Source organism: Podarcis gaigeae, assembly GCF_964106915.1.
Source record: "Podarcis gaigeae genome assembly, chromosome: 2".
Taxonomy (NCBI): domain Eukaryota; kingdom Metazoa; phylum Chordata; class Lepidosauria; order Squamata; family Lacertidae; genus Podarcis; species Podarcis gaigeae.
The window spans coordinates 87,087,704-87,664,419 of NC_139679.1; the positions used below are offsets into that span (position 1 = coordinate 87,087,704).

The 576,716-nt window shown below is 43.7% G+C and overlaps 3 long non-coding RNA genes across 3 annotated transcripts; 2 read left to right on the forward strand and 1 right to left on the reverse strand.

Annotated features, from left to right (window-relative positions):
- Window positions 1–261: 261 nt before the first annotated feature.
- Window positions 262–273,521, reverse strand: LOC310836497. The gene is made up of 6 exons (XR_014560094.1): window positions 273,275–273,521; window positions 270,572–270,678; window positions 257,301–257,334; window positions 255,607–255,745; window positions 253,988–254,585; window positions 262–323 (listed from the first exon to the last, which is right to left on the reverse strand). It is a non-coding gene; the product is annotated as an uncharacterized lncRNA (long non-coding RNA).
- On the forward strand, window positions 20,684–52,453 carry LOC310836521. Its single transcript, XR_014560101.1, has 3 exons — window positions 20,684–20,768; window positions 23,731–23,805; window positions 52,327–52,453. It is a non-coding gene; the product is annotated as an uncharacterized lncRNA (long non-coding RNA).
- On the forward strand, window positions 240,794–252,949 carry LOC310836491. Its single transcript, XR_014560092.1, has 5 exons — window positions 240,794–240,948; window positions 244,875–244,932; window positions 247,131–247,313; window positions 249,847–250,088; window positions 251,897–252,949. It is a non-coding gene; the product is annotated as an uncharacterized lncRNA (long non-coding RNA).
- Window positions 273,522–576,716: the final 303,195 nt, after the last annotated feature.

Consider the following 576,716-nt stretch of genomic DNA (forward strand, 5'->3'; position numbering starts at 1 on the left):
GCTTAGGTGCTTAGTCGGAAACCACTGAGTGCATTTACCCTGGCTATCTGTTAGTCTCAACCGTACCCTCTACTGAATGGAGATGTTTATACCCAACACTAAATTCCATGGGGCCAGAGCCTCAGTCACTGGAGTTCTGCCTCCTGTGAATGCCACTTCTAGAATTTTGAAATTGAACACAACAAATGATAGAAAAAATACTAGAAGATGCTGATGCTTTCTGTAGTAATATGAGATGCAGAGGCAGGGTGGTGATAGGCTATGTTACATACAGTGGTACCTCAGGTTAAGTACTTAATTCGTTCCGGAGGTCTGTACTTAACCTGAAACTGTTCTTAACCTGAAGCACAACTTTAGCTAACGGGGCCTCCTGCTGCCGCTGCGCCGACGGAGAACGATTTCTGTTCTCATCCTGAAGCAAAGTTCTTAACCTGAAGCACTATTTCTGTAACCTGAAGCATATGTAACCTGAGGTACCACTGTATTGTGGTTCAATGATTCATAACTTTGGACCATAGTGCAGAAACCACATACACTTGCTTCTTCCTCACCAGAACCAACTAGTCCATGCTAGAAAAGGAGAGGAAAGGCACCACTACTGGCAATGTTTCCATTGGCATGGGGGGTTTCATCTCCGCCCCCAGCTTGGGAAAATATATTTGATTTAACCTTCTCCAGAAATTTTGTCTTTGTCCTAATGAGCTGGATGTACAGTGTGGGAAGCTGTGTCCTAAGGGTTGTTTGCATTCATTGCTGCTCTGGGGGTGGTTAGAAAGAGTGTTTTGCAATTGCTAGGCAACATCAGCATCTTCTCTCAACCTTATCTCCTGGTCAGCCATGTGGGAGTATATGGGTTTCTAAAACCATATGGCCCAAAGTGCCTTGCAGTAAAGGGCAAAAAGTACATGTAACATTCAAATGTAAATGTAATGTGGGTTGAGGGGGAGAGGGCAGTGTCAATTCCAAATTTATTTATTTTTAATATAATTTTTATTGAATTTTACATAATTTTTCCAACACAACATATCCAACACAACATAACAAATCCTTGGCTGTCATAGCCTAGGGCTTCCATCAACCCCTTCTAATGGTTTTCTGAATTCCTTTCTAATTATGCATTTTATTAGTATGCCGAAGAATTGATGCTTTTGAATTATGGTGCTGGAGGAGACTCTTGAGAGTCCCATGGACTGCAAGAAGATCAAATCTATTCATTCTTAATGAAATCAGCCCTGAGTGCTCACTGGAAGAACAGATCGTGAAGCTGAGGCTCCAGTTCTTTGGCCACCTCATGAGAAGAGAAGACTCCCTGGAAAAGACCCTGATGTTGGGAAAGATGGAGGGCACAAGGAGAAGGGGACGACAGAGGACAAGATGGTTGGACCGTGTTCTTGAAGCTACCAGCATGAGTTTGACCAAACTGTGGGAGGCAGTGGAAGACAGGAGTGCCTGGCGTGCTCTGGTCCATGGGGTCACGAAGAGTCGGACACAACTAAATGACTAAACAACAACAACAATATTGTTTTAAATCCAATCTTACATCAGCTAATCTTAATGCTTCTCACAATAAATTGAATAGTCCTCCTTATAAAACTTCTTGCAATCCTACAAGTGATGTTGAGTAGTTACAGTTGTCTTTCAAATACAACATAAATTTCTTCGAGTCCTTTAGGAAAGTCTGGTCCCTCTGGTTTCAAATTTTCCCTGTAATTCTTGCAAGCTCGACGAAGTCCATTAATGTTATTTGCCACTCTTCTTTCGTTGGCATTTCTTCTTGCTTCCATCTTTGGGCTAATAGTATTCTTGCTGCAGTGGTCGCATATAAAAACAGTTTTTAAAATTTATTTTTATGAATTTCTGTACCTACCATACCCAGGAAAAGAGCTTCTGGTTTTTTTGGAAATGTATATTTCAACATTGTTTTGATTTCGTTATAAATCATTTCCCAGAAGTCTTTCACTTTTTTATATTCCCACCACATGTGGTAAAATGTGCCTGTCAGTTCCACAAGTTGCTCTCATCAACAGGCCAAAAAGACTCCTCATTCAGTTAGGAGTTAGCCAATATCTCTGATGAAGAGTTGTTGAATTGTGTTAGGTCCACCTAGGGCTTTTCCCCCAGCCAGAACTCACTGGAACTCAGTTCCGACACCTCTCAGGTAGGCACCATTGCCATTCTGAAAGAACAAGGGTTGTGTTCATGCTGCGTTCCCACACCTCTTTTCTAGAAAAATAGCACTGCGCCACCAGCAGAAATTGCTTGATCAATGAATTTGCAGAAGTTGTAGAAGAATTTGCAGAAGTTGCTTGATCAATGTATTTTACTGTTTCCATCAGCACCTCATTAGGTTCACCTCTTTACCATCCCTCTGGTGTGCAACAAAGGCCAAACCTTTAAACCTCTTCCTTAATTTATAACTTGTATCTTGTAAACTTTGTCACGTCCTTGTGTTTGGCACTGCCTGACAAAGTGCTCAGCCCAGCCCAGCATCATTCAGCCTCACAGTATAAGGGGAGTTAGAACAATAAAACAATGAGATAAAACAATAAATTAAAACAACAAAATGAGGCACTAAAGGGAGTTAAGAAGTAAAACGGTAAGAAAAGGATAAAAACAAGTGCTATGGGTTGGTTATAGAGCAGGAACTTGCCTTAGAGTTGGCCTTAGAGCTCAAAACCCTGCTTCAAGCACTCGGCAGCCATTTTGGATTCGAGGAGGGCCCTCAAGCAACTCCATGCTTGAGTGGATGAGCAATGGAAGGAGGGGGCACGTAATTTTTGTCCCACTCAAATTGCCCTCAACTTGCATCCTGGTTATACTCATTTTAAAAGTTCCCATGTGGCATGTAGTTTTGCCCCTTGCAGTGACACATCCAAGGGGAGATATGTATTTGCAGCCCCATGCAAGGCCAAGCATCGTTCACAGGGCAGTTCCTGAAAGCAGGAAAACAGTGGTTGGTGAAAGGGTTAGGCATTTTCTCTCTCCCCCCTTGCTTCTTTTCATTTTAAGAAAAGCGACATTTTATTTTTTATGCATGTATGCGTTTAATATAGTATATCTCCCTAACCCTTTATGCCGGTTAAACACCCCCCCCTCCCGTCACCAGGGACAGAGACAACAGCAACCTCTCCTCAATGTGTTTTTGCTTCTGCAAATGCACCTCCGATGAGCAGGAGCCTCCAAATTCCTCTTCCAACTTTGCTGTAGGTGAAACACAGTGGCAACATCAGTGGAAGTACGAAGGCTGGAACTTGCCCAACAAGAGTGCCTTAATCAGCCTCAAACATGCTGTCAATTCAGTGTCATTAATACAACTGGGATGAAAGCAAAGAAAGATAGCACATATGGCCCATTAGCTAAGCAGCACACTAATTATGGGGAAGTGTCACATTACTCACGAAGGGCCAGATTCTGCCACTGCTGCTCCCACTAGATGCAACAACCTCTCACCAAGAGCAACAGGATTGCCTCTAGTAACTGGAATGGAAGCCTGCCCTGTATGGATGGGTAGAAGCAGTGGCGGCGGCAGCGGGTGCGGGTGGGGGAATCAAGCCCCTCTCTGTATTTGTACCTTGCCTGAGCTGTCAAAGAGCACAGTTATTAAAACAAACCCGGTTTCTTCCGCACAGACATCTCTAGGATGATGAGCTATGAGGAGCTATATAATTGTAAAGAGAGCTGGGGTGGGAGGGGGGTGCTTAGATATTTATATTTCGATTTTTATTTGATAAACAAAATCAGACAATTATGCTGAACAAAGGGACCTCTTGGAATTCAGACACACTTGTTATTTTGCAAGCTGGGGAGGTGGAGAGGAGAGGGAGGGAGGGAGACAGAGAGCGAGAGAGCAATATCAGCCTAAACAGGAGAAAAGCATTAGCAGGGAATAATCTAGGCTCATCAGCCCAACTCTCCAGCGGTGCTGAAGACAGGAAAATGATGCCTTTTTATTAGCCTTATTGTCTTTAATTAAAGCATTCAGCAGAACCCTGCGATAATGGACTGTGAGAGAGGTCGGCAGCATTTGTAATAACACAATGCAGGGTTCAATTAAGTTGTACTTTTGCAGTTTTTCATCTCCAATTTAAACAAGCTAGTGATATACGCAGAATGATTACCTTCCCGAACCAAGGAGAGAGGGGGAGGGGGAAAGGAGCTGGGAGCTGGGGAGGAGAAGTCACTCACTGCTGGTACAATAAAATTGCTTGCTGCGTCTTGGTGTTGTTTTGGACACTCAGGTGACTTGGGTCCTGTGTTCATCACAGCCATCTGTACTGGGGATGAGCCATAATTTGACAGTTTCATCCCATCCTGTTCCATGTGTGATCCAAGAGAACCAACTCTATTTGTTGTCAGTCTGTTTAATTCTTTCCCCAAAAGTTTATTATTATCACCACGTACAAATGGGAATCCTGTTTGCTTTACCTGATGCTCATCTTTCCTCCCTTCTCTGTCTGAAAAAAAGAAGCTTCAATATCTCATAAAAAAACAAGGAGAAAAGGGAGATATTTTTTAGGGGCTTGGTAATAAACATTTGAGCAGAAAGACTCCAGGTGACTGACAAGTGTGTGATCTTCCTGCCTCTTGCTCTCCCTCCCGTGCTCTTTTGAATTATTGGCCATAAAGCACTGCAGTTGTACCCCCCCCCTCTCTGAACGAGAGAGAAGGCAGACTCAGGTAAGACCCACATGGCCAGCACTTCACTTTTATCTTGCCCATTAAGGAATGCTAAATTAGAATGAAACCACTCCGATAATGTAGCTGACAGCTATATGAAGACTGAATGAATTTGCTATGGAAAAAATAGACACCCTAGCGAAATTCACGATGACGGGACACTTTACCGCGTGCGTAACTCATACACACAGAGATAAAAGTCGTGCTAAATTCTGTCAGATTTTTATGCGGGATTTTTAAAAAAAGAAAAAGGCAGTGGTAAAATCATAGAATTTAAAGGAGCAAGGCTGGATTCCAGTCTCAGCGCTGTAGCTGTAACTCGGCAATAATTTACTTTAAAAATAGAAATATCACTTATGAATCCAACTATGTCAGCCTGGTGCCCTCCAGAGCATCCCTAGCCAGCAGAGATCTGTTGGCTGGAGCTGATGGAAGTTGTAGTGTAAAAAAATCTGGGGAGCACCAGTTTGGGGAAGGCGCAATTCATGTAAATAAAAAAGGAGCCTTGTGTATGGCAAAACAAGATAGTATGGAACTCAAGAACCTGTGGAATATTATTGCTGAAGTGTCCCAAAATCCGGTTCTGTCTAATTCCAGGGTTTTAAAAAAAGATTTGTTGATTGTTTTAATTTAGGAATTACTTTTTATGAAGCATCTTGAAGCAATTGATTAATAAAATCATCAACCAGGAAGCATCTATAAAACAATTTTATGTACAAAAACAATTGAAACTGTTTTTGCATATGAAATTGTTTCCCACCCAATACTGATACAGTATTCACTTTAAAGGTATATTCTTCTAGTAAGGAAGGTCCTCAACAGGTGCCCCAAAGACAATAGAGATGGCACCTGTCTAATTGGCAATGGAAAGTGAGTTCTAAAGAGTAGGTGCTGCCACACTAAAGGCCTGATTCTTAAATCTTCTGAAAGGGATTTCCTGAGCAGGTGGCATCTGCTAAAGGCCATCTCCTACAGAATGCTGTGATCAGTTAGGTATATAAGGAGCAAGATTATCTTTTAGGTATCCTGTTCCCCTGCTGTGTGGAGAAGCAACACTTTATATTCAAGTATTTAATAATAATAATAATAATAATAATAATAATAATAATAATAATAATAATAATATGTTCAGTGAACACAAACAACACTTAAAGCAGCAAACGAGTTGCAAAATCAATGTGTGATGATATACCATTTCTCATGTCCAAACATATCATGCAATCAAGTTAATATGCTTAGACGTGTGTCTATCAAATGTTATTCCAATAAATCTATATCTTGTGATGACAGACACATGGGCACTGCTGCAAAGAGGATGTATTCCTTACTTATTTGTATTATTTTTTTTAAAAAAAATTGTGCAATTTTTTAAAAAAATGTGCAATTTCTTCAGAAGAGAAGCATGAGTGTTTGTGGTGGGTTGGTGGTGAAGATGTTAAGCTACCTGGTGTAACTTCTGTTGCTAGGCTGTTGGTGAAATGTAATATTTACAAAGCAAGAATTGTGACCTAAGTGGGTTGCGTTTCTGCGGAAATCCATGGTAACGGACAGTGAGAATAGAACTCATGAACTCCCAGTTCTCTAGTGCCTAGAGAAACATTCCTTAGGCTTACAGCTTAGGCAAGTAGAAATGTCTCCAGGCCACCTAGGTGCTTCAGGCACAAAGGCCTCATAGTGTTCATCTCATGATGGATAAACAAAACAGTGCAGCCATATCATGGCTGAAGGGATTCAGGCAGGACCCCTCATGGAAACAGCTTCGGATGTAGAAGAGAAGGAATATTGCAGAGCCATGTTTTAAGGCCATAAACTTCAGGGCTTCCCCATTTAATATAATAATAGCCATTCAAAATGGCTGCTCTTCTCCAATAGGTCCCATATCAGATTACAGTGTTCCTTTTCTGTGGGCTTAAGTATACGAGTGCATGATGTTATATTAGAGACACTGATGTGCATAATACTTTAAAGAATGCCAGTAATAAATGTACATTCATGTATTGTCTTTTAGATTCCATTTTTACTGCTTGTAATAATTTGACACTGAGTTGTTTTTCTGTGCTGCGTTCTCCACACGTCTTTTGGACAGCTCTGATTATTTTGTACCTGCATGAGGTTTCTTTTTTTGAATATTTTTTATTTTTTAAAGAAATTTTACCTGGATTAATTTCCCAACTGGATTTCTCTGGATCCTATATCCCTAGGTACCAGACTGATACCTAGTAATGTGCATGTAACACCACAAGAACCCAATTTTTGGAATTTCACTCAGGTGGCGCTATGGCTTAGTGCATCAGGCTGTTAACAAAGAGGTTGATGGTTCGAGCCCACCCAGGGATAGCTGTGGGCAGGACTCCTGCATTGCAGGGATGGACTAGATGACCCTTAGGGACCCAGCAACTTCACAATTTTATGATTCCATGATTGGTAGCAATGTTCTTCTCTTAAATCAAAAGGCCGTTCAGCCAGGTCAGCAGGGGTGAAATAGTAAACTTCAACTAGAGGGCTGGTGGAGTGTAGATGGGCCAGTGTAGGATTCAGCAATGGTTAAGCTGTAGTTCATCTGGCATATTACTCTTCCAAATAGAACTAAGTTTAAATGTTAAGCCGCATATTCACATTCCACTTTCCACATAATCATCATTTCCATATACTGTACCTTATTTCCCCCCTTGCCCTGACATTCATCCATGTATAAATGTGCTGTTGATTTCTCTTTGATACTATTACGCTCATATCTCTCATAAACTGCGTGGCGTTCACTGACCTTACTCTGATGTATTTAAAAGAACTCCTTCCACACAGACAAATTTTAGCCTCTCATGTCCTGTTTGGTCACTGCACACTTGCCTCTCGGGGCAAATTAAGAACCACATTTTCAATTAGTAGAATTTAAATTTCACAGGCAGTAAGCCAATTAATTTTCCATCCACCTCAAATAAATTCAGCTAATTTGCACTCCGTTCCCAGACCAGCCCAAACCAGTTACTTCCTCTTTTCTCTCTCTCGCTCCCTTCTTTGCTTTCTATTTTTGCTCTGGTTTTGTTTAGTATACCTCCTCTTCCTCCTCCATCACCACCACCCATGAAAGCTGTTCTTTTCGCTTCTGGGGCTAATGCGTTTGGTGCTGAGCTGCTCCTATTCCTGATCCCTGTTCCTTGCGAAGGTTGTGCGGTCGGGCACAGAACTGAATGCTAACACATTTTGTATGCATTTTCTCTGGCAGGGTGTACTTAAATGTCTTTGCCTCCTTCCGCACGCAGTCACAACAAGCTCAAACTGCATTCAGCGCTGCTGCTTTGTAGGGAGAGCAGTGCCTCCTAGCAGATGCTTAGCTGTTCGATTTGTTGAATTTTTTTTAAAAAAGGGGAAACAATCCACCATTGGAATACCACACCCTATTCCCTGAGTGTGCAGTTTCCCAGAATTTTACCAAATAGATGCAAGGGGATACAGTACTATCCGAGACGGTGTTGGAAATATTGGTCTGTCTGTTACACTAGGAGACACTTGGTGAATTACAGTCTCGAATTGCTGTAACTACGTTGACATTTTTTGCTGCACCAAGATAAATACAGATTAGCCCAAACTTTCTTTAAAGTGCTCAAAGTTATTTCATATCTTTTTTTATAGAACAGAGTAAAAAAATTATGTGAAACTTCATTTAATTCATATGTGCAGCTTCAAAGCTGCAATCCCTTTTTATTTTTTTAAAAAAACACAATCTCTTTTGTTTGAGTTTCAAGCTTTGTTTGTTTTTGCATTGTTAACAAAAAAATGAGTGTTTTCTATTTATTTTTTTCAAAAAAATGTATATCCCACTAACAACATTTCATAAAAATACATTAAAATCTAAACACAAGCATTATTATTATATATAATGCATAATATCCTGTTAAACTAAATATATGCAGCTAATAATTAAATCCATTCATCAGTAAGCATTAAATCTATTCAGTTCTTCTTTTCTTGTTAGATAATTTAATCATTGCTAAAAAGAACAATTTCATATTCAAGAAAAGGGGAAAAAATATCAGCACAGAAAAAAGACACCAGCAACAAGGTCAATATTAGGAATAGCATTTAAGCTTTATGTAATTGAATATATACATCTCAATCTGTCAAGAAGAAGGTTCTTTATTCCAATCAAAATGCTAATATTTTCAAGGGTACATTCTTATTAAATCATTTGTTCCAATAGGTTACAAGCCAATTCCATTGTCATAATAGATTCTAATCTCATTTGACCTCTCCCTTTCTTTGTGAAATCTTACTAGACATATCAGTTTAACCACACAGAGTGCGTTGATCAAGGGTCTTCCCCCCCATCTACTTGCTGTCCTTACTGAATAGGTAACAACACACTGATGTTCCTTTTCTTTCTTTCACCAGATCTTCTCTGCGTATGAGCAGAAAACCTTATTGCTGACAAATGCAATGTGTATGCAGATGAAGTTCCTAATGGATCTTGCCAGCTCCTTCTTGGAATCCTGAATCATCTCACATGTGCATGTCATTAGCATTTCATCCTGAATCGCTCCAACATATATCTGGAACACACATGCTAGCCTTTTTCTTTTGCTTACCTTTTAGAAGAAGCTTTTATTTCATAGAATATTGCTGAGCAGGAGAAAACAAGTTTGTTCCATCTTCCATGTGACAGTCCTTAAAATATTTGAAGATGGCTATCCTATCTCCTCTCAGTCTCCTCTTTTCCAGGCTAAACATACCCAGCTCCTTCAATTGTTCCTCATAAGGCTTGGCTTCCAGACCCTTGATCATTTTGGTCACCCTCCTTGTTCCATCTTGTCAACATCCTTCTTAAATTGTTGTGCCAATAACTGGACCCAGTATTCCAGATGTGGTCTGACCAAGGTAGAATGTGGTGGGCCATGTATTGATGTATGACTTCTCTGTTTTCAGGTTGGAACTAATAAAACATTGATAGGTTGTGATTGGCTGCAGAGTTAAGCCCCTTTCAGGTGAAATCAATGTGTGAGCAAGGCTGTGCTGATTAGCCCTGTCCCTGGTACCACCACACATGATGGCTGGACCTATCCTTGATTTTTACACATGCAACACACATCTCCACAAGGAGGAAGCCTTTGTGATGATGGGGATGTTGGAATATATTACTGCCCCTCCACCAGCAGATCCCAGGGTGGGTTGCAACAATTCAAAATTCAGAAATCACAGGCACAGGGTGGGTCCTGAAAACATGTATCTCAAATGTCAAGCACCAAGGCACAGAAATACATCTTCAGTCTTTGCCAGAAGCTGTCTAGTGAAGGTGCCAGGCTTCTTTGGTGAGTAAGTTCCCTAGCCTATAGCTGTGTGCTCAAGGTAAAGGGACCCATGACCATTAGGTCCAGTCATGAACGACTCTGGGGTTGCAGCGCTCATCTCGCTTTATTGGCCGAGGGAGCCGGCGTACAGCTTCCGAGTCATATGGCCAGCATGACTAAGCCGCTTCTGGCGAACCAGAGCAGCGCATGGAAACACCATTTACCTTCCCGCCAGAGCGGTACCTATTTATCTACTTGCACTTGGAAGTGCTTTTGAACTGCTAGGTTGGCAAGGAGCAGGGACCGAGCAATGGGAGTGCACCCCGTCGTGGGGTTTTGAACTGCCGACCTTCTGATCTGCAAGTCCTAGGCTCTGTGGTTTAACCCACAGTGCCACCCACGTCCCATGTGTGCTCAAAGGCATCCACATAATCTGGAATACTGCACAGTTGGTTCCAGATTGCATGGATGCCTTTGCACAGACAATTCTGTATGTGGAGGCAAGGCCAACTCAATACATTTTGCTGCCTGAGGCAAAGAACAAGATGGCCTTCCCTCAAGACACATACAGAAGCGAATTGGACTGGTGAAAAGACAATTCCTTCCAGTGCACTTCAAGGCAGCAGTTGTACAGTGCATGCCACATGACACTCACAGCTCTGGCCACTTCCTGCACCTCAGCATCTGCTATCTGAGGCAGCTGCCTCACTCTGCCTCTTTGTAGGGCCAGCCCTGTGTGTTGGCTTCTTCCCTGCAAATGTTCATCTTGTGCATGTCCATGGACATGAGTGAGGCAAGCACGTGTGTGCAACTTCAGGGGTGGATTATCACATAAGAAAAGGCTTCTGGATCAGACCAAAGGCCCATGGAGTCCAGCACTCTGTTTTCAGTGTGTTCAGCCACATGCCTATAAGAAGTTTGCAAGCAAGGTATCAGCACAACAGCACTTTTTATACTTCTGCTCCCAAGCACTTGGTATTCAGGGGAATAGTTGCCTCTAACAGTGGGGACAGAACATAGTCCTTGTAGGTAGTAGCCACGGAGACCCTCCTTCTCCAGGGTCAATTTGTCAATTCCCCAGTAGTTTATGGGGGGCATTCTGCAGCTTGGGATGGTGCCTCCCACTGGCTCAGCAGGCAGGATATAAATCAGGGTTTCCCAAACTTGGGTCTCCAGCTTTTTTGGGACTACAACTCCCATCATCCCTAGCTAGCAGGACCAGTGGTCAGGGATGATGGAAATTGTAGTCTAAAAAAAGAGCTGGCAATCCAAGTTTGAAAACCCTGGTCGAAATCTTCTGACCATCTCACTCATGTAATATTCCTTGAGCTCTCTGAAGTGCTAAATAAATGCTGAGATATATATCTATATCTTACGTATCCACATGTAGTCCGACTGGCTTTTCACAAGGTTACAAAATTCTCGTCCTCGGGTGGGGTTGGAGTGTGAGGGTGGCAATAGCACCTCTTTTGCATCATGTGTGGTGACTAATTAGAAGTGTTTAGGGCAGGCAATTTGAGTGTTACCAATTAGTTCAATTGTGGACCAAGACCAAAGCTTTTATTTGCTTTGTCATAGCCATAGAAAGTCAAATAAACAAATCCTTGCCTCCTCCTACTGTCTCCCCTGTGTCTTCAGCACAGCTGTGCGACAAAATAATAATAATTTCATTGTCTTCTTTCCAAAAAGCCCTCTACATTTAGAGCAGATAATTTAAAAAAGAAACAACTTAACACATGGTTTATTTTGTCTAATTATTCTGAAATCAGTCTGCAAATCCCAGAAGAAAGAATGTGTGTCTTATTTAAAGAAATAAGGAGACCAAATGAGGCGTGCACAGTGGTAGGGGCTGGCGGGGGTTGTTTTTTTGATTGTGGGCTTGTTGTTTTGGGTCTGGGATTCTCGAAATGATGTGTGGGAATTAGACAATCAAGTCCAAGGGAGTGTGGCATGGATGTCCTGTTTCTTCTTGGAAAAAACTTCAGATTTGGCCAAAGAAAAGGGTAGCTAATGAAAGTCTAAATGAAGAGCTGAGGAGAATCCATACATGATTTAACGTCACTCTCTTTTTGTTTTCCCAGGCAAGGAGTGATGCCCATAATTTATTCCTGTACCTGTAAACAAGCTCAAATGTCTCATGTGACTGAATGAAACATGCAGCTGTCTCCTTCACTCATCTGTGAACTGCACATTCCAAGGTCTAGTCCATGGGTAGGCAAACTAAGGCCCGGGGGCCAGATCCAGCCCAATCGCCTTCTCAATCCAGCCTGTGGACGGTCCGGGAATCAGCATGTTTTTACATGAGTAGAATGTGTCCTTTTATTTAAAATGCATCTCTGGGTTGTTTGTGGGGCATAGGAATTCGTTCACCCCCCTCCAAATATATAGTCCAGCCCCCCCCAAGGTCTGAGGGACAGTGCTGAAAAAGTTTGCTGACCCCTGGTTTAGCTTGTAGCTCCCCCCCAGTGGTGCAGTCCTTTACTGCATGCAGAGCTCTCCCTCACCTGCAAAGGTGTCAGGTGCAGCCCATTCACCAGAAGTGAATTGCAACAAATAAACCAATAAAATAGTAGAAAACAAAACTATACTAATAAAAGACAGGTTTTACAGAACCTCCCCCACTCAAAGAGGCCATGAGAACTTGAAATCCTTTAAATTAAGAGTGAAAAGCCTGGGCAAAAAGGAAAGTTTCCCCTCCTAGTGCCTAAAATTAGTTAAAGGTGGCACCAGGTGAGCTTTCCTGGGGAGAGCACTCCGCAAGTGGGGAGCCACCACCGAAAAGGCCCGTTCTTGTGTTGCCACCCTTTGGACCTCTCATGGAGGAAGATCTCAGATGACGACTGCAGGCTCTGGATTGATTCATGCGGGGAGCAGCTGTTCTTGAGGTATTGGGGTCTGAAGTCTTTATAGGTCAAAACCTGCACCCTCTCCTCCTCTTCGCAATTGTTTGGTGGCAGGCAAGAATTGCGCATCACGCATAGGTGGCAGTTGAAAGGAGCTAAATATTTTAGTGGAAGGGAAAGAGCTGAGTGTGCAGTTGTAGTGTGGATAACCCCATTCAACCCTGCACACACACACATCCCAGGAGCTCCATGGCCCCATCACTGTGGATATGGGGCTCTTAACTGGGGTTAGTAGTGAGGAGTCTGGACCAGCAGTCTGCTCTCCTTGGCTTCTTCCACAGAACAACCACAAAGGCAAAGCAGGACATGGTGGTTGTGGCAGCAGGGCAGCGGGCTCTTGTTGACCATAAGTGAGCACTGCTTGTTGGAATCTATGGCACATACTGGAGTCTGCTGCCATCCAGCAGCACCCCAAAGGTATGCATGTGAGTCCCCTCCTTCTCTGTGCTGCAGTTCATTGGGAGTGGCAGAACAATGCGATCTGTGTCAGCCAAAGTCATTTTTCCACCTGAGGTGCCTCTATTTCACATAGGTAGCCGTATCTGAAGAAGTGTGCATGCACACGAAAGCTTATACCAAGAACAAACCTAGTTGGTCTCTAAGGTGCTACTGGACAATTTTAATTTTTTAAAATATATATTTCAACTCTATTTCACAGTTCATGGTGCCTATAGAACCCAAGGCTGGTCCAGTAATTTTGGCATATGAGGCAGAAAAGCCCAGAAGCTCCACTCTTGGGCAGTACAGCTGCATTAATAATAAGGAAACAAATTGCTGGCACCCAAAATCAATGTCCGGAGACAGCTTCCTCACTCTGCCTAATGGTAGGACTGGCCCAAAGTAGCATGGACTACTCCTGGTTTTCTTTAATGTGTTCAGACATGTCAGACTGTAACTTGTAAGGCTTACCCCATATCTTGTGTGTGGGGCGGGGGGGGGGGGCGGACCATAATGCAAGAATTATCCTTAGTTAATGTTCACCTTGACTTATTGACTAATGGGTGCTCATTTGATCTGCACAGAGTGGTGGAACTGCAGCACCGCTCATGCTTTTTCAGTGCAAGCACATGTTTTTGGGAAGCTGTTTCCAGCTAACAAGTGCCCAGCCTGCCGACAGAGGTAGGGAACATGAGAACAGGCAAGTCTGGGGGAAGGAGGCTCTCTATTTAGGCATTTGAGAGTGGGAAATACTCTGCAGAAGAGTGGGCAGCAAAAGGTCAGCACCTTGAGTTGAGAATATTTATTTACACCGATTTCTATTCTGAGGGAGCAGGGGCGGAGGAGAGGAATGATAAACAACACACACACACACACACACACACACACACACACACACACACCACAGAATATATTTTCTTGAGGTTTTCAAAGGGCAGGAGGCTGGGTAGTAGAACTGCAGTGTATGATTTGGCTGATGCAAGAGTTCCCCCCTGTATGATTGCAGAAGTGACACCTAACCACCTAACCCGGTCAAGGTTGAATAAGAGCCAGGCTCTGGACTGCAAGTGTAGAGCTCAGTACTGAAGGGTATTATGTCAGACAGAGCAGAAGTATATATGAAGCGAGTGTCAATATAGCTAAAATGCATGGCTGTGTCTCACCAAGAGGCAGGCTTAGCAAATACAGTGGTACCTCGGTTTAAGAACAGTCCAGTTTAAGAATGATTTGGCTTACAAACTCCGCAAAACCGGAAATAGTGTCCTGGTTTGAGAACTTTACCTTGGTCTAAGAACAGAATCCGAACAGTCAAAGTGCACCGGTGGTGGGAGGCCTCTTTAGGGAAAGCATGCCTCAGTTTAAGAACAGTTTTGGTTTAAGAACAGACTTCCGGAATGGATTAAGTTCATAAACCGAGGTACCACTGTATTGTGACATAGGGCTCACCCATACTTTCTTTTCTGCCACATTTCTAGGCACATATCTGGGCTTTCCAGGTCCATGTCTGAGTGGGCATTTTTCTTTTTTTCTTTTGTCCTGGCACTTTCCCTGGGAAAACTCACGTTTTATTGTTGAAACGGAGCACCCAGCACCCAGGGGTTGTGCTCACTTCTATTTCCTGGGGTCCCCACTCAGTTGCCTCCATGTCACAAACCTGGTATACCTGCCAGGTGCTAGAATTTATTAAACCAAAGCTGGAAACCTTTTCTGCAGTGCCCCAACCCTAGCCTGAGCTATTTGCCCAGAAGCAGTGGAGATGGCCTTCTGGTTCCTTGCAACATACCGACAATAGCTGAATATTATTTACACCAGAGGTGGGGAACCTCAAGCCTGGGGGACCAAGTTGACTCTCCAGGCCTCTCTATCTGGTCCTTGAGATTGGATGCCCACCCTCTCACCATCCACCATGACCACCTGCATCCTCTTTCCCCAGAGTACACCTGTGGGAAAGGGCCATACTTCAGGGGTAGAGCACTTGCTTTGCTTGCAGAAGGTCACAGGTCCAATCCCCAGCATCTCCAGGTAGGACTGGGAGAGAGACTCCTTCCTGAAGCCCTGGAGAACTGCTGCTGGTCTGTGTAGACCATGGGTAGGCAAACTAAGGCTGGGGGGGGGGCGTATCCGGCCCATTTGCCTTCTCAATCGGGCCCGTGGATGGTCCGGGAATCAGTGTGTTTTTACATGAGTAGAATGTGTTCTTTTATTTAAAATTCATCTCTGGGTTATTTGTGGGGCATAGGAATTTGTTCTCCCCCCCCCCCAAAAAAATATAGTCCGGCCCCCCACAAGGTCTGAGGGACAGTGGATCAGCCCCCTGTTGAAAAAGTTTGCTGGTGTAGACAATGTTGAGCAAGATAGATCCAAGGATCTGATTCAGTATAAAGCAACTAACCATTCACCAGCCTTGCTTCAAATCCTCCTTGAGTGTTTTTTGCCTGGCCGGAATGCGTATTTGCTTGCCTGGATGGAGTTTGTGTAGTTTGCATCAGCACAACCGGATGCCTTCATCTACCCCAGCTGCAACAGAACATGTCTCCCCCATATTGGTCTCTGCAGCCATAGGAGGCGCTGTAACCTTCCAACGGCTTGATCTCTCCAAAGGTGCACTCCTCCCGAGACAAACTCATGCCAACATAGAGTGCAAAATACATACTCGTTGCTCGACCCACTTTTGCCTCTGGCCTTGCCCACCACTGGTACGTGGTCCCTGGAAGGTTGCCCAGAAGAGAAAGTGGCCTTCAGTCTCCCACCCCTAGTCTGCACTAAGTGGCAGTGACTCTACAAGGGTCTCTCAGGCCCAGGGTCTTTTCCAGCCCTTCCTGACTGGTGTTGCATGGATTTAAGTCATGCACACACCATAGTCAAAAATATTGTGGGAATCTAAAGCTGGAGTAGCTTGGGGAACATTTTGTGTAGAGGTCACAGTCCAACTCAGAGACAGCTCATTGGTGTCATTGGCCTATGCATATATTGTTGTATTTAGGCACAGCCAGCAGACATTCTGTGATGCACAGATCACCTTCTTCCTGTTAGTTCCTGTACTCTTGCTCGAGTTAGGAATTTTTGTTCTCATTTCAGTTCTTCGTGTTCTTAACGCGCGCACACCCAATCACAATCAGGCACGTTATATCGCTTCAAACCAGTGATGCAACAGCAGAAAAAAAAGAAGGGAAAAAAAGAGAGAGATAAATATGCGACAAAAAGCCACTCCACAGAAAAGCGGGATGCCCTCCAGCACGAGAGACGGTTCCCCTGCTGCCCTCGCTTCCTGAGACAGTTGCATTTAATTAGCTGAATATTGTACCTGATCACGGTTGATGTTTCTAGCAAATTGTTCTTTTTCAAGGTAGTGCAGAAATCCAGCTGGGAACCCATATGGAGAAGAAAAAGTAAACATATTTTCTATAAAATGGTAATTGCTGTAAAATTTTATTGCAAGAGCAATATGTGTGCTCTACCCCTGTTGCTGTCTTATCGCCATAGCCTTGCTGGTTGTCCTGCAGGACAAACACACTTTGGTGCTGCTGTGTGTGTGTGTGCACGTGCGTGCATACCTACCCACCCATGAGCATGTAGAGCATTCTTAAAAATCTTCCATCTTCAGCTTTTCCTTTTTAGCCCAAGCCTGCGATTTCATGTTTCTTTCTTCTTGGAAGAGGATATTCAATTGCACATTCTGTGTGTTTCCTGCCCACAAACAGCCAATGCAGTGGACTGAAACTTAGATTTGTTTCTCCTCTCTTCTTATTCACGAGTTGAAAAACTGAAGGACGTTTTAGCGTAATAGTGTGTCACTTTCCCCACTTCCCCAAGTGCTGGGGGGCGGGCGGGAGGAGATTCCAGGGCAGCTTTACAGGGTCAGTTTCTTTGGCAAGGAGAGAGCGCTAGAGACTTAGAGCGCATTGCAATAGTCTGTTTATCTCCAAGACGTAGAATTGAAAAGGTATTGTGAGTGTGTGTCTACAGAAGCTAACAGAAAGCAGACAGTACCAGATTCACAGCATGAACATTCTGAAGCTGACAGCAGCAGCATCCAACCGTTCAGCTTCTTCCAGACAGCTTTGAAAAAAGGAGATTTCCCTTGACTCAGTCCCCACACTCAGGCAGACCAAACTCTCAGTCTCTTCCCATGATCCTGGTAGAACATGAACCAATAGCTTAAATGACCAAAGTCATCTACTTCTTTGAATACTTCTCAGTTAGCATTTGGTCTTAATGGTGAAACTGGTAGGACACTCAAATCCTCACGTAGCGTTTGCTGTGACAAAACACACAGTCCTTAGTTTTATTTTGCCCAGCCCACCCCCCTCTGTCTGATTAGCACACCAATAAAATTGGTTTGCATCACTTAAGAGCCTTCCCTTTTGCAAGATGGCATGTAAGGATGTGCATGAAAATCAGTTATTTATCTTCATTTTGAAGATATAATATAATTTATTTATTTATTTCATGAAGTTTATATACTGCTTGATAGTATGGAAACCTCAAAGGGGTGTACAAAAAGAATAAAACAGTAGGATCATTTGTTAAAACAACAACAACCAAACAAAACAATCAACAAATTTTAAACCAGCAGAAAACAAGCGTAAAAACACATTGACATAATAAATGAAACAAAATTTTAAAAAATTCTGTAAGACCAATTGCAGTCGTTAACAGTCGTCAACAGGTTTAAAACACCTATCAGCCAATCGCCCATTCCCACCACCCTTTTGAATAATACCCCTCCCCACCCTCTCACTATATATAAGGGTCTAGTAACTTCTGTTTCAGTGCATCTGAAGAAGTGTGCATGCACACGAAAGCTCATACCAATAACAAACTTAGTTGGTCTCTAAGGTGCTACTAGAAGGAATTTTTTTATTTTGTTCCAACTATGGCAGACCAACATGGCTACCTACCTATAATAAATGAAAGCAGCCAAACTCTGTCAGCTGAAGCAACTACAGTCATACCTTGGGTTACAAATGCTGCGAGTTGCGCGTTTTCAGGTTGTGGAACACACCAAACCCGGAAGTACCAGAATGGGTTACTTCTGGGTTTCGGCACATGCGCAGAAGCACAAAATGATGTCACATGCATGCACAGAAGCCCCAAATCGTGTCATGTGCTTGCGCAGACGCGGCACTGCAGGTTGTGAACGTGCCTCCCGCACGGATCATGTTCGCAACCCGAGATATGACTGTACCTCAGTCTGCTCCTGTTCCATTTGTGAGGGCTTTATTTTTAAATACTCTCTATTGCAAATGCAGAAAGATCTACCAAAGCTTTAATAAGATTCTTTTATGGGAAAGGGGGCCAATACATACCGGCAGCCTCCCAGGTCTTTGCTGCCAAAATACTATCACAATTGTTATATGGATCCCAGATCTGCAGCTTTAAAGACCTTACTCTCTGAGAGGCATTCCAAACTAAGTTTTTCCGCAGCCTGCTGGGGATCCCCACTTGCGTATCCAACATAGCGGTCCGTTTAGAGGTTGGGCAAATTCCTATCAGTACTCGGATATGGATATTGAAGATCCATGATTGGCTTAAGCTTATTTTCTTCCCGGTTGGGCTGGCACCTTTAACCTTATTAGATACCTACCAATCCAAATGGAAAGCTACACTGCTGGAAAAGCTTAAAGGCTTGGGGATCCCACAGCAGACCCTGATAGCGACAGGCTTCGAGAAAGCTAGGACTACAATCCGCCAGCGTATCTGGGACGTAGAATTACAATGCCACATGAGCGAAATGACCAAACATTCAGCAATAAGGGACCATGGAAGAGGTTTCTCTCCAGCTAACTATCTGTCAGGTCTTCAGGTACCCAAATACAGACGGTCTTTTACCCTCGCCAGATTTAACGTTCTTCCTTCTGCCTTACTTCAGGGCAGATTTGAGGGTAAACCATACACAGCACGGGTCTGTCCTTGTGGCTCGTTGGAAGTTGAAACTGCTTCACATGTACTATTACGTTGTCGTCTTTATGAGGATATACGTTTGACTTTTATTACACCCGTTTTGCAAAAGTCCAGGAAAGAATCGGAATACCATAGTTTAAAACTACTGCTAGAGGACAAGAATCCCAAGACTACATTAAATGTAGCTAAATTCTGTGCGTCTGCAATCAATCGCAGGAAGCAAGTGGTATCCCATAATGTTCAAACCCCTAAATGTTAATTACAGGGGACGCTAACAATTAATTTTAATTTTTATATTTAAAGCCTTGTTATATTCATATTGTCCCTTGTATTTCTGATATTTTTTATGATCTGTGATATTGTGTGTGATGATGCTGGTCTGTGACTGTATTAATAAATTCATTCATTCATTCAATACTCTCTATGCCTTTTGCCTTCTGCAGGTTCCCCAAGACCATCCTCCAGCTGCTAGAGCGACTCCGGAGTCTGATTATTTTTCTGGAGAATGTGGTAAACACAAATATTTTTCTCTGGCTGCTGCGGCCTGTATTTTGGACTGCCTGCCTCGTTTGCTTTGCAGATAAAAGTCTGCCCCCACATGTTGCTGACATCCAGCTGCCTGTTCCTGCGGACCATGGTAGGGCAGAAAACATCTCCGTGGGAATGCAGCGCTTCAAGCTGCTTCCTCCCTCTCAACTCCTCTTGCCTGCAGGAACCTAACGAACAGCAGGCTCTTCATCACCGTCATTTGCTCGCACTCCTTGCTTCCTTAAAATGACTGTCAGTGTCTCTTCAGAGTCAGGCAGCTCATTAGCCCTCAGAAATTCTGGCCTTGGGCCACTACATAGCTGTAGACCAGCAGCGCTGACATGCTGTCTTGTGGCTTCTTTCCAGCCAAGCCTTTTCCCTCCAGGTTGCGAGATGTTGCTGCGGAGGACGGCACATTGGTGCGCTGGCAGGAAATTGACTCATTTTTATCTCTTCAGTGTCCTGGGTACAGCATGGCCTTCCTGGTGATGATTTTCTATGGTCCTGTTCAATGTTTTATTTATTTACCCTTTTCAGTAGAGGTTTGGGATGGGAAATAATAGATTAGAAATGCAGGTAACACACTTAAACTCCCCTCCCTGACTGGTTCTTTATTGCAGGTGTATTCTGTACCATGTCCTTGACACTCTAATAAAGTGTTAGTGGTGGATTTATCCTGCTTTATTAGTTCTTCTCTGGTGCTTCTCACAGTGCTGTATTGGAGTGGGTGGGCACAACAAAACCATAGCACAACAAAAGCAGGACACATCCCTCCTCACACAAAAAACAACAACCCACCAGAAGATTTTTTTACATGAAATGTTAATGCAGGACATTACAGGACATGCATCAATTGGAAATGAAGCAGTATGTCTGCCCCCAAACTATTTCAGGTGCAAATAATATTGAAAGCGGGGTAGTTTCCCCTTTCCCAGCATTAGCTGCTGGGCAGGCAGACCTGCCCATGTGGTTCCCATGACTGTGCTGCTTCCTCTGAGTTTTGTTCCTTTTGGGTACCTGTTTCCTTTGCCCTCAGGTAGGATCTCCTTGATGCATTTACCGGGCAAGGGAAGGCAGAAGCAGGGATGGATGTATCAGCCAATTTCAGCCAGCTTTTCTCAGTCTCTCATTTTTCCAATCTTGATTTCAGTTTTCCACATTTCCACATCAGTTTGTGAACTTTTAAATTTGTGTCAGCATTTTAATACAGTTTCCTCCTTATACATTTGTTTGCAAAGCAATTTCCCCAAATATAATGCATATTTGTGTGTTATTTTCACTTCTATATGCATTTTATGTATTTTACGGAAGCACATGCATTCCCTGCCCCCTACACATTACTTGGCTGGAGAAGCATTGCAAAATTCAGGAGAAAAGTGAATTTCCAGAGGTGACTGTGTTGAAGTCCACATGCAGTCATACGTCATGTTACGTCGCTTCATGTTACATCCTTTCAGGTTACGTCCCACGGTGACCCGGGAAAGGGTTACTTCTGGGTTTTGCTGCTCGTGCATGCGCAGAAGTGCAAAATGACACCACACACATGCGCAGAAGCGGCGAATCGCAACCCACGCATGCGCAGACACGCTGCTGCAGGGTGCATTCTTTTCATGTTCCGAACGGGCCTCCGGAACGGATCCTGTTCGCAAGCAGGGGTACCACTGTATAGTTTTGAAAGTGGGCATTAGGTAGGCTTGCCTTTAAATGAAAACTGAATCAAATTTCTTTCCTGTATAGAGGTGGAAGTGCCCTCTGACTCAACCCCATCTGTCCATTGAAAGCTTACTTTTGATATTCTCCTAATCAAAATATGGAAACTATTAACCAATTATCATTAAAGGCAATTGTCAAAAAAGGATGCAAATCACCTGGAACACCTGGGATGCCTTGTTAATTTAGGAAGCATCTTGGCACAATAGGCATATTCTCTTAGTGGTTCCAGATGACCTCACAGTGACGTTTTGAATTCTGTGGTAGTGTACAATTTCAGCACGAGACATTTTAGTGTATGGTGCAGCTGATGCAATTTTTAAATTATAATACGGCATCTCCCACTGCACAAAAGTTGTTTGTGTCAGTGGAACAACACAGTAGACAACCCCCCCCCCCAAAAAAAACCTTTGGTTTCTCCAGTTAAAAGTATCTGCGCCAGAGTGAGCAACCTGCAGCCCTTGGATTGATTTCAAAGCCTCCTACAAAAAAAAAAAAAATACTTTCAGGCCCCTGGCAGGAGCAATCTGCCCATCCTGCTCCCCAACAGCCCACTAGGAAGAGAGGGAGGAAGAGACAGAATGGAGTGTCAGAAAGAGAAAGAGACATGGATACTCCACCTACTTTTGCTCTGGCCCTGCCCACCACTGACATGCAGCACCTGACAGGTTGCCCCACCTGCAAGGGAAAGTGTGACTTGGAGAGAAAGTTTCTCCAACCATGCTCTATGCCTAAGACCTGGAGGGCTGCAGGTCAATGCAGGGAATTCTGGTCCAGGTGGGTGAGATGGTCTGACCTGGAATAAGTCAACTTCTAGTGTTTCAGTGTGAAGCCAAGGCTGTGAGTCCAGTATGTGTACAGAAGTGGACACCTCATTGGAGCTTGTCTTCTTCAAAAGTCCCTCTTATCCAAACTGACCGTGTGTTTTCCATTCAGCTCCAAGGCAGGAGAACCCCATGAACGCGCTTGCATTTTGCCAGGGTGTTTTTTCTTAATAGGTCATTTGCATAAATGAAGTCATGGTCCTTTGTGTGCATTCTGCTAAAACTGGTGGAGTTATTCAAACAGGCCTGTGGTGATTGCGCAACCCTGGGGAAGTGATCTAATGCAGGTGCGTCTGCATCCAGGCTCCCGGCTCCCAATCACTTGAGCACAGGTGTATGCAATGACAGCCACAGGTGCATGCTAAGAAAGAGTGGCAAATATGCACCGCTTGAAACGAGACGGCATCCCATCATTCCCTATACCCATTGTCTTGTCGAGCACAAAGGCCTTTTTAATGCAGCGAATTCTAAATTTCCTCTAATGTAATTATAATTTGACAGCACAGCCCGTCCGACGTGCTTACACAAAAGGGAAGAGAGAGAGACAGAATTAAAGATGAGTAGGAAAATTCTAAATATAAAACAATTTGAAGATATGAGACAGGAGCTGTTTTGCGAGTGGCTGAGTCAACGTGGCTTCTTCGGGGGTCTTTCTGCTTTTGAGAAACACCGTTTCATTTCCCCCGTAAAGTTCTCCACTTTTCTAAAGTTAGCCGCAAGAGCTCCTTAAATATACCCGCAGCAGCCCCATCTGTTTTGGTCTCTCAAAACCTGACTTTCATAGCATTCCCAGAGCTACTCCTGTTTCACAGTGAGATGCATCCAAAATTTCCCTTCCCTAATTAACCCGGAATGGGGTTTGAAGAAGTTTTAGCCTCAGAGAATATCAAAATTTAGCTCTTAGCCTGGAGCCAGGCTCTGGGCTAAAGAACACATGTCACATTAGGAACTCATGCAACACATACCTTGACATCCTGGGTTTATTATGACACCTGCATAACTCACACTATCTCGGTCTCTCTTTTTCTGCCAAACACTAGTGCGCACTGTGGAGGAAGCGGCTGGGATGAAATGCGGGTTTTCCACTGTGCTGTTTCTTATCAGCCTTTGAACCTAGCATGAAGGTTAATTGCAAAAGCAGTGGCTAAATGCATGAAACTGTTTTCCAGTAGCACCGTCTTAATCATCAGTGTTGTCAAGCTTCAGGCAGACAGCAAGTTGCCTCTTACCAAGTCAGAGCATTGCTCCATCAAGCCCATTGTAGTCGACATTGACTGGCAGCAGCTCTCCAGGGTTTCAGGCAAGAGTCTTTTCCAGCCCCACCTGGAGATGCCAGGGATTGAACATGGGACCTTCTGCATCAGATCAGATGTGCTGCCTCTTGGCTACAGGCCTTCCATGTAACCCCCTCCTGTCTCTTCTTCCCTCTTTCTCTTGGGGCTGTCGCAAGTTGAGGTCTAACAGATCCACGAGACACCAGGTTGGCGAGGACTTCATGTGCGCTTTAATCGACATTAATTCTGCAAACCTGAATTTCTGGTATGGGCTTGAATCTCTCTAGCAGGATAAAGACTATCTTATACAGTGGTACCTTGGTTTTTGAGCATACCGGAAGCTGAATGTTTTGGTTTTCAAACACTGAAAACCCGGAAGTAATTGCTTCCATTTTCAAATGCGCCTCAGAAGTCAAACGGCTTCCGCTGTATGTTTTCCAATTTTTCCAATTGAACTTGTGGCTAGCTCTTTGCACCTCAGTTTTTGAACGTTTTGGAAATCAAACAGAATGGATTATGTTCGAGAACCGAGGTACCACTGTAATAATCATAATCATAATCATTTATTATTTATACCCCGCCCATCTGGCTGGGTTTTCCCAGCCACTCTGGACGGCTCCCAACAGAATATTAAAAACACGATAAAACATTAAACATTAAAAACTTCCCTAAACAGGGCTGCCTTCAGATGTCTTCTAAAAGTCAGATAGCTGTTTGTTTCCTTGACATCTGATGGGAGGGTGTTCCACTGGGCGGGCGCCACCACCGAGAAGGCCCTCTGCCTGGTTCCCTGTAACCTCCTTTCTCTCAGTGAGGGAACCGCCAGAAGGCCCTCAGCGCTGGACCTCAGTGTCCAGGCTGAACGATGCTGTGAGGGTGGAACCATTACAACTCTGTTTAGATCCACAGAGTTCTCTAGGCCAGATGCCTGTGTATTAGAGGGTGTGAGGGATGTCCATGCCCCAAGCCTTGTGTATTCAGCAGCAGGTCTGAAGAGACCCCAATGGACATTCAATGGAGTGTAACATGCAGCCTATTCCAAACAACTGGGAGTGAAGTCCAAAGTACTGATTGTGAATGTAGATTCCCCACCTCTTCTGTTCAGCAATTTTGTAAGGGCTTTGCTGAGGTTTCTTAAACAATGTTAAACAACAAACGTTATGCATTGGGTAAGAGCTGAGCTTGCCAAGTCAAAATAAATCACTTTGTAAGAATACAGGTAAGTATTTTGTAACACAGGGCAACCCTTGCAAGTAAACCTGTAAGTGTGTTGACTTGCTCAGCTCAATGGCATTGCAAGCAGAAAGGTGGCCAATTCACACATGATGCTCTGTGTCTGAAACAGGTGTGAAGGAGAGGCCCTGAGTGCTGAAGGTTCCAAGCAATTGTGTTGCTGCACTGTTAGCTTTAATAAGGACCGCTCTGACCCGCAGGTTGCTACTAGGCAGGGTTTATGAGAACTGGCCTTAAGGAAAAGCTGGTTGTCTCTTGCATGTCTGCCAGGAGTGCTCTTAAAATTTTCTTGCCTGAAAGCAGAATATTGGATTAGTCAACCCCTGGGCCCCTTTCCTACTTTGTGATTCTATTTCAAACACTTACAAGGAACTATGTGAATAACAATCTACAGATCAAAGCCTTTCTTTTTGCAGACATTTTTTGGCAGATTACAGAGGATCCCAACAGCTTTGAGAAAATTGCAAACAGGTGGCAGATAACTTATGAACAGAAAAATATGGACAACTAAATAATTTGTTCAAAATAATTTGCTCGGCGATAATAACTGCGCTGCTTTGTCTTTTTGGAGGAAATCAACATGCAAAGAATACATTGTGTCCCTTTGGTGCAAACAGCTTCTTTCCCCATTTCAAGGTTTCAACTTTTTAAAACTATTATTATTAATCCAAAAGCTATAGCCAGAATAAAAGTGAGAACTCTGATGCCTTAGCAAAAGATCAGCACCCTCATCTTTTCAGGAAGTCTTTCCTTGGGAAATTTTCACCACTAACTGCTTTTCCTATCCCTTAGGTATTTAGTTCCCACGTTGGGCAAAGGATTCCTGCATAGCAAGGAGTTGGACTAGATGCCCCTTGTGGTCACTTCCAGCTTTACAATTCTATGAAGGCTTTGTGAAAAAACAATGGACCGCCGCATCAAAATCTAGGGAGGCTTGTTTTTCAATATGAGGTATGGAAATGAAAAGTTTCTAGACATTAAAGAGGCAAAAATCTCACAACCACCTGACATGAGCGCTTACTTTCCAAGCCTGTAATTTGCTGGAATTTCTTTTCACCTTGTTTCAGTGACATCATGCATTTTTTTTTGTTCAAACATGTCTTTTGTTCCTGAGCATTTCCCAAAATTTAATTTGGGGTGCTCTGTAACCACTTTATTTTATGTATTTGATGTATGAATTGGAGGAGGGTCTAAATCACCAAACAAAGTAGGAGTAGCATCTTTTTCTTTTCTTTTTAAGGCTCTTAGGTTCTCTGCAGGATGGCCGCTGTATATTCTTGTTGTCCTCTGGTCTTGGAGCGCTGGGCCAAGGTATGCTGAGCTGGGCTGAAAATCTGTGCTGATGCTGCCTCTGTTTTGGACGTCCACTCAGGCAGAAGAAGCTGGTGGTGCACAGTGGGTTGGTGCTACGGACAAGCAGCTGCTGCTTTGCTCATTGGTCTGAGAGGATTGCACCCTGCTGGCAACTGGCTCCATGAACGTGTGTGCTGTGGTTTCGTATTTAGGAGAGAGAAAACTGGGAAGCGACACACAGAGATAAAGGAGACTAGTGAGTGTTGGGTTGATAGGTTTGTGCTTGCATGAATTTCTGCAGAGTTTTGATGTCAGGAATGGTGTGTGTGTGCTGGTTTATGTTTGCCCTTGTAGCTAGGGTGGGCAATACCAGAAAAGAGAGGAGCCTGCTCTTTAACTCCCTCCCCCAAACAGAAACATTTGTTTCTGGTGCTAATGCTGTTCTTCTTCTTCTTCTTCTTTGGTGATCACTAGTAGCTGAGTAAGATTGTCTTCCATGAACATAGTCTTAACAGTGTGTCCATAAGTGACTGTGGAGGCCAATTCTGGATACACACATCCTTCCACAATGGGTTCATAGGTTTCCAGACGGGAGTTGATCATGATGAGGGTTTGCCAAATGTGCTTGTGTCCACCTTTCGTCCTGAGTTCAAGCGTCTTCAAAGTCCAGGACACCTTTGGTAAAGGCTGTTCTCCAACTGGAGTGCTTGCAGGCCAGTGTTTCCCGCTTGTCGGTGTTTATACTACATTTTTAAATGCCTTGAGAGAGTCTTTAAAACTCTTCTGTTGACCACCAGCATTACACTTTCCATTTTTAGGTTCGGAATAGAGTAGATGATCTCACTTGCTGGATCACCACCTTGTCATGGTGAGTGAGCTTGCACGTTCCTATGACCCTTGTGAGTGAAGCCGTCGGGAGTCTTGTACTCCCAGCAGGGTCACCCAAGGCAGTAAGGGAAGGAGCTAGACAAAGAATGATTTAAAAAGTCCTCAACAGCAGAACAGGTGGAAGATAATAAGCGGTATGTTACAATGGTTGTGAAGGCGGATGAAGGCTGCAACAGATAAGAATCTACCAGTCGTTGTGACACTCATGCCATCGGAATAGAGCCTTACTGCGAAGACTTTGCGTTGGTCAGCGTGCACTGATCTACACACATGGAACAAATTCACGGATGGGTGTCTTCCAAAAACCCATCCCAAACCCAAGCTAATGCTGTAGTGGTTTGCTTTCCAGGTTGCCTCTGTTCACATATGCATTCAGTGCTGTGGCTGCCATCCCTGAATATAGACAGAAGGCTGGAATATCCTATACTTTTGGAAGAAATGTCCCCTTTGATTTGTTTGGTATGTTGGGGAGGGGCAGAGAGGCAGCGTGGTATTTCTGATGGCAGTAACACTGTTCCAGAGTTACTTTGAACTTGCTGTTCCCTTGCCCCATCGCAGTGAGCACAGCACTGCGGCTGGGAGAATGTTGCTACCTCCCTCCCCCCTCACAAGCTGCCACCACCTAGGATTTCATGTACCTCCCAGAATAAGAGTGGGAACAACGTGTATGACTAGTGTATATGCCAAAGACCTAGATGTGCATGTGATGATGCCACCTGGCAGCAGCGTGGCTGTGATGCAGAGGGCAGCTAGGCTGCGCTGCTGGTGGCAACAAACGGCAGGCGCAATCAGCATTGTTGGACAGGAGGCTGGCCTCATCAAATCCTTGCGTGCTGCATACCATTAAAACTGACACATCTTCCTAGTGCCATGCGTTGCCTAAGACGGATGCAGATTATGTGCAACACCCCGCTGTGATCTGTTACTGATGTTGCTGAAAAAAGACTGTATGTGTACGAGAGAAAACAGGAAGAAAATTGCCCCCCTGCTCTGCTTGTGCTATTTAAATTGACTGCTCTTTGTGTAGCCCTTCTGAAACTGCAACACAAGAATTTAAGGAAAGCTCGGAAAAGTATAAAGGGGAAAAAAGGGAAGCCTTTATGCTCACTTCATGCTCAGTTGCTTCATTTTGTGACAGTAATTTTTTAGGAGGGCTGTACAGCTACAGTCCCTGATGACAGATACCGCATTTTGCTGACAGCATCCCACACGGATACCCTGGTAACTTTGATTGGACTCTTTTCTATTAATGGCGTGCAAAAGTCATTTGCTGAGCCACGTGGGTACGAGGAGGGGAGGGACTACCTCGAGAGGACCTTGTTTGATGGGTTCCTCTGGCTGACTCGGGCTGCAGCTCAAGAGAAGAGCATCAGCTGCGTACAAATACTCTCGGGTTAAGTACTTGATTCATTCCGGAGGTCCGTTCTTAACCTGAAACTGTTCTTAACCTGAAGCACTACTTTAGCTAATGGCGCCTGCTGCTGCCGCTGCACCTCCGGAGCACGATTTCTGTTCTCATCCTGAAGCAAAGTTCTTAAATCGAGGTACTATTTCTGGGTTAGTGGAGTCTGTAACCTGAAGCGTCTGTAACCTGAAGCGTATGTAACCCTAGGTACCACTGTACTGGTAGTATGCTACAGCATGTTACAGAGTCTTTTGAACGGAGGGGGAGACTTAGGTCTCAAATGGAAGAAGACAACGACTGCTAGTCAGTCAAGGGTCTCTGCCCAGCAAAACATTTAGAGGGAAACCAAACATCCTTGATTTTTAACTCTCCTTTCTCTGCAGAAGAATCTTCCCCTTCCCTCTCAGGGTCAAGACCAGCCCTTACACAGGAGTCTGGATATCATCCAGAGAGAGTAAGGTAAATATCTGAGGAGCGGGAGAACATCTGTCTTGAATGCATAAGGTCCCAGGTTCAATCCTCAGCACCTCCAGGTAGGAATGAGAATACCGCCTGCCTGAAAACCTCAAGAGCTGCTGCCTTTCAGTGTTGAGAATACTGAGCTAGATGGTTTGAACTGGTATATGGCAGCTTCCTATGTTGCCAATATAGTCTGGCTCCCCTTAGTGGCTGTGAAGGACATGTGCATAGTAGTGGATTTGCTCTCCTCTCTGTGGCTAACTTCCTCGAGGGGCACATTCCATTCCTTAAAGGAAGAGGAAGAGGTCAGTGTTGCCTTAAATGCCCTCTCTGGGCTCCCCTAAAGCCCCTCTCTATGGTGCTTTGTGAGGATGGGGTAATCCTGACCCAAAGACCCGTGCTGGTGGAAAAGGTTGGTATTTGAGCTTAGTCCCTACTGGGGACTGGCTGTCAGGCCCATAGCTGTTAACTTTTCCCTTTTCTTGCGAATCCTATTCGGAATAAGGGAATTTCCCTTAAAAAAAGGGAAACGTTGACAGCTATGGTCAGGCCACAGGGAACTTTGCCAGGTAGATGTATGAAGCTCCCTTGCTGTCCTCTTCTCTGCTTCTGAGCATGCATTAAGTCTCCTGGGCACATAATTGGCCAGAGGGGGAGGAGGATTGGGATGAGATCACTGAGGGGCCAAGTATTGTATCGGGAGACAGCCTAGCTCTGCCCCATTAGTGAGGATGTCCCAGAGGAGGAGGCAGCGCCACCATTTCCAGCCCCCACCCTGCCTCCTATCAACAAGGTTTCTCAGGTGACTGAGGAGATTGCCTGGGCCTGAGTTGGTCAGTGAGCTGGCTGAGGCAATCCAGCCCCTGGCACCAGCATGAGCAGATGTGGCCGACTCACAGGGGTCTCCACTTGATTGGCCAGTCCCATTGCTTGTGGCGAGAACCATGCGAATGACTGTGCCTGCCCTGCTCTTCAGAAGACGAGCCCGAGGTGTGTCTCAAGTGTCAAGACAACACCATAGCTTGGGCCTAGGCATATGTCTCAGAGGTTTTGAACTTACAAACTGTATAGACCTGATCTGTGTTTAAGCCGTGTACTGACTTGTGGAATCAAGTCTTTAGGGATATCTAAGCTGAGTGCTGTGTTTGAGGGTGGGAGCCAGGACAGGACCGTTTAATAGGCACATGGGGGCCTCACCCCGCCCGAAGACTCATGTTGCATCTAGGTGCTTTAAAAAATCCATTCTGTGCTTTGATCTGTAATTCAGGATCTGACCTGCTTTGTACACATAATATGTGTGTTCCCCATGCACAGTAATGGAATCTAACAATGGCTCTAACATTTCCCCCCCTTTTGGTTGAAGTGGATTAAATTTACAGGCAGAGGAGCTCCACCTCCCAAGTGGATTAAGCTTGCTAAATTGCAAACCGATGGGCCCAGGAACTTTATGTGCAGGAAGTAAAAAGAATTCAGTTTCCTCCAAAATCCATTCTTTATTTTAAAAACATTTCTAGACCACCCCGGATACAAAATATGCAAGTGCAGTTTTAAAAACACACACCACGGGGAGAGAGGAGCAGAAGCAAGAGTATCTCGCTTTTTCATACCTTAAAAGAAAACAATAAATTAAATTTAACATTTTTAGTAGGGTGGATTCTCTTGCATTGCATTAAAAAAACAACACCACCTTCAGAACTTTTGTGGGGCTTGTTTGTGTTCTCTGATAGGCCTTATAATATGAGGGAGTCTAGAATGCTGCCTATGGAGTTCTGAAGAGCTTTGGGTCATTGTTATTGTGTGTGTGTTTTTTTTTTAAAAAAACACATTAAACAAAACTTTTCACTTTTTAAAAAATCCTCTGTTGCTGTGCTTTAACAAGATAATAATTTTGAAAATCCAGAGCTATTCAGTGATCCATAGGCAACATCTAGAAAAGTCAATGGACCCTGAAAAATATAGAGATAAAGGAGAACAAAAGGGACAGAAAAGCAAAACAGCATGATACTTTGCAGACTTCTGGGGTGCTGACAAACAGGCCACCACCAAAATTTATGAGAATGTCAGAAGAAGCATTGGATGCGGTATGGCAAGCTACAACTAGAAAGGTAGAAAGAAGAGAAATATGCTGGTATGGCCGCCAAGGGGTGTGGATGTCTTGAAAGGTGGCCTTTGGATCTCAGCCATAAAGAGCAATGAAGCTGTCTGGATACTAATGCAAATATTTTTTATTCTGCAACTATGGGACGCTTTAAAAAAATGCATTGATTGACTAACACCGAGGTTTGCAAAATGTTTTGCCAATAGTGACCCAACTTAGCAAGCAAATTATTAATAGGATATCTGCAGCTTCCCACCTCTCTTTTTGACAAGTCAGCATTCCTCACCACAGGGTGTTTGAGGCAGGGGTGAATTGTGCAAATCAGATGACCTGTTTCCAAGTCCCTGTGATTCACTGCATCTCTTTCCAAACACACACACCTCCTCTCCCATTTGAGCCAGAGGGGAAGTAAATTTAGCTTCTGGCATAGGGCAGATGCTGGAGAGTTGGCCTGTCTGAATGCAGACAGGTAATATGGTGCTAGAAATCACATATGTGTGTGAATTCTCCCTGCAACTGACAGCCACAAAATGTTTGCTCTCAGGGTGGAGCAATTTGGCCAGCCATAGTCTAATCGCACCTAGAATTTGCTGACCAGAGAGTTGGTTACCGCCAAGTTGCTTTTTAGCGAATCAAAAGAGTTAATTAGAAACATTTACTTCAGCTCTTAGTGCGTCCAGGATCTGACCTGTGGGAGCCACCGGCACCCTGGCTGGCATGTCTCCCTTCTCCCCGGCTCACTTCATGGTAAAAGGTCTCATTTCAGTGAGGGCAATTATTAATCTGTGCTTTTTAGAGAATGACAAATATATTATATCTGCCCACATGCACACACATTCTCTCTGCCTGATGTGTGACCCCTGTCTAAACGCCGAGCATATGGGGCCAGTTCAGTAAATGAAAAGGATTGCTTTGCAAGCTCATTACTGCTTTGAAGTCTCTCATTAGGAACAGATTCCGCTGGTGCTATCTTGCCACAACACCCTTCATTATAATGACTCTGCCGGGCATTAACACGGGTTCTGCAGCGAGCAGCTCCCCCACTGGGCATTAACTAGGGGCTCCCGCAGGTGCTCACTATTAGGCTGCCTTTGTAAATGCACAATTCAGAAAGCTGATTGCAATTAATCTGGGAGCAACGGTGGGAAAGAGAAGATTGGGGGGAAATGGTCCTTCTTCCTGGGTGAAGAAAGGAAACTTCCTCTGGGGTGCTGTTGAAAGGATGCTGAATTTAATGGGCCTTTCCTCATGGTGGCAATCACCGTGGGAAGTAAAAAATAAATAAAAATGGAAGGCAATAGCAATGATTACAACAAACAGAAAGGGCGAGGATCTCTACAGGTGCTAGGAAGTTATGATGAATGCTATAGCCCAGTGTATTTTGGACAGAAAGTCTTCAGAAGCAACTCATTTTTCGCCCAGAACTGTCCATTTGTGCATCTCCTAGACACACAGATTACAGTTTCTACCTGACATGCATTGTCCTAGAGCAGCTTTTCCCAACCTGATGCCCCCCAGAAAGATTCACCTTAAGCTCCATGGCCTTTGGATGCTGGATGGGGCTGCTGGGAGTTAAAGTCTAGAACATCACCAAATTGGGGAAGGCTGGTCTAGAGCATTTCAACACAATCAACTATTTGCTAGTTCCTGCTGAGATATTTTTTGCTGTTTCTTCCGACAACGATCCTTACATAAATAGGATGTCATTTCACCACAATCTCTACTGCTTTGCTAACAAGACTTGACCAAATTTGCAGTGAATGTATTAATGCATCTTTCATGCGGTCTGATATTGGTTGTATTTCATACTGCATCTTTGCATTCGGATTTCTGCACCCTCTAGAACACATGAACATGCTGATCGTTACTCTTTCCAGTGATACCATCTTAGAAGTTCATCCTTCATTTGCAAGTGCACAGTTAGACTAGATTGGGGAGGGGGGACTTCCACATGGATGCACAAGCATGAAAACATTTTTTCAATTGTAAAAAAAAAAATGTGATAATTTCATAATAGTTGGAGAACTGGATTTTTTTTTTTTAAAATGTCAGTTTCCTTCATGCTCAGATAGGGTGAATCTCATAAGATGGCAGAATATAAACAAGACTATTCCTATATATGAGGGTGGTCTCGGAGGGGGAAGATAAGAGATGATGGGAGGTTACAAGAACAAAGCATGATCTTATCAGGCAAGCATAAAGTGAAATAAATCAACTGTTTCATAGTGGAGCGAAGTAAACAGTGGGGTCCTCCAAGGATTTGCATTTAGACCAGTGGCTTTAATTTATCCAAAACTGTCTGGGTCAGGGTTGAATTGCAAGGTTTGCTGATGGCATGAAATTATTCAGAACGAGATGGTGAAAGAGTCACAAAAGGATATTTGGCAACAGACTGACTGGGCATGAGAAAGGAGGATGAAGCTGAGAGAAGTACAAAGTGAAGCACTTGGGTCAGAACAAAAGTTTCCACAGTGTTTTTGATAGTCCTCCTTTGGTCATTTGGGGCTGATTGACAGTATGTGGGGAGAAAAAGGCTGACTCTCTCCTGATTCTTCCCTTTTTTTACTACAGTGGTACATTGAGTTACAGACGCTTCAGGTTACAGACTCCGCTAACTCAGAAATAGTAAGGTTAAGAGGTTAAGAACTTTGCATCAGGATGAGAACAGAAATCGTGCTCCGGCGGTGCAGCGGCAGCGGGAGGCCCCATTAGCTAAAGTGGTGCTTCAGGTTAAGAACAGTTTCAGGTTAAGAACGGACCTCCGGAATGAATTAAGTACTTAACCCGAGGTACCACTGTACTGACTTTAAGGGAGTGGTGGGAGTTTGGTGCTGGTTACTCCATTTCAGTGGATTGTTGGCACTGGTCATTGCTTCTGAGAACCAGCTGGTTATAGTGGAAACCAGTTACGGGCAAAAGCCATGGATCAGTGGTCTTTTCCTGCTCTTTGTGTTTTGTCTTGTCATGGCAAGTTTTTGCCACATTCTCACAAACACTGGTTTGCCTTGGAATGTGTCCCACTCACTCTGCCCCAGTCTACACACAGACCCCGATCCAGCTCATGTCACCTGCATTCCCATCCTCTTCAAAAGAAATCACCTGCATTCAAATAGTTGAATGAGTCCCAATGAACACTGCGGTAAATATGTAGATGTGCACCCAGTGTGTAAACATACATTCATGCACAAGTCTCCCCTGCTGGATCAGTTCAATAGAACATATCCAGTGTGTGGCTATCTTTGTTCCCATTGAGAAACAGAATCCTCTGAAGCCCTGGCGATGGCACCAGTTATTTATCTGGCTCCTTTGCTGCCAGCCCGAGGCCATTCAGAAGTGTCCTGCCGCCGAGACATGATTTCAAGTGATAGTGTTAATTTGGTTAATTAGAATTCCTGGGTAGCGTGTGCACTTCTTGCAAATCAGCTTAACACTCTAGACTCACGGCAAATAGTTATTTGCGCGGGGTTATGTGTGAGTTTATGATTATTATGATTCAGGATCGTTAATTTTACATTTGATCCGGAGCTGGTGATATGGCTCAATTAAAAGTTGCCATGTTTGGATCGCTGCCTCGTTGTGTGGCATATGGCGGAATCAGACCGGAGCTCAAAAGGAAGGATTTGAAAGGCTAATAAATGGATGTGTAACAAACAAGATGGGACCATGAGAAAAGAACGGAAGAGGTGGTTTTAATCTTTCTTCATTCACTCCATTAAGTGAAGTAAAGAGAGGGTAAGGCCTTGTCCACACTTCTGCTTGCCCTTGCCCTAGAAAGCATGGGTCAGAGCAGGGGTTTTTTTGCTAGACATGTGCTTTTTTAGTGCAAAACCTGAATCCTGAGAAAACCCAAATTGCTGTTTGCTCCGATTGAGTGCTAAAGACCAGTTTTCCCCCTGGGGAAAGCAGCGGGGCAAGAGAAGCCCTTAGCTGTGTCTCCCTCTCTTTCTGGTCTTAGACAGTTAAAAGACATTGGCCACAATCCAGCAGAGTTAAGCATGCTCTGACTCCAGTGAAATCTTGGCCTATGTGAGCTTAACTCTTTTCAAAGGAAGGTTCCTTTGGGATTTAGTGCTTTGCATACAGAGGTTCCAGCCAAGTAGAGAGAACTTGAGAGTTTGCAAAGTATTTTGTGACGTTTCGGATGGCCTAACCAAGGTATCACCCTAATACAGACAGTGGCTCCCCCCCCCTAAAGGCCAATGTGGGCAGGGGTGGCCCATCCTGTTTCGCCACCTGAATGGGAAAGTGTCACAGCAGCAGATTCCACCGACATCTCATGATGTCTTGTGGAGCTCTTGTCAGATGTTGTGAGAGCTCTGTGAGGTCTCACAAGTTCCCTTTGAGATTCTTCCTGCTCAGCGTGGCTGCTTCACTCCACCTCAAGGGCCCTAAACATGGGCGAGGCTCACTCCTGTTCAGTGCCTTTTTTCCTAAAAAAATGTTTAAGGGTACTCTTATTTTGGCTCAAGAAAGCCATCATTTTATAGTTCAAATCAGGAAAAATAAATACAGTAAATGGACAAAAGTACAAAGAACATGCATTACCTTATATTATCACACATCCACATTCCACACTGCTTCACACATTAAATGCTCACTTCCATCTGAGACTCAGGAAACACTGGGAAAGGAAATGGAGGTGGTAACAACAAAACTGACCAGTCACTGTGCTAGATTCCAACTCCTACTTCACACATTAAATGCTTGCTTTTGTCTGGACTTTGGAAAGACTGTGACAGGAAATGAGGCCACTATCGGGGGTAGCAACGGAACTGATTATTTACCGTGCTAGAGAATAAACTATTTTTTTATATATATTTTAGTTTCTTCTCCCGTTAGATTCACAAAATGTTTAGGGCAGGCATAGGCAAACTCGGCCCTTCAGATGTTTTGAGACTACAGTTCCCATCATCCCTGACCACTGGTCCTGTTAGCTAGGGGTGATGGGAGTTGTAGTCCCAAAATGTCTGGAGGGCCGAGTTTGCCTGTGCCTGGTTTAGGGGCATGCAGACCCCTGTGTTCCCCCAGAAAAAAGCACTGCTCCTGTTAGTGTGACTGGAATTTGTGTTTGAAGGTGCTTTGTTAGTTTTGTTTATTATTTCAATTTTCTTACCTTCAGCCAAAATGAGATAAACTTAATGGATTGCCCATCAGCTATAGTCCAAAGTAAATTGCATTGGCAATCACAAGGTTTACTGAAATAGAAGAATGTGCTCTATGCCAGGAACGAGATGCCTTGCTAGAGCTGTAGGTGGGCATGTGGACCAGAATAGCAGAAGTGCAGCCTATTAAGGCATAGATGTATTGGCGGATCTGTAGGTGGGCATATGGGAGAAGAATAGCTGGAATGTGGCATAGCAAGACATAGACGCATCAGTGGAGCTGTGTAGGTACAACTTGTCCTATAAGGCCCACACTGCTCCTATTTCTAGATTTTCCGTTTCCCAGCGCCACTTTCATCAAATCCCGAAGAAGAAATTACGAAGAGCGGTTTGCCGATAGCCGTTTAATGCCATGCGTTTGTTAAGCTGGTGATAACAGGTTAAATATCAATAGCTTATTAAAAATATATTTATTGCCCAAGAGCTACATCCCTTTTACCCCTAGTTAAAAGTAAATCTCTGCAAAAAGGGATGCAGCAATGAATTTGTGGCAGAGTAACATACAATAAGTATCTTTTAGCGATCTCACTCTCCATTTCAGTAGACAGCTTTATGCTCAATAAATAGTGCAAGATTATTAAAAACATATTTATCGCAGATTAACAACTATGAAATAGATACAAATCTAGGCTACTAAAGCTCAATAAACATACTTATAATAATCAATTCTGGTATTAAAACACAATAACTGCCTAGTTTAATCTAAATGAAATGGGTTTCTGGGAACCTTACATTGTAGCCTTCCTTTACTTGGTTTTACGGCTTTAAAGGGAGCTTTGATGAGGTTTGGCCAACCTGTGGCTAAAATAAATCACATATTATAAAGAAGCAGTCTCTGCTGGAGAGAAGTTGGCTGCTGTGGAATTTGGTTCTTGCTTACCAGATTCTCTAGGAGACAAAGAAACTCTAGAGTCCAACGGGTGTGTCCAAATTGGCGCACTGTGAATGTGAGCATAGTGGGTCCATGCAGAGTTTGGCACACGGCAAAGCCATTGTGTGATCATATCGCCATGTGCCCATGGCACCCAAAGTCACTCAAAACCTGCCAAAAATGGGTAGCCTGGGAAATAATGGCTTTAATTCCAAGGGCATGCGGTCAACCACTCACATGGAAAACTTTGGAAAGCGCCTTCTTAGTAAACAGTCTTTAGATGGACAGACATTTTTAAAATGGCAGCCCTGAAAGAACCATTCTTATATCACATCAGACCTTTGGTCCATCTGGTTTAGTATTGTCTCTCCGATGGTGTTGGTTTTTCCCACTCCTGCCTGGAAATGAGAGGGATTGAACATGGGAACCTTTGTATGCAGAGCATGTCCTCTACCACTGAGTTCTTCTTCCTCCATTATATGCAGTAAGGCTACCCTTGGCTTGATACAGTTGATAAAGGAAGCTCATATGTTCAGGAGAGGTCAAGGTGATTGGAAACACATAGTGTGAGGATGCCAGAGCACATGGCAAGTTGTACTTGAGCACATGGCAAGTTGTACTTGAGGTTATACAGTCAAGTGGTATGTAAATTTCATGAAATAAATGAAATCAAGAAATAAGGAATCAGACATGGGAGTACAGTGGTATCTCAGCTTACATACGCTTCATGTTACAGACTCCGCTAACCCAGAAATAGTGCTTCAGGTTAAGAACTTTGCTTCAGGATGAGAACAGAAATCGTGCTCCGGCGGCGTGGTGGCAGCAGCAGGAGGCCCCATTAGCTAAAGTGGTGCTTCAGGTTAAGAACAGTTTCAGGTTAAGAACGGACCTCCGGAATGAATTAAGTACTTAACCCGAGGTACCACTGTAGTCGTTTTTTGCAGCAGCCCCACACTTATCATACTATATAGCTGCACCTTTGCATCATTTATCTATTCATAATTCTCCAAGTCAGTACAGTTCTCCTTCGGCTAAAGCAACCACATGGCCACTTTGCCATGAGGTGTAGGGCCTACTCATCACTTGTCAACCAGAGCATTAATTGCATCTGTGAATGTCTAACAACACAGCTAAAACTTTCGTAACACCTGATACCCACTCAAAGCACCTTTGTTTTCAATAGAGGCAATTCATTAGGGGTTGGTTAATGAAGAGATGAGAGCCCTAGCCCCAAGTCTGTATAAATCCTGTATTTTCAGCAGGCAACATTTCTTTCCTTGCTACCTGCTTACGCCACATTTCTGCCAACGCACACTAAGAAGTTTTCTGCAGCCATCCTTCGTGTGAACCTCATTTTAAATGTGGCAAAGAAAAATTAAGGAGACATTCCCAAGGTTTCACCAAGTGCCTTACTTATCTATCAACACCTTCTGTTCACACAATCGGAGTGGTTAAAGAATGGCACAAAGGCTTTTCATTCTTCCAAGGAGCACTTGGAAGCTCTTCTAATCCATGCTAGCGATTGTGAGAACTACTTCACTGTAATTAATTTGGATAAAGGTCACAAATTAACAAGCACTCAGAGAAGGTTTCCATAAAAAAAGCACAGAAGGAGTTGAAAGCATCTATTAGAGGAAGAGGTGCAAAGTGAGAGAAGCAACAGGAGAGCTTGATGAGAGGTGCTATATTTAATTTTTGGACCAGATGACTTCCAAGGTTCCACCCAACTCTCTGATTCTGTGATTGCATTTCAATTCTATCCTTGTTCTGGGGACTTCAGGGTAGAGGCCCCTCCCCCATTTTTTCTGATCCAACATTTGAAATGCAATTTTGGCAAAACAGTTTTTGCAAACACAATGAATTTCTGTATGCTATTTTCACTTTACCCTGCAATATGCATTTTCTGTACACACGAAGTGCGTTGCAAAATTCAGGCAAGCGCAGATACTACTACTACTACTACTAATTTATTATTTGTACCCCACCCATCTGGCTGGGTTTCCCCAGCCACTTTGGGTGGCTTCCAACAAAGATGAACAAATACAAAAACTTCCCTGACGATGTCAAAGGATGGCAACATCTCAGTTTGCATATTGTTTCGGAAACAGTGAATTAGGTGAAGCTCACCTATAAATGCGAGTTGAATGGAACTTCTCTTCCATCCTTACTTCTGTGCAGATGAGACTTGGCAACTTCCACCTCTCTTTTTCCTGAAACAAAACCTTGCTGCACGCTGCCTTCCCAGCTCCCTCCTCTCCTCCTGCGACGAATCTGAGTCCGTACGTTTCTCAGCATAATCCACCCTGATGAGAAGCCAGTTGCCTGGCCTGGCATCTGGGGAGCTTTTTCCAGCTTAGCAGAGGGGTGCAATTACAGAGGTGGCCGGAGACAAAGCAAAGCCGGCACGCGCGGCTGCCCTTAATGGAATGCAATGATTCTTCTGGGCTCCGGAGTAATACAAGGGATCTGGTTTTAATAAATTAACAGCCTACGAGTAACAATCTCAAGCAATTAAACTCCCAGATGAAGGCGAGCACCATGAAATGTATTCGGCAGTCGGTGGATGGTGGCAAAGGCAAAATAAAAATGTGTCGTTTAGAAGGCAAAATATTATTCTTCCTTTTTTTTTAAAAAAAAGAGAAGGACAGTCCTCCATTTTTCAAGCTTTAAATCATTTTAAATGAATACATAAGCACATTTATTTATTTGTTGAGGCAACAGTAACAAATAACAGAGCTTACATCATATTTTCAAGCTAGTTGGCCTGTCAAGAAATGTAATGATACCATCCAGGCTATAGGCCAGCGCACAATGATGTAGCCCAAGAGTGAGCCATGTGATGGGGGTGGGGCCTCCAGTCATGTTCCTTATGGGATAGCTGAGCAATAAAGTAACAGCACCGTTAGGTATGGACAAATCTATTTCAGTTTCCCCCAATTCCTCATTTTTCCCGTCTTGTGTTTGGTGCCTCACATTTCCACACCAGTTTCTGCTTCTTTTTTGTTGTTGAAAAATCCTCAGAATTTTTGTGTGAAATTCTCTTACCGTATGTAATTTTACCTAATGTACACATTTTGCAAAGCAGCTTCTTCTAATACAAAGCCTCCTGCATGCTGTTTTTACTAATATATTCATTTCTTTCCATCTCGTAGTGTATGGAGCTTGGCTGCATAATTTGGAGAAGTGTGATTTTTGAACCCAAGAAAAGCCTGCTGGGTCAGCGCAGTGGCCCATCTAGTCCAGCTTCCTGTCCTCAAAGTGGAGAACCAGGTGTCTGTGGGAAACCAGGGAGCAGAACATGAGCACAAGAGCCCTCTCCCCTCCCATAGTTTCCAGCATTATTGCTTCCAGCTGTGGAGGCAGAGTGTGGTCATCATAGCTAGTAGTCATTGATAGCCTTCTCCTTTGTGAGAAAGACGACTCTGTTTCAGTTCACAAAGGAAATGTGAATTAAGTTAAGCTGGCCTTTAAATGCAAACTAAATCAAATATAACCCTCCCACCATTCATGAAATGTGTCTGTGGTGGCTATTGTATGATGATGATGATGATGATGATGATGATGATGATGATGATGACATCACCTTGCCAACAAAGGTCTGTATAGTTAAAGCCATGGTTTTCCCAGTAGTGATGTATGGAAGTGAGAGCTGGACCATAAAGAAGGCTGATGGCCAAAGAACTGATGCTTTTGAATTATGGTGCTGGAGGAGACTCTTGAGAGTCCCATGGACTGCAAGAAGATCAAACCTCTCCATACTGACGGAAATCAGCCCTGAGCGCTCACTGGAAGGACAGATCGTGAAGCTGAGGCTCCAATACTTTGGCCACCTCATGAGAAGAGAAGACTCCCTGGAAAAGACCCTGATGTTGGGAAAGATGGAGGGCACAAGGAGAAGGGGACGACAAAGGACGAGATGGTTGGACGGTGTTCTCGAAGCTACAAGCATGAGTCTGACCAAACTGCGGGAGGCAGTGGAAGACAGAAGTGCCTGGCATGTTCTGGTCCATGGGGGTCACAAAGAGACTTGTCATATTAGTTTCTCCATCTGTGGTATTGATACATTTGTCTGTAGTTGTAGGTTTTAAATCCTTCACCTTACCCCAACCTGCTCTCCTTCTGAACAAGTGCTACTTGTTGCTGGTTTAATGGGGGTGGCTTGAACAAATATCTTCTTTAATTATTTTAACCTCTTGTCCTCATTCCACCCACAAATTCCATCCGCTCTTGCCTGAGTGGCAAGTGAAGAACAAACCAGATAACCAACTGGGCGGGGGAATCTGCTCGGCAAGCTATCCTATCATTCTATATATTGTTTCTGGGTCCTGTCTTCATTTAGGGGTGTGTGTGGTATACATGCTGGTGTGTGTGTGTGTGTGTGTGTGTGTGTGGTTGGGAGCAGAATAGTTGAGGCTGTCAAGAAATTGAAAAGAAAGAAGGAAAAAATATATACAGAATACAAACCCCCTCTGAGTGATTGCTAAGCTTTCCTGTCTTACATTAGTAGCCTGTATGGAATCCTCTTTGCCATAGAATTCAATTTATTTCCATTTAAAGGCTGTTCTTCTCAATCAATGCAGCTAATAAATAGCTGCTGATGGCCGTGACCCCTGGGCTGAGGAAAGAATTTATCTTCCGAGCCAATTAAAGGGATTGAACAATTCCTTTTAATAACGTTGTGGGATTTTAATACTAAAAAAAATGAAAAACTCCTCCTGTGCCTTGCTTGAAAGGGCCAGGCGGGCTCTGAAAGGGGGGCGGGTTGGGATTAGATTTTTTTAACTTCCTTTGTACAGCTCCTCAGGGTGGTAGGAGTGGGGAGAGAAAGGCCTCCTTGGGTGGATGCTGAGATGTGCTTGTCCTCAGCTACCCTTTAAGGGGAAAAAGAAGTGACATGGCTGTGATTTATGCCTCATTGTTTCACAAACGAATCATCCAGAGGAGAGGCTTGGAAAGGTTCTGTAGAGATTAACGCACCTCCAAGACAGCAGGAGGGTGGGGTGGTGGTGGAGGACGAGAGAGACAGGGCAATGCCAGCCTAGGACTGCATGTGTATCTATCTCTGCCTGCTTGCATGGAGGCAGAACCTGTTGAGAAAAAGGGGGGAGGGAAGAAGAGGGACAGAGAAATGGCACAAGGGGAACTGGAACATTAGAAGGCAATGTTAAAGTGTGGGCTGGGGCTGGGGTTCTGATCTACTATGTTTTCCAGAAACAGGATTATTCTTGGGTGCTATTTAGTGTAGTGGTTAAGAGTGGTGGACTCTTAATCTGGTGAACCGGGTTCGCTTCCCCGCTCCTCCACATGCAGCTGCTGGGTGACCTTGGGCTAGTCTCAGCCCCACTCACCTCACAGAGTGTTTGTTGTGGGGGAGGAAGGGAAAGGAGATTGTTAGCCGCTTTGAGACTCCTTTGGGTAGTGATAAAGCGGGATATCAAATCCAAACTACTATTCTTCTTCTTCTTCTTCTTCTTCTTCTTCTTCTTCTTCTTCTTCTTCTTCTTCTTCTTTCTTCCCAGACCTATGTGCAAATGTGTTTTGTGAATATGACATGAAGCTGAATTGCTCCCTGAAAAAACAAGCCTTTGAATTGCATTATAAATTTTTGCAAGCCTGTTGAAGAACCAGTCAAGTGCAGGTGACTGCATTTTCCTGTGTTATTTCCTTCCTAACCTTGTCTCTGCCTCTCCCCTCCTCTGCTGTTTTCCCCATTGCCTGCCCTCAGCTATAAGCTCCTAGGGGGCAGAGACCTACCGCTTGGGCCTCTGTTGTTTCTAACTCCGTAAGGTGCAGGATGCAGGATGAGAATGGTAATAATTAATCCTTAATAAATAATAAAACATTCTTCTCATCAAAGTGACATGGGAAACATGCTATGTCTTAAAATATTCTAATGTGATAATCGGTCTTTGGATGGAGAACTGACTGAGAATGAGTTTTAAATAATATGTCTTAAAACTTAGAAACAAAATAGTCAAATAATTTCAAAAACAACCACATGATATAATATAGGGAGAAAAATAGCAAGACACAAACAAACAAATACAAAAGCAGTGAGAGATAACATAGCAACGAAGCTGGAGCTATACCAAAAGATTTCTGAAATAAAAAAGAGTCTTAATATAATGCTGAAAGGCCAGAAGAGAGACAGACCTTCCATTTTGTTTTCCCATTTCTTTTCACTTTACCTTTTTTATTTAAAAAATACATTAATTTGATTTGCATTCATTTTGTTTTTCATCCACCGTTATTTCAGATACGGGCTAGGTATATTTAGGAATTGTATAAAGTCATTTTAACTATTGTAAAATGGATACAGTTTCATCACATTTTATTTTGGGTGTCCTGGGTATCCTTCAGGGACAAAGGGCAAGGTATACGTTTAATGAATAAATAGATATCTCCCAATTCCTTTAGCTTTTCCACTGACTTCATTGGGACCCTGAGCCAATTTTCAATGGGACATCTAGTCAATTGCCTGTAATTTCACTTTCCTCCCTCATCCAAAAATGGCATGGAACTTTCTGGCTTTCTGCTACACCCTTGAAAGATCAGAGGTGTCAAATTTCAGAATAACAGGATGGAGGTTCCCCGTTTTAGAGTGAATTAAAAAGGAGCCCAGAAATAGTAAATTATGTTTGATGCTCTCCAGACACCCTGCAGCCTTTACACAACCTGTACAGGCACTTCTAAATAGAGATTTCAAGTGTTAAAAGTTTCAGTTTCACTGTCAATTTCACTGCACTCTCCATCTCTGAGATGGCCTCCACCAGCTCAAGTAGAGAGCCTGCTGAGCTGGGAAGTGGGTGGTGAGGGATCTCTTGGTGAAGGAGATTGAATTCTTATGCATGATGGCAACTCCACCTTCAACCCTCGCCCTCTGTCCAGGAGGACAGAGCTGAGTTATATGCATCCCACCCAGCTCACCCACCCAGGTCTCAGTAATACATGCCAGGATGCCCCCTCAATCCACAATTAAGCCATACATGACAGTTGTTTTATTTAGGACTGGCTTGACATCCAATAAGAGCACCAGCAGGTCAGAGGGCTGGCTGGCAGAGCAACCTAGGACTCATTCAATGGAGGCAGAAGGAGGGACAACTGTCAATCAACTCTCCCTACTCATCACCCAGCCAATCCCATCTCTGAAACCATCTGTGTAATCTTACTTAAGGCAGCCTAGGCACCTCCAGCTACAGAATGATTCCCAATGTAAAAAAGGTAAAAGATAAAGGACCCCTGGATGGTGAAGTCCAGGCAAAGGAGACTATGGGTTTGTGGCGCTCATCTTGCTTTCAGGCCAAGGGAGCCAACGTTTGTCCACTGACAGCTTTCCAGGTAATGTGGCCAGCATGACTAAACTGCTTCTGGTACAGCGGGACAACATGTTGGAAACCAGAGTGCACGGAAATGCTGTTTACCTTCCTGTCACAGTGGTACCTATTTATCTACTTGCACTGGCGTGCTTTCGAACTGCTAGGTGGGCAGGAGCTGGGACCGAGCAACGGGAGCTCACCCCGTTGCGGGGATTCGAACCGCCAACCTTCTGATTGGCAAGCCCAAGAGGCTCAGTGGTTTAGACCACAGCGCCACCCCATGATTCCCCAGGCACATTGCCCCTTGCCACCCACCAGCTTAGCAACTCACTCACATGGTTACATATGGTTATGGCTTGAGAGGAGGGGATGTTGTTTTTTGAACAAAATGTAAGCAGCACAAACCATAATGTGCGAAGTGCAATACCTGTGCAGCTGTACGTTATAAACTAAGCAACAGTGGAGACCAAAGGGGTACAATAAATAGATATGGAGCACAGTTATAAAAATGTGTGTCAGGGTTTCAGGGACAGAGAGCGAGGGGGAGGGGTCCCAGGGCGACGAGGAAGAGGACGACGACGACCCGAGGTTGTCAGTGAGTCCGTCAAGTGAATCCGAGGATTCCCAAAAGGGAGCCCCCCTGGTCAGGCCAAGGGGCAGTAGAGAGGGAAGCAGTCAGAAGCAGGGGAACGAAGAGGGAATCCCCAGTGGGGGTTGGAGATCGGGACCGGCCTCTCCGTCGGAACGGAGTGAAGGGGGTGGAGTTGCCAGTGTGTCAGAAAGAGCAGAACAGGAAGCAGAGAGGGGAAGGAGTTCGGAGCAGAACGTCCTGCCGGAAGGGGAGGAGTGTAGTACCGAGAGTAGCGTAACGGTCGAAAGGAAGGTCAGAGGCAACGTACGCGCGCCAAGTTCAAATGTGGAGGCGCGCGGAAATGAGGAGAGCCCTGAGGAGGAGCCTGGTCCCAAAGCACGAAGGAGGGGGGAGCAGGCGTCAGAAGACTCAGCCTCGGGGGAGTCCCGGAGGGAGGGAGCACAGGGGGGCAGGAAGACCCTGCGGAAAAGGAAGGAGAGGAAAAGGTGGAGCAGTACAAGCCTCTTAAGCTGGTGCAGGGGCGGGACTGACTCAGAGGGGACTTCTAACATCTAAGGGTAACAGATGCTGAGCCACGGAGCTTGGATGTAACGACAACAATGTTCTTCAATAAAACCTTTTGTATATAACTTGGACTGGATTTTGGTCTCTTGTGAGCTGGGACCTCGGGTGGCTCTGACAATGTGCAACAGCAGAATGCAATAAACAAAACACAGATGATGAAGTGCATATAATTATACAATGCTTAAAAGCAGCAAGCAAGAACATAATATTGGGTAGAGTCAATGTGACAGTGATGCAGTTATGGCTTCCCCCTTCCATGACTTCCCAGAGAGTGGCAGATTACGGGGGCAGCAGCCACCAGGCCTGGCACCAGCATCTCGGCTGGTATAGCCAAGCCTGGACAGCATGCTTCCTTTCCTCATATTAAAATAATAAGAATACTTTGCACTCAGAGAGCAGCCGGCTGGGCATGTAGATGGCTACAGATGCTCATTTTATTATTTTTACTTTAAAAATATATTAGCCCTTTCTACTACAAAATGTTGCTTATTCCCAAGCAAATGTGTTCAACATCAGGGAAGCAGAAGCAAAACCCATTTTATTCCTGCAGTTATGATGGTGCTCTGATTTAAGTGAATTTAAAATCGCACATGCCCAGAGTTTTTATTCCTGTTTTTTGTTTTTTTTAAAAATGGGAGTTTGCAACCTTTTTTTGTTCTGTTTTTGTTCTAACATCTCAGGAATGCAGAAGCTGTTACAAAGCAGGGAATTATGAGGGTGAGGGAGAAATGTTAATGATGTGCTTTGCTATTGAAGTATTACACATGGCCGCCTAAAGCCCACCTACCCCTCCCTGGAAAGACCATTAAGACTAAAGTTCCTTACTTGCATCACTATTTCCAAGTAAATGTGCATTGCAATACAGCCTGACAGCTTAGTGTTCATTTAGAAGAAACAATGGGTGGAATTCAACACAGTTTTATCCAGAGTAGACCTGATGAAATTAGTGGACCTAACTTAGTCATGTTCATTAATTTTAATGGGTCTACTATGAGTCACACTTAGACCAACCAGTGGCGGCAGAACTTACTTCCATGTAGGGCTGCCAATCTCTTTGGTGCAGGAGGAAATCTATTTTGAGACTCTAACCTGACCAAGGTAAGTCTTTAACTCCCTTTAATGTATGAAGTATTCACAGAGTCTCTGGAGTGATGCTATAAAATGCCTAAATTAAAAGATATATTGATTTGCTTCTTAGCAGGAAGCAGCTAAATGAAGTGAACGAAACAGAAAACAAGGGCAGATTGTGTATTTTTTGCTTGATTCAAATTCAGCCATGTTGGCTGTGGTGGGCTGTTTGCACTGATGAAAGCTCTTTTGCTATATAGGTGGTGACCATTTCACATGGGGCTGCTGCTCCCAGCCTCCGTGCATGTCAGTGGATCGCGTTTAATCGTGCCCTGCCCCTTTCCTCCCCATTCTGCCTTCTTCCGGGTCCAAAAAGACCGGCGTGTCAGCGGTCGCATGCCAGTTGGGCGTGCTTAAAATGGTCACTGCCTGAATATAGTCACAAATAATTCTCATTTGACACAATCAGAAGCTAGTTGTATGTTGCTTATGGTCAGTTATTCAAGCCTGAGCAAATCGTAGCCACACTGCTAAGCAACTCCCTTCTTGTGGAGAAACGTAGAGCAGGGATGGGGAACCTGTGGCCCTCCGTATGTTGTGGAACTACAGGTCTCATAATCACTGATGATTTAACCTGTTGGCTGGGTTTATGGGAGCTGGCGTCCAATGACACCTGGAGGCCCACAGATATCCCATCCCTGTGCTAGAGCATGGCCTGAATGCAGCCAATGGATTTTTCATGCAGGTATTAAGCCTGTAACATCGGCTGTATATCTCAGCTGCCAAGAATCACAGGTGTGGAGGGTGTTTTGTGCTCAAGTTCTGTCTTTGGCTTCTTGTAGGCATCTGGCTGGCTACTGTGAGAACAGAATGCTGGCCCATATGGGCCATTGGCCTGATCCAGCAGGCTCTTCTTGTGTTCCTTTTCCTTGCCCCCTATCTCTTACATTAAGGTTCAGCCTTGATTACTGGATTGCAGCCGTAGGCAATAAGGAATTCTATGCAGGCAAGTGAGTGGGACGGGGTCCTCTGACTCTCTTGTGGCTCCAGCATGCAAGCCAAGTGAGAGGAGCAAAACCTGCCTCTCCGCACAGGAATGCAGCAGGCTGCTGCAAGAGGGACAGAGTTCTCTGTTCCTTCACTACCAGCTCCCAGCAAGCGAGTAAATTTATTTTGCAAGCTAATAACTACAGTGGACTTGTGTACGAGGCCAATTGTGCTTGCTTCATTGACTTGTATGTGACAAGGGAAAGGGTTCTCCCAGAATAAAACATGGGGGGGGGGGAATGGGGCTCTCCATCTTCGAAGTCACTCCTTTTACTTGCATGCAGGGGTGGGTGAATCTGTCAATTTCACTTTCTCTCCATTTCTCATTTCCCCAGCCTTAAATTCAGTTAGTGCCTTGTGAAAACCCCATCTTACCTGCTGAATCAGATCTTATTAGATGCGCCAGAAATCCGGAGAGAGATTGTGCTTAAGCGAGCTTCAATTCGGCGGGTAAGATCAGATTTTCGAGAAGCACATAAACGAGAAAAAGCTCTCGGACCTAGGAGAATTAATCGGCGCACAATACGTTCAAAATATAGGTCAGGTGAAAGTCCTAGGAGTAAAGGGACCTATTTTTTTTGTAAATGGTGCCTACTAAATCCATAGGGCTAGTTTCCATGTTGAGATAATGAAGATTAGCATGATTTTCTTTCAGTTTTCTTGGGGTGTGGGTGTGTGTGGAAACTGGGCAAATAGGATCTGAAGCATAGAGCAGTAGGCAGAGGCTGCCTGCCAAAGCAACAGAAGCCTTCAGACAGAATGTACAATCTCCTAGGCCAGGGCTTAAACGGAACAATCTCGTCAAAGTGAGAAATCAGTTTAAGCCTTGTATAGAATGGAGCTTTTGAGTGGAGGAACACTAATAAATCCAGCAGTGCCCCTGGCAATTCATAACTAACAGCTAACAAGTGCGTGTGGATGTGTGCGTGGTGCTCTTGAGAAATGAGAACATTTCCACTCTGGTGCTTCTCAATTTTGAAGTGAGAAAGGGTTAGGCTTGAATTTCCATCCTTGCTGCTGATGGAAGAGATAACCAACAGCAGAGGGTTTGAAGAGAGCTGTGACTGCAGCTCCACCTCCTGCAATTTGCAGCCTTTCAGCAGCAACTCGGCTTGTCCTCCACTTTTTAATGTTCATCTCTCATTAATTAATGGGTGAGAAACTCCCTCCCCCTCCCCAAGCACAGGGGTGCTTCAGAAAAGAAGACTAAAGAACTGCTGGAGAATGTTGACTTGGAAGTTTGTGGATTCCTTGCATTACGTCATGTGCATCCTGCCCATTTGTGCAGTATGACTTCACCTCTGGATTCTGACTCTCAAGAGCCCATTCCTGTCACAAATTTCTTACCTGTGTCGGAGGAACTTTTGCATCTTTTAGCCTGGTATGCATGTTGTCAGGGGCTCAGGAGCAGAGGCACAGGGGAGAGAGGAAATGGAGAGCGAAGGGGAAGAATCGGAGGGCAGCGTAGGGGAGGATGAAAGTAGCCCGAGAGATTCCATGAGCTTCTCCAGCGAATCAGAAGATTCCCAGAGGGGGGCGCCGATGACCAGGGCAAGGGGGGTCCCGGGGGGGACACACCAGAAGCAAGGGGCCAGCGGGGACTCCCAAAGCAGCAGCGGGAGATCAGGACCAGTTCCCCCACCAGAGCGTAGTGGGGGGGAAGTGTCCCATGTATCAGGGCTAGCTTCTCCTCCAGCAGGGAGAGAAGACGAATCAGGGCTGGCCACGCCTCCATCACAGAGTGAGGGAACGGAGGGGAAGTCAGGTCCAGCTAGCCTCTCCGAAGGGGGAAGCAGTGACAGGAGCAGTGTAACGGTCAGGAGGAAGGTTGCCGGCTGGGCGCGCGCGCCAAGTTCGAATGTACAGGCGAGCGGCACAGCAGGAAACCCGGATTGGGAACGAGGTCCTAAAGCCCGCCGGAGGGAGGGGGAAGACTCAGGGGACTCAGCGTCAGAAGAGTCTAGAAAGAGCGAGACCCCAGCGGACAGGCGGGCCCAGAGGAGGAAAGAGCAAAGGAAGAGGTGGAGCAAGGCTAGAGTCTTAAACTGGTGTCTGGGGGGGAGGAGATTCAGACGGAGCATCAGCGGTCTAGAGGTTGAGACGTAGAGCTGCGCGCCACGGCTTTGAAATCGAAACTGAACTTCAATAAAGACTTTTGTATATAACAAGGAACTGGCGTTGGTCCCTTGTGAGCTGGGACCTCGGGCAGCTCTGACACATGTCATGAGAAATCATAGTTTCCCCACTACATGCCTGAGCTGACATGAGCCACAGGCTGGGCAGCCTAAAACCCTGAAGAACTGCTTCCATTCATGGAAGCAACAAGGCATCTTGCTATGGCCGGGACTAGCTGGTGTGGTGGAGCCTTGCTGCAAAGTCACCCTGCGGTGCTTTTGCCTCTTAGTAGGAAGATGTGGGGGCAGGACAGGGTGACGACACAGTTGGGGCTGTGTGGGTGTCCTGGTGGAAGGGCCGCATTGGCTCTGCCAGTGTGCTTGCAAAGCCCTGCTATCACCTCCTTACCCACCTTGGTAAGCAGCAGCAAGGCCTGTTTAGGGAAGGTGGCTCCATGATACCCCCATCTCAGCCCCACTGAGCTGTCCACTCCTGCCAAAGTCTAGTTGATGAGTGAAAGTCAGCTGCCACCTGTATCATCAGTACCAGTAAATGGATATCAGTACCAATACATGTATTCTGTATGGATACTTATCATGGTAGATTTGGTGGCTGACTTTCACTAATAAACAATTCTGAGGAAGTTGCCTTATACCCAGTCAGACCATTGGTTTCTCTCATGCTGATTGGCAGTGGGTATCCAGGGATTCAGACAGCTCTATCTGGAAATGCAAGATGATGATGATAATGATGATAATAAAGATAATACCTGGAAATGCCAGGGATTTGACCTGGGGTGCTCTGCATGCAAAGCATACAGCATTCCACTGAGCTATAGCCCTTAATGTGAGTAGTTGGCTTGTGTGAACTGTGCAACATCAGGGCAATTAAAGCTGCAATCCTACACCCACTTACCTGTGAGTAACCCCCATTGAGCTCACTGGGACTTACTTCTGAATAGGCATGCATTGGATTGCACTATGACTCATGCAAAATCACTCTTTCTCTTTGGCAAAGAGGTAGGGGCCCACTTTCCAGTTTATCGGATGTTCCCAGCTCCAGTGTTCTTCTACTCTCATAAGTCAATCTCTTGCAGGACTGCAACTTATAGTTCTATCCAAGTCCAGGGGTGTGCAAGCAAGAGGGAGAGAAAGAGATGCTGTAAAATCCTGCACCCACAATTCTACACACAGTGGGACCTGCTTCCAAGTAAACATGTACAGAATTGCAGTCTTCATGATTAAATGCTGGGGTGTCACCTGAGTTGGCCAATTGCTGATGCCAAAGCTGGATATGAGTTTTAGGCTGCAAGGATGCCAATATTCTCACAATGATACCCACCCTCCCAAAAGCCTCTTCTACTGACTGAAAGTGAAGGCTGGGCAGGTTTTTAAGGCAAACGTTTATACAACTGAAGTTGGAGAAAAATGAGGGCAGGATCAAGCTAAGTCACATTGACTTCAGTGGGAGAGAATGAAGCCCAGACCGGCCTCTGAGATCTGTGGGGCTTAATGGGCTTGATTTTCATGGAATTGCACTCTGATAATAAATGTTGTGGGGGGTTTTGTGGTCCCATCTCTTATAACATTCCTAGAGAGCTGGGAAGGACTTTCCACTGGTGTCTCACAAAGTCATTTTTATCATGTACTGTTTTCCCCACATTTCTTTTCTTTTTTTCTTTTATCGAAAGGAATAAAAACAGAACGTCTGGCCAAAAAAAAAAAAAAAAAAAGCCATCTGGCTGTTGAATAGGGCCTGATTTTCAAATGAACTCAGCTACCATTATTTGGTCTAGATTTCAACGTAGCTGCTTGGTTCCTTTTCATTAAATGTCCCCAACTATTTTTAAAATCTGGCGAAGAGACCAAAAATGAGAAACGAAAACCACGGAAAGCTCTCCACTTCTGCTATGACTTCCTCTGAAAAGGTGTTGGAGGGGAAAACAGGAGGGGAACTCTATAGAAAACCTAGATTTTGGCTCAGTCCTGCCATATACTGTGAGCCAAAAGGTTGTTTTTTTTTTGTTTTTTTTTGCTTCCAGTGCCCAGGACTGTTCCTGCTTAAGCTAGTTACAAGTGCATCTATAATTACACTGAAGGACTCCACTCAGGTGCTTGCATGGTGGTAGCACTTTATTACACGTCAAATCCCATGCTGTTTTACAACATAGTTTCTATGGTTACTCGTCGCCACCCTCTGTAACCCGCAGAGCCCACAAAGGGACGGGATTGCATTTCACAGAGGCAACTCAGCCGCTGTGTATGGAAACTGTTTTAGAAACCGACACGAGGCAAAGCGCTAACCCCGCTGTGCAGCCCTGCTTGCAAAGCAGCTGGCACCATGGTGCCAGGAAAACACAGAAGGTCAGCCAGAGGCTGTTGGACCTTGGGATGCTCACCTGGAGCTTTTGACAAACCAGCCTCTCACCTTGTTTGTCAGGGAAAGCTCACACCTGCCAGCCAATGATGGGAGCTGAGGGAGCTGGGGAATTAGGTGGTTTCGTGCTTCCTTCACTTTCCCGAGCCAGCCTTTTTCAACCATAGCCCATTACCTCGTGAGAAAAATGCAGGTGTGTGGTACGCTTTGTAACAAACCGGGAATCTGGCAGGTGTTCAGAAGGGGATAGTGCCGTAGTTCAGAGGTAATGCATGCAGAACAGGGCTTTTTTTTTTCAGCCAGAAGTCACCAGAAATCAGTTCCAGCACCTCTCAGGTGGGCGCCATTGCCAATATAAGAGAACATAGTGAGTTCCGGCACCTCTTTTTCTGGGAAAATAGCACTGATGCAGAAGATCCCAGCTTCCACCCCGGCATCTCCAGGTAAGGCTGGAAATGTCCCCTGCCTGAACCCATAGAAAGCTGCTGCCTGTCCGTGTGCAATACTGAGTTAACTGGACCAATGGTGTGATTTGGTGTAAGGTACTTACACAAATGTACCGACACAAAATCAATGCTAGTCTTGAACTGGCATCTCTTGTGTAACGAATGCAGCATCTCTCCTGCCCTCCAAGATTCTCACTGCTGGGGGCAAAAAAGAAGAAGAAGAAGAAGAAGAAGAAGAAGAAGAAGAAGAAGAAGAAGAAGAAGAAGAAGAAGAAGAAGCTTAAACCCCTGTCTCTTTCTGTGGCCAAATTCACAATTGCCTCTTTCTACTCCCTCCCTCTTGGCATGTGCTTTCCTGGACTGAAGAACAAAGGCCTCATGTAGCTGTGGTGTGCATCCCAAGCCAGCCTCTGTTTCCCTGTATTGAGCATTGATTGTTAGCGCCTAAGCCACCAAACAGTACAGTGTGGCTTGTGGCAACATTAAAAGAGGAAAAGAAAAGGTAGCATTATAATTTAATCACCAAAAACACAGTAAAAAGTGATTATTAAGACAGTGAATCATGTGTGATAAACCTTTACACAGAAATCTTGAAAACTTGAATGAAAAGAAAAAGCATTCACCACATGAAGATTATGCTAATTACTGTTGTCCCTTGGCTGAGTTAACGGGGATATAATTCCAGAGGAAGTCCAAATTTTCCCATTCATTTTCAGGATAAAACCCTACTTCAGAGGAGCAAGGGTGGTGAGAATAACTGCAGCAGAAAGCTTTGCAATCTAGTGGTTAGAGTACTGTATCAGATTCCAACTAGGGGCAGATGAATCCATCAGTTTCAGTTTTTCATTTTCCAAATCATAAATACAGTTGTTGGCCATGTTTCCACATTTTTTTTTTTATTAAAACATTTTTTATTGCTTTTTAAAGATACAGAAATACAGAAAAAAGAATAAAGAGTGGTTATAAGAAAAAAGGATATAAATAACAAATTTCCATATTCTTTTTCCATCTAATCTATAGGACTTCCCCACATCCTCCGAACCCTGCGTTCTCTGTCTTATAAAGCATCAGCAATTTGTTAACTTATTTCAAAACTTATTGTAACTTCCATTTTATCATGTTCCCTATTTTCAATTTTACTATAGCTCAATTCTTATATGTTTTATATTAAACACAATAAAGTTATTTCATTATTTTACCTCTGAATTCTTGTGTCTTAATTTTCATTTCATTAACTTACATTTGCTGAAGCTAGAATTTCCTGAAAGGTGCATTTTTTAACATTCATACAGCTTATAGTGTTTTTTCAAATAGTCCTTAAACTTTTCCCAGTCCTCCTCAGTTGTTTCTTCTCCCACGTCTCGGATTCTGCCAGTCATTTCAGCCAGTTCCATATAGTCCATCAACTGCGATTGCCATTCCTCCAGCGTGGGTAAATCTTGTGTCTTCCAGTATTTTGCAATCAGGATCCTTGCTGCTGTGGTAGCATACATGAAAAAGGTTCTGTCCTTCTTAAGCACTCTCTGGTCCACCATGCCCAGAAGGAAGGCCTCTGGTTTTTTAGGTAAGGTAAATCTCAGTACCTTTTTTAGTTCATTATGGATCATTTCCCAGAAGGCCTTCACTTTCGGGCAGGTCCACCAGAGATGAAAGAATGTCCCTTCCGCCTCTCCACATTTCCAACATTTGTTGTCAGACAGATGATATATCTTGGCTAACTTGACTGGGGTCATGTACCACTGGTATACCATTTTCATAATATTTTCCTTCAAGGCAGTGCATGCCGTGAATTTCAAACCGGTGTTCCATAACCTTTCCCAGTCTGCAAACATAATGTTATGCCCCACATCCTGAGCCCATTTTATCATAGCGGATTTGACTGTCTCATCCTGTGTATTCCACTTAAGCAGCAAGTTATACATTCTCGAAAGTATCTTACTTTTTGGCTCTAACAATTCAATCTCTAGTTTCGATTTTCCACCTGGAATCCAACTTTTTTATCTATTTTAAATACCTCTTGAATTTGCGCATAGCGCAGCCAATCTCGTACCTTAGTTTTCAATTTCTCCAAGCTTAGCAGCCTCCAATTGTCTCCAGTTTTTTCAATTATTTCCCAATATTTAGGCCAATGGGCCTCCATGTTGGGTCTCTTACGTGCCTTGGCCTCCACCGGTGAGAGCCACCTCGGAGTTTTACTCTCCAATAAGTCTTTGTATTTTATCCAGACCCTCCAATATGGTTTTTAAACAATTTGTGCACTTTAGCCTTGTCATACCACAAATATGCATGCCACCCAAACGCATTGTCAAACCCTTCCAGATCCAGGACGTCAGTGTTCTCCAATAAAATCCAATCTTTCAACCAGCAGAAGGCTGCAGATTCATAATATAGCCTCAAGTCTGGCAGGGCAAATCCCCCTCTTTCTTTCGCATCAGTTAATATTTTAAACTTTATTCGGGGCTTTTTGCCCTGCCAAACAAACTTAGAAATATCCTTCTGCCACTTTCCAAAACATTCCACCTTGTCCACGATCTGTAGGGCCTGAAACAAAAATAACATTTTCGGCAATACATTCATCTTTACAGCAGCTATTCGGCCTAACAAGGAAAGTTTCAATCTTGACCATATTTCCAAGTCTCTTTTGATTTCTGACCAACATTTCTCATAGTTATCTTTAAACAAATTCAAATTTTTGGAGGTCAAGTACACCCCTAGGTATTTTACTTTTTTAACCACATTCAGCTCCATTTCTTTGGAGAACTCATCTGTTTCTGTAACTGTCAAATTTTTTGCTAAAACCTTGGTTTTTTGCTTATTTAACTTAAACCCCGCCACCCGACCAAAATCAGAAATTAATTCTAACACTCTTTTAGTGCTGGAGACTGGTTCCTGAAGTGTTAATACCAAGTCATCTGCAAATGCTTTCAATTTGTATTGTTTCACTCCGACCCCATGTTTCCACATTAGTTGGGATTGGAAAAAACCACAAATGTCATCATGAAAATTCAACAGCACTTTAGACTACATATATCTCCTAATATACTTATTTCTGCAAGCAATTGCTACTAATATGATGCATTTTGTGTGCTATTTTAACTAATATATGCCCTTTGTACACACTTTTGCCTATTCCCTATCTTTGTACCTATTTTTCAGTTGGAGAAGTATACCACAGCATTCAGAGACTTGCAGGTTTTGAAGGAAATGGGAGTTGTGGGTTTGGGAAATGGGAACTGAACAAAACCTTTCCCCCATCCTTAACTAGAACTGGAGAGAGCCAAGTTCAAATTTTGTCATGGTCATGAGGCTTTGAGCTAGTCACTATCTTTCAGCCTAACCTACCTTGCAGGACTGTTGTCAAGATAAAAGGGGAAAGCATGTATGCCACCTTGAATTCCTGTGGAAGAAAAGGAAGAATACAAATGTAATAAATTAGCAAAGGTCTCATCAGAAGAACTGTGGCTAGCCCTGGCCCAATAAACCCAGAACAAAGACTGTGTGCACAACCATACATGACTTCCCCAAAGAATTCTGGGAACTGTAGCTTTTTAAGGGAGCTGAGAACTGTAGCTTTTTGAAGGTGAAATTACTGTTCCATAGATTCTTTGAGGGAAACTATGTGCTTTAAATGGGAGCTAAATGTGAGTTACACATATGGTGTGGTTGTGCCCGTAGTGTATTTCAACTTAAATTATAGCAATTATTTGTACGTTTGCACCTGTACATATAAATTAGAGTATTATTTCAAGATCAAAAGCTGGAAAGATTTGAACTTTGCATTTCAGTGTTGGCATCTCCACCCCCTACCCAAACATTTAAGTTACTCTGCTCTTTTTATCAGTCAGATCTAGAAAACGGTGATTCCTGATTTGGCGTGTGTTTGTATGTGTGTGTGCCATGCATAACTCAGCCGAGTATTTTAACATAAGCTGATCTCTGGGGATAAATTGAATGAGCTATTGCTGGTTCTCAGTGCACTCACGGTTGCTGCTCCCAACTAAAGTTCACATGCGGGAACCATGAGTGCTCATTATCAATTACAGAGATTGTTCCCATTGTGAAAATTCTCAGGCTGCAGGAGATCTAACATTCTTTGCACTTTGTTCTGCAGATCTATTGTGATGTGCCCTTTTCAAGCCGCAGCCAACTGCATCGAAATCTTGACTGACACATCTTATCTGATAGGGCTTGCTTTTCCACTAGCTGCTTTTTAGAGTGATAAATGTCAGAAGTTTTGGAGTTTCTTGTATCGGAGTGTTCCATCTGAGGCTTTGAGGCAGGCAATTATCCCCAGATCCACAGGACTTTGTGATGCATTCTGGGCCAAGGCTTGTTTTACAGAGCCTTCAAAGGTTCGCACAACGGCAAGGATTGGGGGGAAAGCCTGCTCTGGCTAGGGAATGGAATAACAACCAAGATTAAAATAAGGATTCCCCCATTTAAATTATTAAGGCTAGATGTGATTTGAACAGAGTCATCATTGAAGTCTGAACCAGATATAGAGATGCTTAACTATAGCTCTTCCTTTTGTGTCCTGGTCCAGCAAAAGAGACGCTTGAGTGACAGCGTGTTCTGTGTGCAGTTTTTCTTTCTGGAATAAAGCACTCAGAAGAGTGACTAGTGGGGTGCCACAGGGTTCTGTCTTGGGCCCGGTCTTATTCAACATCTTTATCAACGACTTGGATGATGGACTCAAGGGCATCCTGATCACATTTGCAGATGACACCAAACTGGGAGGGGTGGCTAACACCCCAGAGGACAGGATCACACTTCAAAACGACCTTGACAGATTAGAGAACTGGGCCAAAACAAACAAGATGAATTTTAACAGGGAGCAATGTAAAGTACTGCACTTCGGCAAAAAAAAATGAGAGGCACAAATACAAGATGGGTGACACCTGGCTTGAGAGCAGTACATGTGAAAAGGATCTAGGAGTCTTGGTTGACCACAAACTTGACATGAGCCAACAGTGTGACGCGGCAGCTAAAAAAGCCAATGCAATTCTGGGCTGCATCAATAGGAGTATAGCATCTAGATCAAGGGAAGTAATAGTGCCACTTATTCTGCTCTAGTCTGACCTCACCTGGAGTACTGTGTCCAGTTCTGGGCACCACATTTCAAGAAGGACACTGACAAACTGGAACGTGTCCAGAGGAGGGCAACCAAAATGGTCAAAGGCCTGGAAACGATGCCTTATGAGGAACAGCTAAGGGAGCTGGGCATGTTTAGCCTGGAGAAGAGGAGGTTAAGGGGTGATATGATAGCCATGTTCAAATATATAAAAGGATGTCACATAGAGGAGGGAGAAAGGTTGTTTTCTGCTGCTCCAGAGAAGCGGACACGGAGCAATTGTTCCAAACTACAAGAAAGAAGATTCCACCTAAACATTAGGAAGAACTTCCTGACAGTAAGAGCTGTTCGACAGTGGAATTTGCTGCCAAGGAGTGTGGTGGAGTCTCCTTCTTTGGAGGTCTTTAAGCAGACGCTTGACAACCATATGTCAGGAGTGCTCTGATGGTGTTTCCTGCTTGGCAGGGGGTTGGACTCGATGGCCCTTGTGGTCTCTTCCAACTCTATGATTCTATGATTCTATGCTTGCACAGATGGAATGTTGATGAACATGGTGATGCAAATCTGAAAGAAAACTGTCCAGTGTGATCTGGGATGCACATTCCCACCTGAATACCCTCCAACGTTTCTCCAATAGTAATAGGGACTTTGAATGATAATAAATGATGATCATGATGATGATGCAGGGTAAGGAGAGGAAAGGAAGTCCCATTGAATGGACAGAAGTCCTGGCACTAATGGGACTACTTCATTGGGTTCATCCCTAAGCATCAGAACTGAATAACTCTAACCTTGTTTAAAACCTGCATTCCAGACAACTGCTTCATTGAAGGGAAAGAGAATCAACTTTTAGATTCATAGAAAAATCCTTCATTTTTGGTTGATGCTAAACTGTGATGCTCCCTTAAGCTGAGATTTCAAACAAAAAATAAGAGAAATGACATAAACACTAAGGTTACAATCCTACTTCTGAGCAGATGCATACAAAATTGTGCAGGAAATGGTCAAAAGATCATGGCAATGCTTGGGCACTATTGACTAACTTGTCTTCATTGCAGCTTACAGGTGGGGGACTCCTGTCCTTTGTCATCATGTTCCTATAGAGGAGCATTCTTGACAGCTGTGATTATCTCCACAGCTTTGTTAAAACTTCATGGCCATGTCAAGAAATTGACTGTCAACCTTATGCCTGCCTCCCAACTTCTCACTTGAATCACCGAGTGTCAAAATGGGGCAACACATTGTCAGTATAGTTCATAATATTCTGGAAAGGTATTTGACCTGATTAAAGGTTTCCTCCTCCCCATCTGCTGTCAAAGAAACAGGGAGGAGGGAAATCCTTTTCTATTGACAAGAATCAAGACTCTGTCTTGGGAAATTAGGGCTCCATAAGCACGATGCTCTAATACCATCCATACTTTATTGTTTGCATTAAGAATGCATGCTTAGGTGGACATAGCAGATTATAACTAGCCTCCCAGAATGCTTTATCTAAAGGATGCCTGTGCCTTGAAAGGGACTGTCCCTAACATTTCACCCCACCCCACTTGCGATTCTCAGCAGCTGGTAATCAGAGGCTTACTGCCCCCAACAGTGGAGGTAGAAAATAGCCTGAAGTACTGGCTGCTGAGATGGGGTGGAGCTTTCTTCCCAACACTGATGTTTCTGCAGCTTACCTGGTCAGGACTGGAGCATAGCAGGTCAGGACTGCATGAATACACAGGTGCTTTAGCCGGTGTATCTGTGCAACTTGACAGTGCTCTGCCCCAGCCCTGTCTAGGTAAGCTGCAACAACATCTGTGTTGGGAGGGCAGCTCCATGGCTGCACACCACCACTCCAGACAGTACTGGCCCCAATGACAATGAACCTGCAGCAGGGAAGCCTACATACCTAAGCATGTAGGTTTCCATGCACTCTGGAGCACAGATTGCAAGGGATTCCTGAACATGCAGAGGTCCACATGCATAGACCTCTGCAACTCTGATGTCCACTCCTAATGCATGGAAATTGGGGCAGGGCAGGAGAAAATCTGCAATGTGAAAGAGCTACTGCCTCTGTCAAATTCACTGCATTCATTCTCCTCACCTGCATAAGAAGTGGTGTATTCCATTCAAGTAGTTAGATAGTCAAGAGCAACATCACTGCAGGAACTAACCTCTGATTTTCCCTAATGCCATGTTTGGTTGTGTGGTGCGCCCTTACTGTAATTGTAAAGATGCTTGATTGAATTAAACTCTAATTCTGGAAGATGTTGCTGTGAGCTTTTTATGGGATGGCATGCAATAATTTAAGGGGATTGTTGGATGATATATCTCCTCCAAAATCAACGAACAGTTTCTACACTTGTAGGACTGCCAACTGGCCAAAAAAACAAAAAACAAAACCTGGATGCTTTCTTTCTGTTTACCTATTTGCCAAAAAAGCAAGCTGTAAGGCTGTCTCCTTCTCTCATCTCCTCTGCTCCCCACCAGCCATCCTGAACCAACAAACTTTGCATCAGGCAGTGCTTACAGTCCTTGCAAAAACTGCTGCGTCTCGCCCTAGAGCCACTTACTAGGCTCTGCCCTTAAACATTCAAAAACTCATGAGCTCTCCTCAAACTGTTAAATACTGTTGAGCTTGGTTCTAAAGCACTCCTCTCCCCAAAAAGCATTTTTAAATTATCATCTCAAGAGTTGGGAACCTTATCTGCAGTTATCCCTTGCTCACATTCCCACACAGTAAAACAAATTCAATTTGTTTGTCGACTGTGGGCCTGCAGAGAGCCCAGCTGCCTGACTTTGAGGAACGCGTACACAGCTGATTGGGCCACGTTTCCTAGTTTGAAGTGGGTGGAAAAGAGGCTTCCTGAAGAAGCTGTTATTTACATCTGAAACCAACCAACAAACCTGTTAGAGCCAGTTGTAACTGATGATTTAATGCTGGTCCAAGTGTTGTAGCACCTGCTTCGTTTTGTATATATTTGCAGTTTTGAAATGTCTGTGATTCGAAAGGAAAAAATGACATGTTTTGAAATAGTTTAATAAAAATTAAAGAAACTGCTAGAAAGGGAGGAGGGAAGCATGACAACTTAAATAGCAAAGTAGCATCCTGCTCTCACAGTGGGCAACTAGCTGCCCCAATGAGAAGGCACAAGCAGGACTTAAGTGCAGCTGTACTCTCAGCACTTGTGGTTCTCAACAACTAGCATTCAGAGCCATACTGTCACTGACTGTGGGCTGAACATCATCACTTGAAAGACAAATTCAGAGGCATCCTAGTTGGTGGCCATCATAACCTCTTGTGGGTGTGAATTCCATAGTTCAAACAGTAGCAGATGGGAGAGTGAGGTGCTGCCTTTCGCCTGGCTTCTGACTGGTTGCATTGCAGCTGCTTCCTGGGAGGCAGAGGTGGTGCAGTGCAAGCACACCAGCAGAGCCACTAGATTGGCTCTGCTGGTGTGCTTGCACTGCACCACCCTTGCCACTGCCTCACCTGTATACCCCTCTATCCCTGCACCACCCTTGCCACTGCCTCACCTGTATACCCCTCTATCCCACCAACTGGAGGCCAGGTGAGCAGCAGCTCCACAACAGGGGTAATTATGTGTTGTGTGGAGAATTATGTGTTTTGGCTGTCCTGCATCTTCTGTGGTAGGCTTGATGGAATTGGTGGGGTCAAAGGCAAGGTTAAGACAGAAGTGGCAATGAGGATGAGAATTGACAGAAAGGCCCTTTGCACTATTTTAAACTGCAGTCAGGGGACAGTATTAAATGTTATGATTCTGATTTCTGAGCCAGAGGCAAAAACCAGTTCTTGCAGCCATTCTGCTTTACAGAAATCACCCCCCTCTCATTTATCTGCCTTTGCATCACGACTTGGCCTGTGAAGGTGAAAAGTAGCAGCTAAAAAGACAAATCCACCCTGCTGTCAGGCTTCTGGTGTTAAGGGCTCCATTAAACATTTTGCTAAATGTGTAGTATGAAGCCCCGGTCAAATTGGGGCAGGGGTGTCTTGCTCAAGATGAAACATGTGTCTGCCTGGCTCCTTTTTAGGCCCCTCTCTTGGTAGCTTGGTCGTTGCCTCAGCTATAGGAAAATTCTGTCGAACGCACTGCAGCTTCTGCAGCAGGTAGACAAAAAGAGAGGTGGAAATATGCTTGACTTCTGTCTGTTGCTGTATCTGTAGAGGCTCACCTATATAGGCTTCCTCTCTCTCTCTCTCTCTCTCTCTCTCTCTCTCTCTGCTTACGAATCAGAAGTTCAGGATCCCAGAAGTTTGTTTTTGCATTGGACTTTAAGGTTGTTTCGTCCTCTTTCTGCTGCCATTCTCATGAATCTATTTCTATTGTGAAATTAGAACAGTGATTCCATCCCCATTGATGCCCTCTAGTGATATGTTTGCAGAGATACTGTTATTGTATCTCTTTATCATTTATTTTTTTGAAACACTTATGCTTGAATGGATGCACCATTTAAAACTACATTTTAGAACATCAGGTGGGCACCAGCTTTCCCTCTAAGATACCTGATCTTTATTTCTGTTGGTCAGGGAAGATAAACCTATCAATGGTTACCAAACATGATGATTATGTATCACCCTCAATATCAGAGATAGTGTGCCTCCAAATGCCAGTTGCTATGGGACACAAGCAGGAGAGGCTATTTCGCTCGTGTCCTGCTTTCAGCCTTCCCATAGGCTTCTATGGGAATAGAGACTTTTGTTTGATCCAGTCGAGATTTTGTTACGTTCTCAACATAATGACGTCTTTACTCAGACCCAGATATTTCAGTCTGCAGGCCTGCAAGGTTCTTCTGCCTGAAGAACCTTGTGGATTCCAGAGGCTTGCTAAGTCTTATGCTCATGAAGAAAACCTAGCGCCTTACACACCAGGAGCAAATTTTCAAATGTCTGCCACAGCCAAAAGCACCAGCTTTGCTGCCAGTTACAGTTTGTGAATATGCAATGTTGTTGTTGTTTAGTCGTTTAGTCGTGTCCGACTCTTCGTGACCCCATGGACCAGAGCACGCCAGGCAGTCCTGTCTTCCACTGCCTCCCGCAGTTCGGTCAGACTCATGTTTGTAGCTTCGAGAACACTGTCCAACTGCAATGTACGTATGTAAAAAAACAGTTCTCAGCATTCTGTCCCAGTCTCCCAACATTCCACCACATCGAAACGTGACCAAAGCCCTCAACGATTGTAAGAAAGGGGAAGTGAATGTTCTCAACAGCTTCACTTCCTTGTTCCTGCACAGTTCAGAGCATGGGTAGGCAAACTAAGGCCCTGGGCCCAGATCTGGTCCAATCGCCTTCTAAATCAGGCCCACAGATGGTCCAGGAATCAGTGTGTTTTTACATGAGTAGAATTTGTGCTTTTATTTAAAGTGCATCTCTGGGTTATTTAGGGACATGGGTGGCGCTGTAGGTTAAACCACAGAGCCTAGGACTTGCAGATCAGAAGATTGGCGGTTCGAATCCCCGCGATGGGGTGAGCTCCCATTGCTTGGTCCCTGCTCCTGCCAACTTGGTAGTTTGAAAGCACGTCAAAGTGCAAGTACATAAATAGGTACCGCTCTGGCGGGAAGGTAAACGGTGTTTCCGTGTGCTGCTCTGGTTCGCCAAAAGCAGCTTAGTCATGCTGGCCACATGACCCGAAAGCTGTACGCCGGCTCCCTCGGCCAGTAAAGTGAGATGAGCGCCGCAACCCAGAGTTGGCCACGACTGGACCTAATGGTCAGGGGTCCCTTTATCTTTACCTGGGTTATTTGTGGGGCACAGGAATTCGTTCATCCCCCCAAAAAAAATATAGTCCGGCCCCCCACAAGGTCTGAGGGACAGTGGACTGGCCCCTCTGCTGAAAAAGTTTGCTGACCCCTGGTTTAGAGGAAGCATTGTAGAGGAAGTCTTCACAAGTACAGCAGTATGTGTTTGAACCTCCCCATAAAACCTTCCACCAATCCTGCAGGATTCAGCGTAGCAAGGCCTGTGGGAATGTTCACATGGAAAATGGGTTCCCTCCTCCCTCATGCATGCGGTGGATGTGTGGATAAAACTTCTGAAGGTGGCTCAAGAAGCAGTTTGAGGCTGGGGCCATGTTCTTGGCAGGCTGGAATCACCAGAGGTGTACTGAGGGGTCCTTGTGCCCTTGGCAAGGAGCTGTATTGGCACCCGCCTCAACAGGGAAAAAAAAATCACTTTTCCACAATAGCCACATCAGAAATTACTACAATTTTACGTGATCCAAATACTCAAAGTTTCTGGATTAAGGGTGAGATGAGGAGAAAGGGGAGGGGATTGCACACCTTTGTGCCACAGTGCGAGGACAGGAAGCTTCTCTTGAATTTGATTGTGACAGCGGTGATGCATTGCCACACACATAAACACCATAGGCTCCACAGTCTGATAGCTGACTTTTCTGGGCCTCCCCCCGGCCTGCACTGCTGGTGGGAGCTAGCTTTGCAGACCCCTAGGTACGCCTCCATGGACCTATCCATTCTTAAGGAAATCAGCCCTGAGTGCTTACTGGAAGGAGAGATCCTGAAGCTGAGGCTCCAATACTTTGGCCACCTCATGAGAAGAGAAGACTCCCTGGAAAAGACCCTCATGCTGGGAAAGATGGAGGGCACAAGGAGAAGGGGACGACAGAGGACGAGATGGTTGGACAGTGTTCTTGAAGCTACCATCTTGAGTTTGACCAAACTCTGGGAGGCAGTGGAAGACAGGAGCGCCTGGCATACTCTGGTCCATGGGGTCACGAAGAGTCGGACATGACTAAACGACTAAACAACAACAGGTACGCCTCCATGAATCACTTGGCAGAGATCAGGCTTAACCTCCACCCTTATAGGTTGAACTGGTGCTACTCATTCCTATGAGGAAAAGGAAAGATGCACATTGCGAAGCTGTGGCGAGGGCGAATCCTGTCTTCAGTCCAAGGGGGGGGGTGGTGGTCACAGGGAATCTCATCTTGTTTCCCGGTCCCTTCAATGCAACGAGTCCTTCCTCCATGCACCCTTCTCATTTTTATGGGGACTTTGCTAGAGTTTAAACAGGAGCTGATCTTTCTTGCAAATCTGTCTCGGAACGCCTTAAAATACCATGGCATGCTGTAGCAGCCTGTCTGGGTCCCCCTTTGAAGTGAAGCAGCAGCGTTTCCAACAAAAGGCAACCCATCTGCCTCACATTACTTTCCATGCCTCTCAAGCAGTGCCAATGCCTTTTTTTGGTCCGTCAGTATCCCCTTGCTAAATTGGGCTCACACAAAAAATAAAAAATAAAAATAAAAATGAGAAACATTTTGAAGTTTAGGACAAAGAGCCCTCCCTAAGTGTTCACATTCCTTAGTCAGGTCGTTGTGGGGCTTTAGGGTACCGATTGTTTCATCTGCACTCTTTCTCTACCTCCCTAACATACCCTTTGAGCTGTTCTTTAATTGAAGTAAATGTAACAGCTGCTACTTTGTGTGTTGTTTTTCCCATTTTCCCCTGTGAGTCACACATTTCCTTCCTTAATGTCTCTATCTTCTATCGTCCTGTGCTAATGAAGCCCCAGACTTTCAGCTGCTGATGTTTCTGAAGTTGTATGCCTGGAATCTTTAAAGCCATCAAAATTAATTTCCTACTTTCTCCCTAGTTCTTCTTAATTATTTTTTTTTGGGGGGGGGGCTTTAAAAACTGCTTGGAAAAAGGCAGTGTCAGACCTGACGGATGTCGTGTCTCTCTAAGGGGCAAAATGATTGGAAATGCAGAAGAGGCAAATGGAGCAATCCTGGCTGGTGGTGATCTTAATCAAAAGCCAAACCAAGAAATAAGTAAATGGTCTGATGCAGGTAGGTGAATGTCCTGCAGCAGGGGACATAGGCAGCTGCCTTATAATGAGTTAAACCACTGGTCCATCCAGCTCAGTATTGTCTATAGTGACAGACAGCAGTTCCCAGGTTTCCACACAAGGGACCTCTCCCAGCCCTACTTGAAGATGTCAGTGGCTGAGCCTGGGACCTTCTACCTGTCATGCTCTACCAGTAGGTTGACAATCTTTTTTCCCCCTCAAGGGCCATGCTCCTTCAAGAGTAATCTGTTGGGGTGGTGGTGTGGAGGATGCTGCAGAGTGCAGAATCGGAGACAAAGGTGTTTTGGATTAACTAATCTAAAATAAAGATTGCCCTGCATCATGGCTACCTCAGATTAGAATTCCCAATTCTATGCAGGTCTTATCAGAAATAAGCCCCGCTGTCTCTCTGGGGCTGAATAAGTATACAGGGCATTTTTTCCCCAGCACAACAGACCAATATGGTAACTGTGCTGGAAAACAAATGAAAGCATTTCCTTCTTGACTTCTCTCTCTCTCCCTCCCTCTCTTCAGAAGCATACCAGTTTGTTGTCAGGCTGCTGGAGCAAACTTTCTACCAAACCATACATTCATGATGGGGAGAGGTTTAAAAATTATCTTTGGATGAAGGGTGGTATACAGATTTAATAAATAGCTTCTTCTTCTTCTTCTTCTTCTTCTTCTTCTTCTTCTTCTTCTTCTTCTTCTTCTTCTTCTTCTTCTTCTTCTTCTTCTTCCTGCTGTTTCTTCCAGTTGTTCTGATTGCACGTATCCAAATTTTGCAATGTAGCTTTCTAGCCAAGTAGTGTATACAAAAAAGGCATAAACGAGGGTAACATTTGCAAAAATAAATAAATAAATAAATAAATAAATAAATGCATATATTAGTGAAGATAACTTATGAAAATACTATATTTCAAGGTAAATTACTTTGCAGAAAGGTATATATTAGGAAGAAATTGTGTACAAAAATGTGTATATTATGAGACGTTTGCACTAAAACGCTGGTGAATTTTCATGGGAACTTTGCAAAATAAATCCTCATAAGCTGATGTGGAAATGTGGAGAGCTGAGCTTAAACTGGAAAATAGAGAAACTGAGAGGACCCAAGAGGGACAGTTTTGCCCATCCCTAGCTACATCCTCCTATTTCGGTTGCATTTTTGCTGTGATCTTTGATGGCCCCAGAACCCACACAATATGACCCAGGGACTGAGAAAGAGAAACATCCCAACATGCTGACAAGCTTAACTCTTCTTTTCCACACGAAACTCATTTTGTCTCCCTTCTGAGAGAAGCATGCTTAACACAGAGCTTGTAAGGAAAAGCATTTACATGTGGGTGACATTTCTGTATTTAGCTTCTGTTGATCTGTGTCAATCTCTCTGTGTTACTTTTTCCTGCCCGATATGCAGAGCTTGCTTGCTAAAAGCATGCATACACCCACCCACCACCCTGTGTCTCAATTCATCAGGTGCAAATCAGGTGTGTACAAATCAAGATTTTTGTGTGTGAACACATAACCAGTTTAATGCTTCTTAGCCATTACTATAAATGCTAATTTCCAAGAAGAAATTGCAGAAATATGCAGGGAGAGGCACAAACTGCGCACCAAATTTTCCAGGTCATCAAGTCCCGTTTATGACTTTTTAAAAAGCAGTTGCGATTCTTCCATCCAAACACTTATTGAAAAATAATTTTTTTAAAAGCTTTCTATCTTTTCCACTGGAGTGCAAATTAACAGTTGATACAAAGCAATTCTTTCCCCCTTTTTTTGCTTGAGAACGCTTCAGAATACCTTTTAACAAAATGTTCTGTTGCTGAGGATGTTGTTGAGGATGGCTTTGAAATGTTTTGTAATTGTATAAAAATTAAAATGGGACAAAATGCCGCCTGTAAGAAGCAATATGGTGAATTTGGCCATGTTACCTAGTAAAAAGGTTTTCTGGTCTGGATTTTATCTTGCTCCATTCCTGTCCTGATGAGAACAGCACTGCCTCTGCCCTCATAAGCCATTGCTGGCTGAACCTATGCAATGCTAAGCATCAATGAGTTCAGTGGTCATAATATAGGACACATAAGACTGCATTGGATTTTGCTCATGCTAATCCTAATGAATTGGGTGTTAAGTACTGTTGGTGTGTGTGTGTTTGTGTGTGTGTGTGTGTGTGTGTGTGTGTACCAGAACTTCGAAAGATCATCTTTAAAAGGAGCTAGTCCAAGTTCGACATCCGCACAGGAAGACATTCCAGTTCTACAAAATTAACTAGTTCAGGTCATGTTCAGGCCACAGTTCAATTCAAGTTCATCCAAATGATCTTCAGCAGTCCCCCCCCCCCCAAGCATTCACAATGCTCCAAGCTGCTGTTCTGCACTATATACTTAAGAGGACTAAGAAAACACCAAAGCACACACACAGTGAATTGTTTCTTTTCACCAGCAATTAAAGTCCCACCACCAAAGTCTACAGAAACACATGTAAGAGAATGAAGCTGAAGATTGAACTAGAAATTGTTCAAATTTCTACCACAAAATGAACTCAATTCACTGTTCAGTTCACCCAGCAGTTAAGGGAACTACTCTCAAGTGTAGTTCAGGGACCTATCTCAGAGAACTTCATGAAACCAAACCAGTTCATTCCAAGCACTGGAATATATTGCATTTCAAAATGTACCACTTCACAACTGGTTTCCAAGAAAGAAGATCCCTGTTGGGGGAGGTGATTTGGAGCCAGTGAAATATGGTGGGGCATACAAATTGAGAGTCCTGGGGAGTCTTCACTGGCATGTTTTCATTTTTGTGCAGTTGGACTACAGTGATGGCACAATAAAAGTGGGTCCTGAAATTGGGACTGGGTCTAGGCAAGTCTTTGACTTGACTGACTGCTAGCACTGGCCATATTGTGTACTGGTGCAAGTCTACATCTGTACCTTTCTAAGGCTGCCTATGATTCTGTTTTGAAATAATGAAAATGTCAGCACTAATGAAAAGGCTTCTTGGAAGGGATATCTAATTGATTTCCCTGCTGCCCTGAAATATAAAGGCTACCAGAAGAATCAGTGTCTCAGTGCATGATCCTTGTAAATGACTGTGTTATCAACAGAGGGCGGGCTGTCCATTCCCAGAGGGATTTTCTTCTTGCTTTTAATTGCTGTGGGCTCCTTTCTTCAAAAACACACATAAAAGCTCAAAGCAAACAATAAACAAAACATTTCCTCCTTCGTTGTGAGGCCTCCCATAGATGTCCCTTCATCACCATAGAGATATGGCTGTTTGCAAAGAAGAAAAGAGCTATTGGAATTCAAACTGGACCAAAATGTTGAAAAAGAACCTAACAACAAACAAACCTATTATAAATCTTCAATTACTTTCAAACTGTTGGGGCTGATTAAAAAATGTAAATGCCCCGTTCACACTGGCAACACTTCTATAAAAATGCATGAAGCTAAAAGGCAGAAGGTGGAAAAAGCCTGCCTCGGAGCCAGTCATAATTTTCTGCTCTTTTAGGGTTTCACCCCCACCCCCACAGAAATTCGCTAAGTTCAAAGGCAATTCAAGCACATAATTTCAAGCATGACATATACCGCCTCCCCCTACTAAATGTTTAACAGGTAACTGGGGTAGATTAAGCTGTGAATTTGGATGTGTATACTATATAATGCATTGTAAATATTTCAAATGTGAAATAAAGCATAGTCCAATACACGAGCTTTTCTGTAACAGGACCTTCTCTCTCTCTCTCTCTCTCTCTCTCTCTCTCTCTCTCACACACACACACACACACACACACACTCACACAAACACACACACCCCACCCCTCTATGCTGCTGCTGGAGGGTGTGTGTGAATGAACCAATCATGTAGGCTGAGCCAATTGTCTGGGTCTTTCCCAACTCATCATTATCTTCTCTCCTGACAGAGTGATGGGAGAGACTCACCCAATTGGCCACAGCTGCACAGGTCTCATATCCACATCATACATTTAAAGCACATCACCCCCCCCCCAGAACTCTGGGAGCTGTAGTTTACCTCCTCACAGAGCTACAGTTTTCAGTACCCTTAAACTACAGTTCCCAGGATTCTTTGGGCAAAGTCATGTGATTTGAACGTATGGTGATGACATGGCCACAACTGCTTAATTTGTACTTCTTATAGTGTGGGATTGTAAGCCACTTCCATGCCGCTGTGTGAAGCAAGGGTGAGATCATACTCAAAGCTGAAGGCCTTGCTTTTTCCAAGCTCAGAATGCCAAGACAGGGGCCTGCAGCTTCTTTATTCCCATTGGAGCCAACAAAAAGACTTCATTGAAGCAGACACCCCTTCCAGCCTACCCTTCTCCCTCACTGCTGGCTCACTGCCCTTCACTGCCATGCACTAATAGGCCACTTATTTAATATACAGTTTTAAGCTGAGCCTCAATTGTTTCTGAGAGACAGGTAGGCTCGCAGGGTGGAACGCTGGAATAAATTTATCCTAGCTGGTGTTGCAAGTCAGATTCCAATTCTAGGCAGCTGAATGCATCTTGCGCTTTTCAATATTTACTGTTCATCTCAATGGAACCATTTTTCTATTAATGTTTTTCTTCACCTTTCTCCCTTCCCCTCATCTTTTCTCTCTCTTCGATTTTTCTCTTGCCTTCTTTCCTGCTCAACTATCTTATTGCATAGTGTGTGTGTGTGTGTGTGTGTGTGTGTGTACACAGGCAAGGGTTGGCTTGCCGTGACTCTTCTGTTGAAGCTTGGTCCTTGCTGGTCTCCCCTGTTGAAAGGAAAATAGAATAGAAAACGTGAAGCAGCAGATGAACAGCACCAATAATATCATAAGCTGAGGCACATTAAACAATCGCTGTATAATGCCCGCATGCTCAAAAACTACCACCACTCTCATCTTATTATTTTCATTTATTTCACAGAGCTAATAATCAAGCCCCACCTTAAAAGCTAGTGAAACCTGTTTGTCCAGGACAAAATTAGTGAGCATGTATGGTGGAAATACCACTATCATGTAACATTCATTCTTTCATTCATTTATCAATCTATCAATCAATGATTTAAAAAACGTACTTCACCAGTTTAAGACCACAGGCTTTCTCACGTTGACTCAATTTCCACAAAACTGGGAAATTGGGAGCTAAGGCTGATGCTTTAGCAGACATGCCCTGTGATCAACAATGATGTTGTGCAATGTCACAAACTATGCTTACTCACAACTTAGTCTCCAGAAACCCCCACTTTTCCTTAGTTCTTCAGACACAGAATGAAGTTCCTGGGACCAGAAGAAATGCCACACTTTGTCCTGGTTCTATGTTGTATCACTGATCCATATTGTATTGTGTACTTTCAGTATGGGTTTCAGTATGAGGCATTTATGTAGGGGGTGAGGATGAGCTGTTGGGCTATTGTTTGATAATGTACCTGGCACTTTCTCTCTAATCCCCTTCGTGTGAGATCTCTCTCTGGAAGTTACCCAAATCTTTTGCACTTGATTTCAGAATTCAGCTCCATCTGTAATAATGCTTTCCTGGCGGATGTCTTCTGAGCCCCGCCATGCTAGCGGAACACGCGGTGGAGAGATGTGGCAGCAAGACTCCGCTTCTCTCCTTTTTCAAGAACTTCAGTGATGCATTTCCAGAGTGAAAGGACAACCAGAGTTGACTTGGTGTTAATGCCAAACTTTAAATGTTTTGACTACAGAACTAAAACACCATTACCAATTCCCCGCAGAGTGCCATTCTCACTCTCCTCTCCCCTCCTCCCCCTACCCCTTTCCACATTGTAGCCTTTTGTATGTCTCAGGTATTAATCCCTCACTGCCGAGGTGTGTAAATTAAAGAATAATAGAGCTGCAGAGGCATAAGCTTGCAATGATGGGGAATGTGTTTGTCCGCTAAGAAGCAATTTCAGTGAAAATTAACTCAATTTCATCTGAAATAGTGAAGACTGGTATAAGCTGGCAGATCCCTGAGGACAGTAAAATTACTTCGTCAAAGCTCTGCTTGCTAAAATTAACCAAGCAAGCACTCCAGGTTATTGGCGAGATGGTGGTAGTAACTAGGTTTTAATGAACAAAAATAGCTTTTTGGATAAATAAGGAAAGTACAAAATGTCTTCTGCATTCTGCTGATGCTTGCAGTCATGTGCTCTTGATGGCAAGACCTTCCTTGTCCCATTGTCTACTGTGTCCTCCAAACATCTTGGTCCTCGCTCGTAGGGCTTGCAAAGACATTTTTGATCTAGAAAATGACGGCATGTGAATAAGCACGATATAACACCACATTTTATTTTTATTATTTTCCTACTCCTAGGCTCCATCTGAGTGATACTACAGAATAAACAAATGTTTGTTTGTTTGTTTTAGAGGTACCAATACCCTACAAAGTGTTGGCTTACATAGCCTGGAGCTCACTGCATAATAGTTTAGGCTCCCTCTGAAATGTTAGGTAGCTGCCCAGGGCAGCACTTCATCAGGTGGAAGGCAGCATTTGGGACCTGTATGCTTGCTCAGTCTGCTCACTGTTGATGGGCAGCTTCAAGGCCCTTGCAGTGATCTCCCTTTTCATGGTTCATGGACTGGACACCCCTTCAAATACAAAATGCATTCAACTAGAGTACTGTCCTCTGACAGCTTTCATCTGACAAGAAGGACCCATGGCCACCCAGTGAGAGAGGGATGAAATTGCTGTGCTTTTGGCCTTGTGACAGGTTCTGTCAAAACCATGCAAAGTGAAAGCTATTGGTCCTACTCGCTCCATTACAAGTTGTGAAGGGCACAGGTCTGGCTTGCAAGTGATAGTTGTTAAACGTCCTTTGCATTTAGTGGGCAGCACTAATAGAGCAAATCCAAAAACACATGACATATAGGTGTCAGGGCCTGGGCAGAGGAGGAATGGTGGAGACCGCCTCCCCATCCTGACTCTTCCAGGGAGGGGGAGGAAGGAGACAGTATAGATTTACAACAGGGGTTTGTGGGAGATCACAGCTCAGAGGCAGATGAGAGGGAAAGTTGGGAAATCATGGGAGAGCCAGAACAGCTGGCTGACATGTTGTCATTAGAGAGCATTCCAGACCCACCATCTCCCAGAATCTGGCGCGTCTTAAAAGTAGGAGAGCAAAAAGACAGAGGGCACTTAGCAGCACCCATAGAGGAGGTGATGATGATGACAAATGAGGAAGTGGGAGAGATGGGTGTGTATGTGTGGAGATTCACTCGGGACAACACCATTATCCAAGAGGCTGGGTTCTATAGCCTCTCCCTGTAAAGTTTGAAATAAAAAAGAACTGTAAGGAACTTTTCCTTGTCTTTCCACTTTCCTGGGCAACCAGCCGGGAGCCGCTGACAGCATCCTGACAATAGGCCACACCCAAGTTATGGGCATCTAAACCCATGGAAACCTCGATCAACTTGAACTCTGAATTAGAACTTCAGGTGCCCAGGCTATACTGAATATGAACAATTTTATATGTTAGAGAGGAGGCAAACGTATCAAAAGGTGAAAGATGACTCTTCAGTCTATTTATTTCTCACAAGAATAAGTGGTTCTGTGAGCAGTGATTAGGAAGGCTACTGCCAGTACCACTGTATGGATAAAAAGAGTTTTCCTTGTGCCAGCACCCTGATGATGATAATGATAATACAGTGGTACCTCAGGTTAAGTACTTAATTCGTTCCGGAGGTCCGTTCTTAACCTGAAACTGTTCTTAACCTGAAGCACCACTTTAGCTAATGGGGCCTCCCGCTGCTGTCCCGCCGCCAGAGCACAATTTCTGTTCTCATCCTGAAGCAATGTTCTTAACCCGAGGTACTATTTCTGGGTTATCAGAGTCTGTAACCTGAAGCGTATGTAACCCAAGGTACCACTGTAATGATAATAATAATACTATTTTATTATTATTTATACCCAGCCCATCTGGCTGGGTTTCCCCAGCCACTCTGGGCAACTTCCAACAAAATATTAAAAATACAATAAAACATCAGACATAAAAAACTTCCCTATACATTGCATTGTGGACCACAATTATTTATGGGCACACTTGGAACCCAAGCTATAAAACGTCCAACTGGCCAAGCATCAAAAACGGAATGAGATGAATAAGCAAAATATTTATTTTTGCGTAATTTATATTCTTTTATTGTTGTGGTATGCCCTTGTGTCTTCTTCTTGAAGAAGAGGGAAAAGCCACCGTGCAAGACTTTTTACTAACTATAGTGTTTCACTGGCAAAGAAACATTCCCTTGTGCTGATCCATCTATATTATTCAGCTTTCACTTGTTAGGATAGACAAGGGGTTATATTTTCTTCGTTGCTGTCAGACCCAAATGTCAGGAGGAGAAACTCGGGGAATAACCTGCTGACCACTGCGGCAAAATTAAGGTGGCCTCCCTAAGGAACGAGTCGCCAGCCTCTCTGCTCATAAACAAAAGCACAGGGCAATAAATTCAGACCCAGCTCTCATTCCCCTTTGATAGAATTAATTGCAGAGATGACTCCAGTTGTCATTAAAACCGGCAAATGCATTCAGCGCAGGAAATAAATTGCCGGCCAGCCGGCAGATCATCAGGGCTAGCATGCTCCACTGAGACCTTTTATCACAGTGTTCCTCTATCTGGTGGTTGTTTTTCATGTGAACTCTCCTTCCCCATTAGCGTGGTGGTTATGGCCAAAAGGGGTAGCTCTGTTTTTAAAAAAACAGCAGCAGCAGCAGCAGCAGCACAGAACAGTCCCTTGATAGTTCTCTTATTTGGTCACAGTGGGCAGCCTGCCCCTTTTATCTGCTTAGTTAAAACCCTTATATCTGGCTTGATTCAAGCAAACTCAGTGCAATGGAGTGAGCCAAAGGAACTCTGACCATGTGTTCTCTCTTGAGATGCTTTGTCAGAGGAGTTGTCTGGAACCAGGGGTGGACTTGGGTAATATGGCACCCTGAACAATGACAAAAATTGGTGTCCCCCCATATTTCTTATTTTCACAATAATTCCTTTTGGTACAGTTGCTTTTTTATGGATCTTCTAAGTGGTACCTGTATAAATATAGGGTTTTTATTGCTATATTTATTATTACTATGCTGCCTTATATCATGTCAGACCATTGGTCTACCTAGCTGAGTATTGTCTGCACCAATTGGCAACGGCTGTCCAGGATTTCGGACAGGAGATATTCCCAGCCCTATCTGGAGATGCTTGGAGTAGAACTTTGGACCTTTTGCATGCAGAGCAGAAGCTCTACCACTGAGTTTTGGCTCTTCACCTAAACCTGCTCTAGCATCAGAAGGCCTCTGTGGCTGGTAAGGCTTGCTCCCACAGTTCTCTCCTTTGATCCAAGTTGGATGATGGTGGCACACAGCTTATGTTCTTGCATTATATCTTTTGGCTCACCAATCTATGGGCTTGAGCCCTGACAGTTTGCATGAGTGTTTGTGTGCTTGTATCCTTATGAATCTAATATTTCACTGTATTAATTGACATTTAAATTGTTCATCATTAGCAACACCTATCCTAAATGTCAGGGTTATTACAATCGTATTACAAGGAAGCAAAAAAGAAAGAAAAATTAAATAACTCCCACCCGCAATTGCTTCTGAAAAACTGGAAAGAGTTTATGCAGGAAAGAACTACAAGGATGATCAAGAATTTTGAAGATAAGTCATATAACATAAGGAAGAAGCATTTGAGCCAGAAGAAAAGGAGATTTAAAGACATGAATATATACTATTTTCAAACACTGTTCTCAGAGTGGCCATCATGGTCAAGGATCCAATCTGAAGGATAGCTCACAGCTTTACTTCAGAGCAATTACTGATATGCTATCATGTATATGGTACAGCCAATTGTTCTGATAAGGATGGTTATAATTAGCCCAATTGGATGAGCTTTTAAAAAATAGAATTCAAACACATTGCTATTTTTTCAACTAATTTGTATTATTCTAAATTACTATTTTTATTTTCAGGTGTTGTTACTTCTGATCTCTGCATCTTTTCTAATAACTTGGGTTTCATTGTTGGAAATATTACAGCATTCATTATTTGTGAATAAGCAAAAGAGCATATGTATGCGCACATTTATACATTAATACTACTGACGGAGACCTTTTGATCAAAACACTTTTTGGTTTAAAATAAAAATAAAAATATTATATTTAGGTTTTTTGGCGGGGGGTTGTGTGTGAGGGAGATAAATCTTATTCATGTGGGTGTTACAGCATTTGATTTCTTTCTTTTCTGATTCCAGTTTTCTTGCTGTCATTGTGTATATTGTGTTGGGACACACTTCCTTTGCTTAGCCTGAAGGAATCAGTGGAACAGAGGAAAGTGGAAAAGTACAAAAATAACACCAGAGGAAGATGGACTAAAGATTAAGACTGCAATTCTATGTAGTGACAGTACCAAGGTTTATCATGGGGGTTGGTGGACGAGAAATGCAAGTTTGCTTCTACACCCTGTCCCCAAACCAGCACAAATTTGGCCCAGATTCTCTTGCTATTGTGCCCTTCCCTTTCCCCCCTACTTACTGGTAGGAAAGTGCTCATGGGCAGTTGTTAGGCAAGAGAAGGTGCTTTGAACCTGGGTAGCATTGTCTTGAATGCTCTCTTGCAGCCGGCAGAGTCCTAGTAATTTGTATAAGCAAGCAGCAATTTGAGCGAGAATGGTTTTCCTCTGGTAGCTGCTGCAGGTTAAATTGGAACCAGTGACCTTGAAGTACCAGGCTCCATAGCCCATTTCACCAGCATCCAGTCTGCTTTTTAGGTCATCCTTCCTTTCCTTTCTTCCTTTCTTCCTCTCATAATGATGCCATTCAAAGGATGGCATGCCAGGGGTGAGTGGGGAGAATGTTCCTGTGATCTCTCCTCTCTTGGAGGAAGATTTGGAACATTTTAATAAAGTGGATTATAAGGACTTGGGCACAAAAGCAACCTGTTTCCTTCTGACAGAAGCTTTAATCTTCTCCCTGGGTTGCTGACAAAGGCTTTTCTTAAAGAAAACCCATGAGCACAAAGGGTGGGGGGACAGAAGAGAAAAAGAATGGATGCAGAGAGAGGTGCAAGATGTTGAAAGACACCCACGAATTGAAGCTGCTCAGGCGTTAATTGTGTCCTCTTTCCCAGGGTCCTCTCTCCCCTCCTTTCCCTCCCCCTGTTCCAATTCTGGATCAATGGTGGAGGCAGGTGAGCCAGATGGAGGAAGGAAGAGGCTTTGATTAGACAATCTTAGTGGTAAGAATGGGTATTGAACAAGAAAGCGGAGTTGATGCAACAATTAAAAGGTTCTCTTTTGCTTCTCTTTGAAAGCAAAAGACCTCAGTGTTGCAGAGGGAGAATCACCTTCCCACCCCAGCACCCAATTTTCTTTTGAGTCTATTCATAGCTAGAAGAAAGTGTGTGACCTACAAAAGTGTCCCACTTTCATGCTGCTACCTAACTTACACGGAGTGATTACCTAGACTGTGTATTTAAAGGGACAAGAGCAGCCCGAGACCAGCTAAATCAAGCTGGTTTAGGAAGGGATCCTCAGGGAAAACTTTGTTGGAGAGCGTGTTCATAACACCACCTCATGCAGGTTGGTCTTTTTTAAATAAATAAAAGACTTCTAGCCTGCCTTTCTGGGGCAACTGCTTTCACAAGGTGGGTCACTAAGGCTTAAAGCACATAACAACAACTCCTCCACTAATTTATAAAGCAATGGCAATAAAAATGTTAAAGCGTGGCACAGTCAAATTAACCTAGTGCACACTGGATGAAAGAAAGTCTTCAAGGTCCTTTTGAAGACTGGCAATAATGGCACCATGAATATTTCCCTAGGGGAGGAGTTCCAGCGGTTCAGGGCCACCACTGAAAAGGTGCTGCACCTGATACCTACCAAGCTAAGAACTCTCACTGGTGGGTCATAAAGCAGATCTTACCCTTTGATGCAAATGAACCCCCCAACTGATGGGCTTATCCATAGGCGCCGACTCCATGGGGCCTGAGGGGGCCCAAGCCCCCTCAAAAATTCATTTGGGGGGGCTCTGCCCCCCCAATAATTTAAGAAAATTATATTACTGCTGCGAAGAGGCGGGAGGGAGAGGAGGCCCCTTGGGAGGAGCAGGCAGGTGCTGGGGCGGCAGCGCCGGGCGGGGGCCGAGGGGTGGGCGCCCCCCTGCGCGGGCATCGCCTCGCCGCCGCGGCGGGTTTGGCTGGGCCGCCGGCCGAGGGGAAGCGCCAAACAAGACCAGGATCCAGGCCCGCCCCGCTCTCCTTATTTGGTGCCCGGTTCCGGCTCCTGGGTGTCCTCCTCCCACCCGCTCTCGCTACCAGTGGAAAGAGAGACGGAGGTGCAGCGGAACCCGCAGCCTTTGCAGGCGCCGCCCGGCCGGGGGAGAGGAGCGCGGAGGAGCCCCACGGGCCTGGGCCCGGCCAGCCGAGCCCTCCCGAATTGCACCCCGCAGCCAGGATCTTGTGGCGAGGACCCCGGTATGGGCCCCCCCAATATTTTTTATAAGTCGGCGCCCCTGGGCTTATCAGTGTCACACCTGCAATGAGTAGCCAAATCCTGGTATCAGAACAATGGAACAACAAATCCAGTGGACTTTTTGCTATAAAAACCTGTAAAAAAATAACAGAGGGATACTTATATAAAGGTTTATATTGTGCTCCTCTCCAGCTGAATGCCTGTGTTGCCATTCAGAAAATTGAGAATTGTTCATATTAAATTGGGCTAGTGAAGGGAGGCCAGGTCCAGCCTCTGTTTTCTCCTTTGCTAAGAGTTGTTGTTGTTGTTGTTGCTGTTCACATTATTAATCACATTATTTATGTTATTTGCTGCAGGGAGCTCAAAGAAGCATTCATAGTTCTTCCCTCATTGTATCCCCACAACAACCCTGTGAGGTGTGGGAGGAAATTAAATATATGAATCCCTGTGGCCCATGTGTGTGGGGTAAATAACAAAAAAAATTGGCTGGGCACCTGGATCCAAAATGAGGAGCTTGCAAACAGACCCTCAGTAGCAGAGTATTAGACTCACAAAAATAAGTAGTGCAGTGTCAGGAGTATAGGTTCTTAAATCTTTTTATCCTGTTCAGCTGCACACAGCAGCTGTTCTCCTTGCACCCTTCTTGCCATGAGCAGACCATGATTTACTTGCAGATTCAAGGTCTCAGTTATGCATTGTTCCATGCAGCATCAGGGATCATACAGGCAAAATAGTCTTGGGTAGAAAAGACAGCAAAGAAGCTTCAAACATGCAGTCTGTGCTTGGGAGCAGGCACATGGCTTCTCGTGGCTTCCATGATGCAGAGAGATGAAGGAACTAGAAAGGCTTCACTTCCTCTACAGGGGGGAAGGTGTGTGACCTGAGTTTATCTAGCAATACATCTCTGTGGTCCATCACCCCTTCATATGCTAACTTGCAATGTGCATCGTTGTGTTTAACGGCAGTCGCCAACATGAGGTAGGTTAGGCTAAGAGAGAGAGAAGGCCAAACAGTGACCTTCATGGCTGAGTTGGGACTGATTGGCAGTACTGCAGCTTCTCTGAGAGCCAAGATGCACATGCATCTCTGGCAATGAGAGCAGCACATGTGCGTTTTCTCATCAACCTAGGGATAACCATGTGGCAACTGGTTGACCTTGAGTATATTTGTGGCTTGTGCTGAGTATCTTTTAGCACAAATACCACATTTTGATGCCTAGCCATTTGCATGGTAACCTAGCCTCTCAACTTCATGACCCCCCAATTTTTGACTTTAACCCCTGTCTTCTTCATCACCACCCCTCAGAAAAGCCACTGCAGCATATCGAACCTGCCATTCTCGACAGAAGCATTTCCTTTTGTTGGTTATGAGCCTGCCACCTCTCATTGTCATTGAATGCCCCCTTATTCTTTTGTTATGGTTGAGTGGCAAAAAGTAAATTAATTTTTAATGTACTTTTAATTTTAATATCCTCGGGTGTTACTGTGTAAATGTTAAGCACTCAGATACGACGGCGAGGAGAGAACATAAACGCATCTGAACAGATAGAAGCTTTCGACGGGAATAAGTTTTTTTTAAAAACCATCTCCACAATGACTTTGAAATGCAGATCCCACTCACCCAGTTTGTGACAGAATTGATTGTATCCCCTGGCACTGGAAATGAATGCTGAGTGAGTTGTGTGATGTTTAAATTAAAGCAAGCAAATATTTTGGTATATGTTTTGGTAAGCGGTTTTTTTCTTAATTGAAGGCTGTACTTTTCCCTGGTGTAACCATAGAGACTCCAGTCAGATAGAGCAAGGCCACAATTCCTTTCAGTTCACTTTCCAGTAATGAGGATGATGATAATAATAATAATAATCCTATTAAAGTGATATTTTCTCCTGAAGGAAGAAAACACCCATCCTTTATTATTATTTATTATAGAGATTTATGTCTTGCCCTTCAGATAAGTTTATTTTTCTTTGTTTTGTTACATATATGTAAACACACTTATTTGTTTATGGAAAGTTAAATAAAAAGAATTTTAAAAACAGATTAAAAGCATCACTCCTTGAGTCACATCTTTGAGTGCCAAACTAGGTATCCAAAATCCACCCTTTTCTCTCTTCATTTGCATCTGGTCACTCATTTCACTAGGGAGCCATCTTGGCGTTATTTTTTTACCTCAGAATGTCCTTGGGAATGATGCTATGCCATCACATAGCATTGTTCCCATGGGTTTCTTGGGCCAGGATATATGGCCAGGGGGCTGCATCAGCACTACAATAACCAGTTAAGGATTTTAAAAGAAAAACTGAAAATAGAAAAATAAAAAACCTACCTAAATTTGTTAAAAGTTTGCTAGTCCTTGAAAGCAGCTGAATAACGTCCCCTTCTTTGCTAGGTGGGACAAATGGCCTCAAAAAAGGGGGAGAAATATTCAATTTATAGTGAAGTTGATCAAAGGCTATGAGCTTTGAAAACTTAATCAATCAATCAATCAATCAATCAATCAATCAAAATGTTTGGCATGCTGCCTTTGTACAACAAATGGCAGTCACTAGTTCTTGAAGGGATCAAAACAAATCATAGCACAAGAACAGTGGCAAACCCAACAAATCAAAACACACTAAATGCATGGTTAGTAAAACAGTGCAAGTTTATTTATTACATATATGCCAAGTCTTTTCTTCAAGGAGCTCAAGGCTGCACCTCCCCTTTTTACCTTCTCAACAACTTTGTGAGATAGGTGAGGCTGACTGATAGTGATAGGCCTAAGGCCACCCAGTGAGTTTCATGGCTTACTGAGGATTTGAATCTTACTGGTCCTAGTCTAGCACTCTGATGACTGAGGCACCCCAGCTCTCCGAGAGAGATTATTTGGTCCGACAGATGGAAGCGGAAAGAAAGTGGGTACTGTATGTCACAGTACACTGTATTCCACGTTTCTCTTCCCTTTGTTCTCGTGCTGTTGTTATAGTTCAATACCTCACACAAAGGAATATGGATTGTCTGTGCTCGCCTTGGTTTCCCAGGCAAAGGGGGAGAAAAACAGACACAAGCCCCCCCATTGGTTTAATAGACCAGCTATAAAAGAGGAAGCATGAAGAAAAAAGAGCGCAGCCATCATAAATAGATTAGCCATCAGTGGGCAACACCGCACAGCCTGCCTACAGCCTTGTTTTGCTTGCCCTTCAGTGACCGCCATGCTGAGCCCCCTAATGTTCCTTTCCTTGCTCCTCTTGTAAGCGCTGTGCAACCCTTTGTCTTGAGCTGTGTAGTACCGGTGCAACTCTGCTTAATGTGCTGATGCAGCAGAAAACAGACCAGGATGTGGCTGCTGCATCTTTTACTAGAGACCATCATGGACAAGGCATGCGTTGGTATGCATGTCTCCACCTTGCCTTTAATGGTGCACATGGAACATTGCATGTGGGGGGGCAATCTTTTCATAAACTGCTTCTCATCCTGGGCCTATTAAAAATTTATCAGCATTGTCTCAGTGTGAGTTGTTTTTCTGAAATTCATAGGACCACCTAGCAGTGTGTTGAGGGCAGAGCTTTGTGGGCAGAGGTCCAGGGCCCCCCATTCAACAGCTTGATCAGGAAGATCCACAAATGCAGCAGGTTTTGTTTACCACATTTTGAAGAAAGTGAAATAATATACTTTCTCATTTAAAGTGGGGAGAGGTTGAAACATTTAAGTCAAAAATTGCCTTACTTCACTAAGATAACACGTGGCATGTCGCTATTTTGTAGTGTCCACTATCATGCTTTCTGGATAGCAAAACAATAGGTATAAAAATTGGGTTGATGGTACACATTCAATAATTGCATGAGGGGGTAGCAGTGGCCATACATAATGCACTAGTGAGAAGGGGGACTTAAACACATCCAACAACACACATATAAGGGTCTTCTACTCCACTGGGAACCCTGATTTCCTAGTGTTCCTGATTTTCTGTAGGAATATTGCATATGCACGGCTGTACATATATATGGCTCCTTTCTCAATAACACCACTGGGGAACAGTTAGCAGGTACATTGGCCCCACCACACATTCACTGAACATTTGAACGGGTTTGTGTGAACACCCTTTGCTCTTTATGCATGTAGGAACAGAATCAACACATGGATTAGTCTGGAATTTAAATCTCTAACATCCAAATACAGGCAACCTGGTCCTCTTCTTTTGGCACCAGCAGATATGCCTGCTCAAAGCCTACTAGCCAAATAAAGAGGCTGCTCTCAGATGAGATTATTGCTCCAAAACAATGTGCAACAGAGACACTCAAGGACATGTATCATGGGTGCAGGATAGCCTTTCCTGACAGTGATGCAATGAATACCAATGCGCATGTGTAAAACCGGCAGCTGAGCAAAGCTAATAAGAATAATAGGACATGGTAGAAACCCTTTATTGGATTTGTGTGTACTTTGCATCGATCCCTGCTGTGAGCCAGCCTGCTCATAGTTTCAATAAAGACTAATTGGTTAATGCTGATAAGTATTCTATTTTAGGCCCATCTCCTAAGTACTGTTTGGCAGCTTTAGACCTATGGGAAGCAGTAGCTGTGAAAACCAGTGACTTCAGTGCATGTGCGCTCATTATTTAGATGGCCACTTCACACATTCTGAGAAGCAACAAAGAGCAGATGAGGAGATGCACTTTTCACACATCTGGGATATTAATATTGTTTATACTGCAACTTCAATATATAAGTCTTTTTTGTTGGAAAAACAAAGGAACTTCTTTTCCCCAAAGATATTATAATCTGAAAATGACTGAGAGTGGAGGGGACAGAAGGAGTGAAGGTTTCGGATTAATATGGAATTTGTGTGGACAGTGTCATTATGTTGTTTAGTCAGCTAGATGGGACTGGACTTGGCTGTATCTAGATGGAAACAGGAGTACCCTGATAGAGAGAGATTAGCTCTGTACCTGTATTAACCCTTGCACAGGGCATAAAAGAACAATAGAAGCCAATTCAGATACCTGTACCTAACAGTTGTAGGCTCAAGACCAAGCTAGCCCATTTTGAGGCCTACTTAGAAATAAGTCCCACTGACTCACATAAGAGAAGAGATTCACGAAGATTAAACACTAGTACACTACCCCTTAAGTGTGTTATGCTTGCTTCATGCTGCTGCTTTTCAGGTTATGAATGTGGCAAACCCAGGAGTGTTTACTTCACGCATGCGCAGAAGCGCTCTATCGCGCACACACAGTAGTGGCACTCTACTTACGGACTTTTGGGGTGCGAACAGCACTCCAAAATGGATCATGTTTGAAAGTAGAGGTACCACTGTATAATTCTTTTCTGTGAAAATAGTCATACATTCCAAACAAGCATTGTTTTCTGTGTGTGATAATGTTGGTACTGTGGCTGCAAACACTCCATATGATTGAAAGCCTATTTAAAACACGTGACTGCCACCAGAGAATCCTAGTGCAAGCCTTCCCCCAAAAGGAACTGTAGTTTACCCCTCACAGAGCTACAATTCCTAATGCTCTTCTCAAACTACAGTTCCCAGAATGCTTGTGGAGAAGTTATGGGCTTTAAATGCATGCTGTGTACACAACTTGTGGTTTTTACCAACAGAGATTCACAATCAAACCATTATCTTGCCCAACATCCCACACCTCCCTTCTTACAGCCCCCATCTCTTCAATTTGTGGCCACCCTTTCACACTTTTTCTCTTGGGGCCCGTATTTCTTGTGTTCTGTAAATAAAGCAATTGTAGGAATGCTGGGATTTCCCCCACCCCTCTAAGCACACATTTTGTTTTGATAAACTACAGTGTTTTGTCTGCAGAAAAGTATTAACCGCTTACATCTATTTTCTCAAAGACCATGCATGAATATTAAAAGGGATTTATTCCTACAGTGGCTTCGGGCAGTTGAGTAATCCATTATATGCTGTCATATCACACTGTGGTAATGTGAAAAGCTGGGAGTCCCTCCAGTAATCTTGATTAGCAATATGGGGACCATTTTTATTTTTTATTTTTTTTAGCTGTAAACACATTTTCCTCTCCAGTGTGCTGAGTTCACATTAAAAATTATGATGTGGCTCTTAATCCATTGCTTTGTTTTAATTACAATAATGGTAACAGTAATTGTTATTTCTTTTTTAAGGTAATAATTGCTAATAAGTGCATTTCCTGCTGCTAAAAGATGCCAAGTTACATTTAATCAATTAATGAATTAATTTTGGTGAGTAATATGAGCCTCTCCTAGGCTCATGTATATTTCAGTCCTATACAAATCCATGTAAAACTTTCCTTCTTAATCCATGTTAACAATTAACACATTTCCAGACAATCAAGCATCAAAGCAGAGCAGAAGCTTGGCATGCCACCCCCAATTTCCAGCCACAGTAAGGAGATTCAACCCACACTGAGGAGTGACATTTCAGCCCTTGTTCCTGGTAAAAAGGATTGTTCGTGTTCTGGCTGGAATCTCTATAGTCCCTCTTTTTTGTTCCACGGATCCCAAAGGCTGATTTGCCTTTTAACAGGTCCAGGGTGGGTGGGGGAAGAAACCACCAACAGATGAAACACCGCCCCCCACTCAAGTAAGATGCAGTTATAGAGAAAAGAAGTTTCACACACTGATTTCCTTTGCTAGTTATGAAAAATGCACTTGGGACATTTTCTTCTGTCTACAGAGTTAAGATGCAGTCAATAGCTACACACTCATGACATCATATTGCAGAGAAGGAAGACATTGGGTGCTGTGAAAGTGAAAAAATGGTCATAGATAATTTTATATCCACAGAAAATGGTCCTAAATTACATGTAAATAAAGAAAATAATATAACTTGATGTTGTCAGAATTTTCATATGAAGAAGTCTTAGCAAGTCTCTCAGCACTCCCCTTGAGCAGGATGATGGCAATCCCTGCAGCGCAAACTTTTAAGATGTCAAAAGAACTCTACAGAAACTTTTTATTAATGCAACTATTCATCAGGAGTTATTGATTTTTGTTTTGCTTTGTAAAGTTTTCCCCACAGTATTATTATTAAAACGTTCTAGCTGCAGATTGCATTTTTGTCTAGTTATTGATCCTTGTATTATCTACTCTGAAGAGACCTTCATGTACTTTGATAGATGGAAGGGAAAAGCTGATTTTGTTTCCTTACAGTAGGGATGGGGAAGTTGTGGCCCTCCAGATGTTCTTGGACTACAACTCTCTTCATCCCTGGCTATCAGCCACGCTGGCTGGGGCTGATGGGAGTTGGAGTCCAACAATATATAGAGGGCTCCAGGTTTCTCACCATTCCCCTACAGACTGTTAGTTACTTTGCCCTCTGTACCACGATGGGCTATCTTGGCCAGCACTGTCTATCCTGACTTACTGTTAAATTACACTTCCTCCCATAATCAGTGTTTTATGCCCTGGGCTTTCCTAGTGGGTTGTCATTACAAAGAGTTCATAGAATTGTAGAATCTGCCATATTTGCCGTATTCTTGATACAACAAGTAAAAATATTTAAATATCTATTGTCTTAACAGTCTTATTAGAGCGAAAAGTTAACACAACGAGAGAAAGCTAACACAGCTGTAGGGTAAAAGAATTTCTTCCCATATAGTATTAGTTTTTCCCACCCCAAATTTGTATTGTTGGGCAGCTCCACCATAGGTGGTGGTATGCCCCACTATGAATGCAACCTCTCTAATGCATTGACTCTGTTTCAGAAGTTATGTGGAACTATTGTATTTGTGTTCTATACCACCTAGCTATTACCTTAATAGAAATTTCCCTAACACACACTGAGATAGATTTCATTGGCTTGGCTATGCAGAGAGACTTTCAATCTTGTTCTGTTATGTTGTGAACAAAGTCCATGGCTCAACCCTTCCTCAACCCTTCCGGGGAGCCCTCCATATTTCCATCCAGTTCTCTATTTATTAAATATACCATTCCCTTATAGGTTGTGTCAACAAACTCTCAAACCACATTAGAGGCCTATGTACTTGCATTTTCTCCACCTCCACCACTTTGAGAAAAGCCTGACAAAAGCCTTCAGCTGTTGCTGAAATGAATTCACTGTAAAGGCAAGATGCACATCAGTGGGGAGATTATTCCACAGCCACAGAGCCACTACCAAATAGGCTCTTCCATGGGCCTCTGCATTACACATCTTACTCAGAGCACGGACCACCAAGAGAGCTTCACCTGCTGATTGTAATGAATGAGGAGACTGACACCGGAGAAGGTGCTGACATTTGGGCCCAGATCATTCATGGTTGCTTGTTGGACTCCAACTCACATCAGCTAGCATGGCTAATGGTCAAAGATTATTCTTCAACATCTAGAGGCCTATAGCTTCCCAGGGCCTACTTAAGGTTTACATGGGGTGCATGTTTTGTAATGAAAAGGGCCCAGGTTCATTTCCTGGTGTCTCTAGGTGGAACTGCCAGAAACCTCAAAGAGATTACTGCAAGACAGCTTTTTATGTCCCTGTTTGGACATGGCTCAGAAGGATCAGATTTCTTTTGGAAGCTGCTATTTGTTTTGCAACCTATGTTAAGAGAGAGATAACACCTAGGCTGCACGGAGACACAGCAGCCTTGGCAATGATCTTCTGGTTGCATCATTTTATAGATCTGCACATCCACACTGTTTCGGCTGGGCTGCCCCATAGTCCTGTTGGATTAGAGGTGATGGTTGATTAGCAAGAAGCTCTTCAGGCAATAGCAGAGGCAATCAGCACTGCAGTCACTCTCTGCTGGAGAAGGCTGATTTGCAGCAGCCCGCTCTCCACACTGAGTGCACTGCTCAGGAATATAAATACTGTTAATCCCTCACATTAATATCATCAGCTTTGATCGTCCTTCCCCATTATCATCTCCTTGCTGTTAATGAAACAGATAGCCATAGGGGACAGGAGAGGGGGAACTAGCCTAATCAGTATATGGTGGTTAGAAATAGTGCAACTAAACTGACAGGTCTGGGAGATTAGGGAGTTGAGGAAACCTAGAAGAGGCGATGCAAAATAAGCACTCCCTAATTTTTTGTTCATATTGAAGCAAGGATCATATGCCTGGTTTTCTGAGGAAAGTAAAGCTTGGCTCCATTCACGACCTGATTTTGCCCCTTTTAGAGGAAAAACCATACCTTAGTTACAGAGTAGGTGCTTTGCATGCAGAAGGTTCAGTCCCTGGTGCCTTCAGGCCAGGCTGGGTAAGACTCCTGACTGAAAACTTGGAGAGATGTTATTAGCTGGTATTGAAAATACTGAGCTGGATAGCAATTCCATCACCCACTCGCCTGATAGAGAGGGAATGGCCTTTGCAGATATGGTTTTTGGGGTGACCAGTGAACTGTTTGTTCATCCCTAGGTTTTTTTTTCTGTTCAGGAAAGGAGGTCTCATTCTAACATGAGGGAGATCCAGGGCTCTCCTGGTAGTTCCTGTGTGAGACTAAAATATACAGCTTTCAAGGATGACCGTGTTGGTTTCTGCTTCCTTCACTGTGCAGCGAAGTGCTTGTCACGGGACAATGTTTTGCATTCCACAGTCAAAGCACTGTTGGGTTTCCCACGGGAATGGGAGACTGGATGTGACGTACACTGGTTTCCTGCTTTTCACTGTTCTCTCGGAGTTCTTTGTTTCCGAGGAGAGAGGAGTTGCTTCTCTGCTCTCGCAGAAGCAAGATGCCTGCTTGTAATCTCTCAGCATTGAAGTGTAAATAAAGTAAAGTTAAGCATGTGGCATGTACTGCTCATCCTTCCGCTGTGTACAGGAGTCTGCAATTACAATAGACCGTGTGTGTAGATGAGGTGTTCCACTCACTTTTCCATTCCCACATTCTTCAGAAAGTAAGCTTTTCCCAAAAATGGAAAAAAGAGGTATAAATCTCCATGCTTTCTGCAGCTTGTGAATATAAAAATGAATGGTGCAAACAATAATGCAACAATAGCTGTGGGAGACCTACAAACAGCACAAATTGCATCACTCTAACAGAATCCAGTGCAGTTGTCTTTCACCCCAGCACTCATCACCAAATAATATTGAGGGATGGCTGATATTGGTCCACCATTCACAGAGGGAGATTCTTAAACCTCTGTTGCTTGGAAAGATGGCTTATTTACCATGGATTCATCTTCATACTCTTCTCCAAGAAGCATCCCTCTCTGCAGCAAAAGACATTAACAGGATCAGGCTTCATTTTTAACTTCAAGAAGGAGCCTGTAAGAACAACACAAAGTTTTGGGCAGGTCAGATAGGTCTTTTGCTGCACAGCAGCTCATCAAAGAGAGAGACAGAGAGAGCAGGATCAGCCTGGAGCTCCAGTAATTAGATTCTCTGCTGCTGGAGGGTTGGTTGGCTGGCTGGTTGCCCAGGGGAAAAAATGGCTCCCTTGCATTTGTATGGGGTCAGAGTGACATCAGATAGTTGGTTAAGCTCATCAGACTAGATGTTCACTTGGGCTATCTGAGTAGATATAGCCTAAGAAGGTATTATTTGCCAGTGCAAATATTTTGAAGCACCAGCAAGTTGGGAGCATGTCCCTTGTTATGAAGACCATTTCCCTTCAACTGTTGTGACACTGCACAAAGGGAGATCTAGAGGAGCATGACTGGTTTGGTAGCACCAGGTGAGGAGCTTCTGGGGCACTGCAGCAGGCACCACAGCCTGCTAATGGAAGGCAAGAGGTGGTTGGTGGGTGGGGGTGCACTGGATTTTGGCATCACACAAGGCACCACTGAAATTTGAGACACCAAGGTCTACCTGTCAGGCTTCAGGGAATCTGCTTCCTCCTCTGTGGCCAAAAATGAGCCGATCAAATCAAAAGAATGCTTACCAGTTAGTTTTTTTAAATAAACACAGCAAAGGACAAAAGAAAGTGTCAACCCAGAATGGTGGTGCTCCCAATTAAGGCTTACCCCCCTCTGTCCCTATTAATCTACGTCACACCTACATCTTGTAATCTGAGCTTGTACCTGCTGTGCTTTCTGATATGTGACTTTTTGAGCTCTTCTTGACCTTGGGCTGGGCAGAGGAATGCTGTCTAGACTGTGAATCTGTTAACCCTCTCTCTTCCAGTGTTTCTTTTCCTAGCTGTTCCACACCCCGTATTTCCCAGCTTCTGCCTTCTGAACTATGCCCCTCTGCAAACCACTGTTCCAAATCCATACTGTCCTCCTGCTCCTGGGAAGATTCAGGAGCAGGAGCAAGGGGAGGCAGTGGCTCCCACCATTCCTCCTCAGTACAGCCCTCCTCAGCACAGTCCCTGACATCACCACTGCATTGCACTACTCATTTCATTGGCTATGTTATTCATTTTTGTGTTAATAACTGAGGGTGGGATTCAACTAATGAGTCCTGCTAGTGGAAAGCAGCACAAGTGCTCCTGCTAGTGCAATGGTGTTATCTCCTCCTAGTCCCCCCACCCCTGAAACTAGCTTAGGGGATTCAGGAGAACCTCCAGAACAGTGCATGGGGGAAGGAGAGGGGAGATTGCTCCATGTGGCAAGCTGAAACATTTGCCCTGATGGAATGATCAACTTAGGGCTACTTGGAATTCCTTCCCAACTCTTACTTGTGGCTGGGACTAAAACATGGAGGCTGAGCTGTAAGTGAGCACAATGAATGTATGTGGAATGTGTTCACTTCTTACATGGTGAAAAACTTACAATCCCCATGTTTTTGGGTGCACAAGTGAATTTGTAAACACCTTAACTCTTAAAGCAAAGCATTATTGATCCTTGTAGGTGTTCAAATGTTCTTCATAAATTAATCCAGTTTAAAGCACTATGGGTTCTTCCTTCCTTCCTTCCTTCCTTCCTTCCTTCCTTCCTTCCTTCCTTCCCAACAGCTCCAGGAACATTTTTAAATCCCAGGCTCCCAGAGAGGTTTATGGTATGATAACACCCCCATCTTATAGTCATAGCTCAAAGTCTTTATCTTGTTTCAAATCCCACCCCAAATTTATTATATTATGACCAGTTTGTAAACCATTACTGCTTGTGCCCATTGTCTTCTTTGTACTGAAAAGCTGCCTCCGCTACTTTTCCCTTTGATATATTTATAGTGCCTTCTCATATCCCAGCTCAATCTCCTCCTTTTCACTGTGAAGTGCTTACCTTGCCTCTCAGTCATTGTCCTCACAAGCTGCTACTAATTTTGTTCTTGTGAGGTGGAATGCCACCATTTTATTTTCCCTGAGAAGTCCCTGAACAAGCTTAAGCATAAAGAATGACCAGAAAACCCTGACCTTCCACCAGCACGTTCCCTTGGCAACAGCCAATTTGCTATTATGGAACTGAAAGTGGAATTCTGGTCTGTTCATAGAAAATAACAGCTACCTATTCAGACTAGGTCACGAGGAATTCACATATGGATCTATTTCCTCGGAAACAAGAACAAATACAATTCTGTTGGGAACTTGCAGTCTTCCATGACTCCAGGTAATGTGACCTGTGATGGATCCTCCATTTTTTATTTAGGACTGGGGCAGGATTAAAAATAGATTATGATCAGTCTTCAGTGTGGTTAACTATCCTTCTGGACTTTTTGGTACCAAGACAATGTTTTGGTGCCAAAAAGTCCAGAAGGATAGTTCCAAGCAAATTGCCCTGGGAAGGCAATTCCATAACTGGGTGCGGTCACTAGGAGTAGCCATTCTTTCTGCTAAGCTGGTCCCAAGTCATATTGGGCTTTAAAACGGGGATCGGAAACTTCATACCGTGGGGCTGAATGTGCCTCTCCAGGAGTTTCTCTTTGGCCCTGAGGATTCACCCAGGCCCTTACTCCTCACTAGCTTTGCTCCATGTACTTCTTGAGTGTGCCTAGCTGGAATATGCCCTTGAAACGTGACCACACCTCTTGCTTTCCTAGGTGGGGTGTGAAATGTAGCCTACCAAACGGGGGTAATAGATCCACATTTTGTCACTCACTCACCCACCACTGGCACGTGCCTCCCTGACAAGTCTCTCATGAGGGAACTGCATTGCATTTGCATTTATATCCCACCTTTACTCCAAGGAGCAAAAGGTGGCATACATAGTTCTCCTCCCCATTTCATCCTCTTCACATTTAATTAGAATAGTATTGAAACTCCTCTTAGTTGGTCATTTTTTAAATTTTATTTTTTATTTTGCTATTTGCCAAAATGTCTCTTGATTCACCAAAACTTCTGTTGATCCGCTGAACAATCTTTTGTTCTTCTGGCTCAGAACTTTTGTCAGCAGTCTTCAGAAGACATAACATGCTGCCATTGCACGATGATGTCCCTACACTGTGCCAAACATCACTGGCCAATAGCACATACAGTGACAACACTATATTTTGATGAATGTGATTGTCTGAACTTTTCTAATCACAACTGACAGTGAGTTGGCGGTGGTGGGACACCCAACAGCAATTGTGTTGGCAGTGGCTATTCAAGTGACAGAGAGGTATGAAAAATAGCACCAAACCAGTGCAGATGGAACCTCAGACGATCAGAAAATTATGTAAGCATTCTACTTTGCTGAACGTTCATTTTACTTTGAAACCTGGTTTTATAACAACATGCAAACCATGCATAAGCCTTCATAAGTTCATATCAGACATTTACAAAAATCTATGCCTACATTTATTTATTATGCTCATGTGTTGTTGTTGTTTTTCTAGTAAACAGCTCTTACAGCATCCCTCTTCCCCAGGGCATGGAAATTGGTTACAACCAATGCTGTGGTGATCGCAATGCCTTGACAGAGGACAATTTGGGGGTCACAAATGACCCAGTAAATTCAAGCCAAGATGTATGGAAGAACCAATAATCACAGTGACTTCAGTCAATCATTCAGTCGGAATTTTATGGGATTTCGGTCAATTATTAAGAAAACATGCTGTTCATTCCTATAATGATGTAATAAAGAGATAAATGTTGGAGGATTCTTTGAGGCAAGGACACACAGCGAATCATTGTCAGAGTTGTTGTTCATAAAGTAGATAGCGACAATCATAGCTATGTGTTAATGTGCACATGTATTGCATGCTAACTAGAACACTTGGACATTCAATAAAGCTGAAGCTGTGTACACATTATCAGCTTAAAACAGAGAGAGGTAGTTTCCCCCTACAGCATTTCCATTCAACTTAGCATATTGTTGTACATATCCCTGCCCTTTGATGTGCTCAGTGTGTTTGTGCTCAGGTCCTGCTTGCAGGGTTCCCACAGGGACCTGGCTGGCTACTGTGAGAATAGGATGCTAGACTAGAGGGACCACTGGTCTGATCCGACAGGACCTTTCTTCTGTTTTTAAAATCAACAAAGAAGTACATGGTTTAGAGGTGTAGCACTAAAGGCACCTGAAAATCAGAAGCATAGAAGTGTGTCAGAACTTAACACTTTTCTCTGAGCACAGAACTCCAGTGCAATGTTCAGATTCTCACTTTCAGCTAATCCATTTACTGCTCGCAACTCTTTGCAGAGACGCTGGATGATTTATGGTTCCGCATCAGAAACATACAAAATTCATGGGTGCAGATCCTCACGCCATTTGTCATTTGAAGTTGCAGCATGGGATTTTGCTTATAGACACTCAGCTGCTGTTTGATCACTCAGGCCGACTTGCTTAATTTGTATCCAGCAAGGGAGGTAATATGAGGGCTTCTTTAAATTTCCTCAAAGTCTAGTAAAAACGCCTCGTCCAATCCTGGTTTGTACTCACAGTTATCGCCATGTCCAGATGGCTGTTGTAAACAAGGCTGGATATATATCCAGAAGACACCTGTCCCCCGCAGACCATATGCGCTAGCAAGTCCGCCCCATGCTGATCCTCCACTCCTTCTCGCCCATATACACTGTGGGCAGCAATAAACATTCATTAGTGCAATCGTGCAACCCACATGGCTGGAGTTCTGCTGCAGTAGTATAAGAAAGTCATCCATATGACCCAGCTTGTAGCTTTCCAGGTTAGCGCATATACTGCACCGAAGAAGAAGAGGAGTTTGGATTTGATATCCCGCCTTTCACTCCCCTTCAGGAGTCTCAAAGCGGCTAACAATTTCCTTTCCCTTCCTCCTCCACAACAAACACTCTGTGAGGTGAGTGGGGCTGAGAGACTTCAGAGAAGTGTGACTAGCCCAAGGTCACCCAGCAGCTGCATGTGGAGGAGCGGAGACGCGAACCCGGTTCCCCAGATTACGTGACTACCGCTCTTAACCACTACACCACACTGTAGCCACAATGAGGCTGGAGCCATGACAATAGGTAACACCAGACTTCAGACAAGTTCTGGTGTGACCGAAAGCAGGGGAGAAGCTCTAGCTCAGTGATAAAGTGTATATGAGGTCCTAACATCCAGTGTTTGCACTTCTAGTTATAGGATCTCAGGGATTAGAGAGGCGTTGGCCTGAGACCATAGGCAGCTATTGTGGCTAGGCTAGATGCACTAGTGGTTTGGCACAGAATAAAGCAACTTCATATGTTCATATTATTACATCCCTGCTGAGAGGAAGCATGTTTCCAGGGGTTCCAGGCACTCACCCAGGGTCATGTTTCCTTTGGGAGTCCAGACACTGCAGAGGCTGTAAGTTTTAAGTTTAATGGTTTACCATATTTTACATTTTAAGTTTAATGGTTTACTATATACGTCTTCCATGGAAAGGGAGAGAGTTCGCAGCATTTCATCCCAAGCAGGGCTTGTTCCCCGCAGCAGCACAGCATTACAGTCCGAGGCATCTTGCATGCCATCCCTGTACATCTCTCCCAGCCTCCCAAGATGGTTCTCCCCTTCACCTCGCCATGCAGAGTTCCACCTGCTTCCTTTCTTCTTCCCAGCAAACCCTTTGCCTCCTTCCTGCCACCTCACACCCCTCCCCATCACTTTGGTAACCTCTGCTTTGCACAGACCTCAGCTTTGAAAAGTTTTGAGGTGATAAGATAACAACTGCTTATTGTTTCATAATGACTTGCATTCAACTAGCTCAGCCAGGCTAGTTTGCGTAGGCTACACCCAGGAAAACTGCTGCAGCCTGTAATATTCCAAATATTAGCTGGATTCTGACATTCATTAATTTCTTGGGTTTAGCTCACCCCCCCAAAAAAAACCTTACAACATCATATTTTCCTGATTTATCTGATGGAGCCAGTCGGTGGGTGAGCACCATGCGTTCTGTGGCTGCTCATGCAAATTTGTTCCCTATTTGGTTAAAAACACTTTTGTTTTTGTTTCTGTTTCTACATTCATGTCTCCTCCTGCTTTGCCACCACCTGTGGCAGTAGCAGAAGTCTGCTTGGTGGCTGCCACTAGGTGGCTGCCATTTTATTTTCCCAGAATGCTCCAGTCATTGCATTGTTCTATAACATCCTGGGGAGGGAAGATAGCAGCCTCCAACTCCCAATATGATGGCCTCACTGGCAACTGCCCCTTGTTTGTTGCCCACGGGTTCCCTAAGGGTTAGTGCTTGTAGGAAATGTTTCCTATCCCTTTCATCTTAGGCTGCATGTCAACCTTCGATTATAGCAGATATTCTTTCAAAAAAGTCAGACGAATCCCAGATTACATTGTGGGGCGAGGGCAGAGGAGAAGGATCTACATAGGCTTGCGTCAAATGTTTGGCAAAGCTCATTTCCGCTGTCATAAATTTTACTCATCAGAAGCAAGTTATTCAGCTTTGAAAAGTTTCCTTGCAGATCCTGGATTTTCCTTTGGAGCTGAAACCTGCTGAGAGAACAGAAGAGATCTGAGAAGTGAGAGAAGGGAGCCTTTTTCTATACTACAACAGATGATAAGCCTGATAAATCTATCCACACACACAGAAAAAACAGTCGTGACCTTTCAGCTTCCAAAAGGCACGGTTGTTGGACGTCTCGGCGCAGACAGGACAAGGAGAGGGAAATAACCGAGGAGCTGCTGAAAGAAAAACAGCCCCAGTCTCCTGATTCCTTCTTAGACAGCCTGGCATCTCGGACTGGATTGCTTTGCCGCACAAGGGAAGAAAGCCCAGTGAAGCATGAAAAGAGAGTGTGATAAAGATACACTAGCTGCCATTCTCCCTCCAGAAGAAACCAAGTAAGCTCTCAGGTGCAGGTCATTTTTCTCAAAAAGTATTGCTACAGGAAGAGCAAGACTAGAAGCCAGCTCTTCCTTTTGCCTCACCCCCTCTCTATCCACCTCCCCTTTTCATTTGTATTTACTTTTCACACAACAGCAGCTGCTTGCCAATGCATTCCACTTGGTTTTGGGCAACTTGTCACCAGGGGCCCCTAGGCAGCTAAGCACACACAAATCCTGAAAGGTATGAGACAGTCATAAGAAGAGCCCTATTGATTCAGATCAATGGCCCATCAAATCCTGTTCTTACAGTGGCCAACCAGAGGCCCATGGGAAGAAGCCCACAAGAAGGACTGACCTGACTGCAGCAGCACCCTCCCCAATTGTGATTCTCAGCAATTGGTATTCAGATATATACTGCCTTCGACAGTGGAGGCAGAGTATAGTTATCACGGCTAGTAGCCAATTGATAGCCTTACCATCCATGGATTTGTCTAATCCTCTTTTAAAGCCACCCAAGTTGGTGGCCATCACTTCCTCATGGGGAAGTGAGTTCCATAGTTTAAATATGCACTGTGTTGCATAGGTATTTTATCTGCCTTGAATCTTCCAACATTCAGCTTCGTTGGATGTCCATGATTTCTAGTGTTAGGAAAGAAGAAGGAAAACTTTTCTCTATCCACTTTTTGCTGTTGTCTTTGTCCATGGAGTTTTCTTGGCAGGGATACTGGAGTGGCTTGCCGGTTCCTCCTCCAGGTGGATCACATTTGGTCAAAATTCTCCACTATGACCTGTTCATCTTGGGTGCCCTGCTCGGCATAGTTCATAGCTTCTCTGAGTTCTGACCTAACAGAAGCAGAAGACATCAAGAAGAGGTGGCAAGAATACACAGAGGAATTATACCAGAAAGAAATGGATGTCCCGTATACCCCAGGTAGTGTGGTTGCTGACCTTGAGCCAGACATCCTGGAAAGTGAAGTCAAATGGGCCTTAGAAAGCACTGCAAATAACAAGGCCAGTGGAAGTGATGGTATTCCAGCTGAACTATTTAAAATTTTAAAAGATGATGCTGTTAAGGTGCTACACTCAATATGCCAGCAAGTTTGGAAAACTCAGCAGTGGCCAGAAGATTGGAGAAGATCAGTCTACATCCCAATCCCAAAGAAGGGCAGTGCCAAAGAATGCTCCAACTACCGCACAATTGCACTCATTTCACACGCTAGCAAGGTTATGCTTAAAATTCTACAAGGAAGGCTCAACCGAGAACTCCCAGAAGTGCAAGCTGGATTTAGAAGAGGCAGAGGAACCAGAGACCAAATTGCAAACATGCGCTGGATTATGGAGAAAGCTAGAGAGTTCCAGAAAGACATCTACTTCTGCTTCATTGACTATGCAAAAGCCTTTGATTGTGTCGACCACGGCAAACGATGGCAAGTTCTTAAAGAAATGGGAGTGCCAGATCACCTCATCTGTCTCCTGAGAAATCTCTATGTGGGACAAGAAACTACAGTTAGAACTGGATATGGAACAACTGATTGGTTCAAAATTGGGAAAGGAGTACGACAAGGCTGTATTTTGTCTCCCTGCTTATTTAACTTATATGCAGAATTCATCATGCGAAAGGCTGGGCTGGATGAATCCCTAGCCGGAATTAAGATTGCCGGAAGAAATATCAACAATCTCAGATATGCAGATGACACAACCTTGATGGCAGAAAATGAGGAGGAATTAAAGAACCTTTTAATGAGGGTGAAAGAGGAGAGCGCAAAATACGGTCTGAAGCTCAACATCAAAAAAACGAAGATCATGGCCACTGGTCCCATCACCTCCTGGCAAATAGAAGGGGAAGAAATGGAGGTAGTGAGAGATTTTACTTTCTTGGGCTCAATGATCACTGCAGATGGTGACAGCAGCCATGAAATTAAAAGACGCCTGCTTCTTGGGAGAAGGGCAATGACAGGCCTAGACAACATCTTGAGAAGTAGAGACATCACCTTGCCAACAAAGGTTCGTATAGTTAAAGCTATGGTTTTCCCAGTAGTGATGTATGGAAGTGAGAGCTGGACCATAAAGAAGACTGATCACCGAAGAATTTATGCTTTTGAATTATGGTGCTGGAGGAGACTCTTGAGAGTCCCATGGACTGCAAGAAGATCAAACCTCTCCATACTGAAGGAAATCAACCCTGAGTGCTCACTGGAAGGACAGATTGTGAAGCTGAGGCTCCAGTACTTTGGCCACCTCATGAGAAGAGAAGACTCCCTGGAGAAGACCCTGATGTTGGGAAAGATGGAGGGCACAAGGAGAAGGGGGCGACAGAGGACGAGATGGTTGGATAGTGTTTTCGAGGTTACCAGCATGAGTTTGACCAAACTGCAGGAGGCAGTGGAGGACAGAGGTGCCTGCCGCTCTCTGGTCCATGGGGTCACGAAGAGTCGGACACGACTAAACGACTAAACAACAACAACATCCACTTTTTCCATGTCGTGCACAGTATTTATAAGAAACCTACCAGGTTGCTCACCTTTTCTCCAAACTAAAAACTCTTGAACCTAAAAAGTCACCAAACCAAAAAGTCACCCGACCCCTTGATCATTCTGGTTGCCCTTGGATTCAGCTACATTAGTCAAAATAGTGTTTTGAATGTTTTATAAACATCCAACACTAGATGGCGGTGGAGAGGGGAAAAAAATCCTTGTGATTTTCCATAGTGTTTTTTCCCCTTTTGTTATAACCAGTGCTTTTTTTCTTTAAAAGTGTTTAGGGGTATTCTCATTTTGACTTAAGAAAATCACCATTTTATGGTTCAAATCGGGGAAAATAAATATAGTAAATGGACAAAAGTACAAAGATTCACAAAATGCTTAGGGGTATGTATCTCCCTGAGTCCCCCCAGAAAAAAGCACTGGTTATAACAATTTAATTTCTGACTTACTGTTTTTATAGTGGTTTCCCCCCCTGTGTGTAGATGCACCCCTTTTCTGAACATTTTCCTTTATGAGGTGAAGTGACCAGAGCTGTACGCTGCATTGCAAATGCGGCCATACCATCATGGCATTAGGATGTCAGCAGTTTTGTTTTCCCAATGATCCTTAGCATGACACTTGCCTCCCCGCCCCCAGCAGTTGCCTCACTCTGTCCATCCTTGGGGCTCTTCTACTTGCACTCTCCTCTTTCCTTTGAGCCATATGATCTCACTCGTTTTGGATTGTGGTGGTGAACCACTTAGAGCTCAGCTTGATATTTGTATGTCGGGAAAGCAGCATACAAATATCCAATCCAATCCAAAGGAATTCCATAAGGAATTTGGCCTGTGTGAGTTCCTCTGCTAGCATGGACACCTGCCAGGACTGCAGCCTAGAGTTTCTGAGGATTGCTTCTCCTCTCAACAAGGAGCGCATCTTTTGATTTACATATTATACAGAGCAGTGTGCAGTTGGCAAACATAGGAACGAATCAGAAACAGGTTTTCATTTTTTTCAAAGAAGGGAAAATGTTTTCTCCCCTTCCTTCAAACCCCTTCCTGAATCCCCAGCATGCCAGCCTTTGGGCTGTAATCTGAGTTCTCTGGTGTATTGCTCTTATTATCTTGAATGTGAACAATAGCAGAGAAGCAAGAGAGGGGCTGGGGAAGGAAGGGGAATTACTTGTTGGGGAACAGGCACTGAAGACAACTGGAGCACTTTGTGTGAAAAGTAGTTCGCTCCTTTCTCAGCTCCTTAATAAGTTAATAATTTATCAGAGATTAACGTTAACACCTTGAGGCATAGAAGACATTGCCTGGTTCTTACATTACCACAGCTCTATTGTAATTCCTTTATCTTCCCTCCCTCCCCTCCCCCCCACCTCAGCCATTGCATAACCACCTGGGGCCATACTAATATAACAACATAAGATTCAATTACAGAAGACTACAATAGGAGGACAAACTACTCTTCTAGTGCATCAAATTGGTGCTCATCAGCATTAATTATTGAGTGACCATCGGAAATTGCATTTCTTAAATAGCAAGGGATAAAAAGCAATCACGCCACCACCATGCAAATCTCTCTCTCTCTCTCTCTCTCTCTCTCTCTCTCTCTCTCTCTCTCTCTGAGTTTTATATGTGTGTGTGTGTGTTCTTAATGAAGACATCTGGAATGATATGGGGTAGTGCTTAAGGCTTTAAAAGGATGGGGAATAGAACAAGGTAGCTTTTTCTCATGCTATTTTTTCTATTTATTGGTACAGTGAAACCTTGGTTCTCAAACTTAAATCATTCCGGAAGTCTGTTAGACTCCCAAAACTGTTTGAAAACCAATGGGTGGCTTCTGATTGGCTGCAGGAGCTTCCTGCACTCAAACGGAAGCCGCGTCAGACGTTTGGCTTCGGAAAAACATTCGAAAATCGGAACACTTCCGGGTTTTCGGCGTTCAGGAACCGATTTGTTCAACAACTAAGCCGTTCAAGAACCAAGGTTCCACTGTATATACATACACAAATGGAATATATGCTCATGAACATAAAAGCACATCGGTCAAGGAGCCTGGAAACATGTCTTCCATGCTACCAGAAAGTGTGTGAAGCAGCTCTGAAACCAGAAGGAGCAACCTATTTGTAGTCTCCGGACCAACTAGTGTTCTCTGCTAGGTTCTCCTCACTGGGAACAGGGGGCAAAACCAGTTTTGATGGCCGGCATCCAACAGTATTTAATATTTGACTGTAATTTATAGTTGACGTATCATTTTTCTTTATTCTTTTAACCTGAGACTGTTATCATTTATCTGATAGATAACAAGCAATGGTATTCAGTACCTGACATTCCATATTTCAGCACCTTCCCTTATTTTCGCTTTCCCAGATTCACAGTGGCTCAGATTTTTGTTATACCGAGGTTTCATAAACATGGTTAAAGTGTGAGCACATTTCATTCTTCAGCCAGCTTTTGAGCTACCTTTCCACAGCTGTGCAATACAAAGGTGGTGAAAATGATGAATGATTATGTCATTCAGGAACTCCAGAGGGCAGGGACTCTCTGCCTTTTACCAACTTTGAAATTCACACAACATATTGTATGTCTGTGTGACTCAGAGCAGATCAAAAGAGCAAAGGACCTAAATAAGAAACTGGCAGTCACTTCTCACCACTCTGCATCTTGGGCTAAAGAAAACAGAAAAGTTTATGGCTTAATTGAAAGCACCTTGGAACTAGAATTCAAGAACAATATATTTGCATTCTCATATGTCAAGAAGAAGAAAATCTATACAAATGGATAAGTCCAAAACAACAAAACCTGGAGAACACTGCCTAGTTTTGAGAACTGCAGAGAAAGGCATAATGGTAAGCGTGGATCACAATGCACTAAGCAGTGAAGAGGAAATCAGCCTTCAACTTGGTGCCCTTAAATTGTTGGACATGGCCAATGGTTGAGGATGATGGGAATGAGTGCCACCCTGGGAGAAGGTTGATGAACTAGGACTGCATGGGTTTATGTTTGAGTCCACATCTAACCATGAAGCCCATTAAGTGATTTTGGGCCAACCACTACCTTTTGGCCTAACCTATCTCACGGGGTCGCAGGTCGTAGGGACGCAGGTGGCGCTGTGGGTTAAAGCCTCAGCGCCTAGGACTTGCCTATCGAAAGGTCGGCGGTTCGAATCCCTGCGGCGGGGTGCGCTCCCACTGCTCGGTCCCAGCGCCTGCCAACCTAGCAGTTCGAAAGCACCTCCGGGTGCAAGTAGATAAATAGGGACCGCTTACCAGCGGGAAGGTAAACGGCGTTTCCGTGTGCGGCTCTGGCTCGCCAGAGCAGCGATGTCACGCTGGCCACGTGACCCGGAAGTGTCTCCGGACAGCGCTGGCCCCTGGCCTCTTGAGTGAGATGGGCGCACAACCCCAGAGTCTGTCAAGACTGGCCCGTACGGGCAGGGGTACCTTTACCTTTTACCTTTATCTCACGGGGTTGCTATGAATAATAACGGGGAGGGCAAAGTGGGCATGCCACTTGAGTATCTTGGAGGTAAAAACTAGAAATGAATACATGAAACGCAAATCTCTGGTCTGATGCTGTTGCACGATAAAGGTCTGTGCCATTTTGGATCACATTGTGACAAATACTTTGCATTAAAGGCATGAGGAAAGTGTGACTCTATTTGAAAATGCTTAGGCTCCAGCTAGAAAGCTGTGTCTGTTTAGGGCCACCCTGATTTAGGAAATTAAGGAGCAGATTTTGGAACTCCAGTTGGGCAGAGTTCCAGAATGCATGGGAAGCCTGCATAACATAGAGATCTGTGCGCACAGGCTTCCTTTGCAAGTCTCCACCACGTTAAATAGAAATGAGTGGCTGCTGGGGCAGGGCCAAGGAGCTGTGTGAACTATGGGGTGGCCAGAAGCTCAGTCCCACAGCTGCTTTGTGCAATTCATGTGATGAAGTAGGCTACAACAGTCTGGATCTCCTAACTCCCCACCATAGGAATCCAATGATCTGGCACAGGGGCAAAGGAAAGGCAACCTGTCATGGTGCAAAGTAAGTTCTCCTAGCTGGTAATGGGGGGAGGAGGGTAAATTGGATGTATGCCTACCACTGTTGGAAGCCGAGCTGCATGTTGGACTAAATGGCCCTTGGGGTCCTTTCCAACTTTATGATTCTGTGTGTACCGTCATGTCTTGTTTGGCCTTGAGTTGCTGCTATACTGGGCATGGTTAGCTGAAATAAGATGGAGAGCTTATGGTGGAAGTTTTTCAAATGTCTAAAAGACTACCATAAAAAAGATGGAGGATAATTGTTTCCGAGAGACCCTAATAGAAGGACAAGAAACAATGGCTTCATGTTCCAGCAACACAGATTTAGTCTGGGTAACAGGAAACTCTTAACTGTAAAAACAATTTAGCAATGAAAAATGTTGCTCAAGGAAGTGATGGAATCCCCAGAGGCGATGAAAGAGAAACCAGAGAAGCATCTGACGGGAAGGATTTAATTCTGAAGAATTTAGCTATTTCAGGGTGTTGGATTCAATGACTCTTGTGGAATCTTTCCAATTCCATGGCCATATAGTTCTATGAAAATGAAAAAGAACAATAATCTATACAACAGAGGCTACACTTGAAATATGCTATCGAGACTAAACTTGATATATGATTTCATAGAATCATAGAATCTTAGAACTGGAAGGGACCCAAGGGTTATCCAGCCCAGCCCCCTGAAATGCAGGAATCTTCGAGTCCCTGAAAGCACTTATTACTATTTCAGATAAAAAAATTAAGGGGAGTTATCTTTTGAGGGGGCAAGGTGTTTGCCAGTGTCTGTTGCACTGGCATCCTGTGAACAGCATCTAAAATGCACATATCCCATACGATAATTCCATGTGTTCTCTGATGTATGCACATGTATTCTGCATTTCTGAAGAACTCATGTCAATGCAACCACAGGGCAAAAAAGGAATGAGCGGGAAAACTGAGATAATGGGAAAGCTGTCCTGGGAGAAAGAGTTCAGCATGCTTTGAAGCTTCCATTCACTGAACCCACTACTAGTTCAAAATGATGGATTATAGGCAAGTGGAAGGAGGTCCTTTACAATATGTGCAAGGACCTGCAGTGAATTGCTGTTGACAATATGGTGCAGGATGCTGCCTTAGGAAACTAAAAGGAACATTTATTTATTTATTATCAGCATTTATTCATCACTTTCTGCAAAGATGGCTCAAAACATCTTAAAGACCTTAGGTAAAGGTAAAGGGGCAGCTGACCATTAGGTCCAGTCGTGGCCAACTCTGGGGTTACGGCGCTCATGTCACTTTATTGGCCTAGGGAGCCGGCGTACAGCTTCTGGGTCATGTGGCCAGCATGTGCACGGAACCAGAGCAGTGCACGGAAACGCCGTTTATCTTCCCGCCGGAGCGGTACCTATTTATCTACTTGCACTTTGACGTTAGGTTGTGCTAGGTTGGCAGGAGCAGGGACTGAACAACAGGAGCTCCCCCCCACACACACATGCAGGTGTGTGCGTGTGACGTCTTACATCCATGTTATGTCAGTGGGCACCCACACTCCTGAGGGCAAGATGGCACCCCTGGTTGTAAACATTTGTACAAGCAACGGGTTTTAATTCCTGTGGAAAGGGTCTTCTCAGTGGTGGCACCTTGCCCTCTCTAGAAAGGTTCACCTGATACCTACCTTGATGTCCTTTTGGCAACAGGCAAAGGCGGGGTTTTTTTGGGTTTTTTGGTAACTTTCCTAGGCCTTCGGTCTGCTCCAGTTTTCACCAGTTTTATCTTTGCCACTTGTTTTTATGGTGAGCCTATTTGATTGTATGCATTTTAAATTCATTTGCTTTTATTTTGTGTGTTAAGAAGGGACATTGGCCTTACATGCCATTCATTCCATGGCATGTTGAGGACTTGCAATCTATAATACCATGGAGTTGCCATATGTGGTATTGTCGTATCTTTAGTGTCCTGTGGTCCATCTGCCAAGACAAGCTGAAGTTGCCCCCAGAAGCTGAAAGCACCTCACCTTTCCCCTTCTATCCATTCTGATTCCTCCCTCCTGTCATGTCTGTTACAAGGCTTTGTGTCTAATTAAGGCACATTGTCCAGCCAATTGGGAAGAAGGAACTAGCTGGAGCTGTTTTACAAATAGAAACAATCCTTGTTCATTATCCCTTAATTGAGGCAACAAAAAGGTGCTGGAAAACATCCATCAGAGGCACATTCATGTACATCGTTGGAGGGGATTGGATTTAGGAACTCACAAAAGGAACATCAAATGTTCCAATCAAGAGTTATACAGGCAACAGCGAAACAAAGACTTGGAGACACAAATACATCAGAATTAGCCCAATTACAGATTATATGTTTCCGGAAAACACATTCTTTGGCTTTCATCCAAGATTTTTAAAGCATACTTTCTTTCTTCCTTTTATAGTCACAGCACAAAAAGTTGATGCTGTTTGTTTCTCCTTCATTACCTCCAGATGCGTTTTCATTGGGCAAATTTGTAAACCAGCCTCAAAGATAGCTAAGAATGAGGTAACATAATGCCAACCAGAAAACTCTTGCTCAGATTTGAACTACAGCTATTTTGAGGAATAGAAAATTTGGTTTATCTTTTCTTTCCCATCATTTTGTTGTTGGCTTTGTTTTCCATTCTAAAATAAAATGAAATATTTTAAGAGTGTTTACGTTTCAGCTATAAGCAGGCACCATAAGAATGAGCTGATTTGTGGAGAATGTTGAGGAAGATTGCCAGCAGTAGAAGTATAGGAAGAATCAATTCAAATGTAAAAGAAAAAAGAAAACAAGTCCTTACAGGATCTGATTTGGCTGTTCTTCATCCTGGAGTAATTCTATTGATTTAGCCTTTTGCTCATTCCGCAGGCAAAGGTGGCAATTGTTTGTGTTACGTCTGGAGAAAATATCACCCCGCAGTTCAATCACTAGGTGGTACTATCATTAATTGTTGTTGTAGGTTGGACAAAGCTGGAATTCCCTTCTTATCTGTATTTCCCGTTATTTGAGACAGCCTTCCCCAACTTGGTGCCCTCCAGACTGCAACTCCCATCACCTCTGTTCATTGGCCACATTGGCTGGAAGTTGTAGTCCAAAAGAACTGGACAGCACCAGCACTTGTTCTCAAAGATTTCCAGTATGAATATACATATTCATGTTGCTTTTCCTAATAGAAAGCAAGTAGCCCTCCTGGTTTGTGAGAAAAGTTTGAAAGTATGCAGACTTTTTCTACTAATGGATCAGAATTTTAAAAATCAAGAAAATGGGGAGTAGGGGTACCTTCCTGCTTCCTGTAGTTTGCTTATCTTCCTGCTTTTCCCACTGAAATTAGTTCCTGTATCCTTTCCTCTATCTGCCTCAGGCTTCCTCAACCTCCAGATGTTTTGAGTCTACAATTCCCATCATCCCTGACCACTGGTCCTGCTAGCTAGGGATCATGGGAGTTGTAGGCCACAAGCATCTGGAGGGCTGAGGTTGAGGAAGCCTGATCTGCCTGGGTTCCAGTTCCTTAGTTCCCTTTATTTTCCCCCCTACACTATGCCAAAATGTATTCAAATATATTTGTGTTTGCTATCACTATCCCATTTTCAGGCCATTTTCTGTGGGGTGGGGGTTATGGAATAATATTTTTCTCTTCTGCCGCTGCTGCCACATGTGCACTGGGAGGTAGCAGGGGGTCCATCAAACCCCTTTCCCCTCCTTGAGCAAGGTATATGCCTACCACCTATCAGCTGTTCTTGGCCCAGCTAGTTTGCACACTACCTACATGCCGTGGGCTTCGTGGTGAGCTTGGCATGGATGGGAAGGCAGTGGTGGTGGTAGCAGCAGCTCCAGCCATTAGGGTAACACGGCAGGTGATGGAAGTGGGGAGTTGAGTTGAGGGGGGAAACCCACACGCTTATGTCAACTGTCCTGCTTGGCTAAGATGCTCCTGCCTCCTTCTCCTCATGGAAACGAACATGTTTAAAATGATGGTGGGGAGGCTGATTCAAAGAGTGGTTTGCATTGCATTGCTATTTTGCTTGCTGTTATGCTATGCATTTTTGTGTGTGTTTCTATATTGTAAACTGCCCTGTGATCCTTGGATGAAGGGCGGTATTGAAATTTAATAAATTTAATAAATAAATGACTGAGGTGTCATCTTAGTGAGCTGAGCTGGGGAGTAGGGCGGCCTGCCTGCCCAGTAATGCAAGAGCAATATCTGGCAATGGGCAGAGCGGATTTTGGTCTTTCAAATTCCAGCAGCACCCTACGTGAGCCCAAAATTTGGTGCCCTGCTCTCCGTCTCTCGCCTTCTGTTCTGCGCATGTAAAATATTAATAGTCCACAAGTTCTACCTTTCTTTTTCCTAAAAAAAAAAGCTTTAAAGAGAAGAGTAATTTCTCATGATCCAGAAACTCAAGCTGTACTGGTAATAATGTGCTGTTTGCACACCACCCCGATGTTTTGTGAGAGAGCGGTATATAAATACTTTGGTAAATAAAAATATATTTTTTATATAAAAGTCATATATAAAAAATATATTTTTATATAAAAGTCATATGTTAACATATGACTTTTCAGTTGGAGAAGGAATTAACACTGAATCATATTTAGCAATGAACACTTGCTCTTTTTCCGAATACTTATTAAAAGAGAAGATTAAAATATGTAATGGTATGCATAAAATTCATTTTTTTAAATTAAAAAATGCCACTGTTATCAACATTATCAGCTGCAGTAGCGCTGTGATAAGCTGAAGTGTAACTATTTAGCATATTATAATCACGACCTTTTTGCACATGCTTCATATTTTACAGCAGAACTACGCATTGTACAATTAACAAAAGCCAGAAGGTTGGTCCTCCTATGGAAAAGGTGCTTCTGGAAGGAGTGATTTGGTGTAAGAAAGAAGAACTCATCCTCTCTGCCCCCCCTTCTTGGTGTGTAGACTAAGTGTGGGGTACCCTTGGTCCTCCAGATGCTGCTGAACTACAACTCCCAGCAGCCCCAGCAAGCATGGCAACACCTGGAGGGCCAAAGGTTCCCAACACCTGGTGTAGAATGAAGTAATGTTTGACCCAGGCTGCCCTCCCAGCTGTTTGCACCATGTTAGAACTGCATTGGGAGAAGAATTGTGGGAAGTGCAATTTGGAAAGAAGTGATAGTATTTAAAGGCTTAAATACTTTTTCAGTCCTGTTTTCTGTACCCCTGCTGAAGCTGCTTCCCTCTATGAATAGCAGACTCCTGGATACCCATTGTGAAGATAAACCCTGTAACTCTGCTGTAACATGAGTTCTGAGGGGACTTATTAACAGTTACATGCAGGGCTTTTTCCCTGCAGCCAGAACTTGCTGGAACTCAGTTCCGGCACCTCTTAGGTGAGCACCATTGCCATTATAAGAGAACAAGAGAGAAGAAGAGGAGTTTGGATTTGATATCCTGCTTTATCACTACCCGAAGGAGTCTCAAAGCGGCTAACATTCTCCTTTCCCTTCCTCCCCCACAACTAACACCCTGTGAGACGAGTGGGGCTGAGAGACTTCAGAGAAGTATGACTAGCCCAAGGTCACCCAGCAGCAGCATGTGGAGGAGTGGGTGTCATGGCTAAAATGGCCGCTGTTTCTTTAATGCGAATAAAGCTGGGTCAGCATGACTCAGCGGCCTGCAGCAGGTTGTATATATATAAAGTGAGAAATGTTAGTTTGTGCTGAGGCTGGTGTTTGGGTTGGTTGGTTGGTTAGTGCTGGTGTGTATAGTTATTCAGTCGTGTTTTGCACAAAGACTTTAAAGAATAAAACTCTGCAAGGATATTCTCGTGGACTCTTTTATGCAGACAAGGGTCCGAGGACCAGGCTGAGGAGACAAAGGGAGGTCAGAACCTTTTCCTTCCTTTTTTTTGCTTTTTACAAACACTGACAGTGGGGACGCGCACCCAGTTCCCCAGATTACGAGACTACCGCTCTTAACCACTACACCACACAGAGGTGTTCATGGTGAGTTCCAGCACCGCTTTCTCTAGAAAAATGGCACATGCTCATATGTGCAACAAGAGATTGAGGAGGGGCCACATCCCAGGCATCTCCAAGGAGAGCCAGCGCTAGTCAGCAAAGACAATACCTCAGTAGATGAGCCAGCTTTCAAAGCAATTAGTCAACTGCAAGTTAAAGGCGTAGCCACCCGGTGTTCTTTAATGTGGCTGAATGAGTCAACACCTGAATTATTTAGATTAACTAAATGTAAAAATCAAGTTCCACACAAGCCATTTGGTCATTGAAAAGAAATGCGCTAAAGGGGCTTAATTCAGAGCCACACACCTTCTGTCTCCTCCACATTTGAAATGGAATAGTCTTTGGATAACAACTGGAGAGGTTCGATTCAGGGCAGTTCAGGCACATACTTTCACCTCTCTCTTAAGGACTCCAAAGTTAAGAGCTAGTTGATGCAGTACAACTAGCTCTTAGAAGGATCCCCTCAAGGCTTCTCTCAGCCGTTCCTGCCACAGTTGTGACTTTGACATCCCCCCCCCCTGCACTGTTCCTTGTTTGAAAATCCTTCATGTCTGCTATGGAAAGTTTGCGTTGTGGCTGGGAGTTTGTTGGTTTTCTTTGGGTGGCGGAGACCTGCAGGCTGTTCTCATTACTTTTTTATTAGCCAATTTGAATACTCATTTAGCCCCACCAAGCGTGCTGTGGGTTTTAAATTCTTCCTTCGGAGGTGTTTGCGAAGAGTCTGCCCTTGTCGCTCCATGGAAGAGGCCCCATGCAACGTGACTGAAGGTCTTTCCGCGATGCAAGAATTCATGCTGGAACAAAACTGAGAGGGGAAATCAGCATAAGGGTCTGCAGCAAATTTAAGGGGCTTTGTGGACAAAACATGGAAGGGAAGCTTTGCTGATTAGTGCAAGAGTGGAAGTAGATCCTGAGCAGAAATGAATGGAAGGACCTAAAATCAGATATTGCAAGGGATATGTGTCCCTGTAAACATATATCTTCCTATGTGTTTCTCTAAAAATGTCTTAGCAAAACAAACACATACCACGACGCCACCACACATAGCAATTTTTACTCCCAGCTCAGTTTCACTGGCTACTGCTTGGAGGGGACAGAGAACTGCTAAACATGATGCTGATACATGGGAGATGTGGGAGCCCTAATGTATAATGAGGCCCTCAGTCACAAGGCACCAGTTAGTAAACATGGGGGAAATACAGGCACATTTATCACAAAAACACTGTCTAGCTGTTGGTTATTGTGTGGGCTAAAGCAGCCTGTGCATCTGGAACACAGTGGTACCTTGAGTTACAAACTCCTTGGGTTACAAACACTTCGGGTTACAGACTCCACTAACCCAGAAGTAGTACCTCGGGTTAAGAACTTTACCTCAGGATGAGAACAGTAATTGTGTGGCGGCGGCGCAGCGGCATTGGATGGCCCCATTAGCTAAAGTGGTACCTCAGGTTAAGAACAGTTTCAGGTTAAGAACGGACCTCCGGAACAAATTAAGTTAGTAACCAAAGGTACCACTGTACAGGGATTGCAACATATCTGATCTCCTAATGAAACTAGTACATTTCAGTGGGGAGAATTCTGATTTTAAAGAGATATGTGGTGGCTTTTTGGGACAGAGGATAATTTGGTTCCTTCTGCATTTTTAAGCAAACTGATCCAATTTGCGCGCTCCCAGACTAATGCACAGATTGGATTGTGTACTTCTCCAAATTTTGCAATACAGTTCTTGGTTCCAAAATCCTACCAAAATGATTTAAAATGTGCCACAGGTCCCCTCATATCTCTCCATTACATTTCTTGTTGGAAAGGTTGTAGAATGGAATGACTAAGCCTTTTCAGGTGACACATAGGCCAACCCTAGGTCAAAGCTGGTGTGGCCAAAGTAGAAGAGTATTGTTCTCAGTGCTGTATTCCTATGCAAACAGTCAGCAAAATTACTTTAAACCACGAAAGAACAAGAAAATGAACACATTTGAAGGGGGGGGGTTCCAAAAACCCTTTTGGAACTGCAATATTACAGCTGGATACTCACGAGAGCAGCCAGTAACTAACACACAAACCAGGAACACTCAAGCTTCTGGCATCAAAGTATCACAGCAGGGAAGCTATGCGAGCAGTCAGAAGTTTGTGTTATATATATATATATATGGATATGGTTATATGGGAGTGGGTGGGCTTGGAGGCTATAAAAATCCTTTCAGCATCATGACATCACATTGAGGGGCCATAAGAGCGGTCAATAAAAATAAAATAAACACACACAGAGAGACAAATAGGTTTAATAAGAATTTTAAAACTACCACTGGTATTGACAAAACTATGTGACTGTGCAATATTAGCTGATTAGCTGATTTCCAGATCGGCTGACCTCCAGATAAGATATAGCCAACTTAACACAATCCGATAGGCAAACAAACTCTGATCTGCATGCTAATCTGGACAGCTCAGATTAAGGCACTTCAAATACAAATTTGCAAAGATTTAATTCCCCAAGCATTCAAAATTCTCTCCAATCGGTTATAAAAAACAAAAACAAACCCTGACGATTGGCCCATCCGAGTAACTCACCAGAAGGACTAATGAACAACAAAGGGGATGTAGATAAAGATGAATATAAAAGGCAACTGTGAAGATCCACTGATTTTGAGTTTATTCCCCCATGGAGCCTGAAGTATTTAAGGAACCCCTTCTGCAGGATAGCCCCACAGCAATCCTCTGGATAGGGGTCAAGGCACATCCAATTCTGTAAGTTATTCTGTGGTCACTCAGTATTTTATTTCCTTGGGGTAGCAGTCTAACTGCTTTCAGGCTAGCTGAGCTGACTCTGTCCTTTTCCCTCTCCACAAATGCGCGCGCGCGCGCGCACACACACACACACACACACACACAGAGAAAATTACTCCAATCCATCCTTAAGTATATTGGTTGCTATTGTACACTCATTTACCAATGAAATGCCTGACTATAGACTAATGCTTTAGCCTGTGGTCTAGGTAAGAGCTCGTTTATTTGTTGGGCCCTTCAAAGATAAGATGATGTTGTATTTGTACATTCTTTCAGCGCTCACATTAGAGGCAGGTTAACAAGCATTTGCCCATTTTGCCAGTTTCAAAGAAGGTAGACAGCAGGACATTGCAGCAGACAAAGGATACAGGTCCCACAGTCTCTTATAGCAGGAAGGGCACTCATTTTGTAAAGTTTCAGACTGGCTGTTTGTAGCAAGGAATAGGCAGACTCTCTAGATAACTCCAAGGTGAAGTTTCTATTTGTCTTCAGAGCCTCCATGGTTCCCACTAACAGCCATGTTAGAACTAAGTGTGTCATTTGCCCACCTATAAAGCAGGGACGCGGGTGGCGCTGTGGGTTAAACCACAGAGCCTAGGACTTGCTGATCAGAAGGTCGGCGGTTCGAATCCCCACAATGGGGTGAGTTACCATTGTTCAGTCCCATCTCCTGCCCACCTAGCAGTTTGAAAGCACGTCAAAGTCCAATTAGATAAATAGGTACTGCTCCGGCGGGAAGGTAAACTGTTTCCATGCGCTGCTCTGGTTTGCCATGCTGGCCACATGACCTGGAAGCTGTCTGCGGACAAATGCCGGCTCCCTCGGCCTATAGAGCGAGATGAGTGCGCAACCCCAGAGGTGTCCGCGACTGGACCTAATGGTTGGGGTGCCTTTACCTTTACTTTTAAAGCAGGGATAAGAACACACAAAGCCTGTTTATTTTTATTGGAGAATCAGCCTTATATAACCAACATGCTTAAATCTAATTAATGCATGAAGGGGTTAAGACCATAGAGTAAGCTGTCCTCTCAGGCTTAGTTAGGAAGAGGTATCAAGATTTGTTCTTCATATTCCACCATGTGGACCCTACCAAGAAGGAGGTCTGGGCTGGTTGCTCCAAGTCCAAACCATGTGGCTTAAGCAAGCCATCCTTGTGTTTCTATACAAATAATTTAGAAACATCTACCACTTTGGAACCTTAGTTATACTGCCTGTGTTCTTACTGCTGTATGGTAAAGCACATGAATCTGACTTTTGAAGAGTTTGTAAGTAAACCATTTTTAACTTACCAAATGTGTGGTCTCTTTCTATGCTTAGAGAAGTGGGGAACTTTGGAAGTAACTTAGAAGGGGATGTTTTAAAGGTCTAACAGCCTATATTTCCACACTTTTTCCTTTAAACAAGTTCAAAAAACCAACAATTTTCACAACATTGTGGTAAGGGGAGCCTGTGTGCTCTTATCCCAACTTTTATCATTATTATTAAAAGCACATTTATTCAAAAGTTCACCTTTGTCCACTGCCATAATACCACAGAAGGACCACTCCAATCCTCAATCCCTCATCCCTCTCATGTTGGCTCATCAAATACCCTCAATAGGAACCAAAGTACACAACCAAATTGAACAATTTCTACATAAATCATTCTAAGATCTAAAATACACACACATATACATACAAATATATGGCTTTGCTTAGAGTTCCTCTGGTGTTTAACCTGGGGAGAAACCTCCAACTGTGCTTTAGGTATCACTTCAGGCAAAAATTTGGTGAAAGAAAGTTCACCTGGTCAGAGCAATTATTTCCTTGAGTTAGCCACTTGATAGATCACCTGAACCAGCTATATGAGACAGCAAAGAGTATCATGACTCCTTTGTCTTCCCCAGCTCGAAAAGAAAAGTCAGAAGTAATTGTGGGGTCACTTTATAAATCTAGGTCTTATCAGATTTATCCCAATTGTTAAAGGGAGAAAAAAAAATGAGAAGGGCTACTGGAATGATTTCTGCTATTTTGCATTTCAGCAGAACAGAACAAGATGGGGTGCTCCCCCCCCCCTTTTAGGGTAGCTACTCATATGAGGACATTTACAATGTTTTTTTAAAGTCTCTGTCATTTTTGGAAACAGTTCTCCATAAGACGCTCTTGGGTTTTGTTTAGTATAATTTAGATTTGAATGTCTCCTGGCAGATTTGTGGCACACATAAGAACATAAGTGCCTCCTGGATCAGGTAAACGGTCCATCTAGTTCCACATCCTGGCCAACCAGATACATGTAGGAAACCGGCAAGCAAGACATATCATTAATCCCACCAGTAGCACTTATAGCTTAGTGGTGAACAGGCAGATGGGAGGAAAGAATCACATTCTATGGAGGTGAGTGCCAGTGGACAATTGCACAACTCATAGCCCCTTATAGTCCCACAATGAGAGCTACTGGCCACATTCTGACTATAATATGGCATGTGTTTGACTGCTTGGCAAAAGAAGACAGGGATAGGCTGGCAGCAGGACTGAGAATGACTTGCTTTTGTTTGTGTTTGTTTGTTTTCCCCCTCATATCAAGAGTGTATTGTTCCCCAGAGGCACTTCCTAGCCTTTGAGAAGGCCTGAACTAAGTGCCTTTGGGGCCTTGATTAAGTATTTATCTGCATTCCCAAAACATGGTGTCATCACAATTAAGGCCACGAGAAAGCAGCCAATTTGGGGCATGTACCAGGAGCAGAGATTGCTGGCTGTGTGTACGGAAGGGAGCAAAGGGCCTGTTATTGAGCCCTGTGGGACTTTAACCATCCACCCTTCCAGAACATGCTTCAGAATCCAATCAACATTTGCTCTCCTTGAAGTGGTTTACAGCTATCTGTAAGCAGCGTGTGTGCTGATGCCTGTTAATTAATATACCGGCGTCAACAGAAGCACATGCTGCATTGCAATTGAGCAAGATGGCAGGCTGAAGGACTCTTGCCTTCAGTAGCGAAGACAGTGTGTGTGATGGTGCCATCGGGCAGGAGCTCTAGGAGCCCAGTTTGAAAAGAGGAGGGAAGGAGGAATGAAAAGGGCTGAAGCTTACCTGAAAGCTAGCATTGCCTGCCTGCGGTTGAGAAATATGAACTGCATGTAATCATATCTTGACTTAGAAAGCTGGGATGTGGATAGGATTTTGGCTGCACATTTAGCTCTTTTGCTCCCTTCCTTTGCGTGAGTGGCTGTGTGAGCAAGCAAACAAAGCAGGAAGTTTTCTACTAGCGATAGTTTACTGTTTCATCCATACCGGGAAAATATGGTTGGAAGCAAGCCAGGATATTAAACCGTGGGTTTGAAATTGATACCATGCTCCATTTTTCATTCACAATGGCTGCTAGGCTATAACAACTCTAAGTATGAAGTCATAAGAGAAAAGCATCAATAAACCTCACTAGGAATCAAAGCTTAAGAGGAATAAAAGATGCAATGCAATTATCTTTTAAAAAAACAAAAAAACACACCACCCTATAGTTTTTAAAAGAAAACTTTTTACAACACATATGGAGATTATTACACTTAAGAACTGTTCAAGGAAGTGTCATAGTTTATGATGTTTATGCAGATGTTCACTCTCCAGGTGGGCTGGGAAAGACTCCTGTATGAACCCCGGAGAGTCATTGCCAGCCCAATGATCTAACTTGTTAAGGCAACTTCATAAGTTCATGCCGCACACTCCATCCCAGACTCCCCACCATGCTGATCATCTGCCTAACAACAGAACTAGTGCACATTTTGGAGACTGGATTGTGAGGTTCCTCCTTTTGCAATGGATGTCTCAAAGAAAATGCGGCCTGCTGTGCTCCTGATTTTGTGCTCCAGTTGCTGAAATGGGACTGTTGGCACTTGCCACACCATACAGCCGTTGGTCACCCCATGCCTATTCAGCTTTGCAAAAAGGCCTGGCACTCACCCAGCCAAATGAGTAAAACGTGCCTAGCTGTTTAAAAAGTGTGCTACAATAGCCATCTGCCAATGAAACTTCTGCATCCTTAAATAACTGGAACGTTACCGATGCATTTGGCAACAGAGAATGGCTGCTCTTCCTTTGATATATTATCCAGTATGCGTAGCAGGTCACAGCAGGTGTGTCACATGTGTGATGCTCCTCATACGTTCAGACACCTTTTTTTTTTTTTTGCTGCTGAAATACACCTGGTGCATGCCAGAAATACTGCAGCTGCCACCTGCTACATACCAGGGCCATTTAGCAGCTGTCAAATATTTAATGATTCAGGCTGAATGGTTGCATTGCCCAGGAGATACACAACTTCAATATAAAGAAGATGAAGAGAGCCCCACGCCTATCCCTATGGTTTCTGCAAAGGAGAATCCTGCCTACTGAGGCAATTGAATCTGAACAGTGAGAAAAGCCGTAGAGCTTTAAATTAGCAGGTAGATGCCTTTGTGCCTGGGCAACATCAGTATTGCAAACCTAACGCTGTGAGCCACAATTGCAAAATGTCTCTTGCCGTAGCCCAAAGCTCCTCTTCTGTAGCCTCATATATTTCATTTATAGGGACAAGGACAGCAGTGAATTTGCCATTCATTAAAAACAAATAATATCTTTCTTGGGTAAATGTTTCTCATAGAAGTGCTGCTTTGCTTTCCCTTTAATATGGTTCCCAGTGATAAATGCAACTTGTAAGGATGATTAAGACATTTCATTATGTTTTAATGTGTTTTTAGGCCTGTGCCTGGTAGTAACAGCCATTGCCACTCTCCCTCCCCAAAACAGCTTGATGATGCATTACTTACACAGAGAAAGCTCCATTGGAGAGGGGCACTCAGTCACAGCAGGAGCATCTGTGTTTGTGTGTACACACACACACACACACACACACACACACACACACACAGCCTGCCTGCCTGCCTGCCTACCTGCCTGCCTGTCTGCAGCTGTAATGGAAGGCAGTGTTTGAAGGCAAGTCCACAGTAACATCAGCAGAGATGCTCACAATGTGAAGGCCTAGCAATCTTGAGATGCACTGTGAGGTCAAACCTCAGGCACAAAAGAAGGAAAGGCCAGTTGACCGGCACCACGACCACATCACACATTTCGATTTCTTTATTTATAACCTGTTCTCATGTTGCATAAAAATAGTGAGACGAATACATCTGCGAGCATGTCTGCTATTTAGGGTGAGTGAGCTGGGATGCTGCTTGCTGTCAGCGTCAAATGTGAGGATGCTGCCACATGGAAGCAGTCCTCAGAGGGAAAGGGAGAAGCAGAAACATCTGCAGAAAGGAGATAGTGTCAGAGAAGGAATTATCCACAACCAGGGCTGTGCATCTTGTGCTTAAATAAGGAGGATATCCCACACTAAGATAATTAAAATTCCGTGTCAAGACAATCTCTGTTCTGCAACCAGAATAAATTGCATGGATCAAGCAAATTCGCAAGACTGTTCTTTTTTCTGTAATTTATTCCATTTTTTCTAGTTACAGAGCAGGGCGAGGAGGCATGCCGGAAGACCCGCAAGTCCTGACATTGTGCTAATAAAAAATCTTGCTCAAGCCCCACCACTCTGGCTTCTGATATGTCAGTAGACATCGCCTACACACTTCAAGGCATATTGTGAGAGTTGGAAACACTCTGATTAATGAAAGAAAAGACTCTCAAGAAGCTGAGTTCTGTGCCCAGCACCACAATCTGTGGGTTTTGTCATGGAATCAAGGACCCAAACACACCCAGCTCCTCTTGTGGCACATGCAGACTTAAAGTGGGCATTTCCTTGATTCAGGCTGGGGTGCAAAATCCCACCCCTTCACTCAACTAAATTTCTTTGAGTACTCAACCACATTGATCCCTCTGGTGCATACGTGAGTGAGGCAGAGTTAGGAATGTAGAATTTTAAGTCACAGGAATTGGTACATGAATGCATACCATGCAACTGTCCCGTTTTCAGCAGGACATCCTGGATTTACAGAAGCTGCTCTGGTTTCTGATCCCAATCCCAGATTGTTTTGGCCCATGTGCTCTGGATCAAAAGATGCAGACTTTTTGATTTTGCGCTGTAGTACGAGCATCGGACCCCCCCCCCAAAAAAAACAGAAATGAAAGACATGCCATCTAACCTTGTCACTGTGCATCAACCACTCTTCTTCCTCCTTCTGCTGGAAGTGGCAGCATCAGGCAAAGGTGCGAAGGAGGGAGACAAGAGAGGGGGGCAGGGTGTGAGTGAGAAAGAGGTATGTGGCTTCTGTTGAGGTAGTGTCCCAACTTGCCTCACTGTGGTGTTGGAGGGTATGTGAATGGGCTAACCTGCCTTCGGTTCTAAGCTGCAACATTGCATGTAGCTACTATTTGCTTCCTCCTTGTAAATGAATGTGCATTATCTCTAGGTCCTAGATTCTGGTACAAACTCAGACATGCCCTGCTCTATGTCTCAAACCAAGAAATCATTCCTAAATCATGCTATGTCCCTGAGTCAATTTCACAGGCTGGTTTCTTATACATAGAGGGTGAGATCTAATTACATCCAGCTGCAGGTCCAAGAGGAATTCTGCTAGTGCAAATTCTGCTAGAGGAATTCCAGTATCCAGCCTCCAACCCCTGTCTCTTGCATTCCACCCTCCAGTTCTGCTCTGGACAGCCCCCAAAACCTCTGGAGTAGTTTTATATATATATAGTTTTATTTGTAATTTTCATTTATATACATTACAACAATAATTCAACTATAATTCTAACATTTCGAACCTTGACTTCCTTTCCTCTCTTTCTGTGGTTCCTTGCATTTATTTTCATCATTTCCTGCATACTTTAAATTATCTTAACTTTTTCTTTTATTCATCTATGTCTCATATATGTTTTTTGAAACTGCAGGTTTTTACAGTGATCCTGCCAATGTCTTGATCTGTTTGCAATTTGTTTGTACATATTCAATAAACCATTTCCATTCCTTTCTAAGAAGGTTGTTGTTTTGATTTCTTATTCCTCTGGTAAGTTTCGCCATTTCTGCATATTCCATTAATTTCTGTAGCCATTCTTCTCTGCCCTCTGGAGTAGATTTTGGGGCTATGCAGGGGCTACAGTGGGGAGAGAAGGATGGAGAAGCCCCATTGCTCTCATTGATGTCTGCTTGTGCTACATTGGATCTTGCTGTGTTTGGATAGGAATTTGTCTCTCTGCAGCCATGAATGCATGGAGAAAGGGGCAGAAAGACTTGTGCATGCTTGACATTCCTAAAAGAGCCCTCACATGTAGCACTGTGTGTTCAGAGGTCTCTCTCCACATGACTGAGAACTAGCTTTTCTTCCTATGCAAAATAGATTAAGAGGCAGTGATGCAGTTAGGTAATGTTTGATTCTGGATTTAATAGTCTTATGGCCCCTGTCCTTCTCTAGATGATAACATGTATTCCTTCACTTACTTCAGAATGCAGTATGCCCGGTGGGGAGAAATATGTGAGGGGGAGAAATTCAGTTTGCATTTAAAGGTGAACCTACGTAACTTGCACTCTCTAAAACAATTAGACAACCGAAACACAGACATCCTTTGAATTTTGCACGTTTCCTGCCAAGTACTACAAACAAAAATACATGTACTAGGGTAAACTGTACATAAAAATACATGTGCTCATGAACATGACATACAGAAATGCATCATTTTAGGGAAATGTATATATTCAGTAAAATTGCATTAAGATGTGTAGATTAGGAAGAATTCATGATAAAATGCTGACGAATTTTCACGAGCTCTTAAAAAAACTACCCACAAGCTAATGTAGAAAGCTGAACTTAAAACTGGAAAAATACGAAAAAGAGAAATTGAAATTGACATACACACCCATCCTTACAGGATGGGCCCCATCCTGCCCGCTTGCCTCAAAGTCCTGCCTCGATGGTACCTCTGTTTGCAGCAGCCAAAGGTTTTAAATCCTTTGCTAAGCTGCTGTCTTTTTTTTTTTTTGGCAATGTTTACTCATATTTCACAGCTGTTCTGACATCCGCTTGTACAGAAGGCACTTGGTGTGTTAAGTGCTGTAATAGATCGACAAACTACATGCTCCTGTCTCCAACCGGGGTGGGCTCCTTCTCCCCTCAGCCGTGACCTTGAGTAAGGGGACAAGTTGCTAAATTCCCATGTAGCTGTTATTTCGGCTGGTGAGCCATATGGCCTTTCTAACAGCAGAGGCTCAACCTGTCAAGATTCAACCCATTCAGAAGGCAAGGCAAGGGACCTGGGATAAGAAAGAAGCAAGAGAAATTGCCGTTCCGTAGCACCATGCTCACAGTGGGATTCATTATTTCAGTGGGGGAGGGAATTAACCTTCTCTCTGCCCCCTGAATTCTTGCGTCAGCATTTTCTGGATCAATCTTTTACAATGATAACAGTGAGCGAACACCAGGTGCGTGTAAAATGAGGGCAAATTTGTGTTTTTTAAAAAAGGAGCGTTCTGTGTAATGAGGAACTAATGCACACGTGTCTCTAGCCAGGTCCTTGGTAAAAAGCTCCCCCCCCCCAATAATCCTTACTATAGCAAAACTGGAACGTATTAAAGGAATAAAAATGATCTGTTTGTAGGTGCCTTTCTTTTGTAGGTGAATAAACCATTGTTTAAAATGTGGCTGATTTTGTTGGCCACAAGTGATGGAAAATGCAGCTGTTATCATGCTCTTTCTCATGCTGTTTTGTTCAAGTGTAAAGTGCTATTGGATAGGCGGGCAGGGAATTGGGTTAGGGGACCCATTTTTCCACCTTGCACAGATGATAATTGCATAATGAGAATAGGCCATTAAGTTCATTCAGTGCAAGTATTGTGGGGCTGATTGAGCTTTATTTACACCATTAATCCATGCAAGCTTCATGCATGCATAGCTTTCTGCTTATGGGAGGGTTACTGATGAGTGTGTGTGGCCCAAGACACTTGGCTGCCTGAAGCAGAATAGCAAATGGCAGTGCTCCCCCAATATATATATAGGCATTGTTTTCTGTTCTGCCCAGTATTTTCCACATGCAGCACTGTTTCTCTTCTGCTGCAGTTCAACTTCTGGCAAAAAACTACATTATTCGCCTCACCTTCTGCCATGGCAAAATTATGCAACTGATGTTTATTCCTGCAACTAATTACATAAATTAGATTTTCCCATTTCCACAATGCCAATGGGGAAATAAAACATAATTAATTACGTAGCATTTGCAGCCTGAAAGCAGCAACAGCAAATACCGATCGTAATTGTTGCATTGTTTTCCATTGCATACCTGGGACGAATAAGTGATCATTGGTGATTTCCAGTCCCATATTGGTTGGAATTCTCACCTCCCTACATCTAAAGGTACACATCCTAGTCAACTTATTTTGGTATTTGCAGTGGAAATACCCATGAGCACATATTCTTGAAGTAAAAATAAATAGGTTGTCATGAAATCAGCTGCACAAGACAACCACCTCACTCACCTTAATGATAGTGTGTGTGTGTGTGTGTGTGTGTGTGTGTGTGTGTGATTTAAACCCTCTTCAATCTAGGAAGCAAACTCAAACTAGCTTAGGAGTATCACTTCTTACTGTGGCTTATGGAGTTCCATCTTGCCAGAGTTAAGATGCATTTTCAGTTCATATGAAAACAGTGGAATTGCCAAGAAGGGTGAAGATTCGGCATGAGAGCATTGCTCAGGTAGGTAGGAGGATGCAAGCAAGTTGTGCCCATTCATTGTGGTGCCATTGACTGGTCTATTGAATGAGCTTTCTCCTTCCTCTTCTGATGGTAGGACGAAAGAATGAGTCAATTCCAGCAGGGGAAGCTGTGTGTTCCTGTGGGATGACTCACGGTAGAGTCAGACTTGACATTAATTTCACTAATGACTGCAATTGTCACATAACTAGCGTGGAGACATGAGGATGCCATCTTTATGGCCCATCCACCTATTTATTTATTTTTACCACTTTTAGATCATGTAAGCAATGTACCTCAAGACCTTATCCTTGAGGGCTAAAGGTCTTCCTTGGAGGCAGGCATTCATTGCAGAGGAAATAATGAAGGAAAAACAAGGGATCTAAGCTTCAATTAGTTTAAACTGGTAGATTAATGATCTAAATCCTTAGTGGAGTAAAAGTTGATTTTCCTTCACAATTTTCACTGCAAGGGAAAATTTTAATTGGTGAGGTTGAGAGCGAAGAGCACATTTGTTTATACTTTGAGGCTAAAATTGGTTCTGCAGTGCCCCTGGAACAGCAAATGGGAAAAAAGGGAGGGAAAATAATGCAAAAGATTAAAGATAGCCATTCCTCCCCGCAACCCTTGAGTGGTAACTTTTGTTTATTAAATTGTTAAGTTATCTCACACAACTTTCTTCTGAAAAACACATCTATATTAAGGTGATGGTAATATGGAAATGTATTTAAATTTAATCAGTTAATTAACCAATTAATTGGTTTAAAAGCATATGATTAATCAACTAGAATTATTTAATCAGTTGACAGCCCTAGAGTAAAGTGATAGGAGCTGTTCTGTGGCAGAGTTGCAAGCATCTGAACGAGGGGAGGAGGACAAGGATAAGGAAGCTGCAGTCATGGGCTTATGTGTGTATGTTTTTTTTATTGTATCTGGGACATGTATTTAAAAACGAGTTTGAGTGGGGGAGATGTGTAAGCTCTGGATCTGGAACTACCATATCCTTGGATCTGGGTAATTTTTAAGCTGCTCAAGGGCAGGGTAAGATGGTTTGAGCAAAAACAATGTTAACTGATTTACAGACTCCCTGGACTTGCTAACAGAAGCATGATAACATGGCGATCGCTACACATTTCAGGCCAGACCACCAGAGCCAGGCATTACTGTACTGGAGTTTAGACTGGTAAAGTATATTTTCCCATTTAGATTTCCTGATGAAACTGGAAAGACTGGGACAGAGCAGGCAGAGCAGGCAAAGGTGCAAGGTCAGGCTCCTAATACAGATGCTACATTTAATCCCTGGGATCTTCAGTCATGGCTGTGGGATATCCCTGTCTGAAATCTACAAGAGCTGTTGCCAGTCAGTGTCCACAAACCTGAGCCAGGTAGGTCAATAGCCTGACTCGGTGTAAGCAGCTTCCTATGTGGCTCCATTCCTTGGCATCCAACCCTTCATTATAAACAGCTCGCTTGGTTAAATGCACCGCTTCATATTCACTCATAGGGGAAGTTCTTTAGCTCAGTGGTAGAGCACCTGTTTTGCACGCAGAAAGTCCCAGGTTCAGTCTCTGGCATCTGCAGGTAAGGGTGCCAGTCAGTGCACAGCTGCTGCCAGTCATGGTGACCTCCAGATATTGGACTATAACTCTCATCATCCCAGATGCTGGCTGGGGCTGATGGGAGCTAGAGCCCAACAATGTTTGCAGGGCACCATGTTGGCCACCCCGGTGGAGACAAGACTGAGCTGGATGGATTGGTCTGAGTCATCCTCAGCCCACCAGTTCCAAGTTCAAGTCCTGGAGTCCACGATAAAACGAATGTAGTAGTTTAAGAAGCAGCTTAACGGTCAGTGTGTCAGGTGGTAGGTGCTCACAAACAAAGGACATTGCCACAAGTAGTTACGACAACAATAGTTGCCAGGCTTTATAATTATTATAATTTTGCTATAATTATACGAGTTGCTGGAATTCTTGGATGCAGAGCTTTCCTCGGGGTGCCTAATGAAGGCGCATCTCCCCAGACCCTTTTATTCCTTGCATTGTTGTCCTCCCCTCCTCACAGCTGTTGTTCTAAAACGTTAAGTTCTAGGTCTCTCTCACTGTCTGTTTCCTCACAGCTACATCGTGCAATTACTCCTCCCTCCTCATTTTCCCCTTGCAACGTGAGTTGGCTCCCACAGACGGGCCTATCTAACTAACCCTTGAGAACAAAGCACTAAGGACAGACAATGCAAGACCCTGAATTTGAGGGAGAGAAGGCTCAAAGCAGGGCCTTCATCCAATTCTTCAGAGAGTGGTTTTAATTAAAATTTTTTAAGGAAGGGAAAGGAAAGGAAAGTGGTAAACACTGAATGTGTATGTGTGTGTGTGTACATGCACACACATATACATGTCCACGTCCCTAATTTGCATGTCTTTAATGCTAACACCTATAATAGCTTAATTGTCAGGGAAATATATCCCCCTATTGCAGACTAGCTTGTTAGAGATATGCATTTAAACTGGGGGTAGGAGGGAGGGAGGGAGGGAGCGAGAACCCTACAGCTGAAATTGATAATACATCCCTCACTCAAAACATTGTCTCCCAATCACCATGGTTACTGCCAGGTTTTCCGCAATGGCCCAGCATATTCATCTGTCAAGTATGCTAATGGAGAATGGACCCTGTCACACAAAGGAGCAGGCTATTCAAACACACACTTGGCAAATAATTGTACATGTCAAAAGAAAGATGCTTGTTATTTGCCTAATATTATCCCCCAGAAGTGCGAAATAGTTCAGCTCTCAATGCAAAATGGCTTGCCCTTATCAACTTGGCAATTTGCTGATAATTTAGACTATTACGTATCTTGGGGTGGCCAGGCAGAGAAGGAGTGGGAGGGGGGGGAGGTTTGGCACGATAAGTGGCCTTTTATAATTTTGCTGAAAAGCAAACAGGGGCATTAAGAGCACTGGAGGTTGTTGTAACAAGGAGCATCATGGGACGTGCTGCCAGCCAATCAGTAGGATTGCTAATGGAACCCCATTTCACCTCTGTCAGGTAGCTCTTGATGGGTGGTTAATTATAATTTAGAAGAAACAGTTTTCTCAACTGCATTTTTATTGCTATTTGTCTTCATGATGGGCCAATTTCCAATTTGTCTATTTCGGTAATTAAGTCAAAGAAAAATGTTCTCGCTGAATTCCTCTATGCTTCTAAGCTCCTGGTGCTAGCAGCTGGAGGCGCCAAGGCTATTCTTCCTTCCTTTGCCAGAATTGTTTTGCTTTCAAGGTAACGGAGCAACATTTCCCTCTCCCATTTTCTCTTGGGATATTCATCTCAAACCACCTTAGGGAAGGAAAGGAGGGTGGAAACCCAGATGGCTCATGCAGCAGAGGTGGTAACTGTCCAGGTCTCCTGTTGGATCGCACAGAGGCTGGCACTGGGCAAGACAGCTCTCTTCCAAAGTTTCCCTGTTCTCCTCTCCAATGCACCATGAGCCTCGCTTGCAGCACCCCTTGTTATTCAAATTCCATTTGCAAACTGCAAATCTGCCAGGGTTCATGAGTGTCTCCCTGCAGCTCTGCCTGCTATGTCGGTTCCTTCCCACCCCCCTGCTGCTCTACCAAATCGTCTCAATCACAACCCGAAGCACCTACTTCCTGCATCACACCTGTATCCCAATACCAAAAAAATAAATAAATACCCACACCAGTCCCTATTCTGTTGATCCACTTTCCATCTTTCATTCTGCCAGTGCAGCTCCCTGCGGCAAGCCCTGCATCTTCCGATCTGTTTTGCTTTTGAACAGACCCTCCCCCCCCCCACTAGGAAGAATATAACTGTGTGTGGGTAGATTTAACACCAGCAGGAGAGGGCTGAGAAACTCGCAAGAGAACCAGGGTGTCTGCACCTCTTCACAAAGGTAACGTTTTTATGTTTGTGAAAAGGAGGCAGGTAGACAAGACCCATATGGGTCTGGATTGGCCCCATTTAAGTGCCTGCCCTATCCTTAGTCATAGGAACTGCACCCTTCTCCCTGCCCCTGTGGTAGCATTAGGAACAGGACTCTACCAGATGGCCACTAACATTTTTAGGTTAACTGGATGAAATGTTTCGGGATGGATGTGTGTGTGTGTGTGTGTGTGTGTGTGTGTGTGAGAGAGAGAGAGAGAGAGAGAGAGAGAGAGAGAGAGAGAGATGGGATACCTTTAAGAATCTCAGTGGCCTTTGGAGCCTGGTTGTATGCTCAGCTTTACTGCTCCTTCAGCACCATTTCTCCACTGCCCAATTTCGTTAGGACTTCTTTCTCTTTTATTATTACTTATTAGTTTATATCTAGCTTAATGTCAGAATAGGCTCCTTCACTATATGATCCGGGCCAAACAGAACTCTCAGCGTCATCAAAAAAACTATGGCTCCCAGAGTTCTTTGGGAGAAACGATGACTGCTAAAAATGGTGTGATGTGGCTTTAATAGTATAATGCAGGTGGGGCCTCTGGATACGTGTTCAGGTAGTAGGAGGAAACATCCTGAATGTCATGGCCCTCTTGTTGTTACTATGGGCTTTTCAACAATTACATTTCTTCTGCTCTTTCCAAGCATGGCCCGTGCTTTAAACTTCAGTGTCTGAGTGCCCTGAAGCTTTCCCCATGGAAACCCGCTCTTTAAAGCTCAATTGGAGCAGATGGCAATCTGTACCCAAATTGATGTTTGCTCCAATTGAGAGCTAAAGCGTAGGTTTTCATGGGGGGAAACTACGCAGGGGTGGGGTGGGGAATAAAACACACAAATGCTTGGACACTGAGTTTTTAAACATGGACCTGTGCCTGGAAAGAGGGGGCAAAACGTAAGTGTGGATAAGCTTGATGGGTCACCTTGCCATCATCACAGCACCACAAGACCTGGAGGCCTAGCTGCCTCAGCTACAAGGATGGATTCTTTCCTCCTGAGACCCAAACTGCTGGCCCTGTGTGAACACTCATGCCTCTGAAAAATGGGCAAAGGAGTATTCATAAGATGCACCTCCTGTTTCAGCTGATCTCTGATTCAGAGGTGACCTTGTGATTGACATGACCAACTGTGGGTTGGAGAGAGGCTTCTGGCGGAGGAGCCCAGGCTGCCAAGCAGGTGGAATTGGGATAACAGCTTGGTAGGGATTCCCTCTTTGCTTTTAGTTAGATTGCCAAGTGAATTAAATTAAAACAGCTGATTGGATTACCCTGATATCGTGGAGGCATTCACATTTTATCGCTCCTGTTGTGGGAGGACTGTTTTGCATACTGAGTCTCTCCTACAGCTTTTGAATCTTATTTGACATCTGCTGGAGGTTCATCTCAGTTGTTTGGATGGGTTTGTGGGGCTGATTCTCCCCACCCCACTTAGTCACCCATACCCTTTTGGGGAATTTAAAAACATTTCTTCGCATTTATCTTTTAACATTTTTAGTGCTAGCTGTGCTTTTTGAAGTCTAAAAAAATTGCATAAATATTAAAGGAAAGAAAGCATTCCCCACCCCCTCTGGAGCTAATAGGGCAGTTTATGAAGTGATTATTCTCTCCCCTTCCTTTATCCAAAAATATGGGGTGATTTGAGGGCTGTGTATCTGCAGGGAAGATGGGGCAAAGTGGAGGTTTGGACTTCTCATATAATTTGGTGGGTATATCTGTACATATACCTTCACAACTCAAACACAACTCCCCTCACTATCCTGGCAAATATTAGTCTAAACACTACACAGGTGTCACAAACCACATTCCACAGACACCCTTCCTAAGCGGAAAGGCTTTGGCTCAGTGGTTGAGCATCAATTTTGTATGCAGAAGGTCTCAGGTTCAATTCCTAGCGTTTCCTGTGAGAAACTCTGGGGAGCTGCTGCCAGTCAGGCAATAGCCAATCTGGTCCAGCATCTTGTTCTGACTGTAGCTATCTCAAGGAGGTTCCAGCATTCCTGTACCACAGAATCCAGCGGGCCGATTCTCCAGCACATGGTACTACAACAAGTCTATCTGACTGAGGAGGCCAAGCTACAACTCTCAATGAGCCAACTCCAGTTCCCCTCCTCTGCCTCACCCCACCCTTGCATTTTGCTTATATGGAGTTTTATATCTGCCTCCCTCACCATCATTTTGGATACACTCTGTCTGGCTTAAATGGCACGAGTGTGTTTTAAACTTTGAATATCTATGAAGAAGTTTGGGCCCCACGATTCTGCTTGGATCACTTTGGGGCAGCCTTGAAGGGCCCCCACTTTGTTCTGAACATGCCCCCTACCTCACCTCAGATTTGGATAAAGTGGTCACACAGCCCTAGCAAATATTCCCTACCCCCTCTCTGACTTCTCTGCTTGACAGTAACTCCAGAATGTGAGGTCATCCGCAGGTCTTGAGAACACTTCATCTTCCTTGGATTCCATTTTACGGTCGGCACTATTACTGAGATAATGGATGTGAAGTGCGGCAAATACCCCAAATGCACTATATAAATGCTAAGTATTATTTACCAGGCTGCTATAGCCATCACACAGAAAGAAAGCCTCAGTATGGGGTCCTCATTTCTTTATGAGAAAGGCTGTTTTGTGTTGCTACTAGCACCCCCCCCACCCCCGTTGCCTCTTCTGATCCCAAAGACCTCACTGTCAGAACATACTGCAGGGAATGGAGCTGTTGTTTCTAAACTTCATAGCTTCAGGGAATCCCTGTGTGCAGCAAAGGATTCTGGAAAGCAGTTTAGGATAGATGACATCAGAGGTATCCAACAGGGTGTGGTTTGGATGTTGCCGGACTGTATCATCGATTGGTTGGTGGATTTTTAAAATTTCTATACCGATTAATATATATAACATATCTCTAGGTGGTATACAGAAAACTGAAGCAACCGCAGACAATTTAAACAAAATATTACAAAAATGCACAGTTACATGTTTCATTAATACAAAATTACTAATACATAAAAATCAATTCATTTTCCTTCTGACACAACCCTCCCTCTGAGCCTCTGGGTTCTCACCTAGGGTCCAAACATACTCTCAGCCCACCCACAAAAGTCTCACCATGAGAAGAGTTCCTGGAAACAGCAGACAGCACCCTAGTCTCTCACTCTAGACTTGCTTTTTATGGGCAGACATCAAGGTGGATGCAGGTTTGTTGAGTTTTCCAGTGGGTCAAGAGGACGGGGAAAGGGCCCTTCTCTACTCCCAGCTTTTTCTTCACCCTCTGTCCTCTCCTCTTCCTCTAGCTGCTGGCCATGCTGGCTGAGGCTGCTGGCAGCCAGTAGTCCAACAACATCTGGAGGGAACCACATTGACTACCCTTGTATTACGCACTCAATCCATGTGGGTGCTGACCAGGCTTGCCGGACCCTACCATTCCTTTGTGTGAAATGAGATGATATCTTAGGGCATGTCCCACACCCATGCAGCTGTGCATTTCAGAGGCCAGTATTTATTCTTCCCTGTACTGCCCTGCCTTAGGTTAGAGTTTCTATGTGGCCCTGAATGGCATCCTAGTCTATTCTTGTTCCTTGGAGACAACCAGTCCCTGCAGGCTTCCTTTTAGGTCTGAGAAGAGATGCATTACTTCCAGGGAGCCTGAGATAACACAAAGCAATCATGTACTCAGTATGTGACATTATTTACTAGCTGTTGTTGCATTGCAATTTTGCTCGGTTCAGAATTCACATTGTTAACCTCCTGTGCATTGTGTTTCATACAACTAAGGAATGCATTTCATTTTCATAAATGGGGAATAGACTGGGGAGTGTTGCTTTTTAAACGATGGAATGCATTTTGAATTAGACTGTGAGAGGAAGGTGATGCACGTGAAAAGCTGGGAGAAAGCCACACAGCACGGCTGGAGGTGCTGGTTCACAGGAGGTTAAAGGATTGGCATCTGCGCTTCCCTGTGGTGGTGGTTGTTGCAAAATGCCAATTACATAATGAGCAGGAGAAAAGCAAACGATCTAATCGCCTATTAAAATATTTCCAAGCGGTGAAATTAATACAATTCCCTCCTCATAATTTACTTGCTCCTGTACAAAAATTAACATAGATAAATAAATTTTAAAAAGGAAGAGAAATATATTTTCCATTAAAATGTGATAATGGCTGCATGACGATGCTCCAGCTCATGAATCTGGTTTTATTAATTCACCTCCATGCAATTGACAACATTCAGCCTTTGGCTTTCCACTGAGCAACATAGCAGCCCAGAATTAAAATGGACGTGCTACTCATGGGCTGGATCTAGACATATCAAAGATGCATTTCAGTTTAAAGCATTGTAAATTTAAACAGGGAAAACAGGCAGAGAAAAATGGGGCTCCACATCGCCATCTCATGGCACAATGTTATATCGCATATACAACACATATAAATCAGTTTTCCTTTACCAATCTAGCTGAGTCCATAGTTTCTTCAAACCACTAGGCAAAATAGAGAGCCAGTCAGTCACTCCAGGGATGTACATGCCTTTCCTCTTCGGCGCAACCCTTCAGCCTGATCTCAGCCAAGGAACCATTACCATATCCTTTCTTTCTGTCACATTCATATTCAATCTTTTCACAAAGGACAAGGAAACAACCATCACCTGGAAATTGGGGGCATCATCTGAAATAAGTGACCCAATTTCCAGCCATGTCACAACAATGCTGCTCTGGGAAAGTGAGATGTGCCACTTGGCTGCCACAACTTAATCGTTCCTTTGATGTGGCAGAACATGGCCAAGGAATGACTTGGAAGCTCTGCTCAGAGAGACCCCCAAATGGCACTTGCCAGATGTAAAGGGCCAAAAATAATAATTGGTATTTGCTTCTGTCTCTTAATGTAGCATTTTCTGCTTTAGCTTGTCTCCTGCTCTGTCTTCCAAGGCTCAAGAGGGATGAAGAGGATGTGCTTTCCCAAAGCTTGGGCAGCAGAAACCTGTGGTAATGTCTAAAGTGAGATGAGAGCCACAGGATGTGGCCTGAGTCACAGGATGCATGTGTGATATACCTTCCCAGCTTGACGAGCCCCATCTGCCCCTCACTTCCCTCCACAGCACATGCAGAAACCACCTTCTTGACTGTGGGACCCGCTATTGGTCTTGTCCTCTCAATCTGCCGGAGCCTGTCTTCACATGCAGGGGAAGTCCCTAACCCACTGAGACTCATCTGTTACCCTCACCCAGTTAAACAGGCCAGTCAAAGCCATTTCCTGGAGTCTGGCTGCTGTTGCATGCTGACAGCTTTTGGGAGCCAAGGTGAGAACTGAGTGCAGGATGGGAACTAAAGGTGAACAAACTACCCCAGAAGGAGCATGACACATCCCCCACAAGAGATACCACCCCACCCCTAACACTCCATACACCCCTGACAGGATACTTCAGTTCAGAATTTACCACTATAGCACTGTTGTGGACTGATGGATTGTGGCACCTCAAACATAGGCACAGTGTGATGCTACGGGGAAGGAAAGTGCTGCAGCAGTATATAAAAGGCTGCAATGTGGAATCTTTTTATTCAATGTATTATAAATTATACTAAAAAGAAACAGTCGCTGAGTTTTGCAATACACACATTAAAATTTAATTATCTAATTAATCAAGCATTTAACAGCCAGATCAATCAATAGACCCATCCAATTGTCAGTGTGCTGCATTTCAGTTTTTTGTATTCCTTGTGATGTTTTCTGCTGTTTCTCCTGCCTGAAATCTGAACTGCTCAGTGGTTCTGTGCCTTGCTAAAATTACAAATAGACACTCTCCTTTAGAAGGGCAGCACTGAGTAGCAAGCACTCTTTCCCCCATCAAATGTTTCCCACAATTCTATCTAGTCTTAAGCAAATGAAAAATAACTAATTTTCTTATTTCCATAAATAATGAATAGCAAAATGCACTCCCACATGAAGAATGAAATGTTGATAAGGTCTTTTCTGACAGCCTTATGAAGTCTGGAGTATTCACTCTTCTTTCATAAGAACATAAACATTGCCCAGGTACCACAAGACCACTGTAAGTTGTCTTGTATCCACCTGTGAATCAAGAATTACTTGTCAATGCTATTTCATGATATGAATATTCTTAGGACCAGTTACTAGGTATTGAAGCTGTTTCTGTTTAAGCTCTTACGCCCAGGCTGTATGTCACAGGGGTAAGATATATGTGTCATGTGAAAGGTCCCACACCAGCTTGGTATCTACCTCATTTGGGGACACTGAAGACCATGTGCAGTGTTCTGAGTTACCCCCTCTTGCATACATTTACTACAGTAAAGAGGAACCTGGTCACATGCAAGTGGCTTTTCAGTAGCAACCATCTTGCCAATGTGTGTGTCTTAATTGACCCTGAGGACAGGGGGCTTGTACAATAGAGTTCATAGCAAATAATTTCAGGGGCCATATAGCATTTCCCTGGCACTACTTTGCATTTCCTGCTTCAGGATGAAACCTCTTAGGAATCACAGAACATTGCCCTGTTTCCCCAAAATAAATATTCTTCAGCGCTGTAGCACGTTTCTGCAGCAAATTCTGCCAGGTGCTGCATAACATGACCGGCTGCAAATGGCCACACTGCAGCCATCTTGCATTCCCTACTGTGATGGCATCTGGGAACTGCATTGCTGATAAGGAATGCATGGGGTGTGTGCTGGTGTGTGTTTGGAAACACACAAATAAACAGTTATGGCTAAACAGTGTTTTAATTCTGTCTGAAGGTCCTTCATGTAACTGTTTCATCAACGTTCCTCACACATGACTGAGAAGAACCGAATATGCAGGGCCCCAGCACCCTCTTCCTAAACTAGCCAGAAATAGTCCCATTATTCAACAGACACTTGTCTAACCGTTCCCTTTTGTGGTTTGACTATCTAGGGTCTGCAGCTGGCTGCTGCTTGTTCTTGCCGTAATTGCTCCTCTTCTGGCGAATCACGAATGTATGCGGCAGGATTTCTTGTTTTATTATTGTTGTTATTATTTTAGGATAAATTTTTAAATGGCTGTAGTGTTATGAAAAGTGCCGGCCGCACGAGGCATAACAATACTGCCAGAGCTGCAAGTAAAAGGGTCATTGCTGTGCTCAGCCTCTGAGAGCAGCCTCCCGCCTGCGGAGTGTCTGTGCGAATACATCACCCCTTTCCCATGGTAGTTCTCCAAGTGAGACTCTGACAATGGGACAAAAGGCAATCCAATAAAAAGCAATTTACTCTGCTGACTATTTCCGCTGTCTCCAGAGGTTCTGCTGAAGATATTGCCATGCATATGAGGAGACAGATATTCTCCCTTCCCCACCCCAAATCACAGCACACATTCAGCGCTTCTCTGCTTTTTGTTCCCACAATTTATTTATCTATGGGTCTTTTTAGGCCTCACCTTTGGGGCTAAAGAACCCCCCCCAAAAAAAAGAAACAGCTTCACCAATATAAAGAGCTTGTGCGGGATAGTTAGTAGTGGCCGGTGCTAAACTTTCTGCTTCCTTGCTGATCCCCCTCATGGTAACCAGCCATGGCATGAATGTTGGGAAGTCAGTACAGTAACGCAGCCCCAGCAGCTGCCACTGGGTATAGAAGAGAGCGTCCTGAACTTGGATGGGGCAAACCATCTGAGTTCAAATCCACACTAAAGGCCCAAGAGAGGCCTAGGAAAATCATGTTCTCTCAGCCAAAATGGCCTCCGTGCTCTCTCACAAAAAATGGGATGTCTCAGTTTTCCCAGGACAGTTGAGGGGTATGGAAGAAGCATGGGATATGAACAAATGACACTCATAAATAATAAGAAAATTAGAGCTGAACCAAAATATTCCTCCCAATTTTCACATCTCTTCTCCCCCTCCACTACAAAGTTTGGGGGTGGACGACTGTATTTCATTTTCCTCAGAGGCCTTTCCTTTTCTCTCCGAGTCATAGTTGTAGGACACAGCAGCAGCATTTCTGGGTCCAAAGCCTGTTAATAGAGGCACTTAAATAATGCAGATTCTGTCCAGAGAGAAAATACTGGTAACTGAACAAAGTGGACGAAACAGTATGTAACTTAAGCAGAAAGAAACAGGCTTCGTTCAGGTAAGGGTTGGATTCAGCTAAGCATCCACAAGAAAACTCCCTCACAGCTCAACTTCCTAGCACCCAACAGAGCACATGCTACCTCAACAAAGATCATGCCATTTTCCTGTTTCCATGTAACACCCCCACTGGTTGTCTTTGGGCAAGTTGATTTACAGTGCTACCTCGAGTTACAAACACCTTAGGTTACAAATGCTTCAGGTTACAAATTCAAGTTACCTTGAGTTGAGCACTTTCCCCTAGGATGAGAACGGAAATCGTGTGCCGGCGGCGCAGCGGCAGCAAGAGGCCTCATTAGCGAAAGCACGCCTTTAGTTAAGAATGGTTTCAGGTTGAGAACGGACCTCCGGAACGAATTAAGTTTGTAACTAGAGGTACCACTGTACTGACAACAGAATTAACCTTTAAGTTATGAACTGAATGTTCTTTCCCGTTGCAATTCCAGCAATTGGAACAGCACAAAGATATCGCACTTTGCTAACTGTAAGGGATGTATGACTACCCTTTGTGCCTCCCCCATTCTAAGGAAGGTGAGAACTGCCTTCTATTTCTCCTCAGCACAATTCAAAACAAAATAAAAACAGTTCAGTTTATATTAAGATTTCCTGTCAACAGATTCAATGCACTTATCCACGGTGGTTTTGTTGTCATTATAAAAAAAAAACTCCAAGAAGGGAGGAGAAATAGATGGAGAGCAGCATTCCCCCACCAACCTGGTTATGCTGTAATTAAGGTGAAGCCAGATGGTCTGATTATGTCAATAAGGCCCTTATGAAAAAGGCCTAAACAAGGATGTTGGCAATGTTTTAGACACAAAGGAAGTCTTTAATTTCTGCTTTCAAAGTCAGCTCTGGTTTTCAGCTGAATTCTTTCAAGTGAGAGTATGAAGTAGAGAGTGATAAAGAGTAGAAGAGTGATAAAGTTCCCACAAGGAAAGAATGGATCTCAAAACTAGTGGAATATGCGGAATTAGACAGCTTGTCTGAGAAAATAAAGAATAAACCAAAACAGGCATTTATTTCAAAGTGGGAAGTCTTTAAAATATACTTGAAAAATCATTACTCAAGTTTAAACTCTGTCACAACATTTGAATAACTTCAGTAGTAGTTATAAGTATGTAGTTAGGGATAAGGTAGTTTAACCGTATTTAAATTTTGACAAGAATGTATTATGTAATGTCAGTAAATTAAGGAAGAAAAATTGAAGTATGGAGTGGACAGGAAGTCGGGTCTACAGTAACAAGACCATTTTTATTTTATTCTTTTGTGAACAATATTGAGTCTAGTTGTTGTTCTTTCTTTCTTTGTTTTGTGTCATTGTATGTGGATAATTGTACTTTTTGTTGAATAAAGTGAAAACAACAATCATAAAAAAGATAGTATGAAGTAGCTTCAGTGGGTGATTTCAGTCAGATGGGGGAGAATAAGAAATCAGCCTATTGCATTACACTGCCCAGATTTGGCCTACCAAAGTGGCTGATTTAGCATTGCATTATATATAAGTTTTGTTGGCCGGATAACCAACTTGCAACAATTTTGGGGTGGATGTATTTTTGTTGGCAGAACTCTTGCTGAATCAAACTGAGAATATTTTCTATGAACCCCATAGATGTAGGTTTATATAACTCTTCTTTTATTAACAGACATTAGTCAAATGAGATGCAAATATTCCCTTTTCAGAAAAGTGGCCTCTGTGGTTCTCCTTTAGATCTCAAACTTTTAACTTGATATTATTGCAATGTGTGCCTTGGAGGATAAGAAACACAAAAGGTAACGTGGTTTGTCGGATCAGTTTCTGCTAGTAAAAGCTTTCCTTTGAGTTTCAAAGAGGTTGGCTTGAAGGCAGGTTCCATAACACTCAAAATTGTGCATGCTTTCATCAAATGAAGTTCCTTCAATGAAAGATGCTCCTGCTGTGGGAGGTCTAGCTTCTGAATAGCCTTTAAGTGGATTTAAGTGCAAGTATATCTGTGGGGTCTGCAGTAGCTTTAAAATGATACTTCTCTTAGGGCCCCTAACAGTGGTAGTAGCCGCTTAGAATCTCTAATGATACTTACCTTATTTACCTTAGTTTTGTGGCTTGTACCAGCCTTTGTTGCAGAGGTGGATTTAGGGTAGTACAACCAGTTCGGTTGCACTGGGTGTAGAGCTGCAATGGACACCACAACTATGATTTAGAATGGAGTGTGAGAGGTCGGGGTGCCAAATTTGCCATCGCACAGGGCATCACCGAAATTTGAAACCCTAAGGTCCATTACTATCAGTTTGGGCAATTTTGTTATTCCTACTTTTTCCCTTACTTATTCATGCCCCCCCCCGCTCTTTCCAGGCACAGCCTATGTTTTAAAGCACCATGTCCTAGTGCCCTTTTTATTATTATTCCCCACGAAAACCTGCTCTTTAAAGCACAATTAGAGTAAACCTCCATCGGTGGAAGACTCAAATTGATGTTTGCTCCGATTCAGCTTTAAAGAGTGGGTTTTTGTAGGGAAAGATTGGGGCAAAAAACCCACCAAACAACCATCACTTGGATGTGGATTGTTAAAATACAGACCTCTGCCTAGAAAGAGCAGGGCAAAAGGTAAGTTTGGAGAAGCCCCTTTTCTTCCCTACTGAGTTCTAGAAAGACAAAGGTCTTTCCTCTTAAGGAGGAAGAAGCTGGCAGCTGCGGTCACTCCCTGAACTGCTTGTAAGTAAGAAGTCTTGGAGGAATGAAACCTGAGGTTCATGAAGCAGTGTCCCATACACCAGCTTCCACTATGGAAGAGACTGGCAGAATTATCAGAAAAACTAGCGCTGTGCACATGTCTCAGTCAAGGCCTTGGACCAAACTGAGACAATTCAAGTGGATCTAGGCATCGTTTAATTCAGGTTGAGACAGCTTCAAATTACTGTGGGGAGGGTTGGGTAGCTCAGAGCAGTCCAGGGCTGCTAGAGAGTGGGGTGTCGAGCATGAAAGAGAGGCAGGCACCGAGCAAATAATAATAATAAATAAATGCAAAAAGGCAGAGAGGATTCTACCCGACTGGCTGTATCTTCTCAGGAGAAGGTAGGAGATCCCACCTGGCCTCTCCTTCCCACCTGGTGCCCTGCCCCCTGGAGCAGATTATGGTGATTTGTTTTTAAGGCTGCTTCTAACTTTACAAATTCAAAGGAAATGTTTATATCCCACATTTCTTCCCAAGGCTCACAGGGAGACCAATGAGAAGGCTGTTTAATACAGGCGGGTATTTGCAACACTTTCTTCCCTCTCAGAATGGGTCTCTCCTGCCTCTGTGCACCTGGCACTGCTTGTGTCAGAAAGAATACCTCCAGCTTGTCAGTTGTTATCTGTGTAACCTCTGTAAGCGAAATAAATAAAATAAAAATACTGTGTGTGAACAGCCCTTACTATTTCATTCCTCTGCCAAGTGAAGTGTTTTTATCACAAGGACCTTTTGATAAGAAAACACTTCTCTAGTACCAGAAGCTTCTCTAGTACCAGACGCTTCTGTATAAACATAAAAAATAAACATGGAGTGAGTACTTTTCCAGTTTTAGGCTTCGAAATATCCCAGAGTTTAATGATCCAGATATTGCTGAATATTTCAGTACCTCCTTAATTTTCACAGCGATAAGAATGCTTGTTGTTGTAAAATGAAGTGTATTGCTTTGCGCTTCATTGGATTGAGGTCTTAATCTCTGCCCCAGGAAGTCTTACTGAATGCAGCACTTGTTTATTTACTTGTATATACAGCAGGCTTCCTTATTTAATACGATCTAATCCAAGAGGTTCCCAGGTTGTGACTGCTTGAGCTTTTGCAAGCCATCCTATCAGTGTAAACACTGATGCAAATAGATCTTTGGGATAACCTTTGGACTCCATTTCCTTTTTGACATTTATCACATTAGTGATACATCAGGCAACCTGGTACAGTTTGGTTCCACTGTTTGTTTCTATGCTTAGAGGAACCTGGTGTTGGAATAAGAAGGGTTCTGCAGGTCAGAAGAGATGGATTTTGGCCATGGGGATCATTTTTCCAAAAAATAAAAAAATGGAGTCATGCAGACAAGATTATACAAGGTATTAGGACCGTGAGATTGAGGAGGAAATAGTTTGGGACTGGTAGGCCAGTCAAGGTTGTTAAACGGGGGAGAGAAAGGAAGAACTCTTCCTAAGGAAGTCCTTAAACAGCATAGAAACTAAAACAAAGGCTGCAACTTTGTCCATATTCAGCAGTGGCAACGTTTCGCTGACATGAGTAATCCTATCAGAACGCACCATAAGAGAAATTTCTGAAAAGCTAAACAATATACTACCCATAGGATTTTATAGTATTCCCAAAATATATCTTTATGCACTAAGAACAGAAGAAAAGCTATGATGGGTTAGTCCAATAGCCCATCTAGTCTAACAGTCTGTCCTGACAGTGACCAGCCAGATGCCCATGGGAAGCCTGCAAGCAGTGGCAGACTTTGGGGCCTCAAATTTCAGTGGTGCCCTGTGTGATGCCAAAATCTAGCTCGACCCATCTCTCGCCTTCCGTTGGACATCATGGTTGTGGTGCCCCAGAAGCTCCGCTTCCATACATCTGCAGTTAGGAACACTTTGCAGCTTGAGCTCCAGAAATGGGTGTTCAGAGGCAGTTTATTCCAATGGGAAAGCAGTGGCTTTTCAGGGTTTCAGAGAAGGGAGTCTTCCCCAGCCCAACCTGGAGGTGTTAGGGATTGAATATGAGGCCTTGTGCATGCAGAACAGTTGATCTGCTGTTTTGCTATGCCCCTTCTCTATTGGATGCCCAAAGCACCAAATAAGCAGTCTTGGAACAATCCTGCACACACACACACACACACACACACACACACACAGAGAGAGAGAGAGAGAGAGAGAGAGACCTGGTTCAGGTGTAGCAATTTTAAGCCTACAAACCATGGTTTATGAGCCTAGCCCTGCTCAGGAGTACATGATGGACTTAACACACAAGGAGGAGAGAGCTTCTGTGCTCATGCTAGCACTCACCCACAGTTTCCCTTTGCATGTTCAAAAGCAATTGTGTGCAGTGAGAAAGACTACTGTACTCACAGATGCACCCAGCATTTTCGAACCCTACTTTTCTGAGATCCGCCATTGCATTTGGACAGGGAATCTATAATTTAATCCCTCCTAATTAACCATGTTCTGTGAAGGCCTCGCCAAACTGGGCGACTGGAGGATATGAAAAGTATCATAAACCAGAGCAAAGTCCCTCCTATTGAGACAGCTCCCCACAAAAAAAGGGGGGGGGGAGAAAAAAAATTCACATGGACACTAATGGGATTTAAATTGGCTGTAATTATCCAAGAAAAAGATCTTGGGGTCACAGTAAAAGATGCACTGAAATCATCATCTCAGCATGTGGCCACAGTGAGGGAAAAAAGAGATGAAAATTTGGTGTGATGACTTATTAGGAAAGCGACTGAATAGAAGTAAATTATTCTCTCTCAAAACACTTGAATTCTGGGTCATCCAATTAAAGTGATTGTCAGTAATTCCAGGACAAGAAACAGGAGGAGCATCTTCATACAGTGATGCACAATTATTTATGAAATTTATTGTCACACTTGGTTGTTATGGCTACTAACACATATGGATTTTAACAACAAATTTGACAAATGCATTGTTCTATCAATAGATGCTCATTGTAATATCAAGATATGGAACTTCCACATTCAGTGACAGTATATTTCTGAAGTCCCTGTTCTGGTTAAATGTACTGTTTGAGTAGTTAATTAAGGTATTTGTGTTTTAATGAGTACCAACCCACATGGATCAATATATCTTTGGACCAGAGCCTAAAGAGTTTTAGGGTTCCCCACATGGCTGCTTTCAGGATTGAGGAGCAAAGTGTGTCCTCTTGGTGTGTCCTTTTTTCTCTTGGTGGGCAACACCAATTATCTGAGCAGTGCTGGGCAGCTGAGTCCAGCCACTATTATCTTTCTCATAATGTCCAAGCTGTAGCAGGATCCCAGGGCATTGTGGGAAATTTTAAAAACATAAAACATACAGTTAGGTGTTTTGGCCCATAGCAAAGGTAAGAATTATTTAAACTGGAGATTCTTATACCACTTAAAGATGGAACTTTATTCTCTGAGGGAACATTCCCTCTAACAGCTAGGTAAAGCTACCCAGCCTGGCTTCTATTTTCCTTTTAACCTAGCATACCACCTAATATTAATGTCCACTTTTATGAATATTGAGGCTGGGTAGTTTCTGTTCCATTTTTTCTACCTATCAAGGAACCAGGGTCTTTCACCTACAGAAGGAGACATAACAGAGTAACAACCAGCTTTTGTATTTTGAAAGATAAAGAATCAGCTGCACTCTCTCTCCCTCCCAACTTGCCTAGCCAGACCATCCAATTGAAACAGGTAGTGTTATACTGGACAGTTTCCTCTAACCTTTTTGGTACAAAGTTGGTCCTGGGCTTGCATGACATATTGTCCCCTACTTAACTCTTTGGGTGTGTGTGAATAAATGAACCAGGAAATCTAGAGAACAGGAACACATGATCCAACAGCCTTCTTTTCCAGCGAGAGACAACCCTCTTTGGCACCCCTTTCTTTTCATGGTGAATAAGAGTGAGGAGCAGGTGAGGGAGGCTATTCCTCACTGTCATGTCCCCAAGCACAGTCATGTTGCCAAAGAATTTCCCTCCTAAACATAAAGACTAGGATGCTAAGTGTCCTCTTCTGGTACCAACCATTCCCCCCACCCCACAAAAGCCATTGGCATCAATGGTACTTTTACTGATGCAGCATCACTCTGAGGTGGGCTTCTGAGTAAATGGAAGCTCCAGGTGGGGAATGCTATTTTCTTCACCCAGAAGTATGCAACATTGTGGTTCTGCATCACCACATAAAGCTGCTCTCAAGGTGTGTGTGTGCGTGCGTGCATGCGCGCGCATGCATGGTGGCCACTAGAAGGAGCATCATGCAGGATTGGTGAGCTTTGTTTCTCTCTCAACAACCCCACTCCTCAAAATGGCAGAGCATTTTGCCACTTTTTGCAATCAACAGCTGCCTCCAAATAGCTGAATAGTGAAGTTAGTGGATTAGATTCCAACCTCATCCTTCTGTCAACTATTAAGTGAAACATTATGCAAAGGAAAGGGATGAGTGTGCTGCTTGTTTCCTTTGTAAGAACCAATCATATACAAAACAAAGACCAAAGGGAAGTGCTCCAGATTTCATTTGGGTGCCGAAGGTTGAGTGGTGGTTGGATATTACTTCATGCAAACACCCCAGCGGTTCCTCCCTAATGGCCAACATAACCCCTTTGCTTCTTCATGCAATGGCATTTTAAATTCAGATTTAATGGAACCATAATTGTGTTTATTGAATAAATACCAGTGTCTGATGAAGACGATATTCACTGAGTTTACAGAGTCCAAGCTGCAGCTTCCGCATACCTATTACAGGGTTGTTAAGCCTCACTAAATGTGTTTGCAATAACCACCCAGTATTTCCTTATTAAACAATAACTCTCTCTACTGAGTCTAAATTAAACCCTTGTTTGAAACACTTCATTTAAAGCATTATTGGGAAAGCAAACCTGGGGGGGGGGGGGGTTGGAGAGAACTAAACCCCATGTTGTGTCTTGCACCATTATATCTTATGTGTAAGTTTTAATACCGGCTGCAATTGTCTTAAGCCTCTGGCTAGTCTCATAGTCAAAAAGACACACACAGCTTTTTATAAATGAGGCTCGCTCATGAAGTTAGAGAGCAATTCTAGGCACAAGAACCTGGCATAAAGTTAAGCCAATGTAAAGTTATACCAGACCCAAACCCTGTTCAGCAGCAGGGCTGCTGTGCTGCCTAAGCCAGGCAGAGGGGAAACAAGTCTTTAAAATAGTGTTCTATGTTGGGTTGCCATGTCACATGATTTAGCTTAATTTAGCAACTTACACTCACCTTAGGCAGCTGAGCCCTGACTGAGCTGGGATGAGCAAGTTATGCCAGCACTTCTTCAGCTGAGCTGGGCTTGGGGACTTAACACTAGCTAAGCCTGGGTGAAAAAAGGGATGCGGGTGGTGCTGTGGGTTAAACCACAGAGCCTAGGACTTGCCGATCAGAAGGTCGGCGGTTCGAATCCCCGTGACGGGGTGAGCTCCTGTTGCTCTGTCCCCGCTCCTGCCCACCTAGCAGTTCGAAAGCACATCAAAGTGCAAGTAGATAAATAGGTACCACTCTGGCGGGAAGGTAAATGGCATTTCAGTGCGCTGCTCTGGTTCGCCAGAAGCGGCTTAGCCATGCTGGCCACATGACCCGGAAGTTGTATGCTGGCTCCCTCGGCCAATAAAGTGAGATGAGCGCCGCAACCCCAGAGTTGGCCACGACTGGACCTAATTGTCAGGGGTCCCTTTACCTTTACCTTTAAACCTAGGTGAACTGTGCCAGAACTCTGCTGTATTCTTAACTGCTCGCTTTGCCAAATGTTGCAATAGGATTGCCACCTTAATCTCTTGTCTTAATCCTTACTTGCCTGTTTCAACTCTTTTCAGGTAAAACGACAACAGTTTCAGGACTGATTCAAGCATGCACTTATGAGGTGGAGTCATCCTCACTCTGGGATTCCCCGTCCCATCTCAGTTTCAAATAGGAAACCATTTCTCTCCCTGGAATTGATCCAACATGAATATATTGGAGCAAGTGAAGTCAGAGAAAGTTAGTTTTCCTTTCAATGTGGAAGCTTCCACAGTTTCCATATCAGGATGGTTTCAGACATAACAGTCCTCATCCTAATGAAGCAAAGTTGCAGGGAACCAGGCAGAGGGCCTTCTTGGTAGTGGTGCCTGCCCTGTAGAATGTCCTCCCATCAGATGTCAAAGAAATAAACAATTATATGACATTTAGAAGACATCTGAAGGCAGCCCTGTTTAGGGAAGTATTTAATGACTGATGTTTTAATGTACCGGTATTTTTAATCTTTTGTTGGAAGCCGCCCAGAGTGGCTGGAGAAACCCAACCAGATGGATGGGGTAGAAATAAATTTATTATTATTATTATTATTATTATTATTATTATTATTATTATTAACTTGCTCTCCGTATTAGAATGCTTTAAAAAAGTTCTGGGTTGTCTTGCAAAGCAGAGAGTCTTATGCACTTACATCACATTGATTTATGCACTAGACAAGGTGGTGCATGATACACAGGTGCAATAAAAGGCACAAAACGAAACAAGCAAAATAATCATTAAAATTGCCGACTCATTGTAATAAAGTGTAAACAAAGGAACAGGTCTGCGGGCATATAAAAAGCCTTGAAGGGTGTTCTGAAAACTCCTGCCAAATCACTGCTGGAAAAGTGTTCCAAAGCACGGGACCTGCAACATCTACTTGGAGCCAGTTGAGCTTCTGAAACAACTAACAGTGCTCTTCTGAATGATTAGCCACACATGTGCCCAGAACTGCCTTTCAAGGGCAGAAAGGCAATGAAGTGTAGGTATGAATGTTCTCACACACATGCACGAACGCACGATACGCAGCTACCCAAGTGGGCCCAACGGAGCTAGTTATAAATCTAACAACTTGGCAAGCTCCACACTCCTTCTGTTGTCCATCAATAATTCACTACCAAGATGCTTGTTGGAGGAGCACCTTCTGGATACATCACAGGAAGCTGTAACTGCTACTTTGCCCCCTCTGACATCTCCATCGAAAAGGAGGTGGCGGCGACGGGGGTGTGGGTTTGGTACTATTTCACTTCAATATCAATAATCTGATCCGCAGATCTTACAGAAGCCGCAGAAAAAGCAAGGAAAGGCTGGACGCACCAAACAAGCAACTGGCAGTGTGTTTATTTTACCTCCACGCAGCAAAGACCTTATATGGACAAAGGATGTGCGTGAAGAACTTTGCTTTCCTCTGTAAATCACCCTCGCTGGATCTGAGTGCATCACATCTGTGTTTGGAGATGGTGTCTGGGCCAGAAGCAAGAAGTTCAGTTGTGGGGCACCCACTGACGCTGCAGCCCATGAAAGCGCCCTCTGCTGTTTCTCCCCATCCTTCCCCCCTGCGGCCTGTTCACCTGCTTTCTCCAAGCGAGTGAGCTGCGATGGGAGCAAGGAGAAAGAGCAGCAGAGTCATCTTTCCCTCTTTCTCCGGTGTGGATGTGGCCCAGATGGAGCAGTCAAAAAATGGGTAGCAGTGATGAGGAGGGAGGGTAAGACAGCCGGAACTGCCACTGATAGGCAAGGGAGGAAGGTGATTTTTTTAGCCTTTTCCTGTGAGGATTTGAGCTGCCATCCAGTCAGCCGTCTAAGGAAATAACTGCATGGCAGGAGCATCTCTGTCCTCCTGCCCTGAATGTTGGCATAAGCTCTGCTCCTAGATCTGATATGGGAAATAGTAGTAGTAGTAACAACAACAACAACAACAACACATATATTATTTATACCCCACACATCTGGCTAGGTTTCCCCAGCCACTCTGGGCCGCTTCCAACAGGAGATTAAAAATACATTAAAATGTTTTTTCAGATGAGGGTCTGCTCTTAATCAAGGACAATGGGGAGAAGTTGCTGCCTTTCTGGGCATCCGGAATCAACATGGACAGAACCAAATAACTGTGATTCAAGAACTGTGGCTTTAAGAACTTGTGCATGCTTCTTCCTTCTCCCTCCCATTCCTTTTCCCTCATGCGCCATGTTCTTTTAGATATTGAGTCTGAGGTAAGTTCACAAGCAGGACCTGAGTGCTTGTGAGTGCAGCCGCATTCTCCTGTCAATTCATGGCTCGTCTGTCGTGGTTTCATTCCTACACATGGCACGGGATAAGGGGAGGTTGGTTCAGTACTAGTAAATAGGAATCCATTTGCGTAAGTTCTTATAAGATTGGGGCATTTCCTCCTTAAATCCTCAAACATAAAAAAATCAAAAGAAGGAATAAACAATTACAGCAATTCAATTGCATGTTTACCCTCTCTTCTTGTGACACTGTATGATCCTTGGATCTCAAATTTACTTGAAAATCTGATTTCATATTATCCCAGTATGCCTTCTGTTTCTTCCAGGAAGGAAAGGTTCATCCTCTTGTCCCACATTTGAAAACAGTGAAGTAATAATAAAGACACATGAACAGCACAAATGCAGGTGCTGGAAGGAATGGAGGATTTTAGAGTGGTTGCTATAAGAGAAAAGAGACCAAGGTGTCCAATTCCCTTTTGTATCCTGAAGTGTTTTGCACAAACCTGCAGGAACGGGGTGCAAAGTTCCCCCGTGCCTCTAAAAATAAACTGGTTAATTGAGTCACACTGCATCAGTTTTGCAATTTGCTACAAAGAGAAAAGGTCTCACCGTCTTCACGGTACAATTTTCTGTCTTGAAAGGCTTGGACAATTACCACATTTTTACCTTTTCCCACCGCTGCACGGACACTTCCTTCTTCTTAAAGAGGCTATGAACATTTCAGCTTCAGCTTAATAAGAAAAGACTGATGTTTGCACTTTGCCAGGAGATTGCACGTGCTGAAGTTTCCACTTGTATAGCTAAGAGGATAATTGAAAAAGATTCATAAAATGTGTGAACAAAGCTTTTCAAGCTTTTTAGGGAAGCTGGTGGAGGCTGATGGGTTCTTTAAGAACAGAGACAAAGAGAGCAGGGTGGGTGGTGAGAGAGAGACTTGTTTTCTGCCTATTTTATTTCTTCGGTTTCTTCAGAAGCTTCGTCTTGGCATTCAATAGGGATCCCTGGTGATCTGATCGCCAGCTGGTAAAAAACAACAACACTGAAGGTCCAGCTCTCTTCCAGTGATGGCTGGTGTCCATTGGGGCTGGTAGGGCAGAAAGCAGGGAACCCAAAGAGTTGAGAGGAGCCAGAGCCAATGACAGGCAGACTGAACTAATTCTAGCTTTGCCCTCATCATCTTCCTGCTGAGTTTTGCAAGGAGAACACAAAGACAAGGCCGAGACTAAGGAGGAGGACTCTGACAGGCAGTGCCACCACCCCCTGGGCAGGGTGTAAGGAAAAAGGTAGGCAGGTGGGGGCTGGATGAAGGCAGTTTGAGATTGGTGTTTATTTGAAATTGTCCCATTTCCCCTTATGGACCAGCCTTCCCCGTTCACTTCTGTGTTGCCAACCTCAGTCAATATTGAAGGTGGGGGGAATAGTTTCTCTCCTGCCACATTTCAGGGTATGCAGTTTAGCAGGGTGATCTGTGGTAGGCCCTTCTCCCAGATGGATCTTAAGATCAAACTTCATTTTAGGGCAACTTACTTGTACTCATGTCCACTCAGAAGAGACTCCTTTTTTAAATATGTAATTTTTATTAAATTTTCTGTTTTACAATTTCAAATAAACATTTTGCATACTTAAGATATTAATGACTTCCCTTCTTCTCTTTCCATGGTTCATTTTACATATATCCCTGCATATTTTACAAAAAGTATACCAATCAGTTTTCCATTATTGCATCTATCAAAACTTAGTTACACTGTTGAATTTATATTAATGCTGCCAGAGTTTTCAGCTGTACACAATTATTTTCCATATATTCAATAAACTCCTTCTTTCAAGAGACTCCTTTCCTGGCACCCAGGTGAGGGAGCTGGCATGGCCCTGAACATGCCTGAAAACAAACAGCCTCCTCCTGTATCAAATTGTAGCAAGCCCTGATGATTTCTAGATAAGTACTTCTATGGACTGCAGGCCATGCCACCCGGAAGAACGGGCATATCTTTTAAATGCCCAGGTGCAATGGAAGCTTATGTGTCCCCCAGGCCTCTTGACTGCCTCCTGGTTGCTTTTTTAAAATCGATCCTGTGAGCACGTAAACCCTTACAGAGAAGCAAGCAGTGTCAATTCACAAGTCAGCCGAGCAGAAGAGTTTACAGGACCTTGGACAGCTGCAAGAGAAAAGTTGCCACTGTGGAGCAACGCATTATGTGGGCTGACCACGCTTGGAGTCTATACAATTATGCATGGCAGAGAGAAAGTGTACAGAGAGAGGTTTCTCTTTTCCTCTGTTGTAACACTGAAACCTGGAACCGTTCATCAAAATTAAATGGAAGATTCAGGACAAACAAAAGGAAACACTTCTATACACAGTGCATAGTGAAAACAATGGGATTGGCTACCACACAGCAACATGTTGGCCACCAACCTGGGTGGTTTTAATAGAGATGTAGGCAAATTCATGGAAGGAGGGGGGAGGAAGACCACCGCTGCCCTCCTACACTTTTCAAAGGTTTTAAAAGGGCAGGAGGTAAAAGGAATCTGTCACCATTGCTACTTTAAGGCCTCCCCCAAAAACCCCAATTGCTTAATATTATATACTTTTTATTATTTATAACCTACCCATCTGGCTGCCCTCTCAAAACTGGATTCCAGTTCCACTGCCCTGGGTTTCCTTGTGCAGGAAGGATCATTTAATTTCTTTGGTGCCTTTAACATAGAATCTTTCTAGGACATTGTGGAAATTAGATGCTGCTGCACTGCCTGCCATCATCAGGACCAGGTAAGCCATCACTTGCACCAAGTAATGTAGGAGGAGCCCCAGCAGAGAGCCCTTTGGCAGGGTCCCCTCATACACCTGGAGCTGGCTCACTTATTCTCTGGTGAGTATTCTCTGGTCAGCCTAGGTTTGCAGCTGTGTGTGTGTGTGTGTGTGTGTGTGTGTGTGTGTGTGAGAGAGAGAGAGAGAGAGAGAGAGAGTATCTCTCACACACGCACACTCTCTCTCTACCCTAGAATCATTAAAACTGGATTCTGTCCTGAATTGCAATAAGAGCCCTCTACTTGCTACTACAAGTGATCTAGGAGGGCAAGAATGATGAAAAGAAAAGCTTAACTTAGCAAGATTGTCATGGAGACCAGTCCCGTATGCAAGAGCCCTGGCGGCTGCCCACCAGGAAAGAGGCAGGTCTCTGAAGGAGGTGCAGCAATACCATGGAAACCCAGGCAGGCATTGCTGCAGTTGGCAGAGGCTGCCCGTCAGGCTACCTGAGTTCTTGGTAACCCCAGTCACCTCCCTTGGCTTTGGCGACATTATTCTGGAGTTGTGCCTTTGCTCCTGCAGTTGGAAGATGACCTGCTTCATTTTTAACAGATCCCCAGATAAAAAAAGAATCTCGGTGTGCCTGCATTTTTATGAAAATGGAGCAAACGTGGTGCGCAGAATTCAATCTCCCATTGGAGATAAAGCGTGTTCATTTACCAGCTCAGGAAAAATCAATACCTGTGATTTGATATGAGCATTTATATTCACTTAACTCTTTTCTGTCACAGAGCCATGCAGAGGAGAACAGGAGAGCTCTGTTTAATGCAGCAATATCTGTGTGTGTGTGGGGGGGGGCATGTGCACCTCCCAGTACCTCCTCTGAACACACACACACGACTGGAAATGGGTCAAAACTAGGTTTCCAGTCATATACTCATTTACCTGCGAGTAAGTCACTGAATTCAGAGGGGCTTACTTCTGGGTAGATATGTATAGAATTGCACTACACAATGTTTTATGTTACCTTGCTTTTCTGTTCATTGGTGTGTCTTTTGAAAAGTGCTTTTTTGCGTTTGACAATTTTTGGCACTCCTTGCGAACACAGTTGCATTATTTTGATGCTGTTCTATTCAATTCCGCTTCCTCTTTCCCTCTTTTCTTTCACTGTCCTCAGCTCCATTTTCCCGTCCTGCTACATAAACCTGTTGGGTGTGGCAACCTGGCAGACTTTATTTATTTATTTTTCATTGATAAAATTCCTAATAATAATAATAATAATAATAATAATAATAATAATTTATTATTTGTACCCCGCCCATCTGGCTGGGTTTCCCCAGCCACTCTGGGCAGCTTCCAACAAAGATGAAAGATACACTAAAATGCCACATATTAAAAACTTCCCTGAACAGGGCTGCCTTCAGATGTCTTCTGAATGTCAGGTAGATGTTTATCGCTTTGACATCTGATGGGAGGGCATTGCACAGGGCGGGCGCCACTACCAAGAAGGCCCTCTGCCTGGTTCCCTGTAACTTGGCCTCTCGCAGTGAGGGAACCACCAGAAGGCCCTCGGAGCTGGACCTCAGTGTCCGGGCAGAACGATGGGGGAGGAGACGCTCCTTCAGATATACTGGACCGAGGCCATTTAGGGCTTTAAAGGTCAGCACCAACACTTTGAATTGTGCTTGGAAACGTACTGGGACTCAATGTAGGTCTTTCAAGACTGGTGTTATATGGTCTTGGCAGCCGCTCCCAGTCACCAGTCTAGCTGCCACATTCTGGATTAGTTGTAGTTTCCGGGTCACCTTCAAAGGTAGCCCCACATAGAGCGCATTGCAGTAGTCCAAGCGGGAGATAACCAGAGCATGTACCACTCTGGCGAGACAGTATGCAGGCAGATAGGGTCTCAGCCTACGTACCAGATGGAGCTGGTAAACAGCTGCCCTGGATACAGATTTGACCAGTGCCTCCATGGACAGCTGTGAGTCCAAAATGACTCCCAGGCTGCGCACCTGGTCCTTCAGGGGCACAGTTACCCCATTCAGGAACAGGGAATCCTCCACACCTGCCCGCCTCCTGTCCCCCAGAAACAGTACTTCTGTCTTGTCAGGATTCAACCTCAATCTGTTAGCCGCCATCCATCCTCCAACCGCCTCCAGACACTCACACAGGACCTTCACTGGTTCTGATTTGAAAGAGAGGTAGAGCTGGGTATCATCCTCTTGGAACTTTGAAGTGTCAGGCATAGCTCTAATGGCTTTAGCCCAAACGTAGCAGAGTTTTCCTGCACAGCGAAGAAGCTAGTTGAGGTGGAAATGACTTGTCAGCTAGACTCAGAATAACTATTTACAGGATTTATTAAAAGGAAAAATAAAACCAGCAGAGTTTCTGCATACAAAGCAAAAATAAATCCTTTCTTTCTCTCTCGCTCTCTCAACCAAACACAGCACTTCTACTCCTAACACACCCTCCTAACACAAACTGTGCTAGCATTCCTAGATAACAGAGTTGAGTGCTGGTCGTTAACCAATCAGAGTAAGTAGCTTCTAGGTCAAGCAGACCTTGGCTTTCTTCCAAGAGTAAATTGACACTGCCTTGAGTTAATTGTGTGAAGCCAGAATCTGTAAGTTTTCGTGAGAATCAATTAACAGAAACTGAACACCCCCTCACAGATTCTGCTGGACAATTAACATCAAATAACACCTATGTAGGAGATTATTTTTCCAGCAAACCTAAACCCTTGCACATTTGCTTGTTCTTTATCTTTGCCAATGGTTTAGTTAATACATCTGCCACATTTTCTTCACTTGACACATAAGTACATGTGATTATATTGTCTTGTACACAGCAACGTACATTTTGGTATTTTACAGAGATATGTTTGGAACGTGATTTGAAACCCTCTGTTTTACTTAAGGTTATACAAGCCTGATTATCAATGTAAACTCGTACTGGTTCTCCACAATTTACATTTAAATCTGTTAACAAATGCTTGAAATAAATCACCTCGTTGCACAATTCACTCAATGCGGCGTACTCGGATTCCGTTGATGACACACTTACAACGTCTTGCTTGCGTGACCGCCAGCTGATTAGAGCTCCACCGACCATTATGATTAGTCCTGTGACAGATTTTCTATCTGGCAAATTTCCCCAGTCACTATCACAGAAGCAACTCAACATTTCATCCTCTGAAGAATTTAATTGTAACATATAGCCAATTGTCTGTTTGAGGTATCTCAGAACTTGTTTTACCCCTTTCCAGGCATTTAGTGTGGGTTTTGAGACCAATCTACTCAATATGCCTACTGCATAGCTAATATCAGGTCTGGACCACTGTGCTAGATACAATAAACTTCCAATTACAGAATGATATACATCAGGATGTTCAAATTCAGGACTCTCATCTATATGAAGTGTTTTTATGAAACCTGGATCCATAGGCACCACTGCCCCTTTGCAATCCTGCATCCTGTATGTAGTCAGTAGTTGTTTAACCTTGTTCTGCTGACTAATTAGGCAGCTGCCATCTTGGGCCCAGCACACTTCCAACCCTAGATATGTCCTCACCGGGCCTAAGTCTTTCATTTTGAACTTACTGGACAATTGCTTGGCAAACCTTTTAGTTTGTTTATCTGTTTTGCAAGCATACAATACATCATCTACATAAATCAGACAAAACTCTTGATCACTTCCTGTACCACGTACATAAACACAATTGTCAGCTGTACTCTGCTTGAAACCAAATGACACTAAGGCCTCATGGAAACATTTGTTCCAAGATCTTGCTGCCTGTTTGAGACCATATAAAGCTTTGTTTAATTTCAACACTCTATTGGAACCTGTCTCATAACCAGGCGGTTCGGCTAGATACAGGTCTTCTGATATTGATGCATGTAAATATGCAGTCTGGATATCAAAATGGTTTAACAGGAGTTTTCTCTTTGCTCCAAGCGTTAGAATCAGCCTTACACTGTCCCCCTTAGCAGTAGGGGAAAAAGTCTCGTCATAATCCTTTCCAGGCCTCTGAGAGTATCCTTGAGCCACTAAACGAGCTTTGTATTTGTACTTTCCTGTCACCAGTGGTTTACGTTTGTACACCCACCTGCAGCCTACAATCTTTGCCCCCTCAGGCGCTGCTACTGGTGTAAAGACCTTGTGCTCATTCAGAGAGGACATCTCTTCCTCCATTGCCTGTTTCCAGAGCTCTGCCTCCTCTTTTGGTAACTTTAACACCTCCTGAAAACTCTTGGGCTCTGCAATTACACTAAACACATTTGCAGTATCTGGAGAAAAACGTACCGGAGGCACTCCTTTGTTTTGTCTTTTAGATCTTCTGGGAGAAAAATTTTCTTCTGACCCACTTTCCTCCTCAGAACTACGACCTCTCTTTTGTTGCTTAGCAACTGGTCTCTGGCTAATTCCACTTTCTTGAGAGCTCTTATCTGAACTTTCCTCCCCCTCAGACTCTGATTCTCTATGTTTACCTTCAGAGTCATGAAGCTCCTGGGAAGGTTCAAACCAAACCTCAGTATTGGCATGTAGTCTCTCCCAGCCACTATGTTCACAAAAACTGGCATTCCTGGAGATCACAATGCCATTTGTCCCTTCAGCAAAGCGGAAACCTTTTCCCAGCTCCTGGTAACCCACAAACACTAACTGTTTGGTCTTAGGATCTCCCTTCTTTCTCATTTGTTTTGGAATTAATACCCAGGCTTTTGATCCAAACACATGCAAATGGTCAATTTTGGGTTTTTTCTGAAACAATTTAAAGTACGGAGTTGTACCTATTGTTTGATGAAAGAGCCTATTTTGGAGATAACACGCGGTGAGCATGCTCTCCCCCCAATAAGACATGGGCAAATCAGCATCATCAAGCATGGCAAACATCATATTTTGTAAAGATCTGTGTTTTCGCTCTGCAACGCCATTCTCCTCTGGGGAAAAAACGTTCGTTTTTCTATGCCCAATGCCACGCTTTTGTAACCAATCTCTGAAAGCATTTGACATAAATTCGCCACCTCTGTCCGTCTGAATCCTTCTGAGTTTAATGGACAGAAATCTTTCCACAGATGCCACCCAGCCTTTAAACTTAGTGAACACGTCACCCTTATTCTTCATGGGAAAAACCCAAGAGTAACGTGTGGCGTCATCCACAATTGTTAATGAAAAACGCGATCCACCCCTGCTTACAGCAAATGGACCAATTACGTCCATGTGAACCAGCTGTAGCGGTGACTCACTAACTCTGTCACTTCTGGGGTAAGAGACTCTGTGGGTTTTAACCTTTTTACAAACATTACAATCAAGGTACTTGTTACAACTCTTTAAATTACCCCCATCAGCCAATTCAGACATTTTTAGTACACTTTTCCAGCAAGCATGCCCCAATTTCCTATGCAATAAGTGCACACAGTTGTCATGTATAGCTTTGTTATTCACTGCAGGCTGAGATTTACTGACTACTGCTGCAACTTGAGATCCTGCTTTAAGCCAAAACAAGCCTCCCTCTGACTTAGCAGTGCCTAAAATCTCACCAGCCTTCTTAATAATGCAACTGTCTCCTTCAAAATACACTTTAAACCCAGCTTTTAGCAAACAATCTACAGACATCAGATTGCTCCTTAATGAAGGCACACAAAGTACATTTTGCAGGCATTCACGAAGACAAGGAACAAAAACTGCACCCCCCGAAATCACTTCGGAAGTACTTCCGTCTGCTAGGGCCACCTGGCTGCGCTGTGCTGAGTTCTTGGAAACAAACAATTCATCTGAATTTACGATGTGCCGAGACGCGTCCGAATCGACCACCCAGACAGCTTGTTTCTCATCAGCAATCTTGACCTCGGCGGTCACCAGCTGAGTCGACTGTTTTCGTTTGAAGAATTTCTTTTTCCGCTGCTGCTGCTGCTGATCTCGTCTCTGCTCCTGCACCGGCCACTGAGACTTGACCAACTCCGGACATTGTCGTTTTAGATGCGCTGAAGACCCACATCGGAAACAACGCCTAACAGCAAACGCTGACTCCTCACCGGTAGGCTGCTTTTGCTTCACCTCTGGCACGGCATGAGAACTCCCTCCAAACCGCCCGCCTGTAGAAGCCTCTGCAGCAAACAACCTTTCTTGCCTCTTCTGCCATTCTTCAATCAAACGCCCAGTAACGTAACTGACTGATAAATCACGCTCCTGTATGCCTTCTAGAGACAAAACTAAATTATCCCAGCTTTCCGGGAGAGAACTCAAAATAATAGCCACCTTCTCCTGCTGGTCTAACGCACAGTCTCTTTCCTGTAGCGCAGTAAACTTTAACTGTAAACTGTGTAGGTGTTCCTGCATTGTAACCCCAGGCTGTAACACTGCCTTGTACAATGCCTTGCGAATGAACAGCTTGGAAACCGCTGTCTCACGCACATGGAGTTCTTTAAGTGCTTGCCACACACCTCTAGCTGTCTTGATTCCCCTCACATACGGCAACTGGGAATCTTCCAGCCCCAAAACAATTGTGGCCCTTGCTCTTTGGTCTTTATCAAGGTCTTCATCATCAGGCTTCGCAGGAAACTTACTCACCACTTGCCAGAGACGATCCCTCTGCAGCACTGCCTGCATGCGTTCCGACCACAGCAAGTAATTGGAGTCATTCAGACGCTCAAAAGCCATCTGAACTGGTTGTGAGGCCATCTTGAGAGCGATGTCCCTGGAGCCCGGAACCAGCTACTCACGACCACCGAGAGAGAAAACAGGAACCACAGCACCCAGCACTCACACGCTGCAAGTGTTGTCCTTGTGTCCACTGCGTCACCAGCTCACAACAGTCAGGAACCAACCAGTGTCCATCTGCTGCACCAACAGGAACAAGAACTTCTGGAACTACTGGAACCAACACCGTTGATGCTGACACCACCACAACTCAGGCTGGCAGCACAATACCCATAACCTCTTGGAACTTTGAAGTGTCAGGCATAGCTCTAATGGCTTTAGCCCAAACGTAGCAGAGTTTTCCTGCACAGCGAAGAAGCTAGTTGAGGTGGAAATGACTTGTCAGCTAGACTCAGAATAACTATTTACAGGATTTATTAAAAGGAAAAATAAAACCAGCAGAGTTTCTGCATACAAAGCAAAAATAAATCCTTTCTTTCTCTCTCGCTCTCTCAACCAAACACAGCACTTCTACTCCTAACACACCCTCCTAACACAAACTGTGCTAGCATTCCTAGATAACAGAGTTGAGTGCTGGTTGTTAACCAATCAGAGTAAGTAGCTTCTAGGTCAAGCAGACCTTGGCTTTCTTCCAAGAGTAAATTGACACTGCCTTGAGTTAATTGTGTGAAGCCAGAATCTGTACGTTTTCTTGAGAATCAATTAACAGAAACTGAACACATCCGCATACTGATGAACACCCAGCCCAAACTCCCTGATGATCTCTCCCAGTGGCTGCATGTAAATGTTGAAAAGCATGAGGGAGAGGACAGAACCCTGAGGCACCCCACAAGTGAGAGCCCAGGGGTCTGAACACTCATCCCCCACCACCACTTTCTGAACACAGGAAGGAGTGGAACCACTGTATGACAGTGCCCCCAGCTCCCAGCCCCTCAAGACGGTCCAGAAGGATGTTATGGTCGATGGTATCAAACGCCGCTGAGAGATCCAGCAGAACTAGGAAACAGCTCTCACCTTTGTCCCTAGCCCGCCGGAGATCATCAACCAGTGCGACCAAGGCAGTTTCAGTCCCATGATGAGGCCTGAATCTCGACTGGAAGGGATCCAAATGGTCCGCTTCTTCCAGGCGTGCCTGGAGTTGTTCAGCAACCACTTGCTCAATCACCTTGCCCAAGAATGGAAGGTTTGAGACTGGGTGATAATTGGCCATCGTGGCCGCATCTAAAGATGGTTTTTAAAGAAGCGGTTTAATAACCGCCTCTTTCAGCGGGTCTGGGAAGGCTCCCTCACAGAGGGAAGCATTCACCACCCCACGAAGCCCATCGCCCAGTCCTTCCCGGCTAGCTTTTATAAGCCAGGATGGGCAAGGATCCAGGAGACAGGTGGTTGGCTTCACTCGTCCAAGCAGCCTGTCCACATCCTCGGAAGTAACAGATTGGAATTGATCCCACACAACTTGACTAGACAGGACTCTAGCACTCTCCCGCCCCGGCCCTGCTCCCACGGTGGAGTCTACTTCTTCCCGAATCTGAGCGATTTTATCTGCAAAAAAAAAAAAAAAAAAAAAAAAAAAGCAAAATCATTGAAGGAGAACATGTGGCCCGTACTGGGCCCCGATGTTGCAGGTGGTTCCGCTAAATTGTGAACCACCTGAAAAAGTCTCCTGCTGCTGTTTTCTGCAGATGCAATAGAGGCGGTGAAGAAAGTCTTCTTCGCTGTCGCTATCGCCACTTGGTAGGCTCGACGTTGAGCTCTAACCTGTGTCCGGTCAGATTCGGAATGAGTTATCCGCCACCGGCGCTCTAGCCGTCTCAACGATTGTTTCATTGCCCTCAGATCCGTGGAAAACCACGGGGCTCTCCGGGCTCCATGCAATCGGAGAGGGCGCTTCAGAGCCAAACAGTCAATAGCCCTGGTTAACTCCACATTCCAGCGGGCCACCAGGGAATCGGCTGAAAGGCCATCAACATGGGATAAAGCATCCCCTACCACTCTCTGGAAACCATTTGGATCCATTAAGTGGCGGGGGCGGACCATCCGAATCGGTCCCACCTCCCTGCAGAGGGGATGGGTTGCAGAGAAGTCCAGTTGCACCAGGAAGTTATCTGACCATGGCACTTCTTTTGTTTCACTTTTACTTAGTGTCAGATCACCAACATCCATAGAGGTAAACACCAGGTCCAAGGCATGTCCGCGGCTATGGGTTGGGCCAGACTTATTCAGGGACAGCCCCATGGAGGCCATGCTTTCCACGAAGTCCCGAGCGGCCCCTTGTAAGGTCGTGTCGGCATGGATGTTAAAATCCCCTAGGACAACCAAGCTAGGTGTCTCCAGGAGAACATCCGCCACGACCTGAAGCAGCTCGGGCAGGGAATCCTTGGTGCAGCGGGGAGGTCGGTACACCAAAAGGAATCCTGTACTGCCCCTATTGCCCAACTTCCAGAACATGCACTCGGAAAATTGGGGCTTCCCAATAGGACGCCTGGTGCAAACTAATGACTTCCTAAAAATCACTGCATCCCCGCCCACATGACCTGGGTTGCTGTGCATAAGAGAAACCTGGTGGACAAGCAGCGGCAAGGACAGGCCCATCTGCTTCATCCAACCAAGTCTCTGTTACACATGCCAGGTCAAGTCCTCCATCCATGATCAAGTCATGGATGGCAGTGGTCTTATGAATCATTGACCTGGCGTTGCACAGCAACACTTTCAGGTCATGTGGGTATCCCTTGCTGATTCTAGTATCCATCCAGTCAGGACCAGACCCAGAGGCAGGGATAGTCCTCAGACAACGACTAAACCTGCCTCCTCTGTAATGACATGGTCTGGTCTTAGCGTAACTCCTCCTCCTACCCGTGATCACTGAGATCGGTAGTCCCAGTGCATTCCCCCCTGTGGAATATGTCCCAGCCATTTTGTTGGCTGGGACCTACTCCCCAGTAGTCCTGACCCCTCCCCTTAAGAACAAAATAACACCTTTAAAAAAAACAAATAAAACAATACAAACAAGAAACAATAAAAATTACAAAAACATAAAATCAAACAAATTCCCAGGCCCAATAAACATCCATCCCACCCCCACCCCCCACATACAAAAAATTCAAAATAAAAAATTTAAAACATTTTAAAAGCACTACACCCCTCCAGCAGTAACAGCAACTGTCCTAGTGAGGCCCGTCAGGCCCAGCCCTGGGCCAGGTGGTAAGTGGCAGTAAGGAGCAGGGCCCCCAGACACTCACACAGGAGAGACCTCCAGGGCAGCAGAGCACAGCAGTCCCTGTGAGGCTTCAGGCCCCACCCCAGGCAAGATGGTGAGTGGCAGGAAGGAGCAGGGCCCTCAGACACTCACACAGGAGAGTCCTCCTGGGCAGCAGAGCGCAGCAGTCCCTGTGAGGCTTCAGGCCCCGCCCTGGGCCAGGTAGATGGTAAGCGGCAAGAGCAGGGCCCTCAGACACTCACACAGGAGAGTCCTAGACTGCATAACATTTTTTAAGTGAGGTACCACATTTTTTTGGGGGGGGGGATTTGGAGGGCATTTTATGATGCTGTTCACGTCACAGCACTACACCTAGCTGACAACAATTTGCAGAAGTGGTTGCATAAAATCTTGACAGTTTGTGAGAACCAACTGGATTAAGCAAAAGCAAATCTGAGCAAATCAGGTTGAGGGCTGCGAGAACAAAAAAGATGGAATATGCCTCCTACAAGGGTGAGTAAAAGGGCACTAGCCAGCTCCAAAATGGTCTGAATGTTCAGTGCTGTCGGTCCTTATTTGGTGATTTGTGGACTTCATCAAATATGCTACTTTCAAAGCATATATAAACGTTACAGAATATTGCGTGCAGCTCTATTCAAGAGCTGAGACAAAACAGGAAGAGCATTATCTGAATCTTTTCTGCCATATAAAATGCACCCTTCTCCTTTTTCAGTGGTATGTTTTAAAGCAGGGGTAGGCAACTTAAAGCCTGGGGGCCGGATGTGGCCCAATCGCCTTCTCAATCCGGCCTGCCGATAGGCCGACAATCAGCGTGTTTTTACATGAGTAGAATGTGTCGTTTTATTTAAAATGCACCTCTGGGTTATTTGTGGGGCATAGGAATTCGTTCATTGCCCCCCTCAAAATCAGTAGCGTAGCATGCGGGTGCAGGGGGGGCCGGCCGCACCGGGTGCAACATCTGGGGGTTAGGGGGCGCAAATCCACGGGTTAGGGGGTGAAAATTACTTGCCTTGCCCCGGGTGCTGACAACCCACGCTATGCCACTGCTCAACCCACACATGGACTGAGGGACGGTGGACCGACCCACAGCTGAAAAAGGTTGCTGACCCCTGTTTTAAAGGGTCAAAAACCAGTGTGGAACTCTTCATGCAGCAGCTGTGCCCCTTGATGACCTCTGGAGTGCTCCAGAGTATCTCTCCATGACACCCTTATTACCTGGCATTTTGGCAGTAATGGTGGTGCTCCTGCATTGCAGAGGGTTGTGCTAGAGGACCCTTGGGGTCCCTTCCAACACTACAATTCTATGATTCCATGACTCCAGAGTAAGTTCTTTAGCAGTCATGGTCTCCAGCAGCTTTGGTTCTCCTTTGTGTTTAGAAGCCAGTGTTCCTTCCTAATAATACTGTCACTATCATACAGCGAATCAGATTTGATGATACAACTATGCCAGTAGTGCTAGGAAGAAGAAATCCTTCTAAAACAGAAAACCACATGGAAGCTGAAGACACCCATGCCAGTAAACAGCAACTGATGCTTTTGAGAGGGGTTTTTTTGGGGAGGGCAATCATTTTGAGACCCTTAAAACCCAGTATGTGCCTGAAATATTTGGGAAAGGGCCTATAGCTTAGTGACAGAGCTCATGTTTTTCATGCAGAAGGTCGCAGGTTCAGTCCTGGATATCTCCTAGTAGGGGTGAAGAAACTCCAGTCTGAAACCCTGGAGAACTTCTGCCAGTCAGAGTAGATACTGCTGAGACAGGTCAATGGTCTGAACTCAGTTTGAGGAAACCTCTGTTTCTTTCCTAAGAGTATAGTTCGGCCCCAGATGAAATCAAACTGAAGGCCACAGTCTTTACAAAGAAGATGTTGAAATTCTAATACATAGCTTAACATAGAATGGGCACATATAGGTGCGAACAGAGGACATTTCAGGCTGCTGAGACTGCAGTCGTTTCTGTTCTCTGTACAACAGACTGCTTTTCTCCTTAACAGACCAGGAACTGTCTAGAGCAAATGATCCTGCCAGAATAAGAGAAGCAAAATTACCATGCATAGCTAAACCTTGGTATACTTGGATACCTTCGCATACAGCCAACAATAGTACAACATAAGACTTCTACTTACAGTCACAGCAAGTGGCAAGGTGACATGATAGTAAAATCAAACAATAATGGCAAATAATTAATGTTCTCACATCCACATTTTTTTAAGGGAAAGAATGCTTACGGTCCAATGGGGAAACACACCTCTAAATGGTGCATGCGATTACTCCACCCCTGACCCCTTGGTCCTTGTCCTAACAGTGCAAATGCACATTTTTGTAGAACCCGCTGGAAACCCAAATAAAAATGTATAGCTAAGCAGTAATCTGGAAACAATAGACTGAGCAGAGAGCTTAGCATTTTGCATTATATTGCATGTTTGTTTTCTCCTGCTGGTTAACCTATTGTCAGCAAGGGCAGGATATGCCAAGAGATTGTTATAACGAGCTACTTAGTGTAAGTGATTAAATGCTTGCTGGTTTCTGTACGGGAATCCAGAGTTATGCTTTAGCCATCTCATTCTATCTGTGGAAGATACTGCTTGAAAACCTGCATGTACTCCCCAGCAGGGATACCACTATGTCCATCTTAGGGTGCCGGATATTACCCTTAAGTTGTTCTAACTGAATTTAATATTGTCTTTTTACACTTTCTACCCACCCAGGGACCTTATGCTGAATGACATGTAATAAATTTTATTCACAGCAACAACTGCCCTGGACATTGGCCACATAATAATAATAATAATAATAATAATAATAATAATAATAATTTATTATTTGTACCCCGCCCATCTGGCTGGGTTTCCCCAGCCACTCTGGGCGGCTTCCAACAGAGATGAAAAATACACTAAAATGTCACATATTAAAAACTTCCCTGAACAGGGCTGCCTTCAGATGTCTTCTGAATGTCAGGTAGTTGTTTATCGCTTTGACATCTGATGGGAGGGGATTCCACAGGGCGGGCGCCACTACCGAGAAGGCCCTCTGCCTGGTTCCCTGTAACTTGGCCTCTCGCAGTGAGGGAACCGCCAGAAGGCCCTCGGAACTGGACCTCAGTGTCCGGGCAGAACGATGGGGGAGGAGACGCTCCTTCAGATATACTGGACCGAGGCCATTTAGGGCTTTAAAGGTCAGCACCAACACTTTGAATTGTGCTCAGAAACGTACTGGGAGCCAATGTAGGTCTTTCAAGACCGGTGTTATATGGTCTCGGCGGCCGCTCCCAGTCACCAGTCTAGCTGCCGCATTCTGGATTAGTTGTAGTTTCCGGGTCACCTTCAAAGGTAGCCCCACGTAGAGCGCATTGCAGTAGTCCAAGCGGGAGATAACCAGAGCATGTACCACTCTGGCGAGACAGTCTGCAGGCAGATAGGGTCTCAGCCTACGTACCAGATGGAGCTGGTAAACGGCTGCCCTGGATACAGATTTGACCTTTGCCTCTATGGACAGCTGTGAGTCCAAAATGACTCCCAGGCTGCGCACCTGGTCCTTCAGGGGCACAGTTACCCCCTTCAGGATCAGGGAATCCTCCACACCTGCCCGCCTCCTGTCCCCCAAAAACAGTACTTCTGTCTTGTCAGGATTCAACCTCAATCTGTTAGCCGCCATCCATCCTCCAACCGCCTCCAGACACTCACACAGGACCTTCACCGCCTTCACTGGTTCTGATTTAAAAGAGAGGTAGACTTGGGTATCATCTGCATACTGATGAACACCCAGCCCAAACTCCCTGATGATCTCTCCCAGTGGCTGCATGTAAATGTTGAAAAGCATGGGGGAGAGGACAGAACCCTGGGGCACCCCACAAGTGAGAGCCCAGGGGTCTGAACACTCATCCCCCACCACCACTTTCTGAACACGGCCCAGGAGGAAGGAGCGGAACCACTGTATGACAGTGCCCCCAGCTCCCAGCCCCTCAAGACGGTCCAGAAGGATGTCATGGTCGATGGTATCAAACGCCGCTGAGAGATCCAGCAGAACTAGGAAACAGCTCTCACCTTTGTCCCTAGCCCACCGGAGATCATCAACCAGTGCGACCAAGGCAGTTTCAGTCCCATGATGAGGCCTGAATCCCGACTGGAAGGGATCCAAATGGTCCGCTTCTTCCAGGCGTGCCTGGAGTTGTTCAGCAACCACTCGCTCAATCACCTTGCCCAAGAATGGAAGGTTTGAGACTGGGCGATAATTGGCCATCGTGGCCGCATCTAAAGATGGTTTTTTAAGAAGCGGTTTAATAACCGCCTCTTTCAGCGGGTCTGGGAAGGCTCCCTCACGGAGGGAAGCATTCACCACCCCACGAAGCCCATCGCCCAGTCCTTCCCGGCTAGTTTTTATAAGCCAGGATGGGCAAGGATCCAGGAGACAGGTGGTTGGCTTCACTCGTCCAAGCAGCCTGTCCACATCCTCGGAGGTAACAGATTGGAATTGATCCCACACAACTTGACCAGACAGGACTCTAGCACTCTCCCGCCCCGGCCCTGCTCCCACGGTGGAGTCTACTTCTTCCCGAATCTGAGCGATTTTATCTACAAAAAAATTTGCAAAATCATTGCAGGAGAACATGTGGCCCGTACTGGGCCCCGATGTTACAGGTGGTTCCGCTAAATTGTGAACCACCTGAAAGAGTCTCCTGCTGCTGTTTTCTGCAGATGCAATAGAGGCGGTGAAGAAAGTCTTCTTTGCCGTCGCTATCGCCACTTGGTAGGCTCAACGTTGAGCTCTAACCTGTGTCCGGTCAGATTCGGAATGAGTTATCCGCCACCGGCGCTCTAGCCGTCTCAACGATTGTTTCATTGCCCTCAGATCCGTGGAAAACCACGGGGCTCTCCGGGCTCCATGCAATTGGAGAGGGCGCTTCGGAGCCAAACAGTCAATAGCCCTGGTTAACTCCACATTCCAGCGGGCCACCAGGGAATCGGCTGAAAGGCCATCAACATGGGATAAAGCATCCCCTACCACTCTCTGGAAACCATTTGGATCCATTAAGTGGCGGGGGCGGACCATCCGAATCGGTCCCACCTCCCTGCAGAGGGGATGGGTCGCAGAGAAGTCCAGTTGCACCAGGAAGTGGTCTGACCATGGCACTTCTTTCGTTTCACTTTTACTTAGTGTCAGATCACCAACATCCGTAGAGGTAAACACCAGGTCCAAGGCATGTCCGCGGCTATGGGTTGGGCCAGACTTATTCAGGGACAGCCCCATGGAGGCCATGCTTTCCACGAAGTCCCGAGCGGCCCCTTGTAAGGTCGTGTCGGCATGGATGTTAAAATCCCCTAGGACAACCAAGCTAGGTGTCTCCAGGAGAACATCCGCCACGACCTGAAGCAGCTCAGGCAGGGAATCCTTGGTGCAGCGGGGAGGTCGGTACACCAAAAGGAATCCTGTACTGCCCCTATTGCCCAACTTCCAGAACATGCACTCAGAAAACTGGGTCTTCCCAATAGGACGCCTGGTGCAAACTAATGACTTCCTAAAAATCACTGCAACCCCCCCTCCCCGCCCACAAGACCTGGGTTGCTGTGCGTAAGAGAAACCTGGTGGACAAGCAGCGGCAAGGACAGGCCCATCTGCTTCATCCAACCAAGTCTCTGTTACACATGCCAGGTCAAGTCCCCCATCCATGATCAAGTCATGGATGGCAGTGGTCTTATGAATCATTGACCTGGCATTGCACAGCAACACTTTCAGGTCATGTGGGTATCCCTTGCTGATTCCAGTATTCATCCGGTCACGACCAGACCCGGAGGCAGGGATAGTCCTCAGACAACGACTAAACCTGCCTCCTCTGTAATGACATGGTCTGGTCTTAGCGTAACTCCTCCTCCTACCCGTGATCACTGAGATCGGTTGTCCCAGTGCATTCCCCCCTGTGAAACATATCCCAGCCATTTTGTGGGCTGGGGCCCATTCCCCGGCAGCCCTGACCCCTCCCCTTAAGAACAAAATAACCCCTAAAAAAAAAAACCCCAATACAAATAAAACAGTACAAACAAAAAACAATAAAAATTACAAAAATTACAAAAACATAAAATCAAACAAATCCCCAGGCCCAATAAACATCCACCCCACCCCACCCCCCCACATACAAAAAATTCAATATAAAAATTTTAAAACATTTTAAAAGCACTCTGCACCCCTCCAGCAGTAACAGCAACTGTCCTAGTGAGGCCCGTCAGGCCCTGCCCTGGGCCAGGTGGTAAGTGGCAGGAAGGAGCAGGGCCCCATACACTCACACAGGAGTGTCCTCCTGGGCAGCAGAGCGCAGCAGTCCTTATGAGGCTTCAGGCCCCACCCCAGGCCAGACGGTGAGTGGCAGGAAGGAGCAGGGCCCTCAGACACTCACATACAGGAGAGTCCTCCTGGGCAGCCGAGCGCAGCAGTCCTTATGAGGCTTCAGGCCCCACCCCAGGCCAGATGGTGAGTGGCAAGAAGGAGCAGGGCCCTCAGACACTCACACGCAGGAGAGTCCTCCTGGGCAGCCGAGCGCAGCAGTCCTTATGAGGCTTCAGGCCCCACCCCAGGCCAGATGGTGAGTGGCAAGAAGGAGCAGGGCCCTCAGACACTCACACGCAGGAGAGTCCTCCTGGGCAGCCGAGTGCAGCAGTCCTTATGAGGCTTCAGGCCCCGCCCCAGGCCAGATGGTGAGTGGCAGGAAGGAGCAGGGTCCTGTTATACTGTTAGATACTCCAGTGCATCAGGAGAGAAGGTACCTGCAACATCTCCTGCCTCTTTACTTCCTGGTCCTTTTACTTGCCTTCTCCCTCTGCTGTGTGGCACACCTGGATAACGTTTGTCATAACTGATGAGAGAGGGAGAGGATAGCAAAGCTAGGTAGAGCCAGTGTGGTGTAGTGGTTAAGAGCGGTAGACTCGTAATCTGGTGAACTGGGTTCGTGTCTCCGCTCCTCCACATGCAGCTGTTGGGTGACCTTGGGCTAGTCACACTTCTCTGAAGTCTCTCAGCCCCACTCATCTCACAGTGTTTGTTGTGGGGGAGGAAGGGAAAGGACATTGCTAGCCACTTTGAGACTCCTCCAGGTAGTGATAAAGCGGGATATCAAATCCAAACTCCTCCTCCTCCTCTTCTTCTTCTTCTAGGTAGGGAGCGAATGGTCATCAGAAATTATGCCGGCCTTGTTTCCATTTACACCTGGCGATCTAAAGGTACTTGTCTGGTGGACACAGCAGGAGGTGACAATTCCACCTGTCTTCCCTTCTCCAAGACCACAGGTAGTGCATGTTATTTTCCCCAGCATGCAAGGGTGCTAACATGGGGTGTCAGATTTGATTCGCAGCCATTTCCCCCACCCCTTCAGAAAACTGGAGGCTGGTTTTGTCCATTTGTCTCTAACACATGGCGTGTGCTTGCAACCGAAGAATAAATGAGCTGATTGTTCTGGGGCTGAGGCGGTGCACTTGGATGGGATCAGACACACGGCCCCTCCTGTTCCTTAGCCAAATCTTGGCAGCAGGTACTAACAAGCACTGTAAGGGAGCTGCATAACAATGCCAAGGGGAGTTGCCTATGGTGTTGGAGGGGTACTGTCAACTCTCTTTGCCAGTGTTGGACCACTCTGCTTGCTGCCTCCATTTCTGGCATGGATGCGGAGAGAATAATCAGGATGCTGGAGAGGGGAAAAATAAATAATAAGCAAGCAAAGCCAGCTTGTCAGTGTTCAGGAATTGGAATTAAGAGCGCTGACCAGCGCTGACCTTTTGTTTACATTTCCCTCTGAAACGAGGAAATAATTGCAGTTTCTATATGATGCTGCCTTCAAATTACACCCTCTCTCCTTGCTTTATTCAAGACCAGCCAGTGATGACATTAGAGTCCTGAATCAAAACTAAGTGGTTACTATGGTGTCAGGCTGAAATTATGAATCTCAGAGTCCGCCTGCTTGGAGAAGGAGCAGAGATGGACACATAATTAAAACTGGGGTGGTGGGGGGGGGGGAGAGAAAGAGAGAATAGAAACCACATTGTATCTGAATAGCAGCAAGATTACATTTCCTAAGCTCTGGTTTAGAGGGGGGGGGGAATTAGATGTGCTTAGAAATGCAGTTAAATGCATAATCAAGTTGCAGGAACAATTCTCTCAGCTTGTATTGCTGGCCTCAGCTTTACCACCTACCTGCTGGTCCGCCACCCCTCCCTCCCTCCCAATAGTTAGTGTTGAGAATAATAATTTTCGAAAGGTAGTGTAACAATGCATTTGGCACTTGGAAAGGGCTCAAGTGCCCTCCGCTGTGGTTCTTCCCCATAGAGAGCAGCGACAAGCAGCGAGATGATTGAGGAGAGACGCAGAAGAAAGTCTGGGGTATCGGGAAGCAGGACTGATTTTGTAATTTCAGCTGTCATTAGCCGAGCTCATTGTGGGCTTGATAGATCTATGCTGCTTTGTTACAGTTAAGTGGACTGATTGTGGAACACAGAAACATTTTTAGTGACATGACGGCTAATTTAGAAAAGGGGAAAGAAAGAACATGCATTATTCCGTAATTGAGTCTCACTCCCAGAACAGCCCTGCCTGTAGCTAAAGTCACTTGGGAATTTGATACTGGTCTTGCAGGCGGATGGCAAGGAGGGGGTGAAATATTTTCATCAGGGAATTTAATACAATGTACCAAATGTATTTTCAACCGGGGTGGGGCAGGCCAGTGAATTGCAAAAGCCACCTGCCTCTTCCCTCATCCCATTTTAAGACTGAGAGGTGAGGACGGCAAATGAGAAAGCATCAATTCAAAGGCAGGCAGAGCAGAGCAGCTCAGATTTGGTCCACTGCCAACCAGCAGAGCCTGTGCTGGTCTGGCCCCTCCTTACTCAAGGGCCCCATTTCAGGGTTTTCCACTGATTACTAGAAGCATGGTTGGTGATGCTGGTAGCTTCCACCCACCTTCTTATTTGGCCTCATTAATTGCCCTTCCTCTGTCATCTCTCATTCTCTCGTCTATGTAGACCTAATCAAATAAGCAAGCTGCTGGTCGAAGCTACACTTTGTATAGCCATTATCACTGTTAGTACTGATTTAACATACCAATTAATCTCTTCAAACTTTGGCCTGCTGTCTACTGCTAATTTCCCCAAGATATAAGTGCAAAAGCAGCCTCCCTCTGGAGCACTGTGACGCAGGGCACAAAATCTTAGAAAAATACATGCCCATGGATGATCTGCAAAGCATGTGTGAACATATGATCGAGGACATGCCTTAACAGACTTTGCCACCAGAGGTTCAATGAACCTATCTTTGCCTGGGACTATAATAATTGGGATTGCCCAGTATCTGGGAGGCCACAAGAGAGAAGTAGTTCATTATGCTTGGCTCGACAGTTGCCCGGCAGTGAAATAAATGGGTTCCAGTATGATGGAGTTAAATCAAGTCCAATTGACAAAGGTAGCTCTTCAAAGCTCAAGTCCTTAAACTTCACAGTTTTAAATCCAAGCATTTGTCGAAGAAGAGGATTTTCACATCCAAATTGGTAATTTGAAAGGCACTATTTGTTTCAGCTCCGTAGATGACTTTGTTAACGAAGGCCTTGTTTCAGAGAAGTACTTGAGAATGTATTGAAAACCCATTGACTGCAACAGACTTGACTTATGTACTTGAAGTTAATGACACAGCTCAGCGCTTCATTGTATGGAGATGCTTTTTATAACTAAGAGCTAATTCTGACTGTGGAATCTATATGCCCAGAGATGATGGCAGAACTATGACCTTAAGTTAAATTAATGAAGGGTTAATGTACAATTAACAACAGCTAATCAATGTCTATCAACTGAGGCAATGTCTTATAGTTGTTCTTAGACTGCAGGCAGCATATTTATGGATGTTGCTGTAAGACAATCATATTTATCCAGCAACTGAGAAGAGGGAAAGGAAATGGGGTATCATGCTCATTTTTCAAATCTACCAGATTTGAAAAGAGAGAAAAAGAATAAGTAGCTAGCTAAGTTGGAGGGAGGAGCTGGAGAAGAACTCTGGTGTAATGATGTTTTTATTTTGAAGGTAGGTATTATGAGTCCCCGAACCAGTGGTTTACGTGTTTCAAAGACATCACTTAATTTTAGAAATTTTCCTTGTTAAACTGGAACTCAAGAGGAATAGATCACAAGGGAGAATTATTATTATTTTTAAAAATATTTTTATTGAATTTTTAATCTTTAACAAATTTACATCTTATAATCTAACCACAGAGTATATTCCCTACCCCCACCCCACCCCACCCCACAACTTCCCCTAACTTCCCTTTCTGGTTTGTAACATATTAACTTGTCCTGCCTGTTATCTTTCCTAAATATAATAATTTTTAAATTAACCTTCTATAGTTATCTTGTTAATTGTAAGCATTTTTAGTCAAACCCTACAAGTGAGTCCATTTCCTTACATTGTTTCTGTAGGTACAACATAAAAGATTCCCAGTCTTTTTAAAAATCTCTGTGTTCCTTGTCCTTAAGTCTTTCAATTAGCTTTGCCATTTCAGCATATTCCATCAGTTTTTCTTGCCATTGTTCCTTTGTTGGTATTTCGTCAGCTTTCCATCTTTGGGCTAGTAAAATCCTAGCTGCTGTTGTGGCATACATAAATAGTTTCTTCTGGCAAATCGTGACCTAAAATGCCTAGCAAAAACGCTTCTGGTCTCTTAGCAAAAGTTATCTTAAACATCCTTTTCATTTCATTATAAATCATTTCTCAACAGTTTTTAATTATTCTGCAATTCCACCACATGTGAAAAAACGTACCTTCCTTTTCTTTACATTTCCAGCACTTATTAGAGCTTGTTCTATACATTTTTGCATGTGTTATATACCATCAATACATCATTTTCATATAATTCTCTTTTAACAATATACAATCAGTAAACTTTAAATTATTTTTCCATAATTTCCCCCAGTCTTCCATTTGTATATTATGTCCTATATCTTGTGCCCATTTAATCATTACAGATTTGACCTCCTCATCTTTAGTCTCCCATTCTAACAATAAATTATACATTTTCTTTAAAAGTTTGTTATTGTCATCTACAATTTCTCTTTGGAATCTGGATATGGTATAACCGAATCCTTTCTTATTATCTTCTTTAAAGACGTCATTTAACTGCCGATGTTGCAGCCAGTCATAAGGAAGAATTAGAACATATCCACACTTAGCTTTAGTCTTGCTCAGACATGGAGTTTTTAAGTGTGGACTGTGCTTTGAAAGAGTGGAGTAAAGGGAAATGTGGATAAGCCGTTACTTGTACAGTAGTAAAGGAACAAAATTGGGGAAATCCTCTAATCCATACCTTTGAGAAATGTCATGGGGCCAGGTAAGACTGTAAAAGTGTATCTGTTCTGAGGAATTTCCAAAATAAGGGGAATCCATTGTAAACTGCTTTGAAGTTCTATTAGAATCAAACAATATATTTTGTTAAGTAAAAAACAAACAAACAACAACCAGTAGATCTAAAGTAAAGCATTCAGATAAATATTAATACTATGCTCTGTGACTGTACTGTTCTGAGGGCGATGAAATCTTGTGGGGTTCTATGGATTTTGCTAGTTGTGACTTTTGGATAGCTGAGGCTAATTGCTTAAAAGAGCTCCTTATCCTAACTGCAGAATTGCCAGTTGACACCTGGGCAATTTGCAACAGATTAGGAACGGATATGGCAAGAGCACCACACATCGCATTTCCACAATCAATACAGCTAAAGAGAGAAGGTCTTTAAAAACAAACAAAAGCCCCTTTGCATCTTTTGCATCCTAGTTCTATACAAATGAAGAAACCAAAAATGCCTACTCAGACAATGGGAGCAGTGCACTGACTTGATTAGGGAGCTATTTCTAATATTTTCTAGGTTCAACTGTCCTTTAAATTGCTGCCATTAAAAAGGCTGCATTGACTCTAGTTATTATTACGTCAACTTTGTTCCATGAGAGGTAATCGCTCCCTCCAACACATGCTGAGGGCTCTTTTGAGACCCTGCCAAAGAAACAGCGTCCAGTTGTTTACGCAGTTGGTGGGATTCAGCTGCATAATCTTATGACGGCTGACTGAACTGAATAAACATGCAGCAGCCTACATGTGCAATGGACAGTTCGCAACCCAAGATTGAGATGCAGGGCCCCAGAAACCTGGCACAGTTTCATTTATGTATATGGAAATCTATAGACCTCTGTACATTAACAACTATCCTAGTGGTGAACAATAAAAATACAATAAATAAGATAGATAAAAAACAGTTTTCAAAAAAAGAAAAGAAAAAGATATTGCCCTTCAGTCAACTCATTCTTCTCAGAAAGCCAATGGAAGTAGGAATTTTTTTAGCATCCAACAGAATATGACTGCAATAAGGCAATCCCTCAGATATTCTGGTCCAAAATTGCTTAGGGCTTTATATGCTAACAGTAAACCTTAAATCTGACCCAGAAGCATAACAGCAGCCAGTCCTGTCCTGTCACCACTGGTGTTATGTGTTGAAAGAAGGCAACCTGAGCCACAAGCTATGTCAATGTGTTCTGCACTGGCTGTAGCTTCCAGAACAACCATAAGCGCGGCCTCACATAGAGTGTAAGGCAGGTTACAACTGAGGATACCATGGCATGGGGAATTGTAGCTAAGCCATCTCTGTTCAAGAATGGCTGTAGCTGGCACATCAGCTGTGGTTGGTAGAAAATATTCCTAGCCACCACATCACTTGAGTGTATATTGACAATGATGGATCAATGAGCACTCCTGGACTATGTACCTGTTCCTTCAGAGGGAGTGCAACTCCAAGCAGAACATGTATCTGACTTGTATCCCAGACAGTAGAACCACTCATCCATAGAGCTTGTCTTACCCAGGATTCAGTCTCAGTTTAAGGACCCTGCATACAGACACTGCTTCTGAGCCACACCTGACTCAGATGTCACAGAAAAATAGAGTTGTGTGTCATCAGCATACTGATGACACTTTGCTCTAAGTCTCCTAATGACCACACTCTATGTCTTCAAACAAGTGTTAAACAGTGTGGGTTACAAGATGAAACCCTGTAGTGCCCTATAGCATAGTTGCCAGGTTGCGGACAGGCAGCCCCTTAAAGCTACTTTCTGAAATCAACCCTATAGGTAGGAATGGAACCACTGAAGAACAGTGCCCTCAAATGACATCTGGCAGAGTTGGTCTAGGTTTACCATGGTTGATGGTATTAAAAGCCACTGAGAGTAACAAGAGCCACACTTCCTCTATCCCTCTCTCAATTAAGATCATCCATTGGGAGGGCAAAGGGCTCTCTAGGTCAGAACTCAGACTGGAATAGGTCTAGATCATCAGTATCATCCAAGAAGCCCCCACAACCCTCTCAATCATCTTCCTTAAAAAAGGAGGATGCCAGAATGGTTTCAGACTGGACACTATATGGAGTAAGGAATTATTATTAAGTGTAATTTAGGCTGGATCTAAGAGTGTACTCTTATTACTTCAGGCTACAGGAGATAATTATAATGTTCGGATTCTAAGCTACTAGTGCTCCTTCTTCCTGTTTGGGAATTGTAGATCTGACATGATACGTAAAAGAGAAAACAGCTGAGAAAGCTTGATGCTGCTATTGGATTAAACTAATTCAGATTAACCAAATCACCAAATTAATTCAAAAGTATCTGAATTAAACCTGAAAGTGGTTCCTATAATTGTCAGGTGAACGGAATATGAATGAAGTTCCTTTTGCAGTGGAACTCTGGGTGATTTTAAATTTAATTCCACTGCATTTACCTTTTTTTTTACCTATTTGAATTGTGATGCTGCTGTTTAAGCTTAAAGGTAATAATTTCTGGGGGAAATAAATAATGCAATTTTTCACATTGCCCTGTTGTGCATTTTGATGTTTCCTCAATCTTCTTAAGTATATTTTATACTTCAGCAGAGCAGCTTGTAAAATTCTAAAGGCTGGAAGGCTGGTGTGTGGGAGGGTGTATGTCTAAAGGATGAAGACTATGTGAATGAATTGTGCATTGGAGGGGATGAACTGGAAATGTTTCCTTTTTAAAATGAACTTCCCAGAAATTTGGACAGACCCCTTTTAGAACTAAGCTTGTTCTCAGATCCCAGAATTATAGAAGCATAGAGCTGAAAGGGACCCAAAGGATCATTCTAGTCCAATCCCACATCAATGCACACCCAAACTTTTCTGCAAAATTTGGAATACACCAACCAACAAGCAGAAAGGAGAGGGGACCTCCTTTCCGGCAGCCCTTCAATATCTATTCAGAGATCAAAGGGTATTTTCATTATACAACTAACTTCAGTTCATGCATGCAAACCAAATCTTAAAGCAGAGTAGAAGCACAGAATCCATTCAGCAAAACCCGTGTTGAAAACCCCATGAATGGTCTAGCTGCAATCTGACAATTTACAAAACTTTTGTCTTTAACTTAGACATTTGTTTAAACTCACGTGCCATATTGTGAAATGCAGAAAGTAACAGACTCACTCCTGGCTGGGTTAACATGTGTCCCCAGGGAAGCCAGATGGTGTACTCTGGGATGGATTTATATGCCTTTTCTAGTAGGTACTTCTAGTTCAGTCCCGAGGGTCTTAAAGGCTGAGAATGTTGCTGTCCCCACAATCTAGCCTGGCCCTCTCTGGAATGTGTGATTGGAGTGCCATTGAAAACAATACATCCATAACACAAAGATGTGTTGGTCTCCCAGAACTTAGATTGGATGCAGGGTAAGTTTCAGGTTTAGCTCCTTCATCTTTGTCGTTGCAGAATATAAATGGTATGATTAAGGGAAATACTTGAGAAAATAGAAATATTTGGCCAATTCTGTGGTGCTTTAATTAAAATTAATACTATATCTTATTGGAGCTGAAAGCACAAAGCTGCATGTGTAGCTGAATATGTTGAACCAATTAGGCAAGCCAAATAAGACTGTCTAAACGTAATTGCAGACTTCTCCATTCCCCCATTACGTCAAGTATTGCTAATGCTATTATGCTTTTTGACAGGTGGCCCCTGTTAACTGAGCAAATCAATAATATATCTGAGCCCAGGGAGAAGAAGGGGGAAACTCAAATACCATTTGCATTGCTGTCAGGGATCCCAAAACATTTCGGCTAAACCTCACTGTGTCCCTCTAAGCTAAGGTTGGCACCACTAACTGGCTTTTATGAAAGGTAAAAGTAAGAACACTGAGATTAAAAGCTTTCCTGGTATTAGAGCTGACTTAAAATCCCAGTGCAAACAAGGCATATGTAGGCTTTAGTTCAGCGTAGCACAACATCATAAACGATGGTTGGGGGACTTGAAGGATGTACCTGTAGGCATTAATCTTGCTTTCTAAAGCTGGCTTTTACTCTGTATTTAAGGGCTCCAAGTGGAAAACCAGTTCTGCATAAGAATCTCTATGACTCACACAAAAGCGCTGGTGTGTGTGTGTTTCCTTTTTTACCCTATTGGAGAAAGTTGAAAGCAGCCAAAAACAAAACATTCAATAAAAGAAGACTGCGTAGCCTTTCTGGAACCTGACCGTCTTGGAATGTAGGTCAAGTTAGGATGCTTCAAAGAGCCAGAGCTCAGTGATAGAACATCTGTTTTGCATGCTCAGCATCCTAGGTTCATTCCCCTGCTTCTCAAAGCAGGGCTGGGGGGGTGGACCCTGCCTAAAACCCTGGAGAGCCATTGCCAGTCAGTGTAGACAATACTAAGGTAGATGCTGACTCAATTTATGTTAGCTTCCTATGCTCTTACATTTGAGAATCCCCTCACAAAAATATTGTTACCCAAAAAACTAACACGCCAAAGAAAAGACTAAGTTGAAGGCCTTCTACCAAACATGCTCATTTTTCACAATGGCTACGAAGTTTTTTTAATGCACAGGAGTATTCAAATGGGTGATCCGTCACCCGCAGTCTGAAGTGATAGAGCCCAGAAAAGGCTGGACAATGTGATTATTTCTGGATAGGTATTTTGGCCTTTATCAGCTGTATGCAATTGTACACTCTCTTACAATGGAGAACACCTTTGGACACAGTGCAATTTATTTCTGAGAAAACACCCATCGGGTTGCAGTGTAAAGATTCTTTCTCCTACCTTTAAGGAAAAGACCTATTGGATTTCAGCTGCTTCCTCGATCTTGATCAATTTATAGCACAGCTATAAATCTCTTGAGAGTTCAGTATTGCTTTGCCCAATTGAGATTAAATGGACTTGAATGAGATGGCCTCCCCTCACCCTTCGTCTTCTGTTTGGTGATGGCAAACCAAGCCTTGCAGAACAGAGTGAGTGCCACAAGCCTTGTCTAAGCCTTAACCTGAAATACAGAATGACAGAATAGGAACACTGGAGGTGATCTAAACTTTATCCAGCCTCTTGCGCTGAAACAAGATAAAAAAGGGGGCCTTTTTAGACTGTGTGGTGTTTGTTACAGTCCCACACTGAAGATTCCTGGTCCTGCCCCTGGTCTGAGGTTTCAACATGAGGCTATGTGGTGCTAAAGTTATGTTCCCAACCCTTGCTTTGGCATCTTATGGGTAGCATACTCTTCAACATTTCTCCAATGAAAATAGGGACATCCTGTTCAATTTAAATAATTTATATCCCACCCATTTGACTGGGTTGCCCCAGCCACTCTGGACGGCTTCCAACATATATAAAAACATAATAAAACATTGAATATTAAAAAAAGCTTCCCTATACAGGGCTGCCTTCAGGTGTCTTCTAAAGGTTGGTTGCATTGTTACTTATTTCCTTGGCTCAGGTTGTCACATAACTCCATACCCTCCAACATTTCCTGATGGAAATAGGGACGTTATAAGGAAAAGTGGGGCATTCTGGGATCAATTCAGAAATTATTATGATTATTTATTTAATTTATATACCACCCTTTACCCAGGGGTCTCAATCCGGTTCACAGAAACCAGGACAACTTCTGTAAATTTGGGACTGTCCCTGGAAAATAGGGACACTTGGGGGGGTCTAGGGTAAGAAGGAAGGAAGGACACACTGAAGAAACAGTGGTCAGCAGCAGGGGCCATAAATGGCACCAACAGTAAATAGGATGAGCATTGGTGGGATATAGCTCACTGGCAGAGCAGCCGCTATGCATGCAGAATATCCCAGGTTCAATCTCCAGGTTTGAATGGGAAATAATTTTATTTTTTTGAAAAACTGAAAAGTTGTTGCCAGTATATACAGAAAATACAGAACTTTTCGAACCACTGTTCTTCCTAAAGCAGCTTCCTATCTTTGCCTCATCTCTGTTTGCATGTCCTCCCCCCAAAACAACAACAACCACAACATGGCCCCACAGCTTCCTATCCTATAACAGTGTGGCAAACAGCTCTGCACTAATGCATAATATGTGCCGGACATGGCAAGTGGAAGATCAATGGGAAACAACAGCCTAAGGTAGGAAGCTCAGGTATTTGACCAACTTCCACATCTTTGGCTTTCCTGCATTGAAACAGTTGGCATTTTGCCTACCTGCATTACTTCTCTCTTCTTTGTACACAGCATCTACCCATGCCTGAACTCCGGTAGCGAAAGATGAGAAAACACTGCTTATAATGGATTGATCTGTGCATTAAGACTCGTGACCCCCGCGAAGGAGGGCTGGTAAAACTGCAGTGTGTGCTTAACAATTAGTGCCTCCTTAGTGCTGGCTAACTGTTGTTTCTCTCTCCCTCTCCCACTTTATCCACTTTCACTGAGTCACAGAGTTGCTGTCATCTAGGCAGTGGCGTTTGCATTGTTGATCAATAGGTGATTAACACTTTTGACGCACCCAAGGGTGTGTGTGTGTGCCTGAGCTTTGCTTATTACAGAAGCATCAAATTCCTCAGACCCACCATCACAGCAACACCATCATTCTCCCCCTTCCTTTTTGATGACTTGTTCATATTGCATCCTTATTTCTCATATCTGTACATATTGCAATACAATACAATACAATACAATACAGAGTTTCTTGATCTTTTCCAAAAGCAAAAGTCGCACAGAGTGGACTAAAAGGACAGTCTCATCACAGTTACAAGCATGCGCAAATGAATGCTCTGGGGCAGGGGTAGGATTATGGCTGCTGGATGTATTTTCCATCATGTACACTCTGCAACAATGGAGCATACTGATTTTGTGTTCAGAATCTACATGCACTGGGATATACATGTGTAGGTCCTCCTGCACACCTAATCAACACAGCAGTTTGAACATCTGCTGTTCTTATTTATAACGTACTGCTCACCTTTCCTCCCAGAATTTCAAGGTGCCATAACCTTGTAAGAACACAAGAAGAGCCTGCTGGATCAGGCCAATGGCCCATCTAGTTCAGCATCCTGTTTGCATAGTGGCCACCCAGATTCCCATGGGAAACCCACAAGCAGGATTCACGCGCAAGAGCCCTCTCCCCTCCTGTGGTTTCCAGCAGCTGAAATTTGAAAGCCTTACTGTCTCTGACCATGGAGGCAGAGCATAGTGATCATGACTGGCAACTATTGATAGCCTTACCCTCGATGAATTTGTCTTTTGTCTCTTTTAAAGCGGCAGCTAGACTGGTGACTGGGAGTGGCCGCCGAGGCCACATAATACCGGTCTTGAAAGACCTACATTGCCTCCCAGTATGTTTCCGAGCACAATTCAAAGTGTTGGTGCTGACCTTTAAAGCCCTAAACGGCCTCGGTCCTGTATATCTGAAGGAGCGTCTCCACCCCCATCAACCAGCCCAGACACTGAGGTCCAGCAGAGGGCCTCCTCGGTAGTGGCACCCGCTCTGTGGAATGCCCTCCCACCAGATGTCAAAGAGAAAAACAACTACCAGACTTTTAGAAGACATCTGAAGGCAGCCCTGTTTAGGGAAGCTTTTAATGTTTGATGCATTACTGTATTTTAATATTTTGTTGGAAGCCGCCCAGTGTGACTGGGAAGCCCAGCCAGATGAGAGGGGTATAAATAAATTATTATTATTATTATTATTATTATTATTATTATTATTATTATTATTATTATTATTATTATCCAGCTTGGTGGCCATTGCTGAATCCAGTAGGAGAGAGTTCCATTATTACCTATAGACTGTGTGATAAAACTTTCTTTTATGTGTCCTGAATCTTCCAAGATTCAGCTTCACTGTATGTCTATGAGTTCTAGTGTTACGACAGAGGGAGGAAAAAACAAAATCTGTATCCACTTTCTCCATGCCATGGATAATTTCATTAACTTCTACTATGTCACCTCTTACTTGCTTTCCCCCCAGCAATAATTCTGCTGAAATAAAATGGGCCAGATTTTGTTATGGGTTGCTTTGCTCCCTTCTATCAAATAATCGACTGCAAGCTGATAACCAACAAATACAAATCTTGCTCACTCGACTTCTTCTAAAGGCTTTCCAACCTTCTGCCTATGGTGCTCTGATCCCTTAAAAGTGTTTCCTGTCCTTTGTTTGGAAGCACAAAGGTAAAGAAGGGCAAATGCACTCAGAAAGAGGAATGATGCTCTGGTGAATGAAAGGGAAAGATAACCAACAGCCCCCCTCTCTACAAGTAAGTGTGGTCAAAGGCACAGAGGAGATAAAAACCATTCTATATGATATAACACTTTACCCTAGACTGAAATAGTGAAGCTGTGTTGAAGAGCTCCCCCAGGCAGTGTGTGTGTGTGTGTGGGGGGGGAATCTTAGAGGACAAGAAAATGGAAAGAATAGCATAGCTGTCCAAAAACCGTGAAGGAAGATTTGAAGGCAGGTTGTCTCTGAATTTAGGTGTTTACACACTATGCAGCAAAGTACTCCAGCCATGCTGATAACAATTACAGAATGCTGATAACAATCATAGAATCATAGAATTGTATAGTTGGAAGGAACCCATGATGCGAATCGAGCAAGACTTTTTCCTGTATTTCTGAGTCACTAATATTACTTTAGTGCATATTCTCAAATTCACTGTGAATTAAAAGAGGGGGAAAAAAGGGTGTTAAACCCCACCCCGATGTTATTTACTCAGTGCTGCTGACATTAAAGGGTTTCTTTAAGGGCCAGTGGGTTATTAACTTCCTGTCGCCTGCCACAATGATATGCTGTGACATATTGTCACTGCTTTCTACCGAAGCCTTAAACATTAATTGGGAAGTAAGATGAGTGAAGCGGCTTTAATGAGATACCTTGTTGTAACTTCTAACTTTACACATTATTTACAGTGATTCCACTAATGGTTCCATCCATCAGAGAGGAGGAGAGGGAAGGAGGGTGCGGTGAAATGGGTAGGAGAGAGAGAGAGAGAGAGAGAGAGAGAGAGAGAGAGAGAGAGAGAAAGAAAGAAAGAAAGAAAGAAAGAAAGAAAGAAAGAGAGAAAGATGAAGAGAAATACCTGGTGTTAGCTACTGCAGAATGGACTGATGTTGCAAGCAAGAGAGCTTCAGTTCATTAAATATTTCTGCTGTGCCCTTTTTAATGCACACATTCTTTCTACAACCTCCTGAAGAAGTATTAACAGAATTATCACCATTATCACTGTTCTTATTAGCACTGGGCAAGATCCAGCTAACATGCCCAATCAGCACAAGGATTTCCTCTTGCCCAAGAGAGCTTTCCCATTCTCCTCCCCACCATGTGCCTTGTGCCCTCTCCAGATCTGCTCTGGAGGATTGGGGGAACCTCTAGAAAAGATTAGGGTTTACGTGGGGTTGGGGGACTTAAGGAGGGAAAGTTCAGTTTTGAAGAGCAAATCCTTGCACTGAGGAAATGTGTTAGTCCGATACTAACGTTAGTCCTATCCACGTTTATGAACCACCCTTCCTCCAGCTGTGAGTTGGGGTGGGGTGGGGGGTTATACTGAGTCCCTTCTAATTCCTGGATACGGCAAGGATTCACTTCCTGGAATAGCCAGACCAGCTACCTGATGAGGTAATGGCCTAAGTATAGGCTGTCAAAGTTCCAAAGGAAGTGGCTCTGTGCTAGAGGCCAAATGGGTGCTTCCCCTTCCATCAATTTGCAGGTAGTTAGAGGGAGAAAGCTCAGAGTTCTGTGTGTGAGCTAGAAGCAGGCTGCAGGCTGAAGCCTGTGAAAGAGAGACATGCTTGATTTCTGCTGGAATCCAAGGCGGTGGCTATGGGAGAAGCAAGACCCTCCTGGGGTGTTAATGCTATGAGCCCCTCCATCATAGGTTCAGGTTGTACATGTGTGTAACTAAACCATGTATCCTAAAGACACCACAGTCTCCATGGTCCCTCTTTTTGAGGAAACCAAATCCCGAGTAAGTTATGGGAACCCCTGGAATCTCACACTGCTCAGAGATTGGGGTGGCGTGCAGCATTATTATTGTTATGTTTATGAATCACCCTTCCTCTAGCCAAACTCAGGGCAAAATACAACAAAGGATAAACAACAAAATTATGTCAGTGATTAAAACAAATATAGAACTAAAATATTCACAAAATAGCAGTCATTTATAAACAGAGACCCGGAAGGCAGAACGTAATTCATTCCATTATTTTCTCTGCTTTTATATCACTGTAGCTCAGCTCATAGTGCCGGTTAACCTCATTAGAGGATAAAGGGGGTTTGTTACAGTGCTGTGCTGAAATCTGTCCTCTGGTTTCTTGAAAGTTTTCTTCCCTGGCTTTCATTTTTCTGCTCAACTCCCAGGGAACTTTAGAATTTATCTCAACTTTCCACAGGTGTGGGGTTTTAAGATTACCTTATTGTGTGGTGCTGTGGGTGGTTGTGTATGTTTCTCTAGTGCTCTGCACCCCCCCTGGCTGTTTCCACTTCCAAAACAACCCATGGAGGATTTACCTCACAACCTCTTCTTCTGGGCTTTAAGTGAAGCCCAGGCACTTGGGGAAGCTGCAGAGTGCAGGCCGTCAGAGAGGCCATTTTGTAGAACCAAAAGCAGGATACCCACAAGCATACTTTGGCTACCTCAGAAGGATGGCAAACACCACCAAACACCTGTATGTCATCCATCAGAGTTTCACCCAAAATTTATCTCCCCTTTGACATTTTTTGAATACAGTTTATTTTCTTATTTATTGATGAAGGGGAAAAAATGACAGAATGTTTTGGCACAGTACTAGCTTGTTCTTAATGATCAATATGTGAATGCCAGGGGTCCTCACTGCCCTCCCATCAGTAGCACACAGACTTTGTGAGAGGTTCTCTCTGGGTTTAGGCTCTTTTGGGGTGCAAATAGCAATACAAACTGAAACCATCTTCAAACCAGCTGCTAGTAGCATCCCCTCAAAAAATACTAGAAGTTGTGCCTTTGTAAAGAAATTATTGTCAGAAACCTCCAGGGCAGGGGTCTTCAACCTTTAAGACAAAAAGAGCCACTTGGACCGAAGAAAAACAACAACTGGGAGCCGCAAAACCATTGTGACATTTAAAACAGTGGGGAGTGTCGGGGCACACAATGCGCCTCCTCCCCTCGCTAGTATCTGCCCTGGAGCCGTGGCAAAGGCGTAAAAGAGCCACATGCGGCTCCGGAGCTGTGGGTTGCTGACCCCTGCTCCAGGGCTTCCACAGAACTACAGTTTTCAGAGGTGTCTGGCTGAGAGCAGCTTTTAAACTGGCTGCAATGTCTGTATGCCCTCAAAGATGTGTATGGTTATCGGGCTGGATCCTGAACCAGATCAGATACCCAGCTATAGCTAAATCAGAATGAGACAATAACGGGTTGGCCCCCCCACAGCGACCCAGGGTTGTCAAAATTTCAGGGCAGTGGTGAAGGTGAGGGAGAGGCAGTCAGCCTCCGCAGGGTCTGCTTCATGAAGGGAACATGCTGGCAAAGCAGCACTCAGCAGGATTGAACTCTTGACTCATGAGCTGGTGAGGAGAATGTTTAATCCTGCTCTCTGGAGGGATCTGCTGGACCAGGGGAACATGCTGGCGAAAGATTGAATGCTGGGTGTCTCCTTCTTCTCCACATCTTGACAGTATGTTCAATTAGGGTCTACAATCCTGATTAAACTTGTGGTATTTGTGGGAGGAAGGAGACACAGCATCTCCTCCTCCTCATCACCCCCAACTTCATGTTTCTTTATCCTTTAAAACACTAATTAAAGATTAGGGCTGGCCCCCGACTGAATTCAGGCTCTAAATTCAGGGTGTGTCAGACCTGGACTGGATGGGACGTGGGTATTTATAACCCAAGTGGATAATAGCCCCTCCTTCAGATCCTCTGATTCAAGTTTAGATTTGTATTTGCTTATCTCCTGCCATTTCCTCATTCTCTCACTCATTTCATGCCAAATGCTACATATCTTATTTCAATATTATTTATTCTTGTTGTTCATTCTGCGCTATCGTTCCTTCATTTCAGCGAGTCGGAATGGACACACCGCTTGGTTTATGGCCATGAGGAGTTTGCTTGATGAGCTCATAAAGAGAAAGGATTTCATATCTGGCTTTGAGACTTATGAAATAGCTAAATTTGACTGATATGAACTTCATTCCAAATATTCCATTCAGCTTTAGTCCCCTACTTATCGCATACGGCTGTGCTTTGTGGTTTAATTAGATCTGTCAGTTTCATGTTTAAGCAGCGAAATCAGTAACAAATGTCAAGTCTATACCAGGAAACAGTTACAGAAATAAAGATCCCTGCACTAGCATTATAAGGGCCCACTTTTGCCGCAGGGAGCTCAGCAGAAAAGAAAAAATGCCTCGGTTTATTTTTCACTTTATGCCAAAGTTGCTGAGGGGTTGGTGGTGAGACGATGAATCAAAACTGATTCCAACCCCTATCCAAACAGTTATTTAAACCCCCAGGAACTTGGCTTCCGGTCGGCGCTGGCGCTTAATGGCTGTCCTCCCTTCGAGCTCCGGAGGAGGACTGCTTCACGAGTTCGGGTCTGACCGCTACGGCGAAGCGGGGACCCCCAAAAATCACAGGCGCAGAAGCCTGTGAGCAAGGAAACTCGGTGGGCACCATTCGTGCCCCCCTTTACTGCAAAAGAGCCTTTTTAAAGGCTCCGGAGCGGCATTGGGCGTGCGCGCGGTGCTGAGAGTCGCTACCCAGCCCGTGGAGTGAAGCCGCGTCGCCATGAGCGGAGAGCGCCGATTCCTTCCTGAAATTGGAAACTGAAATTGAATGCCCGTAAGTAGGATTGAAAGGCTTATTGGGACTTTAAACTTCATTTAAAAATCTGACCGAAAACGGGAAAGGTAATAATTAAGGAAGTCTGCCTTTCCCGGACTGCATGACAGCTAAAGCAACGAAACTACAAAGCTGCAATTGGGTGAAAAATTGATTTGAAAACTGTAACCTGGACATTGAACTTGAACCTCCCCCTAGCAAGCAGGAGCAAGGGGGAAGATAAGTGGATTTTGTTTAACCTGCATGGAAGAAGTAAAGGGAAAAAGATTTCTCTGCCGTCTTAGACTCTTGGAATGGACTGCCTGAATAGGGCACCGAGACAGTGAACTGTCATCTGGGATTTGCTACAAAGTTGGGACTTTATTTGTTATAAGTTTGAGACTTTCACTTGAAACTATTAATTGACAGTTTTGATACATTGGAGGATTGTTGCTAAAACCTTTTTCTTTGGAGACTTTCCGTTTCTTTGTTCTCGTGTTTATTGGATACTTTGAATTACTTCCTCTAGAGGGCTGAGGGGTAACAGTTGCAAAACAGACTGTAAAAAAAAAAAGTCAGTGGATTTTTCCATCTAAAAGCTGCACCTGTGGGAACGACCTTGGGACATGAGTGGCCCACCAGAAGAGATAACAACAAGAGCTAAAAGTAAAATTGCACAAAAGAAAAGGGGCTCAATATCAAGTCTACTGCCAGCAGGTGCAGCCGGGCAGGAAAAAGTGACAAATATACCCATGGATCCAGTGACACAAGCATTACTTAAAATAAATGAATCTTTAGAAGTTTTGACAAAGCAGTGCACGGAAAATACCAAACAGTTGACAGAACTTTCAACAAAACTAGATCTGAATACTAAAAGTATTACATCTAATACAGAAACTATAAATAAATTGATTGAAGAGAATGCCATAACTCGGAAAATTGCCGAAGAAGCTAAAACTACTGCTGAAACTACACAGGAGAAATTGGCACCAGTCTGTAAAAAGTTGGATGAACATGATGCGACCTTGTCTTTGTGGGACCTACAGAGGAAAGAGAGAAATCTGAGATTAAGACTAGTCCCTGAAAGTGAAAAAGATAACTTGGTGGACTTTCTCACAAAAGAGTTTTCGGAATTTTGGCAGGTAAACCTGAAGGAAGAAGAATTCAAGATAACAGCAGCCTTCAGACTGGGCAAGAGACAAAACAGAAAGACCCCAAGGGACTGTCTGATAACTTTAAGATCCAAAGAGGAAAGAGACAAAATATTAAATCTACATTACCAGAAAACCTTAGAGATCGAAGACGCTTATGTGCAGATCTACAAAGACATCCCTAAATACATTTTGGAGGCGAGAACTCATTACAAAGACCTGGTTGACCTGAAGAAAAGCAACAATCTACCTTTCAGGTGGGAATTTCCACAAGGTTTGTCCTTTAATTACAAAGGAAAGAAAGTTAAAATAAGAACAGTGCAAGACAAAGAACAATTCCTGCAAAGAAACGAGGAGGATCTTCAGAAAGGAGTGGTGGAACGGACTTCAGAAGCAGATATTCTAAATTTAACATTTGGACTGAAACCACAGACAGAGGAAGAACAGAAGCAGGGAGCAGCTGGAGGAGGGACTAATTAAACAACAAGATGTCTCTGCAATTTCTAAGCTGGAACTGCAATGGCTTGAACCTTCCCAGAAAAAGGCGTGAGGTTTTTCATATCTTGAAAAGAGAACAATTGGACTTGATTTGCTTACAAGAAACCCACGTGAGCAGGGCACACAGAAAATTGCTTATAAATAAAAGATTAGGACAAGAATTTATTTCATCAGACAAAGTTAAGAAAAGAGGAGTGGTGATCTACGCAAAGGAAAAGTTGGCCCCAAAGTTGATTTTTAAAGATGAACAAGGAAGATTTTTGGCAATTGAAATACAAGTCCAAGGAGAAAATTTTTTGACAGTTGGAATTTATGCACCAAACGAAGGGAAGGCAGAATTCTTCAAGAAGTTGCATGAGACTTTAATGGACCATTTGGATTATAATGTAATTATGATGGGAGATATGAATGGTGTGGTCTCCACAAACATTGACAAAGCACAAAGACAGGTGGTCTCCAAGGATGGGAGATTACCAAAGACTTTCTTTGAAATGACTGAAAATATGGATTTGATTGACATTTGGAGAACAAGGAACCCTCTGGAAAGAGAGGGAACCTTTTTCTCTGAAGCAAACATGACATGGACAAGAATTGACCAAATATGGGTTACTAGTGGGATGGCTCCAAAGATAAAAAAGTAGAAATCTGCCCAAAGACTTGCTCCGACCATAACGCCGTAAAGATGGAGATGAAATTGACAACAGCTGGCTCCTTTAGACGGAGAATGAATGACACCCTATTTAGAGATGAGGAGATTCACAAAAAGGCACAAAAAACTTTGAAATACTATTTTGAGATAAATCTGAGGACAGATGTCGAGAAAAGAATAATTTGGGACGCAAGTAAAGCCTCGTGATGCGAGGTTTCCTAATACAACAGAATTCTTTAAAGAGGAAGAAACAAAATGAGAAAAAAGACAAGATCCTGGAAAAGATGAAAGAAGGAGAAAAGAAATTGAGGTCAAAACCAAAGTCTCATGAGATTTTAAGAGAAATTAAGTTTTACCAGATGCAGTATATGGAACTGATGAATCAAGAGATAGAATGGAAAATTAAGCAAATGAGACAAAGGACATTCGAATCAGCAGACAAATGTGGGAAACTTCTTGCATGGCAATTGAAGAAGAGACAAAAATTGAACACAGTTACAAGTTTGGAAGTGGAAGGAAAGAACATTTATAAACCAAACGAGATTAGTAACTGTTTTCAGAGTTACTTTAGAAGATTATATGCAAAAGGGCCGGAGAATGAAGGTGAAATAGATGATTTTCTTAAGAAATATGGTTTACAAAAGATTTCACAACAAAGTACAATGGTTTTGAATGAGAAAATAACAGAACAAGAAATAGAGGGTGCCATTCAAAATATGCAATTAGGGAAATCTCCAGGACCAGATGGGTTGACCTCCAGATATTACAAGGCTTTGAAGGAATGGTTAGTACAACCGCTGAAGGAGGTCTGCAATGAAATTTTAGAGGGGAAAAAGGCACCGGAATCGTGGAAAGAAGCATTTATTACACTTATACCAAAAACTGAGACTGAAAAGAACCAGATAAAGAACTACCGCCCTATATCATTACTTAATGTGGATTACAAAATATTTGCTGACATTTTGGCAAAAAGATTGAAGAAGGTGTTGGTGGAAGAGATTCACAAGGACCAGGCTGGCTTTCTCCCAGGGAGACATTTGTCAGACAATGTGAGAAATATAATTGACATTATGGAATTGCTAGAAGTCAACATTAACACGAAGGCGGTATTGATATTTGTGGATGTGGAGAAAGCTTTTGATAACATTTCCTGGAATTTTATGAAGAAGAATCTCCATGGGATGGGGGTAGGCCAAAGATTTGAAAATCGTATAGGTGCAATATACTCTGAACAAAAAGCGAAATTAATTGTGAACAATGTGGTTACTGAAGAACTTCCAATAGAAAAAGGGACACGACAGGGGTGCCCAATATCCCCACTGCTTTTTATATCTGTCTTGGAGGTTTTGTTAAATATGATCAGGGGGGACCAGCTGGTTAAAGGAATTCAGGTCGGAGCCAAACAATATAAACTGAGGGCCTTTGCAGATGACCTAGTTTTAACTTTACAACAGCCAGACACTAGTACGAAAAGAGTTTTAGAACTAATTCAAGCTTTTGGTCATGTAGCAGGATTTAAGTTAAATAAGCAAAAAACTAAAGTTTTGGAGAAAAACTTAACAAATGCTGAAAAAGAGAGATTTCAAAGTGAAACTGGATTAATGGTGGCAAAGAAAGTGAAATATTTGGGGATTAACATGACATCTAAGAATGTGAACCTATTTAAAGATAACTATGATAAATGTTGGACAGAGATAAAGAAAGATCTAGAAATATGGTCAAGTTTGAGACTTTCCTTGTTAGGCCGAATTGCTGTAATTAAGATGAATGTATTGCCTAGAATGTTATTCTTGTTCCAAACATTACAGATTGTTGATAGAATGGACATTTTCAAGAAGTGGCAGAAAGCTATATCTAAATTTGTCTGGCAGGGCAAAAAGCCCAGAATAAAATTTAAGATATTAACTGATGCAAAAGATAGAGGGGGGTTTGCCCTGCTGGACTTAAAACTGTATTATGAATCGGCAGCTTTCTGCTGGTTGAAAGACTGGCTACTTCTTGAGAATACAGACATTTTGGATTTGGAAGGGTTTGATAATAGATTCGGTTGGCATGCATATATATGGTATGACAAGGTAAAAACTCATAAAGGATTTAAAAACCATATCGTCAGGAAAACACTATATAATGTTTGGATTCGATATAAAGATTTGCTGGAAAATAAAACCCCTAGGTGGTTGTCACCAATGGAAGCCAAGGAGGTGAAAAAACTTGATATGGAATCGAAATGGCCAAAATATTGTGAAATATTGGAGCAAGAGAGTGGAAAAATCAAATTACAAAATTTTGAGAAAATGAAGTCTAAGGTACGAGATTGGCTTCATTACTATCAAATAATGGAAGTGTTCAAACAAGACAGGAAAATTGGCTTCCAGGTGGAGAGATCAAAATTAGAAACAGAACTGTTAGAACCCAATAATAAGAATTTGTCAAGAATGTATAACCTGCTGTTGAAATGGAATACACTAGATGAGATAGTTAAATCAGCTATGATTAAGTGGGCACAAGACATTGGTCATGACATTATGTTTGCTGACTGGGAACAGTTATGGACCACCGGCATAAAATTTACGGCATGTAATGCCTTAAGAGAAAATATTATGAAAATGATTTACAGGTGGTACATGACCCCAGTCAAGCTTGCAAAAATTTATCATTTGCCCAATAATAAATGTTGGAAATGTAATGAGACTGAAGGTACTTTCTACCACCTTTGGTGGACTTGCCCGAGGATTAAGGCCTTCTGGGAAATGATTTATAATGAAATTAAGAAGGTACTTAAATGTACTTTTCATAAGAAACCAGAGGCATTTCTCCTGGGCATGGTCGGCCAACTGGTGTCTAAGAAGGTCAGGACGTTTTTTATGTATGCTACTACAGCAGCAAGGATTCTTTTAGCAAAGTATTGGAAGACACAAGAACTACCCACATTGGAAGAATGGCAGACGAAGGTGATTGACTATATGGGACTTGCAGAGCTGACCGGCAGAATCCGTGACCAAGAAAAAGAGACGGTGGAAGAAGACTGGAAGAAATTTAAAGTATATCTTAAGAATTGTTGTAAAATTGAAGAGTGCTAAAATGTCAAGGGAAAAGAAAATATTGAATTATAGCTGTAATTGATTAAGTATGAGAAGAAGCTAAAAAAGAAAATAAGTAATTAGACAATTGGTGTGAGGAGTTGTTGAAAAAATCTTAAAACAGGGATGCAGAAAAGGGGAGGTAAGGGGAAGTCTGAGAAGTAAGGTTATGAAAAAGATGTTCGAAATTATACATGTTTATATGTTTTGTTTGTTTGTTTATGTATTGTGTGTTGTTTTGTTTTTAGATCTGTGTTGAAAAAACCAATAAAATTTTTTATATATATATATATATATATATATATATATATATATATATATATATATATATATATATATATATATAAATATATATAAAAACCCCAGGAACTTAACTATGTTGCCAGTGTGATTACAGGGATCATTCTGTTTGTAATTTAATGGTTAATTAAGGCAGTGCTTTTTTTCCTGGGGGACACAGGGGGACGCACACCCCTAAACATTTTGTGAATCTAAGTTTGGCCTCATTGAGGGTCAGTATTTCAATATGAGTAGGAAAATGAGAGTACCCCTAAACATTTTTTTAAGAACCCCCCCCCCCTGAATTAAGGCATCAGTAAGCCAATTAAACAAGGGGTGTGGTGGTGGAGGAGGTGTTGCTTATCAACGTAGTATTATCTTTGCTGTGATAGCACATGCTCTGATTGGCTGTGTAGTTCTGATGGAGGTTTTCTTTTGTATTTTTAGTTGTATGTTTCCTTGCTATGTACAAGGCCTGAAGTAAAAAAGGCAAAACCTTTATAAAGTGTTACCAGGATTCCTTTCTCTTTGTTATTTGGCTTAGGTCTGCTCTCTAAACATGCAGCTTTGTGATTGATATAAACTACTCTTACATTTTTATAGGTACCTAGAGTTGCCCATGAGGGACACGGGTGGTGCTGTGGGTTAAACCGATCAGAAGGTCGGCAGTTCGAATCCCCGCAACGGGGTGAGCTCTCGTTGCTCGGTCCCTGCTCCTGCCAACCTAGCAGTTTGAAAGCACGTCAAAGTGCAAGTAGATAAATAGGTATCGCTCCGGCGGGAAGGTAAATGGCATTTCTGTGCACTGCTCTGGTTCGCCAGAAGCGGCTTAGTCATACTGGCCACATGAGCCGGAAGTTGTACACCGGCTCCCTCGGCCAATAAAGTGAGATGAGTGCCACAACCCTAGAGTCGTTTATGAAAGCGGTCCCTTTACCCTTTATCTTTAGAGTTGCCCGTGAGTCAGTATTTCCCTTGTCCATCTAAGAAAACTAACTTCTATTGATTAAGCCATACTGAGGACTGAAAAGCCTATAAATTTAGATTCTGGCAAGCTCCCACCCTGTACAGCTTGTCAGATCTACCTAGGTGACCTAGTCTATACTTACTATGGATCAAGGTGGCAATGAAATGGTTGACTTTTGATGGAAAGTACCATGGTGTAGTGGTTAAGAGCGGTGGACTCGTAATCTGGTGAAGTGAGTTCCTCCACATGCAGCTGCTGGGTGACCTTGGGCTAGTCACACTTCTCTGAAGTCTCTCAGCCTCACTCACCTCAAAGAGTGTTTGTTGTGGGGGAGGAAGGGAAAGGAGATTGTTAGCCGCTTTGAGACTCCTTAAGGGGAGTGAAAGGCAGGATATCAAGTCCAAACTCTTCTTCTTCTCTTCTTCTTCTTTGGACCACAGGCAAAATAAAATCTGTTCTTAAGGTACTTTGAGCTCAAGTGTCTTAGGGCTTTGTGAATGAACACAATAATCTTGAACTAAATATGTGCACTGGTGCCACTTCCTGTCCTACAAAATTCTGGTGCTAGTTCGCCTTGTTCTCTTCTGGGGCCCACTATATTTGTGGCTCAGTCCTAAGCAAAGCGTCAAACTGTTAGAAGTGGTCATGTCAGCAAGCGCAGCCTGTCATGTCACAGTGATGCAGGACTGGAGGGGAAATTGTCAAAATTCCTTCTTCTACAACTGTTAATCATGAAGCTCTGTCTTCCTTTGAATCTGGTCAGCCTACTTCTAGCCCAATTATTTTAGCGTTTGGGGTCCCTTGCGACAGTGCCAAACGGTTTACAAGACAACCCAGGAGGCCAAATCTCTGTGTTTAACTCCCAGAACAGCTGCAGGCTGTGAAGAGGCAAATGCAAGCTACTTCCACATTTTCTTGCTAATTAATGGGTATCCAGAGGGACTAGAGCTTGAGCGGTGGTATTCATTATCCAGCCCTCAGGATGGATGGGAATTTGCCCAAAGGAAGGATGCAAAGTGAATGCCACTGGCCTACAGGATGGCAGTGTAGGTCATTCTTTCAGTCTCAGCTGGCTCAGCTGGTGACAGGCCAACCTGTTAATGGGGTTGATGGCTTCTGTGATGGGGACACACATATAAGGTTTTGTCTTTTTCTGCCTTGCTAAATAAGGCGGGGAATGGCAAAAGAGCAACAATACAGAGAAGGCTTTGCATGGTCAAAATCACATCAAGATTGTCAATAAGGATGAAGAAGTGAAGCATTTGCAAAAATCGAGGAGGGAAGATTGGGCAGTTTGGAAAACCTCCCCCCCCCCACTATGGAATTGTTTCAAGAGTTCCTTAGTTCATCACATTTTTAATGGTGATGGTTTTATGTACATTTCTTTTAAATTTATTTGTAGATTTTAAAGGTAAAGGGACCCCTGACCATTAGGTCTAGTCGTGACCGACTCTGGGGTTGCGGTGCTCATCTCGCTTTATTGGCCGAGGGAGCCGGCGTACAGCTTCATGCTGGTCATGTGGCCAGCATGACTAAGCCGCTTCTGGCGAACCAGAGCAGTGCACGGAAACGCCGTTTACCTTCCTTCCGGCACAGTACCTATTTATCTACTTGCACTTTGACATGCTTTCGAACTTCTAGGTTGGCAGGAGCAGGGACCAAGCAATGGGAGCTCACCCCATCACAGGGATTCAAGCCACCAACCTTCTGATCGGCAAATCCTAGGCTCTGTGGTTTAACCTACAGCACCACCCGCATCCCTATTTGTAGATTTTAGCTATGTCTTATCTATAATTTTATTATCTTCAAATTTTATTTTACTGCCGAGTTTCTTAATCAAGTGGTTTATGCATTTTCTGAATAATGAATAATCATGTATTACCCTTCACATTAGCACCAGGCCCGTTAACACTAATATGGATGCAACATGCAGGCTGGTGAAAGAACCTTAGCATGTTCTTTGTGTGGGTCTGTACAGTGTGGATCAGTACACTAGGAACACCAGGTGATGCAGTTAATCCACATGGCAGCTGTTCTATGTGTTACTGCAGACTCTGTGGAACAGTCACTGTGGAGTGGCTATGTGTTCATGACTGTCTACCAGTACGCAGAGAACCTGGAATGCTGCAGCTTCCTTTCAGTTTTTGTGCAACAGGGGGAGATCACAGAATCATAAAGTTGGAGGGAGTCTGCATACTCAACAGATGTAACAAGGCAGCTGTTTTCTTTATGATCTGTATGTAGTACAATCAACACTGTTTCCATCGTGCTGCAGTTCAGTTTCCGCAAAATACTTTGCGATTTGTCTCACTGTCCACTATTTAACATGTGCTAAGTAAATCACACAACTATTTATGTAACTCTCATTTCGATGTAAAGGAAAAGTTAAAATTATTTTAAAATCCTGTCATTAATTGAGTATTATTTCTTGACTTAAAACCAAGAGTAACAACAGCAAGGTGAACTGATTGTATTCACTCGGTTGATTTCTGTTCCTGACCACAGATGCAATGAACGAACTGCAGCAATTTCTACTTCCTTTTCCACGTTCATCAGAATTCTCTGACATCTATAGGAAGAGCCCATCATGTCCTAGTTGCATTGTTGAACTGCTCTTGCCATTAAGAAGTTTATCCTAATGCTCAGCTGAAGTCTACCCTCCTTAAGGCTGATTAGATCTAATTTTACTCTCTCCAGGGCAGCAGAAAACAAGTCTCTGCAGCACAGGCATGATTTGTTTTGTTTTCCTTTTCCCTTTTATTTTTCATCAACTGAGGAGTCCATAAAAAAACCAAAACCACAGCTCTGGGGCGAGGAGCAGGAATCTAGTTTCACAGTATCTGGTGCTGGGCAATGAAATGCTGGCAATGAAAGTAATGACGAGAGTTAATTGCATGTTTGAATATGTGAAAACATAAGGGGATATTCGGCACAGAGATGCTGAAGGGAAATGTGTCTGTTTGCATCACATAGTTAGGTACTCAGGTATAGCAAGGGGCTCAGGTTCCCTTAAAATTTGAAATTCCACACTCAGCTGCAGCTACCTGCCAAGGTTGGCGCATCTTTTAATTATAATGTCTGTGTGCTTCTGCAGGCACCATTTAATTCCTTCTGACAGCCACCCATTTAAAATTAAAGTCAAACATTCAGAACTTTGTTGCCGAATGGAGTCACACAAGAGATGAGCTAATTGCCAGATGTTGTTAATTTGACTCTGATCTGCAACCCAAAAAGAGAAATTAAAAAATAATGGAAGAAAACCCAAAGTGGCTGTTTGTTCAAGTTGATGCTCTGTTAAATAACTGACATGTGCAGAGCAGATAGGGGGGTTCTTGCACTAATAGCCTCATAGGCCAAGCCACTTTATGCAATGAACTGTGGAGTTTCCCTCGTGGGGGCCAGTCTTCAATGGAGTCCAGGGCTAGCGGGGAAAACCCCTCCCCACAGAGCAGCCATCTGTAGCCTGTCATCTGGCATTTCCACCAGCTAATCTGCTATATATGGGAGGAGAAATTCCAATGGGCTCATGCCTCAGGAGAGGGAGAGAGAAGATGAGTTGCAGAAACTTAAGCAATAAACACGGTTTGATTAATGGGGTTTTCTGACCACTTACACAAATTTTGTCTTATGAAAGTCTCGGTTGATTTGAGTTCTCTAAGTTTCTTATTTTCACAGTCTTCAATTCAGTCCTCCAAATTTCTTCAGCAATTTGTGGTGTGTGTGTGTTAATCCTAACGAAAATTCATCAGCATTTTAGTGTGAACTTTTTCAAAAAAATACATTTCAGTAGAGCATGAGGTAGTAGAGCAATACGGTCAGTAGAGCATGAGACAAAATCTCAGGGTCATGGGTTTGAACTTCATGTTGGGCAAGCAATTCCTGCATTGCAGGGGGATGGACTAGATGACCCCTGCAGTCCCTTTCAACTCTAAGATTCTATGATTCTACAAAATATAATCCCACCAGATAATGTAGAAGCATTCTGGGTCCTCCATCCCTCTGAAGACCCATAGTGTATGTGTTATTTTTTTCTGCAATAGTGAGATTTTGACAGATTCAGCTTTAAATACATACTGTATCTAATTTCTCTCCCATCCCTGCAGAAGAGGATAGCTCTACTCTAGTGTAAATGGCTAGATAATTATCCCATAAGGTTTTTATCCACATAGCGGAATTACTTTGTGAGAAACGTGGGACAAGCTTCTTGGGAACATTCGCTAGATTTTCTCTTTCATTAACCATCTGAGCCAAGTCCCCATTTCAGAGACTGACCACCAGCCATGCCTACAGGAAAATCTCCCAGAGCTGTCAGAAAACCATATGGATTATATTTCTATCAGAGCTGCTCTTTAGGATCATTTCAGTATCAAGATGGCTTCATGTGGTCTTAGGCCTGCAAGGAAATCAGGGCACCTGGGGATTCAGACTGGTGTCCAAGCCTGCTGAAGAGGCAGGAGGGTTCGACACATCCAGTTCATTTACCGATTGCACCAATGGCTATGTAACGATGTAGTGTAGTAGCAAACTGCAAATCCAGATTACGTGCAGAGGAGAAAATGAGCAGGCCCGCTTTGCTCACAGAACTGAGAAGGGGCAAATTAGGAACAGACTTGAAAATTCTGGATCCTGTGCTGAGTACATCCTCGGCTGGATGTGAACTTTGTAGCTTTGGAAGCCCCTTCTCTAGACAAGCTGAAAGCTGGGAATTCATTAGACAGATGGCCTTGAAGCACCTACGTTCTCTTTCTGTCGCAGAGATCTATCAGAGGAAGCCCAGCTTGCTTATGAGATATATTTGGATTTGGAGCACAGAGAATGGCTTTGTTTAATAGATCTCTCCTCGCATCAGGTCAGCCTTCTGATGTTTGGTGTTTTAGCTCACAGAGAGTTTATGCCCTCACGGGCCTCCCCACATGGTTGGACAATGCTTTCAAGTAGGCTTCGCTGCATTACCTCTCTCAGCTCAGGGAAAAATCAATTCCCTTTCCACAACGCAAACTGGCAAATATACACCTTAAATGCAGTTAAAAATGGATGGCTGTAAACTCACATTATTTTTAGGATACTTTTTGCCAAAAGCTCGTCATCTGGTACGAATTTTGTAAAAAAAAAAATCAAACAAAGACTGTGTAGGAAACAAACAAACAAACACCTCCCCCCTAAAAAAACAAAAGAATCAAACTATTAAACCTTCATGCTGTTAAATAGGAGGGGAAGGATAATACAACAAAATGCGATGTTCTTATTTTGGCACTCGTGGGCAGTCGTTGTTCGATTTTGGCTGGAGCCTTTAAAGATCCTCCCTGGCCAGGGGTGAGACATTTATTTATTCATAGTTTGTAATATCCTGCCCTTTCTCCAACCAAGAGCAGAGAACAGCAAGCGGCATAAATAAAAATCAAAATCCAGGAAATCCTAATAACACCCCCGCAACACACAAAACCACATCAGTGACAAGCATCTGTAATACCACCCCATTGCAACCAGTTTCATCTGCAATCAAAAAGCCTGGACAAATAATAGCGCCTTTAGCTTTTGCCTAAGAGCTTTTACTTTGGGGGCCAACAGGATATGTCCAGGTGTCCTACTTTACAGAGGGAACCCCTTTATTTTGAACAGCAGTCAGAGGATGATCCTATGAAAGTGTCCTCTGTTTTGCACCTCTCCAGTCCAATTCCAGTTTAAAGACAATGAGCCATAAAAAATGGAGTGCAGGATTCTTGAAGTTTCCCCTCAACAGTTAGCAGCACCTGGTCAGCAGACTGAGCAGGCATAGCTTGAAACCTTTTGCCCCTGCATATATGGCAGTGGCTCTGTTGCTCTGTCAGTGCCCCACTGCTGCCCAGCTGCTGTTAGGATTGCTCCGTCTATTTTTTTTTATTTTGCCCACACAGAGACCTAGATCATCTCATCCTTAGCTTGGAGGGTGGGATGGGGAGGTGGCGCCCCACCTTTCAGAGACTTCCTAGTTATTTATTGATGTCAGGGATGTTCAGGAGCATGAATGCGGGGGGGGGGGGAGAGATAATGTGTGCACAGAGGAGGCAGGTAGTCTTAAGCATATGCAGCACTGGGGTGCAAAGATCTGCCTGGCGATGCTCCCCCAGTTGCCCAGTCCCAGGTGTGCAGAGGGCGGAGCCGGCCAGTCGCCTCAGCATTTCGCTGGATCGGTCGCCCCCAAACTCGTGACGCAGAACCATGCGCAGCAGAAGAGTTGGTCGCGGTGCTCCGACTGACAGGCGGACTCTTCCCTGGACTCAGCTCTCATGCCCCGGACTCTCGGCCTGGCGCCCCTGAGAGCCCGGCGCCCTGGTGCCCCGCACCCCTAGTGCCTATGGGTAAGATGGCCCTGGTGGGGCCCCCTGACCCAACCTTAAGCCATGCCCCTGCCTCTAGGCCTAGTTCTAGCAATCCATTCCATGTCAAATCTTCTTATTTCAGTCACATGAAATGCAGTGGTGAATACCAAACTGAGCCAATTTAGCAAAATATGGTAAATTCCCCTAATGCTGCTCTGTCCAGGACTCTGCTGGGCTATCCCTACTGCTTGTTTTGCATGCTAGACAAACATGTACCACTATAAAGAAAACATGCTGAATTTTGCTGTCAGCATTCTGGGAAGCATATTCGATTTTAAAAGCAGGATGTGTTGATATGAATGCTCTTTACCCACATAACTGCAAGCATTCCCACTGGACACCCCAGATTTCCCGACTGAAATGTCTCCAGGGCTGTTTTGCATTTTCCAACATTGGATCTCAGGGGAGATGGTTGCATTTCCCACTTATCACATTTATTGCATTTCCCAAGATACACACACCTGTGAACTGCATTGTAATTCCAGGGCAAAACTCCCAAGGTGCTGCACAGTACTGTCCGATTTAATAACTGGAAAAGGAGCAAAGATGCATTTTCCTACCACTGTGTTGATTGCCGTTAGAAGATTGCACTGGGAAACAAAGCAAAACTAAAACCAAATGACAAAGTAGTGTTTAAAGTACTTCTGTGACTGAGGATGAACCCAGTCGCTGAAACCTCTACCCAAAGCCTGCAAAGGAAAGAACCCATTAGCCAAATTACATTTGTTTAGCTTTTGCTTTGACCCTAAAGGGCTTGTGCTGTTGCACAGTTATATGCAATTGGCCACAGTTTTGTAATTAACATTTATTTGGTAAGAGGCAAATTTTTACAACGTGCAATATATGAAGCACCCTTTGCAACCTTCTTTATTGTATCATATATAAATACAATTGTGGCCATGGAAATTTTGATAGCTCTTATTTGTGACCAGCCGCACATGATGGAATATTCCCTTTTTAGAATGATGTTCTTCCAACAACAACACCACAAACTCCTCGTTCAGACACATTCCTGGGCCAAATATGGTGCTTCTAAAATTGGGCGTCCTAAATACATCTAAGACACGTTGGAAGTGTTGAGAGCTAGAGAATTGGCTTGTAAAACCGACACTTTGTTATTTGGCTGGTCTGAATTTCCAGGAGGCTTGCCGAGTCACAGCCACCGGGTGGCTTTGACAACCAAAATAAGCCACTTCGCCTTGGGCAGAAAACCAGTGGCAGAAAAGAGAAGCATCTTTCTACCCAGCCATGGCCATCACCACCCACTCATGGAATTGGTAGATCAGTCTGCAAATTTTAACATTCCTGGCTGTGGTGCATGGTAGCAAAAAAGGGATACCTTCACTTTCTAACACCCAGGCTTTGTTCTGAAAATTGCAGCCAGAAGAATGGATCAGAAACAAATGTAGAAAGTTTCAAACTGTGGTATTTACTATATCTAAAGTTAAATTCTCCACATTTCCACATCAGTTTGCAACTTTTAAAAAAGCCCTCATGAAAATCCATCAGCACTTTAATGTGAATTTTCCTCAATACACACATTTTTTTTTTTGTATGCAATTTTGCGGAACATACATATTTTTGTCACACATTTTTGGCATGTTATTTTCACCAATATATGCACTTATTTGCACACGGTACCCTAGTATATGCATTTTGGTACACATTTCTGGCGCCATCCACTGAAAAATTCAGAGATGTGCGGATTTTGAAGCTAGCTGCGTTTCAGTGTGCCTACTGATTTGTACGGTGCTGATTAATTATGTTCACCTTAAAATGCAAATTTCGCCCCACTCCATAGAGTGCATAGCTATGGCAAGCCAGTTTCTGATATGCTGCCATGCTCCTAGTGTGAAGAAATGGAATAACTAGCAAGAAATGGAACCCAAGATGGGGACTGTGCAGATCAAGAGTCTGTGCAAAGAGAAGTGATTTTGTTGACGAGGATGGGGGTGGTCCTTTCCAGGAACAAGGTGAGTGCCTTGTTGGCTCAGGAGGTGGGTGGGGAGAGGTGATGGATTGCTGCACCATACTGTTGGCTTTGTCCATGGAGTTTTCTTGGCAGAGATACTGAAGTGGCTTGCTGGTTCCTGCTTCAGGTGGATCACGTTTGGTCAAAACTCTCCACTACCACCTGCCCATCTTGGGTGCCCTGCTTGGCATAGTTCATAGCTTCTCTGAGTTATTCAAGCGCCTTTGCCACGGCAAGGATGCTTTTGAATTCTGGTGCTGGAGGAGACTCTTGAGAGTCCCATGGACTACAAGAAGATCAAACTTATCCATTCTTAAGGAAATCAGCCCTGAGTGCTCACTGGAAGGACAGATCCTGAAGCTGAAACTCCAATATTTTGGCCACTTCATGAGAAGAGAAGAGTCCCTGGAAAAGACCCTGATGTTGGGAAAGATGGAGGGCACAAGGAGAAGGGGACGACAGAGGACGAGATGGTTGGACCATGTTCTTGAAGCTACCAGCATGAGTTTGACCAAACTGCGGGAGGCAGTGGAAGACAGGAGTGCCTGGCGTGCATGGCGTCCATGGGGTCACGAAGAGTTGGACACGAGTAAATGACTAAACAAGGGACGCAGGTGGCGCTGTGGGTTAAAGCCTCAGCACCTAGGACTTGCCGATCGAAAGGTCGGCGGTTCGAATCCCTGCGGCGGGGTGTGCTCCCGCTGCTCGGTCCCAGCGCCTGCCAACCTAGCAGTTCGAAAGCACCTCCGGGTGCAAGTACATAAATAGGGACCGCTTACTAGCGGGAAGGTAAACGGCGTTTCCGTGTGCAGCTCTGGCTCGCCAGATGCAGCTTTGTCACGCTGGCCACGTGACCCGGAAGTGTCTCCGGACAGCGCTGGCCCCTGGCCTCTTAAGTGAGATGGGCGCACAACCCCAGAGTCTGTCAAGACTGGCCCCTACGGGCAGGGGTACCTTTACCTTTTTACCTAAATGACTAAACAACAACATCAACAACTGTTGGCTACCTACAGGGCTCCATTATGGGGCAAGATGGCCCCAGAGATGGCCTGTAGGGATGCCTGTGCTGTGGATGCTTTGTCACAGTGACAAAAACTATTTGAAGAGATGCAGTCATAGCTACAGGTTGGTGTACTATGTGAAGGACAGAAGGAACAGGAGGAGTCAGGAGAGCAGTGGGGCAACATGTGCTCTTTCACCTTAGGCTGGCCCAGGAAGAGGAGCGCGTTCTTCAAACTTTATTAGAATCCCTTCTAAACCATTAATTCATTTTCATAGCCCTTATGGCTTTGTATGAAATTTCCCAAACCAAGCATATGAGACTCTCTGGCAGAACCTTGATGATTATTCATTAATCCCAAGCTATTCAAACTCACAGGGTTCCCCCGCCTATCTCTGCTGCTAGGAGTCACATGCTGCTGTGATCCTACTGTGCACAGTATTTCCATTTATATGGATATACTCAACCAGTGATTTGGATTTGGGATGCCTGCAAGGCCCTTTGGGTAATTGAGGATGCTAGTTATACCAGCACTTGCTTTTGCAGCAGTTGGTCCCCTAGATTGGCACAAGACATTGCTCACAACTGTTTTACATGAATGCAATTTCTGAATTTCCAGTAATTGGAAGGTTTTGATCCTGCACAGCATTCAAGATCCTGCCTATGGGAAGGAACTAGGGTTGTCAACTGACCAGAAAATAAATGACCTGACCTGCTCTTTTGCCCCCTAGCAGAATGTGCAAAAATCAGTAGGTGAAGCTTTTCACTGCATACTAATGTCTGTACATCATGCTGCTGTTACAGGAACAAGCACAAGCCAGGCATTAAGCAGAGCTACAACAGCCCATTGAAAAGTTTGCAAATCTAGAGAGGAATGGAACACCTCTACCCTCCAGGTGTTGTTCAGCTCACTTCTGCCTCAGATAACATGGTCAATACTCATGAATTGCTGGCATCTGTCTGTCTCAGGAGACAATGGAAGAGTACAGCTTCAGAGGGAAAGTCAAACCATTGGGGAGTTACAGTGCCTGCTATGGCTGTAGAGACCAATAGGGGAGAGACATGCTTTATTGCAGGTGGGGCAGATGAAGGTGCCTGGTTTTCCTGCTATAGGTGCAGCACAGCATTTCTTCTCTCTGCACTCCTCCCAGCAGTCATTTCTCCTCTGGTCACTGCTATGGATACATGACCTGACTGCCTGTCTCCAGGCTTTGTGATCATCTGCAAGTGAATCCAGCCTTCATGTAATATTTGCAGACATCTTTGCAACACAGAGGTGGTCTGCTAACAGGCCTGATGCCTGAAGCCAGCTCCCCATAGAGCATGTCTTTGGGGATCCTGCCTCCTTCCATTTTGTGTACACGACCAAGTCATGTGCTTTATGTCAGCCTCAAGGGATCCAACAAGGGATCTGCTGTTCTCTTTTGCCAAAAGAGGATGTAGCTGTGTTGTAGGTTGTCTCTTTGATGCAGTTCCATCTTGCTTCAACACTGTTTCTGGGGCAGTTCAGTCGTGCTTGTTCGACGGAATCAGAGAAGCATTCACAAAATTCATGTATGGCTGTTCTGGCGCTGTTGTTTCAAAGCTGCACTTTCTGCTTTGTGCTATGGGTCCTCTTTGGATGAAAGATCTGGCTCACCACCAGGGTGTGACCCATGTTGCAGTCAGCGCTAGGGTAGCTCCGTTTGACACGGACACAGTTCAGTGCTGATTGCCTGTTGACAATCAAGTTCAGCTAGTGCCAGTCGCCTGACCTTGGGTGTCTGCAGGACACTTGCTGTTTTGCCTTGGTAGTGGATAACTTGGTGTTTGTGATGCAAAGGCTGTGATATAAGGACAGCTCAAGCAGCCTTTGTCTGTTCCCATTCATGCTGTCAATACCAAAGTGGCATATGCACTTGTGTGATGATCGTTCCTAACCCTGGCATTGAAATCTCCCGGCAGAAAGAGGTGTTCACAGGGTGGGACCCTCCTTGCAGGCTGGTCTAGTTCCCCACAGAACAAGGCCTTGGTCTGTATGTTAGAGCACATAGCAGGACCCTAAACATTTAAGAAGCTGACTGGATTGGAGGTGGTTGAGAGGCAGAGAGAAAGCAAGAATTCTGAGTCCTCAGTTGAGGGCTCTATCACAGACAGAAGGGAGTTCCTCACTGTGAAGCCTTTGAACAATGGTTTTTCTGGATGCCCTCCTTGCCAGAAAAAGCAGCTCTTCTCTAATGGTAGTTCTAGTCCAACACCAGCTAGAGGCTACAGATTCAGGAGCCAATTGACTCTGAAAACTGAAAGTCTCTTACTTCATGATCAGAAGGCATGGTTTGCTTTATATCTTTGGAAGCTTCCTCAATGGCACACCGAGTCGATGCCCCTTAAAGTTAATAACAGACCCAAATACATTGCCAGACAGACCCTCTTCAATTTTCACTTCTTTAATCAGAACCCTGATTTTGCCTTTCATCCACCGCCTCTGCTTTCAATAGGCTCATTAAAATTTCCAAGACCAAATTAGGAGCGTTTTCAGCAAAGCACAACAAAATGCATTGGCTTTGCCTTGCTGCAATTTCCCCAGACGGCGGCTGCGAATGGAGCGCCTCGGCATAAATAGGAAGACCCTTTTCCTTGCTCATCCTTCCCAGGGCTGCAGCTACCTTGTACACCTGTTCTTGGCTCCTTGGGGGTTTCTTGCAGGCTGCCTGGATGACAGTCCCCTTGTTAAAATATTGGCAGCACGTAGGCAAGTGGGCTGCTAATAATCGCCTGGTATTTTAACATCTGATAACTGTCTCCTAAAATATTAATCAAACCATAACACATGATCCTAAAAATAGGCTTTCTGACTCCATTCTGCACTCTTCCTAAGATTTCCCGGATGGTTATGGCTGTTGTGAGTTAACCTTTTCTGGCATTTCACCGATTGTAATAACTGCCTTGCCTGTGAATGCAAAACTAGATGCCCTTTCCTGCTGTATAAACACACACACACACACACTCACACACTCACACACACACACACACACACACACACACACCCTCTCCCCCCCCCCCTGGATGCTTCCTTTCAGGGCATGGGTCTCCTTGGCAGCATGCAAAAACATTCATTCGCCTGAGGAGGTAGTCAGAAAAAATTATTCTAAATAGCTCTGAAGAAGCCAAACTATTTGTTTTAGTGCTTCTCCAACAACCTTGCTCTGTCCCTTCCCCAACACTCCTCCCTCCCCACGCCCATCACCCAATCCAGCCTGGCCCTACCATGACAACGCAAAAGGCCCTTAAAAGTAATCTCTGAGCTTTCAAGGTGCTGATGCTTCCCGTAGGTTTGACAATGCACCCAACTTCATGCATTCGCCCTTTTCTGAGCAGCGATGCTAATGGATGGAGCTCTTTTATAAATATTTGATTGACCTGCCAGTGCCATGCTGATTTCATTTATCACTTGCTCCCATCAGATCAGTGCTACTAGGGAGTAGAGTCTTCCTTTCGTAAAACAGGGTTAAACTGTGAATGCATGCCTGGGTGCTCGTGTGTGCTTGTACACACACACACACACACACACACACACACACACACACACACACACCTGCACACAAACACTCATGCGTACACACAATTTCGATTCTTACTCTGGGAAGGAAAATTGCTGCAGATGGAATAAACAATGAATTAGTTTTGGGATGACAGGGGATGTGGAGGGGAAGTGACCTTTGGCAAGTCCACATCTGGAAAATTGGCAAGCAGATTCTTTGCTTGGGTCTAGCTCCCAAGTAAGAGTGCAAATGGAAGACTGTAGCCATCTCAATATGCTGTTTGTGCAGCCAGGGCTCTTTTTTCAGGCAGAACTTGCCAGCACTTAGTTCTGGCACCTCTCAGGTGGGCACCATCACCATTATAAGGAGAACAAGGGTGAATTCATGATGAGTTCCAGCTCCCCTGTTTTCTAGAACAATAGCACTGTACAGTGCAGGCAACTGGAAGTGGAGTGGGTGGGTGCAGTGGCAAAGCTGACTGCTCAGGCACCGGGGGTGGAGAACAGGTGGGGGTGTGGCTGGCGCACATCCTGGGGGTGTGATGCGTGTCCTGGGGCCGTGGCGCACCACCCACAGGATGTGGCATGCATCCTGGGGTGTGGCACGCCGCTCGTCGGGGCATGGCGCCTGGCATGGTGTGTGGGTGTGTGGCACATGTCCGGGGGGTGGCCACAATGGTACCCCCCTCCCCGATGGTGCTGGGGGTGATGCGCTCCCCCCGCCCCTCCCTCGGCCAGTGGGTAGGTGGTAATTTATATTTTAGGTCACAGGTTGGCAACATTCCGCCTTCAGGCTGCATCTGGCCTTTGGACTAATTTCATGCAGCCCTTGGTCTAATTTAATCTGGGTGCAGAGAATGCACTGTACAGCACTTAAACAGTCATGATTTCCCCCAAAGAATCCTGGGAACTGTAGTGCACCCCTCACAGAGCCATAGCTCCCATCCTGTGGAATCTGAATACCTGAGCCCACTGGACCTTTGGGAACTTGAGCTTAAACTTTAAATTCATTTGTGGATCCTTTGCCTCCACTGACCCTCCCCGAGTGCTCTGTCTTCCAAAGCAAATTTCCCCCACGATTTGCTGGCATATTCTCTGAGGAATGTTTTTCCTTTTGTCCTCTCCTGGCTGTTTTCAATACTATTATCTGTGCTGTTTGCTGGATGCAGTTTGCCAGCCTTGTGCTTTGACTGATGCTCGATTCTTGTAACCAGAACATGTCTGTTGATTGGAGTGTCAATAGATTTCTTGGCAGAAAGGGCACCACTCCTTGGAAATGTAAAACTGCATTTCAATCTCATTTAGGAGGAAAGAATGAAAAAAAAAAACCAAGGGGGGGGGGAGGGAAGAAAAATGTCCTAAACTACATTTTCTCCTCTCTTTTTGAGCTAGAGCTTTAAGTAAACAAGCTCTTTACCTTCTTTTAATAAGGTCATTTGCGACATCACTTTCTTAGGTGGATGGAGCATTTCGTGTTGTGTGTATTTTAAAGAGTCCAATGGCCTTTTCATTTAAAAAGCTTTCAAGGTGGGAGGGAGGCGCGTGGAGGGGAAGCACCTTGTCTTCTGCTTGCCAGCAATGACACCAGCCTCCTAACAAGCCCTGGCATCATCTCCCCCACCCCAGCCCTCCTGTCTGCAATGGCAGATTTCCGTGCACAGGATCATAGCTCCAGCCTTCCCAGAAGAAGGCACCTTTGACTTTTTCCAAATAACAATACAATTACCTTCGGAAGCTGGCAGCTAAAGCACATGCTGAGAAATGGGCACCATTAATAAGAAATTAACCACCTTCGGGGAACAGCCAATTTATTAACTGGCAAAGGAGACAAAAATGATCTGTGGTGCCTGGTAAGAGGTGAGGAAAGCCCAGTTCTAATCTAGCAGGCGAGCGAGTTCCAGATTGAGGCGTCTGGGTGCCGGCAGAGGGTACACTACCTGCCCCATACTGAGACCCAGTTCTGCCAGAACATTTCACATTCACAGCGTGAGGCCTGGAATAAATGTCTTCCTGTGAAGACATTTTGCTAACCCAGGAGTTTACTACAGCAGCATGGGAATGGCTTCCATCTCTTCCAATTGCCATTGCGCTCTCTCTCGCTCTCTCTCTCCACCTCCCTCTACATTCACATGATTCATTTAAAGCACTATGATACTACCTCCAACAGCCCAGGTATCCCCCAAAGAATCCTGGGATCTGAAGTTTGTTAAGGGTGCTGAGAGTTGTTTGGCGATTCTTATTCCCCACACAGAGCTACAAAGCTATTATTATTATTATGAACATTGAATAACAATAAATAAATAAATTCACAGTTGTTCAAGGAAGTCTGGGAATTGTAGCTCTGGGAAGGGAATGGGGGCCTCCTAACAGTTCTCCGTACTCTTTACAAACCACCGTGCCCGAAATTCCTTTGGGAAAGCCATCAGTTTTAGAGAGTGCTTTCAATGCCTGGTGCGGCTGTGGCCTCTGTCTCTCAGACACACAGCTCATACTCAAGCTACATGCTATTTTGTGTTTGTGACTTGAGGCAAGGCAGGCCTTAACAGAGCGATAGCCAACATGGTCCCCTCTGGATGTTGTGGGCTGCAATACTAATCATCATAAACCAGTGGTCTGACTTGCTAGGGCTGACAGGAATTGCAGTTCATAACCTCACAACCAAGTTGGAGGTTGCTTCAGGTTGGAGATTCCAGCAGGAGCTGAAAAAAATGCCGTTGGGCTGGAACTAGAAGAAAGGAGCAGGACTCCTGAAAAACCTTGCATGATAGAATTCTAATATCAAACAAATGCTTTAATTTTATTACTTAATTTTTACATTACCTTTCTGCCAGGAAACCTTTCCATTTATGATGGGTTTTGCATCTGTCTGCCACACTCCTGAAAACTTAATGGATGGAAATGCGCAGAGGAAGGCACAGTTACAATCCACATTTTTTTTGGGGGGGGGGAGAGGCAGATGAGACAGAGGGAAGGGAAGACTAAGTCCAGTCATACTAAGTGATGGTTATGTAAGTATCATAGCTATTCTAACTTTTCCAAAACAAAAAAAAAAAAATGCTCATGCTGAGTGATTGAGTATTATAGTATATTTATGGTACTCCTATGGCTGTCATTGTAGCAGGGCCCCTTGTTGCACATGCAAAATACTGCTTTATTCAGACCTCCTACTTAATATCAGGGACTGGACAGAGGAGGAATGGTGGGGACCGCCTCCCCCTCCTCCTGACCCTTCCAGAAGGAGACAGTATAGTTTTACAGCAGTAGTTTGTGGATGGTCGTGGCTCAGAGGTTGATGAGGCAAATGGCCCTAAGCAGCCACCGTAAGGTGGGTGGTGCTGTTGACAATTGAGGAGAGAAGGGGGGGGGTGGAGATTACTCGAAGTAACCCCATTACTCCAAGAGGTTTCATTTCTAAGCCTCTCTCTGTGAATATTGAATAAAAGACATTGGTAAGAGCTTTCCTTCTCTAGCTATTCCTGACATCTATTCCTCTACCTATTCTTCTATCTACTTCCTTCTCTATCTATTCCTGTGAGGGGGGCAGGTGTCGGATTTCCTGACGCCTGACACTTAAGAGCAAGTAGGTGCAATCCCGGGTTGCTTTGTCTACACTAATGTGGTGCCCTCCAAATATTACAGACTACAGCTCCCATCAGCCCTGCTCAGCATGGCCAAGGATCAGGGAAGTTAGGACTTGTAGTCTAACAACATCTGGAGAGAACCACGTTGGTTTTATATCAGGTGCTGTGCCATGTGAGCAGGGCCTATACCATTTGACTACTTGTGTGGAGTAATGCTAGAGAGTCCCCACTGTCTATCTGGGCAACCAAAAGGTTAATGGACAAAGTCAATAACCAGCTCCTTTCACAGCAGTCTCCCACTTTAGTCTCTCAGTATCTTTTCCCCTAACTTGTGAATACAGTTGGAACAAAGCTCTTAAATGCTCTTTAAAAATGCCAGGAGCTGACATTTTCTCCATCTAATGTCAACATACATCTTGCCTTAAGTGATGTGTTGCCGACCACACAGGTAAATTGGTGGAATAAGGAACTATGCTCATGTTTCGTACTAAAAATCTCTGGCTAGAGCCCAGCTAAAGTAGAGTTGAAAGTGTTCTCAGAAGATTGGTTACTATTAATTCATGATTAAGCCAACCAATAACCCCCCCGACTTTTGGTAGAATTTCAACTATTTCCAAAAGTATCCCAAGGACATCATCTGCCTCAGGTTATCATGATGTCACATAACCCTGTGAAATGAGAGGAATGAAGTTTTTTTTAAAAAACAAAACAACAAAAAACCAAACTTGAAACTAGTTTTACAGAATGAAAGGTAGCAGTGACTGGAGACAGGAGTAGGGATGGATGACTCTGACAATTTTGGCTTCTCTCATTTTCTCATTTTTCTAATTTTAAGTTCAAGTTTCAACATTTCCACATCGGTTTATTTTTAAGTCCCCCCAAAAATCCACCAGAATTTTAATGTGGATTTTGCTTAACAACCCTGTTGGGTTGGCTGGAGGGCTGCAATGAAAAAATCAGAATTGTGAATTTTGATGAATGACTGTTTTGGTTCTCACATTGCTTCAGAAAGTGTGAATTATGCCCTGTCTTTGTGGCATGTTGCCTGTTATTTGCTTTCTTTTTATCCATTTGTATTAATTTATTTTAAAAATATTTATATACCACTGTATCATAAAATATATCAAAGTGGTTTACAAAAAAGTATATAAAACCATACAATATAAACTGTATGAAAAAATTGAAATCAGATATCAATTAACCATTGTGGAAAGATGTGCATGCAGGTCCCACTTACTGAATGCAGTGCGCCCCCTGGAAATCTTTCATTAGGCTAGCATTCACATAACGAATCCACAATTTCCATTGATGCCTATGGAAACATTTCTAATCTGGGATTTGTTTGATCTCTCCCATTTTCTCCATGGTTTCTTCTTGAAATAGTTGCAGGCAACCAGCAAAAGAGAACCAAAGTAAGAACTAATTGTCTGTTTCCCTGACCTTGCTCCACATTTTTGGCTGCCACTGGCCGGAAGAAACAAGCCACATGGTGCTATCACATTCCTATCACCAGGTGTTGTCAGGGGAAATCGACACATGGTTTCCATTTTGGGCACATCTGAGTTCTCCTGTCCTCAATCTGGTTTGGAAAGGGATATGAGTCACATCATCACAAACCTTGTTCTTTTCTCTCAGTCTTTCTCTCTCCCCACGTCCCTTCTTGCATTTTACTGCTTTATACGGGGGAGGGAGAGGACAAATAAACTACAGTAGGTGGGGACACATCAGGGTATTTCAGTACCTGAGGCAGATGAAACCCCATAAAGATGACAACAATGTTAATAGCTGCCCTTAAGGAAACCCCCAAATCTGCCACGTCAGCCAGAATATGGTGCATAACTGTGAACTTTATAAATATGTCTGAAGAGGCCATTGTTTTAGAAATGGCTCTGGTAGCCCTTCAAATGCCTACTCATATCTTTTTTTATTTAAATCTATATTGGTGGTATTACACAACATTTGACTCAGAGGAGACCCTTTGAAATTAGCAGACCTAACTTAAGTCATGGTTATTCAGTGAGTTCAGCTTAGTTGAAAGCGACCCCCATATTTCTTACAACCAAGAAACCCCAAAAAGCTTTCATGCAGCAGTTTCTCCAGAACAGTGTCTCAACAAAATTTTATTTATTTAGAAAAGTGTTTCTGTACTGCCATATCGTAAAATACTAGGTTGGCAAAAACGATGAAACATAAAACAGCACTAAAAACAATACAAATAATCATTAAAGTGACTGGCTAATAATATCAATAGTAATAGTGGTATTAAACGGCTGCAAAGCCTTGTCAGCATTAAAAGCAGTCTTCAAGAGATGCCTGAATGTTGAAAGCAGGGGTGCCTTCTGAATCTCTGCTGGAAGAGTTTTCTATGGCATGGGATGGGCAATGCCTGAGTTCTAGTTGAGGCCTAACAGTACCAGTTTGTTAAACAGGTATCTTCCACTATTTTAGACTCAGGACCCACTTTTAACCCAAACATGCATTTGTGGTCCCATTATTTTACCATGTAGTTTGCATGGTGGTAGATTTCCTGCTGCGACCCATGTTGTTCCTGCTGCGACCCATGTTGTTCCTGCTGCGACCCATGTTGAATCAGGCCGCAACTCACATGTGGATCCTGACTCACCAGCTGAAGACCAGTGTGTTTAAATATACAACTTTCCAAGTTTAAACTCCCTGTTGCTTCATATCCTGGGTGTGAATCCTGCCCCTGCCTCCCCCTGCCCCATGAGTAGTCGTCTTCTTCTTCTTCTTCTTCTTCTTCTTCTTCTTCTTCGGCAAGCACATTACCGTCATGTGCCTCATGAGCTGGGCCAAAGGGAGTGTCACTCCTTCCATTTTGGAACCACTAGAGAGATTTATCTTTATTTACTTAAAATATTTTAAAGCCACTATTCATTATACGTGTGGTATCGAATGTAAGGAAGGTAATAAATAAGTCTGCTGTTTGTGAGGTAACAGAAAATCAGATGCTTTCTCTAGATAAGAGGAAATCGTGCCAGGTGACCTTTTTGCAAGCACAGTACTAAAAAGTAGCACTGAGGTGATGAGATTGGCCCTTGACTACTCAACTGGGGATTCAAAGCATATCAGTCGCTTAATGATAACGGTGTCTCTCTTGAGAGACAACTTTATGAGCACGAGGAATTATGAGGAAAACTTTATGTTCTCATCAGCCTCTTCTCTTCCCTTCCCTTCCCTCACTTTCCAGCAAGGCTGTGAGAACTAATTAGTTAATGTTTGTTGAGTGTCGCAGAGGTGGAAGGAACGGTGTAAGAATGATAGCAGGTGCTATTAAGGCAGTGGCTATACTCTTATGTGTCATTTCATACTTAATGAATGCATAATAACTGTCTGCTTAAAGCGAGAGGCAAATCTTTCTTTCAGACAGTTTCTTCATTAAAGCAAAACTGTAATGTTTCTGACGGCTGATTGGATTGTGATTTTTTCCCCATTAAAAAGTTTATATCTTTAACATTTTTTTTAATTCCCTTAAAAAAATGCAACTGGATCAACATCAACAAATAGAGCCAAGGAAGAAAACAATATGCTGGAATGGTGCTGTGGGTTAAACCACAGAGCCTAGGACTTGCTGATCAGAAGGTCAGCAGTTTGAATTCCCGTGATGGGGTAAGTTCCTGTTGCTTGGTCCCTGCTCCTGCCAACCTAGCAGTTCGAAAGCACGTCAAAGTGCAAGTTGATAAATAGGTACCGCTCCAGTGGGAAGGTAAACGGCATTTCCGTGCACTCCTCTGGTTCACCAGAAATGGCTTAGTCATGCTGGCCACATGACCCAGAAGCTGTACGCCGGCTCCCTCAGCCAATAAAGCGAGATGAGCACTGCAACCCCAGAGTCGGTCACGACTGGACATAATGGTCAGGGGTCCCTTTGCCCTTTACCTTAAAAGAGAGAGAGGGGGAAAGATGTAGAGAATAACAGATCAAACTGTGAATCAAAATGTATAGTTTCAGGAAAATTAATAATAATAAAAAGAAAAAGAACTACCATATTTAAGGAATGTTGAAGTACATATTGAACTTTTATGTGATTATTTCTGCCAGTATGTAATAATAGGATGGGGAATGCAGGCAGTTGCCTCGTACTTAGTCAGATCATTGGCCAATCCAGCTCAGTAATGTCAACAACAGCAGGTTCTCCAGGGTTTCAGGCCAGAATGTTTCCCAGTCCTACCTGAAGCCAGGATCTCTTGCATGCAATACATGCGCTATGGTTCTTCCCCAGGGAAATATATCTCCAAAGAAGAAAGGTCCCTGATAAATAGGTGGAGTAGGAGACTATGGCAAACCTGCACTGCAGAATACACCAAACCAACACAGATCTTTCAGAGGACCTGATTCTGGATGATTTTGATCCCGTTTTTCTTCCATCCATGGAACCCAAGACTGCATGCATGAGGTCATCCCAGGCCCCTTCCCTTCCAAGCGCTGGTCAGAGCCAGGCTGGGATTCATGTGAATTCAGGCCACACCCTGGGATCTTCCTCTTCCTCTGCAGGTCTTAGTATGGGCTGGCAAGAAGCCAGAGCAAAGGTCAATGCATCCAGTAATCCAGGCTGCCACAAAACTGGATGTTCTCTTGAAAACACAACCATGCTATCTGTTGAGAAAGCCAGTTGCAGTTTTGGATTACAGGATGCAATGCTGGATGCTGCTGCTGTGCACAGAAGGGCAAGTTTAGGAAGTGCACATGTGGGAGAGAGAAAGAGTGATAATGCCAACGTCGCAGGTTTGATCCCCACTTGGGAGAGCTGCATATTCCTGCATTGTAGGCGGCTGGACTAAATGATCCTATGGGTTTCTTCCAGCTCTGCAGCTCTATGACTGTACGTGTGAGGGTGTGTGGCGAGACGTCGGTGACTTCTGTTGCTCCACAATTAGAGTATAGTTGCATCTGTTGCACCACAATCAGAATATGATAGCAGGCAATACTAAAGTATGCTTCTAGAGTCATCAGAAAGCCCCCCCCCCTTCCTGTCAGAGGAAAAGGCTTGCAGGAAATGCGTCCAAACTCTCTCTCTACTTGACTTCTTTGTGTGTTTCAGTCACAGTTTCAGCCACTCCTTTAGTTTGGAAACATACTTTGGGCACTACACGTTCAGAGTTTCTCTTTTCTTTTCTTAGTTGTAATCTACCTTTCTGTCTAGGTACAATAATAAGATTTTAAAAGGGATGCAATAAAATAAGAGACCATCAAAGTGCAGCGTTGTGAGCTCCCCCTGCTGGTCTAAAGCATGAAACTCACCGAAATATTTTGGTGGGAAATGAATGAAGGGATGCTGAGAGCACAACTGAAAGAGTAGGATCGTTTCATAGCTCACCTATGAAAACAAAACTGAAATGCTCTCTAGTCATAGACTCTGAAGGGATCAAAATCAATCTGCCCAAGCTATCCCCCACTGCAGATCCGCCTGTGTCTATTCCCTTGGTATACTCCTTAGGACTGTTGTAAAGGCCAACACAATAAAGCACTGCTAAGCAATAAGTTAAAATTGATGTCTCCGTTTTAAGGAGTGCCAGCAGTCCTTTAGGAAGGTTGCCCAAGACTCCTTGACACTGAGGACTTGGCAGTGGGCGTGGGGGGGGGGGGAGCCTGTCTGAATTTGGAGAGGAACCTGGCAAGTCTTTATATGGTGGTACCTCAGGTTACAGACGCTTCAGGTTACAGACACTTCAGGTCACAGACTCCGCTAACCCAGAAATAGTACCTCAGGTTAAGAACTTTGCTTCAGGATGAGAACAGAAATCGTGTGGTGGTGGTGCAGCGGCAGCAGGAGGCAACATTAGCTAAAGTGGTACCTCAGGTTAAGAACAGTTTCAGGTTAAGAACGGAACTCCGGAACGAGTTAGGTTCTTAACCCGAGGTACCACTGTATAGCATAATGCATTTGATTTCATTATAGTGGCCTATACCAATACCTTGGGCATTGGACATAGAATCATAGCGTTGGAAGGGACTTGAGGGTCCATGTCAGATGGCTATCCAATCTTTGTATGTGCCTTTAAACTCTCCTATGAACTGGAAAGGAAATAAGGCACAGTTCTTTCTCTCTGTTCCCGTCCCTGTCCTGGAACCCAGGAGAATGCAACCTCTTACATTTGAGGGACTTATTTGGAAATATAATGAACTACCACCACAAAACACTCATTTCATGGGTGGTGGTGGGGTTTTGGGGAAACCTGGTAGTGCTCAGACCCACCAGACCCACACAACAAGCAAAACATCTATGCACAAACTAAGAAACATGAAACACAGACAAAAAAAGCCGGCCATCCTTCCTCACAACTGAACTACCTCCATGCACAAAAAAGCTGTAACATTTCTTTTTAAAAAATATTGGGATGGGCAGGGGGCACTGGCAGGCAGCAAATGAGAGATGTCTGAGGGTGCCGTGGTGCCCAGAGCTAACACGTGTGGGACCCAGGCTGCGCTCCATCCCTTCCTTACTCATTTCTGTAGCAAGTCTCTGAAAAGCAAGGGAGAACATGGAGGTCAGGATCAAGCACCAAACATGGATGAGGAGTCATGGATGCCTTGTCATCCTGGTGTCTTGGGTAGCAACCTTTGCACCAGCATTTGGAAACCTGGTCCACGAAGCAAAGATGCAGCCGTGCAACTCCTGCGGTAGAGCACCTGCTTTAGAAACAGCCAATCCCTGGCCCAGGCCCCAACGTCCCTTAAAAACACCCACCCACCCACCCCATAACAAGCAGGCAAACAAAGAACGATCCAAAGTTCCAGCCACAATGGGGCTGGATATGATGCTTAAATAGCCATTTAAGTGAAAAAGTGAACACACGCCTTGTTTCGTGTGGAAACCAATAGAAGGATGGAAAGATCTAGAGAACGGTGTCTTTAATTAATTAACTAACTAACTAGTTAATGTGACCAGTTTGAGGTTGTTTCGGGGAGGGGGGGATTAGACGCAGGTATAAATATATTCATAAAAGTGCTGTGAGTGCGAGCACAAAGTGGCTGCTATTGGTAGCAGAAACAGCAGTGATGGCATCCCATACCAGTGAGTGCCGTCACAAAAAGCCTTGAATACAATAATGCTTACTTAGCAATATTTCTATAGCACTTAAAGAGGAAAATAGATTACGTAAATGGTACAAAATAAGTGGCTTACCTAAAATGATATAAAATAAGTGGCTTGCCTAATAGAAACAGTCTTTAAAAACAGACTTTAATCAAATGACCAAAATACAGAAAAAACATTATTATTATAATTATTAGTGGTAATAGTATTTCATTATCCCACCTCCTTCTCTAAGAGTCTGGTTGATAAAAAAAATAACAAGGACATAATAAGCTGCCTTATACTGAGTCAGACCATATGGTTCAATAGTTCCTGCACTGACTGGCAGCAGCTCTCCTAGGATTTCAGACACGGCTTCTCTCCCAACCCTGCCTGGAGATGCTGAGATTTGAACCTGGGACATTCCGCATGCAAGGCAGGTGCTTCCCACCCCCTTCCCCTAGGCTACATCCTGTGGCCTATTAAAGATTCACCTTTACACTGTAACACGAGCTGTCATGGTGGCTATAGAAAGAGAAATCCCTTGCTGGATTCTGCCTTTCGTACCCAGGTACTTGCCAGCCAATTGAGGACAGCACTCCATCCCTCTGACAAGCTGGGTTTGGGCTCCTGAAATCTGCCGCAGTACAATTGTGAATCTTTCAAGGCGCCACAGCATTTTGTTGTCGTTGTTCCTTTTGGTTTGGTTTGTTGGCTTTGCGACTCTCACATGGCTGCCCCTCTGGGGTTCTTTACATTTCAGGAGCAAACATTACCCGGCACCTATGTTCCTCGTCAGGGGCAGGAGGGGAGGCAAGCAGGAGGCGAAGCATTCAATAAACCTTCAGCTTCATCTCAAGGGGGAGAGATGGATTTGCTACACTTTCCCACGTCCGTTGTTGTTGACAACACCATGACACCTGAACCTCCTCATCCCCTCTGTGCTGTGTGACAAGACTAATATCGTGATTCAAACAGTCCTCACTGTTTCCTCATCAGTGTTAAATACTCTGAAGGTCATGTGCAACAGAACCCCCTGACGCAAGCTACCAAAGGTCAGGCCGTGCTTCAGTTTTGGTCTGAATATTTTCTGTTTTTTTGCTCCCCCCCTTCGCCCCGTTCCCTCCTCTGTTTCCCGAGGCTGCTAAGGCGAGGAGGTTTAGAAGCCGCCGCTTTCCCTCCCCCCTTTCTCTCTTCTTACCGCTCTCATTTATTTCAATTTGCTATGCTTTCAGCATTAAGAGGGAAAGGAAGAAGGCATGATTGTGTCTGCCAAGTGCAAAATAAAACACCCCGGCTGCAGTCCATAAACTGGTGCAGCTGGCATGGGATTTGAGCTGGCTGGCATATTCGGACTTTTGACGGGAGTAACAGCCCTGATCCTATGCAGAGTTAAGCTTGAATTGGATGGGCTCAGGCAGAACCTGCATAGAATGCATAGGATCAAGCTGTAGATCAGCTGGAAGGGGGGAAATCAATATGTTGTCATTGAACCAAATTATGGATTGCATTGCTGAAGAGGACAGGCAGATGTGAAAAAAGAGGGGATGTGATAGTTTCTCTTTCAGAGGTGGGTGCCTGTGGGTCACGCGTGGCATCTAAAGGATGGGTTCTACTGCCCTTTGAGACTGTTCTTGCTAGAAGCTGAGGATTTAAAGGTTTCTAGCCCTCAGAATTCTGGAGCATATATATATATTTATATAGGCAATCTTTCAGAAACAAGGGGATGTATAAAGAAAGGCTGCAGAAATATCTAAACCCAAAGCAGGATTTTAGAATGGTTACACAAGTGTAAACCTACTATAGAATACCACAAAACAATCAAAAGATGTCTGCTGTTTGGAAGGTGGAATTCATCCTTTTCACAAAAATGTTTTTCAAATGATTTATTTATTTATTTATTGCAGTTGCCTGTCTTGTGCTTGCTATTTAGCACTAAACACCACACTGCAAATTGTTTGAGACCATTGACTTGCAATGTTTGTTTGATGTAGCCCTTGAACAGGAGCCAGGAATGGTGTTCAAATGAGTTGTGCTGAGTGGAGTAGATCATTGTGTACCAAGAGGCTTGAATAACATCTAGATATCCCCACTGGAGAAATGTGCAAACAAAGGTAATCTTTTGGTTAAACTAACACGAAATGCAGATCCTTTCTGTGTTTATGCTTAAGTCTAACATTTATACACTGTTAAACCAGGCAGCATAGGGTGTGTGTTCTTGTTTTATGTTCCATTGTGCTATTCAAGGCTGTTACTGTTTGGGCAAAACTGGTAGTTGGTCAAAGGCATTTGGTATCTATTGTTCATCCAAAATTTCATGATCTCTGGTCCTTTCTGAATCTGTTTTCTGATCTTGGATACTCAATTGTGTTCCACAAATAACGATGCCTTTGTACAATAGTCCATCAAAGTTAAGGCTGTGTAAAGAACTTGCACCACAACAGGATGATTCACAGGGCTACCCTAACCCAACTTCCCAAATCTAGACAATCTCATTTCCATAACATGGAAATGAGGTGCTGCAATCATGCAAATTGGGTGCACCAATTTAGCAGACAACGTTTCCATGATGTGTGTGGCTTCTTTGGCTGCCTACCAGAGATTGCAGAAAGGAAAATGCAAGGTGGCCCTATTTGGCCAATTGGTTTGAAGAAGAAGAAGAAGAAGAAGAAGAAGAAGAAGAAGAAGAAGAAGAAGAAGAAGAAGAAGTTGCTCTTCCAGCTGTGACTCAGATTTGGGTATATTCTAGCTATGTGTCAGTTCATTTACTAGTATAAAATCATTTGCTTACTGTTAAGGTGTCAGATATATTCAAACATGCATGTTTTGCTCATGCTTCCCCTTCAGTTGCCCGAGTCTCCAAAATTATGGTATGTGAGAATGAGAGACAAGATCTCTCCTTAGGCAGCACTGGAGTCATTCTAGCTCACCAGGTAAATCCAAATCTTGTCTTGTTCACGAGTCTGAAGCTGATAATGTTAAGTACCACCTTGCCAAATGTGATAGTTTTACACCAGCCTTTCTTAAAAAACAACAACACCACACCATTCAACAGCTTCCCTAATAAGGAATGCTGAAGATCAATGTGAACTTTGCAAAGAGTTTCAAAGCTAGGAGAATTTGCTTGAGAGCACACTCTCACAATTTCTCTCCAACTGAGACATCCTGAGCCTTGTCCTATGGACCAGTGAGGTGGAGTAAAGCAGTGGGACAAGGGCTGCACCCCAAGCACTGCTCTTTGGGGCTGGGGGTTCTTTTGCTGCACTGGCTCCAGTTGAGGGGCCCAGGGATCAGGTCCCTCGGGAGATGCACAGAGCTTTGGATTCAGTGGGTTAAAAAAGCCATCAGCAGTCCAAATGCCCTATTTCAGGGCTTTTCTGCATGCTGCCCTTCCTGTCCTGGTGGGTGTCATGGAGATCTTTGCTGTGATGGAACCCTCCTTGCTGGTGGAGGCCAATGGATGGTCACCTTCTTATCCTAGTGCCCCTCCAGCACTACAGATTGGGATTAGGATTACTATGAAAGACTCCTTCTCAATTACTAGCCCCTCTCTTTGGTTGCAACCAACACAACTCCCGGGGGGTAACTCCTGCTAAACTCAATGGGGGTTAATTCGGAGTATACATGTATAGGATTGCACTCTTAGGAGGGAAGCTTGCTTAAGATCTTGTGATTATGGTAAACTGGCATTTCACACCCAAGGTACCTGTAAACATCATCTGGAACCTAACCTTCTGCTATACAAGATTAGGAAGAGCAAACAGGGGAAGGGAACAGCAGGGAGTAGGCTAGTGATATAAAAATATAATAAAACCTGAACACATGAAGCTACTTTAATCTGAGTCAGATGGCATGTCTAGCTATCTCAGTATTGTCTGGGCATGCAACAATTAGCCTAATCATGGATAAAATCCTTGAAAAGTACTGAGGCCACTTACTATGCAGATGTGTCAGTGGGGGGAATTAGTGTGTTTATGCCAGCCTTCCCCAGCCTGGTGCCTTCCAGATGTTAAGGGCTACAACTCCCATCAGCTCTAGCAAGCATGGCCAATGATCGTGGATGGCAGAAACTGCAGTCCAGAACATCTGGAAAGCACTAGGTTGGGGAAGGCAGATCTATGCAGTGGTCCATCTCATTTGCAATACATTTCTTTTTTAAAGTCAGGCTGAAGCTGATAATCTCAAATATTAGCATTTCCCCTGGTTTGTTTTTGCAGATTGGCCACAATTAACATTTAAGGTGTTAATTACCTCAAATGTATACTGATTTGGTGTCTAAAAATGCATAACGAGATAATAATGAAGCTGCAACCCTAAACTCAGCTACTAGGGAGTAAGCTGTATTGAATTCATCTTTACCTCTGAGTAAACAGGTTTAAGATTGTGCTATAAAGTAGGTAGGTGGGATTGAATTTTGATTGTTTTGACAACTGTGGGTGGTGTTATGTCAGGGGTGGACAGCCTTCAGGCTAGCAGGAGCTGCTTTTTGGTTTAAATGGAACTCATAGTCCTTCCTCACAAAAGACCCACTTCTGTTAACCCCCTCAAACTTTCTTCATTTCAGTGCTATAATTAAGGGAGCAGGAAGTCAATCATTGCTGACCTACTTCAAATCTGTCTGAGCTATCAGTAGATCCAGGTCTACCTCCTGCTTACCCCTTCATTATGTAGCCAAATTCTTTCCCAAAATTATAAGGACCCATTTTTGCGGAAGCTTTTTGGATTAATCCTCAACCCAGTTAAGTCAAAGTGCTGTCATTTATAGGTGCTTTCCCCCCCTTTGCCCCATGGATACTAACTCAACTTCATCTGAAGTGCATTGAGAACTGACCTTATTCTTGGCACTTGGATTCAATGATAATTGGTGCATTAGAAATATTTGAGCAAAGAGTTAAATTGGTAGATCAGATTGAATTAGGTGCTTCTATTTGAATGCATTGCCCTGACGGGCATTAGAATCCACACTGGTAATAATAAGGACACTTCAGGATGTAGGTTAATGGCCCAGATTGCTGCAAGTTGGCATTGTGTCACTACAGTGCTCTGGGCCATGACTGTGGAATGCTGAATATATATATATATATATATATATATATATATATATATATATATATGCAGGTTTTGGTGTCCTCGGGTGTCTTCCCGTGTAAAAGTTGGGGTGTCTAGGCGACGTTTCGACGAGGTCTCACTCGTCATCTTCAGGCTGGTGCTTTCGGCTTCTTGTTACTGGAACAGAGCGGGATCTCAATGTTTGAGTTCCTATAAATACTGTAGAGGGGGTGTGGTGTCTAGCCTCCAATGTTCTGGGCAGAGAGGAAGTTCCCAGGCTAGTGTGCCTTTTCTTCTTTTGTTCCTTAATTACTTGAGAGATACCTTGAGTGATTTCTTGAGTGATATCCTGAGTACCACTTAGGTGGGTCATTAGGTGTGGATTAGTTGCTAAAGTCTTTGTGTCTTGACCTCTTGAACTTTGTGAAGAGTTTTCCTGAGAAGATGGCTGTATTGCACTTAGTTGTGCTTTGGCTTGGCTTCGTGTATAGGGGCGAGCTGTGGTTTTGTGGCTTGTGTCAGCCAGATCTGTGTAGGGATTGCAGGGGGGTGCAGCATCCGGAGGTGCCACCATGGATTGGCTACTGGATGGTGTCAGTAATTCATCTGTGGAGAGGGTCTGGGTTTGGGTCTGGTGTGGTTGATTGGTGTTGGCGTTCTGTGTGCCTCTGGATCTGGTGTCAGTTTTTGTGGGGAGGGCTAATTTCCAGATGTCTGGCAAGCGGGATGTGTCGTCACGCTTGTTCATGTTGTGAGGGTGTTTCTCTATCTCGATGGCTTCCATGATTATTCTCTTGTGGTGATGTTCCGTGTTAAAGAGCAATTTGGAATCTGCAAAATTAATTTCGTGTCCTGTTTCTTTCATGTGTTGGAAAAGAGAGGAAGTTTTTTCTTCTTTTTTGACGGCATTCTTGTGTTCTGCGATACGTGCATTTATTCGTCTGTTTGTTTGTCCAATGTACGTGGCTGGGCAGACTTTGCAGGGTATTTCATAGATCCCTTGGTTTTCCAACTGGATTTTATCCTTGGGGTTTCTGAGGATATTGGCTATTTTTTGGTTGGTGCAAAAGGCTGTTTTGATATTGTGTTTATGGAGGATTTTGCTAATTTTATCTGTAGTGCCCTTGATATAAGGAAATCACTCAAGGTATCTCTCAAGTAATTAAGGAACAAAAGAAGAAAAGGCACACTAGCCTGGGAACTTCCTCTCTGCCCAGAACATTGGAGGCTAGACACCACACCCCCTCTACAGTATTTATAGGAACTCAAACATTGAGATCCCGCTCTGTTCCAGTAACAAGAAGCCGAAAGCACCAGCCTGAAGATGACGAGTGAGACCTCGTCGAAACGTCGCCTAGACACCCCAACTTTTACACGGGAAGACACCCGAGGACACCAAAACCTGCATTCCTGTACCCGTGAAAATCTACGAAAGCATATATATATATATATTTGTCCTTGTTAAAAAGGAAGTCAAGAAAGAAAGAGAATCCAGTTGCTATGGATTCACATATCTGAATTTCATTTCCATGGGAATTCACTGAGCAGTCCATCCTATCAGCCAACTAATCACCAAGCAGCAGCTCTCAGAGAGTGGTGTTTAACATATCTTGAGCTTGTGGCAAATTGTTGTAGACCTAAAATATCCTGAGCAACAGCAAAAATGAGGGGGGAGCTGAACTACTTGTCAATGACAGCAGTAAGAGTACTACACTGAGTGAGGACTTTGTACTGGGCTCTGTCTACACTATAAACTTATTCAGATTTCAAGCAATTTAATGATCACAGCTTCCCTAATGTATAGTGGGAAACTCCAGATTTGTGGGGGTGGGGGAATAAGCAACACTCTAGCTGCGTTACAGCTTTCCTTGGGGAAAGATGACAGCTTCACTCACTTAAAGTGTGTGATAGTATTGGTTTGTTTATAGGATTTCTTGCCCATCCTTCATCATCAGGCCCCAAGGGTTGATTACAAATATTTTACAAATATTTTAAAATGAAGTATTAAAAACAGATTACAGTCAAGAAAATAGGGTGGTTTCTAAAACATTCATTTCATTTCTAGCCCACCTTCCTTGGAGCTCAAGGTGGCATACATGGTTCTTTTCCTCCCCATGGTTCTTTTCCTCCCCAACTTCACCTTCCTCACAACAACCCCGTGAAGTAGGCTAGGCTGAGACTGTGATTGGCCCAAGGTCACTCCTTTGCGAATTGTGATACGCAAGAGGGTCTATAGGGAACAGGGCTGGCAGAACCCCAAGAGGCAGCACCCCCATGGTTGCCCCACCATCTCCGCCATTGGTGGAGAAGTGATAGTGGCTTCCTGCAAAATCTTGTGAGATCTCGTGCATTCTGTGAGATCTCATGAGATTTTGCTGGAACCCACCATTGCTGCTTTATGGGTGTCGCTGTATGACCCAGGTAAAGGAGGCTTTGGCGAGGGGGTTTGGGGGGGACTTAAGCAGCTGGATAGTGTGCCCCTTCCTGTTTCACCTCAGGTGGCACAGCAGGCCACGCTGCCTCTGGTAGAGAAAGGAATAGGTTTTTCAGATATTTGTGGTCCATTTAGGGCTTTAAATATTAAAGTAAGCACCTTGAATTGAGCCCAGAAATAACCAGCAGCTAGTGCACTTGTTTTAGAACAGGGGTTATGCAAGTTCTAAATTTAACTCCAGCCAGCAACTTAGCTGCTGCTTTTTGGATCAGTAGAAGTTTTCAAGTGGTCTTCAAAGGCTGCAATAATCTGGAAGTAATCAGAGCATGGAGTACAGTGGCCATGTCTGCCCAAAAGGGATCATACCTGGAGAACCAGCCAGACCTATAAATATTTAGCCCTAACCACTGAGCCTCCAAGACCTTCAAGGGGAGTGCAACTTTTTCCAGAACTGGTTGTTCCACATCTCTTGTACTTGAGAACTTGGAAAATGTACTGTATAGTTTTGCTTGGAAAATATGGAGCAGCACTTTCACCCATTCATGTGGAGCATAGTATGGCAGATGCTTCTTTGCTGCATATAATGATCTGGAAAGAGATTTTCCAGAGCTACCAACATCACTCTATGCAGCTTTTGGTAAAAAAGTAGGTTTTGTAACTTCTCTAATGGATGACTTCTCAGATGCAAATCAGGAAGGTGTGGTGGTGAATGAGCTAGATATCAAATACCAGACTAGCAAAACAAAGGCAGATGTGTATGTCTGAACTGAATAAATTGCTCAGATTGACCTGATGCCTTTTTTGCTGAATGAAAAGTCTGATGGTCGCCTTCAGGCTGTGGGGTCAGCTGAGAGCACCCAGGCAAGTCTTCTGTTTTGAGCACTGGTATCAGCTGTACTGGTGGTGTGCGTGCTGTGTGCGCACTCAAGATATGGGCAAACAGGCTCCACTGGCACCATGGACAGCTCCATGAATGGACTAAATACTCTATAAGAGCACTATGCTTTATGGTTGCGCTATGCTTCAGTGATAGTCATTCATAGTCTGAGCCTTAAACAGAAACTGCAGCTCCATTTAAAGAGGCCTAGACTCCTTTAACAGCTGTTGATTCTGACGGAGCAGGGGAGCCTGTCGTTTCACAAGCGCTTCCCACCAGGACTCCTTGAAGTCAGAGGAAAGCAAGGACCTGAGAGCTACTGGCATAATGGGCTTTTCTTGTGCAGGTGTACCTATGGCTAGGCCTAGGGGTGATTGTATCCTCCACTCCAGTTTCCCAGCCTCACCCCCCAAAGTCAAGTTGAACCCCAGGGCCATGCCACCTGGTTTTGCAACTGAGAAGGGATCCTTGCCTATGTGAACTTGTCTGGCTGACTGGCTGCTTTTTCTGTGTTTTTAGCTGTTCTTATTTTTATAGGGGACGCTGTTATAGGGACGCGGGTGGCGCTGTGGGTAAAAGCCTCAGCGCCTAGGGCTTGCCGATCGAAAGGTCGGTGGTTCGAATCCCCGCAGCGGGGTGCGCTCCCGTTGCTCGGTCCCAGCGCCTGCCAACCTAGCAGTTCGAAAGCACCCTCGGGTACAAGTAGATAAATAGGGACCGCTTACCAGCGGGAAGGTAAACGGCGTTTCCATGTGCTGCACTGGCTCACCAGATGCAGCTTTGTCACGCTGGCCACGTGACCCGGAAGTGTCTCCGGACAGCGCTGGCCCCTGGCCTCTTGAGTGAGATGGGCGCACAACCCCAGAGTCTGGCAAGACTGGCCCGTACGGGCAGGGGTACCTTTACCTTTACCTTATTTTTATCTGTTAGCTCTCTTGAGGCTCTGTCAGAGAAAAAGGTGGGGTATAAATAAATAAACAACAACAAAGACCCCATGAAAGAAGGATGGGCCAAAAATCAGATAGAAATGAACGAACAATGAGGCACATAAATCCCCACCCTGAGGTGCACTTGCATGATAACGATGATTTTATGCCATGCCTCCACATCTGATAAAATGTTTTTTTCAACAACATGAGGCATTCTAGGGGGGAAAATTATGTTGAGGTCTGAAAGTCTGACTTAAATAAGGCATTTCTAGTGCCTGTGGGTGTGAGACTGGTGTGCTTGGTGCTAAATAGCAGTGTTTTGTCATTGATGGAAAGCTGTTGGATATAGTTTCCCTTTTCAATTCATTTAGTTTCCAAAGCCTCCCTTATGTTGCCCGGGTTAATTTGCAGTCATTTAAAGTAAGGGTTAAGTGAAGGTCACAGGCTACTCTAAATTAGAGGGAAGCTTTTGCAACAATTGCTATGCTGTGACCTTTTCAGTATTTTCTGATTTTTGCTGGCTAGCCAGGCTCTTTATAGCATTGTTAACCTGTGAGAAATACATAGAGTGGTTGTACCCAGAAGTAATGCAACAGATTTTGAAAGGTTAAAGCCATTTTAGGGTAATGCAGACATGAAAATGGTCACAGAGTCCCATGGAGCTGTTCTCTTTTTGATCAGTTTTGCCAAGGTTTAAAGTATGAATTGGGAGAAATGCAAAGCATTCCTGTAAACAAATGTGCCAGGACAGCCCCCTGTTTCAAGAGGGTTAGTCCTGACTTTACCATAGGTACACAACCAACCCCTCAGCATCAGCTAGATACACATTCATTCTTTGTGGGTAATTATTTCAAAAGAAATAATATTGACTTAAATATATAAGTACAAAGCAAAAAAACCAAAAAACCCCAAAAACACCACCCTGATAATAAAGTTCCAGTTCTTGGTACCGGTCTAATTGCATTCCAAGGAGCCTCAGCAGCCTGACTTACTGTAGATACAGTTCAGAGTGAGCCTTTTCACCAGTCTAGTTGATTCACAGCTGGCTCCCTCATCTTTCCTCCAGAGGAGACTGGGGAGGGCAATGATAGTGATTCACTTCCCCAGCCTCCTGGAAGTTCCAGCTGCTGGTGCAGGTCTCATGGTACAGGTAAGCTAATATGGGTGCAGGTGACCCCTAAGAGGTAATGTGACTGCAAACCATTTAAGGTTTTAAAGATCTTTGAATTGAGCCTGGAAATATGCTAGCAACCAGTGGCAACCGGTGGAGTATCAGTGTGACATCGCAGGATTGCCTGGTGCCAACTAACAGCAGCCACCAGTTTGCAATGCATGGTTTTCTGTAGATATGCCAACATATTACGTCCATACAAAATATGCAGTTTTGTGCATTTGCAAAAGTGAGTCACTGTGCATTTTAAGATTGCACATGCAGAAAGAATGAAACAACAACAACACCATGTATTTTGATAGGTGTGCACAGCTGAGAACTGTTTTACTGTATTCGGAGAAGTGTGAAAGCCAGTAGACACAAATCCCATTCACAAACTTGTCAGGGACGGGTGGGTAGATAAGGCCATTTTGTCTAGGAATTTCTGAGGATCAAATTTCTAAAGAATCACCAGAAGGAAGCTGAATAAATGTAAGTAGAATGGAAAAAGGGGTGGCAACAGATAGTTAAACAAACCCACTGAAAGGAGGCAAAAGTTTCTAACTGATTATTAGACAATACACCATTATTTTGATGTGCAGTATGTACAATGCATTTTAATTACTTGTTGTCTTCGGGGATCAGCCAGTAGTGCACGATGTTATTCCACTGTTTTAGTGTAGCAATGAAGATGGAAACAATGTGCAGAAAAACCAGAACCTCATCTTATTCCAGATGCTCAGCTTGAGTCAGAAAATGGCAATTTGAAAATCTAAGGCATCAATGTGCTCTCTTTGTGGGGGAGGGCCATGCCTCAATGGCAGAGCATCTGCTTTGCATGCAGAGGATCCCAAATTCAATCCCCAGCATCTCCAGGTAGGGCTAGGAGAGAACCCTGCCTGAAACAGCCGCTGCCAGTAGTGCCAGATTTAGGGCTGTGCAGGCAGTTCCCCTTCACACAGCACCAAGCGAAGGGGACACATAATAATAATAATAATAACAACAACAACAACAACAATACCTATATTTATATGGGTACCTACTGAGAAGATCCATCAAAAGCAATGGCACCTAAAGGAAAATAAGAACTATTTAGAGGGTAGGCACCAAGTTTTGTCCTTGCTCTGGGCACCATATTACCAGAGTCCATCCCTGCCTGCCAATCAGTGCAAACAATGCTGAGCTAGATGGATCAGTGGTCTGCCTTGGGGTCAGGCATCCTGATATGTTCCAGTCGTTCCTAAGTATCTTGGTACTGTGGTTGAAATGCATGCACAACCTAGCAAGGCAGCCCATGTAGCTATGCTTTCCTAAGTTAAACTGTGTTATAAAGAGGGTAAACTCAGTATTCCTTGGTGGGCTACTTTTATAGTGTCCCTTTGTCCCTACTGTCACCTTTGCGAATATATAGATCAAAGTGCTGACATTATATATGGTCAAAGTGATGACATGTGGCATGTAGAGGTACCTCAGCTAGGTGCTGCTAAGCATGGCTTAGGCCTCTCCTCTTATCCCATTATTGAACGTAAGCCCTTTGGTATGTCTCTAACTTTGATCTCCTTTCAGCGAAAATGAAAGGCTATTAAGAGGGAAGAGACCACAGGAGCACAGTGCTAGCACTAATCCATGCACTGTCAGGTTGACGGAACAGCGTCCAAAAAGCTATACTTGCAATGGGAAAGGGGCTTATTTGTTCTTTGAATAATTAGGCCAAACACCCCAAAACAGAGGCCCATTAATATGTCCAACAATCCAGAGTTTAGATAGACTGGCAGGTTGTGAAATGCACATTGAAAAAGCTCATTTGTGCGCTAAAGTGCACCACATATCTATAGCAAGGAAGAGCTATATACTTTAACTGCAGGACATGGCAATTTTCTTTAAGTAAATGCAAGGTATTGCTTTCATCATGCCAAGGAATGGTGCAATATTAGTATCAATCAAAATACTGTTATCCCAGAATCCTCCATTGTGATGCCAGTAATACTCCAGCAGATTAAAAAGGAGACAACAAAAACACACAAGAAGGTGAGGAGATAATTATTTCAGTACCGATTTGCACCTGAAGCAACTGCTGTTTGAATTAGCTGTGACTTTTAGGTGGAATAATTCTATCGCTGTGAGAAAAGAAAAATAACAGTGTTGTAATGCATTGGAATTAAATATCCCCCTTTAAAAGAAAAATTAGCACAAACAACATACCACTTCATAATAGAATACTGGTTGACATTTTTAAAGGAACCTGGAATGGCTAGCAGAGGAATACTATACTTGTCTACTCAGAAGAAATGTCAATGACACTTATTATCAGGTAACTCAGAAAACGGTTGGAATGTAAAAGAGCCGTTATGTTTTTATCCTTCTTCCCATTGTGGTGCTCCCTTTATTCTGTAAAGTTTCCAGGGTCCCGGTGACTTCCCTCATCTTCCCTTTCTGGTTTGTTACAAAAATTGTTATCTTCTGCATGTTAATATTCATAAAATGTCATTACATTATCTTCCTCCATGTTTTAATTAAATAAAATTGTAGGTGTTTATTCAAAACCTGCCAACGAGTCCAATTCTTTATGTTGTTTTTGTAAATAAATTGTAAAAGATTCCCATTCATTTTTAAAGTCTCTATTGTCCTTTTCATGCAATTTTTCTGTTAACTTTGCTAATTCTGCATAGTTCATCAATTTTTCTTGCCATTGTTCTCTAAAAGAGCTTTTTGGAAACCCTTGGGCAAATCTGAAATTTACCACAGGTTTAATATCTCACGTATGTACAAATTTGGATCTGACTGATCAAAAGAAGAAATAAATGAGATGTGGTCATTATTGTCATTATTGTTTCATTACATATGCCTGTGTACACATTGTACCTTTAAAGCACATTTGAAGCACATTCTTTCCTTCAATGAATTCTAGGCACTGTAGTTTACCCCTCACAGAGTTACAGTTCACAGCAGCCCTTAAGAAACTACAGCACCCAGAATTCTTTGAGGGAAAGAATGTGCTTTGAATGCATTTTAAAGGTACAGTGTGTACACAGCCTATGTGGAGATATATGTTTCAGGACAGCCCAGTTTGCAATCTCAAAAATGTATGTAAAAATCATTACAGTGGTACCTCGGGTTAAGTACTAAATTCGTTCTGGAGGTCCGTTCTTAACCTGAAACTGTTCTTAACCTGAAGCACCACTTTAGCTAATGGGGCCTCCCGCTGCCGCCGCACTGCCGGAGCACGATTTCTGTTCTCATCCTAAAGCAAAGTTCTTAACCTGAGGTACTATTTTTGAGTTAGCGGAGTCTGTAACCTGAAGTGTATGTAACCCAAGGTACCACTGTATATAGTTTAACATTTGACATTTGACTCATAAATATTAATTTATTTATGGCATTTACATACCCTATCCTTTAGCCTAAAAGGGTCTCAGAGTGGTTTACAAAAATCAGTACTGATCTTAGGAAAATACAGTAGATATACTATATGCAAATATTGGTGATGGTGCTCACTATATGTGGGGATGTGACAAAATTTAAAGATTGGGGTGAGAGGGAGCAGCTGCACGTTATGCTGATCACCAGGGCCTACCGAATACATTTTAGCATCTGAGGCAAACCACAAAATGGCACCTCCATCCCCACCAGAGAAGAAGGTGTGGGCAAAAATCTACACCAGGAACAAGGGAACAAAGATTTACATCGAGATCTGCTGACTCTGTGGATCCTGCTGCCTGAGTTGCTCGCCTCACTTTGCCTTGTGCATGGGCCAGCTGTGCCGATCACAATTCTGTTAAAGTCAATGCTTTTTTGATTCAGACATTTTTAAATGTTACAAGCCCTCTTCAGGCATTCTGTTTGAATGTGCAATGGGGGGATGCATGAGGTCAGCCCAACCCGTCAATGGCACTATGTGTTCCAGAAACACTCCCCAGCTGATGCTTAGTCAATGTTATCCGAAAGGGGGCTGCCTTATTTGTGCGCCGGGTTTCTGACACAGCAGCAGAAAACTCGGATATTATTCTCACAAAACCTAGCCATTGTGCTGTGAAACGGAGTATAGCATTAAACTTTGTCACCAACATTTTTGGCTTAATTGTACCTGAATTTCATTCCGTATAATTTGTGCTGTGATATCTTGCATCAGTTTTGCACATGTCCAACCTCTGTTACATACACATGTTCATCGTATTTGGACACATCTAAGGAAGCACATGATTCCTTTCCTTTGAGAATGGCATTATGTTATTAAAATTAAAGTGTCCAGGGTATGAGATCCAATGCCAACATATGCTTAAAAAATTAAAGATAATGTCTTCCTTGTGACTACCAGAAAAAAACCCAGGCTTTTGACTCCGAGAATAATTACCATGAGACCCGAACAGCTTAATTCACTAGGTAATTACATGCTTATTTTTTTTTTTGTTCTAGAAAAGGTAAAGAGGTAACATTTAATTTACAAGGTACTGGATAATCCTCTAATTACTCAGTAATTTCCATGTCATCACACAATAAAAGCAAGGTCTATTCCATGGCCCAGATATGACATGATGAGAATCTAACTTCCATCAAACGTTGTCATAAAATTAACCAAGGGGGTGGATTTTATCTTCTTCATACTGACATGGAGTTCTAGGGAAAGAGGTTTTCGAAGGCTGAAATTGTGTGACCGTAGTTGGTCATCTGCTTGCCAAAGGATAATGATTAAAGACGTGAGCTCAATGTGTCAGAAAAATGAGAAACCAGAAAAAATAGATACAGCAATCTCATTAAGAAATGTGTTTATTGAATTACATTTTCAAGTCATGTCAACTGCAGTTCTGGATGGACAGTATAAGAAAGTGCTAAGGGAACAGATATTAGGTATTGGTAGCCAAAACCAAGTGGCGGAGGTTCTCAAACTATTATCCATGAGCTGCATTCACCTCTGCCCTCTGTATGTAGTTTCTAGAGAGATTTTTAAAAAACTTTTGCTGACTTAAGGGAGTGTTTCCTTACAGAAACTGTGGCATCAATAAGAAACTGGATGAAATTTCTGTAAACTGCTGCAAAGATACAGAAATTGAATCTGAATAAAATTTAGTTCCTTGAGTAACCCTCAATTCCTATGATGTGGGCTTTGAAATTTTTTACTTGACTCACTTGATTGCTTGCTGCATATATTTGTCAAACCTTGGGCTAGAACAATAAAATGTGTTGTTGTTGTTTTTAGAATAGATATCTCTTATCACTTCCAAACTTATATGGGGATTTCATAATCTCCAGATATCTGAGATTGGCAATAATGAGTGTTGCTATTTCCATCTGAAGAAGTGTGCATGCACATGAAAGCTTATACCCAGAACAAACTTAGTTGGTCTCTAAGGTGCTACTGGACAATTGTTTATTTATTTATTTAGGCTATTTCCATCTTTCTTCAAATATGCTGGGCCTGAGCCTCCTGTTTTCCTCATTTTTCCTTTCCTAGCTTGCATCCTGAATATTTCAACAAGAGGGCAGATTATTTTTTTAAGGTCTGTAGAGCTCCTTACCATTCCACACTGGTGTACAAAGGGGGCGGAGTTCACTGCCCTGGGCACCATTTGGGGAAAGGGTGCCATCATGGCTGCCCCCCGGATGCGCTCCGCACCCTCCCGGGACGCATGCCACACGCTGAGCAACCCTGCGCCGCTCACCACGCCCCCACAGACAACGTACCATGCCCCTGTGCTGCTCGCCATGCCCCAGCCCCCCCGTTCTCTGCTCCAGGGGCCGCAGCATGTTGCTCCGCCACTGCCATTCCATTGTATATAGTACTGATAAAATAAGCCGTGCATTCCTTCAGCAAGCTGTAGACAATCACTCAAATTGCCTTTGACATCATAGCTCATCTTAGGTGTAGTTTGGACACATTACTAACCCACGAGGCAAGGTCTCAGAATGCCCATGGTCATGTCAGCTACTAAGGTTCACCATTCCAATAATAATAAAACACACAGTATTAAATATGTGATGGTTGTTTCTAGATGGAGTTCTAAGCCATGGTCACTTCGCAAGACCCTGTCCTGCTCCCAAGACTGTTCTTTAGCCTGACTTTTCAAGTTAGGCAGCTTGAGTAACCATATCTCTTTTCCCTACCTATTTTCCCTTCCATGCATAGTGTGTTAAATACACATATGCACACACTAGGCCTGATTTGCATTCAGTTTTGCAACTGTTGAAAAACACCTTCCGTTTTCAGCAGTGGTTGATACTTATTGTAGAACATTCACAGCGCCGCTGAAGACAATCATGGCTGGAGAAGCTCCTTGGAGAAAAGAGGGGCAGAAGGGTGAAAAGGGAGGGGGGAATCTTCCCTCAATGACCTTGTTTCTAAAGTAAGGCCATCCAACTCTCATCCTCCCAAATTCGCAGAAATATCCCTTACTCTGAGATGCCCCTCTCCACAGATCATTCTTTATATATGCATGGTATTTACAAAACAGTAATTCAGTGAATGTTGCTTACAAATAATTAAGATTTTAGGAAGCTAGCAAAAAATCCTCACATTTATGGAAGAATGGTGCACCCCTTCTATCTGGGATGGTCATCCTCTTTGACTGATTGTGCAGCTTCAGGAGGGATGCACATGGAGGGGTGAGGGAGGGACACCCACCAGCCAGATTAGCTGAATGAACCCTGGAAACCAATGCAGTGACAAATGTCACAGCCAGATCACCCTCCCCTGCCAATAAGGTTGACAGGTATCATACATCAGCACCCATTTGCAGGGTACCTTTTGTTGCTCACAGCATTGGAACATTGAAGGGCTCACACACGATCATGTTTTGAACAAATGGATGCAGTACAATGGATGGAATCAGGTAGATTCTATGGCATCCCAGTTCAAGAGAGATTGTGTATTTGTGGGAAACCTGTCTCGAAGGATTTGGCACATATCCTTGAATGTATATCCTTGATTATACACAGACACCAAAGATCATTCCTTAGATCCTTTTCTAAAGAACATGAAATTTTGGTATGCTAAATATAAATTAGCTTTTCTGCTACAAGAAACACTAAAAAGAAGCTGGGTGTTTTGCTATAGTGGGCCTTTGCAGGAAAGGCTGCCAGGTGTTGGAAAAAGCAAGTAGACACAATTGCTGTAAATTGGAGATTTGAAAGCATGAGAAATGCACCTCAATATAAGTTTAGAATGTTTTGCACTAGGTAAGTAATGTGTGTTATTTTAAGAAAATGTTTTGATATGGTTTATCCCATAACAAATATGTTTTAACATTATTTATCCTAATCACTAATTTTACTAATGAAATTACTATTAAATTTTAAATAGCAAGCAGTGATTTTTCCATGTAAGTCTATCTGGTTTAAATTTTGTCATCTCACTGTGCAGCTATGATCTAAGAGCTAATGCAATAAAGTTATTCTGCTCTATTTAGCAGTAAATTGGAAGAAGTGTCGTTTTGACTCAGAGAGACCACCTACAACATAGTCTGAGACCTTCCTTGCATAGCCTCTGTGATCAAGTTTTAGTCTACCTGAAAATACTGATCCTCATTCAAAGTATATTAAACTTTACAGTCTCAATGAATTTAACAGGAATATTAATAAGAAAAGGAATGTAATCGTTTAGACCTTAGCCTTTGCAATATGTGATTTCTGCAACTTCAGTTGGGGTACCTGCCAATCATGAGTCTTGGGTGGACTCCCAATTTATGGCTTTAATACCGCAGAGGCTCCTTGCATTATTTATCTTTTTGTCAATTTTCACAATTAATTATGAATGCTGTAATCAAGGCCTTACCCATATTATGTATTTTCCAATAGCACAGGTCATTGGTCACTTCCCTAGGGTGTTGTGTCATCCGAGCCACCATAAATATTCTTGACAAGGTTCTCCTTTTGTTCCAGTGGGGCAAGTTAATTAACAGGGAAAATGATGAAACTTCATGATGCTCCCTAGAGAGATTTCATTGTTTTGCAGTGTTATAACATCATCACCATCATCATCATTGAAGAACATTAAATGAACCCAATAGCATCAGACTAAGGATTTTATCTAGCCTGGCATCTTTTCTTTTCAACAGAGGTCTACCAGCTTCTAGAATGGCAATGATGCAAATGACCAACCCAATTACAATGTGTGATACAACTGCAGAAGAATTTTATTAAACACATTTTCATCATTTAAATAAGAGTTACTTTTTGGAAATATATGCAAGGTCAGGCCTTCTGTTTGTGCCCAGCTTTTGAGACATTTGCATTGTTTTTGGAATCCAACAATAAACAGTATAGTTGCAAAACCTCTGTTTCTCAGACTTCACTGACATGCCAGATGAAAATATGTTGGAGATTTGACCTTTTTTTGTGTGTGGAGAAAATTTAGACGATTACCTCCTTCTCCTCCAACTCCTCTTCCTTCCCCCAGGTGATGCTTTTATATGTCCAAATATAAGGTTAAATCCAAACTAAGATCGATCAGTGAGGACAGTGGTATCAGTCACTTCTGTTTGCCTGCAAATCACCTGCATTTTGTGCCCAACAACATGATCTGCTTATGAGGCATACGAAGGAGTCAGAACTGGCAAAGGAAGGAGTCTCTTTATAACCTCTGCCCCACATATTCAACTCAGCTTGAATGATCATCAGTCCCTATTTGGCTGCTCTGTTTCTCTGTTAATAGGTCTTTTAATAGTTCACAATAGAAGTCTCTCCACACATTCAAAATGCACTCGCTTTGCACTTAATTTCAAATGATAGGTGTGATAGCACATTTTGTATTAACTCCAAGTAATGTATAAGGGTCAATTCCAAGCTCTGTTACAGCTCAATTTCCATTTACATCACCCCCCTCCCATTGTTAAAACCAGGTTTGTTTGTTTTTGAAAAATGGAAGCATGGAGAAACATCTGGAAGCATTATGTCTGGATCTGTGTTTCCCCCCCCCAAAAAAAACACTGTGTCCTTTTTCCTGCTTTTGTTCTGGTTTTTTTCCAAGCTACTGTACTTCCAGTAATAAGACAGTAGCAACTAATGCAAACAATAACAAATGTGAGGCTTCATATCTCCTTGGTGCTTTAAATTGATCTCAGGCTGTACTAGTTATTTAAACTCATACAGGTTGCCAAGAAATTTACCAGAGAGCCACCTAACCAGAGAATGGCAGAGATGGGAGGGATAAAAAGCCAGGATCATGCTGTGGTTAGAGTGCTGGACCTGAGAGGTTCAAATGCCCACTCACCTTGGTCTAGTCACATTTTCTCAGCCTAACCAACCTCACCATGTTGCTGGGAAGCTATAATGAAGAGGGAGAGTACTATGTATACCATCTTGAGCTCCTTTGGAGTTTGATTTTTCTCCCAGATTTGTTTCTGAGCTATAGATATAAGGAGGCAAAGATTTCTAGCCCATCCTGGTTTCATCACAACCTCTGTTTTCTCCATTCTGCCACCGGAGGCATAGTTGTTGAAGATGCATTGCACAGCCTTCTCCACCTAGGTGCCCAGGCTTTGGAATCAGGGAGGTACAATTGGCTCTTTTCCTAATGGCCTCCAAACATATATGTTGGCTGTCTCTTCAATCTTGGCTCCAAAATTATAAATTAGGTTGTGCTACTTTCTTGTCATGTTAGTTTTGTTGTTTTTAGACTATGGGGATGCGGGTGGCACTGTGGGTTAAACCACAGATCCTAGGACTTGCCAATCAGAATGGCGGTGGTTCGAATCCCCACGACGGGGTGAGCTCCTGTTGCTCGGTGCCTGCTCCTGCCAACCTAGCAGTTCGAAAGCACGTCAAAGTGCAAGTAGATAAATAGGTACCCTCCGGCGGGAAGAAAAACGGCGTTACCATATGCTGCTCTGGTTCACCAGAAGCGGCTTAGTCATGCTGGCCACATGACCCGGAAGCTGTACGCCGGCTCCCTCGGCCAATAAAGCGAGATGAGCGCCACAACCCCAGAGTCGGTCACGACTGGACCTAATGGTCAGGGGTCCCTTTATCTTTACCTTTTAGGCTTGTTTTAATTATACCATTGTTAGCCACCCTGAAACTCTCTATATGACTTGAAACGGTTGTATTTAAATGTTTTAATAAACAAGTAATAAATAGATGTCAGAGCAAATCCATATGCTGCCAAGTAAAGCAAAGTAAGTTTGGCATCATCACTTTGACCTGTGGACCAATTTCCTCCCCAGCTCCATTCATAGTAGTCAGATCTAAGCACCAATAAAATCCATCCACCGAGTCATCAACAAGAAATTTTACTAAGTGTGCTTCTGTGCCTTTTGACAGCCTGACTGCACTACTTCCTGAGAACAGAAAGTTGGCTTAGCTTTCTTGAGCTCAGGCTGCAATCCTCCAAGAATGTACCTAACTTTGAAATAATCAGCCAATACTGTTTTGTTTTGGGTTGGTTTTTTTAAGCAAGCTCAGTTTGGCTCTTTTGGAAACTTTCATAGGATCAGAATCAAAATGACACTACCCCAGCCAATTAAGCCAGTTAAGAAGGCAATATCATGCTGTGTGTTATTAACCAATCATGCAGCATTTCCCAGCACAATTCAAAGAATTGGTGCTGACCTTTAAAGCCCTAAACAGCCTCAGTCCAGTATACCTGAAGGAGCGTCTCCACCCCCATTGTCCAGCCTGGACACTGAGGTCCAGTGCTGAGGGCCTTCTGGCAGTTCCCTTGCTGTGAGAAGCCAAGTTACAGGGAACCAGGCAGTGGGCCTTCTTGATAGTGGCACCCGCCCTGTGGAACGCCCTCCCACTAGATGTCAAAGAGAAGAAAAACCTCCAGACATCTGAAGGCAGCCCTGTTTAGGGAAGTTTTCAATGTTTAACAAACCACTGTATTTTAATACTTTGTTGGAAGCAGCCCAGAGTGGCTGCGGAAACCTAGCCAGATGGGCGGGGTATAAATGATGAATTATTATTATTATTATTATTATTATTATTATTACCCACGCATCAAACATCCCATACTTCACTCTTTCACACACACTTACCTTTTCATTTGGCTTAACTGCCAATGAATAAAGATGGCATAATATTGGTCCCCAGAGCAGCAAGACACAGCAAAGTATGAAAGCTGGTGCTGTCCTTAGTGCTGAAACTGGAAACTGCTCAGCAAGCTTCAGCTATGCCGTTTTAGGAGTACTCAGTGAATAGGACAGAATTATAATATTCATGGTTTTCCTGCTTTACTACAACAAGCGTGGTTTTTATGAGATATTTTCTTAATGTCTGAGGCATGAATCACATCACATGTTTTGCAGGTTCCACTCCCCCTCTGGGTTCTTTTTATTCCCAGATGTCCAACGGGACTTTGGTTTAGACACTGGAAAGGGAAATGCAACTTGTATCTTCTTTAATATGGTCCAGATGGGATCATAAATCAGGCAAAGCCTCCTTTTTTGTTCCATGTGGGTGAATGTCTGCAGCACCTGTGTAGCTGCTTGGCAGCTCTGCTGTTCCATTGATTTTATCTCATTTCTCACATCTCACTGCATACAGGGCCCCTGTAGGTACCCTACAGGCATACACCTCATGGCGGTCAGCTAGTCTGTGCCTGAACCTGCAAATGAATTGGGTGATTGTACACTTCCCAATGCATTAACAGCAACAGCAGCCGAAAGGGGCCCACATATCGACCACATATGCATGAAGAATTTCTGATCAGAATGGGAGAAGAAGCCTGCCTGCTTAGCCAAGTGTGAGGCTGAGCAGACAAGGCCAGTCAATGCAAAGTTTCATTTAAAATAATAATAATAATAACCAGCCCAAACGTCAGGGCCCCTTAGATGAAAAAAATGCAGTAATGCGCTCCTTGTCGATAAATCCGACACCTGGCTCAAAAGAAACTTAAATATTTCAGCACTTTCAGGATCGACCCACAGTGAGCCTGAAATTCCAGGCTTTGCTTTGAAAACTCCACTCCAGCTATGTCAAAGCTTAATGAGAAATGCCATAGATTGGCTCCTCAGGAGCAGTATTAGCTTCGGCAGCCACCAGATTAATTTTACAGCATTGCTCAGGGGAGGAAGAAAAATGAAACCAACACAACTGGATACTAGTATGGAGCTCAGAAGGCAGGGCAAAAATATATATGGGGCCTTCTTGCTGTGTTTCTCAACATTAAAACTATCAAGGACAGTTCTGGACATGCATATATACTAAGCTTGAACTTGGCATAAACACTTACTTGACAGTCAGGGCAATTCATACTTTATAGCCCACACATGGAGGCCATAAGGGAAATTGATTCCACATAGTGGCGTTCATGTTGTATGTGGTAAGCTTTATGAGGATCTTGCCTCACACACTGGATAATATTAGGCTGCATATTCTTGCCTAACTTTGTACATCTCATCCCCTGCGGAAAACCAGTTTCAAACTATCATGACCTGGCCTCGTCCAATTTATCTTGGATGGGGAGGAATCAAGCCAATCCTCAGTGTGTTACACCAATGCTTTCTTTTGGGCTCAAGCTAGGCCATAACATTCTAGAACAGCATTGCCTTGATCAGCAATGCCTGGCAGGAATAGCAAGTAATAAGAACATCTGACCAAGGGCCCATCTAGTCCAACATACTGCTTCCAGCGGTGGTGAGCCAGGTTGGACTGCCTGGAACCCTGGGATGCCACTGCCAATCAGTCTTTATCATAATGAACTGGATGCATCAATGTTCTGATGTAGTGTAGGGCGGCCTTGTGCTATATGGCTCTTTTGAGTAGCTAGGTCAGGGAAATTTTGACGTCATTGGGAGATGAAGGTCACTGATTTCCAAGAAGGGTGGAAACATCAGGCTTTTGCCTTCCTTTCTAGAATCTCCTGGAGAAGAGGTGGAGGAAACCCAACCTTCAAAGCTCCACCCATCTTGCACTTCTTCCTTCCTTCCTTCCTTCCTTCCTTCCTTCCTTCAGCTCCTAGCACCTAGAGTGCTGCCTTTTCTATCCAGCTGCTTCTGCCTTTCCTTACTGAGTCCTAGTATTCAGCATGTTCTGGGACTGTGAGCTATGCTACAATAGAGAGGTGAGGTCAGTGGTGGAGCAAGCCAATTGGGCACCTGGGGCGGTGTGTGTGCCCTGCGTGTGGGGGTGGGGCCTCTAAGGGGCCTCTAAGGGGTCTGCTTGCCTCCTCTACAGCTCTACAGCTGAGGGGGAGGAGGTGGGCAGACCATTTGGGGAGAGACATGTGGATTGGGTGCTCTGCAGACCCCGCGGTGTGTCGCCCGGCATTTTGTCAACCCCCTCCCAGTGGTGACACCCAGGGTGGCCTGCCCCCCCACCTTCCTCCGCTACTGGGTGAGGTTGCCTTGGAACACATGAGCTGCACAAGTCAGTAGCTGCATTTCCAAACCAGCAGGAACATAGATATCATGAGTCAGGTTCAGAAGGGCGCTCATTATTGTTGGTAAAGCTCCAGTCAAAATAAAATAAATAGCCCTGACAGTGTTAGAAAAGCCAGGATTCTCTAAACTGCACCAAACTGTCAGCCAAAATTACTGTCAGTTCCCTGTCTCAGCCTTACCTTAGCTTTCAGATAAAATCGGCACTAAGGAGATGGCAGTGGAAGCATGAATGCAAAGGGGGGGGGGTGAGAAAAGGCAAACTTGGAGAGAATCTCTTCCCTTTGGGTGCTGGAGTATTCCAACATCAAACCTTCTGTCCTCATTAAGAAGCGCTGTGTGTGCAGTTGTGACATCTTTATTCACACACCCCAAGACTTCAAAGCCTTCAGGAGATTTCCTTGGTGGATTTAACATAAAAAAAATATCAGGAGATGAAACGGAGCAAAAGGCAGCCCAGTGCATTCTTGCTCTAATTAGAACTTGGGTGAAAGGAAAACAGAATCAGGCAGGAACCAATGACATGAGCATTTGCTCAGGCATATCATGCAAAAAACAAACAAAAACAAAAAAACCTGTAACATGTGAATATCCACAATCTCTCATCCTATTTCCCCCCACCCTTGTGCATACATAAATTTAAAATATGTTGTACAGATCATGCATCTCACAGTATGGATTTTTTATTTTATTTTAAAATGAATGCATATATCAAGCAAACCTTATGGATGTAAGACCACCAAAGGTGAAATACATGCTAATATTATGCATTAAGCATTTTCTAAAATGAAGAAAATCTATAAGAAAGGAGCAAAAGAGAGAAAGATCAAACAACGCATTCCTGAAACAACACAGGAATGAAATTTGGTAACAGAAAATAGTACTGGATAAACTATTTGTGGTGAATCATTTATTTACATGAATTTAACCTCTTTTTGCTGCTTGTTTTTCATCCAAAGTTCACAATGTATGTGTGTTTAAGCAGTGCTTATTCATTAGTTTAAATCATTTCTGAGTTAATTTATGTAAATGCACTTGGTCTGTAGCTTTTTCATTGCATGAAATTGCATTTGAATTAAGTGCATTTGAAATGTGCAGTTCGAGGAGCCTTGATTGGATGCACAGGTCACACTGTATGCCCTCAACTTCTGATCAGGTAATAAAGATTACTCACTGCTTACTTTAGTGCAACCCCACTGAGGTCAGTGGGAATACATTAATGCTCATGGCTAGGACGCTGGTTGCTATTCCAGGCAGATCACAGTGAGACTGAAAAAACAGACGTCTTAGGAGACTATTACATCTCAATGGCCATCAGTGGTGATAGCAAACACAAAAGAATGCAGTGATGAGGCACAGAATGTGCTCTTTACTTTAATATAGTATTATTGAGGTTTTTGAACAGAACATTATTACCAAAGATAGCTCTCTATTCCTCTTGTTCCTTTACAGAGTACCTGATTGCCAGCTTCCAGTGAACCTTCGCCCCAGCTCCTGGTAATCTTTACCAGCAGAACCACTTTTGTGGTTCAAAACATTTCCATTCTCCTTGCCATGAGTTCCTTCTGCCCTGGGATAGACTTTGAGGTCAGCATTTGGTCTTAGGCCAAAGAGACAAATCAACAAGGCCACTTTGGGTTCAAGTGCAGACAGCGATAACAACATACCATAAATTTCTCTCTACAACACGCAGATTTTTTCTCCTAAAAAGTAAGGGGAAATGTCTGTGCGTGTTATTGAGCGAATGTGTGGTCCCTGGAGCTGACTCGCCGGAGTGCAGGGGCAAAAATAGGCAAAAATCAGGCAAAAATAAGATCAGGCGGTCGGGTGGAGGGAAGGCAGAAGCTGCTGCTTTCCTGCATTCTGCCTCAGGGTCTTACTGCCCACCCGCTTCTGTTGCTGCGTTTGCTCAAACCCAACAAAGAGCAGGGAATCCCCTGCCCTCCTGGCAAGCAGAGGGTTAAGGAAAGGATCAAGTCCTTCCTTCTAATTCTTTCCTAGTCACACTGCGTGCAGGCTCCAGCCCACCACCTCCTCCTCTCAGTGCTCTAGGTGCTCTAGGGACTCGCAGGCAGCCGAAAAACATGCAGGTGGGGGAGAGAGAGAGAGAGGGCTGGCTTGGGGGGGGGGGACTTTTGCCTTCCTTTCCTCCCCCCCACCCCGTTAAACTCCTCCCCTGCATTCTTAGCCAGCTGCTTCTCCGCACACCCCTCTTGTGCTTCTTGTCCCTTCTGTGTTTTTCCTTCCCTCCCCATTTAAAACGTGGTGACAAAGCACAGATCCACATGGATCCTCAGGATTTTTGCATTGGGTCACCCCAAATTCACCATCAGATCACATTACATGTCCATGGCTACAGTCTGTACCAAAAAAATCACGCACCCACTGTTGCCTGGGGCTGCAATGGTGCAAAAACGTGGTTACAAAGCATGGATCCACAGGATCTTTGCACTGGGTCACCCCAAATTCACCATCAGATAATATAGCATGTCCATGGCTACAGCCTGCACCAAAAAAATCACGCACCCACTGTGGCCTAGGGCCACAATGGTGCAAAAACATGGTTACAAAGCACGGATCCACATGGATCCTCAGGATTTTTGCATTGGGTCACCCCAAATTCACCATCAGATCACATAGCATGTCCATGGCTACATCTTGCACCAAAAAAATCACGCACCCACTGTTGCCTAGGGTCACAGTGGTGCAAAAACGTGGTTACAAAGCACGGGTCCACATGGATCCTCAGGATTTTTGCATTGGGTCACCCCAAATTCACCATCAGATCACATAGCATGTTCATGGCTACATCTTGCACCAAAAAAATCACGCACCCACTGTTGCCTAGGGTCACAGTGGTACAAAAACGTGGTTACAAAGCACGGATCCACATGGATCCTCAGGATTTTTGCATTGGGCTACTCCAAACTCACTGTCAGATCACCTGTCTGTGGCCACAGCATGAACCACAAAAATCATACATCCACTGTTTCATTTAGAATATTTTTTTTCTTGTTTTCCTCCTCTAAAAACTATGTGCGTGTTATGGTCTGGTGCGTGTTATAGAGCGAAAAATACGGTAATTAATGGTGGTAATTCACAAAACAAGAAAGGACCTACCAATAAGATCCTCATCTTTGTCTGGTCTGAGCTTCATTTATTGGCCCCCATTCTATGCATTACCATACATAGGCTGTGGTTTAGAACCATCACTGCCTCACCTGAACTGGATGAAAAAGGTGGGTTTCATTTGCATTTTTTTTTAAAAAAGAACACTTGCCTCATGGTTTATAGACCCAAGAGCCACTTGCAAAAGGTTCTCCAAATTGAAACACACTCAAATATAGTAACAGGAAGAGAAATTACCGTACATGGCATCCACACAGAACCAGGATTGTTCAAACTGCATTTCCTGTCCTCATCTCTGTTCTTCTCAGCTGTTGGACTAGGCAGTAGCTCCCAACAAGGGAGCTCTGGGTCAAAGGAGTAGAACTGAGAAGCTGGATCTCAGTCCACAATGGAAGCAGTTGGGAGTTGGTGCTAAATGATATGGGGGACTTAAACAGAACCAATAGAACTTGGTGAGAACTCATAGGACAATGGTCAGGGAGCTGAAAAACATCTCCCCACAAAGAAACAGCAACTCCTGGGGTGTCAAGAAGTTGTCTAATAGGAATGGAACCATTTTAACATGATATCTCCAGTGCCCAACCCAGAAGGAAAGTACAGTATTGGAGGCAGTGAATTTCAATAGTATTGGAGGCAGTGAATTTCAATTCATAAGTGGGGAGAGTGCTGTTGTTCCAGTCCTGCTTGCAGGCTTCTCATAGGCATCATTTGAGAACAAGATTCTGGACTAGATGGGCCATTGGCCTGATCCAGCAGGGCTTCTCTTACTCTTATGCTGATGGCATTGAAAGCCTGAGGAATAAACATGGTCGTATTCCCCCCCTCTCTTTCCAGACATACACGTAGGTAATTCATCTTTATTGAGAACCATGAACAGTTCAAAGAGTTTTAAAACTGGATTAGCCAACACTCTCTTTGATGGATTCCCGGATTTAATTCTTGGAACAAGTTCCCAGCAGAGTGTTCCATTATTGCCATGTTGTAATCTTCCTCCATAACATGTGAAATTGGCCGTTGTCAGAAAAAAAGTTAAGTGGTTCTTAAATTGTGATCTACCAGTGGACTCTGGTGCACTTTCAAGGGAACTCTCTGGAGGCTACCAGGAAAAGAAGGGAGAATGCTACCAAAATACAAGCAGCTTCTTAATATTTCCATTCCTTGCTGAATAAGCAAGCCACTTTAGATTCTGATTTATTACAACTGAAATGAACCCCCCCTACCTTTCTTTTCAGCAGCCTTCCCACCTCACCCTGCCATTCTGATCTTTCTTCTTCTATGGTCAAGTTGCACTCTTCCTGAAGGAGCAGGTTCACAATATGGCACAATATGCTGTCCCTGGAGGTTCAGGTAGCCACTGTGTCTGGAAGTGTATTTTCCCAATTGCAATTGGTATGACAGTTATGATCTTTCCTGGGATGGGAAAGCTTGGCCATAGTTCATGCACCGCTTACCTCAGGACTGGATTACTGCAATGTGCTGTATGCAGGGCTTCCTTTGCACATGATCTGGAAGCTGCAGTAAGTGTATAATGCTGCAGCACATTTGCTGACAGCAATGAGACCTTGTTAGCACATAACACCTGTGCTGAGGTTACCAGCACATGAATGACAGTGGTCAAGCTATCTTGGTGCAGAAACAGCTGTAGTTGACTTACCAGCCAAAGCTGGTAAAAAGCATTCCTCAACCACTGAGGTTACCTATGCCTCTAGTAACAAAGATTGCTCCAGGAGCACCACCAGACTATGAACCTGCTCTTTCAGGGGTAGCATAATCTCTTCCAAAGCAGGCAATTGACCAGTTCTCCAGACTTGGTAACTCCCCACCCACCCATAGTGCCACTGTCTTGCCAGGATTCAGAATCAGTTGTCATGTCTTCTCCCAAATAATTATTGCAACTGTAGTTTACCCCTTAAAGGTAAAGGTAAAGGTACCCCTGACTGTTAGGTCCAGTCGTGGCCGACTCTGGGGTTGTGGCGCTCATCTTGCTTTATTGGCCGAGGGAGCCGGCATGCAGCTTCCTGGTCATGTGGCCAGCATGACTAAGCCGCCTCTGGCGAACCAGAGCAGTGCACAGAAACACAGTTTACCTTCCTGCTGGAAGGTATTTCCACTGCTGCTACCTATTTATCTACTTGCACTGCATGCTTTTGAACTGCTAGGTTGGCAGGAGCAGGGACCGAGCAACAGGAGCTCATCCCGTTGTGGGGATTTGAACCACCGACCTTCTGATCGGTAAGTCCTAGGCTCTGTGGTTTAACCCACAGCACTACCTGCATCTCTAGTTTACCCCTTGTTGTTGTTGTTTAGTCATTTAGGCGTGTCCGACTCTTCGTGACCCCATGGACCAAAGCATGCCAGGCACTTCTGTCTTCCACTGCCTCCTGCAGTTTGGTCAAACTCATGCTGGTAGCTTCGAGAACACTATCCAACCATCTCGTCCTCTGTCGTCCCCTTCTCCTTGTGCCCTCCATCTTTCCCAACATCAGGGTCTTTTCCAGGGAGTTTACCCCTTACATAGCTTCAATTCCTAGTACCCTCAACAAACGACAGTTCCCAGGATTATTTCGGGGGGAGACACACACTCTAACTGCATGGCTAGCTCAGTGGATAGAGCATGAGACTCTTAATCTCAGGGCCGTAGGTTTAGCCTGAAGTTAGACAAAGGATTCCTGCATTGCAGGGGGTAGTACTAGATGACTCTTGTGGTCCGTTCCAACTCTACAATTCTATAATTCTATTAAATTCAAGATGTGGATGTGAATCCTGCATGATGGGTTTGGCTTGAGGAAGATGAAATGCTACTCTAAGGAAACCTGCCTCAAGGGATACCAAAAGCATGAAGTGGTTATTCCCCTTGCACAAAATAGGATTTAAATTCAAGAAATGGCATGGTTCTTCTTCAGGAGTGGATTCAACTTAATAATATAACCACTTGGCAGCTAATAGGAATTTAATTGGATTCACGTGTATGTCTACAACATAGCCTATGGCATCAAGCCAATACAAGAGTGTGTGTATTGATTTGATTATCCTGTATGTCCACACAGATTTAATATTTTCAGTTGTTTTTCCCTGATCAAATGAAGTGTTTTCCACTGATTAATTAATTTTAATTTGTTTTCACTTCAAGCACAAGATTTGTTTTTTATTGATAGTAAAGTATCCATACTTGTGATATGCTGCAATTAACTTGCTCTCCCTTGCCATTAAAACCTAAAGTGCTCCAGCTTCAATACAATAATTTATGCCCATTGACCCATTGACTTGAATCTTTCTTATTAAAATGTTGGTTTGACTTGGAAAACAAAAACAAAAAATGCTGTATTAGCTTCATATCCTAAGTTATATACCATTATTTGGTTTCTAATTAAGAAACCCCTTGCCATATGCTTGCTTTTGCTCCCTGCACAAAGCATTTTCAAGAAACATCAGCTCCTATAAAGATAAAAGAAAGTGAAGCTTCCCCAAATATATCCCCCAGAGTCTTACAGCTGTGAATAATTGGTTCCCTAAACTATGAATAATTGGTTCCTACTTATGGAGAACCATTTTGCTCCGTTGCACCCAAATGGAGATGTATTGCTTTGCAGCTCAGGACAATAGTTTGCAGCTAGTTTGGAAAATAGACTGTCCTTTCACTTCCCAGGAAAGCATATCAAGCTCTGACTGTATCATTAGTGCAACTTACAGCTGTATTTAGTGTAACAATTGAGTGTTATCAAAAATTGATCTGAGTGAACTTGGAACTCCTGCTATACATCAAGCTTAGTTGGGCCCACCAAACTTCTCACGCCCAGTCTGGTTGTGTCTTTTTAATCAGGGCTGAGCCACAGCCACACTTTCCACCTCCTCGGGAATTTTATCCAAGTAGTACAGAACCAACCAGGTAACGGCTTATGTGGATCTAAACCAACTTTATTTGCCAGAGTCAAACGGGGTGGGGGTGGGGAGGGGGGTTTCTTAAGCCATTTCCCACCAATGGGACTACAAATGAACAAGCCATTTGCCCCTTTTTCAGACTAGTTCACAACTGCACTATACATTTAAAACAATCCCATTCCACTTTAAGAGCTATGGCTTCCCACAAGGAATTCTGAGAACTGTAGTTTGTTAGGAGAGTGGAGGAGAGTTGTTGGGAGACCGTCAACAAACTACCGCTTCCCAGGATTCTTTGCAGGAAGCCATAACTGAGACCTGGGAGACCAGGGTTCAATGTCCAATCAAGAGTGAAATTCACTGGGTGAATGTAATCAATAAAAATTGCCAGGGGGATCTGCCAGAGCAAACAAGAACAGAGGCACTGTAGGGACAACAAACCATCCGTTTCTGAGGTCCATTCGTTAGGACATCAGAGGCTGGAGAAAATACAATTTCCCAGATTTTGGGGGCATTACAGTTTCATTTAGGGTTTTAGCCTTGATCCCTACCCTGAAACTAGTTAGACACATAACTCCTCAGGCCAGCTCTGAAAATATTCCTTAGCTCTTGCCAGAGTTCCCCCCCCCTTTTTCCTTTAATGACCTAGTATTTTCTCTTCTTTGAGCACTAGATGTTGTATCCAAGGTGAGAAAGCACCATGTTACACACAAGAGGAAAGGCTCCCAATAATTCCATGCACACCTTTTTAACGTGCTCATTTGAAGTTCTTTCATGAACTCTGTCGCTTAGAGGTCACACTGATGCCATTTCGGAATAATCTTCAGAGAAGTGCCTCTCTCTGAACAAAGCCCCCTCAGATGGCTCAGTTCCCACCAAGTCCTGCTTACGGTGGAATCCAGCTATGGCCTTGCTGTGTGGTAAGCCCACATTGCCATAGCAACCCAGTGTTGCTCCACACCTTCAGAACAGACTACCGTGGCTTGCAAAGCACACTGAGATGAATGAAGCCTGTTTAAAAGAAGGGAAGAGGAGAAGGGCAGGGTAAGACACAAGTAAGATTAATGGCTGGAATACAATCAAAAACAAAAGTTAAAATGAAAATGTTAATCATTTAAAAGAGGGCCTTGGTGGAATTGCTTGCTTTATGGCTTAGAATAAAAAATAGAAGCAGGGAAAGAAGTAGAAGTCTCTATAACAATAATTTAGTGTCTGGTGTAATGAGCTTCCTTCTTCTTTGGTAGTTCACTGTGCTGCCTTATCACTTACCCGGTGATTGACTGAGTCCTCTCCTTGCTTGTTCCTGCTAAGCAGCAATTCACCATCTGGCAGTCATAATTTCTTTTTTATCCTATATTCTTTTGTAATTAGGAAATAAGTTACGTCCCACCCTGCTTGGGAAGGAAGAAACATGTCTGGCATATTATTTACAGATGACACTCTAAGGAGGTGGAGCCATTTTGATAATGATGGGTGGCAGTGCTGTTTTTCTAGAAAAAGAGGTGCCAGAACTCACCATGAACATCTCCATTGTTCTCTTAGAATGGCAATGGTGACCACCTGAGAGGTGACAGAACCCATCTGAGAGGTGCCGGAACTGAGTTTCTGCAAGTTCTAGCTGAAAAAAGCCCTGATTTGTGGGGAGTTTGAGCTCTGTCCTGAAACACAATGACCCATACCCTAAAGAAACATACATTCCTATCTAGCTTCTAGGGAAAGTATTTATATGTGATTTTAATTAACACCTAAGTTTTGATTAATTGTTACTGCTTTTTTTTTAAAAAAAAAGGTGCAGTGTGGTTTTAATCTGTGCTTTTATATGGCATTATATTTTGCTGTTATTCTCTTACACACTGCCCTGTGAGGGTGACATTCCATGAAGGGCAGTTTTGAAATAGTTTAATAAATTAATTTATTTCTGCTTATTTAAAACAGTTATACAGGTCACCTTTAGGAGTGAAATTAACACAAAGGATATCTTCTCAAGTGGCCCCCAAAGTTACGAATTGCTGCTACTGCTACTTACTACAAGTATTTAACATTTAATAATAATAAAAAATGCATGCAGCTGAATAAAACATGGAAGCAGAAGAGGGCTATAACTCAGTGGCAGAGGACATCCTTTGCAGGCAACAGGCTTCAGTTTCAAATTCTGGCATCTCCAGGCATGGCAGAAGAACTCTGGAGAGGCACTGCCAGTCAGTTTAGGCAGGGCCAGCCAAAGATATTGGCACCTGAGATGGACCCCAACATGGTGACCCCTTCCCCACGGGGTGAGGAAAGAACTACATCAGGAACAAGGGGGAAAGAAAGTTTGACATTGGGATCTGCTGTCCTAGTGGATCCTGCCACCTGATGCAGCTGCCTCACTTGGCCTCATGGGTGGGCCGGCCCTGAGTGTAGGCAACACTGTGTTAGATGGATCAAAGGTCTGACTCAGTATAATACAGCTTCTTACATTCCTACTAATCATGGTCTCTGCTCCTTGTATGATTGTTATCAGAGGGTTCTTCACACATTATAGGAGATAAAAGCATATTATTAAACATTACTTGTTTATTTATAAGATTTCTTACCTGCCCTTCACCATAATGTCCCAAGGTGGATTACAGTCATAAAATAGACAACAGGAAGAACCGATAAAGGTGTTAGCAATTATGAAACAAGTATAACACCATTTGAAATGGAACAGAACAGTATGAATTTTACCAAAAGAAGTGGGTCCCACAAAATAAAAGACATTAACTGTCAACAGGGCTGTCTTAAGCATATGTGGCGCCAGGGTGCAAAGATCCACCCAGCGCCCGCCCCCCCAAGTTGCCCAATCCCAGGCGTGCAGGAGGGGGTTGCTGGCCAGCCACCTCAGCGTCTCGCTGGCTTGGTCACCCCTGAACTTGCGGCCCAGAGCCGCCTGCCGCGGTGCTCCAACCAACAGGCAGGCACTTCCCCAGACACAACTCTCAGCTCCGGACTCTCGGCCTGGCGCCCCTGAGAGCCCAGTGCCCGGGTACCCCGCACCCCTAGCACCTATGAGTAAGACAGCCCTGACTGTCAAAGGCCAGCATGTGGTGAAAACTGTACAAGGAAGGTGCAAGATGCAACTGTGTGGGTTGGGGGGAGTTGCACAATTTAGCAGCTGCCACAGAGAAAGCCCTTTCCTGAGCCATTGTTCCCCACATTTGTGAGGGTGGTGGAATACCAAGAGAGCCCCTTTGCAGATCTTAACATCCAAGAAAGCCAATAGGGATGGAGATGATCTTTCAGACATGTGAATGTGGCAGAACTAACTAGTGGACTCTTGAAGCTCATGCAGAACTCATGTTCTACCATATATTCCTTCCCATCTAGAAATACCGATTGATGCACCCTTTCTTCTGTCACCTCTTTTGCTGAAATTTGTCAGTGGCAGCACCCATGATATGGAATTCCCTTCCCAGAGACATCTCTTTGGTTCCTTCGCTTGCTATTTCACCAAGAATTAAAGATACTTTTTTCAGGTGGCCTTTTCTCCTGCCTAACAACTTTTTTTGTGTACATATTTTGAAATCTTGGCAGATGGTTTTTAATTGGTTTTAACTGCTGCAATGTTGCTTTTTGCACACTTTGTATTCCCCCCCCCCGTGTTTTCAGCATTTCTCACTTGTTTTACCACGAGGTTTTACAGTTTTATTCTTGTTCAATCATATGTTGTCTTGAATATACTGTTGAAAAATATATCAATAGGTGAAATCAGTGTACTTGCACACATGTTTTCTTCCCTTTTATAGACGTGTAATGTGGAGGTGGAAGAAAGGATTTGAAAAAGGAACAGAGATGAAGGGGTTAACTACAGCATGGTTAACTGTGCTGACAGGTATGGCTAAAGCAAAGTAAAAAAAAAAAAGTGAGTGAAACTCAAGAAGGAAGATTTTAAAAGAGGTATCCTAAGGGATAAAGATGAGGAGGCCATTGTAGGCATAGAGAACAGTGGCAGAAGACAAAAATCAAAAGTAAAAGCAGGAAGCAAGGGAGGTGGTGGCTAATTAATTCCTGGGCTTATCTTGGGCCCTAAAAGAAGCCAAACTCAGAACACCAGAAGCTCTTCTCTGGATATGTCCTGAATTATAATGCTGTGATTTGTGGCGCATATGTAATGCGGCTGAGAATCCATTTATTTGGGGTATGAGCTCAAGAGACTCACATTGAAGTTAAATTTCAGAGGCAATTCTCAACAAGTTAAGAACAAAACTGTAAGTGACTTATTGGTAAATATGAGTAAATATTAGGAATGTTGGAAAATTACTATGAGAACAGAAACAGGAGTGGAAATTGCTGGTGTTCCCTTGTTCGTCCCATCTCTGAAATGGAAATCAGTTCAGTGAATACAACTGGCGTTTGTTGCTGCTGTTGTTTCTAGTGTACAAATGATACACAACTCATTATGTTTGCCTCCATTTGCCTTGCATTGGCTCTGCATGGAAATGAATGGGGCGGAATCACATAATGACCCAAGGTATGACATCAGTGTAAATTATGAAATAGATTACGTAAATTACATTATTTCGTCACGGTGGAAAGCGAGATGAATAACATAGCTTCTGAGGTAAGGCCCCTAATAAATGTAAATGCAAAAGTCTCAACTGTTAAAAGCATACTGTACATTAGCCTTACATAAAGGAACAGCAACAAGGTCAGGATATCTGCCTGGAGATATTCAGACTATTTTAGAATCAGAAGTGGTCGAAGGTGAAGCAGGCTAGCTCTGAGGCTTTGAAGCTGCTTTAGCCCTTGGGAGGACTTGGGAGGTACCTGTTCCCCCCAATCACCACCACTGTTTATACATTTTTTGCAACATCCCCCCAATTCTCCATAAATAGAAATTTCCAGGCAGAGAGGAAAGGGGAATCCTGAAGAGGAGTATGGTTCTTTGATGGACAACTCTGACGGACAGAATTACTTCATTAAGACTGCCCTTTTGTTTCAAATCACAGTGCTTTGGGGAGGATGTAGAAAGACTTTGACTTCAGTACAGACTGAGCAGAAAACAAAGTAAGTTGTTTTCAAAAGCTTCAATTACACTTTTTAAAATTTATCACTCCCTAAACCCTGCGTCTATCCTCCTGAAAGTTTGCACAGAACCTACCTAAAGGCACCTCTGTATTGTATGTCCCTACTCATGCAAATTCTGAGGGCTCCCATGCAGAGCTACAATTCCCACAGTTCCTTGGGTAGAACAATTAATAGATAAAATACTTTGAGAAGTGTCGCTGTGTGAGGTGACTTGGAGTCTCCTAATAACTCTCAGCACCCTTAACAAACTATAGTTCCAATGATTCTTTTGTCATGCATGACTGTTAGAGGTAGAATAGCGCTTTGAAGGTTTGGTGCAGTTGTAGCCTAAGAGTGCGGAATAAATTTGTGACCCACCACATTAGGATGTGAGTTTGGTGGGAACAGAGGACAGGCCTTTGTCTGTAGGAGCCCTGCCCTCCATTGCTGCCTACTTTTAGAACGGCAGTAAAAATGTTTGGCTCTGCATATCTTTCAATCGTTTCAACGATGCTTTGATTTTGCTCCTCCTGGTTCTAAGATATTTTCTGGTCTGTCCTTCATCTGGCTTATTGTTTAAAAATGGCTTTCTTCTTCAAGTATTTCAACTATTTATGTTCAACTTTTCATTGGGGGAAAAACCCACCCAAGTAGTTTACAAGCAAATCAAAAGTAAACACTGTGTAGAAAACAATAAAACTGATAGTGTATCTAAAACCATACAATGGGATTCTATTCTTCAATACCTGCACAAGTTCAACACCTACTAAGGCACCCATCCCTCAATCAGGCTACACCTGCGCACATTCATCCACTTAAACCCACCCACACCCATAAACACAATTTCCCTCACTCTTAACGGTTGCCTTTAACGTCTTCACTTTTACGCATTGCCTTGAGGGGCTTTGTTAAGACCAAAAGATGGTTTATAAATATTTTTTTATAAACGAATAAATGCATTTAAAAAACTAAAGCAAGGATGACAAGAAATGTAATACATTTAAGAACACACACACACCCATTTTATGCTACCTTCTCTCAGAGAACAAAGCAACTCCCTAGAAATTCATGGCTTTTGTGACAGAAACTGTAAGTAGGTGGCAGGGGAGGGGGAAAAAAGAATTCTAAAGAGGGAAATAGCTTTGTCTTGTCTCTTCAGTTACTGCAGAAAGAAACATTTCAGAGTCGGATCTCTGTTACATGTAGCTCACAGAACCAAAATTCCTGGATAGCTGAAATCTCCTACGTGACCTCTACATCCTTCCATGATCAATGTTAGCCTATCTCGGCATCTGATTATCCAAATGTTTTGGCTCTCCCTAGGGCCGTTTAGTTAAATGAGGCAGCACAGTATTTAAAAATGTACAACAGTGGAAGGAAATGCCAAACTGGTTAAAAAAAGCTAATAAACACCCACTCAACCATCCCACATCATCATCTTCTGCTACACTTCACCTCCAGTCATAACAGTGTGTTTTACGCTTACGCCTACAGCTCCCAGTTGGGGACACCAGCTGTAGCTTGCTTGCGCTCCTCTAAGCCACAAAGCAGAGAGGCCCCGGCACAGCCGCGCAGTGCGCATTCTCCATAGCCCCGAGAACTATGACTGCCAATCTGTGCGGCACGCTGACAGAACAGGGTTCGTGCGCCGTGAAGAATAAATGAAATAATTACAAGGCACCCACAGCACGGGAGGATTCCCAGCTGTTAAGTCACTGTACAAACGAGCTGTTTGGGGCTCACTGCTTTCCAGCAAGCCTTCAGTGTGTGGGGCAGGGATTAGGTTCTTGTTGAAATCTCTGCAGTACAGTAGGGAATCCATAAGGTGTGTGGTGTATAGAGGCTCTAGACCACCCACCAAATCCGCAAGACGATATACGATAATTTTGTCATGCATTCTGTTTTCTCTGACAGATATGTGCCATGTCTGAATTTCCCAGAGACATGCACTGACATAGTGTTATCGGTTTTGCATGTCCTATGCATCCTGACTTCCTGCTATGTTTGGAGTGCTTCTGGCTGCTTCGCCATGAAGAGCCCTCATCGCCAGTTGTAGACTTTCCTGTGCTAGCTACTGTTTGTTCTCCCTCCCTCCCTCCCTCCCTCCCTCCCTCCGCACTTCAGTTGTTTATGTTTAAGAGCAGAGTGGTAATGTAAAGGCTCTCCTACTGCTGGTGTGCACTTTTGGTTTATTACAGTTTCTCGAATGATTGCTCTCCAAAGTGGAACTTTGTGGATGTTTCCAGAAACATGGGCTTGCCATATATAAATGTCACTGTTAGGAGAGCGGACCAAGGTGACAGATGGAATTGCTTTGCTTTGTGTGCGCTCCCTCTCATCCACATCTGTTTGGGATATTCGCTGGATGTAAGATTTAAGTGGTAAGCTTACATAAGGAACTGCATCATATGGCATTATTACTAGCTTTTTAATTTTTTATTATTATCTTGCTGCATTATGGCAGGTAATGTAAAAAAGCATGTGTGGGAGCAGGGCCACAAAGCATAAAAAGAAAGCAGAGACTGAAAGGCAAATGGCTAAACTGGGAGAGCCCCACAAAATGTATTTTGCACAAGGCCCTACAACGAAGAATGGCTGCCATTGCTGCATTGGGTGTTAATGGATCATTCAGGCACTCCTGTTGTAAGCCACATCTGAACCAGAAATTTAAAGCACTATTATGCCACTTCAACAGTCATGGCTCCCTCCAATGAATCTTGGGAACTGTAGTTTGGGAAGAGTGTTGATATTTGTTAGGAGGCCCCTATTCCCCTCACAAAGCTGCAAAGCTGGGTTTCCTGTGAAAAGAGAGTTACTATTGAACCACTGTGAGAGCTATATAGTGTGGATGTGGCCTTAGAAACGAAGAGAAAGTATTTTCTCTCAGAAGAGGCTGCGTGTTGTCCGGGGCCTTACGCTGAAGCACCTTAAACTTAGGTGATGGAGTGACGGTTGAAGCTGGTTGGAGCAGTGAGGAACAGCAGCGTGCACACAATGCCACTCGAGAAAGCGCACACACAGACATAGAGGTTGGGTTCTTGCATTGATAATTGTCATACTGTGTCACATAGGTGCCAACTCCCTGGGTAAGCACCCACAAAATTCCCCATGAAGAGGCTGGGCACCCACAAATTTCAGTGCCAGAGACACGGCCCTAGGCACCCATGGTTGCGGGGACAAGCTGGCACTCCTGCTGTGTCATTTTGTAATGGGTGGAGGTAAATACTTCCAGAGCTACTGTTTGGCCTAGAAGGGGAACTGCTAGTTATAGCCCTCCACAACTTCCCTCCTGAGGAAATAGCAGCTTTAGGGAGGGGAGGGGTGTTGGAAAAACAAGTTTGAAGAGAAAAGTCAATCCCACTTCCCTGTGCTGTAGTCTCAAACTGGATAGGGAGCTCCTGGAATCCATCCACCCCCCAAATTAAATGAATCCAAATGTGATCATGCATTTCACATGTTGCCCTTAAAGTAAATCATCTCAGATGTAGAAGTGAAGCGTGCCTCTGGGAAAGAAATGTGCTTCACCCAACACTATCTCTGAACAAGGAAGACAGAAAGCTGTTAGCTAGAGTAACTGGAACGCCACTCTTTAATGTGGACAAATGCTCTTTTGCCTTTAATGGCTCCCTGGCCCAGGAGTATAGCCTTTTCTGTCCATTGAGAAGTACAACCAGTGTGACGTCCAACCTGGACGGGCAGGAGAGAGAAGCCATGCCATGAAGCTCTGTAAGCAACCTTGGAGCAGAAACCACTTCATTTCCTAGCAGAGCATTCCCAAGTAAAGGAAGCTGGTCAAGTTTACACCGGTTTAAGTTGCAGTGATGTAAATTACCCTATTCCAAACTCCATTTGGGAGCAGTGTACTGCTTGCTGAGGCAACCTGAGCCTGGCAGAAGGAAAGCAAGGCTCTGAAACAGAATTTGACTTACACCACCCTTTTTTACTAGCATAAATTCCCCCGAGTTACCAGGTCATGTGCCTGAACTGAAATTGGTTTGGAATAGGTGTAAGTCTCCTACCTCCTGCATACCCAGCTTCTGGACTTAAGTGAAAGTTCTTCTGGGTGAGACAGCATAACCCGGTTGAGATAGCTACACTGGTCTAGCCCCAGCTGAACCAAGACAACCCAAGATCTGCCTATTCCAAGCCCTCTCACCCCAGTGATTCTTTGGTTTGTGCTGTAACCTACTTCAAAAAAATACTGTTAAGATAACAGCATAATTTCCACATGTACCACCCAAGAACCTTGAATGCAAATATGATAGATAAATAAAACATACACCTCCTGTATTTATTCCATCAAATAACTAGTAGAAGAGAGTCTTTCCCACTTGGAACGATACAAAAAAATTGCCCATGTGCAAAAATTGTGCATTTTCTTTTTCCTGCTTCTGCGTCCTGTTTCCAGATTAATTTTATGCAGAGTTAATTGAAATTAGCGGGCTTAGGTGCACCTAATTCTCCATAGGATGGCAGCCTTAATAGGGTATTTATGAGCATCAGTTCATCTGCACTTTCTGAAAGAGCAAATGAAAGAGTTATTTCTACATATAAATGTGTGCATATCTTTTTTTTAATCTACGAAAGGACAAGTAGCATATCATAGGAAGCAGGGCATCTGCTTGATACGGGGGACCAAATATGAATATGCAGAGACATAGAGGGAATTTATTACAGAGTTAAAATGAGAAAGTGTCAAAATAAAGAAAGGAAAGAAATCCATATTTTGAATCTGAGAACATTTGAGTTCTGACTGAGTTTGTTTTAGGGTGTGTGTTTTAACTGTTGTGTGTAACACACACACACATACCAGTCAACTTTTGAAAAATCAAATGCATAAATTTTGAATTCTGCAATCTGATATGCTAATCTGACATGCTCAGTGCTCTTCCTTACCTCTTTGTACTCTAACAGGCAGCAGCCTATAGGACACCAGCCATTTACCAGCAACCGAAGCAATGAGTAACGGATTCATAGGACCGATCAAATCATAATAATCCCATCACAGATAAGAATCTAAGCGCCCTGCCGGATGAGACCTAAAGGCTATCTAGTTCAGCATCCTATTTCCCATAGTGGCCTCTGAAAGAACCAAGCAAGATAGGAAGGCAATAGCCCTTCTGCTGCTCTCATTTCCCAACAGATGGCATTGAGAGGTATGTGGCCCCTGATCCTGGCCATTGAGGGGTATATCCTGGGGAGAGGTGGTGTGATTGGCATATAGCCTGGGGAGAGTCTCAAAGGCCAGTCAAGGAGACCTGGAGACCAATAGACCCCTCCAGGTCTCTGAGGTTCCTCACCCCCTGAACGATGTGGTGTATGAAGAAGTACTTCCTTCTCTCTGTCCTGAACCTCCCATCAATCATCTTTATTGGATGAGCTCAGCTTCCAGTACTATGAGAGAGGGAGAAAAACCTCTCTGGAGGAAATGAAATAGGTGCATTCACACCATTAAGGAATATTTTCAAGCTGATGTCAAGTTGTAGACTAGCACAACTTTAGCAAAGTGTTACTGGAATTAGATTTGCATGATTTGGTATATTTATATTTTAAAACTAGTATTATATTACTTCATAGAAACAGTATATTGAACCATTTACGTATACACAATCATTTATTTATATAAATAATAATAATTGATAATAATAAAAAATTATTATTTATACCCCACCCATCTGGTTGGGTTTCCCATATAAATGCCTGTCCCATATCTGTTTCTACAGGCCCAGCAGGTGCTGTAACTCCCTAATGGTGAGAAACTTTGGAAACTCTGTGACATCCCTAGTTGTTTTATTTCAAATGTTTATGAGCAGTTTTGTCAATAAAAATAATATACCAAGTGACATACCCAAAATAACAAATAAAGGTAGCAGGAACGAGAAATAATTACCACCTCGTAAAATGTCATAAAATTTAAGAGCAGAAGTAAAACACATTTTAAAATAATAAAATACAATTAAATAGCGCTAAGACAATAAAATTAAAGAACTATTAAGAGCCATTTAAGGCATCAGCGAGCAAATCCGTTTTATGAAAGTCTATGGAATGCTGAATGAGTTGGTGTCTCCCAGGACACTCTTCAAAGAGTGACAAGGTCTTCTTTTTGGTCACCACCTGCCAGTTTTCACCTGACAAAGGAAACCTGAAGGATCTCTGGATGCAGATCTTAAACTCCAAGCAAGTTCATAGAGGAGAATGCTGTGTTCCAAGGTCTGCAAATCTTAGCAGGATCTGGACTCACACTACACTTAGTAGAGCTATAGGTTTATTTCAGAGTTTCTTCCTTGCATAGGAGTACTCTTTTAAGTTTTTCTGTACAGTCATATTTATACAGTCTAACACTTTCTCCCAAAACTTAGTGAGAATTGGACACTGTAAGAATGTATGTTTCGAAAAGGCATTATCCTTATTACATCTCCAACAATGAGCTGCGTTAGACAGTCCTTCTCTATACAAATTCAAAGGAGTTGTCCAATAGATTCCAAATATTGTTTTCTGTTGTGTAAGTCTTAGTTTGAGATCCATCGATACCTTTGCTACGGAAGCTAAGAGACTGTTCTACTGTCTAGGTAGTAGAGAACATCCAATTCTTTATTCCAGTTGTTTCTTAAAGTTTGCGTATCAAACTTACTAATTAATAACAAATAGGAAATGATTGCTTTTTTTCTTTCCAAAGATTTGACCAATTGTTCTAATATCTCCTGTGTCTCAGAAGCTGAGAATGTAGGAAAAGCATGGAAGCCAAATTTGATTAATAGAATACCTGGCCTCTAGTGGGTGGGGCTTTTATGCTGTACTCTAGAATTGGCCCCTCCCTTCAGGTTGTCAGTTAAAAAAGGATAACTGTCACTTACCTCAAGATGTTTCATTTCTCTTAGTATGTTACTATGTTAAATTTTTCTACTATTAAAGCTTTGGTGTGTGTGTGTGTGTGTGTGTGTGTGTGTGTGTGTTTACTTCACAGGAAGAAAAGACAAACTCTGCTAAAGAAGGAGAAGGTGGAATATCTGACACTGGATCAGTGAGGAGATATTTCCCTGGCAGGAGGACTGATTTTTAGTCACCCCCCGCCCACAAGAGAGAAAGCTGCTGGTCCAAACACTGTTGTTACAAGATGTTGTAGCTGCAGTTATTGCCATTGGGATGCATCTGATCATGATATTTATTTCTTAAAACACTGTACATATAAAATTCATCTTCCTCATCTATCAGTTGATCCAAAGTCAATATGCCTGCTTCCACCCAATTTTTCCATATTACCATCTTTCCCCGCAGTTTTAAAAATTGGATTTCTCCACGAAGTTAATTTAGTGTGGGGAAATGGCTCAAATTTGTTTCTATTAGGCATTATATTCCATATCTTTCTAATGGACTTGTTTCAAGTGTCTCCCAAATTCTCAAATATTTTGATCCTAATCTTTGGTCCAACCAACCAAAGGTGTTGTATGTGTATATTCTAAAGTTGCCCAAGATAGTTAGCATCAGATATAGGTTTCCAATATTTTATACTTGACAATAAGTAAACATGATGGTTTGGCTCAAAATTTGAAATACCAAATTCATCTCCATTAATTTGTAGTTGCATTTTTTTAGCAGGGTATTTTTGGAGTCATTGAACGCCAAAGAAATTTCCTGAACAAACAAACAATTTTTTTTTAAAAATATGCTTTTTTGCAATGCTGCCTTTAATTACAATGACAATATTATAAAATAATTAGAAGAATAAAACCCAGCAGCCAAGTTTATTCATTATAAGTTAGGAGGAATAATAAGCCCTCTGACTAGACAGCATCTCAGTACTATAGGTTGAGGAGTATGACTTGTAAGCCATGCATGTGGTCTGAGTCGAGAGCAATCAAGTCCTGACCTCCATTACACAAAGATTTCACACAGTAGACTAAGTGTTTCCAAATTATTTGTATAGAAACACAAATATGGATTTGCTAAAGCCACACTTGGAGTGATCTCCCAGACATCCTTCCTGCTTGGTTACATGGTGGAAAAGAGAGAGAGTTTTTATATAACTCACTTGCTGGATTAACTCAGAGGTGTGAAAATGAACGAAGGATTAACATTTGATTGATTTATGGGAACCACCTGGAATAATTAAGAAAGCAATGCAAATGTGAGATTATGGTGATCCTCCGACCTCAGAGCATGGGAAGTCAAAAAAAAGATTTATGATTTGGCTTAATATTTGGACTGTTTGATTATTTTACAATTCAGAATGTCTTTAATGTGGCCTTTATTGGATTGTTAAACTGGAAAACTTAATAAATATTTTTTAAAAAAAGAAAAGGAGAGAGAGAGAGAGGAGAAGCAAAGAAACTTCCTTCCTTCCTTCCATCCAAGGTGAGGGATGTGACCTAGTTAAGTCTAGGAAAACAGCTTCTCTATGGTCTTAACTCCTTCGTGCATTAACTAGAACTAAGCATGCTGGTTATATGAGGCTGATTTATCTCACAACTAAGTGGTGACATGATAGAAGTGCATAATATGCATAGCATGGAGAAAGTGGATAGAGAGAAGTTATGCTCTCTTATAACTCATGGACATCCAATGAAGCTGAATGTTGGAAGATTCAGGATAGATAAAAGAAAGCATTTCTTCATGTAGTGCAGGCTTCCTCAAACTCAGCCCTCCAGATGTTTTGAGACTACAGTTCCCACCATCCCTTACCACTGGTCCTGCTAGCTAGGGTGATGATGGCTATGTTCTGCCTCCACTATCAGAGACAATATGGTTCTGAATACTAGTTGCTGGAAACCCTGGGAGGGCAGAGTGCCCTTACACTCAGGTTGTGCTAGTGGACTTCTCTAGGAACTAGATGGGTCATTGTCCTGATCCAGCAGGCTCTTCTTATGTTTTTATGTGTGTATTGTGTATGTCTTCCAACTTGGATATCTTCATACCACAATAACTTTGCAAATATATGCACAGCTTCAAATTTCTGATTATTGCATTTTGAAAGTGGATCTGTGTCGTACAGTGGTACCTCAGGTTAAGTACTTAATTCGTTCTGGAGGTCCGTTCTTAACCTGAAACTGTTCTTAACCTGAAGCACCACTTTAGTTAATGGGGCCTCCTGCTGCTGCCGTGCCACCAGAGCACGATTTCTGTTCTCATCCTGAAGCAAAGTTCTTAACCCGAGGTACTATTTCTGGGTTAGCGGAGTCTGTAACCTGAAGCGTATGTAACCTGAAGCGTATGTAACCTGAGGTACCACTGTACTCTGCAAAATACCCAAGTGTGGGGCATTTGTGGAGGGCATTTGGCTGGCCACCAAATCCTATATAAACAGCCGGTCCTCCCTCTCTTCTTGCTTTCTGCAGTATTCTGAGGAACTGATCTTTCATGAAGAAGCAAAGCACATGTCAAAGGTTGTGTAACTGTACATGTAGGGCATCGTGATATTGTTTACGATTTAAGCTGGCATCTTTATAGATCAGAAATATGGCTGGTCTTTCATACCCTTCATGAAGCAGAAGCCAGAAGACGTATGATGCTTTTAGAACGATGACAATGAGAAGGCATCTGTAAGAAGATTCACAGACAGGAAAAACAGGCAACAGGCAACCAGCCCCAGCATGGAGTCTCTAGATAAGTAGTTTAATTGCCAGACTGCATTGCTTGGAAGGAGAAGGAAATCTAAGCTAAATTAAAAGATTAGAGAGAGACATTTTTTTCATCAAGTGGCAACAAATAGAAGAAATGGTCGTCTGCTCAGGAGAAAATAAGAAGAAAGGAGCTGTGAATGTTGCAAAAATACATCCATTAGGCCTGTGTTATCAAAACGTGCCTGTGCCCCTGTATCCAGCCATACATTTCCATAGCAACAAGGCCTTGTCAACGGAGAAGAAAGTGTTTTTGTCAGGGATAGGCCCAAACGCATAAAAGCCATTTCTATCTGGGAGCAGTACAATCCTCTTAAATCAATACAGCACACGTAGTAATTGCACTCACCATTTCTCCCATAAATCTTCACTTTTACCCCTTTCATTTCCTGCAACTTGTCATCATATGAACTAGAGCTGGTTTTACCTACTTTCTGCAGTTTTGATTGCCCCTTACCTTCTTCCATAGAAAACAGGTTCTACATTTGGAAGATAAGCCATTTCCTCCATGCCTAGATAGAAATGTTGTGTAGAATAGTTCCAAGCTGGAGGTCTTCACTTTATTGTCTTCCTGGTGTTTCTTTCAAGACCAATGGCACCATTCTAGCTACTAAAAGTGCTAGTGGTGGAACTCTTCTCTAGGGAAATCAATAACTGAAAATTCAAAAACAAGGAGAAGCCGTCTCCTGTGTAGATGCAATGGATGATACTTGAAAACGTTTGCTCCTTTCATTGGACCACAAACTCAACCTGTACTGGAATGTAAGTACCGATTTGGGGATGCCACAGGGGGACACCACAATGATGATCTAGAATAGAGCATGAGAGGCAGAGGGGCACTGAATTTTGGTGCCACACAGATTCCAAGGTCTGCCAATGTCCTCTGACCAAAAAGCTACAATTTAGTTTCCAATTAAGGTTTCAGATGAAGGTTTCTTGAGAAACATATCCTATTGATATGAAAACCAGTAATAATACACTTCTTACTTTGAGGGCCCTAATATATATATAGGAAATTTCTGATGTGTTGCAAATAACATAAATACCATAAGATCCAAACCTGGTTGCTTCCGCTGGGAGCTTAAAAAGTATGTTTTAAAGTATCTGATATATAATCAGATTTCCCTAGAATGGTGGCTGTTGTTTTGAGACTTGGATCAGTTATTATCAGCTTTTCAGCATTCAGTACCATTGGCAGCCTGTAAAGGGTAAGAATTAGAGGAGATATAATGATTATGACAGGAACACTAACAAGACAATATCTTGCATCTCAGAGAGCCCCACATTTTGACAGATGGAAATGAAAATGTTAATTTGGAAGTGAAGTAGAAAGAAGTAATTCCTAACACACATACTCAGTGTGGTTCAAAGAGAATGAGATGCGGGGGAAGGACACATTGTTCTAACCGACAATGCTTTTTTGGAGGCGGGGGGGGGGGACTGCCGGCCCACAAATGTATCACTCCTACCACTGACTTATTCCTATCTCAAGGCAACCTCAGCATCAGATATTATGAAAATGCAGTGGAAGAGGAAGGATTAGAAGTATGTACTGAGTGAAAGGCGTAATTGATTAGTAGGACTCATGCTTTGCATGTAAAAGGTCTAGTGCCTTCTACGTGTGCCCACTGTGGTAGTTAAATGCACCAGAAACACATAGCTCATTCCCTTTGGTGAGATGGCCTCAAGATTGCCTGCGGCTAATTAGCGTGGAGAAGGTACTAAAAAATGAGGGCCCTATCCTGCTGAACAAGTAGAATCCCATCCCTTGAAACATAACATGGAAATTACTGAGAGATTAAAGAATATAGCCATAGAAAATGCCACTATAATGATGAGATCATCTCATTATTTTTCCCCACTTTGATAGTTATATATACAGGGCTTCCCCCACCCCAGCAGGAACTCAGTTCCTGCACCTCATCTTTCCCTCGCTCCCATCCTTCCGTCACCTTTTGTTTCCTTAGGTCCTTATAGTGGCATCACCCATCTGTTACTTGTCTTTTAGTTGACATGTTTGAAAGCTGTTGCATATAAAACAGAAGTTGCTCTTTATAGGTCTACAGAATTAAAGTGTACCTCTGTTCCCTTTAGGAAAACACAGAACTACTTGGAACATAACTTTCAATTATTGGCCCTAAAACGCACTGCATCTGGAGAAAGGTTACGGCAAGATTATGATTTTCGGAAGAGAACCCAGTAGTCTTTTGTGGGAATGACAAAAACGCCCATCTGCTTTGAAGCTCGCAGAAGGTTTGGTACATTGTTAATGGGTATTCTTTATTTGAATTTTATTTAGCAAAATGTGTGAACTGCATAATCAAAAGATAAAATAATTATCAATAATAATTATTATCAATTAACAACAAAAAACCCAAAACAAGTATGCATAGCTACTTGTTGTCTGGGTAGGCTTGCTGAAATGAAGCAGTTTTTCTTTTCTTTTTTAGCAGGCATCTAAAAAAATTGTGCCTGTCAAAGGGAGGACAGGGCGTTCCAAAGCATAGGTGCTGCCACACTGAGAAATCAAGTCTTCACAGATGTGGAACAAATGTGGCATTTGTAAAAGTGCAAATTCTATAGATCAAAGCAATTGAGTAGGTATGTATGGGGCAAAGTGATCATTCAAATAAACAGGATACAGTGTTTGCATTAAAGTTTCACAGGGACATGGTTGGACCCACTGATCACCAATTTAAACTATTGAACACTTGAAAGCAAAACCAATATGACTGTGATGAGATGATTATTTACTTGTTATTTGTTGTCCTCACTAGAAGGTTTTGCTCTGTGAATAAATAAAATAAATGAAAATATCAAAAGTTTTTTTTTAAAAAAACCTGGAACTCCTCTTAGAGGTTATATTAATATTTCTGTGTTTGATGGATATGTGAATTATTGATACTGTTCTGTTTTCATCAAACACCATAGCTAACCCAAACTAAACTTGCAAAACAAGCCTGCAAATGGTCAATTATTAATCATTTGATTATTTGTAATTTCCCAACAAATTTTGCTCTACGGTTTCGATGGGCTTTTCTTTGAGGAGCCAAATCTGGACACTGTGGTATCAACATGGATTCACAAAAGGAACTGCATAGCATAGAATTTGGGGGCATGTGGAAGGGCTGCAGGGAACTGTAGAGGAAGGAAAGGCCCTGTTGCACAAGCTGCAGTAGATAAAAACATAAGATGAGCCCTGCTGGATCAGATTAAAGGCCCATCCTGTTCTCACAGTGGCCAACCAGATACCTCTGAGAAGCCCACAAGACACTGTAAAACATGCCCACTGCTTTATTGATGATGGTCTTAATAAAGGTTAGTGCTACCACAGAGCATGGATTCTGCAGAGGGCAGCCTGTCTTTTGGCTGAAACTTCATGCTCAGCCTATTGGCTGGGCACTGGAAGTTGCTGGGTATTAGGGTTCCACCCCAGCATAGACCATTCCAGTGGACCCTGCATAGAAACTGTCTGTGGTGACCAACTTCAGCTCTTTGAGATAGAGCTGGGGCTATGCCAGGGAGGCTAACTCTCCGGGGCCAAGCTGTCTTCGGCCCACTCAATATCTGTTGGGAGGGGACCAGTCCCCCTCAATGTTGAGGGGGTGGAGGAGGGTGAGGGCAGAGCTGAGCGTGGAGCAACTTCAGTGGCCAGCTTCTCATGAGCACAAGAGAGGAGGAGCCGCCGGGCATTGAAGCTGCCCCATGCTGGGCTCCACACTTGACCTTCTTCCAATGATGCAGTGTCGCTCATGTGTCGCGTGCTGGGCGCATTGTGTCAAACACATGCTATGCATGATGCATGCATTATGTCACACACACACATGCCACCACATGCAGCGGCAGAGGAAGCTGCTTGGGCGCCAAGGGGCACCGCAGGGCCTCTGGAGTCTGCCTCCCTCCTCCCACTCAGCTGCCCTATAGCTGAGGGGGAGACAGCAGGCGAACCGTTTGGGCAGCGCAGAGCCTGCATGTGCTCCAGCCACTGTGTCTCTCCTAGGAGAGACATGTGGCTTGGGTGCGCTGCAGGGCCCACGGTGAGTGCCACCCAGCATTTTGTCACCCCTCCCCCAGTGGTGACATCCAGGGCAGACCGCACCTACCGCTCCCCCTTCCTCTGCCCCTGGCCACATGCTGGGCCCTCACAATCTTGGGTGAATGTTGGTGCTTCTGGGCCATTATAGGTTTCTCCCTGTTTGACTATAGATCCTGTCCAATATTCCTGCTCTACCAACACCTAAAGTTGCAACAGAACAATAACTTGAGAACAGAACTTGACAGAACTGCTAACCAGTGACTCTGCAGTTAGGCCATTTTTAACTGAGGGTGAGTAGGTGAAGTAACCACAAACTATCATATGGCGCTGGGGGAATGGTCCTTAATTTCTGCCCGTGGGATGGGAGAGAGAGAGAGAGAGAGAGAGAGAGAGAGATAGTTCTCTCTCAGACCTACTCTGAAGTTGCACCCCTTTCACTCTGGCCAGAGCCTGGGATTGGCTCCACTTCTTGATCATGCAGTCCTCTTCCACCTGCCTTCCCTATTTCAGTGTTTAGCTTTGAGCTAGTCTCAATGCAAGAGAATATCTTCACGTACATAAACGTGGGGATTAATTAGTGCATGCAAAGTGCTTTGGAGTTGTTGATTGAAGGGAGAGATATAAAAGCAAAGTAGTGTATCATGCTCAGTAGCCTTCACCAATTTGGGAAAAGGCACCTGGCCATTAATCAGACAGTTTTAAACCTGTACCCATAGCCGCTTATGAATAAATATATGCTTCATATTCACACCTCAGAGTGGCTAGAGACCCTGTCCCTCCCGTCCATCATTAACTCCCTATGTGCTTATCCTCCTCTGATGTATTCATGGTGTCAAGGGCACGGAGGTAACTTTATATCTTTGGTGTGCACATATAAAAGCTCAATGGTGGGTGGCATTATGAGTTTTATTGCCAAGCATGTAATGACTGCCTCTCTTTTGCATGAATGAATTCAGTGGGTGACAGGTATGTAATTCATAGCTTTGTAAAAAGCTTTGAGAGTAAGTGTAAGAAATGTACTATATAAATGTCAATATAATGCACATTTTAAAGACTATGGTTTGAATCACAGAGAGGTAAGTTTGTCGACTGGGGGGGACTGTGATGGTGGGTGGGAAGAGAGAGAAAAGAAACATAAATAGAAAAGGAACAGCAGGGTTTTTTTCTGGGTAATGATGACTGGGGATTTGTGTCGTAGTTCCATAAATGCATCTGCTCTGTCTAGAGCACTTCTATGGGCCTCATTACTGGGATATCTGAGTGATTCACAAACATGAAGAAATGTATATCTGCACAAAACAGTAGGGAAGTCTATTACCCTGATTTTACAGAAGAGACTCTGGGGCACAAAGAGATTAAAGAAGCTCTCTGTTGCATTCACAGACAGCAGGCCACAAAGGTGTGGTGTGAACTACATCCCCTGGTTTCGGGCCCAGCACCTTGATCAGAGCAAATGGCATGTATATGTTTTGGTCCCCCAGGGAAGAGGAAAAAAGACTATGAAATTCATCCTGCTATGAGCCATTCATGGTCCAGCTCTTTCTCCCCTACCACACAAAATGACCTTTGCAGTCACTTGGCAATGGAATCTCTGTGGAGCTGTTGGCCAATTCACGTGACACCACCCACTCCAGAATGAATTGTAATCATGGGCACCTTTAGGAAACAAGGCTTGTGAAATTCCAAATAACTGAAATTATTTTTGTGCACACCCCAATGTCCAAGATCCTCCAGTGACCCAGGGTTTGGTTTTCTTGAAATGAAGGTCAAGGGAGACTGTGGTGCCATTAGGATATATGACTTTATTTACACATACATGGAACCTGCACATAGGACTCACCATGAACACCTCTCTTCTTCTCTTATAATAGCAATGGCACCTATCTGAGAGGTGCCAGAACGAAGTTCTGGTGAGTTCTGGCTGAAAAAAAGCCCTGTATAACAGTATCTAGGAAGGCATGTCAGCTTCAGGGAATTCTGGGCCATGCCTCCCTCCCCACCATGCTCCTGTGTCCCACACATCATTTGCGGTGTTGACTTAGATCAGGGGTAGGCAACCTAAGGCCCGGGGGCTCAATCACATTCTAAATCCAGCCCACAGACGGTCCTGGAATCAGCATGTTTTTACATGAGTAGAATGTGTGCTTTTATTTCAAATGCATCTCTGGGTTATTTGTGGGGCATAGGAATTTGCTCATTCCCCCCAAAAAGAGATATAGTTTGGCCCACCACATGGTCTGAGATACGGTGGACTGGCCCATGGCTGAAAAAGGTTCCTGACCCCTGACTTAGATAGTAGCAACTGTGTTATCATCAATTATTCTGTGTATGTGAAGAAGCCTAATGATGCAACTCAGTGCTGTGCTGATCATTCACAGATACATATGGAACCTTCCAGAAGCATAGCTGTATAGGTCTGGGGTAGCAAACACAACTGAGCCTCAGAGACTAAGGATGAAATTCTTAGCTCGTCATGGCAGCAGTGGGTCTTAACAGAGCAGTGAAACTTAGGCCAGCTAGGGTGGAAGTGAGTGGGGAAAGAAAAATATATTTTATTTCTATTATGCCAGCTCAGTGGTCTGGGCCCTTCATCTCAACCTGCCAGCAGCAGGGCTGGCTTAGGATCCAGACATGCCTTCACTAGCGCAGCTCTGCCCCTTTGTCACTCCAGAATGGCACATTTGGGGGATTTTGCTAGCAACCACCAGCAGGGCTACCATCAGTTGTAGCTTCCACCCACAGTTTTGGGCAGGGGCATGAAGGGGCAGAGACAGCCCCTCCCCTTGCCAGTGGCCACTGGGCAGAGCTGGGTGGAGGGACACCTCAGTCTCATCCAAACTCACTCTGCAATGGTAAGTCAGGGCTTGGAATTATTCTGTTAATATATTTATTATTATATAAGCTTTCATGAACCACACTTCACTTCATCAGGTGCATGAAGTGTAATCCTAGATTGGGTGAGGAATGCAGCAACGTGAGATCAGATACCCCTCTAAGCTCACTCCTCTATAGCAACCAAAGAGCATCCTGAGGAAGTGGCTCCCATGTGGCCTGGTCTCTGTCAGAATTGCTGCTTCTTTTGCCCCACATTTAGTCCCCCTTCACACATACAGTTTTCATTAGCCACAGTTACACCACCCTTCCCCTGTGCTGATTGGCTTCTCTTCTGTTAAATGCCCTTTCCTTCCCAGTTTAACAGTTTTACTGCTTCTACTACTGGAAGAACAAAGTGATCAACAATACAAGGATGTCTCTATTAGATGTGTTGAAGAGCCACCTGTAATGCAAATATTTATAGCACTCAGACACCAGAGAAGGCTTCGCAGTGCTGGCTGAGATCATGACATGCCAAAACCTGGGCAAATGACTGTAATTAAGTCTGGAGGAATCATGTTCTGCTTTTTATAAACAACTCAGCATGTGATAAGGCAGTTCTTGTGTGTCTGTGGTGCGAATACAACAGAGTGAGAAGGAATGGGGGATTAGTTTGTCTAAGCAAGATAGGTTAGAGCTTCAGCTTTGGGAACTAATTAAAAGGAGAGATTAAATCAGAGCCCAGCCAAGGAAAGCTTAGAGTAATTTGTGGATGTCCTGTTGTTATTACTTAGTATAGGGATGGGAATCTAGAACTCATGAATCTCTTATCCAGTTTTTGTAATTCCATTTGTATTCTTAGCTTTTGGATTTTATTTTTTAAAAGACACTTTGGGTTGAATCGGGTGAAGTTATCACATCATGAAAGGAACAACTTCTGCTCATGTGATTAAACTTCTCCTCCTTTTCCTCCACCCCCCCCAAAATCTGCTCTGGAGGGATAGGAGAACCCCAATTTTTTTTGGGGGGGGGAGGCTATTGGCCATGCAGGGAGAGGAGAGGGGTGGAACGTTTAATTGTACATGAGATGTCTTTCTACCCACACATGGTTGTTTGAAACAATTTCCTGTTGGATACAGGTCCATAGTTTGGAAAATGATAAATCTCCCCTGCCAACACACATTTCTGATTGTGTGTGTGTGTGTGTGAACATGGTTGGTTTCTAAGAACACTGGAGGGCAGGGGTGCCAACCTCCCCTCAGGATTGTGGGTGCCTGTTGCTGCAAGATGGACGTCTCTGCAGCCAGGAAGGCACCCTTTTCCACAGGGAGGGGCTCAGACTCAAGTGCAGAGAGACTCTGCTTCTGTGTCTGAGCCCCACCCCCCAAAAAGGGGAAACCTAAAAATAATCTGGGCCCATCTTGCCTCACCTAGGTTGTTAGTTAATCAAGAGAAGTGCAGGCTTCAATACATTGCAGAGGCCTTGAATTAGCTTCAACCACTTAGGAAAGAGATGATACAGTGTGAAAAGGGTTGTGATTTTTTTTTTTTACTGATTTCTTACAGATAATTTTTATTTTTTTATTTTTGTAAACCACTTTGAGATTTTATTGCAATCAAGTGGCATATAAATGTTGTGAAACAAACAAATAAATAAGTACAAATGGCATCTAAAAATAACCGATAACAACAAACTTAAATTGTTAGGGCAGGGTTGGAACAGCTTCCTGATAAAGACTGGCAGACATTTCCATTATTATCATTTATTATTATTATTATTATTATTGAAATGAGAGAAATGGTTCACATTTTACCGCAATCCTACCTAACCTATGCTTCCTGAAACAATACCAACGTGATATGCAGGAAATATTTGCACTTCTCTGAATTTTGCGATGCAGTTCTACAACCCAAAAATATGTACAAAAAAGTGTATATGTCAGGGACTAGACAGAAGAGGAATGGTAGAGATTGCCTCCCCACCCTGACCCTTCCAGGGAGGAGGAAGAGGAAGACAGCATAGACTTACAACAGTGGTTTGCGGGAGGTCACAGCTCAGAGGCAGATGAAGGGCAAAGTTCGGAAATAATAGGAGAGGAGGAGAAGGAAGCAAGGTGATAGCTGATGGACACAGTGTCATTGGAAAGCCTTCCAGACCCCCCCCCAAACCTGGCGAGCCTTGAAAGTAGGAGAGCAAAGAGCTAGAAGACAGATGGCATATAACAGCACCCGTAGAAGTGATGAATGAGGAAGTGGGAGAGACGGGGTGTGTGTGTGGAGATTCACTTGGGACAACACCATTATCCATGAGGCTGGGTTCTATAGCCTCTCTCTGTAATGATTGGATAAAAAGGGACAATAAGAAACCTTCCCCTAGGTTTATACTTTCCTGGGAGCCGCTGACAGCATCCTGACAGTGTATTAGGTGGGAATGTAAAAATAAATAAATGCACATATTAGTGAAAATAACATCTTGACTTTTGTGTGTGCCTACCTGTTGAACTCAGTGGCCATGAGATGCCAATCTCATCCAGAAGACAGTTTTGTATGTATGCATGCCGTGTATCTAAATAAGTTGTCCATGCCACCACCACAAATTCATTATACAGTAGCTGTTTCTTACAGAGCAGATTGCTAGTTTTTCACCAAAGAAGTAACATGCTCGGGGAGGGGATGCATTCTCTTGTTTTTGATGGGTTGAACACACTTTCCATCTTTCAGCAGAAGGGATTTCTGCTAATGCAATGAGACTTCCCCCTTCCCCCTCCCCCTGTATAACCCTAAATCTGCTCCAGAGGATTGAGGGGACCCTCCAGAGCAAAGCTGTGATCCTTAAGAAAGGAGAAGGGGAGAGAGAAGTCCCATTACATGAGTAGAAGTTCACTCCCACAATGTTGGAGATTCCCTAGTAGCTTCTATCATTCTCCCCCCCGCCCCATCATGGCCTGCACCTACTCTCTCTCTCAAATACCTAAAATGTTAGCAGACAAGACACATATAAATGGGACTTTTGTTGTTGTTTTTAAAGTTGAATGTGCTTTTCTTAACACTGTTTTTTCACCCTTCATTGAATTTAAACACTGGCAATTCCAGTAAAGCCATTGGAAGGGGAATTGTCGGTATCCATTAAGATGCTGAGATTTCTGCCCTTTCATATTGGCCCTATTTCTTAATTTCCAAAGTAAGAGGCGGTGGGGTTCAAGAGTTCTGGGTCATTTCCTGACAGGAGATGCATAGAGGGTGCTTTGTGATGACCCAGTCATGAAGGAAAGCTACTTTTCAGGTGCTCTGCGACACCCTCCTACGTTAGCTCTAGGAAGACGGGTCTCAAATGAAGTTCTGCCTCTGGGTAGAGGACTACACACTTTAGCTGGCAGCAGCAGACTTTTGTAATTACTATAATATATTTTTGTTCTCTGCTCAGCTATATCTCTTTGAGGGGGAACAAATATTTGAGAAGCTTTGGTTTACCTGTGATGCAAAACCTTTCCGCTTTATTTTCCTCCCTGCCTTCCTTTCTGAAATTCAGTTTTGTTTCCCCTTCTTTCCTCTCTCTCTCTCTCTCTGGCCACTGGATTTATGTCTTTTCTCTCTTGTTGCCCTCCCAGCGCTTCATTACTGTCATCTTTTTTCCCAGCCACTGAACCCTTGATGTTGTTCTAATTGACAGACGGGGTTTAAAAGCACATTTGAAAGCGCCTGTCTTTTTAAATAGACTCCTGTCTCATCAAAAGATGTACAGCAACATTCCATTAGAGCAAATCATTTGAAAATAGATTGGGCTTTTAGTAACTGTGGTTGTGTTTTTATAGTTGGGCTATTCAGCAAGGTTCTTCCGTTGCCCTCTATTCCTCATTCTCTTCCATTCTAAGGGGGGGGGGGGAAGGAAGCAAGAAGAAGAGATACATTAAAGAAAGATTAGGACTATTTCTGTTGTTTGGATTCTCCCCCACCCCACTCCCCTTTTCAACTTCTCAAGCAGCTTATTTCTACTATTCATTCTTCATTGCCGAGGCATGAAAGTTTTTGAAATGAAAGTGGTGATGAAAAATGCAAACACGCACACGTTGGAACGGAACAGGGAATAGAAGGGGAAAATAGCATTACTCTGCCCACCGTTCTGCCTGGCAAGACCAATTTCCATTGCCTTCACAATTTATCTATTGACAGCTAACCTTTGGCTTCGCTACAAGTGCCGCGTGTGGAGTGGTGCTTTGATGCACTGTCCCAGGAAGGCACTGAGCAACAGGCTGGTGCCCAAAAGAACCACAATAAAATCTTCTGGTTTGTTGATTTTATTTATTGAAAGGGTTTATTTCATCAAATAAATAAATGTTGAGGGAGCCTTACAGCAGGGGTCAGCAAACTTTTTCAGCAGGGGGCCAGTCCACTGTCCCTCAGACCTTGCGGGGGGGGGGCGCGGCTGGACTATATTTTGAAGGGGGGGGAATGAACAAATTCCTATGCCCCACAAATAACCCAGAGGTGCATTTTAAATAAAAGGACACATTCTACTCATGTAAAAACACGCGATTCCCAGACTGTCCATGGGCCGGATTTAGAAGACAATTGGACGGATCTGGCCCCTGGGCCTTAGTTTGCCTACCCATGCCTTACAGCTTCTAAGGAACAAGTCCAGAAGCAATCCTATCACTACCTTGAGGCTGTTTTTAGGAAGGTCCTCAGGAAGCCATGGAGGTTACTGCTCCACTGGTGGGGAGGGAGGACTACTAGCAGGGCAACTCATATGCAACCAGTTTTCTCAGCACGTGGAAAGAGAGCTTGGCTGCTGTGCATGTTCCATCACTGCATGTTCCATCCATTTTCCAGCGATTGGAATGTTAAGTATGACTGTTTAATTGAAACTGAAATGAAAAATTGCTAAAGGTTTATTGCAGAAAGTTTAACATGCTGCTTTCCCATGAAAGTAGAGCTTTCCCGTGCCAAGTAGAGCACACTGAGCTCTTTCTAAGTTGATGATTAACTAACTGTTGTTCTCTGGTAGTTAACATGTGAGTGTTGTAATTTTAGATCATGTGATGAAGGTATTGAGTTGCAAATCTCCATTTTGAAAGGGACTTGCCTTTAGTCTTTGTCTCCCAAACTCAATCAAGTGAAACTCTCCTGAAGGGAGAATAAACAGCCTAAGGCCAATAAAGGCAGGAATGCAGGCTGTGGATAGAGAGACAGAGACCTTTCGTACTTTCTAAGATGCTGAGCCTGTGCTGGACAGCACAAGTCACTGTACAGGTATTTTTATGTACATTTGATGTTTTCATTCTGTTATGAAGAAAGTTTGCTAGTAAAATTTGAATAATATCTTTATGGACCTGGAAAATGCTTTATTTCCAAAAGGAGTCAGTTCCTATGCTTCCAGTTGCTCCAAATTGCACAATATTAATATCTGCAACAGGTAACAGGTAAAACTGAGTGTGTTGAAGGAGTGTTATGGGTAGGCCTCCATGTTTCCATGACACATCCTCTGGAATGGCACAGAGATATATGCCAGCCTTGGGATGGTGCAGAGGCAGGAGGGAAGAAGGAATGGCTGCCCGCTCACCTCCCACCCTGGCTGCAGCAAACTGGTGGGGCAATGGATGTGGCCGTGGCTCTACCAGCAGCTCTTCCTTCACCACAGTGACTCTTAGGCACACTCTGCCCACCTAATAACCCATCTTTAAAATGCAGAGAAGAAACATGTCACAGAAGATAAAAGAGACTCAAATCAAGGGATTGGTAAAACATCTATGCTCAGCAGGTTGAAAGCCTAGCTGAAAAATAATGTCCTTGAGGAGGCTTTTAATCACATAAGCAAAGAGGGGGCACTTCTATATTCCCTGCCTATTGATGGCAGGCAGGCAGGCAGGCAGGCAGGCAGGCACCTAACTCTTTTTGGTGCCGATTCAAAACATCTTTGTTTAGGCAAGTCTATTCAGACATATAGAAGCTGCCAAATGCTTTCATCAGGTTTTGGCTTATTGCCGATTTTAATTATTGTTGATTATTTTAAATATTTGTTTTTTATGTTTTTACTGATAATTTTATTTATTCATAATTCTATTTATTTACTGCATTTATATACCACTTCTCTCTCTCTCCAAAGGGGCTCAAGATGGCCTACATGGTCCTCCACCTCCTCATCTAATCCCCACAATAACCTTTTGAGGTAGGTTAGGCTGAGAAGCAATGACTGGTCCAAAGTCACCCAGTGAGCCTCAGGGCCAAGTGGGGATTTGAAGCCTGGTCTCCCAGGTCCTAGTCTGACACTGCACCACACTTTCTTTAAGCTGCTCTGAGGTTTTATGACCATCCAGGTTAGGGCTGGGAGGTGCCATATTGTGTGGAGACAGGGCCTTCATGTCATCTTTACCTTTTCCTGATTCACATTTAAGGGAAACATAGTAGCCCTTAGATAGTTTCCCCACTTCCTCTTGTTCCTGCACATATTGTAAGCATACAAGCAGAGGTCCCAAGGAATTCTCTTATTTTACCATGCAGATGTAAGATTGCTAGGATGATATGGGAAGGGGGTGCTATTCTATCTTTAATAATTACCTTAAAGGAACATTAAAATAGGTGTGGCTCTTTCACCCCTGCACTGTGATGGGAAAGCCATGCCTAATGTATTTCTCAATTCTATGCAACTCTGAAAAATGCAGGATATCTAAAAGTTACAACATTGCAATTTGTCTCCATTTAAATCAAAACCAGGAGAGAAATTTATTTTCCCCCTCATAGTTGGCAGCAAGGCCTCCCAGGTGCATGCCAGATGTCCCTAATTTAATTACTTCCTGATTTTAAAGGACTGCTGCCCCCCCCCCAGAAGAGTCTATCTCCACAGGAGGCTACTACAGCTTCCTATAAACTCTAGGACAATTTACTATAGCTCTACAGTGTTTCTAACATTTGAATTCTTTTTCTAGAAAGCTGAGAGAAACCTGTCATATGTTTCTGAGAGCTGTCAGTGAAGATTTCGAGTCAAGTGATGCTACCACTGGTTTCCCGTTGAGGAGTTGATTGATCAAGTGGGAATCAGGGTTCACATTTGGAGAAGTGGGTACCTTGTGCTGAGAGTTAAGGTGAATCATTGGCACATGACAGCCTAGGTATACTTAATTGGATGTCTTTCAGAAAGTGTGAAGAGATGAAGAAACTTTCAGTAGATGTTCTTCCTCAAGGTGGCTTAATGAGGATTTCTGCTGGCAGGCAGCAGGTTAGGGTATCTTATTAGTGTGAGGAAACGTGAGATGATTTCAATCTCAGAAGGAAAGGGTCAGCCATTTTCAATTTTGTTCAGTCCACCCACTCAATGCCCCAGCACCCTTCCAAGGAGAGAGATAGCTGTTAGTGGGTCAAGTAGACAGTCAAGTAGACATGTTCTGTCAAGTGATGTCAGAATTGGGAGTGCTCTCTCTGTCTTTTTTGTTGCAGCTTCCCTAGTTTTCTAGCTGTGGAATTGAGAACTGGTCCCAGAAACCTCATCACAAAATGGCGCTGACATTGGTGTGGTAGATCCATGATGGTTTTCTTTCCTGGGGGTAGGGGGTAACAGAATGTTCATTTGAATGAATTATAAACAAGTAGCGGACATCAAAAACGGGGCAAGACTCAACAGTATAGAATCACAGAATCATAGAAGTAGGATCGTCTCATCTAACCCTATGCAGTTCAGGAATCACAGCTAAAGAATCTCTGACAGATTCAGGGCAAGTCACATAACACATAGATATTTTCTCCAACACCTTACCATTGATCCTCAGTGGCCCCACCCTCTGCAACTGCCACCTTATTCTGTTTTGCTTTGGTAGTGGCAAACATCAGGTGGAAGTACCTTCCAAGAGTAGAGACCTTCATGCATGGAGGGCCATTGCCTGTTTTGGAGCATTTATTGCAGCTTCTGTGCCCTATCCCATGCTGCTCTGGAGAAGCTTTGGGGTCATGGAAGGGACTGTCAGTGGTGGGGCTTGCAAGGAGAGGAGAGCATGGGGATGCTCCCCTTTGCCAAGTTTATTTCTGGTCACGGTTCCTTGTATCCAACTTGTCAACACTGTGGTGGTTATTCTTTTTGTAAAATGTTTTCATGGTCCCAGAGGACCCCACTATTTTTATAAGAATGTAGGCTATACACAACAACCCTTTAAGATCTTTTTTTAATCATCTGAATCCTCTTCACCCAAGATATGCAACCACTGTGTATGCTTATGTTCCTGCCATATAGCAGAACCAACTACATATATTTAACTCCCACAGATCACACATTTCAGAGCACAATGGTGACACAATAAGCAAGAGGGAAGCAACAGCAGATAACACAAGACATTGAACCAACCTGAAGAGCACAAGTCGAATTACAGGCATACAACATATCAGTGATGAATCAATACATTCCTGTACCCATTTCAACAAAAAAACAAACTCTTCAAAGAACCACATGCCAACAATCTGAAAACAGACAGAAACTGAAACGGTATCTCTCGAATATGGCACAAAGGAGACAATTGAAGCAAGAGACAAATACACAGCATTTAAATGCTATTTAAATATTTCAAGATGGTTTTAAAAAATATTTACAGATTAATGTGAAAATGGAGCCGAACAGAATGTGAAAAAACTTGCAAAAGTACTGTAAAAAATAGGCAGATCTGCCCATCCGAGTTTCAGTTAGCTACTAAAGCTAAGACTCTTTGATAGAGCTGTGCTTCAAGAATGTGTTTCGCCCTTTTGTGAAACTATCTAGCTTGCTAGCTATCACTATCAGATCTTGGGGAAGTGGATTCCATAAACTGATTATGCATCGTGTGTCCTGAACCTGCTGCCACTCAATTTTATTTGGTGACCCTATATTCTAGCATTATGAGAGAAGGAGAACAAATGTAGAGGGGGCAGGAAGGTTGTTTTGACAGCTCTAGTGTCAATATGCATTTCATATCTTAGTATTTTATGGATGAAAGCAATGTCTTTCAACTTTGAGCAAGGAAATATCAAAGAAACAGAAGATTTGAGAGTTCCCAAGTGTGGAAGAAGCACAATTAGGAGCAGCATTAGAGTCTCTTACCTGCTAACAACTCTGGAAACTCTTACCTTTCCTCTTTCATTTGCCGATATTTTCTTCAGAAATACCATATCAATGTAATTATGACACTTCTAAAACCACCGAAGCTCAACTGCGACGTACCTAGTAATCATGTCATGAGAAGCTTTGCCTCTTCATTCTCCATAGCGTTACACAACAAAAGGTTCAGTCCAGCCAATTACCACTGAGAAAATCGGGTGAGACTTCTCCTAGATTTAAATGAAACCTTTATTCATACACTTGTGGTCAAATTTATTGTCCAAATGTTGATGGACTACAACTCCCATGACCCCCACTCACCTAGGGGGGTGCCACATTTTAATGTGAAGCTACATAACCTTCACTTTCCATAAAAACATGTAAACCGAAAAGCAGCCATTCATTAATGTTCACACTGCTGTGAATTTTGCGACACAGTTTCCCAACCAAAGAATGTGTGCAAAGGAGTATAAATGCATATTTTGGTGAAAATAACATGGAAAAATACATTCTGTTAAGGAAAATTGCTTCTAAAATGAGTATATTAGGCAACACTGCATACAAAAAAAGGTGTGTATTAGGAGAAACATACACTAAAAGGGTTAGCAATATTGCAAAGCAATATAGAAATGTGGAGGACTGAACTTGGATAAATGACAAATTCATCCATTCCTAACCCCAATCAACATGGCCAGTGATCAGGGACGATGGGAGTTGGAGCCCAGCAACATATGGATGACATCAGGCTGGATGACACTAGTCTGGCATAATGTTATGATATTGCTATAATTTACTTTGATCTTCAGTCACAAATCAGGAGCTTGTAAGTGGTGTGTGAATGTGTGTGTAGGCTACCAGGCTGTTGCTTTGTAACTTTCCCATTCCTGTGACAGAAAGAAATGCTTCCCTTTCTGAAATCTTTAGCCATCAGGAATTGGGGAGAAATTATGCCCTCCCCAAAATCTTTATTTCCACTCCCTCAGTGTTGCAATTAAGTCTGAGAAAGGGGCCAAGGCAGCACACTCAGACCTTCCCAAGAGAACCTCTCTGTGCTCTTTTCTTGCTTTCCGTGTCCTGGCTCCTTGTGTCGTAGCGATAATCTCTGTCGCTTTGTTGAATCTTCACAATAAATGGCCTTTGAGATTGATTAAAAACCCTCTGCTCAGTTCTGGCTCAGCATCGATTTCAACCGTTGCTGCTTCTAGCTTTATGTGCTGTACATCATAGAAATCAGAGATGGAAAAGACCTATTAGGTCCCATCTGGTTCGCCTCCCCTCCCTCCTCCTCTCTGCATGGGCCAGCAGTTTCTCCTTGGCCTGCCTGATAAATTCAACCCATCTCTCTCTAGTCTATCCTGAGCTGCCGTTTGTGGACATTATTCGAAACCCGTAAGGAAATGTCTGCATTGGTGGGCAGATTTGCTTTTGTGCTGCTATTTCTGGTGTCTTTGTTTATTTATATTTTGTTTCTCACAGGAAAGTTGAGCGCTTCCTTGTTGCCAAGCTGACTCCAGCTACAGATATGAAAAGTGCCTTCCCCCACTTCTTGCAGTGTTGAAGGATGCAAGGGAGGGGCATTTCTGTTCATGAGTGCGAATAAATCCTTTACCTACTACCACATCTGCTAAAACAGATTTTTGCAGGTTCGTGCTGTGATTCAAAAACCTGCCAACACTGTTGGGTCAGAGATGACAGTGTTACCCAGAAGCATAAAAGGAAAGTATCCAAACTGGGGATCGGAAGATGGCTGAAGGTCCTGGTCCAAAGTGGCTTGTGCTGGTAGTAGGGCTTTCACTTCAACAGCATCCAGCCATCATGTTGGCTTCTCCAAAGTGGGGCCCATGGGGTGGCTACTTGCACATCCTGAGAAGCAATTAAGCAGTAAATAACAAGTTAAAATTTAATTAAAAAGTGGACACAGTTTTGTGTATCCTGATTTTTATGCATGAATCCAAATTCAGATAAATATAGGTTACGCTTCACTTTTTTCCATTCTGATGTCTTAAATAGCGCTACACAAGATTATCAAAAATACAGGAAATTCTTCTAAAAGTTAGGGACTAGCATCACCCTGGGCAGCAGATCCTTACCTTAATGAATTTACTTAAATTCACTCTTACATGGACATCTGCTTGGCTGACTTCAGTCATTTTAATAGCTTGTTCACAGATGCCAGAGCCAGAGGTTACTCATCTCTTGGGGAGCAAATTTGACACCCCCCCAATCCTATGCCTCTTTACTTGGATGGAAGTACTACTTGGTCCAGTGGGGCTTACTCCCTGGTAAGCATGCATAAGATTTCAGTGTTAATGTGTGAATATAGAATATAGTTAGTTCTCATTCTGGGACAAATTTGGTTTTGCGTGCATCAACTGTGGATTTCAAAATAACTAATGCTGATTTATACGAATCTTGTCAAGATGGGCATCCATTCTGTAGCACGGGAAATTAGCAGGAGCAAATATAAAATGCTGCATGGGATAAGTTTTATAACTGAGCTCAGAGGAAACGATGCAAAAACTCAGCACCGGGTGGCAAAAATTCAGCATTCAATAACCCAAATTGGAAACAGACTGATATCTTCCAACATTTGATAGAAGGAAATTGGTGCACTTGGTTGTTAAATGAGCAAACCGTTTGTACATTAGTGAGAGAGCAAAGCAAACAAACAGGTTTTCCCCCAGGTGTTGAAGGCAAGGGAAAGAAACATCCGCAAGACAGAGGATTATTAAAATGTCAGCCTAAAAGTACAAATAGGATCCCTCTGACACATGATCTTTAAGATCAACCAAGTGCGGCTTAATGACGTACGTACTGTCAACTCACCATGCTTCTTGGAGGTGTAAGATGTAATCTTTACATGCAGGATGGTGATCAAATTGTTTAATTGAGAACAAACTCTAAAACAGAAAAGCCCAAGCGAAAACTGCAGCTGCTCCCCACCCACACACCTAGGCTCCTGAGCTCCCAAGTTTTGTGTAAATCCTGGCCTGGAACTACTCTGTTTAAAATATGGAGCAGAATCCCTAATGTTATAATATCTACAGGAAATATGTACGCCCTTTCTGTTAGTTCTGATATTTGTTGGATGACTATGGGTATATAAAAATGGTCACTTTAAGCTTAGCACATTTTATAGCATAGATGCATTATGTTAAATCTCTGTTTCCCCATGCTGCAATATACAGCATGCATACATCTAAAATAATTAAATAGATGTTGTTACATCCAAGATGCAAGCAGGTTGTTTTATGCAAACTGCTTAAAGATGTTAACAATTAAGCAGTATACAAATCATGTGAAGTAAAAACAAAAATAAAATAAATGAATTCCTTAAAGAGAAGGAACAGACTTAGGATCAGAACTTCAGCATTTAATTATTGGCTGGGTCTTTTGAGCTGTGTTGAATTTGAGGCTGGTAGGCGAAGGACTGTGGTTCAGTGGCAGAGCTCTGCTTTGCATGCAAAAGGTCACAGGTTCAATCCCTGGCAACTCCCGGTAGAGCTGGGAGAGATTCCTGTCTGAAATGCCGTAGCGCTGCTGCCAGTCAGTGCAGAGACCATACTGAGGCAGATTGATCAGTGGTCTGGCTCAGTCTAATACCACTTCCTGTGTTCTAGGGACTAAATGAGGACTTCCAATCAATACAACAACAAAAGTGATTCTTTTTGTTAATGCTTAGTATTGTCTACACTGACTGGCAGGGGTCTTTTCAAGCCCTTCCTAGTGATGCTGGAGATTTAACCTGGAACCTCAATCATAATAATAATAATAGTAATATTATTATTATTATTATTATTATTATTATTATTATTATTTATTTATTTATACCCCGCCCATCTGACTGTGTTTCCCCAGCCACTCAGCTCCCAACAGAATATTAAAAACATGATAAAACATAATGATATTGGGAATAAACAACAGAGAAAAATGCAGGAACAAGAATAAAATATTTCCTCCCTCTGGCCAGAAATATGGCAAGTCCTCTTTAAATTATTTAATTTGAAATGTATAATTGGCTTTATTATTGGTGTTATGCTGTGGTATGATTTGATATGTTATTAACTGGAATATTATTAATGAAAAATTAATAAAAATAATTTAAAAAACATGATAAAACATCAGATATTAAAAACTTCTCTAAACAGGGCTGCCTTCAGATGTCTTTCTTGACATCTGATGGGAGGGCGTTCCACAGAGCGGGTGGCACTACCGAGAAGGCCCTCTGCCTGGTTCCCTGTAGCTTTGCTTCTAGCAGTGAGGGAACCGTCAGAAGGCCCTCAGTGCTGGACCTCAGTGTCTGGGCAGAATGATGGGGGTGGAGATGCTCCTTCAGGTACACTGGGCCAAGGCCGTTTAGGGCTTTAAAGGTCAGCACCAACACTTTGAATTGTGCTCGGAAATGTACTGGGAGCCAATGCAGGTCTTTCAGGGCCAGTGTTATATGGTCTCAGCGGCCACTCCCAGTCACCAGTCTAGCTGCCGCATTCTGGATTAGTTGTAGTTTCTGGGTCATCTTCAAAGGTAGCCCCATGTAAAGCGCATTGCAGAAGTCCAAGCAGGAGATAACCAGAGCATGCACCACTCTGGCGAGACAGTCTGCGGGCAGGTAGGGTCTCAGCTGGCGGAAAGCAGATGCTCTGCCACTGGGCACAAGAATATCTTAGATCCATAATATGCATTATCAAGTTGGCTTGTTTTGCAGTGTTTCATTCATGTGTCCATGCACATCCAGAAACAAAGGGGGTGGGGGTGGGAATGATCTGAAGGAATGGACAGCTGCAGCATGCTATTTTACTGGTATAATTAAATCAAGAAAGTTGTTGTTGTTGTTAAATTTCTACCCTGCCCATCTGACCGGGTTGCCCCAGCCACTCTGGGTGTCTTCCAACAAATATAGTTAAAACTGGAATGCAGGAGGAATGGCTGGAGGAACAGAATGGGAAAAATCTGCTCATCCCTGATTATTCGCTTTCATTTTCACATGGAGTTATGAGGAGAACCTTGTTTCAGGCTAACATATTGGCTAAAGATCCAATGCTGTTTTTATTAGCAGCCTGTGAAATGCTTTCCAGAATTACCAAGTCTGGATGTGACATTTTTCTTCTTCTTCATTTACATGGCATTATAACAGATTCAACTTAATAAATTAAATTTGACAGATGATTAGTCCATAATGTGGTGCAATCACTTCTGGTATTTGAAAGAAAAATGGAAAATGGACAGGGTATTTAACTCTGACAGATCTGCTGTGTGTATGATGGGCAGTGCCTTTAGCCTCAAAGACATTAGGACATCAGGAAGGATGCACAGAATAATTATATCTCCATTCCCAGATAAGGGTCTAGTGAACAAAGCTGGTGGCTGGAACGATAAAAAAGAGACCTGGAGCAGAATGAAAGAATATTCTTCTGAAAGAATATTCTTATGAGGGTGTGGTTGTGGGTTGATCCTGATGTTCCTAATCAAGTCCTGATTCCCAACATCTTGTGAATAATATTAATTTTCAAAGGACTTTTTACTTTACAGGAATGTATATTTGTTCTAAGATTTATATATGCATTTTTTAAAATAGCTACCCAAGCAGCATATATCATTCTACTTTGGGATGAGAACCAGACTATTATACTAATAACTAGTCTTAAGCTAAAACACCGCAATGTTGTCTGGAACACCCTAGAAACAGAAATGGAAGAATCAAAAATTTACATAGGTTTAACCATTGTGGTGTAGTGGTTAGAATATAGGGCTAGGACCTTGGAGACCAGAGTTCAAATACCTGCTCAGCCATGAAGCTCCCTGGATGATCTTGGGCCTGTCACCATATCTCGAGTTCCTTGGAGGAAAAGGTGGGATAGAAATGTAACAATAAATAAATAAAATTGCAGTAAATTACTGTGTAGCAGGTGCAGTACTGTCACTGTGGCTATGGGAGAAGCACTACTTAATGATGTGAAGCCCTCCATCACAGGCTCAGGTGTGTGTTTGTGTATGTAAATAAACCACATATCCTAAAGACACCACAGTCTCCACTCTGCCTCATTCCAAAAGGAACCGTGAACCCTGGGCAAGCGCCTGGAACCCCTAGAATCTTGCGCAGCTTGGAGATTGGGGCAGTGCGCAAAATTATTTTATTGGTTTTTTTATGACATTGGTTGCAAATCATTTTATGAACCGAAAGAACAGAAGAAGAGTCCTGTTGGATCAGGTCACTGGCCCATCTAGTCCAGTAGTGGCCCATGGGAAGTCTGCCAGCAGAACCTGAGTGCAACAGCACTCGGTCCACCTGCAGTCCCCAGCAGCTGGTTTTCAGAGGTATACTGCCTCCAGCCATGGGTGCAGAATACAACCGTCATGGCTGGTAGCTATTGAAAGCCTTATCCTCTATGAATTTGTCTAATCCTCTTTTAAAGCCATCCAAGTTGGTGACCATCACTACCTCTTGTGGGGGCAAATTCCATAGTTTAACTATGAGCCCATTGGGTGTCTCTTGATCCAATTTCCCCATGCCATTCTGAATGTTATGCTTGTCCATCGTGTCCCCTCTTACTTGATTTTTTCCCCTCAACTAAAAAGTCCCAAATGTTCTAACCTTTCTTCATAGGGCAATGGCTCCATCCCCTTGATCATTTCGGGTTCCGTGCCCTTTTCCAAACCTTTCAAAAACAATCCATCTCTATTTGGATGTAATATGTGGGGTATGAGTACTTCTTATAAACTATAAATAAAGACTCTGTCTCTCAGCTACCCACCTCCCTAAGCAATTGCCTAGTCACTTCCATGGAAACATTGCTTCTCCATATATCCATGCATGCATGGTGGCATGCATTCAAAATATGGATGAATACAAACTGTAAACTCGCAAATAGCTCCTAATAATAATAATAAAAATACTTATTCGATTCCTCTCCCCTTTAGATGAGTCTAGTTTTAGAAGAAACAATACAGACCATTTCTTTCCCAAATCAACCGAGTAAGGTTATTGTGTTAAGGCATGACCGGACACATCACCCATTGGTGCACCATGGTTATTTATGAACCCATCGATCAGTATTTTGAAAGCACAGTCTTGGAATAGTAGGAACTTTGAGCTTATGACTCCCAAGGAACATCAATATTGAACTTCTTTTACAGGGTTCGGGGAAAGGTTGGTGGTTGTGACAGCTGCTTTGGGGTTGGCAGGGAGAGTAAAAACAAGTGAAAGAACTTAGGTTTCTTTAGTTTCAAGTTGTTATTTAATGGCTATTTCCAGCCTACTTGATCAGGATGCTGTCTATGAACATTTAATAATGAAACATTCAGTTTTGCTGCCAGAATGTCTATTGATTTGTAGAAAAATCCAAGAAACTGAATAAATAAGAAAAGGTTGATCAACATAAACTTTGCTGATTCCCAGTCTCTTCTCCAGAGAGTAAAGAACATCTAAATTTAAAGCATCAGATCTTTGTATATGCTGTACAAATTCCTTCCTTAACCTTACACTAAACACTTTGGCAGACAGAAGACTCTTGTAAGAATTCTGAGAGTCAACACTTGTTTATCAGATATGCTTAAAAAACAAACCAAAGCATGGCAAAACTAAGAAAGAAAATGGCAAAAACAATGTAGAGATTTGATCCCATACTCCTGAGGATTACGGCTGAATCCGAACTCCCTTCGAGTCGGGCTGGATCAGTCAGAGGTGTCCCTCCCCCTGACCTGCTGTCCTCCACCTGTGGAGTGCTGTCAGTGCCACTCCACAAGTGTAATACTTCCCATTCTGCCAGCCAAACATGTGGGCAGAAGTACTGCCGACAGTAGGCTGCGGAAAGCCTCCAAATCAGGTGTTCCTGGTGTGGGGAGAGAGAGAGGGGTGAGCTAGCCTGGGATTCACTGGACCCTGAGCCAGCCACACTGCTGTCATTTAACATCATCAGACTCAACTGGGACTTGAACACTGCACCAGCTCCAGGCTGGCATAGTGACTTGCCTGCACCCACCTTCCACTCATAGCATGAGCAACATGGGATAACTCCACCACGCCATCATACCCCACCAATGCCCAGCAACTTGTCTAAGCAGAGGCATGCTACGCTGGCCCTTAAGGGACTGCACTGACTGTCAATACATTTCCTGTCTGAATTGCAGGTCTTGCTGATAACTTACAATGCCCTAAATTTCTTACAGCTTAAATACTGGAATGAATGCCTGGGAGTTGAGATCTGTCAGGGAGACCCTTCTTAGCATGTCACCATGGACTGGTCATTCTCTCCAATAGCAAAAAGATAAGTTAGAGGGAATCAGGTAGAGGGCCTTCTCGGTAGTGGTGCCCACCCTGTGGAACACTCTCACATCAAATGTATCTATACAACCTTTAGAAGAAATCTGAAGGCAGCCCTCTATAGGGAAGTTATTTTAATGTTTAATGTTTTATTATGTTTTTATATATGTTGGGAGCCACCCAGAATGGCTGGGCAACCCAGTCAGATGAGAGGGGTAAAAATAAAATAAAATAAAATAAAATAAAATAAAATACCATATTATATTGGCTATAAACACCCTCCCCTCAGAAATTCTGCTGCCACCTGTGTTTTTCTGTTTGCCTCAAAAAACAACTTGGGGGTTTGGAAGCATTCTTTGTGAGTGATGACAAAACAGTGAGAAGACAAAACAGTTTGCAAAGAACATTTGAAACCCACACCACCTGCAAGAATTTTGCCCCTTCTCAGGCAAAGGAAAAACACAAAAGCCCACCCCTGACCTTTGTTTGCAAGGAAAGAGATGGCTAGAAATGGGAAAGAGCTCAGTTCTCTAACAGGCAGGCCTGTTAGCCTAGGCACTAGACATTATGGTGTCTTCACTTTCACCTCAGCAGCCAAGAAGCAGGCAGCATGGAGAGCTCCCTAGACAGAGAGCTGCAGCTCATTATCACAGCACATGCTTTGCATAGAAAAGGTTCCATGTTCAGTCCTTGGCATCTTCAGCTAGGGAAAGACCCATTCCTGACACCTTGGAAAGCCACTGCCAGTCACTGCTGATAATATTGAGCTAGATTGACCCATGGTCTTATCTGGTGTAAGGTAACTTCCTATGTTTCCATTCGCTGATGGTCGCTCCCCTCCCTTTTTTGAGCTTGTGAAGAGGGTTGGGGGAGCAGTCCAACTTGGACTCAAGAGCCTTGAGCTTAAAATTTGATGCAAATGTGCAGGGGTGTATATGTCACAAGCCTGCCCCCCTACCACCGCTTTTGGCACACTCAGCGCATACTCAGGCGACTCAACATCCTCACAGGGCAACGTCACATGCAGAGGCATTTGCAGCTTGTGAACACCCCATCTGCAAATAACACCACACCCTTTTACAAAGGGATGTAAGGAAGCATTGTTTTCCATTCTGCCCTGTGTTCACACTGCTTGCCGCACTGTTTCCATTCCACTGCGATTCATTTGCCAGCAAAGACTATGTAATTTGTCTCACTGTCCACTGTGTCAAAATTGCATAACTTATGTGATTTACGTAACTAATTACATAGGCTACATAAAGCACCTTATCATTCCGTTATTCCACTCCATTCATTTCAATAGAAAGGGACCACAATGCTGATGTGGGGGACCTTAATCAATTACATATTGACTGAAAGCAACAGCAGCAGCAGAAAATACTAACCATATTCACTGGATTGATTTCTGTCTCAGATGTGGGACAAAAAAGCAATCATCGAAAATTTCTGCTCCTGTTTCCATTTCTGTCAGAATTCTCTGACATCCTTCCTTATAACTTTCTCCTTTCCAAAAAAGAGAAAGTGTTCAGGTAAATACTGTGGCCCTTCATAATAATAATAATAATAAATAAATAATAATAATAATAATAATAATAATAATAATAATAATTTATTTATTTATGCCCCACCCATCTGGCTGGGTTTCCCCAGCCACCCTGGGCGGCTTCCAACAAAGTATTAAAACAGTAATCTGTTAAACATTAAAAGCTTCCCTAAAGAGGGCTGCCTTAAATGATCAACAGCCCAGACCTTCTTTTCAGGAAAGAAAGTTGGAGCAAGGCCAGGCTCCCTGCCTTCTCTCCACCCCAGCTTTTCATGAAAGCAAAGCTGCTCCTATCTCTGAGTTCCCTGGCTCTCTCCACTATCTCCTGGCCTGTCGTCGCTCTGAGATTCCTTGCACGTAAAGGTTTTGCTTGAAGAGTTTGAAGGAGAGAGAGAGACAGAAAGACAGAGAAGAGAAACCACATTGCACAGTCCCTGTTGATAAGGTTCAAAGCAGCCGGAGATGCCTCAGAAGCACATATGGCCGCTCTCCCTTCCCCCTCCTCCCTACCCCCCAGAAAGCAAACCGTTCTGTGGCAGAGTAGACTGCACACCCTCTTGCCACTGTTATCTGCTCCCTCCACATGAGCTAGAGGCAGGAGGAGGACCAGAAAATGCCCTGTGTTGTTTAAGCATTTCTAACTCTCCTCAAAATGTCAGCTGTAATCTCCCTTTACTCACACCCGAATTCCAAAACGTGTGGTAGATTGTTCTTATTAAAGCCATCAAAAACTACAAGGAAACTAGGAGATGGGGGTCCTTACTCCATATTTCTGCTATGACTCCCCCACTCGCCACACTGTGTAAAGCTCACCTTTCAACACCCCTTAACACACATTTCCCATTACTCTTTTTCTTTCTTTCTTAGCCTCATGCTGGAATGACAAATGAATGATGCTAAGAAACCTTGGACGTTTCATGAAAATCAATGAAATTTATTTTCATGGAAGTATTAGGATCAGGGTACAATTACAGCACCATTTTATTTTGACAAGAAATCTCGCTCAGATTGGCTTAGCGCACCGAGAAGAAACCAAAGTAAAATACAGAGCTAGCAACACAAGTGTTTCCCAGAGAGCTAAGGGAGGAAATACAGCACAATAGAAGAGTGAAAATAGTCATGGAATGCTTTCAGCAATGTCTCTCTGGCTTTTTTGTTTTATTTCATAAAAAACAGCATTTTTAATTAATAACAAGTGCAGTATATACAAACAACATATGCAGCTTTATGCACAGATGAGTGTGCATGTTTTTGATAATATAATGTGTTTGTATGTGTGTGAAGTGATGTAAGTTGAGCAGTTAATGGCCATTGTGAGCATTCGCCAAATCTCACCAAAAATGTACACATATCTGTCTATGAAGTGGGAATTGGGCATGGTTCTCAGTCTATATACACAATCCCCAGAAGGCATTGGATTCAGCTCCCAGGATTCTTTGGGGGAAGCCACAACTGTTTAAATCCACACCATAGTGCTTTAAATAGATGTGTCCTTTGTTTAATACAGCTAGCCTGTAGTTCCTTGCAACAAATTCTCACAGATTTTATTCATGCTTCAGATTTATGCAGTTTAAGGAGGAGGATGTTCATAAGTGTTGCTGTGTGTGAATCAGCACACTAGGTGGAAAGAGTGGGAAGCCAGAGTCTCAAAGGGAGCAGCAGGGTTTTCTGTAGGAATCAGTTCTGAAACATTTAAGATTTTGCCTAGTACCTATTTGGGGCAGGAGCACTGTTTTTCACCAAACCAGTTTCTGACAAGAGGAAGTCCATGTGTGTTCTCACATATTAAATAATGGTGGGAGGGAAAGACAATGGTGAGCTCTTTCCCTGACAATTACTTTTATTACTTTTAATTAATTTTTGGAGGCTCAAACTGTTTTTATCTTGGTCTGGGAAGGTTCACACTGCTGGACTGCGAGAATCATTGTGTTATGAAGATCATAAAGGTACGAGCTCCCCTTTAATATTGCAGTCCTTTGCTAACGGCTTTTCATTTTAATTAATGTGAAGATGTGTTCTTCAGGTGTGGATAGAGGCACACTATAAATTCTCCAAGGTAACCGACTTATAAAATGAATTCATATTAATCCATGGTGCTCATAAAGCCTCATTTGTAAGGACCCCTATAATTTGGAAACAAAGCGTAAAATTCTTTACAATTTTTTATCTTGTTCACTGAGATACTTCCTATTCATGTTTTATAGATGGTGGCAACAAAGTTACCCCGAAAGATGATCAATTAGCAATTCGGAGTCACAGAGAGCTGGGTGTGAGGAAGAGAATGTCCCAACCCTTCAGTATTAGGGAATGCCTCCATGCTCACAGAGCATCTTCTGAGATGGGAGTCAGAGCCCCCTTCTCACAAAGTTTTCAATGCATGATGTGTCAGAGTCTCGCATTGAACTATGGCTGACCAGTTGCTCAAGGCCAGCCAGTGTGGGTGCTTCTCAGAGAAAGGATATGAATCCATACCTCAAAGAATAAAATTCCACCCAGGAGACCACATTGACTATGTAACACGTCTTGTGTACTGCAAATGCATCCAGAATATAAGAAATGTTTCCGCATTTGATTGATGATGGCATTTTATGACTCAATATTTGCAAGACATACTCTACAGCTTTATTTTGTTTGTGTATTTTAGCAAAAATATATAGAATCTAGTGTTGCAATCTTGATACTTTTGAGTTCATAAATACCACTGTGTCAATGGGATTTATGAGCTTGTAAGTAAGTTCCACAATTGCATCCAAAATCTAAAAACTCACCCCCATCCTCACTGCCCATTCTTCATTTCCAGGATCTCAAATCCATCTTTCATCACCAGAAACATTGTTTGATTCATAAATAAGCTTGGCTTCTAATAACTTACATGTAGCAGAATTGAACATACAGGAAACTGTGATTAATATTACTTAGCACCTTAGATGTTGCCACCTCTCCCTCCCCTTTCCACCAGTGTGAAACTTAAAAAAAATGTGTTAATGAATTATACATAATTCTTCACATCTTATGAAAGAGATGGAGGGGGAGCAAAACAAGCTACAAATCCACATAACAGTAACTTTGTCAAGCTTACATTTTACCAGCTTCTCTGCAAGAATATCATGGGGGACTTTGTCAAAAACCTTACTGAAATCAAGATACACTACATTCATAGCATTCCTCTGATCCACCAAGCTTGTAGCACTATCAAAAAGTGAGATTCATCTGGCATGGGCTTTGAGAAACCCATGCTAGGTCTTAGTAATCACAGCATCCTTTTCGAAGTGCTCACAGACCAACTGCTTAATTATTTGTTCTAGACCTTTCCAGGTATTGTCGCCAAGTTGATTGATCAGTAGTTACCTGTGTCTTCTTCTTTCCCATTTTGGAGATGGGGATAACATTTGCTTGCCTCCAGTGTGCAGAGACCTCACATGTTCTCCAAGAATTCCCAAAGATTATAGATAGAGGCTCTGAGATTACACCTGCAATTTCCTTTAGTACCCTTGGGTGCAGCTCATCATGCCCTAGAGATTTGAATTCATAGGTGTTCCCTTACCACTTTTTTTCCTACCTTGATATGCATCTCCCTCCTTGCATCATTTATTCTGTTTTCGCCAAGTTGGGCCCTGCTTTCCTTTTAGGTGATACAACAAAGAAATCTCATGGCTTTGTTCAAGTATAAGACTATTCAAGAAACAGAGTAGGAGAAGAAGCATGGGGATAGATCATTTTGTCTGCCAAAGGTCCTCTACTTACCCATCCTATCAAGTCTCTAGATTTGTTTTCTGTAGCTCCAGAGGGCAGGACTAGAACTGATGGGTGAAAATTGCAAGCAAGCAGATTTCATTCAAACACAGGAGAAACTTCCTAATAGTAAGGGATGTTTGACAGTGGGACAAACTGCTTGGGGAGATGGTGGACTCTCCTTCACTGTCATGGATGTTGTAGTTGCATCTTGCATCATAGATTCCTCATTGAGCAAAGTGTTGGACTCCAAGATCCCTTCCAACTCTAAAATCCCACAATTCACGATCCATTTTTTAAGGATGCATCGAGTGATAGGGCCCTCTCCTTTTTTTTAAAGATAGTCGACTTTGGGGCCATACAGTGTGTCATGTTAAAATTTCTGGAGAGACTAGCCATCTGCCCCCACCCTTTAAGTCTTATTTACTTGGGCTAGGATGGGCCACTGATCTGACTCTGTTTGAGACAGCCTTCTATGTTCTATGAGCAACAATGCAAAGAAAGAAACTTGCGATGAATCCAACTGAATGCATATCAGAGTTTGTCACAGAGGATTATTCGCAACAGTGATGGCAGTGAAGAAAGCATACAGCTCTACCACCACCATTGCATCTGCACTGTGCCTTCCAAGAGGAATGAGTGAATCTTTCAGTTTTGGTATTTAAGCGCGCGCACACACACACACACACACACACACACTTCCTTATTTTTCCACTCTGAAATATAACTCTCCATATTTCCACACCATTTAACTTTTTTTTTAGTCCTCATGAAAATTCATCAGCATTTTAGTGTGAATTTCTTCTATTACACACATTTATGAAAAGCAATTTCCCTTAATATAGGTATTTTTTTACAAAGCAATCTTCCCTAATATCATTTTTTGAATTCTTTTTTTAAAAAGATTTTTTTTTGATGTGTGGTGTACACTGTGTACAATGTAAAAAACAATATCCATTAAAACAAAAATACAACCTAAGGCCAATGAAAGAATATAAAAATACACAAAAGGCTAAGCAGGTAAAACAGAGATTTTGTAAATAATGCATTTTTAAATGCTATTTTCACTACCATATCCATTATTCATGCACTTTGCCCCAGCCTAGAACATGCATTGTATACACATTATTTGGCTGGTGAACTACATTACAAAATGTGGAGAAGTGTGGATTTTGAAGGATGACTGTGACATAGGTAGGTTCCCCTTCCAATGCAAACTGAAATGAATTTCTCCTCCACCCCTCCTCTAACCTCTGTCCATGCATTTTTTTAAAAAAAAATGGTATATAATTTTTTATTAAATTTCCTGTTTTACACTTTAGAATATTCATTTAAACAACCTTAAAATGTTAATGACTTCCCTTCTTCTCTTTCAATGGTTCATTTTGCACAGCCTAAATCCCTGCATATTTTACATAAACTAAACCATTCAGTATTCCATTATTACATCCATCAAAGCTTGTTTACACTGTTGAATTTATCTTACTGCTGCCAACATTTTCAAGTGTACACAACCCCCCCCCCATATAGTCAATAAACATTTTCCAATCTTCTTTAAACATATGTTCTTCTTGTTCTCTTATTCTCTATGTTAGGTCTGCAAGCTGCACATATTCTGTCAGTTTAAGTTGCCATTCTTCTTTAGTTGGGACCTCACTTGTTTTCCATTTTTGGGCTAACAAAACACGGGCTGCAGTGGTGGTATACATAAATAGCCTTTTTTGACACCTGGGAATTTCTGTCTGACTTATCCCCCCCCAAAAAAAAAGTACTTTTAAACATCCCCCCCAATTCATTATGAATTATTTCCCAATTCTCTTTTACAGGGCCAACATATATGAAAGAATGAACATATGAAAGAACGGAGCAAATATTTTAATGTTGACTTAGTTAGGTTTCTCTTATCTGAGAGCTAGTTGTTGACATCAGATGTCATGTAACTGAGCAACTAGCATGGCAAATGTGTGTCTTCTTCCTCCATTGCACTTTAAAAAGTATGCACATGTATACATAGACACAATGCCCCTCTAGAATGACATTTCCATATGCAAAGTAAAAGTTTAGAAGTTTCACTGCAGATTTACAAATATTATGATAAGACATTTTATGCTTTAGATGCATGGATTCAAGCTTACAAGAAAGGAGATTCTGACTAAGTATCTGGAAGAACTTTCCAACAGTAAGTATGGTTTGGCAGTGGAATGGGTTCCCTCTGGAGGTGGTGGACTCTCCTTCATTGGAGATTTTCAAGCAGAGGCTGGATGGCCATCTGTCATAGATGCTTTAGTTGAGATTCTTGCATTGCAGGCAGTTGGACAATTCTATGGTTCTATTATTGTTGTACAGTTTGTTGGAGATAAGCAGTGTCCAGTGCACAGCGGAATGATGAAAAGTACGTGCCAACATGCTCTATATTACTTTATTTACACTTCAAAGCTGGTAATTTACAGAAAAACATCTTCCCTCTGCCGGAGCAGAGAAAGGCATCCTCTCTCCTCTAAAGCACGGAGAGAATCACACTGAACTGCAAAAAACAGTGAAAAACAGGAAACCAGTGTACGTCACATCCAGTCTCCTTTCCCGTGAGAAAACCCAACAGCACTTGACTGTGGAATGTAAACATTGTCTTGTGACAAGCACTTCGCTGCTCAGTGAAGGAAGCAGAAACCAACATCCTCCCCCTTTCTGTGAACATCACTGGGCAGCGTGTTCGTACAATATCAGTACAAACCCAACTTCTGCACATAGGTACAGTGTTGATCCCTTGATACAATCTTGGACAATACATCAGCAGGAATTTCATTACCTGGCATATAGGACACCGTTACGAGTCCCTTTTGAATACGTTCCCTAGCATGTTGCAACTTCAATTGCAAGTGCTTCGTGCTTTGCTTACAACCTTCAGAATTCAGCAAAGCCAAACATGCTTTGTTGTCCTGGTAAACCTGGATTGGACATTTGACAGGAATTTTTATGTCTTTGCACAATTGTAACAACCATTCACAATCCTTAAGTGAATAAGACAGTGCATTCAGTTCAGCTTCACAAGTACTTAAGCTAACTGTTGTTTGCTTCTTGCATGACCAATCAAATAGACCCTGATTGTACTTATAGCAAACTCCAGACGTACTTTTCCTGTCTGTAGTGTCACTTCCAAAACTTGCATCTGCAAATATCTCAAGACCACCAGACTTCTGATTGTTAAATCTCAGTCTGTAATGCATAGTGCCTTTCAAATACCGCGCTATGCGTTTCAGAGCTTTCCAATCCTTAACAGTAGGATTGTTGACTTGTCTGCTTAGCAAATTACAGCTAACAGCAATGTCTGGTCTTGAACATCTGGCAATGAAGTTTAGCTTGCCTAGCACACTTCTGTACAGTGTAGTGTCAGAAATTGCTTCTCCAGTGTCATCTACCTGATAACCTGTTGTCATCGGTGTGTCTACAGGGTTAGCATCCATCAGGTTTAGTTTGCTTAACACATCTGCAATTTTACGTGACTGGTGTACTAGAATGTTACCATCTTGATCTCTCTCTATTTCCAGAGATAGGTAGTTGTTTACCTCACCAAGATCTTTCATGTCAAAGTGCTCTTTCAATTGAGCTAGGGCATTATTGTACATTGTGACATCCTTCCAAAAGAATAAAAGATCATCAACATAAAACAAACAATACAGTTTCTTTTGCCCCTCCTCTTTGACAAATACACATGGATCAGCTTTCCCTTGCTTAAAACCTAGAGAAAACAATACTTCAGTGAGTTTTGTGTGCCAACACCGTGCACTTTGTTTGAGACCATAAAGGGACTTCTTCAGAGCACAAACAAATCCCTGTTTTACCTGTACGCCATCAGGTGGAAGCATATAAAGTGATTCATCTAGAGATCCGTACAGAAAAGCTGTATTCACATCATGGTGACTAATGTGTAGATTCTCTTCTGCAGCTAGCTTGAGCATAAGCCTAATGCTCTCATACCTCACGGTGGGTGAGTAGGTCTCGTGATAGTCTTCACCTGGTACCTGTGCAAAACCTCTGGCTACCAATCTGGCTTTGTGTCTGACTATCTTGCCATTTTGATCAGTCTTCGCTTTGAAGACCCATTTGCTTCCAAGCAGTTTCATTCCTGGAACTACTGGAACAAGGTCCCATGTTTTGTTCCTTTCCAAGGAATCAAGCTCAGCCTTCATGGCATTTAACCATGGCTCAGCTTCCTTTGAATCCAAATCCTGGATTCCTTGGAAACTTGAAGGTTCAAACACCTTCTTGGAGCTTTTAACAGCTGTTACTGCTATCTTAGCAAACTCATCAGCAAATCTCTTTGGAGGTCTGCCTTTTGTTGCTCTCTGTGACCTGCGAATTAGCCTTAAGTCTTCAACACTCTCCTCTTCCTTCTTAGGAGAAAAGTGACCTATTGTGAACAATGGTTCCTCCAATTCTTGATCAGAGCTTTCAGAGGGTCGCATAGAGGCTTTCGCACTCTTGAAATCCTCTGAATCACCCGATTCAGTTTCAGACTCAGAATCAGAACCTTCATCAGTGGGTGTGGGTTGTTGCGGTTGCTTTTGACTATCCTCAGTTTCATCACTGTCATCAGGATAACATTGGAAAATTCCCACATTCTCCCCCCACTTGGCATTGTACTCAACACTTCTTGTGAGCTTAATTTCCTTAGAGTCAGTCATCATTATTCTGTAAGACCCTTTCTGATAACCTAGAAAGATACCATGCAATCCACGCTTGTCTAACTTGGAGCTTTGTGGTGAGTGAACCCACATGTCAGAACCAAAAATTTTCATGTGTTTGATGTATGGCTTCTTGCCAAACATCTTCTCATAGGGGGTACAACCAATCGCTGAAGATAACCTGCGATTATAACTGTAAACAAAACATGAGAGAGCTTCGGCCCAATAACTCTCTGGAAGATTGGCATCATGCAGCAAGGTTTTTAACCCTTGAAGCAATGTCTGATTTGCTCGTTCCGCAAGTCCATTCTGCCATGGCGAGCGAGGACTAGACAAATCGTGTTGAATTCCTTTCTCAGTCAGAAAAGCTTCAAACTGCTGAGAAGTGAATTCTCCCCCGCGATCACTGAAAAGAGTCTTTACCTTCTTACCATGCACATTTTCCAACCAAGCACAGAATTCCTTGAACCTTGGAAAAGCCTCTGATTTCTGCTTGAGATTGTACACATAAATATACCTGGAAAATGCATCAATGAGAACCATGAAGTACCTGTTTCCACCCAAAGAGGGTGCTAGTGGTCCAACCAAATCAGCATGAACAACCTGGTATGGTTCTGTAGCTTGCCTACTAGACACCTTACCTTTCGCAGCCATTTTTACCTTGTTTGCTGCGCATGCCTTGCACTTCATGTGGTACCTGCAGGGTTTAATAGTCATACCTTCAACCAAGGCAGGCATTTTAGATACTGCCTCAAAATGCAAATGACCAAATTTTCGATGAAAATCGTGAATACATTCTGCATGCAAACTTTTGTTAGAACCTGCAATGCAACAAGTGTCATCCTGCACAACATCATCAAAATACAAAACATACAAACGATCAACATATTCAGCATGCAATACATAATCATTTTTCTTTGTGATGATGCACCTTTTGTTCTTAAAGGAAACGTCAATTTTCCGCTCATTCAGCTGTCCAACGCTGAGCAGATTATGCTTGGCATCTGGCACATAAAGCACATCCTGTATCGATAAGTCCAAACTGTGAAGAACAACAGTTCCGTAGCCTTTACTGGGGATTGTGTGGTCATCCGCCTGGTGAATCGCACCTTCCTGCGGTGTAAAAGACACGAACAGTCGCTTATCGTTGCACATGTGGTGGGTCGCCGCTGAATCAACAACGAAGAAAGATCTAGACGTCTTCTGGACCTCTGCAACTTTTGGAGTGAAGCGTGAGACCATTGCCTTGTGCTGAGTTGTCCTGGACACCGGACCTTTGCCTTTGCCTCGGCCTTTTCCACGCGATGAGCTTTCGCTGCGCTGCTCTGTCTTGGCCCTGGGATATCTGCATTCCCTCTTCATATGGCCTAGACATCCACACGAGTAGCATTTCACTGCCTTCAAAGCTTTGGCGCCATCTGGTGGTTCCACTGCACTCTGGGATGACGTCTGTGAAGTCTCCCCCTTGCCCATGCAGCTATCACCCTGGCGGTCTGCTTCATTCTGAATCATGGCAGTATCACAGGCTACTCTGAGCTGAGCATTTGGCTGATTGGCATCAAATTCCCCACTTGCCTCATCCAGCCTTCTGCAGCTAGCCATCATGACTTTGGCATTAGCCTTCTGCGTCATCTCTGCTGCTTTAAATCAGGCTGCTTCATACAAGCTGCGTCTGTGTACAGCTGCAGCTGCTTCATTCCAAAAGCAAGTTCAAAAGTACTTTCAATTTCCAGCCTCTGCCTGTGAGCCTGTGCCACTCTGCTTGACTGCTTTGCTTATCTGCAGCTGCTTCAAACCGCATTCCAAAGGCAAGGTCAAAAGTGAAAGTTCTCTCTGCTGTCTTAAATTCATGCTGCGACACTGCTGCAGCTGCTTTACTTTCGATTTCCCCCAGCATAGGAAAAAATTATCCTTCTAGCCTTTTGCCTGTGCCACGGCAAAACCGGCTATAAAAGTTCAAAGTCCAGCCATAAAGCCATTAATTAGAAGCTGGCAGGCTGCCCGGAGCTGTAGCACATACCTCATCAAATCATCTTGACGCGCAGAGATATCGTCCGATCCGGCCCTCTGCATTCCGATCCTTTGCCGGCACTCCAATTCTTTGCTCCTTTGTTCCTTTGCCAGGAGCCCGACTTCTGGAGTCCATTCTCAAAACACTGCGTTTTTCTGGGCCCATAACCAAATGTTGGAGATAAGCAGTGTCCAGTGCACAGCGGAATGATGAAAAGTACGTGCCAACATGCTCTATATTACTTTATTTACACTTCAAAGCTGGTAATTTACAGAAAAACATCTTCCCTCTGCCGGAGCAGAGAAAGGCATCCTCTCTCCTCTAAAGCACAGAGAGAATCACACTGAACTGCAAAAAACAGTGAAAAACAGGAAACCAGTGTACGTCACATCCAGTCTCCTTTCCCGTGAGAAAACCCAACAGCACTTGACTGTGGAATGTAAACATTGTCTTGTGACAAGCACTTCGCTGCTCAGTGAAGGAAGCAGAAACCAACACAGTTCTCACAAGAGGCTCAACTGTCCTTCCTCAATATACTCCTTCCACGTTGGGTTGATTGTTTTTCTACCAGCTGGAATGTTGAGAAGAACAGGGCCTCTCCAGCTTGTGTGTAATTTTTGGCACACATCAGAGCCTTGCAGAATTCTGGACCAAAGCCCATGTTTGGAGGATCTACAATTTCTGCTTTCATCAATTAATAGTTGACTAAAGATGGGGGAGAAATTCAGTCTGGGTCCAATTTGTACTTCATGAAAGAATATGCAAACCAAACCAAAGCTATTCTTTAGAGTTCTCTGAATTTTGTGACGCAGATCTTCAACATAATAATGTGTGCCAAAATGTGCATGTTAGGGGAAAGTCTGCACAAGTTGCATATATTAGTGGAAATAGTTTACGGAGATCATTTGTATTATGGAAAGCAGCTGCAGAAATGCACACAACAGGCAACATTGCATACCAATGTTTTATATTAGGAGAAATTCATATTAAAATGCGGCTGAAGTTACACGAAGCCTTTAAAAAATTGCAAACTGATGCAGAAATGTGAGGAACTGAACTTAATATTTTATTTTTAAAAATGAGATTCTGAGATTGACAGATTCCTCTGTCCCTCTTCTTGACATACGTTAAAACTCTTCTAGCGTTATGGCCTACTCACATCAATCCACAAGTCAATGCTCCCTTTGTTCACACAAATGTAAAATGTTCTTATTTATGAGAAATTTAATCCTTGCTCTTCGTGGGTAGAGAATATATTAGGACTGACCAGTATTTTGAATTATCATACTTGGTGCTTATCTGAGCTTACAGAAAATGATTGAAATTCCCGCCGTTTCTGGGAACATTATTTACCTTTCTTCCCCCGCTTGCCATTCTTCACTCAATAAAAGAGAAATTGTTGCTCTTGGGAGCACCCCTCACTCATATGTTGGTGGTTAAGTAAAGTAGGTCAAATACTTAATTAGCCTGACTCTTCAAAGTGTTTTGAATAAAACATTCTGCATACTTTTCACTACGAGCCGTGTTCTATACATATCCCCAATCAGGAGTATTTAAAACCCCTTGATTTCAAGGAGACATGGACTGACTGATTGCTAGACAGGCAGATACTTAAATGTGCATACAAATAAATGCTGGGTCCTTGGGGCTTTTGCTGCTTCCAAGGCCAGCTTGCGATTCCTCTGGCTCCATGTACTTAACAATAAATTGAGTTGCTCTTAGGTGAGAAGCAAAGGCAAGCAGGATTATTGAGAGTTATGCAATTAATTAGAAAAGAGGCAATAAAAACTGTTTGGTCTTTTTCAATCATTAGTCCTTTAGTGACTAAGATTATACGTTATTAGCAGGGCTACCTAAACATCCTGTACCTAAATGGAACATGTACCTAAACATCACACTCTAATGTTTGGGTGCCTGTCTCCACACTGATCTGCATGCTGTTAAAGCAAAACAAAACTGGCACCCCCTCTTAATCTGCCCAGTTTTGTCTTATTTCTGTATCACATGTGAAGCGAGCTCCACAAAGAAGACACCACAACCAAACAAGACCTTTTCCTTCAGAGTCAGCTGGTGTAGTGCCCTGGAGAAAGATCTTACTTTATGGTCCCAGGGTGTTGTTCAGAGGCAGAGGAGGCTGCCATCTTGCTGCAGATAAGCTGGTCTAAGTCCAGTCAGTACCTGGACAGGAAATCTCCTGGGAACCCCATGCAGGCCCATCTTACCCATAGAGGCTAGTGGCGCGGGGTGCCAGGGTGCCATGTTCTGGAGGGCGCCAGGCGAGAGTCTGGGGAACACCGAACGAGTGCATTGAGTGAGCAAGGGTGTGTGCATTGCTCCCGCCGAGCGTTTTCCCCCTTTAGCCTGCAGGCGCCGAATTCTGCAGGGCACCAAAAGGCTGAAAAGAAAAAAACCGAGCCAATGCTCAGAGGGAGTGGTGCATGTGCCCTCACTCGCTCAGCGCAGGCTCGCTCGCTTGGTGTGCTGCCTGCTGTGGCCACCGTGGCACAAAGTGGCCAGCTGAGCCAGGAGACACCTGGTCCAGCCTCCGCCTCTTCCCTGCCAGAGGATCTGCCCTCCAGCCACTGCCCACCTCCTCCAGCCCTACAAAAAGGACAACAACTATGGGAAAGGGGATCTTTGCACGACGGCACCGGATATGCTTAAGATGGCTCTGACCCCATGTATGCTACTTTGGGTTCTGTGATGGGAAAGAAAAAGATACGGTCTCAAGTTCTTAGGCCCCAAGCTATTTAAGGTGTTAAACTTTTGAATTCTGCTCAGAGGTGGGCCAGAAGCCAGTGGTGATATCAGCGACTGGTCCCAGTTTGCAGTGTAGAGGCCAGCTGCAATTTCTGGGCAGCAGTCTTCAAAGGCAGCCACATGTGAGATGCATGGCTGTAGTCCTTTTCCGTCTCCTTCACTATCAGATGACTTTCTTAATTTAAAACAAATTGTTTCCATGCTGGGTTAGAGCTAACAGCATGCTAGTGGTGGTGTTGGGGAGGCGGGGCGGAATTACTCCAAAGAAATTGGCCTCTGTAGACAAAAGTGTGAATAGCTTATACTGGTGAATGACTTCCCGCTCTGTCCAGTCATGCAATATTTTTATGGAGCCGCCATTACAATGTGAGCAAAGCGCACACCTGGAAAGGGCATTTAATTTGTGTTACTATGTTCTTCCTTTCATATATATATATATATATATATATATATATATATGCACTGTTCAAGAACAGATTGACTCCAGTAGTAATTTGTCATGTCACCTTCAATAAAATTTCAAACGAAAACATGGAAGATTAATGGGGAAGCAAGCGCGGCACATCTTTTATGCATTTTAGATGGCAAAATATAAATCAAAATCGTGACCTGTTTGTAGGGTGATGCCCAAAAAACAGAAGTAATACACAACTGCTGTAATAAAGTTGGATGTGCCCCTGTCAGTTCCGCTGGCAGTACTTGTAGAGTTTAACTCTCTCTCTCATTTTAATTGTGCAGTGATTTATCTCATTTATATCTACAGTAACCGCAGTAGATTGAAAAATGAAGAAGAAGACAAAGACAACAACTTTTTCTGATAGAAAGGCAGCAGCAGCCTGCTGATCAGAAGTATCTATTTCCCACCGTAATTGGTTTAAGCCAGCAAGGACATCCTTGCGTTGTCACTCATTTGCTGTGCTAAAGCTGGTTTTTCTAAGCAGATGCAATAGGTTCTTTTAAAACTCATGACGAAGCAGCGCAAATTGTCTGGCGATGCTTCAGTAAAGCCCCACGGACACCAGTGTCAGTATTTTCTACCTCCTCTCTCCTTAAATGGCCTGGAATAAGAGTTAGCTGGAACTAATTTGAGTAGCCTAGCCTCATTGGCCACAACCTCCCAGCAATCTTTGAAAAATGTTCCCAAAACGAATCCATACAGCAAGGACAAGATAGCATAAATGTACTGGACATGTTGTTTGTTGAAACACGGGGTCCTTGCTACATGTTTTCTATGCATAGGATCAATCTAACTGAAAGAAAATATTTGTTTACGGGGTCATTAAACAATCATGTAGAAACCATCTTGTGTGTGGGAATGTCTTACTATTTTCTAGGTGGGCTTTTTCTTGTGGGAAATCTGCCCACATTTTCTCATGCTGGGCTTGAAGGTCAGCCATTGTTCTACACTTCTTTAAATTGAGAAGAGTTTGATGAGATCATGCAGTCACAGGAGAACTCATTTGTACAACAAATCCAGCCATGACCTCCTTTCTAATGTTTTCCTGTCTTTCTCTGTTTGTGTGTGTGTGTGTGTGTGTGTGTGTGTGTGTGAACTGTTGGTTTTGTGTTTGTTTTGAAGAACCAAAGTGCTTTTCTATCAATATTCAAGGACAACCTCAGCTGTTTGGGCAAATCTGTCAAACCCAGACAAGAATACACACACACACACACACACACACACACACACACAGTGTGTATCTCTGAACCACTGAACCTGTAACTCCTTATAAGACTTCAAAACATTTGCTTTTGCTTTGTGCTTGTGCTTTGTGTCTCTGGGCAAGATGTTGCGTTTTTGTAAATGTTGGCACAGAATACAGACCCAAGCGACCAAATTCTGATCCTAATCCAAAGCTAAGTGTGAAATAATTTCAACTTCTTACTGCCATGCATTCAATTTGAAAATGTGTGCGATCTTTGTTACGTAATTTGCTCTGTTTGTCATATAATATTTGCTTTATGATTTGGTGTGATTTTTTTTAATGCTGAGTCTTTAATGAATTAATTTTAATTAAGAGGAGGCTATAATAATACTAAATAAATATTGCACAATTGGTCAGTGCATCTGGCTGTTTACAAGGGACAGTTGTGGGCAGGATTCTGACACTGCAGGGGGTTGGTCTAGATGACTATTGGGATCCCTTCCAACACTAGAATTCTAAGATTCTCTATCCTGTCAACAAAACTCAGGGGGATGCACATGGCCTCTCCATCTTTGATGACCATACCAACCCTATGAGCACAAGGAAAGCTTTTGTCAGCTCTGTCCCATTGCTGACAGAGGGGAAGAGCTTGGAGAGACAGGAGGAGGTAATTAGGCAGGAATGTGGAACGAGGGAGGAGCAGCCAAGTTGCAGTAGAAGCCTGAGTTGCAGTAGAAGCCTGAGTTCTGAGAACAAGGAGAAGGAAGGAGGGAGTTCCGAGGAGAAGACACAGACTGACAGTTTAAGATCGGACTCAGTGGGAGGGCCACCGGAAATAGCCTATCCCAAGACTCGTAGGCATGCAAGAATTAATGAGAGGTGTGAACAGGAAAGGAAGCGTAAGTGGGACTTTAAAAGTGGGAAGAAGAAGGGACAGAATTCAGACTCCGCAACAGCTAATTTGGAAGCAGAAACTGAGTGACTGAGCTCCAGAGTGATTTGTGTGTTTTGAGCAATTGTATGAAATAAATACATACATAAAATAGCACTAGTCCTACTCTAGCACCTATGCCACCTTGCTCTGGCTTAAAAAGGATAAGAGAGAACTGGCCTAGCTAGTCATTTCTCTGCTTGGCATGCAGCCTTGCTGCTATTTCACCCAAAGATTTATTTAGCACTACATGTCAGTTAGTAGTGGCCTGCTGAAGTGGCTTCCCAGGTCCATTCTGTACTCACAAGCTTGTCTAAGGTGTTATAAGAAAAACTGCTCTTCTTTCCTTTATGGGGTATCCAGGAGTCCATATAGAGTCCTTCTAAGTTCCCTATTGGTAGAAGAAAGTAACAGAGGCCAACAAGATTAAATTGAGAAGTAAAGTGGCTAGTACTGTTGCAAAAGGGTCCCCACTCACCACACGCAGGAGGGAGGAGAACCCTGAACAATGGTGCACAAGCCCTTATATAGACTTTTGAAATTGCCGACCCTATAGTCCAAGACCACTCCCCTAAAGCATCATACATACATCACAGAAGGAGGCAGTCTACAGCAGAAATCCTGTCTGCCAGGATACCTAATAATGGTCACTGATTGCATTACCTGGACAGTCTGCATTACCTGGATTGCATTACCTGGACAAATGCGCCCTTAAGACAGGATTTGCAAGCAAAAAGACAATGGGAAGGCTTTCCCCATTTGCCTCCCTTACTGCAGAGGAATAGTTGAGGTCATTGGGAGAGTCAAAATGGCTTTAGGATTGCTTTCCCATACTATTTCAGACACATAGTTCAAATATTTAGATATGTGTGCGTTTATGAATATTTATTTTATATTTGAGACCTTAACATTCTTATAATAAAGGGATGCCTCTTTCTTCATTCCAACATTTTAAGCTAGGACAGCTCCATGAGCACAATATCAAAGAATCTGTTATGTACTGAAGTTCTCACCCTGGGCCAGCAGGGAGATACTGTAGATAGTTCAGGTCCACATATGCAAATAAGGGATCGAAAGTGACATTCAGTGAATGGATAGTTGCAGAAAGTTGTTACAATTACGTTGTTCTGGAGCTCTATATAAGCAGGCTGACTGAACCCTTCAGTTCAGTTCTGTTCTGGCCTGTGAATAAACAAGAGCTGTTTGAAGAATCGCTGTGTCGTCTGATATGTTCACCCACAACTTAACAGAATCTCTCTTTAAATGCTCCTTGGAAGGGGGCTGCATGTCATGACCTGTACATCTTCCTTTCCTTGGTTATCTCTCCCATTGTTAAATTTCAGATTGTAAGTTCCTGGGGACATCACCTTGTCTTTTCTGATGTAGTTCTGTAGTTGTTTGCTTTGTAAAGCAGCAAACACATTGATACTGCTACATCATTATCAATTGTTGCTGTTGTTGCTATTTTTATTGGGAAGAGGGCCTTTTTTTGTCAGGAAAAGGACTTCCTAATTACAATGAGGTAATTAAAAAATAATAATCCTCCCTCCTGCATTCTCTGCCTGAATTTGATTAGTTTCTTTTCAAAAGAACTTTTTTTCTTTTGGTGGGGGGTTATTTAATCTTTGATCATAAAAAGATCAATCCACAAATGTACAAACACTCTTAAAAGAAGCATTTGCCAACTGTTACAAACAACATGATGCGCTGTGTTCTTTAAAGGCTTCCAGAAGAAGGCAGAAATGGGGCTGTGAAAAGATAGATGGGTCTAGCTAGGAAATTTTAAGGAGAGATTTGAAAAGAGCAGCTGCTGCTTTTCCCTGATTAGTTCTATAGCTCACCATCAAACTGGTTTCAAAAGAAGATAAGAACTAGGATTTTATATATTTTTTTTTGAAAAAAATAGAGGTGTCTAATGAGAAACAGACAAACAGCTGCTGCTAGTAACATCACTGCTTTCACTTCTGCCCTGATTATGCAGAGAGAATGATAGGGACTTGTGCCTTCCTCCCTGTTCCACAAGACTTTTCTGAGCTCTTTCTAATTTTGCAGGTTTGGAAATAGATGTTTTCCCTGTACTAGCTAATGCTTCCAAAGCTGATAAGTAGGAGATGCTTGCTGCTTGATATACTTAGCACCATCCTGCTCATCCTTTTATGGTGTACTGCAAATATTTAGCGGAGAGAGAAAACAAAGCAAAAGCTAAGTTGTATAAGCTTTTGTAAGACTCCATGGACATTGAAGGTGGCTTAGATCATTTGATTCTTGCAATGTTATGGCTGAGCAAGGGGCATCTTAAAAAGCAATAATAAGTTACTGTGCATCAAAGATTCAGGGACATTCAAAGTATGGTAGGGCTGCTATTAAATGACTGATAGCACACAACACCACTGTCATAATCTCTTTCTGTTTTCAAATAGGCTTATACTGTGTAGAATGAACCAGTTTGGCCCCATAAGCAAGTGGGACCCCTTGACTGACAAAAAGAACTCATTGTACAACTCAAGTGAAGAAAATAGCCAGACACATCTGTGTCTGTCTGGAGTGGGGATGTGTTTCAGCAGAAATATCCAGCTCATCTTGGACCCCACACATGATGTAATTACAGTCTATCCTGGTCCAATGCAATTGCAAGGGAAGATATTGTTAGGAATCTCAGGTGAGATATCCATGCAGTGGAAGTTTTTCCCAGTACCAGTCACCACACAGAAGCAGAGAAAGGTTCACATAGTTTACTGTTGCAGAAGATAAGGCTCAGAAAACAGTTTGGGGCATAAAGATATATTGCTTGTAGGCTCTTGCAGTTACAGGTTTATATAGATACCTACAAATACAAAGTATCTCCGTTGCTCTAAATAAGTTCAGCAATTTAAGACGTAACACTGGACAAGTAACACTGACTGGCAAACAGACTAACAGACTGGCATTACTGAGCTGAAATGCATTAATTACAGATATAGTGTGGGCACTGGACCGTTACCATAGCAACTGGCTTGGCTGACCCTACACCTGTGATTAGCTCATCCTTGAGGTGATTTAAATTCATGAAGGAAATTAACTCCTTCTCATGTCCAGTTATTCTAACAGAAATCCAGAGAAATATGTGTGTGTGTGTGTGTGTTTGAGCACAAAAAAATACATACAGTATTTTGAACATATGTATAGTACTTTTTCCTGCCAACCTAGCAGTTCGAAAGCACGTCAAAGTGCAAGTAGATAAATAGGTACTGCTCCGGCGGGAAGGTAAACGGTGTTTCCATGCGCTGCTCTGGTTTGCCAGAAGTGGCTTAGTCATACTGGCCACATGACCCGGAAGCTGTACGCCGGCTCCCTCGGCCTATAGAGTGAGATGAGCCCCGCAACCCCAGAGTCGGCCACAATTGGACCTAACGGTCAGGAGGTACCTTTACCTTTATAGTACTTTTTTTTAAAAAAAACACCAAACCACTTATGAGGTAGTCTGAGTTCTGAACTTGCAGATATATGTTGACATCGATCAACAAGTACCCAAATAATTATTGGTCCCTGCTTCACCCTGCCTCTGGCATTCTAAAATCTGGATGAGATGGGTTAAGGATCCTATTCACTTACTCAGGGTTAATCATGATAGAAGCTAATGGGGCTTGCTTCTGATATGTTTGATAGGACTGCACTTCAAGCCATTCAAATACATGTGGTGGTAGAGGATCCTGGCTCAAAACATGGAGTTGGATGCACTGACATTCTGATCTCCTTGAACTGTGCTGTTCTATGATTCTGTGACAACGACCATTTTGCATCCTCTGCAGATAATGAGCAAAGTTTCTCACTGATGTTAACGGTGGGACATTTCATCTTGCCATCTGCTACAACTGCTATGCATGTGTTTGTGATCATGATATCATTAACTATTCCATCACACATTGGCACCATGTCCTGGCATGCTGGATGCTGCTGTAGATCAGCACTGCTGGTCCCACCCTTATTCACAACAGCCCAGCAGCCTAGTGTCAAATGAAACTTTGGATGAGAAAGTAGGGAGCTCTGCTTATACACAGACACAATATCTTTGAAACACTTGCCTATGGTCTGTGTTATTGGGAGAAAATTCAAAATGTATGGTCCTGCTAGATAACTTGTCCAAAAATGTTTATTTGGAGCTGGTGGAAGTGGAATACTTTCTACTTAAGTGCCCTATAATACAGATTTAGTAATGGAGGAAAAATGTATTTAGACTGCATTTTGATATGAACCAACCTAATTCACCAGTTCCAGACTTATATGTGGATTGAAACAGTTAGATTATGCACTTCTCCAAGTCTTGTGATGCAGATATAGTGGGTCTACCTGGGGCATCTGATGTGCTAATTGGCTGCTGCAGTGTGTGTTGCTACAGATGCCATGTACTGTGTCCATCTCCCATTTGCTATAATAATAATAATTTATTATTTATACCCCGCCCATCTGGCTGGGCCTCCCTAGCCACTCTGGGCGACTTCCATAGAAACCAAAAATGCAGTAAAATATCACACGTTAAAAACTTCCCTGAACAGGACTGCCTTAAGATGTCTTCTGAATGTCAGGTAGTTGTTTATCGCTTTGACATCTGCTGGAAGGGCGTTCCACAGGGCGGGCGCCACTACTGAGAAGGCCCTCTGCCTGGTTCCCTGTAACTTGGCTTCTCACAGTGAGGGAACTGCCAGAAGGCCCTCAGTGCTGGACCTCAGCGTCCGGGCAGAATGATGGGGGTGGAGACGCTCCTTCAGGTATACTGGACCGAGGCCATTTAGGGCTTTAAAGGTCAGCACCAACACTTTGAATTGTGCTCAGAAACGTACTGGGAGCCAATGTAGGTCTTTCAAGACCGGTGTTATATGGTCTCGGCGGCCACCCCCAGTCACCAGTCTAGCTGCCGCATTCTGGATTAGTTGTAGTTTCTGAGTCACCTTCAAAGGTAGCCACACGTAGAGTGCATTGCAGTAGTCCAAGCGGGAGATAACCAGAGCATGCACCAGTCTGGTGAGACAGTCCGCAGGCAGATAGGGTCTCAGCCTACGTACCAGATGGAGCTGGTAAACAGCTGCCCTGGACACAGATTTGACCTGTGCCTCCATGGACAGCTGTGAGTCCAAAATGACTCCCAGGCTGCGCACCTGGTCCTTCAGGGGCACAGTTACCCCATTCAGGACCAGGGAATCCTCCACACCTGCCCGCCTCCTGTCCCCCAAGAACAGTACTTCTGCCTTGTCAGGATTCAACCTCAATCTGTTAGCCGCCATCCATCCTCCAACCGCCTCCAGACACTCACACAGGACCTTCACCGCCCTCACTGGTTCTGATTTAAAAGAGAGGTAGAGCTGGGTATCATCCGCATACTGATGAACACCCAGCCCAAACCTCCTGATGATCTCTCCCAGCAGCTGCATGTAAATGTTGAAAAGCATGGGGGAGAGGACAGAACCCTGAGGCACCCCACAAGTGAGAGCCCAGGGGTCTGAACACTCATCCCCCACCACTACTTTCTTAACACGGCCCAGGAGGAAGGAGCGGAACCACTGTATGACAGTGCCCCCAGCTCCCAGCCCCTCCAGACGGTCCAGAAGGATGTTATGGTCGATGGTATCAAACGCCGCTGAGAGATCCAGCAGAACTAGGAAACAGCTCTCACCTTTGTCCCTAGCCCTCCAGAGATCATCAACCAGTGTGACCAAGGCAGTTTCAGTCCCATGATGAGGCCTGAATCCCGACTGGAAGGGATCCAATTTGCTGGCATTCTTGTGTTGTCAGTTGTGTGCTACTCCCCGTGGACCTTTTCCTATGTGATGTTGCAGTTCATACACACCTGATAAGGGCACTGGGAACTCTCCCCTGCATCTCAGCTGGTGGGCTTAGTTCCCAGAGTGATGCAGACTGAGCTGGCTCTATGTGTTTTGGTGACTTATTTCCACTAGGACCAGTTCTGCCAGTGTTTTCCTCTCTCAGAACGTCCTGAACCAGCTCTGGATCTAAACTATCACAATTGAATCTTGTTTCTTGTTCTTAGCATGACAGACAGATTCAGTCCCTCAGTGACAAGGCTTTGGGGGGGGGGGGCGTTACTCATTTTTTCCTAAACAAAAAAAATTCCTTCCAGTAGCACCTTAAAGACCAACTAAGTTAGTTCTTGGTATGAGCTTTCGTGTGCATGCACACTTCTTCAGATACCTTTCTTCAGATACACTTCTTCAGATACCTTCAGATTTTTCTTCTGAAGAAGTGTGCATGCACACTTCTTCAGATTTTCTTCAGATTTTGTCCTGGAGAGCACATTCTAATTTGCAGCTCTGCTGCTTACCAGATTAGGTGTGTCAGCCATGACAGTAGGATGCTGCTCCTGTTCATTGGATAGGGGCACATTTGCCTTACTCTACCCACTTGGGGCAGATGTCTCAAGGGGCATCCCCTGGAGGGAGGTGGGAGGAGAACAAGATTTCCATTGTCCCAAGGGGCCAATCAGATAGGGAAGGTTTGTTCCTGACCTCTTCCTCCTTCCTGCTGGTTTTAATCGGCCATGATGGTGAAGAGTCAAGAGCATAGGTGGTCACCCGGAATGAACCAAATACCTTGTCCACATCCTCAAGCCTTACAAACTGAAGTTCGTCCAACGGCCTCAGTCCAGTATATCTGAAGGAGCGTCTCCACCCCCATCGTTTTACCTGGACACTGAGGTCCAGCACTGAGGGCCTTCTGGCAGTTCCCTCACTGTGAGAAGCCAAGTTACAGGGAACCAGGCAGAGGGCCTTCTCGATAGTGGTGCCCTGCCTGTGGAATGCCCTCCCACCAGATGTCAAAGAGAACAACAACTACCAGACTTTTAGAAGACATCTGAAGGCAGCACTGTTTCGGGAAGCTTTTAATGTTTGATGTATTACAGTATTTTAATATTTTGTTGGAAGTCACCCAGAGTGGCTGGGGAAGCCAAGCCATATGGGCGGGGTATAAATAATAAATTCTTCTTCTTCTTCTTCTTCTTCTTCTTCTTCTTCTTCTTCTTCTTCTTCTTCTTCTTCTTACTAGATAGTGTTCCAGACTCCTCTTGTGAATGCACCTAGATCCAACTGATTTGCTTTGCAAACAAGTCACAACAACCACTGTTGGATCTACCACTTCCTTTGGGCCAGAGTGTGAAAGCCCCTGTCATGCCTAGAAAAAGCTCTGCTGGACAGCACAGTGAGGATGCAATGGAGGCAGCAAAGTATGGCTTGTTTGTCACCTTCAATGCCACTGAGTAGGCTCAATAATGAGTACTCACCAGTATTTGATTGAGTTTGTCTGGTCTTTCCCTCCACTCGTGTTCAAGCCATGTCTCAACTTGTTTTATCGCCTGGGGCTCTGGCATACACCAAAGAGTCAAGCAGGCTGTAGGGAGAGGGTGAAGCAGTCAATTAATCACTCTATGTATCCATCATAGACTCACAAAATTGTAGAGTTGGAAGGGACCCCTAGTGTCATCTACACCAACCCAATGCAACACAGGTATAAGGAGTCAATATTGGTTTTGTTTTTTTTAAATAAGGAGTCCTTGGTTTTCCCTTTCACAGGGGAAGGATGGGATGTGGTGCTACATAAATAAAATCATGAGTTACTGAGTATTTTTGAGACCCAAACTGAACATTCACATATGCTGATGCTTTAAGCTGATAACTTTTCATCTCCCCTTGCCTGGATATAAATCAAGAACAATGCCAGTAAAGTTGCAGAACATGTCAAATTGGTGCTTGCCATGTTTTATCTACAGACTGTACAGGAGCATCTGCTAGCAGATGTTCACTTGCATCCTTGTTTTGGCGTTATTGCCTTTTTCTCTCACCTCTTTCTTTATTTCCCTGGCACTCGAACAACATATCCTGTGATTCTGAAGATTTGGTAGGCTGCCTAGGTGATGACCTACTGCAAGAAAAAAGTTGGGCATCTTATCAGTGAAAGGTGCCTCATTTCCTATGTAAGGAGCAGCACGATATTTATGTATAAAGTGAAAACAATGGGAAACACAGACCAGCCAATTCTGGCAGTGGTTTTACAGCTGAGATGGTGGCAGTGGACGGGAGCAGAGGTAACAGTTGGCTGTTCTATTATTTATTCCATATAACACTCTCTGTGGAATATCCTAACAGTATACCCAGGATTGGAGAAAGATATTATCGCTTGGAGAGACAGCGGAAATGGCCATATCATTTTGAGAACGCTTTCTTTTCCCTCTCCCTCTTCACCACCTTATTATTGCTAAGTAATAATATCTCTATTGCACTGCTGCTTCTGTGGCATTATGTTCTTCTGCAAAATGGGATATTCTGCGAAGAGCAAGAGTGGCTTTTAAAAAAATAATAATCTCATTTGGGGGGTTAAAAATAAGTTGGTGCTATGTACATCAGTGGGGGGGGGGACAAAGGGGTGTATGATGCATGAAAACCTGCTGCCTTCTTATCTTCATGTGCATTCTTGGCAGAAGTGATGTTCCACATAATCAGGACAAGTGGCGGGGGGCTGGAAACAATATAAACACCACAAAGCCAACCAAGGAACAGTGTCAAGGCTAGAAAAAACCTTTCTGCTAGCAGGATCCATCTACGTTGATAGCACTCATGTAGCAGGGGAGCCAAGGGACAGGATGCCGAAGGCAGAAGTAGTTGGTTCCAATTGCATCTCTGCAAAGAACTTTAGGCATAATGATATATTGCAAGCAAGGGCTTGAACTGAATTATCTATACACGTGTGTGTGTGTGTGTGTGTGTGTGTGTGTGTAAGTAAAGATGAAAAATAGCTTTCCGGCAATTCCTGCAGCCCAACTGGTGCCAAGTGTATCACTCTGCTTTCCTTTGGACCACCTCTGTGAGGCTGGGTTGTGGGGTGCCTTGTCGTCTGGGCAGCCCAGGACATCCATACACACTGCCCAGGCTTGCACCCCAGGGAGTTCAGTTTGATGCTGCTAATGCAGCAAAAGCAGTTATGAGTTACCAGTTTCTGCAGCCACAGCAGGCCCTGCGATTCTCCAGCAGTTTGGCTTCACCCCCGGAGACACACTCCATTTTCTCTTGAGACAGGCAGATGCCAACAACAATTTTTTCCATCATTGTAAGTTTTTAACTGTTTATAAAATTGTACTTTAAATTGATGTAACCTACCCTGGGCTCTGAGGGTGAAGGGCAGGTAATTAAAACAACAACAACAACAACAACAACAACATAGACTGCTCCAACCCACGGCAGCCGACAATGTGGAGCAGAAGAGAGAGGATGCAGAATGCAATGTTGTCATGATGACAAAACTGAGTGTTGTTTCATACTACAGGAAATAAGGAAAAATCTCAATCAGGGTTTGCAGCTCTCAGCAACCTCCTAAGAAGCCGCAGAGGGAGAAGTAGAACAGGGATTGGAAGGCAGAAAGTTTTTGTAGATAAGCTAGTGATACAATCTGAACAGAGGCCAGGTTTACAAATCCCTTTGTAGAGGACCGTAAGAATCTACTCTTGAAGCGCCTACTATTCTTTATTATGTCTGCAACGAGAAATCTATTATCACAATATTGCAAAACACCTACTAATGTAATTATGGAGGTGTGGTGGGACAAACTAAGGAGTGAAACCCTTATGGAGAAACAAATCAAACATGATAGAGCACTAAGGGACACAAAGGCCAAAAATTATTTTGAAACTATGGTACATGTTTATCCAATACATTAGAAAGGACAACATTGTCTCGTCACTATCAGCTGTCCATGGCTCACTATTACAATGGAGATTACAATGGAGATTAGAAGACATTTAACTGATACAATAAGCTCTAAACTATGGTGGTTGTTGTTGATGTTGTTGTTGTTGTCCCATCCCCCCCCCCAGACCAGGACTAAAGGCGGCTTACACAGATTAAAAACAACACAGATAAAATACGGAAAGCTAAAAACATATAAAAGATAATAGTTTAAATGCAATTAAATATTATACAAACCTGCTTAATATTTGACTGCATCATTTGCATTGTGAATACACAGAATGTTTCTCAGGGGCAGAGAATTGGTTATTATAACTATTTTTAGAAACTGAAAAATAATGTTTTAAAAAACAGGGAAGAGTGACAATCAGGGGCAGGTGAAACAACCAAACTGTGTGCATTGCCTTACTAGTTCTTCTTCTATCAAGGGTACCCACCTGCTTTGTTAATAAGCAGGGGCTCCAGTTTCTCAAAGTGGGGAAAGGAGCACCATTAGGTTTTGTTTGTTTCAGTTAAATGGGACCGTGGGCCATTTGGATTGCTTGGATGTCACAAGTATTCTGTAGACTTGGAGCTATTCTTCAGCGAATGCCAAACAAGATGCAGGCGATAACTTGCGAGGGCACCTGCAGAATTTGCCTCCCCTAATCTGCACACAGGGAGACACAGTAGACAAGGGCTGCCATGATCCAGGGCAAATGTCTCTGTCAGACTTCAGGTATTTTGAGTGGAGGAGAGATTCGTGTTTTACTTCGTATACATTTGTCATCCCGGTTGTCATATTGAGAATATAGAAAAGAAATCATATCCTTTGGGATGCAGAAAGCAAGGTGGTCCGCTGTCTGTCATTGATAATGGAGGCGCCTTCTCCGGTCCAGACGTGTTTCTGAATATTTCTCACATAAAAATGATGTCTTTTACTCTGTTTCTTGCACTGCTTGATTGATGGGACCCATTTCCTGCATTCTCAGCCTCCCTCTTCCAGATATGAATGACATGGGTAAACGGAGCAGAAATAATGTTGCACATATTGCTATATTAACAGGACCTCAGAGCCAGTGTCTGCACACAGTGGCATTTGGATCCCCGGAATGTGTTTATCCTTATGAGTTCATGCTCTTCAATTATATGCTCATCCTTAAGGTATCTGTCCATTGCCACCTGCTTTTCTAATTTTTCTCTGTTGCAGGGATTGCCATTTGCCTGCACTCTCATCACCCAGAGTTGCAATATTTCCCTATTTCCAGCTCACACTGTGATTTGAGCTCCATTACTGAACCTACCGATAGAGATCTATTGGTATGGCTGCAAAAGTTCACAATTTGGTCAACGGGGACAATGAAGCTGTGGTGTGCTTGGAAAATAAGGCCTAGTTCTCAGAGACAGGGCTCAGAGAGGTATCTGGGCTGCAGAAGGGGCCCCAATGAACAAACAGGCCATGTAGCTGCATCATAATGTCTGCTATGGCTTCAGAGAAGCCACCCTAAGCTACAGGACCATTTAAAGAGTGCAATCTGGAAATTTGGGGATCTTCCACTGCTGCAGATGAACACCCAGGATGTTATAGGTGTACCAAATCTCATCAGAAAAGCACCAAGTAAATTGGAGCACGTGAAACTGTGTGAAGCCTTGCAGAAGCCAGATGTGGCTGGAAAAGGGGTAAACCGGCACCAAATGGTAAAGTTGCAATACTAAGAGTAATCCTGTCCATTCTGTTAAGAATAGGAGCCCCACCTTCTGCCAACCACAATGTTAAAGGGAAACTCATTGTTGGAGTGGGATTTATAGGGTGCTGTGAACACAACCCAAGTTCAGATTCATGGGGTGTGCAGTTCAAGAGATGGAGCAGTGCCCAACATAGTATTCAATCCAAATCAATGTCTACAGTAGCAACCCATCAAACAAGCATTGGATTGTGCTGACCAGGGAGTGCTGGAGTAGATGACGTAAACCAGGCTTCCTCAATCTCGGCCCTCCAGATGTTTTGAGAATACAATTCCCATCACCCCTGACCACTGGTCCTGCTAGCTAGGGATCATGGGAGTTGTAGGCCAAAAATATCTGGAGGGTTGAGTTTGAGGAAGCCTGACGTAAACAGACAGGAAGCTTGTGGAGGCATTAAATTGTCCCATGTTCAAGTTTTTTGGGGGGGAATACATTCATTATTTGTATTTCATTTTGTAATTCAAATCCCACAAAAGTCTCAAAACGGCATACAAGAATTTTAAAAGTCCAATACAGAGAACAATATTTTCTTTAAAAAACCCAGATACAATACAGATGAAGACTGGTGTTCTACTTCAAGTCTGCAGTTTTGAGCTCATTCCCCTCCCTCATCAATCCTCCCCCATATCTCTTTTCATGGTTTTGCCCCTCTAAGCACCCCTGTAACACAAATGGAAGAGAGAGGGTGGGATACATAATTTGTAATGAGGGGGGTCTTTTTTTTTTAAGGAGATGTGCAGGTTTCATCCTACAAACACTTTAAAAAAGAAAGTGTCCTACAGTACAGGTAGTAGAATTAATAATAATAATAATAATAATAATAATAATAATAATAATAATAATTTATTATTTATACCCCGCCCATCTGGCTGGGCCTCCCCAGCCACTCTGGGCGGCTTCCATAAAAGCCAAAAATAGAGTAAAATATCACACGTTAAAAACTTCCCTGAACAGGGCTGCCTTAAGATGTCTTCTGAATGTCAGGTAGTTGTTTATCACTTTGACATCTGCTGGAAGGGCGTTCCACAGGGTGGGCGCCACTACCGAGAAGGCCCTCTGCCTGGTTCCCTGTAGCTTTGCTTCTTGCAATGAGGGAACCGCCAGAAGGCCCTCGGCACTGGACCTCAGCGTCCGGGCAGAATGATGGGGGTGGAGACGCTCCTTCAGGTATACTGGACTGAGGCCATTTAGGGCTTTAAAGGTCAGCACCAACACTTTGAATTGTGCTCGGAAACGTACTGGGAGCCAATGTAGGTCTTTCAAGACCGGTGTTATATGGTCTCGGCGGCCGCTCCCAGTCACCAGTCTAGCTGCCGCATTCTGGATTAGTTGTAGTTTCCGAGTCACCTTCAAAGGTAGCCCCACGTAGAGTGCATTGCAGTAGTCTAAGCGGGAGATAACCAGAGCATGCACCACTCTGGCAAGACAGTCCGCAGGCAGATAGGGTCTCAGCCTACGTACCAGATGGAGCTGGTAAACAGCTGCCCTGGACACAGATTTGACCTGTGCCTCCATGGACAGCTGTGAGTCCAAAATGACTCCCAGGCTGAGCACCTGGTCCTTCAGGGGCACAGTTACCCCATTCAGGACCAGGGAATCCTCCACACCTGCCCGCCTCCTGTCCCCCAGAAACAGTACTTCTGTCTTGTCAGGATTCAACCTCAATCTGTTAGCCGCCATCCATCCTCCAACCGCCTCCAGACACTCACACAGGACCTTCACCGCCCTCACTGGTTCTGATTTAAAAGAGAGGTAGAGCTGGGTATCATCCGCATACTGATGAACACCCAGCCCAAACCTCCTGATGATCTCTCCCAGCGGCTGCATGTAAATGTTGAAAAGCATGGGGGAGAGGACAGAACCCTGAGGCACCCCACAAGTGAGAGCCCAGGGGTCTGAACACTCATCCCCCACCACTACTTTCTTAACACGGCCCAGGAGGAAGGAGCGGAACCACTGTATGACAGTGCCCCCAGCTCCCAGCCCCTCCAGACGGTCCAGAAGGATGTTATGGTCGATGGTATCAAACGCCGCTGAGAGATCCAGCAGAACTAGGAAACAGCTCTCACCTTTGTCCCTAGCCCTCCAGAGATCATCAACCAGTGCGACCAAGGCAGTTTCAGTCCCATGATGAGGCCTGAATCCCGACTGGAAGGGATCCAAATGCACACACAAATGCACCTGTTAGCACATGCACACACAAATGCACCTGTTAGCTATCGAATGCCCATTTAGCAGGGGAGAGGACCATCTATTTTGTGCTTGCTCTATTGCTTCCATTGCCACAGTAAATGATGCACTCAACAGCTGTTTCTAAATGGAGTGAAAGCGAGACCTGCCCAACTATTCAAAAGTTAAAGTGAATGAAATAGTGCCTACCTGGGACAGGATGAAAGGAGTACAATGGAACTTTTGAAGGAAGCTGGAGAAATGAATATTGAAATTGATCTCTCTCATTCTGATGTTCTCTCTTGTGGTGTTGATGTGTGTGTGTGTGTGTGTGTGTGTTTTAATGGGTTGCTGTCACCTGGATTCAAATAGCCGAGAAGCTTCTTATATTGTTCTACCCAATAGTAATTACAAATTTCCTCTCTGAGGAAACACAGAGAAGCTTCTCGACAGATGCTGAAAGATGCTTACTCTTAAAATAAAGGTTGGTTTTTTGTTTTTTTTAATTGTAGATGCTTTCTGAGTCAGGTGGTGGAGCCAATTGCTTGTTGATTTTGTGGGGTGTGGAAGTAAAGCCAAACAGGATTTGGCCGCTGTAGGGGAAGAGCATGAAATGAAAGCTGTCTATTAATTGAAGATTAACAGCTTAAAAATAGGGGGCAAGGGGAAATATCCTTACCACAGTTTTTCAATAAAGAGGGGGCAGTGGGGATGATGACCCAAAATGGCCAGGGTAGCGTGTGTATGTTTTTGCCCTGTTTGGTTGGCAATTATATGGATGCTTATCAAGATCCTCTTGAAGATTTTCCCAATGCCTAAAACCCTTTCAGAAGTATGCAAGACCTTATGCTAATTTTTGAAAGGTATTTGGCTGTGCATTTTTACCTGCTTACTCATAGTATTATTATTTCAAAAAACATATTTCACAGTGTACCTTTTAGATCCATCAAGTGTTTGAGCAATTATGAACAGCAAACTTTGAGGGCTGTGCTTCTGTAGCCTAAAAGGCTAGGGCAGGAAGCATGCCAGACTTCAGAATTGAGCACAACATGGCTGCTCCAAATATCTTTCTGTTTCAGCTTGTTTGTTTCTCTGGATTTTGATATTTGTAAATGGAGGTATCTTGAGCCTTGAGGACTGAGCATGCTCAGTCGTTAGGGAATGCTGAGGATGGGGTGGGGTGCGGGGTAATTGGTGTTGATGATGATGATGATGATGATTTATTTATACTCTGCCCATCTGGCTGGATTTCCCCAGGCACTCTGGGCAGCTTCCAACAAAATATTAAAAATACAGTAAAACACCAGACATTAAAAACTTCCCTAAACAGGGCTGTCTTCAGATGTTTTCTAAATGTCAGGTAGTTATTTATTTCCTTGACATCTGATGGGAGGGCGTACCACAGGGCAGGCACCACTATCAAGAAGGCCCTCTGCCTGGTTCCGTGTAACCTCACTTCTCACAGTGAGGGAACCGCCAGAAGGCCCTCAGCGCTGGAGCTCAGTTTCTGGGCTGAACGATGGCGGTGGAGACACTCATTCAGGTATACTGGGCTGAGGCCATTTAGGGCTTTAAAGGTCAGCACAAACACTATGAATTGTGCTTGGAAATGTACTGGGAGCCAATGTAGGCCAATAGACAATATAATGTAGACAATAGAAAACCACCATGACGGAGGAATGTGTATCATGGAAGGGGCATGATTAGCTTCCTGGAACCCTGAAGAGGAGTACTCCATGCTTCAACTTTTTGTTGCAGGCCCCACTTGATTATGATATTTTTTTTAAAGTATTTAATTTATTTTCCTTGCTGGCAGCTCTGGCTCTTCTCATTAAGCTAAGGAATGGTGAGCATTCTCACTTCAAAACAAATGAACAGACCTGGCTTGCCTCTCTTCTTGCACATAGGTATCTACCATTTCTCACTTGTAGTGCCATAATTGCTTTTAATCCATGCCTGGTTTGAAAAATACTTGGAAATTGTCAAGGCAAGACTGTGGGGCTTTGCAGATCTGTGACGAAAATGTGACAATAGCCGCAATTGTTCTCCCTCGCCACAGCTTTTTAAAGGCCCTTGATGGTGTGGATGGAAAGAAATATTTTAAGCATGAGGCTGTCTTCCGACTCTTTATCAGATCTCAGATCATGCAAGGAAGAAGAAAGGCCCTCTTCCTTTCTCTGCGAACCCTCTGTAGCTAGATGGCTTCCAACCCAGGATTTTTGGCTCCGCTCCAGAGGTCTCTGACCTTATTACTGCACTAGCTGCTATTGAAGTTGGCAATATCAGTCAATGTGGCAGCTCAGAGGGGGGTTCCCGTCAATGTCTTCTCAGAGTTTTGTGTGGAAAACTTTCTACAGGACTCCTGAGATCAATTCTGTTAGTAGAAAAGCATTGCAGACTCCTAACAGTGATAAGAAGGCGGACCTTCAGGCAAAGAGTGGGCGAGTCGTTCTGTATCTGGAGGCCAGGTTTTGTAAAAACAATTTTATTTCTGCAAAGGGGCGAGGGGCAAAATCTATAGATTCCCCTTCCTTTGGCTTCATGCAGTTCTGTTGAAATTTTAGCTAGCTCAAGATGTTTTTTCTGTAGCTGCATTCCATGCACCTGAAAGGATTCAAACTTATTCGGTGAGGTGTTTTTCTGAAGTATCTCTGCTGCTATGGGTGGCAGGGGGGAAGAGCAGATTGCTCATGAGGTGTCCGTAAGTACTGCTTTTTAGCTGGTGATATTCTTTTCTCCTTTGCTCTTGAGAACCAAGAAGCACAAAAATAAAAGTCTGTGTGTTGAGAGGAGAGAGGCTTTATGGTTATATACTCATTCCCATTTGTTCTTCATCCAGGGCGGTCCGTTAGTTTGCCACACGTACTGGAAAACTTGGGTGTATGTCAATCCATATCAGAAGTGGTGGTTTTTTTTGCTTTGTTTTTTGAATTTCATTTTTTTAAAATCTCAAAAACTTCTTTTTGAGGGGAAATTTTGCAAATGAAAACTCAACCACTTTGCCAAAAAAACAAAACACAACACAACAACATTTGTGTCAAAATTTTCACTGTTTGAAATATGGAAACCCTAGCCACACAGTACATTGGCCACAAGCCACATCTATCCTGTATCTGCCCTGTTGTTGTTGTTTTTATGAAATGTTTTGTTTAAATGTGCCCTTCCCCAATGCTTTTCTTCTAGAAAAAAGGTGTGGTGCCAGTACTTGGTACCCCCTAGTATCGCCAGAGGAAAAGCCATGGCCTTCCCTAAAGCACCTTGAATCCAAACTGAGGAAAAAGAACAACCTAAGCTGGTAATGTGTGCATAGGGTTGCCACCTTTGTTCTGGAAAAATACAGGCTAGGACTTGGGAGTGATCCCCGCCCCCCAGCCTGGTGCTGATATAACTTGAAAACAATCCAGAGGGGATGGCCCCTCTGGAATTTCTCTCTCTCTCTCTCTCTCTCTCTCTCTCTCTCTCTCTCTCTCTCTCTCACACACACACACACACACACACACACATTTTCTAAACCTATCTGTGCTTTGCTACCCAGAGCTTGAACCTTTCACGCAGATGCAGTCCTGTACAGCAATACATGCAGTCCGGGGCAACAAAATAAATAAAAAGGGCAGGCATATTCTGATGAGGGGAGGAGTTTTGTTCCACATTTTAAATTTCTGAAAGAGAGAGAAAAATATTAGGGGGCAGTGGGGGAGGGCAATCCCCTCTCAAATACCATGCAGATAACTATGTTCAGAACTGGGGCTTTGGGGCTACGCTGACACAAAACCACTTCTTTCTACTGCCCCAGAACCTGTTGCTCTGAAATAAGGGACTTGCTCCTGTGTAAGCGTGTGCAGGATTACAACCACTGAGCCTAGGGCTTGCTGTTCGGAAGGTCGCGGTTCGAATCCCTGTGACGGGGTGAGCTCCCGTTGCTCAGTCCCAACTCCTGCCAACCTAGCAGTTCGAAAGCACATCAAAGTGCAAGTAGATAAATAGGTACCGCTTTGGAGGGAAGGCTAACAGCATTTCCGTGCACTGCTCTGGTTCGCCAGAAGCGGCTTAGTCATGCTGGATAAATGCCAGCTCCCTCAGCCAGTAAGGCGAGATGAGTGCCGAAACCCTAGAGTCGTTTGTGACTGGACCGAACTGTCAGGGGTCCTTTCTTTTACCTTTTTAAGATGAATACAAGGTAGGAGGACACAAGAGAAGACAAAAGGGTGCTTCTATCTGAAGTGGTGCATTTTGGAAAAGGGAACTTTCAGGCAGTAAATTTGACTTTACAAAGTAGAGCGCATTCTCTTATCTAGAAACTACTACACAGGGGACAGTGAGAAACTGGGGGAAATGCCAGATAATTTGGAATGGAGATTATTTGGCACAATGCCTAAGAAACTTGTGCCTTTTTACTTAGAGGATGAGAGAAAATGGATTATTACTATTATTATCAATTATAATAATAACTCCTAAGTTTTACTTTGGTATTCCTTTAAATCTTCTGAACTTGGAATTATGTCTCAGAAAAAAGGAATACAACAAAAAAATCATCTCTATGTAAATAGAGCTTTTTTATATATACAAAAGATCGGAGGATGGGGATTTTAATAAGCAACCTTTTATCCTGCAAAAATATGCATTACTTCCTATTATGATAAACAGTTGGTATATTTGAGAAGAAAATGGCTATACATATACATTGCAATTACATATTCATTTGACTTTATATTACATAAACACAACTCAATTTGGATAAATGTCTGAAGCCAGAGGAATAAATTAGGATGGGAGCCTCAGCGCCTTCTTTGCCCTTCCCTATTGTGCTGGCAAGATTTGCATTTTATAGTTGCACATTACAAATATGCATATTTCATTATGGTTTTGGATTAAAAGGTTATCATCTCCATTACCCTAGTAGTAAACAAACACAGGCTTTCAGGATGAATTTTTCTAGGGCTCAGCTGCCTGCTTATTAGGCTCCCATGAGTGGGTTTCCTTGCTTTCTCCTTGTAGAGAGCATCCCCAAAAGACATCGTGAAGTGCTGGCGTCCTCTGAGAATGAGAACCAGGGTTAGGCGGCAGGCAAGTCAGAGCCAAAAAGGCAGTACTGTGGTTAAAGGAGAAAGGAAAATCTGGCGTGGCAGGTTCATTCTAAGTCGAAGGCCCCAGTATGGGATCTGGAATGAAACAGCAGCTCAGCTTGAGTTGCCTGGGGTTAGGCTGCCTCTGGCCGCTACTCTGAGAGACAATATTATTGACTGTCCAAGACTCAGATCTGTATCCAGATTTAAAAGCTGGCATCTTTGGCTTGAGGTGGCACACTGAGGTGTTTGGGCTTCTGTACCAGTTTTAGACCAAAAGGGGTGTGATGTAATGCTTCTCCATATGGGGAAAATCCATTCAGATATACCCTCTGCACATAGAAAACTAGGACATTAGAGCCAATAACCTAGGGAATCGTCTCCCTGGATTGGCAGAAGGGAAAGAAAGGAGAGAAAGAGGAGAGCCGTGGGTTTATGAAGTAATGAACACATATCTAATTAAGAGAAAGATAACGCTGAAGCAAAACTGACAGCAAATAGAGCACAATAAAGGTATGGTTTTATTCTTGCATGTAAGAATCTTGGGAGACTTGTCCCTGGATACTGCAGCAGACTAACAATTCATGTCTGTCCAGTTCATTTCTGAATATAAGGTACTACTTATACTGTCAGACCAAAGATAATGCCTACCCTATCTGGCAGCTACTCTCCAAAGTCTTGATAAGATGCGTTTTCCAGCTTTGCAACCTGACAATTTCTAACTAGAGATGCTGGGAGCAGAACCACCAATCTTTTTTGTTAGCGCTGCTGACTATCACACACACACGCACATGTTCCTGCTGGACATGTTGTAATGCTGCTGGTTAGCCATTTTGCGCCAAAAAAAAAATGCCTCTGGAAACGAAAACCTTTATGTACTAATGGCTGAGTATTCTTATTTATTTAGGCAACATATGTGATGGGGGAGCCTCAGCTAAAGTCAAAGCAGTTGGTTACTGATGGAAACTGTGCGTAAGCAAGCAACTGGTGTCCACTTCAAAGTTTTACCTGCTCTCTCCACTATACCTAGCCTGGACTATTCTATTGAATGACTTGTAAAGGGGATTTTACATTGGAACACCTCTCTCTCTCTCTCTCTCTCTCTCTCTCTCTCTCTTTCTCTCTCTCTCTCTCTCTCTCTCTGTGTGTACGCATTTATTTAAAACTTTTCTATGCCTCTTTATATTTTAAGAAATATCCAAAGCAATGTTCAAAAATAGTAAAACAAATTAAAAAACTCTCTCTCTCTAGCCAGATGTTCAATACAAAACACTGTAGGCTGCATTGTGTACTAAATCAGTATTAGTGGTTGGGTGATACCTGGATGAATAAATAGGTTTTTAACCAGAAAGAGCTTGCTAGGTGGGGTGGAGCCATTATGATAGCTTCATGGCAGGTGCACCGCTGCTTCCTACTAGGAGGGAGAGCGGCAACGGTTAGCTCAGTGGAATCGCACTGGCAGGAGCGCCAGGTCGGCTTTGCATTTTCACCAGCAAGCCGCTTCTGTTTTAACATATGCTGAAAACATAATGTAGTCAGCATATGCCTAATTTCTAAATAAAACTCCTACTCACTTAATTTGCTGGCTCACAAAGGAGGCTGTTTATTACTTGGAGTAACAGTGGGCAGGGTGGAAATGATAAGAAACATCTAAGAGTGGATACTTTTCTCCAGTACATAGTAGTAAGAGATTCACATGGAAGATGGAGCAAGCTTGTTTTCTCCTGTTCTGGAGTGCAGGACTCAAAACAAATGGATTCAAGTTACAAGAAAGGAGATTCCAACTAAACATCAGGAAGAACTTTCTGACAATAAGAGCTGCTCCACAGTGGAATGGACGCCTCCAGGAGGTTTTGGACTCTCCTTCCTTGGCGGTTTTAAGCGAAGGCTGGATGTCCATCTGTCATGGAAGCTTAAGTGGGACTAGATGACCCTTGCAGTCTCTTCCAAATCTACAATGCTATTGATTCTATGATTCCTATCCTAATTGAAGATTTGGCCTAACTTCCTCTAGCCCATCTAGTTGTTTGCTGTTGTTTTTAATTTGTTTAATCATTTTTTTGATACAAACATCAACTGCAAAAGTCACATACAACAAAAACAATAATAACACAATTTGACAATTCAGATTTGAATACACTGATATACCTATGACTACACCTTTTTTAACAATATTTTCCCACCTCTCTCTCCTCCTCCTACTTCCCACCACTATCCGCCTTATCGCTTAAATATTCGTCCCAGATTTCTTCATATTTATCCATTCTTATTTTGTGTCGACATGCAATTCGTTCGTATGTAGTTAATCTGTCCATATTATCAATCCATGTGCTCAATGGAATCTTTTAGTGGCTCTTCCAATTCATCAAAACAAGTTTTTTTGGTTTTTTTTGCTTCTAATATAGCACGGTATACATCTAGTTGTGAAACATAATTTTTAAGTTCCCTAGCTCATTAGCTTTTTGGAATAACATTCAACATTACCAGGACTGTGAGCCATTCAACTTTACAGGTTGTTGTTTTTTTACATCAGCCTGATGGTTATGCATCTAATGGTAAAAAATGTATGGTGATCTTGAATACTACATTAGATGCAGAGATCAGATTGGTGATTTAAGCAATTCTGTAGGAAAGGAGGCACCAACTTGCCCCCCTGCAGCTGGAGAAGAATTTGTGGGTTTCAGGCTTAGCTTGCCAACCCTTCACCATTCCAGAGATTTGTGTAGATTTCAGGAGCACTTTAGATGATTGACTGTTCAAAGGACTGATATCCCAGAATGAACCAAGCACAACGATGGTCTGTCCATATGGCTGGGTTATTTGCCTTTAACATACTCCCAAGACCACCCATAGCTCAGCACAAAATGTCATTTTTATTTCTTTAACAAGGAAAAGAAATTGCATAACCTACGTTATCCAATCACCTTGGAAACAGGCATATTTCCCTGTAATACAATGAGATATGAAGCATAGGGCTAGAGGAAATAAAGCATTTCTAAGTATAGATGTTGGTGTGGAACATACCCACCCAAAAAGCTGTTTTGTCGCATTCAAATGAGATATGCATGTATGCAAACTTCTCTGTCTGTTTTCCCAATCAATGCTCACTGCATTGTTTACTTCCTCAGAAAGCATCCAAATAGATGGAAACTTAAGAAGGAGTGTTGGTTGCGCTTGAGTCCCCATAAATAGCTGGTGTGAAAAGCTTCTGAAACACCAAGTTCTGAAACACCAAGGAGATGCTTCATCATCAAGTGAGTAAGTAAGAGATGTATCTACATGCTTGAACCAGCCATTAGAAGGGCAACTAGTTGTAAAAATGTTGTAAAAATGATGGGTCTCTTTCTTAGTCCAGTGGGCCATTTTGGTGTCATTGTTGCAAAGCTCACATAGACCTTGGTCTTCTAAAATTAGAAGTGCCAAGGTTCAAGTCATCCCAAATGTCACATGATCCCTTTCCCATCTATTCTAACGCTTCCTTGGGGTTGAGTGTCTAGTGAGGTAAGTCTGTTTGTTTTTATTAACACCAGTGATGGGGAACCTCCAGCCTTCTAGAAGTTGTTGGACTTCAACTCCCATCAGCCCCAGCCAGAACAACCATCCCTCAGTAATAATACTCCCTCCTCTCTAGCCTGATAATGGAAATGGGTGGGTGGGATCACGCTGAAGTCCTCACCTACAGTTTGGGGGGGTTAGTCGTTCATTGAACACTTTCATTTTCCAACATTTTTGCACCACGGCCCCCAGAATTCCTTGGCTCTTTTGCAGATTTCCTCTACACTTTCAGCTTATGAATAAGGAAAGGGAACATAATTATTTCCACTCTGCCCTATGAGTAATGGCTGCATGTGTGTTCTACCACAATGACCTTTTCAGTATGTTGCACTTTGATTTGCCGTCTGCTATTTCTATTCAACAACACTTGCGTCCTCACCTAACGGGGAGGAGTGCAGTGACAAGCCAATCAAATGACAGAATACTGAAAAGGTCAAAGCACTAGTAAAGCATGCTAATGAAATTTGCCCAGTAAAACTAAGCAAGGACATTGTAATAATTACAATGTTCAGACCAAAGTTTTTGAACAGAGCATGAGATATCCGAGCATGAGCCTTAAAGCTTGGATGATGTTGTATTTGTATATTTAAACAATTTACACCACCATTTCAAGGGTTATGGTGTCCCACAAAACCAAAACAATAAAATATACAGTTTAACAATAACAACATCATTTTTTAAATAAAAAAGTGGCATACCATGTGATAAAACCATAATGAAAATCACAGTTCTCTGCTTTCCAAAAGCATTTATGACCAATAACCCTTATACTGGAAGGAAATTCCATGCCTTATTAAACGTAGGGCTGCCTCTGAACAAGGCTTGGAAAATTCAGCTGGAACAAAATGCACCAGCCAGGTTGCTCACTGGGGCAAGATGGTTTGAGCCTGTAATGCCAATCCTGGCCCAACTGCACAGGCTGACAATTAGTTTCTGGGCCCAATTCGAAGTGCAATACCTCATGGACCACCTCTCATTGCATGAACAGACCTGGACCCTGCAATCCTCATCTGAGGCCCTTTTTCACGGGTCTCCTCTGCAAGAGGTCCAGAGAGTGGCAACATGAGACCAGGCCTTTTCTGTGGTGACTCCTCACTTGTGGAATGCCCTCCCCAGGGATGTTTACCTGGTGCATTCATTATATCTTTAGGCACCAGGCAAAAACATTCCTCTTCTCCCAATAGATTGTTTAATCAGCCAAACAATCTATGACCTGCTAATCTGTGGGGAGAGGCAGGGTATAATTTTTGTTACTATGTTATATATATATATATTTGTAAACCACCCTGTGATCCTCGGCAGTATAGAAATTTAATAAATAAATAAACAAATAATAAAATTTTAGGCATGCTGGAGGAATTCATTCCTTGTGAATTCCAGTATAAATTGACTTGATCCACACCTCCTGACTGTTCTGGTGCAGTTCTTGACTCAAATAAGACAATATTTTTCAAAAAAAAAAAACCCCAAAAACAAACAAGCAAGAAACCCTGTACGGTCAACTTTCAACTTGTGTGCATTTAACTTGCCTGATTGCAGCTTTATGCGCTTGGCGATTGGCCAGAACGCAATCGCACAAATTGAATGCATGCAAGGCAGAGAGCATAAAAGCTCTTTCTATGTTGGGTTTGCAGACTTGCTTACCAGGCTCTGGGAAGGACTTGCGTGGGCTCTGGAGGAAAGGAAGAAGAACAGCTCAAACAAGAAGAGCCTGCTGGATCCAGCCAATGGCCCATCCAGTCAAGTATCCTATTCTCACAGTGGCCAACCAGATGCTCATGAGAAGCCTGTAAGCATGACCTGAGCACAACAGCACTCTCCCCTTCTTCCAGCAACTGGTATTCAGAAGCATGCATCTCACATTGGAGATTGAGCATAGTTATCTGGGTTAGTAGCCACTGAACAGAGCAGAGCAATTGAGTGGGTTATGTGCAAAGCTGCAATAATAAGCAGCTATCAGCTGCAATAATAAGCAACCACAGAAAGTGCTGAAATAAAGAGAGGGTCAGTGAAAGGCTCAGAAGCCCATAGTGCATGACTGACCATAGCAGAGCTTGTTTCATTGGGCAAGGGTTCTTGCTCTGCAAATAGTGAGCCCTTCTGTCTTGCAGACCTAAGCACAATGCGATCCAGTTGCTAGAAATTGAATTTAGATAAATTCATGCCTGAAATAAGACGCAATTTCCTAGCAATGGGGGCAATTAAGCAGTAGGATATATTGCCAACGAGATGTCTGACATACTTTATCTTTGAATCGTTATAATTAGATTACGCAGCTTTATGAAAGATGCACTTCAGTCGAGCTGGGCTGGATTCCACAGGCTATTCATGCAGGAGGTCAGACTGAGAAATCGCAATATAGAATTGCTATAGATAGTCAGCAATAGGCTTATGAAACTCCTAAGATGAACAAACCCCCTGCTTTGAGATGCTAGGCACTGCTATTGAACAACAGCCATTCATTCAATCATTAGAGAAGCAGTAAGGAGTGGTTGCTGTGGCTTCTGGGTTCCGGCAAGATCTTGGGGGAGCCATGTGAAATCTTGCCAGAACTTGGAAGCTGCAGCTGCATGACCCTGGTAAGTGAGGCGTTGGTAGGAGGAGCAACTGCATGCAGGGTGACAACTTCCTGTTTCACCTCAGGCGATGAAATGGGATGGGCCACCCTGCTTGTAACTCACCTGGGCAAAAAGAACAGAAATTTTCAAGGAAAGGTTGTAGCTCAGTAGTAGAGCACGCAAGTTGCACACAAAAGATCTATAAATGGATAAAGGTAAAGGGACCCCTGATCGTTAAGTCCAGTTGCAGACGACACTAGGGTTGTGCGCTCATCTCACTCTATAGACCGAGGGCACCAGCGTTTGTCCGCTTTCGCAGACAGTTTTTCCGGGTCATGTGGCCAGCATGACTAAGCCGCTTCTGGCGAAACCGGAGCAGCACACGGAAACGGCGTTTATCTTCCCGCCAGAGCGGTACCTATTTATCTACTTGCACTTTGACATGCTTTCGAACTGCTAGGTTGGCAGGAGCAGGGACCGAGCAATGGGAGCTCACCCTGTCATGGGGATTCAAACTGCCGACCTTCTGATCGGCAAGCCCTAGGCTCTGTCGTTTAGACCACAGCGCCACCTGTGTCCCTCCTATAGATGGATACATCTGTCAAATTCCGTTTCTTCCTTTTTCCAATCTGAAGCTCAGTTGGCAACATTTCTGCATTCGGTTTTGTTTTAAGTTCACACAAAAGAACCATGCAGTTTCAGAATGATCCTAATACAGTGGTGCCCCACAAGACGAATGCCTCGCAAGACGAAAAACCCGCAAGACGAAAGGGTTTTCCGTTTTTTGAGGCACTTCGCAAGACGAATTTCCCTATGGGCTTGCTTCGCAAGAAGAAAGCCCATAGGGAAATCTCCAGGGACCTCTTTTAAATGCTGGCGGTGGGGAGCAAAGGCTTCCCCCCCCTCCGGCCTTCAGAAGAGGTCCAGGAAGGCCGGCGGGGGCCGAAAGGCTTTGCTCCCCACCGCCAGCATTTTAAAAGCAGTCCGGGATAGCAGGGAAGTGCTTCCCGCTATCCCGGATGGCTTTTGAAGGCAGGCGGGGGGAGCAAAGACTTTTGCTCCCCCGCCGGCCTTCAGAAGAGGTCCAGGACCTCTTCTGAAGGCGGGCGGGGGGTGAAAGTCTTTGCTCCCCCCTGCCTGCCTTCCCGGGAGAGCGGAGAAAAGCAGCGTGTTTCTCCGCTGTCCTGGACGGCTTTTGAAGGCAGGCGGGGGGGAGCAAAGACTTTCGCCCCCCGCCCGCCTTCAGAAGAGGTCCTGGACCTCTTCTGAAGGCGGGCGGGGGGCAAAAGTCTTTGCTCCCCCCTGCCTGCCTTCCCGGGAGAGCGGAGAAACGCAGCGTGTTTCTCCTCTGTCCCGGACTGCTTTTGAAGGGGGGGAGCAAAGACTTTCCGCTCTCCCGGGAAGGCAGGCACGGGGGAGCAAAGACTTTTGCCCCCCGCCAGCCTTCAGAAGAGGTCCTGGACAAAGGTCTTTGTCCCCCCTGCCTGCCTTCCCGGGGGCTTTTAAGAGCGGACGGCTTTTGAAGGCAGGCGGAGGGGAGCAAAGACTTTCGCCCCCCGCCAGCCTTCAGAAGAGGTCCAGGACCTCTTCTGAAGGCTGGCGGGGGGCAAAAGTCTTTGTCCCCCCTGCCTGCCTTCCCGGGGGCTTTTAAATCACCCCAGGACAGCGGAGAAGTCCTCCGCTGTCCCGGGGCGATTTTTAAATGCTGGCGGGCGGCAGCGAAGCCTTCGCTGCCGCCCGCCAGCATTTTAAAATGCTGTCCCAGGGTTTTTTAAAATGCTGGGGGTGGGAAGAAAAGCCCTTGTCCCCCCCCCCCTCAGCCTTCAGAAGAGGTCGGGGACAGACTGTCCCGGACCTGGTCTGAAGGCGGTTTCCATAGGAACGCATTAATTGATTTTTAATGCATTCCTATGGGAAACCGTGCTTCGCAAGACGAAAAACTCGCAAGACGAAAAAACTTGCGGAACGAATTAATTTCGTCTTGCGAGGCACCACTGTATGTGCATTGTGTATGCAATGCTCCCTAATATAATAAAATGCATTTCCATATGATATTTTCACAAATATGTGCACTTGTGTGTTCAGCTTTTGCATGCATCTTTTGCTCGATGGACTACATTGCAAAATTCAGAGAAGTGGAACTTCCAAAAGACAGTTGTGTTTTATTTCTTGCATTGGTTCAGGAATGGTGTACTAGGTTCACTTCAAAATGTGATTTCTCCCCCATCTCTAAAAGGGCCCCTGTTCAATCCCTGCCTTAAACCCCAGAAAGCAGCTGCCTCTCAGAAATGACAATGCTGAGCTGGATGGATCAATGGTCTGACTTTGTATAACACAGTTTCTTATGCTCATATCAGTCACATTCACATAACAGACTATGCAGGAGTTAGGACATTATTCCTCACTTCTTCCCATTGTGAATAGTAAGGAGTTTTTGAAGACTGAAATACCTTTCATGACTGTTTGTGATCATAACCAGAAAATGTATGGTTTGAATTATTTGCCCCTCACTAGAACATCTTTTTTCTAGTTCCCCCCTGAGAACTATAGTATTTATTTTCCTTTTGTGTAATATTTAAAACCAAAGTACTAGTCCATTCATTTATTGATAGGCAAACAATTATTAAAGATGGATGAAAAACAATACTAACTAAAGAGCATACCGTATTTTTTGCCCCATAGGACGCACTTTTCCCCTCCAAAAATGAAGGGGAAATGTGTGTGCATCCTATGGGGCAAATGCAGGCTTCTTGCAGATCTCCGCAAGCCGTGGGAGCCCACGCTGGGAAGCTCGGGCTTCCCCCGCCCCAGCCCCGCACCTGGGGAAAAAATAATTCACCCCCTTTATTTCCCCACAAAAAAACTAGGTGTGCCTGATGGGACGGTGCGTCCTATAGGGCGAAAAATATGGTAAATAGATTTTGGATATGGGAGGGGGGAATCATGAGGATACACTTCAAATAGCAGGATTCACAGAATTCATGACTACCTTTTCCAACCTTGAAAATAACCTTTTTATTTTCTATCACAAACTAGCCATCACAAATACTTGATTTGGTTCTATGTGGTGTATGCAACCTATAGTATTTGCAAAATACTGGTGCCTTAAAAAAGAAAGAAAAGAAATGTCCTGTATTACCTTGTCATTATGGTATAAAGATTTGGGGGTGGGGGTGGGGAAGAGATCTGCCATTTACCATAAATTGGATTGGGTATGGATGTACAAAACAAGTGCAATTTTTTTGTCCCAGTCCAATGTCCTGTATAGAGGAAGCTTCATTCAATTCATGGACATTTCAATATTTGTATTTCAATATTTTTATTTTTTGCAAAATATTGTTATCAACTGGTTCATAGATAAAAGAACCTTATAAACTTAAAAAGCATGTACAAATTAATGAGAACTATCAAATACTTTTGTCTTAAATTTTATAGAACAGAACACTGTGCTTATTTGGGTAAAAATCCCATGCTACCACCTCTTCAGCACCTGTTGGTTAGGATTTTGAAAACTCCTATATGGTGAAACCAACTTCATTACAGTTATTGTTGTTGTTGTTTAGTTGTTTAGTCATATTCGACTCTTCGTGACTCCATGGGCCAGAGCACGCCAGGCACCAGAGCATGCCATTACAGTTAGAGAAGGCAAATTAAAAGACATGAAAATGGGAGATTTTTCATAATTTATTAGGATAATAAAGTACAAGATCAAACTAATCCACACTCTTTTTTTGAAGACAATAGTATAACATTATAAAATACAGTCAACCATCTTATTGTAACATGTTTCTATAAATTATGAGTAAACGAAAAGTAAATAAAGCAATTGCTTTTTGCTTTTTAGTTTCTTTGTACTCATAAAAAGCAAAATGTTGTCTGCTTTGCTTCATTACCTTTTTTTTTTTTTACCTAGGAGGGCTAGAGACTTACTTTGAAAAAGAAATAGAGCTCAGAATCTGGGGGCCCCTGCTGGTTATGGGCCCAGGACGTCAGTCTCTCCCCCACATACCTGGCACTTCGTGGCCCCAAGGGTCCGATATATCATTACTGGAGAAGGGGCAGGTAGCCTTCTGGGAATCCTAACTGTTGAGAGGACTCTTTGATTGGCTCATAGAATAAGTTTGCTAGTGACTTTACCACCTCATTTTCACACATGTGTGTTAAACAGCCCCCATTGCAACAACAACAACAACCCCACAACCCTCCAAAGCAGGCTTCCTCAACCTCGGTCCTCCAGATGTTTTGAGACTACAAATCCCATGCTCCCTGACAACTGGTCCTGCTAGCTAGGGCTCATGGGAGTTGTAGACCAAAAACATCTGGAGGGCCGAGGTTGAGGAAGCCTGCTCAAAAGTGTCAGAGAACAACACAAATTTCCAAGTGATTTCTCTGTAGCTTTTGAGTCTTTAACATGGATGCCGCTTCACAGACATGCCTCCCTGGGTGAAAATGAGGTGATGATTGTCACTGTGTGCAGACTGTACAACCTGGAAAATAAATGTGACAAGAGGAAGTTACTGAGACTCCAGAGCTTCTCTCCCTTGCCTCCCTGAGCCCTCTGCTTCCCACCTGTTGATGGACACTGTGCACTTTTGCAACCATCATCATGATCCTTGAACCTGATCAGCATTCCACCCAGATAGAGCTTAGCAATGCATCTCCAGCCCGTTCTGTTTCCTCATCTTTTTTTTTTTTAGCACTATCCACTTCAGGGTCTTGCTAATTTCCATTCTACATCAATCCCAACAAATCACTCCATTCCCTTTGGGCATCTTATATTATTACTGGTGTTCAATCTTTTCCTCCTTAAACTGCTTGCCAATGTATTCAGACAGTTCCCCGCATATCCAGCCGTTCTGGCTCGGCTCCACACTGCATTTTGGGCTTGGCAAAACATGTTGCAAAGTAGCTCTTTATCCACCCCCATGGATTCCAATTTACAGCCTCCCTCAGTCGATAGCAAATAAGAGAGATTTCTTTTGCTAAAGAAACTGTGGACAGAAATGAAGTGGTATTGCGGTCCCTGCTTTGTGTACATAGTACCATTGCAAGTTTGCTTTTCCTGTTATTGCTGTTCCTTTCACCTTGGTTATCTTTAACTTTCCTGACTTCAACCATCCCGCATCTTGGCTATTGAGTTTTTCTTTGACAGAACAAGCTTCCTAAGTAGAACCCCACCCCAGTTAAATTTATCTGAGGTCAAGGCATTCAAAGATAACTGTTATTTTAGTGTTTTCTTCCTTATTACTCCCTTTAAGGTGCAATGTGTGTTTTTGTTTGGGGAAGTGTACCTTCTGGCAGTATGTGTTGTGTGTGGGTGCCTATTCGTTAGGGTACCAATGGCCTAGTTATGCATAAGTGGGGACTTTTTAACCTCTCACCAGTATGTTAATCTTGTTCCTCAAAACCCATGATTGGAACCCATGATTCTTCCCTATTCTGTAGTTATTGTTATCTCTCATCTTCCAAGGTTGGGGCTGTATCCAGTGAAGCCCATTAGCACAGGGACTTTGGCCTGCAGACTAGGACTCCCTCTCCGCCTCCCTCCACCTCTCTCCTCAAATCTGCTCCAGAGGGTTGGAGAGAAACCTAGAGCAGATTGGAGGCTGGAGAGAAGTCTCATTGTGCAGGAAGAAGACCTAGCACTAATTGGATGACTTTGTTGGCTACAGTCCTTTCTTTCCACATGGAAGAGAGTTCCCTCCCTGAATTTTAAGGGACTTCTATCATTTCCCTGTATAGCAAATTGGTCATCCCTATACCAATACTAACTTAACTTAAGACTCGCTGAATTCAGTAGGCCCTACTTCTGAGTATTTCTACACTATTTATATTGTAAACTGCCCTGTGATCCTCAGATGAAGGATGGCACAGAAATTTAATACTACTACTACTACTACTACTACTACTAATAATAATAATAATAATTGCAGGCAATATATCTGTGTGTCATTGTATTGGAAATTTTTGACATCCATCTGTCTCAGGAGACAATGGAGGAGTGCACCTTTGAGGGTAAAGTCAAGCCCTTGTATTTCCATGAACTGGAAACACACAGAATATATGTTGTCATTATGAAGAGTTCGGTGGAATTCAACAATTATCTCCTTGATGCCTCATTTATGGATTGGGGGTGGGGTGGGGTGGGCTTGAATCTGCTTAAAAGTCATGTGGGATATTTTGGATGTGCCATTTAAGGGGTTAATTTTATATGAGTGTATAAAATGATTATGTTATATAATGGAATGCGAGTTTATTTTTCGATTATAGATATAAGGTGGCGGCATTGCCTTACTTTGGAACAACATACAGTCAGTTTTGGCTGACTGCTATGCTTGACGGTTAACTCATGGTTAACCATGGGAATGTCAGGGACTAGTATTGGACAAGGACTAGTGTATTTATTATCTCTGAATCCAAAGGAACTACTGCACTTGGCAGAACAATCATCAATGTGCGGTTGAGGGTAGTGGAACCATGCACTGATCTTTGTATATGGAGTCTGTACCCTGCAAACTATGGGATGCCAACAAACTACTCAGAAAAAGGCTATGCGCATTTAGCTTATGTAGACGAGTTCTCTGACGAAGTTCAACTGCATGGAAGTCTGGGTACATCTGCAGACTTTATGCTAAATTCCTGTCCACGTGGTGAGTCTGAACAGATATACAGGGTTCTTCTCTTCTGTCATCTGTTCTGTTTCCCTCTTCCGTAAATGTCAGGAAGCATCCTTCTTTGCAGCTGACAGAGACTGATATCTATGTTCTGTGCCTCAGTCCTCTCTCAGCCTAAATCAATTTATGAAGTCAAAATTGTAATTGCGGCTAGGGCAGAGGAATAAAGGGATTTCTCCCGCTTTCATTTTTAATGGCACTCATATTCTTTATATAGAGCAGGGAGGGAGGAAGTCTGCAGGAGAAGAGGTTTGAAGCCTCAGTGCCCATCTTCTGCACTCTATGTAATGAAATGCTCATAGCCCATCATTAAGTGTATTTCCAATCTATCCACAGGCGTCTCGTTCAGAAACACTTGCTGCATGGAGGGGAAGACTGAAGAGGCTATCCTGAAATTGGAGTCCTTCACTTTAGTGCAACTAAACAGTGGTTCCAGTGCAGCATTTCAAGCACAATGGAGGAGGGTGGTGGTGGTCCATTCAACTATCTCAGATACATGACACCCCCCAAAGTAGCTCACAACTGGTATTCCTAGGGTTGAGTCTCACAGTGATCTGTTGTAGAATTTGCGACTTTCACTTCTTTGTCCCAGTTCAAATATTCATGAAAGCCAAAGTCTTGTTCCCGTAGTGGTAAACCAGTCAGATGAAGAAGGGCTTTTTCACTGGTGGCACCAGAGTTGTAGAATGCCCTCCCTGCTGAAATACAAGAGGATCCGGCATTATTGACACTCTGCCAGTTCAATAGCGCTGTTTGGGCAAGCATTCATTCTGAGCTCGAACTTCCTGATCTAATCCTTTTAATTACTCAAAGCAATCGAGCTTTTAAACAGGCTTGTTTTATTGTAAATTGCAATCATGGATTGATCAGATTCCTTTATTGTGTATTTTAGAGTTCCCTGTGAGAAGGGATTGATTGTTCGACCACTCTAAGAATCATAGCTCTGTGAGGGGAATTGGTGTCTCCTAACAACTCTCAGCTCCCAAAATTCTTTGGGGGAAGTAGTATCATTGTGTGTTAAATGTATGGTATAAATGTGGCCTAAGGGTGCTGGCCTGGATACTCCACCCAATTCAGAACCCTATGTTACCAGGATTTCTGATCACCCAGTGCTTCTAAATGCATTCAGTTGAAAGCACTCAAAGACTCAAACTTTTAATATGTTGTAAACCACTTGGATTTTTGTTCTTAAAAAATATAAAGCAGTCTAGAAATGAATTTACCGGTAATTTAATTTTAATTTTTGCTGTTTGTTGATCTGTTCCCAGAGTTCCCAAACTTGGATCACCCACTGGTCACAAGTGGGTCTGTGACATGGCAGCATTAAATATCCATATTGATTTTAAATTTGTATTTCAGTTGCTTCTCTTATTTCTTATATTTAATTTTATTGTATTAGATCTGGGATTTGAAGAAATGCACATCACAATACAATATAATAGATATAAGAAATAAAAGAAGTAATAAAAATCCAATTTAAAATCATGTAGCATAGTGCTACAAAAGGCAGAAAAATCATTAAGTTGTCCACTAAGATCCACAGGATTTTCAAGTGGTCAGTGGGGGGAAAGTTTGGGAACAACTGGTCTACTCTGTTTCCTTCTGCTTTCTAATTATGCTGTACTCAATGAGAAAATCACCATTGCTTCTAATACATGGCCTAGGGATTCATATCTGAGGTGGTTAATTCATAGAAATTATTCTGATAGCATTCTGTTATTTTGGCTGACGTGTATGGAACTTATGTGTAGATCTCCCTGCCTCTCTGCAGGAAGAAAGTTGGACAATATCAAGCTGTTGATACTGATCTTTACACTGAGGCAGCCCTATTGAAGCCTTATCAATAGGAGTCCGCTGGTATATGTATTTACTGAACTGCTTTCAAATGATGATGGGTTGTTCAGCCTTTTGTGCAACAGGACTGTTGTTGCAGCCAAAGTTCTGATGTTTCTGCTGCCCTCTCAGCCGATTTCCAACTGGGGGAAAATGGTTGGCAGCCAATGAAATCTCCAATAACACTGTGTCAGTTCTGTATCAAATGCTGCTGCAAACTAAGTTTATTGTGATTTAATTAGCAATGCCGCAATAATGCTGCCACCTGAGCTCAGGGTTGCTAATTTTTATAAATAGCTATGTTCGTGTTTTTAAACACCAACTATAAATGGCAAGAGTTAGATCCTGGATAAGGAGTGGGTGAGTTAAAAAAAAAGCCACCATATTTTGGTCTGCAGGTTTTTTTTGTTTTGAAAAGCAGTTTCAAACTCCTGCCTGTTGTTTTTAAATAGGAAAGGAGAGGCAACCATGTAAAGACAGGAGAGATTTGAGTAATATAAGCCAGCTGTCTTTGAGATTCAGTGCCCCCGCCTGCAGAAAAACCTCTGGGCCTGTGGTTGGAGGCTTAGATTTTTGGGTTTTTGTTTTGTTTTGTTCAATTCATTCCATTCTTCTAAATAAATAAATCTGAGCAGGTTTGCATCAGCAGTTCCAATTTGCCACAAAGGGAAGCTGCACACATGAGAGATCACTATGCAGCCAGCCAGCTTTTTATTTTGAAATCTGGAATTGATGGAAGGGGTGGGCGGTGGCGGAGGGAGGGTGGGGTGGGGGTGGGGGGATGAATAATACTAAAAGGTCCAGGGAAGCACAAGAGGGATTTGCATACATCAGGCTTCTCTGTGCAAATCAAGGCAAAATGCTTTGACTCGAGGTTTTGGATGTGCGGCACAAGTAAAGAGCAATTACGCCGGGCCACACATGGCCACACGTACAAAATCCATCCTCCTTGCCCTGGTGGCGACTCTGATAAGAATGCAGAGGCAAGATAGTAAACTGGGCTCTGCCTGAACAAAGCTAAGCCTGCAATCCTGCAGGCACCTGGACGTAGCAAAGCTACCTTGCACCTTCAGTCTGCTTAGCTCAAAATTGTCTGCTAGTCTGAGGTCTTCAGGTAGAGGCCTTTCTCAGCTCTGACATGAACATATGCTCTATCTCTGACTTAGAGGCCACCTCCCACTTAACTCAGGCCTGTCACAGAATCACAGAATTGCAGGGATGGAAAGGACCCCAAGGTTTTGGGTCTACCTATCTCCATCCATTTTAATAAGAGTTGTGCTAGAGCTGCCAACACAAAACTATATGAAATTGAATACAGGTCATGGATGTGCCATAGTTCCTGGATTTCATCCCCTGCCCCTGTTACCTTTCAAAACTGCTGGTATTTAGCTACTGAAATATAGAAGATAATAAAGGCTCATTTATTCTGCCAGGTTTGGGGGGATGATGAGAGTGACTGAGCTGCTGTTTTATGAGATTCACATTTGTTTGTTTTTATGTGCTGCTGTTTTATGACTTGCTGTTTTATGACGGATTGCAATTGTTCGTTTATTACAAATCTTATTTTGTATTTTGAACTGTTTTTACTGTTGGTTGTTCTTGATGGACATATTTAGTTGGGGCATCTTGCTCAGCTGGCTTACCCTGTTGTCCTTCCCCCCCCCACTTCTCCCTCTACACCTCACCCACCCTCTCACCTATCCCACCCCAGCTCACCCCAAGCCCCACAGCCTCCTAAAGGAGCTGGGAGCCATCACACAATGGCTAGGTAAACAGCACAGTAGCCGCTGTGTAAAGCACCTCTTTCCCTCCATTATGTTACAGGTGCGTTTAATGGAGGGGGTTAGGTCCTCCAAAAAGGATCTTAATGAAGGACCGCCCCCTCTGTTAAACAAGGCATGAGGCATGTTTAGTGGAGGGAAGGAGGCTCTTTGCAGTGCCTCCCCTCACTTGATGAAACAGCTTGCTTGAGTCTGGCTGCTGTGATGACACCTTGCATTTCTATGTGTATAGGAAGATATCAGTACATATACTAGGGGTGGGAATGCCCATCCAGAAAGCGCAGTCGGCAGCAGTGTCTGGGCAGAATTCGAGCAAGTATCTGTGAAACTCCGGACGTATGGCAGCCCAAGTTGTCAGTGCTGTTTTTGCTGATCTTCCATAAAAATAGCTCAAAAAGCAAACTAAGAAAAGCTATAGAACTTTTTCTGTCTGGATTTCCACTGTTTGAAATATGGCAACCCTAGGGATTGGCAGTGATTACAAAATTCACTCTATACCTGTATCTGTAGAGCTTGGAAGCATGCTGATAAGTTTCAGATGCACTCAGTGTAATCATCACCATCATCAAATAATAATTTATTATTTATACCCTGCCCATCTGGCTGGGTTTCCCCTGCCCCTCTGGGCGGCTCCCAAGAGAATATTATAAACACGATAAAACATCAGACATTAAAAACTTCCCTAAACAGGGCTGCTTTCAGATGTCTTCTAATAGTCAGGTAGTTGTTTATTTCTAATTCAATTCATTATTTGGGCCCAAATCTGACAGTTAAATCTGAAGCCCTGCTTCACCCTCATTGACTATAATGGGGAATCGAAAAATGTCTGCAACTTTTTCCTTTTCCCACATAAATTGATGATATTTGCCAGCAAAGGAGTCCTTCTATAGTGGTTTGCAATCTCCTCCTCCTCCTCCTCCTCCTCCTTCAAAAAGAATCCTGCCAGAACTAGATGCCAATTGCAGACACTTTTAAGCAGAGGTTGGATGGCCATGCATCATGAATGTTTTAGCTGCACTGCAGGGGGTTGGACAAGATGACCCTTGGCATCCCTTCCAACTCTATAATTCTATTATTCTTTATTTCAAACTGTGACAGTGAGCACTCTAGTTGCACTGTAATTTATATCTGACCACAGCCTGCCATAATGCGAAGGATAAGAACAAGTAACAATTGCAAGTGTCAAGAAAGTATATAGTTCCCTGTCCCGAAGGCTCACACCTAAAGAGGACAAAAGACAAATAGAACAGCAAGGAAATAGTAGATGAATATAATACTACCCTTTTCACTAACACTGTGGTATTCTTTGAGGAGGGGGCAACATCCAAGCTATGACAGGCCCTTTTTATTGTGGTCTTCTGTCTCCTTATAGCTCTGCTCATTTCAGTTTCAGGTAGGTAGCCGTGTTGGTCTGACACAGTAGAAATATATATAAAAATTTTTAAAAATGTACAGTAGCACCTTAAAGACCAACTAAGTTTGTTCTTGGTACGAGCTTTTGTCTGCATGCACCCTTCTTCACATATCATTTCGTATCTGAAGAAGTGTGCATGCACACGAAAGCGCATGCCAAGAACAAACTTAGTTGGTCTGTAAGGTGCTATTGGACTACGCACGCACGCACGCGCGCGCACACACACACACACACACACACAGAGTATATATATGTGTATGTGTATTTCTCATTTCAGTTGTCACCAGTGGTTTTTTTTTCCTTTAAAAATGTTTAGGGGTACTCTTGTTTTGACTCAAGAAAATCACCATTTTATAGTTCGAATCAGGAAAAATAAATACAGTAAATGGACAAAAGTACAAAGATTCACAACATGTTTAGCGGTATGCATACCCTTGCATACCCCCAGGAAAAAAGCACTGGTTGTCACACACATGCACCCTTTTCTTTTGTTGGCTGGAGTAGAAGCAGCAGTTTACTCAGAACCACAGGTGTGTTGTTGGAGCCCATGGCTGTTTTGGATGTGCACTGCTTCCCATCTTCAGCTTCCAGGGCCCCCTATTTTTAAAAGTTACATTCATTTCTTCTGATCTCAGTCTGGGAGTGAAACGTATAAATTGCCTTCATCTTCCAGGCAAAGCAAAATAAAATTGGTATAAGGGATACTGCATTGTTGATGAAGATGCACACGGTAGCATTAACTTCGATGCAGCAGACTTAACACAAGATTAGAGGAATATATTAATCGGTGTTCCAGCTCTTTTGGGTAGCCCTGGAAAAAGACACGCTGGCTCCCCAAAGCTGCAGAAACATTAAAAAGGAATAGAAAAATTCTCTTTCAGCCTGTGATACTGGTGCATGAAGCTCTCCCTATGGTGAAGGAACAGATCAGAATATATGGTGGAACATAAATGGCCACACTGCAGTGAGTTGCTAGCAACTCTTGGAGCCCTTTTCTGCTGATGTATTTACAGCCTCTAATCTTCTCCTGGCTGCAGTCCCTGTCCAAACTCTATTTCAATGCACTATGTATGCAGGGCTCATTTTAGTGGGTTTTCTTTTCTAGCAGCTTTGCCGAAGATCAACAGTTATATATGTGTGTGTCATTTTGGGAATTCAGCCCTGGAACTGAACTATTTCTCATACAAGCACCAGGACCAAGATTTCTGGGAAGAAACTGGATTTGATGTGCTCTTTATACTAGACATTTACTGAGCTGCCAGTTCCACTCAGCGGTTAAAATCGTGACTCCTCAGGATCCACCACAGGCATCAAAGATTGTCCACACTTTTGTACAGCCTGAATTCAGACTGCCCCATACTGTGTGTGAGGCCCTATACACCCTGTACATTGAAAGGAAAGGCTATTCAACAGCCACTTCATTATATCCTTGTGATAAATGGGAAAGGGGAGAAAAGACTTTCACAATGGACAGATTAGTAAGGGTTCCTCAGAAAAGAATTCTGATAGGCTTCTACCAATAAGATGAAGCTCCTGGGACACCCAAAACTGGATTGGGTGGGTCCAAGACCTACAGGCAAGGTTCTCCTCCATCCAGCCCAACTCTAAGAAAAATAAATAAAAAGAAAAGAGCCTTGGTTTTACTCCCTCTCCCCCACCAAACCTTGAAGAACCTTGTGAACTATTATTGGAAAACAAAGGGTAGCTTAACTTTCAGTCTAACAAGTGGGGAAGATATTGTAGGCAAATTCCTTTAAAACCTAGGGATAGGACAGGAATCCAACGAACCTATTTTGCCTAAATGAACTGATCCAGTTCCTCCAAACAAATATGTAGATCGGAGTGGGGGCTTAAGAATTCACATACAGTATACCCTCTGGATATGAATTTAATTCATTCCGGGGGTCTGTGCGCACCCTGAAAAATCCGTATCCAGAGGTGCCGCTTCTGCACATGGGCAAGCAGCAAAACCCAGAAAAATACTTCCGGGTTTGCTGCTTTTGCAACCCGAAGTTTACATTGCTCGAGAGTAATGTAACCCGAGGGTCTACTATATTGTCGGATGACTAGCTACTTTACAGATGTCCATTTTTGAGGTGGTCTGAGGACTGCTTCCTCAGTTTTCTACAAGAAGTAAATAAGCAACTGCCTAAGTGAATGGGTACCTGGTGTGGGGCTTCTGTCACTGAACACATTGAAAACCATGAACAAGTTCCCTCAGCAGTGATAGGACTTGATGGTATGCCATCCACACTCAAGGGGAGTTTCATGGAGCCATGGGGGCAGCCATGTTTTCCCCCATACAATTGTCTCTCAGAGTGACAGCATGCCATCGAGTCCCATTGCGTCTGGGGACCGGGGCTCACAGCATTCACACCCTTATTTATTTAATATATATTTTAGCCCATCCTTTATCTGAAGATCTCAGGCTGGGTTAGACCTCCATTAAAGCAACAGCAAAAAGAAGAAGTAAAACATTTATCGTGAATGGGATATTGTGCTGTGGTTGTCACCGGGTTAGGGTTGACAAGAGTTTGGTGCATAAGGGCAAGCTGCCACCGAGTTTGGGAGCACTTTGATGAAGCTGAAAGGTCCCAAGCAACGTGATATGAGAGAAAGGCCTAGAGCGAACATTAGTTTGAAAGGAAGAGCTGCCACCCAGTGGAATCCTTGCAAAATAAACAAAAACCCCCACAGTTGCGCAGAAGAGTCGCAGACAACAATTAATCTAATCTGTCTGAAAAGCAGGGGTGGACAACCAATTACTTCACAGAATTCTTAGGCACACACATTTCTTCAAGTCAGTATCCATCCCAAGCCATTCCTAGCCTATCAGTTAAGGAGCATGAGTGTCTGAACTTCCAGCCTCTGGGATGTATGGAGTTCTTAGAGCCCTTTCTGCCTCCACTCTACCTCTGAACACCAGTTGTTGGGAATCACTAGTGGGGATAGCTCTGTTGCACTCAGATCCTGCTTGCAGTCTTCCCACAGGCATGTGGCTGGCTACAGTGAGTAAAGGGTGCTGGACTAGATGGGCCAGTGGCCTGATCCAGCAGCGTCTTCCTATATTTCTGTCTTCTTATGGGTGGTATCGCTGGTAGAAAAACTGCATGCTATCTGGACTTGCTATATTGGCATTCTGCCTCTATATGTTTGTGCCTATACAGTGGCACCTCTAGTTACGAACTTAATTCATTCCGGAGGTCCGTTCTCAACCTGAAACTGTTCTTAACTAGAGGCGTGCTTTCGCTAATGGGGCCTCTTGTTGCCACTATGCCACCAGCACACAATTTCCGTTCTCATCCTGGGGGGCAAAGTTCTCAACTTGAGGGAACTCTTCCAGGTTAGCGGAGTTTGTAACCTGTAGCGTTTGTAACCTGAGGCGTTTGTAACTCGAGGTACCACTGTATTAAAACATAAGGTGTTTGTTTGTTTGTTTTTTAAAAAAGTTCTACCACTTTTCTATGGATAGTGTGTTTGCCATTGAACACTGAAACAGCTGGAAGTAATAGCAGTTGAATAACGAATGCCTTCTTACTGTGGCCAATGTTGTCAGCACCATGCTCAAGGTCCTTTGACTTTCCCCTACAATGCTCAGTTCTTCCCATTCATAGCTGGGCAGACTGAAGGCAGTTATGTGCCTCATTATTACCAGCAAAGGATGAAGCAGACTGCATGCGTGTGGTTCACATGATGCAATGTGAAAACGTTCCTTCGCACAGAAAATTAGCATGTCAAGGCGGAGGCTTGTACGGAGTCCTTCGCTTTAGTTATTTATCAGTGGGGATTTTTGGAGGAAGGAGATGGTGGAGCACCAACTCAAGTGAGGCTGCAATTAAAACTGAATCCATGCTCTTCTGGGATGTAATCAAATGCTCTAGCAAATTTCTCTTAACCAATATACTTCCAAGGCATGCAGCTTTTCTGTAAAACATTTGCTTGTTAAAGATATCCATAAACTGCTCTCCAAGAGGCTCAAAGGAGGTAATGACAAAACAAAAATACATCATTCAGACTAGATAAAAAAAGTGACCAATTAACCGAATAGAACATGGAATCCATTAAATGCTAAGTGAAATTTTAAAAGCCTGCTGAACTCTAGTTAGTAAATAAATAAATAAATAAATAGCCATTGTTAAGGGGTGAAAATTTATTTACCTCTTCAGGCAGGACATTTCAGAGTGTCTGAGGAACAGCATTGTCAGAGCATTGCCAACTTAATTTAATGTAACAGTAGAATAGGAAGCAGGTCCTAGAAACTCAGCTGCTGTTGGTCTTCAGGCTCCGAGTTGTCCCTTTAGGTATATCTGCATCTCAGGCAACCTTAACCTGTCAGAGTGTAACTGGAGCCCTGCTTCTTCATTAGTCTTCCACACAGGGCATGTGCATCTCAACACAGTCCAGCACATTCCAAAATTGTTCAATAGTGTTAACGATCCCACATTTATTTATATGTTTGATGGCTTCTTCGCTTTACTCGACATCTAACTATGCTGATGGCACAGTATTTCCTTCTGATCTTACCATCATCCAAGATGCTTAGGTCTTGCATAGCAGTCAGTGAAACCTAGTATAACAGTCCACACATTATGGGTTCATCCATACTTACCTTTAGACCCACTCTTTCCAGACACAGGTCCACGCTTAAAAGCTCTGTGTCTGAGCATTTGTGGCTTTTTGGCTCCAGAGCTTTCCATGCGGAAACCGGCTCTTTAGTACTCAATCCTGCAATGGGCAATTTTCCTCCTCCCTAGGGGCACCCCACCTGTGTCACTGTTCCAGGACAGTGGAATCTTGCCTGATAACTCAATGTGTGGATAGGCAGGCCTCAAGTTGCTGTACTTTCTCTTCCAGCAAGGCAACCAGCTTGCACTTGCTTCAGGTGTAGTTCTGCACATTTTCAGGCAGGTAGACAAACATGGCACAGGTGTTGCTGATCACTGCAGTAGCTCCCTCATCACCACTGTCTCTTAGTCCTGCATGCACCGTGAGATAGCATTCCAGGCCTCCCCCTCAAACGTCCTCACAAAAACCCCTGTTTACAAGACTTGCTCACCAGCTCCTAGAGGTTGCAGTCATCTAAAATAGAATTGCTGCTGGCTGCTTCCCCAACTCAGTAAGTTATGATTGAGAATTATTCCACTGCTACTATAGTGCATTTTCTTTTCTAAAAGTACTATTTTGCTGCTTTAAGTTGCTTTATTCTCTTCACCTTTCTTAATACCGACTTCACTATGAAGATAATAATATCCTTTTAATGAAGCATTTTGTGTAAATAATAATAATAATAATAATAATAATAATAATAATAATAATATATTATTTGTACCCCGCCCATCTGGCTGGGTTTCCCCAGCCACTCTGGGCGGCTTCCATAGAAACCAGAAAACACTAAAATATCATACATTAAAAACTTCCCTGAACAGGGCTGCTTTAAGATGTCTTCTGAATGTCAGGTAGTTGTTTATCGTTTGACATCTGATGGGATGTCAAAGGGCGGGCGCCACTACCGAAAAGGCCCTCTGCCTGGTTCCCTGTAGCTTTGCTTCTCGCAATGAGGGACCCGCCAGAAGGCCCTCGGCGCTGGACCTCAGCGTCCGGGCAGAACGATGGGGGTGGAGACGCTCCTTCAGGTATACTGGGCCAGGTATCCTTCAGGTATAAATCACCAGATTGATTGATTTTAGTTGCGATCTTGAGTCTGTGGTCTTTATCGCTGGTTATGTTTTACTCTCTGTCTCTGGGTTGCTAATGAGCAACTATGAACCCTGGTTAGAGGACCCAATTAATATTGGTGCATTAGCCAAGAACGGGCTGGGTATGCATTCACTTTAATTTGATCCCCAGTTTAACAAACAAAAAGCCAATATACATCTGTTCCGATTAGGAGGCAAGTAAGAACCATACAAGTATAAGCACACTTGCCAATATCATTTCATCTATTTATTTATTTTTTGATGAAATTTTTTTAAATTGAAATTCATTAATGTCATTACAGATTTAACTTCATCCATACACATACATACACTATCAATCTATCTATCTATATAATACACACACATACAAACACACACACACATACACACAGTCTTAAATTAGTTTAACTTAGAATGTTAATTTGACCTTCTAATTCCACTTAGATATCAGCTAAGCTAAAATCATATAATGGTACATAAAATAAAATAAAACAACAACAAGCTGAAGTAAAATATCATTTCATCTAAAAACAAATATCAAGATTCTTCCAAAGGCAAGGCTTATAAGGTGTTTCGAAGAGTGCCATAGGACTAGACCTCTGTGGGCAGGTTCAGCAAATATCTAATTTGTCATCAGAGTATTCCAGAATGCAAAATTTAATGCAAATTTGAAGGTCTCTTGTCTAGTTGATCATCTGAAGAATCCTGAAGAAAGACAAAACAATGCTGGTAAGGTAAGGAGCATTTCATGGGTGGTAGTGGTGAGGGAAGGGTCAAAGTAGGTTTACTATATTTCTGTCAGATGTAGCTCATGGTGGGGGTGCGGTTGGTGCCTCTTACCAGAAGGGTGAGGTCAGAGTTGTACGCATGCATCAAATTGACTCTGCGAGCCGCCTCAGGCTTGCTGCTGCCTCATTCTTTCCCCTCTGTGACGTCACTTCCAGGAAGCTAACACAGCAGCTCTGCCCTGATGGGTGAGCCGCTTTTGATTTCCAGCTGTAGGACACAGTGCAAAACTAGTTTATATAAGGCTAAAAGTGTTCCTGAGATAGCCATTAATTATAACTAAAGCTGCCTCTATTGCCCGTAAGTCTTCCTCGCATGCAACATTTTTATGTTTCCTCCTGGCCAACAAATTTGAAGAGACGGCTAAAATAAATATTGGGGAAAACATTACTAACTGCTTTGATAACAGTCCTTACCAATATTGTGAAAACAAATGGTTGGGTGTTCTGCCTGGAATTATGGCTTGTTTAAATGAGGACTAGGAGGGCCATAGTGATGGAAGCAGAATGAATAGAACAGAACCACACCTTGAATGCGGCAGCTAGACTGGTGACTGGGAGTGGCCGCCGGGACCACATAACACCGGTCCTGAGAGATCTGCATTGGCTCCCAGTACGTTTCCGAGCACAATTCAAAGTGTTGGTGCTGACCTTTAAAGCCCTAAACGGCCTCGGTCCTGTATACCTGAAGGAGCGTCTCTACCCCCATCGTTCAGCCTGGACACTGAGATCCAGCGCCGAGGGCCTTCTGGCTGTTCCCTCGCTGCAAGAAGTGGGGTTACAGGGAACCAGGCAGAGGGCCTTCTCGGTAGTGGCGCCCACCCTGTGGAATACCCTCCCTTCAGATGTGAAGGAAATAAGCAGCTATCCTATCTTTAAAAGACATCTGAAGACAGCCCTGTTCAGGGAAGTTTTTAATATTTAATGCTGTACTGTTTTTAACGCTTGATTGGGAGCCGCCCAGAGTGGCTGGGGAAACTCAGCCAGATGGGCGGGGTATAAATAAATAATAATAATAATAATAATAATAATAATAATAATAATTATTATTATTATTATTATTATTATTATTATTATTAATTTCATGTACTGGAGAAGTGCATTGTGGATGTGAATGAGAGCTCTGTGTGATGCTGCTCTAGTGCTGGACCTTTCTCCTGAAGGACGTGTGCTTGGCACTTTATATTCCTTTCAGTGCCAGGTAAACCACCCCCTGATCACCCAGCCATGTTAAATTGTTGACTGGCTCTATTCCCACCAAGTTCGTTATACTGTCATTTAACATGTTGCGTTGATTAAATAGTGTACTGAAGGTTTTAAATTCTTCTGTTTCCTGCCTTGAAAGCCATTTTTGGTTGAAGGTGTGGTTTATCATTTTTAATAAATAAATAAATGGTTTAAAGTGGGGAGGGGAGAAAGATCACATAGGGCAAAAGAAGAAACACTTTAAAAAGCAGTAGGTTCATCTTCGTACAGGCACTGTACTGTTTGCAGCATGGCTTAGCATGCCTCATCCTGTTAAATAAATATTGTGACAGTTCTAATCCTAGCAAGCGGGGATGTAACCAGGACTTGGATTTTCACTGAGGGCAAACAGTAATGGGTGCACTTTGAGTATTTCAAATAAGCCTCTAATTTAGATCTACAAAGTCAGCGCTGTTTGTTAAATAAATACCCAAGTCATCTGGTACAAGGCCCTGGTTAAGGAAGATGTAGCAAACTAACCGATATTTAATTCCACCGTTGGCTGAGCACACTCCTGCATGCCGGGAAGAGGTTTTTAAATTTCATTTAAAGCAACAGCTACGGCAACTAACAAATAAAAACAACACACACAAACAGATCCCTCTTTAACTAAGGCAATCCCTTCTCCGGGATTTTGAAGGCAATCAAAAGAGACAGCTCCAGCACGGTGAGGGAATTAGGTATCATTTAATTGCCGAAAGGAAAATGACAAATGCTGGTTCATAACTAACACGCTATAGCCACTTTGTAAAATGTTAATTGGAATACCTTGCACTTCTCCAAGGCCTTTAATGAATTAATGGCGATGCCACTCTCTATTTATGGGCCAGTTAAATTCCAAGGCAAATCCATTTACCTCTTGTATATTATTATTAAACTTCATATGTCTGTTACATAATCAATAAGCAGCCCTTTCATTAATCTAAATGAAGGCCTTCCAGGAGGCCATAACGTAAAAGCTGGAGCCCCTCTTCAAAAGGGCTTGCTACACTTTGGGTTTTGTGGCGCTGCCGAGTTCCTCCTTTATCTAGGAACTTACAGTACACAATTACAGCATTATTTTTTTAAGAACACACACACAAGTTTTATTGCAGGGAAATATTTGTCAGCATCTTAAAAAAACCCATCTCCAGATGGCTGGGCTGCTGTAGAAACACGCAGTTTTATTGTTTACTATGCTCCACATCTCTCTCAATTTGATCTGGTTGCATGCACCTTTCCCATTGTTGGCAGTCAAGAGGGTGATTTAGTTTCTCTGTAAGCTGTTTTCAGAACTTTGCCAGGGATGAGGGGGAAGAGCTTACTGATGGTAAAATCAGTGCTTCGGCGGCCTTAGGTTAAAAGACAAAGGTTGGATCCAAACAATTGTTAAGTTGTAAATATTTGTGATGAGTCTAACTTTTGGAACGTTCTGGAAGACATGGCAAAAGTAGGCTAGCTGGTGAGAGGGATGACTAAACTATCTTCCCTCTTTCAATTTTTTTTTTTTGGGGGGGGGTCAATTTTGAGTGTGGGGGTGCAAAACTCACTGGCACTTTCCAATATTCTTACTGTTGTTGGCTACCAAGTTTAAATCTCCATAAGTGACACAGGAGCAATGCTACGTGAATGTATAGGCCCAAATCTAGCTGTAACTAGAATAATTTGTGTTTCTTAATGTACAGGGAGGGGGCTGGGAATTTAATTGGATTGGTTTAGAATGATTGATTGATGTATGGTGTTTGGGAAGTGAGTTTTCTTTTGACTAATTCTCTTTCATGTTATTTGAAAAATGTTGAATTTATGCTTTTCAGTTGATTTTCATCTGTAATATTTTACTTGTTTAGCTGTTTGCTATGTTTATTGCGGATTTTCCTTGCGTTTTTGTAGCCATCTTTTAAGTGTAACATTTATCTTGAGACTAAAGAGGATGCTCCATTTAGTTGTTAATTATGCTTTCTAGAATTCTAGAATTAAGGAATTCCCTGGTACTTTATTTTATGTTATTTGCTGTTTGTTTAAGATGTTTTAGCCAATGATGCAAACTGCTTAGGGTTTGATTTAAATATAAGCAGTATACAAATTGTCCAAATAAATAAATGTAGCATTGTTCCAAGGGAATTTTTTTAAGGGTCATGTTTGAAGGCAACCAGTACAGGGCCCCATTTCCCCCCACAATGACTCTTGCAATGATGCTGTGTCATGTTGTAATACGACTTTGCCTCATTATGGAGCTTTAAACACAGCGGCCCGAAGCAGCAAAGAGCTTCAAGTAGTGGATTTTGCATTCCTATCTTCAGAATTCATGCCTGCAAAATTATCAAACATCCCCCCCCTAGTGTCTCAATAGAGGCATGACAGTTCAGGGGGAGGATTCTCTCTCAGCCCTAGAAAATTGCTGCTAGAATAGTTTTGAAAATGCCATACCCTCCAATATTCCTCAGATGAAAATAGGGACATTCTATTCTACATCAGTATCACTGATTGAGCATCTCCTCCTGGAAAGTACAAATCGTGTCCTCCATCACGGAGAGCACGTGTTGCGGTGAGGTCACCCAAACTGCCCTGCTGTTGCTGGGGCGGGTATGATTGGATGGCCTCAACTCCTGATTGGTCGCCCCTCGGTTGCTGGGGAAGGAATTTGGCTCAGGGAGCTCGTGATTGGCAACCGAGGGGCTATTTATATCCCTGCACGTGTTGTTGAGCTTCCTCTTTTCGCTGCGTGCACAGGATCACCCTCCCTCCCTCCCTATATTTAGGGGCTTATTGACCTTGCTATGCCTGTCATGGGGTCATCTGCTTTGGAGCAGAGGCCTTGTAGGAATTTTGCCATAGACTGATTGGCTGGTGCCTTTTGGTTTTTGCCTACTGCATAGCAAATCGTCACAGCTTTGTAAGGTTGGCGGTTAGGTATTGGTTCAATTGGTTGGTGGAGGGATGTCGTTGATTATGCCTGCCCCTCCAAGTTGCTGCTGCTACTTCTGTTAAAGTAATCCAGGGGTTCACTTTGCTCTTCTCCGAACCCCTGTCAAGGGGCTAGGGCCATGGCAGAGCCCCTGGGAGCATTTGGGGTGAGGTTAGAGACTGCTGTACAGCTCAGTCCTCCCCCAGATTGTTTTCCCTTACTGACGTCTGCCTTCCAGGTGTCAGTGCTGCCCTGCCAAGGTCAGGTGCAGCTAGTCGGGAACCAATGCCTAAGCAACCACTCACGTTCTGTAATCATAAAGTTGTGGCCAAAATTATGCCCAAAACCTTAAACCATAATTCTGTGTCTATTGTGAATTATTTCAAGGGCAGTTTGGGAACCTTAACACACAAAAGGTATTTGAGGAAACACACGTAACTTCAGTATCTTAAGCACAGAAATCTCTGAATTTATGTATTGCATTTAGGGAAAAAGAAAGCCCCATATCAACAGATACAACTAACTTAACAATATAGGCATCCCACTTACACGTGCGACTGCGTATACACGCAGCACTGGGAAATAATTTAGTAATTCATTTCAAACCCTGAAATTGCAAGAGAGAGCTGGACAGTCCTCGTGGCTCATGAGGAGAAGCTTCCTGGAGCCTGAAGAAGACATCAGTGAGGATGGAGGAAGCCCTGAAGCGCAGTGGGGCTTTGTTGACTTTGCTCAGCCTCTCTGCCCAACAACTGATGTACTGGGTAGCGCAGCAGCAGCTGCCACTTTCCCACTTTTCCTCCAGCCCCCTGCCATTCCCAGAGAATCAATTCTAATTGTCGATATTTGTGTGTGAAGTATTTTTGGTATGGATTGATAAAAGAGTGGCGGAGAGGGTGTTTAGAGGGTGCTCCCCACTTTATGTGATTTCACTTATGTGCATGGGGCCACTGAACAGAACCCCATGTAAGTGGGGAGTCACCTGTAAATACAAAATTATAAAAATAAACATAATTGTTTAATACAAAACCATGGGTGAAAAGTATTTATTACAAACAGTCTTGTTAACCAACCAAACAGTTGCACTTCAATGCTATCACTTCCACTTTCAACCGGAGTTTTTAAACAACAAAACGTCCTACAGAACCCTCAGAGAACATTTATGCTACTACTGAAGGCCATAATGTGAGCACAGCTAATCCCCGTTTTCAACCTAACCATTCCCTTCACATAAAAACAGGTGCTTAGTTGTTCATTCACATTTTTAGCATGACCGACTACAAATCTCAATGGGTAGCCAAACTTAATTCACAGTCAATTCAACTTGTAATTGGGTTTTCTAGCAGAAAGAAAATACATGCAAATAAGCTCTGCACTACTTATCCACAGCTATCAAATATCGGACCTAATAATGAACATTTAATATTTCTGAAAAATCCTCAGTTTAAGCTCCAATAAATTTCTAGGAAGGGCAGATTCCTAGTTATGAGTCAAGCAATGGAATACTTTATAAACACCCTGGTTCCATGGCACAAAAGTGAGCCAGTCAGCAAAATACTCTTGCTAAATCTTGGTGTGCAAGACAGAACATGAGGAAGAAGGAAATTTCTTCAATACACTGGACACAAACCACTGTATGTCTTGATAAAGCCAACCCGCTTGCCTCTACATGGCAGTATAAGTAATCTGTGATCTATCAACAGCCTGAGAAAACACAGAACGACATTCTGATCCAGATTATGGAAGCCTTCTTACCTGTTTGCACAAAGGGAAATTGTATTTGCCACATAGACTTTCTACAAATGTGGGTCAATACTTAAAAAGGCTAAAACAAAATCAAAAACACATTATTAACTCTACAAACTTGACAAAAACTAATGTGTTTTGTATGAGTTTCATATGGATGTGGAAAGGATCAATGAGTGGCCTATAAATTGGTTAAATAAATAAGACGAAACCAGTGTCTTAAAAAAAAACAAGAAAAACCTGAACCAGATCACATAGTTGTTTAGGATTGCCATACGTCCGGAATATTTTTGCGATTTCTGTCTGGATTTTCACTGTTTGGAATATTGCAACCCTATTGTTGTTGTTATTGTTACTTTAAAAAAGAGTGCCTCTGAGCATACTCTAAACCTTGGAATTTGTTTCTGGTCCAAAACAAAGCTGAGCTTCCAATTTTTCCATGCAAAAATACATCCCTGGTTACCTTTCTTAATTTCAGCAGTCTTAAGCTAGTGAAGAAACTATTTTGGTACTGTTTTAACAATTCAAAGTACAAAACTATTCCTGACAATCAGCCAAAGATCTATAAGTAGCTCCAGTGGGGCTTTGGGAAAGAGGCTCTAGACTCTGGCAGGGTCCTATAGCCTTTCTCAGTTATTCCCAAAGCTGGAAAAACGTTAACTAGGCTTTGCAAAGGAGGCAGGATTTGGGTTGTTTAAGAGCAGGTTCGATATTACTGGGGTTAGTTTTGTTTTGCCTCATGTCATAGTCATGCATAAAACAGCATGTGGGAGGGTATAATTCAATACAACATGATGCATTTTTGTGCATTACTGTGAGAGACAAAAACCCTGTTCAAAGATGTGAGGGTATGCAGTGGTACCTTGGGTTACAGACGCTTCAGGTTACAGACACTTCAGGTTACAGACTCCGCTAACCCAGAAATAGTACCTCGGGTTAAGAACTTTGCTTCAGGATGAGAACAGAAATCGTGTGGCGGCAGTGGGAGGCCCCATTAGCTAAAGTGGTACCTCAGGTTAAGAACAGACCTCCAGAATGAATTAAGTTCTTAACCCAAGGTACCACTGTATTAGCCTATATCTGGGTGTCAGTTTCACTGAACTCAGTGGGCTTTACGTCTAAGTAGATATACACAGGAATGCACTGTATAGCACAATCTAGAACAGGTTATTGGCAACAGTTTTCTGGGCAACACAACTAAATACTGAAATGCTAATATCCAACAGTAACAGATTTATAAATGGAAATACGACTTCTTTGCTCTTGAAGGGAAGACTTCTGCCCAAGGGTCCCTATGCATGTGAAAGATTATATTCACGATCAACTGTGTATATTTTGAAATCTTGCCTATTGCTTATCTAATCACAGTTCTTGTCATGCCCTGCAGTTTTGTTAAGGACTTGGATTTATTTATTTTGTGTACTGGTATTTTATTTCGCTATAGATAAAGAGAGCACAAATACATTCAAACTATATGCATGAAGGCTCTGCATTTGCGATCTCCATAGTACAGATTGTGCAGATAACCTAAGAAGAATCTGGTTCGATCAGACCAAAGACTCCTCTAAGATAACATTATCCCCTCACTGGGGCCAACCAAATGCTTCACTTATAGTGATGCCTCACTTATAGTGAAATGCCTCACTTATAGTGAAATGCCTCACTTATAGTGAAATGCCTCACTTATAGTGATGCATTCACTTCACAAATGCATCACTTTGCACTTGCTCGCATTCAATGGCATTTGCCATTTTACTGCCCATTCACTCGGGAGAGATCCTTTTGGTGTTCCTCACAATCCCTAATTTGTTTTAACCATCCCAAACAATTTGCTATCAGCAGCCAACTTGAATGCCTCATCCCAGTTAGGTAATTAATGAATACGTTAAAAAGCTCAGGTCCCAAATACTTATCCAGGGCGGTGGAGGCGGGGGGTGGGATGGGGTGGAGAGAGATGCGACTCAGCTTTCTACATCCCTCCATTCGGAGAACTATCCATTTGTTTCTACTCTGTCCTTTTTGTTGCTTAACCAAGTACTGGTCCACAGAAGGACCTCTCCTCTTATTCTGTGACTGCTAAACTTACTCAACGGTCTTTAGTGAGGGACTGCATCAAAAGCTTTTTGAAAGCCTAAATATACAACAGTATTATGAGCAGAAAGTGGGAAAGGAACCAGGACAAGATGTCTGAACCTTTCAAGGGCCAAAAATGAAAAGTTAGAATTTTAGAAATTATAAGCAAGTTCCCATATTATTAGCCAACTTATTGACATTCTTCATCTGATCAATATAATTTTATCTCCTCATTTGCTCGACCTGAAGAAATAGGATTCATGCACACTAAACACCAGATTATGCCAAAATACTCTGGTTTCATTCAGATGGCCGTTTGAGCACACAGTAGAAATACATAATTGGGGATTATCCATAACGATGTCTTCCTTTCTGATCTGTTCTTGTTTACCTTTCATTAGCAGCTCAGATTGTTTGGGCAAACTGGACACTTTGCTATGCATTCAAAGGACTGCCGCTTTTAATATGGAGTGGGAAGAAGTTCCTAATTATTATTTAACAGTTTTAAGGAAAGGAAGATTTGGGGAACCACAGCTTCATAACTGCTCACATGTGGCGCAAAACTGACACACTCTCTTCCACACAAAACATCTTGTCCTGTCTAGAATGGAGAAGCCCTCGTTCAACGATCTTTTTTAAAAAGCATGCTCAAAACCCAGTGTCCAGTAAGCTACAACTATGCCAAAAGCCCCACACCTCATTAAAATGTAAGAAGGAAGGTTGAATTAATTAATTAATCAGTGCAATTAAGGGGTTGATTAATGGCTCAATTCCAGATTAAAAGCAGAGCTCTGATTAATCAGAACCAGCCACCTGGGCTCCCTTGCCGCCACTGCCACAGTCTAATGCGTATCTTCTAGGAACGAGCGGATGTCCCCAGTTCTGTTTCATTATTGTCCTTTGAGTTGACTCTGCCTCACATTCCGCTCTGCATTTAATTCAGAGAATTTCTAAAATCAGCTTCAAAGTTGGCACACGGGCAGTTTCCTACAATTTTCAGTTTGCACCTTTTGGGGGGCCTGACAGCTTAGCTAGACACATACTCACATTGATCAAGTCACATTACAAAAGGGAATTTGGATACCATTTTCAGTAAGAAAAACAAAAGATGTGAACTGAAAACTGCAGCAAACTTCAGATGGGCAGCAGTCTGAATGAAGTCAGGAAATATATATACAGTGGTACCTTGGTTTAAGATCAGCTTCGTTTATGAACAGTTTGGATTAAGAACGCTGCCAACCCGGAAGTAGGTGTTTTGGTTTGTGAACTTTGCCTTGGAATAAGAACATGTTTCACTTCCTGTTGAGTGTGTTCCATTTGTAAATTGAGTCCCCCGCTGCTATGGGAAAGCAGGCCTTGGTTTAAGAACACTTTGGTTTAAGAACGGGCTTCTGGAACGGATTAAGTTTGTAAACTAAGGTACCACTGTATATTTAAAAAGGTTATCACAGTGGATTTCTAATGCAATGTTTGCTCTGCAAACAAAATAATATATTTCCAACCAACAAAATCTGAGGCGGGGTGGGGGAGGGATTCAAATGTGAAGGATTTTGTAAGAATCCTTAGTTCCTCCATTGCCTGTTTCCTTCTTCACTATTACAAAATTGGTTGAGAAAGAGCATCCTGGCTGCATGTGCTTCTTCTGCAACACTCAGATGAGAAACTGACTATGAACAATGCTCTGTGTATGCATCTCTTCTCTCAGTGGTAGGGCAAACTCATGCCAGTCAGGCTCAGAACTGAGTTTGGAAAATGGCACTGATTTCCTGAAAACTGAATAGCTCAAGCTGTTCCATTCCAAGAAAATTTGGATCTGTCCTCCTCCTCACTTCAAGCCTCATTCCTCTTACCAAGCTTGTTCTAGCACTGGGGTGGAGGAAGGGAGAGTGTGCCACTTATTCATCTTTGGATTAAAATAAAAGTTAGAGAATAACTTTTTTGCCATGAATGCTCACTTCATATTTGACCTGAGTATTAAGAGTCATTGAAGTTTGCATTTCCAAGCTGCGAAATACACGTTTCAGTAGCATTAGTCATCCGTCTGCTGTAGGTAACAGGAAAAGCACATGAGAGATGAGGCAGACCTTTTATTGTTGTTAGCCACACTTGAGCACCATTTGTATGGAAAAGTGAGATACGACTGAGCTGATAAATGAAAGAATAGTTGGAGAAATTTGTCAAGATGCCTCCCATCTGGGAGATGCCCTTTAGAGGAGTGATCTGCACCCATTTAAGAAGAGCAGAAGAAGTCCCATTAATTTGATGGTGGATTTGCTAATAGTGGAGAGTAACAATAACTGGGGGGCTTTCTTTTCAAACTTTAGTGCCCTTCTTTGTTGAGTACAACAAGTTTCTCTCCAAAGAAAGAACAGAGAACGACATTTAGGACAGGCAACAAAAAAGCTTTGTACGCCTCATTTTCATAGCTGTCAACATTTCCCTTTTTTAAAGGGAAATCCCCTTATTCCGAATAGGATTCCTCGCAAGAAAAGGGAAAAGTTGACAGCTATGCTCATTTCCCACCACATTCCATTTTTTCCCCTTTATGTGTGATCAACAGTCTTCTGCATTTGCAGAATATCCATTGTTTTTCTTCTGCTAACAAATTTCAGGTATGTATCTTCAAGAACACCCTGTCCTCTATTTTCCAATTACAGTACTTGAACTGTCCGCAAAAACAAATAGTTCTCTGAAACTTGGGAGCATGATGTGATACCCTCTTTTTGCTGCCTTTTCCTCTCCCATAACAGAGCTCCCCACCGCCAGCTCACTTTTCCTTTTCCTTTTCTTTTTTGACAGAGGGCTTTGCACGTTTGTTTCTCTTTCTAGAGACTCGAGAGAAACTTCTGGCTGTGATTACAAGTGAAAATGAATTTGCAGTCGTCACCCTCCTCATTTATCCACACCAATTCTGGCAGATGATACAAGTGAAAATGAATTTGCCATTTTCGCCTCCTTTACTTGTCCACACCAATAAACCATCACGTAATTTGGCACAGTTTGTTGCGACTGGCAGTTACTGCTTAGAAGACGATTGCAGCAGATGAAGATCATGTGGTTCGTTCAGCAAACTCTGCCTGTGGGTTTAGGTGTGTTTATGGAGCGGGATGTGTTTCCAGTGTGATCTCACCATTAACAAAAAAATATCGGAGAACTGCATGTCAGAATGTCTGCTCAGCAACAGTTGTAGGCTAGGGACCTTATCCTGGAACAGCAAGGTTAAGGGATTCCCATGCAGGTGATCACAGAATTGGCAGTAGTCTGATTATACGCACTTACATTGCCTACAGTACTCTTTACTGCATGGGTGAGAACCCCTCGAAAGCCTCTCTATCCAACCCTTTGGACTCTCCTTAGGCCTCACCACTTTCTTCCAGGTCACATACTTCACTGGCCCTCCCCTTCTCCTTCCCCTAGTGCTATTACCTAGCTAGAACTGTGAAAATGCCTTTTGCTTACTTGAAGTGGTGTACGTGTGTGTATATAAATCTCAGGTTGGAATGTAGCCTACAGTCCGAAGGTCAGAGTCACAACCATTTCTGCACCCACTTTTGCTGGCACGAGGTCCTCAGGAAGTTCACCAGGAGGAAAGCAGCCTTCAGGCTGAAAATGTTACCCTACTTCTAGTTTACTATAGTGGTACCTCGGTTTAAGAACAGTCCTGCCTACGAATGATTAGGTTTACAAACTCTGCAAAACCGGAAGTAGTGTCCTGGTTTGCGAACTTTACCTCGCTCTAAGAATGGAATCCGAATGGTGGAAGGGCACCGGCGGCGAGAGGCCTCATTTAGGGAAAGCGCAACTCTGTTTAAGAATGGTTTAAGTTTAAGAACAGACTTCCGGAACAGATTAAGTTTGTAAACCGATGTACCACTGTAATGCGAGAGAGAGAGGGGGGGGCAACAAAATGAGTGGGGTTGTGTTTTTTTTAATGCTTTGTTGTTGTATCAACAGCCTCTTGTCAAAGACGCAGCAAGTTAAGAGTTACTTCAGGCTTATGCAGTACTGGGTGCAGGTCAGTATATCACATATGGAGAAAATAATGTAGTTGTTGGGGCAAATGTCAAAATCTGGGAAGGATTATTTATAAATCATCCTCATTGTGCTTGGGAGTTTTATAAACCAGGATTTTAGTGGAGGATGATTTAGTATGGGTGAGGAAGTTGGGCATATAATTTAATAAAGGGAGATGTTGACAGATTTCAAATATTTACTAAGATGTTAGAAATAAGAAGGAAAACAATTATTTGCTGCAACTCATTCTTGATAGATGAAGGGACATGACAGGCTATAGAATAAAGGAAGATGGATTTAGGACACACATTCCTTCTTAGCTGTTAAAAATTGAGACAAGAAAACGATGGAAATCATGGAATTTTCTATGGAGGTTTCAAAGAAAAAGATAAATAATCATTTGCTAGGATAATTTTGGTGAGCAGTGTGCATTCTGTGCTAAATCACTAAATCAAAATGCCACACCAAGGTCTTAAGCATTCTTTGGCAGCCTGCATAAAATATGTTAATTAGACACAGTAGTTTATTTTGCAGAATCAACTCTGCTTCCTCTAGTCATGGCTCCTTGATGACTGGAAAAATTATTTGCTCTTTCTCCCACCCAGTCCTCAAATAATCACAGACATCTTCTAATCTATCTACACAACTTTAAAGGCTAGAAACTAGGTGTGAGCAGCGACCACAAGATTCACCTTCTATCTATAATCGTAGTGTTTGGGATCTGTTTCATGTAACTGCATTTAGATTCATTATTTGGGTCTAAATCAGATCTACTAAATCCAAAGCTCTGTTGCATCTCCATTGAATATAATAGGAGGCAAAGAAAAGAAAAGTCTCATCCTTGTTCTAGGGGTTATTGTTCATCATGTTTTTTTCTTGCTGCACTTGTCCATCAAATAAAAGGTCATGGGTGGAATGTCATGATGAATGCATTCAACTTTTAGGGGGGTAGAATATGACTCTTAAGGAGCTTAAGGAGTTCCTGATCTGCCTTGAGATGCAATCCAGCTCAAGAAGTTGAGATCATGACCCAAATCGCTCTGATTTGCCTCATTATTCAGGCTGCACAGGGAGCCAATGCACTCCCCATTAGAAGCTGTCTTCTAAACAAACAAACAAACAAACAAACAAACAAACAAACAAACAAACAGAAATTCTTAAGATTATGAATGAATCCAGTGCCAATTATTGCATACATGCAATGTGTTCATAGCATCACAAACTATACACAAATCTGACTTTAAATGCTATGAACTCACTGGAGTTAGGCAGGTGATTCATTGAATCCCATCAGATTCTGGGCTCTAAGACTTGAAACAGCAAGACCTTCCCTGATTAGAGTCCCCAGTCATGTGGCCAAGCTGTCCTTTGAAAAAAGCAAAGCCTCCAAAATAACCTCCTTTCCAAGCCTGCTGTTCATTTGGCCAGCTTGTCTGCTATTGCTTGGCTACAGATTACAGGTTGAGCAGCATTCTAAAGAGCCAACATCACATTCCTGCCAAGGAACAAGACTCCCAACCAGTGAAAACTCCCAGGACCCCATCAGCGCTCGTTGCTAAGCACGAGGGGAAGCCTGGTTAGCAAAGTCATCTCTATGCTTCTTTGAGAGTGCCTTCGATTTTCCACTCCAGCAGCTCCCTCTGCTCCTGGACACCCTCCTCCTGGTACAGAAGGCTTTTCCTAACAACCATGCATGAGGCCAAGTCTATCTAAGCAAACAATGGCCTTTATCAAGCTGCCGGTGCTTGCTCACACTGATATCAACAGACACTGTTTCTGAGCTGATTTTGAACACATGGAATAAATGTTGCTCTTTGAATTACATCTGCTGCTTTGAGATCTGCTCGAGTGCTGGAAGGTCTACCTGACCTGAACACAAATGTCCCACAGGCATAGGTAGGTTGGTTTTGGAAACTATAAAGTTATCAGATGTTCCAGATGCATCAGCTCTTGGATAACCTGCAGTTTGGATATGAAAAATTATAAGAGTATGTCAGCATCAAATGGTTTGGCTGTTAGGGCCTTGATCCTAGAGTTGCTTCCAAGCTTGTGAAGCTTCTTGGCTGTGCAAATGGCAACTTTCCTGTTCTTGTACATCATCACAAGCAAAATGAGGAGGAGGGGTGATGGAGTACTAATGGAGTGGAAGGTGAAAAGGGGGCTTAGTTGATGCAATGTGTAGGAGGAGAAAGTTGCGGGAAGTTATCATGGGGGTGGTCTTCATCTGGTAGGCACAAGGTAGGGGGAGGCATGAACCTGGGGTGCGTGAAAATGGTAAAAACAGGTGTAAAGCAGGGTTGCAGTATAAGTGGTTTCCCAAATGGGATTGTGAAGCTGAAAAAAGAGCTTAGCAGATACATAGGGTGGGGAGGGGAAGCTCTAGCAGGCAGCAGAACCGTGGGCACAGCCCCTAATGTTCCTATTGCTATGTTGTGTTATTGTGTCATGGACCCTGATTGGCTCCTCTTAGCTCAGGGAAAGGGAGCTGGGAGAATGACTTCGAAGCAGCACCAGAAAGAAGAAATAGCAGGAAATGAAAAGTGTATATACTGTATATATTTTCAGTGAACATTCTAACCCTTCCCCAACCTCTGTTTCACTCCAAAGAATGTTTTTAGGTTAATACATGCTGCACTGATACCTTTTACGTTCTGTTCTGAACAATTACGTAGCACCACTGGAAATCGCTTCTATCTATCAGTCGACTCAAGCATGCTGCACAAGTCCCACAAGGCTGTACCAATCTAATACAGATAGAAGTTAAGATGTTTTCCTGGGAACGGGGGGGGGGGGGGGGGTTGAACTTATTTCTCTTGAGCTTGCCAGGCCAAAAAGAGAGCGTGTTTCTGGCTCTGCCTGGATCCTTTCTGCCAGTGCTTTTTCCCTAGAAAAATAGGTGCCGGTACTCACCATGAAGCTATTGCAGTAAATGCCACACTTTTTTAAAGCACTGCTTTCTGAACACATGAGGAAATTTTACTTATCTTAATGCCCAGGTTCTGCCTTCCACAGCCCACTTACAGGGTCTCCCTGACCTGAAGCCTCGGGTTTCGGCGGTCGCGCATGCGCAGAAGCACTAAATTGCACTTTGCGCATGCGCAGAAGCACCGAATTCCAACCCGCGCATGTGCAGATGTGCCACTGCGGGTTGTGAACATGCATCCTGGACAGATCACATTCACAAGCCGAGCGTCCACTGTATTACCTCTGATGCTGCTTCACCATGTGTGTTCTGCCTCTAACATGGTTCCTATTGCTGCTTGTAACATCATCTTTTGTGGCACAGTCTCAGAAACAGAAGCATAGTGCTACTAGTTATTTTGCACTCGTGGGTTTTTGTTTTAAAGCCCAAACATCTCCAATCCGGATTAGGACTGCAGATCCAGACTCCTTATGGACAGAACTCCACACATAGAACTTTCATTATGGAGAAAGGGGGGGAGAATATTCACCCATTTCTGCTGCATCCCCCTCCCCCCAAAAAAAAGCCACTTGGGAGTCTCTCAAGAACAGCAAAGGAGGTGGTACAAAGGGTGGCAAAAGGGGGAAGAGAGAAATCTTCCCTTTTCTTCCATTGGGAGCCTGTACTGAATCTCAGTCATTTCCGCAGAAAGGACAATTATGCATCCAACACATAATTTCATGGATGGTTGGAGGTGGATAGATGCCATGTCCTGTGCATTCAACAAGCATTAGAGTCATTATTCATTTTGTTCGTTGCCCTTATCATATCTATAAGGAGCTCAAAGCATCCTACATGGTTCTCCCCTGCCCTTTCATCCTCACAACAACCTGGTGATGTAGGTTAGACTGGGAGATGATGACTGGCTCAAGGTCACACAGTAAACATCATGGCTGGAGTGAGAATTTGAGTCTTGGTCTCACAGGTCCTAATCCAACACTCTAACAGCTCACAACTTGACACATCCCGTCTTGAATTTAATAAGTGAATAAAAATAAACAAATTGAATTTTCATCACAGAAACAGTTTGATGGCTGTTTAGAGAAATCATTCTCTTCATAGCTGCATTCACTCAGTCATGGATGGAGTCAGGTAGCATAGACTTAGGAGTGGGAAACAGGGATAGATGCATGTGACTGGCAGAAGGCACCAATATCCTTGGGCTTAATGCAGTCCACTAGCAGTCCACTAAAGAAAGTGGTGCTGCACACAGATAATCCAAAATAATCTGGCTGGCCCGGGTTATTTATGGAATTCGATAATAATTTCTGAATCTGAAGGACCAGCTAGCCATATGCTTTTCATTGACCTTTGAATCCCATGTTCAAGGCCAGAACTGTGTCCACCAGGTGGCACAGATTTCCATGTAGGCACATGGCTCTGTAAACATAGGGTGCACACTGTGCCCTGTGATTAACCCATCATTGCCTTTCATGTGAAGCCCGGCATTAGTGCCAATAATTTTCTCATGCTGCAGAGATGGGCTTCTCACATCTGGCACGCTTTGCATTCTCTCCCTTGTGCCTGAGCGAGGGGGTGAATGTCAGCGATTGCACCGTTGGTTAGATCTGCACAAACACCGCTAATAACAGGTTTCCTGTTTGGGTAAATGAATAATAGGAATTAGGGGCCATGACACTGACTGCAGCGGCAGACTGTGGGGGTGGGTCTCAACAGCTGGCATCTCATGTGGCGACGACATGCGCCAGCTCCCAGGGAGCCAAGCAATCACCTTGACTCCTTGCCCGCCAATCTCCCCAAAGACTCTTTCACTCTAAAGTTGCCACTCATTCCTTTCATCATCCGCTGCTTGATTTCAAACAGAAGGACTGGAGCGTGGAATACAAGATGTAGCTTATCAAAGCATCTCTGAGTCTTGCTTCCTTTCATTTGGACTCCTTTTGTTACTGGATATATTTCTTCATCCCAAGGGGAACTTGTGCTTGCGATAACTTAGAGGAAACATGGAGCTGTGCAGTTTTTATGACGTGATCGCTATCGTGTCTCACAAATTAAAAGCAGGCTCTGATGAGGTCAGTGCCTGGGCACAAGTCCCTCCACCCCCCAGCAGAACAATTGCTGCCAGATCATGTCTGCTGCAGCACTTGGTGTATTAATATTTGTGACCACTATTGCTTATATGATTCTTTGCATTTTTGGAAGAGATGCTAGTTATTAACATCAAAAGAAATCCAGAGCAGCTGGGGAATCCCAGCCAGGTGGGTGGGGTATAAATAAATTATCATCATCATCATCATCATCATCATTAGCCAGTTCTTGCTTGTACCTAAAGTGCTTTGTCATTCTTTAAAAGATGTACAGTGCAATTCCACATACAGTGGTACCTCAGGTTAAGTACTTAATTCGTTCCGGAGGTCTGTTCTTAACCTGAAACTGTTCTTAACCTGAAGCACCACTTTAGCTAATGGGGCCTCCCACTGCTGCCGCACAATTTCTGTTCTCATCCTGAAGCAAAGTTCTTAACCTGAAGCATTATTTCTGGGTTAGCGGAGTCTGTAGCCTGAAGCGTATGTAACCTGAAGCGTATGTTACCCGAGGTACCACTGTATGTTTATTCAGAAGTAAAACCCAATGAATTCCATGCAACCTACTCCATAGCAAGCAGGATTGCAGCCTCAGTCTCAAACCAGAAACAAGCCAAGTGAAACAGATTTCTCTTAGATAGCATATCAGATGAAATAGGCCAAGAAAGTGACCCATCTCATACTGTTTCCACCAGTGGCCAATTCAAAATAAGTTAGAGGAAGTATGTGCCACCATAGGGCAGAGATAGACATTGTTCTCTAGTTTCTGATGACTGATTTATGCTTTTGAAATGAGGGGATTATGTTTGCATCATTTTATAAATACTGGGGGCTGCAATCTTTAATCAGCTTAAATGGCAGATTAGTCAGCTAGCGCTGTAGTTGGAAAGGGCAGATTTTAATTGTCAGGGTTACAAATTAATGACGCCCTTGTTCATCATTTGAGGCTATCTTGGTTCTGGTATGCTATTGTAACAGCGAAGGGGAAAGTTATTAAAGCTGGCCTTTACTTCTAACAATGAGTGATAGTTTTTGTTTATTAAACTGTAAATGATCTCAAACTTCATTCAAGATCTCAAAAGGCATCTGTTTGTGGGGTTTGGTAATGAGCAAATTCATTTACATCCAATCAATTAATTGATTGGGCAATCAGTTAAAAGGCAGGTGATTAATCGACCAAAATGCTTTAATCCATTGACAGCCTTCATTCATAGCCACTCATCTCCTATTTTAGCCTTTCGTGACCCTGGCTATATTTCTATCTCTGAACAATATTCTTGATGAAATGTCTGGTTGTTAATTTCACACGATGCCTTGTAATTTTAGGAGGAGATGAATTGTGCCTGCTGCTTTGTGCAAGTTTCCTCACAAATGCAAGTCCCTGCCCTGAAGGGAATTACAACCCCTACTTCAAGACAAGCGATACAATAAAGCACTGCGGAAAGGGGTGCAGGGGTGAAATATTTATTTGGTGTGGAATATAGGAAGCTGCCTTAGCAACTGAATTGATCCATCTAGCTGACCTTTTTATTCATATTTATTCTTTTTTTTCAGTCTTGCTGTATGGCTTTGGAAACTCAGGTAATCAATGCATAGCTGAGACAGGTTTCTTTATGCAGAAGTATGTGGGTGTCTTTGCTGGGCTTTCCCTTAACTCTCACCAGCCCTTGTGTTTCAGGAGCTTCCCAAAACTCAGGCTCCTGTACCAACCTTTCTCTCAGTAAGAGACTTGTTGTTGGCATCTGTCTGTCTCGAGAGACAATGGAGTGCGCCTCTGGGGGTAAAGTAAACCTCTGTGTTAGCAGCACTGAAAGGAGCTTCCTGAGACACAACCCTGGGCAGTGCTTATGGAGGTCCTGGGCTGCCCTAACAACGACAACAAGACTTCTCCTCTTGGCCTCAACGATGTGGTCCAAAGGAAAGCAGAGCAACATGTTTGGCACCAGCTTGGCTGCAGAAATTGCCGGAAGGAGATGTGAAGGCACCATCCAACCATCTTAAGGAATCCCCTCTGAATATGTGTAGGGTTTACTCCTTAGTCTTTTCTTTTGAAGATAGCCTGCAAGGCAGCGGAGGTTTAGGATCAGAGTTACCTTCTCCTAGATGGAGATCTTCCCAGGTTGACGAACCCCATCTGCCCCTCCCCTCCACAGCACATGCACAAACCACCTTCTTGACCATTGGACCCACTACTGGTCTCTTCTGCTCAACCTGCTGTCTTCACATGCAATTCCAATCCACTAATTCCAAAGTCCTGATTCACTGAGGACTTGAGACCCATTGGGCTTGAGACATCTCCTGGTTTAACCAGCCATGAAGCCATTCCCAGGGTGTGACCACTATCACATGCTGACAGCTTCTAGGAGCCACAGGTGAGAGCTGGGTGCAGGGTGGGGACCAAAAGTGGACAAACTACCCCAGAAGGAACACAACATGTCCCCCCACCAGAGGCACCACCCCTCTTCAAACACAGCATACACTCATTCAATAGGAGAAGGGTAGCTTTAAACTGTTGTACAAAAACCTCAAATAAGCTGTATGGGTGAAGTGTTGAAGAAAGCAAGACTAAGGAGAAAACTTGTGGGGAAGTTCCAGGGCAGCATAGAGAAATTTGCATCACTATTGCCCATGGTCTCCCTTTATAGTCTCTAAATAAGCAAAGAGCCATAAGTAAGACCTGTCCCCTTCTCTCCTCCCGGGACTTCCAGTCAGATTGATGGCTGTGTTTAGTCCACTGTTTCTTCCCCCTGCTCAGTAACTCTCAGGTTTTTTTTTTTTTAAGTCAAAGTTGTTAGTAAACCCATAAATATCTCCCATCACCAGAAGCCACTTTGCTTTGCCTTGGCCTACGAAAGTTGCTGTGGCCCATGTCTCCTCACGCAATGCAACACTTTTATTGGTCCTGAGGGATGGGCAGGCAATTCAGCCACCGTAAATTCCTGTCACGTCAAGCTAACGTCTTCACATCATTCAAACGCAAAGTCTACTTACTCCAAAGAAATATGGGAGGTGAAATGACTCCGCAGGTACCCGAACGGGAAGACTTGCTGAATAATTAGGTACACTTCTTAAAGCGGGGGGTGGGGGTGGGGGGAAGCAGAGAGACCTGTCAGTCTTTGAGCAAGGAAACACAGTGAGATTTGTGAACACAAAAACAATTGCACCTCAGAGGCCACTCAGGTTCTTCAAACGGAAAGCCTTATGTGTGAACTTCTTTTAGAAAGTGCAACTAGCATCAGTGTGCTCGGTGGAGCACTAGTGAGGCCCATTACATAATTTAACATGACAAAAGTCATAAAGAATGAAGAGGGTGGGATGCAGAATATAGGGGATATGTGCTAAGGACAGAGAGCTGTGATTGGCTGCCCTCAAGGTGATGGTCCTGAGGTGATGGTCAAAATGGCACCCCAACCTCATTCAACATTTTGTGCAATGCTCTCTCCTAGGAGGCTCGCCTGACACCTTCATTGTGTATCTTTAGGCACCCAGTGAAAATTTTTCTCTAAAATCAGGTCTTTGTTTGATTAAACATTCTATGGCCTTTTAAATGTGTTTGTAGAAGGGGAGTTATTGGTTTGTTTTTGTTTTTTGATGATGTCTTTTGCCTTCCCATTTTGTATTTTTATGTGGTGAACCGCCCTGTGATCTTTGGTTGAAGCGTGGTATGCACTGGTTGAGCAACATTAGTGGAAGACAGGGGATGGTTATCTTTCACTAAACCACAACAATGAATAGTCCTCTAAACAAGGACCAGAGGGTGGAGTTAGCAGCCTTAGGGAAAACTCCTTGTAGGAAAGGTGGGGTATTGATTTAATAAATGAATGAATGATTTCTTTAGTAAAAAAAAAAAAAATACTGTCAAATAATTCACATAAATTTCACAGAGGTCAATGAGAGGATGAATGAGTGAAAGCAGCTGACAGTAAACAACTTTGGTGCCTGCATTTACAGACTTTGGCCTAGTGAACACATTCAGAGGCCGATGATGCAACTGGGGAGCTGCAGAATGTATTTAACTTGAATTTCAGCTGGGCAATATGAGCTGGTCAAATTCATTTTAAGGATCAAATAACTGCAAACTTTGGTGCCATCACTGGTCCCAGGGAACATGAAACTCACCGCAACTGATTAATGCAAGTTTACATCTGGGATTGCAACTTTGCCTTAAGATGGGGTGATAATGTTATGGCTTGGGGATTCTACCTTATTAAAAGTCCTGCATTTTCCAGTGTTTCTATATTATGATTTTCTGAGGATGAGATGATTTCATATCCTATGCCTATGTAGCTCCCCACCCCACCCCACCCCACCAACAAAATAAAATTAATGAGTCATTGAGTAGAGTTGCCAACTTCTTATTGACGGTCTCATGGACCTTTAACATTGTATGTTGAGCAGAAATGCTATGATGTTGAAAACCTCACCTGCTGAATTTCTTCCTGTTAGGCAGCTGTTAAAGGCACTGGGACCTTGCCGGATAAAAGGAAATGATGACAGTGACTGCTCCCCACATCAAATGGGGGAGCCTTTTGCGTGATTGTGCGCAGCCCCAAGGATCCCAGTGTGACTCCTGGTAGTTCAGGCTGGCTTCATCCTCCCCAGGCTGGATACCTGGAGGTCTCTGCCTACCTCAGCCAATTGTCCAATCCCACCTGAGAAGACAAGCGTTGCCAGGGGATTGGCCAGGTAAGGGGAGGGACCGTCCTGCCCAGACAACAGAAGTTGAATCTTACCTGCGAAGCAGCAGTCGGCTCCAGAGCTTCTTCCTCCCTTAGTTAAGTCTTCTTTTGCAGGTTAACTTCTTCTTCACAGGTACGCAGGTGCTGCTACATCAGGGTCGCTGTTACATCAGGGCCAGAAAGGAATTTTCCTGCATTGGCAGGTTTTGCCTTTTCTGTAGCAAGAAGTCACAACTTTGGTGGTTTCAGGCCTTGGGCGGAATCCTTTGGTCTATCTTCCTAAATGGGGGGGGGGGGCACGTGAAGCAGTGACCCATGCCCCCCTTGTGGCGGTGATCCCAGAGTTCCCTATTAAAGGCGTCTTGAGGGGAGGCATTGGTCATATGCCGAGAGCTTGTCATTGCTCTCCTCTCCAACAGTGAGAAAACGGGGGGTGGGCTCTCTGCTTGAACATATGTTCTCCAGAGCCAGCCCAACCTCCACACATTCTGGATAACCCTGAAGTCTCCCAGATCCCTGGCTGGGGACTGGGAAGGATAAACGCCCAATGCCTGAGCCAAGGTCTCCCTAAATCTGAAACTTAATAAAGTTGTGGCCAATTTTAATCCCATAGCACATTGTCTTGAGTCATTATTCCGCTCGGGGGTCACCTGGGGTTGGGGGGACTCCGCCTGTCCACGCAATTGTATTTCTGAGCTGCTTCGTAAGACTCTGTCTTGCCTCCAGATATGGTTTCACTCACCACAAGGACTTGCTTTGGAATAGGATTGCCAACTTCCCAACAGGCTCCTGTAGATGTGCCTTTAACAGCTGGCACTTGACTTGCAGGAATAAACAATGCAATCTCATGATGTAGAGATGGCTGTTGTGATCACTAGCTAATTGCTACCAACCAAGCTGCTGTTAAGCACATAGCTGCATAGGGCTGTTGGGAAGTTGGCAAACCTGCTTCGGGACTGTTGCTAGAAGCAAAACGGAATGTAAAGTCTGCACAAACAAGCCACAACGGCCTACATTCTTGTACCATGCTCTGCCTCTCTGCCCTTCCCAGTCATGGTTCACCTCTCTGCTCCTTTCATGCCACACAAAAATGGCACTTGCAATAATAACATGCTTGATTTCTTCCGAAGTACCGAGACGTGGCGATTCACATGGGAGAGCTGAGTGAGTTGCTTGCCTCACTACTGACATCTGTCCAAGAGGGGAAATTAGAGTTCAAATAAAAAATGAGCTCGTTAGAAAAGGGGCAGGAACGAGCGCTTTTAGGCAAACTCCAGAATGCTAGAGGGCGGGCCTTGGGGTTTCTTCATGGATGGAAACTGGAATTTGGGTGCACCGAGAGTGTGACCCAGAACTACTCATTTGTATAAAAGGGTAGAAAGGCCTCTGAGGTTGGGCTCACAATATATGTGCAGCTTATGCGTGGAGAGTTAATTTATTTCCCTCTTGGACTTCCTGACTGCAGTTAAAAGAGTTCATATAGCCATAAAGCCAAATGATGGCATAGTAACCTTTGACGCTTTGCAACCAAAGGCAAGCAGTGAATATCTCTCACGAGAACTGGGAGAAAACGTGTTTCACAAATAAAATATACTATGTATTCATTTTCTCCCTCCGTTGGTGTGAACAGGTCATTGCTTTCTGACTGCTTCCTAGAGTTCTGCTTCTTCTTTCTCCAGTAAATGCAACTTCTCTGACACATTGTGACTCCTTCCAAGCCAAAACAAGAGCAGAAAGCAGATCACAAAACTAGGAAAGATGCCCATAACATCTTGCTTGAAGTAACATCTTGCCCAATGAAGAGTTCTGAAGAATTTGGAAGCCCACTCACTGTGTTTGTGACATTTTGAATGGACCTAATACAGTTACTGCCCAATGGTGGATTTTTCCTTATGGACCAACACAATTACCTTTGCTCACTTCTGATCCCATAAATGTTGACCTTTCAGACAACATGTGCATTGTTAAAGTTCTAAATTTAATATACATAAAATGCTGTGTTTGAATGAATTGTATTTGGAATGCTGTAAAGAGAAGTTTGGGTTAAGCTAGACTACAGGTTCCACTAAGGGTAAAAGTGGAAGGTTGATGCTTTTCCATTTCCAATGTGGTAAACTACCCGATCACTTTACCCAGAAACCCAAGTTGCTGCTCTCATAGCAGGAGAGGAAATTTGAGAAGTCAGAGATAGCTAGTAGCAGAAGCAGCAAAAAAGCTCTGCCATGATGAACAAGCTTAGGATCTCAACCCGGGATCAAATAACATTTACTGAAGTGCATAAAGGACTGACCAACTTTTCTTGAGTGCAATGTGTTATTTTGTATTGTGTTCCTTTCAAAACTTATTGTAACTAGTTTTAAGACTTTTCCGCAGTAAACTTTGAAGTCCTTCTTGAGCTGGAAAGCTCATTTATTTCTACACAAGGTCCAGGTCAAGGATTCTGCTGAACAACTCTTTAACATGTGTTTGGTAAATTGCCTTTACCAGTACAGTATTACTGTACTGATGCATAGGTCAAAGGCACAAAGAAAATAATAGTTTAATGCATTTTCATTCAACATAGGACTCTGCCACTATGGATTCTGTCTCAGTCCCTTCTCTAATGGGAACATGATGATAGATGTGTTAAAGACATAGTGAGGTCCCTTGGATCCTGAGACACTTCCTAAATAGGTGTAAATTCTGAGCTTGTCTTGGATGTGGTCTCCTTCAAGTGCAGGTGGTGACCATTTTGTTCACATCTGACTGATGTATGACTGCAATGAGCACATCTTTTTTGACCCCAGAAGGTGGTGGTGCTGTGGCAGAACAGGCTTCCATGAGACTGATGACATCCACAATGACCTGGAATGCAAGCTAGAGGAAATGGGCAGTTGCCTGTACTTTATAGCAATGTGATAAGATTAAATGGCTATACGCAATAACACTTGATAGGTAATTTACAAATACAGTGGATGCTCAGGTTGTGAACGTGATCCATGCGGGATGCACGTTTACAACCCGCAGCGGCACGTCTGTGCACGCACGGGTTGCGTTTCGGCACTTATGTGCAAAGCGTGATTTAGTGCTTCTGCACATGCGCAACTGGCGAAACCCCGAAGTAACCAGTTCTGGTACATCCGGGTTTTGGTGGTCCGTAACCCGAAAAAACGCAACTTGAAGCATCTGCAACCCGAGGTATGACTGTAGAAATATTTTATTAACTAGAGAGCAGATTCAATCACAGAATGGTACACTTTCACTCTGTCATAGGAAATGGACCACGAAATGTACCAGTTTGGTTTAACATGGTTTGCCATGCCCGACCTAAGACGCCTACACACTGAAAGCAGGAACACATACAGTATTACTGCCCCAATAGCATCATGAGCACACAAAGGCTAGCTCCATTGATAAAGCACGAGATGCTTAATCACAGGGATGTGGGATTCAGCCCCACATTGGGTGACAGATTCCTGCATTGCAGCAAGTTGGACTTACTTAGATGATCCTCATGGCTCCTTCCAACTCTGCAATTCCATTCCATTCCTAATCATGGTGTGAATGTGCAATAAAAAGGAAGTCTGGAGCCTCCACACATTGCAAAAAATAGGGATGTTTCCAGAAAAGGTAGCCTTCAGCCCCATACTCAACCCTGCCCCCTTGTAGATTGCAGTACAGCATACACAATGCATTTGTGTGTTTTCTCCAGCTCCATGAGAAGGCTATGTCTGGTAGGGATGGGCAAAGACAGTGTAATGATGCAGGTGATAGGGTCATTTATTGGCTGAGCCAATAATTTAACCTAGATGACCTAAGTCCAATATCCCTCCTCTCCTCTGTTTCTGTCTGCATTCTTCATCTGCAGAGTATGCTTCCTTTTCTATTCCGGACATTAAAGGAAGGTGTCACTTTGCGGGATTTAATGGTCTTTAATTATTGCATTGCTGTGAACAGTTCATCTTCTCCAGTGAGTTATTTTTACCCAACCTCATCACCATTATGCTGAAGTTAGGCATGAAATATTTTTCTTCTCTCTGCACGCCCGTGGGAATTTTGCAGCAGTTTTTCATGATGCATTGCTGAACCATAAGCAGGGTTGTCCTTGGCTGGTTGTCAGCTGCAGCCTAAGACCCATCCCGGTGATGATTATGCGACGGCAGAGTCCCCGATCTCACCCCTTCCCACCCTGTGTAGCCCAAGCACAACAACCCCTTGACACGCTTTGTGATGCTCGCTTTGACCTGTGTCATCCTTGCTTCACATCAGCGCAGGATCCAGTCGCCGCAACCATTAAAGAGCTGTAAAGAAATCCATGCACCGCAAACAGACAAACTTGTTGTCCATCTGAAAAAATCCTTCAGGGTCAGGGTAAAACAATCAATATCAGTAAGATATCTACAATAGTGACTGCTGCCCATTGGGAATGGGAGGGTTGAAGACAGACAGCCCAACAGTAAGTAGAGCTGGAACCCACGAGAGACAGAGCCAACTAATTCGAGTTTTGTCCTTATCTGCTTCCGTGCTGAGCTCTACAAGAGTAACAAGGAGACTAGAGAAAGGGAAGTTGACAGCCAGTACAGGCAGGTGGGAGTTGGCTGATGGCAAATGGAAGATGCTGGGCTTTGCCTTAATGGACTAGCCTCCACTGGATATTTATGATTTTGGCATGACATTTACCTTGTCTTGCTTCTCCCCAATTTCTTTTCTCTACAGAAGAAATCAAACAATGGGAAAAGTGAAAATTTTGCAGGCCTTAGAAAAATGGAGTTTGGCCCCATGTCTTTTAGTCTGCCATCATTCCCACCCCTTTACTTTTTTTTTTTTAATATACTGAAATGATAAAGGAAATCACAGTAGATTATCTCCTTTCTGTCACCTTCCACTGCTAATGCTTCTGCTCACAGAGGCAGCAATGTATGCTCAAGTTCAAGTGCAACTTTCATTCATGTATGTGGATCTGTCTTTTGTGTGGAGCTGATGTATGGAAACATTTTACTATGTGCTCAGCAGGTGGCAGCAAGGAAATTAGGCTTCTGTTGGTTTTGTTTTGAAACCTTGTGCAGCAAGAATGATCCTATGTAGCCGAACTATAACATAATGCCATTAGACAAATCTCTAGTGTAACAGTACTTGGAATACTGTGCCCTGTTCTGGTTGCCTTGCCTCAGGAAGGAGCTGGAAAAGGTTCTGAAAAGGAAAAGCAGAATAAGGGGTTGGAACAACTTCCCTGTAAGGAAATCTATAAATAATTGGGTTTTTTAGTTTAGAAAGGAGGTGAGTAAGGAGGGGACATAACAGAGATGTGTAAAAATAGGCATGGTGTGGACAGAGGCAGGTTTTTCTTCCTCTCTCATAATGCTAGATTTCATTTTTAAAAAATATATATAGCATATTTTTTGCTCTGTAAGACTCACTTTTCCCCTCCTAAAAAGTAAGGGGAAATGTGTGTGCGTCTTATGGAGTGAATGCAGGCTGCGCAGCTATCCCAGAAGCCAGTACAACAAGAGGGATTACTTCTTTCACTGCGCAGCGATCCCTCTTGCTGTTCTGGCTTCTGAGAGTCAGAATATTTTTTTTCTTGTTTTCCTCCTCCAAAAACTAGGTGCGTCTTGTGGTCTGGTGCGTCTTATGGAGCGAAAAATACGGTAATTTTTATTTCATTTTCTGTTTTACAATTTAAAATACTCATTTAAACATCCTTAAAATATCAATGACTTGCCTTCTTCTCTTTCCATGATTCATTTTGCATACCATAAATCCCTGCATATTTTACAAAAACTAAACCATTCAGTATTCCATTATTGCACCCATCAAAACTTATTTACACTGTTGAATTTCTTTTAATTCTGCCATCGTTTTCAGGTGTACACAATTCCCCCCCTCATATATTCAGTAAACGTTTTCCAATCTTCTATCAACGTATGTTCTTCTTGTTCTCTTATTCTGTATGTTAAGTCTGCAAGCTGTGCATATTCTGCCAGCTTAAGTTGCCATTCTTCTTTAGTTGGGACCTTGCTCGTTTTCCATTTTTTTTAGAGCCATCTAAATGAAGCTGGATGATGGAAGAGTCAGGATAGACCAAAGAAATGACTTTTTTCCCCCACACAGTGCATTACTGTTCCACGGGGTTTGCTCCCACAAGATGTAGTGATCATCAACTTGGATGACCACAAAGAGGATTTGACAAATCCATGGAGGATAAAGCTATCAATGACCTCTAGCCATAAAGGCTAAGCTCTGTTTTCATGGTCAGAGGCAGTATCCTTTTGAATACATGTTGCTGGGAATCTCAGCTGGGGAGAGCACCATTGCTTGTGGGCTTCTCATAGGCATCTGGTTGGCCATTGTGAGAACAGGATGCCGGACTAGATAGGCCAGCAGGGCTTTTCTTACATTCTTAACCAAATGAGTTTTGTGGGCTAATATACTGGAGCCAGACTTCGGGGCTGGGGGGAGAGTGTTCAATAGGGACAGAAAACAAATTGCAATACGTTCACTTCAGTGTGATATCAAGTGTATTTTTTCAGAGAGGAGGGATTTGTAATACAAGCATTTCAATCTGGTTCCATAGTTCATTTGCGTTCTAGTTGCCTCCCCACCCTCGTCCTTTTGATAAGTGGGCTCACCATTTTAGCTTCTTCAGTATTGGAATTAGGAATGCAGGAAGGTGCTTTATGGCAGGCCAGATTATTTACCCATCTAGCCCACTGCAGTCTACAATGGCTAGCAGTGGCCCTGCAACTGAGACAGACCTTTCCCATTGCCTGGTACCTGAACACTGTTAACAGGAGATGCTGCTGGGTATTGGCGGCTCTTCCTGATGTCTTCCGTTCATGATTAACTTCAACTTATTATAAAATATTCAATTTTTCACCACCTCATTCTGCCTTCCAGGAACGTTTGTCCCATGGCTCTTCCATCAGGGCTAGCAGAGCACTCTCGTCCTGGCCTCCACCTCCTTTTTCAGCAAACACATTTGGAGCCGCCAGGAAGAGAAGTATTGGATGGAGAATCACGCTGCCTTTAGGGGAGCTATTGCCAGTAAATGTATTTTTTTGTGGGGGGAGGGCTGGATATGTAATCTCATGGTTGTTTCTGCCAGACAGCTGAGGGAGTGCAGCACTGGAAACAACCCCATCCCTCTTTAGCGATCAGTATTGGTCATGGAGCACTGGAGATCCTTGTTTTTGTAAATGTATATGGTGCCCTGAAGGTGTTTCCCTGTTTCTCTTCTACAGTATCTCAGATTGAGTCCTTAGTTCCGGGCCATAAGCCCAGGAAAGTGTTGCTTGTGGTTTCCTCGGTCCCACACAGGCCATGAATGATAAGTGCTATGGGAATGGGCCTGTTGGCCACCCAGTGCTGTAAATTTATTATATGGCAATAAAATATGAAATAGCAAAGGCACCTTAGGAAACAAGTTTGCTTTAGAGAAACTCCTTTCCTTTGTCTCATAATGGTTGGACTTTGTATGTGGACTCCATTTATAACATGTATTAATGACTGCTTAATAGCAGCTCACAACAAGGTATGGGCATGTAGAGCATATTTTCTAGATGAATGTATCATGCCAGGAGCTAACCATTGGTCCTGGTTGTGAATAATCAACAGCAAATTAAACTCTGCTGCCAAGTAGCAATTTATTAATAGTTGGTGTGCAAATATCAGGCATGGGAAAACATTTCTGGCTCCATGGGCCATATCATTATTAGAATTGGCCTTGTAGGCCAAATCTGACAGGTGGGTGAGGTCACCCAACTGCCCATCACCTGATGTCACGATGCTATCAGCTGCAAAGTGCTTAAAGTCCTGAAGTGGCTAAAATAACTGAATTGGGAAGGGTAAGGGTAAAGGGACCCCTGACCATTATGTCCAGTCGCAGATGACTCTGGGGTTGCACACTCATCTCGCTCTATAGGCCGAGGTAGCCGGCGTTTGTCCGCAGACAGCTACCGGGTCATGTAGCCAGCATGACTAAGCCACTTCTGGCGAACCAGAGCAGTGCATGGAAATGCTGTTTACCTTCCCACAGGAGCAGTATACCTATTTATCTACTTGCACTTTGACGTGCTATTGAACTGCTAGGTGGGCAGGAGCTGGGACCGAACAACAGGAGCTTACCCCGTCGCAGGGATTCGAACTGCCAATCTTCTGATTGGCAAGCCCAAGTGGCTCAGTGGTTTAGACCACAGTGCCACCCGTATCCCTTCACAATTCAGGGTAACTCCACACAATTGAATATGGAGTGGAACATCTTCCCAATATAAGGCAAGACTAAAATACTTGAGGCTTTTACTTAAAAAAAAAAGTGACAACCATGGGACGACATGATCAAAGTTTATAAATGCAAGGGAAATTGTGATGATACCTTTAGAAATATGTCAGATCCAGGATAAATTTCATTTCTAGCACCTGGAGCTCTCTTTCACCACCACCACCCTTTTCTACCTTAAAAAGGGGGATTAGACAGATGTATAGCTGCCTCTATCTGAGGCAGTAGCCATGAAGACTACATGGAATGCCATATTCAGAAGCACTATGCCACTGTTTGCCAACTGCTGGGTGGGGTGGTAGCAACAGGTATCCAGATGAAAGACAAAAACAAAAAAAGTGCCAAGTAAAGCAGTTTTGCTCACATCCAAAATGTGTTGCCCCTCTAATCTGGAAACCCTCAGTGTCAAGCTGGCTAGACCTTAACGATTACAGCACATGTCAGTCAGATATATCACAGTAGTTTATCCCCAAGATAACCTCTGTATGAGTTCACACAGCAAACGTCAGGTCTGAGTCATTCCTATCATTCAGGATAGACCCTCCACACAATTTCATCCCGAGGGGATCCACAGTAGTGCTTTGGTATTCATATGAAAGACCCAAACTGAGTAAAGCTGATTGCCTGAAATGTTCTTGCAGCATACTCATAGTGCTGATGACCTCCTGCACGATCACTTTCTGAGGTTTTGAATCCGATCTCCAACCAAGTTCACTCAGAACTACACCTCGTTCATGCCAATAGGACTTATTTCCAAGTAAGTATTCATAGGAATGCAGCCTTTACCTCCATTCCCTCTCAATTGCTTCCAGAGCAAACTTAATGAAGCTTGTGAAAAGAGCAAGCTACATTTTTAATGCTGCTTGCACCTTCCCTAAAGAACCTGCAGCTATCAAGTCAATCATACGTGAAGATCAGAATCTAGCTTCCTCTCCCTTAGCTGTGTCATCTCTGAAAGGATATAATGATGATTAAATGATATCCTTTTTTTGCTCAAAACATAAGCAAATGTGATTCAAAAAACACATAGGGACCAGATGCATCCAGTTAGAAGGGGTTATTTTTGAAGTTAAATAATTACTTTTCTGATTATGATGTCATTTCAAATGCATTTCCAAGGACAGATTCATATATTTATATTTAAAGCTTTGCATATATATGTATGCTGAAAATAAAAGTGGCTCTTGCATATACATATGCATGTATTTATATTGTGTATTTATATCTCTCGGTGCACTAGAGATTAAGGGCTTGAAATCGATCCTCCTTCTGAGGCCTACATTTTCCTGGCCATTGCAATTTTCCTGTGTTGGTGTTTTCAAACAAGCAGCAACACCCCCCCCACCCCCACCCCAATACGCAAATTGTCTTGAATATGTCGAGCAACACTTAAATATGTACGCAGTGTAGAACATTTGCAATATGATAATGTTACAGCCTCTCTCTCTCTCTCTCTCTCTCTCTCTCTCTCTCTCTCTTCCCCTTTCCCTATTCAGTGATTTACCTGACTTGTTCAGATTTCCATAGTTCAGTTAGCCAAATGGCTCAGCTTCTATGAAATATTGAGGTTTTTATCGCACTCAATAAAAACTGCAATCCTATGCCCACTTTCCTGGAAGTTAGCCCCATTGAATTCTATGGGGCTTACTTCTAAGTAGACCTGGAGAGGATTGCACATAGTAGTGTATATGCATCTACCCTGAAACAAGCTTTTTTTGCACCAAAACCAACCTAACCAACCTTGGAGTCTGGACAAAAGCCACCCATTTTATAGTCTACTCTTGGGGAAAACAAGACTGATGTGCATTAAACATAGGCGCCGACTCCATGGGGCCTGAGGGGGCCCGAGCCCCCTCAAAAATTCGTTTGGGGGGGCTCTGCCCCCCCAATAATTTAAGAAAATTATTAGTTATATTATGCTTTGTAAAATCACAAAATTATGTTGGTATTTTTTATTTTCCTTGTTTGACGATAGTTACCTTTTAAAATACATTCAGTAATGAGTTAAAACAAATAATTATTACGGTAGTAAAAGAGGCGGCGCGAGTAGTTTTGCTCGGTGCGTGCGACTGGCCCAGCCCCTCTTTCCTTTTCCTCTCTTCTGCTTTCCCGCCGGGCGCCTGAGGGAGAGTTACTTAGCGGTTCTGAGGAGCCGCTGTTGTTTCGGCAGGGGAAAAACCGCCGCCCGCGAACCGCCGAGCTCCCTCTCTCTTTCCAGCCTCTCTCTCTCTCTCGCTATGGCCAAGGAGGAGAAGAAGCCCTTCAGCCAGTCTATGGCCGAGTGGCGGAGGTTCATCTACAACCGCCAATAGCGGCGAGTTCCTGGGGCGAACGGCCAAGAGCTGGGGTGAGGAGGGCGAGCGAGCGCGCGCGGGGAGGAAGGGAGGGGAGGGGGCGGCCGGCACGAGGGGCGGTGGGAGGCGAGGCGCGACGGGCACTTGCCTTGCCCACCACGCATCTCTCTCCTTCTCGGTCTCTCTCCCTCCCTCAGCTGGCCACGAGGCGGGCGGCAGCAGCAGCAACGGGCCGGGAGCGGCTCTTAGAAAACTTCCCGGGGCAGGACCCCGGTATGGGCCCCCCCAATATTTTTTATAAGTCGGCTCCCCTGGCATTAAATATGTTTTGTATTTCTGTCTGCAAGTTGCCTTGAGCTTTTTAAGAAAAGAAACATGTGAATGTAGTGACTAAGTGTCAGCACAGGTACCGGGAATAAGGTCCATCCCTAGTAAACGGGGACACTTGCAGTATCTGCAGTGATGTCATTCATTAACTCTGGGTTTGCCAGATTGCTGTTTGAGGGGGCATGCTCTAAAAGGATTGGCCTTGCCACTGTCAGATAATTAGCATCACCAGATCCATACTGTATGGTACCTTTGAAGGCATAGCAGACCTGTCTTCCCCTGATGGTTTTTTTTTTTTTTAAGGTGGTAATCTTAAAGCTGACAAACAGCCTGAATCTTCTGTTGAATACCAGATAGCAACTGGAGCTGAAGCATTCTTAATTCATCAGAAACAGATTCTAATTGTGCACTACTCTGATGACTGTCGTGAAAAAGGGGGAAAAAAATTTCCTCCCCCAGTAGCACTTGGTGCACTTTGATAGTCCATGAAACTGCCACTTGCTGTTGTTAATGTTTTGTTGTTGTTGTTTTTTTTTAAAAAAAATACAAGTCCTCTTCATTTGTGTGAGTCATGGGACAAAAATGGGGGTTTGTGAGGACTGCAGTGAAAGGAGAAGATGATGCTTTCTTCTTTTCCTTGAAGGCTCTCGTCAAGTAATGCAATGACTCATGATTTTGGCCTACATTGTTGGACTGGGACAATTTCTCAAGCTATTATAGATGCAATAGTAATGCAACAAATATGCACTGTGCTAGTAGCATGAAAAGCTCTTTGCCTAGAGACCAAGAGTATAACTCCACAGACATGGTTATTTAGTGGGGAATAATTTGCGCCCCCTAACCCATGGATTTTAGTAGGGGCAGAGAGCTGCGTGTGCGAGCGCGCCCCCAGATGTTGCGGCCAGTGCGGCCGGCCCCCCCTGCACCCCCCGCGCTACGCCACTGGAATCAGCAGTGTCCCTTTTTAAAATAAAAGCAACTCACCTACTTTAATGAAATGCAGACCTTATGCAACACCAGCACTTTGGATTTAGCTGAGAACTGGACTGGGAGCTGGTAGGATTCTGTTGAGGTGAGACATGTTCCCAGTAATTGGTCCTAGACAGCATCATTAATTTGTGCAAAATGGCATTTCCAGGCCATCTTCAAGGGCAGCTCCACATGCAATATTTTGCAGTAGCCCAGTCTGGAGTATATAGCACAGATCTCTAACCAACATTATCCCAGTAGGCCCCCAATAAATCCATTGCTTTTTGGTCAGCATACAAATTATGTTTGGACAAGAATATATGATGTTAATTTAGGCCATAGCATCCCCTAACAAAAAACAGCAGAGATATTTTTCTGTTTCAGCCTAGAAAATCAACCATCAGAAGTGTGTCTTTATCCTGATCACAGTCTTGCATATGAAGACCTTTTGACACACTTCAGCATATAAACATGATTTGTGATGTCTACGGGAATGATTTCTCTAGATATCAAGAGAAATATTCCTTTCCCAAGTATTCAATAGGAGCAAGAAATTGTATCAGCCTGCCGGGGCTCTCTTTCTTCTTCTTTTTAACAGCATGAAGAAAAACTAAACAAAAAAGAATGGAATAATACAGATTTGAAAAGCCCCAAAAATCTATTCAAGAGGTGCTTGGCCCAAGACATTTTACAATGTTCAAAACACAATGACAAATATCACTTACAGTATACTGAAAGGGGTCGCTGATCCACAAGCCAGGTATCATGGATCAAAAAGAGCACAGGTGCAGCACAAAGAGGTTGGGAGTTGTAAGTTAGGCTCACTGCTGTGCTTTGTTATTGTCTTTCTAACTTCAGTTAAGTTTCCTGTGAGTAGATTTACATGAGGTGGGCTGTGGAAGGACATCTACTTCCTGAATAAGCTTGGTGCCCTGCAGTGTTTAGGATCCACATTAGAAGGTGCCTGATCCCCACTGTTCTTCAGTGAGTGTGCTGGCAGTCCCATTGGGCCCCCCAAAGTTGATGGGCATTGCCATTCAAATGGTGTGCATGTCCCACATCTTGTGATTGATTATATGAGGTGGGGCTTACCTGAGCCCTCACAATATTCCCCCCCCCCTGAGTTGGCACTCCTGCTATCAAACAAACCAGCGGCAGCCTAAGGCAATACAAATGGCAGCCAATAAGGTGGCAGAGAAAGGGAAACCATGCTACCCTAGCCATTCCTGGATTTTTGATCACTGGGTGAGATGACCACATGCAATGATGGAGCATGGGGCAACATAGGCTAGATCCACTTGCTGCCACATGAGCCAGCCATGGCGAGTGCTATGGTGTGTTGCCATCATATTCCCCCTGTGTCTGCATGTTCAGCTGATGTCAGAAAGTTTTCTATGTCCATACAGATGCAGTGTTATAGTGGCAAATTGAGAAGTCTGTGATAATCATAGCCATGCCTCCTCACAGCCTCAACTACTCGTAGTGATGACCCCTTCCGATATATACACCCTTCTCATATTATACAATAAACGTATAATTATACAATAATTATAATTAGGGATGCACTGCAATGATCAATGCAGATCTCCATGTGTTGCCTTTCAGCTAGATCTAGTATTATCTGTGTACGCACATTGGAGTGGTCCAGTGCCTTCTTTCACAATGACTTAAGTTCCATTGTACGTAACTCTTAAAAGTGAAGCTCCTTGTGTTTTCCTCATTCCTAAGTGCTTGGCTCTGGAGCACACAGAATTCCCCCTCCTCAGTGTCCTTCTCCTGAGCGACCCTAGAAGTCAGTCCTCACTGTGCTGGCTCCAGTCAGCACAAAAAGGAAAAAAGATGTTTTCTCAGCGTATAAAACAATCCCCTTTCACACTGATTGCGTGGCTCTAGAATCAGGAATCCTCCTGCAGAAGCAGTAATGAGTCTTTGACATCCCACAACCCTAGACACTGCTTCTCTGTGCTGGTTTGTTTCTGTGTGGAGGAGCTGTACCTGTGTAGAACTATTTTATGATATCCCCTGGACATGGCCTGGGGAAGTGTGTTGGTAGACAGGGTAAGTCTCTACAGTGGTAGGTAGGTCTAGGCTGCACTGCCCCACATCCCTCTCTGTGTTTTCTTTCAGTGTGCGGAGGGCCTCACTTAACCCCTCTAAACTTTTTTATGATGCAGGCAAAATGCAGCTGGCAACTCTGGCCTTCACTGCCTGGGAGATGGAGGGTTGGACACATACCATGGAAACCACCCAGTCAGTATCTGCCTCCTTACCTCCAAATTATTGGCAAATCCTGCATGGATTTTCCCTTTTTGCCAGTTGTGTGCACTGAATTGTTAGCCCTTGGATACTAAAAGGGAAAATAGCTAAATAAGAACTCCATTTAATTATATTTTTATCTCAATTTGTCTTGGTATTTATGAGCACCACAAGGGCTTTTATTAAAGCAAGAGGCTAATGAACAAGGTCTGAGTGGATCAATTAACCCAACGCTGGCAAGCCTTGAAATACATTGGAGAGGTGCACACATAGTCACACATGGATAACAAAGAAACTAGCAAAGTGGTCTGCATGAAGCAATTTAGCATTTTTAAAACAAATATAATTTGTTTGATTTGCTCCCCCACCCCACCCCCCACTAATGGCAAAATCGCTTTGGAAATGAAATGTTTTGCCTAGCATAGCATTAGCTTTTAAAATAACCAATATGCTCTCATTCTCATTTATTGGATTTTAATTAACATTTCATTCAGCATTTCTAATCCATCCATCTAGCCTCTAGTATTAGTGCCCATCACCAGACTATGTGTACACACCATCAACAATACATTTGGGGACTTGCGTTGTCACTATGAGCTCTACTTATTGATCAAATATTCAAAGTGGACTTTAAAAACATACAGCCAAAGCCAGGGAAATCACATATGCAGTTATTATGAGAAACCAGCTTTGAATTACACAAGTCAGCAGCACGCTTAAGGTACCCCTGCCTTTTGTTTTTGTATGTATGTATGTGTGTATGTATGTAGCGTGTGTGTGTGTGTGTGTGTTTGTTTGTTTGTCTGTGTGCACATATATGTCACCCAGAGTGGCTGTGCAACCAGTTAGGTGGGTAGAATATTTATTATTGTTATTGGTTTTTTATTATTTATTTATTATTATTATTATTATTATTATTATTATTATTATTATTATGCAGCAGTGAAAATTCCATCATGTCATTGAGGCCACCTGAGTCTCAAGCACAGCAAAGGATCGAGAAGTACCCCCAAGCTGTGGACCCGCTCCTTCAGAGGGCGTGTAACCTTGTCAGGAGCAGGCCATCTCCCAACCATCCAAGGCAGGGAACCACCTATTAACAGTACTTCAGTCTTATCCAGATTGAGTTTCAGTTTGTTGGCTCTCATCCTGTCCCTTACCGAGGCCACACATCATCCAGCACATCCACTGCCATACTTTCAGCTGTAAAGGCGAATTAGAGCTGTGTGTCATCAGCATATTGCTGATAACATACTCCAGAACTCTGGATGACGTCACTCAGCACTTTCATGTAGGTGTTAAGCAGCATAGGCGATGGAATTGAATCCTGTGGAACCCCACACTGAAGGTTCCACGGGGCCAAAGAGCACTCCCTAAGCATCACCCTCTGGGAATGACCATCCAAGTAGGACCAGAACCACCGCTAAGCAGTCCACCCGCTCCCAACTCGGACAGCTGCTCCTGAAGGATATAATGGTCAATGGTATTGAAAGCCACCGAGGAAAAGTAACAAGGAGACATTTCCCCTGTCTCTCTCCTGACAGAGGTCATCATACAAGGCGACCAAAGTGTTTTTTGTGCCAAATCTGGACCTAAACCCCAACTGAAACGGATCTAGAAAATCAGTTTTCCCCCACCATTAAATATAGCACAAATTTAGTGCTGCATTATGGGAGGGATTCAGCCGGTGAAGGAAAAACTTGTTTGCTGCTTGTCACACAGGTGAAAAAGGCACAGGATGCTTGTAGGAGGGGGGGTATTGGCTACGCTTCCTGGATTACACAGTAGAGAGAAAAATACTATTTGATTTTGTGCACTGCCTGCATCTGGCAAGATACCGGTACTTTTAATAACGGCACCTCCCCTGCCTTTCATTAATCCTTTATTTGCACACTGTCTTTTACTCTAATTATCCTTATGAGCTTCGGTCCTGATTCTGAGAGGTGCTGAAGATGTACAACTCAGCGATTGAGTCTATTTTCTGCAAAATTGCCATTTCGTTCAGCAAGCATGGGTCTTACGATAATGAATGCACATCAATAAGCTACAACATTGTACAAACAACAACACTGTTTAGGCCTGGGAACAATTTGGATATTTTGGAGTGAATTAGAAGTGTTTTAGAAACTGCCTTTCATGTATTTATAAGGGGAAAACGCCTTTTAGAAGATGGGAGTCTCGGTAGGACACATTGCCGGTATTTTTTACATTGCTCTGGTTGCAAGCTTGAAGCAGTTGGGTTGTTTTTCTAAATTAAATTAAGGTGAGTAGGGATGAGCCATGGATTTGGGAGCTAGCTTGTCACATCTGAGCATGCTCCATCCGCTCCTAAGGGAGCAGTGTATTCATGAAGATGCAAGCAATGACCCAATTATTGAAACAGCACCTGGATGCTATATCCTCCTGGACTTGTTTCCATCTTGTACTCAGAGTGTTTTGTTCAGGGGTTCCTGCACTCTCATGCCTTTATGCTAAGAATGAATTTATAAATGAGAACATATTTCCTGCTGGTTTTCTCCAGCCTTTGAGATGCTGGCATTTATTTTCTAGTCGATTCCAACAGTTTCCTTCCCATTCCATCCATTTTCTTTAAGAAATAAAAATTTATTTCCAACCTTAGCGGAACTGTTGAAACAGTCATTTCAATCATTATTCTGCTGACTAGCAATGAAGGCTAGCAATTCTAGGCAGTTAAATGGGATTAAAGCAGCCTGTGTGTAGGATTGCAGCCAAATGGGGGAATGCAATGCTCAGAAAAATCAAGTGAAAAAATTGTTGGGAGAACATACCATTTTAGACGGCACACGGGGGACTGCATATTTCAAACTGAGACCCAAATCTGCATTTGAAACCGTGGTGGGTTGGGGCTGAGGGAGCAACAATTGGTGTGTGCAATTAGGTTAGGGAGGCAGGGGAAAGGGCAGAAGTGAAACAGAGCCACTATGTTAACTTCTTGGTAGGCAGGTTGCTGCTGCTTACTGGGAGAGGGGGAGGCAGAAGCATCAAGACTGGTGTGGTGCAAACACGCTGACAGCCAACCCAGTGCTCCTGCCAGTGCATTAAATGCGCTGTTCTGACCTCTCCTCCACCTCTCCAGGTGAGCAACAGCGACCCAACCCCCAGGAAGCTAGCATAGCAGATCCTCCCCACCATGTAAGTCACTTCTAGTAAAGGGTTAAGTGTACTGAGAGGAAGAGTAGCTGAGTGCTGAAGCACACAAATGCAGCTTCAATCCCTGGCATCTCCAGTTGAAAAATCAAAGAGCAAGTGTAAGGAAATATTTCTGCCAGAGACCTTGAAGAGGTGCAATACTGGACTTGATAGACAAGCATTTTGAGTGCCGGCCTACCAATAAGGAGGACTGAGGCAGCCACCTCTGGCGGTAGAATTCAAGGGCCGCTGCCACCGTGGAAACACACCTTTGGGAAGAGTTTCTAGGACCCTACCAGAGCCCTCACACTTCCTTCTCCAAACTGGGCACCTTCTTATCCACCTTTGGGAAGGCAGCCCAAGGACAGGGGGCGGGCACAAAATTTTGGGCTCATGAAGGGCGTCATAGTATCCAAGTCTGCCTCTGTCTGTACTTTGCCTCTGAGACAACCCTTTGCAGGTTTCCCTGATTTCCACAGGTAAGACCAATGCTATTCAACCCCCTTTTAACTTTTTTTCAGAAAAAAAGAGAGGAGCTTCTTAAGACAAGGTCACTTCCAGCAAAGGCTTTTAAAGCCTCTTTTATATCTTCCAGGGAAAGTCACCGTATATGGTTTTTAAGCTATGGCGAGAATACGGTTGTTTATAATGCTGTCCCTTTTCTGCTCCCATTTTCTGCCTCTTATTGCAATGCCTGTAATGATAGACAAGAGACACTGCAGAATATTAATGCCTGAGGCACTGTGAAAGGTACATTCGGGGCTTTTCCCCCTCAAGGTATGCCGTACCGGCACCTCTTTTTGTTGTTGTTAAAAAGTGGGGCACTTACTGTAACAACTTCTTGGTAAGTACCACCACCTATTTTTCAAGGCAAAAAGCCCTGGGTACAGTGTAGCCCTGGGTTACCTGTACCTTAATATCCTTACTGTGCTCTTTGCTATAGTATTTGTGAATGGGTTGACCTTGTTATTTGCATCATTGTTTTTGAAAAAATGCACTAATTTGGGACTGGTTAACAGAATGGGCTGTAAGCTAAATAAATGATGATAGATGATGATAGATAGATAGATAGATGATAGATAGATGATTAATAGATAGATAGATAGATGATAGATGATAGATGATAGATGATAGATAGATAGATGATAGATAGATAGATAGATAGATAGATAGATAGATAGATGATAGATACTGTGATATATTATTTTCATTTATTCTGCCTGGATCAAGTGTGGCCTCAAATTAATTTTGATGCATCCTTTGTTGGAACGACAAGAAACCATATCATTTACCTTCTGAGGTTATTTTGGAGCACTTTAGATGTGCAAAATTGCCCATCTCATTCATTCTCACAGCAGGCATGGGGACTGCTATATCACTCTTTCTTTCCCATTTGAAAAAAAAAAGTGGGGCAGAGAGGATAAGATTCAAACTGACATTGAAGTTTGGCACAAATCTGGAAATTTGGCAAAATTCCAGAACTTGAATTGCAATATTTAATTTCCATTGACATTTTCTTCCAGAATACTGTACCTTCAAGACAGTGAAGGTTCCACACCACCGCTTGGGACATATCATCTGTTTACCACAATGCTCGACAACTTTGTGGGCTGATGCTGCCACACTCCCATCTGAAGCCCATACAGAAGTGTGACACTGTCATTCAATCATAGGGGCTCAACACATGCTTTGTAAGCTGAAGATCCCAGCATCTTCGTTTAAAGTACAGTATTGGAGAAGGTGGTGCAAAAGTCTCCTGCCTGAGATCCTGGGGAGTTGCTGCTAATCAAAATAAACAAGCTAAACCAATGGTTTGACTCCATACAAGTCAACTTCATGTGGTCTTTCCAAATGACAGAGGGCTCAGGGACACAGATCCCTGCCATCACGCTGTTACAGCTTTAATTGGCAAACATGCCATTGTTGATTCAAGAATTCCAGGAAGTGCTAAATGAATGACCCTCCACTCATCCATGATGTCTCCATGTGACAGAGAATTCGCATGAATTTGGTGGCTTCACCTCTGCCACCTTCTCAGCTGTCCCTATCACTTCAACATACCATCCAGATGGCCCCCCTGCTTTCCAGGAGAAGGGTTGTTTTTGTCGCCATGTCCATGTAAAACCATCTTTGACAGCGTCAACTGAAATCTGAAATGTTTTGATTACAACAAGGAGGCAAGTCAACTGGAGGGGGGAGCATGTGCACCCAAACCCCCCCCCCCGTTTAGGATAAGCAATTGCTTCAGGAATGGGAAGTGCCTGACCCACTTACATTGCCGCCTGAAGATTTCGCCGCTCCATCGTCTGCATCTAGTATCTTGGCAATGCCGATAATGGATAGTTTGTGCACAGTAAATGTAAGTAAACAGAGTGACATCTCATCTGCTGTGTGTGCACTCCAATGAAACTGCCTTGCGAAAAGCACTCTCCGGATTCAGCCAATTGTGCTCTGTGCAGCGCAGACATCAGGGAGATGAAATACTCCGAGCAGTGCATATGGTGAGCTCTTTGACGGTCGCAGCCAAGTCACAACATGGAGTTTCAGGTGACTGTCAGGGCATCTGTGTGCATGTATTAGGGATGGAGTGTGTGTGTGTGTGTGTGTGTGTGTGTGTGTGTGTGTGTGTGTTTGTGTGTGGGTGAAGCGGAGAGGGGTATAACGATTGCCCTCCTCAGGCTTGCCATGAACTGACAAGAGAGTAAATGCAATTAAGTAATAGATAACAATAAGGTTAGACTTGGAGGCAAGATTAATTAAGAGCAATGGGCAGAAGGCTCAACTCCCGAGGAGTTACTTTTTTAAAAAAGAAAATAGACTTTAGTTTCCACTAGGCCATTTCCTCTCACTGCAGTTTGTTTAGCAATGACAGCACAGCGGTGATAAAATGTATAGTAGTTTAGCTTCCTGGTCTACAAAAGTGGCAGTTGTCTACTGACAATAGTGGGGCTTGGAAGTGATAAGGAGTTAGTAGGATAGATAGCTTTTTGCAGGTCAGGTGACCAGAACTCTGTGGGTTATTTTATTTTTTTAAAAAAAGGCATTGGATGCTCTTTATAAATCCTTGCTCAAGATGCTGAAGCAAGCAAAGCCCAATGAGTATCTGTGGCAATTTATCTACAGGGCAATTAATCCCAGAGCTGTCACATGACCTTGGGACGCAGAGATAGCTCTCTCCTCAGCTGCAGGGGGAGGAACCAACACAAGATGAAAGAGTGGTCATTTGCTATATGCAAATGACTGTGCACTGGCTCCCTAATGTGTTCTGTATCCTCTGGAAGCTCCTTGTCCTTGTGCTGAAGGGGATATTTGCCCCCTAGATATATACAGCTTCAGTCATCTCTCCTCATCCACCTTCTAATTTTTTTGTCCTTCAAATTGAACCTGTGCAGGTTGAGTTGCTCCTTGCCTTGCCTTGCCCTCCTCTCCCTCTCCCACCTTCACCCTTCTGCCAAACCTCCTCTGCTCTGTGTACCAACCCAGCTCTGGTGCCATTCTCAGAATCGACTTCTTCAGCAAAGCCCTCCCTGCCTCATTCTGAATTCCCTAGTTCTGTGTCCACAGCTCTAGCCCATCTCAGCTACTCTGTTATCAAGTCCTTCCTTCTTTCCTTTGGTCCTGCCTGTATTGTAAGCTCGTCTGGGCAAGGAATTCTATGGCTTGCAGAACATGTGGCATGGTAACGCAGCCTCCTCAGTTGTCACTGTAACCGCTTTGCTTTGATGTAATTATCGTTGCCTGTCCTCCTTTGCATTTTGCTTCCCTTTGACCTTACTCTTCTCCACCCCTCCATGTGTACATATATGCCTGCCAATTTAGGATTACACTTCATGAATCTGATGAAATGGGGGACGGGGGACGGGGACGTATCAGTCCTTAGGATGCCACAAGAGTCTTTTGCAGTTTTTGCCTCAGCAGACCAACTTGGTTGTACCTCCAGAAACTGCTGCTGCTGCTGCTGCTGCTGCTGCTGCTGCTACTACTACTACTAGGAAAAATAACAGGAACTGGTTCTCTTATCTCTTTCTGGCAAGGTCATGCTGACTATCAAGGTAAGGCCAGAAGAAGCCTGGGTTTCACTTTCTCTTTCTATCTCTTCTTACTGTTCTTAACCTGAAGCACCACTTTAGCTAATGGGGCCTCCTGCTGCTGCCGCGACGCCGAAACATGATTTCTGTTCTCATCCTGAAGCAAAGTTCTTAACCTGAGGTACTATTTCTGGGTTAGCGGAGTCTGTAACCTGAAGCGTATGTAACCCGAGGTACCACTGTATGCTTAGTGTTAAGGTTTAGACTTATTATAAGTTATTGTAAGTTTAGGTTAAGTCTGCTGCAACTGGATTTCTTATGGACTGTGCCAATCCTGAATGTATTGGATTTGTGACCATTATACTCATTTGCCTTCATCTGCTGGATGAAATAGGATTGCCTATGGTCTATTTTTTGGGGAATCCAAAAATCTTAGTGATGTGTCTCCAACCACCAGAGTTTTTACTTTGCTAACTATACACTGGAATCTCTGGATCAATACTGAATAGAATTTTATGACATCCACTCTAGCACACTGTTCTGACGGTGACCAATCAGGTGCCCGTGGGAAGCCCGCAAGCAGGCCCTAAGCGCAACAACCCTCTCTCCAGCTGCAAATTACAGCAACTAGTATTCAGAGGCATACTGCTTCCAACAGAGGTGGTAAAACATAGCTATTGTGCCATTGATAGACTTATTTTCCATGATGATGATAAGAATCAGTGGTATTTTTCTAGAAAAAGAGGTTCCTTAACTCACCATGAACTCACCCTTGTTCTCTTAGAATGGCAATGGTTCCCACAAGAGAGGTGCCAGAACTGAATTCTGATGAGTTTCGACTGAAAAAACAAAGCCCCGATAAGAATCTAGCAATAATAACAACTAACAACAATATGTAAAGTCATACCTCATGTTACGTCCGCTTCATGTTACATTCTTTCAGGTTATGTCCCGCGGCAACCTGGAAGTACCAGAAAGGGTTACTTCAGGGTTTCGCAGATCGCACATGCACAGACGCACAAAATGATGTCACGTGCATGCACAGAAGGAGCGAATCACAAACTGTGCGTGCACAGATGCGCCGCTGCCGGTTGCGCTCTTTTCATGTTGCAAACGGGCCTCCGGAACGGATCCCGTTCACAACCAGAGGTACCACTGTAGCCATTTTATGATAACTTATTCATCGCATGCCAGATTTGCTACCTTTCATCTCAACACCTTTTCAGGTGTGGATTTCAACAGGAGGCAGGCACGCTCTTTAGACTGAAGCATTATTTTCCTAATTTACTTTGATACATATTAGGGGACAAAAGGCTATTGCTACTCTTTCAGCCAGTGAGTCAAGGGTGCACCTCCCCCCCCCCCAGTGATACAATCCCATTTTATTAAATGGGAATAACAACAATTTCCTAATTCAGATGTGCTGTTAGCAGAAATGAGTCATGTCTGATCACTGGCAGCTGGAGTGGTGGGAACCGACGGTGTTTTTTGGTAAAGAATCCCGATGATATCATTGAATGGCCAGTTCTCCTTCCTCCAGACCACCATTGCAAGGAGGGGAAAGCCAGACTTCATCAGATAGGCAGATGCTTCTTATGTTCTTAACTACTGATGCCAGAAAAAAAACTTGCCTTGGCAAGGTAGGAGGAACAGCTCAGAAGGGGGAAGGCTGTATATTTTCTTCCTACTTCCAGACAGATGCAACAGATCTTCATGGCAGAAGAAATATCGCAATCCCAAACCGAATCAGATCCTTCTATCTAGGAAGATGCATATTTAGAAAGCGCAGCATCACAGGGAAGTTGGACCAAGTCAAGGACTCAGCCCTACACTAGGAAAATATTCTTGGCAGAACTATAGGATGAAGAACTAGGTTGTGGTATCTTTCCCCCCATTGTGCACAGGAAGAACTTTCTTGGGGAGAGGACTTCTTAGTGATGTGTCTCCAATCACCCAGTTCTTTACCATGAATAAGCATTTGATCATTGTCCTTGTTTAATTTATTACCCATGCTTCACTAACAGGTTCCAGGGTGGGTTACAACGATTTAAAATTCAAAATTGAAAACAGTTAAAACATATCACAACCACAAGAATAGGACAAATCTCAGGTGTCAAAGGTCAGAACTGAGAGGTGAAGGTGGTTTTGTGTTCTCAATGCCAATTATTTTTCTACTTAACTATGATGCTTCTTCCAGGCATCTCTTGGAAAAGGCAAAGTCTTCAGTCTGTGAGGCTCAAAAAGACTGCTCTAGAGAGCCATCGACAGTTGGTGCAGGCAATAAGATTGGTCTAATTTAACAGTCCAATTCTTTGTTCATTTTTATTTAAAACATCCCAATGTTTCCTCTCATTGCCCAGAATCTCCATCATGCACAAAATCAGAAATAAATGCTGGATTAACCTGTGTACCTCAAGCAATGGAGCTACATAATACCTTTGGGGAAGTGCTGTAGTTCAGTGGCAGGCTTCACGCTTTACATGTTACGAGCTCTAGGTCCAGTGCCTACTAGCTCCAGGTAGAATATAAGAAGTCCCCTGTCTGAAAACCTGGATTACCATTGCCAGTCAGTGTAGAGCAGGGGTGTGGGACAGGTGATTAGGGTGGCCATATGTCCTACGTTACAGAGGGCAGCCCTCTATTTTGAGCAACTGTCAGTGGGTGTTCCTCCATCTGAAGGTGTTCACTGCTTGAACAATGCAGGCCAAGTCCGGCTTATAGATCAACAGCAGACAGAGCAGGCAGACAAGATCTTCCTCACTACAGTGAGATTTTTAAATTTGCAGTGATTTGTCTCTATACGTTTAAATCGCCATATGCAAATTTCAGACAAACTGACAGCCACTTTTGTCCTCCTTTCTGGCGACGCAAATCCTCACTTTTTTTTCTTTTTTCTTTTGGCAACACGTAACTAGACAATACAGCGCTAGCTGGAATGGCGGTCTGCTTCCCACGTTCCCATCTGTCTATCCTACCCTGCAAAATTCCCATTTTGCCATTGCTGCACAGCAGCTGGTAAGATACCTCTTGAGATGCCCCCACCCACCCTGTTTCTTTTCCAGATGGTGGCAGACTGCTGATGGGGGCTTGGGTTGACGCGCTGGATGCCAAAAGCAGCGCTCTTGACGGTATCGTTTGGGGCCTTTGCTGCCACGCGTACCTTTTCATATTGAGAGTTTCCAGGCTGCCCATCTGGCAGCGGCGCCACCGCAGAGACACCTTTCACTGTGTCACACGGAGCAGCTAAGTACTTTTGTCACATGCAGCCTTGTGTGGACTCGGCTGCTCGTTAGGACAAAACATGGAGGGAAAGATGCAGGGAAGAGCCTCTTCCCGCCTCCTTCCTGATGCAAACGCTTCCAGGCGAAACTGAGTCGTGTTGGTGGCGGTGGGGGAAAGAGAGAGAATCTCTAGCGCTCCTGTTCACTGGGTGTGACAGAAGCACCAGAGATGAAAGAGCACCCACCTGGAAGCACAGCAGGGGCCCACTTGGTACCTTGTAAAGCCTTTACCTTCCAGCTCATTAGGTGAGTGTTTTGTGCCTGGGAAGTGCCTTAAGAAAGCAGCCAGCCAGCCAGCCAGCCAGCCAGGGGCAGGACTTTGCCTCCAGATTATCCCCACGATTGCATGGAGTTCGTCGAAAATGCGGGGGGGGGGGGGAGCGAAAAAAGGAAAGAAATGATAACTTAATATCTGAGAGGTAAGTGTTAGTAATTAGTCTGAAACACTTTGATCATTAATGCATGCAATCAAATTATCATCAAGAACGTTTCACAGTCAGCCCCTCCTTCCCCTCCCCTCCACCTTTCTCTCCCTCCCTCCCTCCTTCCCTGCCCTTCCCTTGCGTCTGGCAGGCTGCAAAGGTAACCATGTTAGCAAGGATGTTTGCAAAGGAAGATGCTGCTCCCTAGTGTCCGACGGGCTTGAAGCCGGAGCCAGAAACTACAGCGCAGAGAAGGGGAGACTTTGTAAAGAAAGGCTGAGCAATAAACTAATGGTCCTGGGCAATCTTCCACCTAGCCCTTTTGTTATCTGCTCAGATATTGATTGCACTCCCGATGGATATAGCTCAGGTTTTCCTGCTTTGGGTCCTTAAGTGAAATTAAAAGTGTGCAGTTCATTACAACCCTCTCTCTCCCTCCCTCCCTCCCTCCCTCCCTCCCTCCCTCTCCCTTCTGCTCCACTCCCTCTCTCTGATCTTTTGGCTGGTCGCCGATCGCTGGAAGCCAATTACACCCACGGGATTAACAAGCTTTTTCCTTTCCCCTTTCACATTCCCATGCACTCAGTATCCTCCGGCAGGTGGAAGGATAAACCGCAGATGCAGTAGTAAAGGGAATGTGCACAACAGAAGCAGAGGCCTTCTCAAACTTACCTGCCTGTCCACTTATTCATTGCAGCTGCCCCTGGCTACTAGACTCTTATTACTGCCCCCAAAGTACAGGCAGTGACCTTGGGCACATTGGAACATAGGACAAGCCTGCAGGATCAGGCCAATGACGCATCTAGTTTAACACTGTTTGCTGACAGTGGCCAGCCAGGAGCCTATGAGAAGCCTTCAAGCTGGACATGGGTGCAACAGCTCTCTGCCCACCTGGGATTTCCAGCAACTGATATTCAGAGGCAAAATGCCTTTGACAGTGGGAACAGATCCATTGTGACTAGTAGCTGTTGATAGCATTGTCATCCATGGACGTATCTAAACCTTTTTTCAAAGCCATAGAAATTGGCTCTAAGGGAGCAAGTTTCCCTTAGAAGAAGCAACTATTATACAAGCTCCTTGCGAAACTTTCTATGTGGTTTTTCACAAGCACATTGTTTTCTTTGCGTATGCACGCATGCACATGCATGCATGCCCACCAAAATAAAATAGTTTGGCTGAAAGCAAAACCAAAATGTCTCCATCTGAACTGACCGTGACCTGTGGCCAAAGAGCTGTCAAAGATCTCTAGATTCCAGGCAATACACATTCTCCTCTTCGAAGAATTTGCAAGTCAAGTCAGAAATGAAGATTAAGGTTTCCATTGCCTGTGTAAAATGTGAAGAATCCCCTCCCCCTGCAATCTCCAGCAAAGCAGCAAACAATTGGCTCCTGTTTTCATAGGGGTAGAACATTTCTGAGATACTGGCAGGGAGGAGAGGTTGGCCCAGCTCTAATATCTGTTCTAGGCAATACACTGCCTCATCCTCTACTTCTTTGAGGACTTGAAAGTGTTAACATGCACACCTATACATCAAAGCCCACCTCCTGCCAACTCCCTCCTACCATTGCTAAGTTTATATGTATAGATGTGGCCTATGTGTACCCAAATGCATATCTTGTTTACTGCTGTGGTTGGGTTTGTGATCATATGATGTACATATGATGGAAGCAGAAGCACACAATGAGCTTTCCCTTTCTAACGGGCTAATTTAAAAATAAACATTAACTGTTTCTCACATCTTTGAGATTATTCACTTTTTTTGTTCACCTCACTGGACGCTTCTGGGTTTGTTGGTGTGTGTGTGTGTGCTTCTTTTCTAAATCCAGGAATTGGGTGACCCAATTCCTGTGTATGTATGGATCTGTTAGGCTGGATTGTGATCAGTGTATCCCATTAAATCATTCCACGTAGTATGTGGAATGTGCAGAAGTGATTCTGTGATTGCTTCAGTCGCAATTCATCCCTGACTCCCAGCTCAGCTTACATTTCATCACCATCATTATCATTTATTTGTACTCCACCCAGCTGACTTGGTTTCCCCAGCCACCCTGGGCAGTTCCCAACAGAATGTGAAAATACAACTAAACTTCAGATATGAAAAACTTCCTGACATAGGGCTACCTTCAGATGTCTCGAAAAAGTAATGTAGTTGTTTAATCTCTTTGACATCAGATGGGAGGGCATTTCACAGGGTGGGCACCACCACTGAGAAGGCCCTTTCCCTGGTTTCCTGTAGCTTCATATTTCACAATGAGGGGACCACCAGAGAGCTCACGGAGGTGGACCTCAGTGTTCAGGCTGAATGATGGAGATGGAGATGCTCCTTGACTTGCTTTATGGTGTTGGAGCATTATGACAAGTTTTGCATCAACAAAAACATTCAAACAGTTGTTTTGTTGTTTTCTACTGAATCTTTGTGTACAAAATTCCATTGTGAGAATTGAAGCTCAGTGTGATGGTAACAAGAAGCTTTAAAACTAAAGCTAAGTAAGTAATGGTTCTCTTTGCTCTGTATTTTATTGCTTCCTTGATATGGGTCACAAACAGACAATCGTCACCTCCTTCTAGCTATGCTAACTTCTAACAATCTTCTTGCAGACATCCCATCTATAGGGAAGGACCACAGCTCAGCGGTGGAGCATCTGCTTTGCAAACAGAAAGTCTCAAGTTCAATGTTGGGCATCTCCAGGTAAGGCTGGGAGAGAACCCTGCCTAGAACCCCAGAGAACTGCTGCCAGTCAGTGTAGACAATACTGAGTTACATAGACCAAGGGTAGGAGTCAGTATAAGGCAGCCTCCGATTTTCCCAAACTTTCCCAACTTCTCACTTTCAGCTTCCTCCATCCCTCTCTTGGCGTTCATTATTTTGTCATCCTTTTGTTGGGTCTTGTCTGCCTGCTTTCTTAGAGATGAATTTTCTCTTTTCCACTGAGCCCAGAAACTGGCACCTGACTTTGGGAAACTCAAATGCTTCTTACAAAATTCTGTGTGGCTTCCTTGTCTCCTTTTAAAGCTGCAAGACACTCTAAGGTGCCACCCAGAGGATATATATATATATATATATATATATGCCAGTTCTCAGCATGAGTTAAAAGGAAACCTATCCCTGTAGAAAGTGTATATTCTTGCCAAACCATAGCAATAGGAGTTTTACCGCAACTGCTGGAAGAAGAAAAAACTAACTCAGTGAGAAGATCATTGAAGTGCTGTGCGGAATTAGGAATGAACTGTATGGGGCGTGCCGCAGGCAAATATTATGCTGCCTTTGGAAAGGGCCGTTCTTCCAGGGAATGTTTAAAGGAAGGCATTCAGTGTCAGCTGCCCTTACTCTGAATGCGCTTTGTAGCATTTCATGTGGCTTTCAAACATTTTTAATAGGATAGGAAGAGAGTGATTATTTGCAGGGCAGTTGACTTGATGGCCCATCATGCCCACATGAGGGTGTGAACCAATAAATGACCAAGAGGGACGTAAGGGTGAAAACTGATTGCAGTTTTATTGACCAAGAGACATAGGTGGGGCTGGTATGGCATTGGGTTAGGAACTGTTGATCAAAAAGGACTTCATACCTGAAGCTTAGCTGGGGGAATCTGGAAAGTTTCCTCTACATGAGGAAAGGTGGAAGGAGGCCAGACGAGATGGTGGCCAGTACTTTTAGAGGAAGCCACCACCCCAACCCTCCCCAATATCTTGCCAAGTTGTGTGAGATGCAGGGTCCCCCCCCCAGCCCTCATGGGAGGATTGCCTTTCCTCATCAGCCGTGACAGCTGTCACCTCACAAAGGAGCTGACAGCTTCAATGGGTTCACCAGGACATGAAATCCAGCATGTGTGCAGCACAAGAGAAGATCTGTACTTTTTAATAAGACATCACCTTTTCTATCAGAAAAACAGGAAGTTGAGGGACAAACAGAAATGAAGGGAGAGTGTTTAATCATGGAATGCATTTGGGCCAGTCCTTCTCCTTGCCCAAGTTGCGGTAGCAGATAGTGTGGATTGGATGGTGATGATGATAATAATAATAATAATAATACAGTGGTACCTTGGGTTACAAACACTTCGGGTTACAAACTCCCCTAACCTGGAAGTAGTACCTCGGGTTGTGAACTTTGCCCCAAGATGAGAACAGAAATTGCACACCAGCAGCAGAAGGCCCCATTAGCGAAAGCGTGCCTCAGGTTAAGAATGGTTTTGGGTTAAGAACAGACCTCCGGAATGCATTAAATTCGTAGGTACCACTGTAACAACAACAACAATTTATTATTTATACCCTACCCATCTGTCTGGGTTTCCCCAGCCACTCTGGGCAGCTTCCAGCGGATTAAAAACAGAATAAAACATTAAAAACTTTCCTAAACATATAGCACCTCTGCCTTTTGTCTTCATTGCATCTACTGCGCAGCAGGCGCTTAACAATTGCTGCTGCAACAAAACAATTCCTGCTATTGCTGGTGACCATTTCCTTGACATTACTTTGCAAAGGAAAATAAGGGGTTGGAAAGGGCAGCAAAGTACCTTTGAGGCATGCACACTTCAAGATTCCAGTTCTGAATATTTTAGCTCATATGCAAATAGCTGCTTTAGGACTTGGGCATATATGAAGGGATTTTTGATGCTCTGTATTCAACAGCAGGGCCCTCGTGCCTTATTGCAACTCACTTTTGAAAGTCCAAAGTGTGGCATGGAGTGTTGATGATTAAGAAACAAAAGCCCAAAGCCTCAGAAACTAGGAGTATACCTCTCAGTGTCCCTGCCCTTAAGTGACTTTGTTCTTTTGTGTTTTGTTCTGTGCCCTCCATACCTCATCTAAAAAGCCTTGTCCCCTTTTGAATCAGGCACTGACCCTTTCCAGTTCAACTCCAGTTTGAAATGGAATTCATTCCCATGCCTGTATCCATTCCTCCCTTCCAGCTCTCCTGCCCCATTAATAACCAAAAGAAACCCCACACCCATTCATTTGAGAAGGGGAGGGGAGAGTAATTAGCAAACAGAGATAAGGTATGCATTTCCAATCCTTCGTTTCCTGGGAATGATGTCACTTCCTGCCATGGGGACAAGGGATTTGCAAGTTTCTCCAGCTATTGCTTCAGTGTGGGAGACAGAGAAAACCTATTTTTTAAAAAAAGAAAACAAAACAAAACACTCTATCTTCCCCAGCAGGAAAGTATGCTCTTGCACATGCTTGAATTTTATCATTTCCTATAAGGTCAGACTCGAAAGCCTCTCCTTCATCTAGTAAGTCCTCCACAGCATCAGTTATGTGTCTGCACCTTTCTCAAGGCTTTGGGAAGGGGTGGAGAGAGACTGGCAGCCAAGGGCCCCCATTTGTTGAGGGATGGTTAGCTCTCTTTGAGAATACTCATTAAAACCCTGAAGTTTCAAGATGAAAAGGCACATGGTTTTCAAAGTGAGTGGGGGGGGGGAGTCTGCCTATCATTAGTGAATAGAGGACAGTTCAATGCAGTTTCATTAATTTTTTTCTGTGCCTTTTTAAGTATTGCCAAGTATCTGTAGAGTGGTACCTCGGGCTAAGTACTTAATTCGTTCTGGAGGTCCGTTCTTAACCTGAAACTGTTCTTAACCTGAAGCACCACTTTAGTTAATGGAGCCACCCACTGCTGCCGCGCCGCCAGAGCACGATTTTTGTTCTCATCCTGAAGCAAAGTTCTTAACCTGAAGAACCACTTTAGCTAATGGGGCCTCCTGCTGCTGCCGCACCGCCAGAGCACAATTTCTGTTCTCATCCTGAAGCAAAGTTCTTAACCCGAGATACTATTTCTGGGTTAGCAGAGTCTGTAACCTGAAGTGAATGTAACCCGAGGTACCACTGTAAAGGAAAACGTGTCTCCATCTGGATGGAATGAAGGGTGCTAGTTTATGCATCTGTTTGGATTTCTGTCTTGCCCCATTCCTTGGGTTCTAGGTGTGTTGCGGCCATCAAAACTTACAACTAGTCCCCCCCCAAATGCCCTATTGGGGGACCCATGGGGACATGGAGAAAGGTCACATCAAGTAGCCCCATCCCCTGGCAATGTTTACTTCTCTTGACATTTGCGCAGCCAGAATGAACGTCTGTAGTGAGGGTATTTTCACACACATAGCTGCACACTGGAAGCCTTCCCCAGTCTGGGTTTGAAATCCTACAGCAGTCTTGGGATGCAGAGATGCATAATAGACCCTCACGACAGCTGTGTGTCCAAATGTCAGGGAGGATCTAGATGGAGCATCAAACAGTAACTCATCGTGGTCCCGTTCCTTGTCCCCACGTTGTTGAAGATTAGGGAGGCGGGATGTCTGGGTAGGGCTTCTGAATTGTAGTTAGGAAGATAGGACACTGCTTTATACTGAGTCCTTACACTATTGGTCCATCCTGGTTAGTATTGTCCACCCTGACTGGCAGTGGCTCTCCAGGGTTTCAGACAGGGATATTTCCTTATGCTACTTAAAGATACCAGGGATTGAACCTGGATTCTTGGGCATGCAAAACAAATGCTCTACCACTAAGCTACAAGCTGTCTCCCTATATAGGACTCATGTAGTTATACTGTATGTGCCTTCACATGTATGTACCTTTTTATATCAAGACTGATAATGCATTTGACCTGGAAATCTATTTAGCAGAAAAATGAGACCATCTAGTATTTATCTTTTCAACTGAAAATGAAAAACACCAGTACTATAAAAGGAGATGCAGTGTGATCTAAACCAATAAGATATAATTTTATGCCAAGATATGAAGAAGAACCTATATCTTTATCACGTTTCTCTCACTTGAGAGATGAAAATCATATGGATGCCGGTTAGAAATTCACTCTATCCACTATATCTTTCAGAAATGCATTGTAAAGCTGTTCAACAGTTTCTGAAGTGAATTACAGGCTCAGAGGCAACCCTGCCTCTTTGCCTGTGTAAATACAAACACTCTGGTACACAGATGCATCTACACAGATCTTGCTTTATACTGACTGGGTTTCAGTGGCCTCTATTTTAATTCTGGGTGCTTCATAGATCCCAAAGGCAGTACTCTGCTGGCTTGTCCTATTCACGTCTCTCTTTGTGAGAGAATCTGAGAAAACACCTTAACTGCTGGGCAAAGCAACCCTACAAATAGGAAGCTGGCAGTTTTTAACATCGGCTTAAAAACCTGAAAAAACAAACTCTGTACAGAAGGTGGGGTGATGACAGCTGAGGTGGCGTGAGCCTTGCAGAGGGGAAACAAGGCTTTACATTAAGAGTTTTGACTCACACCACCCTTTTTCGCAAGTTACACTAAAAACAAAAAGCCCAGCGCTACTTTGCTTCAGCTGTATGCTGGTGGACAGAGCTGCTCTTGGGACCGCTCTGCGCTCTGAGACCCAGTGAGTCCAGGTCAGTCCAGTGAGGCTCCACCTCCATGGACTTCATATGAGTTTTCCCCACACTTAGAGGTTTCCCCTAAAAATGGCCCTGGATTGGTAGCTTCACATCAGGCCCTGTATTTGGCTTCCTTTATGCAACAGTGCATAGCAATGGGCTCTGAACCAGTCCATATGTTAAAGCGAAAGAACATAATTTGCTGGTCCTGGACTTTTGTGTTGACCAGAATGCACCTATCTATCAGTTTCAGTTCAAATAATGCATACAAAATGGAAATGCACTGACTGGATAGCATATAAAAATGTGCATTTTAGGAAAGTAATGTCTACAAAATGTTTGCAAATAAGAATACGAGGAATTTAAACACATTTCTTAATGCTTAAAAAAAAATCCACCAGAAATGGACACCTACAAAACTGACATAGAACAGGGTGATCCACCCGTCCTTAATTGTATGCAGCGCGATTATGAGGAAACAAGGGAAGTGCAACACATAAGAAGTTCTCAGGAGACAGGAAGCGTGCAGAGCTTCCATATTCTTTTAAGGTTGCTTTCTAAAGACTACAGAAAACAGCTGGTAGTTTCTTTCCACAGAAAAAATATGGTCGCTTATTGTAAAGCCTAGGGGCGGGGACCCTAAATATATATACATAAATACACAATCAGCATTGCAGACTGACAATAATCCTGGAGAGAGTTGCGGATATTGTGGGGAGGAGATAATGTACTCCAGACAATAAAGGAAGACAGCAGAGGAAGGCTTATCTGCCAGGACCCCTATTGCCTATTTAAACAATAATCCCCTTCAAAAACCTTGCTTTCTCTGCATATGTTTAAAATGCACCATATTCAGTGTGTTCATGTGGCTTTTAATAGCCTGGATAATTTCCATACAGCTAATTCCATAAATATATTCGATTTTTTTTGCCGTTGCCATTGTAGCAGGGGCCATTCACTAAAAGGAAGCGCTGCATGGCGGGTTCATCTCACTCAGGGACATTTTGTTCAGCAAACAAGCTGCTTTTCAGCCAGCAGAGTTATGACTGAATTTAACTTTGGGGAGGTTTTGTAGTGAGTGGGTGACTGCAAGCTTTCCCTTGGCGCAACTAGTGTTTCTCTTACAGAGGGACCAATGCTACAAGGCCATATTCTCTCGTTCCTCCGTCATGCTTTTGTTTGTTTGTTTACCTCAGGGATTTTGGAGGAAGAAAGGTTGTTGAGCTTTGTCTGGACATGCAGGAGGAGCTATTGGACCCAACAAGGACCAAGACAGTCTGGGGTGGGCAAATATCCCTCTGTTCACTTCAAAGTCACCTTGTGCATGTTCTTTACGAATACCAAAACCCACAAAGGCACAAACTGGCATAAGGACATTAGAATAGTCCAGCATCCCGTTCTCACAGTTGTCAATCTATGGCTTCCCCACAAGCAGGATGTGAATGCAATAACCTGCTGGACTTTCTTCGCCAACCGAGTGGGGCGATGGAATAAAAACTTTCCCGCAGTATCTTTGCTTATCTTTATTTTTAAATAATAATCAAACAGCTGCAACTCACCACTCTACACCAGCCAGTACCACACAAAGCATTTGGTCAACTTAAATACAGTATTCAAAATAATCAATTACCCTATCACATCGCTGCATTTGGTGCAGCAGGTAAACTCCTCATGCTAATTAGTTGAATTGTTAAGATACCTCAGGTGTGCTGAATTGTAAAGAGCTCACAGATGTGCTGCCATGCTGGTTATAATTACAAACACACACCTCTGAGTACCACCATTGACCACATCAATATTAAGAAAACCCAACATAACCCTCACCCCACTTATGATTCCCTGCATCCTGTATTGTGAGGTAAACTCCGTTGGTGCTCATCACTACCAACTGGCGGCGGGGGGGGGGGGGGAGGCCGAGTGGAGCAGACGTCAGCCCCCATTTTAAGGGCCAGTCTAGATTCACATGGGTCTGGATCTGAGTCAAAAATGTTGGGGGGGGGTGTGTTTTAACTGGAGAGATCATTTCTTGAGAGGCCTGTTAACTATCTCTATCAGACACACTGAGGGAAAGTTTCCACACAGGAGAGGATGAGCACCCAGGAATGGCCAATTCAATTGCCATTAATGGATTTGAGCAATTTAATTGGTAAATTGATTGAGGAATACTTTAGTTCATTAGTTAGCACAGGTCAACTTCAGTTGGTGGGGACAACATTTAATCAGCAGGCAATGCATCAAAGGCACACTTATTGTTTTTGTGTGTGGTTATTGTGGTTCTGGTGACTTACTCTCCTGAGTAGGGACTCCCTGGACTAGAGATTCAGGCAAATCCTTCCTGAAAACCTTTCAGCACCCCTATACATCTCAAAAGGACATCTCAAAAGTGTTTGGGCGTTAAACTGGATTGTTGACCTTCTTTGCTATTTTATTCTTTGTGATTAGAGAATAAAAGTGAAGAGAGGCCACCAAAAGGTCAAAAACAGCAATAGGGTCATTAATGCTTCTAAAATCAAGACTCTGTAACTATTGTTATTTTGGCTCATTTTATTTTTTTTATTTCTTGTAAATGAATGATCTCTTAGTCATCTTCTCACCAGTGGAATGTTAAAAATGAAAGTTCTGCAGCTCTTAAAAAGGCAGCAACAAAAACAGCAGCATCTCTCAGCAAATAAAGGCGGGCCTTTATTAATTGTTGCATGGATACATGCTCGTTATGTACATTTCCCCATCCCTTAGTTGATTAATAAGCATAATATCATCGATGATCATTGCAGGAAGTATACCGTGAAAGATAAGCACTGAAGACCTCTAATTGTTTTCCTCTCTCGCTCGCTCTTTTTGGTAGTGCTTTAAAATAATGGCTCTAATCATTATTAATTCCTTTGGTGTTCACTCGAATTACATCAATCACAGCTAACTCATTTGGTATTAATGTGGATGTCAGCGACACTTCTGCGGGGATTCTTTTTACTAAAACTCTGTGTTCATTAGCTGTATGGAATCTTATTTTTCCCCCATGCAACTAGAAGAACTAAAAAGGGCAAAATTTGCAAAGGCTGCTGGTGGGATTGCAGAATCACAGTGATTTTTTTAGGATGGGAAATGTCATCCATTCCTTTCAGTAGGAACCATGTTGGACAGTACCTTTTTTCAGACAAGCTGAATGTCATCCAATAGTGACAAACTGATGAATTCTCCAGAACTCAGGCAAAATGTTACATGCCAAGTAGAGTAAATACTCTGTGTCCCTCCACCTCTATTGTCACTACTACTTTGTGACATTTTGGTTGCTCTGAATAGGTATTGGGGATCTTAGAACCCCTTATGCTTTTCATGCAACACTATTCCTATCCTTGTTACTGCTTCATGTGCTTATCTAAAGCCCAAATCATCCCTCCTGCAGGAAAGTCCAATGCTGATTTGATCACCTCAGCATGGCTAGAGAATCTCTATTGGAAACCACAAGACCTTTGATAGTTTCCCAGCATTCTGTGAGGTAAGGAAAAGGAGGAGGTGGGGCTAATAATAACAATAATAAAAATAATATTCATACCCTGCCCATTTGGCTGGGTTTCCCCAGCCACTCGGCGGCTTCCAGTACATATAAAAACATACTAAAACATTATTTTAAAACTTCCCTGCCTTCAGGTGTCTTCTAAAAGTTGTGTAGTTCTTTATCTCCTTAACATCTGAAGGGAGGGTATTCCACAGGGAGGGGGCCACTACTGAGAAGGCCCTGGTTCCCTGTAACTTCACTTCTTGCAGTGAGGAAATAGCCAGAAGACCCTCAGGTCTGCCTTATACGGTTCCTTGCAGAGAAAGTCATTACGGCAAAAGCTTGTACCAGAGAAGATTTAGCACTAAGTATAACACAGCTTGGGTTCACAGATGGGAATGACAAACTGACTCCAGTAGTGCACCTGAAATGTCCTGAAATCACCGCTCCCCCATTCCATGTACCGTATATTCAACCAATCAGCACTCTTCTTCCTGTTCATTCTGCCGCCCCCGCCCTCCCAAATCTGGATTCTGAAATGAATATTTCAGACATAGTTCTGTGCATCATTCTACAAATTTACAAATAAAGATAAAATAAACCCCTGATATCATCCTTCCAGAACCTATGCAAGACTTTTGGAGGAGCGATAAGCACTATCCCTTTCTTTTCTCACCTTGAATGAATCACATTTTGTAAACCTTACCCCAAAAAAAGCAACCTGCATCGGCAGGTGGCAATATATAAATGCATGAAAACAGAGTCCAGGTTTCAAGCTGCTATGGGTGCTGACTGAAATATGTGGGGAAGGAGGACAAGACTTTAAGTAGCCATTTTAAATTACTTCAAAATTCCCAAAGTGTTCATTGCAGCTAGCTGGAACTGTAAACCTCAATTAGTCTGTCGTTGCTCATTGAAACGTCTCCTTTCAGTGACAAAGATAACCGTGATGTTGTAATAGATGTCAAGCAAGTTTTCCTGCTGAGAGAGGCTGCCATTTACTTCTTACTGCTTGGCTGCCATTTGATTCAATGGGTAGAGACTCCTTACTGAAAGAAAGTATGGGTTTCATATCCGCACCGTGGCAAGGCCACCCATTAAAAAGAGAACTCCAGGGGATGTATATGTATACTTCGATATTTTCCCCTTCTTGTATCCCCTCCACCATACAGTCTTCCTCAATCCCTGCCACACCCAAAATGAGCAGAAACAGTTAGCTGAAGAATGGTTCTGGCTGTTGCTGTAATAGATGATTTTCTCTCATCACTTCAGGTAATTACCTAACAAAGGCAAGATGAGAGGTGATAAATCTATCTTGCATTTGCTATCACTTTAGCAGACTGCATGAACTCATCCTGAAAAGTACTTGATAATTTGATAACAAATACATTTTGAATTGTCCAGCACAATATCTGAATGAAGATATTTTAGCCCCCAGGGATGGATTCTGTTTTTGGTCCATGTCAGTTTTAGATATGTCAATTCTGCCAATTTCTGCATTAATCTCTCTCTCTCTCTCTCTCTCTCTCTCTCACACACACACACACACACACGCACACACACACACACATATAAATTTCTCATTCTTCCAAATATTGAAGATATAAAAAGGGGAAAGTACCAAATTGTTTATAAAAGGCATTTTTAAATTCAAACTTTTAAAATATAAACGGTTTTTTAGCTGAGGGTTGCACTGCAATATTTGGAAGAACAAGAAAGCTGAAGGATAACTGGATTCTGATCTGCACATTAGTCAGGGAGGTACGGATCAAGTCAGCTCATAATTGGGAATTATAAAGAATGACTCCCTCAAGGATCCCAATATGCCTCAGTGTATTATAAATTAGACCCGCAGCATGACTGAAGGTTCTGATTGGTTGGGTATGGACACATGACAGACTTTAGCTCTATAAAGGTCCTAGAAACAGGGAATCTGTTTCATCTGGTTGGGCTGAAATGCCTGGTCATGTTCTGTCCCAGCCATGGAATCCCTGGGGAAGGAGTGTGCACATACCATCTCCTGACCTCAGTTTTCCTTCTGAAAAATTGTACTAGCAATGACTTTCCTCACAGGTGTGATAAAGAAAGGGAATTACTTTGTGGGTTGATTTGGTAAGTAGATTAGTCAACTAAAACTTTAATTGCAGATTCAAATCCCCTGCAATTAATCCAGGGAGGGGTGAGATTGAGGGGACTTCTTTTTGTAATTCCCTCCATGTGCCAAATCGAATGAGGGCAGAGAGACTACTAAAACATGCCTCCTTTTTATCTAAAGTTAGGTGGTCATTTGGCACTGAAACCAATAAGAATGTGTTTTAGTCAAAAGAGCAACAAGTGCTGTTCTGCAGTTGGATCCTGAAGTTTACAAATGAGACAAGGATTTTCTTAGCTTTGGAAACCACACTGGCTCAGTAAAGGGGATATTCTTTCATTCGTATTCCTAGTGTGACTAGGAAAATATTGCAGTTATTTCCTTCTTACAAGGAATATTGGCTTTCATTTTGTCATTAAGGAAAAAAATGCACCTTTCTTTGAATGCCTCAAAAGTCATATGATTCTTTCGTGTGTGTGTGTGTGTGTTTTAGGGGGGAAAGGTGAATAATACTAATGCATTAAACTCATGCTCTTGTCCTGGAAATGTAGAATTATCCAATTCCTGCTGAGTGGAAATAATGGCCATGATCCAACACAAGAGTTTGATGTTTAATATGCACAAACCCATTAATATCAATGGGCCTCAGAGCACATAGCTCTGTGCTGGATTGTGGCCATAGAGCTGTCCCACTCCAACACTGAAATCAGCAGTTTTCTGGGGGGTTTTTTTAAAAAAAAACATTCTTATTGTGGGGGTACCTTCTGCACTTGCTTAGCCATATCTGAACGTAGCTGTGATTCAAGATTCACCTAAAGCAGAAAACTAATACCAGTAAAACAGGGAGGGAAGGAAGGATGGAGGGAGGGAGGGAGGAGGAAAGGGGGGGTTAATAAGGATTTGCTTGAATCATCCAGATAGAGTTACGACGTGGGCTGTCTGAGAACGGGCCTTCCCTCATAATGCTCTTACCTCCCATGGCCAGTAATTTCTTTTGCCGGTCGGCACTCAGCCGTGCGTGGTTATCCTCAGCAGGTGTGTGGAGGAATCAAGGGCAGCAAAGGATTAATATTTTCTTAAATTGCCTTTAGCTCCCTGAAGTTAAAAGAAAAGGCATGGGCCTAAGTGGCTGGAGATGCTGCTTGCTAATTCCGCGGCACTTCTTCAGCCCGGAGGAAGTGACGCATTCTTTTGGCAGGGATAACAAACTTAACATGACTGGCAGGTGTCCCGCAAAGCATCTGTGAATGTCTTTGATGAGGCAGATCAGGGATTATGGAGATTTGTGAGACTAAGCCCTGGCACTCCCGTGGCCTTCACTCTCCCGGGTGCATCCAAGTCAATTTGCTCCTGAATAGCTCGTTATAATGAAAAGACTTTGCACGACCCACCCCCTTCTTCCCCGCATTCAATCTGTCCGGTGAGCTGGTGGCCAACTTGCTTCTTCCTTTCCCCTACCTTTGCATGCATTAAAATTAATCACTTTTTTTATTTCTCGTGGACAGTGATTAATCCACCGAGCCCTTCTGCTTTCGGTTGAAATGTATTAAACTAATGAGCGTGGAAAAAGAAGAAAAGAAACCCCCTCCGTTTTTAATGGCAAACAATGGAGTTTAAATACATTCCAACTCCTTTAACATTGTTCGGTAATTAGCAACAAAGGACCTCCTGTTCAAGTACAGGCAAATATTTAATACCTACCCTACTATTGTGGAATTCATTTACCAGCCTTGCTCCTCTGCCTGCCAGGCACATGAGTTATTACGGCAGTCAATGTTCCTTACACACGCATGCCCTACCCTAATCCTTCAGACACAACAGAGTTCGACATCTGTTGGAAGGGCTTCTGTCGGTCCATTTTCCTGAAGAAATGCATCCATTCATTTGCTTGGCCTAGCATAAGAATGGGGACTGCATAGCTTCTGATTAATGGCAACCACCACCTTCCAAGGGAAACTTCCCAGAGAGACCAACAAACTGCATGCATACACATTTAACGCACACACAAACACCTCTAATCGCTCAACCACTTTGTTGAGAAATAAAAAACAGCCACCGCAACCCCCTCTTACCCATAAGTCATGCTCAGTGGCTCCCATGATGCATTGGAAGTGCTGTCTCCTTGAGTATGGCAAGCGAGGGAGCCATTATCAAAAGAGATGGCCGCTGGTTGAGAAAGAATCATATTTTGACTTGCTCCTGTGGCCCTGCTCCTTTTTCAGACATTTATCTGGAACATGGCAGATACAGATTCCTGCTGATAGAGCAGTTCAGTGCCCAGTGTTGCTCTTTCTTTACACAATAAAACCAACCAACAATCCGAAAGAAAGAACTCAGAAGAATGAGTCTCAACCAGCCCATATGCCATAGACGTTTGTTATTGTTGTTCTCCCTTTAAGATCTCATTATTTTGGTCCCTGTGATACATAAGTTTGGTGGTTTCAATTCCTGAATTTGGTGGGAATTTTTTGTTCCTGTGATTTAAATAGCACTTTATTTTGCTGATTTTTCTGAGTTTGGGATATATCCTGGGTTGGATGGTTTGGGGTTTCTTGTTTGTTTTTTGTTTGTTTTTAAAGATCATTGTGAACCATTTGGATCCAGGATAGCTTAAGGACCTCCTGAGCTCTTATGTCCGAGTCTGATCACCGGGATCATCCAAAGATGTTAGTTGTTCCTTGTGTTCTGAAATATACTCAGAGTCAAGAGTGGATTTCATGCTCTTTATTCAGCTCATAGTGGCGAGGAGGAATGGAAGTCCCCTCAAGGTATCTGCTTTATATACATTATTTACACAATGGGCTGCACATGATTGGCTAAATCCGGAATTCTCCTGTAGGCCAATCAGGTTGTGGATTCACTTCCATCTGGAGCTGGATTGGGTGGCTCATGCAGACTAATAATACTGCTTCATTGTTCTAGGACCAATCAGACTGCTGCATTCTGTATCCTATTGTTCTAGGACCAATCAGACTGCTGCATTTTGGATTCTATTGTTCTAGGACTAATCAGACTGCTGCATTTTGGATCCTATTCAACTCAGTACATAACATGTTCTCAGCCAAAAGTTGGATATTTAGTGTTGCAAATGGGCCTATGCAGTTGGTTAAACTTCTGGAGTTGTTTAAGGATTGTTCTGTGTTGTTTCTAATGGTTAAAAAAAAGGAGTTTTAATGTTGCTGTACACCACTCTGATGTTTTGTAAGAGTATAAAAACACATTTGTAAATTAATAAATATAAAATTTCATCTACGAAATCTAAGACCACACTAAACTCATTTCCCCTCCTCGTAGACAATAACAATCCCAAGTGACTCTAGGTGAAGAAGAACCTGCAAAGTGAGTAACATGCCCACGCCCAATAATAGCGCTCTGTTAAAAGCAACTTGCGTTCAAGGCCTGTGTCATTTCCTCTGCACTCTCACAGAGTGAAGAAAGATGAATACATTGAGCCGTTCTTACTGGAATGCCTCCTAGGACTTTGAATGTCCTCGCAAAGCCGAGAGGTGCTTGGGGTTTAAGACCTTATCTGAAAGACCCATACAGGGGGAACTGAATGGAACTCAATTTATCTCTTGGGCCTTGGAATAAAGAAGGATCAAGCCAATCCTGCTGGGATGTGAACCTCCCTTTGAAAGGAGCCTAAAGCATTTGAAATCGGATGCTTAAATCATTAAGCCAGCCCCATTCCTTCCCAAGGACATTTTGTTGCTATCTTCCCTTACCCAGCATTCCAAGCCCCTTCCCTCTATAAATGATTTTGAGCTTTCTGGAGAATTATTACATTATCTCATGGGGCACATGAAGTGGTGTGCCAGGCCAGCCTTCGGTGCTGGGCAGCCTCCCTGGCTTTTCTTATTAACTGTGATAATGATGGAGGGAGAATTTAAAAACCCCAGGCCTGTAACTGTCACTTCATCTTGTCGGTTCTCAAGATCCGAGTCACTCAAGCGTCAAAAGATAGGGTGGGTTTTTTTGTTCATTTCCCTTTTCACGCCTACCAGGAATTAAAAATAAACTGGGAGCAAAAAAATAAAATAAAATTATTTGATTATCTAATCACACTTGAATTGTCTCTTATTATTATTATTTGATATTCACTGGGAGCGTTAAGCCGTTCAGCTTTTTTTTTACATGCACACACACTGGAGTAGATTTTTTATTAACCGTTCTGCGGTCTACTGGCAACATGTCCAAATCACGGTTGCCTTTTCTGCTGTGACTGAGTTAAAGATGAAAGCTAGCTTTTAAACAAATGGCTTTTGCCTTGCAACTTAACAAAGCCTTTGAAAAGAAGACACTTGGGACTTATTTTAATGACCCTCGCAGCGCAGGGAAGTCATTGTTTTCAGTCAGACCATGCTGACTTGCATCCCCCAGAGCTCCCATGCGCTGGGCTGAAGCAGTTGTGTGAATGTCGGCAAGGTGTACTCATGGATCAGCTCTGGCATGTCGTCATGGGAACAGCTTTTGCAGCACTCACGGTGAAGCTCAAAAGGCCAATGCACCACCATCTCGTTGCAGAGCAGCGCAACTGTAGGTCAGCATGTGCTGACAGAAACCCACATCTGCCACATGCCAAGATGCCACGGGAATAGGCCTTTCTCAGCCTCAGGGCCGCATTCCCTTTCTGAGCAACTTTTTGGAGGCCGCAGGCCAGTGGTGGGAGGGGCCCGAGACAATAAAATGGATGGAGAAAAGAGGAAGGGGGAAAGCAACCAACTTTCAAGCAAATTTCACAAGAACACGAGTCAGACTTAAAAGTGCCGTCATTAGATGATGTTCCTGATTATTATGAAGAGCTCACATCCATCTTGATGCACATAATGCAGAAAAAATATCAATGATGTGGAGCAAGGCAATGGCAAATCATGACATAATGGTGTGAATATGAAGAAAGCGGTGATACTGATTTCTGAACAGAGAAAAAAGAATCTAGATGATTGGGAAAGGGGTTGTATCTTGGTGTCTGAGCACATGCTTTGCATGCAAAAGTTCCAATGTTTGAGCTCTAGCGTCTCCAGGCAGGGATGGGGGGTGGGGGCAGAACCCTGCCTGATGCCCTGGAAAGCTGCTGTCAGTCAGTGTCAACAATAGGGAGCTAGATGGACCAATGGTTTGACTTGGTATAAAACAGCTTTCTATGGTCCCACGAAGTGGGTTATAGATGCAACTCAACTAGCCATCGGTCAGTGGATGAATCCAAGCTATATCTACATACCCAGGCCCAACGTCTTCTGCTAAAGGATCCTCGTTTATCAGAGATGAAGAAGATTCCTCCTGCCAATTAGGTTAAACTTGAATAAAGCACAGAGTGGCTTGGCAATATGGCTAGATGGCAGGGCCAGCCCAAGAACTTTTAGCACCTGAGGCAGTCCACAAAATGGCATCCTCCTCCCCACCAGGGAAGAAGGGCTGAGTGAATATCTACATCAGGAACAAGTGGGGAATAAAGATCCGTATTAGGATCTGGTGCCCCTGTGGATCCTGCCGACCAAGGCAGTCGCCTGACCTTGCCTCATGGGTTGGTCAGCCCCACCAGATAGAAAAGTAGGTGTCATTGTATGAAAAGAATAACAATAAGAGGATGGTGGGGAAAAGGTTCTGAGTCTTGGGAAGTATGAGTCTAGACTGGGGAAAGGCCAGGATGAAAGGCATGGTTATCTTTATACTGCAGGAAAGAAATTTTTCTGTTCTAACTAGCCTCAGTACTATTTAGAGCTCTGCCTAGTACTTTTATGAGAGGTACTAGAAAACCAGGACACTTCATATATGCTATTGACAAAGATCAAGTGCTTATAGCTCAGAACAGTAACTGAATATGGTGGAGCTAGTTCCACTTCCACAAATCCAATATGGAATCCTTTCTGGCATCAATTAGTGCATAGATTACAATTCTCATTCTCCCTGTATGGACAGCCAGAAGGTCACATAAGCACCAATACAGAGTATATTCCTAGGTTGGGGAATTGATTCCTATAGATCGAACTGTTCAGCACTGCACACATATGAAAATAAAAAGAATTAAAAGGGGGCATTTACCATGCTCTTCTTATGCTCTGAAATTAAGGGTCTCAGGAGCCAGACTGGTCTATATGTGTACCAGTGTTTCCATAGGTTGGTTAGAAGCAAACAATCAAGACCAAAAGCATTGTCTCCAACAAAAATTAGTCCCATTTCAATCAATTGCACTCTTGCATGTCCTGCTAAGGAGGCCTTTCAGACAGCTTGATCATTTATGCAAAGATCAACAATGTTAAATGCACACGTCTGTCACATATAAGAAAGAAAACGGAGCAAGAATGCTAGTAAATAACTGAATAATTGAATGCATTGCCAAGACTTCAAGCATTAAGGAAATTCTTTAATCTTCCAAAATTCAGTTTCATTGGAGAGCTCTAAGTTCTAACATTATGAGACAGGAAGAAAAAATTCTCTGTAGTTTCTGCACACTATAAATATAAGCAACCCACAATCCTCCCTCCATGACCCATCCATGGAATCCTGATCAGACATACGGCTCATGCGGGTAGACCACACACATGGGTAGATGTTTGTGGGCTGTCTGCAAATCAGCTGATGAGAAGACCACATTTAGTTATGTTATTGGCCACAGCTAAGTTTTGCTGGCATGCCCCCATTGGCCTGAGGAGAATTTGCAACATGATGGGGCACCTGCCATGCTCATTTTCTGTCCCAGTCTTGCATGTGCAGAGCTGTCATGCCAACACGTCTCACCAGCACTAAAAATCCACTTCAGCGTGTTCATATTAATTTGTTTAACATTCGCTTACAGCCATTCTGAGGCATTAATTAAATGCCTTTTAAAAGTTCAGTGACGTAAAATGTACTCGAGTGGGAACAAAATGATCTGACCTCGACCTCTGCAGACAAGGAAAATCAAATCCACCGTCATCTGGAATATTTGGGATTGCCTTTAGGCCATCAGTCGTTCCTTCATAACGTCACTTCAGGTGGAGATAAGTGAGCGGTAAGCCTACAGACTAGAAAGTCCTACTGTCGTCTATTTCATTCCTGGCATTGCCTTCTTCAGGGCACAAGAAGAACTGGGGATCAACACCCCCCCCCCAACCAATTCAACAAGACCCTCTCTATTTTGAGACGCACTCAAATTCAGGCTGGGCTCAAAAGAGTACCACAGTTCTTTAGCCAGCCCTAGTCATAAGAACATAAGATGAGCCTGTTGGATCAGGCCAAAGGCTTATCTAGCTCAGCATCCTGTTTTCACAGTGGCCAACCAGATGCCTGTGGGAAACCAGGGACCACAAGAGCACTTTCCTTGAGCACAAGAGCACTTCCCCTTCCTGACATTTCCCTTGTCCTCCGAACAAATAAAATGCTTCAGCCTTCTTAAGCAGAGTTTCCAGGAGCAGTTAGATGCTGGAAACAATGTTTGTAGTTCCTGGTCCTACTTTGCTGCTTCCTGCTCTTCTTGACCCTTGATCATCAGATTCCCTGACCCTTTGACCGTCTGTCCAAATGGATTGCTGTTTGCCTGATCCTAGGACTGGACCTGAGTTTAGATACTGACTCTGCCTCCAGGCAAGTACTCCTCAGAGATTCTTCTGGTTGGCTGGTCTCCCACTCCACTGAGCAATGCATGTTGTTGCTCAGCAACAAGACTGAAATCAAGATATACTTCATCCTCAGCATTTCCCTGATCCACCAAGCTAGTGACTCAATATCAAAAAAGTGTCCAACAAGAAAAGACATACGGAATTAAGTTGTTTAGATGATGATGATGATGACAGAAGACAGCGATCAAAACCATTACTCAGGCTTAAACATAGACCAGAGATGGTAATCATGTGGCCATCCAAATATTATTGAGACTAAAACGTTTATCATCCCTGAGCATTAGCCATGCTGACCGGAGCTAATGGGAATTAGAGTGCAACAACCATCTGGAGGGCCGCTTTCACAACCCCACCTTAGATGTTTTAAATAGCTGCATAAATAACATGTTTCAGCCTGGTGTCAAAAGAATTGCAATGTGAGCACTGGAGAGTCTCTTTATGGAGAATATTGACTGACTGACTGACTGACTGACTGACTGATTGCATTTATTTCCCACCTTTTTCTCCAAGAAGTCTAAGGTATCTTACATGGTTCACCCCTCCTCATTTATTGCCCACAAAAGCCCTGTGAGGTAGATCAGGCTGAGAGGCAACAACTGGCCCAAGGTCCCCCAGTGAACTTCTTGGCTGAGCTAGGATTTGAACCTTGGTCTTCCAGGACCTAGTCTGACACACTAACCACTGTGGCACACTGTTTATTCCACAACTGAGATGCCACCCATGAAAAGCCTTCATGCACACTTGCCTGAAGTCAGCATGTGATAAACTGTAACGTAGAGAAGACCTTTGTAAAGGAAAGAGAGACAGTGCTGGCACGATGCCAAAGAAATTAAGAGGAGCTTGTTACTGAGATGGAGATGGATGCTATCTCAGAAGCACTTCCTAAAATAATAAAACATCGGGGGTGGGGGGCAGCATAAGGAATCGCCATGCCTCCCAAAAAGTATCACTGGCTGTACCATATTTCTACATTGCAAAATGTCACATGAAAATTGTGCCAAGTCTTTATCAATAGGTATCCCTGTTGCATTGCTATTGGTTACATTCATCCTGCTGCTGCCTAGGAGATGGAAACTGTTATTCCTATTGGGAAAAGCTTTGGAACACATGCATATGGCAGCATATGGTCGCCTGCTTGCAAGTTTTAGTCTACTTGGCATCCTTGAGAATTGGCTTCTACTTGATTTAAGAAGTATTTGAGCTATTCCATTTGATTATAAATGGGCAATATCGTTACAGGGAGGTCAAAGTGTACAGTCATCGCTGGAGCTTTTGTTTAATTAAAACCCCCCACTAATGGTTGCTGTCAAATATTACTACTGTGGAATAGCTGCCATCAATGTTTAATGGGGCTTTTAATTTTCTTGCACTGTAAGTGATGTAGAGAAATGCAGCAATCACATTGTACGAAATGTTGTCTGCAGATCTGCAGAGGCAAAATTAAGACATCTGCATTGCTTTTGGTCAGTCGATCCTCAGAATAAAGCTGCGTGGTCATATTGTGGCGGGGTTTCATATGTGTCAAGCATGGCAGGAAGAATGTAGATTGGGATCTACTGGTGGACCTCCGAGTGTTATTTTGCAGTGGATTGGCAAAGCTGTGCTTTCTGATTCCTAAATCTTTAACGGTGGCAACAATGCAGAAGTGCTTTCTCCTTCTTAAATTAGGTTGCTGAAGTGAAGAAAGCTTGGAGTGAATTTTTGGGTGGAAGAACTATGAGCTGAGCGCGACCCCCTTTTCTTAAAATCTAACTCTTATGTCTTTTGAACTTGGCACTGGTTGGTAGACGATGGAGTTCTAGTAAAAACATGCACACCCAACAAAGCAGATTTGACAAGCCTGGTCTGCCCCCTACCTGGAGTAAAGTGTCTACCTCTTGAGTCTTCCCTACCCCATGTACCACCACAATGCTTGGGTGATGCTGCTGTACTTATCCACTGATGAAGGGGAAATTGTAGGGGGCAAAGGAAAACCTGCCTTGGCCCCCTGCCCCGTTCCCTCTGCCGGCATGCTCACTCATGCCCCATCTCCCAAAGTAGCCAGTAGCAGCAACAGAGCAGGAAGGCTTGCAAAGCCAGCCCTGCGGTAATCCGCCTGCCTGCCTCTGCAGGCTGGCGATATCTTTATTTCTTGCTGTTTCAGTTACTTGAATCCTTTGCTTAAATTTTAACCCTTGCCAGTTCCAGGAATGAGAAGAGAGCTCAGGTATACAGCCCATACGCCCCCCAAACTCATAACAATATAGTATAGAAAGATATATTGCAGGCTTCCCTAACTGGGACACAGCATGTATTTTGGACTACAATTCCCATCACGCCTCCTCCTCCTTCTTCTTTGGCAATCACTCATAGCCGAGTAAGATTGTCTTCCACAAACACGGTTTTAACAATGAGTCCGTAAGTGACTATGGAGGCCAATTCTGGACACACACATCCTTCCACAGTGGGGACATTGGTTCCCGGGCAGGAGTTGATCACGGTGTGGATTTGCCAAGCGTGCCTTCCTCTTAGTATGTTTCTCCCTTGCCTCCTGAGTTTGAGTGTCTTCAAAGCCCATGACACCTTTGGTAAAGGCTGTCCTCCAACTGGAGCACTCGCAGGGCAGTGTTTCCCAGTTGTCAGTGTGTATACTACATTTTGTAGATATGCCTTGAGACAGTCTTTAAACCTCTTTCATTGACCACCAGCATTACACTTTCCATTTTTAAGTTCGGAACATGCTGTCTGAGGCTGATGGGCTTTGTAGTCTAAAACACCTGGAGGACAGCAGCTTGGGGAAGGATTGTGCATTCCGAGAGCGAGCGAGCGAGCGAGCGAGAGAGAGAGAGAGAGAGAGAGAGAGAGCTCAGTTGGTTGTGCATGAGACTCTTAATCTGAAGGTCGTGAGCTGGAGCCTCACATTGGGCAAAAGATTCCTGCATTGCAGGGAATTGGACTAGGTGACCCGTGTGGTCCCTTGCAGCTCTATAATTCTTATGTTTATCAGGGATAAGCAGCATATATACTATCTTGTTGATTTATTTCCATATTTATTTAGTTTTAGTTATGAAAAATTGGCCGTGAACGCTTCATCCTTCATTAGGGCAACCCCATAAACTACCAATCAGGAAATGGAGAAAAGACCTTCTGATTCTCCTGCCTGCAGCATTGCCATATTGGCACAGACTCCAAATCTGCACAGACTGAAAGCACACTGGGAAAGAAGGGCTGTTTGAAGAAATAAATGGTGATGAATAATTTTAAATAATAATTGCCATTGCTAATTTGGCAATCGTTTAGTGGACATTCATGAACAGTTAATAAGAATGACATTGCTTGAACAAGAGATTAGCTATTATCCAACTCAAACGCAACACTTGCCTTCGTCTCGCTGGAGGTCTGATGCTTGATTAGTTAATGCTTTGGACACATCATTTGAAAATGTAAAGCTCTTCTAAAAGCAAAGTATTGTTAGGATTTTGGGTGGGAGAGCAGGCTGTATGCCAAGACCCTTCTGACCCCTGGATTATTTGATTCCCCTGGTGTTGAAATACAAGTCAAGCTATCTTCCTGGTGAGGCGATTGCATGGGTGATGAGCCTTTAAGGGGAACAAAGGAAAGGGGCTCTGTGCAAGATGGTAAATGGGTGGGGGTGGCCAACTCACTGATACCCTTCCCCAACTCATGGATAGTTCGAAGGACAAAGCTTTGTTTGTTACAGGCACTGCCCAATAGGTATCCATGATACACATTCAGATTCCACATTCCACTGTTGGAGATATAGGCCCAGATTGAACCACCCAGTGCACTAGCAAAAGAGCTCAATGGGGCTTACCTCCTCTCTTCCCCCTGTATGCCCCCTTCCCCTTCCCCTTCCCCATATCCATTCTGGGAGGTCAGGGTTGACACTCAATTCCTTCCATAGTTTGAGACTTGATGTACCCCTAGGCTGATTCAGGATAGGCAGTTCTCTGAGTTATGGAAATATGTGAAGTTGTAGTGTGGCTTTGATACCAAGCATATAAACAAATTGCTAACAAATTTGAATCTCAACTTGAATCCTGAAGGATTAGAACAGAGGTAGCCAATGCATATTTTAAAGAATCTTATCATCCAGTCTGTGATTACTTTTACACTGGTAGGTGGGCTAGAAAACAAATACATGCATAATTCTATATGCTCAATATATGAACAACATATAGGATCTTGGTGCAGCCATTGGATTTATTATACTACCAATGTAAAATACAGCTGCTGCACATCTGCAATCCGACTCAAGTTGGTGGTGGTTTCTAGTCCAGTCCATGCTGGGAAGGTGGGGGGAAAAGATTGATGGTCAGTAAAAATTGCTGTTTGGTTCCAACCCATCTCTCACCATGATCCTTTACCCAATTATGGTAGATCTTACAGCGCAGACCTTTCTCAACCCTGAAGTCACTACCCAAAACTGAAGCACAAAAGGATCACAGGCAGCCATGACTTCTGTTTTCGAAGCTATTTTCTGAGCGGCAATAAGGTCATAAAGATTTACAAAAGGTCCCTGAGCTCAAAAGACTGAAAATGATTGTTTAGAAGACACTCAATCTTGGCGAGTTTTAGTTTTTCATGACTTTGGCACTCCTCTTTGTGAATGGACAGCTCTTGGGTTCCACTGTCGGGAAGTGAGAGCATTAACTTGGGGCCGAGCATATGCTGCAGAGTGTTTAACATCCTGTCTGTAGAGCATTTCCTAATTTCCTTAACAACCAGTCTAGTGAGTAAATATAGAGTAGCAGACTTTTCTAGCCACAGTGTTTACTTGGTGCTTTCCAATGGCGCTGAATGAGTCATTAAGGAGTGTTGTTTAAACAGAGGATTATGGGCTCTTCAAACACATGCTAACCACTTGCTAGGCCACCACCAGGGAATCTCTTCAGCTAACATATTAGTTTGTAACCGATCCTCCATTTCCCACAACAGCAACAGAGTTTCTGACAAGGTTGACAATTTTGGGGGGGACCGGGGACTAGTTGAAGACAAAGCATTGCCCATTATGAGTTTTGCCCAGGATTTTCCTAGCAGTTATTGAGAATGCAGTTCTTGCAGTCTGTACACGCAGAATGCATTGCAGTGCACGTGTGCAAGAATGTGGCTCTTGCAGTCTGTGCACGAAGTTGCAGCTTCATTTGCGGTGATGGGAGGTTGGCATGCAACTCAATAAACCTTCTTCCCTCCCACCCCTCTATGGCTAGCACATGGTCATGTATGCATATGTGCACGTGCACCACTGCAGTAGCAGGTGATGGGGATGAGAGCTGCTGCACACCTGATGGACGCACAGTTCAAAAGTATATGAACCAAGCTCCTGGCTGGGCATTAGTGGTGCGCCCCTTTTACCCTAGTGTTAAAGAGCAGGGCAAGACCAGTCATTTTCGCAATTCTCATTTCAAGCAAGAAGACTGTGCTTGCAAGTGCACATTCCTGGGGGGGGGGGCAGGGGCGAGGCCATGTCTCTGTGCCACTGCAGATGACATCACATGCATGGCAACAGGACCTGAGTCCAGTCCTTTAACTTCCCAGTTCTGGTTTGGCCAGGTCTGCCGATTGGCCAGCCACCTCCTCAGCTAACAAGGGAGCTTTGCTCTCAGGATGCAGGGTAGAACCTGACCCAGATGGCTTCCCCTCCCTTTCTGTGACATCTGGCTATGAAGGGGGCAGAGCTACCTTCTGAGTCACTCTATGAGCTGCCCCCATTATCAACCTTTGGACCCATTTCCTCCTCCTCTGACAGAACCAGCCATTCCTGACCTGTCCCAGCTGGTATTACATAGCCCATGACAGTTAGTTATTTTCCTTTAGTAATGTATTTTTTTTTTTTACAGCCAGGAAGGGGAGGGGGTGCAGCTGAGAGAAACCAGAGTGGACAGAATTGCTTATACTTACCCCTGAGAAACTGTTGAGAAAAGTCAGTAAAACAGTCCCCCAACTTGTCACCCCAAATAGGGTGGAGGATTTTGAGCACATTTCTAAACAGTAAAAAAAGTCAAAACCCCCAATATGAGGCTACATTTTCAACATATTGACTTAAATCCTTGTTGAAGGCACAGAAGCATTCATGAGATGTTTACAAAACCCTAAGTCAATATTAAAGTCTAAACAACATGAATAGATTTGGGATCTGAAACTAGACACTAAATAGCCATAATCCAGTCAATCACTGAAAAGCTCCCATTGATTTAAATAGATTCTAAGATTTTCATCAATCTGTGCACATCTTTGGGACTATTTAATTAAAAACTGCATTGATCCTCTGGTATAAAGCCCATCCCGTGTCCATTCATTTCAATGGAGATGCTGAATGGAATTCTGAATTGCAGATTCAGAAAGTATAAATAACCACCTGTACTGTAGAATAACAGCAAGGTAATGATTATTGTGAAATATTCAGTCAGTAGAGTCATTCATAATAACTCCTTTGTTTATTCCTTACATATGCTGTGCTTCTTCTGGGTTGAAATAACAAGGTAATGATGTTGTGGGGTTTGAATTTTCTATGCCATCACACATCAAGTTGATGATTTCATTGAGGTTCTTGAAAGGAAGACTACACATTAATATAATTGTCGGCACCACAGAACGCTTGATGTTGATTCACAAATTTGCAAGCTGCTATCTAATTTCCGATGTAAGTGGTTTCAACATTGTTCTGGAGTTTCGGTGTTTGTGCGTATATTCCTCTCAACAGTTGAAACATTCTGCTTTGGTTATTCAATATTGGCTCTTCAATTCTGAGGTTCAGGATCTGTCATATATTTTAGTGGAGATGGAACACCAGGCAAAACTGTGACTGGGGATGCCAAAGGGATTTTTCCGGACCTTCTACAAGGTATGATGATTGGCCCCTCCACCCCACCTTTGGGCAACAGTCTAAAAAGTCTTATTACACCTGTCACACGGTTAATCCAGTTCCTACTTCCATTGATTTTCTCTCTCCTTCCTTTCTAAGGCTGTAATTCTATTCATACTTATCTGGGTCTTGTTAATTGGCTTGCACATCCCCCACAACCTCACTCTCACTCACACAGCCTACGCCTGCTTGGGAAAAATTCCTAAGTGTTGGGCTGTGTGGATAAATGGAAAGGGAAAGAAGGGAAAGATCAGAAGCAAGCAGGGCAGAGGGTGGAGAGAGGTGGAAGAGAAAATGGGGAGAAAGAGAAGATGGAGTTAGGGGGGCAGGGAATGGAGAGGGGACAAGCCAAGAAAGAAAGGTAAAAGGTAAAGGTACCCCTGCCCGTACGGGCCAGTCTTGACAGACTCTGGGGTTGTGCACCCATCTCACTCAAGAGGCCAGCGGCCAGCGCTGTCCGGAGACACTTCTGGGTCACGTGGCCAGCATGACATCGCTGCTCTGGCGAGCCAGAGCCGCACACGGAAACGCCGTTTACCTTCCCGCTGGTAAGCGGTCCCTATTTATCTACTTGCACCCGGAGGTGCTTTCGAACTGCTAGGTTGGCAGGCGCTGGGAACGAGCAGCGGGAGCGCACCCCGCCGCAGGGATTCGAACCGCCGACCTTTCGATCGGCAAGTCCTAGGCGCTGAGGCTTTAACCCACAGCACCACCTGCGCCCTTCAAGAAAGAAAACAAAGAGATAAATAGCCAGAAAGCCATTTCAAGAGGGAAAAGGTCCCAACTAAAAAAGCAGGCAGAGGAACAAATAAATACCATATTTTTCCATGTATAAGACAATGCTTTTTGCTAAAAAAAAATTAGGTAAAAATTGGGTGTCATCTTATACACGGATAGTGAATGCAGAGGGGGGATGTGCGATTAATGGCAGCAGCAAGCAGGAGATTGGCAGCGGTGATTGGGCAGGTGATTGGTGGCTGCAGCGAGGCTTGCTGGCGATTGACTGCGGCTGCAGCAATTGGGCAGGTGATTGGCGGCTGCGGCAAGTGGACCGGTGGGCTGTTGGTGGCGACAAGCGGGCAGACAATTGGCGGCTGCGGCGAGGTATGCGATCAGCAGTGATTGTGGCAAGTGATCGGCAGTGGCGGGCAGGCAGGTGAGCAATTGGCGGAAGTGACCTTCCCCCCCCCCAAAAAAAGCTAAGCCACTTAATTTCTTAATTTTGGGTTGAAAAAATGGAGGTCATCTTATACATGGGGGTGTCTTATGCACGGAAAAATATGGTAAATAAAAATAGGAATGAAAAGCAAAGCTGGATCTCTCCGCCTCCCCACACACTGTCCCTGAGTGTTTTTCAGAAGTCAACCTCTACAGCTGTGTGCACTAAGGTTGTGCAAAACTCCTCTCACTCTGGATACCAACCTTCAGATTTGCCCAGGTCTGATCTGTGACCGACCCAACCAAGATCCAGGCCCCGAAGTGATGCAGATGCCAGCCTCAATGTTTAATTAGGGCTTGTGAAACCCCAGTGAAACATTTGGCCAGGAGCAGGGCAGGGGGAAAGAGGAGTGTTGCATCTTCCTCCCCGCTTCCCAAACTGCAGTGAGCAGGATTGAACTTACCAGCCGATGAGCAGAGAGTTTGATCATGCAGGATGCTGCTTCGCCACTTGGGAGCTTTCTGGTGTATGCTTTCTTGAGCTCTGCCATAGAAGCAAGGCAAGATGTAAGTATATATAACCAATGAAAGATGATGATAATGATGATTGGAATGGCTAGAGCGGATTAGTCTGTTGCGGCTGAACGGTAATCGGTGCTAGTTCTACACAACCCAGGAGTGTCTTGCCTGATGGGATGAAGCGGGAGTGATAGGCTCCCTGCAGCAGTGTTGTTGCCACTTCCTAGAAGGAGCAAAGTGGTGGAAAGGTTGGGGTTACACACAGGCAGGAGCACCAGATTAGTTCTGGCAGTGCATCTTCATAGCCCCAACCTTACCAATGTCTCACTCTTCCCTCTCCTTGGAAGGCCTCTCCAGGGAGGCCATTGCTCTGCCTCCAGCCTGTTAATTAAGCTGCTTCTGGTAGAACCCCAGAATTTACAGCTGGTAGACAATCAAATAACCCAGAGATTGGTCTGAAGTCACACGATGCCACTCTTATGGTCAGATGATAATGCTGACACCAAGGATCCTCTGACCTTTTCAAGTTAAGCATTTCAGCTGCTGATGCTAAGTGGGTTTGACTCTGCAAACGATCCAGATGTGGAACCTCCTGCAAATGATGTGCTCCGAGCTCAGAAGAGAAGGAATATAGGTGTAGTAATGCAAAACTGCATTAGGAAGAAACACTTACCATCTCTTTATACAGAATAAGCCCTATAGCAGGAGAGAGGTGCACAAGAGAGTACCAGCACTCAAAAGTATAAATGCCCAAACTCAAAGCACACATCTGCTTAATCATGTTTAGGAAGATTGTACTCTTGCATCGCTTGCAGTCCAAGTACTTTGATTTAAAATGATCTGTGAATCAGGCTTTTGAGATAAATGTTGGGAAATCAGTTTTCATTTGTGCGGATGGGTTCATTTAACTAGGATCATTGTAAAATATTATGTGTTTTACACCGTTAAGGAGAGGCTGTCAAATCACAGGGCACTGCTGAAATAGCGCCTGTAGAACAGTAGAGTCACTAGACAAAGTATGCATCATTCTTAAGCAGATTAATAATTGTTTTGGAGCACATGAAGTGATATGATACATTATCTAGTGTATCTTTGACTCTAGACAGACTTTGTTTCATTCAGAACTTATGAGAGGGAAGGGAAGGTGGGGGAAAAATGTGTTGCACACAGACTCGGATTTGAAACTGGAATAAGAATTCTGTTCACCCAAATATGCTACTCAGAGAACAGCCTGAGGGTGGCTTTTAATTAGGCACATTGTTATCATTCACTAGGAAAGCCGGTTCTCTGGGGATATCAGGGCATCAACAATACTTTGGCAAAGCCTCCAGCACACTCCATATTCTAAAGATAAGACGACAAACACAGTGCTGAGGAATCATCAAGGCATGATATGGGCAGCTATTTCTGGAGAGATCTAAAGGGTTCTTGGTGAATGAAAGAATATTGTCCACAAAATAGATTGCTCCTCACTTACACGGCTTAATTGGAGAAGGATAGAGTCTAAATAAACTTAATTTTCCTGTCTCAAACTCTAAATATATCATTCTTGGTCTTAGGGATGGGGGAGAAACATGGTTCAGTTTGCATTTTAATGTGAACTTACTTCATTCACACTTCCCTTGAAACAATGTGTGAACTAGAATTTTGCGATGCAGTTCTCCACACAAATAATGTATACAAAAATGTGTATATTAAGGGGAAAGTGTGCACATATTAGTCAAGAAAACATATAAGAATGCATTATATTGGGGGAAGTGCATATACAGATGTGTATATCAGGGAAAAAATTGCACTGAAATGCTGGTGAATTTTCATGAATCCCTCTCCCCTTTTTAATCACTCACTCATGCAGAAAACTGTATTTAAGAATGGATAAAGCAAGAAACTGAGAGGAGATTCATCTATCCCTACCTGGGGGAAAATAAATAAAATAACAATAATAATATGTATGATGGAATTCAATACATAATTACATTTGTGTAAGTCTACTGAGTTTGCTTTTTGCTGTGTGTGTGTGTGTGTGTGTGTGTGTGTGTGTATGCACAACCCATAAGGATCAGCTTAGGTTAGAAACTGAATCTTAATTAAGGGTCGCTTAATGTAATTAGCATCTAATGCCTGCTCTTTGGGAAGTGTGATATCTGTGTAATGAACATGTGAAATGGCAGCTCACAGATCTTAGCCACAGCACATTCCATGTTCTTCTGTGTATATATATCAGCATTTCGAAGACATGGAATCTATTGTCATCTGGAAGAGCCTGCAAATACCAGTGCACCCATTTGTTCATGTGTTAATGCAATGTCAAGAAAGTGGGTGTATAAAATGGCAGGTCTTACCACTAAGAATAACGAGAAGTAAAGGAATAGCACCTGTCATTTTTGTTCAGTGGGGTGAACATGCAGCTGTTGTTGTGAGACACCACTGAAAAGATGCCTTCTTCCAGAGAACTGATGACAGGACATTTCTCAAGGGAAATGCCCATTTTTCACTTCCTTCCAAAGGAGGCCGAATTATCAGTCATAATTTGGGCCACAGTGGATGTATTTCCAGGCTGCAGGGAATAAACAACCCCACACAATTGTTTTGCTGTCGCAGCACTTTTACCTGCGGGGGGAAATTACTGCTTAGCTATACTTTCCTAGAGCAGAGCGATCAAAGGCTACTTTGTGTAAATGAAAATAATATATAACTATGTATCTTTTAAATCTTTGTTACCCATTACAATATTTTGTGTTTCTGGTTTTCCATCCCTGCCAGATACTGAAAACCGATTGTCCTTTCCTCCGTTTATGTCTTGGTAAATGTTCCTACTGGCCTAGATTTTTCTGTAGAGCTGCATTATGCCTTTGAAAATTGTTAGCAGGCTTCACAACGGTGTATCCTTTGCATCATTAGTAACCACATTCACCCATAATATTTCCTCGGTTTGCTCTGCTGCTCGCCACCATTTGAAGATGTTGCTTTCTACCCCCCTCTGGTGGCTGCAAGATAAATATGGTTTAAATCAGCCTCAGAGTCAACCTGCTGCCAGCTATTCAACAGCTGACCTGTGCACATCCCACCAGGCAGTTCCAGAGCTTTGGAGTTTGGACTGGTGGGGTCCAGAGGGAGAATGAGCAGCAGGTACAAGGGTCAACTCAGGGTGGGCGACATCTTGCCCAAAGCCCCTTCAAAACGTTGACCTAGCCCCAGATATGTTACAAGAGAGCACTGAACCCTAATCGACAACTCCAGGCATGATGCACAGGTTAACTAAATGTGCATGCTAATACAAGCTACAGATTCAGTTCAAAGACACACATGCCAAAAGTCTGGAGCGTTCTTGAGCCACAGGGAGACAACAGAAATGGAATAAGTAGTTAAGCAGAGTTGTGGAAAGCTGGCTGAGTATTTAGCAAATGATCACCTAATTTATCAGATGTCAGGGAACTTAAGTTAGAGCTCTACACCAGGGAGGTTTCATTCCTTTCTAGCAGCCGGCTCTTGCATAATCAGGAGCCAGATTACTACTGCACAGTATTAGCCAATTCCAAGGGGAAGCTTCACAATAAGACAAGCTGTGCACAACCCTTCATAGTGTGGTGACAGCAGACAATGGGGTTTAAAGGAGAGGATGAAGACAATAACCTTAATTGAGGCATCAAGGAGGGTCGGAAACACAGAGAAGGAAATCACAGTGTTTTCCCCTCCAAAACTGGTGCAGGCTGCCTTTCCTTTGGAAAATCCGATAATTACTGAGTCTTTGGACTGGGGAGGGTCTAGATGTTGAGAAAATGCAAAGGAGAGAGAGAGAGAGAGAGAGAGAGAGAGAGAGGAGGAGGACAGCACCTTGTGTTGGAGGAGCGCTGCCTGTCAGTGCTGTGCTTGCAGAATTGCAAACTCGCAGCTACAGAAGCTGGGCTAATGAACGATGGCATCTTGCCTTCTGTCTACTTTGTATCTGGTGAATGAAAGAGCAAGAAAGCACATCACAAGCTGGCAGAGCCAGGCATGCAGTCCTTTTGAGTCAAAACGATAAGGAAGTGATGGAACTGCCTTTCCAGCATCCTGTTTTTGATTCAGGCGAGCGTGAGGAATTCAGTCATGGCAAATTCCACTGTGACTGACATGATCCTCAGTTCTATTCACTTCCTGTATATGCATCTGCAGTTTCTGCACAAAATCTGTAAAAAGAAAAGAAAGTTGGATCTGTATCTATATATTGTGCAGATTTTCTTTTTTTTTAAAGAAAAAAAAACATAGATCAGTGCAGAATGAGGACAGAGTAGATTTATGGGTGCAGATATGCAAAAACAGAAAAGATCAGAAATAGACTTGCAATACAATCCTAACCATGTCTGCTCAGCTCTAAGCCCTATAGAATTCAGTGGTGCTTGATACCAGGTAAGGTGGGTTAGCATAACAGCCTAAATTGCCAAACCCCCATCTTCTTCTTTCATTTCCAGCATATTTTTTTCAATCTCAAGAAAGTAAAAAGTCTCTTTTCTTGTCTCTTTGGCTTCCTGGCCTAGCAGACAGGCATCTGTGTCTGAAGCACTGTGATGTCTAATCAACCAACTAACTGGGTGCTTTGTGTCACAGGGAAAACTGACAACATTGCAACAATTAAAAATATCTTAGCTGCTACACTTAAGTTCCATCACAAGCTCTGTTCAAGCTTTTGAAAACAGATCATAAATTTTACAAGAGTGGAACAGCTGGAGCTGGCATCAGGGAGTACTGTTGTTTTGGCTCACAGATACAATAATGCCATGGCAATAAAGACAAGAAATATGCTAGATACATGCCAATTCTATAAGTGTCTTCTTAGTTATTTTTGCACAATTTCCCTCAAACTGTTTTATAAACTTGGGAGAGAAAATATTTGGGTGCTTTCGTTTTTCTTCCCTTAGCAACACCATTTTCCCACTCAGTTTTTTCATGCACTTGAGAAATGTTTATGAACTTTCAAAAAAAGACAATAAAAAAACCTCTGATCTGCAGAAATGACTGATGCATTGTGCTACTTAATACTTAACCAATCAGAAGAATTTTGCCTGAAACAAAACCCTGAGGCAAAATCAAGGGTTCCTTCCTGCTCAGGTGACATGTCTGAGGAATTTCGAGGGAAGTGTAGAAACCGTCTGCCCCTGGGGGCCTCCAGATGTTTTGGATTTATGACTCTGATCAACCTCCTCCTACGCTGTACCACTGTGATTGCCTCCCCCCCCCGCCCGCTCCCTGCAGATCCTCTCTTCTCAGACACATCTCCCCTCCCCAAATAGAAACAAACAAACAGCAACAAAACTGCCACACTTAAAAACAATTGTAGCAAAAGCTCTGTCTCGGCTTTGTAGCTGGTATTGTAGCCTGGAGATGTAGCTTGGCTGCATTTGCAGAGGTCCTATATTTCCAACCCACTAACAGTATTTCATGCCCCCTGAGTATGCCCAGTCCTTTTTGGGCTGTTGTGGAATTCCTCCCCCCCCCCCTTAGGTCTCTCTCCTCCCCCCCCCCCCATGTACTGTATATCTGCAAGCCTGGGATTCTGCAAAGCCTCTCATTTCCTCTGTCTCATACATGGATGGTGACATTGTGGCTGCATACACGTTGGCCCATACCCAAGCCTCAGAAACAGAGAAAACGGAGACTGCGATTTGTGTGCATGCAGTTTCCATAAGACTAGTACAATTTCTCAAGGGAAGGACCTCACATCTCTTAAGCTGCCACTGAATTATTGCTCTTAAAGCCAAGTAAATCTGTAGGTTCCTGGTAAGATTACACATCCATTGATGCCGAAATCCAGCATCACGTGAGCTCTGCAAGTGCAGCTTTCTCCCAATTTTAGGGCAGAGTGTTTGAGGATCAGGACATTTGCAGGGAAACCAAAATGCTTCTTTACAAAGCTGCTGTACTACCAAACTTACTGTATGCTTGTGAAACATGGATCTCTTATAAATGCCATCTCCAACTCCTTGAAAGATTCCATCAATGGTGTCTCAAAAATTTTTTACACATCACTTGGGAAGACAGGTGAACTAATACTAGTGTACTGGAAGAAGCAAAGATCACCAGTGTTGAAGCAATGATTCTTCAACATCAACTTTGTTGGACTGGTCATGTTGTGTGGATGCCTTATTATCGTCTTCCAAAAAAACTACTCTATTCCGAACTTAAAAATGGAAAGCATAATGCTGGTGGTCAATGAAAGAGGTTTAAAGACTGTCTCAAGGCAAATTTTTAAAAATGTAGTATAAACACCAACAACTGGGAATCACTTGTCTGCAAGCGCTCCAGTTGGAGAACAGCCTTTACCAAAGGAGTCATGGGCTTTGAAGACACTCACACTCAGAACACAAGGGAGAAATGTGCCAAGAGGAAGGCACGCTTGGCAAATCCACACCGTGATCAACTCCCACCCGGAAACCAATGTCCCCACTGTGGAAGGACGTGTGGGTCCAGAATTGGCCTCCACGGTCACTGGCGGACTCATTGTTAAAACCGTGTTTATGGAAGACAATCTCACTCGGCTATGAGTAATCACCAAAGAAGAAGAAGACACATCCAAAGTATCTGAATGAGGCAAGATTATTTATTTATTTCGGTAGCAAAATCTTGTTGAGGGAGGGAACGGGTGGGAGTCCACACAACCTGAACTAAAGCCCACAGGAAATAGTAATACAAGCTGCTAGTGAATCTGGGCTGTATCACTTGCCTCTCAACTGGCACTGGCTGCCCTGTTGGGAGTTTAGGGCCACTGAAGAAATTTCCCACACAATGGACAATATTAATAAAACTTGGAGTTAGAGTTGTCTGCCGTTTGTGCCTGAAATGAAGGATAGAGCTGTGTGTCTAGTGCCTCATATAGTTTGGCCATAAAATATATTGTGTTTCTTTTATTTTCTGTGATTTGTTTAGATTTTTGTTATGCCCTTTACCAGGGTGGGAATCTTTGGGCCTGGGGACCAAATATGACTCAATCTGGCCCTCAAAACTTTGCACCCTGAGTGATTTTGACTGGTTGGAATGTGTCCTGGAACCCTGTTAACCCCTCTTGCTTGTGTGGATGGAGAAGAGGTTAGAGAAGGGTGTCTGAGCATGTGCAGAAAGTAGCTCACGGCTCAATTTGTTGCCCCATCTAGTTTCCCCCTGGTCCTTCCCACCACTTACATGTGACCCCCAGAAAGTTTCCCACAAGGGAATGTGGCCAAAGAGGTTTCCCCGCCAATTCCCTTTATTTTATTTTTTTAATGGTTGTATTTTGAAGTGGAATGCTACATGCTCTTTTTTTAAAAACCCCCCACAGCCCATTCCCATTGATGTTATACTCTCTCTCTAGCAGAGCACTTTTGTCTCTTAAAAAGATATGTGGCCAATCCTTCCCTCCTCCCCAAATCCACTTCATGAGGAAATGGTATTTCCCTACTAGCGCTAGATCTGCCTAGCACTGCTTTGGCACTACAGAAAAGAATCTGGTTGGGACTGGGCTGCCTGGAAAACATTTATTGTGTTATTTCTGCTGATGCTCATAAGCATTTAGAGCAAAATCCATCAAGAACTTCTGTTCAAGTCAGAAACGGGAGCTGTGCAAGATCACATTTGTGAGTTTTGATGTCTCTTTTATCCTTATCTTGTATCTGTTTACGTGCCATTCAATTTGCTGTTTCTGACAGTAAATAGCGAAGCATCAAAATATATTTTTGATGCAATTTTATATGATTTATGGTTGTTAAGAGTTAATAGTCTGAGTCTGCAGAGTGCGGTGGATTATATATTTGCTGTCTGTGGTGTTCTCGGGTTGTTTTAGCCTTGTGATGGAAAATCAGCACCACATAAAACGTCATTTATTGTTTAAGCAGCAGTGTTCAAACAATTAAAGAGATGTTCTCATTGAAATGCCACTTGACTTAGGGCTACATCCAGTGCCAGTCCTACTGAAAGTAGACCCACTGAAATGAATAAACCCAACTTAATGATGTTCATGAATTTAATGGGTGTGCTCTGAATCAGACTAGCATGGTATATACAATCCTTACAGTGCAATTTTCCTTTCAGTGTGCAGAGGGCAGGGTACAAAGGCTACCCATAGGAACAAGAAGGACCTTTTCCTCTCTCCTTGCCCTCACATAGCTTATCAGATGCCCAGCTCATAGTTTCTGCTTCTCATGCTGAGCGCATGAGCAGAAGAAGAAGAAGAAGAGGAGGAGGAGGAGGAGGAGGAGGAGGAGGAGGAGGAGGAGTAGTAGTTTGGATTTGATATCCCACTTTATCACTACCCTAAGGAGTCTCAAAGCGGCTAACATTCTCCTTTCCCTTCCTCCCCCACAACAAACACTCTGTGAGGTGAGTGGGGCTGAGAGACATCAAAGAAGTGTGACTGGCCCAAGGTCACCCAGCAGCTGCATGTGGAGGAGCGGGAACATGAACCCGGTTCACCAGATTACAAGTCCACCGCTCTTAACCACTACACCACGCTGGCTCTCTAGAGGCCCCTTCGCTCCAATTCAGGTAGGCAAAGTAGATCCCTGTATTTCACAGCGGATATATATATATATAATACCTCGCTTCCCCCCCTGACAGGACTCAGGGCAGCTGGCAGATAAAAACAAGAACCGCTAAAAACATACAGGGGGTTTGGTGTGTTGTGGCATATCCAGCATGGCTGAAGTGTCTGTTCCTCACATGGCGGGAAGAAGTGTACCTAAGATGCAGAAGTGACTGCTCACCAGTCACAATGGTGAGTGGCTTTTGCAGCCCGGCATGGGCTCCCCAGCCCCCTGAGCCATGCCATAGCTGCCTGGGTCATTGCTCCACCCCCTGGCCTGGCCAACAAAGCTGCAGGGCTCCCACCTGGCCCTGGTTTGAATTAGCCATTCGGCAGTGGCCAAGGGGGCAAAGGGCAAAGGCCAGGTAAGGAGGCCCCTGCCAATGCCGACCATTCAGTCAGCTTGGAGCGCCCCACTCAGAGGTTCCCAGCCTTCCAAGCATGCCCTCATGCCCAGATTGAAGACTGCACAGGTAGGACTTTGGTATAAAGTTTTATTTCTTCACATATAACAGATATATGCAACCTGTGTAGGCAGAGGAGGAAAGGTATCCTGTCTACAACTCTGGGCAAAGTCCCTATAATGTGTGTGATCAGAAGTAAATATTTCTGTCTTCTCGTATAGGGAAGCAACGGAAGGTGGCTGGAAAAGTGCCCTTCACCCCAAAGCACTTACAGCTGGCATTCATCCTCACAGAGTCACCTGCCCACACTAAATGCCAACTGACACCAGGAATGAAGCAGCCAAATCAACAAGCTGAAACCCACCACAATCTAATCATAAAAGGGGCAGTGGGAAGGAGGCAAAATAAAGTTTTCCAAAGGGCTAGTTGCAGGACTACCCCAAAAAAATACTAGTCGACTCTTGGAAGGGCAACTAGCAAAGGCCACTTTGCTCAAGGGTGACTGGGAGGACAGAGAAGAGCTTCAGAGAAGAGCAAGCAACCGGAGCTCTTCCAACCTTAATAAATTCAAATTTATTAATAAGGCAACCCAATACAGGTTGTAGCCAAACAAAGACGTATGAGTATAAATTATACATACACACCATAGTTGCAGATTAAAAACCTGACCCATAAATTAGATAAAACACACACAAAAAATAGAATCTTAGATGTGGGAGGAGGTGTCCTGGCCTTCTCTAAGGTGAGTACCCTTCACTGCAAATTTATTTGTACTGAACATTATAAACCTGTTGGAACCAGGCAACAGATCTTACCCATATCACAGAGCATAGCAACCACTGCTAAAGAGTTCTCTAAATATTTTGCCTAAGTGTTTCATATACTTTACAGGACAGCATATGGTGTGTGGTGTCCTCTTCCCAGGGTCTACCACATATCCAAAAGTGCTGCTCTCAAGGGATTTTCTGGACTCTCCCTTCCAGAAAATGAAACTTCATGCAGGGCTGTAAATGTTTTGTGGTGCCAACCTTCTAAAGAAAAGGCTGGTCCTGATCTGATTGACCCACTGAGCCAAGAAACTTCTTGTTCACCACCATTTGGGAGGAGAACCCTAAAGACTTCCTCTACGGGATGGGGCGAATTTGTACCTCTGGCAGGGACAGGAATGACATTGCCCAATAAATAGTTCCATCATGTCTCCTTTGCCTGCTTCAGTAATTAGGGATCTGTAGCCCCCTTCACACTGGAGTCTGAGACAGGTGGATTAAATGCTGTCCAGAAGAATGAAGTATTATTAATGTTTGTGAAACCATTGACACCCGAAGATGGAAGTGCTAAGTGCCATTGTATTCTCATTATTAAATATACATATCTCAGTATTCTCTTCCCCATTAAGAAAGTCCACCTTTCTCTCTAACTGATGGAAACGGAATGATTGTTTCCAGTGTGTTTTATTGGGGGAAAATGTATTACATTTTCTTTTCTTTCTTTCTTTTAAAAAAATCTAACAATGATAATATAGACTCTGTAATTAAAGTGCCATCAACTGCTGATAAGTCATGGATGGTGAACTGCATCAAATGAGAAAATACAGAGAATAAAAGGGAACAGAAGTACAAAGAACTGCATTGTATGTCCATCATATGGGAATATTAAATGAAATAAAGAAAACATAATACCCATGGTAATAATGTGAGAGAAATGCTTTTGAGATTTATGTTCAAACCCCTATCTGTGGAAAGAAGAGTTGTCGAATCCCTGTAATTACTTAAACTCTCCTGAACTTCAGGGCAAACTTCTCCTCTCTGAACTGCTTTCCACTAGCATTCTATTGATTAGCTACTTTAATACTCCATCACTTCGACCCATGATGAGTAGGGGAGGCATAAAACTGTGGGCATTCTACCCCTGCTTTTGCTCAGGCTCTGCATGTGGGTCATAAATTAAAAGGCGAATGTTAAATAACATAAGAGGCTTTGCCCTCTCTGGATGGGTTCATTGGCATGGAATGGAGAACTGTTGGCCCTCCAGATGTTGTTGAACTATTTAGAGACATAGGAAAAATTGTGTATGTTAGGAGAAACAAGCACTTAGATGAGGACGTTTCTTTTTTTTACAGAAATTGTAGACTTATGTGGAAATATGGTGAACCTAAGACTGGAAAAATAAGTGAAAGAAACCAGAACGAATTTATCTTTTCTTGCCCTACACAGTGGTACCTCGGATTACAGATGCTTCAGGTTACAGACTCCACTAAGCCAGAAATAGTACCTCGGGTTAAGAATTTTGCTTCAGGATGAGAACAGAAATCGCACGGTGGTGGTGCGGCAGCAGCAGGAGGCCCCATTAGCTAAAGTGGTGTCTCAGGTTAAGAACAGTTTCAGCTTAAGAACGGACCTCCAGAACGAATTAAGTACTTAACCTGAGGCACCACTGTATATATTGTGGCTCTGGTCCATGGGGTCACGAAGAGTCGGGCATGACTAAATGACTAAACAACAACAAAGGTCATTTTAGATGCATCTTTAAAGTGGTCAGAAGCTAGAAGATTGTCAGAGAAATTGAAAAAGACAAGTAGAAAGCAGTCCTCAGACCACCTCATAAATCACTTTTAAATATTTTATAATTCACTAAAAGTGTGGAGATTTTCAAGGATTTTGCCTTGAAAGATCTACATGGAAACAAGGCAGGAGTGACTTAACACTGAACATATGTGTAGCATGGGCCACTCTTAGATTGTCAGAATGGCTTGTCAAGGGCCCTCCACTGCTGTGAAGCAAATCTGAGGCAGGGCACATCGGTGAGGGTCTGAACTCAAGACCTGGAGATGTTGCACATCAATTAGTATCATAGAATCATAGAGTTGGAAGAGACCACAAGGGCCATCGAGTCCAACCCCCTGCCAAACAGGAAACACCATCAGAGCACTCCTGACATATGGTTGTCAAGCCTCTGCTTAAAGACCTCCAAAGAAGGAGACTCCACCACACTCCTTGGCAGCAAATTCCACTGTCGAACAGCTCTTACTGTCAGGAAGTTCTTCCTAATGTTTAGGTGGAATCTTCTTTCTTGTAGTTTGGATCCATTGCTCCGTGTCCGCTTCTCTGGAGCAGCAGAAAACAACCTTTGTCCCTCCTCTATGTGACATCCTTTTATATATTTGAACATGGCTATCATATCACCCCTTAACCTCCTCTTCTCCAGGCTAAACATGCCCAGCTCCCTTAGCTGTTCCTCATAAGGCATCGTTTCCAGGCCTTTGACCATTTTGGTTGCCCTCTTCTGGACACGTTCCCATTTGTCAGTGTCCTTCTTGAACTGTGGTGCCCAGAACTGGACACAGTACTCCAGGTGAGGTCTGACCAGAGCAGAATACAGTGGCACCATCAGCCCCAGCCAGCATGACCCATGGCCAAGGATGGTGACAGCAGAGCCCAGCACCCTCTGGAGGGCGACAGTTTCTTCATCTCTACCCTAACCAAAGGCCGATGGGCCCTACTATGGCTCAGTGAAGCCGGGTGCTGGCACCAGCTCTACAAAAATCATGGTGGAGCAAGACAATCGGGTGCCTGGGGCAGGGCAAGCCAAGGCAGGATGCTCTGTATAGAATCTGAGGAGTCTGTCGGCCTCCTCCCACCCAGCCACCCTACAGCTGAGGGGGAGGCAATGGGCAGACCATTTGGGCAGCCGTGTCTCTCCCAGGAGAGACATGTGGCTCTGGCGTGCTGCAGGCCCCGCGGTGAGTGCTGCCCGGCATTTTGTAACCCCCCTCAGTGGTGACACCCGGGTCAGCCTACCCCTATCACACCCCCTTTCTCCACCACTGACAAGAATGGCCCTTTCTGTAGCTTTTCAGCACTGTCTGGTTTTGAGGTTCTTCAGCAGCTCTCGTTCTGCTTTGTGAAATTACAACAAACGATGTTTCGTATTTTTTCTTATGAGCATATTTTTTATCCCCCCCCCCCCTCTTATTTTCAAATGAATAAGTTACTTTTCAGACCGAAAGACTGTCAACAGCAGCCGGGTTTTGTTTTCACATTTTCCCTGCAAAATGTATCAGGCAGCACCATCTGAATCCTTTTCTTGCCGTTCTTTTGTGTCTTTCCTTTGTAAGCAAAAAATGAACACATTCAGCCCAGAGAGAAAGAGGTGAAATCAGATTGCGTTGCATTTCTTTCAGATAGGCAGAATATGGTTCTTTATTTTATTTTATTTTATTTATTTCTTCCCTTCGCTTTCCTTTCTCTCCACTCCTTAAATTTCAGATAGCCTGAGAAAAATACAAGCAGAAACAGAAATGTGCAAACAATGCAAGGAATATACCTTCCATTGAAACGTTATTATTAGAAAAGCCAACCAAAATGTAAATGGTCCTTTTTTCCCACCATGGAGAATTCTTTTTATTCTTGCAGCAGATTTAATGTCTTTTCCCATGTCTATGCATGTATGTTTTCAGCCAGTTCAGCTTTTGAGGGGAAAGAAGGAGCTTGTGCAGTATTTTTAAAATAACTCCCTGGATGTTCTCACAATGAATCTCCTCCCTTGTCTTTGTTTTTATGCAGGTTGGTTGCCAGAACAGGTTTGAGGGGCACCTATCTCTCTCTCTATACTTACATGGAAACTATGGGTTATGGAGGAGAAGCAACTATTGCAGGCAGGTGGACTTCTACCTGTACCACTATGTAAAGGAAGAGCTGTGTAGCTCATTGGTAGAGCATCTGTCTTACATGCAGAAGGTCCTAGGCTGAAGTCTGGAGAGCTTTTTTCAGTTTTGCCCAAAATTGTTCCTATTTTTTTTTTTTAAATGAAGTTTTTGAGCTATTTTTAAGGAAATTCGCCAAAATCCTTACTTCTGACATTGGTTGCCATATGTCCAGATTTCCCCAGACATTTCCATGATTTCCTCCGGATACTGTTTCTGAATGCAGTATTCCGGACATATGGCAACCCTAACTGAGCTAAGTGGACCGATAGTCTGACTCAGTACAGCATCTTTGCTTATCACAGAATCATAGAGGACTCAGGCATTTACATAGAAATGCCTAATTCTGGTGCACCTCTGTCAGAGAAGTCCTATCCAAGGCCAGCTTTTTAAATCATGAGTTGATGTGCCTTAAGGGTGCCTATTGGGACATGGGTGGTGCTGTGGGTTAAACCACAGAGCCTAGGACTCACTGATCAGAAGGCCGGTGGTTCAAATCCCCGTGACGGGGGTGAGCTCCCTTTGCTCTGTCCCTGCTCCTGCCAACCTAGCAGTTCGAAAGCATGTCAACGTGCAAGTAGATAAATAGGTGCTGCTCTGGCGGGAAGGTAAATGGCATTTCCATGCACTGCTCTGGTTCGCCACATGACCTGGAAGCTGTATGCTGGCTCCCTTGGCCAATAAAGTGAGATGAGCACCGCAACCCCAGAGTTGTCTGCAACTAGACCTAATAGTCAGGGGTCCCTTTACCTTTACGTAAGGGTGCCTATTAGCCTGAGATTGGATGCATAAATATAAATATAAATATAAATATAAATATAAATATAAATATAAATATAAATATAAATATAAATATAAATATAAATATAAATATAAATATAAATATAAATATAAATATAAATATATTACTTACACTCCACCCATCTGGCTAGCCTCCACAGCCTCTCTAGGCGGCTTCCAACAGAATATTAAAAACACGATGAAACATTAAAAACTTCCCTAAACAGGGCTGCCTTCAGATGTCTTCTAAAAGTCAGGTAGTTTTTTTATTTCCTTGACATCTGATGGGAGGGCGTTCCACAGAGAGGGTGCCACTACCGAGAAGGCCCTCTGCCTGGTTCCCTGTAACCTTACTTCTCGCAGTGAGGGAACTGCCAGAAGCCCTCGGAGCTGAACCTCAGTGTCCAGGCCGAACGATGGGGGTGGATACGCTCCTTCAGGTATACTGGGCCGAGGCCAAGTAATAATAATAATAATAATAATAATAATAATAATTTTTTATTTATACTCCGCCCTCCCCAGCCAAGGCCGGTCTCAGAGCGGCTTACAAGCAATAATAAAAACAAGATGAATGATTACAACTTAAAAACAAAAATAAAATACATTAAAATAATGGAACATTAAAATATTAAAATGTAGCCTCATCGCAGGAGGAGAAGGAAAAGAAAAAAGAAAGAGAGGGAGGGAGGGAATCAAATTGGCTCCAAGCCAAAGGCCAGGTGGAACAACTCTGTCTTACAGGCCCTGCGGAAAGAAATCAGATCCTGCAGGGCCCTGGTCTCATGAGGCAGAGCGTTCCACCAGGCCGGAGCCAGAGTTGAAAAGGCCCTGGCTCTGGTTGAAGCCAATCTAACTTCCTTAGGGCCTGGGACCACTAGGGTGTTGTTATTTATGGACCTTGAGGCTCTCCGTGGGGCATACCAGGAGAGGCGGTCCCGTAGGTACGAGGGTCCTAGGCCGTGAAGGGCTTTAAAGGTCAAAAGCAGCACCTTAAATCTGACCCTGTACTCCACCGGGAGCCAGTGCAGCTTGAAAAGCACTGGGTGAATATGCTCCCATGGCAGAGACCCCATGAGGAGCCTCGCTGCAGCATTCTGTACCCGTTGGAGTTTCTGGGACAGCTTCAAGGGCAGCCCCGCGTAGAGCGAAATACAGTAGTCAAGCCTGGAGATGACCGTTGCATGGATCACTGTGGCCAGGTTGGGGTGGGAAAGGTAAGGGACCAACTGCTTGATGCGGTGAAGGTGGAATAATGTCGCCCTGGCTGTTGCTGTAACTTGCGCCTCCATGGAAAGGGAGGCGTCAAGGATTACACCCAAACTCTTAACGGAAGGCAATGGCACTAATTGGGCCCCTGCAAGAGAAGGGAGTTGGTCCCTCATCCCCATGCCATCCCGACCTAGCCATAGGACCTCTGTCTTCGAAGGATTTAGTTTCAATCGGCTCCCACGAAACCATCCAGCCACAGCTTCCAAGCATTTGGTCAGTGTGTTCGGGGCTGAGTCGGTGTGGCCATCCATCAGCAGATAGAGCTGAGTGTCATCAGCATATTGGTGACAGCCCAGCACAAAGCTCCGGATAATCTGGGCAAGGGGGCGCATAAAGATGTTAAAAAGCATTGGGGAGAGAATTGCGCCCTGCGGCACTCCACACACCAAGGAGTGGCGCAACGACATTTCCCTCCCTAGTGCCACCCTCTGTCCCCGACCAGAGATAAAAGAGCACAACCAGTTACGGGCTATGCCCTGTATCCCCACGTCTGCGAGGCGGTGGTCCAGAAGATCATGATCGACCATGTCAAAGGCTGCTGACAAATCTAAAAGGATCAGCAGTCCTGACCCGCCTCGATCCAGTTGTCTACCGAGATAATCTGTTAGGGCAACCAGAGCCGTCTCTGTCCCAAAACCAGGACGGAAACCGGACTGAAATGGATCTAATGCCGATGTTTCCTCCAGAAACCTACCAAGCTGTTCAGCAACCGCTCTCTCAATTACCTTACCCAGGGATGAAAGATTTGAAACTGGGCGGTAATTGGATAGGTCTAAGGGATCTAATGAAGTTTTATTTAAGAGTGGACACAACACTGCTTCCTTCAGTTCCCCTGGGAATGTCCCCGTGTCAAGGGACAAATTGATAATTTCAACCAGGGGGGTCCGCGCAACATCTGGACACTCCCTAATCAGCCAAGACGGGCATGGATCAAGGAGGCAGGTGGTGGGCCTACCAACTTGGAGGAATCTATCCACATCAGCAGGGAGTATTCGATCGAAATGGTCCAACACTGGACCTGAAGTCAGTCAAGGGGCCTCCAGTTCAGTCACTGTATCTAAATTGGCAGGGAGGTCACGGCAGAGCAACAGGACTTTCTCCGCAAAAAAGCTCACGAATGCCTCACAGCTGTGGGTCGGATTTGTGCTTAAATTTGGTTGTCCTCCTAAGGACGTTATTGACCTAATTATTCTAAAAAGTTGTGCCGGGCGAAAGCTAGCGGATGCAATGGAAGCTGCAAAGTAAGATTGCAAAGTAAGATTTCTTAGCAGCTTTCATAGCCATCTCATAGGCTTTCATAAGCGTCCTATAAGATGTTCTTGAGGCTCCGTCACGAGTCCGTCGCCATACTCGCTCTAGCCGTCTGAGATCCCGCTTCATTTTCCGGAGCTCCTCAGTAAACCAAGGGGCCCGGTTTCGACGGGGTCGCAGAGGGCGCTTACGCGTGATCTCATCAATGGCTGCCAAGAGCCGGTTATTCCAGTCCTCAACAAGGTCATCTAATGAGTCGCCAGGAGGAGCAGGGTTCCGCAAGGCTTGTCGGAATCTATCAGGATCCATCAGTTTTCGCGGACGAGCCCAAATGGGTTCACCACCCGAGCTGGGGAGGAGCGGTAAGTCTATCTTGGCTTTCAGAGCATAGTGATCAGACCATGGCACTTCCACAGCGGGGAGCATGATCACATCTATGCCAGCCCCAAAGATCAGATCCAGTGTGTGGCCTGCTTGATGAGTGGGGCCCAAAACAAACTGGGAGAGCCCTAGAGTTGCCATGGAAGTCACTAGGTCCAGAGCCTGTGAGGAGGGAGCGGCATCAGCATGGACGTTGAAGTCTCCCAAAACCAGTAGGTTTGGGAACTCCAAGGCCCAGCCCGCCACCACCTCCAGCAGGTCTGACAGGGTGGCTGCAGGTGTGCATATATATATGCTGTTCAAGAGGTAGAGATGGGAGGGAGAGGGGGAAAAGCTCCAGGCACAGCTGGGAAAAACTCTCTTGTTTAAGAAGGCTGAAGAAACAGTGAGAGCTCTTCGGTTCAGGCTTGGTTCTCCTGACCAACAAAGAAGAACAGTGGAAGTGCTCAGGTGCCTTGGGAGATGGGGAAGATTAAATGATAGAATTCGAGGCCTTTATGAAAAGAAAAGTGAAAGTGCAGCCAAGTAGAGACATTCAATTTTTTTCTTCTTCTGACAAGTGGATTGTGGCAAACTGAGTAAGTCCTGCATTGAAAGAATGAAAAAAAGAAGCAGCTTTATGAACAAGGGATTCCAGAAGCCTAGCAGTTTTTGAAAGTCGTATTGGAAGCACAAATTGCATACCTGAGTGGCAAGTGAATAGGAAGAATGGTCCAAATCTGACATGGCTTTGCAGGGGTCTTTTTAATGATGTGTAAACCAAAGAAGGAAGGACAGGTGGGCTGGCAGAGCACAAGGATGCTGGTATCCATATTTCCTCAAAATAATACTTCTTGTCAGTGGATCTGCAGTCAGCCCTCAGGCTGAGAAAGGTTCCCCACCCTTGCTGTGAAAGCTTTGGGGATAGCTACAAGAGCTCTGGGGCTGGTTCCAACCACCCATCTGCCGCTACTGGAGCTGCAATGTCAATAGATGGTGCTTTGAGGCAGGAAGCAGAGCCTGCAGCAAAGAGAGAAGGTCAGCCCAATGTTCAAAGCTACAACTTTCAGAGCTTCCAGATCTCTAACGTCTAGTAAAGGGGGGGGGACCCTCACTTTTTAAAGTATTTATATTTACTTTGATAGAAAATGCATTTGATCTGTCTTCTCCAGAGATTCAATCTGGCTAGAAATCTGATAACTAATATCTTGTCTTTTCCATCATAGGAAAAAAGTCCACAGAAACTTTAGCATAGCTTTTATTAAGCTGTGTACATTTTGGAGAGACCTAATAGCATCTTCTAGAGGGCAAACTACATAGTACACAAGCATTTGCAGGGACTGGAAGTTTTTAAAGATGAAAATCAGCATTTGGAGGGGTGAATTTGCCCAGAGGAGCACTGAGGGAAAGGAGCTGCTCCAGCCTTTCCCTGCCACTATTTCCTCCCACTCAAATTCCCCTCCCCCCAGCTGTTTTTCCTGTTATGGGAAACCCCACATATATAGAGGATATGGAGCAGAAAAAATAGCCAAAGAGGTAAAGGTTACAGAACTCCCCTGATGATACTCTCCTTAGACTTACCCTCACCCAAAGGTGTTTTTTACCCCCCACTAAACAAAGACGGGGAGCCACTGCAAAGATGGCCTGTTCTAGTGTTGCCACCCTCTGGACCTCTCGAGGAGGGGGCACACAAAGAAGGGCCTCAGAAGATGATCTCAGGGTCCGGGTAGGTTCATATGGAAAGAGGCAGTCCTTGAGGTATTGCGGTCCTGAGCCGTTTAAGGCTTTATAGGTCAAAACCAGCTCTTTGAATTGGGCCTGGAAACTAACTGGTAGCCAGTGCAGTCGGACCAGCAGCCGGATCAATGTAATATGCTCAAACTATCTTTTTTTTTTAAAGAATATTTATTAAAATTTTCAATAGTAATACAATAAAAAGAAAAAAGAAAAAAATAACAAAAATACAAAAATACAAAAATAAAAATAATTAAAAACACATAAAGTTTCCATTACTTATTTTTCATTAACTTATTTCCCAGACCTCCTCGTACCTCCCTTTTTTGTATTCCAATTCAAATTGCTAGTTCAGCAAATCCTTATCAATAAATTTTAACCTATTTCTAACCCTTCTTTTTTTTTCTTCTTCCCCATATTCTCTTAAAGCATTACAGCTGGAAACCACTTAATTTCTATCCGACATCATTCTAACATTCATTAATTTTGCAATATTTCTGTAAATAGTCTTTAAATTTCTTCCAATCTTCTTCCGCCGACTCTTCTCCCTGGTCTCGGATTCTGCCAGTCATTTCTGCATAGTCCATCACCTTCATCTGCCATTCTTCCAGAGTGAGTAGATCCTGTGTCTTCCAGTACTTTGCAATAAGTATACTTTGCAATAAGTATTCAAACTGTCTTGCTCCTTTGAGCAACCTGGCTGCTGAATTCTGCACTAGCTCAAGTCTCCAAAGGCAGCCCTACATATAATGCATTGCAGTAATCTAATCGTGAGGTTACCAGGGCATAGACAACAGTAGTTAGGCTATCTCTGTCCAGATAGGGGTGTAGCTGGGCTACAGGCAGAAGCTGATGGTTAGACAGTCTGATGGAAACTTTGCATGTTTTCTGGGGATTGGCCCTGAAATGAACCACTGTCTGAGTGTCTACCAGCTGAGTAGCTCAGTGGCAGGTTATCTGCTTTGCATGCAGAAGCCTGTCGTTTTAATCCTCGGCATCTCTGGGTAGAGCTAGGAGAGAACCCACATTTGAAACCATGAAGAGCCACTGCCAGTCAGTCTAGTTGTCTACACTGGGCTAGATGGACCAATGGCCTGATTTGGTATAAGGCAGCTTCCTCTTTGCATTTTGTTTCCAAAGGAGGGCAAGTGTCACGTGCAATAACAGAGAAGTGCTCTGAGAGGATCTCTCTGCAAAAGAAGCAAAACAGAGCTGGGCAAGTCCAGCTTTCATGAATCCTAACCATCCATGTGCCTCCTAAGAAGGCTGATTGCCGAAGAATTGATGCTCTTGAATTGTGGTGCTGGAGGAGACTCTTGAGAGTCCCATGGACTGCAAGAAGATCAAACCTCTCCATTCTGAAGGAAATCAGCCCTGAGTGCTCACTGGAAGGACAGATCCTGAAGCTGAGGCTCCAATACTTTGGCCATCTCATGAGAAGAGAAGACTCCCTGGGAAAGACCCTGATGCTGGGAAAGATGGAGGGCACAAGGAGAAGGGGACGACAGAGGACGCGATGGTTGGATAATGTTCTCGAAGCTACCAACATGAGTTTGACCAAACTGCAGGAGGCAGTGGAAGACAGAAGTGCCTGGCGTGCTCTGTTCCATGGGGTCACGAAGAGTCGGACATGACTAAACGACTAAACAACAAAGCCTGGATGACTATTGTGGTCCCTACAGTTCTATGATTGCGCACACCTGCCCTTCTGTTGACTCTGGTCCCAGTTATCCACTCATCCCTCCATATTTCCGTTAGCCCAAGAAAAAATAAAGAGGAAAGGGGGGGGCGAACAGTTCTACCCACAGAGGCTGCCGACTTATTGCTCATTCAGAACTCTGTGTCCAAAATATCAAGGGGGCTGGCAAGAGAGCTGCTTGAGGCAACCTCTGCACGGAGTTGAAAGGCAGCCGAGCATGAAGGGAGAGCAGCCCAGCACTCTGGGTCAGCCAGGCATAAAGCTCTGGCACACCCCTGACAGTACAGTCAGCTCCATTATTATCACATGAGGGGAGGGGGGGTTGTCAAACGCTCTGAAGGGAATAAAAGGGAAGCATCTGTCGACTCTGTCCTTTGACTGGGGCTGGGGCTGGGGTGGCGGCAGAGGTCGGGGGCGGAGGAAGGCGAGATTATATTTACGGATTGCAAAAGGGGGATTGACGACCGCTGCGGACCAGGGAATATTCCTTATTGATTCCACACACACACGGCACGTTCCAGGAGGGATATGTTAGACTGGGCGAGCAAAGGCTTAATTGTACATGTATATTCCACACATTCGTCTGTTTGGCTTTGCTAGAGAACAGCTGACGGAAAAATGTGTTTGCGGAGACAGATTGTTTTTATGTACAATTTGCCTTCTCGTGAAATAAATAAATAAATAAATAAAGGCCGTGCGATTGTCAAGTTTGTTTGGGCAGAGTCGGCTTTCTGAGCTGCCTCGAGTCTCCAAATTCAAACTGGCATACAGTAAAATACCACGTGAAGCAATAAAAGAAGCAAGAACATTTAATTATAAAATCTATAGGAATATTTAGTGGGGCGCATTCCATGGACCACCTGAAGGAGGCTCGTGGACCACAGAGCACAGTTTTGACAACCTGTGTTCTAGAACCTTTCAAGGTGCCAGCCAGATGGATGGGGTATAAATAATAAATAATTATTATTATTATTATTATTATTATTATTATTATTATTATTACCAATGTTAGGCCGACCCGGTTTCCTAGTTCTAGAAGCAAGCAACATTTGCTTGCTTCCAGTCTGACAGCCCTTCCCCCATTCTCCGAGAGCTTGCAAAAATTCAGGCAGAGGCTCTGGGATCACATCTTCAAGTTCCTTTAGTACCGTAGGAGGCAGTTTGTCAGGCAATGAAAACTTCAATTCATTTAGAAAGTCTAGGGACTCCCAAGCCACCTTATTATCCTATCTTGGGCTGGATGCTAATTAGGCATGCAATAGCACCTGCAGTGTAAAGCACATTTTCATGTGATATCTATCTCTTTCTCTATAGATATCATGTGATATCTATCTCTATCTCTATAGATATATAGATATATATAGGTAGGATATCTCAGGGGACACTTAACGCTAGAGACATTAAGTTGTCAAGCATGGTTTTAATGTATATATTTCCAAAAGTGTGCATCACCTTTTTAGATTTTTGAAACTTCTGAGTTACTTGACTCTATCTACGGATCATTTACATATAGTGACAGTGCTGGTCATGTCGACTCTTCCTGATAATTACACATATGCATGGATCACTTTCCCCCTCTGTGGGTGAAATCAAGCCATCCATCACTCAGGTGAAATGAGACAGACTACAGCAACAGTTCTTTGTTTCCCCACAATAGTATTCAAAGACTTCGAAACAGGAAATGAAGAGTGTTCTGCCCTATTTTTCAGTGTGCTGTGTTTTGGAAACTTTCATCTACTATACTATAGATCTCAGCAAATGACACAACGGATTCAGAAGCCGTCAAACTTGCATGCAATCCATACCCTGCCCAACTCCATTTCAAGTTCACTATCGCATGGACTCGGTAAGTATATACAGTGGTACCTCGGGTTACAGACGCTTCAGGTTACAGACTCCACTAATCCAGAAATAGTACCTCGGGTTAAGAACTTTGCTTCAGGATGAGAACAGAAATCATGCTCTGGCGGCGCAGCGGCAGCGGGAGGCCCCATTAGCTAAAGTGGTGCTTCAGGTTAAGAACAGTTTCAGGTTAAGAACAGACCTCCGGGACGAATTAAGTTCTTAACCTGAGGTACCACTGTAATATAGTACATCTTTAATAACAATTTAGAAACTGCTTGTGATTACAGTGTGTAACAGCATTGATGTTCCTAACAAAAGTGTGTGTGTGTGTGTGTGGGGAGGAGAATCCAAAGGAAGAAATTATTCTGAGATCTGATCATCTATATATACTGCAGATGTTAAGATTTAAACTGTGTGCCTTTGTTGCCATAACATCTTGGTGGTTTCACAAAGACCTGCCGATCTGCTTAGCCCTAGGTTTTTAGCAGCTACCAGTAACCTGGAGCCATTAATAATTGGTTTTTTAGGGATGCTTTTCTAACCCAAACAAAATTCCAATGTTTCTTGGGTACTAAAATGGCCCTAAACCAAATAGAAGATGTCTAATTCCCTGGATCAGTTTTTGTTTGGAAAATGTGATGGGGCATGTTTTACTCTAGTGCATTAACATTGGCTAGGGGAAGGGGGGAAAGTATCCTTGTTGGCGTGTGGGAGAATCAGTTACTAAGAATATGGGGATACCTTTGGCCAAGGAACCTTTTGGACAATCTGTATGAGCACCCCTTCTTTTCCCGTGCCTACCAAAACTTCATTCTTGCAGGACTTGTGGTGTTGGGGCAGTTTTTATTGGTTAGGTTAAAACAACAACAACAACAACTCAATATGTTACTTTGACTGGGACAGTCTTTTTGTACCCCACATGTAAAATCCCAGTAATTTCCTCGAGATATTTCATATCCCACCATAGAAGCTTTTTTTGGTAAATGGTAAGTGGCTGAAATTGGGAGATGTTATTTACTACTGTGCTGGTGAGAAGACATTCTGTTGAATGTCTATTTCTGTGTAAATTCTCCATCGGAAAGTGCCCAGGAGGTGTAATTGCAACTTCAAAGGTTTGGGTAAGGGGTATTCTCCTCTGGGCCTTCTGGCTTTGAGTGGGAAAGGGAGGTAGAGTTGAAGTTGAGGCCCACTCCCATGTGCCCATTCTATGACCTTTTTTTGTATTGTTTTAAAGTGAGGCCAGCTCCCTCCTAATGCTGGTTGGCTGGGACGCAGAATGTAGATTGCTGGCCATTGAGTTTGATGGATGGCTTCATTCAACAGATGGGCCATGGTGATTAATGGCCAGTCCAGCGTTCAAGCCAATAGCTACTGAGTGGCATACTGGAGAGAAATGAATAGATTCCATTTCAGCCCTCTTGGAAGGTGCTGGCCAATGCATTTCATTAAGCCAGCCTTTTGGATGTGGGTTGTCAAAATATTTTAACATCCACTTCTGACCTCCAAGCACTTTCCTTTCCCCTTCACTGATTGCTCCTGCCCCAGACCTCACAGTCACAAATGACAGCGTTAGCCATTAGAATCACTCTTTGAATTAATTACCCAGAAATATGCTTTCAAATCTTCCACTCCATGTCACAGCACATTTAAAGGGCAGCCTGGGTGGGGTTTTACACGCGCTGTTTTGACTGGCCTTTCCTAGTTAATGCGCCTGTTAACACCCTTATCAGCGCTGTCACTGGAACTGCACTCATTCTCCTTACTGCACACCGATGGAGTTTGTGTTGGGGAAATAATCTGTTTCAGGCTTCTGGTGTGCTTTTGCTTTGCTTTTATTTCCTTTTTAATCGACATAGGCATGGTCGAGGTAAACAAACCTGGTAGACAGAAGGTGTGAAGGGTCCTAGTGCTGAGTACCAACACTTGCTCTTACATCACCCATGCTCACATATGAGTAAGAGCAAGTGAAGAGAGATGGTTTTCAATATGTTGTGGTTATCCTTGGAAGACTGCACAATCTGACTGCAGAAGCCCAACCATGCTCCATCAAGCAGTGTTTCCGTTACGGAGAGAATCATTTGGCTTGAGAGCCAGTATGGTGTAGTGGTTAAGAGCGATAGACTCGTAATCTGGGGAACCGGGTTCGCATCTCCGCTCTTCCACATGCAGCTGCTGGGTGACCTTGGGCTAGTCACACTTCTCTGAGGTCTCTCAGCCCCACTCACCTCACAGAGTGTTTGTTGTGGGGGAGGAAGGGAAAGGAGAATGTTAGCCTCTTTGAGACTCCTTCGGATAGTGATAAAGCAGGATATCCAATCCAAACTCTTCTTCTTCATACCGGTATGCAGAAGGCTAGTCATTGTTGCCGGAAAAAGATCAGCTCTGGTGCTAAACAAATGAGACTTCTGCCTCATCCTTTATAGTGAGAAAGGTAATTCAGGCAGCTATTGGATGGCGTGTGAAGCAACAAGCGCATCACTATCTCCCCCTCTGCCAACCTGCTCCATTTTGAAGGCCTGCCCATTTGAAAACAATTTACTCCCTTTTGTTTACTCCCTTTTCCCTACTCTTTGGATGGCTTGCGCAATTGCCCTCTCCAGTGCTCCTTCCTAAAAATAAGGGAATCAGGGGAACCTGTGGCCCTCCAAATACTGTTGAACTCTAGCCCTCACTTGCCCCAGCGAGCAGGCCCAATGGTCAGGAATGATGGGAGCTGCTGTCCAGCCAACAACTGGAACAGCAAAGGTTTCTCATCCCTGACGTAAATTTATCATCTCTACCTTCTCCTGAAGCAAGGAGAAGGGATAACCCCACCTTGGTTGGAGTGGATAGGGCCAACATCAAGGGTTTGGCATCACTGGGCAACACCCCAGAAGCGGCCCCACTTTTGACACCCCCCAAGCCCTCTGGATTTCTTGCTCCTTGTTGTTACTTCCTGTTCACTTGCTCTCTTAAAACACGGAAGTGCTGAGCAGTGGCAAGACCAAAGACCACTCACATTCTCTCTCTCTCTGTCCCTCCCTCTTTCTCTCTCTCTGGGTGGCAGTGCAGACTGTACCCAGCAAAGAGAATGAATGGCTGCTGGTCGTAATGGCAATGTGTTGAGTCCCATTATGGCACCTTTCCAAAGGCCACACACACGTTTGTTTGTTTGTTTGTGTGTGTGTATGTGTGTGTGCATTTGTCTCTGTGTGTATAACAGGAGTTGCCACTGGGGGTAAGGATTTTGCTCTAGCATGAGAACAGTGCTAACAAAAAGCTTCCATTACTCGCCAATCTTGAATAGCCTGCACGGAGGGAGACGGAGCAAATATCAACTTGTGAAATGCTAGTTGTACATTCAATGCAACGTAACAGTGGGCAGAATTGAATGTTGACTCCTAGTACACTTTTATGTGCTTTTGCTGCATAGTAGGAAGAAAGGACAAGCACCCTGCTCAGGAAACTCACAGTCTAGTTTGACAGACAAGATCTGGGTCCAGTTCTCTGCTAGGCCACCTGAAATGCCAAATGTGTTTCTGGTCTGCATCACTTCACCCTGCGGAGGTGGGGCAGGAGGTTCATTTGTCTGAATGCTGTTCTATATAAATATGTATGCATGCATCCATGCAAATGGAAAACTAGCATGGTGGAGGGATAATAAAAAGGCAGACAGCGCCCCAGCGCCGTCTTTATCCGGGGTTGCAAGGGGTGCGGGGCACCCAAGTACCAAATTCTGGGAGGTGCCAGGTGCCCGCCGCTGAATCCGCCTAAGCTCTTAACTATCTACCTGTTATGAAATAAGAAATAATTTTGATCAAGCTAGAAAAACAAAATACATATATCTAGGTATTACAGAAATGTATACCTACTGTTTCACTAAAGGACTTTTGACTTTGTGTGCTCATTTACCAAAGACACGCCATGCCAGCGGCGGTGCTTGACTCAATGACGGCGCTTGTCATTCTCAAAAGCGCCATGCAAGCGAAATTAACTCTTACATCTAAATATTAGGTTGTGTGTTGTATTGAGCTGCGTTGCTATGCAGCAGCGGGGTCAGTGGCACCTTTGACATAATGGATGTTTCTCCTAAGTAGGTGCCTAAACAATACTTATAAGTTTAAGTGTGGTGGTACTGTATACTTAAGTATAAGTGTATTGTAAATAAATGAGCAAATAAAAAAGTTTGTTTCTTTTTCCTCCCTTCTTTCGTAAAGAAGAGATAAGGCATAAGTGTGGTGTCTGACATAAGCATAATAAAAGTTAATTTGGGGGCTAAACTAAATTTGGGGGTGCTGGGCGGATCTGTGCACCCCAGTGGCACATATGCTAAAGACTGAGCTGCACTGCCCCTCTTCATTTGTATCTACTTTCCTGCAATTTGAAATGGTTTAGTTCAGGTTTACCAGTTACCCGAAAATAATGACTACAGTGGTACCTCTGGATTTGAACGGGATTCGTTCCAGAGCCCTGTCTGCATCCTGAAGCGGACGCAACCCGCATCCGCATGTCTGCTCATGCACAGGTTGCAATTTGCCACTTCCGCGCATGCGTGTGATGTCATTTTGACCGTCTGCGCATGCGCGGGCAGCAAAACCCGGAAGTAATGTGTTCCGTTGCATCCGGGTCGCTGTGGATCGCAACCCGAAAGTGCTCAACCTGAAGCAACTTCAACCCGAGGTATGACTGTACATGCCAGTTTTGTTAGAGATTTTCAAAACACTTTACAGTTTCCATAATAAACTTTATGTTGAAATATTAATAAAAGCTTGATGACAGCAACAGTCAGTGTTACATATTGAACTTTTACTAGACTGTCAATACACTAAGATCCACTCCTTCCTCCCTTGGTATGTCATGGTGAATAAGCTTTGCTCATAATCATGATCTAACTGATCCTCATTTTGGGGTTAGGAAAAGCGCTTTCTCCCCAGACAGATTGACAACAGCCCTGGTTATTATTAGTATTAATATTTTATCTTCCCTACAAAGATCTTAAAGATTATTGTGAAAATAAATAAAACCAACACATACCTTGTGATATAATACCTTGTGAGCTGCCTCATTTAACTTTCACACCTTGGATTATGAATGTCTAGAACACCCTAAACAGTCAATATGGATATTACTAGAGAATGTTAAAATACTTATTTATGAAATCAAACCTATTCACCAACTTCTAAAGCGAGGGGGGGGATGCATAATGAGAATCCCGAAAAGCATCGAGAGCGAGGCAAATATAAGTTGTCAAAGTTAAAATGCATATCTTTAAGATCTCTGAATTACTGTTTATGATATGCTTGTTTTGTATGATTAACCCTGAAGAAGGAAGCATTTACACCTCAAATGTGCTGAGCTTATTTTCCTAGCATTTGTTGAAGGCTCCCTCCCCTCTTTAATCTTTCCTGCAAGAGACTTCAATATGCACCTGGAATCTGCCTTTTTCTGATCCTGGCCTCCCAGCCCTTTTCTATCTGGTCCCTTCCAGATGCTCTGTTTCTTGAGCATTCTGATTGATTGATCAGAGGTTTTTGTGTGGGTTTTTTGGATGATGGCTATTTATTAATTATTCATCCTCATTTGTTTACACAAAGTTTGTGGTGAGGTTAGACGATGACTGCTAATAACAGAGCATCAATTCTTATTTGACTGTGAGGAGGCTAGAAGACTTTGTTGCCAAGCAATTGCTATCCCATACCTTCCAGTGTATTTCACTATCCTTATTGCCAAAAGTATGGGAGGGTATCTTGAGAAGGGAGCAGGTTTGTCATGCAAGAACACCAAATCAACTTCATAGGCACATCCTGAATTTGCCAGTATATTATGGGAGCCCACCCCCAAAAGGGACAATCTAGAAGCACCTTTTGTCTCCTCCATGCTTGTTACTGCCACTTGAATGTTTTCAAACTGTAACCATTTTATTTATTTTCATTTTCAGTCTTCTTTAATAAAATAAAACACCGTGGTGCTAGCTGTGCAAGTGCTGGGCGCCTAATTATGCATATATGTTCCTAGACCTTTGAGTTTTTGCCGCACCACAAAAACAAGCCATGTGTAGCCTAAACCTGATTGACAGTATTTCCCTGGGCAGCACTGCGCTCTCAACACCTCAGCCTTCTGAGAAGTGAGGTGATCTACTCCATCTACTCCATCTTCTCCCCTCTCCTTCCACCCCTCCCTACACCCATTCCTACACAATTTAGATGACAGCTTGTCTTCCCAAACAGGCTTCACAAACCAGGAGGGGTCTGTCACCAACTAAGCAGGGGGTCCACTGGCTTAGACGCCAACAAGAAACAAATAACTGACAGCTGCCTACGGCTAAGCAAACTCCTGAAGAGAATTCTGGAAGCTTCTAGGAAAATAAAAGTTTCAGCCGGAGATTTTTCAGCGTACAAACAAAACAAATGAATGACAGCCTCTCTCCAAGTGTGTGCGTTTTAGACTGCGGATGTAAGCGGTGCCAGGTTTACTTGTCTGTAAGGTTGCCTAAGGATTGGATGATCGAGTGCTGAAATGAATTGTGGGAAAATCAGCACGAAGGATGTGGCCAAGAAGGTCTGTTTTAGCAGCAATCCTTGGCTTTTTTATACATGGCTATGAGAACTGCTAAAATCTGTCAGGAAAGGGTTGGTTTGCTCCACATTTTAATTTTTCATTTAAAATAATTGTGTGGTACTTTATACCAATTCACCCCTTCTTGACTGTTCTAGCACCTGTCTCCACCAACATTCCCACAACAAAGGGCTACTTCACGTATGCGGGAACACAGGAAACTGCCTTATACTGAGGCAGACCATTGGTCCATCTTGCCCAGTATTGTCTACACTGATTGGCAGCGGCTGTCTGTGATTTCAGACAGCCTTGTAGCTGGGACCTTCTGCGTGGAAAGCAGGTGGCTGTATATCATCTGATAATACACCCCTTTCTGTCCTGCAACTGAACACACAAATATCTGCCACTGAAACATATTAGTCCTCATTGCTCCTTGAATATGTGGCCCTGCTGTCCCTGATCTCCATGTATTCAGCTGACAGTGTGAAAGGAACTCATGTGCATATATGCATTGATACATTTATAATAGTTAAACCCTGCATTGCCATACCTACTTCAAGGCCACTTATAAAAATAATGAAACAGAACAGCCTTGTCTTTTTAAAAACCCTAAGCAATAAGAGACACATTTTAAAACACCGGCTGTTAGAAACAGCATAAAACACAAAGAAAGTTGGAATAATATTTCTTTTTAAGGGTGCAGGGCCTCTACCGCACTGTCAGCTGAATGCACAGAGGTTGGAGAGGAGTGAGAGAATGCAACCCCATGGACGCTGCATCAGGAGCTCAATCAAGAGACGCCCTGCACATGTGAAGAGGGCTGTTCAGGTTGCAGGCTTGTGGTACGAAGTTGAACCCTCTCTGTGGTGTTTGATCTGTTACACAGTTTTGCATCTGTCAGTCATCTCACCCAGCGTTGTAATCATCAGTTGATGAACATTCCTGTGTTAAATCACCCTGCAATTACTTTGTGAAAAGAGGTTCCCCTGGGGTCAGAAGAGAGGAAATCAAATGAAAATGCCAAAACCAGGTTTCCTTTAAAAAAAATTAAAAATTAAAAATTAAAGATCAGCAGCAGAATTAAATTCCCAGCACAAGACACCTCATGGTGTGACAACCAAATTTGTCCAACTTGACTTTCCCTTACGTTTGACTCAGAAAAATCAGATCGTACAGATTTCTCAGGAGCATGCCATTTCAGGGTCTACACCCACACCCGTCAAGTCAAAAACTCCCCATGGTTGGAGCTAATATACCTCCCTAGGGCAATTCCCCTTGCTGCTTCTCGAAACAGGCACTTGCTTCTTCCCCTACAGCCCCTGTCTCTATCTCCACACACACAAATCATTCTGAACACATGTGACAACAACCCCAGTAAAGAAAATCAATAGATATTTATTTTTATGGAATGGTGGTGATGTGATGTCATTGTTTCTTTTTTGCCTTCAAGATAGCACTTAGAAGCTAAGGTCACTTCCAGACAACATGATTATTGAGCTGATCTGCTTGCAGAAGCAGAAGCAGAAGCAGAAGAAGAAGAGGAGGAGGAGGAGGAGGAGGAGGAGGAGGAGGAGGAGTTTAGACTTGATATCCCGCCTTTCACTCCCCTTCAGGAGTCTCAAAGTGACTAACAATCTCCTTTCCTTTCCTCCCCCACAACAAACACTCTGTGAGGTGAGTGAGGCTGAGAGACTTCTCAGTGTGACTAGCCCAAGGTTACCCAGTAGCTGCATGTGGAAGAGCGGGGAAGCAAACCCAGTTCACCAGATTACGAGTCCACCACTCTTAACCACTACACCACACTGGCTCTCAGTATGTGGGGAGGTTCTGTGATGCAGGTTGAATTTTAAGCATTCATTCTGATCTATTTGTGTAGGGGTTATACAACATTGTGTCAAGAAAGTGTTATCCCACATTTTCCAGGTGAATTTTCCTGTCACTTTACTTGCTGCAAAAAGTGAAAAGTGTGTATGTGCATTTCTGCTCAAGAGCTCCAGATCCACTTTAAGTGTACAACCTGAATTCGCTGACATGCCATTGAATCCCACCAGTGGCCCTTTGGATGTGGTTGGAGTCCAGCTTTCATAGCCAACATGGTGAATGGTGTGGGATGATGGGAGTTGTAGTCCCCCTGCATCACAGAATTCATTTTCCTGCCTGCTTGCTGTAGGTTTAGCTTGTGTCTCTGATGTGCGGGCAAGAGGAAAAGAGAGCTGGGGTTTTGTGAAGGAAAGAAGGTCATGAAGGAAGAAACGAAAACGGCAGAAAGGGAAATAATGTTTTGCAATTGGTTGATAGATGGGTTTTGATTTTGAAGAAGAAGAAGAGAAGAAGAGTTTGGATTTGATATCCCGCTTTATCACTACCTGAAGGAGTCTCAAAGCAGCTAACATTCTCCTTTCCCTTCCTCCCCAACAAACACTCTGTGAGGTGAGTGGGGCTGAGAGACTTCAAAGAAGTGTGACTAGCCCAAGGCCACCGAGCAGCTGCATGTGGAGGAGCAGAGACGCAAACCCAGTTCCCCAGATTACGAGACTACCGCTCTTAACCACTACACCACACTGGTTGGGGTTTGTATATTAAGGAAGGTGATTGTTTAAAACAGTATGCTTTACATGTATGTTGCAGGTGGGGCCCTAGTCAGCACGAGAGCAACTTCACCAGGGAAATGTTTCTCATCCTCAGCATCTGGTATTCAGAAGTGCACTGCCCCTCAGATACGGAGAGGCCATTTTTAGCTACCATGACTGACAGAATGAGCTTCCAGAATAGTGGCATCAAGGAGGTAGGAGGATCCCTGGGTGGGTGGTGCTGAAGGAAGGTAGGGTGGCAGAGTGGGGCAATACTGTTGGCACCCACCCACTTTTGAGAGGCACCATTCACTGCCGTTTGTGATCCACTGTGTTCCTTTTGCCCGGGCAGGGCTTTTCGAGCAGAGGAATAAGGAGCAATACCTCGGCTCCTGGAATGTGGCCTGTGTGTGAAACTGCTGAGAGGGATGTAATCGTCTCTGCAAATCAAGATGAGCTAGCTGGCCAATGAAGCATGCCTGGCATTTTATTTCTCATATTGTTTGGAGATAGGGATTCAGCTGAGTGCATTCAGCAAATAAAGATCAAATAACCTGCTGTGAATAATGTTTTAAACCCGGGTTCCTATCAGGATCTAGTTATAAGCCCATATACTCCGTTGGATAAAAAATAAGTTACACATGGCTGGAGGCAGTATTACTTTCTATGGAAGATGAAATCTGTTTTGAAATAGAAAATGTTTAGTGGACTGGGTTTCTGAGGTGCAGAGGTTGTTTAAAAAGGTATGAGTTGCATGAAAGTACCCTGACTGAGTAGGTCTGGATTATGCTGAAAGGGGAGGAGGAAGATGCTAGAAGGAGAAGAAAGGAGAAACTCATGACACAGTGAGGACATCCTGTTTCCTCAGCTTTTAGGACCACTGGTTGGAGGATGAAACATAAGCCATTTGAGCAGGTCCTCAGAATCAGGTGACTCCAGAGAGCCAATCCTGTGCGTCTCCTGACTTTAAAGCTCCTGGTAGTGGCGGAGCGTCATGCTCCAGTACCGGGGGGGGGGGCAGAGAGCAGGTGGGGCGGGGCTGACGCACATCTGGGGGGCGTGACGTGCTGCCCACAGGGACGTGGTGTGGGTCCTAGGGGCATGGTGTGCTGCCCGCAGGGACGCAGCACGCGTCCTGGAGGCGTCCCACACCACATACGGGGCTTGGCGCCCAGCGCAGGCAGGGGGGCACCGCACTGGGATCATGCTGCCGGAGGTGTTGCGCTCCCCCCGCACTCCTCTTCCTCCACCAGTGGCTCCCAGACAAGTGGCAATCCCTGAGGTTAAGGAAGGCCCTGCCTACTCTAGGTATTTGGCAGCCCCCAAACTCAAGTACCCAATAACTGTGCTCCCTCTTTTGTGTAACATGGAGGGGGAAAACAAGCCTATTATGAAAACTAAAAATTTAGTGCTGAAACACTGACTAGGCATACTTCTATTCAGAAACATCACTGTGGGGTGAGGAGAACATTTAAATGACCCAAATGTATGGGTGGAGACTGATTTTGTGGGTCTTTCTTACAGATATGGTTCCATGCCAGGAGTAATGATGATGATGATAATAATAATAATAATAATTAATAATAATTAATAATAATAATAATAATAATAATAATAATAATAATAATAATAATAATTTATTGTTTATACCCAGCCACTCTCGGTGGCTTCCAACAGAATTAATGATAGTAATAAAAAAGTGATAAAAGATCAGACATTATCCTCCAACGTTTCTCCGATGAAAATAGGGATGTCCCATTCCATAATAATAATTTTACCATTTATACCCCACACGTCTTACTGGGTTGCCCTAGCCACTCAGGGCAGCTTCCAACATATATTAAAACTTTAAAAGGTAAAGGTAAAGGACCCCTGACAGTTAAGTTCAGTCGTGAACGACTCTGGGGTTGCGACGCTCATCTCGCTTTACTGGCCAAAGGAGCTGATGTTTGTCCACAGACAGTTTTTCAGGGTCATGTGGCCAGCATGACTAAGCCGCTTCTGGCAAAACCAGAGTAGTGCAGGGAAACGCTGTTTACCTTCCTGTCAGAGCGGTACCTATTTATCTACTTGCACTTTGATGTGCTTTCGAATGGCTAGGTTGGGAGGAGCTGGGACCGAGCAACAGTAGCTCAACCCGTCACGGGGATTTGAACCACCAACCTTCCAGTTGGCAAGCCCTAGGCTCAGTGATTTAAACCACAGCGCCACCCGCGTCCCATTAAAACATTAAACTTTTTTTTAAAAAAAACCCTTCCCTATACAGGATTGCCTTCAGATGGCTCAGGGGTCGGAGAACTCCATATCATCCAACATTTCTCCAGTGGAAATAGGGACATCCTAAGGAAAAGTGGGACATTCCAGGATCAAATCAGAAACCAGGACAGCTTCTCTAAATCAGGGATGTCCCTGGAAAAAGGGACACCTGGAGGGTCTGGGGTAAGGGCTGCTAGTTTAATCATGATAAGGTTTCATGGATCAGGCGGTTAGGCCATTGAAACCTTCTTCCCACCATGAAAAAGCTCTTGATCAATGGGTGGCTTCCTCACAGCTGGAAGGACATCTCAATAGCAATTCAAAGTTCCACAAAACCACTAAATTAATATCCACAAGTATATATCTTAGGCAAAACCATCACCGTTTCATATTCACACATGGAGCCTCCCCAGTCTTTCTATGTATGGAGTGGAAATCATGTTAGTGGTTGTGAGAGGGTGTTATTTTTCATAGATTACTGAAACCAGAATAAAATGGTATGCCTTTATACTCAATGCTTTCAATGAGGCCTACTTCAAATGACTCTTGTGAGTCTGTGGCCTAAATTAACCACTCAGCATCCCATTGGTCCTGAATCTGATCCTTTAGTAAAAGGTTATGTATTTCCGTGCTATTCCATTGTGAATAATTCATATTCTCTTCTGAGCTTCCTCTCTCAGGAGACTTTGGAAATGGAGCCATCGAAACCACCCTGTGCCTCTGTAAAGTCAAAGCGAGTCGATGGCCTTGAAGTCAATGTAGTTTGTGAAAGGCAAATTAGATGCAAGTTAAGATACAAGTCTGTGCATTATCCTTCTTACCCACTGCTGCTGAGCCATTGTTTTGTCTGTAGCCCATTATTTCACCCTGTGGAGGTCACTCAAATGAACCTTGAAATCCACTCCAGCCAATAAGAGCTTAACATTTCATATTTAACAACTAATATTTGCTGCTTTTTGTTAGAGATGTTCTCATTCCTGATATGAATCCAGATGAGATGGTAATAAAGGACAGCCAGCAGGTTGTGCAAAATGGAACTGCTTTTGTTCTGCTGGCATGTCTCGCCCATTCTGTGGTTTTTAAAATATTATTGTTGTGAGTGAGTATAACACTCCTATGGGAGTAATAGTGAAGGACACTATTCTTTTATGGAACTTCTTATACTAACTGTTAGTGACCCTGCTGCTACTGATGGGCAAGTCTGTCAATTTTGGGTTCTCTCTGTTTCGCGTTTTCCCACTCTGTTTCTCCACATTTCCCAGTTAACTTGTGCCATTAAAAAAGCCCTCATGAAAATTCATCATGAATTTCTCCTAATATATACATTTTGTATGCATTTTTGACTTTTATTGTATATACTTTTTGCAATTTCCCCTAATATAATGCATGTGTGTATGTTTTTCTCACCAATATATTAATTTTAATGCACATTTTTGTACATGCACATTGCTCGGTTGGAGAACAGCATTGCGAAATTTGAATAAATGTGAATTCCAGAAGATGGCTGTGTCTGCCATTGATCTCCCACTGAAGAGGAATTGCTTCGTAGTGGACATGCATAGGATTGGGCTGTAATTCTTTCATGGGTAACTATGCTAAGTACTAAAGGCCCCTCTGGGGCCAGTGTGGTGTAGTGGTTAAGAGCGGTAGTCACGTAATCTGGGGAACCGGGTTCGCGTCTCCGCTCCTCCACATGCAGCTGCTGGGTGACCTTGGGCCAGTCACACTTCTTTGAAGTCTCTCAGCCCCACTCACCTCACAGAGTGTTTGTTGTGGGGGAGGAAGGGAGAGGAGATTGTTAGCCGCTTTGAGACTCCTGAAGGGGAGTGAAAGGCGGGATATCAAATCCAAACTCTTCTTCTTCCTCCTCCTCCTTTCAGGCTCAAGGTTGCTAGCTGCTGTGGTGCATTATAGGATTCACAATATCACAATAATTGAAAATGGAAACAATGCAGTGTGTGGGGAGGTAGAGGGCATGAGCGCACTTTGGGTCTCCCACATAAGGGGGGACAATTCTTCTGCTACTCAGCGGGAAAGAAAACCGAAAACCAAAGAAACCCGGGTTGCCATGCATATGGGAAATTCTGGACTTCTCTTAAAATTCAAAATTTCCTCCCAGGATGCCATTTTTGACATCAGATTTCCTGGCGTGTCTGGAATTTTTCGGACGTATGGCAAGCCTACTCAATGACCCCATTTTGGCCACAACAGTCTGGGGGTGCTGTTAGAAGAAGGTATTTTTATTTAGCATATATATTTTTAAAATTTAAAATTTATAAACATAAAACCTTCAAGAGATTTGCAGCTAACTATCTATAATATTCATTTTAACATTCTCATAAGCACAAACATTAATAATAAGTTGACATAAAATGTTACCAACATATAAATGGACTTCCTATAGGCATCTGGCTGAAAACTTTGGGAACAGGGTGCTGGACTAGATGGGCTTCTGGCCTGATCCAGAAATTGTATATGAAATTATAGATCAATGTACTGATAAAACCACACTTTTTAAAAAGGTGATTTATGCTTTCCATTCCTGGACAGATAACTAGTGTTACCAAGGAATCTGGGAACGGCTACTGTCTGACCTAATGAAAAATAGAAGCCTATAACAATTCTTTTTGATCCAGCACATACCTCTGAGGAGATGGATACTATGTCCTGGATTGGATTTCCTCTGGGTCACCTGATTCTAATGCCGGGAAGTTCGGGCCTTCAATGCTAAGCTGACATTTTAAGCCCTTGTTCTTCCCATGATGCTTTGCACTGTGCAAGGGGTGAAATACAGACATGACACTGAACCCTGCAATAAGTGACATAAATAGATCGCTTTGCGGCAAAGCCTGTGTATTATATTCTCAGGCAGTGTGTCAGGTATCGTAACACTTCTCTTTCCTGGGGATTCGTTCCTCCCACTCGAAAATCAGCTAACAGTATTGTCACAAACCGAAGAATCCTACTGCTTACGATGCCATTCACATCAATAATTACCAAGCAATTTGGTTTACTCGTCCTGTATAGGTTTTTTTGGAGGCCACTCCCTGAACTATCAAGGTTTTTATATCATTATTAAGTGTTGCACTAATTGGGTTTCGGTAATTACAGTAATAGGAGAAAAGAAACAGAATGGTAGAAACAGCAGACACTGACAGCGACTGGGGAGCTCAAATTGGCTTCTCCTTCACACAGAAAAAGATGCCAGCAGCATCATGGTCTGAGCTAGGAGCCCAAGACTGACACGTAAAGGATTTCTTTCTCTCTTTCTTGTCAACATGTCACCACACTAACATAGACCATATACATTTATATAAGCTGATACAGTGGAACCTCATTTTTGAGCGTCTCAGAAGCCGAATGTTTCAGAACCCAAACGCCGAAAACCCAGAAGTAAATGCTTCCATTTTCAAATGCACCTCAGAAGTTGAACAGCTCCCACTGCATGTTTTTCCATTTTCTCAATTGAATTTGCCGACAGCCCTTTGCGCCTTGGTTTTCAAACGTTTCCGAAGTCGAACCGTCTTCTGGAAGGGATTACATTCGAAAACTGAGGTTCCACTGTATGCGTATAGACAGTAGTACTGAGGCAATGCCACTAATTCAGAAACATGTACAAAGAATGTGAGTGTGACGGCCAGCATTCAGCCAGTGTGGTGTAGTGGTTAAGAGTAGTAGACTCGTAATCTGGGGAACCGGGTTCGTGTCCCCGCTCCTCCACATGCAGCTGCTGGGTGACCTTGGGCTAGTCATACTTCTCTGAAGTCTCTCAGCCCCACTCACCTCACAGAGTGTTTGTTGTGGGGGAGGAAGGGAAAGGAGAATGTTAGCCACTTTGAGACTCCTTCAGGTAGTGATAAAGCGGGATATCAAATCCAAACTCCTCTTCTTCTTCTGTTCTGCCCACATGGAGGTTAGACTGTGTCCAGTTCTCATTGAGCATTAGTTCAGATTTGTTTGCAGGGGCAGTTATACAACAGTGAGACTCTATCCTGATTTGCTTGTTGGGTGTTCGTATGCTTTCCCAATGACCATCCATTTTAGCTCAGCTCTTTCAGTGCATTTTCTCCTCACTTTCCTAACTGCAAAAATGAAAGTGAATTTATTGTGCTAGCTAGAGCAACAGAGTGCTTCAACCTACTTTCATTATGCAATCCTTGCTTTATGGTATGTGCTGGAATCCCTGAGTTTTGGAAAGTGTGAATCAGGTAGAATCATAGAATTGTAGGGTTGGAAGGACCCTGAGGACCATATAAGTCCAACCCTCTGGACCCTGGAACCTTGGCATTATCAGCACCATGTTCTAACCAACTGAGCTATCCAGCTGCCTTTAAACATGAACTATCCTTAGGTCGAAGGGACGCGGGTGGCGCTGTGGGTAAAACCTCAGCGCCTAGGACTTGCCGATCGTCAGATCGGCGGTTCGAATCCCCGCGGCGGGGTGCGCTCCCGTTGCTCGGTCCCAGCGCCTGCCAACCTAGCAGTTCGAAAGCACTCCCGGGTGCAAGTAGATAAATAGGGACCGCTTACTAGTGGGAAGGTAAACGGCGTTTCCGTGTGCAGCTCTGGCTCGCCAGAGCAGCGATGTCACACTGGCCACGTGACCCGGAAGTGTCTTCGGACAGCGCTGGCCCCTGGCCTCTTGAGTGAGATGGGCGCACAACCCCAGAGTCTGGCAAGACTGGCCCGTACGGGCAGGGGTACCTTTACCTTTACCTTACTAGCGGGAAGGTAAATGGCATTTCCGTGTGCTGCGCTGGCTCACCAGATGCAGCTTGTCACGCTGGCCACGTGACCCGGAAGTGTCTGCGGACAGCGCTGGCCCCCGGCCTCTTAAGTGAGATGGGCGCACAACCCTAGAGTCGGACACGATTGGCCCATACAGGCAGGGGTACCTTTACCTTTACCTATCCTTAGGTCTAGGTGAGCACTGTGACATAGATGTGTCCACCCTGGCTGTGTGGGCCTGCCTGTGTCTCTATGCAGATCAGAGGACCAAGGGCACTGTGTGTTTTGGGAGATGATGCAATACACAAAAAAGAACAATATAATCACTTTCATTTCCTTCAACCCAGTCCTACCCATTTTCACTTGGATGTATATCACACTGAGTCAATGGGATTTGCTTCTGAGTAGATCGTATTGGGACTGGAGCTTTGGCAAGAAAGCAGCACAGTTCTACACCTTGTGTTGAACTGTTTCTGGTTCTTTCTCCCATGGCCCCAGTGTTACATCTGGCTATTCTTTAAATCTAATCTTTCTAGATGGTGACAGCCTCACTGAGTCAGAGGAGAAGCCGCCAAGTATCTGATATACAGCAGTCAATGATTGGAAATGTGATCATTAATTCCTTACTCTCCAAGACAAGGCAACAGAGCGGCGATTGCCAGCAGCCAATGAAATACTGTGCCAACAGAATTACTGCTGATCTTGGCTTTTTAGTCTTTGCACATCACTTGTCCTCCCCTCCTCCCTCTCTGAAAAGCTTTGAAATATAATCAGTGAAAGGGACACAGGGGTGAAACGTTTTTCAAAGCAGCCCCCTGCCACCCCCTCCCCCTTCCCCAGCTGTCTGTAATAACTAAGGTGGAAGGAAACTTCAGATATGAATTATATACATATCTGCATCTGAAGACCGTCTTAGACCATTTCATATTCTTCTATGTTTATGTGCTTTCAATTTCTTCCACCACCACCCCTGCCGTCCCACCTAAACCCACATCACTTTCCCTCCCCTATTACCTTTTGGTGCTCACTCCCATGCGCTGTGCAGGGTAATCCCTCTACACCCATTTTCATGCATCATTTTTTATCTCTCAGTTGAAACTTCACTGGTAGGGCAGGTGAGCTGTAATGAGTTCATAGAGGGGTTTTTTTGGGATGAGACAACCCCCCCCCAATTGTTCAGAGATGGGTGAGCAGCTTTGTACTCGTCCCAAAAATGCATTTGCAGGTGTTAATGGTGACAGCTCAAAAAAGTCTCAAGGGGGCTTTCAGTACTCAAAGGACCCTAACGCCAGCCCTTGTCTGGCAGCTATCCACTTCCTGTCCTCCAAGCCCAGACGTCAGGCACTTGCCCAAACTCTCAGGGACTCAGAAGGGCTCCTTGCCAGACCCATCCAGCTATGCTGCAGGCCCCTGGATGACCATTTAGGAGTGATGCAGGCAGCAGTGGTGATTTTGAAGGGGAGCCAGGCCCGGCTCCCATCCACAGTGTCTGGCAGCCATCTTAATTTATCAGAAATGTGATGTTCTAGCCTATACTGTAGATTTCACAGATATGTAGGCTGGAGCACTGCATTTTAGGTAAATTCAAAAGGTGGGCAGCCATTGTGGACAGGAGCTAAGCAAGACTCTCCTTCAAAAGTAGCACTGCCCCCATCCTAGTTGCCCAAGGGTCTGGTGGTGACTGGTGCTGCTATTGACACGGCATCAGAGGCAGAAGAAGAACTACTGCATGGCCACATTGGCGGTATGCGTCAGAAAAGGGCAGCAGGTGCAGCTGCATAACTTTGCATTAAAAGGATGTTTTGAGGGACTGGTGTGTGTGCTTGTGTTTCTTTATGACTGTAATTAAGCGATTGAGAGATTCCCACCCAGCCACACTTTAACCAGATTTACAGTGCCCCATTTGTACTTGCAGTGGGATTCTAGACTGGCAAGTGTTCCTGGAAAGAAGTTGCATGGTGACATGGTCAAATCAGGACGTGCAGCCATCTCGCTTTCAAGGTGTCCTGTGCTGCTGAGATTGTAAAGAGGACTTTCCTATAATTTGTAAAGTATTTGTTTTAAGCAGGCAGGTTTATGCAGTAGAAGGCAGTTCTTCGGATAACTTGGTCCCAAGCCATAAAGGGCTGTAAAAAGGTCATCATTAGCACTTTTTATTGAGCCTGGAAACAAGTCAGACTCCGGTGTAGCTGTTTCAACAGTGAAGGTACATGATCCCAAAAGGCAACTTCAATGAATAACCTTGCTTCTGCACTCTGGGCCAACGGAAGTTTGCAACCACTTTTCAAAGGCATACAGCACATTGCAGTAGTCCTAATAAGACATGTGATACCATGACCACATCTGCACTCTGGCCAACTGAGCATCCAGTAATAGTGTCAAAACCCATGGAGTTAAACCTTATCCTAAACAGGACAAATTCCTATTCCTAGAGAAGCAGCTTGACTTACCATCAATGTTGCTGAGCTACTCAGTTCAGGTGGTACTGTGCACATACCCTGGGCCCCCAGCAACTTCCCTGGACTGCAACTGAAGGAGAGATAGAGCTCAATGCCATTTGCCACTCCACTCTACATTCCCCGATGGCCTTCTCCAGCAATTTTACATGTGGAACAGAATAGAACCCTGGCAGGTACCACAAGCCAATGGCTATGATGATGAGCAAGTGTCTCTAATGCCACCTTTCAGTGCTATTTTTCTAGGAAAAGAGGTACCCGAACTCATCATGAACGCCACCCTCGTTCTCTTATTATGTCAGTGGTGCCTACCTGAGAGGTGCCAGAACTGAGATCCAGTGAATTCCTCCTGGAAAAAAGCCCTGCTACCTTCCAAGGTTTCTCCCTCCAGGAAGGACCAGATCCACTGTAGGGCAGTATTCTCAAGTCCTGTGCTGGCCAGGAAGTCGAAGATGAAACAATGATCAAAGCTACTGAAAGCTACTATGCAGAACCAACAATATCATTCCTCCGGTTTAGTTCCTGGCAAAGAACTACACTGTTTCCATACCAAAACTGGGCCTGAAACCAGAATGAAATGGATCTTCATAATCTGGATCTTTTCGAAATATCTGAAATTGAGAAGCCACCAAATATATATTCAAGCATTGAGCCCATGAGGAGAGTACTAATGAGTGACTGTACTTCAGATTTCCTGTGAAAAGCACCAGTTTTCCTGGGATGTATCTTAGGGAGAAAAAAAAAGCTGGCATGAACTTGCCCTACATAACTCAATAAGAGGCTTTGACAAATGGTTTTGCAGTCTTTCCAGAATCCCTGTGGATGCATCCAGCTCCTTGGGAAAGGCCATTAACATTTGTTTAGTTATTTTCGAGCAGAAATTGGCCAACTTTAATCTAAGAAATTTCCTGTAATTTATTGACACTTACACATATTTCTTTTTCTGCAGAATCACTGCTGTTTTTAATTAGCACAAATTAATCAATAGCAGAGGCCACGCTGAGTTCCATTCAAATGCAGGTGCCGATTGCCAATTGCATGCTAAACATAACAATAAGCGAAAATGGAAAATTTGCAATGAAGCTTTTAGGAGATGTGCTTTTCAGCAAGGGAAGCATATTAAGCAAGAGGCTGTAGGAAGCTGGAGGCACTACTCAACATGCCACATAATATTCAGTTGGGCTCTTAATTACATTTTTAGCATTTTAATGGCATTACCCAGCAAAACATGGGGGAAAGCAAGGTGCAGAATGAGCTGATCTATCGTGCCAAACAGCTGTAGGTGAAATGTTCATCGTGGTTTAGGGTTGGGCACTTTGAACATAGAGAGAGCAAATATTGTTGATCTTTTATTCTCAAGGTCAGGTTGGGCAAGTGGCTAACTGGTCATCTGAGTTACCCATAGTTATCACAAATTTCAGGTTTCCTGGTAAGCACACTCACATGGAAGACCCTCCCTTTGTTGCATAGCAGCTTTCTTCCTGGTTTTGTTCTGCACGGGATCAAAACAAAAATGCTGGCAGCAGATATGCTAATGTGCTTGTGTGCACAGGCGTAACACGGGTTAGTGTATTCCATGTGTAGTGCTTGGGGTTGTAGCCAACAAAGTTGTCCCATTAGTGCAAGTACTTCTGCCTATGCAATAGAACTTTGTCTTCCTCTCTCCTGCCCCCCCCCCATCAGCTCTGGAGGTGGACTGAGACATATCAAATATAAGGGAGATGGTAAAAAAAAAAGTGGATTATATAAATGAGAAGAAATAATAGTATTTATCCACTCTTGATGGACATTTTGGCAGGAAATTATATACAGTGCCAATAAGATTTGAAATATCCTGTTTACCTAAATTTTAAATTTTGCTATACCAAATGCTGTACCAAAGGTGCTGGCAGCTGGGATAGTTAAATAGTCTTTCATCCCCCCCCCCTAATTTTTAAATATATTTTCTGTTTTACATTTTAGAATATTCATTTAAAGAACCTTAAAATATCAATGACCCCCCTTCTTCTCTTTCCGTGGTTCATTTTGCATAACATAAATCCCTGCATATTTTACATAAACTAAACCATTCAGTATTCCATTATTATATCCATCAAAACTTATTTACACTGTTGAATTTATCTTAATGCTGCCAACATTTTCAAGTGTACACAATTTCCCCCCATATATTCAATATACATTTTCCAATCTTCTTTAAATGTATGTTCTTCTTGATCTCTTATTCCATATGTTAGGTCCGCAAGCTGCGCATATTCCATTAGTCTAAGTTGCCATTCTTCTTTAGTTGGGACCTCGCTCATTTTCCATAGTCTTTCATTTTCTCACATAATAAAATAAATTTGTTGTTGCTGTTGCTGCTGTTGCTGTTGTTGCTACTGTAAAATCCAAGCTGAAGAAGAGCTCAGATGGAGTGTGTGTAATGTTTAAGAAAATAAGAGCATAAGATGAGTCTGCTGGTTCAGGCCTATAGCCTATCTAGCCTAGCATCCTGGTCTCACATCTCAACCAGATGCCTACAAGCAGCCCTGAGCTTCTAGGATGTCATAAGCACATTCCCCCATATCATTGGTGCCAACAAGCACCATGACCGCTGACTCATGGCAAGAACTATCTACCAACTTATATTGAAGTCAAACATGATGAGTTGCTGAGGTTCCTCATTCAACCAAGGAAGTGCAATCTTTGGTAACACCCCCATATTTGCACACTTCACCACTTCTTCCATGACCTTTGCTTGGTGACTTCACAAAGCTTTCTTGTTTCCAGCCAGGCTCCTCAAATCTTGGTTCCCCATTCAATCTCACGCTTTTGCTTTCATATAATTCCAAACTAAGGGCTGCAATCCACACACGCACACGCGCGCGCGCGCACACACACACACACACACACACACACACATCCTTATACCAGACCGTGGAGGTTTGGATTGAATGGAGACATCCCTCTGCTTGCTTCTGCCAACTCAGCTGGCCACCCGCTATCTGACAATGGTGATGCTTCCATCTCTCCTCCACTGGCACAGAGCTCCCACTTCCACCCACTGAACAAGCCCAGCAGACAGTCCTAAAATGTGGTTTTCCAAGGTTGGACAGAGCAGGTCTGGGATCCACTCAATGCTCTCTGTCTCTCACAGCCAGTGCTGGCAAACATCAAACCTGATATTGGCCATTCTCTTTGCCAGCTTTGAGCTGGTGCGGTGAACAGGCCTGGATCAGGCAGGCTCTGCTTACCTTCTGCCACCACTGTGAGGAGTGGCAGTAGTGCTGTTCCTGAACAGGAGCAGGAGGAAGTTTGCCTTGCAGTCTAAGGTGTCTTCTTCCTAACCTTCATTTTCTTCTCACTGGAGAGCTTCACTACATCGCCTAGCACAATGGCCCTATAATGTAGAAACAGATAGCTGTTTTCAGCCTGAGGGCTGCATTCCATTCTGAACAACCACATGCCATTGGAGGTGGGGGACGGCAGAGGCAAAAGCAGGTGGAGGGATGAATGTAAATGTTACCTTAGCATAGTTGGCTAGTTTCTACACATACACACCTCTCTGTCTTCTTTTCTGGCAAGCAGAAACCATATTATCAAAGTTCAAAGATGTATTTCATAGAATCATAGAATTGTAGAGTTCGAAGGTGTGGCGTTTGCCCTCCCAGGTGTGTGACATAATACTGGGTTCATGGGGAAAGGGTTAACTAATTGTAAAATAACTTACCAATGGGAACCCAGGGTGCAGAGTTAACTGTGTACAGTGGTACCTCGGGTTACATATGCTTTGGGTTACAGACTCCGCTAACCCAGAAATAGTACCTCGGGTTAAGAACTTTGCTTCAGGATGAGAACAGAAATCGGGCGGCGGCACAGCAGCCCCATTAGCCAAAGTGGTGCTTCAGGTTAAGAACAGTTTCAGGTTAAGAACGGACCTCTGGAACAAATTAAGTACGTAACTAGAGGTACCACTGTATAAGGTTTAAGCACAGAGGTTTTTTTTGGGGGGGGGGGAGAGAGTTAGAGTTAGGGTGGTTGAGAAGACAGTCTGGAGTTAGAAGAGACAGATACGATAAGTCTGTGGGTTGGGCTAGTCTGGGGTGAGAGATTGAGAGAATTTGTTAAGAGGAGTCAGTCAAACAGTTGAGCTAATCAGTCAGAAGGTATTAGGAAGGTATAGGCCGGTAAAGAAACTAAAGTTAAGGTACTGACAGGAATATTATCGGAAAAAACATAAACTTGTTAATGTTTGTAAAATAAACTTGGGGTTTTTTGGCTCACTTTTCTGGACTCAGAATAACTGGTTGGTGGCAGCAGGGAAGCAAGCACAGTGGTGGGACAGGGATCAATAGACCATTAAGTGTCCGGGGACCCTGTGTGATCACCACAGCAGGGACCGCCGGGATCATCTCATCCAATCCCCTGCAATGCAAGAATCTTTTGCCCAATGTGGGGCTCAAACTCACAACTCTGAAATTAAGAGTCTCCTGTTCTACCAATGGAGCTACCCAGCTATGCCAAAACACTCAAGGAGGATGCAAAGTAGGATTGTGGGGGGGGGGGGTCTGGAGAGAGGAGGTGTGGCAAGGGAGGGGTTGCAGTCTGGAGTGAGTTTCAGGGGCTGATACAGAGGCCTAGAAGGCCACATTTGGCCCCCGGACCTGGAATTCCACCTCCCTGCTACAACCCATGCCTTCTGCATAGCTAATTTTGGGGCAAGGAAAACAACACTGGATTTTATTTCAACTCATCCAGCCTCCTGCATTTTGAAAGCAGAAGCAATAATCATCATTCCGGGTCAGAATCCTTGCTTTCCATTATCTGGCTTGGGCTGATGATGATGTATGAAGCAGAGAGAAAAGAGACAGCTTGATTTTCATAGCTTAGGTGTTGACCCTGCTGGGCTTAGTGTACCATGAAACTAGCTTTGACTAGTAAACTGAATAAATATGCCAGGAAAGTCATATAGGGACAATATATATGCAACACCAAGGTGCCATTTTTACAGAACGATTCACCAGAGGGCTAAGCAGGAGCCGAGAACACATTAAACTTTCTGTGAGTTTAAACTTAAAGAAAGGGAAAGCTCCCCCCCCCCTTCATTGCATCAGCCCCTTTGCAACACACCTGTTCCTTTGCTTTACCTTCCCTGTGGCAATCTAGCAGCATCAGTGAGGAAGATCAGCCTGTGGCAGAGATTCAGGTCCCTCAGGCCACACCCAGTCCAGGCAGGTTAAGAGCAACAATGGTGAACAAGCTGACTAGAATTCTCAAATATATAAGGAACCGGATCATACATTACATTCAGTTCAGGTAGCTCACTGAGTAAATCCTCGGAGCGAGCTAGATGGCTTTTCTGATTTATACAGCCTAATGGAGATTATTAGTCTTTGTTTCATTTACCTTTATTGAATAGTTCTGACATAACTCAGGCAAGCCGGTAAACTTCTGCTATGATGGTTTATGTAGGGGAAGAAAATTCTTCATTCTTCCCTTTTCTCTCTTCCCCCCTCAGTTGTTTATGTTCTCAGTTCTCTCCCTCCCCATGAAAAAGGCAGAGATGGGATGAATGGAAAGAAGAACAGAGGGGTGGAAGCCCAGCATGATCCTTTTAGGAATTGCCACCATGCTGAAGAATGTAAGCAGAGTCTGCTGGATCAGGCCAATCTAGGGCCCCATCTTGTTCTCACAGGGGCCAACAAGTTACCTGGGGGAAACTGCAAGCAGGACCCAATCACAAGAGCACTCTCCCCTCCTGTGGTCCCCTCTAGCACAGAATCGTAGCATTGAGGAGTTGTAGAGTTGGAAGAGCCCCTGAGGGTCATCTAGTCCAACCCCCTGCAATGCAGGTATCTCAACTAAAGCATCTATGACTGATGGCCATCCAACCTCTGCTTAAAAACCTCCAGGGAAGGAGAGTCCACCATATTCCAAGTCCATTTCACTGTCAAACAGCTCTTACTATCAGAAAGTTCTTCCTGATGTTTAGTCAGAATTTTATTTCTTGTAGCTTGAAGCCATTGGTTCCAGAGCAGAATAAAACAAGCCTGCTCCATCTTCCATGTGACAGCCCTTTAGATATTTGAAGATGGCTATCATATCTTTACTCAGCCTTAACCAGTCTAAACATACTCAGCTCCTTCAACAGTCCCTCATAAGGCATGGTTTCCAGACCCTTGGTCATCTTGGTCAACCTCCTCCACACATGTTCTAGCTTGTCAATCTCCTTCTTAAACTGTGGCACCCAGAAGTGGACACAGTAGCACTGGTATCTCCACCTGTGGAGGTGGAGCATAGCTATCATGGCTAGTGGCAATGAGAGGAGTAAATGTATTGAGGGAAGAGGGGGTGGAATTGCTCCCAACTTTACTACCCTCTACTGGCCTGGCCCCTGGCCCTCCTTTAGCTAGCTGCTCTGCATATAGAAAGGTCCTTAAGGGCCAAAAGTGGTATAAACATAAGGACTCTGTGTGTTTTGGAAACCTGAACACATAGGGAGTGTATTTTTAATGGTAGTCTGAGTGAATGGGGCTTTGTTGCTCTCCAGTCTTCCCAGTGCCATGAGCTGCTGCTAGTTGCTTAGAGGGGGAGGGGCAGTGCTGGATTTACATACAGTGATACCTTGGTTTACAACCATAATCTGTTCTGGAGGTCCAGTTGTAGACCAAAACAGGTTGTAACCCAAGGCGCACTTTCACCAATGGGGCCTCCCCCCCAAAAAATAAAAAAAAATGGTTGTAATCCAAAAATAAAAATAAAAATGGGTTGTAATCCCCCCAAAAAGGGGGGACCACACACTTCAGGGTTTAATGTAGTTGTAATCCAAAACGTTTGTAATCCAAAATGGTTGCAAACCAAGGTACCACTGTATAAGCTAAACAAGCTATAGCTTAGGGCCCCATTCTCTTGGGCCCTGCCAAAATTTTTCACTATAAATATGCTACTTCTTAATTGTATTTCAGCTCAACAATTACTTTGATAAAATACATATTTTGTTATGTTCAAATGGCTTTAGATACCCATTAGGTCCATAAATGACCATATAGTGTATATTCAAGACAAAAAACAGCAATAATTTGTTGCTGACAAAGGACAGCAGGACATATAAAGGGCCCCATTAGCTTCAATAGCTTAGGGCCTCATCAAACCCAAATCCAGCCCCGGGGAGGGGCAAGGCAGCTAAGAGTTCAGTGTGGTGTGAACACCCCAGCAGTGTCAATCCAGTGCTCCCGAGGCTGCGCCTGCACTGCTGAGCTCCCTGCTGCCTTACCCCTCTCTTCCTTGGTAACCAGCAGTGGCACACAGCACTGGGAAGGCAGAAGAGCAAAGCAGCTGCCCCTAGCATTGTAGTGGTTGTGATTCTCTAACAGAGACATAACTGCAAATAAGGCTCTGTTCCCTGCATGAAATTGTAAGCAAATATCAAGACTCCATTATTCAAAATTGTACTTAGATTGTGCCTCGGGTCCTGGGAAACTGGAGCTCTTTTTCATACCATCAGGGCTGAATTCTCTGCCGCTACCAGGTCACAATACCCTTCCTTGTCCAGAGGAGACGTAAGAAGCTGAAATCACTGTGAGGTGCCTTATGTAACTGGGATCCAAATGAGTGTTATTTTATTTATTTTGACATTGAATACAAATTCCAGTATTTATAAATGGTTTTCATAATACGTGCATAAACAGTAGCAAGTTAAAATTTAAAGTAGTTGCAACAAAACAAGAAACTAACCATGCTTTGATATTGCTTTGATATTGCTTACTTCGGCTGCTGCTTTCCTCCTTTTTCTTTGTCCACACTGTTATGGAATCCTACTGGTTGTTGTGACATGTGGTTTTTGTCAGTGATTTCACACTATTTTGCCCAACTTCACATTTGCTTGTCATTGTGTGGTGGGCCACCACTGACAATCATATTAAAAGGCAGTGCATGCAATCAAGACCAGCTGGCCTTATTGGCCAATCGATGATGCTAATTAGGACAAATAATTTTATATTCCTTTTCTACTCCTATAGGGTGTGCTTAGAGACAAAGCTTGTGGTGGCTGGGTGTCAATAGGAATGATAGCCATTGTGGTGGCTCTTTGACATGGTGATGTTTTCATATTAACAGCTGCGTGACTTCTATAGGATTGCTCTAATGCATGTGGGGCCCCAGAATGTAACCCCCATGTAAGGGGGCAGATACTTGCATTGGGCAAAATTGGGCATAAACATGATTGTATATTAGGAGAGGAAACTGATGAATTTTCATGAGGACACTTTTTTAGAAAAAATTGCAAACTGATGTGAAAATACAGAGAACTAAGCTTAAGATTCAGAAAACAAATAAACAGAGAGAAACAGAAACTGGAAGATTCCTCCATCCCTACCCGGCTCCCACTGAAGAATAAAATTCAAGAGGAAAAAGGAGGAGTGGAAGGGAAGGGAAGGGAAGGGAAGGAGAAGATGCCACAAGACTGAAGTCTTCCCACCCCTCTTATAGTTCCCTGCAATGAAAAAGAAGGTAGCTATTTCAACCAGTAAAAATTGTGAATCATTTCACCAGAATCAAATTGAGTTATGGAAGAGTAAGAATGAGAGTAGAAGCAGCTCTTCTACTTCATAATTCACCTTGAACGAAAGGGGAGGGGAGGAAATCTCGCTCCTCCACCATGTTCCATTCCAGCTGGCAAAGAAAAACTGCAAAGGAAACTGCAACCATACAACAAACACATTTTCTATTTAGTTGGGTGAGTGAGAAAAAGCAAGAGAGGGATAGATCCTATAAGAGGTTTATTTAATATAAATAGGCTACATTTGTATTTTTGGTAAGCTGCAAGACATAAATTGAATGCTTAATGCATGCTATAATACTTCAGAAACACAAGCTTGGAGTTAGCATAAAAATCAATTCCAGCTTTTATTTAGCTGCTGCATAGCAGTCTAAAACATAAAGTGCAATAGAACTGTGGTTAACATCCAAGCATCGTTAACACCCCTTTGCTCTAAACAAATCAATAAAAAGGCCTTCCTGTATTTAAAACACACAACTGAACTTACTTCCATGGTCCTTAATATTGTGCTCTTTTATTGATCATTTTGTTTATTGACCATAATGTCTAAGAAATGAATTTTATCTTCTTAGCTTAGAGATGTGTCCAGGGATTGAATCTTAGGGCTCAGCGGCCTGATTCCCAAGGTCAAATGTTGGGCCTCCTGTCCTTACCCTCATTAATGGAGTACATGCCCAATTACCCAATATTTCCAGCAGGTCTGTCTATATCACACAGAGGCCGTTGTTTCTGCCACAAGGAAATGGGGGTCTACTACTCCATAGAAAGGTAGGAGGTGATTCAACAGCAAGGAGCCAGCCAAGGATATTGTTACAGGCCACCCCAATCTCCATTCAGCAGTGGGAGATTTCAGGGGGCTTGGCACTTAACCAGGGTTTGTGTTTCCTTTGGGGGAAACAAGGCACAGTGGAATCTGCAGAGATACAGTTTATTTACACATATTTGAACCTGGTTTTAGATGGGGATAAAGAGTTCACAGAATTTATCTCCCAAGTGGAGCTTGTCCTTCCCAGTGGTGTAGCTTTGGATGGCATCCTAAGCACCATCACTATGTCTCTCTGTAAGAGCCAGCGTGGTGTGGTGGTTAAGAGCGGTGGACTCGTAATCTGGTGAAACAAGTTTGCTTCCCCGCTCCTCCACATGCAGCTGCTGGGTGACCTTGGGCTAGTCACACTTCTCTGGAGTCTCTCAGCCTCACACACCTCACACACAGAGTGTTTGTTGTGGGGGAGGAAGGGAAAGGAGATTGTTAGCCACTTTGAGACTCCTTAAGGGGACTGAAAGGTGGGATATCAAGTCCAAACTCTTCTTCTTCTTCTCTAGCCAGCCACCATGGCTGCTGCCCTTCAATCTCCACATGGAGTTCTGCTCACATCCTCCTCCTTCTTCCCAGACGCACTTGCAGAAAACCACTCCACCTCTTCCACTTCCAGCATCCTGCCCCCCCCCCCAGCCACTCTGGCAACCTCGGTTTCTCAAAGCCATTGCAGAATACATTTTTCCCTGTAGCTAACACCAGGCCAATGGTAGTCCGATCCCAAAAGCTACTGGACAGAGAGTCTTACGTTCCACCTGGTGGCTTACCATTATCAAACAAAGCATGCCATTATCAGCCTTTTGTTTCCTCGATGACCTACCCCCAGCCCTTGCTAAATTCATGAATTTATGAATTTGCTCAAATTCTAATTCTTTGTTTAATGTAGAGATTATGGGGGTGTCTGTCCCCTACAAACTCAGAACAATGTTGTGTCACATTTCACAGAGAAAAGAGAAAACTCCCTAGTATTACCTCCAAACTGCCCCTTTCCTTGACCCCTACATCCACATATATCCTGCAGGATTTGTACACTTATTCCGATTTCCAGCATATTGCCCACTTACTACATATTCACTTACACACATACCATCAAAGATTACACGTGCCTGTTTTTTCATTACAAGAAGACCTAAGGCACACCCCCTATTGATGACCCCGGGGGAGCTCCTAGTTGATGTCCATCAGCAGGACTCCCCCTACTGGTGGTTAACCCTTCTTGGACTTCCAGCAGACGGGCTGATGTAGTTGGATAGGTCCAATGCCTAAGCCAATATGTCAACTATGGCCTGAGCACTAGGACCTGAGCGCCCACTAAAAAATTGTTGTAGGTGCTTAGCACCTATGCCGCAGAGCCCCCGACACAACTTCTGAGCTCAGAGATGCTGCCCGAGGCCTTGCAAGACCTCGGAACCTGACTTCTGGTGCCACCAGAAGTAAGGTTCTGAGGTTGTGGGTCAGGTGATTCCACCTAAACATTAGGAAGAACTTCCTGACAGTAAGAGCTGTTCAACAGTGGAATTTGCTGCCAAGGAGTGTGGTGGAGTCTCCTTCTTTGGAGGTCTTTAAGCAGAGGCTTGAAAACCATATGTCAGGAGTGCTCTGATGGTGTTTCCTGCTTGGCAGGGGGTTGGACTCGATGGCCCTTGTGGTCTTTTCCAACTCTATGATTCTATGATTCTAGGTGACGTCATGATGTTGCATCACGTGCACTGGGCACCCATAACCTGGGGGCCAAGTCGTGCCCCTGCTTCAGTGGTCAGCAGTTCAGACAACAATTCAATGGACTCATCACACGTACCATTTCACTTCAGCTCTCACTACTCTATTTTTAACTATTCCCGATGTGGTCCTTTAGCTTTTCGAAAATGCCATTATTGTTTACATTTTTATGACAGTTTCAGAGCTGGCTGAAAACTCAATATGCCAGTAATTGCCCATTGAAATATGCATCTTGCCTCAGGGTTATTGTCTGTTCAAGTAATAATGAGAAGGTGCTGGACGCCCCCACCAAAAAATTAATAATACTGTTCCTTGTCATTTTTATTTTCCTGTCAGCTGGCTAGCATATTAACTACTTGTATTGTCAAGCAAATGCGTGACCCATTCCATTGATTCTTGGTCTGGATTTTGCAAAGTGAAACACATCTACATCTTCCCCCAGTTCAGAGACTGACACCTCCTTGAGAAAGATAGATTTCAGGGCACTGTATGTTTATGATTCCACCCCCAAAACCCAGTTCATATTGTTCAAGGCATAGCTTGCAAGGTGTGGTTATTATTCCCTTTCCCAAACTACCCATACACTTTGCCCAGAAAGAAGAAGAACAAAATGCTTTGTATTTTTGCATGCATTAATAATGAAAAACCATAAGCATGTTATTATCTTGTAACAATCAATGTAATCATGTTGTAATGAAAATATATGCATCAGACTCACATTTCAATCCTCACAAAATACCAGTAAAGGCCTTTTTTTTTTTTGTCACATTACTAAATATCATAGATTCACATTAAGACAATAAGGCAATGATTGCACTTTTGTTTGGCTAAGTTGTGGGGGCAAAAAAGTGAGAGAAAGGTTAACAATAAAACAATGAATGTTAATAGTGGTTAATGACTAACATTAGATGGGGCACCATGATCTTGGAAAGATCGTTTGCTAACCAGACTAAGTTGTGCTGCTATTCATTGTCCTCCCCAACCAGGCCTCCCCAGATGTCTTTCTACAGTGGGCAGTGGTGCCACTTTTGAATCAGAGGCAAGCTCCTATGTGTGGTGGCCCCTCGTCATTTTAATTCACCCAAAATGTAATGACCCATATATCTTTGATGTTTATTTATAATCTGAGTATTATCTATAATCTAAGTAGGACTATAGATCTAGGAAATTGTTAGGTTGCATAGATCTATGGGTTGAGGCATTGCATTTGGGGTTAGTTAAGATGGTGGGTGGCTACCATGGGGAAGAACTGACCTTAGCTCCCATTAAAACATGCTGCTGCCTGTCCATTGATGAAGTACATCTGGGTCTCCAAGGGGAAGGCAGCGAATGGCACTACACCAAAGCAACAGCAGTAGCTAGGGAAACAGTGGAAGCAATCCCTGGCCATTCCCTTCTGTTGGAAGACAGAGCCATGTGTACCTATCACATGGCTTGCATTGCACCCTCTGCAACTGCTAGCTTCCCTCAGGCATGGTGGAAAATGCTGTCTTATTGCTAGTTTCAAAGTAAGATTCAATCCAGTGAGGGGGGTTTTTTGGTGCCATGGTAGGAATGCCATCCTATCCTTTTGCCTCAGGCACCAAAATATCTCAGGCTGACCTCACTAATCTCTGAGCCAATGCAGGTGTGTTTTCAATTTTTTGGGGGTGGTGCTTGCTAACTATCTCAATGCTGCTATTTTGTTGTTGTTCGTAGCTCTTTTCATTGCTATTGCCATTTTGCTGCCTTTGTGGCTTTAATTGTGGAGTTGCTTTTAATGTCACATTTATCTTACATTTGCAATGTGAACCACTTCAGAAGCTCTGATAGGCTCAGCTCCATACACATAAATTCTCCACCTGCCATCCCACCCCCACCCACCCCCATTCCCCAATCAACTCATGCTGTCACTTACAAATTCATCAGAAGCAAGGGGAGAAAGAATCCTCAAATTGTCACAAAACATTTCATTCTTCTAATTAACATTCCCACTGACCCGGAGACAAAATTCTGCGCAAGTGACGCAGGCAGCCCAGAAATAGTGCGCTCTGATATCTGCCCATTTGCAATGATGGTTCTGTGGGAAGATTTGTTCCTTCATTTTGTGTTTCCAAACCATGCGTCAGTAATCCTAAAAACCTGTTTACAATTCAGATTTCCTACCCTCGCAGGGATCCTCTCTTTTTGATGAGAAAGAAGCTACAGGGAAATCTCTGCTTCATCTACGCCGTCATAGTGATGGGATGTTCGATTTCATATAAACCAGAGCTGAACTAGATGTGTCTGGCCAAATTTCTAAATTCTGAACAGCATACAGTATATACTATACGGCTCAGAGCTGATGATGGCACCTCTCCTGCTTTTCCCAGGAAAGAAACAGATCAATGGGGAACATCAGAGCCGTATACAAACTCACATGCTTCCATGGCCACCAGTTTGCGATTTCAGTGGGGTGGTGCCAACTGCTCCTGGTCTGTTTCACTTCATATATGTTCACCCACAGGTCTGTTCCATTCCTTAAGAAAGAAAGAAAAGAAAATGGAAGAGAAAAATGTTCACCGTATGCAAACCCACACAGTTGTACACCCACACACTCATGCTGACCCCTTCAATTGGAAAATGCGGTTCAGTCACATAGGGCAGCCAGGAGAAATTCATTTCATCAGGGTTCAGATAGTTGTGACTGTCTAGCTGATGGGATTTAGAACCCTTGTAAAGCAAATAAATCAAAGAGAGAGAAAATATTTTTACGCTGCCAAGCCTCACAATGGCCCTCATCTTTTCCTTTCTTTTTTCACTTCCAGTGTCCACAGACAACTAAAGCAGTGATTCTCCAAGGGTGTGGCAGGAGAGGATAGCAAGTGCGGCAGGGAGATTCAAGCTCAATCAAAGAAACATTTAAACATTGCAGTGCAGTATCCAAGTACTTTTTCTTTGCAGAATATGGATAGCTATTCTTTTAAAACGAGAGCAATGGCATTGAGTGATACTGATAGATGTGTTTCCAATGTATTTCTTGTCAATAAAAAAAATCAGTGTGACACAAGCAAATTTTTATTCTGAACGTATGGCCCAGAGAAAAAAAGTTTGAGAATTGCTTCTCTGGACAAAGTACCATTGAACTCAAAAGGACTTACTTGCATAGGATTACATAGGGAGGCTGTAATCCTTCACAAATTGTATTTATTTACAAATGTTTTTAACTCGCTGTGTATTAGTTCTTTCTTTAATAGTACATTCATAGTCCACCTTTCCTCCAAGGAGCTAACGGTGGAGTTCCTGGTTTTCCCCATTTTTATCTTCACAACAACCCTGTGAGGTAGGCTAGGCTGAGAGACTGGGACAAGCCCAAGGTCACCCAGTGAGCTTCATGGCTGAGTGGGAATTTGAACCCTGGTCTCCCAGATCCTAGCCAGCACTCCAACCATTATGCCATGCTGGCTCTATTGTGAAATAATCCCAGGTCCAATGATGCAAAGCCCTGAAGTGAGGCATTCTGAGGCTAGAGAGGGGGCAGAACTGATGCAGCCTAGGAGCTGCATTGCAAAGGTGTATTTAACATAACAGTGTTACATTCAAAGGCACATTTGAATGAGATTTCCTCTGGAACGGCTGGGAAGAAGAAGAAGAGTTTGAATTTGATATCCCACTTTATCACTACCCTAAGGAGTCTCAAAGCAGCTAACAATCTCCTCTCCCTTCCTCCCCCACAACAAACACTCTGTGAGGTGAGTGGGGCTGAGAGACTTCAAAGAAGTGTGACTGGCCCAAGGTCACCCAGCAGCTGCATGTGGAGGAGCGGAGACGCGAACCCGGTTCCCCAGATTACGAGACTACCGCTCTTAACCACTACACCACACTGGGAGACTTTCTACACACACTGAACTTCAATTCCTTGCAAATCTGCAAATCCTATTCATTTTGTCAGTCATTGCTCTCTCTCTCTGTTATTTTATTGGTGCATAAACATTCATCACCTGATAGGATTTATGAAGACTGCTCAGCAGTGACCAGGACACAGGAGAGAATGGGACTTACCTCCCAGTGATTCTACAGGAAATCTCATTCAACCAAGTAAGACATCAATATACCAGACTTTTCCCTCTGGAGATTCAGCTTCAATTTTTTTTTTTTTTAATCCACTTGTGAAATGTGTTTGTTGGTTTTTCCTTCATTCAGCCTATCATAATCACACAGAGAGGCTGTGTGTGTATCAAGATGGGAGGCTCTCTGACAGAATTTTTCCAGGAAGCAAGATTGGCAGAGCAGGAGGTGCTGCCTGTCAAATTTTGAGATGCCTTGATGGAGCTGGATGGGGAATTTTTTTGTAGCCACATACCTGTCTGGACTCTCCCTGGTGCTGTAGATCAGCCTTTGACACTTATGAGACCCAAATTCTTCAAAAAAGAAAAGAAAAAAAGGGAGGAATATATATCCAGAGAGAGAGAATGAGAGATTGATACACACGCACAAAGCACTCAAGTGATTGTTCAAGGCACTGACAAGAATTGCTTGCTTAATGGACAAAAGGTTTCTAAAGGAGATGAAGGAAACATTTGTTCAGCCAGTTACATTTTCATTTCATTGGTGTTGGTGGCAATTGTGTTACCAAGTGCCTGTTTGCACAATAAAGATTCTGAAGTTATTGTCTCAGAATTGTTATTCAGGGACTGGGGGAAAAAACAACCCACCTACATCAGTGAGGCATTCAAAACTAGTTGCTTCTCCCTGCAGCTGAGATGCATTTTTTCTGTCTTTGGCACATTGTAGCAAGGCTTGCACTTGGCCCCACATTTAAACAGTACCAAATGCAAGGCCACTGCAAAGCCTTAGCTTGAGCTCCTTGTTGTTCCTAGGCAGCTGCTACTTTACCTGTTCAGCGCCTGATGTGATATGACTCATTTTCCCTTTATTTTTAAACCCAGATGCCTCTATTCTTGCCACTAAAGTTGAGCTCTAAAGCCACCTATAGCAAATCACAAATCTTAGGTGTGGGGTTTTTTGCTACACTGAGTCCCAAAGGTAGTGTTGGCCATAGCTGGGGTATATATCCATCTGTTGGACACCTGCAAAGTACATATTCGATTGGCTGAAGACCTCAAGGTGATCTGGGGTGTATGAGAGTCTCAGATGCAGGTAAAGCAGCAAACCCTTCATAGAGTCACATCTTCTCCATCAGGCTTTGCACGCCTCAAAGCTTTTCAAATATGTTGCCTCACATTTTACTGATACTACCCTATGCTCTATAATATCTGTAAATGCCATCCAATAAGGATTCAAAACCTGTGGGACCGGAGATTCTCAGAAGACTGGAGTAAATTTACGGACTATTTGAAAAGCAATTGTGATGAACAAATTACGCCATTAGGTTTGCAAGAAGTTTTGTAAGGTGTATTATTTGAAATATTGCAAAAAAAAAAAAGATAACGAGGAGAATTATTAGTTAAGGATAATTAAAGGTAATATGAAATTAAGAAATGCATAATAAGTGATAAAGAACAGAAAATCATCAGAGGTGTTGACGGACGTCCAAAAATATTGTATAAGATGAGAAGTTATGTTGTATGAATGTTGGAATTAATATGTTAAAAAACGAATAAAAATGTATAAAAAAGGTAAATGCCAACCAATATTCTGAGTGTATATTAAAAGAGCACACTTTCCTTTGATCTGCATTTCCACCTCCTCATTTTCCTCTGAACTTGTCCACTCCAGTATAGACTCTCTCTCTCTCTCTCTGTGTGTGTGGGGGGGTGGGGGTGGGGGGGTGGGGGGGGTGTTTCCTTAGGCTGATTATCAGAAGGGGGAAACGAGCTCTGGCTTCCAGCGCTGTCAACTGAGAGTCCAACAGGATTTTCTGGAGCCAGTACGCTGTAGACCAGAACAGTGTTGGTGGATTGGGCCCTCTGTCCTACCCATAGACTGTTGGGAAGAGCTGTTGCTTATGTGCATATTGAAAGTAATACAAGCACTGCAGGGCAAGTTGCTGGGTGATTTTAGTGCTCTCCACAGTGCTCATAGGAGCCAACTCCTGGGGCCAAAGGGTCTTTGCTTGGGGGGGGGGGAGTGCAGATTTGATGTGCATTGCCATTCCAATGGTGTGCATGCATTGCATCATGTAATTGATTATGAGGGGTGGTGCTTACCTGGCTCCCTCCCTCTATTTTATTCAAGTTGGCACCCCTGGCAGTACTGTACTATGTAGCATGCCAAGTCACCATGTAAGTATAAAGAAGCCAATAACTATAAGCATTTTTAAAAAGTTGTGTGGGGCTTGAGCTCCCTTGGACACCCCACTACCAATGTCTCCCTATACCATAGCAGGTATAATGAAAAAGTCTATCCAGAATTATAACCCTCCAAAGGCTTTGTGAATCATAATGGCCTTGACTTTGGCTGCATTCAGAGAGCACTGTATTCCATTTTCACAATGATTCCTTACCTGATAATTTCCACATTTTATGCAATCTTTTACACAGAGTAAAGTAACTTTTGGAAAACTAACAGAATCTAGTGGAAATTGAGTGCTCAACTCTGTGTTATTTGCTTCCAGGAAAATTCTGTTTGCCCCCATGTTAATGCAGAAAATCATGGGATTATTGCACTCTAATTTCACGTGACAAAATTTGGGGCAGTATTCCAGCATACAGTTCTTTCTCATCACTTAAAATTTAGCACAACATGGCAACACTAATGAAAAAAAGCCCCAGTTCCATAATGGAACATAAGAATCCAGGATAGAAGTGCTAGCTTTATAATCAGGAAAACTAATGTAAGAATCCACACATCCGAATGCACCTTTGGTATATAAAAATTGAAGATGTCAGGCAAAGATCCGGGAAGAGGCCACTCTATAGCAGAGATATGCATCTCACCTCTGAAGGAGAAAGTACGTAGAGCAGTGCTTTCTAAAATGAGTGTGGTGTCATCAAAGCGCCCATCACAATCTCTCTTACACAAATATGTGCTTTGCTGTGCTGCACAGGTTGCCTTGCACTGCTCCATTGAGGCTGACTAGTAGGCTTTTCCAAAAGTGCTATCTGTATTCCACATGACCACTGTGCTTAAAATATCTGTCATCTATTGTAGTCCCTGTCATTACAAGATGTTGATTAAATAATCTCCTTTTTTAATTCAACAAGCACTGTGGATAATGTTTCTTGTAATGCCTAATTAATCAGAACAAGTAACAATGAAAATATGATTACGATTGTATAGAAACTGTATGCAGTTTCTATTAGCTGAGTTTCAGTTCTAGCAATCCTGAAATTAGGCAGAGAAATTTTCAGTTCCATTGACTTCTGTAGGCCCAATGATCTTTTTATGTCATCTTGGGATTTAAGCCAGTGTCCTTTTATAATGGATTTTGAACCAATATAGGAAGCAATTTGCTATATGCACTATATATAGTGCTCTGCACAGGGAAATCTGACATATTGATCTAAAAGTTTGCAGAAACTGAAAAGCTTCTAAGTGATTTCTGATAAAAGTCTGCTAGTTGCAATATAAAATATTTCATTCATCTGCCAAGTCTGATGGGAGGGGGATAGGAAATGCATATTCTGGAGCCCCCTGGAAGTGCTTGCCAGCAATAGAAATCAGCACATAAAACATCAAGGGGTATCTATGTTCTGATTTTTGTTGTGCACCCACAACTCACCACATGCCTTATCATATGGGTTGTCACCCAAGATAAAAGCAATCTGAGACAATTAATCATATGAGCATTACAGTGTACAAGCCTAACCATGTCTATTTAGAAGTTAAGCCCTATTCAATTCAGTGAAGCTTACTCCCAGGTTTAGGATTGCAGCCCAAATCAACAAATTTGATAGATAAGACAGTTACAAATCTGCAGCTCCTTTACATCTAGATGATTGTATACATGCATTAAAGTACTTCTTCCTGTTTGAGAGAGAAGGGCTGACCAAGGCATTTTGCTGCCTAAGGCAAAGGACAAGGAGGTATCTCCCTATTCCATGTACTAAAGCTGGTGATGGGCTAGAGTCTTCCATCACACCTGAGGGCAGCAGGGCAGCTAATGGGATGCAGGGCAAGCCATGTGCCTCAGACAGTTCTGTCTCCTCTTCACTCTTCAGCATCTGCCACCACGTGGCTGCCTAATATTGCCCAATGGTAGGGCTGGCCCTGATGAAATACCTCTTTTAAGATGGTGTTTTCCATCTGCAGCATTAAAAGATTATATGTATGTGTGTGTTTGTTTGTTTCTGTGTGTGTGTGTGTAAATGAAAATATTCTGCCTGATTATGCGAGGCACCATTTTAGTCAAGCAAAGGTTTATTTTAATTAAGAGATGGGACATGTGGCCCTCCAGATTTTGCCAGACTAAAACTCCCATCCACTGGTGGAGGAAGAGGAGTGGGGGGAGCGCACCTCCCCTAGCAGTGCAATCCCGTTGGGGTGCCATCGCAGCTGCCCCCCCCATGCGTGCTGGGTGCCACGTCCCCGCAGGCAGTGTGCCACGCCCCCGAGATGCCCACCAGCCCCACCCCCACCTGCTCTCCACCCCACCCCCCCGCCGGTGCCGGAGCATGAAGCTGAGCCACTGCTCCCATCAGCCCCAGCTAGTATTGTTCCCTTCACTCTATCCTGATTAAAAGGAACAAGGACAGCTGCCTTATCAGTGAAAGTGTTGCCCCTCTAGCTCACCATTGTCTACAAATGAGTGGCAGCAGATACTCTGGGTCTCTGGCAGAGAGGTGTTTCATAGCTCCTGCTGCTGCTTGAACTAGACTAGAGGATGCCAGGGGCTCAACTTGGGGCCGTCCTGCACACAAAGCATGTGCTCTGTGGCTGAGCTATGGTTCTTCTCCATTTAGGGCTGCAGCCTTTATAAGTAAGGGGACCTCTTCCATCAGGATCACCCAAACCCTAAACAGGAGAAAGAAATGTGCAAAGAGGCAACAGGGAGGTGTGTCTCTAAGGGATTCCTCATGAAGAGGCTGAGGGTTAAGGTGAGGAAGAGAGAAGCACACGGCCACTGGTTTCTCTGGGGCCCAATTTTTCCTCCCAAGGGGCCTGCTGCAAAAGCCACAGTACATGAGACGCAATAAGATGCCCTTTTGTGGGTAGCACAAGCGAACATCAGATTCAAGATCTGTCAAAGCATGAACTGGAAAGATTCTTTTGAAATGCCTGTGTGCATCTCCTTCAAATGTTTGGAGATATGACATGTGTGTGTGTGTACATTTCCCTTCATATCATTTACAAATGCATTCTCACATTTGTCAGAATTGCTTTGTGTTTTTATGCTTCGGTTCCACTGATGTGCCATTCTCTTTGATCTGGGAGTCATCCCTTCCGCCTTGTTCCTGGCACCTCTTTTCATTGTCTCAGAATGCTCCTTTTTGTTTTGCTGCTACAGAAAGCGATGACCTTTCCAACACACCTGGCTGTCTTCGTGCACCCCATTTCCCTTGTGCCTGACTCATTCAAGAGAGTCACAGTTGTGTCTTTGTATCAAATGTTGGAGTATGAACTGCAATAACCTAAATACAGTTATGTGACATTTTTGCATTGTAATGTTACTGAATGAACTGGACCGCCTGAAAGAGCCTAATCGCTATAAAATGCATCTAATGAGCATCCGTAACTATGAGATGTAAAATGAGGTGGTTTTAATAGTAAGACACAGATCCTTCTCATAATCATATCTTCAGGATTCCATGTATGTCTGATCCTGGGGGTTAGATCTGGGCATTAGCAAAGAAATGTGTCAGCAGTGCAGGACCATTAGCTCAGAATTAACCTGCTTCCCCAAACTTCTTTCATCAGAGTACCTCAATGAAACCTGATCTGAGACCATTAGAGGAGTAGACTGGCTGAAATTCAACACCATAAGCTAAGTTGGCTTGCAGATTCATTGGACTGCCTGCCTTAGCACATGGCTCTTTTGTGTTCCAGCATAATGCAGTCCAGCAGACATTCATTGCAACTGAGTCCTGTCGACTGAATATGACAAACATTTCACTGTGCACATTAGTTGCATTGATTTCAATGGGAGTGTGCCAACCCACATTAGCAGCAGAAATAGCATATACAGAGGATGAGTCCTTTTTGGAAACTGCATTGCATCCATTGGTTGGTATTCAACTATATTTTACTCAGAGAAGACCCATGTACATTAATGGGCCTAACAGGCGTGCTCATCAATTTTGGTGGGTCTATTCTGAATAAAATTTGGTTGAATGCTGCCCTCTATCCCTATCCTGACCATATTCAGAACATCACTTTGAAGTGGGGTTACAGTTACAGAAATTTGTTCCGTTCAAGAAGACCCAGGATGGTCAATGTTCTGCTCTCCAAGTCTTGTGGACCACAACTCCCATCAGCATGGCCAATGGTCAGTGATGATGAAAGTTTCAGTCTACAGCATCTGAAGGGAATCCTGTTGACTAACCCTGAAGTAGGCAATGATGGTCCTATGTATTTTGGTCTGTGCATTTCATACAATGACATATACAGTGGTACCTCGGGTTACATACACTTCAGGGTACAGAGGCTTCAGGTTACAGACTCCGCTAACCCAGAAACAGTGCCTCAGGTTAAGAACTTTGCTTCAGGATGGGAACAAAAATTGTGCTCTGGGGGCACGGCAGCAGCGGGAGGCCCCAATAGCTAAAGTGGTGCTTCAGGTTAAGAACAGTTTCAGGTTAAGAACGGACCTCCAGAACGAATTAAGTACTTAAACAGGAGGTACCACTGTACAGGCTCCACTTGTAGCCAGTTTACTGGAGCCCTGTTCATAAGAATGCATGCGGGGCTCTCAGGCATGAGTGACTGCACTCCCTTGGCCTATGCATAATCATCATAATGCTGAAGGTGGTTTAAATGTATTGGTCTGCAACTTCAAAGTTATTCATTGTGAGGATGTTTGGCATGTTCTGAAATTTCGTAAACGTTTCTTTTGTTTTATTATTTATTTGCTGCCTTGGTCTACTTTGGTATGCTGATGCCAACGCTGCTAATAATATGGATGTATTTCTTCCACACAGATGTGAACTGCAGTCAGTTAGGGTTTACATTCCCCATGTAGGGAACATTGTGTGCATCCATTAGTAGATTTTTTTGTAAACGAAAAACCCCTTCTGACTGATGTTGATGATGTCCAACGGTCAGGATTGATTGGGCTGTGAAGAATTAAGGAGGTTCTATCATTATTGTGTTTGAGCTCCCTGTGGTGAGGCACTTTTAAAAAGAGCAGAGTGGAGAAAACATGGAGTCCTATTGCTCTCTATCCGCAGAGGTAGACCACTGATTTATGCTGCACTGGCCAGGTTATAAATATACTTCCAGGTCAAGCATCAGTGTTTGTTTCAGGAGCGATCCACTGGCCTTGTGCTCTAAGATCCTGCTTGCTGTGATCCCACCTTCTGCTCCCTGCTTTCCACTTCTCAAGATCAGCTCTTTGAACACTGTCTACACTTTGCTCTTGTCCTCAGCTTTCCTTACCTCAGCGTCTCCCAAATATTGATTTTGGGGTTCATACCTGCTTGCAACCTAAGTTTTGGGAATGGAAGAGAAGCTCATCAAGTCCACCTTTTAAAGTGAACCAATCTACATGGCACATCCCAGACTAAAACATAAATCAGAATGTAATGATTCCTCAGATTTCACACTTCTCAGAATTTGTTAATTGGCTCAAAAACATACATTACACAAAATATGTATTTTGGGATAAAATGTCTATAGAAGTGTGTACATTGAGATAAAATAGCATTAAATATGTATTTTCCATCGCAAATGTTCTGTTATTTGAACTGCCAAGGACAAGGGAAGAAGCTTGTTGCTGTTTTGCGAAGGACTGAAGTAAAGGATAGTAGGTTGCTCATTATAAGGAAAATATGAAAAGCTCACTAAGTTCATTCTTTTTATTTCTTTTGAAATAGTCTAAACCAGCCTTCTTGTAACCTCCAGATGTTGTTAGACTACAACACCTATCAGTCCCAGCCAGCATGCTGGAACTGCTGGGAGTTCAGCAAGGGCACCAGTTTGGTGAAGGCTGGTCTAAACCGTGCCTTCATTCAAAAGATGGATTCCAAAGTTTTGCATGTCAATACAGTATTAAAACAAGCTATTTAAGAAACTTGAGAAAGATGAGACAAAAAACATAGCAGTTGGCAGAAACCAAACTGCAGCAGAGCAGAAACGACGCAGATGGCGACGAATATAGGTCGGAACTGAAATTGCTGCTTTCTTAAAACTCTAATTCTCAGAAGCCAAACTGAGATGCTGAGGAATTGTTGTCAACGAGACAAGATAATGCCATTCTAGCTTAATCAATGCTCGACCTCTGTAGAAAGCAGGTTCATGTTCGTAGGTCCTGATTCAGCAGACCATTCCACTTAACAGAGGTGTGTGCAGCTTAAGTGTTTTTCTGAAACAAGGCCAATTGAACTGTGGCTGCCATGTGCCATTTTTCTCCCCAAGAAAGAATCAGCCTATGCACTGCCAAAACCACAGGAAAGGCAATTAAGACAATTCACACTGAAATGTACCTCGCACAATGGAAGAGGTACCATAATCCGTATGTCAATTATCTAAGGTCATCTGCAATAGTGTGCAGAAATGATGACTCAAGGAATGCTCTGAATATCTCTTTTCCTCGCCACTGACCTGTTTCAGGACAGGGTCAGGGATGGAAACGGCTCACCATATGCCCAAATATTAAGGTCCTGAATCATTTGCTTGAAAAATATTACGTTCCCAGGGCTGACTTGGATTCTCACCAGACTGAGCTCAGCTGCAACCTATAAATTATCTTTACCTTCCAGGCAGGGCAAAATAAAATAAAATAAAAGTAGTAGAGGGGATATTGTATTTGGGTTGATGTATGCTTAATTCTGACCAGATGGAATTTTAAAGCGATTTTAAGATATGAAGAAATACCTTATTAGGCACCACTACTTCTTTTGTATGGTCTTGATGGAGCCAGGGTGTCCCAGAATTTGTGCCATTAAAGGAGAATGGAGCTTTGATCTGTTTGACTGATGGGTACAGATTTCTCTAGTATGCCCATGAGTGGTGAGACAGAAACAAGGACAGTTTCTAAAGCATGGCACAAACATGATCTGATCTCAGATTGTATCACAGAGTTCTTCTTTCCTTCTGATGGCCTCTAATATCTCTCAGGATACATCCCCAACCAAGCTCTCTTTTAGCCCAGTGTCCATGCAGAGCTTATTTTCTCTGGTCTCTCTCACCTCTAGCTGTAATGATAACTGTATGAACTTTGAAACGGCCATTAAAACTGGGGTGGTGTTAACCACGAGCCTACCAACCACAACAAAGAACTATATAGACATTGTGTTTTTATAGATGTCTACATGCATCCAGCTCTGTCTATCCACTCTTCCTGATCATTTCAGTGCTTCAAGTGGAAGAAGTACCATAAGGCAGTGGAGAAGCAAGCTACGGAGTTCAGGGGACCTGTGACCTTTCACCAAAAAGAGACGAACCATCAAAATGGTCCATCAAATACAGAACAAACCCTCCCTGAATACTGAATGCCAGCTCACTTCCTCTGCACTCTGCCCTGATCACATGGCTGAACATTTCCGTGATGTCAGCAGCCAACATAGTGTTGCACACCACCCCAAACTCCAAGTGTTGCAAATTCCCAGGGTCTAGGCATTTAATCAGGGTTTGTGTTTCCTTTAGAAACGAGGCACAGCAGAGACTGTCGTATCATTCATATATATGTATATGTATGTGTGTGTATATACACACACACACACACACACACACAACCTGAGCTACAATGGAGGGGTTCAAAGCATTACACTCCAAGATGACCCTATTCCCCCCCACCCCATTGTGGCAGCCTTGGATCCAAAAATAAATCAAACATGGTTCTCTGTCCCTTGGCTCAGCTTGCTACATTTAACAGACTGATACTTCTCTCTAGCCCACTCCCAGCCAACTCTGCTAACTATCTCTCAGTGGAAGGAGGGGCTCACCCATGTACACCATCAAGCACAGAGTATCTGCTTTACTAATTGCCCATTACCTTTCTTTTGTTCTCCGTAATGGCTCTTCTCCCAAGTGGTTTCGTGAGTGCAGAAAAACTGGTTTGGCCTCTACTTTGACACTGCTAAATTCAGTGTCATTACTCCAACACCCACTAGACCCAGGAATTCATGGCACCAGGAATTTAGGGGAGTCAAGGCACCCACAAACTCATAACAATACCAAACCTCTTCTTATGCACTCTCCAAAGCAGGGATGTTCTTTTATGTGTCCTGAGGCTACTGCACGTTAGTGTTGCTGTGTGACCCTGAGCAATACTGTTATGAATGTTTTATAAGCCATTCAAAGTATCTGTAGGAAGATGATACTCCAAATATAACTTTCAGCTACTTTTAAAAGGTCTTCTCAAACTGTGGAAAGCCAAATCTGCTTGAGGAGCTTAGAGCTGTCCCCTGTTGTGCTGTATCTTCACATCATTGTGTTGCGGGTCACACAATCCCTCCTGTTGCCCATTTAAAATGTTAACACAGCCTTGGACCGTCAGCTCTTTATTCCCCACTGGCATATATCTTGCACCAAGATTCTTTGCTGTGTTGGTCATAAAGGGAAGTTCCTCTCCTGATTTCTTTTCTTATACATTCTTGAGGAATCCGAGAGAAGAAAGCGAGGGAGGAGACAGCAGCTTCTAGGCTGTGCATAAGACACTTCGGGGGAGGGGAGGGGAGTATATACAGTACATCTACTATGAGAAAGAGTGATTTAAGCTGCCTATAGATATGTTAACTGGCTTCTTCACCTAATTAGATGTGGTGAAAGTCGGCAGATGGACACAGATTTTAATGATGGCTTGATTTGGCACCTTGGAAGGGTGGGCTGGGATGTAAGAGATAATTACCTTGACTTTTAGATATAAAAGCTTTTCTATCTTATTCCACTTTCCACCCCTCCCTGGTTCATTTTTAATGAAAGAGAGAGGAATAGTTAAATTCAAAGCATCAAATGAAAAAAGGGAGGGGGGGAGGTTGACAATCCATCGTTTAATCTCTGCTCAGAGACAGCCTGGAGTGACATTTCTGAGAATTGGTTTGATGGGAAGCTTGTTTGTTCATAAATTGTCACAAAATGGCATTCAGGATTTAGCTAGCACCTCTTCCCCTGGAATACGTGGAGGAGAAATGTAAGGGATCAGATTAAATGCTACAGGAGGGGAAATATATTTTTGTGGCAGAGATAGTAATAAGTATAGGAAATTCTCTCTCTCTCTCTCTCTCTCTCTCTCTCTCTCTCTCTCTCTGACACACACAACACACACACACACACACACACACGAGGGAGGGAGGGAGGGAGGGAGAAAGGGAAGGGTGATCATTCATGCTGCTTTGCAGAGGGCAGTCCTCTACCTGAAGGCATCCTCTACGTGAAGAGCTGTCTAGTCCAAGTTCAGTTAAAAGATAAAGTCATCATTGGAAGAGAAAGCAGGGGCTTTGAGATGGCTCATCTACAGTGAGGGCCTGGACTGCATACTGAGCAATCGCACAGTTAACCCGGTCACATTCTTCCCCCACTATGGTGAGATGCATTGTAGTTCTATTTAAACCATAGGCATTCTTTCTCAATTTGCATCTATACATATAAATTACCATATTATTTTTTTATGCAAATTTGTATCTTCTTTTCTCATTTTTGGTGCTGTGTTTCCCCCCTTTTTGTCAGTTCATATGTAGTCATTCTAAGAGAGAGAGCAAGCAAACATATTGCAGCAACCAGCAATGATTGTTCACAGAAGACATAGTGCAGTGGAGTTACTTTTCCGTGTATTGCCTCTGGATCATGCCCAGAGGAGGAAGACACAAATAGTGAGGGGGGCTGGAGACCAAGGCTGATGATGGAAGGAAGGAGCTGGGTATGTTTAGCCAAGAGAAAAGGCAATCAAGAGGCAATATGGTAGCTCTCTTAAATATTTGAAGGGCTATCATATAGAAAATGGCTCAAAGTTGCTCCAGAGGGCTGCACTCAAACCAATGGACTCAGATGTCTAAGGCCTCACCTTCACTGTGCATTTAAAGCAGTATCAAAGCACTTTAAACACCCATGGCTTCCCCAAGAGAATTCTGGGAACTGTAGTTTCTTAAGGATGCTGAGAAAGTTGTTAGGAGGTCTCTATTCCCCCTCACAGAGCTACAATTCCCAGAGTGGTTTAAAAATCAAGTTGTCTTCCCAAGGAACTCTGGGAATTATTAGTCTGTGATTGGAATAATCCCATAAAATCAAACTGTGAAATATTCACTGCTATATTAAGGCCACCATTCGTGCCTTGCATTACAGATGAAGTCTCTCTTCTCTCCAGCACAATATCTCTTCTTCCCCACAATGTCCATGTGCCACTCATTGGTGGACATTAAAGTACTGTGTCAAATAGGCTTTTTGGAAAATAAAATTGAACATGACTTGGAATTTGGGAAGAATGAACTACTTGAGCAGAATTCCACACTGAAGCCTTTTTATTCTGGACAGAGCCATGCATGTCTGTGGGGGGTGGGAATCCATTTAGCCTGTTGTCATGCATCCATACTTTGATCGCAGTTTCAGTGCAACATGTTACACTGTTACTCTGATAAAAGAATGCATGCACACACAAAATGCAGTTTCTGCAGAATGCCTAGTATTACAGAACAGAGCAGATATCTCTGGAACAGACAGAAGCAAGGCAGACACTGTTGTCCCAATTTCACCACACAATTCCATCTTGGAGGAATTTTGCATTTCACCTGTTCTTTTGTTAATGGACAGGATTTTGGACAACGCATAATGTGATGTGTTTTCGATAGTAAGAGGAGGACACTGTTGCACATGGATAGGGCAGTGAAATCAGCAGTGCCTCATAGGTTAAATATCCTGTTAATTCCCAGAACCTTATTGCTTCCATCTGTGGCTTAATTTGTACTGCTCCTTTGCTATTGGCTTGTTTTATTTACTCTCCTAAGTTGTCAGAGTGATAAACTGAGGTAATGAGAGAGTTCATCATTCTCCTTATCTTTATAATTTTAAGCCACCAGATCCCTGCGCTGTGCATGTGTGGGCTTGTCTCATACCTATCTGACACATCACCTTTTGAGGGCTATCATTTTTCATTTGAGAGTATGGACAGGCATTTGGAAAGCAGCTTTGGCCAGTGAGGCGAGGAGAAGTCAGATCATTTTTATGAACCGAGGGGGTAGAGCAATCCATAAAATATGTGTCAAATTAGAGCCGATGGTTCACTGCAAGTAAGACACCAATTAATGGGCTCTGTAGGTTTCGATTTTAAAAAGCAAAAGATTTACCTGTCTTTAAAGCTCAACACCAGGACCCTGCATTGGGTGAGATCATTTGTCAGAGCAAGAAGATCTATGGGCTTTCTTTGTCCCCTAGTCACCTTGCAAATGGCAGCCAAATGCAAAAACTGACCTATGCCCATGGCAGGTTGTAACAATTGTGCTACAGTTGTGTGTGTGTGTGTGTGTGTGTGTTGCCTTCAGTCCCAGGAGCTGTGGAGTGGGGGCAAGAAGCGGAGGGGGAATTACATTGGATATTAGATTGTGTTTGTGTTTCTCATTGCTGCCTCTCCAGTTGAAAACCAGAGGAGGTGTTCACAACAAGATACTCTAGAACAGTCTTTCTCAACCTGTGGGTCCCCAGATGTCATTGGGCAAGGCCAGAGCTCAGGGATGATGGGAGTTGTAGTCCAACAACATCTGGGGACCCACAGGTTGAGAACCGCTGCTCTAGAACAGGGTGGGGAACGTCAGGCCTGAGGACCAAACACAGCCCTCCAGGCCCTCCCCAGGCCACACCCCTTTCACTTAGGCCAAAGTGTTCCCTTTGAGTGCTTTTGCCTGTGTCCTTGAACTGTGACCGTGCCTCTTGCTTGCCTCGATGGAGACATGTGCATGCAGAATCCTCTGGCTCTTGCATGGCAGGATTGCAGCCTACCATACAAAGGTGAAAATCACATGCGTCCTCCTCCCGAAGGTTGCCCATGAGGCAATGTGGGCTTTGGACTGAAAAAGGTGCTGCACCTTTGCTGTAGAAGAACCAATAGTGTGGCATGGAAGGACCCAATATTGACACATCACTGATAGCCAGGCAGCAGTACAGCTTCATCCACCTCGATGATGATGATGATAAGCCATACATCTGACTGGGTTGCCCCGGCCAGTCTCGGTGGCTTCCAACAAATTAAACACCACGCAGTAAAAGAAACATTTTTTTATATATATACAGGGCTGCCTTCAGGTGTCTTCTAAAAGGGAGGCTGTTCCACAGGGCTGGCACCACTACCAAGAATGCCCTTTGCCTGCTTCCCTGGAACTTCACTTCTCACAGTGAGGGAATTGCCAGAAGGCCCTCAGAGCTGAACCTCACTGTCCGGGCTGAATGATGGGGGTGGGGTATACAGGGCCAAGGCTGTTTAGGGCTTTAAAGGTCAGTGCAAACACTATGAATTGTGCTCGGAAGCATACTGGGAGCCAATGTAGATCCTTTAGGAGTGGTGTTACATGGTCCCGCCAGCTGCTCCCTGTTACCAGTCTGGAATTCCCTCTTTGACACGACCATTAACAGTTCTGGGGGGCCTTTTCTCTCTGGCATCTCGACAACCTAGTTGTGGATACCAGGAACAAGGCTCCCTATAGTCTGCAGCTGCTGTACTACATTAATGATCCAACTGCCGTGGCCCTTCTCCCAAAGGAGATGTGTCAGTCAATCCTCCTGTTTAGGGTTGCCATATTTCAAACAAAGCAACCCTACTCCTGTTGCTTTGCCACCTATTTATCTTGTACGATGATGGTTGGCAGTGTAGCATCTGAATGGACCCACTAAGCCAGTCGGTCTTCAGGAAGGGAACACTGGCTATGGGGTGGATGCCAGTGCATGCTTCTGCTGAGAGCCTTACAGAGGGATTACAGCAGAACTAATGAATTTGGAAACCCACTTCCACAGAGGAGAAGCCAAGGGAACAGAAACGGGGTGGCGATATCGGGTTGGAGGTGCAATGGAGCTGCTGGAGGCAAAGATAGTTAGCAAGTCTTGCTAATAAGTGCAGCCACATGTGCGAGTCAGCCTTGGTCTTTCAGTTGGAATGGATCTGGGATGCAAATCAGCCTGGCAATGCCAAGCTAAGGACCGCGAGATGCCAAAGGCTTTGAGAACAGCTGAAGCAACAGATGTGCTTCACCAAGGTATGCCAAGAGGAGCGATAGACAAGTGGGCCAGAGAAGCGATCTCTCCCTCCCTCCACTGCTAAAAACCCCATCATTGCAACAGAACATGCTGATTACAGGAATAACTTGGGGTTGGGTTCTATATGGGGAGCGAACAATCCATCATTTCTCAGGTCAGGCTTCATTGCAAAAACATCCACCACCACACATTTCTCCATCCTTTATCATCAGGGCCTTTTTAAACCACAAAATCCTGAGATAAAATCTCATCTGAGCTGTAACTCACCGAAAGACAATATTATATATGGCCCTCTAATGTATAACTGGGAGAAAAACAGCATCTCAACATTGATTCAGATATAATTTATTTATACACCATAAATTATATAAAAGAGACAGAAAGGAAGGAAGGAGAAGGGGCTAGGAGAGATTTAGTACACAGAAAGCGGCAGGGTGTCTTTCTAAGCCTTTCTTCTTTCATTCTTTTTTTAGGGGTCTGCTTGGCTGTCATATGCTCCCTTTTGATTGGAGCAGTGAGCTGTAAAGATGAGCAGCAGGCAGGCTTCAAAAGGGTCAGAGATTTGGCTCAGTTCAAAAGTGGCTTCTGTGAACTGTGTTGGCCTGGAAACAACATCACATCAGAAGCCAAACTGGCTAGTTTTTGGATGTCCCCAAGGGCTCAAAGCTGAGTGATCAGAAACCAAGGATCTGAGCTCCCACTGGAGTGAACTGGAACAGCATTTGAATGGTTCTGAGGAAGAACAGCCTTTGGGTTAAGAACCCAACCTTTGGGCTCATATTAATAGCAAGGATCTCGGTTTTAATCATGGCTCTTTCAAAGCCCCCTTGGTTAGCTTCAGCCATCATCTCAAAGTAGAGTTGGTGAGCACTGACTTTCCCATAGGGGCGCTCTGAGAAAGTTCCATAAGCTGCATTCAGACATAACACAGTATGATGTTTTGCTGTCATGAGCACCCTGAAGTTCAGAGGTGCCAGCTCCTGGAGGCCGAACGGTTTTGAGCCCCCTCAATATCTTTTGGGAGGGGGCCAGGGACACCCAATATTGAGGGGGCAAAGGAGGCTGAATGTAGAGCCAAGGGTGGAGCTGGGCATGGTGCGGCTCCAGTGGCTGGCTCCTCCTTCTCGTGCCATGGAGGGGGAGGGTGGTGTGGCCAGGAGGAGGAAGAGGCAGAGGAGCCACTGGCCATTCTCCCCCCCCCCCTTTTAAAAAAATTATTTATACCCTGCCCTCCCTGGCCAGAACTGGGCTCAGGGTGGCTCACACCAATAAAATTACAATAAAAGGTAATAGAAAAATAGTTAATTGAAATACAGGTTAAAATACGGGTTAAAATACAATTTAAAATTCAGCCTCATTTTAGTAGTAGCCCATAAATCAAAACCATAAGGAAACATAAGGGTCAGACTGAGTCCAAACCAAAGGCCAGGAAGAACAGGCCCTGCAGAAAGATGTCAAATTCTGCAGGGCCCTGGTCTCTTGTGACAGAGTGTTCCACCAAGTCGGGACCAGTGCTGAAAAGGCCCTGGCCCTAGTTGACACCAATCTAACGTCCTTGCGGCTCGGAACCTCCAAAGTGTTGTTATTTGTGGACCTTAAGGTCCTCCGCGGAGCATACCAGGAGAGGCGGTCCTGTAGGTATGACGGTCCTAGGCCGCATAGGGCTTTAAAAACCAGACCTTAAACCTGACCCTGTACTCCACCAGGAGCCAGTGTAGCTGGTAAAGCACTGGATGAATGTAGTCCTGCAGCGAGGACCCCGAAAGAAGCCTCACCGCGTCACTCTGCACCGGCTGGAGTTTCTGGGTCAGCTTCAAGGGCAGCCCCACGTAGAGTGAGTTACAATAATCAAGCCTGGAGGTGACGATCACATGGATCACTGTGGCTAGATCAGGGTGAGAAAGGTAAGGGACCACTGTGTCCAGCCTTGCCCCCAGCTCCTCCCAACATACTGACACCATGTCATGAGTGATGTCACATGTGAGACACTGACCCCTCCCAAGGTGATGCCTCTGTTCATGCTTCAGGCTGGGTGTCAATCCCAGTACGCATGAGAACATGATCATACCAAGAGGAAACAGAGATGAGTCAAGCAGAGGCTTTGTGAAACAACTATATGCTGACGTTTGGCACAGAGCTTAGAGTGAGACAGGGACTCTGCTGCAGCCTAGCTGGACACTTCCACTTTTACTCGGGCAATTATCTCAGGTTGCGCAATGGCTGATGATGATACATGACTGCTTGCAGAGACTAGACTTCATGGTTTACCTGATACCGATCAGGAGTTTATTCTTGGGTGAGCTGACCCTACTTCATCATTCTAAATGCATTTAGTTGAAGTTGCAGTGCAGGGGAGGCGGAAAGAGGTCCATCTGGCCCATTGCCACACATATTCCTGAAGTGCCCTTCTATGAAGGCACTAGACCCCGCTCTAATTTACAGGCTCCCTCAAGGGACAGGAATACAGATGTGGTTTCAGCAGTTCACCAGTGGGGTCTGATTTACATGCCCATAGCAATGAATCTGTGGCAAATGCTGGAATAAGATGTAATAATTCATCCTACCTTGGAGAGCACTAATTTGAACAGCTGGCCATGCAGGGATGGAAATGAAATGGGGCTCTTAACCCCCTTGGGGGGGGGGAGGAGAAGACCCTGTCAGTCCCTTCTCGGTCTGGCGGTTGTGCCAAGAGCAACCTCCTTGCCTTTGATTGCGATCACATCTGCATCTTTCACAGTTGACACCCGGGCCTCTTTCCCCCTGCAAAGTTGCTGAGCAAAGGGAGGCTTGTGTGTGTGATTGGATATTCCCTTTGAAATCTTGCCTGTGAGGCACAGACTTATCAAAGCGATGAAATATTCTGTGTGTCTCTGTGAGACGATGCACAGACATATGCCTTAACTCCAGATCAAAGGGAAGCATGAGAAGGAGTTTACAGCACGTCCCTAAGCTTATTTATTCAGAAGTAAGTCCCACTGAATCCACTGGAATTTAGTCCCAGGAAAAGGCACGGAGGACTTCAGCCTTAAACGGTCACAATGTCTTCTGCATATTCCATCTGTCTCTCACACACGGAGCTCATCTACACTTCCATTTATCCCACATTTTCTTCTATTTGTTCTGTGCATGGGTCTTAGAGTTTTTCCTTTTTCTGACCATTTTCCCCAGGAAAACCTGCGATTTACTGCAGAATCGGAAGAAATGTCAATCTGCGGAAAACAAGATTGACATTTGTTCGGATTCAACAGTAATTAGTGGGCTTTCCAGAAGAAAGTGGCAAGACAAAAGACAAGCCTCCTGGACCTGTGCCTGGAAATCATGCAACAAACAGAAGTATGGATGAGTCCACCCTCAAAAACCCACAGGTGTCTAGCTGTGCATATTTTCTCTTGAAATATTCACTCAAATACATAGCTCTGGTGCATAGCTACATTCTGATCCTCTGAAAGGTACCAACCAAGTCATTTTGTATATGGTTTTTAATTCCTCAAGCATCCCTAGCTAAAAAAACATCCCCATTCCTAGCTAACACCACAGCAATTAAGAGAAGCCATCCATCCATCAGTTAATGGGCCATTTATTGCAAATCCTTGACCTAAACCCACCAGAAAGCCATAAAATGGGCTGAACCTGCAAATGAGAAGCGTTTCATTAAAGCAGGACTGCCCCCCCCCCAACCTGAGGGCCACATTATGTCATGGGCAACCATCTCAGGGACTGCATGCTAGTGGTGGGTGGGGGCAGAGGTGAAAGTGGGTGGAGCAACAGGTGCCCCTCTTACCCTTGGATAGTAGGATACATTCCAACCATTTGAAAACCAGAGATTTCTACACACGCATCTCTCCATCCTGGCAAGCAAGTGGCGTATTACAGTTCAAGAGCATATTCCAGTCAGGCAAAAGGATGCAAGGAGGATGTGGATCAGGGCTAGCAGGGGGCAGGGCCTGGGGAAAGGGGGTGTGGCCTGGGGTGAGGCATTGCCTGGGGAGTGGCTTTGGGACTAGACAGAAGCCTAGAGGCCACATTTGGCTCCCAGGCCTGAGGTCCTCCACCCCTGAAATAAAGGCACAGAGGGCAATAGGGTACTTTGCCTGTTGACGCCAGGCAGGCTGATGCTGCAAGTTACGTTTTCTTACCTCCCCCTCCCCAAATCACCACAAATTTGGTCTGGACACAGGAGGAAGACCCTGAAAACACAGGAATGCAACAACTGGGAAGCATCATCCTCTGCATTCTCCAGGCTAGAGGAAGGGCTCTTGTGACAGCAACCAAATTTGGTCCTGGCCTGGTTCTTGATCAGCCCCATTGCCTCTAATACCAGCCTATCTTTTCACACTAAATAGCAGAAGTTTGTAAGCAGGTCCTAGATATGTTGAGATTTGGCCCCTGGGATATACAGTGGTACCTCGGGTTACATACGCTTCAGGTTACAGACTCTGCTAACCCAGAAATAGTGCTTCAGGTTAAGAACTTTGCTTTAGGATAAGAACAGAAATTGGGCTCCGGTGGCGCAGCGGCAGCAGGAAGCCCCATTAGCTAAAGTGGTGCTTCAGGTTAAGAACAGTTTCAGGTTAAGAACAGACCTCCGGAACAAATTAAGTACTTAACCTGAGGTACCACTGTACTATTTCTCTTGGGATTCCCTGCTGTTGTGGTAATGGTGGTTTGGGATGTGAAAAAAGGCTTTAGGACCACTGGCATTCAGTTCTTGCTCACAATCCTTCTGGTTTTCCCACTTGTTTCTCCGTCAGTATCTTCACCAGCTTCTTCTCGACCTCTTATCTTCCCAGTGACACATCTATCTGAAAGTACTCTTCTTCTTTTCGTTTCTCATTTTTCTTCTTAAGCCTGGCTATTATTCCTAAATCGTAGAAAACACCTCTCTCCAGTCCTCCGTTTCCTAACTAAGATTGTGTATTGATGACCCTTTTCCCTTTTCTTTCCTTCCTCCTTTCTCTTCTCCCCCTTCAGTGGGCCATCAGTTATCTGGAGAGAGTATTGATCAGCAATTGTGTCAGGTTTCCCAGAGCTTTCTGGGAAATGCCGCTGCTTCGAGTGATTGCAGAGGCTCCCCGGCTCCGATTCACAGAGCAAAGCCAGCCAGGACCTTCACTCGCATGAGACTTAAATTAGTTACATGCTCACAATTTGCCTGTATCCTTTGCTGCTTCTACAAGACGGACGCGGGGCATTTAAAAGAAGGTGGCGTGGTAAATCCAGAAGAGTTCTAACGATTGATATCTGCTAAGGCAAACAGAAATGTTCAGCCGGGATCTGTGACCATTTGTCAAATGCTTTCCTATATTACTGGCGACCTGGCTTGAAGTATCTCTTTTTCTGCCAAGTTAAAGGTACAGTTAAGGAACTCGATTTGTACATTGGCTTCATTTTCACCATTCACAATAAAAGACTCAATAAATTTAACACATACTGTTGGTGTTCTGTGCTATAAAACTGCTAGCGTATTGCCAAATAGGTCCCTTATGTGCTTGCAAAGCTCTTTAAGATCTAAATAAGGAATTTATTTCTTTAAAGGGATCTGCTTTTGATTAATAAAGTCTTCCTTTGCCCTCTTTTTAATGGGTTTTCTTTTTCTGGATGATGGATACATTTTGTACTGTGGAGATCCATAATTCCAATATTGTGGAGTATTTATTTCACATACACACACACACACACACACACACACACACACACACACACCCTCTGTGTGTGCTGTGCAATTCTCCATTCATTGATTTCAGTTAAGAAGTAAATCTGTTGTTGTTGTTTTTTAAAAAAAACTATGGTCTTTAGGATGATTTACATAGCACTGTGACCTAATCTCTAGCTGGGATATTGCAATATCTGTTTCACTGACAAGTGTTTGTTGTTGCTTTTGCATTGGCCTCTCCCCCCCACCCCAGTATTTGATGTCTGTGTTACTTCCGTTACTCCACACAGCTGGAAAACAATCATATTCCCCTGCTTTCCATGTTGTCATCCCATTTTAAAAAAGTTTTGGTTTCTGTGAATTTCCATTGTCACTACACAGAAGAATGTGGGACGCGGGTGGCACTGTGGTCTAAACCACTGAGCCTCTTGGGCTTGCTGATCAGAAGGTTGGCAGTTCAAAATCATGTGGCGGGGTGAGCTCCCGTTGCTCTGTCCCAGCTTCTGCCAATCTGGCAGTTCTAAAGCGCACCAGTGCAAGTAGATAAATAGGTACCACTGTGGCAGGAAGGTAAACGTGTACTCTAGTTTCTGTCATGGTGTTCCATTGCACCAGAAGCAGTTTAGTCATGCTGGCCAATTGACCTAGAAAGCTGTCTGTGGGCAAATGCCAGCTCCCTCAGCCTGAAAGTGAAGATGAGCACCCCATCACATAGTCAACTTTGACTGAACTTAACCGTCCAGGGGTCCTTTACCTTACCTTTACCTGCACAGAAGGGCAAGGAGACCTTAGGTAGAGCACACAGACTAGGGCCTTTTTGGTGGTGGGCCCACACTCGTGGTACTCATTTCCATAGGAGACCAGGCTAACCCTGATTCTTTCAAGTAGGTCCTGATGACAACTCTCTCTCTCTCCCCCCCCCCTTTTATTTTTAATGGTCGATGCAGATTGGGCTGCAGAGCTGGTATGGTGATTGGTTGGGTTGGGTGTTGTTGCTTTTTGATTATGATGAACCATAGTTGTTGCGTTGAAATTGTAGTTGTATTACTATTTTTGCACACAAGCACAAATAGAGACAGACTAAAACCACTGATTACTTGATCTCAATCTATCTATTCCTCTCCCCTCCCTCCCCTCCTCCAAGTCACAAAAACAGAAATATTGACTGGAATAGGCCCTTTGGAAGCAGCTGTGTGTGACAAAGGGTAATATGTGTATCTTAGGGGAATGTTTGGCAAGAATGGCTTCTCCTGAGAAGCCTGTAGTCTGCTCAGCCTTGACCTGCTAAGGCAGAAGAGTAGTTATATCAATAATTAGACATCATCACTATATTAACTACTCAGATCAGATCTTTGATGAATAACTGCTGCACACATGTATCCATATGGATTATGCATGCCCCAGATCTTCCTCACAGTTCCCTTGTTGTGCTTGGCACTAGTTCAGATCAGTTCAACTAGAAAATGATGACTTTCTCCCCTCATCACATGCAAATCTTCATCAAGCTGCTAATGTTCCAACATATTCTGTTAGGCGTTTAAAAGCAGACACACACAAAATATTAGGATGCTACTTTCATGCTGCAAACAAATAATAATAATAATAATAATAATAATAATAATAATAATAATCAATGCACAACTAATATTGAATGTGCAAATAAAATTTATGCAGCCCTGGTTAACTTGCAAGCCATAGCTTAGCGGCAGAACATATGCTCTACATGCAGAAGGCCCCAGGTTCAGTCCCCAGCACCTCCAGACAGGGCTGGAAAGAATCCCATCTGAAACCCTGAAGGGCTATTACCAGCCAGGGTAGACCATAGATGAGGAACCTGTGTTGCTGGACTGAGATGAAATTCTCAAAGTGAAGGGAACACTAAACTCAGAATTCAGATTTCCAGGGCCTGATGAGCTACACCCAAGGGTACTAAAGGAGGTTGCAGATGTAATCCCAGAGACTCTGTCTATAACCTTTATGAATTCTTGGTGAGTGGGTGAGGTCCCTGTGGACTGGTGGTGGGCAAATGCTGTTCTCATCTTCAAAAAGTGGGGGGAGGGGAGGAAGACCCAGACAACTACTGGTCACTTTGACATCAATTATCAGCAAAGGCCTAGAACAGATAATGAAACAGTTGGTCTGTGAGCACTTAGAAAAGGATGCTGTGATTCCTAAGACCCAGCATGGTTTTCTCAAAAACAAGTCATGCCAAATGAATCTCATTTCTTATTTTGGTGGTTACAAGTTTGGGGATAAGGGAAATGCTGTTGATGTAGCGTACTTTGATTGCATTAAGGCTTTTGATGAAGTTCCCCGTGATCTCCTTGTGGGGAAGTTGGTAAAATATGGGCTGGATAAGGTAACTGTTAGCTGGATTTGTAGCTCATTGACTGACCAAACTCAAAGAGTACTCATTAATTGTTTCTCATTATCCTGGGGAAAAGTGACAAGCTGAGTGCCACAGGGTTCTGTCCTGGGCCTGTTGTTGTTCAATGTGTTTATAAATGACTTGGATGAAGGTATTGAGGGGATGTTAATCAAATTTGCAGATAATACCAAACTGGGAGGGGTAGCTAATGCCTCAGAAAACAGAATCAGGATTCAAAATGACCTTAACAGATTGGAGAACTGTGCCCAAACTAACAAAATGAAATTCAATAGGGACAAATGTAAGGTTCTGCACTTAGGTAGGAATAGCCAACTGCACAAATATAAGATGGAGGACACCTGGCTTGCCAGTAGTACATGTGAAAAGGAACTAGGGGGTCTTAGATTAACATGAGCCAACAGTGTGATACAGCAGTAAAACAAGCTAATTCTAATTCTAGGCTGCATCAACAAGTATAGAGTCCAGATCAAGGGCAGTAATAGTTCCTCTCTATTCTGGAATACCATGTCCAGTTCTGGGCATCGCAATTTAAGGAGAACGTTGACAAGCTGGAACATTTGCAGAGGAGGGAAACCAAGATGTTCAAGGGTTGGAAACCAAAGCTTATGAGGAATGGTTGAGGAGTTGGGCTTATTTAGCCCAGTGGCGTAGCGTGGGGGGGCAGGGGGGGCAGCCGCACCGGGTGCAACATCTGGGGGTTAGGCTTAGGGTGCGCAAATCCACGGGTTAGGGGACGCAAAACCACGGGTTAGGGGGCGCAAATTACTTGCCTTGCCCCGGGTGCTGACAACCCACGCTACGCCACTGATTTAGCCTGGAAAAGAGAAAATTGAGAGGAGATATGATAGGCATCTTTAAGCATCTAAAGGGCTGTCTCATGGAAGATGGAATAAGCTAGTATCCTCCTTTGGAGAATAGGTCCCAAAGCAATGGATTCAAGTTTCAAGAAAGAAGATTCTGACTAAACATCAGGAATAACCTTCTGACATTCAGCGCTGTTTGACAGTGGAATGGACTTCCTCAGGAAGTTGTGGACTCTCCTTCATTGGAGGTTTATAAGCAGAGGTTGGATGGATATCTATCATGGATGCTTTAGTTGAGATTCCTGCATTTGTGTGTGTTTGACTAGATGAACCTTGGGGTCATTTCCAACTCTACAATCATATATGTAATATATATATATTGCAGCTTCTCATGCACAGAAAGCTTTATACCAGTCACAGAATTTGGATAGGAAATCAATTCATAAGTATAATACATTTATGTATTATAGTTCCTTGTTCATACCAGAAAATGTAATAAGGGGACCAGTTCTGAGATACAGGATATAAAATACCAAAAATTCATAAGAAAACTGTCTAAAAAAAATAAAAATCAGGATCTAATAAGAAAATCTAGTTCTTGCAAATTAATTTAGTGAAGCAATTTTATTTTGTCTTTGTATTCCCCTATATGAAGCACATTCCCTCCTCACATTCATGGAAGAAGAAGAAAGACAGCTATGAATATTGGGGAGGAAATGTTGTGAACTATTCCAGAATGCTCCTCGCAGGGGTGTGCTTCACATTTGTATGAATTCTAAATAAAGAACCATAGTGAACTGCTTTGGTTGGATTCAGGGCTGTCCAAGCTGAAGCAGGATCTCTCCCAAACATCACAGACTGAAGTGCAGGCTTCCAAAATGATTCGGGGCATTTTGGAGCTTCTGATTTTTTTGGGGGGGGGGGGAGACAACCTTTAAATGTGAATTAATGGAAGACTGAAATATCCAGATTTGTATTGGAGTTATTATCTGAGCCAAAGTGGGACAACATATGAGTTGCAGACAAAATGCATCTTCAAGCCAGTTTGATGCCAGCTTCAACCAGTTGAAGAGCACAGCCGTCTGTGGTTTTCAAGACAGTCAGGGGAATAAGTATGCGAGGAGGAAAGTTGATTCAGTTTGCTGGAGGTGGGAAGCTAGGAACGTTTCAGCACTATACAGTGGTACCTCTGGTTACGTACTTAATTCATTCTGGAGGTCCGTTCTTAACCTGAAACTGTTCTTAACCTGAAGCACCACTTTAGCTAATGGGGCCTCCTGCTGCTGCCGCGTCGCCATGTAGGGCTGCAGTCAGCCCTGACCCAGAGCTGGATGCCAACTCCTTGAAAAATGAGCAGACTGAAGACATGGGGAAATAGGCAGGGGCCCCTATTGCCAGGCCTGAAGATCCCAAAATCTGTGGGAGCCTCCCTGGTCCTGCTCCCCCAGGATCCTCTTGAATCCTCAGTGTGGATTCTAGTCTGAGTGCCAGGAGACAAGCCCCTGGAGAGGTTGAGCCCCAGCCCTCAAGAACTTAGCTACCTAAAGATTCATGCACAGGCCACAGGCCCATGATGAAGTTGCTGTGCAGATCGAGAAAAGGTTTTGTGAATTAATCAAGAGGAAGGGCCTTCAGAACTCCCTCAAACATCAACCCTTAATTTGCACTTCTTAGTACACAGGCCTCTAGCTGTAAATCTTCTACTCACTTATCTGGGAGTAAAACTCATTGGGCATAGATTGCCTTACATCTTAGTAAAGCAAAGGTGCATTGGTCTGGGCTCCTGCACATGCTCATTTGGGAGAACACGATGGGGTTTCCTTCTGAGTAAGCATGAATATATCTGGTCTCCTGAAACCTGTTTTTAAGAAGAAGCAAAGCTCAAGCCCCGCCTTTTGGTTCCGTCATTTGATTGCAGCTTCTGAACTACAGCTACATACAAATGCTCCAGCCATTCAGCCTACCCTTGTGGACCCAATTAAGAGGAGGGGGGAATGCTTAAAGGGCAGGCTCACCCCCTGCCAGTTGATTGCTCCTTCTCCTTCTCCCACTCCCTCCTCCTTTGGAATTCATGGCTCCTCTCACACACAAATGCTCCAAATTAATTGCTCCTTCTCTCGCCACCCCCAATTGATTTCTCTTTCTTCCTCCTCCTCCTCCTCCTCCTCCTCCTCCTCCTCTGGAATTAATTCTTTCTCTCAATTCGCCCCCCCTCCTCCCAGTTCCTCTCAGGAATTTGTGGCTTCCCTTCCCCTCCATTCCAAGGACACTGATCATTCTCTTTCTGCACACACAGAGAAGAGAAAGAGGAATATTATCATTTATCTCCCCTCCCATCTTATCTTCTTCATCTTCCACACTGACGTGGACGTGAGGCTTTACCGCTGTGGCACGGTACGATGTGATGCGAGGGATAATTACTTTTGGTGCAAAAGAGAACCGCGTATCCATAAAGCTCTTGTAGCCAGATTTTTCTAGGCTGTACCCAAGAGGGACAACCTGAATCAGAGGTATTAGTTATGCTTGTGCTCCCCATCACGTACCCGCAAAGGGCATGTCTGAAAGCATCTATTTCTCTGCTTGTTTCCACTAACGTAGCAATGCACCACTGAATATCAGCTTCAGGGCTGATTTTCAGTGGTGTGTTTACTCTAAGCATATCAAAAGAAGGCAGCCTTTTTACAGTGGTAAATGCACAAAAGAATAACCCAACTGGTGCAGACCAAAGGTCCACATCGTACAGCAGCATCCAGCTTCCTGCTTTGGTCAGCTAGATGCTGCTGGGAAGCAGGAAGGCAGGGCTAGGGAACTCCTAGTGGAATCCCCAGGCGGGTGGGATTCTGCTCCAAATGACGTGTGTGTGGTCCCTTCATTACAGGCTTTAAGAGGGCTTTAAGGAACCATTATCTTAGAACCACATTCTCTTGGTGCTGGATTGCTTTGGGGCTAAAATCAAATTTAAACTATTTTCATTGATATTGTTATCGATGCTGATGATGCCATTTTTATTAATATTCTATTTTGGTGGTGTTTTTATGGCTAACCTTTTTTGGTTAAATGGGAAGCCACCTCATAAGGGTTTGGTCCCGAAGGGTAGCCTTGAAAGGCCCTAATAAATTGGGCTACAATTTCCATCAGAGCCAGTGTGCTGTAGTGGTTAGAGTGTTAGACTAGGATCTGGGAGACCAGGGTTCAAATCCCTACATGGCCATGAAGCTCACCAGGTGACATTGGACCTGTCTGTGCCTCTCAGCTTACAGGGTTGTTGTAAGATACCTACATGTGGAAGGGGAGAACCATGTGGACCCCCTTGAGCTCCTCAGAGAAAAAGGTGGGATATAAATGTAATAAATAAATAATTATATTTAAAATACACCTAAAACCTCCCCCTTTCTGAGTAGGTGTTGAAAAGATGTTCTTTTCAACTTCTTGTTAGGACTATAAAAAAAAATAACAAAACGAGCCCTTGTACAGGCTGTTTGTGTTCCAACCAGCCTATAGGAGCCTGAAATCATCAGGGCCAGTCCAACCATTCTTCTGACATGCCTGAAACTTCCCTTCAGTGGGCTTCCTCTGTATAACTTTGAGTAGTTCATTGTCCAGAATGGGTAGGGTGAGCTGTGCACTGGTGAGGGAAGACAAAGAAGGCAAAACACACTTATAGGAGAAGGTGCTCATCAGAGTCAAAGTTATAGACAAGATTATCACTCCCGACTTTTATTTTGGGATAGGTTTACACCACCCTAATGAATTAGGCAGCCTCACAACAAATAACTCCAGCAGATGGTTTGTAGTTCTCAGTAGGCTCAGGGGAGTGGGTTGCCTATATGATCTCTCCCCACAGCTCTTCCTTCTCAGTTCTAGCATCCCATCCTTTGAGCAGTGTGGGCTTTGCCTGTTGCTATTTGGAGTTGAAGAGGATTTCTTTGGGGAGAAGGACACCTTGACTGGCCTTTAGGTGCACCTTTTATGCCTATTAATGTGGCTTCTGGCAGGGTTAGGGCTTGATTTGGCTGCTTGGGTCCATACGGTGTTTAGCGTGGACAGATAAGAGACACAGATAATGGTCAACACCATTGTGGATGGCACCTTGCTAACCATCTCCTATTGTCAACCAGCTTGGAAGGCTACTTGGTTTGGTGCCCTCAGGGTCACACATCCAAGGCTTCCCTTTATGGAACAATGGTCTTTGAGTCATATCATACCAGTTTGGATTATGTAGTTGCTCTGCGGTGGTTTAGCCTTTAGCAGCAGGGAGGATATTTTCTACCTGCCTGTGCAGGTTCTACATCCCTGCACTAGTGATTTGAGATTGGCACAAGTTCTTCATTGCTCTATTTGAATAAATAAAAGTTTTAAAAACCAATTTCTATCTTGTTGGCTCTTCGTTCTGGATTTGGAATGGTGTAACATGGCATTTGTATTGAAGAAATGTCAAGAGCCCTTTTAGAGATGTGCACTTTCCATAGGCATCTGGAGAGAAGAATACTGGGCCAGGTAAGCCTTTGGTCTGATGGAACAAGGCTACCCCTTCTCCCTAGGCTGACAGTGTCAGACCCTGAATAGTACTGATAATTTAGGGCAGGACTTAAGCAGAACATTATCTGTAAAGCACTGGCACATAATACTTGGCTCTAATCCCAAGTGTGTGTGTGTGTGTGTGTGTGTGTGTGTGTGTGTGTGTAATCTGTAGCTGCATCTCAGTTTCTTAAAGTGGAACACAAGGTTGCCACTTACCAGATTCAGAGGCAGAGAGTCTGCAGGAGATTCCAGGCTTCTCAATGCACGACCTGCAGGACTCCACAGGGTGAAGCCAGTTTTGAATGTTTTCCCTGTTCCTGGTATGTGCTTGATAAGAAGCAAGCTTGTCGCTCCTTGATAGGCTGTGTGTGCTCGGAATTAACATGACACATCTCCAATTCTTTTGGCTGGCCCTTAGAAGAGGTTCGAAACAATAGCAAGCCTTTAAGATGCCCCTGGGAGTCCATCTGACAAACAAGTTTTATCCTGCTGCTGCAAAACTTCATAGGACTGCAGTAGAAGCCTGGGCACAGCATGCGTAGCTTGCAGGAGGAGAGTTTAATTATTTTTATTATTAATTTTTGTTTCAGCATTGCTGGAAATTCATGTTGCTGCTGCTGTTACCACATCAAGGAAGGTGAAAGATCTTTGCTTAGTGGGTTTATTTTTACTGTATTTACACTTCCTTCCTTTAGGAGTTCATAATTGTACTTGGGAAAGTGCTAGACTGAAGGGGGGGGGGAGAGAAACAACCCTGCATCCTTTGAAAATATTTTAGCAGACAAGGCCAGGACAAGTGTCAAAGACTAGCATTATTCGGCAGTTGTCAGTGGTCAAAGTCACCAGGAGGGCTCTCTGTCAACCCTGCCACCAACCCCAAATGCCAGCTATGGCACCTGGACCTGGCACTCCTCTCAGCGCGGAGCCACACAGTCTCCATTGAACACAGGCTTCACAGAGCACAGACTCCACCTTATACACACACACACACACACAGACAGACAGACAGAGAGACAGACAGACAGACAGACAGACAGACAGAGACTGCCTGCAAGCAGATACAGTACAATACTTATACAGTGGTACCTTGGGTTAAGAACTTAATTTGTTCCAGAGGTCCGTTCTTAACCTGAAACTGTTCTCTTAACCTGAGACGTGCTTTCGCTAATGGGGCCTCCTGCTGCCGCTGCACCGCTGGTACGCGATTTCCATTCTTATCCTGGGGCAAAGTTCTTAACCTGGAGCAACCACTTCCTGGTTAGCGGAGTTTGTAACCTGAAGCGTCTGTAACCCGAGGTACCACTGTACAGAGAATGAGTCATCCTCAAGATGGGTCACAATGATTCAGCAGGCTAAATGATTCTGCAGCTTTTCAGCATTTCACAACATTTCTAGACTCCTTTCCTGCTTCCTTTACTGCTTCTGCTCTCAGATACCTTTGTCTCATGACAGACCAGTGGGTGTTTTTCTTGCTGCTGCTGTACCCATCTGTCATGTGTATGATGGGAAAGATGTGCCACATCTGGGTGGGGCCATTATGTGAGATCCCACTCCATCTCCAGAAGTTGAGTCTAGGCATGGATACAACCTTGTTAAAAGGGCTATAGTGGGATGTCAAAGGCTGGATGTATATCTGAATCCAAGACTCTCCAATTCAAATTTATTCATACCCTTTCCACTATAGCTCACTGCCTCTCTGGCTCTTGCTTAAGCCAGTGTATTTAGCTGCCATGCTTGTTCCAGTCTACGCTCTAGAGCCAGAAATAAATACATTAAAACAAGTGAGCTCAGATGACTTGCATTAGGAAGCAGCACATTTCATTCCTCAGCACAGTGTTGTTGTTGTTGTGTCGTTTAGTCGTGTCCGACTCTTCGTGACCCCATGGACCAGAGAACGCCAGGCACCTCTGTCCTCCACTGCCTCCCGCAGTTTGGTCAAACTCATGCTGGTAACCTCGAAAACACTATCCAACCATCTCGTCCTCTGCCGTCTCCTTCTCCTTGTGCCCTCCATCTTTCCCAACATCAGGGTCTTCTCCAGGGAGTCTTCTCTTCTCATGAGGTGGCCAAAGTACTGGAGCCTCAGCTTCACAATCTGTCCTTCCAGTGAGCACTCAGGGTTGATTTCCTTCAGTATGGAGAGGTTTGATCTTCTTGCAGTCCATGGGACTCTCAAGAGTCTCCTCCAGCACCATAATTCAAAAGCATCAATTCTTCGGCGATCAGCCTTCTTTATGGTCCAGCTCTCACTTCCATACATCACTACTGGGAAAACCATAGCTTTAACTATACGAACCTTTGTTGGCAAGGTGATGTCTCTACTTCTCAAGATGCTGTCTAGGCCTGTCATTGCCCTTCTCCCAAGAAGCAGGTGTCTTTTAATTTCGTGGCTGCTGTCACCATCTGCAGTGATCATTGAGCCCAAGAAAGTAAAATCTCTCACTACCTCCATTTCTTCCCCTTCTATTTGCCAGGAGGTGATGGGACCAGTGGCCATGATCTTCGTTTTTTTGATGTTGAGCTTCAGACCATATTTTGCGCTCTCCTCTTTCACCCTCATTAAAAGGTTCTTTAATTCCTCCTCACTTTCTGCCATCAAGGTTGTGTCATCTGCATATCTGAGGTTGTTGATATTTCTTCCGGCAATCTTAATTCCGGCTAGGGATTCATCCAGCCCAGCCTTTCGCATGATGAATTCTGCATATAAGTTAAATAAGCAGGGAGACAAAATACAGCCTTGTCGTACTCCTTACCCAATTTTGTTCAATCAGTTGTTGCCATTAATTTGATTTTAATTGATTTTTATAATGAAATATTTTTAGAATGTGTTTTTTGATTGTTTGATTGTTGATTGTTGTTAGCCGCCCTGAGCCCGGCTTCGGCTGGGGAGGGCGGGATATAAATAAAATTTATTATTATTATTATTATTATTATTATTATTATTATTCCATATCCAGTTCTAACTGTAGCTTCTTGTCCTACATAGAGATTTCTCAGGAGACAGATGAGGTGATCTGGCACTCCCATTTCTTTAAGAACTTGCCATAGTTTGCCGTGGTCAACACAGTCAAAGGCTTTTGCATAGTCAATGAAGCAGAAGTAGATGTCTTTCTGGAACTCTCTAGCTTTCTCCATAACAGCACAGTGTTACAATAACCCATTTTGGGGGCACAGTTCCAGGCCATCCAAACCACATTGTGAATAATTACATTTGTGCAGGTCAAGCCAAAATGCTAAGCCCGCTAGTCTGTTCTCATAGGGTTGAATTATATACCAGTACTTTGGTGAAATGCCACCTCACAAATCTTCTAGCTGAATATGCAAAAAGTGTTTTAGTCCAAAGCATAACTGCAGTGCAATCAGAGACAGTACACTGGACAGCCTTGCAACAAATTAAGTCAAAAGCATCTGTAAATGCCAATCAATATTGTGTGTGTGTGTGTGTGTGTGTGTGTGAGAGAGAGAGAGAGAGAGAGAGAGAGAGAGAGAGAGAGATATGAAGGCAGGTCTGAACATTTCTCACACCCATGGCTCAGCTCTTTACTGCCAAGCTGGAAGGCATCAAGAAATTGTCTTTCTTAAGCTATAAGGTAGGAGCCAGACTCATTCATGCTTAGAGCAAATTAATTGATTTCAATGTTTTTACTCTAAGCCTAACTAAGCCTGAATCCAACCCATAGTGAGGTATGTGCATTTTGTTTGACTGTTACCACTTTATATTTTTTTTTAAGCTGCAAAAATAGCTGGCTAGGGACAATATAGCTGCTTACAGAAATATGAACAGTACACAAAGAGTAACCAGAGAGAAACAAAGAGTAAAGATTATGTTGGCCCATAAGAAGAAAAGATCCATATTATGGCAATGCCGCTATATGAGAAACTTTTCACTCTAGTTCAGTTGCCAAAGTTCAAGGTCTTATTGTGAAAATTGATCACTGATAGGGCCCAAAAGGGACCAAAGAAAAATTTCATGGTGTGGTGCATAATTAAATCAGGTTATCCATAGTTATCAGATGCTTGGGACAACCAACAACCCAGGGGATGGCTATTTCCATCATCATGTTTGAAAGGTTGTTTGAAAGTGACACCTGCAGGGCCACTATCACAGGAGACATTGCCATGCTTGGCAGCCCTGCTGTGCCCATCTCAGGGGTGGGGAATCAGAGACCTTTCTGGTGACATTGGGCTTCAGATCCCATTAGGGCCATAGGCTCCTCATCCCTGACATATGTGGAAGAGGTACGTGTTGATGCTATACTTCGACATATGCATATGTTGAAAACCCTGACGCTACACTCACTTGATGAAGAAGAAGAAGAAGAGTTTGGATTTGATATCCCGCCTTTCTCTCCCTTTAAGGAGTCTCAAAGCGGCTAACATTCTCCTTTCCCTTCCTCCCCCACAACAAACACTCTGTGAGGTGAGTGGGGCTGAGAGACTTCAAGGAAGTGTGACTGGCCCAAGGTCACCCAGCAGCTGCATGTGGAGGAGCAGAGACGCAAACCCGGTTACCCAGGATTACGAGACTACCGCTCTTAACCACTACACCACACTGGCTCTCAACTTCTGTTTAGGAAACTCTACTTCTGTTTAGGAAACCTGGACACCATTGGAGGCTCAGTTCAAGGTGCTCATGGCTGCCTGGGCCTGAATCTTCTGTGGTTGTCTGAGTGCTTTCAACTCCCAAAGAAACTCCTCTCTTTCAATACACCCTATGCGCTTGTGTTTGTGTATCTGGCCTCTGCGCATGTCATAGGAACTCATTCTTCATAGAGAGAAGAACCCAAGATTATCTCTCCCTGAAGGATAAAGGGTTGATTCCATCCTTCTAGTGAGATGAAGCTGCGTTTTAATATTTCAAACCCAGGCTCTCAGCATTGAGCAATTCCCTCTAGGAAAGGCTGCCGACAAAAATCTGATTGTATATTTTAAAAGGATCTGATACAGTGTGTTCCTGCCACTGATAGCGTCCCACATACATTCATCATTCAGGAAACACGGGCAGATTTAGTGCTTTGTCGAGATTTGCTGATGCTCTGCTTTTTCAGCGCATTTGAACCTGTGCTTCTCTTCATGTTTTAATATCTTTTTGAACAGAGCTGGCTCCGGAATTTTTCATGCCTTAAAAGCCGCGTTTGGAGGTCATTGCAAACACACAGCAGACTGGTGAAGAAGACAGAATGGCGTTCCTTCCAGCAGCACAGAATGGAGTCCATGAACCGCTCACGGTTGTGTACCCTAGACAGATGCTCTGCTTCCTGAGTGGGGAAATCTGGCTCAGCACTGCAGGAATTTAACAAAATCTGCCACTCGGAAGTACAAACTAATTAGATTTGTTACAGCACAAATAATGAAAAATAAATAAATAAAACAAAGGATGCTCTAATTGTGCATTCCCTTGCCTTACCACTTTTTCTCAGTTGGATGTGCTGACAATATTTCAAGCTGGAAAAATTATGACTCTTGAATGTTGGGGGATCCAAAATGCTCCCCCCACCCACCCAATGTCTCATAGGGAACAAAGCAAATCACATTTTTAAAAAAAACAACTCTCTGGCCATTTGGGAAAACTCTTGATAAAAATACATTTATAAGTTTCACACACCCTGACCAATATGCATCACAATCAAAAACCCAGAACAAAAATGTTACAAAAATGAATCGCTAGCTCAAGGAAAGATTTTGTAAAACAATCAGGGCATCACCACGGGATTTCTAAAGAAGAGCCCAAGATTATGTTTCAGTTTATTGTTGCTGAGATTGTAAAGGGAACATCTGCTATGATTTCCAGTGTGATAGGGGAAATATATGGATGAGGGATGATAGCTCAGGCCATAGCAGATTTTGCTTGCAGAAGGTCCCAGGTTTAATGTCTGCTATTTCCAGAAGATCTCATACAGCAGGGAAAGTGAAGCCCCTGCCTCAAACCCTGGAGAAAGTGCTGGGCTAGAGGGATCAACAGGTGTGCCCTGAGATAAGGTACCTTAATATGTTTACATGTAATTGATTTAGTTCAGCATTTAACTTTTTCCTCTATGCATAAGCCAGCATTGAAATACAGTGGTACCTTGGGTTACATACGCTTTAGGTTACAGACTCTGCTAACCCAGAAATAGTGCTTCAGGTTAAGAACTTTGCTTCAGGATGAAAACAGAAATCGTGCTCTGGCGGCGCGGCGGCAGCAGGACGCCCCATTAGCTAAAGTGGTGCTTCAGGTTAAGAACAGTTTCAGGTTAAGTACAGAACTCTGGAACGATTTTTTTTTAAAATAAATATTTATTAAGGTTTTTTTATAAAAGAAATACATAGATAATAAACAACATTACTTATATCATAACAAAATTTCATAACTTGTTTGGACTTCCTCACGTCTCCTGCTCCCACTTACATCGTTAAAAAGTTTTTTTTCAAGCAAATTATCATCTTATTTACAATCTTGTATCCACTCATTTAAGTATAGTCTAGCAATTCTCCAAAAGGTTTATGTTTTCCTTAATCTCACTTATCATCAAATTCCAATCTAATTTAGTGGTGGCCAATTATTTATGATCAAGCATCCTTCTTAACATTCAACCAAATTACAATATTTTTGTAAATAAATCTTAAATTTCTTCCAATCTTCTTCAATCCTTTCTTCTCCCAGGTCTCGGATTCTGCCAGTCAACTCCGCCAGTTGCATATAGTCCATCAGCTGCATCTGCCACTCTTCCAGTGTGGGTAGATCTTGTGTTTTCCAATTCTTAGCGATGAGTATCCTTGCTGCCGTTGTTGCATACATAAAAAATGTTCGGTCCTTCTTTAACACCTTCTGGTCGACAATACCCAGGAGGAAAGCCTCTGGTTTCTTAGTGAAGGTATACTTAAATACCTTTTTCAACTCATTATATATCATTTCCCAGAAGGCCTTCACTTTAGGGCAAGTCCACCAGAGGTGAAAGAATGTTCCTTCATTTCCTTTACATTTCCAGCATTTGTTATCAGACAAATGGTATATTTTGGCAAGTTTAACTGGGGTCATGTACCATCTGTATATCATTTTCATTACATTTTCCTTCAACGCATTACATGCAGTGAAGTTCAGCCCAGTGGTCCACAACCTTTCCCAGTCCTCAAACATAATGTTATGCCCAATATCCTGTGCCCACTTTATCACAGCAGATTTAACCATTTCGTCTTGTGTGTTCCATTTTAACAGCAAGTTATACATTCTTGATAGTACCTTAGTCTTTGGTTCTAACAATTCTGTTTCCAACTTTGATTTCTCCACCTGGAACCCTAACTTTTTGTCATTTTTAAAAACTTCTTTAATCTGAGCGTAATGTAACCAGTCTCGCACTTTATCCTTCATTTTCTCCAAACTCTGCAATTTCCAATTGTCTCCATCTTTTTCTAATATTTCCCAATATTTTGGCCATTTGGCCTCCATATTGGGTCTTTTTCGGGCCTTAGCTTCCAGAGGGGAAAGCCAGCTCGGAGTTTTATTTTCCAATAAGTCTTTGTATTTTGTCCAGACATTAAATACTGCTTTCCTGACAATATGGTTCTTAAAGGCCTTATTGATCTTAACTTTGTCATACCATAAGTATGCATGCCAGCCAAAAGCATTGTTAAAACCTTCCAGATCCAGTACATCAGTGTCTTCGAGAAGTAGCCAGTCTTTTAGCCAGCAGAAGGCTGCGGCTTCATAGTACAGCTTTAAGTCTGGCAGGGCAAAGCCCCCTCTTTCTTTCGCATCAGTTAATATCTTAAACTTAATTCTGGGCTTTTTGCCCTGCCAGACAAATTTAGAAATATCTCTCTGCCACTTCCGGAAACACTCCGTCTTGTCCACAATTTGCAATGTTTGAAACAAAAACAACATCTTTGGCAATACATTCATCTTAATAGCAGCAATTCGGCCTAAGAACTCTGGAACGAATTAAGTACTTAACCCGAGGTACCACTGTACTCACAAGGGGAATAGAAAATGTCCCCCTTTCACCATTTAATTCACAGGTAGCAAAAATGGGCAAAAGGGGAAGGGGTGTATATCAGCAATTTAAGGGCCCTGAAAGTATGACTCACGGCAGCTGGCAATTTTCTTTGAGTGGAGGTTGCCATCATTTCTTCCAGAATGTCACTGTAAACAACATTGCATCATCATACAACATTGTTCCCAGGGTCATTCTGAGTTGAAAGTGAGCAGCAGGGTTTGTGTGTGTTGCTGCCACAAAACTAGTAATGCAGGCTTTAAAAGAAAGCTGCTTTTTGCCTCGCATGCTTCAAATGATCCATTCCCCTTTCTTTCCAACTTTTGGTTCAGCCTGATCTGAAATGCAATTGGTTGTAAATGCAGTGGGTAATATGGAAAGCAGCCTCCTAGGTTGAATCTTGAGAATTTGCATTGCATAAATCTCTCTCTCTCTCTCTCTCTCTCTCTCTCTCTCTCTCTCTCTCTCTCTCTCACACACACACACACACACACACACACACACAGAGGCATACGAAGGGGGGACAGAGAGGGAGGTCCGCCCCGGATACTACTCTGGGGGTGACAAGATGGCCCGCTGCCTCCCCCCAGCTGTAGAGCGGCTGAGGGCGCATGCACAGTCCATATGGGTGCCACTTGTGCGGCATCCGTATGGGCTACCATGTGTGTGCACCACTGGGCAGTTTGCCCCGCCCCTCGGTGTCCTGCGCTGGGTTCCATAGAGGGTTCCTCTGTCACTGCACACCCTTCAAGTCAAGGTGCATAGAACCCAAACCTAGAATCAGCACCTGAAGGGAGAAAATCCCACAATGACCTTCTCCTCTTTCTGGGAGTAAAAATCCAATAAGAATACATTTAAAAATGACAAGTTGCTTCCCTTGCATAATACACAAAATCAGCTGCCTGAGGCAACCACCTAATGGTAGGGCCAGCATTTGTGGTGTGTACAAAGGACAGGGACTTTTCCGCCTTGGCACCTGAAGGGCTATGGAATTTCCTCCATTCAGAGGTGCATCTGGCTTCCCTCCTCTTTCTGTTTCCTGACAGGTGGCAAAGACTGTTCTCTTCTGTCCACCATTTTATGATGATTATGATATTGTTGGGTGTCTCACTCGGCTTCCTTTTTGCTTTATCAACTAGTCAGGGTATTTTTGTTTGTCGAAGTTTCACTGTTGCAATTTTGCTCTCAGGTTTCGGGGAGTATATTTCAATTGTGTGCATCCCATGTTGGGATTTGTTCCTATAAACAAATCTTAACTCTTTCTAATGAGTTCACACATTCAGCTGTCAGTCTTTAAGTAGCCGAATAACTCTGTGATGAGAGAAATCAACCAATCTGCATGCTTGTTCATGAAATCACCTCTGCCATATGCTCTGCACCCCTTGAAACCCATTTGTGAATCAAAGTGCTACAGATATGTGAAGCAGCATTTAAGGCAACGGGTACAGTGATTTCCATAAAAAATTGGGATGCAAGGGAATTGTTCTGCCTGAAAATCTTGGGATTCTTTTATTTAGCGGAGTGCGGGGCTACTTCACACTATGTTGTCATACTTGGCAGAGGAGAAGGGGGCAGTGGAGTGCTAAGTTATATTGTAAATTGAGTTTATTACTATCTGGCAGAATCCTGTTGGCAGCCTTCAGCAATGAGTCTGTGCCACAAACACTTTTTGTGTTTGGAACCAGGTCAAACAGCTAATCTGAGTGTCTGCTGGGATATGTGTGCTGCACTCTAGCAGCTCCTACAGTCAGAGGGCACACAGACCTCTAGATTCACACCAAAGGGGTCCTCGTGAATTTGAGGAGCTGTTGCTTGACAAAGTGTCAGTGCTGAAGCTTGCGCTTGAGAATAAAAAGCACTGGAGGTAAGCAGCCACAGAAAAATACAAGTTCCAAAGTTTTGAAATGTTATTGTTGTGCTGAAAGGAGGACTGTATATGGAATCAGACACGCTGTTGCTCAGGCTTGCAATCTGGACAATACATTTGGTCCCTCCTTCTCAAAAACGAAACGAGATATGCCATTTCTCCCTCCAAAGTACTGTAAATGTCTAACTTTTCCACTCATTTCCTAGATTTAAACTCTGGATAATAGTCTGGTTTTGTAGAAGGATGGGCAAGCATCTTGAGGCTCACGCTGAAAGGGGTGAGCGTTTGCAAGCATTCTTATCAAGTTTTTTCACAGGCTGACACATCTTGTGAGTATTTGATATGAACAACTGTGTGTGTGTGTGAGAGAGAGAGGGAGGGAGGGAGGGAGGGAGGGAGGGAGGAAGGAGGGAGAAAGAGTGCTTCAGGGTGCTCACAAAGCTGCTACTACGTTCCCTTTTCTCTGTCTTAAGCCCCCAAAATATACTTTGTTATATGAGTGGGTGGTGAACATCACTACTACCCTGCTGAGATTGATCCTACATGAGAAACTGATGCTATGTGCATCATTTCCACCAGGGAGCATGTCCACCTACGTCATCTGCTGCCTCCTTCCTGTGATCCAGGCTTTGATTTCTGGGACTTGAGGCATAGGAAAGGCAAGGCAGTGGGACAGCTCACAAGATCAAGGTGTATGCAAGGCCCTGCTCAAGGCAGGCATCAAGTGTGATGTGCTCACCTCAGTCCCGCTTGCAAGCATTTGAGCTGTGGTGATCACTTCTGCAAGTCCTGTTGTTCAGTCACAGCAGCTCTAGTTTACTAGAATGTGATTTTTCCCCTGTCCTGTGAAATTTAAATCTGTTCTAATTATAATTATTTTATTTATTAATTGTAACAATTAATAATACTACTTTTCTTTGTTTTCTAGTTAGCCACCATGATAATATTCATAATTAAGTCATTAAGGGTGGAGTATAATAGTTCAATACATGGGCTAATTAATTCAAGATTACTACTCTAGAACTGAACTTCATCATGCCACCCCTGCATCTCACCTTCCATTGTTTGTCGTTGTTGCAGCGCCCCCTGTGGTGCCCTTTTGGTTCAGCGCCTAGTGCAGGTGAACCGGTCATGCTCCCCTAAATTCGCCTCTGCACGTGGTGCTGTATTGGCTACGCCCCATAATTTACTACTGTTATTATCAGAAAGATAAGAGCATACAGAGGTGCTGATTATGCAGACACCAAATGCACATGAATCCCCCCTTTTTAGAGAGGAAAGAATCCTGCAGATCATGTGTTCACATGGAGCATCTACAATGTCACTGGGTGAAATTTAATAATAATAATAATAATAATAATAATAATAATAATAATAATAATAATAATAATGTTTTTTTATTTATACCCCGCCCTCCCCAGCCAAGGCCAGGCTCAGGGCGGCTAACAAGCAATAATAAAAATAAGTTGAATGAATACAACTTAAAAACAAAATTAAAATACAAGATTAAAATATTGAAACATAAAAATATTATTTTTAATTTAATTTAGCCATATGCTGACCCCCTGAGTCCCACATGGTTTTAAAATATTTAAGTCTGGATGATGGCTGGATAATGTATAATGTGTACATGACATTTCTACACTTCCAGATTTTATTAACTGAACATTAACTAAATATCTAACAGGAGTTTGTATAAGAGAAAATCTCTCTATAATGAACCTATAAAATTAATTGCTTCGTCGTGCTATTTGTTTACTCCTCTTGCTACAGCTCCAGGGAAAAGTGCTTTTATGATTATATCAGAACCATCATGTTCTTTTATATCTCAATTAGTTTCTTAAGTGCTGTTATATTTGCTCCCATATACAAGGCCAAGTGTCCACTGGACCTGGAGTTACGAATGAATCATCATCAAAACTCAATGGCCTTTCGTTTTAATCTTCTCTGTTTTCTCTGTTAGAGTCTGAAAGGTTTATTCACCTTGACTAGTTCACTGAAATTTCAGTTGTGGGATGATGGATCAGGGCATTAGGAAAACACAGTGTACTGTATTTCTTTAACATTTCCCTATCAAAGTAAATGTGTTCTCTCTCAAACTACAGATTTATGGGGTGGGAATCTGTTGTCTGGGGCACACATTTATGAGTTAAACATAACAATTTAGGCTCAAACCTTAAGACGGAAATAAAGAACCTGTGGCCCTTCAGATGTTGTTGGAATATAGGTCTGGTCATCCTTGACCGTTGGCCATTGATAGCCCTCTCCTACGTGAATTAGTTTCTTCTGTCAGTATATTTCAAAGCTAGCTAATGAAATTCATTGGCTGTGGGCTGAGGATCAGCCAAAGAAAGATTTAATTTTTGTAATACAATTCTGCACAGTTCAGTTCTGGATCAGACATGAGGTGGAGAAACCTATGGCCCTTGAGATATCGCTGGACTACAATGGATTTTAATATTGAATTTTTGAATTGGTGTAATCTGCTCTGGGGCAATGAGGTGAAGGACAGGTCAGAAATAAAATAAATAATAAAATAAAATTCAACCGGTCGCTTTATTTGCATGCTGCCTTTCCAAAGTTCAAACCATGCTTATGTAATGTAAAATATGTAAAATTTACAGACATAACAAAAGTAGTTGTAGGCAATAAATAAAACTTCAAAAATGCACAACCAAATCCACCATTTTCCACATAAATAATAAAGATACAAAAAATCAATATCAATAGCAGCAACAAACCACCCACAAAACCCCCCTCTAAATTATACCCCAGCCCATGAGTCTGTTCAGCACCCTCAACCTTTGTAGCTGGAGTTTGTCAGGGCCCTGCCCTCCCAGGCCAGGTGGAAAAGGTCTTCCAGGACTCACAGCCAATAATAAATCCTATAATTTCTGATAATTGCCCATTCTGGCTAGGGCTGATGGGAGTTGTAGTTCAACAATATCTGTTGAGCCACAAGTCCCCCTACCCCTGGATTAGACAAATCTCTCACTCCCAAGACATCCAAATTCCCAGCCAGCATCGTTTCCATCTTGTCTGAATTCAACCTCAGTTCAGTGAGCTAAAACAATAGCTCTGTCATATGAGTGAAACCTTAGATAAATTAAATAGTCTAGACAAAGGGGAAAGTACGTTGTTTTAAGATTCAGCAATGCATTACTTGTATGTACCAGACATATTCAATTTCCCCTTTCAACAGGAACTAAATATATTTAATAATCAGGAGTGTCATATTAATTGCCTGATGCTTTTTATTTTTAATTACAGTGAGAAAATTTGAAAATCTAGGAAATTGCTTTAATAGTGCAACTTCCTCTAAAAATAAATAAATACGACTAACAATCCAGTAACTGCTGACTGCAAAAGCGATGTGTTTGGATTGCCCCCATTAATTGTGAGGACCAGCCTTGTGTACAGGCATTTGATCAATTTCATTCACCTTCACCAGGTTTGAACTTCAGACTGCAAAAGATATTGCTGAGTGAGAGGTAACTGTTCCCCTTCAAACAGGAGGCTGGATATTTCTTACCATTTGACTTACATTAGCATCCAACTCAGGTTGTACTTCAGGACCTGCCAGGAAACAAGTGCTTCCCTCCCCCAGTCCAGAACTTTACCAGACTTGCTCATGAATGGGACACCACCCTCCGTCTCACCCAGTGGCGTAGCGTGGGGGGTGCAGGGGGGGCCGGCCGCACCGGGCGCAACACCTGGGGTTAGGGTTAGGGGGCGCAAATCCACGGGTTAGGGGGCGCAAATCCATGGGTTAGAGGGCGCAGATTACTTGCCTTGCCCCGGGTGCTGACAACCCACGCTACGCCACTGGTCTCACCTGAGAGCATCAGGCTAACATAGAGGTGCCCAGTGCTTTTTTCTGAGGGGACACATGGGTACACATACCCCTAAACATTTTGTGAATCTATCTAACGGGAGAAGAAATGAATTTTTTTTTAAAAAAAGTTTATTCTCTAGCACAGTGAATCGTCAGTTCCATTGCTACCCCTGATGGAGGCCTCATTTCCTGTCACAGTGTTTCCTGAGTCTCAGACGGAGGCGAGTGTTTAATGTGTGAAGCAGTGTGGAATGTGGATGTGTGGTGTTTTACTGATGCAAGTTTGGTCTCATTGAGGGACAGTATGAGTAATGCATGTTCTTTGAACTTTTGTCCATTTACTGTATTTAATGGTGATTTTCTTGAGTCAAAATGAGAGTACCCCTAAACATTTTTTTAGGAAAAAAGCACCGGAGGTGCCTGCCCATCCTGTGTGTTGCAACACACCAAAAACACTTCCTGCTAAAATGAGCCTAGGAAAAAGCCTTCTGCTGACTCCAACATAAAGCTCCCCCCCCCCCGCCAAGCTTAATTGATTCAGTGAGGTGGGGTGATCTTTCTGGGAAGAGAAGTGCCAGCCCTCTTTCTTCACATGCATGTGGGCATGTTTGTGCACTGTGTGGTTTGCGTGCAAGTGCAGTTTGTGTATAGCAGTAGCCGAATCAATTGGGCCATGCCCATTTATTTTTACCATGTCCTCTGCTAACATGTGGCTCCTGGTGGGTTGGCCAAGAGGAGGATGCAGCCCTCAGGTGAATTTTTCATCACCACCGTATGTGGAGGCAGGTGGGTGTCAGTGGGCCTTGCTGTCATTTCTCATTGAGAGGCTAGAGGAATCCTTAAGACCTCCCACTGGATATAACAAATTCATAAGGACGTAAGAAGAGCCCCATTAGATCAAATCAAAAGCTCACCTGATCCAGTATTCTCTTCTCACAAACAGGATATTAGCACTCTTCCGCTTACGTTCCCCACAACTGGTACAGTGGAACCTCGGATCCCAAACACCTCTGTTGTCATACGTTTGGGTTCTTGAATGCCAAAAACCCAAAAGTAAATGCTTCCCTTTCTGAACGTTTTTCAGAACCCAAATATGCCACGCGGTTTCTGCTGAGTGCAAGAAGCTCTTGCAACCAATGGGAAGCTGCGCCTCAGTTTTCGAATGTTTCGGAAGCTGAACGGGATTCCGGAACAGATTTCGTTCGAGAACCGGGGTACCACTGTATTCAGAAGCATGCAGCCTCTAATCCTGAAGGTAGGAGATAGCATTCATTCCTAGTAGCCACCCTTAACATTTTGTTTAATCCCTTCTAAGGCCATCCAAGTTGGTGACCAAGCTGGTAATCCCTGAAAGTATCATAAGAAAATTGGTTTTGCCATTGAAGATGTTCCATGGTCCTTGTTTTCAAACACCATGTACACATGGCGTTAGCTACAATCCACATGTATCCTATAGTTTCTTGAGAACTAGTGTTGTTTGGTGCACGTCTGCTCAAACCAGCTTCCATCTGATTTCAAAACATCTGCTGGTTAAGCTGAGGTGTGTACACCTGAGATAGCCATTGAACATATGCATGCACAGATGACAGCTTCACGGGTTAGAGGTTGGAAGGGCTGGAGGCACAGGGAAACAAATAAGATAATGTGTGTTGGGTGAAGGCATCCCTGTCCCCTCTCTGGTATTGACAGCAAGATAAAAATACAACTAGAAATGCAGGGCAGGGCAGGAATGACCTCTCTGTGTTTAAAACTGCTGCTGTGTACATAGCCTAAGTCTGACCAACCCCCTTACTACCCTCTGCTACAGCCCCTTTATTTTAAGAAGATGCAATAAGGCTGAATTATAGCTGCCAATGCTGGCACAGTTTTCATGAGCAACATGCCCTTTCAGTACAGCAATGTTTGACTGCATGCAGGAAGGTTTTCTTGGCCTTTGAAGCCCTCCTATAAATGGTTTTCTTTTCATGGTAATAGGACACCTTACAGAAGACAGAGACAAAGCTGGCCCTGGGAGGCAGTTGAAGATACAAGCAGACAGAAGGACAAACGGCTCATCTAGCTGGTTCCCCTAACGTAAGGGCAGAGGAGTTCACAAAATAGCCAGGCTCTTCTTTCTGAATGGCTTGCTTATCTCATTCAGCTCATGCAAACAAAGCTGGTGGATGGATGCTAGAAGGTAAGGCTCAGTGCTTGCGTCCTGCCTGAAATCCAGAGCACCAATTGTTTTTGAAAGTTGCCATGGCCACAGTACCCAGGAGACACAATTCTCCTGTTCTTTTGCCTGAAAACTTGAATAGCTGATCACTGGATGTGTTGCTTCACAGTGCATTTGCAATCAAGTACTGACACTGACAGTGTTACCCGATTGTTTAATGACACTGCCGGTGTAAGGAATCAAATCATAAAAGAAGGCACGCTTCTCCTCGACTGCCTCCAACATCCCTTTCTTCTGCGACTTTTTCTTCTCCCCTGGCATCCCGAGTGCACTTTGCTTTTTGCTCTATTTAATAGGGGTACTGACATTTAACAAAGGGATAGAGCAAAGAAGTGACTTGATCAGGGTCAAACAGTGCAACAGTAGCTGAGCTGGAAATTGAATCGAGCCCTCTTGCTTCCCATTGGGCACTCTACATGCTCAACTACACTGCATCACTTGCCAAAATTGATGTAGGTAACACACGCTTTCTTTAATCCCATTTTTTGAGGGTGCAGATGGTTCTATTTAGAGTCTAGGCACTGAGGGACACTGAATGGCATGCATACCCTCTCTGCCTCTCTCTAAAACACACACACAGAGAGAGAGAGAGAGAGAGAGAGAGAGAGAGGGAGACATGATGGATGGCGGCTAACAGATTGAGGTTGAATCCTGACAAGACAGAAGTACTGTTTTTGGGGGACAGGAGGCGGGCGGGTGTGGAGGACTACCTGGTTCTGAATGGGGTAACTGTGCCCCTGAAGGAGCAGGTGTGTCTGGGAGTCATTCTGGAATCACAGCTGTCCATGGAGGCACAGGTCAAATCTGTGTCCAGGGCAGCTGTTTACCAGCTCCACCTGGTATGCAGGCTGAGACCCTACCTGCCCGCAGACTGTCTCGCCAGAGTGGTGCATGCTCTGGTTATCTCTTGCCTGGACTACTGCAATGCGCTCTATGTGGGGCTACCTTTGAAGGTGACCCGGAAACTACAACTAATCCAGAATGCAGCAGCTAGACTGGTGACTGGGAGCGGCCGCCGAGACCATATAACACCGGTCTTGAAAGACCTACACTGGCTCCCAGTATGTTTCCGAGCACAATTCAAAGTCTTGGTGCTGACCTTTAAAGCCCTAAACGGCCTCGGTCCAGTATATCTGAAGAAGCGTCTCCACCTCCATCGTTCTGCCTGGACACTGAGGTCCAGCACCGAGGGCCTTCTGGTGGTTCCCTCACTGCGAGAAGCCAAGTTACAGGGAACCAGGCAGAGGGCCTTCTCGGTAGTATCACCCGCCCTGTGGAACGCCCTCCCACCAGATGTCAAAGAGAAAAATAACTACCAAACTTTTAGAAGACAAATGAAGGCAGCCCTGTTTAGGGAAACTTTTAATGTTTAATAAGTTATTGTATTTTAGTGTTTTGTTGGAAGCCACCCAGAGTAGCTGAGGAAACCCAGCCAGATGGGCGTGGTATAAAAAATAAATTATTATTATTATTATTATTATTATTATTATTATTATTATCATCATCATCATCATCATCATCATCATCATTGGCCTCTCCCACTGTGGTTCTTCCACCTACTCTTATTCAGAAGCACATCACCTCCAATACTAACTGCTTTATCAATTTGTCTAATCCCTCTTCTGAAGCCATCAGATTTGATGGCCATCACTATATCTTGTGGCAGCAAATTCCATTGCTTAGCAACGCTCTGTGTGAAGAACTACATTATTTATCACATTTATACTCCACTTTTTATCCATGGAGTATAAATGGTTCTCCTCCCCATTTTACTCTCACAACAACCCTGTGAGGTAGGTTTGACTGAAACGCTCCCAAAGTCACTCAGTGAGCTTTGCTGCTCAATGGGGATTTGAACCCAGGTCTCCCAGACCCTAATCCAACGCTCTAATCACTATGTTGTGCTCCCCTCATAGAGCTACACTTCTTAAAGTGGTTTAACACTCAATCCATCTTCCCAGGGAACTCTGGGAATTGTAACTCTGTGAAGAGAATAAGGGCCTCCTGACAACTCTCTCTCTACACCCTAAAACAAACTACAGTTCCCAGGATTCTTTGGGGGAAACCACTGCTGTTTAAAGCATTATAATACTGCTTTAAATGTATAGTTATTGTGGACTGGCTGGATGCCGACGAGTGGTGGGATGGGCCAGCTGGAGAACCCCAAAGGAAGAAGGGGGTTGGTGGTGGGACAATAACTGGGAGGAGGAGGTGTTGGAAGCTGAAGAGGCAACAGGGTTTAGTGAGCAGGAAGAGGCTGTGTCAGAGAGCAGTGCAGACTCTGAGCTGAAGCGGAGGCTGGAGAGGAAGGGGAACAAGAGGCAGAGATGAGTCAAGCTGGTGAAGAAGCCTGGGAGTCTCCCTCTCCTGCTTCAACCCGCCGTCCTCCCCACTACTCTCCCAGAACCAAAAGAGGTATGAGGAGGGTGGAGCATAGCAGGCATGGCGACAGGGTCTCAGATTTCTTGGGAAGGACTCAGGAGAGGAGGAGACTTAGGCAACTGTGGGAAGGCGGTGACCTTCAGTTCCCACAACTGTCCTATAGGGACAAGATCTACCAGAATGAGTTGCTGTGCCCACTAGGCCTGACCTCCTAAGCAGACCTTAATTTACTGAATAAAGAGTTAAGTGCACTGATGCCGTGCGATTTATTGCTGACCTGCTCCTGCTGACTGCGCAGATGGAGCCTAATATACCCCCTCCCTTTTCTTGTACTGTTTTATTAAGCGGCACAAGTGCTTATGTGCATCAACTAGGTAGGGGGGATAGCAGGTGAGAGCAATTGGAGGGCAATTAAAGCTGCAGCAAACTGTATATGAGCAGAGAACTGTACAAAGTCTAGAAATCAAAACAGAAGGAAGGGTCTTTATTGCAACTGTTCCGTGGCTTTACAACCAAGGTTTCCCAACTGAGCCTCCCCACAAAGACCCCCTCCCCTTGCCTCCAGCCCTCTGAAGCTGCTCTTATCCCTAAGCTCCGTGTGCAATTTTCCTTAACCAAACCAAACTTCTCATTTTTAGTTTCTGTATCTGACCCTTTGGACTTCATAAATCTTCTTCCCATTGTAGTAGTTCTGCCAATAGTGGAGGGAAGAGGGAGGGTGTCACAGGTAGACAATTGCTGCTCGTTCCACATGGTGCAACTTCATTTTGTGCAATGATGCCTTCAGCTGGTGATTCCAGTGCTGAAGCAAAAAGAGACTTAGCCGCACCTATTCTTCAAAAAAAAAAGGGGGGGAGCACTGTATTTTTCTCGAAAATATATCCAATCTTCTTCATTCCCCCACTCCAAATATGAAATGCCTTGTTTTGTTGCTGAGTTGTACATGAAATTGCCATGACTACAAATCAAGTCTGCTGCATGTGCAATGACCCTAATTAGGATTCAAAAGTGAGCTGATTTGCATATGCAGCTGCTAGCACAAATTAGCCCGTAATAACATGGCTAGCAGTCTCTAAGTATCAGTTTTCATTTGCTGCATACTGGGTTACATTACTGTATAATGCCACTCTGTTCTATATAAACCTTTCCTTACCAGGCAGGGCCAGGGGATACAAACATGGGATATCCAGTCTATACCTCTTAGTAAGAAGTGATTGATATTTTTAAAATAATATATGTATATGTTTAATTCCAGGTAGTATGGGTGCTAAAATGTGGATGACTGGGGCATTTTTGCAGGGGCCTGAATGAGATGGCGACCACCACACCCTCTCATAATGTAGACGATGACCCTTCTTACCTGTTGCAGCAGGAGGCAGGGGAAGACTTGTTTGTTTCCTGATAACCACTCAAACTGTTCCCTGACTGCTTTTAGGAGTGGAAGGGAAATGTGTCAAGATGGCTGCGAGATAATCATTAAGCTGAGCCAAAATTTCCCAGAAAAAAGTTTTCTGAGGAAAATGCTGAGATTACAGTTACACACACACACACAGAGAGAGAGAGAGAGAGAGAGAGAGAGAGAGAATAGGGGATGACTTTGTAAATCTTCCGGAGCAAGATGTGAAGAGAAAAACAGCCAATCTTTGAAATTTGCACTTCTCTGAATTTTGCAGTGCAGTTCTCCACCCAATCAACATGGGCGAAAGCACATAGACTAGGGTAAAGCGAGCATAGAACTGCATATATTACTGAAACTTGTGTGTGTGTGTGTGTGTGTGTGTGTGTGTGTGTGTGGAAAAAAATCTTTGCAAAGATGTGTATATAAGGGGAAATTGCATACGTAATGTTTACGTTAGAAGGCATTTGAACTAAAATGCTGGTGAATTTTCAGAAGGCCTAAAAAAAATGTAAACTCATGCGGATATATAGAGCGTTGAACTTAAGACTGAAAAAAAGGAGAAACTGGCAGAAGCCAAATTTGCCCATCCCTACCCCACATCCTAGAAAAAGTCCAGTTGTGATTTTTTTATTCAAATATTCTCCACCTTCTTGTTTCTGGCAGCTGCTATTTCAACCCCACTCGACCCACAAACAATGGTCTAGGCCACTGGGGAAGAGACATAAATGGTGATTAGGCTGCTGATTAAGTTTCTGCTACTGCTGTCTCTTAAACACACACACAAAACCTATAGCGGGTGTGTGAGTGAGAGAGAAACTGTCCTAATGGCCAACCCAGCTCCCAAGAAACTGCTGTAGAATGTTGTGGACAAATTTGGTGAAATGGTCATTCTCATTTTTCTGACCATAAATAGGGTGAGAGGCCAACTGCATGCAGCTCAACTAGGAATATATTCTCATCAGCAGACAGTGTAGTAGACAACCCACCATATGTTAAAAGTATACACAAGGGGGTCATTGGGCCATGTGAGTTAGTTTTGCCCCCAAATGGCTGCCAGCAACACATTTCCCTAATGCCCATTTCCCCCAATTTCCCTAATTCCCTAATGCTCTGGGTACCATGAAACATTTTAGCACTTGAAGAATATTTCAAGCCTCCTTAGGAGAGCTAGGGGCCCAATTCAGTTCCTTAAGCAGTCACCACAGACATTTTAGCAGGGCCTGAATAAGCTGGTTTCTCTGCAGGAATAGTCTCCCAGAGATTGCGAGCCATAGCAACAGGGGAGGCATGTCAATTCTGTGATGCATTTAGGATGCGCCATGATACCACTATAATCCACAAGAATGAAAAACAAATAAGACTAATCAAATTTGTGATTCCAAATGCAAAGATTTGTTTCCATTAAAATATCTCTGCATGAGGCTTAAGAACCTGGGACAAGAGCCCATTTTTTATTTTTTTTTAAAACTGTGCTAAGTAAGAACGATGATTAATCTAGTTCAGAATCTGGTCCGACACAGCAGCTTCTTACATGGCTGGTTGTGTGATTTACTGCTAAACCGGAAGCACAGGAAATGGTACTACAGAAGAAATAGACTCTGATCCAACCACATCTGATTTGTTTTTGTTGTGGTTTTTGTTTTGTTTTTTTTTTAAAAAAAATGCAATGCTGGCTGCAACTCCCCACCCCCACCCCAATTTCATCATAGCCACAGCACTTGAAGAGGGGAGGTTTAACATTTTCCCCAGCTGCTAGTCTGGAGAAAATTCTTCCCCCCTCCATCCATGGTGCAATTAGCTTTAGGAGGGGGTGGACTGCGATGTGACTTTTTTTCTAAGGCTGATCGCAACACAGGGGGGTGATTTTCATCAGGATCACAGCTGGGGAGGTCAGGGTTAGCCTTCCCCTCTCTGAACATTGCAGCTGCAATGAAACCTCCCCCCATGGTTAGTATTAATGCAACACGCACCAAAATAACCAAGCAATCAGAGCAAAATCTAGTTTGACCCTCTGTGGTTTTTAAAAGTTTAAAATGTAAAATAGGACAAACTGGGGAAATTCTTACACATGAAGAAAAGAAACTAATGAAAAAACAAAGCACTAAAATAATATGTAACGTAAGATCCATCAGGAGAAGACAAAATAATTACCATATTTGACCCTCTGTTTTGCTGACTCTGCTAATCCAGTTTACTCTTTCCTAATACAGTGGCAACTACCATTTTTTCCTTTATGCTTTGCTGCATCTCAAGAAACTGACCTCTCTTTCTCCTGGTATTTACTCCCACTTTCCAAAAATCTCGTTGGGAAATCATTAAGAGGAAGATGAGATATACTTCCCATGACTCTGGAATCCCCAACCTCTCTGCTTGCTACTGGTCTGATGCTTTTTAAAAAGCTGAAGAAAAAGAAGGCTGGACGTCATACTTCCACTTATTCATCTCAGATTCTGCAAGTCTAGCAAAGGGATGTTGTCCAAACTCTGACCTTGTCTGATAAAACAAATCCCTTTTTCTATAACAGCTCATCTTCCTTGCAGGTCGTTTCTTTGCAAAGCAGCAGAACTGTGATGCAGCTGCAAAGTGCTTTGTTTCAATCCTGCAATTAATTACATATTATTTATTGCATTTACATACCAGCTTTTTCTCTCCAGGGACCTCAAAGCAGCATACATGGTTCTTTCCCTTCCCCATTAATCGACACCCTGGAAGGTGGATTAGGCTGAGAGTCAGTGACTGGCCCAAGGTCACCCAGTGAGATTCATGGTGGCCTAAGGATTTAAACTCTGGTCTCCCTGGTCCAACACTCTAACCATTGCACCACTTCATGCATCCAGTGTAGGAGACTGTTGTTTACAAAATCTTACACTGTAACAAATTCTGCCATCTTTAAGGTTCCACAAGACTCTTTTTTCCCCCTGTGCTAATCTTGCAAGCTTATTTTAATCACCCTCACCCACTTTGTGGAGCCCACTTTGCTACCTGGTGTACTCCAGAGCTCAGGGCAATGCACAAACTAGGAGGTAACTTGAGTGTGAGAGGAGGAAAATTCCAGTCAAATGCATTTGAACACAGGGGAGGGCCTATCATCAAACCTACTTAGTGGCAATGAAGGCAGCAAAAAAGACACTCATTGCTGCCTCCATTGCAATCTCTTTGTGCCATCCAGCAGAGCTTATATGCAATGGCAGAGGAAGGGGGTGCGGGCCGCCACAGGTGTTATCGCTGAGGGGGTGGGTGTGACAAAATAAGTTTTAAAAAATGGGCTCATGAAACTTTTTAGGAGTGACATGGTGGCTTAGGCGCCTGCAGTTTCCGCGCTGCCTGAAACAGCAGTGTGGGACTTGTGTCTGCCTATTGGCTCTCCCTCAGCCGCTCTACAGCTGAGGGGGAGGCAGCTGAGAGGCTCGAAGCATTGGAGAGGCTCGCCCCCCGCCCCCATGGGCAGCTCGCCCCACCCCCATGGGCGCAGGTTGCCCTGCCCCCGCTGCAGGACACACCCCTACACCAGGCACCCAAGCGACGAATAATGCCACTGCTTTTATGGGTAGTACAAGGCCTGCTACATTCTTGCCCCAAAGAGGTAGTAGAACTGATGCTAGCTCTCTGTGACTTGTTTGCAAAGCATTTTGAGGATAAAAGTGCTTGCATCTGCTGGGATCTTGACTTACAGCAGATGAATCTCCTGGGGTGTCCAGGGCACTTTCTAGTCCTATTGTGTTGGATGAGTTTCAGTTAGGAAGGTTGAGGATGTAGACAAAGCACCTCAGTCAGTCAGGGCCACCACATGCTTTGGACTGTTGCCCCTCTTGGCTGATAGAAAAAACTTGCAGGAGTGGGATAGCTGGCTGGACCAGGGAGGTGGTTAATGCCTGCTTGAAGGAGGCAGTGGTAAAATCAATCCTCATTGGATTCAGAAAATCGAAGTAATTACTGGCCAGTTGCCAAGCTCTCCTTCTTGGGCAAAATTGTGCACCAGATTCTTGGAGGAAACTGATTCTCTAGATCCATTTCAATTGAGGTATTGGCCCAGTTTTTGCCCAGGCTCTGCTTTGGCCACCCCATATGATGACCTCTATCAGGAGAAAGACAGGGGGAATATGTGTCTATTATGCTTCTGAAGTGGCGGTCCAAGTTGGGGGAGGGTGACAACACTTTGTGGTAGTTCTGGTCCTACTTGGATGGTCATTTCCACAGGGTGGTGTTTGAGGAGTGCTCTTTGACCCCATGGAGCCTTCAGCGTGACATTCCTCAGGGTTCAATTTTATCCAGAATGCTGTTCAACATCTACATGAAAGCACTCAGTGGGGGTTTGGGGTAGGTTGTCAACAAAATCCTGGTGATACACAGCTCTACGTCTCCTTTGCATCTGCAGGTGTGGTAGCAGAAGTGCTGGACCATTGTCTTGCCTTTGTAATGAACTGGATGAACTCATCTTGTGTGCCCGAGTTCCCACTGTCCAGTGTTCACCAAGTGTGCACATGAAACCTAAAGGGCAGCGCCAAGTTCCTCACAAACCAAAGGCTGCAAAAGGTGAATGCATGTAAACCCCATAATGCCCCAGGGTGCCGGTCAATTAAGTTCTTAAATTCCTTTACCTGCCTGTCTGAATGTCAATCAGACAAAATAAGAACATACCTCAAGAGCAAATAACCCTGAAGTGTGGAGTAGGCAAAAAAAGAGAAATCCCAAGGGCCAATGAGGAGCTCCCTTCAAAATTCCTACTCAGCTCCTGGAAAAGGCAACTACAGGGAGGGCACTACAAAAAAGGAGGTGGTGGAGAGGGTGGAATAGGTTTCAAGAGCAGCCTGATTTCTTCAGGGGACGTGGGTGGCACTGTGGGTTAAACCACAGAGCCTAGGACTTGCCGATCAGAAGGTCTGCAGGTCGAATCCCCGCGACGGGGTGAGCTCCCGTTGCTCGGTCCCTGCTCCTGCCCACCTAGCAGTTCAAAAACATGTCAAGTGCAAGTAGATAAATAGGTACTGCTCCGGCGGGAAGGTAAACGGCGTTTTCGTGTGTTGCTCTGGTTCACCAGAAGTGGCTTAGTCATGCTGGCCACATGACCCGGAAGCTGTATGCCGGCTTCCTTGGCCAATAAAGCGAGATGAGTGCCGCAACCCCAGAGTCGGCCACAACTGGACCTAATAGTCAGGGGTCCCTTTACCTTTATTGGATGTTCCTCCTCTGTGATCCCCAATGGATCCCCAAGGGAGAAACCAACTCATGTCTTCTCCCAAAAAGAGATGTGTGGAAAATTCACCCCTACTAAAGGGCAGAGGTGGCACTGCCTCAGACTGGAACATAAAACCTAACCTCACAAATTTCAACTGGATTACAGGTTCATAAATTTGCTTTGCAGACCATTTCAGTTAATTATCGGTTAAGCATAGGCAATGTGCTCTTCCACTTGTGCTGAACTCTCCATTGCATATTCCACAAACTTAGGAACCATTTAACATTTTTCGTATCAAACCGTATGTCAAAATATGATTTCTACTAAATGCTTTTAGGATGTCTGTGTGGCAAATCAAATTTCAGATCTCAATTTGCATCCTGTAAATCAGAAGAAAGGTGAGCACCTGAAGTAACCTGAAAACTCATTTTGGCAGTTCAAGCTCTTAACATCTATTGCAGCAGCATCACTGCCTTAAAATGGTACTTTGCAGGCAATAAATATTGGTTTATTTATTATGCAAGGTACCTTTCATTCCCCTTTCTTGCTTCTGATGGAAGGGAAACGAGGTCAGGATGAGCGCAGCATATTATAGATGAATATTAATCTCTTCTCTTCAGTAAATACATGCATTTATTTATATGGCTGATTTGCTAGTTCTGTTTGGATACACACACATTTTAGCTGTAGCGCTTATCCTGAAAAATGCCGTCAAATTAGCTCTTTTCAGAGATGCCAATATTATTGGCAAGAAACACATTTTATTTCTTTTTGTAAGTATGTTCTGTGTTTCCGTGTTTATTCCTTAGGAGGAAGCTGGGGGGGGGGGAGAGAGACACTGAGTACTTTTTCCAAAGGCAGGAGTGGGGTGGGGATGAGCAGCTGTCACTCAGGCATTTTTTAAAAAGCACAACCGTAGCCTTGATCTTTCTTGGGCAGATTAAGGAAAGAGATAAAAATGAAACAAAAGCCTCAAATGTCTGTTCCACTAGGTTCAAGGCGCTCTTTTTGTTTTAGTTCCGCACTCTGCCTCTTTAATTCCCGCTGGCTCAAATGCCAATTTTCTGCTATGCTGGCATGGCTGCCGAAGTATTGCTTCTGTTAATAAACTGCACAAAATAGCTGAGCAATTAGGCAATTAAACTGTTTTAAATTTAATTTAAAACCCTGGCATTTTGCTAGGAGGTTTTTTTGTGTGTTTTTTTAATCCTTTCTGTTTTGTTTTTTGTTGTTGTTGCTAGGTGGTGTGTTGGGTTGATGGAGTGAGGGGGGAGTGTTGGGCTGCATAAAGTGTGGTGGGGGATACAGTTACCTCTCCCCCCCCCATTCTAACCCAGCTGAAGGGGTTGCTTGCTATGGTAAGCACATTTTCTTCCTCTCACCTTATTAGAGCAAGTCATTTTTCCCAAACATTTAACACGCAAACAAGCTTAATCTGATTTCTGCCAGAGTCCCATATGGGTAGCAGAACCAATAAGCAAATCATTTTTGGGGGGTTGCCTGTCGCCTTGCCACCAGTAATTCAAATTAAAGCAGGGGTGAGGAGAATAATTCAGATCTGGGGAAATGACAGAGATTGGGAAATGAGTGTATATGTGTGTGGGTGTGCTAATTCTACCGCTGAGCTGTGGCAGGGAGGGAGTATATTTTGTTAACATATTCCCCACCAGCAGAATGGATTAGGTGCAAAGATGCATTTCTGCTCATGGAAGTCCTTGGGCAGGCTCAAGAGCTTTGGATTCAGTGGAGGATTCCACTCATGGAGCAGGGGACTTGGTTTTCACCAGTTGCCCCTCTGGGGTTGCCATATTTTGAAGAGCGAAAAAGAGGATACATTTGCCAACTTCTACTTTTAACTATGGATTGCTATGGCGAATCTTTGAATGAAGAAGAGGACGTGTCCTGGAAAAAGAGGACATATGGCAACCTTGACATATGGCATGACCCTCTACAGCCACCTTGGGAGCCCAGAGTTAGCATAGGCAGTGAGGCTTCCCTTCCATTTTCAGTCACCAGGGCCTCTGCTGTTCCTGTCCACCCAGAGTAATACAGTAATACAGCTTGGGTGAACCACTATCTGTGCCTCTCTGGGCAGGAAGGGCAGTGGAGAAGCAGCTGTGGCCGGCAACTAACAATGGAGGAAAAGGAACATACTGAATTATCCACACATGATTCTATTTTATTAGTTGCTCTGTGGTGCTTCCTCTGTGTTATTGTATCATTGCCATCTGAAGTCTACTCTGGGCTCCCCAGCCAGATATGCACACACTTATTTGGCACTCAAAGGAAAACCAGGAAAGCAAAGAAACTCAAGGTGCTGGAGCAGGGCCTAGAGTAGCATAGGAAACAATATATGCACCCTCCAGTCAGTGGTGGCCTGATACATTTCAGCACGTGAGGCAAAATGCACACTGGTGCCCTCGTGATGGGCATGAGGCTCTGCAAGGGCTTCTCTGGGCACTGGGAGAGACAAACACATTGCCTCTTGGCCCCACACCTTTCCAGCCTCCACTTCTGCCTCTGGTTCTGGACTGTTCTCTGCCTCAAACTCTTCCTGTTCACTAAACCCTGTTGCCACTTCGGTTTCCAACACCTCCTCCTCCCAGTCTGTCCCCAATTCTACCCCTGACCACACATCATTGTCCCACTACCACTCCCCTAGCTCTGAGCCTTCTTCCCCTTGGAGGATCCCCAGCTGGTGTTTCCCATCACTCTTCAGAGGAAAAATAGGATATGTGCATGGGAGAAATGTGTGTAGAATAAGGTTACCAGATTTTCCCCCCAATGAATCTGGGGAACACTTTTCAACTTCCTACTAAATAGATGGATTTTGTCAGGGGACTGATTTGTCAATCCGGGGACTGTCCCCGGGAAACAGGGACGTCTGGTAACCTTAGTGTGGAAACTAGCCTACTGTACTAAGGCAAAATTTGCTTCCATTGCTCCACCCACTTTTGGTTCTGGCCCCACCCACTCCTAGCATGCAGCCCCTGGAATGTTGCCCACAAAGAAATGAGGTGCTCAGACAGAAAAATATTCCTGGCCCCTCCCTTAACCGCAGCTGCCTCTGAGAAAGAATAAGGCAGATGTTCTTACCATGTCCACAAAAAAGTAGTCGTTCTTTCTACATTTCCCAGATTTGAGAAAATAAGTAAGTCAATGGTAGCGTTCCCAAAACGTTACTACAATTATGTGTTTGTTGCAAAATAGATAAATATCTAAACAAAAAGCGCACACCCACCCTTGCGAAGCTAACATGGGGGTATCAACATTTACAATTTTCACGTCATGATTACAAATCAGCTGCCCATTATCTTTTCAACTTAAAACACCATAGGGAACAATCCAATTGCTAGCTGGGGGAGGCACAAAACAATCTAATCATCATTTGTATGGCTCTGCGTTCTGCATGATGAAGCCAGTCATTAGCTTTAAGAAAAGGTGGTTGGAGTGAAAAGCACCAAGTAAATGGATCTGTTCCAGGAAGAATCCAGCTCTCTCTTACCCTGCCCTTTGTGCATGTTGCTACAGATTAGGAAGTGGTCAAAGGAACGAACAAGACCAAGAGAATGGCAATGTCCTAGGATAGGAGGCTCTCCTGAAAAAGTGGGCACCTATGTGCCTTCTCTAAATAAAGGAACTTAACAGGAGCAGAAATACTAGCAAAACAAATGTAAGTTGGCCATAAAGAAGCTTTTGGTTTCAAGTGCCTTGAGTCACAGTATTTCAAGAAGTGCCTCCTCCTGCCCTACTTGGTTTCACTACTGAGGACCATCTTCATGTCCTCCATCTTTTTCTGTGGTGCACTATTACACAATTGTAGCATGGCTCCCCCCACCAAAGGATCCTGTGAACCATAGTTTGCTAAGGATGCAGAGAGTAGTTAAGAGACCCCTTTTCCCTTCAGAGAGCTACAATTCCCAGAGTTACCTGGGAAGAGGGGTTGATTGTGAAACTACTCTGAGAATTGTAGCTCTGTGAGAGGAATAAGGGTCTCCTAACAATTCTCATCACCCTTAACAAACTACAGTTCCCAGGATTCTTTGGGGAAGGCTGTTAAAGTGGCAGGATACTGCTTTAAATGTATAGGGTGGATGTGGCATAAGTGATATGTAAGTCATGATCAGAGCAGACCCACTGAAATCAGGGGCAGCCTCTCCTCAGCCATGTCACTGTGCTTGCTGGGAGAGTGGCACCTGGAAGGTTGGTGCCATGCAAGTGCAACAGCAGAGCCAACCCAGCACTCCTGCTGCAGCACTCACACTGCATCAACCTCCCTATCATCTCCCTCTGCTCCCAATGTGGAAGCATAGCAGTGCAGCTAGAAGGAGGCCAGAAGGCCGATGCCACCTTCTCCCACCAGCCAGCCCAGATTCCAGCGGTTCTGCTCTGAATAATTTAGGATATCACCTGTTGAAGCAGTTAGCACATCCAAGGCAAAAACCTAGTCAGGGAGGCAGTTGGCCCATTAAATGATAAATGTGCGAAAGGATTGCTAAAGCAAGAAAGAAAAGCAGAATAAAGAATTTGTGTTTGCCATGCCCTAAGAGAGAATTTAATGAAAATGATTTATAGGTGGTACATGACACCAGTCAAGCTTGCAAAAATTTATAATTTACCCAACAATAAATGTTGGAAATGTAATGAGACTGAAGGTACATTCTTTCACCTTTGGTGGACATGCTCAAGGATTAAGACATTCTGGGAGATGATTTATAATGAAATGAAAAAGGTATTTAAATATACCTTCCTGAAGAAACCAGAGGCCTTTCTCCTGGGCATGGTCGGCCAACTGGTGCCAAAGAAGGACAGAACTTTTTTTATGTATGCAACAACAGCAGCAAGAATACTCATCGCGAAGTATTGGAAGACACAAGATTTACCCACCCGGGAAGAATGGCAGATAAAATTGATGGACTATATAGAACTGGCGGAAATGACTGGCAGAATCCGAGACCAGGGAGAAGAGTCGGCAGAAGAAGACTGGAAAAAGTTTAAAGACTATTTACAGAAATACTGTAAAATTAATGAATGTTAGAAAAATGTTGGAATGAAGTTATATGGCTTTAGTAGAAATGTTATAAGGAACTAAGTACAAATAGACTATTAGTGTTTTAAAGGGGAAAATAAGGTTAGAATATGTTAAGATAATTACAGGACAGAAAACAGAGGAAGATGGAAAGGAATTGCTGAAACAATTAACAGAAGTGGAATACAAAAAGGAAGGTGTGAGGAGGTCGTTGAAACAAGTGAATGAAAGATAAGATATTGAAATTGCTTGATGTGTCTTAAATTGTTTCTGTTTTGTTTTGTTAGTTTAATGTGTTAGTGTTACCGTATTTTTCGTCCCATAGGACGCTCTGTCCCATAGGACGCACCTAGTTTTTTTGGGGGGAAATAAAGGAAAAAATTTTTTCCTTTATTTCCCCCCCAAAAGCAGGTCGGGGAAACCAAACCAGGTCGAGGAAGGGCGCTGCACCTCCCTGAGATTGTGGGGCTGGCCGATGTCTGCCTCAGGCGGCAGGCTGCTATCCGCAGCGTGGGGAGCCCTGCGGGGAACCCCTGCAGGACTCCCCACGCTGCGGATGTATGTCCGGCGCGCGGGGCGCTTTGCTTCAGGGCGCCCCACCCGCCGGGTGGCAGGCTGCTATCTGCAGCGTGGGAGCCCTGCGGGGAACCCCTGCAGGACTCCCCACGCTGCGGATGTCTGTCCGGCGCGCGGGGCGCTCTGCTTCAGGGTGCCCCACCCGCCGGGAGGCAGGCTGCTATCCGCAGCCTAGACAGCCCTGCTGGACCTCCTGCAGGGCTGCCCGGGCTGCGGATGCGCTCCCGAAGCGCCGGGCGCTCTGCTTTCAGGGCGCCCGACGCTCCGGGAAGCAGGCTGCTATCCGCAGCCTAGACATCCCTGCCGGACCTCCTGCAGGGCTGCCCGGGCTGCGGATGCGCTCCCGAAGCGCCGGGCGCTCTGCTTTCAGGGCGCCCGACGCTCCGGGAAGCAGGCTGCTATCCGCAGCCTAGACATCCCTGCTGGACCTCCTGCAGGGCTGCCCGGGCTGCGGATGTGCTTCCGAAGCGCCGGGCGCTCTGCTTTCAGGGCGCCCGACGCTCCAGGAAGCAGGCTGCTATCCGCAGCCTAGACAGCCCTGCCTGACCTCCTGCAGGGCTGCCCAGGCTGCGGATGTCTTCCTGAAGCCTGGAGAGCAAGAGGGGTCGGTGCGCACCCACCCATCTCGCTCTCCAAGCTTCAGCGAAAGCCTGCATTCGCCCCATAGGACGCACCCAGATTTCCCCTTCATTTTTGGAGGGGAAAAAGTGCGTCTTATGGGGCAAAAAATACGGTAGTGTTAGTGTTATGTAGTGTTTTTGTTTTTGTATTGTACTGTACTGTCTTGTTTAATTTTTTTTTCTTTTGTAGTGTTTAAACTGTTCAGAAAGTAATAAATATCATTTAAAAAAAAAGAATTTGTGTTTGTCTTCATTGTGCAATTTGTTGACTGCATCTGAATAACTTTTTTGAGAAGGCCATCTGAGGTACTCAGTCAAATACAGCTGTCTGGAGGTTGAATTCAACGTAGCGCTGAGGAGATTGTTCTGTCAGGGAAGCGTTTCTGCTCCTGTGACAGAACAATCTCCCTTCTCCTGCCCCTCGCATACTGTTTGGTTCTCTCAACCCTCTCGAGCAGATTTTGGGAAGAAATGAGGGAAGGGGGGAAGGGAGAGTCCCAATGCATTAGCAGGCATCCACCAGTGCAATGATTTGACTGAATACACCCAGTATGTGGCATTCTGCAGCTAACTGTCAAATTAAAACTTTACAAGTCACTAGGTCTGGTTGACATACACTGGGGGAGTTCATTTAAAAACTTGAATGTGGAGTTGTTGATTGCCTAACAAAACATTTTAACAAAAATTGTCACTAAAGGTTGAAAGGTAGCTAACATTAAAATAACAAATCAATGAGAGAGCTAGGAAATGACAGACCAGCTAGGCTAATGCGTGTTCTAGGCAAATTGGTGAAAAGTATAATTGAAGACAATGCCCCATAGAATAATCTATGAAAGCAGAATCAGTGTACTTGGGCCTTGAGTCTGTATGGCTGCAATAAGTATTCACCCGCTCCTCCCCACACCCTCCACTTCCAACCCTACAATTCCCGAGAATATGTGCAAACTTGCTCAGTGCCAAGACTCCAGTGAGACTCTGTTGTATTGATCAGGGTAGAATATAGCATTCACAGCAGTGTTGCAGAACTGATGCCTAGGTTTGACAGTCCATGCTGTCAGTTGGGACATAGCTGTGAACATTGACTGGGCAGGTGCTATGAAGAAACCCACTGGGCAGGCCCAGCAAGGAGTGGGCGCTCCCCATGACAATTGGTGTGACCCCCTTCCTTAGTTAGCCCTGGCCTCACACTTTCTACAGTTCTGTCCTAATCTATATTCCTAATTAGAGGGGCACAAAAACATTAAATTAGCCCCATAGGAAGACAGTGATGGGAAGCTAGATATCTATTACCATACCACACGTCAATCAGCATTTTAAACAATTAATGGCTATCTAATTATCTTGCTATAACGAGCTTGTTATACACCATTTAAACTGCAAGGCATTTGAATGCATTAATAAGAACGTAATTACACAGTTATTGGTGACATAATTTTCACTTCATTAACTAGCAACTTATATACTTATTAAACTCAATAAGAACTCCTTTAACATCCCATTGATCATGAATCAGGATACAATGGTTGGTTTGTTAATTCCAAATGAGATGACTGTAATTATTGGAAGCACTTCGGGGGAGGAGGGGTTCTGGTCTTGGGGTGGGGGGTGGGAGAGAGAGAGAAATCAAATACCCAAAGAAAGCCAATGGCAATGAGAGATTAGAAGTGGTTAGGCTAGTTGACATGGGAATAGATGCAGCTTCATTTTTTAAATGAGCCCATTGCTAGTATGGAGTGCTGGATTTATCACTATAGAGATGTCACTGTGCTATTTAGCCTGAACACATTGAGCATAAACAAAACAAGTTTCCTTCACCTTGAGGTGTCAGCCCCTGTTTTCTTTAAAGGATTGTCACTTACTTAAGGCGTTCACCTCCTCATAGAACATAACGTATGTCTTTTCTTTCAGATGGTAACAGCACCATTGGATTCAACAGAACAGGCAATGCTCATTCACAAGATCCCTTACACCAGGGTTTTAATTTGGCTGCCCTATTTTCTTTAGGCACTGGCCTCTCACAAGAAGTTACGCTGCCCCTGCCCCACACCAACCCACACTATATCAAGCCAGATCCATGAACCAGTTGCATAGTTCCCACGCCCGATGGCACAGAATACAACAGAGCAGAACTGATTAATGTGATGGGCAGCCTGATCCTGAATATGTTTGTTCACAAGTCTTGCTAAATTCAGTGAAATCTACTTCCAAGCAAATGAGCACAGGATTGCATCGTGGATCAATTTCGAACCAAGCACTTTGCCTTAACTGGGCTGCAGACTGAGCTGAAAAGAAGTCTGTTACATCTCCAGGCTGTTTTTCTTGTCCTGTTCACACAGATGCCCATGCAGAGGTGAGTACAACCACAAAACATGATTCATAAACAGATTTGAATTAGGCTTTGGCTGGTTAGATCTGATTAGTGTGTTCAGCCAGTAGTGGGCCATAACCTAGAGACTTAGGGGTGAGTCACACTATAATTTTTAAGTGCTGAGGTCAATGAGTTGGCTGTTCTGACAGCCTGAGTGTACTGAATTACATATGGACCTTCTATCCTGTGTACCCTGAAAAAAAATGTTTGGAAAAAGACTTGCTAGTGGACCAACAAACAGTACATTATGGGATGAAAACAGAAACCAGCTTAAAACAGGACAGTTGGGGGGTATGAGTATAAAGCTTGGACAATCTTTTTATCAGCTGTTTGAGTTGGGGGTCTATAGGCACCGGATAAGAATTTTCCAGAAGATTCATGGTCAATCCCCGATCCTCATTTGAGAAGACCACTGGCTCTCTGTTAGCTCATCAATAGGATAACAATAATGAGTGGATTTCAGCCCACCCATTGTGCTATGATGGATGTTCCGTCTACACAAGCCTTTCGGGTTTCCTTTCTCCTCCCTGCATGCACTGGTCTGGAGCTTCTCTCCCACACTCCAAGCCAATTTCAAGGGGTCCGAGAAGGTACAGAGAGGGGAGAGGGGGAAGCCCCACTGCACAAATGGAAGTCTTTGCACAGGGCTTCCACTGATCGGGTTCATTAGGTGAATCCTGCCCAATATGTTCTTTCCCCCATGAGGCTAAAGTCTTCTAATGTGTTTCTGAGCAAGGCTTTTCTCTCCAGCCATGGCAAGGGTGCCATAAACAAACAGGAAGATTAGATTATAAAAAGGGATGGTATTGAAGATGTCAAAGTCTTCCCTATGAGTTGCCTCTGCTTTATTTCACCATTCTGGAACAGCATAATGAAATCTGGCCTTTCATGTACACACTCAATCCTTTATGAATAGCAAACAAACCACCAAAGCATCTTCTAGCAGTGGAGGAAGCTATTTTATGAAATGGGGATGTATGAGCCATGGAATAAATTAATATCACACAGAGAGAGAGAGAGTGGGGGATCAATCCCCTAGAAACTACCAAACTCACTTTTCACTTTCTGAACCCCATTTCTGAGTCACTTTTCTCATCTGTAGTGCAGCATTGCTTTGCACCTGTTTTTACCTTCACCTTCCCTTTGTGCAATCTGCTCTCCCTCCCACAAACCACCCCCATGGTAATCCCCTGCATCTGGTGAAAGGTGAACTAAATAGTTGCATGGAGTGGGAAAGGGAAGCGCTGGTGGGGTTATGTGGGGTAATGGTAAGTGATTAGTGAGCAGAGTGAACAGATGTGCAGCCCCTAGTATATATAATAAAAATGTAAGGATGTCACCACGTAGTCCCCACTGGAGGATTTGTAGTGCTGCTTCCCAATCCTGGATTTGCATGAATTTAGGGTGGGGTGGCAGAGCAAAACTGAAGGCAGGTTGCACAACTGCAGTGGCCGTGGCATGGCAGCAAGAAAGGATGGAGACTAAGGGTGGGAAAGTGGTGGTTTGAAACAATGGCAGGTATCTGAATAAAGCAGGGATGGAGCAATGCTGAGAAGGAAAAGATGGTGAGTTTAAGCATTTGCAGAAGCTTGAGTAGAGCAAGCAGGGGGTGACCTGGAGGAAGGAAGTGGCAGTTTAACACAGGGTTTGAGTACAGCAAGAAGGGAGTTCAGAAAGCCTCTGTTGTGTTAGTCTTTGGTAGTAGCTTCTGTGTAGTACACATCTCAGCTATTTCTCCTCACTAAAACTGGAGTTTCATGTTGTTTTTAAACAACCCCTCAGTGTTTCTCCATCCCTAGCAAAAGGTACCCCTGCCCGTCAGGGCCAGTCGTGACCGACTCTAGGGTTGCACGCTCATCTCGCTCAAGAGGCCAGGAGCCGGCGCTGTCCGAAGACACTTCCGGGTCACATGGCCAGCGTGACGAAGCTGCATCTGGCGAGCCAGCACCAGCGCCGCACACAGAAACGCCATTTACCTTCCCGCTAGAAAGCGGTCCCTATTTATCTACTTGCACTTAGGGGTGCTTTCGAACTGCTAGGTGGGCAGGAGCTGGGACCGAACAACAGGAGCTCACTCCGCCACGGGGATTCGAACCGCCGACCTTCCGATTAGCAAGTCCTAGGCGCTGAGGTTTAACCCACAGTGCCACCCGCGTCCCATCCCTATTTTACTCAAATATCTGTTGCTGTTCAAAACCATCATTTTCCTCTCAATGGTCTCTACCTCCACTTTACTCAACTTCTGCCATTGTTTGAAACAGCCACGTCCCAACTTTCAGTGTTTCCCCCTTCTTACTGTACTCGGAGATCTCTTTCTTCCTTTCCTCAGTTGCCTCATGTGAGAGAGATGAAGGATGCAGAGCCCATTGTATGACGCTTTACTCAAACCTCTGCTGTTGTTTAAAACTGCCATTTTTCTTTTAGCTCTCTCAGCTCCAGCTTTATTAAACCATCATTTTCCCCCCTCTTACTTTACCCTACCCTGCAAGTCCAGGAGTGTAATGAGGCAGTGCAAATCCTAAATGGGGTCTGCACTCTGACTTCAGGCAAATCCAGGATGTGATGCAGCAATACAAATTCTCCAATGGGGGTTGTGTAATGACAGCCTTACATTTTTATCTATATATGGAGAGAGAGAGAGAGAGAGAGAGAGAGAGAGAGAGAGAGTCATGAAAATCTCTTCCTTCCCCACTTTCCTCCTTCACAACTTTAGTAAAATTATTCAGTTCATACCATACCTACAGAAATTAAGCGGAGGAAAATGACTGATTACTAGGTACTGAATTAGGCTCTCTGTTCAGTTATAATATTCAACTGACTCAGCCATCCTACTCAATGACTTAATGAGCATTTGGTGGCTACAACACCTATTCATTATCCTTGATAAATGCCTTCCTGAAATGAACACGGTACTGTACATCCCACAAAAAGTTCCTTGTTGATTATGCTTGTGTTCTCTGAATGTCACAGGCAGGCTTTATGTAATATTCTCTGGCAAGTTCCCATTAGATTCCAAAGTACTGATGATATACTAAGCTCTTCATTTTTTAAAAAAGGGGTTTTTGTTTTTTTGTCTTCCAAGCTCTGCCACCAATCATTATTTAGCAAAGCAAAACAGAGCAAACTGGGTTTCTTTAGTCTAAACACATAGACACACAAAATTGATGGCAGCCAGTGGGTTCTCAGCTATCTTCTGTTGCTCTGGCAGGACTTGGTCTTAACTCAGGTATTATTTCATATCTATATGAAACCATTACAGTCGTACCTCAAATGCCTTGTGAGTCGAACGTTTTGGTTCCCGAGTGCCGCAAACCCGGAAGTGAGTGTTCTAGTTTGCAAATGTTCTTTGGAACCCGAACGTCTGATGCGGGTTCTGTGGCTTCCGATTGGCTGCAGGAGCTTACTGCAGCCGATCAGAAGCTGTGCCTTGGTTTCAGAATGTTTTGGAAGTCAAACGGACTTCCAGAACAGATTCTGTTTGACTTCCAAAGTACAACTGCAGAAAGAATCATCTGGGAATTGGAAATATGATGTCATGTATATGCTATACCCAGACTTAGATTTTGCACTAAGATAGGTTCAACAGTCACTGTTTTGAGTACTGTCTGGGGGGCACAGGCATAAATGAGGAGGAATGAATGAAAGCTGAATGATTCAGAGAGGAAAGAAAGGATAAGTTTGGGGTCCCTGGAATCTTGAAGAGATAGATATGATCTCCTCCCCTTAAATATCAGGTTTCCAGTCTTACAGTGCATTTTACTGGTGTGTTTTAGAACACTCTGATCTGTTTTAGAGTTCCTCTTTTGCACTCTCCACATGCTCCGCTTAAAAGGAAACTTTGGGGCAGCTCCACTCCCACCTGTCCTGGGGGCTGCTAAAGACATGTGTGCCCTGAGGGAAGGCAGAAGAGAGGGAGCCCAGGTCAGGGGCCACACATACCATCAGCTCCTCACAGAACCATCTAAGACCTGTGGGAACTGTTGGGGCTGTTCTTCCTTCCCTGTGGGCTGTGGGCTGTGGGCAAAAGTGCTTTCAAACAGCCCCATGCTGTGCCTTGAAGCCCCTGAAATTGGAGCTTCAAAGCACAGCATCACCTGACATCATAATGACATCATGTGATTGACAGGTGGGCATTGGCAACCACCTGTTAAATTTGCCCCGCTAGAGGTGGGAAGACATTTGATCTGCTTCACAAGCCAGAATAGGTTCCCTACCTCTGACCTAGAGCAACACAGAGATATATGAAAACAACTATTTTGTTTTCTAAAAGGACAGGAAAACTGTGGCATAGTTCTGTTGCTGGGGGAGAAGGAGACCTGGTTCAGTTCAAGGAGACTTATTGGCATTGCGATTCAACTCTTCAATTCACTTTATTTGACCCCACACAGAGAGCTGATGCACAACTGTTGCGCATCTCAAGCTATTGCAACCACCATCTTTGACATAAAAGTCCTGATTCCTAATCCAGCACATGTGCCAAGTGGTTGGGGTTGCTTTCCAGTGAGGGGAACACAGCCACATATTTCCTGTCTCCACACCTGTTCCTGGCAATCAAGGCAGGCTAAGTCCTATAGCCACTTAAGGCTTTCCTGCGACCTTGCTAATTATCTAGACTCCCCAGCATCAGCAGACCTTGACAACCATCTCAGCCATACAATCCATCATTCTTGCCTGCACTGTTGAACAAAGCAGGAGGGGGGCAGATACACAGGCACTCATCTTCCCTGGTTCTGTGGAGATCTAGGCACTTGGCAGATCTGATCTGATACTTTCAAGAATTGTTTTCTGGTGGCTACTGCTAGAGTTCTCCTTTGCCCCTTTCCCTTCTCTTTCATGGAGAGAACAGTGCGCTGCCTTCTGTCTGGTATTCAGAAAGCTGCCACGCATGCCTGCAGAGCTTGCTTGTGCTCCTTGGATGTGGGGGAAAGGATATAAAATTTCCCTGTGAAGGTGTGTATTAATAAACAGCAGTGACTAGGATAATGATGCGTCTGTTGCAATGAAGTTTCTGACAGCAAAATCATGACCTGCTTGACTGCTCCCTGCAGGTATCAAAGTCACTAATTACCTATCACGCACCCAGGATCAGCATTCATTAGAGGAACTGACACTACATTATTCAGTCCTAGGGAGTCTCTCTCTTTCAAGTCTTTGTGGCTTCTTCTTTCCATGGGAATTTGCGTCGCATCAGCAGCGGCACGTTTAGCTAGAGCCTGTAGCTATTGGGCTGCAGGGTGCAGAATGCCGGCTTTCACCATCAAGCCATAAAGGAAGCCAAAGCAAACAGTAATGAAACAAGCCTGCACAGAGAGCTTTCCCCAAATTAGACGGGGTGAGATCATTGCTTCATTATTTTTTAAAAATACATACATTGCCTGTTTCTCCAATGATGCTCCAGAGCCAGCTAAAGCAAGCATGGGTTAGTAAGATTTCATAGAATTGTAGAGTTGGAAGGGACCACGAGTGTCATCTAGTCCAACCCCTTTCAATGCAGGAATATTTCGTCAAACATGGGGCTCAAAGCCATGACCTTGAGATTCAGCGTCTGTTGCTTTACTGACTGAGCTATTAGTCAACTAAGTTTTATTCATAGTAGACCTATTGGCATTAATAGGCCCAGCTTAGGGCTTATCCATACTTCCGCTTGTCCTGCTGCTTTCCCCCAGGGAGAATGACTTTTTAGCGCTCAGACAGAGAAAAAGGCAATTCAAGTTTTCCATTTGTTCCGTTCTGTTGTTAAAGAGAGCATTTTCCCTTGGAAAGGAGCACGGCAAGGAGGAAAACGCTTGGAGTTGTGCTTTCTGGGCATGGAACAAGTGGAAATGTGGACAGGCCTTAATCATATTCCTTAATTTAATTTCCAATTTTGAGTTAAACTTACTTGCCCATCCCCAAGAAGATGACTTTGCTATCCGCTAATTAATGACAGAACCATAGAATTGTGGAGCTGGAAGAGAGCACAAGGGGCATCTAGTCCAGTTCTGCAATGGAGGAATCGTTTGCCCAGCATGAGGCTCGAATTCATGACCCTGAAATCCAGAGTCTCGTGCTGTAGTGGCTGAGCTATCTATTTTGCAGACAGAATGACAGCTTCAGACAGCATTCTGGACAAAATGATAACTTCAGCTCTTTTAGTCCATTATTTTAGAGCCTCTGAAAGAACCACCTGGCTCAAGGAACTCATCTGTCTTTCAGCAAGTTCTTTGGTTAAGCTCCAGTTTGACACTGTGGATTCTCTGCATGAATTTGCTGTGTACGTGAAAGGTGAAGGTCAAGAAAGGTAAGTAGGTTTCAGATTATAAATGAACTGAACAATTTATCCACTTACAAACTTATGAATACACAATGGGAGCATATGTGAGCAGCATCGAGATGTCCCTGCTAGCCTTGCTCCCCATTTTCCATCTGTGTTGTCTGCTACATTATCTTTGTGATTTCATTTTCTCAGGCTTTTACATTCCAGGAATAAGCTTTCTAAAGGGAGCAACTCCCAGTACAGGAATCTGTGAAGTCAAAATGAAGCACCAAATTTCTCATTCTGTGTACAGGGAGATGCCTGTAAAACTTGTACATACATTCACCTTGGTGTAAAGTCCTGGAAAGCTATATAATTAAACCTTGAGATTGCTCTCTTTCTGTCTTTTTCTCATGCATGAATTTTGAAAACAATGTTATTTTCCTTATGAACGAAACTGCAGCAGAACACATTATTTAAAATCTGGTAGCTCCACTAGAGATCAGATGTAGAACTGTCTAGTGAGCAAAGCCTAGCCTGCAGGCTACCACTTGACAAACTCTAATTGCTGTTTAACAAAGGCCTGTATTGGTATCTCATGGCACCTCCATATACTGCTGTGATTGCTTAGCCTTCTGCTCCCTGACAATAAATGGGTTAAATTCTGTGGCCTCTTCTCCAACTAGGTCCATGTAACAACCAGTGCCCCTAAAGTCAACATGCAAAAGTCAACATGCAAAGTCAAAAGATTCAATTCAGTTGTGCTCTAATGGACATCAGAATTGCATGGGGCTTCCACCCAGATCGAAATCAGCTTGGCAATGAATGTGGAAAGCTGCTTACATGTGTGCAGATCTCCCTTGGTGGATCAGGGCAAGTGGAAATTGGCCACATTTGTGCCCATCCTCATAACACAAACACATATGACTCCAATAAATCATGAGAGTGGCACTACAAAGTCCTCTTTAAAAAAAAAAGTTTTTATTAAAGATTTTCTTGGGTTACAAATGTACAAACCTTGCATCTATTTTCAGATCATAAAGTCCTTTCTACAGATCAGTAGACACGGGTGGTGCAGTGGGTTAAACCACAGAGCCTAGGACTTGACAATCAGAAGGTCAGCAGTTCGAATCCTCACGATGGGGTGAGCTCCTGTTGCTCGGTCCCTGTATCTGCCAACCTAGCAGTTCGAAAGCACGTCCAAGTACAAGTAGATAAATAGGTACCGCTCCGGCGGGAAGGTAAATGGCATTTCCGTGCACTGCTTTGGTTCGCCAGAAGTGGCTTAGTCCTGCTGGCCACATGACCCGGAAGCTGTACGTCGGCTCCCTCGGCCAATAAAGCGAGATGAGCGCCGCAACCCCAGAGTCGGTCACGACTGGACCTAATGATCAGGGGTCCCTTTACCTTACAGATCAGTTATATTCAATGTGAGACATTAATGCATACAGTATAAGGTTGGGGGAGATGAGAGATGGGGAGAGAGGGGGAGGAGAGGATAGTAAACTGTGATTCTTTTACTCAGTGTATGTGTGAGGTTTTTGTGCCAGCGTCACATGGGAAGGTTCTCTTTCTATTCATTTATTAGTTTTCATTGGCAGTGAGAGAGGTTGGGGGGCCCAGGACATTAGAGTGTAAGACTTGCAGGCCTCCTTTTCCATTTGAGCCGAAGTCAGTTCATTTCTCTCCAAAGTGCCTGACAGTCATTGCCCCTTTTTCATGTGTCACTGAATCCATTCCCCCTCCCCTTTCCTAAAATAATAATGAGATGCTTCTGGCATTGAGCTGGAGACACAAAGCAGAGTCATCTATTTAAGTGGTTGTTTTGAAGCCAGCATCAATAGAAATCTTCCGTTCCCAACATGTTTTTCAATACGGTTGAACAAGTTTCTGATTTAGCACACACACAAACACACACACAGAGACACAGTGCCAGAGGTTAGCAAGACTGAGTGGCCGTGCAGAGAGAAGTGTCCACCCACAGGTCATAGTTCTCCCTTTTCCATAATCATTTTTCGATGTGACTTCATTTATGATCGTCTGATTAAGAACAAGGGCAGCTTCAGAAAGAGGACGATCACTTCTCTCTTCACCTTTTCCTTCCTGACCTCTATTTTCATTCCAAAAAGGAACTGGCACAGCATTGTTGAGAATGGTGCTTGGCAACTAAAATTCATAACGGTGCTGGATTTCAAAAATCTGCTAATGGGTTTTAAAAAGGAAAACTCTGAGATTCTTTAGTTGCTGCATAGTTCATTTGTGTGAAGGTGGATGGGGGTGGGTTGGAGCTTATATCCACTTTTCTTTCGAGAAGGAACATCAGAATGACTCATAAAGTTCTACGTAGGCACAATTACACCAGGGCTGTTGACCAGTTCAAAAAAATTATAATGAATTAAATAAATACATTGTAAACCGTTAACCAGTTAGTTAATTGGTTCCAGGAGGGGGCACATTTTAAAAGGGAAAGGGCAATTTCTGAGCAGTTTTGCTGCAACTTAAAGGAACGGCACCACGGCACCACCCCTTTTCTAGTTCTGGGAGAGATAGTCATTTTGGTCCCCATTCCTCCTCTGACAGAAAAAAACAACCAGTCCTCTGCATCTGTGATGACTCAAAAGTGTGGTATCTCCCTCATACACATAAGCTTCCTCTATGCCCCCCCCCCAAAAAAAAATCAGGACAGGCTAAGTGTCTATGCAACTGGCACCTAATTGGGAGCACTGCAAGAACAATCTGCCAATTATTAGATTTGTTTGTTTGTTTGTTTGTTTATTATGACATATAAACCACTTATACCAAAAAAATTCAGAACAGTGTCTACAGAATCAAGCCACGGATCTGAGCCATCTAGAACTGGTGAGAATGCAGGCAGCTTTGTTGCAGAACTCACCCAAAAGCAGGCGGATAAGTGACTCACACATGCACTTACCAAAATTGTGGAGATACCATATAAAGCTTGAAGGGAACGGAGGGGGAAGTGGCACATTTCTGCAGCAGGGAAATTGAGCCAGGATCTTGAGCTCACATGGGAACCCACAATATCTCACTTCCCTGTCCACTTTCCGTCACTTTTGTGATATGGAAAATAATCCTAGATATCATCTAGATAGAAGCAATTGCACTTAGCCAGTGATGACCTGTTTGTGTGTGTGTGTGTGTGTGTGTGTGTGTGTGTGTGTGTGTGTTATACAGATAGTTGCAAATATATGGCAATCAAGGTTCTCCCAAATACTCCAATCCTGTGATGATGGGCGAGATAGAAACAAAAATGAAACAAAGAGGAATATTATCTTTGTTAAATGACTGTTTGTTTTCAGTCCTCTGCTGTCAGTGCAAGTGGAAAGACAAGATGATTATTTGTGGATGTGGGGAAAGACGAGAGCCTTCTATTATGTTTAAGCTGCTTTAGAATGTGGATCCCTTAAAGCTGTTGCAATGGTGCTCTCTGCTACCTTTGCTTAATTCAAATGCTGCAGAGAGTCAATTTCAGCTTAAACAATCACTCCGGCACCTTATCACCTTTGTAATCTTTTGTACCTGCAACATTTGCGGAAGGAGAGCAACATGGCTTTCAAAGATAAAAGAAATATATTAAAGATTTTCCCTTCCTTGCATTCTTACTTACTTACACACACACACACAATATTATGTTATCTGTGAATGGAGGGAAGGGTGTTTGTTACCCTCCCACCCCCTCTTTGAAAGTTGATAACAATCAAATAAAGCACTTCAGAGCACACTGTGGCTGATGCCAGGAGGCACATTTTCAGCGCAATGCCCCACATTCCATGGGCTCTGTTTGCAGCCACAATAACATTCCCAAGAAGGTAATGCTGCAAAATGTATAGCAGTACAATAGCTATAAAAAAATCTCTGTATCATTTACTACAACAGGCTAAAAGGGGAAAGGGGAAACATTGAGAATGAAAAATGGGGTGATGGTGGTATAGGGATGCAATTATTTTCAACTGACCCATTTTTGTAGGGATTGCCACATTTTTAGAGCCTTTTCCTAGGCAAATCCTCCTTCCCATTTTTCTTTCTTTTGCATGCTGATGACAGCCTAGGATAGGCCTCATAAATGGACTGCTTATCAGATCAGTATTATGTAGCCTGCATCACTTATGCACCCTCTTAGTTCGGGTGACAACAAAATATCATAACTCTAAGTGATGTGGCCTGAAGAATGCAAAGAAACTGGCATGAAATGCATTGGTTATAATGCGTTTGCCAGTTTCCTCCCTTCAAATTTTGCTCACCAAAGCCATTGGCACAGATGTGAATGAAATTGTTTTACTGATTGTGTCTGGATTGTGTTGGCCCACCACCAATGCTTTTCTCCAGGGGCCACTCGAAGGTACGCAGTCCCAGCACCTCTTTTTATTGTCGTGAAAAAGTGTGGCACTTACATTAGAAAATTCATGGTGATATTTTCTCCTAGGAAATAGCATTGCCCACCACATCCTAACATGCCCTGCTGGAGTGCCAAACTGTGCCCTTAGCTCCACCACCACCACTCTGCCCATGCACAGGAGTGCTCCTAATTTTATCTACATTGTTGGAGGGTGCGCAATGATATGAATAAAGAATGGTATGCCTAGCTCTCCCTCTCCAATGCTTTTCCTTTTGCCATCCCCAAGGACATTCCTCCAGCATGCTAAAACATTCAAATGACTGTTTACAGCTTGAGACCCTTGAGTAACAGTCTCAGCTGGCATGATCTGGTGGCAATCTCAGCAATGCTATTATTCATGAACTTGGGGCACTGTTTTCTCTCTCAGTCTCCATAAGTTGAGGGGAGGGGCTCTGTTTATTTTTAGAGTTGTCACCATGTTGCAACCCAAATAACTTCATGTGCCTTTAAATATACCCCCAGAACCAGATCCTAGGCACACGTCATAGCTTCTACTGAGGCATTTGATCATAGCCTGCATTTTAATCAAGGCTTATATTTTGATCAAGGTTGTATCTTAAAAATTAGCTTAAAATCCACAATAGTTTCTTTCGAGGCAGGAAACCAGCAGGCAGCTGGCAAACTCTTGGGCAGAGAGGCCTCTGGTTTATTGCAGTCATAAAAAGGCTGGGAACAAAAGGTCACACTGACCATACAAATTACGGAATGTAATACAAATTACGGAAGTCTTTAATGGAAACAGTATCTGGCTAGCAAGAGAGAGAGTAAAGAGCCGTTTTTAAGCTGTTCCTTGAGACTTTTTACTCTGCAAAGATTTCTTTTCCTTTTAAGAAGTTATTTATCTTATGTTAATGTATGAAGTATATTGGCTTAAATGTAATTATGCAAAGGATTTAGAAAGAAAGAAATGTTAAATTCTTATTTCATAGAGTCATATTGCTGTAGGAGACCAGAGGGGCAAACGAGCCCAGCCCCCTGCCAGACAGGAAACGCCATCGAGCACTCCTGACATATGGTTGTCGGGCCTTTGTTTAAAGACCTCCAAAAAAAAGAGATCTTTCATTGATGATGCGTGAGAATGTGAACATAAGATCCCTGACATCTGTTTAAAAATAAAATTAGCCACCATCTGTTCTATTTTAGAATTAAGGGGGCAAAGGTGATCTGGTAATTAAGGTGCCTTGTCGAGGTTAATGGCTACTTGTTTGCCATTTATAAATAGAATAAAATATAGCTCTCTGTCTCCCATAAAAGGTAATAGGAAATGGGTGTATCTTTTATGATTGGTTCTAGCAAACAGCCAATGGGAATTTCAACCAGGCTGATTGGACAGAGGCAGCCAAAGGAGGAGCAAGGGGGCTGGGCTGAGGGAATATAAGTGCTGGCCATAATGGCAGGAGCCCAGGCCAGAGCTTGGTAACCATATACCACTGTACCTCCCATTTATTTGTCTGACAAATAAATTATTATTTTAATTTCTCTATTGCTGTGTTGAATATTTCATTCCAGCTAAGCGTTAACCACAAGCAGGGTGCTACACTACCACCCGTTTCTCCACTAGCCATTAGGTCTACCCCTTTATCCTGCCTGCTCTGAAGTCCTGCTCAGTACAGTGAGCCAGACAGAGTAGTTGGGAGGAGGAGATGCAACGGATGCCTAGTATTCTCAAAGAGGGTCACAGGTGCCTCTGATGGGCACAGCTCCAGGTTCATCAGCAAAGAAGAAGAACTGCATAATCAAAGAAAAAAGAGGACAAAGGAAGATGCAAATTTGCATAAGATTTGCATTTACAAATATATATGTCTAGCAGCAAATACAGAAATCCTGCCTGCCTGCTCAGTCTGCTGTCAAGGTGCTCACTGTTGATAGCTAATGTCAAGGTCCCTCTCTGCATTACCTTCTTACAGCTCCCTATCCTAAAACTGAGCTTGGTCCAAGAAGTCCTACAAACAGAGAACTGATCACGGCTTTTTTCCAGCTGGAACTAACCTGAACTTAGTTCAGCCACCTCTCAGGAAAGCGCCATTGCCATTGTAAGAGAACAAGGGAGGCATTCATAGTGAGTTCCGGCACCCCTTTTTCTAGAAAAATATCACTGGAGAGGATCCTGGGCAAAGTGTCCTCTGTCAGTGGCCCTGGAAGAAGGAAGGAAGTGTACCTGTTTTTAGTGCTTTTTTTATAGAAAAAGAGGTGCCAGTACTCACCATGAAATTGTTACAATAAGTGCCACACTTTTTAAGAACGAAAAAGAGGTGCCAGTACTGCGTACCCTTGAGTACCCCCTGGAGGAGAGGAGGAGGAGGAGGAGGAGGAGGAGGAGGAGGAGGAGGAGAAGAAGAAGAAGAAGAAGAAGAAGAAGAAGAAGAAGAAGAAGAAGAAGAAGAAGAAGAACTGCCTTTTCTCATCCTGGCTTTTTCCCCACATTCAATTTGTAGGGCAAATAAATAAACAGGCTTTCTGCCTCACAGCTGCTATTTGCAGCTCAACCATGGACTGGGAAAAAATACGTTTAAGGGAAGGATTGAAAAGGTTCATCCAAGTGATGCCAGAATGTTGAAATTCTGTTGCTGCTATTTCCAGCAATAACCCATTTGAGTAGTTTATTGGGTGAAGGTCACAAAGGTTCCTGGCCTGGCCTTCAAAGCAGGCCTTTTGCCATTCATTTTGCCCTCTTGGCCTGTGCTTTCCAGTACAAGGGCTGCTTGCCTCCTTCCCATTTGCCCAGCAGCTTCCCAATAAGCAGAGTGCAGAGCAAAGTTGTTTTAAATTTAGGTTGTCGCAAAATATCCTTTTTTCTAATTTGGGCCTGAAAGGTTCAGTGGCAAAGCAATTGAAGGCAGTCTGCAGTTTCTGAAAGTCTGGTAAATGGTTCTTAAAATAGCTGGACTAAAACGCATTTTGGTGCTTGCTCCGAACAATACCAATAGCTCCCATCAATCTCAGATGAATACCATATTGAGTTGTGGTTTTCCCTTACCCGTAACACTGACTCAGGATCTCAAACAACAGCAGCAAAAAAGCACTACACTGCATAGATGGAAGTTTGGAAGTTTATTTAAGATGGCCTGTTCTGGGCAGCTCATTTTAGCTTGGGAAGTGTAAGGAGAGAGAGAGAGAGAGAGAGAGAGAGAGAGAGAGAGAGAGAGAGAGAGATATCGTAGGGGTTTTTTAATTGCTGGTGAGTTACTTACAGGGCATACTTTACTGAAGATGTGAAAATGCAGTGGGGGCTATTTCTCCTCCTTCTCTTAAGCTAGTGGGCCAAAGCGATAAGACAACAGGAAGGAAAGTACAGAACAGAGATGACTGTGGGGATTTGTCCACACTTCCGGGAAGGCCATGTTCTAGTCTCTGCCCCCTCTTCTTCACTGCTGGCACACATCAATAGGAACTGGAAGTGGTTTCTTGCCCCTCTTCCATTCCCACCACAAATGCACTCTCACCCAGGGTCCTTTTGGATCTGGACGGTTGGGAGCAATATCATGTCAGCACTAGAGGGGAAGGGATTTCAACGTCAGGGCTGTACTATGGAAAATAGTATTTCCCTTTGCGGATGCACAATGTACCGTTGTTGAAGAGAGTACTTGCAGCTGGGCCTCTGCAGAAGAACATGGCAATATAAACTGGGCTTTGCTGAGGCCATTGAGTACAGAGCAACTTGGATAGTTACAGTCCCAAGGATCAGGTGGGGCTCAAAGCAGGGCCCGTCTCTGCCCCCTTCTCCCCAAGGAGGAGGATAAGGAAAAACTTCAGGTTGCTAAGCCATTGCAATAAAAACAAGCTTTCTTTCCTCCTCCCCTCCCTCATTTTCTCCCTCTTCATCTGTGCAAATTAAGAGGAAGCGAGAAAGTTTAATTGTGATCCCCCCTCTGTCTTTCTGCTGGAGCCACGGTAGGGGCAAATTGTGAGTGTTTTAATTCTGCCTCTTGCAAGCCTATCAGAAACCTGGTGGTTCATTACGCCCTCTGTTTTTTCTCCAGAGATGCTATAGAAACACAACAGTGTAACTAACACTTTTCGTCATTTGGAACCACAGGTGGCTTGAATGTGTGTGATTTGATTGTCTTTACTAGGTAATTACAGGTTGGTGCCTATTCCTGTCGTCTCAGTGGGATGCTCACACAGTACATGGGGGCCTGAGTCATTTGCAGGGTGGATGTAACAGAATAATATGGAATATTACTTTTCCTTATAGAAAATCCCACATTGATGCATTTACATTGGTGATCACAACCTCTCTATACATGAGGTGCCATGAAGTATGGTGAAGTACCACAATAGCCCTGCCATTGGGCCATATGTCCCCAAGAAGAGATGAGAGACAAATTCAATTCCATGAGCCTGTGGAATTTGCACTTCCTGAAACAATACAAAAACCAAAACACCGCCATGCATCAACAATTGCACTTGTCTGAATTTTGCAGGGCAGTTCTCCAGCCAAGCAATATGTCCAAAAACACACACATTGGAGTAAAGTCTGCATGAAAATGCACATATTAGTGAAAAGAACATTATAAAAAAAAATTATATTAGGAGAAATTGCTTTCCAAATATGTGGACATAAAAAGGCACCAGGCAAAAACATTTTCATTCACACAGGCCTTTGGATCTTAATTTTTTGCTTATCATTTAGTGGGGTAGAGTTGGAGCCCCCACCCCTCCAAACTCTTTTCATGAATTTATTCGTGAATCCTCATCTGCACACATGCAATGGCTGCCTCAGATGTCCACACCATTCTTAGGTACGAAGTAAATGCAGCTTAAGTTATCCAATCGGGTTAAACCTGGCTTGAACGGGGCTGGGAGGGCATAGCAAACAGCATTATTTGTCAAGAAATGACAGGATTGATATGGATTGTGGGTAATGTTCTGTGAATGCAACTTCGAAAACAGTGGGAGTGCAGTGGATGCAGAGTAAATGGTAACATGACATACCCAAAGCAGGGAGCAGAATGGTGAAAGAAATAGAACTACACTAGACTTGCACATATGGACACAAACCCCAGCTGATGCTGTGATAGCAGCCCAGGACCTCCATATACACTGCACAGATTTGCGCCCCAGAGAGATCACTTCGGTGCTGCTAACACAGCAAAAACAATGTAGGAGGCAGCAGTTAGGAGTCACCAGTCTCTGCAGGCACAGTGATTCTACAGTGGTTTGACTTCACCCCCGGAGGGGCATTCCATTGTTTTTTGACACAGACAGATGCCTGCCAACCAACCAAGGCTACCAGTGGGTACTGGCCACAATTGCTATGTTCTACCTCCACTGTCAAAAGCAGTATGATGATGATGATGATGATGGTAATAATAATAATAATTTATTGTTTATACCCCGCCCATCTGGCTGGGTTCCCCCAGCCACTCTGGGCAGCTCCCAACAGAGTATTAAAACACAATAAAACATCAATCATTAAAAAGTTCCCTAAACAGGGCTGCCTTCAGATGTCTACTAAAAGTCAGATAGTTGTTTATGTCCTTGACATCTGATGAGAGGGCGTTCCACAGGGAGGGTGCCACTAGTGAGAAGGCCCCCTGCCTGGTTCCCCGTAACTTCACTTCTCGCAGCAAGGGAACCGCCAGAAGGCCCTCGGAGCTGGACCTCAGTGTCCGGGCTGAACAATGGGGGTGGAGACGTTCCTTCAGGTACACTGGGCCGAGGCCGTTTAGGGCTTTGAAGGTCAGCACCAACACTTTGAATTGCACTCAGAAACGTATGCCTTTGAATACCAGTTGTTGGAAATTGCAGGTGGGCAGAGTGCTCTTGCTTTCATGTCCTGCTTATGGGTTCTGACAGGCATCTGGTTGGTTTACTGGACTAGGTGGGCCGTTGGCTCAATCCAGGAGGGTTCTTCTTGCATTCTTATGTGAAAACATTGTGAACATATGGATAGTGCTTACTGTAAGAAGGACCAGGACAAAGTGATAGGAACATTACATCTCTTTCCTCTATCCTCACTGACTTGGGAGTATGTCTCTTTCAACCATATGAATTCTATGGTTCTGTTATTCAGTTTGGCGTGCATCTGATTGCCCTTTATGTGTATTTGTGTTATGAAGCTGTCTGGGTTGAGACATGACAGATGAAGTAAACCAAGACTTCAGGCCCCATTCTCATATAGTGGCAGTGGTGTGGAAGACATCTTCCCATGATGCAACTTCACACTGTTCCTGGAGCATGTGGATAAAGCAAACTTCTAGGCATGGTCCATTGCATCGGTCTATCACCAGTCAGTCAACACCAGGCTAGAAGGGAGCATGGATACCATGTCAATAGCCCTGCCCAGGTTGACAAATGATGGTGAGTTCTCTCTCTCAGCTTCTTGGAAGCTGTAGGTGGCTCCTTCGTGTGCACATACAGAGATGTGGTGAGGGATCGCACACAGGAAAGCACCTCCCATGAACTATCCATGAAGGTGATCTATGGTTTTAGCCACAGCCAATGTCATCCTCAGATTATTTTTTGAAGTAGGAAACATAGCCACAGGTTTTCTATAAAATAAGGACTGGGTGTACCCAAGACAGGAGGCACCAAATACTGATAATCAAGGGGAGTATGTCAACTTTTGGAATACTGGGTGCATGTTTCAAAAGAATACAAAACCCATTATTTCCTTTTCTGCACAAAATTTTAAATATTCAGGATAATTCCCTACCTGCCCTGGTAAAGATTTTTTGTAGAAGGAAGGAAGGAAGGAAGGAAGGAAGGAAGGAAGGAAGGAAGGGCAATACATAATACTGTGGGTTGTTGGTTTTTTTAGGACAGAATCAGGACAGCTGACAACCCCAGCTGACAACCCCAGACAAAAATGCCCCTTGCCTAGGCATTTTTATCTCTGCAAAACAGTTGCTGCTTTATTTTATTGAGCATATGGATTTCTCCTATAATTACAAAGCATAGGCAGATAACCCCAAGCCTGGGAGCAGCTAGGGAGCCCATTGTCTCTCTATTATCAAGGGACACTGATCATTTGCCATCTAATTTCATTAACTTCCTTGTGTACCAAATTTGTTTTTCTGACATAAAAATGACTGAGGGTGCTCCATGGCAGCGAATTACAGCACTAAGGTGACTGGATTGATGCCTCTTCTGATCTAGTGTACATTTCAAGCCCATTTAAAAATGTAAATATTTATATTCTTTGATTTCAGCCTCTGAGTCTGCCAGACCTTTGCAGCTGATAAGCTGGTCTTCATTCAGATCCTGCCACTTTTCATCAGAGTGTATTATATTTATCAGGTGGAAATCAATGTGTATCAGGAATGGATAGAGCTGGAGCATCCCAGGAGCTGATACGGTATGTTAACTACGTGTCCCTGGAACTTGTTCATGTTAAAACTTGGAAAACAAATTAGCTGGCAGAAGCTTTTCTGACACAAATCATATCTTTCTTGGGAATTTCTCCTCCCCCCACCCTGCTCCCTCTGTGAATTAGCATACTGTATCAAAAAGAAATTAAAAACCCAATCTTTCTGAAACTCCACTAACCCCTTTACCCTGATATATATAGTTCACGCACTTTTTTGTAAATGTCACTTGATTATCTCAGAAAGATTCATTAAGGACGAGCACAATGAGTGAGTGAAGATGAGTAAAGTCAAATAGAACAATTCCATACAATTGATCCTAAGATACAACCATAGCAAATCTTCTTCTTCTTCTTAATTATTTTATTAGAAATTTAAACAAAACATATTATCCAAAAGCATATCATCTTTAGTTTTTTCCCCATTTCCCTTCCTCCCCCCACCCTCCTGTACCAAACCCACACCTCCCACTCACCCCGACTTCCCTCAGTGCCAATCTTTGGTTTCTCTGTAAATGCTATTCTCTGCATGTTACCAAGTTGTATAAATCCTTAAATTATCTAACTGATTATTGCCAATAAAGAGTTTGTGAATGTTTATTCAAAACCTGCCAAGGAGTCCAATTCACTTGGTTGCATCTTCAAATACTTTGTAAAGGGTTCCCATTCATCTTTGAAGTCACAGTTGTCCTTGTCCTGTAGATTATGTGCCAATTTTGCCAGTTCTGCATAGTCCATCAATTTCTGTTGCCATGATCTTTAGTTGGGATTTCTTCGGTCTTCCAATCTTGTGCTATTAAAACTCTCATGGCCGTTGTCACATACATGAAGATATTTTTCAGCTTTTTTGGCAGGTCTTTTCCTACAATCCCTAACAGAAATGCTTCAGGTTTCTTTACAAATGTTAGATGGAACATTTTCTTCAGTTCATTGTATATCATTTCCCAATTTTTTTTGATTACATTACAATCCCACCACATATGATAAAATGTCCCCTCCTTTTCCTTACACTTCCAACGTATATTTGAACTATTTTTGTACATTTTCCCTAATCATAGCAAATATTCTAATGGCAATGCTTATGTCACATACATTTAGTCAGGGGTTTTGGAAATGGATGCAGGTGATGAAAATAAAGCAGGAAAAAGAAAAGATCTTAGAGATAAGCAATTATAAATTTTAAGAAAACCAGGAGACCAATCCCCGCTCTTTTCTTCTTTACGATCACAGTTACAAAATTGCACTATTATATATAGAGCTGTACATTTGAACCAACTAATAAATAATCACACAATTTACAGGTTACACATGGTTTGATTGCACTACAATCAAACCATGAAATATAACAGGAACCTGCCAATAAGATAGTGTTGTGTGATAGGAGTCTGGCAAGTCTGGGTTGGGCTGTTTTTCATTTCTTTTGTTGTTTTGTTCTCCCTTTCAACTGAAGCCTAAGGGATGGCTTGAGGGGTGTTCTTCCCCCTTAGGCAGTTTCAGATCAGACCAGAATTTACAGAAACAGAGATGTGAGATTTGGGTACCTTGGTTGCAGCCATCTGCTGCAGTGATAAATGTCCCCACCCCCATGGAGCCATGCACACACAATGTACTTTTCTTTTCTTTTGAATCATAAAGAAATAATATTCCACGGGCCTGAGAGGCCTTGGCATGGCTTTCTAAGGGTACTGAGTGTCCCCCGCAGCCTCTCCTTCAATTCCCTGGAAGCTACAGATGATCAAGACCACATTCACACCACACATTGAAATCACTGGGTTACCACTTTGAACAGCCACAGCTCTCTTTCAAATAATCCTCCTGCAATTCTTTGGGCTAATGAGACTTGCAGTCTGTAATATATGGAGAACCCCACATTTGCTACTCCTGAAATAACAGTCCAATAACTGGCCAATCTGTAAGTGAGCAATGAGACTGAGGAGCCAATGAAGAATCAGGAGATTTATGGGACCACATGGAAGCTGGTTGACCTCTTGTGTCACCTATTTCCTGTTGAGATGCAACACTCTGGCCACTGGTAGTGATGATGCTACAGTACAAAAAAAAAAGCAGGCCAGCACCTTCCTCCTCTGGCAAGTTGCAGCTGTGGTATGGAGTGCAAGGCACCTGGACCTAGCTGCTAGAGTGCCTTCTTCAAGGCCCTTGGTGCTTTACAAGATTTTAAAAAAGAAAGAAAGAAAGAAAGAAAGAAAGAAAGAAAGAAAGAAAGAAAGAAAGAAAGAAAGAAGATGGGCAGTCACCAAGCTAACGCTCCAGGTTTTCAAGGTGCCTCCTGACCCAACTCCATTTCCATGGCTTTGACCTATAGACTTTGCAGGGGAAGAAAATGACAGGCCCCCAGCTGGTGAGCTTTTGTATCCATTCTGCATGTTTGCCAAATCTAAGCATTACAATCTTCCTTTCCAAAGCAGTCGGGCTGACCTAATCTATGGCAGCAATTCTACACAATGCCACGAAAGCTATAAAACCAAATCCCCATACAAGGATTTAACATCATAAGACTCTCTGACAGCAAATATGTAGACCTGCTGAAGGGAGATATGTTAAATACTTCATAAAGAGCATTAAAGATAGTTGAGCAGGCCAGATGGCTCAAGGGCTTGTGTGTGTGTGTGTGTGTGTGTGTGTGTGTGTGACGTTGTTGTTGAGATGCAAACTTTCACCTTTGCGATACTAGACCCCATGACTCTCTTGCCAAAAAGAACTGAAATTATATGCCATCCAGGGCTGTACAATGTCCTGTTTACCTCGGAAATACAGTACCTATTATTTTTCTTGTGCATGTGCACTATCAACACACATCTTGAGAATATGCTATGTATAATGGGGTCCTCTTTTTGGCCCACAAACCATGACCGTGCAATACAATACTTTCTTATTTGATGGGCTTACATATTAGATTGTCATGGAGCAGGAACTCATGGGCAGAAGTGTTGCTTTTCTACGTCCTGTGAAATGCTGTGGGTTACAACAACAAAAAACTGGGTCTGTACAAAGATGGTGGTGTTTGGCAACTTAATCAGCAGCGAAATCACATCAACCATGTAGGCACAGGAAATATAAATGAACTCATCTTCAGTTTCCATCAGAAATACAAAATATTAAAGCAACAATGGTAGCCAAACATATCTTCAAGTCCTTTTTTCTGCAACTGGCCCAGCCAGATCCTAAAGCATGACCTTCCAGGGGTGTTCAAGTGCTTTCTGAGCATCTAGCACTTAGAAGAGTTTGAAATACTCCTGTTTGGAGAGAATTACCGAACAAATAATTGAAATTCATTACCCAGATGAAAGCCCCCAAATCTATTTCACTAGCTTTACTATCTGTGCCTGTCTCTTATGGGTAGTACATATTTCTTCAGATTCATTATGATTATATTGTCAACACTCGCCACACCTTCAGTGCTAAAAATGTTGGACTCCTTGGCTTTCTTTCCCACCTTCAACCCACCCCTCCCATTTCACTTTTTTACATATGGTCTCATTATAGCTTTCTGCTGGACATTTCATGCAGAATGCACAGAGATGTCGTTGAAAGAGGCCTCTATTATTTGCTCTTCTTCCTTTCTTTTTTTTCTCCAGTGATTCTAAAAAAGGGGGCATTGCACTTTAAATAAATAAAATAACTGCAGCCCCCTCTGCCTGGTCAGAAGAGACAGTTTTATAATTGCATTTTTAGTCGTCTTTGTATTCTTTTGTATTATATGCATGTAGGGGGATAAACTGAACATGGCTGTTGGAACGCAGCCAGGCGGAATTGTCAGGGAAAGAGTGAAAGTGTAAAAAGCTAGATGGAAAGTGAATTGAAAGGGGGAGCTGGGGAGGGGGAGAGATCAAAAATAAGAAGTGCGAGCTCTCCAAATAACAGCTTCGGGGAGATGATCACACAAGAGAGACCATCTTGGACAAACCAGTCTTTGTATACCTCACTGAGAGAAGCCGGCCATAAGTTCCCCGCCAATCAGTCTTTTTAAGAGCAGAGGGAAATGAGAAATTTGAAAGCGGTGGAAGGAGCTTGTCTCTATTTTATCCGTCTTGTTTGTGTAGGGAGATGGATTTTTTAAAAGGAGGAGGAGGAACATGCGAGCCTAGAAGGAACCAAATCTCAAGCATGTCTTTCACACACTTTATCCTCAGGGCAATGTGCAGGTTTTTATTCATAATGACATGCAGCATAATTGTTCTTAGTACAGTATTATAAGATGATGTGTTGAACTATAGTGGAATGGCATATGAATGAAATTAAAGTACCCAACCAACACCTGTTTCAAAAGCACTTATCAGTTGAAGCACCAGGGATTATTTGTCTCTGTCTCTCTTTTGCCTGTTATAAGTCACACATTGTATGATAATTATCTAAGCACAAGGTGATTTTTGCAATTCATCCCTGCTAGCTAGAGATGATGGGAGTTGTAGTCCAGAAACAGCTGGAGATCCAAGTTTGAGAAACACTACTTTACTTGCTTGAGGGGTTCAGTACCTTGGACAGGGCCAATCCTATTACAGAATGTAATGGGCCAATTCACACATATCTTGAGCTAAAAGGAACCAAACTAGACTCCTTGGTTAGGGGTCATATGTTTTGCTTCAAACACAAACAAATCCACAACTGGTAAACCAAGAACAAACCTTGTTACCAGGGTTCAGACATAATGCTAGTTTGGGAATCCCAGAAGGAGTGGGAAGGACTAGGGAGCAGTGAAGCAGATGTGATTGGGTTGTGCATGGTAAGCAAGGGTTTATGTCTTTCAACAATGCTCAGACTTGGCCATTGAGTCATCTACATCAGGAAGCAGATTCTATGCACCATTAAAGAGGCGTAGTCTTTTGCTGTTTTGTTTTACTAAAGGAAGGGATATCATTTGGATTTCCTGCCTCAGCGGCCAAAACACCTCATTGATACATCATACTCCAAGAATATTCATCTTGCTGCTCCCTCACATCACTGCAAGATCACTCAACTGATATATTTCATTACCTGAAAGATGTACCCATACACAGATTAGTCACAGATTATAAGAAATTGGGGTAATGGGGGTCACTGTGGAAGCTGCACACAGTTATCCTCTATATAGCTCACATATTAATTCCCACATCAGGCTCATCATCACTTTCCGGTGGAATTGTGTGGCTCAAACTTGTCACTGCTCCTTAAAAATAGTGCTTTCTTCCATTAGGTCAATAGCTTTGTCAGATTATACTTTAAAAGATGGAGAAATGCCTAATAGCTCCCTCACCTTTGGGAGAAAGTGGACCGCACTACCTCATTTAGATTCCTCACCTTTTACTTCCATGCATCACCAATCCAAATGCATTTGGGGAGGACATGCAGTCATGGGGAGCAGCACTCTGCCATATCCACCTCTCCCACGAGGCTGTTAAAAAGAGATGCTGATGGGCTTATTAAAATGATACCAACACAAGAGTCTCTCCAAAGAGACACAAGTATCTCTTCCCACATACAGGCGGCGAGAGAAATTGCTCCTTTAAGTGCCAGTCACTTAATTAGGAACTGAACAAATTTGCCAGTTCTGTCAGACTTTCTGAACATGCACACATACACCCCTTCCCCCAAAAAACCTGTTCAACCATGTAGTGGTAGCACTGCAACAAACAGTGTGGCAAGGTCTTGACCAAACCACTTGAACTGAAAGCACCTTGGGATTCCTCAGGAAGCTAATTATCAGCTTTGTTCCTCATTTCTTGCACACCACCCTCCCTCTAAATGGAAACTCTCATCATTAGAGGATGAAGTGGCTACTCAACATACCTTTGCCTAAACGGGAAGACTTGCACTTCCTGACTTCTTCTCCCACAAAGGAGTCCCTGGTGAGATCTTCTCTGTGCTCTGAGATGGCAGCACCAGCATTGTGCCTCTTGACTAGGTTTGCTCCTCTCCAAATTGTCTGAGAGGTAGCCCTGCACCTGCCAATGGTAATTTTCAAATTCTCTCAACATAATGTGTTCGTTCTTTCTCTCCCCATTCTCTGTTCTAAGCTCTGTTACCTGACTCATTGGATGAACTCGACACGGCCTCTACATTTTTTGCTGCCTTTGTTCCCCTATCTATACATTGAAAAGGGGCAACAGTAATCCTTTTGTAGGGATTTTGGGTCCTCCTCACCCACCTAGGCTAGCCTAAGGCTTGACATGAAGGACAAAATGGCACTCTTTCCAAATTCCACACACAGAAGCCAGGACTTGGACACTCTGCATCTGAACAGCCTCCTCTGCATCTGAGTGCATCAGGCTAGCTTAGGAGGCACAGACCACCTCACCACTACTCCATACCACCAAACATCTACTGCCTGACAGAGGCAGCCACCTCATTCCGCCTCATGGTAGGGCCATCTCTGTCTCTCGCAGATGGTTGCTTCACCTCTCAGTCTTCCAGGGCACCAAGTGGGACTGCATATGACTCATAGTAGATTTGTCCAGCAGTGGGAGACAGACAGCAACTGCAGCTACACTCTGTGCCTTGGAGGGTCTGCAGGCATCTCCAAGTGAAGATTCAGCAAAGCTGAATTTTTTGCACAGCCTAAGCTGGGGTTTGCAAAATATTGTGTAGGGGTGCCTTAGACATCATGATAGATCACTGTCTGAATGTATGAACACATTTTGACATGTTTATTTTGATTTCTACTTAATAAAGAGAAGCCCATTTTGCAATGCTTACCCTCCTGTCTGGGAACACCAGCAAGCTTCCTTGTTCCTCTCTGCTGCTCTGCGTTTAAGAAGAAGTCAGTTGCTGCTGGAGGGAGGGTGAGCAGCACTAGGAGAGGGTTAAACGAGGGCTCTCCATGGGTGACTGTAGCAGCTGTGAGAACCACTAGCTGCTACAGTCAGCCTGCAGACTTTGCATCATGGGGAACCTCATTCACAAAGTCCTATGTAAGCTGGCACATGTAGAACCAGTGATCTATAGCATCTGTCATGCATAATATTTGTCTAACCATATGGCCTGGCCAGATGCTGTAGACAGACCATTTTGCTTAGAGCTGCAGATACCAAGCAGGGAGTTTCAGTGAGGTCGCCATTGGGATAAGTGATCATTTGTATCCAATATTGTGGTGGCTAGGGCTATTGAATAGGTCTTACTCAAGCATATTCTGTTGTGAGCAATCGTGTTATAAGAAATCTGGTGTGTACAGGCACATGTGAACCAGCTCTAAGGAAGAATATTACCTGACTGGAAAGAAGTACTCACGTAGCCAAAAACTGTTGTAACCTGAAACAATCAGTAAGTGGAGGCTACTCTTCTACAGTGGTTTCTCCCAGTATCTCAATGCAAGGGCTGCATTAATACAGGTTCATACCAGGTTGGCCAAAGTGCAAGACATGTATCATGTATCCAAAGCATTTCCAGTGCATAGCCAGTTATGTCATTGAGTGGAACAAAGGTCAAGATCCAGGAAGGTGTCATTGTTTGAATGCCTGCCAGCAAGAGTGTTCTCATTCCATTATTTCCTGCACTTAGAGTGGTACCTTGGTTCTCAAACTTGATCTGTTCCGAAAGTCCATTCCAAAACCAAAGCATTCCAAAGCCAGGCGTGCTTTCATATAGAAAGTAATGCAAAATGGATTAATCCATTCCAGGCTTTTAAAAACAACCCCTAAAACAGCAATTTAACATGAATTTTACTATCTAACGAGACCATTGATCCATAAAAGCAATAAACAATTTTTTTGTTTATTGCAGTTGCACAGTCAATCAATCAGTAGTTGAACTGGGTTCCACACAGTCACAAAAACAAAACAAAAAATGCAAAATAAATAGTAAAAACATACAGACCTCCGTGTAACACTCAAAACGAAAGTGTGGCACTCACAACAGAAGTGTAATACTCAAAACGGAGCAAATTCAGCTTCCAAAAAAGTTCGCAAACTGGAACACTTACTTTCGGGTTCGCAGTGTTTGGGTTCCAAGTTGTTTGAGTACCAAGGTGTTTGAGAACCAAGGTACCACTGTACATTATATTCTATGTGTGGTTTCCTAATTTCCCTTTTGATCTGGTTTCCTTTTCCACTGGCTCTTTGTCAGCATAGAGTTGGAGCTCAGCAACTGGCAGCCTCCAGGCAAAATCTGGTTCCTTCAGTTGAGTCACCTTGTGCCCTTTCCAGAGAGGCTGAAGTGATGCCCAGGACAATGGAAACTGTTGGCGGGTGACTGTGACAGGTGAGACTGGAACCGGGGGCATTTTCTCCTTTCTCAGAGTAACCCTCCAGCAAAATGAGTTGCATGGCATATCACTGCAAAAATGGGGTTTATTTGAAGAGTAACATTGTTTTTCAACTGAGTGCAATTGGTGCAGAATGCAGCAGTGAAAATGTTTGCAGGAGACAGGTGCTGTTGGCTCCATGACAACTACACTAGCAGCCAAATTAATTTCTGGACCCAATTTAAGCTGCTGGCTGTAACCTTTTGGGACATATTGGGGCCAGGCTATCTGAAGGACCACCTACAGCTACACTCATGTAAGCTTTTAGATCAACATCAAATGTCAGCATCTTTCATTCCCCTGTGAGAGCTATTGGGGTAATGAGTTCCAGGGGGACACCTTTTCTGTAAAAATTTGCTCCCTGGGGATCTATCCAGCCCCCTCTTTTTTGGCTTTTAGAAGAGCCCTACACATTTTTATTATTAGTCTTCCAGTCTGCTTTGGGGTGGTTTTATGGTACTGGTTTTATCCACTGCTATTATGCTGATGTTACCTAATGCTGTTTGTTATGTTAATAGCTTATTATAACCTGCAGCCAAGCAGGTGCCAAACACATTGCTCTGCTTTCCTTTGGACCACATCAGCAAGGCTGAGAGGGAAGTCTTTTCATCTGGGCAGCCCATGACCTCCTGGTGCCCTGGGGAAGTCACCTCAGTGCTGCTAATGCAGCAGTTTGACTCACCCTCACAGTGGCACTCCATTGTCTCCTGAGATAGATGGATGCCAACAACGACAAACACCATTTTACTTATTCCATTAAAAGCCACCTTGGGCAGACAAACACCCAAAAAGGTGGGAAGCAGGGGGGAATTAAATACGATAAATAAAAATAAAAGTGTTGTATGTAATCATCGTTTAGTTGTCCTTTACTCGTTAGTGTTTTATGTTCCTGTTTATTGGTAGTTCCGTTTTTGACCTTAGACCTTCAGCCTGCAGTGTGCTGCATTTAAGATCCTTTCCTTTCTCCCCACTGCATAGCCTTGTCTCTGAATGATCCCTCTTCTAAACTCTAATGAGCTCCAGGCATTAAGAAAAGATGGCTCTGCAATCACTTCAGTTATAATAGGCTGCTCCGTACAACAAAGAAGGTTAAATGAGGATTCAATATCAAGATTATATAAACACTATTGCCCTCCAAGTACATCCTTTCCCAGCAGTGCTGAGCTTTAAGATCCCCTTCTGACTTTCTGTTACAGAGGTTTTATTGATGCTTCCTAGCCCTATTAGCTGCCGTAGTCTTCATGTGGAATGACGCAATGTAGCCTGAAGTCATTAGGCTTTGCCTTCATGCACCACAAAAGATCATTAGCAATGAGGAATCAGCTAAACAATTGCTTGGCTAATTTCCCCCTAAATGCAACATGCAGTCTTTCTGTTGAGATTGGGTTTGAAAATGGTCCTGTCGCACACTGCTTATGTGGAGCCCTCATGAGCATCTCTGGTAATGGGAGCTGTGGCTTATCAGAAAAGGCTGGGGTTACCATGCTGCATCCTTGAGAGCCCCTGTATTCCCTTAAGCCTACTGCAGAACCAAGAGACAAGGTAGACTGGTCTTTTGCCCTATTTCCACACACAGGGAGGGACCTTTCTCCATGTCTGCATAAGGCAGGGGTCAGCAAACTTTTTCAGCAGGGGACCGGTCCGCTGTCCCTCAGACCTTGTGGGGGGTCGGACTATATTTTGAGGGGGTGGGGATGAACGAATTCCTATGCCCCACAAAAAACCCAGAAATGCATTTTAAATAAAAGCACACATTCTACTCTTGTAAAAAACCAGGCAGGCCCCACAAATAACCCAGAGATGCATTTTAAATAAAAGGACACATTCTACTCATGTAAAAACATGCTGATTCCCAGACCATCCATGGGCCAGATTTAGAAGGAGATTGGGCCAGATCTGGCCCCCGGGCCTTTGTTTGCCTACCCATAGCATAAGGAGTGGCAGACAAGCATGCGGATGGTGATGGTGTGTGTGTGTGTGTGTGTGTGTGTGTGTGTGTCTAAGTGTAATGCAGTAGTGGATTTAAAAGTGCAAAGAAATTTCTAGGGTATATATCACACTTGTAGTCTATTTTCATAGAATCATAGAATTGCAGAGTTGGAAGAGACCCAGAGAGTCCACCCGCCTGACTGGGGTGTTGTTGTTAGGAATGGATGGGCCAAGAGGAGCTGGTGAGAAGGGGGTGTTGCTCAGGAACACGACTCTCTCCATATAAAACTACCCAGACCCTGAGATCATCTTCTGAGACCCTTCTTTGTGTGCCTCCTCCACAGGAGGTCTGGAGGGTGGCAACACAAGAATGGGACTGTTCTGCGGTGGCTTCCTATTTGTGGAATGCTCTCCTAAGGGAGGTTTGGCTGGCACCTTCTAGGCACTAGGCAAAAATGTTCCTCTTTAACCAGGCCTTTGGCTGATTGACATCTAATGCTCTTTTGAATGTGTTGTAGTGCGGGGTGGGTGGGTTACTGGGTTGTTTTTATTTTTATTATTCTGTGTTCTAACAGTGACACATTTCCCCTGTCTGACTCACAACAGAAGTCATCATACAGGGCAATCAAAGCGGTTTCTGTGCCAAAACCAGGCCTAAACCCTGATTGAAATGGATCTACAAGAGTGTCTGGATCTGGCCTCCAATCATCTGCTTAAGAACCTTGCCCAAGAAGAGGAGATTGGCAACTGTCTGGTAATTATTTAGACTTCCTGAATCCAGGGAGGATTTCTTGTGGGGTGGTTTTTCAAGAAGCATTGTTGTCTTTTCTGGTTTTCTTTGCTCTCCATGATGTGGTTGCACAACCAATATAAATGTCAGAATGAAGAAAACAGGCTTTTGAACAAACAAACAAAATGGCAGGGAATCTGCAATCAATCAGGGCAACGAATTCCAGTGAACAAGCATGAGAAAGATAATCTTTATGAGATCATTTGGGGAACTTCCCAATCACCACCACCTCCTATAAAAGCTCATTTTCCACACTGAAAATGTTCAGCAGAGAACATTCAGCTAAGCTGTATGATTTGGCACTTCAGGAATGCAGATTTAGATTTGCATCCTTGCATCCCTTTAATGGTTTTCAAACCTCTGTGTGTTTTGTATCAAAACATAAAAATAGAGAAAAGGGCGGAGGAGGGAAGTAGTTTGTAGAAATATTTCCCAATCCACATCAGCATTTGCAAAAGCTTGAGAAGAAGTTGTTAAACTACAAAGGTGCTCCTGGGATTCAGACTGAAAGAAAAATGCCACAGCTAACTGAAGAAAAGGTAGGAAACTGGCCTGTCACCCACAAGAGATGTTGAGCCAAAGCTTGAGCTTGCAGGTTGGAGGAAAGATCATTAATTTTAAGACCTACAAACTCACTCCCACTCTTCCTCTCGCCTCCTGAAACAAAAGCAATCTTGGGTTTATTCTCCTCAGCTGAATGCGGAATCTTAATGGCCACTGGGCGGTGTCCGGTAATGGGTGGTTTGCTATGATGAGGACTCCTGCAATCTTCTGTTCTCCACAGGGGATCCACTTCCCTGCAGTTATCTCAGCAAAGCCTGGTTTGAAATACACATTTCAAAATAAAAACCCCTGCAGTAGTGTGCTGATATACATACTAAGATAAGGCCTTCCAGCATTACATAGTTTGCCTGCTGGTGTTAAAGGACAAATGCCCCTGATTGTCCTGATGAAACTGTTTCTTTATAACATGCATTGGTGATTCAGAACATGGCTATTTCCCCAAATGGACAGAGGAAATAACGGACAGCCTCCAAAACACGTGAACTAGAAATCTGAGCGTGTGGGAGAGCTTCCAACATAGGAATTGCAGTGATAAACTATTAGCCTGAAAATGTATGTTGAATTTGGATCTCTGGGAGTTTTATTAACTGAGTTTCTGATAACAGGGACACTACAGGGTTGCCCTTTAGCAAAATGATTCAGTTTGTGGATATATATTTTTGGTAAGGTATCCAGGGGGCACTACTATTGAAAGTAATGAAATCCCCATCTTCTTTTGCAGAGAGAAAATATACAAAGGAGAAGGGATGATACATGTATTTCACAGATTCTCCTGCTCACAGAAATACATTGCACTGTCAATGGGCTACCCAGAGTCAAGGATGGAGAGGGGGGAGACAGATTTTGTCACCATCATGTTCTCTCCAAGAACAGCACTTTATCTTTCACTAAAGTTGTAGATGGCAGTCATTTTTATATATGAAGGGGAAGAAACATTTGACTCTCCAGATGTTGCTGGGCTCCAGTTTGCATGAGCCCCGGCCATCATAGCTAATGGCAAGGGATGATGGGAGCTGTAGTTCAACAACATCTGGAGAGAATACATTAGCCACCCTTGATGTAGGGATAAATCAGTGCACCTTGACACACCCTAAAGATTAACTGGGCTTTTTGAATGTTCAGAAATTCAAGCCCCTCCCTCCTCTAAGCCTTCCACCTCTGCCATCACTTTGTTCTCCCCACAGTGGTCCCACCCATCTGATTCTTGAAGAACAGAAACCCTTACCTTAAGGGAGCACAAGCTATAGTAGTAAGGGAAGAGAGCAGGGCATGACTTCCTAATATTTCCTGCAGGAATTAATTTGGGATGTAATAAGACATTGATTTCTGTTCCGACCTCAGTTTGCCACACCCAGCACTGTTTCCATTCTGCTGCAGTTTGGCTTCTGACAAAAATGACATTATTTGGCTCACTGTCTGCTGTGGTGAGATTCTACATAATGAATTGTGTGCTCAATTGTGTAATCATTACGTTATTCCACCTCATTTATTTCATCGCAAAGGAAATGCAATGCAAATGGAAGCAGGGAGTCATCAATTACGTAACGTTTGCAAACTGAAAACAAAAGCAACAGTGAATACTAATTGTATTCCATGGAATTGTTTTTGGTTCTGGACATGGGATGGATAAGGAAGCATTGGCATTTTTTGCTCTCATTTTCATTTCCTCCCCCACTTCCACCAAAATTCTTTGACATCCCTAGAAATAACACACATGATGCATCACTCCCAGCCAAGAAGACTCCTCCTGCTCTGTTTCCCTACTGTTTTCAGCTGCTGCCCTGCCCTCCACTGCCTGATACTCTGGGAAGAGTACATGGCGGACAGGGGAATAGTAAGGATGTCACCTGAGCCTATTTATGCATCAGGCCCAGTTTTGAGGAGACTGGATCTGATCTGATATGCTTCATCTCTGGGAGAGAGCACCTTCAGCTAATGTGGTCTGCTTCAGAAAGCTGCACTGTGGGGCAGATCCCAAAGCTCTGGAATCAACAGGGGATCAACTGAGAAGATCTGAGGAAGCTGAACAAAGCCTTCTGAAGAAAGGCCAGATTTTGTGCTTTTCTGCAGTGCTGTACCAAAATTCACCCTCCAGTTTCATGAAAGTTTCCTTTCTGAAAGAAGCACCCATCTTTTATGCCTTATTTTCAGGGCATTTTGGATTTTCTGTAGGTGTGGGCATACCGTATTATTGTGAACTGGCCAAGGATGATGTATGGGTTTTACATTCCAGTAAAAATTTATTTGACCTTTCTCGCTGCCCACACTTACTGATCCGAAAAAGCCCTTTGGGAGGAGTTACCTCACAATGTCTTCAAGCCCTGATGCTTAATTGAAGTGTGAGCACCTGGGAAGGCTGCAGAGTGCAGGCCACTGGTGAGGTGATTTGTAGCATGAAAGAAAGGACACCCACAAACCTTGCATGGGGTAGCCATGCAGAGGATTCCAGAATGTTCTGCATGCAGAACCTTCACATCCCACCCTTCAGTGGCCATGGGTGCATCCAATTATTGTTGGTGGCATCTCTTACCATATACTGTGTGTAAATTGGAGTTATAACTCCCACGAACCATTCCTTTGAAAGCATATGCTCCACTCACCAACCCCATCTACCACTTGGCCCTTCCCTCACACCTGATCAATTCCTCCTCCCTTTACACCTCACCAACCCATTCACCTCTCTCCTACAGCTCATTCCTAGCCCCTGTTGAATAGAAATTTTAGGGTTCATTATTGTTTCACAGGATGCGTACGACTTTAAAAGCCAGGGTGCATATCCTGACCTAGTTTTTACAGCTGTGTAGTAAAACCTCAGTGCCTAGGGCTTGCCGATCGCATGGTCGTCGGTTCGAATCCCCGCGGCGGGGTGAGCTCCTGTCTTTCGGTCCCAGCTCCTGCCCACCTAGCAGTTCGAAAGCACCCCTAAGTGCAAGTAGATAAATAGGTACCACTTTATAGCGGGAAGGTAAACAGCATTTCCGTGTGCTGCGCTGGTGCTGGCTCACCAGAGCAGCTTTGTCATCCTGGCCACGTGACCCGGAAGTGTCTCCGGACAGCGCTGGCCCCCAGCCTCTTAAGTGAGATGAGCGCACAACCCTAGAGTCGGACACGACTGGCCCGTAAGGGCAGGGGTACCTTTACCTTTACCTAGCAGTGTAGCAGCTGCTGTAATTAGCTGTGTCAGCAATTGTGAATGATATATAATGTGCAGTATATACCTTACTCTGCCCTGGAGGATGGATGGGTGACGATTATAGACACTCTGTAAGATGTATGTTTGGGAAGTTGTTATTAAACCTTGCAAATATATCTTTGCGTCTCTTCAGTGTTTCCATCTGTGTAGTCCACTCTGAATGCTCTCCGTGACGTGTTTCAACGTACAATACCCCTCCCACCCTTAGTCCCACCCACTTTGAAAGGAGGACTAGGTGCTTCACAGAGCAGATTGCTAAACCACTGTGTGAATGACCTGTCTCCCCCCTCCACCAAAATGCTCATCTGGGCTGGCCAGCCATTCTTCCTGCTGCAGTTGGTATGGCTGCCTACCGGTAGCCAGACAAACTGCAGAACATGGTGGCATCTTACATTTTTATGCATAAAGGAAGATATCTATATCGCAGAGTACTATTCCATTAGTGTTGTTTTAGTTGTAGATGGGGTTTGAATCGATGGCTTTTGCCCTAACATAAACATAAGAAGATGTTCTGTGACTTTCCTATTGTGATGGATATGTTCCTGCTCCTGCAACTGTGTGGTTTCTTTTCTTTTTGCAGTTTTAATTAAATAGGTTATATACCTTGCTTGGTGGGACGCAGGTGGCGCTGTGGGTTAAAGCACAGAGCCTAGGACTTGCCAATCAGAAGGTCAGCTGTTCGAATCCCCGCAATGGTGTGAGCTCCCGTTGCTCGGTCCCAGCTCTTGCCCACCTAGCAATTCGAAAGCATGTCAAAGTGCAAGTAGATAAATAGGTACCACTCCGGCGGGAAGGTAAACGGCGTTTCTGTGTGCTGCTCTGGTTCGCTAGAAGTGGCTTAGTCCTGCTGGCCACATGACCCGGAAGCTGTACACCGGCTCCCTCGGCCAATAAAGCGAGATGAGCGCCACAACTCCAGAGTCGGTCACGACTGGACCTAATGGTCAGGGGTCCCTTTACCTTTACCTTATACCTTGCTTAAGGATTGTTTATGGTGCACATCCTGGACTTGATTTGTATGTTAGGAAGGAACCAGTAAAGAAATTTGTTACAAACATTACCACTCAGCTTGTTGCGCTCTATATGTTGTAACTATAGCATCTGCGTAATAAGGTATTGTATTTGTTTTGCCCTAACATAAACATAAGACGATGTTCCGTGATTTTCCTATTGTGATGGATACGTTCCTGCTCCTGCAATTGTGTGGTTTCTTTTCTTTTTGCAGGTTTTTTTTGTAACTAGAGCACTTTCCCCACAGGCAATGTCAGATGCTAATAATATCTTTAATTAATTCAGATTCTAATGGGCTCGCGTATTTCTCTCACTCGCTTGCAACTTCAATCAGGGCTTCTTCTTTCTTTCTCTTTGGTTATGCCACTTTCATATCACTTTGCACTGCAGCTCTGATTTATGTGGAGCTCGGCTAAGATCGGCATATTGGCAGCAAAGCTTCAGATAAAAGTGGAACAGGGATGAGGAAAGTCATTACGGCAGGATGTATCTTTTTTTAAGAAAAAAAGAGGGGGAAGGGGAAAAAAGCGAAAACATACCCCAAAGGTCCCATCATATTATGAATCCCCAGGAACTCTTTAAATTACATACAGTTTGCTTGATTGGACTGCACCAATTTTAAGTATTAGAGTGAGACAAATCATTTTTAACAAACGTTACATCAAAAACGAAAGACAAGAAATCTTGATAATGTGAAATGAGTTCTGTAAAATTAAGGCATCTTGAGGATGCTCGGTTTGTAATAAACCAATAAGTGCCTCCAAATGTGTCTTGTCTCATTATCCAGCTTGATGACTAGTTGCAGAACGGCCCCCTCTAATAAACCAGTTAACTCCAAAAGAAGCAATCCATGGTTTTTTCTTTCTTCTTCGCAGGTGCCAGAAGTGCTTAGGAAGTTAGAATTCAGACTTCCTTCCGCTTAGCAATTTCACATCATTTGAGCTGAAATTGTGCCACAAGTATGACAATATTTCTGTAAGGGCTACAGTTTTATGTACTCTGTGCTCGCAAGGCGGCAAGTCTTATTTCAATGGGGACAAATGTAAGGTTCTGCACTTGGGCTGGAATAACCAGCTGTACAAATATAAGATGGGGGACACCTGGCTTGCCAGTGGGAATAGGGGTCTTAGTAGGTAAAAGGTAAAAAGGACCCCTGGACGGTTAAGTCAGTCAAAGGCGACTATGGGCTTGCGGCACTCATCTCGCTTTTCAGGCCGAGGGAGCCAGTGTTTGTCCACAGATAGCTTTCCGGGTCATGTGGCCAGCATGACTAAACTGCTTCTGGCACAACGGAACACCATGACAGAAGCCAGAGCTCACAGAAATGCTGTTTACCTTCCCACTGCAGCAGTACCTATTTATCTACTTGCACTGGCGTGCTTTCGAACTGCTAGGTTGGCAGGAGCTGGGACCGAGCAATGGAAGCTCACCCCGTCATGGGGATTCAAACCACTGACCTTCTGATCAGCAAGCCCAAGAGGCTCAGTGGTTTGCTGATAGGGTGATGTAGCAGCAAAAAAAGGCTATTGCTGTTCTTGGCTGCATCAACAGAAGTATAGTGTCCAGATCAAGGGAAGTAATACTGTCCCTCTATTCTGCCTTGGTTAGACCACACCTGAAATACTGTGTCCAGCTCTGGGCACCACAATTTAATAAGGATATTGGCAAGCTAGAACATGTATAGAGGAGGTCCTAGACTCCCTGGTCTAGTCTAACACTGTAATTACTACACCATACTGGGTCTCTAGATAAGCTTGGTAGAGAGCTCTCTTTGAAACCCTGGAGAGCTGCTGTGTGTGAGTGTGAACTAGACTGCTTCAGATAGACTCCAGTGGTCTGGCTCAGTATAAGTGGTTTTGTTTATTTCAGCTGGAACTCACCAGAACTCAGTTCCGGCACCTCTCGGGTGAGCACCATTGCCATTATAAGAGAGAAAGGGAGGCATTGATTGTGAGTTCTGGCACCTCTTTGTCTAGGAAAATAGCACTGGGTACAGTATAAGTTTAGGTAGCTTGCTATGTTCCCAAGGTAGCTCAGAGGAACCAAGGACTCTACCTTCACCCTCCTCTGGCCTATCACACTGTTGGCACAAACAGAAAATGTTAAATGAGTAGCAGTACTGGTAGGCTCATTTGTCCCAGAATGGTTTTGCTGTTGTTTATTCTTTTACATCACTCATGAGTCCCCTCCGGCGATATCCAGGAAGGAAACATCCATCCATTTTATTTTCCTTTAAAACTGGTGAGCCCGTTTGCGGACATGAGAGACTATCCGTTGTAGATTTAGTGGCTAGGCACCTCCCCTCCACATCTTGCCAAGGTACCCTACTCCTGACCCCACACCACGGGGAATACATCTATATAGCAACCATTATTATTGTTAATAACAGCTCTGCTCAGTGGTTCTTGGTGGCAAGAAGTGATTTGATCAAAAGGGGAAAACTCAGACATGGGGCTCATGTTTTGTAATATGCTGTAAACTGATTTGTTGCGAGCTTCTGCAGGATAATACACCTGCCATACTCTATAGCAATCTCACTCCAGGTTCCAGAGGATGGCTTCCCACATTCATAAAGCGATATAGCCCTAGGCAATATTATAATTGAATATACATCATGAATGATTCGATTACTCATGTGGTATTTTTACAGTGCAGCTTTGCAACTGCCCAGAATGGCTGGGCGAGTCCCTTAGCTACTCTTACCTAGATGCGAAGGCTATTCCTATAGCAGTGCACTACTGTAGCATCTAAGTGTTAATAATTATTGCAACTCATCTCCGAGATTGGAAAGAGCATTGGGCATTGCACTTTTGCTCATGATCCCTCATAACGTTTGACAGCTCAGTCAATAGGGAAAATAAACAGTCCAGATAACCAAAGGTGAGCTCTGAACACTGACCCTTCCACTCCCTCCAGGCTTTATTAGTATAATTGATTTTGGAACATTAATAAGGGTATTGATCAGCCTGGAAAGAATTGAGATCAAGGGGGAGCATGAGGGGTCAATATAGGCAGGGAAGAACTGAGGCTACACCTCCACCATATATTTATGGTAGGTAAAGAATGAAGAGTCCAGCTTCAAAGAATTTATCAGCCATCCAGAGAGATTAGCTTCTAGCTTAGACATGAATAATTTAAAAAACAAAAACAAAACCCTCTTTCAGGGCAGTGCAATCAGCACAACGGACATGAGAGAAATCTCAGAGCAGCAGGATTTCAAATGACGTAAGGCTTGTTTGATCATTTCCAACATTGCAATTTCCCCATTACTCTAGTTTCATAAGTCAGCATTTCTGAAGGAAGATCAATGACGAGGCCACAGCACATTTGAGTGCAGGAGAGGGTCTTCACCGAGGCATATCCCTTGTTGGACAGAAGTGATTAGACGAGGCTTGTAATGAACTTTCTGAACTTGGAAATGGAAAACTATACCTATTAAGTCTGAAAGGCAAGTCTCATACGCACGCATTTGCTCCCATTTTATTGGAAATGAAGAGGGTGTAATCAAGGCTTTTTTCCCTTTGCAAATAATGACATCTTGATGCATCCAGGTTGGAATAAAAATACCATTGTTTTGATTTCCTTATAGCAATATTGTAAGTAGGCATATTACCTGCCCTCAAAATGTGAAAATGCTGTTCCAAATGCAAGACAGAATGGCTTGAGAGATCTCAATGGTTCAAGCTAGAACCATGTTGTGCCTGTAGTTCAGCTCTCACTGTCGAGAGAGGTGGTTGTTATATCTGACTGGCGAAAATCTTCCTCCATATCCCTAAACCTGTTGATCCTCATGTGTCAGTTCCCAGCCTCTAAATCCATTTTGTTATTCTAAGGATGTGACTTTACATCTTCTTCTCAGACAAATGTGCAAACCTGCAGTAGAATTTTTTACATCAAAGACTGTCATAAGCTGTCCTAAATGCCCTTGATAGGTAGAACAGTAAGTTACCTATCTGCAATTTCATCTCTAAACCTATGGTCAGGTAACTATAGTTATACCCTGTTAAATTTGGCTGCATGTTGGATAGCATAGGATATTCGTTCTCAAACAATGCCATTCAAAATTGCTTCTTAGGTCTAGTAGAAGGCCAGAAGAAACTGGCATAATTTACATTCGCAAAAATGCAAAACTCTCTCCATCTCATGTTTTCACTTTGATCAAACAGCAGTGACTGAAACTAGAATTTATGGATTGTATCCAACCAAATGACTGTGTGCACAAAAACAACTTCCACAAAGCGCAACTGAACTTCCCCTCCCTTCTCCTCTCCCTGTGTGCCAAACTGCTCGGGGGGGGGGGGTTCCCTCAGTCCTCCTGCACAGATTTGGGAGTGGGCGGGGGGAGAGGGAAGGGAAGAGCCATGCGCTCATAGAAGTTATTCCACACACAACATTGATTTAGTCAGCTACAACCATATAGTTTCCGGAATCTGCCTGAAAGCAGTTCAAATACTATATTCAGTGAAATCACACCCACCTTGTTCCCTCAAATTGTGTAATACCAGTGCATGGTGCATCCTAAGAATGGTGTTTAGGGATCTGCAGGGCTTTAAGATGCTCATGAGCCTTTTATACTCTGCCTCGTGGTTTGGAACACAATTTAACACTTGGTCAGGAAACAATGGGCTTATTTGAGGGAGACAATGAGAACGTCACAAGAACCTGCTGGATCAGGCCAATGGCCCATCTAGTCCAACATCCTCTTCTCAGGGTGGCCAACTGGATGCCTGTGGGAAACCAGCAAGCAGATCAGGGGCACAAGAGAGTTCCCCTTTCCTGTAGTTTCCAGCAAGTGGTCTTCAGAAGCATTGGTGCCTCCAACTGTAGAGGTAAAGCATAACCGCCATGGCTAGTAGCCACTGAGAGCCCCTCTCCTCCATGAATTTGTCTAATCCTCTTTTAATACCATCCACTTTGGGGGCCATCACTGCATCCGGAGGAAGTTTGTTTCTTTTTTCCCCCCAAATACATTTTTATTAAGGTTATACACATAACAAACATACAACCAAATACAAAAGAAAAAGTTGTAACAAAAAAGAGAGTCAAGATATACAAGCCAACTTTTTCCTCTCTCTAACTATACAAAGAAAGATTAATCTGGCTATTTCACAAAACAGTAAAAGATAAAAAAAACACACACACACACACACACACACACACACACAGAGAGAGAGAGAGAGAAACCGCCTCCTGGACTTCCTTCCATCCTTTTGGTAAGTATCGAATATCTGCTTCCAATTACGTATTTGATTTTTAATCTATAGGCCTAAATTCACACGCTGGTAGTATTTGTTCTGACCCCGCCAATCACAATAAGCATTTATTCCAATATAGTTCCAGTATTTACTCCAATTTTTCAGAGATTTCTGTTCATCGTGGTCTCTTAATTTACCTGTTAATTTATCAAGCTCAGCATATTTTATCATTTTAATTTGCCAATCATTTATATTGGGGATAGTTTCCACTTTCCAATATTGTGCCAATAAAATTCTCGCTGCTGTGGTGGCATAGAGGAATATCGTTCTATCTTCTTTCTTAATATCTTTACCCGTCATTCCCAGCAAAAAGGCTTCGGGTCTTTTGGGGAAAGTGTATTTAAATATTCTTTTAAGCTCATTGTAAACCGATTCCCAAAAGCCTTTCACCTTTTTGCATGTCCACCATAGATGATATAGGTCACCCTCCACCTCCCCACATTTCCAGCATTTCTTATCTTTTAGTCTATACATTTTGGCCAACTTCACAGGGGTGTGGTACCACCTATATAGCATCTTCCAAACATTTTCTCTCAGAGACATACATGCTGTAAACTTTATGTTACAATTCCACACTTCCAGCCACCTTTCAAAATCGATGTTATAACCAAAGTCAATTGCCCATTTAATCATTGCCTCCTTCACCTCCTCGTCCTTTGTATACCACTCTAAAAGTATGTCATAGATTCTAGATAGGGTTTTGTTTTTACCTTCTATTACTTCTACATTGAATTTTGATTTTTTGTCATCAAAACCCAACTTCTTCTTGTCCTCTTTTAGCAAATCATTCACCTGGTGGTATTGCAACCACCCAGTGAATAGATTTTTTATCTCTTCATAAGGTCTAAGTCTTGGCCCTTGGTCTGTTTTTCTTAACATTTCTTCATAGGTGGCGTTTTTTCCCTCCATGTTTGTTTTCTTCACCGTTAAAGCCTCAATTGGTGAGATCCACCATGGGGTCTTTCTTTCAAGGAGATTTTTATTCCTTTCCCATGATTGGTATAAAGGTCCTCTAAAAATATGATTTAGAAAGCTCTTGTGGACCTTCACTTTCCCATACCAAAGGTACGAATGCCATCCGTACCAATTATTAAAGCCTTCTAAATCCAGTAGATCTCTATTCTCCAGTTTTATCCAATCTTTTAACCAAAGTATGCAGGCCGCTTCATAGTATAGACTTAGATCCGGGAGAGAAAAGCCCCCTCTTTCTTTTTTATCTATCAAAATTTTCATTTTTATCTGTGGCCTTTTCCCCTGCCAGATATACTTTGCCAAGACTCTCTGCCACTCTTTGCATTGTTTTAGGTCTTTAAGTACGGGGATGGTCTGGAATAGAAATAGCATTCTAGGCAGAATATTCATTTTGACAACAGCTATCCTCCCCAAAAAGGAGAGTTTCATCCTCCCCCAAAATTCCATGTCTTTCTTTATACTCCTCCAGGTGACATCATAGTAATCCTTATATAAATTTATGTTCTTAGCTGTGACCCATATCCCAAGATACTTCACTTTCTTAGCTACTGCAATTTCCGTCCTTCTGTCTAGATCTATTATTTCTTCCTTTGTTAAATTTTTAACCAACATTTTGGTTTTATTTTTATTTATCTTAAGTCCTGCCACGGCTCCAAATTCGTCAATCTTTAGTAAAGCTTCTTTTACACTCTTTTTTGGGTCTTCTAAAGTTAGTACGATGTCATCTGCAAAGGCCTTGATTTTATATTCCCTCTTTCCTACCTGCACTCCTTTTATTTCTGTTGCCCCCCTCAGTCTCTCATTCAATATTTCTAGTACCGTTATAAACAGTAAAGGAGACAGGGGGCAACCCTGTCTAGTTCCTTTATATATACCAAAATATTCTGTTGTGGTGTTGTTTATTACCAATTTTGCCTTCTGTTCCTTATATATTGCTTCTATCCCTCTTCTAAATTTCTCTCCCATTCCCATCGTTTCCAGACTTTTCTTCAAGAAAAAGTTGCTTCCTGATGTGAAAAAGGTGAAGAGCTATTCCAGAGCATGCTGTTTGCAGTCATGCAGTGCAGTTCACAGCCATGCATGGCACTTGACTGACTTACCTCTAAGTAGTTTGGCTAAACTGGGTTCAAGGTTGGGCTGCAACTGTGTTGTTGGTTCTGGGTTTTTGTATGTGTAGGTTTTTTTTAACAATGATGGATGGTTAAAGCGATGGATGGGGGTATAACGAATACCGAAGAGCAGATAATTATACTAAAGATTTGATAATTAGGATAAGCATTTATTTTTTTATTTTCACTCTCGCTCTTCATCCCCTTCCCCCTCCCCTTCTCTCTCTCTCTCTCTCTCTCTCTCTCTCTCTCTCTCTCTCTCTCTCTCTCTTTGCAAACGGGGAACTCTTGCATGTACATAAATCACTGAGCTCCGGGATGGGAGCAAAGACGGGTTTCCATGGCAACAAGATCTATGCTGTAAAGAGGAGCTGCCCTTTGTTATGTATCTTTGTGATATTTCTCTCCAGACATGTCACTGGCAATTACCCACAGAAGTAGAGCTCAAATTGTAGCATAGCCCAGCAGATCCGCCTTACATTATTTTCTGTAATTAATGAGATTATTGAATTTCCATGCTAATAAACCATGGCAAGGAGTCTGAAAACAACTCCTCTCTTTCTTTCTTTCTCTCTCTCTCTCCTCCACCTCCATTTTAAGTGACTCCTTTGTGTTACCTCCCTATCACCTTCCTGCTTCCCCAAATCACCACACTACATTAGATGCTGTCAAAAAGAAATTCTAAAAAGCCCTTCTATGTTTTTACGAGTCAGGTTGGTAGAAGAATATTGACGTTTTTGCATTGCCAAGAGGTGAAGGCCCACGTAAATGTTCATAAAAAGCAGTTCCTGAGCTATTCATCTTTCATAACATTGTTTCTTTACAAATGCTAGAGCTTCACTTAGAGGCCTATGCATCATTTTCTGACAGGCCTCCATCTATTCTTGTTCTGCCTGGACACGCTTCCTGTACATAGAAATGAAGCTCGACTGAGCCAATCCTCCTCTGAAGACGTTCTCAGTGATGTTTCCCTTTTTAAACACCATCGTCAACCTTTCTGAGATATTAAAAAGATTGAATCCTGGATTGGCAAGATGATGTGTTGGTGACAAAGGGTACCAATGCATTGGCAGATGCAAGCAGAGGCATTCCACAATCAGTAGGCTACCTAAGTACTGAAAAGCAATACTTTCAGGGCTGGCCCACCCATTAGGCATGGTGAGGTGACTGCCTCAGGTGCCAGGGTCCATCAGGACAGCAGACCCCAATGACTATCTTTCTTCCCGCCTTTGTTTCCTAATGTAGATCTTCCCTGGTCCCTGTTTCCCTGATGGGGAGGGGTGGGGCATCATGTCTTTGGCCAGCCCTGAATACTTGTGCATATGTTCTTAGGTGGAAGGAAAGACTTAGGGTATGTCTGTTTCCTAAAAGAGACTTCCTCATTGTTCCAAGAAAGGCCTGAGTATTGGTGAATCTCCAGAGAACCAATATCCCACAGCTAGAGGGCAACACTGAAAACTGCTCTCTGTGCACCTACTGCACTCTTGCATTCTCTGGTGTATGGATGATAGGGATGGAGGGAAGAGGAATTTGGTTTTGGTTGCATTGTAATGTGAATCCCCAAAACAGTAAGACAACTGGAGTGCAGCAATCCTTTATAATTCATGCTTCTTCGAATTTTGCAGTGCAGTTCTCCAACCAATGAATGTGTACAAAAATGAAACTAGTGGCGAACTGTGTATGTAAAATACATATATTAGTGAAATTAAATTTAAAATGCATTATATTAAGGGAAATGGCCTGCAAAAATTGGGGGGAACAAAGATGCTGACAAATTTCAGTGTGGGCTTCTTTAAAACAAACAAAAAACCAGCAAACTGATGCTACAACTCTTATCATTCCCAGCCCTTGAGCCATGATAGCTGTAGGGCTCATGGGAGCTGGATACCAACAACCAATGGAAAGCCACAGGTCCCCCATTCTGGTCTAGAGGAAAGACTCCCAAACACTTTTTGCCAAGCCCTCACTGAGCCCCTTCTCTGCTTGGGCCATATGGTCAGGATCTGTTCATCCAGGTGTCGCTTGAGTCACTCCTAGAGTCCATATTTGGGGTGGGGAACCTGTGGCCCTCCAGATGTTTTTGGACTCCATGAGGCCTAGCTAGCATGACCAAGAATTGGGAAGTATGGGGGTTGTAGTCCAACAGCATCATCACAAGGTCTGAAAGAACCCTTGGGCATACACCTGTATGCTTGGTGGCTATCTCCACATAATTGGAACCCTGAAAAGCAGGAGGACTCTTTCAGACATTATAATGAATTCATGGTAGTCAGGTTCCAATCATCATTTGAATCAGGCTTGAATCAATCTCTACATCATTGGCAGAACCTTAAGTGTTCTCACTCATCACACACCAGGTTTCTAAACCCACAGGGAGATTGAGTCACCTTCTCATGGGAAACCCTTGTGAGGGATGTTACCGAACCCTTTGCTTGGATTCTTGCCCTTTGGAAACTGACAAGGACAAAGGAGGAAGCAGATACTAAATGCATAATAAATATAGACATATAAACGATCATACCATCGAATAAATGCCCAAGGGCAGAGGCAGCAACATCGTCACTGAGGATATTTAAAACAAGCCAAATACTGGAAAATTGTTCTGTAATGAGCAATCCTGCGATTGCCAATAAGATAGAATAGATAGTCTAATAGGCCTCTTTTATCTTTGATGCCTGTAATGATAGTACACAAGCTGGATGCAGCTGTCAAACGTAGCTGCTCTGTCTTGCCACATGAATTTGTCCCATTGTAATTACTGTGCCAAGTAATGGAGATAAAAATTCTGCCCTGGAATACGCATTCTCAACTCCCATGGAA